The 576,716-nt window shown below is 33.4% G+C and overlaps 1 protein-coding gene across 6 annotated transcripts; it reads right to left on the bottom strand.

Annotated features, from left to right (window-relative positions):
* Nucleotides 1-128,119: 128,119 nt before the first annotated feature.
* On the bottom strand, nucleotides 128,120-535,995 carry PRKD1 (protein kinase D1). Of its 6 annotated transcripts, XM_051977316.1 has the most exons (20): nucleotides 375,997-376,329; nucleotides 363,914-363,982; nucleotides 336,191-336,329; nucleotides 253,332-253,463; nucleotides 250,443-250,603; nucleotides 245,749-245,772; nucleotides 220,275-220,485; nucleotides 219,992-220,069; nucleotides 216,788-216,992; nucleotides 214,063-214,186; nucleotides 202,028-202,105; nucleotides 199,916-200,195; nucleotides 198,722-198,774; nucleotides 193,968-194,040; nucleotides 185,669-185,775; nucleotides 159,841-160,002; nucleotides 159,092-159,190; nucleotides 156,724-156,991; nucleotides 130,226-130,311; nucleotides 128,120-128,633 (listed from the first exon to the last, which is right to left on the bottom strand). In XM_051977316.1, the coding sequence occupies exons 3-20, from the start codon at nucleotides 336,303-336,305 to the stop codon at nucleotides 128,415-128,417; spliced, it is 2,475 nt and encodes an 824-aa protein (XP_051833276.1). In that variant the 5' UTR covers nucleotides 336,306-336,329; nucleotides 363,914-363,982; nucleotides 375,997-376,329; the 3' UTR covers nucleotides 128,120-128,414. The 6 variants fall into 6 exon arrangements, with proteins under 6 accessions (XP_051833276.1, XP_051833272.1, XP_051833275.1 ...); XM_051977312.1 differs by lacking the exons at nucleotides 363,914-363,982; nucleotides 375,997-376,329 and adding an exon at nucleotides 535,292-535,995; XM_051977315.1 differs by lacking the exon at nucleotides 363,914-363,982 and having other exon boundaries at nucleotides 375,997-376,326.
* Between the last annotated feature and the right edge of the window lie 40,721 nt (nucleotides 535,996-576,716).

Here is a 576,716-nt window from a genome sequence, read left to right as displayed (position 1 = left end):
GGCTCGTTGGCACCCATCTGATTCCTTCTCCATCTGTAAAGATACAAGCAAACCCTCTCCCCCCAGTTAACCTATCTGGTCCCTTCCATTCACCACTTTCTGGATCTTGCCACATCACCTGGCAATTATCTTGGAGCTGCTCACACTGTACACTGCCCTTCTGTGGAGTTATAAAACCTGCATTCTCCCCAATTATAATTCTTTTCTTCTATTGGATTGCTTTTTGGCTGATTGATCATGTAATCCCTTTCTTTCATCAGATTGCCTTTTGGTTGATTCATCATATTAGAGTACTGAATTTTTAAGGATTCTCTGGGTGTAACCTCCACTGCCATCATGCCCCATCTGTTTTTTGCCTGGGGCCCCAGAGCTGGGCTCCACCTCTCATTTCTCTGAGTCAGTCTACATTCTAATGTCCACTGGAAGCCTCTGTTGCATTTTGGACATAGGGTTTTGGGTCTTGTTCTCTCATTCTGTCTTCTCACTCTATCCCTATACCAACATTGAGCTTTCAGATGCCCTGTTTTACCACATTGAAAGCATCGACGAGTCTCTCTGGAAGTCTCTTACCAAAAGGCACCCTGTCTTCCCATGTTCTGCACCATATCCTGAGTATAAAAGGCATTTGTGCCCACTGTGGCGCAGCATTTTATGATTTCTAAAGGAGCATCTTTGTATAGTCCCAGTATAATTCTTCTACAAACCTCATTAACATTTTCTCTAGCAAGTTGTTTTATCTTTATTCCTGTTGCTGCATTTGCACCAATAGTTCGTATGACAGCTGTCTGCAGACATCCCACGAAATCAGCAAAGGGTTCATTTGGACCTTGCTCTATTTTCGTGAAGGCTTCCTTTCTATCTTGTTTTCCTGGGAGGGTGTTCTGCTGTGATAGCAGCAGCAGCAATTTGCCCATATGATGCTACAGGGTAATTAATCTGTGCTAAAGTATGTTCATAATGACCTATACCTGCTAGTTGATCAAAGATGATTGGTATATTAACCCCAGATTGCCTATTTCATTGGTCTTGTATTCTAAAAAGTTCATTATACTCCAAAAACCAAAAGTTTTGTCCAGATTCTAAACATGTCCTTGCTTTGGATTTCCCAGTCACTAGGGTTAAAATTTCAAAAGCCAAATTCTCTAATGCCATCTTAACATAAGATGGTGTAGCCTCATAAAGAGTGCGATCCCTTTTCAGATCTTTGATAATTTCCAGATCAAAAGGAGTGTATCTTCTCCTCGCTTGACCTGAAGAATCAAATTCTTCAATCACAGGGTATACTTTTATTCTTAAATCAGATATATCCTGTTCTTCATTTTTAGCTTTAACTAGTGCCTTTTCTAATCTTGCCATAGGGGGTGGACGAAGCTGCTGCATTGGTGATACTGATTGTGTTACTGCTCTTTCCCCTCCTCCTCTTCTCTCCACCCACTAAGAGGAACTTGATGAGGGAAAGTGATGAGATGGGGAATGCCATAATGGCTCCTGCTGGGAAGTACCATTATATTTTTGAGACGAAAAAACATGGGGAAGATTAAGATAGCTCCTCTTCTCTCTGCTTTCCCTGAACCCATTAGAAGGATTGAGGACAGGACCCTGATAATCTTGGGGTGGAAGGCCAAGAAGCCGCTCTAAACCAGCTTTGGGGAGGGTAGCAGCACGAGTGTAAAAATGCAGGGTGACACCTGCCTTAGTTGGGGTAGGGAGAGAACCCAGCTCTCCCCAAAGGGGAAGGGGAGAGAAGAGGGTTGGGCGGGGCGGCTACTCACCTCTGGGCGTGGGGCTGGCGAGCTTACCAGGCTGGTACACAGGTGGGGTCTAATTCTTCAAGCTTTTCAGCTACTTTGTCAGTATTATCTCTCTTTTTAATTTCAGCAGTATTGTATTTAACTTCTTTCTTGTCTAATGCTTCATGCTTTTCAACTATTTTGTCAATACCATCCTCCTCCTGCTCTTTTTCCTTTTTCCTTATTCTAATACTTATGTAATTTTTAAAGCCAATTGTATTATGTTGTATATATAGAATGTTTCTTCAGGAATTGAATCGGGACCATTGTCATTATAATATTTAATTAGTTGCTCTCCCACTAGTTTCCACTTATCTGGCTCCAATTTTTCTTCCTTAGAGAACCAAGGGGACGTGCATTCTAATGTTTTTAAGAATCCACCAATCTGTTACCAAGTTATAATAAAACTTTGGATCTTTATTAGCTTACTTACACATTCCACATACTTTTCTTGGGGTAGGGAAGTATTTGTCCCATTTCATCTGAAACACTATCTTAGCTCTTACCAAAATTTTCTGCTTGTCTGTTTTTGTACTCACCCTATTTCCGGGTCATGAAGACTTCTCCACTGAATTCACAATTGTGTCAGTTGAGCTTACTAAGTATAAATACTTATGTCCCTGTTTGGGTGCCAAAATGTAATGTTCTGGTTAGTTTTCTGGAGGTCCTCTGAATGGGCCTTGGTTTCAGCAGAATAATCTCCACAAGAATAGTCAGGAATAAAGTCCAAAGTCTTTATTATATCCTTCACAGTCTGTCTTCTTCAAATGGGCCTGGGCTAGCTTTTTGGGGAACCTTCAGATGAAACTTGATCTTAGTGGAGGAATGCAGAAGGCAGGAGAGCCACCAGGATGGTGGGAGATGGAATGTCTCTCCTCCAGTCCTTGTTGGCTCTTATATACCTTATTGTAGTTACATCATTACAGCATACTGATTATGTGTGAACTTAGAGAACCATTACATCACCATGCTAAGAACTAAGTATATATATATATATATATATATATATATATATATATATATAATATATATATATATATATATATAAACTAGATAACCATTGTCTCATCAATTCCTCTGAGTTAACACCTTGTTTTAAGTATACTTCTCCAGAGTTCTGACTCTCTACCTATTTCTGCATTTGAATTTGCGGGTCTTCATATGAATCAAAATCAGGTTTCCAGTATTTTAAAAGAATCATAGACTTAAGCTTGCTCTTAAGGTAATTTCCATCTCTAAGTCCAACTTCCTCATTGTACAGAACATATTAATGCTGAGAAGGATCAAATCATTTGTAAAACATTAATTCTTGCTTAATTTGCTTAAACTGAGACATTAAGAAAATCAAGGTGAGGCAGAGTAGCTAAAGCAGGATTTGAATTTAAATCCTTTGACTCTAGTCAGATCCTTTCCATTGTACCCTAGTGTCTTATTTTCATTTTCTCTTTGTAGTCTCGGCACTAAACATTGTTCCTTACACATAGTAGGCACCTTATAAATTGCTTATTAAATGTTGAATGAATGAATCCCCATGGAACCTCTCATTTATAGAAAACCAAGGCCCTAAAAATACATAGTAGCAGTAAATATGAGAGTTAAGATTCAAATCAAGTTCTGCTGATTACAAGTTTACTGTTCTTTCCTCTACAAAATGCTTCTCTGCTGTGACTATGAATGAAGAACCAATTGCATAACAGCATATCATACAAGTGGTAAGGTAAATTGTGTGCTGAAAATGTGGGAGAACTGACCACTTAATCACTTGGGAACCAAAATTTACAAAAAAAAAAAAAAAGTATACAGAAAAATGTGAGATAGGAAATTGAGTTCAAATTATCTACCAATACATTAACATTAATGAATATCATATATATGCTAACATTTTAGAGACTTGGGCAGTGTCTTAATACACAATTGTTCTAGCTATCAAGTAGTCAGAAAAGGTTTTTAATGATTTCTTTTTGTCCTCTGTCAAGGTTGAAATGAGAATCACTTCCTTGGGAAGCCTCCCAGGAAACTCAAAGTAGTCTTCTGACAAGTACACCCTAATCATAATTGTCACTATAAGCCAATTTTTTTTCATTGCTTCTTCCAACTGTCCCTCCTGAAAAAAAGAAAAAAACCTTTCTTGAAAAAAATAAAGATTAGTCATGCAAAAAAAAAAAAAAAATGCTCACAATGATTGCCTAAACTGTCTCACTTTTTAGCTTTCATTTTTAATTTCTCTGCCAAAAGGTGGGTATAATGAATTTATCACTTGTTTGGGGTCATGACTAGTCATTGTGTTGATTATAGTTTTTTTTTTTTACTTTGAACATTTTTACTAGACTACAAGTTTCTTAGAGAATCCCACACATTTTGCAAATTTTCATTAGATACACATACACACAAAATTGTTTATTCAGTATGATCCATCCACAAAATTATTTTTGTGTTAATTATTTTTTTAATTTTTTAAATAACTTTTTATTTTCAAAATATATAGATGGTTTTTAACATTCACCTTTGCAAAACCTTATGTTCCAAATTTTTTCTCCCTTCCTTTTTTCCACCCCATCCCCTCCCATTCCCCTTCAATATATGCTAAACATATATAATTCTAGTTCCTAGTTCCATTTTAAATCATGCTGCACAAGAAAAATTAGATCAAAAAGAAAAAAAAAATGAGAGAAAACAAAAGGCAAGCAAACAACAACAAAAAAAGTGAAAATACAGTGTTGTGCTCCATATTTAGTCTCAGACAGTCCTCTTTTTGGATACAGGTGGCTCTCTCCTCACAAGACCATTGGAACTTATCTGAATCACCTTACTGTTGAAAAGAGCCATGTCCATCAAAATTGATCATTACATAATCTTCTTGTTATTGTATACAATGTTCTTTTGGGTCTATTCACTTCACTTAGCATCAGCTCATGTAAGTCTCTCCAGGCCTCTCTGAAATCATCCTGATAATCATTTCTTATAGAATAACAAATTCCATAATATTCATATACCATAACTTATTCAGCCATTCTCCAACTGATAGGCATCAATTTAATTTCCAGTTCCTTGCCATTACAAAAAGAGTTGCTATAACCATTTTTGCATATATGAGTCTTTTTTCCTTTTTATGATCTCTCTAGGATACAGGACCAATAGAGTCCTGCTGGATCAAAGACTTTAAACAGTTTGATAACCCTTTGGACATAGTTCCAAATTGCTCTCCAGAAAAATTGGATCAGTTCATAACTCTATCAACAATGTATTAGTGTCCCAGTTTTCCCACATCCCTCCAACATTTATCATTATCTTTTCCTGTCATCTTAGCTAATATGAGAGATGAGTAAGACAATCAGAGTTGACTTAATTTGAATTTCTCTGATTAATAGTGACTTGGAGCATTTTTCATGACTAGAAATGGTTTTAAATATTTTGCATAAAAATTGTTTATTCATATTCTTTGACCATTTATCATTGAAGAATGACTTACATTCTTATGAATTTGAGCCAATTCTCCATAAATGAGACCTCTAAAAATCTCCAGGATCAAATAGATTTACATGTGAATTCAAGCAAACATTTAAAGAATAATTAATTCCAATATTATAAACTATTTGAAAAAATAAGGGGAAAAGGACTTCTACTTAACTCCTTTTATGACATAGACATGGTACTGATACCTAAACCAGGTAAGATGAAAATAAAGAAAGAAAATTATAGATCAATTTCCCTAATAAATATTTATGCAAAAATCTTAAATAAAAAAATTAGCAAAGAGATTAAAGAAAGTCATTCCCAGGATAATATATCATGACCAAGCAGGATTTATATCAGGAATGCAGGGCTGGTTCAATATTAGGAAAACTATCAGCATAATTGACTATATCAATTGCAAAATTAACAAAAACCATATAATTATCTCAATAAATGCAGAAAAAGCATTTGAGGAAATTCAACATCCATTCCTATTAAAAACACTAGAGAGTATAGGAATAAATTTACTTTTTCCTTAAAATAATAGCATCTATTTAAAACCATCAGCAAGCATCATATATAACGGAAATAAACTGGAACCATTCTCAATAAGATCAGGGATGAAACAAGGGGTGAAACACTATCACCATTACTATTCAATATTGTAAATGCTAGCTTTGGCAATAAGAGAAGAAAAAGAGATTAAAGGAATTAGAATAGGTAATGAGGAAACCAAATCATCACTCTTTGCAGATATGATGGTATACATATAGAACAATAGAGAATCTACTAAAACCCTATTAGAAATAATCCACAACTTTAGCAGAGTTGCAGGATACAAAATAAATCCACATAAATCATCAGCATTTTTATTTATCACTAACAAAATCCAGCAGTTAGAGTTACAAAGAAAAATTCCATTTAAAGTAACTGCCTATAGTATAAAATATTTGGGAATCAATCTGCCAAGGGAAAGTCAGGAATTATATGAGAAAACTACAAAACACTTTGCATGCAAATAAAATCATATCTAAACAACTGGAAAAATATCAAGTACTCTTGGATAGGCTGAGGGAATATAATAAAGATGACAATACTACCTAAACTAATCTATTTATTTAGTGCTATACTAATCAAACTTTCAAGAAACTATTTTACTGACCTAGAAAAAATAACAACAAAATTCATCTGGAAGAATAAAAGGTCAAGAATTTCAAGGGAATTAATGAAAAATGAAAATTGAAGGTGGCCTAGCTATACCAGATCTAAAACTATATTATAAAGCAGCAATCATCAAAACCATTTGGTACTGGTTAAGAAATAGAATAATTAATCAATGGAATAGATTAGGTTCACAGTACAAAATAATCAATAACTATGGCAATCTAGTGTTTGACAAACCCAAAGATCTCAGATTTTGGGATAAGTACTCACTATTTGACAAAAACTGCTGGGAAAATTGGAAACTTGTATGGCAGAAAGTAGGCATTGACCTACACCTAACACTGTATACCAAGATAAGGTCAAAATGGGTTCATGATCTAGACATAAAGCATGATATTATAAAAAATTAAAAGAAAATAGGATAGTTAAACTCTCAGATCTGTAGAGGAGGAAGGAATTTGTGACCAAAGAAGAATTGGAGATCATTATTGATCACAAAATAGAAAAATTTTATTATATTTGGTTAAAAAGTTTTTGTCCAAACAAAATTAATGCAGACAAGATTAGAAGCGAAGCAATAAACTGGGAAAACATTTTTACATTCAAAGATTCTGATACAGGCCTCATTTTTAAAATATATAGAGAATTGACTCCAATGTATAAGTATTCAAGCCATTCTCCAATTGATAAATGGTCAAAGGATATGAACAGACAATTTTCAGATGAAGAAATTGAAACTAATTCTAGTCATATGAAAAGGTGCTCTAAATCACTATTGATCAGAGAAATGCAAATTAAGACAACTCTGAGATACCACTACACACTCTCAGATTGGCTAAAATGACAAAAAAAGATAATGGCGAATGTTGGAGGGGATGTGGGAAAAGTGGGACACTAATACCTTGTTGGTGGAACTGTGAACAGATCCAACCATTCTGGAGAGCAATTTGGAACTATTCTCAAGAAAGTTAACTGTGTATACCTTTTAATCCAGCAGTGTTTCTGCTGGGCTTATATCCCAAAGAGATCTTAAAGGAGGGAAAGGGACTCACATGTGCAAAAATGTTTGTGGCAGCCCTTCTTGTAGTAACAAGAAGCTAGAAACTGAATGGATGCCAAGCAATTGGAGAATGGCTGAATAAATTATGGTATGTGAATGTTATGGAATATTATTGTTCTGTAAGAAACAACCAATAGGACAATTTCAGAGAGGTCTGGAGAGACTTGCGTGAACTGATGCTAAGTGAAATGAGCAGAACCAGGAGATCATTGTACAAGGCAACAACAAGATTATATGATGATCAATTCTGATAGACATATCTCTCTTCAACAATGAGATAATTCAAATCAGTTCCAATTGTTCAGTGATGAAGAGAGTCATCTACACCCAGAGAGAGGACTGTGGAACTGAGTATGGTTCACAACATAATATTTTCACTCTTTTTGTTGTTTGCTTGCATTTTATTTACTTCACTTTTTCTCTTGTGCAGCACAATAATTGTATAAATATGTATGTGTATATTAGATTTAGCATATTTCTACCACATTTAACATATATTGGATTACTTGCTATCTAGGAGAGGATGTAGGAAAAGGGAGTGGGGATTGGAACATAGTGTTTCGCAAGAGCTAGTATTGAAGACTTGTCCACACTATGTTTTGAAAAAATAAAAAGCTTTAATTAAAAAAAAAAGAGTAATATATTTGAAATAATAAGTTTTCAGGAAAAAAAAGAAATGAGGCCTTTGTGTTGATTATAGTTCTTAACTTTTTCACAAATATTTTGTTTTATAATACTATATAGTCAAAGCATTTTCCTAGTTACCCATTAACTGTTTTCCTTTTAATTCTAATTATATTAATTTTATTTATGCAAAAACTTTACAATTTAATGCAACCAAAATTATTCATTTTCTTTTCTATGATTTTCTGTATCCATTGATTGGTTAAATATTCTTCTCCTACTAATATCAATGTATGTTCTTCCTTGCTTTTCTCATTTGTTTTTTATATGACCTTTTATATCTTGGTCTCATATTTGTCTAAAGTTTATTGTACTGTATGGTATGAGATGTGAGCCTAACTTTAACTTTTGATAGACTTCTATCCAGCTTTCATAGAAGTTTTTGTAAAGAAGCCCTTACTTTGGCTTTGCTATCCTACTACGTTCAGTTTCTTCTGGAACTTTTATGCTTGATATATTCTACAGATCAACTTTCTATTTTTACATTTTTAAGCCAGTTTCATATAGTTTTGATTTTTACTGTTTTGTAGCATACTTTGAGAATTGGTACTGCTTGGTCCCCTTTTTTTCTACATTTTTCATTATTTCCCTTGAAATTCTTAAACTCCTGATTTCCAAGATTAATTTTTTCTTCTTTTATAAGATAATTTTGAATAGTCTGATATGGACCTGGATTCATAAATAAATTAATATTGCTGCAACTTCATATCAAGAGAGTTTTGTAATTCTCTTCATAAAATTGGTATATATGTCTTAGCAACTAGATTTCCAGATGTTTTATACATTCTACATGTATTTTGAACAGAATTTTTCTAAATCTTTCTGCTGGGCTATGTTGGTTGAATGCCACTAATTGGGGAGAGAGGGTTGTGTACATACTTTATTAAAGTTATTTCTTCAATTAACATATAGTTTATTTTACAGGGTCCTCTAACTAAACCATATATCTACAAATGGGTGATAATTAAATATTTCCTTATTGATTCTGATTATGTCTTCATCTTCTCTCATTGCTATTGCAAATATTTCTAGAATTATGTGAAATAATAATAGTCATAATGAATATTCTTGCTTTACTCCTGAGCTCACTGGAAATGCCTTTACTCTTTCTTTACTGCAGATATTGCTATTATTATCATTCCAAGATCATTCTTAATAGTACAAAATCCATCTATAGGAAAGGAACTTTGGCCACTTTTTACATGTGCCAATTTGTCTGCCCATAGTTGTTTTCTTGTTTTCTCTGTCTCATTAGATTATAAAGTCCTTGAAGGCAAGAGCTAAGCTTTCTTTTGCCCCTTTTCTGAATCCTTAGTGCTTAGAACAGTGCTTGGAACATAGTAGGTACTTAATAGATTTTATTGATGGATTAAATTTTGGTTCTCTTAAGAAAATTTCTGGTATCCTAGTTTTACTTGTGGCTCTACATCTACACAAGATATTAAATTAAGAGTTAGGCTCAATTAGAGGAGAAAAGATATATTAAGGACTAGTGAGAAATGTAATGAAGTCAGGTCAAACCAGATAATAAAGAGTTTTCAGTGCTAGATTGGCAACATAGACTTTAGTCCATTAACAAGATCAATAGGCAAGATCAAAGACCTGTTGCATACAGGGCAAAGTTCTTCAAGTGCTAACAACTAGTTCTTCAGTAATCATTTTAACTTTTCTTTATTGGCAACAGCAGTCACCTTCAGAAATGATTCATTTAAACCACGCAAAAGCATTGAATCATCAAATCCTATTTGGCTAAGAAAAAAGAGATATTTTCCCTGAGTACTGAGTGTTTTTTTCCCATGAATGTCAATCCTTAAAGGACATTGCAAAAAATAGTAATACAATTCAGCGATTGCTAAATTGATCAGGATTTTTGAGTACCTATTAAATCTATGTTGTACATTGGAAGAACTGCAAAAATGTACGTGGACAGCTCACTGACTTTAAGAAGTTTACAACATTGTTGGAGAGATTATTTATTCATATAAAATAAGATAATATATAAGTTATTTCTACATATTCTATGATCTAATGGCACTCCCCTCCCCAAGGTTAGCCCTATTTTCCATAGACTGATTAAAATGAGAACTGGAACAACTATGTTCCTGCTGTTTGTATACAGAGTAAAAGAATCTTTAGACTTTTAGCACAATATTTTTGCCTTTTATTGAAACCACTTTGATTTTCCAGAAGGGAAATAGATTTTTTGGATAATATGATTTAAAACATTGATTTTAAATGTTTTAGCGAAATGATTGTCATAGTATATACCTGCAGTTAAATGAAATAAAGTAACTTCTTTGCAAAAAAAAAAAGATAATACATGATAATATAATTGACAAATTGTTTGAAAGAGATAAAAATAAAAGCTCAGAGAATAGAGTAACTACTATAGGATCTAATCATCAAAGAATGCTTCAAAAAAAGAGAAGTTTTGAACTGAGCTTTTAACCATACACAGAAGGAAGAAGATTGTTTCAGGTGGGGGAATGTAGCAAAAGAAATGAATAGGACTAAGAAAAATGCATGTGCAAAATTATAAATAGCAATTTTTGAAAATACTCTAGAGCAAGTAGTATTTTCAGATGGGGAAACAGTGAATGGTGTAGGAAGGAAAAGGAAATCATTATAGCGAGTGATTCTGGGAAATATCATACCTGGGGCCCAGATTCAGGTTGGGAAGAAACTTGTGAAGCATCCTATTTAATTAATCTTACCAATTAAGTGCTAAACTAAGATTTTTTTAAGTTGATAAAGAATAGTTCTATGAGCATGCTATAAAAAGGGATTCTACTCCACCCTATCTTTTTCAACAGATTTCCCCTTTCATCATTCCCCATTCTTTCACTCATTTTCACTCTTTCTCTTTACTGGTTCTTTCCCTATTGCCTAAAAAATATGTTCATGATTTTCTCATTTTCAATAAAATTTTACTTGATCCTTCTATCCCTGATAACTGTCATCCATCATCAACAGGAGGCTTTCCCAACTCCATTTAATTCTAATGCTTTTCCTCTTTTGATTATTTCTTGTTTATCTTGTATATAACGTGTTTTCTTGCTGTCTCCCCCATTAGATTATAAAATTCTTGAGGATAAGAGCTAAGCTTTCTTTTGCCCTTTTTTGTATCCTCAGTGCTTAGCACAGTGCTTAGAATATAGTAGGTACTTACTAGATTTTATTGACTGATTAAATTTTGGTTCCCTTAAAAAATTTCTGGTATCCCAGTTTTACTTGTGGCTCTATATCTACACAGGATATTAAAGTAAGAGCTAGGCTCAGTTAGAGGAGAAAAGATATATTAAGGACTAGTGAGAAATAAAATGAAGTCAGGTCAAACCAGATTATGAAGAGCTTTCAATGCTAGATTGAAAACTTGGACTTTATGCAATTATGAAAATAGTCAACAAATTAGCATTTATTAAGCACCTATTACATGCCAGATATTATAAGAAATTAAGAAACAGTAAAAAAAATATACAAAATAAAATAATCCTCTAAAGAAGCTCATAGTCTAATCAAAGATAACATGTATATAACTATGCACAACTAATATGTTTATACAGGATAAAATAGTGGAAGTCTCACAGGGAAGGCACTAATAAGAAAAACAGGGAAATTCCTCTTGAGGAATGAGACTTTGGCTAAAACCTGAAGGAAGAAAAGAAAACATACTTCCAAATATGGAAGTGAAATGCACAGGATGAAAATGCTTGATCTAAAAAGATTAACATGTATGAGAAACAGGAAGATGGAGATTACTGGATCACAGAGTATGAAGAGAGAAAGAAAGGCAGAAGGAAATTGGAAAGATCGGGAAAGAATCCTAGGTTATGAAGGATTTTAAAGCCAAACAGCAGTATTTATATTCGATCCTAGTGGTAATAAGGAGCTATTAAAGTTGTTTTGAAAAGAGTAAGCATGATAAACTGGGAAAGGCACAAAACCAGAATTCCAAGCTCTGGCCTTTGTGTGACATTGGACAAGTTAAAATCCCTAAATATTTGTTTTCTAATCTAGAAAATGAAACTTGCCTATCTGGAAAAGTTATTATAAGAAAAAACAATATATGTGAAAACATTTTGAAACCTCCAAAGATTTATGTTTTAATAATAATAGCTAAAATTTATATAGTGTATATTACATGTGCCAGTCATTGTACTAATCATATTACAATCATCTCATCACATCTCACAACAACCCAGGGAGGCCTAGGTTAGACTTTTATCTCCATTTTACAGATGAGAAAACTGAGGTAAAATAAAACTGATAATCTAAGTGAAATGAATGAATATTTACAAAAACATAGATAGCCCAGATTAACAGAAGAGAAATGAATTAAATAGTCCCATATTATAAAAAGAAATTGAACAAGTCACTAATGAATTCCCAAAGAAAAAATCTCAAGGGCCAGACAGCTTTACAAGTGAATTTAGCAAAGATTTAAACAACATTAATTCCCATACTATGTAAAGTATTTGAAAAAATAGGAGTCCTAACAAATTCTTTTTATGACACATATGTTGCTAATACCTAAACCAGGTAGAATCAAAACAGAGAAAGACCAACTTCCCTAATGAAAATTAATGCAGAAAATCTTAAATAAAATATTAGCAGAGAGATTATAGCAATTTATCATCAAGATAATATATTATGACCAAAGATGATTTATATCAAAAATTCAAGGCTGTTTTAATATCAGGAAACCATTCAGCATTCAGCAACTAGAACTAACAGAAATCATATCATTATCTTAATACATGTGGGAAAAGCATTTTACAAAATACAGCACTCATTCCAATTAAAAACACTTAGAAAGTATAGAAATAAATTGAGTTTTCCTTAAAATGATAAGTAGCATCAATCTAAAACCACAAGCAAGCAAATGTAATAGGAATAAGCTAGAAGCATTCCCAATAAAATCAGGGTTGAAATAAGGTTGCCCTTTATCACCATTACTATTCAATATTGTACCAGAAATGTTAGCTTTAACAAACAGAGAAGGAATTAGATTAAGTAATGAGGAAACAAAACTATCATTCTTTGTAGGCCATACGATGGTATCTTTAGAGAATCCTAGAGAATAAATTAAGAAAGTACTAGGAAACAATTAACAATTTTTGTAAAGTTGCAGGATATAAAATAAACCCACATAAATCAATGACATTTCTGTATGTTACCAACAAAGTCCAGCAGCAGGAGATAGAAAGAAAAATACCATTTAAAATAACAGTAGATAAAGCAATGACAAAGCACAAATAAAAGTTAGAGCTAAACAACTGGAAAAATATCAAGTGCTCATGAGTAGGCTGAGCTAATATAATAAAAATGACAATTCAACTCAATTAATCTCCTTATTCAATGTCATATCAATCAAACTGCCAAAAAATTACTTTATAGAGTTAAGAAAAAATAATAATTCATCTATATTATAAAGTGGCAGTCATCAAAAGCATTTGGTACTGGCTAAGAAATAGGGTCATGGAACAATAGAATAATTTCATATAGTAATCTAATGCTTGATAAATCTAACGATTCCAGCATCCAAATAGAATGGCAGAAACTAGGCATTGAGGTAGAAATGAGTTCATAATTTATGGCCAGAGAACTAGAGAATATTATGAAATACGAAATGGACAATTTTGATTATATTAAATTAAAAGGTTTTTGCACAAACAAAACCAATGCAGCAAAGATTACAAGGGAAGCAGAAAGCTAAGAAAAAAAATTATAGCCAGTGTTTGTGATAAAGGCCTCATTTCTAAAATATATAGACAATGACTCAAATTTAAAAGAATATAAGCCATTTTCCAAATGACAAATAGTCAAAGGATATGAACAGACAATTTCCACACAAGGGAATTAAAGACCTTTTTCATAGTGGCAAGGAACTAGAAACTGAATGGATGCCCATTAGTTGGTAATGGCTGAGTAAGTTATAGTATGTGAACATAATGGAATGGAATGTTCTATAAGAAACTTGAAAAGCTTGAAAAGATTTACATAAATCAATGCTAAGTAAAGTTATCAGAACCAAGAGAACACGGTACACAGGAACAAGAAAATTAGGTGATGGATTTAGCTGTTTTCAAGAGTGAGCTGCTTCAAGGCAGTTCCAATAGATTTGTGATGGAGAGCCATTTACACGCAGAAAGAATATTATAGATTAAATGTGGATCACAACACAGTATTTTCACCTTTTTGTTGTTGGTTTGCATTTTTTCCCTTTTGATCTGATTTTTCTTATACAGCATGACAAATATGGAAATGTTTAGAAGAAATGCACATTTTTAACTATATCAAATTGCTGTCTAGGGGAGAGTAATGGAAGAGAGAGAGGAAGAAAAATTTGGAAAACAGTTTTGCAAAGGTGAATGCTGAAAACTATCTTTGTGTGTTTTTTGATAAATAAAATATTATTTTAAAAGACAATGATTTCAACATGTCACCAATAAAATGATGATTAAATACAAAAGATTAAAATCTTCAATAAAGCCATTCAAAAAATCAAAAGAGAAGACTAAGGCAAATAGAGATTAAGTGAATTGTCCAGGATCACAAAGCTAATAAATATTTGATATTGAATTTGAACTTAGATCTTCCTGATTTCCAGACCTACAATTCTACCCACTGTACTATGAAAAGATAGTCATGGTAGTGTTTTAATATAAGTGATTTAATAAAATTCAATGTAGTATTCTCTATTAATCTTTTCTACTGAAGTTCTATTCATGCTAGTGTAGAAGAGACTCTAGGTTTTCTAATAAGCTATATTAATGTTCCTTAACCATTAGCAAGTACTGCAACACTGGAATGGCTTCAGCCATGGTCCCCAATTTTGAGGTGTATATATAGTTTGAGGACTAGTCTGGGCAGGTTCTAAGAAGCTTATCACAAGGTGATGGATTTTTTGGGAGGAGGAGGGATGTTTTGGTCAAACAATTGAGGAAAAATGTCTACAATTATGGAGGGGCTGGTATTTGTGCTGATGAAAAGAGTTCTGAATTAATGAATCATGAATCTTTTGATATTCTAAAGTAAGAAATTTAATTATGTATTAAATGGATCAGAATGGAAAAGGACTGAAAGCCATCTAGAATATTATTGCAATTATTCAAATGACAGGTGATGGAGAACTTGGAACACTGACAGTGTCATATAATGGATTAGCTTCAAATCCCAGAAAATCTGGATTCAAGTTCCCTGTTCTGACATACTACCTAACCTCTGATGCTCCAGACATCTCTTAAGACTTCAAATTGCAAAACAGGTCCATACCTGAATTGATGGAGGATTTCCTATACAGATGATGCCATAGGTTCAGTCCCTATATCAGTTACAATGCTTGGCTCCTAGGGATACAGTAACAAAAACAAGCAATCTCTGACCTTAAGGAGCTTACATTTTATCAGAGGAAAACAACATATACACATAAAATGAATAAATGATTGAAAAAATTATATACTTACTATGTGCTCAATACTAGGAATACAAGTAGGAAAGCAAAGATAGCAAATAAAAATACATATAAAGTCAATGCTCAGCTAATTTTGATGAAGGTAGGAATAGCAATTGCTACCACTAAATAAAATGTATGGAGTAGCTATCTAGCAATCACAATTATTGCTCCCCAAATTTCAGAACTATAAGTTTACTTCTTAGAATTACAATCATACCTATTGTAAAGCTTATCAAGAACATACATTTCAACTCAAAGGTGGGATGATAAGGGTGGGTGGGTAAGAAATTAAAACAGGAATAAAGAAAAGAACAGAACAGTGGGCAAAAAAAAAAATCAAGACCATTCAATTCTACAATGAATTATTTTAAGACATCTATCATAGAAAAAAAATTTTTAAACAGAGAAAGATTGACCCCCTGTTCTGCTCTTTATGCAATCATGTTCCTGCCCCAAAGGAAAACAAAGTTCCCATTCTAATGGATCTGAAATTAAAGAATCAAAGTTGAAATTCTGGCTCTACCTATTACTACCTATGTGGAACAAAGAAAAATTCATTTTCACTCTCTAAACCTCTGTTCGTCTAAAAAAAAAAAAAAAAAAAAAAAAAAAAAAGAGGTTAGACTAAGTGATCTCTAAGTTCATTCTGGCTCTAAATTTCTATGATTCCTTTTCATCTTCTTTCATTTAAATATCCAGGGATATAAAATATCTTCATATTGCCCTCTAGCTTTTTACAGCTATTGCAACATTTAATAATAATAACAATAAGAAGAAAACCAGCATTTGTACTATGCTTTAAGGTGTGCAAACTATGTTAACTCATTTGATCCTTACTAGAACCCTAGGAGATAGGGGCTATTGTTATCCTGATTTTACAAATGAGTTAACCAAATAAAAATCTGCATTAAGAAATCACATATGATTTTAAGACACAGAATATTAAAGTTTTTAAATAAAATTGATAGTCAACAACAGTAAACAGATGGGCTGGACATGAGGTAGCCATGTTATATTCCACAGTGTTCTACTCCTATTCATATAACATCAAAATACAGAGAAATCACTAAATATTAAGTCTTTATTAGTTGCTTACCATATATTACACAATGGGTTAGGCATTGGAGATACAAAGATGAAATTGTCCCTACCCTCAAGGCGCTTACAGTCTATGGAGGGAGATAGCTATATACAAAATATATGAAAAATGAATATAAAGAAACTGGGGGTAGGAGTAGTACTAGAAGTTGAGGGAAATTTGGAAAAGCTTCTTCAAAAAGATAACACTTGATCTAAGTTTTGAAGGAAGCAAGGAATTCTTAGAGGCAAAGGAGAGACAGGAATGCATTTTGGACATGGAGAAGAATTAGGACAAAGTTATGAAGATGGATCCTGGATTGTTATGTGCAAGGAGTGGTTTGGTTTGGTTGGAGCACAGAGTGGATAAAGATGATAACAGATAAAAACGCTGTAAAGGAAGATTGGTACAGATGTAAAGGGCCAAATTGCCAAGATTTTATATCTGATTTTAAAGGAAGAAAGAGCCACTGAAATTGATTGAGCAAGGGAGTGACTTAGACCTGAATTTTAGGAAAATAACTTTTTTTAGCTATAGGAAAGATGGATTATAGTACTGGAAGAAGAACCCCACCATTTTGGACAGGCACCTCTGGATTATTTACAAATGGATATGAACTTAGAATAAATGATATAAATGTATTGTCATCAATATCACTAAGGGTAATATCTTGATCAACAAAACCATTGATGCATTGTAGTAGTGAAAAGATAGGCATAATAATGACCCTAGAAAAGTAAGAAGAGAATCAAAGCAAAGATCAATTTCCTTGGCTGTATTCTTTTTGTAGAAAAAAAATGGATGAGAAAATGGAAGAGAAAGAGGGTTTTCCTAAGCAGGGAAAAAATGTAATGCTATATGGGTATACCAGTGCAATTAAATTTCATTTGGAGAAACAAGAGACTATGGCTGCTTCGTATCCCAAAATTACAGATCCTGGTGTCTGAAAAGAAATCTCAGAGATGTTTCCTTATTGACCTTTTTTCTCTTATTGATTCCCAAAATACTTTGAATATGGGAATAAAAGTAATACTAATTATAGTCATTCATGACTGATTACAATGTAATGCAAAAATTATCAGGGATATCATTAAACAAAAGCAGGATTAACTTAGTTGTAAGTTTCATTTGATTACAACATAAAACTCTGGTCAAATAAATGCAGTCCACAATATTTTTCTCAAACCATCTCTGACTGATTTTTTTTTTGCTCACAATTAAACATTAAATATATGAGGACCTTGATTATAGCAATGGTCATGTGACAAAAGAGAAATAGATTAATTCAAGAGAGCAGAGGAAAACAAAAGGACTTTGTGATATTAAACATGGAAGACAATGAAGAGAAAAAGATCCACAAAGACTACTTTAGTATTCCAAAAACTGCATAGCAGCTCTTTTTCTGGTGGCAAAAAATTGGAAAACAAGTAGATGCTCATCAATTGGGGAATGGCCAAGTAAGTTATGGTATATAAGATAATGGAATATTATTATTTCATAAAAAATGATGAGCAAGCTGATTTTAGAAAGACTTGGAAAGATTTACATGAATTGATGTTGAGCAAAAGAAGCAGAACTAGGAATACGTTGTACATATAATAGCAACATTATGTGATGATCAATTATGAAAGATTTGGTTCTTCTCAGGGGTTCAGTGGTCCAAGACAATTCCAATAAACTTTAGATGGAAAATGCCATCCACCCAGAGAGAGAATTATGGAGATTGAATGTAAATCAATACATGCTATGTTCACTTTTTTCTTTTTTGGCTGTTTTTTTCCTTTCATTTTTTTTCCTTTTGTTATGATTTTTCTCTCCCAACATGATTCATAAAGAAATGTGCTTTTTAAAAATGAATGTAAATATTTAACCAGAAAAAAAAACACAATAAAATAAAGTATTCTAAAAATGAAGGGACTAGACAAATCACAAACTCATTAACAGAAATGGGAAAACTGAGGAAAAACAATCTGGAGGAAGAGTTGACAAGTTCAGTTTTGGACATATTGCATCTGAAATGACAGTATGACAGTTACTAAGTACTGGTATGTCTTATTTTTTTCATTTGTACCTTTGAAAAATAAAAGTATGAACACAGCCAAAAGTTAAAGCAAGTTAACTTGTTGCCCAATTTTAAACATAACTGTGATGATTTTCTTCTTTAAATATAAGATGATGGTTCTCTTTGGGGGAGAGAGCAGGTTTCTCGGGGGAGGTTTTCTTGGAGGCAGCCTTAGTATCAGTTCAGATCAATAATTACCCTAAAACACAGCCAGGTGATAAAAGTTCAGATGTTTTATTGCCTCCAATATATTGCCGGTTAGTTTAGAGGCCTATCTCTCTGCTTGGTTCCAAGAGCTGCCTCTGAATGTCGCCAAATCCAAAGGTTTTGTCCTTCAGCCTCTGCCTCTGCTTTCTTCAGCCTCCAGCCAGCTCTACTCTTCATGTCATTCTGGTGAAATCTGTCCGAGAGCCTCTCTCTGTTTCTTTTATACGAGAGAGAGGAATTGTGGGATATGAGAGAGAGGGATTATGGGTTTTCTCCCATAGTGCTCTCTGGCCCCAAGAGCTTCAAGGGAGGTGTGAATTCACAAAGTTACAAAGTTAACTTTGTGAACTCCAATGAGTAAAGGTGTGAACACAAGCATTGTATCAATTAGTTCTACTTAGTACCTTGTTTCAGGTTCTGGCCCAAAACATCTTCTTGTAAAATCAGATCAATAATCTATCAACTCTAATGAGTTAGCAGTTTGTAAAGATTCCAACACATAACAATTAAATAACCAATGATTTTACATGTAGATGTGTATATGTGTGTATTTAATACACACACACACATATATATATATATGCATGTATACATCTACATATATACATGCATACATACATATTAATGGCTTGTGCATATACATGCATGCCCTCTTTCAGAAATAAAACAATTTCATTTTGAGTCTACACAAGTTTAATCCTAACTTGAGGACCTACTGAGCAAATAATGCTTCTAATGAAAATAAACCAGTGATCTCCATTGTCCATTGAAGGTCATTATCTCATCAATACCATCCTAAGTAAAAAAAAAAGAGAAGTAGATATTAGTTACCAATTTCTTAAATGCTTTTAAATCATAGTTACTTTTTGTTGCTATCAGATGTAAGGCTACATCAATATTTGTAAATAACAATCAATCCTCTCTTTATAGTCTTATACAGGAACTCCTACAGACTTCCTAAACTTAGTTGAGTCCACTGACATGAAAGAAATAGTAAAAATAATAGCTCATGCTATTATGACACTATAAAAAAACATTTTCACATATATTAGTTAGGGTAGTGAAGGAGATATCAGCTGCTGTACTTAGATCTGAAGTCAAATCCTGCTTTAGACACTTACTGTGTGATCCTGGGTAAATCATTTAATCTCTGTTTGCCTCACCTTCCTCATCTAGAAAAATGGGATTTAATAATAGTACCTACTTCACAGAATTTTTGTGATGACAAAATGATATAATTTATACAAATACTTCTTTTTATACCTTTATGTGCTCACTATCACTATTATCATCTCACAGTAATCCTTTTGAAAAAATATTAAGATCTTTACAGAAAAAGATTTTGAAGCTCAGAGAATTAAGCAAAATCTCCAAAGGAGACATGGCTAAATAACTGGCAGTAGCTAAAAACTTTCTAGTTCCAATTCCACTATGAAATTCCACTAGTGCTCTTTCCACTATGCTCTGTTGATTTGGGAGTGAGGAAAAACATATGTGAGCTTGATTTCTTCCTGACACTAATATTATTGACTATTTGTGTTAGACAATGATATCTAGTGACCCTACAAGACATTTACAAGCCTGAATTTTTACTTTTCTCCTATTTTCTTTGTCAATCCCCAGATTACATAGGCCTTTCAGAACAACCATAGTTTCCTATATCCCCATTAGCCTAAGTAATAAAAAAAAAAAAGCATAACATTCTGATTTTAATCATTCTCTTTTCTTTCTTTCTCTAGACAAGAACTGTGAGCACCTGATTCCTGTGTACTGCCTTCACAACAATTAAACAATTTTAACAAGAGTTTAAAGAAGTAATTTGAGAAGCAAAGGTGATTTCTGGCTTTTTACAGAAGTAATCAACTACTGTAATCATTTGCCAGCAGGCCACCATTGTTGGTTATCTAACCTCTTTATCCCCACAAATCAGGTTAGGTGTACCAGATGTGAAAATGATTTTTACATACTCAGGGTAAAAGCATGGGAATATTTTGGAATAGCTTTTTATTGTTTTTTACTCTACCTTTCACTTAGAACAGTAAGTTCTCTTGGTATAATTCACCAAAAACATTGTGAAACAGCAAGACTTAAACTTGTTCTGAAATGGAGACTTTTGTTTGTCTATAGTACAGTGAGTAGTTTACTTATAGCTATGATTAAGCACTGAGGTGTGACAGCTATCAATGTAGCTATTTCAACATTGCCCACCAGGTGAGAAATACCAGCAAGCTCCTAAAATCCAAAACTTTGGACCTTAGTTATTATCTAAAAACATAGAAGATAATCTGATACTTGAAATATTTATTTCTTTATTAAGAGTTTTTGATTTTATATCCCCTTCATTTTTCTAATATATTCTTTCCCTCTTCTTTCTTCCCAGAAAGCCATTTATTGTAACAAAAAATAAAGAAAGAAAAATGAGAAGAAAGAAAAATAGTTTAAAAAACAAAACTAATCAACATATCAATTGAGTTAGCATGTGCAATGTTCCAATCTCACATCTCTTACCAATGTAAAGAAGGGAAGATGTGTTTTCTCCTCACTTTGGAAACAATATTGACTATAATTGTTCAGAGTTCAGTTTTGTTTTTGTTATTTTTGTTCTTCCCATTTACATTGTTGCAATCATTACATTTGTTATTTTCCTGGTTCTACTTTACTTCACTCTGTATCAGTTTATATGTTTTTTTTCATGCTCTCCCTATTCTCTAGATTCATTATAACAGTGCAATACAATTCCATTTTATTTACATACAAATATCTGTTTAGCCATCCCCCAGTTGACAGATATCTACTATTTACAGATATTTGATGCTTTAAAAAAAATGCTACTATGAAAATTTGAGTGTACATGGGATGTTTTTATCTTTAACCTTCTTGAGGCAAATGCCTGGAAGAGAACTCTGTTTTCAAAGGCTATAAACATTTATTCATTTTCTTAGCATCATCCCAATTTTCTTCCTAGAATGATTGGAGCAATCCACAATTCTACCAAGAGTATGATAGTCTATCTTTTCATAGCCCTCTCCTTAACTTGTTTCCATTTCTTTGTCATCTTGACAGTTTGCTATGTGTGAGGTGAAACCTCAGTTAATTTTGATATATGACAATTCTTCTGAGAACTGATTGTTCATATCCATTGACCATGAATCTATTTAAAAATTAGGCTTCTTTTAAGAGCTTTAAAATCAGGATACCATTAAAATCACCTATTCCCAACATTATAGAAAGAATAAGAGAATAGCAAGTAAAATATTAACCTTCAAAGCTGCTAGTTCTTAAAGGTAATGCTCCCCCCAAATTTGACCAAAGGGGTATCCAGGATAGAGAAAAGAAAATGGCTTAATATGTCCCACATTAGACAGTTATATCCTTTGAAAAAAGTGACACTTAGGGCAGCTAAGTGGCGCAGTGAATAGAGCACAAACCCTGAAGTCAGGAGGACTTGAGTTCAAATATGGCCTCAGACACGTAACACTTCCTAGCTATGTGATCCTGGGCAAATCACTTAACCCCAAATGCCTCAAGGGAAAAAAATGACACCATCAAACTAAATTACCATTGGCTTTTCCATAAAATAAGAGCAATTTTCCTAATGCATTACTTCCCCCCTTTTTTTCTTCCCTATTCTAATATTTCTAAGGTTAGCCAAGTTAACTTAACTATTAACTCAAGCAATGCAAGAAAAGAACTTCAAAAGCTTACTTGTAGAAATCAGTCAAAACCATGGTTCATAAATCTCCACAAATGTTTGTTTCTATTAAAGAAAATTGTTCAAAGCAAAGGCACTTGACTCCATTATATAAAAAAGTAAGAAAAAGATTCTCCTCAAAATTTTGGGGTACATTCTCCTACCAACACACATCATCAGTGGGAGTAGTGTACTTACTTAAGGAGTAAGATCAGGACATACAAATGGAACGTCACACATACACAGGAGAGGCACATGGTAAAGCAATTCACCTCCTATGCTAGAGGGCTGCCAATGTCTGGTGATGTCACCAAACAGAAGACCTGTTCTTGGGTCTTCTCCATGTGGTGTTCACTAAAGCATATTATGGCATCTTAAAGGCTGTACTCTGTTTGTCTCATAATGGATACAGGCAGGTACTCCCCTAGGCCTGTGGCTATAAAAATTCATTTTTCCCACTGGCTTCTGCTCTTCACTTGAAGAACATGGTAATAAAAGAGACCATTCACAAAGAGATCCCTTTTATCCCCTCCTCATCTCATATCACTCAGATCTCTTCTTTCATTTTCTCCTCTTTTACCCTAAACACAAAAAGATGGACTTTGTACTTTTTAAGTGATTCCATTCAATCCTCTCATTTATAGCAGTTTGCCCTCTCTATTGTCACTACAATTTTATATTTCTGCTTTCCTAGTAAACATGTAAGACATGTAAAAACCTTAACCTGATTTGTCCATCCATGCTAGCTATTTTCCTATACCCCTCTTTCCTTTTCTCCTATTCTCCTCTTAATGCTCTTACCATGGCTTATAATTTCATCATTACACTGAAAATGCTTTCCCTCAAATTACCAGTAACCTTTCCTTGTTCTCTTGGAAGCTTTTGACTATTAATGACCCTCCCTTGGATATTTTCTTTCCTCTGGGTTTTGGCAATACAGCTTTTTCCTGATTTTCCTCCTATTTGCGTTTTTCTTACTTTATTTTTCTGGACCATGATCCTTTCAGGTCTACTCACAATATGTGTCCTTCAGTATTCTGTCCTTTTTTTTTTTCTCTATATGATTTCATTTAGTGATTTCATTAGCTCTTTTAAATTCAGTTATTAACTCTATGTGGATGATTCTCAGATTTATATTTCCTGCCCCAACTCTCTCCTGACTGCAGGTCTTACATCTCCCAATTGCCTACAGGACATCTTGAACATAATGTCCTATATACATCTTAGGGCTAAATGGCACAATGGATAGATTACCAGACCTGGAATCAAGAAGATGCATTTTTCTGAGTTCCAATCAGGTGTCAGACACTTAACAGCTATGTGACTCTAGGCCAGTCACTTAACCCTGTTTATTCCATTTCCTTGTCATCTGCAAAATGATCTGGAGGAGAAAATGGAAAATTACTTCATTATCTTTGCAAAGAAAAGCCCCAAGATGGAGTAATGAAGAGTCAAACACAAATTAAATAACTGAACAGCAACAACACAAGACTGTTCGTGCTAGACTACCACAACCCTCCCCCTTTTCTAATTTCTATGCTAAGGATGCCCACAGTTCTCTCAGTCACCAAAGCTTGTAACCTAGATATCATCCTTGACTCCTCACTCTAATATTCTTGTATGTAATCAGTAATCAATTGCCAAATCATACTGATTCAAAGTTCAGAAAATTCTTATACATGCCCTTTCCTTTCCTTTGACACTGCCATCCCCCTTATACAGGCCCTCATCACCTCATTCCTAGAGAATTGCACTAGCCTATGGGATAGTTTCTTTATTATGAGTCTCTTCTCCAGTCCTTCTTCCATGCACATCATAGTGATCTTTCTAACAAGCAGGTAAAAAACCATGGCATCCTACATTTTGTAAAGAAATCTCATTGGTTCCTTATCTCCCATATCAAATATAAAATCTTACATTTGGCATTTTACAGTCTTTATAACCTGACCCGCTATTACCTTCCTAATTTTTATTTACTGATTGATTTTGATAAGGCAGTTAAGGTTAAATGACTTGTCTAGGGTCACACAGATAGGAAGTGTTAAGTGTTCTGAGGTCAGATTTGAACTCAAGTCCTCCTGACTTCAGGTTTGGTGCTCTATCCCTGTGCCATCTGGCTCCCTATACACACACACACACACACACACACACACACACACACACACACGTGTGTGTGTGTGTATACATATATGTGTGTATACATACATATATATGTATATATACATACATACACATATACATTTATATTTATATGTCTCTTATGCTCTTCTACATACTCTACATATAATTCAATGACAATGGCCTCCTTTCTGTTCCTTGCAGGAGATGCATCATCTCCCTACTTACTACATTTTTACCTGCTGTCTCTAATGCATGGATTTTTCCCTGCTGTCTCTAATGCATGGATTTTTCCCATTCAGCATCTCTGCCTATTGGTTTCCTCAAATATCAGCTAAAATTTCATCTTCTTTAAGAAGCCTTTCCTAATCCCCTTTAATGCTAATGCCTTATGTCTGAGATTATCACTATTGTATCTTCTACAGATCTTGTTTGTACATGGTGCTTTCCACATGGTAGACACTTAAATGCTTGTTGACTTGACTCTAAATATCACAAGGTGCTATTTATTCTCCATAGGAAAATGAATGAGCCTTTCTATGTCTATTTTTGCTAAGAATCCATGGGGTTGACCTTTAGCTATTTCAGTGAGTCATCTGAATGAGAGTTTTCTCTACAGAAAGAAGGGTTATCATCTCTAGGGGCCAAGCTTTTTTTGAAACAAAGAATAACCAGTCAGCTATGAATAAATGATATTTACTTACCTACCCTTAACTTTATTTCCTCATTCAGTTTTCCAAGCATTTATTCTACTGAGGTTGGAAAAATCATACTAGTATTATATGCCTAGTGCTATATTTCTACTGCTGCTGTGGAGACAATGTGGTAGTGCTACTACTACTACTTATAAGCATTTATGTAGAACTTTAAGGTTTGCAAAGAATTTTTATGATCTATCACATGATTCACACACTAACCTTGGGAGCTGAGAGGTTTGGGTATTTGAGAGAATAACAATATGTACATCAAAATCTCCTAAAATGAGATCTGGAGCAAAGAAAGACTGAGTAGGAGAATTTATAGAGGCATGCCTTGGAGGCTGGAAGATAAAAGTTATGCAAATTTTGATTGTGTAGTAGATATGGATAGACCTGAACCTTTAAGGAGGAGTGGTTTCTGAGTGATGGATTATAAGTGATTTGCCTGTTAGCTATAAAATTAATTTTCCTATTTAAATATAAGGTGACTATTATAATTCACAATTTTTCAACCTTCTCCTCCATGATGCTATGCTCACAAATTTGTCTCCTGTGTCATTGTTGTCCTTGTTTCACAGTTTCAAATGACAAAATATTGGTTAAAATAGACATTCTCCTGATTTTCTTATTGTGGTGACATCTTTATGTTTAAACTTTTCTAGAAAGTGGTGATAATTAGATTCAATATATCTTATCCATTTCCCACTTTTTGGAGTATTTCTGAAGAGATCTTGGAGCTATTGTATACAATTGTATACAATGTATACACTGCCTGCTTATCTTTATCATTTCTACTAATTGAGATTCATATTAAACTTTGGTCTGTCTAAGCTATGGCTACACAGATAGCTATTTCAGAAATTACACCTGTATCGGTTAACCAATAATTTTCTTTTTGTTAAGATACAATCAATTTCATTTTTCCTTAATACTATTCACCATTCATAGTATCTACATATGAATACATAGTATTCATGAAAATACAGATGTGAAGCTTCTTACTAATCAAATAGCATGAAGCAAATACCTCTCTACAAATCTTTTAAAAATTATAGTTATTTGATAAGTTTAATATGCAGACATTTCTGTCTTTTTGTACAAACTGTTCTTTCTTCTTCACCAGAATCATATGTATGCATGTCATCATTTGTGTTTCTGTTTGGGCCTCTCAAAAGAAGAAAAGATAGAATTTTCCTTCATAAAGAAAGCCATATCTCTTATATTAAAGAAGTCCATTTAAAATTATTAGTACTGGACCTTCTTAATTTTACTATGCTTTTGAAATGAAGAATAAAGGCATGAAAATATTACATGACTTGTCAAGTTAAGTATTATTACTAATATTAATATTACTACTAATACTAATTAGTATTAATTACTAATATTAGTAATATATTATTACATATAATATATATTATTATACATAATAAGTATTATAGTTATATATCCAAAGATATAGATAATCTATAGATATATATGTATAAATGTATATGCATGTGTGTATACACACACATATGTGTGTATGTGCATGTGTGTGTGGCTCTTTGGTAGAAAGAACATTTGGTATAATTTGCTTAGTAATGCAACCAAGTAAGAATTTTCCACATGGGGAGCACAGCATGGGCAAAATTATATAGCTAAGTGTAAGTAAAGTATATTAAGGACAGTAAGGAAAATGGTTTGGCTCAAAAGTTAGGCTAGTATTGGGAAATAAAATTGGAAAGGTATTTTGAAGTCAGATTAAGTAGGATCTTCAGTGCTATAACGAGAAATTGGAGATTTATCCTGTGTGGAATGAGATATCTGAAAGACCTTTTTTAAAATAAGTGTTTTTAAAAAATGTTGTTTTCAGAAGATAACACTGGAAAAGGTTGTAGAATAAGTAGAAAGTGTAAGAGATTAGAGGTAAAGAGATTCAGGCTTGAGATAATGAGATACTACACCTCTGGTAATAGAAATGAAAAAGAAAGAATAAAAGCATGGGATGAATTTAAAGGAAGATTTTGATGACTAGCTACAAAGAATTTTTAAAAAATGAATGTTAAAAAGACAAATTTTTAAACCTAGGTTATTACCTTGATAAAATTAAAGAAATTAAGAATTTTATTTTTATTATACTGATTTTTAAAGGGATGTCATGATTCTGTCTTAATATAATAATAAATGGTGATAATAATAAAATTATTAATAACAATAATAATAAATAATAAGTAAATAATAAAATGAGACAATATTTGCATAGTGCTTTGCACAGTTCCTGACACATAGTAAGTGCAGTATAAATGCTTATTCCCTTTGTTTCCCAAATGCTAAAAGATACAAAAATGGCAATATAGATTTAAGAGTAATCTGTTAAATTCACAAGAATAGTTGATTTTTCTGAAGTAGGAAATGTAGAGAGAAAAGTTTAGAGGGTTGAGTCATGAATCTTGGGAAACATTCAGAAAAAGCAGACCAGACCAGAAAAGAAGGAAAGATCAGAGATGCAGAAAGAGAAATAGGACATTATCATGTTAAAGAGGCTAACAGAGTTTTAAAAAAAAAAAGAAAGAAAAGGGGTCAGATGATAGTATTAAGGGTCATAAAACTATCAAGAATTCTTTTAAATGAGAAAAAAAATTTTCATTTCTCAAGAAGAATGTTACTCTGAGACAGAATCTTTGTTAGTGGATCAGTAGGGAGAATGAAGAGGAATTAGAGACAATTAAATAATACTTGACCAAAATATTTGGTAGTAAATAAAATTGGTAAAAATGATAAACTATGGAAATTATCTACATTTGAGCAGATGTAAGAAAGAAAACTAATATGCTGTTAGCATAATTGAATTTGCCTAAGTATTCAGGAAGATAATTTGGAATTATTGCAGAAAAATTACTAAACTGTTGAAATACTTTGACCTAACAGTCTTCATCATAGGCATATACTCCAAGAAGAAGGAAAAAAAAAACCAGAAAGGGTTTGAAAACCTAAATATATCAAAACATTAATAGTTACACTATTTTAATAGCAAAATGTTGGTAATAATGGAAAGGGCAAAACCAAATTGTGATATATTTATGTTATATAAATATTATATTATTTATTATTGTATTACATAAAATTATGTATTATGTATTTGTAGAGAGCCAGAACTCTGGAGAAGTATACTTGAAAGGAAATGTTAACTCAGAGGAATTGATGAGACAATGATTATCTAATTTACATATATACTTAATACTTAGAATGGTGATGTAATGGTTCTCTAAGTTCACACATAATCAGTATTCTATAATGATGTAATTACAATAAGGTATATAAGAGCCAACAAGGGCTGGAGGAGAGACATTCCATCTCCCACCATCCTGGTGACTCTCCTGCCTCCTACATTTCTCCATTAATACCAAGGCCCATCTTAAGGTCCCCCAGAAAGCTAGCCTGATCCCAGGCAAAGGAGACAGAGTATGAAAGAGACTTTGGACTTTATTCCTGACTATTCTTGTAGTGATTATTCTGCTGAAACCAAGGTCCATTCGGAGGACTCCAGAGAACTAGCCAGAACATTACATATATTGTATTATATAATACATGTATTATATAAAATTAATAATTATATAGAATTCAGAGAAACATGAGAAGTCTTTTATGAATTGATCCAAAGTACAGTGAGCTATAACAAAGATTACAATAAAATAAATGAAAACAAGAGTGACTGAAAGTCAGCCAAATGCTGATTAATTATAATCTTAGCACCAAAAAATATGTGATATAACACGCTTCCCTTCTTTTAGATAGAGGGGTGAAGGAAAGAGGAATGGAGAACCAACACCTGTGGAATATTATAGACACTGTAAGATGTGCTTTTTGTATTAATTGGTTTTACTAAATGAATTTTTTCTATGTTACAAGGGAGGGTCCATTTGAAGGTTTATAATGGGAAATAACTACTGACATTTAAAAAGACATGAGCAAAAGTTAAACAAAAAATGTTTTTAAGATGGAGAAAAAAAAATAAGTGACTAATAAATTGGCCATATCCTGTGGTTAGGATAGATAAATCTATAACTGTGTCCAACAGTCTTTTCCCTTGTAATAATAAATTGTTTTAGGGAAGGTGTCCTAGAACTTGCAAAGTTTTCCTTACAATGAGGTATATTTATTGTTGTTGTTAAGTCATTTTCTGTCATGTCTGACTCTTCATAGCCCCATTTGGAATTGTCTTGGCAAAGATATAGGAGAGTTTTGCCATTTCCTTCTCCAGCTTATTTTATAAATGAGGAAACTGAAGCAAACAGGATTAAGTGGCTTGCCCAGGGTCACACAGCTAGGATCTGAGGCTTCATTTGAACTCATGAAGAAGTCTTCCTTACTCCAGGTCTGGCATTCTGTGCACTGTCACCTTGCTGCCTCCTCATAAACATTACTTTACAAATTAGGAAACCAAGATTTTCCAAAATGAAGTTGCCTATAATCACAAAGTAATTAAGTCTCTAAGCCTAAGTTCAAGCTCAAGGCTCCTGATTCCAGAACTAGCAGTCTTTCCATTTCCACTAAGCTTCTCTACTTTCTCCAGATGGAGAACAAAGTAGGACTGAAAAGAGTCAGTAGAAATTGAGAAATTGACTAGGATAAATATAGAAACAAGGCCTGTCAGGAGCCTGAAAATAATTAAATCTAAAGCACAAGTAGAAGAGTTAGCCTTTGGGAGAATGGATGAATGCCTCTTCTGAGGCAATTTAGCTCAATATTCATCAGTTCCCTTTCCTACAGATAACATAGTGCTCACAACACAGCAGGCAATTAAAAATATGTATTGAATTGAATTTGTTGAACTGTATTGCTATTCATTTTCTGTCTTTCTGAGTCTTAAACATGGTTTCCACTTCAGTGAATCTTGCTCTAAAACAATGTTCCCACTTATGGATTTCTGCAGTTTTCTACTGTCCATCTGTGGGAATTTTGGAAATAGGGTTATTTTCACCTCCAGCCTATTCTGAAAGTGAAATCTCATAGACAATTTTTCTTTGCATTCTTTCCAGGACTTCCAGACGTATTGATGCTATGGTTTTGATACCACTTTAGAGAGTTGTAGTTGTAAAATAAGCTTTTAAACATATAATTTAGAGATCTAGAAACAATCATAAACATCTTAAAAATTCAAGAAGCTACACAAGTCCCTAACTCTAGCAATAATATTCTGAGTCCGATACCTAGAGCTAAAGAGGAACTCAGAATCTACTTAGTCCTGATGAGAAACCCTGGGGAAGTAAAATGACCATCCCAAGCTTATGGACAGTAAGAGGCAGAGCTGGCATTTCCAACTCCAAGCAAATCCATCACCCTTCAATGAATCACACTGTCCTTGGAAGTTTTTCTACCTAAACAGATAACCAGAAAATAGCTCACAATTAATTTAATAAAGCATCACCTTCTCTTAAACTTGCTGGTTAACTGAAGTGTTAATGCAGCAGGCTCTATGCTACATTGCTTGTCACTCTTTGGCTTATTACAGAATTCGATGACATGTTGATGCCACATTTGGGCCATATGGTGCAATCAGCAATTTCAGTAAATCTGGTTCCCTGTGGCTTGTTAAGATGGCCCAGGGAGTAGAAGGACCATTATTTCTGGGTTCCTGCTGCTCATATGGCCATAGACCTAGGATACTGTTAACTACCCAATTTTTTTAGTCTTGCCCAATATTATACATATACATTATAAAATATGTATATTTTATGTATATATATATATATATGTTCACCTTATCCATATATATCTAATATTTGCCTGCTAATATCCTTATTTTTTTCTGCTTTGCTATTAGTATTTAAGATACCATAGAATTCAGTGGTATGTCACTTTCAAATCTCTAAAGATTTGGCTTTCCTTTGGATTTATATAAGGCTTCTCTGGAGATGACTGACACTTGACCTTGTACATATTGAGTGAATTAATATGGTTGAGGACAAAAATATGTTTGTGAAAGGGATATAGTCTGCAACAGAGTTTTAACCCCATTAAGAGTAATTGAGTGAACTGTCAATTAGCTATCTCAGATTCTTCAAGACAGTTAATGGCCAGTGATGTATCAGAGGAATGCAAGCTCCTTGAGAACAAGAATTATTTTGTCTTTCTCTTTTTAATCTTGAGACTGCCTTTCATATCAGAAATCTTAATAAATGCTTATTTAATTAAACTGATTGAATACAAAAATGTGACAAAGTTCTATTCATCTGTTTTAATTAAATCTATGTAAAATGTGATTGATTTCTTTGAATCTGTCATTAGCATCAGATGTTATTCCAAATAAGATTGTTTCATCTTGTTCATCGGTTTTATGAGCCAAAAAAGTTAGAAAAAAAGTGGGACCAAATTTCTTCTATTCCAAATTCCTACAACTAACTAGAGGTACTGAAACACAGGATCAGAGTTTTTGTATTTGACCTATTCAAGAATAATCTGTCTCCATAAAACCACATCAAGCATTCCTGTTACTTAGGCAATAGTTCTCACAATCTCTTTATCTAAGAACTCAAAGTTATTATACATATATCTGAACACAACTACAGATTTAACCATCCTTATTATTGGAATTAGATAATATTAATGGTAAAAGTAAAAATAGTGACAGTCAACCATCATATGCTTTAGAACTCAGGTGATTGGCCCGCTGCTGACATTCCTACCTATTGGCCATTCTTGCATAAAAATTCTTGCATAAAAAAATCCCAACCCTGGGACCTTTTGGATTTTCATCCTTTCTGCTAAATAGGCTTAAATTGCCATTAAAAAGTCATGAAGAGAAGAATGAAAATGAAAATCCAAATCTTCAGCCCTCTTCAATGGAAATTAAGCTTGGTATTTTTTGAGCAGAGTCTAAACCTGTTACTTTCTGTCACTGTAAAGGGATAAGTATTGTAACTAAATGGATTATGCTGCATTTTACTAGAAACACATTACCCAATACTACCATTTATGAGTTAAGATTTCCTGTAAGAAAATAGTGTAGGGAAAAGGAGGGATTATTTCCTATCTTTGAAGGGTGTTTTATCACACTGTGCAATTGCCTGCAATTTAACACCTAAAACTGCTTAAAGTGCAAATGATATCAACCAGTCCACCCTAAGGGCCTGGTAATAGGGCCTCCGTTTGTATGCTGGAGCTGGTTTTGTCAGCACTTCCATTACCAGCCTGGTCTTTGAGGTAGTAGTTGGAGTTTTTTTTTGTCTCTTTCTCCCACTCTTCCTACCCACCCCCACTCAGCCACGAAAATGTGCTATGTTTTAAATCTTGGCATATGCAAGGATTTAACTTAAGAGCTATGATTTTCCTCAGACTTTCCCTGCCACTGTGTTACACACACACACACACACACACACACACACACACACACACACACACACACATCCTCAGAAGTCAGCTAGTCACAGATTAATGAAAAAGGAAGTAAAATGGAGGGACTGTGATAGAAGATGAGAATGGGGGCAACCAAGGTAGAGAGAAATTCACAGGTTCCCATAGAACTGAAGCTTCCTTTCTTTAAAAAGGTCAGTTTGTCAAGGTGGTTTTGCCTAATTTCATCTGTGTTGATGTACTAATATTTGAACAATGTATCTATATGCCAGAAAGTATCACACTGGGAGGACAGATTTAAGTATGTTCATATTTTAATAGGTTTACTGCATAGTTAATGCTTTACAAGAGCCATTTGAAACTGAAATAAAGTTCACATAATAGGGACTAATGGTCCTGGAAATAACGATTTAGTGTTTGGTAAATTAGTAATTAGGGAATTCAAAGAAAATGTGCATCTGCATAAACTGTTACAAAATGAAATTTGCAGAACCAAGAGAATGAGATACATAATGAAGATAGCAATTTTAAAAGAAGAGGAAGTTGACCTAGTAATATTAAAAGGAAAGAAAACAAATGAGGGAACATCATTTTTTAAGCATCTGTTATATGTCAGGAACTATGCTAAGAGTTTTACAATATTTCATTTGATCCTCAACTACTCTATGAAGTATGTGCTGTTATCAAACCCATTTTATAATTAAGTAAGTTGAGGCTGATAGAAGTTTCCCACAATCAAATAATTAGTAAATATCTAAGGCCATATATGTATTCAGGTCTTCCTGACTCTTAAATTCAGAACTTTATCCACTCTACTACCATAAACATACATTCCTGAGAAAAAAATAATCAAATATATCTCATCTCTCATGGCAAATAATGGAAGATTAAAAGGATAGAATATTGTAAACATATTTAAATAAAATATTGATGTGAAATGTTTTTATTTGATTTTGCCCCCTGTCACAAGGCAAGGGGGAAGAAAGGGTTTCAGACTGGAGTAGGTCGATGGGAAATAACTTTGATATAAAAACAAAGGATATCAATAACATTATTTTTAAAAAATATATAGTTAGGCAATACATGAGGTTTTTTTTTTAATTTTATAATAGTAGAAGAAAAGCTCAAACCAAATATTTTTTATTATTCACTGTTTAGTGTCCATCATGTGCAAAAAAAATATAGTGGGTGATGAAATGATTTTAAATGAGAAAATATATAGAAAGCACTCTCAATGCTAAAGCACTATATAATTCTTATGATTAATTAAATGTTTTAATAGTGAAGCCTGAAGTTCTCAAAGAATCTTCAGGGGAGTCAGTAATCTGCAGTGATCTAACTGTTCTAAATCTGAATATGAATTGAGAGTGCTCTGATGATATACTGCTTAAAGATCTAACAATGAGATAATCTCATAACTTGATATTATTGCATTGAATAGCATTGTGTATGAGGATTTAAAAGTTAATGCCAATATAGAGACAAATAAAGAGCAAAATTATAGTCTGTGACTTCAGACTTTCATATCTAAACAAATCTAACAAAATTATAAAAGATAAGTCAAGAACATGAGTAAGACTTTTGAAAATTTAAAAATTATAGATTTCTTGGAATTATTGAATGGGAATAGAAAGGAATATACATACTTCTCAGTTATGAATAGCTCTGTATCAAAAAATCATACATTAGGACATTATAACATCATAAATGCAAAAAAAGTCATTAAACATATCATTTACTGACACAATGAAAGACAAATTATTAACAATAAAAATCATTTAAAGAAAGAATTCAAATTTAAATGAAGACCAAATAATTTAATCCTAGAATTGGATCAAAAATTAAATAACAGAAAAAAAGTTTAATTTCATTTTTTAAAAATCATCTCAATGGAAACACCATACTAAAATTTTAGAAATGCAACCAAAGTTGTTCTTAGGGGAGATTTTATTTCTTATTAATCAACAAAGCAGCAGTGAATTAAGAATGAAAAGAAAACTAAACACAAAAATAAATATTTTTGACTTAATAGGTTAATAAAACTAAAATTTTAAAAAAACATATTTAATTGATATAAAACTAGAAAATTAAAAGAGATAAAAACCGAATTTCTAATAGCAAAATAGAAAGTTAGAATAAATAAAGAGAAAATAAAGAAAATATTTTGCCTAATTGTATGTCAATAACTGATCAATATAAATGAATAAATATTTATATAAATATACTAGCCAGATTAATGAACAAAAAAGGCTTTCAACAAACCTTTATTAAAGACTTAATATGTGTCAGGGATTCTTTCATGTGCTATGGATACAAAGAAAGGCAAAAATCTGGTCTTTGTCTCCAGGAATTCACATATTAAAATAACTTCATAATTGTTCCCCCTGTCTCATGTCTCTAATCCATCCTACATGGTACTGCTTAAGTACAGATCTGACTATGTGAATCATAACACTCATGTCTTCTGTTTGCCTCCAGGATAAAATATAAATTATTTTTATCTTTTATTGTTCTACACAGTCTATTCTCAATTTATCTTTCCAAATGCAGTGTAGGACATTCCTCATACATTCTGCATCTTGTCAAACTGACCTTCTTTCTGTTTCTTACTTTATTACTCACCATACTCAATTTCCTATCTCTGTATCTTTGTGTTGATTGTCCACTGTGTCTGAAATGCATTCTCTCTTTATCACAACTTCATAGAATGCCTCACCTTTTTTTAACTAAAGCACCACCTTTAACTGGACCCTTTCTTGATCCATCTAATTATTAGTAAGTTCCCTCACAAATAACTTTATTATTTATTTTGTATGTGTGTGTGTTTATGTGAATTTGTTAACTTTATATTTGTGTAGTGTATATTTTATAAGCACTCAGTGTCTCCTCAATTGCAATATCTTCTCTTTTTGAATGGGGATTATTTTATTCTTTGTAGTTGTATTTCTAGCACCAATTATAGTATTTGGCAGATGGTAGGTATTTAAATTCTTAATGATTAATTTAAGGCATGTGTGATGTAAATGGAAGGCCATGTTACAAAGAAGACACCAGCTATTGATGTTACCAGATCATGCCTCACAAAAATGATGGTATATGAGTTGAATCTTATTGGAACCCAAGGAAACCAGTAAGTAGAACTGAAGAGAGAAAGTGCTCCAAGCTTGTAGTACAGTTACTGAAAAAATCATAGGGTTCGGATATGTATCTTAGGAGAGAAGTTAGAACTGGATAAGGAGATAACACTTGAACCCAAAGTAGATAATGAGAACAAGACAGTATAAAAGGAGAAAAGAAGAACTATTTTAGATCCTTCAAGTAGCTCTGCACCATAAGTGTGAACTCAAGGAAGAGCCAATGAAAGTCAAATAAGTGAGAAAAAAAACTAAGCGTGATATTATGGTAACCTAGAGAAGAGAGAATATCTGAAAGAAGGAATCAAATTGTAAAGAAGTTGAGAAGGATGAGGAATTCTCAAAAGCTATCAAATTTGGCAGGTAAACAATCACTGATAACTGGTGAGAGCAGTTTCAGTACAATGATGAAGCCAGATTAAAGAGGGTTTCCAATCATGTGAAAAGAAAGGAAGTATAAACACTTATTATTGATAACTTTTTTAAGCCATGAAAAGGAAGAAAAACAGTAAGGGTAATAGCCAGTGAGGTGTAAAAGAAGTGCCTTGTTGTAACAAAAGCACAGTTGAGATTATGTAACATGCACTTGAAAATATGTCAATATATTCCCTAGGAAGCACAAGAATTATGATAGAGAGAGTCTATGAGCCCAGCATTGAACACATTGAGCAAGGAAGGAGAATATCCTGAGTGTCAGTAGATAACAATTTAAAGAATATACATTGGATGATAAATTTGAATGACCCTCAAAGGAGTAGAGGTTACTGAAAGATCTTGCTAGGAGAGTCTGCAAATGGGAAATAAGAAAAGTCTGAATATTCTACCACTACCTATAAATCATGGGATATGAGTGCTATCATTACTGAAAAGGGTGGCCAGAAATGATGTATTATCAGGAAGTAGCCAAAAGATGCAAAGAATAAAAAAAGAAAAGACTTTAGATGGAAGTATTTATTAAATATGCAAAAGGCATTTTAAAGAGTGTAATGAAAAGGAAAGTAGTAGGCAGAAAATAAAAGAGTTCTCCCCAAAAAAACAATCCAGTGATAAATGGATTTAAAAATATATCCTATCAGATATTTAAGTCAAAGCTTCTTAAACTATGAGCCACAACCTTACATAGGGTCCTATAAGTGGATATAGGGATAACAGTAAGAGGTGCCAAATATCCCAATAAAAATAAGTATACCCATCCCATTAGTATGCAAATTTATTTTCATCTTTAATACATAGTAAAAATACGTATATATATAGCCAAAAGATTGTTTTAAAATAAATTTCTTTATGATTTATTATCAATAAATGTATATTTTTATATTTATTGATACACCTATATACCCAGAGTTACATAAAAAATTTCTCTACAGGAAAGGCATCCCATGTGAAAAATGTTAAAGAAGCTCTGATTTAAATAACAATTCCAATACCGTAGAGGGCTGGAACTTTGGAGAAGTATACTTGAAACAAGGATACTTACAACAAAGTATTAGTTCAGTGGAATTGATGAGATGATGCTTCTTTAGTATACTTAGTATTTAGCATGGTGATATAATGGTTTTCTAGATCACACATAGATAGTGTGCTGTAATGATATAATCATACCACGGTATTTAAAGGCTGAGAAGGACTGAAAATAAGGCATTCCGTTTTTGACTATCCCCCTGATGGCTCTACTAAGATCAAGACTGGGCCAGAATAAAAACTCTAGACTGTATTCCTGACTATTCTTGTGGTGTTTATCCTGCTAAGACCAAGGTCCGTCCAAAGAACCTCTAAAAAGCTAGCTCGAACATTACACAATGCTTCATACAAAGTTTGAACGAGTAAGAAAATAAGGGATCTTACAAAATTGTTTCTATGATACAGATAGGATCTAGATATTTAAATTATGGAAAGAAAAAAAAAGAGAAGGAAGTTTATAGACCAATTCTGAATATTATTGTTGAATACATATATATTGAATAAATACTAGTAAAGATTTTATAGAAGCATATTAAAATATTATATACTACAATCAAGTTGAATTTATAATATAAAGTTTCTCAATATAAGGAAAACTGTAACATAAGATATTTTATTAATTACAAAGGCACAAAATCATAATAAATTAATATATACAAAAAAGCTTGTGACAAAATTCAACACCTATTTCTATTTAACTATAATGGGAATAAAGGAACCTTTCATTTATGTGGTAAATATTATCTATTTAAAGCCTGCATAATGTGTAATAGTCAAATATAAAACAAAATAGGCTTCATTGATACGGTATCCTCAGTGGTAATGATTACACAAAATTGGTCATATATTTAGTGGACTTGGGGGACACAAAACATGGGGAAAAGTTATTTGCCTACTGCATAAATTAAATGAAGAATGCCTGGATTTTTAAATTGTTTAGACAAGTATTTGTTCTATCAATATTGTGATTTCTACCATCCAGATCAGAAAATACATCCCTAATTCTGCATCAAAGACTCATTGACACTTTTCAGTAGATCAGAGGTACAATTATAAGCATTATTGCTACTATCATTTCTTAATACACTTCTAGAAATGCTAACTATAATATAAAACAAGAAAAGGAAGTTGCAAGAATAAGCATATGCAAAGCAAAACAAAAATAGGTATTATGGAAAGCAATTCAAGATTAAACTCAAAAAAGCACTAAAATATGTTTGCTTTTCTTTTTATTTTAGTGAAGAATTGCAAACTATCATGATGTTATATTAATATTCTGTAATAAATGACAAAAATGATGGATTTAGAGAAACATAGGAAGACTTATGTGAACTGATGACAAATACAGTAAGTAAAACCAGAACAATTTATGTGACTATAATAATATAAAGAAAAACAACTTTGAAAGGCTTATGAATTGTTATCAATGCAATGACCAATAACAAATCCAAAAGAAGCTATTCACTTCTTGATAGTGAAATGATAGACTGAAAATGTAGGAGGGATATATAATTTGAAATGTCCACAATGCTTAGTTAGGTGAGAGTTATTTTGATTATTATCCATGCTTAATTAAAAAGGAGAGTTTTTATGTTGGTGAGGGGATGAGAGTGGAGGAAATAATAGTATTGATGCCAAAAATAAGTAGAAAATAAAGAAAAGACTATCTTTGAAGCATCTTTAAATGCCAAAAGTGAACAGAAGAGAGTGCCAATGGACATACAAACAGGGCAGTTTTGAAATTAATATGTCTAATTTATCATGTGTTTAAAAATGAGCTAAATGTTTGTGGTTTCTTATACAATCTTTTTCTCTTTGTGTATAGAAATGGCTCTTAGTATTTTTCAAGATTAGAATAACAAAAATTCCAAATTAAACTCAAAAATGTTTTTGAAAGCTATGAATCTAATTTATTATATACTTTCTTTTTAAAAATAATTATAACTTTTTATTGACAATACATATGCATGGGTAATTTTTTATAATATTATCCCTTGCACTCACTTCTGTTCCAATTTTTCCCTTCCTTCCCTCCACCCTCTCCCCTAGATGGCAAGCAGGCTTATACATGTTAAATATTAAACTAAAAATTTTAATGTATTAATAATATACCAATACATTCCAATTGACCTGATATTTGATTATTATTAAAATGGGCAAAAGATTGAAGTGAGATTTTTTTAAAGTTTTCCTACATAGCTATTTAATAATTAAGAGTTAAGTATCCCAAAACCCTATACAGAAAAGACAAATAAGTGTGCGACAGAGGTACAATAATCTTAAATAAATATGAAGATTGAGGAATACGAAAGTTATCTCAGTAATTAGGTGGCTTCACATCTTATAATTGGGAATCTCAATAATTAAAATAAAGTACCATTTATATATGGCTTTATATTTTTCAAAAAACAAAAGCTGAGTACCATTCTACCATCCTTCTACATTAATTCAAAAATTAGTACTTCTAGATATCTATCAGTCAGGAAATTTCTATTCTCAAAATGTTATTGAAGTTAATAAAAATGGGTCATCTCATGGTAAAACTATATTCTTCTGAGAAATAAAAAAAATTCTTTAAAACAATCAGCTAATCAATAAACATTTATTTAGTGCCTACTATGTGATAGGCACTGTGCGAAGTGCTGAGGATACAAAGAAGCATGTAAGATACCCCCTGACCTCAAAAAGTTCAGTCAAATGGAAAGTGATACAGTTTTAATCAAGACATTTTCTGTTTCAGAAATTTCAGAAGAGGATTACCAGTTCGCACTCCTATCTAAAATCTTCATGGAGTTTTCAATTTTTCTGCACCAAGAAAATTTTACAGAGGTGATTAATGCTTCTTTTACTCACATTGTAGAAGAAATTGAATGAGGCAACCCTCTTTTTAATCTTGAGAATTTTTGGAACACCTCAGATCAATGAGATATATAACCACTCTTGAGTATCTGAGCTAATAGAATTCTAATTATTATTAAAGTAGAATTATCAGCACAGCGCATTAATGGGATAATAGATATGAGCAAAAGCTAATATGCTGTTAGTGACATACTGTCCAAGTAGAAACTGAGATAAAAGTTAGAAGTTCAGCAATAAACTATAATTTTAAACCTAAACATCCTTTGTTGCTGGGAGAAAGAAAAGAGGAGTGTAGAAAAGAAAAATAAGGTAGCCGTGTGTGTGTGTGTGTGTGTGTGTGTGTGTGTGTGTGTGTAAAGGGAAGAGAAAGACAGAAAGAAAAGAGAGAAAGGAGAGAAAGAGAATCAGAAAGGAAAAAAGAGAGAGAAACAGAGATAGACAAACTGTATTCTTAAATATGTTATTATCAGAGGTATTTTTTAAAAAATACATATGATTCAATATGAAGAGAACCCAACTGATAGTGAACTAGAAGGTGGAGATAATGGAGGATACAGAAATACAAGATGGAGTATAGCCAGCAGTGATGAGGAATGTAAAAATATGAGAGTTCCCAATTGAGATCAATAGCAAAAAATCATTCAAATAATCCCAGTACCATATTTAGGATACCTACCTAACAAAACAGATGGAGTCATGGAAATTTCCCTTTAAATCTGAGCATGTTATCTGAAGCAATTATATTGGCTAGTAATAGAAAAAAATGCTAAGTACTGAGTATAGACTTTCTGATACAAGAAGTACATGACAGCCCACACAATAATTACAAGATGTTTCATGAGCCAGCATTAATGCTCTAATTTTGACATTTGGAAACAGCTTCCTATTGCCAGTGGAATCTAACCAAATATAGAATATGTTTGACTATCATTTATGCACTAATCGGATCTATTCAAACAAAGCTTTACTATATCAAATATCTTTAAAAAGACATATTATGCTTAAAAAGCCAAGTTCTTCCATAAATCCCAGAATGTGAAAAGGATACTTCAGGTTGAGATAATCAGGCAATCAAAACCACACTTTGACAATGATTTTTATCTGTATTTTTTAATAATTATAGAAAGAATATATTTAGCATCTCCCATGCATTTCCTAAAGATTTACCATTTATTGGATCAATCTTTCAATTTGTCTTTACCCCAAATAAAATTTTAAAATAGAAGAAATTCTTCATCCATTCCCTTGCTACATGTCTTTGTCAACAGTGACCACTCCCCTAATCTCTACAGCAGCAGAGGATAAGCCTGTCTTACCTTTCATGAAAAGTACTCCATGATCCAAATTTACTTATATTCTTTTTCCCAGTAGAAAACTCCCTTAGATCACCTAGGTGATCAAAATATTAACTAGAATAATTTTCTCCAATTAATTTTTACCATGGAGTTAATGACTGATTACCCATAATCTTCTCAGACATATTTGTATTTTAAAGCTAATTACTAGTTAATCCCAAATAAATATTAAAAATCAATAGAGCTGTTGATTTAAAATAAAGTTGCAAAAATATAAGTAAAATACTAATATTTTTAGATATAAATACATTGTTTACAAACTATCTAAAAATCTGACCATCCAATCCCCAGGTTCAATATCCCAATTTTTCCTAACATTATTTCATCCACTTTTTTGACTATAAATTCTTTAAAAAAAAAAAACAAAACTCTTAAGTTTTATAGTTACTTAAGAGGGCTTAAAGTTTACCTGCAGCATGCTAATGCAAATCTTGGCAAATTTTTAAAAGTTTCATATACCATAAAGGATACCTATTAACATTATGGCTGCTAGAAGTTGACTGTGCTCACAGAAATGATGTCATTTATTTCCAGATAACTGTCAAGTTAAAATATTATTTTTGCAATTTGAAATTATAGATATCTCTCTTCCATGTTTCTTCATGAGAGGTAAAGCATTGTACACGTAGAAGAACAATTATGAAGTCAAAAAGTCTCGTATTCAGTTTGTTAACCTGAAACATACTAAGTAAACTCAGAAAAATCACTTAACTTTTTGGTTCCCTAGTATGTAAGTTACATACCAGGTACTTATCTGAATCATGGAAGAAAATTCCCATACATAGAGTCTCCTAAAATCAATGAAATTACAGCTTTGATTATTAAACTTACTCTTATTGATACATATTATTCAATTTAAGGCCATTAGGCACAGTAAGAAGAAATCAGAGTAAACGAAGAATAAAGATGAAGGAAATTGAAGAAATTAATCTAAAATGTAATTTAAAGATTGTTTGCCCTAGATCTTTTAGAATGATTCACTCCAAGGTTTTGAAGAGGCCTTATGAATTTAGCCCATCTAAATATAAGCCTTCTAAAACAAATAGAAGGGAAATAAAGAGGAATAAGGATCACATGAAATTCCAACAATCTTAATTAAATTTTAAAATTTCCAGCATTAAATTATCTGCTTGTAATATAACTTGACTATAAAACTGTCATCTTTCACAAAAAGTCACCAAATACCAGATGACCAAATCTAGGAATTTGATAAAGTTCTATTTCAAACCAGAAGTTTCTATTCTCACCATTCTTTTATTGTCAAAGGTTCTGATTTAACTATGCCCAAAGGGCTATCAGACTGTGCATACTCTTTGATCCAGCAGTGTCTTTTCTGGGTCTGTATCCCAAAGAGATCATAAAAAAGGGAAAAAGACCCACATGTGCAAAAATGTTTGTGGCAGACCTTTATATAGTGGCTAGGAACTAGAAACTATGGATGCCAATCAGTTGGAGAATGGCTGAATAAGTTACAGTATATGAATGTGATGGAATATTACTGTTCTATAAGAAACGATCAGCAGGATGATTTCAGAAAGATCTGGAGAGACTTAGATGAATGGAAGTTAAGTGAAATGAGCAGAACCAGGTGATTATTGTACAGAGAAACAGCAAGATTATGTGATGATCAATTCTGATTGATGTGACTCTTTTCAACTGAGAGGTGATTCAGGCCAATTCTAAGAAAGCCTTCTGTACCCAGAGAGAAGAGTGTGGGAACTGAGTGTGGATCACAATATAGAATTTTCACTTTTTTTGTTGTTTACATTATGTTTTCTTTCTCACTTTTTTCCTTTTTGATCTGATTTTTCTTGTACAGCATAATATTTGTGGAAATATGTATAGAAGAAATGCAGATTTTTAACATATATTGGATTATTTGCCATCTAAGAGAGGGGAGGGGAGAATGGAGGAAAAATTTGGGGGATACAAGGTTTTGCAAGGGTGAATATTGAAAATTATCAATGCATATGTTTGAAAAATAAAAACTTTTATAAAACTAATAAAAATAAAAAACAAAGGTTCCAATTTAGATAAAACATTTAATAAAACATAATAAAGACATTAAATTTTTATTGTTTCTGTCATTTGTGTGCTAACAACCCAAAACTACACAAAACAATTTAATGCAATATAGAGCAGCTGACCAAATCTTGTTATCTGTGTTTAGTTATTGTATTTTAATAAAATCCAAAAAGAAAAATGTTACTTTAGGGATAAAAAAAATAGACAGAGATCAACAAGCATTTATTAAGCTCTATGCAAAACCCTAGGCAAAAATCCTTATCTTCAAGTAACTCACATTCTAATAGGAAATAAAACAAGGGGGGGGGGAGGAAATATATACATACATATATATATGTATATATATATATATATATAGCTGAGAGAATAAATGGAGCATAATCTAAGAGGTGAAAATATTATTAGTGAATGAGAGGAAAACTGGAAAATGCTTCTTCTGGAAGCAAGGATTTGTGTTAAATCCAGAGGAAAGCCAGGTAAACTAAGAAGCAGAGTTCCAAAAATAGAGTATAGCCAATACAATGGTAGAGCAATAACAATAGAGTATCCTATTCAAGAAGCAGCAAGAAGGTCAATCTAGTAGCTGAATCATAAAGAATGTGGAGAATTAAAGATAAAAAGTCTGAAAAGATAGAAAGGAGGTGGTGATGGGGAAACAAATTATAAAGAGTTTTAAATTTAATTGAATGTAAAAGGCAGTGACTGGAGCTTATTGAGCAGGGAGGTGACATGATCAGTCCTAAATTTAAGCAAAATTACTTTGACAACAGAGTGGAAGATAGACTCAGAATGTGAAGAGATTTCAAGTAGGAAAAATACTTTGGTACTATTGCAATAGTTAAGAGGTGATAAAGACCTGAATTAGGCTGGTAACTGGATGGATAGAGTAAGAAATACATTAGAGGCATTATGAAGTTAGAAATAACAAGATTTGGCAGTGGACTAGATAAATGGAAGGGCAACTAAATTAAGCAATGGATAGAATACTGGGCCTGACATCAGGAAGACATGAGTTCAAATCTGTCCTCAGACACTTAATAGCTGTGTGACCCTAGATAATTAATTATGTTGTCTCGGTTTCATCATCTGGAAAAGGAGCTGAAGAAGGAAATAGAAAAGCAGATGTTAAACATGTGCAATTCTTCTATACATATTTCCACAATTATCATGCTGCACAAGAAAAATCAAATCAAAAAGGGAAAATGAGAAATAAAAAGCAAGCAAACAAATAACAACAAAAAGGTGAAAATACTATATTGTGATCCATATTCAGTCCCCATAGTCCTCTCTCTAGATGCAAATGACTCTCCCCATCACATCTATTAGAATTGTCCTGAATCACCTCATAGCTGAAAAGAGTCAAAGTCATCATAGCTGATCATCACATAATCTTCTTGTTGCTGTATACTATGTTCTCTTGATTCTATTCACTTCACTTAGCATCAATTCATATAAGTCTCTCCTGGTCTTTCTGAAATCAGCTTGCTGATCATTTCTTATAAAATAATAATATTCCATTATCTTCATATACCCTGATTTATTCCATCATTCCCCGACTAATGGGCACCCACTCAGTTTCCAGTTCCTTGCTACTGCAAAAAAGGCTGCTGCAAACATTTTTGCACACATGGGTCCTTGATCTCTTTGGGATATAGGCTCAATAGAGACACTGCTGGATCAAAGAATATGTACAGTTGGATAGCCCTTTGAGCATAGTTTCAAATTGCTCTCTAGAATGATTGAATCAGTTCACAAATCCATCAGCAATGTATTAATGTTCCAGTTTTCCGACATCTCCAATATTTACCATTATCTTTCCCTTAGTATCTTTCAAGAAATTATCAAATAATACTGCCCTAATGTTCTGGAACCAAAAGCCAAAATGGGCATTGAGTGGATCTGAACTGATTACCTCAAGAAAGAAATACCAAAATAAAAACTCCAAAGAACATTATACTCAAATTTCAGAACTATAAGCTCAAGGAAAAATATTAAAAGTGGCCAAAAAGAAACAATGCAAGTATTGGGAAGTCCTAATTAGGATTACACAGATCCTGGCAGCTGCAGCATTAAAGGACTGGAGGTCATGGAACATGATATTCCTGAAAGCAAAGGAATTAGAAATTGAATCAAAGCTCACCAAACTGGTGAAATTAGGCATAATACTTCAAGAGAAGGGAGAAATAGTCATTCAATGACATAGAAGGATTTTAAGCTTTCATAAGAAGATCAGAACTAAGTAAAAAATTTGACTTCCAATATCAGGACCAAGAGAAGCATAAACATGTATGCTTTTTATATCACTAATCCAATAATAAAAATTATGTTTTTTAAAAGAATATTTAGAGAGATAGGAGTATGTTTATAGATACAGGGAAAGGGATCATTAAATCAGTAGAGAATGAAGATAAAAGAAAGTACGGGAATCATAGCAGAAGTAATCTTGTGGAAAGACATTTGAGAATGGGATCAAAATTGTATATACATATTTGCCTTGTCAAGAAGAGGAATCAATTTCAATAATTTATGAGTGTATATGATCATAGGCAAATCCCTTAGTTTATTCTTCAATTTCATTTTTAAATGTTTTTCTTTTAAAATGTATTTATTTTTAATACACATTGGTTTATGAATCATATTGAGAGAGAAAAATCAGAGCAAAAGGGAAAAATCCATGGGAAAGGAAAAAAAAGACACAGAAAAAAGAAGTGAACATAGTATGTGTTGATTTACATTCAATCTCCATAGTTCTTTTTCTGCATGCAGATGGCATTTTTTTTGTCCAAAGTCTATTTAGATTGCTTTGAAGCACTGGATCACTGAGAAGAACCAAGTCTTTCACTGTTGATCATCACACAATCTCAATTTCATTTTTTAAACAAGGTCATTGACTAAATGAACTCTGAGGTCTCTTCATACTTAAAATCTTACTATACTATGATACTCCTCATTACTAATAAAAACTTACAACTTTTCTTTTAAAAACTGATACTATGTCTGGACAAGTTTTAGGCAGGTATTCTTTTAATAGTTTTTCCAACTGCATGTAGAAACAATTTTTAGCATTTAAAAAACATTGAGTTCCAAATTCTCTCCTTCCCTCCCCTTCTCACTTATTTAGAAAGTGAACAATTTGATATAGGTTATACACCTGTAGCATCATTTGAATCATTTCCATATTAGTCAGTTTGTAAAAGAAAACACAAATAAAAATAAAATAAAAACAACCCAAGAAAAATAAAATTAAAAAATATGCTTTGATCTACATTGTTTTCTCTGGAGGTGGATAGCATTTTTCATTATATCTTCCACAATTGTCTTAGATCTTTGTATTGCTGAGAATAGGTAAGTCATTCTCAGTCTATCATTGTATGATATCACTGTTACAATGTACAATGTTCTTTCTCCTGGTTCTGCTTGGTTCTCTTCACATAATAAATTCACAATTATTTTTGCAACTTTTTCTGAAAGTATTCCAATCATCATTTTTTATAACACAATAGTATTCCATCATAATTATATAACCAAAATTTGTTCAACCATTCCATAATTGATGGGCATCCTCTCAATGTCAAATTCTTTTCCACTATAAAAAGAACTGATATATGTGAGTGTGTTTATATATATTTCATATAGATCTAATCCCTATTTTCAATCCATTTGGGATACAGACCAAGTAATGGTATTGCTGGGTCAAAAGGTATTAGGTAAGTTTTCTTAACATTGTGTCCATAAATTTATTTTTGCAAACATTTCATAGCTGTTACATTATAAGTAGTTTCTTTTATAATCCTGCTTGCTTTATTTTATGTATTTGAAAACATTATTTTGAGAAGCAAACTATAAGCTTCTCCAGACTACTAGAGGGGTCCTTGACACATACAAAAATGGTTAAGAAATTCTCATTTAAAGTAAAATAGTTCATTACAAGGATAGTTCATAATCAAAATAAATTTTAAAATGTCTTCAGGGGCAAATGTTGTTAATAGTAACTGACATTTACATAGTATTCCTCAAATTCTTTTAAAACATTATCTCATTTGAGTCTCAGAACAGCTCAGTAATATTTATCCACATTTTACAAATAAGGAAGCTGAATCTCAGAGGTTGTTCAGGACACAAAGCTAATAAATTTTCCGTACCTCCAAGTCAAATTCAGGTCTTACCTCCAAGTCCAGATCTCTTCATAATGAGATCAGCCACTGATATCCATTTTACCAATGGGGCGCTTTGTGAGAGTAGGAAATCAATACCTACTAGTCTTAGCCACTCTTTTTTAGACAATTTCAGGAACCATACATAGGATAGAACCCACTATCCTAAAAAATCCACCATATCTTCTTGAGTTATATTGAGACAAACTTCTTCTACAAATACCCTTGGATAAATATAATGTAATAGGAAAAACTCTATACTAATTTTAATTTCATGTTCTAATCTTAACTTTAACATCAAGAGGAAAGACATAGATTACATATAGTTATTATCCCTTCCATATTGTGACCTGAGTTCAAATGTTAATCCCATCTTTGACCACCTCCATGACTTGGGGCAAGACACTTAACATCACTTTCTTAATTTGCTGTGTGATTTTAGGCAAGTCTCTTAACCCTGACTGCCTCAGTTCTTCATCTGTTAAATGAAGTGGAGAAGAAAATTGTAAACCACTTAAGTATTTTTGCCAAGATACTCCAAATCATGTGGCAAAGATGCATACAAAACTGAAATAACTGAACAACAACAAAAATTACAAAGTTAGGCTTCGTTGCCATTATATTCTCTTTCAGCTGTAAACTTATGTCATTATGGTCCTTATTCAATCATGCCTATGTTTTGTTTACATGGCACTGAGACCTGGAAATATGTAGATAGACTAATTTAACCTTTTACATTTTTTGACGTTTAGTAGAGTAAGGAAGCAATGTAATATGCAATAGAGAGAATGCTGTCCTTGAGATCAAACACATGGCCTAAAATCCCTAGCCCTGCTACAGTATAACCCTTTAAGTAAAACATTTAATTTCCTTGGACCTTATTGCATTATAAAAGAATTAAACTAAATGATCTTTACAATATCCAGTTCTATATTCTTGAAGTAGGCACACTCAGTGGCTCAGTTAGGATTTATAATTCAGAAACAGCACAGATTTTTCCCTTGTCCTTAATGTACTAACACCTTTCCATTTATCATTTAGCAATAAGATGCTCTTGAGAATGTTTCATATTTGTTTTATTTCTCCCAACAGCTCTGAATCTCTTCAATTTATCTGTTCTCTAATAATCAGGAAGTAAGCATTTCATTATTTTATTAAAGCATTTATGATTGTATTGTCTGAAAGGCACCTGTTTTCAAAATTCCTCAGGAATATTAATTAGCTTGTTTCTCTGCACAAAAGATGAAGCTATCTTTTTTTAAGAAAGCAATTACATTTTATTGAGTGGTAGTAATAAAATTTATTTTACATATTTGTTTTTGTGATAATATGTAAACAAATGTTAGAAACAAAATATGGATCATTTTTTTCCTGCAAAAACTGACACAATATTTTTAGGATTTCAACATTTTGGAACAAAATTTCTAAGTGACTACATCTTTTCTTCTCCGAAATAATTTTCAGACATCCTGGAAAAAGTAAATCTAATACCCCAGTTTCTTGCATACAGAATTAACATGCAATTATACTAAAGGCTCCCATTTTCTTCTCTCCATTTTTATGCATCAAATATTCTTAAGTTTTCACAAGAGAGTTGAAAAAGCTTCTCAGTGTTTCCAAGTACAGAAAACCAGTGCTGAGTTAATCCATAAATGCCCTCTGGTGACAGTCTCTAAAAATGCAACTGATTTTATTAAGGGGTTTTTTCCCCCCCTTCTTACTTTGCACTTGTTCTTTTCCTTTAGAAAAATTCAATATAGCCATGAGGTACCACATGCTGAGAAGGAAAAGAAATGATAAATTCTACAGATTAGCTGATCAGATCCACTTATTTCTGTGTTCTTAGAGCACTGAGCTATTTGGTGATCTGTGATTTGGGTGAATATTAACTTCTGTACTGCTTTTATCAGTTCAGAATAATAATAGTGAAGCTAGAGCTTAAAGTTAAAAGTGAACAAGTCTTAAGTATAACTATTGTCCAAGCAGTACATAGCAGATTTGTGTCACTGGGAAAGGAGTATACCTCACCCTCACCTCTGGGTGAATGTGTTTCTAAGAGATAAACGGTGACATCTCTCAAATTTTTGCTTACTGACCATGAGATTCCACTGGGAAATAGCTCCTAATATTGGGATTAAAAACAAACATAGTTAGTATGATGGATTTAGATAGTTGCTTTTCTTCTGAAATTAGAAAGGTGGCTGATTTTGCTCTGTTTTGTTTTGTTGTGGGGTTTTTTTTGGTGACTTACCTCATTTATCTTTATTTATTACCTATAAAGCTAAGTATACAATAACCTCTTGAAGAACAGGAAATTTTTTTGCCTCTATGTCCCTATCATTTAACAAGCACTTATGACATGTTGGTTGAAGCCAACTGACTTAAATTGAATTCCCAAAACTATCATTTCTATTCCTATTAAAGATATAAAATAAAATATAGAAAGGTTAAATCCTTTGCCTACCATCTCATGGTGACTAAATGAGGAACCAGAATTGGAATGTCAATCTTTAAGCTGGGTTTCAATGTGATTTATTAAATTTTGATGCCATATGGATTCACAAGTAGAATCTAAGAGTTTTCTCACCAGATAATTAATGCACATTTGCCACAAATTATATCACAAGCATACTTTTTTTCCTAATAGGGGTATATTACTATATTCCTCTTAGAAAAGCAAATAAGAAAATAGAAAATTGTGAGTTTTCCAGATTTTTTTTCTAGAAACAGATTTTATCATGAAAAGTTATCAAGATTTCATATTGGCAAAACATGGGTTTGTGGCATAGGATGAGATGAAAATATAGTTAAATTTTTTGCTGGGAAATATAAGGTCCAGGAGTCTATAAACAAGTTTCTAATATTTACTCATTTCTAGGACTTCAGATAAAAACACAATAACATTGTGTGTCTCCTGACTGCTGTTCACAATGGAAAGTAATATTGTTAATTCAGTATCTTGGATTCTCTTGATATTTCTGTTGGCAATTATAAGCATGTCTCTTGCCTTTATCAGGATCATTTCCCATCCCTTGTTAGATGGCAGGAGTTCCCTTTTTTTTCTGAAGTCTTATAATCATTCATTAAGGAGAGAGATGCTAAAAGTTCAAGTTGATAGTGATAGAGCTAAGCAGTACTGCTCTGAACTTCAGCATCCCAGCCTCTTCAGAGAGGACCCGACTTGGAGACTAATCAGGTAAGCATTTGCAATTTGTCAACACCTTGAACTTTTTCTAATTCAGGAGCCAGAGAAATGATAACAGATTAAAATTTCACAAGTACTTGTGAACCTGGAAGCCTACTGAATCTCCAGAGATTCATTCCCTCATCACCACTTATCTTCTGAATATTTCTAATGATATGTCCTGGAAGAATTAAGATGTCTGAAATAGAACTCCTTGTCTTACTCCCCGATCCTAGGCCTTTCCAGAATTTTTCTGTTTTTGTTGAAGACACCTTCTTTCAGGCACTTAATTTTACCACCTTGGTATCATCCTTTACTTTTCAATCTCACTCATTCCATTAACCATTTCTAACTCCACAAATGTAGACTTATTCTTCTCTCCACCCATATACTCCTTGTCACCTCTAGTCAATATTACTCAATAGTCTCCTAATTGTTTGGGGAATTCAATTTAAGTCAGTTGGCTCCAACCAACATGTCATAAGTGCTTGCTAAATGATAGGGACATAGAGGCAAAAAAAAAAAAATGTCCTGCTCTCCATGAGGTTGTTGTTAGCCCATAGGTAATAAATAAATAAAGATAAATAAGTGACTATGAGATTCCTCTTCTCAATAACCTCTAATGGCTCCCTATTACTTTTAATATCAAGTATACTTAATACCATTTGGTTTTTAAAACCCTTTGCAACTTATCCTCAGCCTACTTTTCCTACTTAATTGTAAATTGTTGTTGTTCAGTAAATTTCAATTGTGTCTGAATTTTCATGAACTGATTTTAAGTTTTCTTGGCAAAGATATGGGAGTGATTTGCTCTTTGCTTCACTAGTTCATTTTATAGCTGAGCAAACTGAAGCAAATAGGATTAAATTTTTATTGTCATATAGCTAATAGGAGAACAGATTTAAACTTGGGCCTTCCTGACTTTGCAGTGTGCTCTATCTTCTATGTCACTTTGCTGCCCATTATTTCCCTTTAATACTACTGTCTAGTAAAGCTAGCTTTCTTAGTCCTCTTCATAGATAATATTCTCTCTTTTTTCTCCATCCATTTTCACAGGCTGTTTCCCATGCCTAGAATTGTCTTTACCACTTAGAATTCCTATTCTCTTTTAACAATCAATTCAAGTACATGAGATCATTCTTGTCTTCATAGCTCCTACAACTTCCCCAAATTACCCTATATCTATTACATGTTTGCATAGTATATCTATATATGCACATATTATCTCTTCTGGTGGTACCTTAATGGTAGGAATTATTCAGTTTTTGTCTGTGCATTACCAGTATTTGGCAAAAAACAAACAAACAAACAAAAAACCAACTAAACGTATAGTGACAGTGACTGGCACTTAATAGCTGTTTGTTGAATTCAGAAGATCTAGCCCATACTTCACATAATGCAACAACTTACGGCATTATTCATGATTTTGCTAATTTGATCTCTGCTACAAAAAAACGAGCCAGTTTGCTTTTGAATCCTGCCAAATTTACTGGCATTCTCTAAGTTATAACCATCAGGTACAGGGACATCCTCTCCTTGGAATGGAAATTTATATATTCTCTTAATTCTTGTTCCACTCTCCTTCCCCTACTCCATCCACTTTCACTTGTATAGCAACTAAGTATTCTAGGGAAACAATATGACTTGGTGGACACTATGGAAAACTGCCTCCCCAAATATCCCTTACCTCCTCCTTTCTTCAGAAGCATTCTGCACATATATTGATCCTTCTCTTGACTTTTTACTTAGTCTTTAAGTTGTTCAAGTTGAGTTAATGCCATCTCAAACAATTTTCACATTTCTACATCCATGTTGTTCATTTTTCCTTCCTCTTATAACTTGTCAAGCAATCCCAGTAACTTTTTTTTCCTCTAGATCATCTCTCCTTGATTTTCTTCTTTTTTGCTTTGATTTATATGTCAAAAGCCAAACTTAATTATGACTGACAAAGTCTAAGAGTAATACTAATAATATACTTCTATCAATGCAAAAGAAAATCAAAAGTTTTTAAATGAAATCAGATATAATAGATAGTACCAACAATCTCTAGAGCTCTGAAAATTCCTAGAACTCCCATTAAGGATTTTAACCGAACATTGGCACTTTAATCAGGAGGACCTGAGTTCAAAACCAGCTTCATACACTTGATTCTTTCTAACTATGTGATCCTGGGCAAGTTACCCCCAATTTCCTTACCAAAAAAAAAAAAAAAAGAATGTCAATAAACATCTCCCTGTATCCTGATCTCCTGATCTAATCTAATTAAACCTGCTTTTCCTCATGCACAAATAAAACTCAAGTAAACAATAAAACTCTTTCATATTCATATTGTCTCCCTTTTTTATTGAATGTAAGTTTTTTTTCTTGCTATCACAGTATAGTATTTTTGCTATACTATATGTTAAAGAGGCTTATATGGGCTTGACTTGGAAATTGGCCATTTTATGACTGCTTTTATGGGTGTTCTTATTTGAAACAACTGACATTTAATGAAATTTTGGATGACAGCCCATTTATAACTTTCATAGTGCATATCAAGACTTCAGAGTACAAAGATGAGGTGCTAAAATAATAAGCACTACCATTTGTTTCTTGAACAATCTGGTATGCTGAAGAATACTAGAATGCCACGTTGACTGACCTCAACTTGTCTTCCAACTTGTCTACCTTCCTTCAGAGAGTTATATTAAACTCTCTAATTGTCTTATTGAATAACCTCAAACACTATATTACTGAGCAACCATGCAACTATTTTGAAAGTTATTATATAGCTCCTCTCTTTATAGTTATATCAAAGAAATATTCTGTGCATAAAATAATTTACAATTCCATGTTAGTAAGTGTAATAAAAATTTATCTTGGACTTCATTATAAGAAAAACCCAACATTTAAGAAGCAAAAGAGGATAAAATCTTTGTTGTACAATTATCAGTTTTGTGTCTACAATGAAGATGATTCTACTACTATATCATAAATCATAGTAATGCCTTTTCACTTTTCCCAAAAGTAACTTGTACTTGTTAGTTAGGGAATAGGAGGATCTTGTACTTGAGACTTAGGGGAAACTTTGTGATTGCTTTGTAATATTAGGCAAGTTAGTTAACCTCTATGTAGCTGTCTCTAGATAACAATAAATTAACTAATCCATTTTTTTAATGGGGGAAAAAGGATCAGACAGTCATCTTGGTAATTTTTTTAAAATCTATTTTCAAAAAGAAGATGCATGGTTACTTAATTTGGCATGTCACAGAGGGCATTCTGATCTAGATATAGGTTGGACAAGATGACCTCAAAAGTCTCTTCCATCTTCTTGATTCTAAGGTTTTATAAACATCTGAATCAACTGAATGGATCAAACATTTTGGTGTTCTATGGACAAAATCAAAATCTCAAATAAGGAAGGATATACTAAAGAATGGGAGGAGAAAAGAAATGGTTAAAGATCATTTAATAAATTGATTTTTTGAATGTAACAGCGACTCAGACATGATATACTATATAAATACCATATGAATATAAAAATAGTGCTTCCTGGAGTCTTTAAAAGAAAACATTAGTTGAATAATATTGTTTAATGATGCTAAAACTGATCACAAAAAAATCACAGTCAATGAATTTTATGTCATTTTATCACAGAGTTAAGGAAATTACTATCCTGCTAGGACAGCAATATTAAGTTTTTCTAAAATTTCAGTTAGCATTTTTACATATTAAGCATTATCTTTTGGGGGCTACACTGAGCTTTATCCATCTCACAATAAAAATACAAGCTGGAAAAATGCGTGTCTCAAAATGAGAAATATAAAGAAAAGGTAGGTTTTGTTTCATTTGGGAAACTTCTATCTTTTTCAACACCCAAGATTATATCAGAGGATAAAAGTTTTAATTGAGAAACTGTAGTTAGGATATAATTTTGGTCACTATTCTTTTGTTAAATGTAAAATCCTCCCTAATTTCCATCAGTGGTATACTGAGGTTTCTTTTTTCCTTCAACTTGAGTGCTATAAACAACAAGTTGTAAAAGAAACTAGTGAAATGATAAAAGCTATTGTGTGTAATCTTCCCTGTATTCAGCAGAACAAATAATACAAAGAGGATAGGTGTTTTATATCCAGGAGAGTGCAGGTGGACTCTCTAGAAAAATTACTTGTATCTTTGTTGATTGAAAATTTTATAGAGGTAAATGTACCTCAAATTACATTTGTATATTGAAGATGGACATGCCTGGTTTGCATGTTCCCTTTTTGAACTGTCTCATAAAAATATGTGCTCAGAAGGCATCAGCACAATTTATGGTGATATTGTTACAGACAGAAAAAAGATTGCCTTGACATGTACAGGAACTTTTTCCTTAGAGAAAAAAAAATGATGAACTCTTCAGAAATAATTGTAAACTCTTCAAAAATTTGAGATTCCTTTCTTATTTCAATTTCCATGTGAAATAAAATTTGAACAATGATGATTAATAGATTTTGACAGTAATCAAATTACTCTACCCCTCTGTTTTGGTCTGCTTCTTCACATTCCATTTCTTTAAAAAGCAAATAAGTGTTTCTAGTTGGATAGCCATCTCTAAAACATAGAAGCAGAAATAAAGTTATAACTATTTCAATGATTATCACCTATGTAGATGGAATGTGGTGATTGGTGATCAAAAATACCAATGGAAAAATTTGCAAAATGGCTATGCCATGATGCATGTAGACAGTCTTAAAATAAGTTATTTTCACATTTTTCTTTTTATTTCTTCCATTTCTATTAAGCATATTCCTTTAGGGAGCTACTTGGTCTTCCATTATTTATGGTCGCAAGAAAACAAATTTACATATTTTTTTATCAACAAAGCCATGAAGAAATGGCATACATATGTCTTTAGCTATGTTTTCATATTGTGTTTCTAAATTTGAAAATAATATTCCCAGGCTAAATTTATACCAATTTATATATTATCTGAACCTCTCAATTATATTCAAATAAATTGATGGGAATAATTGTTTATGTATTATTAAATGCAAATGCATTAAGGAACATAATGTAATTTCACTGTAATTCCTGCTCTTTAAAAATACTAAATCATGTAAAATAATAATTCTCTCATAGGACAACCAAGTATCAGTAACTTATAATGAATAATGGGGACAAGCAATAAGGCAAGGTTCTGAGATTTCCCAAAGAACAATAGACAGAGCTTAAAAAAAAAAATAAAAATCCTATCAGTATCCACTCATTGACATGGATTTGGTTCCATTTTCATGATTGATGATGTCAGGAAAGTTATTTCAGGCAAATGACAACTTTGTATTATCTAACTGAGATTTATTATTCTTATTATATTACATAATTTATATGTTCTATAAATTATGACAATAACAAATTGTATCTTGGATTAAAATATACATTTCAACAGCATCAGCTTGATCAAAGTAATTGATTGACTAGAAACTTGGTAGTTCTTATTGAATTTCTATCATGATCCATGTTATTTGTATTGTAATTTTATAGTACATCTAAAAGTTTACATTTTTTTTTCTTTTAAATTCTAAAAAAGATACTTAAATGCATAAATAATTGTCATTCAAGAGAATGTGGACCATATATTTCAGATTATTTTTCTCTCTTGGTGCTTTAATGTCACAAAATTGAGTTTTGCTCATGTACCTAAGATGTTATGAACTGACTTATATTATTTCACAATTTAAAAATATATATATAAATATTAAGGAAACAAATTTTAAATCAAAGTAATTTTAGTCTTTCATGATAATGATGGGTTTTATATTTGCTATATCATTCACAGAAGTGAAGTTAGAACAAACTTCTGAGGTTATCTGAAACTACTTGCCTAAAATACTCATTTGTTAATGATAAATTCATTATATCAACTATGACAAAGTAATCACAAAATTTATTTGCTTTCTTCTGTTTGCTAATACTTTGACATAGCCATGCTCAAATGAGAATATCCATAAATTTACACATTCATAATCTTGCTCTTAGTGAGCTTGTGAAGGGATGGCTGATATCATGCAATGCATATGCATATTGATATATTTACAAATAATAAATGTCATTATAAATTTGTATACATATACTTATAATTTGCAAATATTTTAATTACTTAATGAGTATCTGTATAGACATAAGCACTATGGACTACTTAGTTTGTTTCTTTAAATAAAGGCACTAAAATGTTTGCCTGTTTAATATATACATGACAAGATTTCATACATGTGTTGCATCTTTCAAAAAGTAAGCATTATATCTTCTTCATGGAATTAACAGGACTCATACTGTATACAGCTATTTCTATCACATATCATACTACTCTAGCCATAATAAAATCAAATATGAGAAGAAAATAGTAATAATATTGAACCTTACTGGCCATTATCATATAAAGATTAAGTCACCACAATGCCCAATTCATTGATGAATCTGATGGGAAAGAAAGAGCCAATCTTGTTGTTTATTAAAATGACTTCTAAGAAAGTAAATGGCTATTTGTATAGCTTTCACTTTTCAATCTGTTATTTTGGGTTGTATAATTACTACTTTATTTTCTTTTCTAGACATATTAAACATAGAGTTAAAAATCCTTTATATTAACAAGTGAAGTAAATTTATATAATAAGAAACTATGAATCAAATATGTAAAAATATAGCTTAATATTTAAAATTGCTCTAAAACTTTTGGGACACCCTGTATATCTTTTTAGGTTAGAATCTTTTTAATGGTAATAATGTAGATGATTTCTGAGCAAATATCTTTGGCAACTTATTTTTGGTAATCATATCACTGTTAAAAACTGAAGTAATTTTTAAGGAAGTCAGTATTTAAATAGATTCTCCATTCAACAAATACTTAAATATTTATTGAGTACAAATAGAGATGAAGATTATAAATGTGTTTCCAGCCTTCACAAAGCTTATATTCTAATAATTGTCTTGTTTTACCAATAACACAAAAGTCACAATGGACACATATTAAAATATTTGCAATATGCCTAACCTGCTTAATCACATAAAATAAAAGTAAAAACACTTCTATTATTATGGGCTATTATTACTATTACTACTTATTATTGTTACTATTATTATTTACTATTAATTACTAATTACTATTATTAATGAATAAATCTGTCATTTTAATGCTGACAAACCAGTTTTCCTAAACAGAAAGATCTTCAGTTGAAATAGGAAGCTTAAAAAGTTTGCAGCTTTTTCCTTTTGAACCGCACCAACTAATAAGCAAAAACATATGAATTAGAAAAAAAATACTTCATTAGGTTACTTTTATTGGGTGATTCAATATGATATGATTATACTTCAGAGCTATTAAATTCTCTGACATCGAAAAAAATCACACTGATGTTTGGTTATATTTGCTCATCTGGCGAAACAGTCATTGAAAATATTTCATTCTCATCAGAAAGAAAATATTATGGAGTTAAAATCAGACATAGTCATATTATCTTGTTAATGTCTTGTTAATGTTAATGATAATGTTAATATCATAATGCAATATGAGACTACTAAGAAAGATTCCCAAACAACTTCCCAGTCTTGTATTCTCATCAAGAACAAGTTCAGTAAAGTTAAGGATATCGTAGCAGATGACAGCAAGAAGAAAGTCAACTGTGCCAAATCAATAATCCATATCTTTTGATTTATGCCTTGGCTGAAGCCAAATGCAGATAGTACCTGTTGTGACATATTAGTTGTGATATTATGAGAAGGCATTTTGTAATCAGCCCAAAGCTATTAGGGCAGCTATTACCAGTTGGTCTACTCTACAAAGGCCAGCATTCATTAGTACAACTTATGGAAATGTGGATGCTTTATTTGAGAACACATACAATTTGAATCTGTAAGTATACTAGTCAGTGCTAGTTACTAGGTCTCTCCTAAATCTTGACACTAGTGCAAAGAGGTAGGTGTATATCACAGATGCAAAATGTTTGTTGTTAAGAATGTGTGTTTACAGGTGTGGAATACCCTAAGGATGGGTAGAACTGATATCCTGCTGCAGGTGCAGCCTTTAATAAACAGGAACTTGTCTTTCTTCCCATCTCTTCTCTCCTTTTTTCCTGCCTTTGGATTATCTCAATTCACATTTAGTATCACTTGTGCATAAAGCATATAGAGGGTACTATATTTATTTAGATATACATGTGACTGGATCTTCTGTGAATAAAACACAAAATGCATTCACATGAGGAAATGGAGTAGCTTAATTTAAATATTTTAGGAGAGCTAGAATACTAATAAACATCTGGAAGAACAGATAAAACTAGATAAATGTTTAGCCTTGTTATGAGTAACACACTAGCATACGATTAGGTTTATAATGGTTGTAATTTAACAAAACTGTTGTATGAAATATTTTGTTTAGCATTCATTAAAAACTGTTAATGCACTTGTGTTTCCCATGGACTATTTTTTTTTTTTTTTGCAGCAGACGCACATTATTAGTATAATACAAATATGCTAAAAAGCAAACAGTTTGGTGTTAAAATGTCTTAAGAAGGATTGTGAAAAAGAAATTTTACACCAATCTTTTTTTTTTCATTTTTACAGTGGAATTTTTACCACAAATTCCATATTTTAATGATATTATACCAACTCTATTTTTTAAACTCATTTTGTCACTGTTTTGTAACAGAAACACTGTAAATATTATAGATGTGGTAAACTATTATACTTGTTTTCTTATAAATGAAATGATCTGTGCCAACACTGACAAAATGAATTAATGTGTTACTAAGGCAACAGTCACATTACCCGCTTTCTGTTTCACAGTATGCAGCAGAGCATATGGTTTACTCTTAATGGAACACTAGCTTCTCATTAACATACCAGTAGCAGTGTCAGAACTTACAAACCAGCCTAACAGGGAAATGGAAAAACTTATAAATTAGACCCTTTCAGTACTATTGAGAAGGAAATGACTGATGTTCTAAGGTACAATATTTAGCTAATTCAGTGCCCTTTTCTGCACCTTCTTTCCACAAAAAAAGAAACTTTTTTTCCCTCGTAATAAATATAAATATAAATATTGAAGTGCAAGTAATTTTTACCCTGCTTAGGAGAGTGATTGGCACCCTGGATTTGATAACTCTTCTTAAAAAATAATGTGGCTATGCCTTTTTTTTCCCCCCTCTCACAGTATGTTTTAAACAGCTGTATTTTCATCATACTGTTTTGAGACAGGGAAGTCGACTGAATAGAAAGCAATTTTTCCACTTCCTCCCCAAAAAGGAAATCCATCAGGTAAACATAAACAAGAAACAAGGGTGAGAAGGAAACCATCGATTTTCCCCAGCCTGGGGATGACCACATTAGACTGTAGTGGAGCCACCAAGAGGTTAAGAGCAGTAGTGAATAAGAGAAAGATCCTCTTCTACTCTGGATGAGCAGTCTGTTCGGATTGCTTCTATTAATTATAGTCATTCAATTTTTTTCAGCCACTTTTCTTTCCTTCTACTCACCCCCCTCTCAACCCCTCCCTCCCCAGACACACTCATAGTTTCTTTAATCACTGGTAGTTCAGTGATACTTAAGTAGGAAAACCATCAACAATGCAGTGACTTAAGAGGTAATTTTGTTGTTGTTGAAAGATGAACCTTGGGTCTCAAATACCTCCTCTCATAGAGCATAGGAACTCAAGCCCTTAACAGCAAGTATGTGTAATATTTCATTTTCAGATTCAAGAAGTTCCCATGAAATACATTTGTTATTCACTGAGTCCAAATGAATTAATTTTACCTAAAACAAATAAATAATGAAGCAATACCAAGATGGAATGTAAATTACTGAGCACATTCGTGAGAAAACTGTTGAGAAACTTGTAGGTTTATCACTCCACTGCTACCAAAATTCTGGGGTAGGTAATAAGAAACATTGCCTGTTGTTTACTGAGACTTCAAATCAGATGGGAAGCACCACTTCAATCCATGTGAACCACAGTATGAAAATTTTAGCTCCTGGAATTCTACTCGTTTATTACAACCTTACTATAAGGATGATTGGAGGGCCATCATTAACTCTAGAAATCACAGTGTATGACAGCAAAATCTTTTTAGAGTATTATTGGATGTAGGTAAATTCAATTAATTCAAATGCTTGGATATTTATAATAGAAACAATCAAACTTTATTATCTGGTTTGCTTCTAAAAATTAACCCAAGGATTATATACTCAGATTTTTTAATTCTCTTTCAGATGAGAAGGCAAAATACTGAATTTTCTGAAATAGTACATTTAGAAAGGTTTTTGGCTTTGCCAGATTTCTGAATCCTAATAAAAAATGGACAATCATAATAATAATTCTAGTTGACATTTACATGGAGCTTTAAAATTTTCAGATTACATCCCATATATAATCTCATTTTAGCCTCAAAACAACCCTTGGAGGTAGGAGCTATTATCCCCATTTTTCAGATAAGAAAACAGATTCAAAGATTTTCACTTAAACAAGATCAGAAATAATAAGTATTTGAGGTACAATCCAGTCTTTTGGCCTCTAAGCCCTGAGCTAGATCTACTATGCCTAAAAGTATAAATGCTTGTTTACAAGCCCCCCACACATCCAAGCAGAGTAGCATTTTGCTCTGAGTTGTCAGCTATATTTCAGAAATTAGAGAATAAGAAACCTATGCCTCAGAATATCTGAATTAATGATCATTTAATATGTAGACACTATCTGTACAAGCAAAGTCATAGATAAATTAGTAAAGAATTCCTTTTTTGTTTCACTCACCTGAAAAGTTAGCACCTTAGTATCTACCTGTATTATAAGCTCCTTTCTCTCTTTTTAAGTCCCCTCGCTTTCTCATTTAACTAGGTTTCCCATCACCCCCAGTGTGTATTTGCTCTGGAGATAGAAGCTAAGTTTATAACAATTATTGATTCAGAGGCAAAGTTGCCAGTGCAAACTGTCAATGCAGGTTTTCCCTACACTTTCTAAATAATAACAATGATTTTGCCAGGTAACCATGGCCCATATTGTATTTTTCAGCTGAGTGCCAGCATGTAGATACTTCCATGCGGTAAGCAGATTTTTATTTTTATTATTACCAGGATCTAAGAGGAAAGTTTTCAGAAAGTGTTTGTTTGGCAAACATATAAGTGTATATTGCTTTTCTGGATGAGGAGAATTCTTCATACCCTTAAAACAAAGGTGATTATGAGAAGTCACAGCCTTACAGTAGTTCTTATGACACTGAACTGAATATGGATGTCTCTCTACACTGGTTTTAGAAGAAACTCCTACCCCCGGTCTAGCATGCAAATCTATGCTGATCTCTGTTATTCCACAGAAGACAGTATCAGTATAAAGTGTCACTGATCTGGTCACTATCTCTAGGAGCCTGGCAGAGTTCCAGCACGGGCTTCTTAGTGTTGGTGAAGGAAGCCAATTAAGATCACAAGATAGTAGCTGGTAATAATAAACTTCTAATGATGTTCCTGACTGAAAAGAGGTAATTAAAATGTGTATGTGGATGACCCCAGCTTCTGTCAGCACAGTGTAGCTGTTACACTGACAATATCCATGTTTTGTTTAGGAAAAGGAGTTAATGTTTTCCAACAACAATAAAATAAGCAATTTAATAATAATTTTTTAAAAAAGGTTTGCCTTAAAAAAGCAAAGTTGTTGCAACATCTTTGAATTCCTGATGGGTTTCAGATGGTTGAAGCCTGTTAGTGGCCAACATTTGGCTGTTTCTCACCCTCCTCATACTCTACCTTTCTATGTCCCAAAAGCAAAGAACTCTCTCTGGATTTGTCTATTTCATTAGGGCTGCATGTGATCTCCTATGTGTGCTTTCTGGAAATCAGACTGTTTCAAAACCAGAGACAATTAATTAGGTAGGAAAGGAAGCCATCCTCTTTATCATTTGATCTAGCTAGTCACATAAGTATTTCACACTTCCCCCCTAGCCCACCCCCCACCACACCCCCTGAAGCCCAGAGCTTTCCTGTACACCTGGGCTGCTCACCCCATCAATTTCCTTCTTTAAGCTTGTCCACTGAGAGGTGGCAATGACTCTCCAAGAAAAGGAAGAAGGAAAAATAAGCAACAGAACTCAGCTCTGAGCCTTTATCTTGATCACACTGTTTGTTTTCCCATTGATGTCTGTAATGAAACAAAGAGGATTTAATCGTGTTAAACAAAAGCCTATTGGTACCCAGAGGGATCTCATTTAACTCTGCTCCAAGTCTTGGAGTTTCAGGTTTCACATCTTCCTCTTTGCCGATCCACCAGGCTGAGTTTCTTACCTGGGGCTTAAAATTGCGAGGTGCGAAACTCTTCTTTTGTTTTGACAGGTGCTCTTTGCTAAACATCAGCCTAGCATTGATGGTGCTAATACACAGAAGAAAAAAAAATTCGGAGATGCTAATGACTGTAGTTACCCAACTACTGCCTTTAATGGGTTTTATTAGCTTCCCTCACTTGAAGTTCTTTAGGGTAAAGTGGAGAAAACAAATGGTTCTGAAGGAAAGGGTGTGTGAGAAATAGTCTTTGGTGAGAGGAACCAAAGCCAGGTACTATTCTCCACTTGGTTTCCCATTGAGGGGGAGAGGGAGGATAAGGGGAGAAGGGAGAGACAAGGAAGAGAAAGATGAGTACAAAAGATATGAATTTATGCACTTCTTAGGCTTATGGGTCAGCTACCGAAAGGATCTGAGATTCTGACCTCATTTAGTCATTTACGTAAATTGGTTTTTGGATTTGATATCCCTAGATATGAAGTGCCTCAAAATATGGCTGACTCCAAGCTTGCTGGTGTCAGATCATTCTTAGAATGTAGCAATAATAATAATTATGCTACTCTGATGAAAGGATTTCAGAATTTTTTTGGTGTTATTAACATAGTTTTCTCTCTTCTTGCTCTTGCAACCAGTAAATGGGTTCTTCTGTCTCTCATCTTCTCATGGCCACTCCTGCTTCTGTCATTCTGAAGAAGCATCTTTTAAAGAATTTCAATCTCTACCTAGAATTTAATTTTCCTTAGGGGTGACTGCCATTGGCCTTCCCAAGTTTTGATCTCTGATATCACTTTCTAATTGAGTGAGAATACTTTCCCTTCTGTACCCTATGAGATCTGTGGCTTAGACAAGACAAGCTTTGGAGCTCTCTGACAGTTAAATAAGGTTGTTTTTATCTCATAAAGCTAAGGGTTTTAGAGTTAAGTTTGATGTGCTCCATTTGCAATTTGGATGGGAACTTCAAGCGACAGAGAGTCATGACACTTTGCCAGCCCATGGCCTAGCAATGATTAGGAGATAGGTGTGGGGGTGTAGTGGAGGGCAAACACACAAGGATGAAGAGTGATTTTAAACCTTAGAGTCCAATAAAATAGATCTACTCTATATAGGGAAAAAGGCTTCTCTATTTACATAATTCTCTCTATGCAATTCAGTACTTGTTGAGAGATTCTGAGGGTAGGAATTGGTTGATCCTCCAAAAGAAATCTATCAGTTCGTAGCAACTCTATTGCTTCTTTCAGGCAACAGGTTCATAATTTAGCAATTATTTTCTCTCACCCCCCCCCCAAATCCTATCATCTCTACATCCCATGTTGCCATGATGTCCTGTTAGTGTTATCTCTTTAATACCTCTCATATTGGTCACTTTCTCTATTTTACACCACAACCATCTAGTGTAGGATCTAATCAGTCTTTCTTTCATCTATCCAATTCTAATTGATGTCCCTAAATCCAATCTTTCATCCTCTATAATCCAATCTCCACACAGCCATCAAAAAAAAATCTTCTTAAAAATACAAGACCACATTTCTTTATCTGTTTAAGAAGTTTCAGTGGTTCTCCATTACCTTTAGGGAAAAAAAAATACAAACTCCTCTGTTTGGCATTCAAAGTCCTTCTAATTTGGCTCCAGTCTACCAGTACAGCCTGTTCACACATTTCTTCCCCTGAAGCATTCTAAATTCCAGCCAAACTCTTGTCAGTGCTATTCTCCATACATAATATTTTATCTGGCCTCCATGTGTCCTTCTATAGTCTGTCTATCTAGAATGTTCTCCCCCTTCACCTTCATCTCTATGAAGCTATCTCCCTTCTTGGCTCAGTTCCCACGTTGCCTTTCCTGATCAATGATGATCATGGTGATGAAGCATTTATTAAGTACTTACTATGTAAATGAATAAAAAAAAGTATTACACATTTGCTATGTACAAAGCTCTGTACTAAGTGTAAGAATAAGAAAACAAAACAATCTCTTCAGTCAACATATTCTATTGTAGAAATAAAATCAATAAAAGGAAGCAAAAAAGGGCAATGACTTAGAAGTCTGGTTATTTGGAAGGTGAAAGCTCACCGATCAAAGCCCAGGATGATTGCAAAGTCAGAGTCCAGAGTTCTCATAGGAAGAGGATGAAGAGAAAAAGAGAGTGGTTGGTGTGCATGATTTGGAAATTTCAGGAGAATTTAATAGAATTTCCCAAAGAAATGTTTTTGATAATAAGAATGTATGTGCATATCTTGTATGTGTGGGGAGTAGGCAGGGGAAAAGATTTCTTTTTCATGGAGACGTTAATGTGTAAGAGAGATCTATTAGTGAACAAACAAGATAACATATAAGGGAAAGGGCCAATGGCATAAGGAAAAATCATCTTCCACTATTATTTTTCAATGACGGAGATAAGAAAGGAAAAGGAACCTCTCAGAGTACATATAAAAATCAGTCTAACATAAATGAAGTCATTCTTAAGAATATTATATATCTGAATAATATACTTGCTGAGAAAGGTAAAGGCTACAAGTGGCAAGAGAATATAACATCCATGAAATTTCTGTAATTCAATATTTCATTTGTGGGCAATTTATTCTGAAAAATCTTATCAATTTTTTTAAAAATTTGTGCTAAGGTTATCTTAGCAGTGTTATAATTTTTAAAAATAGAAATAACTTAAATATTTAATAGGGAAATGGTTATATAAATTATTCTATAGAAATGGAATGGTATATAATAAAATTAAGATAAACAAGTAAAAGTCATGCAAAAAAAAAAAAAATCTGGCTCAACTGGCAAGCTACAATGCAAAAGAGTAGTGGATTTGGGGTCAAAGAACTTGGTCCCAATTCTGGGGCCTTGTGAGACTTTGACCTTTCTGACCTCAGTTTTTTCATCTATAAAATGAAGAATATTAACTAATTGACCTCTGAGTTCCCTTCTAGCTTTCAAACTGTGGAATCTTTATGAAAAAAATATAAACTTAAAAAGTATAACTATAAGAATGGAAAATACATTAATACTATATATGAGAGAAGATAGTTGAGAACAAATGGACACAGAATCTTGATGAAGATTTAAGTTCTTAATCTTTTTATGTCACAGACCCCTTTGGCACAGTGGTGAAGCCTATGGACCCTTTCTCAGAAAAATGCTTTTAAGTGCACAAAATAAAACATTTAGGATTGCAAATGAAATATTATATTAAAATAGAGTTGTCAAAATATTTTTTTAAGTTCATAGACCAGAAAGAGAACTAATTAACTCTGGGTACAGATTGAAGCATACATTTTCCACTTTATTTTTCTTGCTTTTTTGTGTCTGGCAATATGGATAATATGTAAATATGTTTTGCATGACTTCACATGTATAATTTGATATCTTATTGCTTGCTTTCTCAAGGGTGGGGAAGGGTCTGGAGGGAGAGAATTAGAAAATCTAAAAAAATTTCAAATGATTGTTAAAGTAAATGAAGTATATTTTTAAAAAATAGTTATATAGCAACATGTGTTTATTTAGTACCTACTATTTACCAAGCACTGTGTTTGGTGTGAAGGATGCAAATAGAAGACACAGGGAATCTTACTGTCATGAAACTTACATTCTACTAGGAAGTTACATGTCCCCAGATAAAATCGGGTACAGAATCATTTCCTCATAAAGGGCTTGACTTGAAATCAAAACTGGTGATGATGATGATGAAACATTTATTAGTTTTGTTTATTTACCTACTTAAGCCCATATTATGTTATCGATTTGCTCCTGGGCAAGTTGCAATGAAGATGCTAACAGCATTGGTACAGGGAGCTGTCCTTATGTTTTAGTTCCTTGTACCAGTGAAATCACAAATACTGTCACTAAGTCCATACCATAGATTGGATCAAAGAATCATAGATATAAAGCTAAAAGGAAATTCATATAGAGGTCTTCTGGTCCAATCTCTTCATTTAACAATTGAGGAACTGTGCCCAAACTAGATCAAGTGATCTGCCCAGAGAATCACACAGCTATCTAATGCCTGAGTAGATATAAGAATCTGACTTCTTAAGTCTTTCTGATTCCAAATCAAGTATTCTGTCAACTGCATCAAGCCAGCTCTCTTGATAATGTGAGAACATGCTGTACTATTCCTTTAGTAGAATGAAAGTCCTTTGTGATCAAGGACTTTTACTTTTGTATATGTGTTCCTAGTATCTAGGATGATATCCTAGGAGCAAAGTCACTTTGTGTTGATTATTTGTGCATTTACTTGGAAATTTCCAATATAAGAAAAGTGACTACAGAAGTAGGGAACTCTTTCTCTGGCCCATTCCATTTCACATGCATATAACATGTACACATATTTCCATTAAACACATTTAATTGGGGACAGTTCCGCACCCCAGCCTTCTTCTTTTTACACAATCTTATTATAGTGACTATGATTGCATTTTTTCATTTCAGTTCAATTCGAGAAGAATTTATTAATCACTACTATATGCCAGGCACTGAACTAGGACCTTGAGATACAAAGACACAATAAAACTCTTGCCTGCAAGGAACTGATTCCTTTTCACTTGAGAAATGAAAGCAAAAGCTATTTGCTTTGTTATTTTCAATTTTTTTTCCATCCTATCACATCCCATTTGTATATAGCATCCATCAGTGCTACTGATCCCTTTCATACTGTTTCTAGGCTTCACCTAATAAGATTATATGGTGAGTATTAATAGAATTGGGAGTAGCCTGGTACACAATGCCTTGCAAACAGTAAGCACTTAATACGTACTTTATTAAGAAAGTACTGAATAAATGTTGCTTGAGTGCCTGGATTGCCTGTTGATCTGAGCAGTCATTTCAGAAATCCTAGCTTCACTGAACTGCTAATGTCAGTAATGTTTCAAGTAGATTTCATAGATAAATGTAAGGTTGGGGTCTGGATGCCCTTAAGTAAGCTTAGAGGGCTTTCTTTAACCCTGTTTAATTTTCTCTCAAATAGCTTACTTCAATCCTTCCTAAGTCATTTTTAATTGATAACTTTGTAGAAGACAAAGGCATTGTTTTCAAGTCGACTGAGGCAGGTGAGAAATGTTAGTTTAGCAACAGAGATCAGTAGCATGGGTCTGTTTGTTTTTATAGCTCTTTGCCAAGACAAGAAAATAAAAGGCAAACCCCAAATCTATTTGATTCTTTATATGAAATACCTGGAATTAAGCAATGGGCTGGCAGAGGGAAGAAGAAAGAAAGAAAACTGTAACCCTGACTTTCTCTCAAACAAGAATATCCTCAACCCTAGAAGCTGCTTTTATTCATGGTCTCTGCACCATATCCCGGATTTTCTTTAAAAATAACAGTTAACACATGAATACCAAAGGGGGCATTCAAACACCAATTACCTAATCTGAACAATTCAAAACTGAATAGCTCTGAAATTGAAATGAGTAACGTGGCAAGCTTTTACTTCAGTGCGGACCGATGTTTGAGTTTTTCTCAATTAAATTGTGAAGGGAAAAAAATCCCAATAACAACAACATATCCAGCACAGTTACTTATCTGACATTTGAATCATAAAACCGACATCAAAAAGCACATTTATTTCTCCAAATTCTCTTTTTCCACTGCAGCAAATATATTGGACCATTCCATTCCCTTTCTCTTGTTGTAATCTTGCTGCTTCATATAATTGTTGTTTGGTTGGTTGGCTTCTTGTTTGTTTTGTTGTTGTTGTTGTTTTATGGAAGACTTGTTAATGCTTTCTTGTAACAATGATTGAAGCCAGTTAAATTCACAGAATAGATAAAAAGGGTAGTCGTGGTGGTGGTGGTGGTGGTGGTGAAGAAAATAGGTTTTTTTTTTTTTTTTCTCTACTAATTTTCTCCCAGATAAGAATTTGATGATTTGAAAAGAGCAAGATTTGTTTTTGCTCATTCTCCTCCCCACACTGAACATCCTGATATAGAGAACACCTGGGCTTGCCAAGGTATTCAAATATACAGATGGCTGCAAAGAACTCATTTAGGGCAGCCTAATTATTTTGTTAGGCTGCCACCTCCTGGCAGCAAACTGCTAAGCTTTTCTCCCTCATCCTTAGCAGGACATTGATGAAAAAAGAAAAATAGGAAAATTATTATACTTTGACCAAATTAAGTCCTAAATTTTCTATTGTTCACACAGATCCTCCATTAAGATCTTATATTGATGCCTTATTACAGGGTGGAAGGGAACCGTTAGAGCACAAATTCCTACCAGGTTGGAAAGGCTTTGAACAAAGCCCTGGGCATAATCTACCTGCCTCCTGAGTGAGGATCATTTCAAAGATCTCTGTTGCAGAGTTGTTCACCAATGGGTGGAATTCTGGAACATCATCTGTGATTTACAAACACTTCAGCACCATAGATTTAGATCAGTGGCTCTCAAAGTATGGTCTAGAGAATCCTGGGGATCTCTGAAACCCTTTTAGAGGGTCTACAAATTGAAAAATAGTTTTTATTTCCAATATGGTAAATGTTTATAAATATAATCCAGATAAACAAAAACGCTTTGGAGAGAGTCTCAATAATTTTTAATAGGATAAAGATACTGAAAACAAAAGTTTGAGAACCACTGATTAGATTATAGATTTAGAGTCAGAAGGAAACTTCAAGATCACCTACTTCAATCCCTTCACTTTATAGATGAAGAAATTGAGCCACATAGGGGCTGAAAGTCTTGTTCGATATCACACAGGTAATAAATAAAATAGATCTGACTCTCAGTCTAACACTTTGTACCATAATGTCTCACTATCTTTTATCATTACTATACTACTTAATAGGGCATAGGAAGAACAACATTTTACCTCATATTTATATAATGTTTTCCAATCAATCAACAAATATTTATTGAATATAGAACAGTGCCAGGCACAGGGGTAAGTACGATGAATATACAATATTTCCTGCATTTCACCTGTTTTTCTCCACTCACACTTGAATCACTCACCGCAGGTCAGACCCTCATCACCTTTTGCTTAAATTGTTTCAACAACCTCCTAATTGGTTTCTTTGCCTCAAATATTTCACTATTCCACTCCAGCATACATACTGCTACCAAAGTTATTTTGCTTAAGTAGAGATCTGACCCATATTCAACCAACTCCAGTAAGTTCCTGCTGCCTCTGGGATCCAATTTAAGGCATTCTGTTTAGTCCCTCCACAATCTGACCCCATTTTATACCTTCATTGGATGGAAAGGTTAGAAGAAAGGAGAGTTTTAGAGTACTTTGTCCAGTGAAAAGAGGCCTGCCACTTGAAAAAGATTTAGGTTCAAATTTCACCCATCACATTTACTATTTATATTAATTTAGATAATCTCTATGGGTTTGAGTTTCCCCATGAGCAAAATGAGGATTTGATGGGCTCTCAGTGCTCATTTCTGTGAAATGGGATAATAGTAGCATCTACCTCACAGTGTCATTATGACAGTCAAATGAGTAAAATGACATTACATATATGCAAGCTTTTATTAAAAAGCTGGCCTTGGAAACAGGAAAACTTGAGTTTAAGTCATAGCTCTGATAGTATCTGTGTGATGACAGGCAAGTCATTTCATTATCAGTACTTTTGGCACCAAAACACACAAGTTAATTCCAAACTGCTTTGGAAGAGACATTTTACTCATCTGGGAGTTCCCTGTAACAATGAAAGGTCTAGTTCATTCATTTACCCAAAGATTACATAAACTTCTTGTTTCCTGTGTCATGCTGTTGTTTCCTATTAAGTTTACTGTCAACCAAAGCTCTCATGTCTTTTCCATATAAACTACTATTTATCTATTTAATTGTGTTTGTGCAGTTAATTTACTTTGACAAATGAAGGATTTTATATTTATTCCTTAAGTGTCATTTTAATAGATTGGGCCTGTAGTTGTAGCCTGATGAGATCTTTGGAATCTCAATTCTGTCATCCCATGTGTCAGGTACTCTTCCTAGCTTCAAACCATCTGGAAATTAGCTTCATGTCATCTGCAAATTTGACAAGCATGCCATCTATGCCTTCATCCAAATCAATAATGTTGGAACCCATTTGTTTCTGACCTATTTAGATTTAAGGTAATTAGAATACATCCTCTAATTTCTATGGCATACCAGATTTTAAACATGCAGGGAAATGGAAGAACTTTAATTATCTTATTGGCCTTTAGAACCATGCCAATAGAGAAATACCTAATTAGTTCATACCTAAGTGTAATTCAATAAGATTCTAGCTCACCATCCCATAGTGCAATGGTCATCAACACATTTCTTTCTCTCAAAACCCAACTTATTTGTGTAAAACTTATCCTTTAAGTTCAATAACTGTTAATGATTCAAGTACTCTACTTATCCCAAGATTGAATTAGCTTTTTATAGAGAAAGTGAAGAATCAAACCATTTCTTCCGGCTCTTTATGCTAAAGGAAGGTAGTTAGATGGTGCAATAGGTAGAGAACTGATGTTCTGAAGACCCAAGTTCAAATTCACTAAATATGTGATTCTGATTTTACCTCTACCTCATTTTCCTCATCTGTAAAACAGGAATAATAACAATAATGACAGCATCTGCCTCGCAGGGTTATTGTAAAGATAAAGTGAAATAATATTTGTTAAGTTTTTTTTGAAAACCTTAAAGTGCTATATAAATGTTAGCAATTATAATTAATGTTATTATTATAGGAATTTACTTGCTATGTTAACTAAATCAACAGAGAAACATAAGGAGGCAACGCTTGGCAATATATCATTGGAAAACAATACTTTAAGCCCACAGTTCCTAGTTGCCTATATGTTCTAGCCTGTTTTTGTAGGAAGAGTGAAGTAGGTGAAGCATCAGAACAGAATTTTTTGTGGACTGAAGGTTGATGCTCACCTCTGACCTAAACTAGAATGTATTCTTTCTCTAATTTATTTCAGAAATTATGAGAGTGAAAAGCATACTGGATTTAAAAAAGAAAGAGCTGGCCTTGAATACTAGCTCTGTAATTTAAACTACCAACGGAATAGTGGACAAGTCATTTATTTACTTTTCTGAACTTCAGTTTTCTCCTTTACAAAAAGATGATTCAATTGAATTCAATTCAACCAAAATTTATTAAGGGCAGCTAGGTGGCACAATTCCCGAGTTCAAATCTGGCCTCAGACACTTTCCAACTGTATGACCCTGGACAAATCATTTAACTCTCTCTCAATTTCCTCATTTTAAAATGAGCTGGAGAAGGAAATGGCAAAGCACTATAGCATCTTTGTCAAAAAGGAGAAAAAAAACCCATCACTAACCAAATGGGGTCATGAAAAGTCAGACACAATTGAAAAGTGACTGAGCTGAAATATTTTTAGGGCTGTACAAGGTGGCAGGGCACAGGTAATAAAGACAACAACAGAATACAAACAAACTGTTCCAGCCTTCATACTAAGGGAAGAGGGTCTGGTAGCAGTTGAGGAGGTATGCCTATAGAGAAGTGAATTAAAAGCATAGTTAAAGTAATACTAATAGCTAATATATATATACATATATATATATGTATATGTATAATGCTTATTATGACCCAGGCACTCTGTTAAGTGCTGTCCAATTATTATCTCATTGAATCCTCATAGTTCTAGAAGGTAGGCATTATTATTATCCCAATTTTATAGATGAGAAAATTGAGGCAAACACAGTTAAGTGACTTGCCCAGGATCATACTTCCAGTAAGTATTGATAAGTGTCAATAAAAAGGAAGAGTTTTGTGAAATAAAATGTGACTCTGTGTATATATGATATTTATAAGACATAAAACTATATATTGATGTGGACTATTAAGTATTTTTAAAAAGAACAATCACAAATGCTACTTTCATTAATGTCTTTTCTGTTAATCTTATCAATAATGATCAATTAAATGATAACCAATGATTAACTATATGAAGCATAGAGATAATTTAAGTTTTTGTTGTTGTCATATTCATGAAAACAAAAATCTAATATCACAATTTCTATCCAGGTTTTGTGTAGGATAATCTTTCATCTTTATGTTCTCTTAATGTTTTTGTTTTATTAAGATGCATTGGCATTTGTGAGGTTTGAGCCACTATGGTGATTATGGGCTTAAGACTCTATTTATGTTGGACTAATCCAGGTATTCTTAACCTTTTTTGTGGTTGCAATAAAGGTGAAGCCTATGTATCCCTTCTCAGAAAAAATATTTTTGAATGCATAAAATATATAGGGTTTAAAAGGAAACCAATCATATTGAAATACAGTATTAAAAATTTCAGAACAAAGTTCACAGATTCACAGTTTAAAACATTTGGCATAATCTAGAACTATAAAGCCCAAACTTTTCTCTCTGCAGCCATTATAAAGTGAGACTGAGAAGTAGATTTAATAGTTTTTTACTTCACAGTTGGGGCTACTTGTTGGAAAGTATTTTTTTAAGAAGCAAGCATTTTAAGAAATTATTTTGTTGTGCTTAGCTACTGAGACTTTCTTTAAGCCAAAGGAACAATTTTTAAGTTCTAGTACAAAATGGGGGAAAAAATAGCTGGGTTACTCAGGGTCATTTAGAACCTCATATCCTAGAACTTTTCGGAGGCCCAAGAAAAATAGTAAACAATTTGGAATTCTCTAACCATGGGAAGAGCAAGTAAAAAGACACATTTGTTTGGCTGTTTCTGTGACTCTTGTCCTAAAGTAGCAGAAGCTGCAGTTGTGGATCTTGTCATTGGTTCTGGAGAAAGTAGCAGGGCAGAGGAAAGTTATATGTAAATAAAGGAAAGGTTACTGGGGTCTCTTTGGTGTCTTTTGAAAAGACCAAGGAGTCTTCCTGTTGAAAAGACTGTTGAACTTCAATCTGAATATATGTGAAATCTAGAGGAGCAAAAAGCAAGGCCATTGCATTAACCTTTTGTATCATCACACCCATTTTTCTGTCATTTATTGTGTCATTTTCTTTGAAAATCTTATTGGAATCGTGCTTGGAAATGCTACTATACATAAGATTTATGCTTTCACAAGAAGTGCTATTTTCTGTAATTTATAACTCAGGCAGTTACATATGCTCTAGTCTAAACTCATCCATTTTCAGAACACTTTCATTCCCTGTTGTAATATCAAAGTCACATAGGCAAGATTCAAATCCAGCCCCTCTGATTTCAAAACCAGTGTTTTTTTTCTCACTACAAAACTCTGCCTCTGTCATACTCAGCTTCAACCAGACTCAAAGAATGACAAAAGACCTTTCTACTCATGCTACTGGCGTTATGATAACACTCTAAATAACTCTATTTTGACCTTTTCCTGATCCCACAATTCACTGTTATCTTAGAGAGCTCTCTGGCTGATAACTCATCTTCTAGAATCAGCAACTTGTCCAATTCTAATCTCCTCAGTCCCATGTGGTAAATCCCACTCCACCCCCAAATCTCAACTCTAGCAATCATAGGAATACTGTTTCAATAAGACTCCAACCTAAAATCAGAAACATAAAGGCTTTATCCTCCTGGAGACTATATTAGCTCTAGAACATATGAATAGAGTCCTTTTTTGCTTATCTTTTTATCCCCGTAGCATTTTGCACAAAGGGTGAAGTAACCATTTAATGAGCAAATCTAGTAGCTCACAAAAAGTACTTTATTATATACTGTCTTATTTACACATCACAACAACCTTGTGAGATGAGATTATACCCAATTTATAGAGGAAGAAACTGAGACACAGATAGGTTGTGTGACTTATCCTTTGCCATACTTCGATCTAAGTGAAAGGATGAATCCAGATCCTCCTAACCATAAGCCAGTACTCTTTCCACTATTCCATAAGATTAATGTATGATTTTCCATGTTAATAGCCAAAAAACTTTCAGGCATATTTACTTGCAGCTTTTAAAATCAAAATCCTAATAGAATATGTAACTAGTGAATTTGAAGGAGGAATTGTATCTCTCTAGTAAATACTCACTGTTTTTATATGAAAAAAGGATGGTGGGTTGTAATTGTACTTAATTATAAAGTATTTAACAAGAATAGATGACTTTTTAAAATTTCTTCTTATTATAGATTTATGATCTTATGTTGCAAAAATACCCTTCTTTTCACTTATACATTCAAATATGTTAGGAAGAACCTAGCAATATTGTTTTTCTGCAATTTAGGAAAAATAGCACTTGAGACACCTAGAATTTCACAAGACAAAAATCCAAGAAAGAAGTCAATTGTGAAGTGCACAGCCTCAAAAGTCTATGTACAAAAATCTAATCACTGGATAAAGTAGACTAGACCACCATTGTAGGGACAGAAAATTGACCTTATTGTTATCATTAAGATTTGGCTGGATCTGACACATAACTGGAATATAATACATCAGTATAGCTTGTTTAAAAGAAAAAGGAATGGTAAAAGTTGGGGAGAAGTATCATCCTATATTTAGATGCTGTATTCATGTGATAGATTTCAGGAACAGGAAGGGAAATGTAGTGGAGAGCATTTTTTGAAGATTCATAAAAAAAGAAATAAAAATAATTTTGCCACTGAAATTTTCTACAAACTACATAAGGAGACATATATTCATAATCTCTCTCTCCCTCTTTCTTTTATAACTAACTTAAATGATAATTCCATTCTCTAAAAGGTAAAAGATCAATAAGAGATAGAGTTTATTCCTGATTTGATTCTCAAAAAAAATTTTCCTAGTATGGAAAAAAATGGAAATCTTGTGGGGCTAAAGAGGAAGGGAATAAAAATAGATAGCTTGTTATCCCCTATTCCCAGATTTTCTGATGGAAAAAAAAAGAATGTTGAGTCTATTCTAACATGTGCTCCAGATTCAAGGAAAATAAATTTCAAATAATGAAAGAAAGTATAGCTAGAACTTCATAGACTAAAATTCCAAAAGAGGGATAAGGAAGTCATCTTAAGGATGAGAAACTTTCAAGAATTAAATTCTGAAAACTTAAAAAAAGAATTCTGATTAGGGTAAAATGGAATTCTCTTCTACAAAGACAACTCAATATGGATGTACAAAGAACTAACATTTTAAAATGAAATATCCATAAGATAAAGACAAGGCCAGGTAATAGAGGATTAGTGCAAAGACATTGCATTGTGCTGTATAAATAGGGTCAGGAGGATTAAAATAAAAAATGTGCAAAAACTGGCAAGGAAAACAAAGAGGGATTTAATTGGGGTTATATTGGGGAAAAGAGGAGGATAAAAGACAAAACCATTATTCAAGGAGGATAGGATGGAGCTGAGAACATGGAGAAGGCAAAGTAAAAGAATTCTTTTTTTCTTTTCTTTTTTTTTTTTTTTTTTTTTTTTTTTGGGCACAGTTTTTCCAACCCAGAAGAATGACTTTTGGCTTTGAAAAGACAAAAGAGTAGGCAATGAGGGAACTAAATTATCACTTTTTTGCAAATAATATGATGATATTCTTAGAGAACCTTAGAGAATCAACTAAAAAGCTATTAGAAATAATCCACAACTTTAACAAAGTTGCAGGATACAAAATCAATCCACATAAATCATCAGCATTCTTATAGATCACTAACAAAATCCAACATCAAGAGATACAAAAAGAAATTCTATTTAAAATAACTGCTGATAATATAAAATATTTGGGAATTTATCTGCCAAAGGAAAAGTCAGGAATTATATAAACAAAACTACAAAACACTTTCCACACAGATAAAGTCAGATCTAAGCAACTGGAAAAATATCAGAAGCTCATGGATAAGTCAAGCAAATATAATAAAGATGACAATACTCCCTAAACTAATCTATTTATTTAGTACTATATCAATCAAACTCCTAAGAAACTATCTAGAAAACCTAGACCTAGAAAAAATAACAACAAAATTCATCTAGAAGAACAAAAAGTCAAAAATTTCAAAGAAATTAATGAAGAAAAAAGCAAATGAAGGTGGCCTAACTGTAGCAGATTTTAACTATATTGTAAAGCAGCAATCATCAAAACCATTTGGTACTCGCTAAAAAAAATAGAGAAGTTAATCAGTAGAATAAGTTAGGTTCACAGAACAAATTAGCCAATGACTATAACAATCTAGTATTTGACAAACCCAAAGGCCCCCCCTTTTGGGATAAGAATTCACTATTTGACAAAAACTGCTGGGAAAATTAGAAACTGGTGTGGCAGAAAGTAAGCATAGACCCACACCTAAAATCATATACCAAAATAAGGTCGAAATGGGTTTATGATCTAAACATAAACAATAATATTATAAACAAATTAGAAGAACATAGGATAGTTTACCTCTCAAATCTGTGGAGGAGGAAGGAATTTGTGACCAAAGAAGAACTAGAGATCATTATTGATCATAAAATAAATAATTTTGATTATATTAAATTAAAAAGTTTTTGTACAAACAAAACTAGTGCAGACAAGATTTGAAGGGAAGCAACAAACTAGGGAAACATTTTTACATTCAAAGGATCTGATAAAGGCCTCATTTCCGAAATATAGAGAGAATTGACTCAAATTTATAACAGTTTAAGCCATTCTCCAATTAATAAATGGTCAAAGCATATGAACAGAAAATTTTCAGATGATGAAATTGAAACTATTTCCACTCATATGAAAGAGTGTTCCAAATCACTATTGATCAGACAAATGCAAATTCTCAGATTGGCTAAGATGACAGGAAAAATAATGATGAATGTTGGAGGGGATGTGGGAAAACTGGGACACTGATACATTGTTGGTGGGATTGTGAACACATCCAGCCATTCTGGAGAGAAATTTGGAACTATGCTCAAAAAAGTTATCAAACTGTGCATACCCTTTGTTATTACTGGGATTATATCCCAAAGAGATCTTAAAGAAGGGAAAGGGACCTGTATGTGCAAGAATGTTTGTGGCAGCCCTCTTTGGCTAGAAACTGCAAACTGAGTAGATGCCCATCAGTGGGAGAATGGCTGAATAAATTGTGGTATATGAATGCTATGGAATACTATTGTTCTGTAAGAAATGACCAACAGGATGATTTCAGAGAGGCCTGGAGAGACTAATATAAACTGATGCTGAGTGAAATGAGCAGAATCAGAAGATAATTATACATGACAACAAGATTATATGATGATCAATTTTGATGGACATAGTTCTCTTCAACATTGAGATTATTCAGACCAGTTCCACTTGTTCAGTGATGAAGAGAACTATCTATACCCAGAAAGAGAACCATGGGAACTGAATGTGGTTCATAGCATAGCATTCTCACTCTCTCTGTTGTTATTGGCTTGCATTCTGTTTTCTTTCTCAGTTTTCCCTTTTTTTTCCTTCTTAATCTGATTTTTCTTAAATAACAAGATAACTGTAAAAATATGTATACATATATTGGATCTAACATATTTTAACATATTTAACATGTATTAGACTACCTGCCAGCTGGGGGGGAAGGAAAAAAATGGCTGTGAATTTAATAGCAATAGAAATAAGGAGCTATTAAAAGAGAAAATGTCTCAGTTTTCAAAAAAGGAAAGGGAATGCTGAAAACAATAGGCCATGGAACTACATTTTGATTCCTGGAAAAATTCTTAGAGACAATACATAGAAATTCTCATAGCTTTGCATCTACCATTTTTAATTAGCACTCAATGAAGAATTCAACATTCAAATATACAAGTTCATTTGTGAACTCTTCATTATAGATATTCCTTTGATGCCTTCCATGCCTGCCAATCCTGTGCAATTCTCATTCAAGTGCTTACATAAAATAATACTTGAAACCAATTTTCAGGTGACTTTCCTCAAAATCTCTTGATATCACGTGGACGACTATGGGGCATATGGTCTGACAATTATTTTTCCCTCATTCTTGTTATGTGATTAACCCCATATCTTTTTCCAATAGTGTATTTTTGATGACTTTTTTTTGCTTCTATGTATATCCTCCTTTGAATTGTTTTGCATCCTGCTTATATCCAAAGTGTGTTTTTTTTCTCTTGCCTTCTGAGTGATCTTAATTTTTAATTCTTTATGTGTTCCACAATACTTAGACATGCAACATCACTGACAAGAAAAAGGAGTTTTAAAAAATGGACCTTAATTCATGAGAGAAGCTGGGGGGAGGGGTGTACTAAAGGAATCAAGTTCATTCTTCTCCTCCTATTCAATTCTGGGCCCAGCCCATTGTTCATTGGCAATATCTGTTCTATACATATGTACTAATGGGCGAGCTCTATCAATATCATCAAAACAGAACAATGATATCTAGAGAAATTTCTTGCCATCAGAATTGCATTCAAGGAAAGTCAGTCTCTGCTTGAAAGGGCATAGGATGTCATTCAAGTTCTTTGGGACTATCATTTTGTATTTCCTTAATTCCATGGTTTCATCCTTGTATGCTTTCTCTCTCACAATGCAGATCATAACCTATTCATACCTTCTTGTTTCTGCATCTCTTATCTATTTTCTTTCATAAATCCTCTATAAGGAATCAACGCAAGGTCCTAGGGACTTTCTTGTGGATTTTTTGACATTACTAGTATACCAGTGCAGCAACTGAGCCATATGAGACCAGTCCACCATCTTTTCCAATTATACAATTCTTGGATATTTCTTTTACCACTTCTTTTATGTGAACAAAGGGAATTTATACCAAACTAGATTCACTAAACCTTAGAAGTATAAAACAGTAGGCCATAAGAACCATGGTGGGAAGGGGGGGGGAAGGGAATGTTGCACCCCTTCAAGGAGATGCTGCCATTCCTTTAATGTTACTTTGATAGCTAAAAAGTACTCAATATTTGTTTCTGCTTTTTGCTTCTTTAGAGATTATATTCAACTATGTAAACACCACTAAGAATTTGAAATATTTTCAGTCCATCAGGTGGCTAGCATTACTGTAAGCTGTTTTTACCCCAGTTCTACTTTGTATTTACCTACCATCTAGTAGCCAAGAAAAATATGGCTGCAATTTTGATCCTGGGACAAAACATATATCTCACCAAAAGAAAAGATCAAAATTTTACTAGGGTGGAAATGATGGAAATCCTATGGGGCAAACCAAATGGCATTGAGGATAGATTCTCTAGCTTCATTCCCCTCCCCTTAAACTCTCTGATAGAGGAGAAAATAATCTGAGTATACTCTGACATAAAACAACCACTTTGTTGAGCCCCATTTATTCATGGAACTGCTGATTACTTATCTACTTTACCAAATCCATATAATCTAATAGTCTCCATAAGAAAAACAATCTATGTATAATATTTCCTTAAATAAAGTTATATTATTTGGTTCATACTGTTTATTTTAAAATATTTATCTGATTCCTCTGAATTATTCTATTTTAGGATAATTATTTCTTCTATTTGAAAATTCTTTACTGAAGACAATAGAAAATTGGGACAAACATACAAGAGGAGACTATTTATCCCTCTAAGTTTTGGTATTGGTACAACTTGATCCTCTCAAAGGGAAATCAAAATACTCTCTGAGAATAATCTAAAGCCCTTCATGCAGAAGATGATACTATCCATCTACCATCATCAAAGCATGAGCTTGGAGGTTTTTTTTTCCAGTAGTGAGGATGGAATTACAATGATACAGCTACATGGCTTCCCTCTGGTGACCAAGGTCATGTATTTGCAAGATGGCTGGCCTGGGTGAGGGCCATTGTCTGTGGCCTTGGAAAAGACAGCAGCAAATTAGCCCACAGGGGAATTGAACCCTTGACCTTGGCCTCATTAGTCTGGTACTTGAACCATTTGAATTAACCTTCCCTCCATCAACCTCTGCAAGTTGCCATGTGTTACATCACCACATCATTCTATTGCTTGAGCCAATTGAATTAACCTTCCTTCCATCAACCTTTCTGTGCTACCATGTGTTACATCACCACATTATTCTTGTATTTGAAACAATTGAATTATCCACATTCTATAAATCTTTCCAAGCTACCATGTATTATAACAAAGGCATCAAACTCTTGTGTGGCTGGCAAAAACCCATGTACATCCTGAACCATATAACAATTGGGAAATGATTAACAAAATAAATAAAAATATAACATAGATAATGTTAATTTGTGGTTTTCTACATCAATTTGAAACTTGTAAGGATCAGATTCTATTTGACTTTGACACCATTATATTGCCTTGCTACAGAATCATGACAATGTTTTAGGATGAATTGACTATATAAGGAGGAAAAACTGACAAGGCTGGTAACAATAACAGAGCAAAACCAAAAAACAAAGCAAAAAGGCAAAAATATCATGTTCTCTCTATGGTATCTAAAACTAGTGTGGGGAGGTTTTTGGGGGATTTTCTTTTGCTTTGTCTTTTATCTTTAGAATTAGTTTGTCATCTCCTTATTGTCACTGATGGTACACATATTTTGGCTTTGCCTATAAATTATGTATTTGGAGAGATATCAAGAAAGAAGTATATAAACCAGTATTCAAAATTATAGAACATTATTTTTAAGTCCTCATACTATCTCTGAAACAGCATAAGAAAACATATATTCATATACTGACATAATTTGCATCTTGAGGCAGCAAAGTTTTTATTCTGTTTAATTACAGGTGAGGATCCTGGCCTCTAGTTACTTGTTTTCAAAATGAAGGAATTACCAAAATGGGATTCAGCAGATCCTAAGAGCAAATTTTCCATAGGCAATGAGCAGAAAACTGAAAGCAGGAGCTAATTGTCAGAAAATCATGTGTTAACATGCAACCTTTCAGAAACACCATCAAAGTCTAAATACTCTCATAAGGCAGCTAGATTTCAAAATGCAATCTAAAAGAAAATCCAGCACAGCTGTTCAGATTGCTACCAACTAATAATGTCTCCTATACCATGAGCCTCTTCTGCTTAGGAACGATAAGAAAGAGCTAGTTCTAGTTACCCCATTGTATAAACTCTCCAGAGAAAGCAAATACAGTTTGATGTCTTGGGATCCAGGAATTAATGATTTTGAATGGCAAAACTCTGATGTTCCTTCTGGGGGAAAAGAATAAAAATAAGAGATGATTTTCAAGGATAGTCCTTGGAGTATTTTGTAAATCTACAGGTATAGTGACATCAATTCCCATTCAAAGAAGAAGTTGAATTAAAAGACAAAATCCAGAAATACAATTTGAAAATCTATAATAAGATTATAAGTTAATCATAATTTTATAAGGAAGAGTATAATCTTGCCTACCAAAAAAATACAGCTGAATCGTGTCAGTAATTTGGTCACAACTCGTACATGCCTGAAAAGCTTTCTTCAGAATACATTTACTGTAACACAATATTTCTTATAGATTCCATTATAAAATTCCTTATTATTCATGAAGCCCAAAGTATAGTTTGGTATCTGGATTTTATAGAAAAAGTATTCAATATTCAGTTTATATTCACATGTAATTAATATCAAAGTTGCTTTTGTCCCCCAATAATTATAATCATAAAAGTAGAGGAAGAGAGGGAGGAAAAAAGTGGGAAAGAAAGAGGGAGGGGGAAAGTCTGATTATTCATGACTTCATTTGGGGGGGCGGAGAGAGCAACCACTCCTTTATTATTACTGACATTTCTGCCATGATAAAATGTTCAGTGTCACAGAATAGGAAAATGGCAAAAGATTTTGGAAAAAGTTGCTGTCAAGTGCAAGAGGAATTCAAGTGAAGGTGACCAGGGAATCCCAGTCAGCAAAGCTACTATCTGGAATAAGGTGATTAAAAAAAAAAAAATTATACTAAGTAACAATAACAACTATTACCACTCAAGTTACTCCTATTTAATTGATATAGGGTGGAGGGGAGATAAAAGTGTAGAGGAATGGTCTATAAAATACATAGGCATGGTCACTTATGCTAGAAAATTTGTCAATTCAAGCTGCAACATATATAGTCATGCACATGTCCACAACAGCCACAAGGTGGCAAAGTATACAAATCTACATCCTTGAAGCATTTTCCATCAATAATCAAAACTAAAAAGAGCCTTCCTATTTTTCAGCATTAATTGATTTAAAGCTCATATATAGATATTTCTAAAATTAATGAAATTTCTCTAGAATACTGTCTCCTACATAAGCTTTCCTGCTTGCTTAGCCTAATTTGTGTGTGTACAAAATACACACACACACACACACACACACACACACACAAATATGTATATATATGAGAACTGAAAAGGTTTTGAAAACTATTTTTTAAAAATAATATATCTCATTGAAGCTTCACAACAACCCTGTGAGGTAGGTACCACAAATTTGACCTTGTTAGAAGTGGGATTTGAGCCTAGAACCTCCTACTTCTATGTCTATCTGCTATGCACTATTCCATACTGCCTCTGATATATTCAAATAATAAAGTTGAAAAGATTGGTTCTCTAATTAGAGATTATATCCAAAAAATCACTAAAATGCTCATACTCTCTGACTCAGAATTACAAGTACGAGGTGCAAGTATATGATCAGCCAAGGAGGTTTAAAAAGGATTCCATAGATACCAAAATACTCAAAACAATACTTTTTTATGAAAGTTAAAAAATGGAAATAAAGGTGAGTTTAACAAAGTATGTTATATAAAGGCAAAAGAAACAATGATGATGCAGAAATCAGTAAAATTTGAAGACATATATAAATTCATATTGAATGAAACAGAACCAAGAAAACAATATGCATAATGACTACAATAATGTAGAGGAAAATAATACCCCCCAAAATTAGAATTTGAATTAATGCAATGGTAAATCTTGATTCCAAAGGACTGAAATAACAAACAATTCTCATTTCTCAATAAAAAGATAGTGAAGTATGGAAGCAGAATGCATTATGCATTATCACATATGGTTCATATATAGGTTTTGCTGAACAATTTCTCTTTGCTAGAAGGGAGGTTTCTAAAGTTAGTACAAAGAGGTATATGGAAGTATATGGAAGAGAAATAAACTATTAAAAATACATTTTGGAAAGAATGCTTTTTCCTCTTAAAAGTTATTTCTCTTTATTTTGCATGCAGAAACAAATGTATGATTACAGAGATAGGGAGAAACAGCTCAACAATTCAAAACTAAATGTGACTGTGATTAAAAACATAATTACAACAATAAATGTGTTAAATTGCACTTGATGAGATAGTAAAGACCAACCTAGTATAAACCTTTGTTGTTACAATACCACCCCTGCCTCTAATCCTCTTTCCCTTCCCAAGCCAGCCAAATAAAACTTTTTCCAACTCTATTCTTCAGATTCTCTTGCTTATTGCTTCCATGGAGGAGACTTGATCAGAGTCTCCCTTGCTTAATTAATTCTGCATTAGACAAACCAGTCTTGTAAATTAAAGCCTTGAAAGCATTTCTATGCAATTAACAACTCTTCCCGAGTGCAGTGGAGAATACTAAGTGGGGGAAAAAAAAAGAAACAAACCTAAATCCAGCCAGAGGGAGAAAAAAAATGTTAATATTCTCTGGTGTTCACCTACAATACCAAACTTAATAGAAAATTAAAGCTGGCTAGTAATTTTTTTTTTTAGTAAATGTTAGAAATTCTAGAAAAAAGACATATTCTTCCCCAATTCTACTGCTTCCCAAAATGCAGATATGTTAAAGGCAAAAAAAGAAAAAAGAAAAGTCTCCCTTCATCTTTTTATTTCTTCTTTATGTTCCTCCTTTCTAAAGAAGAAAATTTTATGGATTCTGGAGACATACCTGAAAACCAAGAAAAGCTGAACCAAAAATAAATAAATAACCAACAATACTTCAACATAACCTATGATTTGTCCCCAAAGGCTTGGAGAAGTTAGCTTGTAAATTCAACCTCTTGTTAGCCAATCAAATCTAGCAAAATACCTGGTTTCCTTTTAACCATGCATTGATTTTTCTTTCATCTAGTCTATCTTTTTGCAATCTATAATTATGAGAGTGTGCTTTACATACCTGGAATAAATAAAGATAAAGACAAAAAAGAAGAAAAAAGAAATTGAGAGTTTCCATTTGCCATTAAAAAAAAGGGAGGGAGACATAAAACCATAGATTTAGAGCTAGAAAAGACTTTGGCAGCTATCTAATAGCCATCAAAATTTTACAGATGAAGAAATTGAGGCACTGATAGGTTAAATATCTTGTCCAATATCACACAACCAGTAAACAACAGAAGTAGGATATAAACCCAGATTTTCTAGTTAAATGCTGACTTCTAGTCTAGTACTCATTCATAATGCAACACTCCTCCATGTGTACACTATTTTCATTTTTATTTTGTGTTTTACAGATTAAGGTCTGTTTTTTATTGTTATTGTTCAGTCATTTCAATCAATTTCATTTTACAGATGAGAAAACTGAGGCAAACAGAGTTAAATGACTTTTCCAGGGTCAATGTAGCTAGTAAGGGAGATGAGTCTTCCTGATTCTAGGCTTGATACACTATCTACTGTGCTACTTGTTGCCAGGGAAAGAAAGTCTAGGACAAAATTTCTTAAACTGAGAGTTATTCTTGTAAATGAATGTGAAGGTCACAAAATTATGATTTATTATCAATAAATGTTTGATTTGTATACCTATTTTATATATCCACATATATGCCATTGCATAAAAATTTATCAGGTAAAGAAAAATTGTCAAGAAACCTTGGTCTAACTCCCCAAATGATAACTGCTCAAAGTATATGAACAATTTTCAGATGATGAAATTAAATCCATTTATAGTTATATGAAAAAAATGCTCTAAATCACTATTGAAAAGAGAAGTGCAAATTAAAACAACTCTGAGGTCCACCTCACACCTCTCAGATTGTCTAAATTAGAGGAAAAGATAATGATAAATGTTGGAGGGGATGTGGGAAAACTGGAACATTATTACATTGTTGTTGGAGTTGTGAACTGATCCAACCATTCTAGAGAGCAATCTGGAACTATCACCAAAGGGCTATAAAACTGTGCATATTCTTTGACCTAGCAGTGCCATTATTGGGTCTGTATTCCAAGGAAATAAAAAAGCGGGGGAAAGGACTCACATGTGCAAAAATGTTTATAGCAGCTCTTTTTGTGGTAGCTAAGAACTGGAAAATGAGCAGATGCCATCAATTGAGGAATAGCTGAACAAGTTGTGATACATGAAAATAATAGAATATTATTTTCCTATAAAAAATGATGAAGAAACTGATTATAGAAAGGCCTGGAAAGATTTACATGAACTGATGCTGAGTGAAACAAGCAGAACAAGAAATGCATTGTACACAATAACAGCAAGAATGTGCAATGATCAACTATGAAAAACTTGGTTCTTCTCAGTGGTTCAGTGAGCCACAGCAATCCCAATAAATTTTGGACCAAAAACAAATGCCATCTGCAACCAGAAAAAATAACTAAGGAGACTGAAAGTAAATCAGTGCATGATAGTTTCTTGTTTGGTTTTCTGTAGGTCTCTGGGGCAGCCTTCTTTTCAGCAGGGTAATCACCCTGAGAATAGCCAGGTTTTAAAATCCAAAGTCCAAATTCTTTAGTGTCCCCTTGCCTGGGTCCAGGGCCAGCTTTCTTAGAACCTTTCAGACCAGGCTTGGTCTCAATGGGGAAAGTGCAGGATCCCAGCAACTACAGTGGTCTGAGATGAAGTGAATGAATCTGGCTTTGAGTCCGAGGGCTTGTGCTTCAGCCCACCACAAAGGTGGACAATGGAATGAATCTGGCTGAGTTTGTCCCAGCTTCATATGCTCTATTCTAATTACATCATCATAGGTGTGAATCTTGTGGAACTATATTAAGTACTAAGTACATGTACTGAACTAGAGAACTATAATCATCATGCTAAATTAGATAACCATTGTATTATTAATTCCACTGATTTAATAACTTGTAAAAATCCTTGTTTTAAGTACAGAGTTCTGGTCCCTACCAAGCGCATGCTATGCTCACTTCTTTTTTCTGTTGTTTTTTAAATTCTCCCATAGTTTTTTCCCTTTTGCTCTGACTTTTCTCTTCCAATATGATTCATAAAGCAATGTGTATTAAAAATAAATTTACTACAATAAAAATAAAAAGAAGAAACTCTGCTCTAGATGATTAGAATTATGGTGACTATAAATACCATCATCATAATTAAACATCCAAAACAAGTATTCCTTAGGCATCTACTTTGCACTAGGCACTCTAACTGCTAGGGATGCAAAGAAAGACAAAAAAACAAAGTCTTGTTCTCAATGAGATTATATTCTAATGAAAAAGACAACATGCAAACTGCTAGGGCCATCTAAGCTACAATTTAGGTGGAATGAAATCACTGAGAAGAGACTCTTGGAGGTGGAGGTAGAGTTGGAGATGAGAAAGGCCTCTTACAGAAAGTAAGATCTGAACAAAATCTAAAATAAAAAGAGAAGGCAGAGATGAACAAGAAATATATCTCACGAACTGGGGGACAACCAAGGAAATAAAGAAATTTGGAATGGTGTGAGAACAGCAAGAAGGCCTGTGGTTCTGGATCAAAAAGTACTCAGAGCGAAGGAAAGTGTAAGAAAGTGGAAATGGACTTCCTGTTAACAAGGGGGCTGAGGCTGATGATCATTTGAGTTTGGGGCTGCAAGTCTTAGTAGATCTAAAGCCAAATCAAGTGTATGAACTGTCTGGAACCAACATGGTAAGCTTCCAAAGAGTAAAGGACTATCATGTCATCCAAAGAGGAATAAACTGACTTTTATCAGAAAAAAATGGATTAGATTAAAGCTTTCTGGTCAAGCTGTTTTTGAAATAAACTGCCAGTAGCCTGCGCCCTTTCATCCTTGAGAAAAAGGAACTACAGAGGCAGGGAGACAAGAAGGAGGGAAGAAGAAAGGAAAGGAAGGAAGGGAGGAAAGGGAGTTGAAGAGGAAAGGGAAGAAAAGATGAAAACTTTTTCCAGATTGAGTAAGCTAAATTAGTAAACATTACTAGACACAATGTCCTTATAATCCATAGAGCAGTAGAGAGTGAGGTAGATCAGGCAATATGCTGGTGATTGTGGTTGTTTAGGCATTTCAATCTGGTCCAACTCTTCATGATCTCATCTGGACAAAGATACTAGAGTAGTTTGCCATTTCCTTTTCCAATCCATATTATAGATGAGAAAACTGAGGCAAAGAGGGTTCAATGATTTGTTCAGGGTCACACAGCTAGTAAGTGTCTGAGGCCAGATTTGAACTCAGGAGGATGAGTTTTGGCCTGTCACCACATAGTTTATTATCTATCCTCCATGTCTCTCTCAGTTTCTATGAAATATTCCAGAAACAACAATGTGATTTAAGGGCAGAGACTCAGAGATCTGGGTTCTTAGGCAGGGTATCCATCTCACAGGATTGTCATACCATGACCTGTGAGTCAAATTTCCTGATTTATGATCCTTTGAGCTTTTCTGTTCCTTCTCAGTTCCTCATCCATGATCTCCCTACAACAAGAAAACTGGTTTCTAATGCTGTCCTTGTTGCAAACTACTTTTCTGACTATGGGCATTTCACTTCAATTTCCTCAATATAAATTTAGGAAAGTGAATTAGATCTTCTCTGAGGGTCCTGCCAGCCTAGCAGGAGTTTCTTCATAAATGTTTGTTGACTTGTGGGGATATGACCACAAATGGCCTCTTAAAAATGGATTCATACTTTCATTAGTGTAGGCATTTCCCAGTGATAAAACCCCCTCCACCAATAGAAATCAGCACCTGCTGGGCAACCTATTATTCTCAAAGACTTTTCTTGTGGCTTAGAAACTTTCTTGTGAGTAACCAAGTAGCCTGCCCAGGGTCAGAGATGTAGTAGCATGGGTCCTATGGGAGGATTTGGCCAGAGGTCTTGACTCCAAGGTGAATTTGCTATCCACTCCTCCATAATATCTCTTCATGATAATATTTTTAAAGCAGTCATTAGTGGCTAAGATGACAGGAAAAGATAATGATAAATGTTGGAAGGGATGCAGGAAAACTGGAACACTGATACATTGTTGGTGGAGTTGTGAAATGATCCAACCACTCTGGAGAACAATTTAGAACTATACTCAACGGGCTATAAAACTGCATACTGCTGGTAGCTAGGTGGTGCAGCAGATAGAGCACCAGCCCTGAAGTCAGGAGGACCTGAGTTCAATCCTGACCTCAGATACTTAACTAATACTGCCTAGTTGTGTGACCCTGGGCTAGTCACTTAACCCCAATTGCCTCAGCCAAAAAATAAAAAACTAAAAAAAAATTAGGCATGCCTTTTGAGCCAGCAGTCTCATTACTGGGTCTGTATCCAAAAGATATAATAAAAAAGGGAAAAGACCCACATGTGCAAAAATGTTTGTAACAGCCCTTTCTGTAATGGCAAGGAACTGGAAATCCAGTGGAAGCCCATCAATTGGGGGATAAGTTATAGTATTTAAATGTAATGGAATATAATTGTTCTATAAGAAATATTGAGCAGGCTGATTTCAGAAAAGCCTGGAAAGACTTATATGAACTGATGCTAAGTGAAGTAAGCAGAACCAAGAGAATATCATATATAACAACAAGATTATGTGTTGATCAATATGATGGATTTTAGTCTTCTCAACAATGCAATGATTCAACACAATTCCAATAAACTTGGGGTTTAAATGCTGATCACATGCAGAGAAGGAACTATGGAAACAATATGGATCAAAGCATAGTATTTTCATCTTTTTGTTTGTTTTTTCTTTCTCATGTGTTTTCCCCTTTTGGTCAGATTTTCTTATAAAACATGACAAATATGGAAATATACTTTAAAGATTGCATATATTTAACCTATATTGGATTGCTTGCTGTCTTAGGGAAGGGGGAAGTAAGGGAGGGAGAAAAATTTAGAACACAAAGTTTTACAAAAATGAATGTTGAAAACTATCTTTACATGTATTTGGAAAAATAAAATACTATTGGAAAAAAAAAGTAGTCAGTCATTTTTCTAATCAACAGTGGAAGAGAAAAAGCGATAAAATTAGTCTTTCCTAGCGAGGATTGAAAGGGGTAACTGGTGAAATGGAAAGAATACCAGATTTGGAATCAGACAAACAGGGTCCCCCAAATTGTCTCTGCTATGTACCAACCATTTGACATTGGGTTTTCATAAGGCTTCAGTCATCTAATCCCTAACTTCTTAACCCCATTTGGGGGTTTGTGCTCATAACTGAATGTGGAAGGTCATGAAATTATGGCTATTATTAAATTTTTGTCTTATATACTTCTTTATATACCCCTAGATGGGGTCACATAAAAATCTCAGGTGAAAAGGGGTCAAGAAAGAACCAAGTTAAAGCAGACCATATCTAACCTATGAAAAGAGGGACTCTACTAAATAATCACTAAAGTTCCTAATAGTTCTAGAAGCTTTCACCCTTAAATCCAGTGATATGTTGCTGATTTATGAACTTTAAAAAAATAGTTCAAGTTTTGTTGTTTCAGTTGTTTCAATTGTTATCCATAAAATATGCATGAAGATACTTTTTTTTCATATCTCCTTAGAAAAAAATACTGTGAATTTTTTTTTAAATCTTTTGGAGTTTAGCCAAAAATGAGATTTATATGTTCCAGTATTTGTTCTGGAAATGAGTAAGTAAAATGAGCACCATGTTCTACACAACACTTTTTCAAATGAATATAAATGAATGCAATTAAAGGAATTTTATGATTATCTATTAATTTTCCCCAGAGGCAAGTAGGAAATCTTTAGACCAAAACTTAACTTAGATACTAAGTAAGAAGACTTATGTAGCTTAGGTTAATTATACATTGAACAAAAGTTAATTCATTTTAGTTTGATTGAACCAATCACTTGGGATTTATCTATTATGATCTACATAGCAAAATACTATATGAAAATTTATGATTCTTCCTTCCTATTGGTCTTTTTTCCAAAGCCTTGAAGTTATGTCACGCTGTGGAAATTACTTTCTGGACTGACAAATGTCCCCCCAGAAGATTCAGGTATGTTAGGAATTATAATTAAGACAGGATCCCTAAAGCTTTGTTCCAAGCTGGTAAAATTCAGAAAATAATGACAAGGCATACTTAGCAATTAGTAAAGATGAATAATTAAAACAGGAAGCTATTAGATGGAATCTGGAATAAGATACTCTTCTAATTGTCACCTCTCTGAAACAATGCCTTAGAAGTAGCCTCAGTTTTGTATTCCTGTATTTCTATATTACATACACATTCCTATTAAAGTTCATGTGTGACATGACTGGAAAGTGATTTTTGGTACTTGTCCTATGCATAAAGATTGGAGTTGTGATGCTTGATATATTTTAAACTTTCCAACTGTAGAAGATCACATTCACTTAGGTAATTCACAGAGGATAATTTCATTAAAACTTCATTAATCCTCATCCCACAGATCATCGGACACATAAAAGTGGGGGACTGGTGCAGAAAAAAACAAAAACAAAAAACAAGTGATTAGAGTAGAAAATCTACCAGCATATAGGACCTGGTGGAAACAATATGTGAAGATTTCTGTTCAATCCCCTTTTTGGTCTGAAAGGCATAAAATTTACTTTTGTATGGGTCCAAATTTACTATTTGATGCCTATTATGAAATAGGTGCCATGCCACTTACTAGTAACTTGACTTTGACTCTATTCTGCTCTTAAGTTTCGTAGAATTATGAAAAAAACAGATTTGGAGAGACCCAAATATCCCTCTATTTCAACCCATAAAAAAAGATCATACTATACTATCTTAAATAAAATAGGAATCTAAACTCTGCCTGAACATCTCCACGGAGAAGGAAAACTACCACTTTCATTTTTGGGCAACTCTAACTGGATCTAACTTTAATTGGATTTAATAACTCTAATCAGAAAAGTTTTTTCCTGATCTCAAGCCTAAATCTGATTCTTTGCAACTTCTACTTAATTATTCTGTTTTCAGGAGCCAAATAGAAGTCTAGTCCCTCCTCCATGTGATATTCCTTCAAATATTTGAGAAGAGCTATCATTTCTCCCTCCCACTTCCTCCTCCTCCAAATCTTCTCTTCTCAGATTAAACATGCTCAGTTACAGACCACATAAAAGACATGGTCTCCACAACCTTCACCAAATTGTTCTCCTCTGAACACTTTCCTGCTTATCTTTCTTAAATCATGCTGGTTTTGTGCTCAGAACTGAATATGAGATCTCCACATGAGATAAGATGAAGACAGAGCAGAGTGGGAATCATAATTTCCTATTTCTGAAAGCTCTAATGTGCCCCAAGGTCACACTAGCTTTTTTTTTTTTTGTCAAACTGCAAAATTCTCTGTAAAAGGAATGGGTCAGGCAGAGTAGGTGGTTCATTCATTATAGCTTGAAGACTACAATCTTTTAAGCAAATTAATCATCATAACTATTGATGCAAATAAATTGGCTCTCAATTTTTATGGATGCAAAGAACCCAAAACAAAGTACATGCTAAATTAATTGGGAAATGGTTAAACAAGTTGATGCATAGACGTAATGAAGTATTATTGTGCTCTAAGAAATGATGAATATGAAGAATTCAGAGAAACATGGGGAGACTAACTCAGTAGGGGTGTGCCAGAACTAGTTCATGAGAGCTAATTTTTAGATTTTCAGTGTGAGCATTTAACCTTAGAAATCAGCAATGCTACAAATAAGGACTTGATTTATTGCTTTGTTGATTGTCTAGATTTCAGAAAGTGATAGAGAAAATCTTAATTATGCAGATTAAACTTAAAAGTGAGAGGTGCAATTGAAAAATTATCTATCTCCAGAGAGAGAACTGATGAACTCTTGAGTGGAGATTTAAGCACATTTTCTTTCACTTTCTTTGTTTTTCTTGCTTTTTTGTATTTTGTATGACTTCATATGGACAATGCATAAAAAAATGTATTTTTTTTTGCCTTTTCAATGGGTAAGTGAGTAGGACAGAAAACAAAGCACTGAAAATTATTATTAATAATAATAATAAAATATACAATAAAATACTAAAATATTCAAGTTTTAACTGTGAGGTATATACTTTTCCTCTCGAAGAGAGATCATTAAACATTTACAAGCAGAGACTGCCTATGGCATATTTTCTAAACATAGATCCAGATCTGTGACTATATAGAACAGAATAGCATCACTATCACAGTGAATAGAATGCTGTATATGGAATCAGGAAACCTGGTTTTCAATCTTAACTTTGATTTTAACATATAGTGAAATAAGGTGAATCACGGAAAAATATATAAGATAAATATATAATAACATAAATGGAATGAGAAAAATATTTATTTTGTGTAATTTCTTTATCACTTAATGTGGCCTTGGAATATAAGACAATATAGCTCTCTCCTTCCTTTGGAAAAGTTAGGGCTGGCATATACAGGTATAACTCTCTTTATTGTGCTTCATAGAGATTAAATTTAAATTAAGTTATGTACCTTGATGGGGGGTTTTTTAGCCATAATACTATTGTACACTTAATAGACTTTAGTATAGTATAAACATAACTATTAAGTGCACTAAGAAACCAAAAAAAAAAAATCATGTGTCCTTTTTTTTTGCAATTTATTTTGTTGGTCTGGAACTGAACTTTCATTATCTATTAGGTATCAATATGTTCTAGTTTATAAATACTTATATACATAAATGCTGTCTTTCCTGATTGTACTATAAACTCTTTGAGGGCAGCAATTGTATAATTTTTGTCTTAGAATCCCCTATGACCTTGCATAGTACCTGCTACTTTGTATAGCAGATGATTAACAAAGGCTTGTTGGATTGTTTAGTGACAGAAAGAATGGTGAAGGTTTCTGGTAAAGGTGGTGATATTAGTTGATCTATGACTTTATCAACATGGATCCTTCCTTCATCTTATTATAACTGCTTTCTTCTCTATGAGATTCTTAGCCATGATGCCCACAAATCCTCTATAACATTTATAGTCGATGTGTTGAATGGCAGCATTATTAGTTCTTTGAAATACTACCTATTGTCTCTTGCTGTTTAATATCTGACTATCTCCCCTCTTTTTCTAGTCATACAAAAAATACATACAAGTCTTAATTGATCTTTACTTTTTCTCACCCATTTCTCATCAACATCATTGACAGAAACTTCTTGCATCCCGCTTCTGGCAAAAATGAATTCTTCTTTGCTCTTTTGGTTACTTGACATTTTAGTTCTTTTGAGATTGTTGTATTCTATGTTTAATGGTCATGTAGCATTATGATAGGCTATATTGGTAATGTCATAATATTTTTAAAAATATGATTCAAAAATATGATAAAAATATGTCTCAGGACTTTTGGCCCAAAATGAATTGCATCTCTTCTCCCTTACTTATACAATACTTTTCCACTTTATTCCTGCATCCTATATGTAGCCACATAAAAGAACACAATCATCTGCCTATGGAAAATAATTTGCTCAAACAAATAAACATTCCATACTTTCCAAGATGCAATTGAAAATAAAAATAAGCAATAGCAATAAGACTAGGTTCTATTAAATTTCATTTGGTCTCATTGCCTAATGTTCTTTTTTTAAATAGTACTTCATTTTACCAAATACATGCAAAGATAGTTTTCAGCATTCACCTATGCAAAATCTTGTGTTCCAGATTTTTTTTCCTTTTCTTCCCTTTTCCCCCCTCATCCAGAGAACAAGAAATCTGATATAGATTATACATGTGCAATTCTTCTAAATATATTTCCATATTGGTCTTGCTGTGCAAGAAAAACCAGATCAATAGGAAAAAAAAAAAAAAACATGAGAAAGAAAAAAAAAGCAAGTAAATAAACACCAACAAAGTGAAAATACTATGCTTTGATTCACATTCACTTTCCATAGTTCTCTCTTTGGACACAGATGTCATTTTTCATCTCAAGTTGGAATTGCCTTCAATCATCACATTGTTGAAAAGAGTCAAATTCCTCACAGTTGATCATCACATAATCTTGCCGTTAACTGTGTACAATATTCTTTTGATTTTGCTCACTTCACTCAGCATCAGTTCATATAAGTATTTCCAAGTTTTTTTCTGAAATTAGCCTGTTCATCATTTCTTAAAGAACAATAATACTCCTTAACATTTATATACCATAACTTATTCAGCTATCCCCCAGTTGATTGGCATCTGCTCAATTTCTAGTTTCTTGCCACTACAATAAGAACTACTACAAACATTTTTGCACAGTGGGGTCCTTTTCCCTTTTTTATAATGTCTTTGGGATACTACAGACCCAGTAGAGTCACTGTTGGATCAAAGGATATACATAGTTTTATAATATGTACAAATGAAAACCTTTTCATTACCTATAATAAGTATATAATAGAAGTATATATAATTACCTATATAAGACTATAGTCTTTAAGACCCTAAAGATGAGCTTCAACTAATTTTCATGCCTGATTTAATGATTAATAGTAGAGAAACTTGGGCCCTTTCCCTAGATTAGAAATTCACTAATTCTCAAGTAATAACCTTGAGCAAGTAAATAATTTAATTGCCTTAATCCATCAATCACTCTAGCTCTAAAATTCAGTAAATAGATTTTCCTATCTAACTTATAAGATAAATGAAAACATGCTTGTTAAATGTTTAGAGATTCTTCAGAGGGAAAAAAAATCTAAGCAAATGCTTAGTATCTAAGTGCTTTCCTTACCCAGGCACTTCTTTTTTCCGCTTGCCTATGAGATAAAGTTTAGAGTTGACTTCATTTTGCACATTGTTTTTAATGAATTAGGACAATAAAATGTTGAAATAGATATAAAATGAAGCATATGTGATAATGGGGCTAAAACTTTGTAATTAGAGTTTAAAGCAGCAGTCTGTCCAAGGATAATTGGCTCTAATGATTATGTTTCCATGTATACAAGCCACAATTTTATGAAATCCAAGTACAGCTTGGTTTGCAGTTTCCTCCACTGAGCATATGCCATATAGCTCTCATCTCTGAAGTAGACTTGGCTTGTTCAGGTGACTGAATGGAGGGAATCCAGTATAAGATAATTAAGTTTGATCAAATAAGATTAGATTGTTCTCCATCCCTGACATTCTACGATTCTATGATTCAGAAAGTATCATTTTGAGTAACTAATTTCTACTCCATTTTAAATACATCAGACTAATTTATATTTGGCATTTTTTCTTACAAATGCATTTTCCTTTTAATGTCCTTAGTTGAATATGCATGAGTGCACCACAAGCAAAGATTTCATGAGGTTTTTTTTATGCAAAATAAAGTTCTTGCCACTACAAAAAGGGCTGCTGCAAATTTTTTGCACATGTGTGTCCTTTTCCCTTTTTTATAATCTCTTTGGAAACATACCCAGTAGAAACACTGTTGGATCAAAGAGTATTCACAGTTTGATAGCCCTTTGAGTATAATTCCATATTGCTCTCCAGAATGATTGGATCAATTCACAACTCCACCAACAATTTTTAGTGTACCTGTTTTCCCACATCCCCTCCAACATTCATCATGATCTTTTCCTGCCATCTTAGCTAATATGATAGATGTGTAAGGGTACCTAAGAATTGTTTTAATTTGCATTTATCTGATCAATAGTGATTTAGAGCATTTTTTCATATAACCAGAAATGGTTTTTAATTTCTTCATCTGAAAAATGTCTGACCAATTGGAGAATGGCTTGTATTTTTGTACATTTGAGTCAATTCTCTATATATTTTGAAAATGAGGCCTTTATTGAAACTGTTGATTGTAAAACTTTTTCCCAGTTTATTGTTTTCTTTCTAATCTTGTCTGTATTGGTTTTGTTTGTATAAAAACTTTTTAACTTAATATAATCAAAACAATTATCCATTTTGTATTTCATAATGTAGTTCTATTTTGGCTACAAATTCTTTTCTTCTCTACAGATCTGAGAGGTAGACTATTCTTTGTTCTTCTAATTTTCTTATAGTATCATTCTTTATATCTAAATCATGAATCCATTTCAACCTTATCTTCGTATAGGTTGTTAGTTGTGGGTCAATGCCTAGTTTCTACCATACTAATTTCCAATTTTCCCAGCAATTTAGTTACTGACTTGTGAAGCGAACCTATTCTGTTGTCAACAACTCTATTTGTTAGCCAGTACCAAATGATTTTGATGACAGCTGCTTTATAATATAGTTTTAAGTCTAGTATAGTGAGGCCATCTTCATTTGCATTTTTTCATTAATTCCCTTGAAATTATTGACCTTTGAACTTTGTTAATTTTTATTAAAGCTTTTCATTTTCAAAGCATATGCATAAATAATTTTTCAACATTGACTCTTGCAAAACCTTGTGTTCCAAATTTTCCTCCCCTTTCCCCAACCCTCCCCCTAAATGGCAAGTAATCCAATACATGTAAAACATGTTAAAACATATGTTAAATCTAATATATGTATAAGTATTCATATAATTATCTTGCTATGCAAGAAAAATTTGATCAAAAAAGGAAAAATGAGAAAAAAAAAACAAAATGCAAGCAAACAACAATAAGAATGAAAATGCTACATTGTGATCCACACTCAGTTCCCACAGACCATTCTCTGGGTGTAGAGGATTCTCTTCACAAGATATTGGAATTGGACTCAATCATCATCAGAACTGATCATCATACAATCATGTTGTTGCCGTGTATAGTGATCTCCTGATTCTGTTCATTTTACTTAGCATTATGAACTCTGTCATTTTTTTCAAGATCTATAAAATAATTTCTTAAGTTTGATTGATAGGGTACTGAAAAACTAAGTTAATTTAGATAGAATTGTCATATTATTGTCATATTAGTTCAGCTTACCCATGAATAATTGATATTCTTCCAATTGATTAAATTTGACTTTATTTGTGTGGAAACTGTTTTGTAATTGTGTTCATATAATTCCTGACTTTGTCTTGGCAAGTAGACTCCCAAATATTTTTATTATCTACAGTAATTTTAAATGAAATTTCTTTTTGCATCTCTTGCTGCTGAACTTTGTTGGTAACATATAGAAATGTTGATGATTTATATGGATTTATTTTGTATCCTGCAACTTTGCTAAAGTTTTGGATTGCTTCTAGAAGTTTTTTAATTGATTCTCTAAGTATATCATCATGTCATATACCAGCACACCATATTAGATTCCTCATTGCCTACTCTAATTCTTAATTCCTTTTTCTTCTCTTATTGCCAAAGCTAACATTTCTAATACAATATTGCATAGTAAAGATGATGGGACAACCTTGTTTCACCCTTGATCTTACTATGAATGCTTCTATAGTTTATCCCCATTACATATGATGTTTACTGATAGTTTTAAATAAATGCTACTAATCATTTTAAGGAAAACCTCACTAATTCTTCTATTTTCTAGTGTTTTTAGTGGGAATGGGTGCTGGATTTTGTCAAATGCTTTTTCTGCATCTACTGAGATAATCATATGATTTCTGTTAATTTAGTTATTGATATGATCAGTTATGTTAATAGCTTTCCTACTATTGAACCAGCTCTGCATTCCTGGTATAAATCCTTCTTGGTCATGGTGTAGTATCCTGATGATAAAATGTTGTAATCTCTTTGATAATATTTTATTTGGGATTTTTGCATCAATTTTCATTAGGGAAATTGGTCTATAATTTCTTTCTCCATTTTGATTCTACCTGGTTTAGTTATCACCATCATACCTGTGTCATAAAAGGATTTTGGTAGGATTCTTTCTTTCCCTATTTTTTCCAAATAGTTTGCATAATGTTGGAATTAATTGTTCTTTAAAAGTTTGATAAAATTTACATGCAAATCCATATCCCTGGAGATAGTTGATTAATTAGCTTGTTCAATTTCTTTTTCTAAAATGGGACTATTTAAGTAATTTATTTTTTTCTTTGTTAATCTGATTAATTTATATTTTTCATCCATTTCACTTAGATTATCAGATTTATTGCCATACAGTTGGGAATTTAACTCCTAATTATTGCTCTAATTTCCTCTTCATTGGTGGAAAGTTCTCCCTTTTCATTTTTGAGACCTAACAATTTGATTTTCTTCTTTCTGTTTTCAAATCAAATTAAGTAAAAGTTTATCTATTTTGTTGTTTTTTTTTCCATAAAACCAACTCTTAGTTTTGTTTATTAGTTCAATAGTTTTCTTACCTATAATTTTATTAATCTCCCCTTTTATTTTCAGAATTTCAAATTTGGTGTTTAATTGGGGGTTTTTAATGTGTTCTTTTTCTAGCTTTTTTAATTCATTGATTTTCTCTTTCTTTATTTTATGCAAGTAAGCATCTAGAGATATAAAACTTTCCCTAAGAACTACCCTTCATTTCTTAATAAATTCTTTCCCTTCCCTTTTCTTCTACAATGAAAGCTTTCTTATTTAAAAAGATTTTTTAAAAGAGAAGGAAAAATGATCACTTTCACAAAACTAATATGTCAAGTGCATCTCTTTGGGAGGAGGTGCACGTGTATGTGTAATTTATATTAATACAAAATGTTGAAGTTGTGTGTGATTTTTTGTTTTATTTTGTTGAATGTTGAATTATGTTGAATATTTTATAGGTTTCACTAAGTTCACTTTGCAGCAATTCATTTAAATTTGAGAATGGTTTTCTGTATTCACTATAATCATCATTTTTTATAGCATAGTGACATTCAATTACATTCATGTTCTACAATTTGTTTAGACCATTACTGAAATAAACTATTAAATATATATGACCTTTCTGTCTCTAACTTTCTTAGCGCGCGCGCACACACACACACACACACACACACACACACACACACATTGGCAGTGGAATCTCTGGGTCAAAGAATGTGAACATTTCAATCACTTACTTAGTATAATTTTAAATTACTTTCCAGAATGGCTACACCAATTCATACTATTAATGCAACAGGGTTCCTATCTTTCAACAGCCTCTCCAACATTATTATTCTCATTTTTTTAAACATCTGTCAATTTGCTGGGTATCAAGAGAAACCTCAGGGTAGTTTTGATTAACATTTATATTTACATTGATTTACATTTGTATTTACATTTACATTGGTAATTTGAAATAATCTTTCATGTAGTTGTTCATGGTTTGCAATTCTTTTTTACAAGTTTTTATTTATATTCTTTAACCATTTAAACCTCAGGGCCTAACTTTTAGTTACTTATATTAATTACCTACACATTGAAGGTCAATTTTGTTCCCTCCATCAATAACTTCCCTTTTTTGTCTAGTTACATAGTGTTAATACTAAAGCTTTCCAAATTTCATATAATCAAAATGACTTCTCTATTGTGTGATCACCTCTAACTTTGGTTAAGAATTCTTCCCTCACACTTTTTAAAGTCAACCTCCCCCTCCTAATTTGTTTCTTTTCTAATTTTCAAAATTACCTATTTTATACTTATCTTGTGTTTGTAAACTTCAAAATTTTAAAACCACATAATCAGTTCATTAATCTTGTATCTTTTTCTTAAATGTATAATCTTAGAGCTATGATGTTTCTTCTAAAGTCTGCATTAATTGCATCCCAGAAACTTTGTACATATTCTGTAATGTTTCTATCAAGACAATCATTTTTAGTAATGAATTACTCAACTGTTATTTATATTTCTATATTTTTCTTTGTTTTTTTATTTAGATTTGTCTAGCTTTGAGAGACACATAAATGTCCTATGATGTATTGTGTTATTCAGTATTTTTAAGATGTCACGCCATTTGTGTGGGTATTTACTCTTCTTTCATTATCTATGATTCCTTTAAGTAGAACATAGTATTCCTGTTTATCTTTAATGCTATTGTAAATTTAATTTTTTCTTTTCTAACAGCATGACTTCAATTCCTGGTTGTTGTTGTTTGAATTTGACTGTTGCATATTACATTTTGCTCTAACTTCATTTTTATAACATACTTATTTTTTACAATTTTTTCTTGTATATAATAGGTTATTGGATTTTGTTTTCTATCTATTCTGTCAGTGTGATGTTAATGGATTTAATCAATTCACATTTAAGATTATGATTGTTAGGTTTGTGTTCTCCTCTTTTTGTATTGGTTTTTAAAATTCCCTTTGAATTTTAAGTCAGTACTTAACTCTTGTGATTAGGTCTTTTTTTTTTTTTTTTTTTTTTTTTAATACTTGGGTGCCAGATTAGTCCCAAAGTTTCATTTGTTTACCTAGCTCCTTTTAGGCCTGCCTTGTAAAAGTGTATTATTTCTCCTTCTTTCTTTTGTTTAGTTATTTATTCCCCTAGTACTTTTGTCCTCTCTTTTCTCATCTAATTAAGTAATTAAAAATCTTTCCTCCCCTTTTCAATCCAACATAGTTTTAATGATTTTGTGGTATTCAGCCCTTTTCCAAGAAAATAGTTAAAATTATCAACTTCAGCAAAGTTTCAGGATATAAAATAAGCCCACATAAATCATTAGCATTTCTATTTATTACTAACAAAATCCAGCAGAAAGAGAAAGAGATTCCATTTAGAGTAACAGCAGATAACATCAAATACTTCAGAGTCAATTGCCAAGAAAAACAGTTACACTTTTCACACAAATAAAGCTAGAAATACACTAGAGAAATATTAATTGTTTGTTGATATGTTACAAAAATATAATAAAAATTACATTTCTATGTAAATTTACACATTTATTCAGAGCCATATCAATCAAAATATAAATATCTGTGTGTATATTTTATAAATCTAGAAACATTATAATATAATTCATCTGAAAGAACAAAAGGTCAAGAATATTAAAGGAATCAATGGAAAAAATTAATAAGGAATATGATTTAGCAGTATCAGATTTCAAACTACTACAAGGCAGTAATCACCAAAACGATCTGAAAAAACGATCTAAGAAATAGGATAGTAGATCAGTGGCATAGAGAAAAATTACAATGCACAGTAGTAAATGCACAGTAATCTAGTGCTTGACAATATCCCAAGATTTCTATTTGATGACCTCTATGTGTAAGCTGGTTGAGGAAACTGGAAAGCAATTTGCCAGGAAAAAATAGGTATAAACCAACAGCTAATATCATATAATGATAATAATATCATATAAAGGTCAAAGTGGATACAATGATTTAATCATAAAGGCTCCATTTGGGAGCCTAAGAAATTGTATCTATCAGATCTATAGATAAAGGAAGAACTTGTGTCCAAAAGAGATATTAAATGAATAATTTTGATTATAATCAAATTTTAAAGTTCTTGCACAAACAAAACCAATTCAGCCAAAAATTAGAAAAAAGCAGAGAACTGGGGGAGACATTTACATCAAGTTTCTTTGAGAAAGCCCTCATTTCTCAAATATATAGAGAACAGAATCAAATTTATAATAATATAAATTATTCCCATTTGATAAATGGTTTTAAAAAAAAGGATATGAAAGGCAGTTTTCAGAATAAGAAATCAAAACTATCTATAGTCTGATGAAAAAGTATTCTAAATCACTATTATTTAGAGAAATGCAAATTAAAACAATTCTGAGGTACCACGTCACACCTATAAGATTGGCTAATATGAAAGTGAAAATGGCAAACATTGGTGTGGGGAAATGTGGACAGTGATATTCTGATTCCCTTATTCAATCATTCTGAAAAACAATTTGAAACTATCTCCAAAAGGCAGTGTATACTGTCTGATGCTGAAATACTATCACTAGGTCTATATTTTAGAGAAATAAAAGGAAAAAAATGAACTATATATACAAAAACATTTATTGCAGCTCTTTTGGTAGTGGAAATTGGAAATTGAAGAGACATCAATTCATAGGGTAATATGTGGTATATTGTAATGATGAAATACTATTATACTGTTAGAAATGGTTAGCAAGATGGTTTCAGAAAAACTTGCAAAGACTTAGATGAACTTATAGAACCAGGAAAACATTATACATTCTAACATCAATATTATATGATGATCAACTAGGAATGACTTATTCTTAGTAGTACAATGATCTAAAACAATTTTGAAGGATTTATGATGAAAAACAATAACAACAACACTTACATCGAGAGAAAGAACTGATGGCATATGAATGCAGACTGAAACATACTTTTCAAACTTTATTGTTCTTGGTTTTTTGTGCTGTTTTCTTTTGCAACATGACTATATGGAAATATTTTGCATAACTGCACATGTATAATCTATATCAAATTGCTTGCCTTCTCAAGGAGGAGTACAAGAGTAAAGGAGAGATAGAGATAATTGGAAACTCAATTTTTTTTTAAATGAGAATTAAAAATTTGTGTTTATATGTAATTGAGAAAAAATTAAATAAAAATTAAATGGAAAAAGTCAGGAGCACTTTCCAAAAATCTTTTGAAATTCAATCATTAAGGCTGTAAACAAAACTAGAAACATGCATTCCATGATTAAAAAAAAAAAAAAAATCCTGTATTATCACTGTATCATATCACAAACCAGAACATTTGGGGCAGCTAGGTGGCGCAGTGGACAGAGCACCAGCCCTGAAGTCAGGAGGACCTGAGTTCAAATCTCTTCTCAGACACTTCACACTTCCTAGCTCTGGGACCCTGGGCAAATCACTTAACCCCAATTGCCTCAGCAAAAAACAACAACGAACTGGAACATTTGAGTTAACATAACTAGATTACAAATTTCTTGTCTGAAGTCTCTCAGTTTCTAGTGGATATTGGGATTTAACCCATTTTGTTACTCATTAGTGTTTTCTATCCCAGCAGCAAAATCTCCCCCCTTCTCAACATGGAAGTCCCATTAGGAAGATGGAACACATTTTAACCCCTTTAGAAATTTTTTTCTACTGAAGGCCCACTCTTTATCTGGGGATTCAAAATTATAAATAGGTAACAATCAATCAATATTTGTCAATCCGCTACTATGTGCCAAGTAACAAGCACTGGGGATACAAAGGGAAACAAAAGACAAGCTGAAATATCAAACAAACAGTTTATAGTCCCAATGAGGAGAAAACACACAGGTACATAGAAACCAAACTAGTGGGTTGATTGGCTATTGTCCTTCACTCCCAGAGGACCAAAATAACATCACTATGTTAGAATCAAGTTAGTGTGTGTGACTGTGGATGATCAGACCCACCCAAGCTTGGAAGGCTCTGTCAACAAGTCAGGCACAAATAGTCCATAGGAACATTTGGGGAGGATGCTCTAATTTTGTGCATCTTGTGTTTCTTCTGAGCTAATACAATTCTGCTTTGCTCATAAAGGGCACGCCAAGCTGGATGGTCCTGTGCTAGTATCTCCCATATTATACAATCAATTTTAAAATTTTTAAATGAGACCTTGAGAGTGTTCTTGTATCAGTTTTTTTTTTTTTTTCTGATCACCAGGTGAATGCTTGCTCTATGTAAATTCTCCATAAAATAGTCTTTTTGGAAAATATACATTTTGACATTTGAACAATGTGGCCAGCCCAAGAGAGTTACACTCGTTGCAGTAGAATTTGAATGCTTGGCAGTTTAGTTTGAGAAAGATTATATGTCTGGTATCTTAACTGGCCAGGTGATCTTTGTAATCTTTCTAAGATAATTCAAATGAAAGAGATTAACTTTCTGGCATGGTACTGGTATACTGTCCAGGTTTCACAGCCATACAATGATGAGATCAGTACAAAGGCTCTGTAGACTCTCAGTTTGGCAGTCAATTTAATGCCTTTCCCACACTTTCCTTCAGAGCCTTCCAAACACTGAGCTAGCTCTAGCAATGAAGTGTCTGTCTTATTGTCAGTGTGTACATCCTTGGGAAATATGCTGCCAAAGTAAGTGAACTAAGCCACAGCATTCAAAACTTCACCATTTGCTGTAACTGATGGCTCTACATATGGATAGTGTGGGGCTGGCTGGTGGAGTAACTTGTTAATTATTAGGCCAAAATTAGCACAAGCAGTTGAGAATCATCCATACTTCATTACATCTCAGCTTCAGAGGCTACTGACTGCACAATCATGCACCAATGATGGGAGTGAACCCTAAAACTGTATCCCCTTTAATCTGTAAAAGAAGGGAGATTTGGGGCCTCAGGCTCTCCATTGGGAAAAGAATACATTTCCCAGACAAAACCCTTCCCAAGTTAAGTGGTCTTATTCAGTTGGAGATCTCACCCTGATAATCCATCTCTTTTCAACTGGAAATCTAAGCCACAGGTATTGATAACATTAAAGGAATCTCATTCAATTTTAAATGGAAGCCCAAGCCTCAAACTGCTAATAAAAGATAACTGTGAACCCCAAATCTTTGCAGAAGTCCAAAACAGGATTAAGCTTGCTAAGGAAACTCTCTTCTTGGCAAAGCTTTCTGCCAGGACTTTTGCCCACTGTGAAGATATTCTCTTCTCAGTGTTAACCTTTTTTATCTCCCTGACAGGACCTTTTGCCACTAAGAAGTCTGTCTTCCTAGCAAAAGTAACTTCTCATTGCCAAATTCCTAAGGAGGAGTTTTGACCACTAAGAAAGCTTCCTTCTTAGTGAACAATAAAATTCCCTTTTCTGCCACTCAGATTTCGGGTTTGCGAATTCTTTCGCGGCATTTTTCACCTCATACTCGCATCTCTACACTACCACCACCCTTAAACTTGCACCTCATTACCACACTCCCTCTAATTTATAGCCTTTTCAAATTGAAAATTTTACCATCAGTGCAGTAGGACTTTGCTGCTAAAATTTCCCTCATTTAAGGCATTAGACAGCATGGTTGGAAAAAAAAAATAAAAACTATATACAGATAAATAAGAAATAATTAAAAGACAGAAGATGTTGTAATTGAGATATTGGAGAAGGCTTCCTATAGAAGAAGGGATTTTATATGGGATTTATAGGAAGCCGGGAAGTCAGGAGTATAAGCAGAGGAGAGAGAACATTCCAGGTATGGGGAACAACCAGAAAGACTGCCTGGAGATGAGATGGAATGTCTTGCTCTTGGAACATCCAGAAAGCCAGTAGTACTGGATAGACATGTATGTGACAGGGAGTAAATTATAATAAGTTAGAGAGGGCTGGATTATAAAGGACTTTGGATACCAAAGCCTTTTGCATTTGCTCTTGGAGGCCATAGGAAGCCATTAGAGTTTATTGAATAAGGGGATTAAATGATCAATTTTAAGAAGGATTCCCTTTTTTTCCCCCAGGAAAATCTCCTTTATACTTAAATATAGAAGTTGTAAAAATACATTTTTATAATTATGAAACATTATTTTATTATGAAACAATATTTTACAGTTATAAAACAAAGCCCTTGTGTATAATTCCACCCTATGGCCCACCTTCTGGGGAGGAACTGTCTCAGCAGTAACTAGACAAAACAAACCTGTGAATTAAAATTAAACAGTCATTTCTCCAGGTTGTACAGTATTCTCTGAAGGACAGAAATCTCAAAGCCTAGTTGACTCTTCACAGAAGATAAATTAATGTAGAAGTGGTCATTTGGGACAGCAATATCCAGCAACAATCCATCCTCATAAGAAAAATCTTCCTGATTTACTAGAAAAAAAATTCCCTAAAAGTTGAATCCAAGAAATCACTCAAATCACTAGGCTAGAGAATAATCCTTATTTATCAAAGATAATGCCTATGGAAGAAGGGATGGGTTCATCTGAATAGTAAGGGGTATTCTGATAAAGCTGTTATTTTAAAGGTTAGTTCTAGTATCTCATCATTCCAAATGCTTAAGGATAATAGGTAAGATGGAAAATTGATAATTGTGATGGTGATAAGCCTGATCCCAAATGTTTTTTCTGTAAAATAGTTTCTCTTCATAGATGATGGCTAAAGAGGGCTTATAGAGAAGAAGACTGTGCTCTCTAAAATCCTTGACAGTAGCCACTATCTACTAGCACTTCAATGTAGCATCTTGCCTTTTGGTTGAAAAAGAAGAGTCATATAATCAATCTGTCATTCAGAAAAAGGCAGAAAACCTTATAGAATTTTACTGTAATGATTCTTCAAAGGTAAACACTTGAATTGGTGCAAAGATCATAGTTGAGTAGAATTGCCTGCAACATCCTTGATTAAAAAGATCATATAGTCTCATGTCCACTGCAACTCAGCATCATATACCTTGTATTTGATAGATCCAATTCCCAGGTTCTTTTGTTACTGTGAGAATCAACTTAATCAGTTCAATGAAGTATGATGCCTCTGTTGGGCATTCACATACCTCACAAATAGAAAGTAGGAAATATCAGCAAAAAATTCTAAATTATTGTCCTGGTTTTAAAAAAAAATAGACAACTTAATCAATGGAATAGATTAGGTATACAACATATAGAGACAAATATATCTATTATCCTAGTTTCTGATAACCACAAAGAATCCAACTACTGTAATAAGGAATAATTATTTGACAAAAAAGAATCCTGGAAAAATTAGACAGCAACATGGCAGAAATTGGATTTAGACTAATATCTCACATCTTATCCAAATATAATTTTTAAATGGATATATGCTAACATTTTTGGAACTATATAGCAAATAATGGGGGAAATGTCCATCTTTTCTTTATTTGTGTATTTTGGAGAGACTATTTAATTTGTCCTCATAATAAAAGTTACAGTAAAAAAAGAGTTCCATCAAAATATTCATGTGAGGCAGAGTTCTTTATAAGACCTCCAGATTTCTCTTTCCCTGTGAAGGGAAAAAAGTGTCAATAGTTTATTACAGACTACAAACCAAAGTCATCTGCATTCTTTCCATCCCATCAATTCTTGAAAAATTTTACTAAATGGCCTAAATCCCAATTTTTTAAGGTTAATCTCTCATTCCTTATTTCTTATATGAGCCACAATTTAATTGTGGCCCTATATGGCCTAATAAATACAATTAATATAATGGTGGATACTATTGCCTTTGTATCTATCTAGTAGCACCCTTTACAGTTGAAGCCTTATGAAGGAGAATTCAAATAACTTTTGAGGAAAGATCATGAAAATATACTGCTTTCTTTCTTCCTTTCCACTCATTGAGTCAAAGCCTGGGCTGAACCACCATACTGACAAAGTTGGGAACTGTTATAATGCGGTAACTTCCTAATAAATTACTGTCAATCCTCATGAAACATTAGCTTTCTTTACTGCCCAGTGCTATGAAAGAGAGAGATCTCTTGTTAACTGGACTGAACCAATCTTTAACCTGTGGATAGCCAGAGCTGAAAAGAGCCGTAATCAAGGAGTCAGGAGTCAAGCAGAAGTTTAATTTCATGGTGAGGAAAACAGCTTGCAAGCAAGAAAAGGAATTAGATGTGTATCACTCCTATTCACCCCAGTGAGAGAACCTGCTTTAGTATGGGCAAATCTTAATACTTATATCACTGGCTAAACAGTAAGTAGTAACCCTGACAATGAGGGGTAACAGCATCAATGAGACAAGTCTGATTCAAAGCAGGGCTTCCTGACTGAACTACAGGAACTTATCCTTTGCCTTATTAACACACTACTCATTTCAATAGTATCTCAGATTAATACACAAAGGTCTAGGTGTCTCTGAACAACTAGACTGGGGGAGGAGGGAGAGTCCTGATCAAATTGGGTATGGGTGTGATCTCTATTGAAGAAATGACTGTAACCACTTCAGCTATATAAATCATGTATGTAAAACTCCCTTTTTTATCCATTTAGAAAAGGGACAAAGGACAACCCCCACATAGAGGGCTTACTAGATTTAACTGGTTTTACAAAAGCAAGTCTTCTATAAGCTCTTCCAGCTGATTTGCAAATATTTGTAAATAACTTCCTTTAGATCACCTAGTTTTACATGGACTTGCTGTCTAAATTTCTTTTTCAATTATATAAGCTCTTTAATGTTCAAAATTTAGCCACACTCTGACTCCATCATTTTGGAAATCACTCACCCAGAAGAATAGGATAAGCCCAAAATTTAATTTTTTTTGTCATCTGCTCTAATTCCTGCTCATAAATTATTACTAATTTTATTATCTTCTTTTACAGCTTTCATTTTCACAGAACTCGAAACATTCTCTAGAGAAGCCTTAAGATCAAAAATCATGTTTTCCACCTGTAACCTATTAGTCTTTGCCTCCATTAAAAATGAACTCTTCACCTGGATAATCAAGCAATCTGTTTTCTAGACATGCTTTCTTAAGGATTAAAAGCTCATTTTCCTCTTCCTCTAGTTATCTAATATGCCAGGATAATTTGCTTTTATCTCCCTATGTTATTGATACAACCTTTCCAATTTAGTTTAAAAGAAGCCGAGAAGCAATTTGTTTGTTACCAATTCCTCAGGGTCAACTGGCACTTTCTATTTATTCTAAAAAGACAGCTCCACATTTATCTTAAATCATGCTTTTGACCCTGAGAAGTAAAATTTTGTTTCTAACCTTCTCACCACCCACTTCCTTTCTTCCACTATGCATAAGGCCCGTGCAAAACAAACAAACAAACCCTCTGCTTGAAGCACCAAATATTGCAAGACAAATTTAATGCAAGTTCAAAGGCTTAAGAACACAATAAGCACTAACAGAAGATTAAAAACTGCAATTAGGAACCGCTTTACTTAATCAAAGATTAAAAGATAAAGGGATATAAAGTTTAAAACACTCACTTTCTCTTGGAAAATGAGCACAGTTAGGAAGGATTTCTCCAGAGAGCAAGAAAGTTCCAAGGTCTGGTCTTTTATACTTCAAGCAGCACCAAAATGGCCTCCCAGATTTCTTAAAGTCCAGCTCATCACAATCCATAATAAAACCTCAGCGATGGGAAGGCGAAGGGATTGCTTTTTAACTTCCAAATATTCTCAGGACACAAAATATAACAGACAATATGATAACTATGGAGAAATAGGTTTAAACAATGATGGTGATAATAATGATAATTCATGATTCTATGGGCTTCAAGGGTTATTAAGCACTTTTATGGTGCTATGTCATTATTTTTAGTATATAAGACTTTTGTAGAATTAAATCCACTTATGTTATCCAGGAGTTCCTAGCTTCCTCAAATGCATATTAAAAATTTTAGATAGTCTAAGAATGATGACAACCTTTGTAATACTGAAAACCTTGGCTTTATTAAATGCACAGTGTTGCCTGTCCTTCTTTCTTTAAAGGGACCAAGACTTCAGGGAGGTGATACCTTGATTTGCAAATGAATTGAATTTAAGTGAGGAAGGGCTGTGCAAAGTCCTTAGTCCTCCAGAGCCATAAGCATCCAGTGGAAAGGTAGAGATCAGGAAGGCCGGAGATAGTCCATGATGCAGTGGGAGATTTCTGCTTTTTTAAGCTATGGTCTTTAACTGGCCTGTTTAAACTGAGATAATGCCCATTCAGTGAATAAGGCCAGGTAAGAAATGAGACTGAAGTAACATCTTTTACCTAGTTTTTAAAAAAAATCAATATGGAAACTCTTAGGATTTCTGGTCCAAAACAGAAACAATTGCTATTTACATTCACTCTAAATAAAATCAAACAAAAGCCAAGTGAACTTGAGCATTTAACCTATTTTTGGTCAAACTATGGGAGGCAGAGTGATTTGGGTTTAAGGGAAGGGCACTTTGCAGTGGATAGAGCACCAGGGCTAGAGCCAGGAAGACTCCTCTTCGGGAGTTCAAATCTGGCCCCAGATACTACTAGCTGCAGGGCCATGGGCCAGTCACTTTACCTTGTTTGTCTCAGTTTCCTCGTCTGTAAAATGAGCTGGAGAAAGAAATAGCAAACCATTCCAGTATTTCTGCCAAGAAGAGTTGGACAGGACTGAACAACAAGCCAATACACAATAGTGAGCTGACACATGAGCAAGTAAACGACATGATGAAAGCCGTGTTTTAGGAAAATTAATCTAGAAGTAATGGCAATAATGGATTGGATTAAAGGAGAAACTAGACAGGGAAATAAGATTGGAGGCTTTGGTAACAATTACTATGGGAGAATTTCAAGCAGGCTAGTGGCAGTGGGAAGAAAAGCAACAATGCAAAAGACTTAAGGAAGGTTAGGATTTGGTGATTGTTTAAAGATTTGAGAGAAGTAAAGAGAAATTTTTAAGGTTAAATAACTAGGAGAATCATACTATTATTGACAGAAATCACAACCTCAGAGGAGAGGGCTAGTTTGTGATATGAGTGCAGAAAGAAAATCAAAGGACTGAAAACTTTAGCAATGAAAATAAGGGGGGAAACAAAGTTCTCTTCCTCCTCCTCCTCCTTTTTTTCTTCAAGAAGAGGCAAGAGCTTTGGGCATGTTTAAAGGTAGAATTGTTGGAGAGGGATAATCAAAGAGTCTGACTCTATAAACATTTATTAAGTGCCTACTGTGTACTAGGCACTCTGCTGAGTACTGGATATACAAAGAAAATCCTCAAAAAGGCCCCAGAAAATGGGGAAAAACATTATATAAAAAAGAAGTAGAAAATGAGGAAGGGGAGGATGGTATCTGATGAGAAGATATGATAAAATTATACAGCCAGTGTGGGAAATGATCTGAAGAAATATAAGTTAGAGATTTGATTTTATCTTGTCACCTGATGAATATTCTGGAAGTTATGAAGTACAGTACAATAACAAGGTAAGCAATGAAGACTGAAGGTGTTAAAAAGAGAACAGATAATTAAAGGAGCAGTATCTTGGAGGAGGCAACAGATGAAAAGGTTTGTACCTTAAATTAGAAGGGAGTATAGAAAGAGTGATTATAGGTACAGAAATATTTGTGTAGAAAAGAGAATAGTTGAAGGATCTTATGCAAATTTAAATCAATTTCAATAAAGGATCAAGTGAGATTATATACCAATAGTAAGGGATAATAAATATAATTAAAGGTTTCAGGAGAATGGAAATGATTTCAAATAGCCACTGTTCATTCTTCTTCATATCCTACTTCTGATTATCCATACTTTACCACCATGCCTCAACTATTTTCTCACCCAAGGAAGTTCGTCTATTTTTGAGGGAGGGCTCAGGTCAATCATTCTTTGTTGCTTTCTCAGTTGTGCTTCTGACTCTCCCAACTTTGCTGCTGTACCTCTATTTATGTATCTTTCTTCTTTTTTTCTATGTTGTCTTATTGCATTAGAATGTAAATTGAGGGCAAGACTATCTTCTTTTTGCTTATATTTGTTTTCTCAGAATTTTTCATGGTTCCTGATTCATCTCAAGTTCAAAAACTTTTTGGCATTAGGAAATCATCAAGAAATTAATAAGAGGATTGCTCTTAGGTGTCATTCTTGATTCAAGAACACAATTAAGGTTGTAAAGGATGAATTTATCATGGATCCGGTGACCCTTATTCCACTAACTTTTTATAGCAATGCTCTGAGATCTGGGAGAAAGAGAAGAGGTTTGTAGAGACATAAGTTTGAGTGTAGGTACAAGAGGCACAAGAAAGCAATCAATAGAAACCAAAGTGTTAAGTAAGGAGTCCAAAATGGACCTTGTGTCAACAATTATAGGAAGATATCGAACTGAGTAAAATGAGTTTAAAAAATAGCAATAGAAAAATAGAACAGATTCAATAGCACTGTAAGGGGTGACAAAAAGGAAAAAGAAGTTTTAGAAGAGCAGCAAGTTGAAAAGCTATCTAACAGTACCCATACCCAAACATTTGACAATAAATAGAATTGTTTTGGTGGATAGAGTATACAGATCCATAAGTGATTTCATCAATGTGGAGGAACTTCTAGAGTATGAATTCTTTCCACCAATGTAAATCACAAACAAACTATGACTTAATAAATCCTAAGGAAACACTTGAGAAATACAAAGGTTAAGCAACTTGCCCAAGATTTCATCAGCTATTCAGATTTTGAATCCAGATCTTTATGACACTATGCTGCTTCTATGGATAGCTGTAAAGCCAGAAATTATGTAGAATCCCAAGTTTATTATAAATGGCAAGTACAATTTCTAACATCATGTTTAACTGAAATCTAATTTGTGTAACACCAAGGAGATCAGTGTCATAAAAGTACAGTGCCATTAAAGTACAGTAAAAAGTACATTAAAGAAAGTAAGAAGATTGGCTAGTTATAAAGGGATTTAAAACTGAAACAGAATTTTACATTTGACTTTGGGATAATAGGGAATTTATTGAATATGGGAAAAGAGAGATTAATATGGTGAGATCATTATCTTATAAATATCAACTTTATAACTGAATACAGGATGACTTGGACTGGGGAAAGTTTTGAGACAAGGAAAACTAACATTAGAGTATTGCAATAATTGAGGGGAGAAGTGATAAAGGTCTACAGTAGGATGGTAGTAACTCAGAGGAGAAAGGGACATATAACAGAGATATTACAAGGAGAAAAATGAGAGGACAAAATGACTGATTGGAGATAGGGGTATGCTGAGAGAATGAGAAATCAAGAATAAATTGACACCTAAGTTGTGAGCTTAGGTGATTTGGATGATAGTGATATTCTCGACAGTAACGGGGGTTAGGAAGAGAGGAAGCTTTTAGGGAAAAGATAATAGAAGAATGTTCTTATTATTGGATCTGAAAGCAGCCAATGCAGTTGATATGCAAGGAAATAGAATAAGCACACCTGGCCTCTCTTGATGAATTCAAGTAAACTCACCAAATGTACTATATATCCTTGGAGACCAAAAGAACTGGCTATTGTGATTGCTCAGTCCTTGTCAATGAGATCTGCAAAGCTGAAGAGAATGAATGCTATACCACAGAACAGATAGGCAAATGTCCCAATATTGGGAAGAGGATCTATAAATTTTAGCATGATAAATTTGGGTTCGATACTTGGGGAAATTTTTTTTTCCTAAATAATACTTTATTTTTTCCAATTGCATATAAAAACAATTTTTAACAACAATTTTTGAAAATTTTAAGTTCCAACTTCTCTTCCTCCTTTCTTCCCTCTCTTCTCCCCAAGAAAATAAGCAATTTGATATTGATTATATATATATATGTAAACATGCATAACATTTCCATATTAATCATATTGTAAAGGAAAACACAGATGTTGGGAAAATTCTAAAACAGACCATTAAAAAATTAGTAAATAGTGGGAAAAGAGAAACAGTGATTACAAAGATCCAGCATTGCTTTATTACTAACAGATTATACCAAATGAATTTTCTTTCTTTCTTAATTGCTTTTTCTTTCTTTTTCTTTTTTTCTCTTTCTTTCTTTTTTTCTTTCTGTTTTCCTTTCTTCCTTTCTTTTCTTCTTTCTTTTTTGGACAGGAGAAAGTTGTATATATACTTTCTCTGCTTTTAGAAAAGATGGAAAGATGCAAGTTAAATGATGACATAATTAAATAGATTTTAAAACTGCCAAATAACTAGACTTAAAAAGTCTTTAATGGTTCATTGTCAATTGGGATTTGTGCTTGGTCCTCTGTGGCTTCACATATTTATCAAAGATCTGGATAAAGGTATAGATGGCATGCTCATGAAATTTGCAGATGACACAAAGACAAAAAGTTAAGGTAAAATAGTCCACCAATAATACCCTCAAAGAGCTTTATAGCCTAGAGCAATATGTTTAATTGAAAAGGATGACATTAAATGAGGATATATCTAAAGTCATACTTAGTTTCAAAAAATCAGCTTCACAAGCTCAAGATGGGGAGGTATGAGCTCAAGGTGGGGTTTTTAGTGAAAGGCTGTCTTCCAGAAAAGGCCTTTCTGGATGAATTCCGTTTTTATCTAAATGGCAAAATCAAGAACAATGAGTGGAAATAATAAGGAGGAAAAAATAAGTTTCTTGTAAAGGGAAAACTTTCTAAGAATTAGACTGCTCCAAAAGTAGGAGAACAGTATATCACTCTCATTGGTTCTCTTCGGTAGTGGTTGGATAAGTATTTGTTAAGCATGTTATAGTTGGGACTCTGGATATAGATTGGATTAGATCAGGATTTCTTAAACTTTTTCCACTCATGACCTTTTTGTGCCTGAGAAATTTTTTCACATCCCTGGGTATATGGGTATATAAAATAGGTATAGAAATCAAATATTTGCTGAGAATAAATCATAAATAAATTTATTTTAAAATAATTATTGGTAACTATATATTTTTACCATTCATTAAAGACAACACAAATTTGCATATTAATAAGTTGAATGTGGTTGTTTATTTTTACATAAAGAAGTCAGAATATTTGATACTGCAGGATGCAGAAAATCTTGAACATTTATTTATAGAGTTGATCAACATTTTGATTTTATAATTGTCAATGCTGAAACACTGCTTCACATAATACATAGTACACAATGTCAGAAACATAGTTAGGGCTATTTTAGAAATTCTTGGAAATTTTGTTCTAATCCCAAGACAAAATTAATTTAATAATTTTTTAGGAAACTCAAATTTTAAACTTGTGTGACCTGATAACTTGGCAAATACTTCTTGAACTTTTAATAGCAGATGACTGACATTTTTTTATTTCAGTTGAGTCTATTTTATGAATCAAATTTAGTTTTTTAGAATCAAAATTTAAAGTCGTGTTTCTAAAACAGTTTCTCCAGGCATTTAGAATTATCACTATAAATCTTATAAATTGTTTGTGTGTATGGGAGGGGGTGGTGGTGGTGGAATAATTTTGAATGACCAAAAGGAGAAACTGAGGCAGAGCTCTAAGCCAAAAATACTTTATTATAGAAGGACAGCTCCCCTCCATCAAGTTAGACTTTAGACCTTCCTCTTAATCTGAGGTAAGACCTTCCTTCAGGGCTTTATTTTTATAGAGTTACAATTGTACTAAAAATAGAATCACATTTCATTGGTTACCACAGGCAAAAATATGAATACCAGCATACCAGGTGCAAGATAAACTGTGCAGGAAATTTTTTACATTGCCTTGATGAGTTATAAAATGGATGATTTATCTGGTTTGAGCCATGGGGAGATGGCACATTCCACTGATTGTGAGATGGATGAACCCTTAGGTTGGGCAAGCAAAGATAGCACATCCCCAAGAACATTTGGGGAGGGAGGGAACTTAGGGGCTTTCCATTATGTTATCAAGGAAGATGAGCAAAGCAGGATAGAGATACTTCATGTCAGCATTCTTATAGTATATAGTTATGCAAGTAGGTCTCATGACTGATACACAAATAATTTCTATTATATAAGCATGAAGTCTAAAAAAAAAACTCTTATCAAAATCTGTATTTCTATATAATTTAAACAAAGAATGAATGACTTATTCTTATATTTATTGTTAAATGATTGACTAGATAATGATTACTAAATGAATAATCACTAACAATCATTGCTCCCCACAAAATCATCATGAACTGATTAATCCTGATTAGGATTTGAGTAGAGGTCTCCAATAAATCAGCTTTTTTAAACAATTAAATCTTTGGGAATGTTATTTTTAATTATAAACTCTTCTGTAGCTATAAACATTTTTAAAGAACCATCTTCCACCCTATTCTTCCATATGTTAACTTTTTTTAGTAAAACTTTCAATTTTATCTTTCAACATAAAAATGTTATAAATTTCCTTGAAGTATTATATTTAAATCATTGATTTTTTTAAAATATCGGACAAATACAGTTTTAAAAGTCACGTTATTATTTTAAAAGTTAACAAAATTGGATTTCTGCTGAGTCAAAAATAGAACAACTTCATCTTTCAATGTCAATAATCTGTTTAACATGTTTAACTTATATGAAATTACCTGCTATCTAGGGGAGAAGGTAAGGGGAAGGAGGGGAAAATTTGAAACAAAAGGTTTTGCAAGGGTCAAAGTTCAAAAATTATCCATGCATGTTTTGAAAATAAAAAGCTTTAATAAAAAAATTGTTTAAATTTTCCCTCTTCAGAGCCACTTACCTCTGCCTGTACTAATAAATTTTTGTAATCAAAGTCTAAGTCTTTGCAGAGGTTTAAAAGCAAGCAATTATTAAGGGCATGATCTTTTAATGTAGTTAATGATTTTGATAGTATTGAGAAGCATAATACCATTGCCACCAGCTATAATTTTTGCTACAAATCCAACATTCTTATCCATCATTACTTGAAGCACCATCTGACCAATTTCAACACAATTTTCTACTATAAACCTTTATTTATGAAAAATCCATTAATTTCAAGATGTATATCTTTCCCTCTTGCGTGTCTTCCAAAGGGTGACAAAACAATCATTCCTCATGTATGTTTCCTTCACAAAAATAACTTTTATAAAGTAATGACTATGCCCATTGTTAGAAATATAGGTTGTTTCATTTAACTGAATTGCAAACTTTGGGCTGCCCTTAAAGCTGGTAATAAGTTGCTAGAATTAGTCGTTACTAATTTCAGAAATTCTTTTGGAAACTATCATTTGATAAAGGAATTTCATTCCCATACTCTTTCCCATGAATTATTTCTGACATTTTAATAGCAGCAGATAGTACAAGATCTTTTCTTATTGAATAGAGCTTTTTAGTTTTTGCAGTTAAATAAGAAGTTTAATAAAATGCAAGTAAATACTTTTTGTTGACAATACATTTATCAAAACATTATTTTTCTTTATTTGAAGATTTCAGAAGTCATTCAAAATATTCCATGGGTTTATTGAGTATGCTGCATGCCTAAGTGTTAATATTCCTAGTATTATACTCTCCATAATCAAAACTTCATTATAAATTAAGCAAAGAGATTTTTTCCACAACATGATCATTATTAGAAGTAAATTTATATTGCAAAAGTGATTTAACATATTTTCTTTTTCTTGTTTATTTAGGGGTACTACAACTTGGTAATAAAGACCGCTATTTGTCATCAGTATTTTCATATCTTCCATCTAATTTAGCCATTTCTCTGGAAACAAAAATATTTTGTCCTAAAATATAAATACATATTGCTAATAATTTCTCAAATAAATACTAACCTTAGTTTATGAAATTATATTTGTTTGTTCTTAATTTTAAAAACTGATATTCACACTTAACTACATATACAGCAGTAATAGTGAAGAAAAATTAAAAGGATTTTGTCATTACTTGCTGCAATTAAACACTTAGATTTCTTAATATAGAATATAAATCAAAAATATATTAACTTGATTCATACTGAAGAATGAGGGTAGGAAAATATTAAAAGTTTTTATTTCTACAATTAAATTATTATTTTTCTATAAAAGCAGAAAACTGAATGCATAGTAAAAACACTAATTCATAACATAGTCTTGAATCTGAGCTGGTGTTAGTTACAGTTTGTGGTATTAGATGGCTTGACTGCATGTACAATGCAAAGTGTGTATCTTGTATGTTCTGAATCAAGACTGAAGTGAATTCACATGATGCAACATGGGTAAGTGCTGCCAGAAACACCTCAGACTTGTTTCATGTTTGATTTTGAATTAACTTTTTAAAGTTGCATATTGAGAAACCTGTTGCCAAACTTCTCACAAACATTCATTTATGATCACAACCCACAGATTAAGAAACTTTGGATTAGATGACTAAATAAAGTACTAGAAACTCTAATATTCTATGAAAAGATAGCTTGAATTCAGATGACATAAGATTTTGAATATCTACTAAGGAGTTTGAATTTTATTCTATAACCATTAAAGAGCCACTGCAGAGATTAAGCAGGGTAGACACATTATCAAAAATGACTTTAGAAAGATAACCAGTAATTTCAGAAAAGTCTGGAAAAACTTAAATTAACTGATGCTAAATGAAATTAGTAGAACAAAGAAAACATTGTACACAATAACAAGATTATGTGATGATCAACTGTGATGGACTTGGCTCTTTTCAACAATGAGGTGATTCAAGGAAATTCCAATAGACTTGTGATGAAAGTCACATCCAGAGAGAGAACTATGGAAACTGACTGTAGATTAAAATAAAGTATTTTCACCTTGTTGTTGTTTATTTGCTTATTTTTTGCTTTTGATCTGGTGTGGGGTTTTTTGTTTGTTTTCTTTTTGTTTTTGTACAGCATTACGAATCTGGAAGTATGATTAGAAGAAATACACGTTTAAACTATATTAAAATACTTGCTATCAAGAGAATGGAGAGAAGAGGAAAGGGAGAAAAATTAGGGAAAAAAGGTTTTGCAAAGATAAATTTTGAAAGCTATTTTTACATGTATTTGTAAAAATAAATAAATAAAAAAAGAAAAAGAAATCACATGTTCTGAAAAAACAGCTATTGGTATTCTGGAGCAATTCTAATATATCTACTGAGGATTTTCTCAGGAATTATGTAAACTTGGAAACCAAAGATACTGTTTTTGTCTGTAAATAAAAAAATTTAAAAAAAAAAGTAAAAATAGTAATCTTTTTCACTCCTGAAGCAATTGGGGTTAAGTGAGTTGCCCAGGGTAAGATAGCTAGGAAGTGCTAAGTGTCTGAGATCAGATTTGAACTCAGGTCCTCCTGACTTCAGGGCTGGTGCTCTATCAACTGCACCACCTAAAGCACAAAAACAACAAAAAAAGATAGCCAGCTAATTAGTCCTGTAGGAAACATTGTCTGGAGCAGAGAAACCCATTAGGAGGGTATTATAAAAGTACAATCTGAGGTAAGGAGAGAGCTTGAATAAGGTGATTACCAATATAAATTGAAGAGAAATCCTAAAGAAATTTTGGAAGAAAAATGAACAAAAATTAGTTACTAGATATGAGAGTTGTGGAAAAGAATCAGAGATAAAAGAAATTCTGAATCTGAGGACTAAAGATACTGTGGGTACTGTATCAGAAATAGAAAAATCAGAAAAAAGAGTAGGGTTGAGAGGAAAGATCAAGCATTATGTTTAGTTTGGGTTTCTTCAAGGAGTAATTTTCACTGGGTATCAGGAAATGCATGACTGGAGGTGGAAAGAAAGTATGGGGCTAAAGATGTGTGGTAGTATCCTCTCTATGACCATAAAAGCTGTGCAATTATATGAGATTACCAAAGAATGGAATAAAGAATACACAGAGAAGTGGCAGTGGACTGAGTCCTGCCTAATTTTGGAAGCTAGAAGGAGGAAGAGGAACCAGCAAAGTAGACCCAGAAGTTATAGGAGGAGGAGGAGAACAAAGTATTGCAGAAAATATTCAAGGGAGAGAAAAAATTAATTATTAAATGTTATAAAGTGGTCAGGAAGAATGAGAAATTACTTAAAATTAAAATAATAGATTTGACAATTATGTAATTTTTAAGGAAGCATGATACAGAAGAAAAAGAATTAGTTCTGAAATCTTGGTTCGAAATCCTGCCTGCTTACTGCCATGAGCAATTTATTTCAACTGAAGCAATACAGTGGATTCAGTGGTGGGCCAGGAGTTAAGAAAGCATAAGTTCAAATGTGATCTTAAAAACTTATTACCTTGGACAAGTCATTTAACCTGTTTACCTCTGTTTTCTTAATTGTAAAATAGGAGTCATTTTATCACCTATCTCATAGGGCTATTGTATTTATAAAAAGTGCTTAACAGTACTTGGGATGTAGTAAATGGCTAGGTAAATGCTCATGATATTATACTCCCCTTTAGTAATGCAGATTGGAACCCATCCCTGCCTACCCATCCACTGCAACTCTTACCCATGCCTTTCCATAAGTTTGCCATAAAGGATTAGCCCAGTGTAATGTAAGTCTTCACTTTTTTCGTTATATTGTAATGGCCCTGGAGCATTCATATTGTCCAACAGTCATCCCTCACTGATGACACTCATCTTTTCTTCTTATTACTTCCTTGATAGCATTTTTTAATCCTGCTCATTTTCAGAGTTCAATAGCCAGCCCATGTCTACTATTGAGCTCTGTATTATATTTTTAATTCTTCTTTAATTTTCCCATTATTTCCTACCTCAATACGAGTGATATTAATAAGATGGACTGCCTTTGCTTTTTTTTTTTTTTTTTTTTTTTTTTTGCTGAGGCAGTTGGGGTTAAGTGACTTGTACAGGGTCACCAGCTAGGAAGTGTTAAGTGTCTGAGGCCAGATTTGAATTTAGGTCCTCTTGACTTCAGGGCTGGTGCTCTATCTACTACACCACCTAGCTGCCCAGACTGCCTTTGCTTTTAAGGGAAGCTTGAGCTCATTAAAGGAGTTTTATAATTTATCAAATTAAACACTGTGCTTATCAATCCTTCAGTACTTCAAAGATCTTCAAAGATTATTTATTATTTTTATTCTTAAAAATTTCCTGAGATTTATGATTTTCTTCACAAATGCATCAAACTGATATGTCCTCTAGCAAAAATTTATAGTTGCGCCAAAATCAGTAACGATCTATAACTATGAGCGACTTTTTTCACTCTAGGACTACCCAGAAAATCAACCAGCAAGAGCAATAGAAGAGGTGCCTACCAGCAAAACAAGTGCTGGAGTTCTTAAATAAGTCCATGCCCTCTCAACAAGACCCAAGAAAGGCTAGAGACAAATGTCTTCTTCAATGGGTTGCTTGAAACCCATGGTTGGGGAGGCTTAGGGAATATTCCTATCCACTTTGGGCATGGCAGCCTAGAGAATAGAATTCTGAAAATCCACTCTGAATCTTGAAGACCTGGAGGCAGGGTTAACACCAGGAATAAATAGTTCTTGAACCAAAGATCAATCGAAATAGGGTTATCTACCCCAACCCAAATGCACAATGAATGGCAGACTTGACTATGGCACAAAGTTTTAATTTAGAAATTAATTCTGAAGATATGAATAAATCAAGGAAAACAGTGATTAGAATAAACTTATTACAAATTTAGGGACCCACAAAATGATCAGAGTAACTCCATAACAATTGTAGAGACTCAAAGGAAAAAATGAATTTGTCAAAAGAACTAATTATAATAGGAAGAAATGAAGAAAGAAATAAAAAAGTGAAAATTAAAACTGTGAATGAAGAATTAGGGAAAAAAAACCGGTTTAGGTTAAAAAGTACTAAACATTGCAGATGAGAACACCATACATACAAACAGTATGTTTGATTTTCGAGTTTACACAGTTCCTGAGAAAATCCTCAGGAGGCATATTAGAATTGCTTCAGAATATCATGCCTGTTTTTTCAGAACATGTGATTTCTTTTTTTCTTTTCTTTCTTGAATAGAATTTTATTTTCCCCCAGTTTATGGTCAAAAACATTTTAGCATTCATTTTTTACAAGAATTTAAGTTCTAAATTTTTCACTCTCCCTCTTTTTTCTTCGGAAGATGGTACCATCAATGTAATATTTCCATATTAGTTATAGTTGTAAAAGAAACAGATCAAAGTGGGGAAAAACCCACAAGAAAAAGTAAAGTAAGTAAAAAAGATATGCTTTGATCTGCATTTCACATCCATCAGTTCTTTGTCTGGTTATGGATAGCCTTTTTTCTTCATGAATCCTTTGTATTTGTCTTGGACCCTCAATTTCCAATATTTTGACACCAAATGGTTGGTTATGAATATTTTTACACATGTATATCCTTTCCCCTTTTTTTGTGATCTCTTTGGAATACAGACCTCATAACAGTATTGACAGATCTTTGACCATTTATCAACTGGGGAATGGGTAGTATTCTTATAAATTTAACTTAGTTCTCTATATATTTGAGAAATGAGGCCTTTATCAGAAACATTTGCTATTAAAAATTATTTCTCAACTTTTTGCTTTCCTTCTAATCTTTCTTTGATTTTGTTTGTAGAAAAGCTTTTTATTTTAATATATCAAAATTATCCATTCTATATTTTGTAATGCTCTTTTATCTCTTGTACTGGCAGGAATTCTTCCCTTCCTCATAGATCAGAGAGATAGATTGTTACTTGCTCTTTTAATTTGCTTATTGTTTTACCCTTTATGTCTAAATCATGCATTTTTGTATTTTGACCTTGTCTTGGTTTATAGTGAGATGATAGCCTATATCCAGTTTGCATTCCATTGTTTTCCAGTTTTCCCAACAGTTTTTGTCATACAATGATTTCTTATCCCAAAGGCTGGACTCTGGGTTTATCAAACATTAGGTCATTATTATGGCCATTAATTACCATTTCTTATATACCTAATTTATTCCACAGATCCACCATTCTATTCCTTAATCAATGGCAGATAGTTTTGATGATTATTTCTTTATAATATAATTTGAGAGAGAAGGATTACTAGGTAACTTTACTCTGCATTTTTTCAATTAATTTCTTTTATATTCCTGACCTTTAGTTCTTCCAAATGTATTTTGTTGTTCTATCTAGCTATATCAAATGACTTCTTATAGTTTGGTATGGCAGAGCTTGGTCTACTTATGAGCAATTAATATTTTTCCAGTTGTTTCGATATGAATTTATTTGTTTGAAGAGTATTTTTAATTGTCTTCATATAATTCACGGACTGGCCTTTGCAGGTAGACTCCTAAGTATTTTACACTGTTAATAATTATTTTAAATGGAATTTCTCTTTCTATCTTTTGCTGCAGGGCTTTGTTGGTCATAAAAATTAATGATTTCAATAAGTTTATCTTATGCCTGGCAACTTTACAAAAGTTAAACAAAAGTTTACAAAAGTTTTAGAGGTTTTTTTTTTTAGTTGATTTTAACTAAGTATATCATGATATCATCTGCAAAGAGTGATGTTCAGATTCCTCATTGCCTTCTATTTTTTCTTCTTTTCAAAAATCAAATTAAGCAATCCATCTTATTCTAATCCCCTCCCCCTATAAAACCAGTTTCTAGATTTATTTATGCTCTATCCCATAAATTTTGGTATGTTAAATGTTTGGTATGGTTTGGTTGTCTCATTGTTCTTCATTGCTTTAATAATATTATCAGTTGTTTCTGATTTTTTAACCCATTTACTCTTTACAATTAGACTACTACATTTCCAATTTACTTTTAATCTGTCTTTCCACTGCCCTTTGCTGAATGTTATTTTTATTGCATTCTAATCTGAGAAGAATAGATTTAATATTTCTGCCTTTATACATTTGATTTTAAGGTGTTTATGCCATAATATATGATCCGTTTTTGTGTAGGTATCATGTGCTGCTGAGAAAAAGGTATATTCCATTCTGTTCAGATTATTTTCTCCAAAAGTTTGTCATATCTAACTTTTCTAATATTTTATTACCTCTTTAGTTACTTTCTTGTTTATTTTTTGGTTGGATTCATTGAGTTCTGAGGGGACAGTTGAAGTCCCTGACTAATATAATTTTGCTGTCTATTTCTTCCTGTAATTCACTTAATTTTTTCAAGAATCTGGTATCCCTCTTGCTTCATGTTTAAGATTGATATTGCTTCATTGTATATGGCACATTTTAGCAAGATGTAGTTTCCTTCTTTAGAGTTTTTAATTTGAACTATTTTGGCTTTTACTTTGGGATGAAGATTTTTTTTTTAAACTTCAGCTGAAGCATAATAGATTTTGCTCCAGCCCTTTACCTTTATTCTCTTTAGTGAGTATGGTTCTTGTAAACAAATTGTTGTAGGATTCTGGTTTTTAATCCACTCTACTACACACTTTTGTTTTATGGGAGGGTTCACCCCATTCACATTTACAATTATGATTACTATCTATGTATTTCTCTCCAAACTATTTTTCCTCCTTTTTGTTCTCTCTCCTTTCACCATTTTCCTCCTCATCACTCATCGATATTTTGCTTCTGTCTTTCTATCAATCCCCATGTAACCCTATCCTGCTCTTTACTTGATCTCCTCTCCTCCCACTTCCCTGTCAGATAAGATAGATTTCTATATTGAATTAACTGTATTCCCTCTTTGAACCAATACATAGGAGCATAAGGTTCAAGTGATGCCCATCATTCATCTTTCCTTCTTCCCTCCACTAGAATGAGTCTGAAATAATTTACTCCATTTTACCTGTGCCTTGCTTCTATATCCACTATACTCCTTTTTCTCATCCCTTAATTATATTTTTATGTCATTCCTTCAGATTCACCTTATACCCATACCTTCTATCAAACTTGTTACTATTAATGGTATAATTTTGAGAAAAAACAAGTATAATCATACTATGTAAGAAAGTAAAAAAAAAAAAATTAGCTCTATTGAATCCCTATGTTTACATCTCCCTTTTTAACCTGGTTATGCTTCTCCTGGATCTTGCTGTTGGAGGTCAAATTTTTGGTTTAATTCTAGTCTTTTTTTTATGAAAGTTGAAATCCTACTATTTTATTGAATGACTTTTTTTCCCTTGATGTATTATGTTTAATTTATCTGATAGGTGATGCTTGAGTGTTAGTCCTAACTCCTTTACCTTCCAGAATATCATCACTTCTGATCTTCTAATGTTGTGGCTGTTAAGTCCTGTGTAATCCTAATTGTGGAGCCCAAATATTCAAATGCTTCCTGGCCAGAGGAAGTAATTTTTCCTTGACCTGATAGTTCTGAAATTTGGCTATAATATTTTTTGAACTTTTTAATTTGGGGGTTTAGTTTCTTGAGGTGATCAGTGGATTCTGTCAATGAGTATTTTGACCTCTTGTTCCAGGATATCAGGGCAGTTTTCTTTGATAATATATTAGAAGATGCTGTCCAGGTTCTCCTTTTGATTATGGCTTTCAGATTGTCAAATGTTTCTGACATTTTCTCTCCTGGGCCTTTTCCCCCAATTAGTTTTTTTTTACATGAAGTATACTATTAAATCTTGTAACTTTTCTTTCTTTTGAATTAACTGATTCTTGATGCCTAATAAAGTCATTAGTTTCTTCTTGCTCAATTCTAACTTTTAAGGAGTTGTTTTCTTCAATTATACTTTGAACTTTTTTTCCCATTTGACCAATTCTACTTTTTAAGCAGCTTTGTCCCCCCTCCCCAAGCTGATGACTCTTTTATTTTCATAATTCTCTTGCATCACTCTCATTTCTTTCCCCAATTTTTCTTCTACCTCTCTTATATAATTTTAACCCTTTTTTTGAGCTTCCATGAGTTTTTCTGGACTTGATATCACTTCCCTTTTTTCTTTGGAGTTTTGCCGATAGAAATGTTGATCACTTTGGAGTTTGTATCTTGGACTTCCATGTCACTACAATAACTTTCTTTGGTCAGATTTTTATTTTTTGCTCATCTCTTTTGGGCTTTTCCCTTTCTTTTAAACTTACCTTTGCTCCCTTGGTGGAACTGATACTGAATCAGGCTGTTTATGCTTATATCAGTGCTGCAGGCCCCAGCTATTTGCCTGATTCTACACTGAGGAGGTAATATGTGGGGGTGACTGATTTTGAGGAAGACCTTAGTGATCTGTCAGCTTACCTCTTCCTAAGCCTAGTGGTGGTTGATCTAATGGTGGTATCTGGCATGTCCTGAACCTGTTGTAGTATTTCTGATTTTCTGTGAATTAAATTGAAGATGTGGCTGTCTGGCCTTTGGAAGCTACCTGTTTGTCCAGGCTATGTTGAAGAATGTGCTAGGTCTCAGAACTACTCTTCCCGTTCCCTTGGCTATACTGAGGCATGTGGAATTCTTAGTATTGGCTTTTGCTTGCTCCACTACAATGGGGCTCAGGATCTATGGCTGGTTTGCTGAGGTGGGGTTTACTACCAGATTGCTAGGATGCTTTCTGTCCTACACTGTACTCCCCTTTTACCTGAATGACACAGACCTTTCTTCCCAATCTTCCACATTCCTTGAGGTCAAATATTGTTTCACTCCATCTTTTTTTCTGGCTCTGCTGATCCATGATTTGTTTTGCAGTACTATTTTAGGATTGTTTGGGGATGAATATAGGAGAAGTACAGAAATTTATTGCTCATTCCACCATCTTGGCTCCTTGAAGTCTCTTTATCCATAAATGTGATTTTTATCTTTTCTACAACTTTTGATAGGTGCTTTTTAAAACACTCATTGTACAGTTAAGGAAATTGAGATAAACCAAGGTTGAGCAACTTGCCCAGGAACACACAACAAGTGTCTGAGGCTGGATATGAATTCAAAACTTCCTCACTCCAGGGCCAGCACTCTATCCAGTGTGCCCAAATGGATCTAGAGATCATATCTGGTAGGACATCAATGAAGGACTTCAATGGGAGGACACTGACAGGAAAGAAAGGTTTGAATTCATTGTGATTTTTACCACTGGAAGGAATAATTGGCAGAGTCATTAGAATATTGATTGACATAACTTTATTTCCTTTTGAATATGGAGAATTATCCAATCATGATAAGAGGAGGGTGGCAAAATGAACAGAGAGTTGGCTTTTCAGTCAGAAAGGATGGAGCTTTAATTTCTACCTTTGCTACATACTGGCTGTGTAGCCTTGGGCCCATTACTTGATCTCTTAGGGCTCCAGAGGAAACTTTCTAAGACTGAAAGTTATGGAACAGGTGTTCATTTGCATTGGTAGAGGAAGATTTCTCATTGGAAATTCCTAACACCAACAAAATTATGTCTACAAATCATAATAATAATAATAGAAAAAGATTTCTCTTTGCTTCAAATTCATATTTATACTCCTCAAAGCTCATGATTCCCTCATGGCTAGTACTATACTTAAGGAAAAGGCCAAATTCTTGATGATGGATTGAATTTTTGATTTCTTATGTAAATATCTCTGAATCATTCCAAACACAGCTCATGTGAATTTCAAAGGAAAGAATTCATCATCAGAGGAAAATATTTTTGATAAGCCTTTTTTTTTTGATTTTGTTGTTTCTTTTTATTATTGAAAATATACACAAAGGCAACAGGTTGTCCAGCTGCTGAATTTCCACAGTACAGCAAAATATTATAAGAAAAGGGGAAATGTAACATATATATGTGTATGTATACACATATATAGGTATGTATATATATATGTATATGTATATGTATATATATATATATATATGTATATGTATATGTATATATATACACACACACATATATGACAGTTTATATAACTAAGGCATTTAGGCTTAAGAGCAATTGTCCTAGTGTGTGCACAAGCACATTCATTTGGATACATATCAATATACTCAGGCACACACAAAAGGCCTCTCATCTGAAATTCAGATGATCTCAGCTCTCACAGGAATTTGTGTTTGAGTATTCTACTTTAATTCTCTTACATCAAGTAAATCTTTTATTTTGCTTCATTTTGAAATTTCTAAACCAATGAGTTTAGAAGTTGTTCATAGAACAGTGGTAATAGTCTACTCTTCAAGAGTATGCTTACACATCCAGTATTAGTGGTGCACACAAAATACCCTATTTCCTGGAAAATTTCACTCTCTTACCCAACCTGAGACTCAAGTAAGAAAAAAACACTGATTTGCAAAGGCACAGTGGAGACAGGTTTAATGCATTAAATATAACATGAATCATTCACAAGAACAAGTTTAGTGTTTCAGGGAACTTTTGTTAATACAACACAGTTGGGTCACATAAAATACAAATGCTTCTGTTGATTTGTCTTGGCAACTAAGATACATCAACAGTGCTAACAGTTTAACAGCTTTGTTCCCATCTGACAGAAAATGATGGCAGTTCTGCAAGGCGAATGTTAAACCTGACCGTATGTATTTATTAATTCCACAGTGTTTTGACAGATTATAGGGGCTATAACTTAGAGGATGCTGACCCTCTCACTGAGGGCTCTCATCTCTGTTTCCTCTGACTCTGGGTTTGCACTGTGCTCAGCATTCTGATTGCTAAGGTGGGCTGGATACTGCAAACCCTGCTCTCCCGCGTACTGTTCCCACCTCAAGTCGTCACTTTCATGCGTGATGTAGCGTTCCTCAGTCTTGCATTCAAGCTCCCGTAAATCTAACCAGGTCTGATAGTCCTGCGAAAGAAAATCCAACATGTTAAAACTGAGATCATGAGACTTCACAGCCACACAGCCCATGCTTTAGGGGAGAAGGCAATGTGGTCTGAAGACAAGAATTTATATCCTGGCTCTGTTTCTTCCTTTGTGACAGTGGGTGCCAAGTCTGATTTATAGAAAGAAAACTGAATCTGTAATTGGAGGATCTGGGTTCAAATCCTACCTGTGATAGTCTCTGTATGGCCTTGGTGTGTATGATCTTGAGAAAATTACTAATCTTCCCTATAGATCTATAGTTTTATAGCTATACAATGAGGGATTATACTAAATAATTAGCTTCTAAAGTCCCTTCTAGCTCTACCTCTATGATCTTATGATGTGACCTCTCTGGGTCTGAATTTTCCCACATGAATAATGAGAATTCTGTATGAGATGACCTTTACAATCCCTTCTAGTCTGAAATCCTTTCATCTTTAGAATCCTTCTTCTTGAACTCAGTTCAACTCTGCAATTAGATTTAATAACTCTTTATGACTATATTTACTGGATGACTATACATTACACTTTATGACTAGATTACTACATAACTATATTTATGACTTCATTCCTGCAGAAATAATTCATCCTTTCTAACCTTCCCCTAACTTGATCAAGGTCAGCACAGACAAACACAGCACAAAGGCAAATTTAAATTTCCAATTTCTTTTATTTGTTTTAAAGGTAGGAGGGATATGAGACTGTGATTTCCTCAGCACAGATAATTCAGAGTAAAGAAATTCTCTTCTCCCAATAGTGTTGAATACCAGGTCATCTTTACCTTGCAGCCTTAAAAAATTATCAGGGGGCAACGAAAAGTTAAATGATTTTCCCATGGCCACCCAGTTAGAAGGTGTCAGAGATAGGATTTGAATTGGGTTCTTCTGGACTCCTGTGTATGTGTGTGTGTGTGTGTGTGTGTGTGAGAGTGTGTGTGTGTGTGTGTTATTTACATTATACTTTGAATCAAAACTGTCTGATATAGCAATACAAATATTTTTAACTATATAATTTCTTAATCTGGTATCCTATTACATAAGCTTTGAAAATTCCATTTATGAGGATTCAATTTCCAATTTACAGCTAATAATGATAAGTGAATGTACTTGAAGTGCATATGATAAATATCTTTTGTATGACAGAATGAATAAGAGTTTAGGTTTTTGAAAATACATCCAGCACACTAACACCAAACAAGCAGATGGACACATGTTTGGTTATCTCCTTCATGAATACAGATGCTTTTTAAATCCAACCCTCTGAACTGTTATGTCCTCTGATTTTTTAAGAAAAATGAGTGAAAGAAAATTGTCCTTTCTGGCTTATGAAGCTAGGACATTATTTCTTAAAAATAAAATATATTGTAAAATACATGGTTTGTTAAATTCTAAAGTGTTCCCTGCATTATGGCAATAAAAAAAAATTTAGAACAAGGCCTTATACTTCTTGAAGAATTTTCATTCTGAGAAAAGCATCAATAATATTTTATAAAAATAAAAACATGAAAGTCAACTGCTACAAATATAAATATAAATATCCTTCTGAGAGAGAATATGAAATTATTGATAAGTTACCTGCAGCCATGGGTGACTCAATGTCTTGTCCACACTATAGCGCTTTCTCATTTTCACTTGTAGCAAATTATTAATGAGATCAATGGCTGGGGAAAAAATATCTGTTTTTAATTTATAGCAATTTATAGATTGGTAGTCATATTAGAAATCATTATTATAAGAAGATGACAAATTTCTCCATGTACTTTATATTCCTTTGAAGCTTCCAACTTAGCTCTGAATCATAACATATGAAGTATATTAGTCACAACTCTTCTGGACTTTAATGAATAGATTTATTTCATCATCTTTCTTGTATATTTCAAGATGTCAACCCTGAAAATAAAATACAAAACCAAAAACAGTCCCTGTCTTCAAAGAGCTTATGTTTTACTTGGAAAATCTATATATGTTTACAGATGATCAAATACAGAGTATTGCAATACACTGCAGAAATATTGTAATATAATTATATTACAATACAAATGCAGAATATTGCAAATGCAAAGTAAATCTTATGCACAGAGAGAAGTATTTCTATTGACTCACAGACTATAACTAGTGAAACTCTTTATCTGTAAGCTTTTTTCTTTAAAAATATACTTCATTTTTGAGAAGCATCATGACACAATGGCGTTCTTGGCATTACAAATATCTGGTTTCATGTTTTGCCTTCCTGAGACAGGAGACAAAAATGTTTTAAGAATTGTTAGTTTACACATGATAGGCATTGTGACAGAGGAGAGAAGAGTCTGTCTGACTTTTCATTAAGGTGGTTCAAGGTCTGCCTCTGAAACATACTACTTGTGGTGCTATGGGTAAGAATAATATCTCCCATACTCCCTAACAGGAAATTCTCTAAGCCTACAGGTTTTGGATGAGTTGTGTAATGCTTAAAAAGTTCTACAAACATAATTTCTGAATAGTTAGTCATTTTACTAATAATGATAGCATTTTAATAAAAGGAGATTTGTACAATTCTCAAATGCCAATGACCATCATGGCCATAGGCTCATGTCTTATGTGTCCTTTGGAAAAAAGAATGCTCCTGAGGGTGGCAATTAACTCTGATTAGTTAAAAATTAAGGAGAGGTGGATTTTACCAAAAAAAAAAGTGAGTTCACTGCAATGAGGGGCTGAGCATGACATCATGTCACTCTTGGACTGAGAGACTATCTCTATACATAGACTACCTCCACCCTTGGGTAATCTAGACAAAGAATCTATATCCCCAAACTAAGCCTCAGCTAGTTGGGTGGAGTAGTAATACTTAGAAAAAGGAGAATGTGAATCTTATCTTCCATCAATCCTGTCTTTGACGGATTAGACAAGAAAATAAGGAAGGAAAAAAAAAAAAAACCAAACTGTGGTCTCCTCAGTTTCAATAATTGGCTATTAATATGAGAGAGAAACAATAATTTCTCTGAATTGGTAATCTGCATTAAGTAGGAAGAATTTCCATTCTGGGTGTTTTCCACTGAAACAAAATTCCAGGTTTAGACTAGCCACCAACACCACTACCACGACCATCCATCTCATATGAACATATCTGTTATTTTTATTATAGGTAAATATAGTCAAATTCAAAGAAAAGTATCAGATAATAAGATGTTGAGCTATGAGATGGTTGTGCAAATGTGAAAATAAAGTAGACGGCAGTCTTTTTTGGACCAGTTACCATGGCTTTGTGGTCCATTTTCTTAGAACTATAACTGATTCAGACAAACTTTTAATAGATTCATAATGTTTATATGCCTCTAAATTAGATAGGAAAGATGAATTACACACAAACCTAACCTAGAATAATTTGCAATCTAGTGATAAATTATACTCTATCATTTTATAAGTACATTTTGAAATAATCTGTCCCAATACGTATTTTCTATTTTTCTGCTTATTCACAGCTTTTGAATATATTCTCAGTGTATCCAATCCACAAAGCATTTTGATATTCAGAAGGATTTAATGTTACCTGCAAATTCAGTAGAAAGCAGTGACATTTAATGTGACTTTTTAAACCTATTCTTATAACTATGTCACTTTGAATATAGTCTTCTATCAAAGTACTTCACTATTATGATTTGTAAAATTTTATCCCAATGACTTTGCAATCATAATATGTTCCATAGATTCTGATGCCATACTCTTCAACTATTCTTTAAATGGATCTGTAATCTTGTTATTTTGACTATGAGATATTTCTAGATTTAGAACTGCAGTATTCTCACCAACTATTCACATCCATCTCTACTGATCAATTCATACATATTTTGTCCCATAATTTTACCAAAAAAAGCCTCTTTTTCTTTTGAAATCATGAGGAGATGATCACATTGGAACATACAGTTTGTCCATTAGTTCTCTCTTACTTCTGGCTTATACGTCTAATCCATCTTTTCATGACTTATATGTTCCTTTGATTACATTCCTTCCACTGCTTCTCCATTACAACATCCATTTGTAATGTGTTTCAGCTTGTTCAAGCCCACCATATTCTCCTCCACTGCCCTTTCAGTGATTCTTAATTTCAATTCTTTAGAGAATATAGTGTTCCATGACTTGTAGTCATATAGTATATCAAAAGACTATTTCACAAAATACTTAAAGCACTTTTAGATGCATATGCAATGCAATATATCCAAATGTTTTCAACGGCTCTCTCTACTTTTATATTAGCTATGGTACCAAGGCACATTCCAATTTTGAATTCTACACATATGTTTTCAAGATATTTTGAAAATGTAGTTCTCAAACTAAACCACTTATTTGAGCATGCGAGTTAAAATATCCATTCACAAGATTTGTCCACTGATATGTTAAGCACATGCTTTATTCAAGCTTTTATGAAAACGGAGAGCAAAAAATCGTGGCCTGCCAACAGTGGCAGAGCTTATGTGCAAATGGAAATGTATAGCAGAACTGTCTCTTCAGAAACTGCATGGATAAAATGAACAAAATTAATTCATTCATTCCAGCTTCGAATTCCATAGTCAGGAAGGCAAGAACGAAGCAACACAATAAAAGACCTGTTGTTGTTTTTTACCCAAATTGGCCCCCAAAGTGCGCCACACTGAATAAAAAGGTAAGCAATATCAGATGAAGAGTTGGAGAGAAATGTGAATGAAATAAGCAATGATGAAGAAATTGTTCTGCCGAATGAAGTATGCAATCAGTAGCCTCATTAAGTTCCATAGTACCTGAGGTCCTTGTGCAGCTGGATATGCTGTATCAAAGCAATATGGGGAATCCACCATGCAGAAAATATTATAGGACATAAGGAAAGAATTCTATGTCTATTCTAATACACACACACACACACACACACACACACACACACACGGATTTCACAACAATTGGGTAGCACATCCATAGAAATAAAAAGCATTAAGAAAATAGAATGGTATTGATGTCATATGGCTCAAATGTATTGAGTTAGGCATACTAGATGGAGGGAAGGCAGGTTGGTCACAAAGCTATTTTTAAATAGTTTAATTCAGATAACAAGTCAAACAATCCAAATTCTAGGATACAAATGACATTTTTTTTTTTTTTTGCATAGAAAAAATCTTTTCATTTTCATTGTTGGGCTGCCCTCACAGCATAATCCTGTTCATGGTGAATCAGAATCTTTCAATGTCCTTGTAATATCTATTCCAATAAAATCTTGAATACTTATGATGACATTTTAAAGCTGCCATATTTTGGAACCAGCATAACTTTTCCACATGGATTCACCATTTCTGCAAGTAAGACTATTCACTATACCTAAACTCTTCATATTCTTGTTTCTACGTCTTGATTCAGGAAATGAATTCTGTTCCTCTCAGGCATAGTGAAATTATAACCATTTTTCTAAGTTTCGCTCAAAAGCCACTTCCTTCCATGATACTTTCACTTAACATAACCCCACACTCAGTCAAAAATTATTTTTCCTTCAAAAAATTCATTGCTTGTTATTCTTCTACACTTTTATTTTGTGACAGTAGAGTTATTTATACTTATATATCTATGATTGATCCTATTAGGCTTTTAGCTCGTTGAGAAGGAAGAGGCTATGTTTTATTCATTTTTGTACTGCTATTGGTACTTAGCATAGTGTTTTGTAGCAATCATAACTGTGGCTAACTTATATATAATTATCTGCAAAGGGTTTACAAATATAATTTCATTTGATCCTCCAACAACTCTGTATAATAGCTGTTGTTATTGATCCCATTTTATAGACAGGAAAATTGAGTTTAAGAAAAGTTAAGCAATTTGCTCAGATTCATATAGCTAGTAAGTGTCTGAGGCAGAATTTGAACCAAAGCCTTCCTTGACTCCTAGACCATCACTAGGCATCCTTGCTACTTCCCTGACTCGTTCTACATAGTAGGTACTTCATAATTTATTATATTTATTGTTAAATTAAGCCAACAATGAAAATAGCTTCTGATAATTTTTCTACACTTGATGCTAAAGATTAAGAACTTAAATCAGTCTCTTTATGAATATTGCCTCTTCAACTTAGAGTGGGACTGTACCAAATATGGTTTTTCCTCTAATGTATGCACCATATTCACGTTGCTATATAGTAGAGTGTACCTGGGCATGTCATTTCTGTTTGACTCAACTTCTTCAACTGTAAAATGGATATAAAAATAGAACTTATCCTAGAAAGTTATTGAGTTATGATATATAAAATGTGTTTAGCATAGGGTTTGGCATACAGTGGTACTATATAAATGCTTATTCCCTTTCCTTCCTTGATAGACTCAGAGGCCATATAGTTCAGCTCCCTTATTTTACTGATAAGAAAATAGGTGGGGGATGTGGCAAAACTGGGACACTGATACATTGTTGGTGGAATTGTGAACACATCCAGCCATACTAGAGAGTGATTTGGAACTTTGCTCAAAAAGCTATCAAATGTGCATACTCTTTGATCCAGCAGTGTTACTACTGGGCTTATATCCCAAAGAGATGTTAAAAAAGGGAAAGGGGCTTGTATATGCAAGAATGTTCATGGCAGCCCTCTTTGTAGTGGCCAGAAACTGGAAGCTGAGTGGATGCCCATCAATTGGAGAATGGCTGAATAAATTGTGGTATATGAATATTATGGAACATTATTATTCGGTAAGAAATGACCAGTAGGACGATTTCAGAAAGGCCTGGAGAGACTTACATGAACTGATGCTGAGTGAAATGAGCAGGACCAAGAGATCATTATACACTTCAACAACAATATATATATATATATTGTATTTAATTTATACTTTAACATATTTAACCTGTATTGGTCAATCTGCCATCTGGGGGAAGGAGTAGGGGGAAGGAGAGGAAAAGTTGGAACAAAAGGATTTGAACTGTCAATGCTGAAAAATTACCTATGCATATATTTGTAAATAGAAAAGTATAATTAAAAAAAGAAATGTTTAACAAAGTCAATAAAAATACCACATTGGTAATATTAAAAAAGAAAAAAAAGAAAATGGGTGATTTGTCCAAAGGTCATATAGGCAGGAAACATCAGAAATGATTTGATACCCAGTTCTTCTGATTCCAGAGCAATCCTCTTTTTCTTCCTTTATCTTTACACATTCATCTCTTTATTTGAAAGTGTATTTTCTGCATCTAACACTTTGAGTATATGAAAGATAAGACCTCTGCTCTTTAGAAGTTTGCAGTTTGCTTAAGAGGATAAAACACTGAAAAAAACGATTACAGTAACACAGAATCTTAGATTTGGAAAGACCCTTATCATTTAGGTAAATACTTTCATTTGATAGATGGGATAACTGAAGTCCAGAGGAATAAAGTGACTCAAACAGACATAAAATGCTTTAGTGTAAGAGTCAGGACTATGCTTTCTACTGTCCAAGAGGGAAAAAAAAATCCTTTCTATAACATCTGAAAGATGATTGGATGGCCTCTCCTTGAATACTTCTAGAGAGAAGAAGCTCTCTTCCTGTTGTCAGTTTATTCAATTATTAGCTCTTAACAAAAAAGGTGATTCTTGTTCTGAGCCCAAATCTGCACCCCGTAAGCTCTGAATTGGCTCTAGTTCTATCTTTGAGTTACAAATAGCAAGTCTACTTTTCTACATGAAAGAAAATGTCAAGTCTTCCCTAACTCTCCTTATGTTAACAGTTCTGACATGCATATGAAATTGTATCTTAGAACCTTTGCCATCCTCTCCTCCTCCTCTAGATAAATTTAGCTTGTCAATGTCCTTTTTAAGATGTGGTGTATGTAATTCGACAGGATATTGCAGATATAATCTGACCAGAACAGAGTGTAAACATTATTGCCCATGATCTGCCATCTAAATTTGATAGCCTTCTGAGCAGTCAGATTAGACCGTGACTTCAGATTAAGCCTACAGTCAACTCTGACCTCACATATCTTTTTCACATGAACTTCTGTCTAGCCAGGTCTCCCCCATCTTGTACTTGTGAAATTCTTTTGGCTCTGAATGTGCAGAATTTTTCATTTATCACTGTTAAATTTCATCTTGTTGGTTTTGGCCCAGGATTCAAGCCTGCTGAGATTGTTTTGAATCTTGATGCTGTTATCTATCATAGTAGCTCTCCTTTCCAAGTTTGTGTCATTTGCAAATCTGATAAGCATCTATGTCTTCATCCAAGTAATTGAGAAAATGTTGAATAGGAAGGGGCCAAGTTGAAAGAACTGCTGCCAAGGATAAAAAATTGGACTAGATGGCACTTAAAGTTCCTTCTAATTAATTCTAGACCATGATATAATGGAAGGAATGTGGGATGGGGAGTCTGAGGACCTGGGTTTGAATTTCAGATTTCACCTGTGCCACTTAATACTGGTATGACTGGTAAGTCAAACTTCTCTAATTTCAATTTTTTATTTAAAATTAAAAAAGGTTGAACTAGATGACATCTGAGGTCCCTTTTATCTCTAGAGCTAGAATATTAGGTACAGCACCCCATGGTTCTCACGTGAGATCTCCTTCTAAGTTGATGTAATTACTCATTAACACTCTAATTAATGAGGATCAACTAATAGGAAGAATCTTTCTAATAGAGTTAAGTCCTGATTATTGTGAATAATGAATAGCATGAAGTGATCACACCTTACAAATTTAGATTACTCAAAGTTACAATAAATGTAAAATTTGATAGTTGGCTCCACACCAATGGAAATAGGCAGTAAAAATTCAAATAATAAGACCACTTCATGGAATTCACTATTCACATTATTAGGGCATAGTAATGTTATTATATATCTAGTCTACATTTCTACAAGTTTATCATAAGATGCTTTGTTAAATGTTTAATCTCTTGGATAAAATAGGAACTCCTTTATTTGGCTTTTAAAGTTCTTTACAATTTGGTTCCAAATTATCTTTTTTGCTCCTATATATTCTTCCCTTTCCTAGAGTCTAGGTTGAGCTAAACTAGCCTTCTTTCTGCCCCTTATACAAAGCATTGTTTCTTCCATTTCTGTGTCTTTGTAATCACTGGCCATCCCTCATGGCTGGAATACATATTCCTTACCTCTATTTGTAAAATTCTGTATTCCTTCAATATGCAACTCTAGCACTTCTTTCTCTACAAAGTATTTTTTTTTTTTTTAATCTCAGTGCCTTCCCAACACGGTATTTATCTTGTGTTATTTACTCTGGCTATATTGCTCTCTCCCTGAATTGAATGTGAATATTCAATAGAACATCTGTCTGGGTGAAACCCCTGAATTGAAAGGACATCAGACTGTCTAAACTCCAGGCTTAGTTAAAAATGGAGCAAATCAAAGGAATCTTAGTAATTAAATGGGATTGGGCCTATAAATTACTACTGTGCTTCCAGACTGGAACAGAGAGAAAATGCCAATTATCATGGATTCCAACATTAATTGAAGAATTTTATAGTTCTAGAGTCAATCTCTTTTAAAAATTATTTTGCCATTCTTTAATCTTCCATTGCTTTTTTTACTTTTCCATGAATAGTCAAAAATTTATCATAGTAGCTTTTCTTTCCAAAATACTTTATCACTCAGGTAGGTAATATATATCCATATTTGGACAATGGAACTTATATAAAGTGGAACTTATATATATATATATTTGTAAATAGGAATGAACTACTATCTCTTGATTTTATACTATCTTCTAGCACTAAACTATCTTTTATTTTTCAATTTGTTTCAAATTTTATATGAATGTTTAGACATAATATAATATTGTCAAAAGTATTTTTCTTCAGATTCAATTCATTTTGGGTTTTACCCTTCCTGACAATATTTTTTTTTACAAGCTAGTGAATTAGTATGTGTTCTTGGTTATTCAGTACTTCTTCCATTTTTTTCCATTCTTTCCTTATGCAGTCACACAATTTTCTTTTGATCCTTCTCTGTGACAACAGCATATTTAAAATCAGCCAGAGTCAGGAATTCAGGTTAAGGAAAAAATCTTCAATCTTTATTCTTTTTGAGGTAAAGGGGGATTGAGATAGCAATATAGGCAGCAGTGACAGGAAGCCAACCAGCAGAGGTCAAGGGGGATTGCAGGTGAAAGGGGGATCAGAGGTGAAGGGGTCGTGATAGCAATGTGAGCAGCTATGACAAGACGCCAGCCAGCAATCTCTCTTTTCACTTCCTTCTTCCCTCCCCTGCCTCCACCCACCAAAATCGTCATTTCCTATACAACACATCAGGACTTGCACAAAGAGTGGGTGGGGCCATTCTTTCTCCAAGCTTATATATTAATAGAGTATGGTCCAATTACTATTTAGCCTCATGTGCTTGGGACCTCAGTGCATCAACTCAAGCCTCAGTCTATTACACTTCCCGAATTGCTTTTTTACTGGAATCAGAAGCAAGGAAACAAGTATTTATTAAACATATACTACATACCAGGCACTATTTTAAGAGTGCTTTACAAATATTATAGGTCTCTTATTTAATCTTTATGACAACCTTAGTGGGGGAGTATCATTATCCTTATTTTAAAGTTGAAGAAACAGAGACTAGCAGAGATTAAGTAATTATTCTAGAGTCACACAGCTAGTAAATATCTGAGGCTGAATTTGAACTCAAGTCCTTTTGATCCCAGGCCCAAGGGCTCTATCCATTTTACCACTTAATTGTTCACTAATACATAATCTAGATTTGATTAGAGATTATATTCCCTCTTGAAAGTTTTTGAGGCATGAACTCATGCTTGCCTTTGCTCTGAATTTTTAAAATGTTTTCTTGAATTTTAAACTTTATTTTAATTATGACCATCATTATCTTTCCTTGTAGTCACAACTTCCAGAGTAACAAAATAATTTTCTTTCAATATCTCTATCACTTCCTTATGGATAAGTGTAAAGGGTCACAGTCAGTGGGAAAACTCTAGGTGAGATATAAGACCCTTCGGCTCAGAAGATACCTGCTAACAATGCCTGGTTCGGCTCCCCATCTCCCCTAAGGGCTCTCGGCCTTCCAGAGAAGTCAGGAGGCAGTGACAACCTGTGTTGTTATTGAAGCAGAGTGATAGCAGGTGGAAAGTGATGCCAGGTGGGGAACTACATACAATAGCAAGCTGTTTATGTGGTGCTAGAAGGGCAGTATATACTTAGTGCATGCCCTGTGTTGCTTTGGTTATATAAGGGTATTAGGGTATGTAAGGGTGAAAGAATTTGGAATAAATGGACTCCATATTTTAACCATCCTTGGGAGTCTCGCCTCATCACTCCTCCACTAGAATGGTATATTTAATCACCCCAGTGTGGGAGCTCCATAAAGGTTTGTCACCTCAACCTGGGGGCTCTAGAAAGCAGGAATCAATATTTTAATCACCCCGGCATGGGGGCTTAGAAAGAAATGGTATGTTTTGTCACCTCAACTTGGGGGTGCTAGAAAGCAGGACACAACAGATAAGAATAAAATCCAGAACAGCAATTTTCTCCTTTATGAAAGGTAAAAATGTTGATAAATTAAGAATTTATCAGATTTAACAGCATTAAACTTGATGGTTCTCTGGGTGAAGCTTCAAGGTTCCCAATTCCATCAAAGCTCACCTTGGAAACACAGATTTGCAATTTAATAAATATAAAGTTTCAGGGTATAAACTGAAGATTTAAATCGTAAGAAATTTAGGTAATATTATGAAAAATAGGAAGCTTGACATATAGATTTTATCTGTGATAAAATAAGGGAATGCAGGACCACATTTGGCATGTATTCTGAATTGCAAGAAATATATACAAGTGGATAGAAATGAGTTTGGCATCCAATACATAAATCAGATGAAAAGAGTGAGAAGAAGGGGATCAGTCATTTCTCCATGATTATCAATGAAATAATCTGGCACCGTGAATAGATTGTTAATCTTGACATCTATGACCAATTCCCTCTCTTGAACTTGAACTTCAGGAAAGGTCTGCCTTATGGGAAAAAAGCAGAGTGTAGTCCAGTGCAGGTAGAATCCAGGCAAACCAATAACAGTCTCTTAGCCACAGCACAGATCAGCACCTGATGTTCCCTAATTATGGTTCAACAGGTAAGGGGTATAGCAAGCCTGCTGTGAGGTCTCCAGTCCCAGTACAGGAGGCAAACTGCTAGCTCCAGAACCCAAGGCTGAACAGGAGCTACCAGTCTCAGGAGCCCTGGCACAGAAAGCCAATGACCAGGCCTCTGGCCCATTCATTGCAAGAAGCTTGAAGTCTGCTCCAGGAGCAGAGAACAACATTAAAAAAAGAACAAAAAACAAAAAATAGCCCTGACCATAGAAAGCTACCATGGCAACAGGGAAAATCCAAACACAATGTCAAAATAATTATGTGGAAAACCTCAAAGGAGAATAGGAATTGGTCTCAAACCCTAAAAGTTCTCTTAGAAGAGCTCACAAAGGATTTAAAAAATCATTTGAGAGAGGTAGAAGAAAAATTGGAAAAAGAAATGAGAGTTATGCAGGAAAATAATGAAAAAAGATTTGAGCTTGGAAAAGTTAAGACAAAATTGACTGAAAACAACTCTTTCAAAAATAGAACTGACCAAATGGAAAAAGATAAAAATTTCACTTAAGAAAATAATTACTTAAAAATTAGAATTGGACAAATATAAGCTAATGACTCTGTGTGACATCAAGAATCAGTCAAACAAAGTCAAAAGGAAAAACAAAAGAAAATGCAAAATACCTCATTAGAAAAACAACTGACCTGGAAAATAAATCTAGGAGAGATAATTTTAAAATTATTGGACTACATGAAAGCCATAATGAAAAATAGAAACTGACTAGCATCTTTCAAGAAATTATCAAGGAAAATTACTCTGATATCCTAGAACTAGAGAATAAAAAATTCATTTTTTAAAAAATCCACTAATCACCTCCTAAAAGATCCTAAAAGAGATCCCCAAATGAAAATTCTAAGGAACTTTCAGAACTATTAGGTCAAGAAGAAAATACTGCAAGCAGCTAGAAACAATTTAAATATCAGGAGTCACAGTCAGGATCACACAGGACTTAACAGCTTCTACATGAAAGGATCAGAGAACTTAAAATATGATATTCCAGAAGGAAAAGGAACTTGGACTACAACCAAGCAGTACAGCAGTCAAATTGTTAGAGGAGAAATTGAGTTAAAGGAAAAAATAACAAAACTATACCAGTGAGGGACTTGAACCTCTTCCTCTCAGAACTAGATAAATCTAATCATAAAATTTAAAAAAAAAAAGGAAGTTAAGAAGGTGAATAGAATTTTAGAAATTTAAATGTGATAGACCTTAAGAGAAAACTGAATGCAAATAGATAGGAATATGCCTTCTTTTCTCAGTAATACATGGCACTTACACAAAAACTGGCCAAGTATTATGCCATAAAAACCTCATATTCAAATGCAGAAAGATAAATTACTAAACGCATCCTTTTAAAAGCATAATGCAATAAATTTTCATGTAATAAAGGGAAATGGAGAGAGATTAAAATTAACTGAAAACTAAACAATCTAATCCCAAAGAATGAGTGTATTGAATAACAAATCATAGAAACAATCAATAATTTCATCAGACATAATGATGATAATGAGACTGTACCAAAATTTATGAGATTAAATCAAAGTCATTCTTAGCATCTTAAATGCTTATATGAAGTGGACATACAACTAAAAAAGATGGAAAAAAGAATAAATTCTAAATCCCTGATTAAACACCAAATTAGAAATTCTGAAAATCAATGGAGAGATGAATAAAATTGAAAGTAAGACAACTATTGAACTAAGAAATAAAATTAAGAACTAGTTTTATGAAAAAATCAATGACACAAATAAATCATTTGGTTAATTTGACATAAAGATGAAAGAATAAAAACGAATTACCAGTATTAAAAATGAAAAGAGTGAATTCTCCATCAATGAAGAGAAAATTAGAGCAATAATTGAGAGTTATTTTGCTCAGTTGTATGCCAATAAGTCTGATGTTTTGAGGGAAATGAATGAATATTTACAAAATTATAAATTGCCCAGATTAAAAGAGGAGGAAATACTTAACTAATCCCGTTTTAGAAAAAGAAATTGAACAAGCCATTAATGACCTCCCTAAGGGGGGAAAAAAAAATCCAGGACCAGAAGGATTTACAAATGAATTCTTCCAAATATTTAAAGAACAATTAATTCTACTATTATGTAAACTACTCTTTTTATGTAAACTATTCAAAAAATAGGCAAAGGAGGATTCCTAAAAAATTACTTTTCTCTCAAAAGATTCAGAAAAAGCTTTGAACAAAATAGGAATATACGGAATGTTGTTTTTTTTTTTTTTAATATATATTCAGTATCTATCTAATACCAGCTACAAGAATCATCTGTAATGTAATTGGAATCTGTAATTCCAATAAGGCCATGGATTAAACAAGGATGCTCATTATCACCATTATTATTCAGTATAGTGCTAGAAATGTTAGCTTTAGCAATAAGAAAAGAAAAAGAAATCCAAGGATTAGAATAAGCAATGAGAAAGTAAAAGTGCCATTCTTTGCAGATGATATGGTATACTTAGAGAATCCAAAAGAATCAACTAAAGATGTACTTGATATAATCAACAACTTTAGCAAAATTCTGAGATACAAAATAAGCCCTCATAAATCATCAACATTTCTCAACCACCAACAAAGCCCAACAGCAATAAAAGGATATGAACAGGCAGTTTTTAGATGAAATTAAAGCTATCTATAGTCATGAGAAAAAAAATATTCTAAATCATGATTGATTAGAAAAATGCAAATTAAAACAACTTTGAGGTGTACTATCTCACACTTATCAGATTGGCTAATATGACAGAAAAGGAAAATGATCATTGTTGGAGAAAATGTGGGAAAACTGGAACACTAATGCATTGTTGTAGAATTGTGAACTGATCCAATCATTTTGGAGACCAATTAGGCACTATGCCCCAAAGTGCAATCAAACTATGCTTACTCTTTGATCCAGTGGTGTCACTATTAGTTCTGTATTTCAAAGAAATCATAAAAAAAAGGGAAAAGTTTCTACATGAAAAAATATAACATCTCTTTATGTGGTGGCAAAGAATTGGAAATAGAGGGGACCCCCACCAATTAGGGAATGGCTCAATAAACTGTGATATGGGAATTTGCAATGGAATACTAGTGTAGTATAATAAATGATGAGCAGATAGATTTCAGAAAGACTTGTGTACTGATGCTCAATGAAGTGAGCAGAACCAGGAGAGCAATGTACTAAATAAGAGCAACATTATGTGATGATCAATTACAATTTACTTAATTCTTCTTAGAATAAAATGATTTAAGACAATTCAAAAAGATTCATGACAGAAAATACTATCTACATTCAGAGAAAGAACCATGAAGACTGAATGGGTATCAAAGCTTTCTATTTTCCCTTTAAAAAAATTTTTTGGTGGCTTTTTATTTCTGTTCTGTTTTTTTTTTTTTTCTTTCACAATAGGACTAATGTGAAAATATATTTACATAATTGAACATGGACAAACTCTATCAGTTTGCTTGCCTTGCTGGGAAAAGGAGACAGAGAGTGGAGGAGAAAAAATTTGGAATGCAAAATCTTACATGTAATTGGGAAAATTATATAATATTAAAAATAAATAAAAGATCTATAGATTGCAGCTTCTTAAACTGTGGGTTGTGATATCCTGGGTCAATGTGAAAGTTTCTCAGGTAAAAATGATCCTGAGTGGAGAAAATTTAAGAAACTCTGCTACAGATTATAGCAGACATCTGGAAAGTACCTCTGAGGCCAGCTAATGCAATATCCCCATTTTATATGAGGAAACAGGGAAGTTAAATGATCCCCCCTAAGGTCATTGCAGGTCCTAATATCAGAGGCAGGATTTTGAATGAGGTCCTCAGATTCCAGGGCCAGTGCTTTCTTGCATTTTAAAGCTTAGCAGACTTTCAGCTTTTCAGAATTCTTGCCGATCTGCATTTGCAGAGGAGGCTTCTTCTTTACCTGGAGATTTCTAGATGAATAAAATCACTTTTGTTGTTGTTGTTATGGATCAATCCTTCAGGTCCCTAGTATGCCATTTGGTACATTAGAATATTTTGTTATTTAATACTGAAATGGTTGAAGGACTTAATAAGTAATTTAAATTATTTCTCAGTGATGCTCATAATGTGTATTCCTTCAAAAATATGTGAAGATATCTAGATGGTTCAATGAATAAAGCAATGGGCCTGGAGTTAGTAAGACTTGAATTTAAATTCAGCTTTAGTCATTTACTGTGTGATTCTAGGCAAGTCATTTAGTTTCCTCATCTATAAAATGAGCTGGAGAGCAAGGGGTAAACCTCTCCAGTATCTTTGCCAAGAAAATCTCAAATACGGTCACCAAAAGACAAAACAACAACAATTATGTGAAAAGTATATGCCAGTAGGAACAGAAAATTAGTACTATTCTAGACAGATCCCAGTTACATGGCAGATAGAAAGATCTGCATTTGAATCCTTCAGCTATGTACTAACTATGTCATGAGGAGGTTACTTAACTGCTATCTGCTTCAGTTTCCTCATCTGTAAAATATCAATAATAACAGCACTTACCTTGCAAGGTAGTTGTAAGGATAAAACAAAATGAAATGCATTATGCAAAGTACCTTGTAAACCTTAAAATCCTTTGTAAATATTAGCTATTATTATTCTAAAAGGGGTAATTCAAAACATTATCAATACAACTCTGCAAAATGTTTCAAAACCCTAAATTTTTTTCTCCCTTCAAAGGAAAACTGTATGTGAATCTCTGTTACTAACTACTTTGTCTAAGTCCAGTTTTACTCTTGGCTTTTATTTGGATTCCACATTCTTTCACTTTCTCTCTTTAATTATATCCTTTCTCTCTCTCAGTAGACCTGCAATTGATCATTTCTTTAGCTTCTCCCTTCTCTTTCTTCTATTAAATAAAGCTCATTTCTTTTGTACTTCTGACTCATTACCTGTCTCTGTGCAGTACATATTAATCTCCCTTATGGGTTGCTTCACGCTGATGGCAAGTTGCGTATTTATTTTAAAAAATCATTTTGCAAAAACCCTCCACATTCCAGCTCACAACTCTGCATGCTGTTGCTGGGCAACATTGGGAAGCTGCTCTTGTGGGCTGGTGCCAAAGGCTACAAACTGTAAACAAGTCAACAGAATATCCTAATCTCACTCCATTCCCTGGTCAAACACAGAATCCCAATGAAGTCTTTCAAGGCAAGCCAAAAATCTTTATTTTTTTTTTTTCCATTCTGGTCTCAGTAGAGAAAGATTTGATGATGGATGGTACCCCTGTTTTGTATCCGTTCTCACATTTCTGAGAATGCTCACACAGTGTGAAAGGTCTTAAGGGATGCAGAAGAGTAAATACAAGTTGAAACAATATAGTGTGCAGTGGAAGGAATTCTGGATTTAGAGAAAGAGAACCTGGATTTGAATTCCAAATCTCCTATTAAATACGTGTATTGTTTTTCAGTCATGTTCAATTCTTCATGATCTGGGCCATTTGGAATTTTTTTCATTGATACTGGAATGGTTTGCCATTTCCTTTTTTACTTTATGAGGATAAGGGAACTGGACTAAATGATTTGACCATGGTCACACAGGTAGTTCATGGGGTTGGGTTTGAATTCAGATCTTCCTGATTACAGGTACTATGTGCTAACCAAGCTAGGTCAATCTCTAAACTAAAGTCTTAGTTTCTTCATCTATAAAAGGGAGACATTGCACTAGGTGGCTTTTCAACTCCCTTTCACTTCCAATCCTATGAGTATTGCTGAATGACAGCCTCAGCATTCAATAATGGTTTCAAAAGTTTAAGGTAGAAATCAAGAATTTACTTTATTATGCTGACATAACTAATGATCTTCCATTAGAGGAAAGTTACACAATTATAACTTTCCATTTCAATAAAATAGTACTCTATTACCTCTTACAAGAGGCAGCATAAATCAATATAAAGGTTAATGGATGGGGGCAGCTAGTTGGTGCAGTAGATGGAGCACAAGCCCTGAAGTCAGGAGGACCTGAGTCAAATCTGGCTTCTGACCCTTAATACTTTCTGGCTATGTGCCCCTAGGCAAGTCACTTAACCCCAATTGCCTCAGGGAGAAAAAAAAAAAGATGGATGAACTTGGATCTCAGTGGCACAGTGGCATGGCATGAAATTCTGGCATTGCTGCTTATTACTTGTGAGACTATGGCTATGTCTTTTCACCTCTCCAACAATTTCTTATGGGTTAAATTAAGGGCTTGAAGGCCTTGAAGGAAACTTACAACTTTAAATCTCTATATTTTGAGAATCAAATAAACTTGGACGTGTAGAAACTTAGAAATCAAAGTACAAATCACAGGTTTTCAATTGTTGAGTTTCTTTGTGAACAAGGAAGCTGCTCATACATGGGCTATAATCAACGTCTACATTCTTATTCAAAACTCCTTCTGCATAGTTTTTCTCTAAAAATAAATATTTGTTTAAAGAAAAATCCATCAATTATGCTTTACTTTTCTCTTGCAACAAATGAAGTCATTACTATTAGGCAATTTTTTTCACCCATTGTCTCATTCTTTTTTGTTTTAAAAAAAAACCCCGGAATTTTCCACATTTCTTCTAATGGTTGCATATTTGTTCTCATCACTTCATGTTCATATTTTATTTTGTATATCTTTTGACTTTTCAGTTATATGCAGCAACAACTAGAATTCCAAGTTTAGTGTGTTCCAAACAGTTTAACCCTGGTAGATTTTGCCCTATACAAATCTGTTAACTGTAGCCTAACAATCCTGATTAAGATTCCTAGAATTTGGCACGTATTTTGTGAGAAGCTCACTGGCCAGTCTCCTCTTCCTCTTTACTATTTGACAGTAGTGTTAATCTGTTGACAAATCAATTTGTTCATTAAAATTCAGAAGGCTTGTTAGATTTGCAAGCTCAATAAAGTGTAACACACAGTTTAATGATTAAGATGACAATAGTATTTCTTTTGTCTAGGACAAGATTAGATAGATCTCTGGATCTAATCTACTTGGATCTTATTTTCAATAGGGTTAGTTTTTATTGTGAACAGTAAGTTAGTAAGAGGGAGATCTATAGCTGTGTCTTTCTTAGAGAAGGCCTAAAGCTTTGGATTTGAGAGTTTAGGTACATGGTTATATTTAACATTACATGCTGGTAGAGGTAAGCTTATATTTAGCTTTGTTTTATATATGTGCTGCTTTTTTCACTTCTCATCCAAAAGTAATTTGTGACATTTTGAGTCTTACCAGATTAATTTTAAAAATGTAGTTATAACAAAACTAGGTTTTAATAAGTTTCTAAGAATGAATGGGAAATAAATATTATGCCCTATTACTATTAGGATTATAACACTCAGAGTTGTAAGATGCTCTAAAGAGATTTTAGTACAACCTCTTGTTCCAGCATCATAGTATTATGGACATAGAATTAGAATAGTCTTCGAAGACTATTTAGCCTACAAATGAGGAAACTGGGACCCAGAAAAATTAAATGACTTGTGTAAGTCACATATGTATTAAGCATTGATCCTGGAAGTACTTAAGTGCTTCTTTCGTTCCTTCTTTCTTCCCTTATCTTTTCCTTTTTTCCTCCCATCTTTTCTTTCTTCCTTCTTCCCCCTTTCCCTTCCTTTTCTTCCCTCCCTTCCTCTCTCTCTCTGTTTTCTTCCTTCTTCCTTCCTTCCTTCCTTCCTTCCTTCCTTCCTTCCTTCCTTCCTTCCTTTCTTCCTTTCTTCCTTCCTTCCTTCGTCTCTCTCTGTCTCTCTGCGTGTCTGTCTCTATCTTTCCCGAGATTTGGAACCAGGAATTCTGCCTCCACAGGCAGTGTTCCTTATAGGTAAGAAAAATTAAGCTTAAAATAAAAGCTTAAAAAATAGTTCTTAGAGATCTATCTATATCAAAACTCTTTTTTGCAGATGAAGAAACTGAAGTGAATTCCTTGAGACCACAGACTTTATTCTGTTTAAGGTTTGTATTTTCCATAGTAGTTAGTTTGTGATAGGAGTATTCACCCAGGGTCCTTGCCAAGTAGGCCAGGTTAATTTTTTTTTCCCTAAAAGGAAAGGCAGCTGTCTGTGCGACTTAACTGGCTGAGGAGGCTAAGGCTTAAGCCAAATGGGAAAGAGGCTTCTTGGCTACCTAAGAGCAGGTGGAGTCAATGTCCTTAAAACTTGGAGGATGATCTATGGCAGAAAAGTCACTACACCCAGTCCTGCTTCAACAAGAGGCCTTTCTGTATGGAAGTTGGGGAGGGGGCTAATTCTACTCCAGCTAAAAGCTGTATCCTTTTCATAATACAGCTAAATAAACTTCCTTTTGTTAACTGTTGAATAAATTATTGAGTGTCTCATTTCTTTCCACTTTAAAACTTAAGCTTACAGCCAGGTCAGACTTATTACACAATTTTAAAGATGTTGATTGTGCTGTATTCTAATGGATATTAACTCTTCGGGAGTCTGCTTGAAAGCTGAAATATTGCATTGAACCTAACAGAATACCAAAACAAGAATGAGCTGAATTCACTAATGTGCCATAACCCAAAAGATAATTTCTCATTACAAGCACGTTGAATATATCACCAGAAATGCAATGTCTTTATTTTTTCCCTTTTTAAAAGGAAAGAGTATATAGGAAGTCACAGTTTCCTTTTTAAGCAGGATACTTGAAGTCTCTAGCTAAATTGTATGACCAAAGCCAAGAGATAATGTCACAGCAGGTGGCTTGGCAAAGGTGCCTCTGATGAATCTTCACCTGGAAACGTAGAAATTGATCTCCAGTGAGCAGGAGAGGGGCTTGTCGGCAGACAATTTCCTGCTACTGTTTCTCTGTTGATTGCTTTCTGTTTACCTCTCTAATGTCAGATAAAGTAACATGAACCACTTGTGATGTGGGGGATTAGGGGGAAAGCAGTTTCTTGATGATTTTTTACATGCCTTTTTCTGAAGTTGCTCAGATTTCCAACCAGTTCTCAAGTTGATCTTATCAATGCACTTTGATGAGGGAAATGCACCAAGTACTCTGACAACTACCTTTTCAACATTTCTGAAATCTTCTCGCTCAGTACTCTCACAGGAAAAAAAAAATATCCCTGTCCCTGAGGAAATTATTTCTCACCTTGCTAGTGATACCATTCTCTTCATTCAATTATCTGGGGCCTTTACCTTTTCCCCTTTCAATTTTCCTCTTTTATTGCTCAGATCACATTCCACCTTTTATTCTAGATCTGATTCATCTACACCTCACCTTATCTACAAGACCTGGAATTGTTCTGATCAGGCTAATTTCTCTGCTTTCTCATCATCATTCTGATTTCCAGGACCAAAATACTTCCTCTTTGCCACTGCTCCCCAATATATATTATTTTTTATTTTTCACTATTACAATGAAAGTTCTTTGAGGACAGGGGCTGTCTTGCTTTTTGATTTGTATCCCCAGGGCTTAACAAAATGTTTTATTCATTCATTCCCAAGTGCCATATTCCCTCAGGAGAATAAAAATAAATTTCTATTATTCAGTATAGAATATTTTAAAATGTATATATGTGTAAATCTCTCTCTCTTTCTATATATATATATATATACACACACACACACACACACACACACACACACACATACACATGAATATATACATTTACATATAGCATTACTAATAAATAAGGCCTTTTTAAGGAATTTTGTATATTGGAATTTATTCTTCCTTCTCTAAACAATCTGAGAAACATCTCTAGAACCAGCCTACGGTAGAATCCTCAAAGAAAAAAAAAAAAGACATAAGCATCTCGATAAATCTTTTGATCCTTATCCTGAGAGAATAGCACCAAGTCATTTCCTGGACACTTGCCAAGAAGAAGAAGAAACATAAGTCCCTGAGAAGATTCATGCTCCTATCAATTACCTAATATCCTGTATTAATTGTTCCTTATTCAATTTCTATTCCTAAAACTGGGTCAGGTTTCTCATTTTCCAAACACTAACCTTATTATCTAAATCGCCATCCAGTCTCAAGCTACATAGAACCTGGAACCACAGATAAGAGCCAAAACATTTCTATTATTGCCGAATATTGAGAAAATTGTGAAATAGTTCAATCTAATATTCTCATTCCTCTCAACAACTTACAGAACCTAAAGAGCCTAAAGCATAGATCAAGCAACAGAAGTAGGAGATGGTACCTTACTTCTCACCAATCAGCATTGCAAAATTCTTGAAAAGGACTCAGAAGTGGGACTTTTCCTATACAAAAAGGGAAAGCAGGAAAGCATCTCTGAAACTGCCAGGTCACCTCTCCAATCTTAAGCACTACCAATCACTTTAATCTGGGGGAGGGGGGAGATTTGGAGGTCTTCACTACTAATTAAAAAGCATAAACTACTGTGAAGATTAAGCACTGTACTAGGTACTAGGGATGGAGGTACAAAAATTGAAATAGTCCCATTCCTCAAGGCATTTAAATTCTATTGAGGGTTATATTCTGTACATGTGTCTAAGGATATATAGAATAACTATACTGAAACATATACTGAATAATCATAAAAACAAAACAAGGAAATTGGTAAGGGTATTAACTTTGGGTGGACCAGTAAAGGCTTTGTGGAGAATTTGGTTTTAGAAGGAATCATGTAATGCTTTGAGGTAGGGTAGAGATGAAAATGCATTTTAGGCCTAGGGAAAAAGTCAGTACAAAGGCATAAAGATGGAAGATGGAATGTCATGGTGGGGAAAAGAAAGATGTACAGGGGCAGCTAGGTGTCACAGTGGATAGAGTACCAGCCCTGAAGTCAGGAGGAGCTTAGTTCAAATCTGGCCTCAGACATTTAACATTTCCTAGCTGTGTGACCTTGGGCAAGTCACTGAATCCCAATTGCCTCAGGGGAAAAAAGAAGAAAGAAAGAAAGAAAGAAAGAAAGAAAGAAAGAAAGAAAGAAGAAAGAAAGAAAAGAAAGAAAGAAAGAAAGAAAGAAAGAAAGAAAGAAAGAAAGAAAGAAAGAAAGAAAGAAAGAAAGAAAGAAGAAAGAAAGAAGAAAGAAAGAAAGAAAGAAAGAAAGAAAGAAAGAAAGAAAGAAAGAAAGAAAGAAAGGTGTACAGGTTGGATGGATTTGTAGGGAGTAAGAAACAGACTGGTATATAATTAGGCTAAAAGGACAAGTTGAAGGATTTTTTAAAAGCTAATGGGAAGGATTTCTATTTTCTCACAAAATCAACAGATAATCTAGTTTTGAAGCTCAAGAGAGGGATTGAGGGTTGTTCGTATAGATTCATGAAACATCTGCATAAAAATTATTATTAATTAATCATGGGAGTTTATGGGAATCTTTGAAATAGAATAAAGAAGAAAGAAAAGCTCCAGGATAAAGCCTTTAGGTCCATTAGGATATGGATAGAGTTACCAACAGAGAATGAGTGTTTAAAAAGGTAGGAAGACAACCAGCAAAAAATCGTATCATGAAAACCAGAGAAAAGAGATTAACCAAGAAGAAGGGGTAGTCAAGAGTGAAAAATGTAGCAAAGAGATTGAGAAAAAATCATGTTTGGCAGTTAAAGATTTCTGTTATGTTTATCAGCAGAAATTTCAGAAATTTGGAAGCCAAATTGCAAAGAGTGAAGGAATGAGTGAATAGGAAAAAAATGGACGCAATGGAAAGAGATCTTTGAGTAGGACTTACATTGAGAAAGGGAGGAAACTAATTGTCAAGTTTTTAAAAGCTATCATTTGTAAGTCTGACATCTAAAAAAAAGAAATGCAATTTTTGACAAAAACTAACCTTGGCACTAATGAATATAACCACATGGTGACTTGATTTCCTTTTTCCTTCTTGCTTTCATTAACTTCCTCCCTTCATTCCACTTTCGATTCTGATTCTTCAGACTTCTTTACCTACTTACCTACTAACAGCCACTTACTCACTGTAGAAGGTCATCTTATCTCTGCTGTCTCTTACTGTGGTTGGTCAGTTCCTCACGGAACTCTTATTTTAGGGAAAGTGATCATGCCAGACATTTTTACTTCTTCTATTTTTGGATTCAACTCCTGACTCTATGGACTTGTTTGTCCACCATGACACAGCAGAATTTTCCAACTTTCTTTCCTTGCCTCTGAGATTTCTTTTATGTTTGCCCTTCTCTATTTGGATTAGACTGTGAGCTGGTTGAGGTCAGAGACTGGATTTCTTTTTGGTTATGTTTGTATTCCTAGGATTTAGCACAGCATCTGACTCAGAATAAATGTTTGTTGAGTTGTTAACATTTCAAAAGATTCATCTATCTAGTCTGCCCAAATAATCATTATTTGGTTTATGTAGTATTGGTACTTAGGAATTCCTAACTGTTCCACTGAACAGATAACTTAGTCTATTATCTGATGTCTGAGAATGAATGGATGCTACCATACCAAAACCAAAACTAAACAACATACACACACACACATACATACACACAAAGTTAGAAAAAATCTAAACCTAATGCACATAAGCTTATGCAAGAGAAGAAAAAAATTTATTACTTAAGAATTATATTATTAGCTCTCAATTATCTGACAGTATATTAGTCCTTGCATAGTTTTCTACATTTGGTTCTAGGTCTCTGGAACAAGTACAAACCATCAACTTATCTTAACCATACTATATCATATGGTATATTAGAGTCCTTACTGCAGTTGAAATATTCTATCTGTGGTGTCAAACATGTCTGTTTGACTTTTTTTAAAACTTGCTCTGGCAGCCTATTACTCTTAGTATCTCTCTATCACTCTGCTGTGAAGTTGAAGTAGTTAATCCTATGTCTTCTGAAGATAATTCTGTTTGCAACTTGGCATATTTATTAATATCATCTTTGGCCTTCTGGTCTCATTTTTTGAGCCTGAGTTCTCTGGCTTATTTTCTTCTCACATTTGTTTTTGGCCAGAGTATTTTGCTTTAAGTAAATCTTTACCCACAGGATTATCTGCGAACTGAAGGAGAACATAACTGCTTGATTTTCCATTACTTTCAAAATGATGACACTATCTATTTACCATTCACTTCACATTTTAACATGAAATATATAGACCACTAGGTAAGATATGATTTTTAAAAGTACAATTAAGAGAGAAGTGAACAGAAAGGAGGAGAAAAAGAAAAAGAAAGAAAAAAAGAAGTGAGGGAGGGAAAGATAGAAAAGGGGAAAAGGGAGGGGAGGAAAGAAGGAAATAGAAGGGAAGAGAAAGGAAAAAAGAAGAGGAATAGTTAAACTCTGTTGACAGTTATCAACTCAAAAGTAGGGTTACATGCTTTGTAGTGAGTTTGTCTTTGCATTATCTGATTTGATGTAATGGGAAAATCAGTTATATCCACACTGATATATCTATATCAAAATTTCAATATTAATTATAAATATATCATAAATTAAATACATTCAAGCTATGGATTTGCCTGACCAGTTCTCATCTGTAAATCTTCATTCATATATTTCCCTTTCCCTGTAATATTCTCTTCAATATTTGAAAATTCTATCCATCCTTCAAGGCCCAGCTTAAGCTCTGCTCTTTATTAAAAGGTCAACCATTTTCCATGATATTGGTAAAACAGAGTTTTTAAAATTAAAGTATTGATCTTTTCTATGTTTCAAGAAAAATTTAAAAAGGAAAATTTCCTTTTTCCCCTATGCCTGCCAGGAAAAAATATCTGATTATCTTATGGAATTTTTGGAGTAGAGGTTTAGTCACTTTCAATAACTTTAAATATTAAATTTAAAAAATTTTCCTGATAAGATCAGGTCCCAAGGATGTTTTATATCAATCTCTTATTCCTTATGTCATGTAACATGGAAGGATATTTTATATTCTGCCTTTACTATACTAGCTGGAAAATTTAGCATATTCTTGCTAGTATACTACAGCTGTCTTGCCATTTATACCTTCCATCCAGATACATGCCATTTGGATGCATTTTGATACTAGTTATAAGATGTTGATGATGCTGCTAATGGTAACTCCAAAGTACTAGTCACTTGTGATTTTTAGAAGCTATGATAGTCACATGAATTTAAATTACCTTCTGTGGTTTATACAAGCACTTTTTTTCCATTTTTACAACACTACTTTTAATGATGCTCTACAGATGACAAATAAAAGAGAGTTTATCTCCAGGAGTTAGCTCAGCTTTAACTTTCTGAAGTAGTCAAAAGCAATCCAAACAAAACTGCTGGATATGAATATGATCCATTGACCAGAAGATCAGCCTTCTTCCCTTAAATAAAGCATTTGCAACCATAGCCCAAAACAGCAGGCATTAAATAGTCACAATAATATTTGGATAATTTAAAGAACAAATATCTTTTGTGTATTTCTGGAGAATAGAAAAAGGTATACTGGAGAAAGCATGCCAAGTTATGAACCATTTTCAGGGCTCCAATCCGTAGCAAGTTTCAAGAATGTCTTGTCAATGGAAGTTGCTGACACAAATCAAAAAAATTTTTTTCACTTAGAAATGTAAATTTATGCAGTATCAACAACTGTTTTTCAAGGAAAGTGAACCATTTTATGGATAGATATTTTATATGTTCAAAAATGGCCAAATCTTGTTATCTACCTGGGCTTGTATACTGGAAAACAGAAAATTAATTTGGGACTACTCAAGGACATCGTAATACTAAAACTTCAATTACATTTGAAGATAACTTGACATTAATGAGTAAACTCTTCACTGTTTTAACCTTCACTGTTGAAAAAGTTCCCAAAGATAATAGCATTTTATGACTGTGTACTGTTGTAGGAAGAGGAAAGTCAATTTGTGAATTCATTTGTGGAGGGTGCTCCCATTACATAAAGTCCCTCTACCAGTGCAAATAAAGAACTTACTTCAAACACAGAATCTTAGAAAGCTGCTGCATATTCTGGATTGTTAGATAACTTGCCTATGGTCATGCAATTAATATGTATACAAGAACCTGGGTCTTTTTGACTCCCCTATCACAACATCTACAATCCTATTATCTTCCATGTAACAGTATACAGAGTATAGATTATAAATCATATTATTAAAAATCTTGCTATGCCTACCTATATTTTATCTGCTAATGATGGGTAGTAAACATTGACATATCTCTTTGTCTCTTCCCCTCCCCCTTTTTTTCTCATACATATTGGTGTATATTTGTACAAACATAACAAACATATTATACATATATAAACAGAGAAATATTATATATGTATATATAAATATATATAATATACACAGATAGATAATTCCTTAAGATATATGTATGTGTATATACACATAAATTATATAATTTTGTAATTCTTGAGGATATATGCAAGAATCAGAAGACTCTGATTACATGTATATATGAATCTTATAGGTATACGTTTGTGTATGTATGTGTGTGTGCATACACACAATCATACAATTTTGTAATTCTTGGATATATGCATGTGTTTATATATGTGTATAAATGTCTGTCTGTTTATACATGTATAAATACATGCACACAACTCTGTAATTCTTAGATTGCTGTTGCTCATATCTAAGAATAAACAAATTGAGTATATGTATGTACAAATATACAGACATGTTTAAATTTATACATATATTCATGTATACACAAGAATGACAAAATTATTTTTAAAAATATCAATTGTTTCAAAAGCTAAATACCTTCCCTAACCCCACCTTCACCCCAACAGTCAAAAAATTATAATAATCATATTGAGGACCTACTTCATTTCTTTCTTGTTAACTTATGTCTTACCATAACATATAGGCTATATAGAAACGTGAATTTACTTTACAGAGATTCCTTAATAGTATTACGTGGCACCTCAATGGGGCAGGTATCTAGGCCAGAAGTAAGAGAGAAGGTCTAACCAGTTTCATCATCAGTGAGGTTGGATTTTTCAGATTCAAGTGGAAAAAAAATTTTTTTGTATCTAAATACTATTGAGTCCGATGTTTTTACTGTGTTTTTGTACTTTTACATCGTTCTGCTTCTGAGCTCCCATAATGCAACATAATCTGTCTGCCCTATAATGAAGCTTTGCTATGTGAACAGATTCTAGTGAAGACAGAGGTTACCTTCAGGAGAGATTTCCTTCCAGGGATTAGGTGGATACATGAAGGCTGCATTCTGGATTTGATCATGTATATCTTCATCTTCATTAAATGGAAATGTACCACTGAGGCTTACATAGATGATAACTCCAACAGACCACATGTCCAGAGAACGATTGTAGCCTTTGTTCCTAAGAACTTCTGGAGCTAGGTAAGCTGGTGTGCCTACCACTGATCTTCTGAAGGATTTCTCTCCAATAATGCGAGCAAAACCAAAGTCACAGAGTTTCACCTGTTTGGAATAAAAATATGGAATGAAATTAAATGCATAAATGTCACTATTTTATTCTCTTTTAGTTAAACAGAGAGAGAGAGAGAGAGAGAGAGCGAGAGCATTCAAAGTTCTTTAGAAATTGGATCCTTCTGTTCTCTCTAATCTTCCTGCATCTTACCTGCTCCTTGCACTCTCTAGGACCTCCTTCTTGTTCCTCACACAAGATACTACACACACACACACACACACACACACACACACACACACACACATTCAATTCCAGCTCTGGGAAACTTAACATGTGTTAATTTGCAAAAGTTTATTATTCCCCGTCTATATTATCCCACTTATTAATCTCATCAACTTTCATGAATTAAATTATCATCTCTAAGACAAAGACATTCAGACCTACTTATCTAGACCTAACCTCTTTCCTGACCTCTAGTCTCATATCTCCCAATGACTATTGGTCATTTCAAACAGTGTCCTGCAGATATTTTAAACTCAACATGTCCCAAAATGAATCAATAACTTTCCCCATAAGTTCTTCTTTTCTTGCAAACTTTCTATTACTGATGAAGGCACCACCATATTCCTAATCACCCAGGTTCAAAATCTGGGTGTCAACTTCAACTCCTTTTTTTCCCACTTTTTCTCCTTTCCCTCCCTGTCCTCATATCCAATGTGTTTTCAAGCCCTACTGTAGCATATTCATTGGCTATGCCCCATGTTTAGAATTCTATCCCTCCTCACCTCCATCTCTTGGCTTCCTTCAAATACAGGATAAAATTCAACAAGAAATCTCTACTGATTCTCCTTAATACTAGTACCTTTTCTCCATGTGGGTTTATATCCACTTTATCTTGTGTAAATCATCTTTGTAGAGTTATTTGTTGTTTCCTCCATTAGACTGTGAACTCCATGAGCAGAGACTGATTTTTGCTTCTCTTTGTAAACCTAACACTTAGTAGAAAGCTTGGGCATTTTATAAAATCTTGCTGATGGATTTTGTAGCTAATGAACTTAACTAAGAACATGTGACCATTTCTAAATATTTACACACATATAAATAAAATATTATTTATATTTTTGAGTATATATATGTATATATCACATACATATATATGTATGTATGTATTATAATTTCAGTCTAGCATTTTATTTTTTGATTGCTACAAAACTGATATTCTGGAAGCACGGGTCTGACCAGCCTACAAAGCCTACAAACTTGCTGAAAGAGCTCAATAGCTCCATTGCTGCTAAGACAATATGTAAACTCCTCTATCTAAAATTTAAAGATGTTTGTAATCTAGCTCCAATCTCTCTTTCAGGCTGATTATTCTTCATTACTTTCACATACTTAATATTCCAGCCAAAAAGATCTTCTGGCTTTCTATGTGCCCTTCTATCTTCTTGCATGAAGCCTTTACACTGGTCCCTCCTTTCTCCATTCCTGGAATATTCTCTTCTGACTTTCATCTCTTGCAGTCCTTTCAAGGCTTGGCTCCAGTGCCATTTTCCTATACTGCAAGAGTCCTTTTGTGATTCCCTCAACTGTTAGTGCCACTAAATAGCATTCTATTTACTTTATGTTTTGCATTTAGTGATCTGTAAATTTATTGTACCTACATACTAGAATTTAAGGTCCTAGATGGCAAGAATGGTCTCATGCTTGTCTTTGTATTGCCAGAAAAACTAGCATGGTGGCTGGCACAATGGAGATGATAAATATGTGCTTTTTGAATTGAACTAAATAAAGTTTTTTTTTTTTTGAGGATTTGGGAAAAATTAAAAACTACTGAGAGCCAAAGGAGACAAAGAAAGAAACAATAAATTGTCAGTACTTATATTAAGTATGCTGCTAGTCTCAAAGTCAGAAGGAAGATCACAAGTATTTTATTAATCAATAATCAATAAGCATTTTAAAAGGATAAGCATAAATAAATTAAAAATAAGCATTTTAAATGTTGGGTGCTGGAAAGAATATGTCAATGAATAGATACAAATATGGCTGAGAAAATTGGATTTCAGTAAATGATAATTTGAGAAATAAGTGATAGACATTATGAATGGGAGTAAGGGTCTGGTATTTTACTAAAAAAAAAATCTCATACCCACCTGTGGGAAAGGATCAGCTGATGCTAACAATACATTTTCTGGTTTGAGATCACAGTGAACAATATTTTTAAAATGAAGATGCCTCAAGGCAACAAGTATCTGTCAAAAAGAAAACCCAAAAGAAAATTTCATTTTATATTGTTGTTTTATGTTTTACCCATATGTAAATTACACTGAAATATTAAGCCAGAACTCAGTGCATTACAGAAATCCAGGCCATGCTTTTCTTCTTCATATTCTGAATAGTGCAATGAGATATTAAAATTATTACAATATATGCATATACTAAATAATATATGTTATACATAATATGGACATATAGGTTATATAATACTTATATTGAATCCTTGAAAGAAAAAACACTTTGTAGATTTTTGTCTGATTACCAAAACTGGGGAATGAGAGAGATTTAGAATGAGAGAGGAAAATTCTGTTAACAGCTGTAAAAGCTGATAGGAACATTCATTCCACCTAGGGAGAATTAGAATTTTTCCCTTTCCCACCTTAATTTTTTCTTGCCAGCTTCCAAAATATGTAACTGCAAATGTTAGTAACTTCTAAGTAGCTAGTTCATAACTTGAAGCTCCTTGATAATTTGATAATATCATATGAAGTAATAAATCATTTCACATTTATTTTATATTGTAGACTTTGGGGGAAGAACCTGAAGAATAAGGCTAGAAAAATATAAACAAGAATAACATTTGATATTAAATATTATTTTTCTAGATCTTTAATTGATTCCTTACCTGGGTAATTAAAAACTTCGTTATGTGCTCTGGCAACCTGCCCTTTTCACTTGACAAGATCATCTCCAGCATGTCTCCATGGAGTTTTTCCATAACAACAAACACTCTTTCAGGCGTCTCAAACATACACTCCAAATTTACAACACCAGGGTGATGAAGGTTCTATTAAAGATAAATAAAGCACTTGAAGAAAATGAGGTTTTTTTTTTTAATACTCTTTGGCAGACTCTCTGATTAAATAAAACTGTTCATGCTTAAAGCTATGGAGGAATCTACAGCTAAAATTTCCCAGCACTTCCAAATTCTACATATGTTGCTTCATACTGTTTCAATTTTTATATCCCTATAAAACATATCTTTAGTTCTTTTTTTCTGGAGAATAGAATCATTTTTCTTCATACTAAACCCAAATTTCCCTTTGTTGTTCAGTTGGATCCAAATCTTTGTAACCCTCATTTAGGATTTTCTTGGCAAAGATATTGGAAGGGTTGGCCATTTCCTTCTCTAGACCATTTTACATATGAGGAAACTGAGGCAAATAGGAGTTAAGTGACTTGCCCAGGATGACATAATAAGTCTCTGAGGCCACATCTGAACTCAGGTCTTTATGACTGTAGGGTCCAGAGCTCTGTCCCACTGGACCATCTAGCTATATTGTCTAGAATGTTGCCTAGAACACTGAAAAGGTAAATAATTTGTCCTTTAATTATTAGCAATTTAGGGCACTTTTCAGACAATAAATATGACCTTATTTGATACTTAGCAAGGTGCCTAGAAAATATTAGAAGCTTAATAAATGTTATTAAAGTGAATTGTATAGAAATTTATCTACCCTGTAGGAAAGGAGGAGGAGAAGAGGATATAAGAAAGGGGAGGGTGATAGAAGGGAGGCTTATTTAAGGAGGGGGTAGTCAGAGGCAAAACACTTTGGAGGAGGGACAGGGTGAAAAGAAAGACAGAATAAACAGTGGATTTGAGGGGGATGGAATGCAGTAAGCAATTAATAATTGTTAAAAGAATTTTGAACCAAGTTTCTCTGATGAAGGCCTCATTCTCAAATGTATAGGGAGCTGAGCCACTCATAAAAAAATTAATAGCTATTCTCTAACTGATAAATAATTAAAAGATAGGAACAGACTTCAGATAATCAAGGTATTTATAGTCACATAAAAATACTCTAACTCATTGAATTGAGAGAGTTGATACAATTCTGAGATACTTCCTCATACTTATTAGATAAACTGATGGGCGAGGGCAGGATGACAAATGTTGGAGGAAATGTGGGGAAAATAGGACATTGATACAGTATTAGTAAAATTGTGAATTGATTCAGCTATTCAACAAAGGAGTTTGGAACTATTCCCAAAAGTCTATAAAATCATGGGTGACCTAGCAACACTATTACTAGGCATGTATCCCAAAGCATATTTTTAAAAAAGGGAAGGTACCCATATGTAAAAAAATATATTTATAGCAGTTCTTCTTTCAGGGTAAAGAATTGGAAATTGATGCCTGGGATGCCCATTGTTGGCAGAATAGCTGAATTAGTTGTGGTATGTGATTGTGATGGAACACTGTTGTTTTATGGGAAATGATGAGCAGCATGCTCTCAGAAAAACCTTGAAAGTCCTCCATGAGCTCAAATAAGATGAAATGTACTGTGTGCCAAATAAGAGCAATACTGTGGGATGATCAGCTGTAGAGGGCCAGAACTTTGGAGAAATATACTTGAAACAAGGATACTTACAACATGGATAAAAGACAGAGAACCAAAAGATTTATAATGGATCACCTCCATTTGCCAAATGTCATTGGGTCTCAAACCACGAGGATTCTTCCCTGGAGGAAGCATAAAACCGTGGAAAGGAAGGCAAGCTGTACAGGCTTTTACTGTGCTCTTAGCTTCCACTTTTATTATCCCAAATTGCAGATGTAAAGCTTGAGCAACCTGATTATATTTAGAATGAAATTCTTGGGCTGCCTGAAATAAAGGAGTATTGGCTAACATGGTTAGAAGGCAATCTGCCTTTTAATTTCCATAAAAAAAATAGGACCTGGAAGTCCACTATGAGAGTGGACCTGCAAAATATAAATCTTACTTGGATGCTTTCTCACTTGCTCTTGAAGTTCCTTAAAGAGCTGATATATATTAGAAGCTACAAATTTTATTTGGGTTGTGGCAATTTTTTGTACCACACCTACTGAAAAGGTTGAATCAGATATTACAATTATATCTTCACAGCATACTGATTATGTGTGAACTAGAGAACCATTACATCACCATACTAAGTCCTTTGTATATTAGAGAACCATCATCTCATCATTCCACTGAGTTAACAACTTGTTGTAAGTATCCTTGTTTCAAGTATATTTCTCCAAAGTTCCAGCCCTCTACAATTATCTATTCTCAACAATATAGTAATCCAGGACCATTCTGAAGAACTTATGATGAAAAATACTATCCATACCTAGAGAAAGAATTGTGTGTGAATACATACTGAAGTATACTTTTTTTTAAATTTATTTTTCTTCAGGGTTTTTTTGAGGGGAAAGATTTATGTTTTCTTTCATAACATGACTTTTATAAAAATGTTTTGTATAACTTCATATGTGCCTTCTTGATTAGAAGGATGTAGGGAAGGAGAAAGCAAGATAAACTAGAAGTTAAAATTTTAAATACAAATGTTAAAAAAATTGTTTTACATGAAACTAAAAAAAACCAAAATATTAAAAATAAAAAGAAATCTTTAAAAAAGAAATTTTGGTATGAAAATAAAGTGAATTGGATTTTTCAGCAAGGCTATCTGTCTATTACTGTTAAGAAATTACACCTATACCTCGGTTATTAACCCACTCACTCCACTATTTTGTAGTTGATATATAATTCATATTTACTTCTTTGTGCATGTTATATCTCCCTAATAGAATATAAGCTCTTTGAGAGCTTAATTTTCTATCCTTATGGCCTAGTTCATAGTAGGTATTTAATAATAAATGTTTGTTGAGTTTAATTAAGAGGTACAAAATATTAAGAAATAACAAAAGCAGTTTTGTTTTGTTTTGGTTTTGTTTTGGCATGGAGGACTAAGTATTCCACAAGAAGGAAATCTTTCATGTAGACCAGGGCTTCTTAAACTTTTTCCACTTGTGACTCCATTTACCAAAGAAAATTTTACATGACCTCAGACATATAGATATATAAAATAGTTATACAAATCAAACATTTACTAATCACAAATCCATATTATTATGGAACCTCATTTAGGGTTGTGACTCCACAGTTTAAGAAACTTTTATATAGGAAGTAGTGCCTAAGCTATGTTTTGAGAATCTTTGTAATCCTTTGGACATAAGGGGAAATTTACAATCTTAACAATTAATTAAAAATAATGTTCATTCTTGGGTTTTATATATGGTAACCAATGAACAACCAATAATTAGCATCTGATCTTATATGCCTTTGGATATAAAACCATGGCTTATGAACCTTGCCAAACCTGCAAATTTACTTTATGACAAGGGTTAAAAAGGTTTATGAAGAGATTGCTTTGTGTAAAGTATTGTAGTAGGTACTGGAGACACAAAGAAAGAAATTATATTTTGAGCCCTCAGGAAGCTTCTAAACCACTGAAGAGGAAAAGTAAGAAAAGTGGGTATAAGTTAGATTGGGAAGTATGAAAGAGAGTTATACAGTGCCATAATAAATATGAGGGAACCACCTTTATTCCCTTTCAAGTAGAGGATCAAGGAAAATTTCAAAGCTGTTATCTGAAGTGAGTCCTTAAAGAATAAGAAGATTTCAATGGGTAGAAAATTTTTAAAGGAAGAGAGTTTTAGGGATAAGGGGACAGTCTACAATAAATGCACAATAGTAGAGAAGACAGGATGAGATCCAAGAAGAGATCAAAACCTGTTTCTATAAGACTGGAAAGATCAATCAAATTGTGGATGATCTTGAATGCCAGACTAAAGAATTGTGTTTGTGTGTATGTGTTTTTATCTTGTCTGTATATATGTTCCCCATATATGCTTCCATGTTACAAGAGCCCACAATTTCATTTGGGTGAAGGTTCCTTCTATCAATGCTGATCACAAACCTTCTTATACCTTACTAGATGGCTTTCTCAAGCTACTGTGGCCAACTTGGTAATCAAAACTAAGAATATTAGTGGTCTTTCACCTGCTGAATAGTAATTATACCTAAGAATATTCTTAGTCTTTTAGTAGAAACAATGGAGGTGGGTTTTTGGTTTTTTTGCTTTTTTTTTTTTTCAAATCTGTTCATGACATTATTAATACCTATGTCTGTGAAGTCCTTTCAATGCTGAAAGATTGTAACTAAGATATTATCTGCACTGTGCTCTACTAAAAAAAAAGGCAATTTAAAAAAAGTGTTTTGATCATTCTTTATGTTTTGGGCAAGGCCACTAGAATGAGTTTTACTTGTTTTTGAGTTCATGGTTCTAGTTCTATTGTGACTAAATGGACTCAAATGTCCAAATCTGTTTTTTATATTTAAAAGCAACAAAGGCAAGGAAAATAAAGAGCAAATGTATCCAACTATTCACTGATGATCATCTTGTTCCATTACTGAAAAGAGAGCTGCCCTTTGGCAGCTTGGAGAATGTTGTATTTGTGGATGTCGCAGGAAAGGTGAAGGTAAGAACACCAGAACAACATGGTTTATTTATTTCTCTATCTCTGTGATACTCTAAAAAAAATCTTTAAAATTTTTGAGAATAGCTCCAGGAAAAAAAAAAAAACACAACAGAAAAAAACAAATAACCAAAAAACACTAAAGCTTTCACTGAACTGGCTAATATGACAAATTCATAATGTGCATTTTCTATTCCAATTAACGCATTTGCTTTCCAAATAGAATCACTTAATGACTTAAATATTTTCTTAACAACTTCCAGACTAACCAATTTACTTAAAGGACAGAAAGAAGGCCATTGGCCTCAACACCTGAAGTTTAGTGCAATATAGAACATGGAAGAGACAATATGTTTGTTAACACATCAAATGTTGCCCAGAAATTCAAAGACCCAATTTCATGGCAAAACAAATGCTATCAGTGTATGGAACTCTGACCATCTGTTTGTTACATTTAAGTAATCTGGTTTTCAGGAAATGAAAGATTTGGACCAGCATAGAAAAGAATAGTGTGTCATTCACATATAACAGAGTGATGGCATATCTATGAAGTGAATATAAGTTATTTGTTTAAAAGTCTAGGAGGAAATATCATTTGGATATCATAAAAAATAATTTTTCTCACTTGAGTTACATAGAAAATATAAATATAACAACTGGGAAAATCAAGTTTTAAAAAACATTTTTGAGGGGAGATCAAAAAAATGATCTAAGAGAAAAGAAAATTTAAATAAATTTATTTTTAGTTAATGAATTATATGAGTTTTCTTTTTCTTGGATTTGTGTTAAACTCAATCTCATAAGAATTTAAACTTCCCTAGTTTTAAGAGTTTATAGTCCTTTAGTTTTTGGAATCAAGAAATTATCTCATAGAATTTGATACTGTTCTAAATTAAACAAAGCCTTCCTAACTTGCTGACTTCCACACTTTTCTTCTAACTCTAGAATGGTATCCATAAATTTTAAAAAGGGGGAGAAGAAAAAAACTAGATGTACTTTTTTTTATTATTATTTGGAACAAAATGGGCTCAATCAATTCATAAACATATATTAAGAGATTAATACAAGCCAGAGTTATGCTAAGCATTTTGAGGATACAAAAATGTGGTGTTTTTCTTCTTTAATATAATATAAGATGCTTCTCTCTGCTTGGTTCTAAGAGCTCTTGCAGCTTTGTCCTTTGCTTCTGCCTCTTGGTCCCAAGAGCTCCCTCCAAATGTCTTCAAATCCAAAGGTTTTGTCCTTCAGCCTCTGCCTCTGCTTTCTTCAGCCTCCAGCTAGCACAAAGATGGATGGTCTCTCTTGTCTCCTTCACTTGGGGCTCGGCTAGCTTTCTGGCGAGTCTTTCAGAACAGCTTGGTCTCAGTGGGGGAAGTACAGGAGCCCAGCCACCACAGTGGTGTGAGATAAAAATGAATCTGGTTGTGCCCCCAAGAGAGTGCTTCTCCTCAACCGAACTGATGCTCCCTTCTTAATCTTCAGCTGAACTCTGTCCGAGAACCTCTATTGGTTTCTTATATATGAGAAAGAGGAATTGTGGGACACGAGAGAGAGGGATTATGGATTTTCTCCCATAGTACTTTCTGGCCCTAAGAGCTTCAAAGGAGGTGTGAATTCGGATATCTCATACTAAACCCTGAAATCTCCCAAACATGTGAACTCCAATGAGTAAAGATGTGAACACAAGCATTGTATCAATTAGTTCTACTTCGTACCTTGTTTCAGGTTTTGGCCCAAAACATCAACTCTAATGAGTTAGCAGTTTGTAAAGATTCCAACACAAAAAGAACCAAAAGACAGTCCTTGCTCTCAAAGAACTTAAAACCTAATGGGCAGACAACATGGAAACAAATATATGCAAAGCAATCTATACACAGAATAATGGGAAATAAGCAAAAGAGAGAAGGCATTGATGTTAAAAGGTTTGGGAAAGACTTCCTATAAAAGACGGGATTTATTTGGAACATAAGGAAAGCCATGAATGTCAGTAGGCAGAATTGAGGAGGCAGATCATTATAAATATGGGGAATAGTTAGAGAAAAGGTTGAGAGCCAAGGGATAGAGCATCTTCTTTGTCGAACAAGCAGGAAGCCAGATTACTGGATTGAAAAGTCCTAGGAGAGGGGGATGAGAATGAAAGGAGGATTGAAAAAATAGAGAAAGGTACATTATAAAGGGCTTGCTTGAAACATATTTTGTTTTTGAACCTTGAAGCAATAGGGATTTGTTGGAATTCATTTAGTAAGAGAGTCATGATCAGACCTGTTTTAGGAAATCATTTTAGTGGCTAAATGAAGAATAGATTGGAGTAAGGTGAGAGCTGAGTAAAGTGGATCCACCCAACAATCTAAACATGAGGTAGTTAGGGCCTACACTAGAGTGATGGCAGAATGAAAGGAGAAAAAAAAGTGTATATAAGAGACATTGCAGAGGTAAAATTGACAATCTTGGCAAGTGGCTGGATATTGGGATGGGGGAAGGAGGGAGACAGAGTGAGATGAAAAAAACTCTGTTATAAGCCTGGGACACTTGGAAAATGATATTGTTATCCCTCTGCAGCAATAAGGAAGGTAGTGAAATTTGTTTTGTGGCTTTAGATATTCAGTTTAAGACATATCTGAAAGCAAGTTGGGATGAAGAGAGGTTGAGATCAAAATAGATTTGTGAATCAGCAGCATAAAGATGACAATTAAATACTTGGGAGCTGGGACCTCCTGAGGGATATTATGTATAGATAGACAATGTGATCTGAATGAAGATCCAGAAAAGAAGTAGTCAGAAAGATAAGAGAAGAAATAGAAAGAAGTGTTGTCCTAAAAATTAGAGAAGGACATATTAAGGAAAAGGATAACCAACAGGGTCAAAGTCTGCAGAAGTCAAGGAGAATGAATAGTGAAAGAAGATCACTGGATTTGGCAAGTAAGAGATCATTACTAATTTTGGAAAAAGTAGTTTCATTGGAATGATAAAGTTAGAAACCAGATTGGAAGGATTAAAAATATAAGGATTTTGAGAGAAAATGGAGGCTTGTAGATGCCCTTTTCAAGGCATTTAGCTACAAGGAGCTAATTTGCAGGAATGGATCAGTGAACATTTTTTGAGGATAAGGAAGAGATGTGAATGTTTTTATAGCAGTAGGAATAAGTGATAGGGAAGAGATGTGAATGTTTGTGTAGCAGGAGGAATGAGCCAACAAATAGGAAAAGATGATAATAAGTGAAAGTAGAAATGACGGAGGGGACAGTCTATTGAAGAAGACAAGAAGGAATGAAACCTATTTAATAGATAGAGAAGTTAGTTTTGGTAAGAAGATCACTTTATTATTTGAGAAAGGGCTGAAGGAGAAGATAGCGGTAAAAGGGAATTTGTGGTAAATAGTCTTAATTATTTTTTCCTGTGAAAGATTAGGAAAAGTTCTCACCCAAGAGTGGGGAAAGGAAGAACCATAGAAAGTTTAAGGACAGAAGCAGAGTTTCATATTAATATTGCCTGATATTGCTACTTTTGATTTCTCTAATCAATGGGTGTGTTCTCATTTTAACAAAGCAGTAGAGAAACTGAGAAATGGTAGATTTATGATCCAAATTATCCAATGGAGATGCATATTAAAAAGATGAGAAAGAAACTGAAATTTTCAGTGGTTGTTTTTTAGATGAGCTTTATACATACATATATACATCTATCTATTTGTCTATCTATCTATCTATCTATCTATCTATCTATCTATCTATCTATCTATCTATCCACATACACATACTGCAACAGCAGCATCAGAATGAAGGTTTCTCGCCTTTCTCAGCACTCTATGTTAGGAAAAAAAAGAGAGAGAACACTGTCTTCCTTTTCATTTTCCTATTTACCACAACTTCTCCTCCCAGTGTCTACTCCCCATATTACTTTGTATTTACATTTTATCCATTTGTATACACATATATTTATGTTTCTGGTAGGATGTAAGCTACTGAACTGCATTGGTCTATTTCTATATTGTTTTTCTTTCTTTAGGTCCTGGCACACTGCCTGACACATAACAGGAGATTACCAAATGTTTGTTGACTTATTCCTACACATTTTTTTATTATCATTTAAATATCATTCAATGATATAGAAATGATATGTGTCTAATTTGTGGAAAGAATTCATATAGAATAAAGTAGAGACAATAAAAATGACATTTACATAGTCCTTGAAATTTGTAAAATAGTTTATATGCATATATTAATTATTATTATATTAATTTTATATTTCCTTATTGAACCTCACAACAACCATGTGAGATAGATTCTGGAGGTTTTATTCCTCATTTTACAAATAAGGAAAAAGAGATTAGGTTGCCCACAGTGAGCAGAGAAGAAGGCGACATTTGAACCCCTGTCTTCTTGATATTATATCCAGTACTCCAATCTCAATATTATAGCTGTCTTATATGATATGTAATTTTCTTTATTGTTGACCTGAAAGTATCTAAGAGAGTATCCTGCAGCTAACAGCAAATAATTGCTAGCTTCTGAAACTGATTTAAAATGTTATACTCTATTTTACTTATTTCTTTTTAGCACTAGGGAGATTCTTTGCTTTGTTTGTTTTCTTTTTTGGCTTTTTACTTTTGATAAATACAAGTGGTGAAAAATAGATATACCTATTTTATTTTTTTCATATTTAAAGAATTCAAAACAATGCAATTGGTGTCAGCATATTAAAAAAAAAAACATGCCATCCCTACATTGATGGCCTTTCTTTACTTAGAAAATCATAACATGACATCTTCATACATATCATGTCTCATAGAAAAAGAATTGGACTCAAATTCCAAGGCTTTTATAGGATGGACAAAGGAAATAGCTTTAGTGCCAATAAGAGATACCAGCATGGGTAAGAATTGTTATTGTTAAAAAATCAATTTGGGCAAGTCCTCAGACTGCAGCAAGAACTGTTGTCTGGTCTCAGGCATTGTATCATTTCAGTTTTATGCTGTGGCTATTGATTCGGTGAAGACTGAAACACACCTGACTTGTAAGTAAATCTTCTGAAAGGGTTCAGAAGAATCAGACTGAGACAGATAGAGGGCTTGGGGTGATTATTGTTTATGCCTAAGTTAGACAGAGATACTGTATAACGAGCAGGATCAGATCAAGTTGGGGGAAAGAAGGACACATGTCAATCAAAAGAAGAAAAATTGAAGGGTGTGATAAAACAGCAACTGCTAGATGAATCAACTCTCTCACTGATAATTGTATGTAAAAATGTTTTTGTTATGTTTTATCTTATTCATCTTTCAACAATTTAATTGTGTGCTTATTAAGCCATGTTAAAGAACTTAAAATGCCTTATTTAGGAGTACTAATAAAGAACTTAAAATGCCTTATTTAGGAGTACTAATTTGAATAAGATCACATGCTCAAGTAAATATCTATTTAAAGGTTAGATTTCTGTGCGACTGGTAGAAGAGACTAAACTTTGTACTAAAGTAGGTGTATAATTCCCTTTCTCTTTCTTAGAAGTTGGAAAAACTTTGAACAGAGGAAAAACCTTCAGAAAGGAGACATTCATGTCAGCTGCTAATGTCCTCCTTCTAATAACACAGATAATTGAACTGATTGGAAACAGCAGAGGAAAACTCCTTTGTCCTCTTCTTACACTGACGTTACATGAAGAATGAAATGGTAAGAGACTTCAGTTTACAGGTTATAGTTTAACACTGTATTTCCATTTCTCTGTGTACATGAATCTACTATTAAGCTAGGACCAAAATGAATTTGGAACACTCTACCACAGTTCAGGCACAAATAATGCATATGGACATTTGGAAATGGAGATGTCTCTAAATTCTCTACTGCTCCTGCTAATTGTGTTCTAACAGTTAACACCAAGAAAACAAAGGTTATTCACCAGCCAGTGCTATACCATCTGTATGTGGAACATACAACAAAAGGAGAAATACTGAATACTGTGGATAACTTCACTTATGTAAGCAATATACTTTCCAGGAATGTAAATATAGAATAGAAAAGCCAACTTGCATTAGATACAATATATCTTCTGTATATGTAGCCTATTTTTCTTGCTTTTATTTCTGGCTCACTGCTAAATCATCTATCACTAAAGGGGGCAAACTCACTAGTATCTTCCTAATAATATAATTTTGTTAATAGCTGGTATAAGAAAGAAAATATAAGTGTCCTTTGCATTTTGGCTTTTCAAAGAATCAATTTCTGAGGTTATAAGCCAGGGCCTTAACATGTGAGAGAAATCAGCTTTAGATTTCTAAACACAGACTTAAGCTAAACTATATTCACAAATATCCAAGCACATACATATTCATATTCATACATATGCCTCCTCTCAGTCATTCTCCCCAACATTTCTTTTGGGAATGCCTTATCCCAGTTTTAAATTCCAAGACTGCTGCAGACTATCAATCTTTCCCTTAAACAGCAGGTAGCAGCAGATGTTTATATAGGAAATAACACTTGCCCAGGCACTCTCATGCTGTTTCCCGATTTTTTTTTTTTTAACCAGGTGGAAGGCAGTGTGAAAATAATCTCTCATGTGCTATTTCCTACCCACTCAGAACCAGGAAGCTCTGTTTAAGTTACAAGGGCAAGTGGGAAATTAAAAAAAAAAAATCAAAACATCACCAGAGGCTATTATATAGTCATTTTCACTTGCCACATAATGACTGAGGCTGGCCTATGATTAATTATCAATACTTCTTTTTGACTCATTTCTAATCACTTGCAATGTACCACATTAAAATGTGAATTTCCAAAGTTAGGAAGAACAAAAGCAGATTTTTTTCATGATAGAGTTTTAAATTAGGTGACAGGAGTACAGCTGAGTATTAGTAATCATTGAACCAGAATGCTATCAAGATAGCTTAGGGCATAGAGATGAGATAAGAAAATGTAACATTTTCCTTAAATTGGAGAAGTGGAGAACTATGAATATGGAATACTATATTCACTGGTGGACAAAGATGATCTTAATGTTTTGGGCTGATTTATTTTTTGAAAGATTCATTGAAAGAAGGGACATATTCTAAAATGAAAGTATTATTTTAAAAAGATATCAATATTATTTTTTAAAAAGAGATAATATAGGACAGTACTTCAGCAAACTAAAAATCCAACCAACATTCACGTAGGTCCTCTATATACAGAGCACCATTTTAGGTGTTGGTGAAGACAGAGTTTAGGTAAGACAGAGGTCCTGTACCTCAAAATAAACTAGGAACATAAAATACAGACAAAAATAATGAGGATTTAAGCAAATAGGCACATGAAAGAAAAAAAGGTTAAAAATCTCAGGGAAATAATCAAAAAAAATATGGAATTAAGAAGGGTTAGGAGTGCTAGATATCAAAATATACCATTAAAAAAAAATCTCAAAAGAATTTGATACTGCTTAAAGAAATAAATAGATCAGTAGAATAGATTAAATATAAAACACACAGAAATAAGTGTATCTAGTATTCAATCAGCTCCTGGGATAAAGACTCACTTTTTGACAAAAACAAAATACTTGAATGGGAAGTCTTTAAAAAATTAAGATTTAACAACACTTCACAATTCATTCCAAAAGAAACTCCAAATAGATATGTGACAGACATAAGAGGTCATGTAATAAACAAATTAGAGAAACATAGACAAAATTATCTATGAGAGGTTAAAATTTCATGAACAAACTTATCAGAGAAACAGATAATGTTGATTACATAAAATTAAAAAGATTTTCAACTAGCTAATCCATTAAAGATAAAATTAAAAGCAAACAACTGGGAAAAAAATTTTTTACAGCATATTTCTCTGGAAAAAAAAAAAAAAACCAAACCTCTTATTTCTAATACATATAAGTAGTAAATGATTCAAATTTATAAGGATAAGAGCCATTCAAGAAAGAAAACCACATTATCTCTAGCCATATGGAAAAATACTCCAAATCAGTACTAATTAGAAAAAGGCAAATTAAAGTAATTCTGAGATTCTGTCTCACATATCTATTTCTCTGGAAAGAGATGATTTCAAAGAGACATGGAAAGACTTATATGAACTAATGCAAAAGTAGTAAGCAAAACCAAACCACCACCATATACTATAATATCAATATTGCAAAAATGAAAATTTTTATAAGTTGATCAAGAATGATATGATCAGAACCAGAAGAACAATGTGTTTTTTTAAATAGCTTTTTTATTTTTCCAAATACATACAAAGATAGTTATCAACATTTACTTTTGCAAAACCTTATGTTCAAAATTTTTTCTCCTTCGTTCTCTTTCAATCCCTTCCCATAGAGAGCAAGCAATCATGTGCAAAAAAAAAAAAAAGGACAATTCTTCTAAACATAATTCTATATTATCATGTTGTGCAAGAAAGATCAGGTCAAAAAGGGAAAAACACGAAAAAGAAAATAAAAAAACAAGTAAACAAACAACAACAACAACAAGTGATATGTAAAAATACTAGTGTTGACCCACTTTTGGTATCTTTAGATCTCTCTCTGGATGCATATGGCTCTTTCTGTCAAAAATCTACCCAGGTTCTCTTGGCTCCAAAGCTAGTTTTCTGTTTACTATGCTGTCCTGGTTAACATCATGCAGATGGTGTGCTCATCCTGTCATGGACTTTAATTTGTTGCATTTTAAATCCTTAATACTCTTTGCCATAGTTTTTTCTCCTCTGGGATTTATAAATGAGTATTAAAATGCAATAAAACATAAAAAGGATATATATATATGTTCTTTGGATATATTTGTACATAGAAATGTCTATGGAGGTACACATGAACATAAGCAAAATCTAATTGATTGTTCAACAATTAACTAAAAATATATGAAAGTTATAACTTTCTAGTTCAATGAAATAGAAAAAAGAGTGGGGACAACATATAAAAATGGCTTCTTATTTTCCATATTAATTAGTTAAATAATTCTCTAATTGTCAAAATGTATTTTTATGCTTTTAATTTTTGGTAGCAAACTTGTCTTTTTTATAAACACTTTCTATAGCTTTTGTTATTTGGACTGGATAAAAAAAAAAATCCATTCCTTTTTGCTGAGCCATTAATCTGGAGCTACACCAGGTTTTTTGCCTAAGGGTATCCTTTCATGAAAACTTCTTCCAAGTGATAAAATACACAGAAAGAAATATTTCAAGAAATATGATAAACAGATTAAATATAAATTGAGACAGGATGCTAGCAGAAAAAAAGCACAAGTCCAAAATTGTGCATATATTTCCCAAAGGCTTTTAAAATGGGCTTTAGAGGATAGGTGAAATTTTTACCATTCAAGAGAGGGAGAGAGAACAATACAGACATAAGAAACAGCATAAACAAAATTTGGCCTATGCACAGACAATATAAAGGAATGTCTACAAAATGAGGCTGAACAGGTAGGGTGACAGTAGAATAACAGGATAAGGACTTGGAACTTTCCATAGGAAGTTTTAAAGAATCCTTTAAGATTTTTAAATTTTTCAGTTTCTTTGTAACTGGACAAGTTACTTAACCTCTCCAATTTCTTAGTTTCTTCCCTGGTAAACTAATGAGATCACCTTCTATAGTGAGCCTTTCCCAGTCCTCAATTCCAGTTCTTACCTCTACTAATAATTTTCTATTTATCCTGTATATAACTTGTATATTTGTTTCCGTGTTGTCTCACTATTAGGTTGTAAATTCCTTGAGAGTAGAGACTGTTTATTGCCTTTTTCTGTATCTCTAGTGCTTAGCAAGTACTTAATGTTTATGGATTGATTGATTGATTGATTGGATTAGATGATGTCTAAGGTTCCTTCTAGTTTGTGTGCCTATGATTTGTTGAGGCAAAAGAGTAACTAGAACAAATCTATGCATAAAAAATGATTATTCTGGCAGAAGTTTGAGGATGTACTGAAGGGGGAAAGAAGTCAGGAAGACCAGTTAGGAGGTTACTGTGAAAATCAAGGGGAATGATAATGGTAACCTGAATTATATGTAACACAATATCAATAAAAATATAATAACATATATTATTTTAATAGTATTCTTATTGTGTTACAGAATTATATTATATATAAGGGAAAAGAAAAAGTGGAAGATTACCTCAAGGTTCTGAAAAAGTAATGAATAAATGGGAGTTACTGACAAAAAGAGATGAGAGGGAGGATTAATTGTGAAGAAAACAAGTTTGTTTTATATAAATCCACATTTAATAATAAACTTATTAACCTTTCCACAGTGCTATGCTTTATCCTATTCATTCAATTCAATGAAACAAACATTTAATAAGTAGAGACTTTTTATGAAGATAGTATGTTGGCTCCTGGAGATGCAAAGACAAAGGACATTGTGTTCTACTAAGGGATGCAGGAGATGGAAGGATAAATTCAACTGGTCAATTGTTATCCAACTTTTTGTGACACCACTTGGGGTTTTCTTGTTACAGATACAGATCCACCATTTCCTTTGTCAGGAGAGCTGTGCAGAGCACCAGACTTCAGGGCCGGGGCTCTATACCACATGCTGAGTATAGTTGTTTGTCCTTTGTTTTTGAAGAGGACCATAACATCAAGGAGGTAATGCCATGACATGCAAATGAATTGGACTTCAGTGAATTGGGCAAAATCACCAGCCTCATTTTTTTTTTCTCCAAATATCTGGTTTCAGTGGCAAGATATAGATCAGGACAATTGAAAATGGTGCTCACATGCCAGGTTCAAGGAAAGCACACTACAACTTTGGGGAACTGGGGGGATGTCAGGAAGCTGAGCTGAGCCTTATAGTTAGAATGGTATAAAGAGAGCCAGAGATGAAGAGACAACAAATTCAAGCATGGAGGACAGCTGATTCCAAAGCAAAAAGATGAAAAATACAATACTAAGCTTCGAGAAGGACTAAAAGTCGGCTTAGATTGATAATAACAGAATATTTGTAGAAGAGTAACATGAAATTTTATTACAGGGGTAAGGTAGGGAGCCAGATAATGCAGGGCTTTAAATGAAAGACTGAGGAGTTTGTATTTTATTTTTCAGGGAAGAAGGGAATAGTGAAAGCTTTTGGGCAAGAAAGTGACACAGTCAGAATTGTGCCAGAATGAGATTGATGTGAAAGATAGTGAGGAAGTATTAGAGGAGGGAAGAAATTTGTTAGAAAGAAGACTAATTAAAAGACTATTACAGTTATTGACAGCGTTAAAAGCTGTAAAAAGGTCACATAAGAATAAAACCTGAGAAAAGGTTAACAGATTTAGCTGTCAAAAGATCACTGGTAACCTTTGAGAAATCAAACTCAGTAGAGTGATACGGTTGGAAAGCCACAATGCAAAAAGCTGAGAAGCAAATAGAAGAAGAGAAGAATAAAAGTCTGGTTTTGAAAATGAGGTAAAAAGGGGGTCAACTCCCAAGAAATTCTCCTTCCTCAATAATTATATTGTCTTGCTCCTATTCTTTCTGTTGCAACTCCTGAGTTGAACTCAGGAAGATAAGTTTTCCTGATTCTGGGCCCTGAGCTCTATCCACTATACCATCTAGGTAATCTTTCTTGTAGGAAATTTTAGCATATATACTTCTTCAACTATCCTAACTTCCTAGTTTTTCAGTCTACTCAATTCTCATGACCTACTCCTCCACTTCATACACAGAGATGGTTATGTTCTTGATGTCATAACACACAAGTATTCCATTTCCATGTTCAGGAAACCTAAATTTCCTTGGACTGATAGCAATATTTAATCATTCCTTCTTTCTCGATACCTTAGGAAGCCTAATCCTCTTCTTCATTCTCATTGAGACCTTCAATTTCTACACCACTTAGTTCTTTTCCTGGAAATCACTTATATCAAATTTAATATTAAATCAAATTAAACATTAAATAATCAAATTAAAATATTAAATAATGGCTTTTTCTCAATCATAATCTTCTTGACCTCTCTGTAAACTTTATCTCTGTTTGTCATTCTCTTTCCTCCTGGATACTCTTAACCAGTTTTTTATGGGGGGAAGGTTGCTGGGACCAACATTACATCCTATTTCTCTAACCACTTCTCAGTCTTCTTGGTTGTATGTTTATTAAGCTGTCCCCTAAAGCTATCCTTTCTCTATATAGTCACACATGGTGATCTTATCAGTTCTTATGAATTTAGCTATCATGTCTAAGCAGATGATTCCTACATCTTTATAACGAGAAATCATATAAATAACCAGCATTAATCTCTTTTCTGAGTTCTAACTGAAGTTTGGACATTGAATGTCCAAGACATCTAAAACTCAACATGCTCAAAATATAACTCATAATTTTTTACTTCAAATCCTCTCTGTTTTCTAACTTCCTTACTACAGTTGAAGGTACTACTATTCTCCCAATCACAAATTTTGGTGTCATGCTGGAATCCTTACAAGAGGTCACTCCAAAATTTTGTTCCTATATAACATTTCTCATACATAATACTTTCCTTATTGACCACCAATTCATATAGCTACCATTCTCATTATCACTTCTCATATGGACTACTAACATAGCTTCCTAATTAGCACTCTTCTTCAAGTTTCTCCCCACTCCAAATTCATCCTTTACTCAATAGTCAAAATGATTTTTCTTATCATATATCATTCTTTTTATTTAATATATTACAGTTGCTCTCTATTGCTTTTAAGATGAAATATAAAATCTTTTGTTTGGCATTTAAAAACCTTCAAACTGACACTCTCCTAGTTTTCTGGTCTTATTACATTTTACTCCCCTTTACATACCTTACATGATCAGCTGTACTATATGTCCTACATACTTTCTCACACATGACACTCCATTTCCTGACTCTTCTGTTTTTACCTTTGAAGTAGATTCCTTCATGAATCAGGTAGCTGGATCTTCTCATCTTCCAGAGTTCAAATTTGGCTCAGACATTTTCTAATTGTATCAACAAGGCAAATCATTTAAGCCTGATTACTTTAGTTTCTTCAATAAGCTAGAGAAGGAAACCACTGCATTATCTTTGTCAATAAAATCCCAAATAGATTCATGAAAAGTTGAACATGACTCAAAAAACAAACAACAGATTGCTTCATGCCTGGAATGTTTCTGCTCCCACACTTCCTAGTTTCTCTATTCCTTCAGCATTTAGTTCAAATTCTACCTTTTGGAAGAAGTCCTTTTCCTAGTCTCTTTCTCTTTAGATTACCTTCCATTTATATTATCTATATCTCATGTGTGATGACCGCGTATTTAAAATCAGCCGGAGTCAAGAATTCAGGTTAAGGGAAAAATCTTCAATCTTTATTCTCAGTATAGATGAAGAAGGACTGCAATAGCAATATGGGCAGTGAAGAAGGATTGTGATAGCAATATGGGCAGCTGTGACAGGAAGCCAGCTAATAGAGGGGGATCAGAGGTGAAGGGGGATCACAATAGCAATATGGGCAGCTGCGACAGGAACCAGCCAGCAGTCTCTTTCCACCTCTCTCTCTGCCCTTCTGCCTCCACCCACCAAAATCGTCATTTCCTATACAACACATCAGGACTTGCACAAAGAGTGGGGAGGGGCCATTCTTTCTCCAAGCATATATATTAATAGTTCAATTACTATTTAGCCTCACATGCTTGGGACCTTAGTGCATCAACTCAAACCTCAGCCCATTACACTTATGTGTAAATAATCATTTGAATATTGTCTCTTTCACTAGAACATAAGACCCTTTAGGGCAAGAATACTATTTTCTGCCTCTCTTTGTATCTCCAGCACTTAGCAGAGTGCCTGGTATGTAGTAAGTGCTTAATAAATTCTCATTAATTGAATGGATAATGGTAGCTCAAGGAGATTGAAAAATTGAGTAATTTTTTTAAGAGTGGGAAATATTTAGGGACACTAATAACAACAATAACTAATAATAATAACATTAAAATGGTACTTTAAGGTTTTTTAAGGTTAAAGTAATGTGGTACTTTTAAAGGTTTAAAACTTTAAGGTTTTAAAATGCCATGTTGTATATAGAGGGAAACCCATTAGATAAGAGGTTGAATATCAGTCAAGAATCATTTCTTTACCATCTATTATGTTTCAGGTATTATGATGATTTAAAATTGGAACAGATTTTAGAAATTATTTGATATTTGACTTCTTCATTTGAAAGATAAGAAAACTGAAATTCATAAAGGGAATCCATTTGCTCAAGGGCACATAGGTAGTAAGTTACAGATCCATTATTGGTATTTGAAAAGGAAATTATAGGATGATAAATTTTACAGGTCATTGAACTCAATGACCTCATTTTAGAAATATGCATGACCTCCTCCACCTTAACTACACAAAAATAACTCATTCAAGGTCACAACAATATGAAGCAATAAAGATGGGATTCAAACTGAGCTCTCTCTGAAGGTGCTAAATCCAATATTCTTTCCACTGAGCTATGGCGGCTCCCTCAATGAATATAAAAAATCTCATTTAGGGGATACAGCTCCAACCTGAGCAGTTTGGCAAAAGGTATGAGAGACAGGATGATGATTTCAAAAGGCAGAAAACAAAAAATATTTCCTTCCCTTTTGCCTCTCTTCCTCCTTTCTTCTCTCCTTCCCTCCTTTTCTTTCTCCCTCCTTACCTTCCTCTCTCCTTCTTTCCTCCATCCTTCTTTCTTTCATTCCTTTCTCTCTTCCTTTCCTCCTTCCCACCTTTCCTCCCTCTGTCCCCATAGGGTATCATATCCTTACCTACAGATACTCTTAAAAGCAATTTTTTTTTTCTCTTATCTTGTACCATGAACCCTTTCAAGGTATCTTGGAATTTAGTGGTTAGGTTTCTTTCTTATAGACCAGGCCTTCAACCAAAACCAATCTAATTCTAATTGGCCACTAATAGATCCTAGGCCAAATCCCATTTGGTCATTGTTTGGGTCCTGATTGCCTCAAATTAAATGTAAATAACAGTCATTTATACTCTGGCCAGAAACTCTGAGGGTTTTCCCCTCCCAGATTCATTCATTTATGTATTTATTTTAACTAGGTGAAAGAGTAGGTTCTTTGCCTCAGTTGCTACCAAGCTTTAATCACTGAATGTGTGCTGTGTGGCCTCAGTCTCCCACTGCACCCAGGGCCATCTCTACTTGTCCTGATTTATATCTTTCCACTGGACCCAGATGGCTCTGGTGGAAAAGGTGAGGCAGGTGACCTTGCCCAGCCTTCCCTCACTTAAACCCAATCCCTTTCAGGTCATGTCATCATCTCCCTGATGTCTTGGTCCTTTTCACCAACTAAGAACAAACAACAACAATCTCTGCAAAAAGAAAGATCTAAGATCCTTGAGGGCAGAGATCATCTCACCTCCTTATCTAGATAACTAGCCATTACTCTACCACCTGTCACATAAGGAAACAAATAGGGAGTGGGCCTTTGATATTATTGCACAGTGATCAGTGCATGGCACACAGTAGGCATTTAATAAACACTTAAGTGTTTACTCATTGATTGTGGGAATTCTTGGGTCAGGAAACTCTCTTTAATGCAAGTTGCTGTCTTTTCTGCAACTAATTGAAACAGAAGAGGTGAGATCTCTCAAGACAGTTGTGAAAGTTGAGTAAGGCTTCATCTCCTTCAGAGTTTGAATAGGCCTGAAGGTCCTTGAGCATTGATTCAAAGGCATTCCTAGGTCCCCTTCCTGCTATCCTCCAATGACATCATTTTCTCCCTACTTCAATCAATTATGGGCAACTATATACTTATTGGCCAAGTTCAATTTCTTGGATAGTTTACGCATTTAGAATGTAAGACTCTCAGCCAATGAGGATGAGGGTCAGTGGTGGGAGGACTGTTTGCGTTAGGGACTATTTAAAGTGTCAAACCTGTCCCAAAAGGTGCCTTCTCCTTTTGATTGCTTGCTTGATGGGAGGGATGCCAGCTTCCCACAAGAACTTTTGTTTTGCTCCTAGAGATCTTCTCCAACTTTTTTATTAAATGGTGACCACTCACCATTCTGAGCCACACATCATAGTTTCCAGACTTCATAGCCAAGACTAAGCTACCTTTTCTTTCTAACCCTATGTTGTCCTTCTCTTGTTGGTGAGTTGCTATCAGAGCCTCAACTTTGAGAAATGGCCCAGCTCCACCACCCCTCATTCGCTAGGTTTCACCATCACCCTCCCATGTAGTGTTCTGGTTGGTTTTCTGTAGGTCTCTGGACCAGTCTTTGTTTCAGCCAAGTAATCACCACAAGCACAGTCAGGTTCTTGTCAGGTGTTAAAGCCCAAATTCTTTATTATTTCCTTGCCTGGGGCCTGGGCTAGCTTAGTCTCAGTGGAGGGAATTCAGGAGGCCAGCAACCAAGGTGGTGTGAGATGGAGTGAATCTCTCTCCTTGGATCCCAGAATTTGAGTTCCTGCCTCCAGTCCTCTTGTATTCTCTAGCTCTGACCCTGGCTCAGTTTGTCTCATTTTATATGTTCCACTTTAATTATATCATCGTAGGTGTGAATCTTGTAGAACTATATTAAGTACTAAGTACACGTACTGAACTAGAGAACTATTACTCACTATGCTAAAGTAGATAACCATTGTCTCATCAATTCCACTGAGTTAGCACCTTGTTAGAATCCTTGTTTCATGTACAGAGTTCTGGCCCATAACACTCCCATGACATGATTACTTCTTGCTTTTATGTGTTTTCTTTCTTCATTAGAATGCAAGCCACTTGAGAACTGGGACTATCTTTCTTTTTGCTTATATTTGTATCCTCAGTGCTTAGAGTAATTCTTGGTACATAATAAATATTTAATAAATGACAGTTGACTTGACTTGATAGTCCCAGAACATAACAAGTTTAGGTGGCTTTTGCCCAGGGACATATATCTGGCATATGTAAACTAGCATAGGAAACTAGAAGAGTTGTATAAAGAGTTGAGCTGTAAGCTGTAAAGTAGGCAAGTCTTCCTGGCTTACAGATCAACTTTATCCACTATAACACACTGGTTAGCACACTGCTTAACAAATGCTTGTTGAATGCTTAATTGATTGAAAATTAGTCATATTGCGGTATACTAGAATTCTGCTATAATTCAGGAGGTAAAAGAGATAGGATATTGCCAAGTCAAAGAATATTCTTCTTGCTTGACAAAGGGTAGAGTCCTGTTCCAGAAAAGCAGATGACCTTAATATCGAACAATTAAGGCTGAGCCAAGATAGCAGAGAAAAGCCAGTAAGTTGTCTGAGCCCTCACCAGTTGCCTTCAAAAACAACATTAAATCAAGCCTCTAAATGGATTCTTGAGTGACAGAACCTACAAAAAAGATGGGATGAAACAATTGTCTAGGTTAAGATAATCAGAACTTCAGGAAAGCTTTGTTTCTCTTGGGTAAAAGGGGAATGTAGCCCAGTGTAAAATGTCTCCTAGCAAGCCAGCAGGAGGCTCTTAGCAACAGCGCAGATCAGAAATCAAAGCCCCTCAGTCTTGGCTCAGCAGGTTAGTAGCATAGCAGGCCAGCTATGAGACCTTCAGCTCCAGTACACAAGGCAAACTGCCAGTCTGGGAACACTGGCACAGCAGGTACAACTAGACCAGACCTCCACAGCACATGTGCAAAAATGTTTGTAGCAGCTTTTTGTAGTGATAAGGAATTGGAAATTAATGGGGAATTGGAGAATCATCAATTGGGGAATGGTCGAGCAAGTTGTGGTACATAAATGTAATAGAATATTATTGTTCTATAAAAAAATGATGAGCAGTCAAAGTCTGACTCTTTTTGTAGAGCAAAATAACTGTTTGAACATGTATGCATATATTGTATTTAACTTATACTTTAACATATTTAACCTATACTGGTCAACCTGCCATCTGGGGGAAGGGGTGGGGGGAAGGAAGGAAAAAAATTGGAAGAAAAGGATTTGCAACTGTCAGTGATGAAAAATTACCCATGCATATATCTTGTAAATAAAAAGCTATAATAAAAAAAAAAAATGATGAGCAGACTGATTTCTGAAAAACCTGGAAAAACCATAAATTAATGCTGAATGAAGTGAGCAGAACCAAGAAAATACTGTATAAGATTATGTGATGATCAACTATGACAGACTTAGCTCTTCTCAGGACTGTAGTACTTTGGGACTGTGATGACCATGTCAGCATGCAGGATACCTTAGAATCAGCCAGAGTCAGGATAAGCAAAAGTCCTTCGTCTTTATTCTTGGTCTTTAGGGGGTAGAAGTGAAGGGGATGGAAGCAGGACCTCTGCAACTTCCTTCTCCCTCGTCCACCACCAAAGTGACCTTGGCTAGTCTTACTCCACCCTCTAGTCCCTCCTACAATCCTCTGTATACACCAATCATCGAGCCAGCACAGGATAGTGGGAAGGGCCATTTTCCAAGCATATGTCCATAGAGTATTGTCCAATCCATAGTTAGCCTCAAGTCCTGACCTCAATGCATCGACTCAAGAGTTTCAGCCCTCTACATGGACTATTATGATAGACTTGGGATGGAAAATGCCATCCACATACAAAGAGAAAACTATGGAAATTGAATGTGGATTGAAGCATAGTATTTTCAGCTTGTTTGTTTGTTTGCTTTTTCTTTCTTGTGTTTTTTTTTTCCCTTTTGGTCTAATTTTTCTTCCACATGACAAATATGGAAATAGGTCTAGAAGGAGTATATATTTTAACCTATATCAGATTGCTTACTGTCTTGAGAGAGGAGATCTGGGAGAGGAAGAAAAATCTGAAATATAAAATCTTACAGAAATGAATATTGAAAAATTACCTTTACATGCTGTAAAGGGCTGAAACTCTGACTAGGTGTACTTGAATCAGACAATCAAGCACTTAAGACTAATTACCTATTCGATATGAGACAATGACTCTATTAGCATATGTTTGGATAAATAGCTCTTCTCACAGTTGATTCTGGCTCAATGTTTTATGTTAAGATAATCATAGGCAAGGATTAGAGGGTGGGGTGAGACAGGCCAGAATCACTTGGTGGTAGGACGAGAAGTAGAAAGATGGAGATTCTAGGCTCCAGAATCGAGAAGAGATCTTTGGCAAAACTCCTGGCAGTTTGCCTGCTTCTTTCACTTCTTCCCCTAAAGACCAAGGACTTTTACTTATCCTGACTGGTTGATCCTGAGGCCTCCAGGGAACTAGGCTGGACTTCAACATGTATTTGGAAAAATAGTGTTGAGAAAAAAATCAGTTCATTATTAATAAAATGATAAAAATGAAAATGTTCTGTTATGTAATATATGCATGAATGTAATAAGCTATTTTCTTAGTTGTCAAAAAATATACTGAATGATTAGTCAGCTTGAAAAATAGAACTTTGACCAGCTTATTAAGTTTTGATGAGTCAAAATTTTTCTTTGTTTTTTAAGTTAGAGAAACTAAATGTTTTCTTTTGTAAGAAAACCAACTCAAAGGTAACCAGGTGAAGAAGGCCATCACTAAGGGACACATAAAATTATGAACAGATCCTTTTGAAAATACAAAAGATTATCATGGCTGTGTTAAATTAACACTGGGTGATAAGACCAATGGCTTTGTAAAAGTTTTCTCGCATGTCACTGCAGGAACTACAAGTCACTGTATTCAAGAGACAAGACTGCAATTTTAGTAAAACCAAAATCTACAAGTAAGGAACTTGCCCATGCTTAGATTTTAAGGCATTTGCATACACACAAAATACTGGCTAGGTATAGTGGTTCATTTTTGCCATCTTTATTATTGAAGATGATAGGTCATTTGAGCTCAATGGCTGAAGTAGGGCTAAAGTATTGGGTATTTGTATTAAGTCTGATATTAATTTATTTAATCTTTGGCGCATAGGGCCATTAGGAGGTCAAAGGAAGGTCAAATAAACCTAAATAAGAAACAAAGCAGGTCATTTAGTAGTGGGATGAGCCCATGAGTGGTTGATATATTCCAAGTTTGGATAAGACAGGGCAACTTGGTCTCAAAATAATAATAATTAATATTATTAATGAGCTATTTATGCTACCTTACCATTGGAAAAAATACGGATTGACAATCTTGGAATTGAAATACTTCCTATAAGAATGATCAGACTTTCTCAGCTCTGTCTTGTAGAAAATCTGGTATTATAACAGTTAGAATTAAGCTAATTGAAATATCTTCCCAAACACAGAACCTTTCATTTTAGTCACTCCAGTTCTGTTACTGGGTATGTGAAAATACAAGTCAACTATGAAATTGCTTCTTGGAGATATGAAAACAGGTAGATGTTAATAGTTGAAGCAATAAGTAGGGACATCTGGAATACTGTGATAGCAATCAGCATTGCATGAAAGGAACATCTTTTAAACACTGCATCAGCAGCAAATATAATTATTCAACTTTGGTTTACAAATAATAGCCTGAACATCCCAATAAATGACACAGGTTAGTGGGCCATGGGCATATTTTTGTAAGCAAAGAGAAATGAAGAACATTAAAGCAAATTATAGAGAGAATGGGCATTTGGAGCCCTAAATTTTCCAGACTAGATCTCAACATAGATCAAATTCACAAAATAACTGTCTAATGGTCCAAATCTTTTTTCCCCTTTTGCTTGGAGATATTGTCTTAATGTTTGTTAATGTTTAGATAGGCTATGAACAAAGAAATTATTTGTTTCAAAACTATATTCTGGACTTATATTACTGGGGGGTGGGAATGGTATAGGGTGAAAGGGGCATCTGAGGTAGTAGAGGAGAAATGAGAGGCAAAAGCAACTGACTTGTTTAAGATAAAAGGAAAAGAACACACACTGAGAGATACTTAAAGGATTAATAATATGCAGATGATCTGATTTTCAGGCTTCTTTTACTCATCTACCTCATACTGCTGACAGTGATGTACACAATGGTATATAATTATCTCAGCATAAAGGAGGTATGTTTATTAAGGCAAGGTCATTGATAATGTGGTATAAAATGGTCTCAGCACGTCCATGGTGGACACATGTTGAAATGCCACTCCTGAAATTAGTGTTCATGACATAATACTATTAAAGCCCTCAAATTAAAGATCTATGTGTGCATACCTGCTGACTGTCCCTAGGAAAGAACTGAAGAGGCAGTTGACTACACTTTGATTCTATTCTTTTAAAGTGATACCATGCAATTGAGTCACAGATATATAGATATTAAATCACTTTAAAATAGTTTTAGTAAGTAGCTAAATCCTCAAACATTACTTTTATAACCCAAATTAAAGAGGGAAGAGTACCTGTAAAATGGCAACCTCATTGCGAAGTTGACTTTCTTGCTTTGTTGGAAATCTTAACTTGTCAATGATTTTAATAGCCACATCTCTTCCTGTTTTACGATGTTTTCCTACAAAAAGAAAGCGATAAAGGAAAATGTTAACACAATAAACTGTTCTTATTACACACAACACATCTATGTTGGCAAGTAAATTTGTTGGCATTATTTGGGATGGTGCAGAAATTTCATAACATAAATGGATGTTCCCTGAAAGGTTCTAAAGATTAGAGAGGCTTTAATCTCTACCAGCTCTGAATCTATAATTCTATGAATCTGACTATTTTTTTTTCATCTTTTCATTTTATGAGGAAAAGCAAAGAAAGGAATTATTATCATTTTGTTGAGACAATTGGGATTAAGTGATTTGCCCAGGGTCACACAGTTATGAAGTATTATGTGTCTGTGTCTGGATTTGAACTCAGGTCCTCCTGACTTCAGGGCCAGTTCTCTATCCACTGCACCATCTAGCTGCCCCAAGAAATTATAAGGGAAAATAAATTTCAATGTATATTCTGAGATCACAATTGTAAAAACCAGAATCTTGTTGTGAAAAGAATAATCTCCCTAATAAAATGAACTCATATTCAAAATGATTCTGTTCTCTGGCCAAGTTCATTTAGATATTCTCTGTGACCTGATTTTTCAAGACATAGTTCACAGTCATCTACAATTCAAATAAAAAAGATATATATTTAAGAGCACTGGAAAATAGCTGTGCCAGTAAGATCACAGTGAAGTCTCATGGGTTAAGACTTTGACACTGGGGATAGATGAAAAGTGGCAGTACTCATGACTCTCCCTGAGTTACTAAGTATAGTATAAAGGGAAATTATAAAGCACATTATAAAGAGTATGAATGAGGGAGAGGAAAACTGTTTGTTAGAATGAATATGAAAGGCCAGAAGCTAATTGAAAACCAGTTGCAAAAGGGGTATCTGGGAGTTTAGGAATCTTAAATTGTATATGTATAAGGGAAGGGAAATAGTAAACCTTTAAACCCAGAATGTCTGTGAAATCAGTAAATATGAGGGCACTGAACTGAATCTATTTTGATATGCCAGAATATACTTTGCACTTTGTTTTCCCTAATGATTTCCTTCTTTGCTTTTCCCCATACAAAGAGAATACACACAAAAAATCAATTTACTGGGATCAGATCTGGAACAATTTGAATTTAAGAGAACCCCCTTTCATTGGGTAGGTGAGAAAACTAAGGCTCAGAACTTATTCAAGGTAACATGGGTGGTAGGTAGGAAGGCTAGGATTCAAACCAAGAATTTGTGACTCAGTGTCCTTTCTTCTGGAGAATTAAAATTAAGTAAAGGTGGTGATTATATCTTATAATAGAACATCATCAAATTTTTTTTCTGAATTGAATTCATCATTCCACAAACAACTTTTTCTTAGCTAGATTAGTATTTAAATGACATTCATTTTGTATGATTAGGCTCATATTTAAAGACTTTTAGATTTGATAATAATACATAATATAACATAACACATATGCTTTATTTTTAACTTAAACATCAAATAACAATTTCTATAATATAAATAACATAAAAATATTAAACATGAATCTATGACTATTTCACCTTGCTTATTTTAAAAAGTATAAAGTAAATTCTACTTGTTACATTCAAAATTATCCTATTTCTTTATGCTTCTTTCTAATTGCCTCTGTGCATTTAGAAGATATATATATACACACACAGATACATACACATGTATATATACACACATACATATATGCATTTAAAATACATGTATATATAGATATATATTTTTCCTATATTTTATATAGACATGTGTAATTCAAAATTAAAGTCTTGCCTTCACAAAGAATAGTGAGGTACAAAAGGGAATAAAAGAATTTGGGACCCAAATTAACAAAAAATCATAAATGTTAAAAAAAAATTTGCTTACATGTAATTGAGAAAAAATAAAATAAAAACTAAATGTAAATATATATGCATATATTTACATACATATAAATACATATACCTAGAAACACATGTATGCCTTTAAGGTTTGCATGATATCTTACATATATCACTTGATCATCAAAATAATCCTTTTAAACAAATGCTGTTATTTCCACTAACAATCTCTTTCAAAACTTGTATTCACCTAGAAATGACTTTAAGAATTACTTATCTGCCATAATATGGCTCTAAAGTAGGACATTAGTAGGGTTATAAGCTACTTGCATGGAAGTATTTTTAAAATGGAAATTAATAGAACTCCCAGAGTCCTGAAAATTTGATTTAATACAAAATCGAGTGCTTCAGTGGAGCCATGATTTTGTCAATGTGCTAATAAATTCTATAGAAGATCTAGCCAGTAAGTTGGAAGCCTTCCTTTTAAAGTCACTTAATAGTCTTTTAGTTAAAAGGGCATCACTTGGACTGATTATTTTTTATCCAAGGCTTTCATGATTACCACTATGCATTGATCAAACCTCTCCTTATTGACAGTTTCTGTATTCTTCACTAGTTATCACTGGTAAACAAAATAACCCTCTCTGTAGACAACCCTTCCCCCCCCCAAAAAAAAAAAAAAAAAACATCTCTCTCTCTCTCTCTCTCTCTCTCTCTCTCCATATATATATCTTATTTAGGTCTACCAATTATCATTTTAATGAACATTCAGGCTACTTAGAATATTGACTGGGTACAGAATACATTTACCAGAAAGGAGAGACAGTGGATAAAGTCTTGGGCCTGGAGTCAGGAAGATTTGAGTCCAAATATCACATTTACTAGTTGTGTGACCCTACTAGATAAATTACCTGATCTCTGCCTCTATTTTCTGAACTGTAAAATTAGGATAATAATAGCACCTATTCCTCAGGGTTCTTGTAAAGAGCAAATGAAATAATATTCATAGAGTTTTGCATAGTGCTTGGCACATAGTAGTTTCCATAAAAATGTTTTTTTCCTTTTCTCCTCCCACAAAGACAGTCTAATATATTGTTAGACATATTTCTATTTATCAGTTTCTTCTCTAGATATAGATAGCATCTTTCTTCATATATATTCTTTAAACATGTTCTTTTTTATTATAGCTTTTTATTTACAAAATATATGCATGGGTAATTTTTCAGCATTGACAGTTGCAAATCCTTTTGTTGCAACTTTTTCCCTCCTTCTCCCCACCCCTTCCCCCACATGGCAGGTAGACCAATACATGTTAAATATGTTAAAGTATAAGTTAAATACAATATATGTATACATGTCCATACAATTATTTTGCTGAACAAAAAGAATTGGGCTTTGAAATAGTGTACAATTAAGCTATGAAGGAAACCAAAAAAGCAGGCAGAAAACATAGAGGGATTAGGAATTCTATGAAGTGGTTCATATCATTTCCCAGAGTTCTTTTGCTGGGTATAGCTGGTTCAATTCTTTATTGAACAAATGGAACTTATTTGGTTCATCTCATTGTTGAAGAGGGTCACGTCCATCAGAATTGATCATCATATAGTATTGTTGTTGAAGTATATAATGATCTCCTGGTCCTGCTCATTTCACTCAGCATCAATTCATGTAAGTCTCTCCAGGCCTTTCTGAAGTCATCCTGCTGGTCTAAATATGTTCTTAGATATTTATGAGTCAAAATGACTTATTCACTCAAAGTTTTTAAAACAATATTTTTGTTACTGTACACAATGCACTTTTGGTTCCACTCATTTCACTCTTCATTATTCTTTATCAATAAATAACAATAAAATATCTCTAATATCTTTACATATTTTTCTAAAATCATTGAGATTATGATTTCTAATAAGTAATATGTTCCAAGTTCTTCTAATTTTCTTGTAATATCTCTCTTTACATTTAGGTCATGTATCCATTTTGACTTTATCTTGGTAAATGATGTGAGATACCGGTCTATGCCAAGATATGAAAGGAAAACATAGAGGGAGAAGAACCAACATTCTTCTATGCTGAATCAAATGCATTACCACAGTGAAAATGAGCTGCAGAATTGAGAAAAAGAAAGGTTAAGTTACTTGCTCAGAATCACACAACTAGTGTCTGAAGATGGATTTGAACTCATATTCTCTTGATTTCACGCCCAGTGCTCTATCCATTCTGTCACCTAACTGCCTCCCAATCCACAAACCATTTTCTATATCTTTCAGGTAATTGTGTAAATGTGACGGAATGGTGAAAACCCAAGCAAATGTTTTTCTATTCTAATTTTATCAGGAATTCATTGTAACACTAGAACTGTGAAGGACCTTTAAGATCATTTAGATTAGTGGCATCCATCTCAAATGTCACTAAATTGTATATAGGCCTATATACAGAAAAAAAAAAAAACACAGTAACATTATTTTTCTATCATATTTTTATTTGGTTAAATATTTCCTAATTGGATTTTAACCTAGTTCAGAGAACACTTGAGAGAGCTGTAGCACCTGCTGCAGGTTTGACACCTTTGATGAAGATCAATCTCATTTTGTAATGAGGAAAATGACCTCAAATTTACAGAGAGTAAACAACTGAGAGAAGATTTGAACTTGGACCTCTAACTCAAATCCAGAACTCACTGCACTGCATAGCATTAGGTTGACTCAGTGTTAATTCTTTAAATAATTTAATAAATGTAAATAAAGACAAGAAAGTGGACTTATATGTCAGGAGCTTTGGGATCTTCTCAGTCACTTCATTTAGTAATCATACTGTCCATAATTTTTTAAATTTCATTTTTATAGAATAGTCTAATAGATTCATATACAATATGTTCAGCTTTTTCACAAAAGGCACTACCTTAATTTTCTGATTATTTGTTATTCTTCCAAAAAACAGAGACTGTAAATATTTTTATCTATTTTCTCTTTCTTTGATTTCTTTGAGATAAAGGTCCAACACATTGACCCACACTTAACACCGTACACCAAGATAAGGTCAAAATGGGTTCATGACCTAGGCATAAAGAACGAGATTATAAATAAATTGGAAGAGCATAGGATAGTTTACCTCTCAGACCTGTGGAAGAGGGAGGAATTTATGACCAAAGAAGAACTAGAGATCACTACTGACCACAAAATAGAAAATTTTGATTATATCAAATTGAAAAGTTTTTGTACAAACAAAACAAATGCAGACAAGATTAGAAGAGAAACAATAAACTGGGAAAACATTTTTACAATCAAAGGTTCTGATAAAGGCCTCATTTCCAAAATATATAGAGAATTGACTCTAATTTATAAGAAATCAAACCATTCTCCAATTGATAAATCAGTCAAAGGATATGAACAGACAATTCTCAGACAAAGAAATTGAAACTATTTATAGACATGAAAATATGCTCCAAATCATTATTAATCAGAGAAATGCAAATTAAGATAACTTTGAGATACCACTACACACCTGTCAGATTGGCTAGAATGACAGGGAAAGACAATGTGGAATGTTGGAGGGGATGTGGGGAAACAGGGACACTGATACATTGTTGGTGGAATTGTGAACACATCCAGCCATTCTGGAGAGCAATTTGGAACTATGCTCAAAAAGCTATCAAACTGTGCATACCCTTTGATCCAGCAGTGTCTCTACTGGGCTTATACCCCAAAGAGATACTAAAGAAAGGAAAGGGACCTGTATGTGCCAAAATGTTTGTGGCAGCCCTGTTTGTAGTGGCTAGAAGCTGGAAAATGAATGGATGCCCATCAATTGGTGAATGGTTGGGTAAATTATGGTATATGAATGTTATGGAACATTATTGTTTTGTAAGAAATGACCAGCAGGATGAATACAGAGAGGACTGGCGAGACTTACATGAACTGATGCTGAGTGAAATGAGCAGAACCAGGAGATCATTATATACCTCAACAATGATACTGTTTGAAGATGTATTCTGATGGAAATGGATCTCTTTGATAAAGAGAGCTAATTCAGTTTCAATTGATCAAAGATGGGCAGAAGCAGCTACACCCAAAGAAAGAACACTGGGAGATGAATAAAAACTGCTTGCATTTTTGTTTTTCTTCCCGGATTATTTATACCTTCTGAATTCATTTCTCCCTGTGCAACAAGAGAACTGTTCGGTTCTGCACACGTATATTGTATCCAGGATATACTGTAACCTATTTAGCATGTAAAGGACTGCTTGCCATCTGGGGGAGGGGGTGGAGGGAGGGAGGGGAAAAATCAGAACAGAAGTGAATGCAAGGAATAATGTTGTAAAAAATTATCCTGGCATGAGTTCTATCAATAAAAAGTTATTAAAAAAAAAAGAGATATAAAGGTCCAACAATGGTATCTCTATGTCAAATGGTATGTTCCATTAAGCAAATTTTAGGCATAGTAGAAAGTCATTTTCCAGAATTATTTTCCATTAATAAATCCATCAAGAAGGCATTTATGGGTTTGTTTTCCTGCAGTCCCTCCAAAATTTGTTATTTTTCCTTTTGTGTTTTTGACAGTTTTGCCAATAAAATATCTCTAAGGTGGAGACTCAGACTGAATTTAACTTTTTTCTTAGTTTGTAAAGAAAGATTGAAGTTTCTGATCACTCTAAAATATTTTAATTTTAATTTTTTGACTCTAAATTAATTATATTGTCTGTTTTTATATACCAACCTTTGCAATGAAGTTGTCATATATGTATCAATATATGTGTTGACTCAAATGGAGTATTTTGTCACATTCATCACAGAATTTCCCTACTTATTTATTTTTAGCAACAAAAAACTGGTTCAGAAACTACAATATATTTATTGTGACAATTTAGCTTATGCTCAAAATGAACACTGCAAAGCAAGACCAAATGTTCCTTTTTTTCTCTTTGAAGAGTGTCCATTCTTTCACTTAACTTCAACTTCCTTAAGTTTTCTCTTTCCTTTTGTGCTGAGGTGAATATATTAATATGGTTTCAATTACTTACAATATCTTCAGTTTGTTGGCATGAAGACATGAATCTCATGTTTAAAGTAGCAACAGCTAAATTAATGCTCTAAAATCTTTGTGATTTTTAAAGACCTATTTTCTTTTATGCTACTATATCATTACTGCAGAAACAGAATGGGTTCACACAACTGAAGGCCACTTGTATTGCACCAAAGAAAAAATTGCACTAATAGCTGAAAGATATTTGACTTGTATAGAATTTAGAGAATAGAAGCAAAAAGTTCAGTAACCAGAGACTATCGCAAGGAGAGAAAAATAAGATGACTACTTAGGTGTTCTTGGGAATAAATGCTGATAATTTTGAAGATATGGAAGTCTAATAAAGCATAAAATTGAAATGACATGAAAATTTATATGATATATTTTCTGACCATTTTAATTAAACATATCTTGATTGATTCAGTTTGGTTAAAGATGACTGAATTAAATTAACTGAGTAAATATTAAACTATGTCTGAAATGACACTAAAGGAATTAATAAAGAAATGATAAACAGAAGTAGTATAGAATGATTTTATATTTGTGTTTGTGTGTGTGTGTGAAGAGAAGAAAAAAAAAGAAATTTGCATGAGAAAAATAAATATGTAAAAGAAATAGCAAATTTTGCAAAAGAGATCTGCAATTTCATATGTAGTCATCTTTTTTTAATTCTACTATGTTATGGAAATACTTGTTTCAGTTCATAAAAAAAATTATAAAAATAACAACATTAAAAAATGTGATACATACAAAAATATATACATATTTCTTTGTGTATACACATATTTAACCATCTGATTCTGTGATTTCACCTGTAGAAACTTTATACATTGATAAAAAGCAATAACTTATAGCTGAAAGTTTTACAGAGTTGCCTGCATGGTTAGAGATATGCCCATAGTTACAAAGTTTGCAAGTCATAGTGACTTGAATATTGGTCTTTCCAACTCCAAGCCTATCTCAAAATACTATACTATGCTTTTTCTTATATATATTACACACACACACACACACACACACACACACACACACACACATAAAAGATGTGTGTATATATATATATATGTCTAGTCATTAAATAAGCATTATATATATGAATATATATATATAAAATCATTTATACATATATATGCTTATAATGCCTGTACAGAAATATTACATTAATTATCTATATTAATTTTATTTAACAAGACTCATGTGTCTTATATTGTATTTTTCCCATTTGAGCATACATGAGAATTATTATGATATCTTAATCACTATTCCTAGCCTCTAGCTAGCATAATGCATAATAAACAGTGCAATGAGTAAACACAAGTGTTGAAAAATTTTAAAATTAATAAAGTATTTAGTGAATGGCCTTACCTCCATAAACAATACCAAATTGTCCTGAACCCAATACTTCATCTGGAAAGATCTGATATACTGTACTAATATCCTGTTGGTACAAGCACAGTACACAACTATTAGCTGAAGGCAAAAAAAGTCAAACCTGATCATTAAAATAGATGTTTTAAAAATGTTTTAATGAGAAGTATCCTACATCTAAACAGAAACAAAAAAGATATATGCAGACATACATACCTACATATGTGCATATATGGATATGTGTATAAGTATTTATATACATATTAATGTTACATAGATTGTTAAGTGTTAAAAGTCAACAGAGTGGTGTGGAAGGGAAAACAATTTTTATTTAGGAAGGAAGGAAATAAATATTTACTAAGTACCTAATGGATACCTGGCACTTTGCATGTGATCTTTACAACTCTGGGAAGTAGGTGTTATTATGATCCCGATTTTGCAGCTAAGGCAGTGACTGCCTAGGATCACAATGTTAATAAGTGTTTCAGGTCAGAATTGAACTCAGGTTTTTACTAACTCCAGGATCTATCCTCTGTGCCATTTAAGAGCTTCACAAGAAGAGTTAATAGTGCCCAAGACCAAGGGACATGCTACTTTACCTTGGCCAGATCACATCTAGAATGTATTATAATCAGTCCCAGATAATAGAATTTAGGTAGGGAATTGTTAGAAGGTAGAGACTATCCAGTGAACCATCAAAAGAACATTAATGGCAATTCTTCCTCCGCTCCCCCTCTCCCCCCAAAAAAAGGACTAACTGGCTGAAGGAACCAGAAATATTTAGCTTGTAGAATAGAGTATCTCAGGTAATGATCATGATTGCTGTTTTCAAGTATTTGAAGTTTCATCAAACAGAAGGAGGATTATATTTGTTCTTCTTGGTTCTCAAAAGCTGAAGTAGGAATGACTGAAAGGCACTGATGTAAGGTTTGTACAGGTAAGAACTACCTTGAAGAGAAGGAGGAAAAATTCTAAGGACCATGAAAAAAGGAATCTGGGTAACTTCTCAAAAATCACAGAATCTCAAGAGTTCAAAAGGTCTTGAGAAACTATTTCAATTCTCCTCACCTGAAACAGGAATATCCTCAAATTAGACCACAGATATGGGCTCATCCAGTATCTGCTTGACAATCTTCAGAGCTGCAAAGTTCACTATTTCCAAAGAATGCCCATTCCATTTGGAAAGGTCTAATAGTTAGAGGAATATCTTCTTTATATTAATCTGTAATTTACCCCTTTGATCTTTGATCTACTTAGAGTAATTCTACAACCTGGCAAACAAGTCTAATTTCTTTTCCATGAAATGGACATTCAAATACTTGGGGGAAAAAAAAATGAAAACATGTCTTACTTTCACAAATCTTCTGTTCTCTAAGCAAAATATCCCCAGTTCCTTTAAACATGATGATCTAACCTAAATACAAATGTGTTTCCACCAGAGCAGAACACAGAGGGGCTTTTTTGCTTGGGGCATGATTATGAAGCCTTAGATCACAGATATTTCATTAGCTATCACATCACATCAGAGAAGCAGCTTGAATCTGGAATTCATCAAAAAATTCACATTTTATTTAACCATTTTCAACCCCCTCCCCAGACTACTTAAATTTGATACTAATAAACTGGATTTTTAAAAATCACAAATCTAGAATTTTATATTGATCCTTACTGTATCTTATTTGATTTGATTCAGCAAATAATTCCACTGTGTTGAGGCTTTTGACAAGCTAAACTTTGTCAGCCAACATATAAGCTAATCCTTTGGGTCCTTTTATTTGTAAGCTTTTAACTGAGGGCTTGAAATCTAACTGGAAGTGTCAATATTTCAGTAAGTTTTAACATTATTTCTTAAAGAATAATTAAAACCTCACTGCCCACCCTTGGGGAAAGCAATCTCATTCTCTAGAAAAATCACATCCTGGTAGGGGTGGGAGTGATTGAAAAGGAAATGAATTGAGTTCAAATGAAAGGCATGGGAAAGAGGAAGAAATTGGTGAGAATTAAAGGCTGAGGGCTTGATAAGTTAAATTACCCTAACTTCCTTTCCCAAGAGATGAGGTATAGGGGAAAAAATGAATTAAAAAACAATTTAAAAGGAGACTAGCTAAGACAGTGACTTTGGAACTATGGAAATTTGAAAAGAATTTAAGATTTTTTTTTCCATTATGTATGGATATGTGTGTATTCCAGAGATTCATGCAGCAATTAGTTAATGTCTCTTTACTGTTAATGGAATTATCTGTGAGGCCCTAACAGTGAACCATTTGTATAAAGTATTTAATATTTGTCTGTAATATGCAAGAACTCAACTAGAGAAGGAAGATTCAAATTGGCCACAAAGGCTAAAACAGAATGATCCATAGGGACTATTTGAAGGACATTATATATCAAAAGAACATTATATATCAGAGTTTGAAGGACATTAAATAACAGAGAACCCTGATTTTAGTTTGGGATAGAATATTCTATATAAATGACAACAGTGATGAAGATACCTAGTTGAGGGGGTTTATTTATCTTCTGAGATATGGTGAACATAATCATGATGCTATGATTCATTCCCTTGACAATTTTATAGATGTCTATTATATTTTCTTTAGCCTTTATCCTTTGCAATCAAAAATGCATTTTTTTCCAAAATTCTGTCCTGTTAGGTCCATTTGACCATCAAGTCCTTGAATCTTTTCAAACATTTTGGAAGTTTTAAGTTTCAGATACAAAGCTGTCTGGAGCCAGGAAAAAGAACTAGCTAGATTTTGAAGTTTCCCTTTTCTCTCTCCCTCTATTCTTCTAAATGACTAGAATAGGAATAGTCATCTTCAAATTTTCTGGGAGGAATAACAACTCAAATTTAATAGAAGTAAACAATGACCTATTCTAGGATACAACTACCCCAAAGGGAAAATAAATACTCACTTTCCTGTAGCCTCTGGATAACTTCTACTTGCTACATTTTTTCTTGGATTCATAAGAGACCTAACACTCTTGCAAGCGGACTTGTAGCTGAGACTACAGAAATTCTCTCTGTCTTTATTGTGGAGATACCAAATGTCAAGTAATACTTATGAAAGCTTACAAAAACATCTATTGAGTTAGAAAACTTTAGCACTGGATGACATTACATGAAATTAGATTTTTAAAAGTGTGTGTGTGTGTGTGTGTGTGTGTGTGTGTGTGTGTGACTAAATAGGCTGAAAGCAGTATGCTGTGCCATAATAATGAGGGATCAATGTCAAAGCATATTTTTTCTACTTGCCTTTGGGAAAAAATATCCTGAGAAAAACAAAAACATGACAAACTGTAAAATTTCAAAGTAGCATGGATCTATACTGTACTATCCAGATAACAAATTCAAAGATGGTGTCTCTATGGTGTGAGTAAGTAGATGTGTAAAAAACAATCCATCAAATTTTCCTAAGCCTAACTTCAGAGTGTGCAAATGACAAATAGTATTTTTAGGCCCTTACCATATAATGCAGTCTTAAAAAAAACAAAAACAAAAACAAAAACAAACAACAACAACAACAACAAAAACAGCTTCCAAAGGGTTAGAATAAAGGTATTTTTTGGACATTACTGTTAACATGATTTTTCCCTCTAACACTCAACATATTTTCTTCATATGAAATGTAAGATATAAGGCCTGAGTTCAAAACAAGTTCTTGATGCTTAGTATTCATGTGACCTTTAACAAAACATTTAACCTTACTGAGTCTGTTTATCTGCAAAATGAGACTCGGGGATCACATTTAGGCTCTATATTTATGGTCCTGCAATATTATTATTCTTATAAATAGGGAAACCCAGTCTCAAAATTGTTAGTCAATTTATACAGAATCATTTAATAAGAATATCACATCAATATAGAACTTTAAAATTTGTAAATACTTTTCTGGAAATGATTACATAAGCTTATTATTCCCATTTTACAAATGAGTAAATAAAGATCAAATTATTTATCTAAGGTCGCAGAACTATAGTGAAGATCAGAATTCAAACCTGGGTTTTTACAAAAGCCAGTTCTGGTGCTTTTTCTATTGCCCCATGCTCTTCTGAGAGCAGCTATATGGCAGAGTAGATAGAATGCTGGGCCTGAACTGAGGACCCTTTTTACTGAATAGCCTCAGACACTTAACTAGCTATAATAAGAAAACCCCAGATGGGGGTCATGAAGAGTTAAACATGACTAAAATGGCCAAACAACAACTTTGTGCAGCCAGCAAAACTGGGTTCAGCTTGCTTCTAGAGACTCATAGCTCCATTTAACAAATTTGGCCCAACAAAGACAGACAGTGGAAAAAAATTTCTCAATGTTGTATGTGATGAGAAATTCTGCAATAATGTCTAGAACTAGTTGATTCTTAGCAGACAGTCTATAAACTTATATGTATGTATGTATGTATGATGTATGTGTGTGTGTGTGTGTGTGTGTGTGTAGAGACAGAGACAGAGAACTATTTCAATATAATTAGTTTCCACTCTAGTTCTATGTATTTTATTTTTTGCATTTAAAAATATTATTCTGAGAAAGGGTTCATGAGCTTCATCAAACTGCTAAAAGATTATACCTGAGCCCCAAAAGTTAAAGAATCCTTAATATAAAGTCTCGAGGAAAAGGATTCATCCAAATTCATCACATTTGACCCTCTGTGAAGTGTTGCCAATAGCAATTATTAAAACAAATATTTTCTTTGCATTTTTTCTTAAACAATTCTCCCTACTTTTAAAAAGAATTAATTCTCAATACTCACCACATTTTCTTGAATCTGACAATTTGATACAGAGATACTGATGGATATGTCTCCTGGAATTATACATATAACAAGAAAAATATTTCTGGAGTTAATGCCAAAGAAGATTAAGTTATATTGCTTATTTATTTTAAGGTAAATCAAAATAATTATATTTTCTAAGAAAATTTCCATTAGATAGTTTTTAATCTTCCTTAAATCATAGAATTCCTCCTTGCAAGTGTTAATTTTATTTATTTTTTTGCTGAGGCAATTAGGGTTAAGTGACTTGCCCAGGATCACACATCCAGGAAGTGTTAAATGGCTGAGATGATATTTGAATTCAGGTCCTCCTAACTTCTGAGCTAGTGCCACTTAGCTGCCCTTCAAGTGTTTACTTAAGTCTTTTAGCATCTGTATTAGTGTGAAAGATGGAAACACAGACTGGGAAAATAGAATAACAATTACATCACTTTTACTTCCCAAACATGGAAGATATATATCAACTTATTGATTAGAAGAAATATCTGAAAAATTTAAAAGAAATCACCATTTCAGAAAAAAATAGGTGCCTAATAATCTACACTCTTCTCATTTACCATTCAGTGCCTGCATACAGCTGATTTGTGACACTGTGTTCCTAACTGATGACTGATCAGTCATCGGCTGCTGCTGATGGCTAAACTATCACTTGGGAGCAGATTGTCATTCATTAACAGTTTTTTGGTACCTACTATGTGCAGAGAACCAAGCTGGGTAGGACTGAAGGAAATGTTTCGCATTGATTCTGTTTAAAACAGCAGAACTCTTTCGTATACGCCTGTCACAATCAGGTCATTATAGCACCTTTTTCTTTCATGAACAATAGTCCTAGACTGGAATTGATGTTTGAGCCAAGCAAAAATAATTCATATAAATGTATTATAACTTTATTATGTAAATTTTAAAAAGTTGATAGTAAAATAGCATTTTTAAAAAATATATAATTTCTTGGGATTGTGCCATACCAAGATATCAAGTGTTTCTAAATGGTAGGTTATATCCTTTGGATTAAGGGTTTATTTTATCATTGGAACATCACAGCAACATATGGAGAGGCTGAAGAGGATAAGAAACAGGACTGCCATCTTTTTACAACGTCCCTAATCAAATGGACATGATATTAAAGCATATTATAATATGTAATGAAAGAGATTGAAAGGAAGTCAGACTCACTGTGTAAACTTGACCCAGATCCAGGGGGGGCTCCCTTTGGAATGACAGGCATAAGAGCATGTTGAATAGCCATCTCCCACATTCTGGCTACATCAATACCAACCCCACTGGTAAGTATGCTGTTGTTTGGTGGAGGGCTTGAGGGACTGACTACATTTTCTCCCACATAGTAGACAACATGTTCTGTAGTTATTTCAAAACAATGGGGATTGGCCCCACTAGGAATTAAAGAAAAAGTTTTTGCAGGTTCCAGGGATAAAATTTCAGAGAGAGGAATTTCCTAGGGAATAAATGATTATATGCAGATTATCAAAACTATGTAAGCAGAAAAAATTTTTAAAATAAATCTTCCTAAGACATATCAATAAACATCATGAAAAGCAACCATTATTTATCATTTGTTGATAGGCATTTAATTAAAAAACACATGAATTTTTATCATACATTTGCACTATAATCTTCATTCTACAGAAAACAATCTTCTGAGTCTACAATAAATAAATGAGAGGTCTTGTTTTTTATTTTAATATACTTCAAAATTAATGAGTAATTTAAGTGAAAAGTACTGTATAAATGGAGAACACAGAAAATTAATATTGGTCTAAACCCATCTGAAGACACATGACTTTTTTGAGTATGCTAAACAACTATAAAAATAAAATTAGCATTTCTAAATTACAATTATTGCTGCCACATAAAAAAATTAGTGAGTAAATCTTAATAGCAATCTAGAGGACCACTGGTTTAAGAAGCATAAGTCTTTGTTACATAACATGTCATTGTCCCTTTCCTTACTATTTCAAAGATAAATACAGTTTAGGATAAGATACAAGAAGAAAGAAAATGCATTATAATAGAACAAACATAAAACATTCCTGAAATTTAATGCTCATCTAATGGTGAAGAGGATTCATTTACTTACTGATAGATAAATAATATAATCTTAACTTTAAGACTAACAAAATAATCCACAAAGAATTTATGCCTACTTTTCTTCTTAGCTGAGAAGTGAATGATGTTTAATTAAGCAATTTCAAATTATTTTCATTAATCTAGAATGTTGATTTAGATAAAATCTCTCAGTGGATCTGGTCTCATGTCTAAAGCATAACTGGGCAGAACTAAAAGGTTGATCAATAAATTAAATGGAATTTGTGAAGAATTCCTCACAAGTAGACAAAGACTGTCATTTGTTTACTGGAGAAGAATATTGAAGAGATCTGAGCTCAAAACTTTCATCTGCCACATACTCCATGAGTAACACTAAGCATGTCTTCTTTGGGTCTCAGTTTCCTCATCTGTAAAATGGGGGAATTGAACTCAATCTAAGGTACCTACCATCTTTAGATCTATAAGCCTATAAAGCTAGGTTGACTGGACATAGGGAGCAATTTAAATTATAACATTCAATTAACTCATAGCTGACCCACAAGAAGGATCTTGTGTATTAATTTCCCCATTTCTCAGATGAGGAAAATGAAGTCTAGAAAAGTCAACATTTTGGGGTGGAGAAAAGGAGGGATTGGGGAACTGCCTAAAAAAGAAATGGCTTCTCCACAATCACAGAGCCAGTTGCTCAGTTGGGAACTGAATCTTAATTTCTTGACTTACAATTCAATGCTCCTTTTCACTTTGCCTCCACACCCATGGCTAAGCATATATTTCTTTGTCTCTATAAGATTTTTTTAACTTTAAGAAAGTGCCAGGGGTCTAAGAGAAAAAGCTTATATATTTGGCAACTGCTCGTATGCTTTAAGAATTCACTTTTAGTTCATCTTTTTGGCCTTAGGCAGAAAAAAAAATCACTTGAAAGACTGATTCATTCTCTCTCTCTCTTTTTCTCTGTGTGTGTGTATATGTATGTATGTATGTATGTATGCTAAGGGAAATGGAATTCTTCTGATGAGATGTCAGGCCATAACTTCAACTTTTAGAGAATTCAAATTGAATAGAAAAAGGAATTTCATAAAATTGTGATATAGAAATTGAAGCAAGAAATATAATTTTAAAATGGGCTAAATATGAAAGTCCACAAGAAAATTATGTCATATGTCAACATGAGAAAATGTCAGAAAGTGATACACAATAAAAAATAAAGCCATTCTTCCTTACCTTGTAATATTTGCTTCCAGTATCATTTTGAAAGAGTGTGATACATTTGCTGTCTAATCTCCAATAATGCCGTTTCCTCTGTAATAAAAAAAAATTACAATTTCCTACAAACATTCAAATAACACAGAATTAGGAGAAACAATGCATTTTACAATGTTTTTTGACCGTTTAAAGTATAAGATAATGAAATGGTAACAAGTAAGAAAAAACAGGAAAAATATTGCAACACTTTGCAAAAACTTATTTTACCATATTAGAATGTCACATTAACTCAGACCAATTGATAATCTATACTCTGTCTCTAACTACAAGTTATCTTGTGGGACAAAATGCTTCATTTCTGCAATGATGAGTCAGGAAATCATGAATTTATTTCAAATATCTCCATCTTTTTTTACTCCATAAGAGACTTAGACTTATTCTGGTAATTCAATGGCTCTATAAATCGTCCAAGATAAGTCATCTTCTAATCCATTGTGATGCTTACCTTAATATAGTAGAAAGACTCTAGCTTTTGAATCAGAGTACCTGAAATCAAATCCTTTCTGTATTATTTTATACCTGTTTGACCTTGAAGAAGTCATTTTATCTCTAAGAGTGTCAGTTTTCCTTAGCTGTCAAATTAGGGATTTGAATTACATGGCTAGACTATATTATTTTATGACAGCTCTCTGATTCTATGATCCTCCCATATTATGTAGAAGATGTATTTAAAATACTGGAATTACTTTTATACTTTTTAGTGTTTCAAGAATATCACCACATGTCTTAAGTTATCTATTTATTCACTCTTATTCTTACTACATAAGTCTCACTTCTTTTTCTGATTATAAATATCTTGAATACTCTTTTGTTTCTAAAGCCATTTTTTGTGAATCAGTATCCTTCAACTCATCACTAGCCATTTCTATTTTCTTTTCACAAAAATAAAAGAATAAATAGATATTACATAATATTTGATCTGATAATTATTTAACAATTAATTAATATATAATATAATTGTATTTAATACTTTTATTAATATTATTAATATTAATTTTTAATTTAATATTTAAGCCACTGGAGTATATTTTATAGAGAAATGGCATGGCCAGACGTGTTCTGGAAAGTCACTTTGACATCTGGATGGAGGAACAGACCAAATAGGAAGATTTTGTAATAATATTTTAGACAATAAGATAGAGCCAAGATGGCATACTAAAGGTAGGAATTCACTTGAGCTCTTCCCTAGACATTTAAAAAGAATGAATCTAACCAAATCCTAGAGTGGCAGAAACCACAAAATGATGGATAAAACAATTTCCCAGTCCAAAAACAACTTAGAAAGTTAGCAGGAAAGGTTTGTTGCACTATAGTTAGAGAGGAACTTAGTTCAGGGCAGTCCAGTGCAGTCCAGTGCAATCTGCCCCAGCCTAGACTGGGTCTCAGCAAATCAGGAACAGGCCTCAGAGCAATTAAATCAATGTCAACAAAATGGTTTCTAGACCTCTTAGCCTAAAGACAGTAAAAAGGTCTGAAAAGGTTCAGAAGATTTATAGGAGTCTCTTTGCTGGTACCAGGAGAAGGATTCTGTTGCATTGTTACTTCCAGTACAAAGAGGTACACAGCAGTGATTGTGGACCACAAGGGAGAAAGGACCCTGGTCCTTACTTCCTAATCTCTGGTCCCAGGTTTGAAGTGTGCTTGTGGTCATTTAAAAACCAGTGTCCAGTACAGGATACTAGTATACATATTTCCCCCTTGATCCTACCAATTTGAAAAAAACAAAAACCTACAGGTCTCCAGAATTATCTCTGAAAACATCTTTCCAAAAAACTAAAGCTTGTTACAGTGCACTCTCTATTTGAGAAGCAGAGTCTCACTTTAGCATAGAGTTAAAAAGTCAAGAAATAGTCTGAAAATGAGAAAACAACAGAAAAAAATTCTGACCATAAAAAGTTACCATGGTGACAAGGAAAATTAAAACACACAATCAAAATAGGGCAACAACATCAAAAGTTTTGCATCCAAAGCCTCAAAAAAAAAAAATAAATTAGTTGCAGATTATGGAAGGGTACAAAAAGGATTTTAAATATCAAGTAAGAGAGATAAAAGAAAAACTAGGATAAAAAATGAGAGTGATACAAGAAATTCAGGGGAAAAAGAGTCAACAATTTGGCAAAGGAGACACAAAAAAGAAAACAATACTTTAAAAACCAGAATAGACAAAATGGTAAAAGAGGCACAAAAATTCAGTGAAGAGAAGAATCCCTTGAAAAGCAGAATTGGTCAAATGTAAAAGGATATACAAAAATTCATTGAAGAAAATAATTCCATAAAAATTTGAATTGGACAAGTGGAAGCTGAGAAATTTATGAGACAAAAAAATCAAACAGAAACAGATGAAATGAAAAAAAAAGAAGAAAATGTAAAATATCTCATTGGAAAACAATTGACCTGAAAATTGGATCCAGGAGAGATAATTTGAGAATTATTGAATTGCCTGAAAATCATGATTAAAACAAGAGCCAGACATTATTATTCAAGAAATGATCAAAGAAAACTACCTTCATTTTAGAACCAATGGGTAAAAAGGCATTGAAAGAATCACCTCCCCAAAGATATCTCAAAAAGAAAATTCCCAGAAATAATATAGCTAAATTCTAGACCTTCCAGATTAAGTAGAAAACACTGCAAGCAGCCCCAAAGAAATAATTCAAATATCATGAAGGCACAGATAGAATAACACAAAATTTATCAGATTCTACTTTAAAGGATCAGAGAGCTTCGAATATGATATTCCAGAGGGTAAAAGAGCTAGAAATACAACTAACAATGACCTACTCGCAAAACTGAGTACAATCCTCCAGGAGAAAAAGAACAATCAATGAAATAAAGTACTTTCAAGCATTCCAGATAAAATGTCCAGAGTTGAATAGAAAATTTTACTTTCAAATACAAGATGCAAATGAAGCATGAAAAGATAGATAAGATAAAGAAATAATAAGGGATTCAATTTGGTTAAACTGTTTACATTCCTACATGGAAAAATTATGTTTATAATCACTAAAAACTTTCTCATTATTAGAGCAGTTAGAAGCAATATACAAGACAGAAAGGAGAGGAATGAGTTGAATGTGATGGCATGATTATCTTTAAAAAAAGTAAAATTAAAGGATGAGAAAGAAAAATGCACTGGAGAAGGGGAAAGAGATAGATAGAATGAGTCAGATATCTAATATATCTAAAATATGTCATCTATCTATCTAACATAAAAAAGGCCTGGAAGAGATTTTACATTGAAGGGAAAATTAGGGAGAAGTGAGAAAGAAAGCATTTGAATCTTACTTTTAATGGAATTGGTTCAAAAAGGGAATAATATATACATACACACACACACACACACACACACACACAATTTGTAATCATTACTGTGAAAAAAAGTTTTACACTGAGTTTTTCTGATAAAGATCTAATTTCTGAAACATGTGGAGTCAAATTTATAGAAATGAGCCATTCCTCAATTGATAATAGCCAAAGGATATGAACAGTTTCAGAGAAAGTTAGCAGAACCACCAATAGTCATATATAAAAAAAAAAAGTTCTATATCATTATGGATGAAAGAAATGCAAATTAAAACAACTCTGAGCTACTATCTCACATATGAAAGATTGGCTAATATGATAGAAAAGGAAAAAGACAAATGTTAAAGGGGATGGGGGAAAATTAAAACTAATGTACTATTGGTAAAACTCTATACTGATTCAACCATTCTGGAGGAAAAACTGGAATTATGTGCTCTAAATCATGCATACCCTTTGACCAAGCAATGCCACTACTTACTGGATCTGTATCACAAAGAGATAAAAAACAAAAAAAAAAAACAAACAAACAAACAAACAAACAAAAAAAAAAAACAAACAAAAAGGAAAAGGACATGTATACAAAAATATTGATATCAACTCTTTTAGTGGTGACAGACAATTGGGAATTAAGGATATAGCCATTAACTGGAGAACAACTGAACAAGTTATTGTATATGACTTTGATGGAATACTATTATGCTTTAAGAAATGATGAGCAGCTTTCCAACAACGAGGTGATTCAAGACAATTCCAATAGGATTGTGATAGAAAGATCCATACACATCCAGAGAGAGGGCTATGAAGACTGTAGATTATAACATAGTATTTCATCTTTTTGTTGTGGTTGTTGTTTATTTTCCTGGTTTATTTTTTTTCATTTTTTCCCCTTTGGATCTGGTTTTTCTTGTGCAGCATGATAAATGTGGAAATATGTTTAAAAGAATTGCACATATTTAAACTATATTGTATTACTTGCTATCTAGGGGAAAGAAGGGAAGGGAAAAAATGGTCACACAAGGTTTTGCAAGGATGAAATTTTTGGGTTTGTTTTGTTTGAACATAGCATATGTTGATTTACATTCAATATCTCTTTTTCTGGCTGTAGAAAGCATTTTCTATCCATAATTTATAGGAATTGCCTTGGATTACTGAAGTACTAAGAAGAACTAAGTCTTTCACAGTTTATCAACACACATTCTTACTGTTAATATTTACAATATATTCCTGATTTTGTTTGTTTCTCTCAGCATCAGTTCATGTAAATCTTTCCAGGTCTTTCTAAAAATTTGCTTGTTCATCATTTTTTATAGAACAATAATATACAATTACCTTCACATACCACAACTTATTCAATTACTCCCCAACTGATGAACATCTACTCATTTTTGAATTCTTTGCTATCACAAAAAGAACTGCTACAAATATTTTTGCACCTGTGGGTCCTTTTCCCTCCTTTATGATTTACTTAGGATAGAGACCCAATAATGGCACTGCAGGATCAAAGGGTATGCACAGTTTGATAACCCTTTGGGCACAGTTCCAAATTATTCTCCAGAATAATTAGATTATTTCACAATTCCATCAACAATGCATTTGTGTCCGTTTTTCCCACACTCCCTCCAAGATTTATCATTCCCTTTTACTACCATCTTAGACAATCTGAGAAGTGTGAGGTGGTACCTCATAGTTGTCTTAATTTGTATTTCTCTAATTAATAGTGATTTAGAGCATTTTTTCATATGATTACAGATGGCTTTAATTTCATCGCCTGAAAATTGTCTGTTCATATCTTTTGACCATTTGTCAATTGGGAAATGACTTATGTTCTTATTCATTTAAAATAGTTCTTTATGTATTTTAGAAATGAGATTTATATCAGAAACATTTACTGTAAAGGTTTTTCCCAGTTTTATACTTCTCTTTTAATCTTGTTCCTATTGGTTTTGTTTGTACAAAACCTTTTTAATTTAAAGTAATAAAAACTTTCCATTTTGCATTTCCTAATGTGCTCTAGTTCTTCCTTGGTCATAAACTCCTTCCTTTACCACAATTCTGATAGGTCAGTTATCCCTGCAAGGATGAATGTTGAAAATTATTTCTGCACATATTTTGAAAAATAAAAAGGTATTATTATATAAAAAAGAAATGATAAGCAGAATGCTCTCAGAAAAACATGGAAAAAGTTACATGAACTGGGGCAAAATGAAATGAGCAGAATCAAGAGAACACTGTATACAGTAAGAGAAATATTTTATGATGATCATCTATGAATAATTTAGCTATTCTCAGCAATTAATGATCCAAGACAATTCTGTAGGACTGATGATAAAAGGTATTGTCCATTTCCAGAGAAAAAATAATAGCCCTAAGTGCAGATCAAAGCTACTTTTCCTATATTTTTCTTGGGATTCTTGTCTGTATCTTCTTTTATAGAAGGACTGCATAGAAATGTGTTTTCTATGACTATATACATATAACCTATGTCAAATTGCTTGCCTTCTCATTGAAGGGAGAAGAAGAGAGAAGAAAAGAATTTGGAACTCCAATTTTTTTTTAAAGGGGATGTTAAATTATTTTTACATGTAATTTGGAAAAAAATAAAATATTAAATAAGATTTAAAAAGTAATAATCCAGTTAAAATGAGATGAGAGGCTGAACAGAGTAGTAGCTCTAGGAATTTTAAGGAGAGAAAATCTGAACTTCAGATCATGGTAAGCATGTTGCAAAATCTAAAAAGTAATCTGGCACTTTCTTTTCTCTTTCAATTACAGACCTAGTGTTCATGTTCTCTCTCTCTCTCTCTCTCTCCTCAAAGTCTAGAAAAATTCCTTAACTATTAGTTTTTACAATATACATGGATACACAAATTTCTTTGAAGTGACCATAGATTTCACTGAGGAGACATTGTAGAGAACTAGGGTTTGATGCCAATAACTCAATTAAATCTTCAATGAGGAGTATCTGGCTAACTTCATAATATACAGATAAATATCTTTTAATAGATTTCACACAGAATACACAGAATTATTTATAAATGCAGATACCCCTGTTTTACGCCTTGCTTGAAAATATATTACTGTCTCATTAGACAATATTTGCTGGTTGAATTGCCCAGTTGGACAAAGCTTTCTCTGTTGTTACATTGCATCTTGTATGATTAGGATAGTTGAATATATAAGTATGGAGAAATGACTTGCTGGAAGACAATGATTAAGCCTGCATTTTTCTCTACTGAGTCAAAGCTTCTGAGAAATCAACATGCACAGTAGAATCTTCTGTTTTTCAGTAAGTCGTGTGATTTTGTAGATGTATCCTGTTACAGAAAATAACTGACAAGCTTGACTGTTCTTTTTTCTATTTTCTAAGATACGCTGAACACATAAAGAATTTTATATCCATGAGGAGATAGGTATATGGATTAGTAATTCCTGAGGTAGCTTACATATTTTTAGGTATAGAAACATGTTGATAATATTTTCTATTCTTTTGAATCTTTCTCTCTTTGAGACAGCTTGACCATGTCTTAAAAACTGTCACCTGCAAGATAGATTTCCCTGTGCATCTTTAGTTAAGTCTAAGAGTCCTTTTCAGTTTCACCTTTTTAAATATTATTTTTACTTTCTAATGTAGTATCATATAGCATGAACTAAGTCCAAATTCAGTGGTTCCACTGTAATCAAAGATGAAAATTAATTCTTATAGCAATGTCAGAAAATGTGCTCCAATTAAAGTTTGCTTTTTTTTTTGTTATCTTTCCACTTTCATCTATGCTCTTGGGATGATACAACTTTTCATCATACCTATGTTATTCTCCCTTTTTAAATAGAAAGATTTATGGTAAATTTTGTTTTGTAATCAAAGTTATTTCTGTCTCTATCCTCCTCTTTGTTGTTACCAGAAAAAAAAAATACCATAAACAAAGTTAAGGAAAAACAAGGAAATTTTTAACTTTATCTGACTATAGAAGCAGTATTTTGTCTTGAAATGTCACAATGTGGGGTCAATGTTGTGGGTTAAAAAAATAACTCATATTTTGGCTTCTTTTTAATGTACTTCATTTGAATTACTGTAATAATATCATTCTTCAGGTTAATGGTTGTACCATTGTATCAATTTATACAAGTCTTCCTTTATTTCTTTGAATTGCTTATAGTTGTTACATCTTATTACACAATAGGAATAATCTATCACATTCATATATCAGGATTAGATCAGTACCGTCATTAACCAATTGTTACTCCCTTTATATCTAACACTAACTACCACATAAAAGTGCTTCTAAGGTGTGCTAGGTGGCACAGCGAAGAGTGCCAGCTTTAGAGTAAAAAAGACATGTCTACTTGAGTTCTAATCTGGCCTCAGATACTTCCTAAGCTGTCACCCTAGACAAACAATTCAACACTATTTGCCTCAGTTTCCTCATTTGTAAAATGAACTGGAGAAGGAAGTGGCAAATCATTCTATTATCTTGTACCAAGAAAACCCCAAATGGGATCATGGAGAATTGGACGCAACTGAAAAATGACTGAACCACACAATGAACAAAATTGTTGCTATGATATTTTGGTGTTAATCTTTTTTTTTTCCTATCTTTGAAATCCTTGGATCCCAGGATCTAGATAAAGTAATAATCTGAATAAAAAGGTATGAACAGTTATTTTTATTAGATAATTCTTAAGTATTGTCCAGAATAATTTCATTTCATTCTAGAAAAGATCAATTCACAACTTAACCAACAGTATATGCCTGTGCCTATCTCCTACAGCTCTTTCAACACTGATAGTTTCCTTGGAGGGGAGGGGGGACAGAACAGGAAATCTTAATCATTTTGCTGAGTATGTCATGAAATATGACTTGTTTTAACTTACATTTCTCTTATTAATGATGTAAAGTATATTTATTATAAAAAGATACAGTTTTGATTCTTTCATCTAGGTTTTTACAAGCTTATTTTCCCCTCCACTGCTTTTTACCATTTTGTCTATCATCTTTTTATCCTTTTATGTCTTATAAATGAGATCTTATTACAGACCAGTTGTCCTTGGCCTCCATTCCTCTTTGCAAGGTGATCAAATGCTGACAAAAGCAGTTTAGGTTTCTTTTTGGTCTCTGCATTATGGAACTTATTTTACCTAAGTTAAAATTCTTTAAGAAATGGTAAAAACCAGTGTCAATATCTTTTTTATTTCTACATTTCATAGTAAACACTCTCTTTAGATAAATCATATTGATGCTATTATAACTAGGTATTTTCTCCTCTTATACTTTTCTCCTAATTTGAGACTGATTTTGTCCTCTGCTCTAACCACCCAGTAACCTGATCATGCTTAAGTACTTGATGCTGAAAGGATTCCCAAATCAGTAATCAGTTGTTTCCTATTCTTTCAGAGATTGTCATTTTCATTTTTTACAATGTTATTCAGTTTCTGCCATACTTGGCACATTTCACAATAAATTTGTCTAAATCTACTTAGATGTTCAAGCTATAATATCTCCTTGAGATTGCTCAGTTTATTGTGATATACATCAAGAAGTCATGAGTTTTTACAGTGGAAAAATAATTTTGAGCAGAATTAAATTTAGAACAGAATTAAAAGTATGTCTAATGGCCATTTTTGTAGTCAGACCTCTTATTATAGTATGGAGAATTCTGAACTGATAGACTTCAAAAACTCATCTATATACTAAGTTTAAGTGTACTATGAGGTCCTGAAAGGTTAAGCTCTTGCCAAGGGCCACATAGGTAATATGTAACAGAGGCAAAATTTAAACAGAGATTTTCCTGACTTAGGTAAGGCAAACCTACTATTTACTCTGCCATAATAGCTCTTAGTACAAGGACCATTAAAAAAAAAATACAATTTATGGTCAAACCTAAAATGACTAAGCTTGGTAATTTTTAAACAATTTTTAAAAAGAACAAAAAGTCACTTCCAGGGGTAGAACCAAGATGGCGGAGTAAAGCCAGGAAGCTGCTGGAGCTCACCCAGTTTCCCTCCAAAACCACATGAAACCAAACCTCTGAACAGAGTCTGATGGAAGGAAACCATTTTCCAGCTCAAGAGAGACTGGAAAAACTTCAACAAAGGTCAGTCTCACTAGTGTGAAAAGGGTCCTCAGCCCAGCTCAGAGAGACTCTGGGAAAGCTAGTGAGAGGACATTAATCCCCGCAAACCAGGAGCTAAGCCCCTCAGTCCTGGCTCAGTCGAGGAGCACAGCAGGGGGCAGCTTCCAGTCCCAGCTCAGAAGGCAAACTCTGGGAACCCAGGCTGCTTCCGGAGCCCAGCGAGCAAAGCTACCCCTGCAAACACAAGGGGGCGCTGTGCTCAGAGCCAAGACTCGGCTTCACTGGAAGCTTGGGACAGCGCTCCCTTACCCCAGGAGCAGACCTCGCCTTAAAAGTAAAAAAAGAGGAAATACCAAAAGAAAAGGCAAGAAAATGAGCAAGAAACGGAAAAGGACCTTGACCATAGAAAGTTACTACGGTGACAGAAATGACCAAAACATAAACTCAGACAAGGACAGAATGTCCACAGAATCCACAAGGAGTGATGTGGATTGGTCTCAGGCCCAAAGAGGATTCTTGGAAATTCTCAAAAAATGACTCCAAACGGCAAATGAGAGATAGAAGAAAAAAATGAGAAAGGAAATGAGAGAGATGCATAGAAAGTCAACAGCTTGGAAAAGGAAAGAAAAAAATAATTGTCTGAAGAAAACAACTCCTTCCAGGGGTCCTCACACTTTTTAAATAGGGGGCTAGTTCACTGTCCCTCAGACCGTTGCAGGGCCGGACTATAGTAAAAACAAAAATGTTGTTTTGGGGGCCTTTAAATAAAGAAACTTCATAGCCCTGGGTGAGGGGCATAAAGTCCTCAGCTGCCACATCTGGCCCGTGGGCCATAATTTGAGGACCCCTGAATTTTAGAGGATAGAACACCAGCCCAGAAGGCAGGAGGATCTGAGTTCAAATCTAGCCTCATGACATTTAATATTTCCTAGCTGTGTAACACTGGGCAAGTCACTTAACCCCAATTGCCTCATCCAAAATAAATAAATAAATAAAAATAAAGTAGGGGAAAGGACCTACATAAACAAAATTGTTTAAAGCAGCTCTTTTTGTGGTAGCAAAGAATTGGAAAATGAGTAGATGCCCATCACTTATGGAATGCTGCTTGAATAAGCTGTGGTATTTGAAGGTAATAGTATATTATTATTGTTCTATAAAACATGATGAACAAGCTGATTTTAGAAAAGTCTGGAAAGATTTATATGAACTGATGCTGAGTGAAACAAACAGAACTAGGAATACATTGTACACAATAACAGCAAGAATGTGAGATAATCAACTATAAATCATTTGGTTCTTCTCAGTGGTTTAGTGAGTGATTCAAAGCAATTCCGATAGATTTTAGACAGAAAATGCCATCTGCATCCAGAAAAAGAACTAAAAAGACTGAATGTAAATCAACACATGCTATGTTCACTTCTTTTTGTTATTGTTGTTGTTATTTTAATCTCTTCCATGGTTTTTCCCTTTTGTTCTGATTTTTCTCTCTCAAGATGATTCATAAAGCAATGTGTGTTAAAAATAAATTTTAAAAAATCTATTAAAAAAACAAGAAATAATAGAATGATTAATCAATCTGAAATTTACAAGTTATTCTTAGGTCATCCTTCTGTAAAACTGAATTTTATTTTGGAAAAAATATTTACAGTAGATTGAGAAGCAGTCTTGCTTAGTGGAGAGAAAGCTGGATAACGTAGGAGTCATGAAATGTGGGGTCATGTTCTAATTACCATATACTAACTTTGCCACCACACTGAGAGTTCCCTGCACAGACTTGTGATGAAATCACAGACTTGAACCATCACCCAATACTGGGTTACTGATCAATTGACTGATCAATAAACAGTCAGTTACTACTTATTCTTTGAGAAATTAATTGCTGTGAAATAACTTGAAGTGTCTAAGAATAGGTAGGTGATCAATAAAACAATTGCAGAGTAGACTATTACTTTATAGCAAATCTCAAACTATGGGTTGCAACCCCATATGGCATTGCATACTAAATGTGGGAGTTATGACATTATCAATAAATGTTTGATTTGTATATCTATATCTATCTATCTATCTATCTATCTATCTATCTATACACACACACCTGAAGTCATTAAAAAATTTCTTAGGTGAAAAGGAGTCACAAGTGGAAAAAGTTAAAGAAGCCTCTATTCAAAACTGGTCAGAAAGCAAAAGAATGTATTAAAGATTCAGGAAATACATAGGTAGGTATAACAACATTCTTATCCTTCCTAATATGCCAGGTTTCCTCTAAAAGTCTGGAACATGTAGGAGTGTTCCATAAGCACGTAAAGTGGCTTTTATGACTTCCAGAAAATTGACAGACAAAAGTTAGCGCTGTTTTGCAGAACATCTTAGCAGAGGGAATAAATGATCTTGTTTTCTGGGAACTTCTTTCCACATTTTTTTTCTAATACAATTGCTTTCTCAACTGTATCTGACACCTACAGATTGGCTGTGTGTTTAAACTAATTCTCTCCTGACAGGTAGGTTGAGGTTTGTTCCCTGTGACTCAGATGTGAAGCAGCAAGCATCATTTACAAAGCAGTTGCAACTCAGATAATTAGAACCAGATCGAAAGGAGAAGACTCTGCTCAAAGCGATTCTTACCAGTGTGTCTTTGCTTGTATAGTGAACCATCCATCCTTCTTTCATTACTGTGCTGCTTTTCCTTTTTGTATGTTTGACAGACTGAACCACTCTCATGAGAGGAATATTATTACTGGTTGATGGGCTAGGAGAAAAGTAAAAATATTTTAAGGAAGAAATGTTTCATAAACAGACCCATTTCTCATTCAGAGATATACATGTATATGTGTGTGTGTGTGTGTGTATATATATATATATATATATATATTTGTTAATATATGACACACAATTATATACATGTATGTATCTTTTTCAAAAATGAAGTACTTAAAGTGATCCTATAATTTCCACTAAAACAAAACTGAATGGTTGAAACTAACCATACACATACTACAAAGATAGATCACCTTCAGGTTAGGACTGACTTCATAAATGTATATCAAAACTGATGAACCTCTAATAAATACATGAATTTTGGGCTTAACATGTTATTGTCTTGTTATAGGGGTGCACTACTTAGAAATATTTATGTATATAACTATGTGGCTCTGCCTGAAGACCTGAATTCATGTTTGACAAATCCAATCAATCTGTGTGGCTCTGGCCAAATTACTTAACTCCCTTTTACTACTCCAAGAAACAATCTAAAAATAGCCATTTCTGAGAAGGTGCCAGTCTATATTGGTAGAAGGACTTCCCTCATCCTGAAGTTCTCTATTATCAATGAAATCAAATGTTCAAACCCTATCCTTCTATATAGAGATATCAGCATCACTATGAATGAATTCATTATATATATTAATCTGTTTATATTTTACATTATCGCAATTTGTTAACTGGAATGTGGATGTTTTGAAAAGAGTATGTGCTATAGGCCAGAATTCTGGAGAAATGTACTTGAAACAAGAATTCTTACAACAAGATGTTAACTCAGTGGAATTGATGAGACAATGGTCATCTAGTTTAGCATGGTGATTAATAGTTCTCTAGTTCAGTATGATTGATTTAATCTTACAACAAATAATGGTTCCCTAGTAATATAATGATTAGCTTATACTCAGTATGATGAATGGATTTAATTGTAATAAAGTATTTTAGAGGTCAGAGTCAGACCGAGAGGAGGACTCCAAGAAACCTGAAGACACAGACCCTGACCTGTCCTCCTTAATTTCTCCACTGAGACCAAGGCCCGTCTGAAGATCCCCAGAAAGCTAGCCCAGCCCCAGGAGGAGACAACAGACTGTGAAGGAGATAATAAAGACTTTGGACTTTATTCCTGACTGTTCTTGTGATTATTCTGCTGAAACTAAGGCCCATTCAGAGGATCTCCAGAGAGCTAGCCAGAACATTACAAGTATCTCTACTAAAAATGTGATGTCCTTCATGATGCAACTGATTCCCTATTAATAGGTTCCATATCAAAGAATGCTAAAGCTAGAAAGGTTTTAGGGATGACTTAGGCTAAACCTCTCATTTCTGCAAGACTCAATTGATTGACCAGTGTCACATGGGACTAAATATCAGGAGATTCAAGTCTGGATCTTTGAGCTGTTTTTTCCAGTCCTTGTGATAGTTGTGTTTTGATTCTTCTACTTCATCTTTCCCAGAAGACATAGTTACTAAAGGTATACATGCATTTGAACAACAGATGGTCAGAGAACTTCTCCCAGTACAAAAAAAAAAAAAAAAAACTAGCTACATTAATGGATTATTTGGAGGGTCTAAGTTCTCAGTTGCTAGGTTCTAAGAATTTTATTAATGTAATCTTATATAAGAATCCTTAATTCTTGGCCCTCTTCCCCGTTTTTGTATGTTCTCTCTCTATGTCTCTCTCTCTGTCACCCCATCTGTTTTTGTCTGTCTCTCTTACTCTGTCTCCCTCTTTCCTCTCCCTATCATTCCCTTCCTGGTCAAATCCCTGACTTCTAGGATCATCTCAGGTATTACCTCATATACAAGTCTTCTCTTGATCTTCTTCTGATCACCCAGAAGCTATTTTTCTTCTTTTTCTGAATTTACTTTGAATTTATTTATCTGAACACATACTTAAATCTCTCAATAAAAGAGGGCTTTAAAGGCAGGAACCATTTTGGTTTTGTTTGCATTCCTACAACTAGCATAATGTCTCATACACACTAGGCACACAAATGCTTGTTGAATTGAATTTGTCAATAAATCAATTTCCTCACTAAGCAAAGAAAAACAAGCATTTTAAGATTATTATCTCATTTGATCTTGACAACAACTTTGGGAGGCAACTGTTATATTCATTCCCATTTTACATATGGGGAAACTCAGGGAAATAGGGTTTCATGGCTAGTGAGCATCTGAGACCAGTTTTGAATTTCAATCTTCTTGACTCCCGATCTGGTAAAATATCCATTGCACCAACTAGGCACATGTTTGGGAAAAAAAAAAAAAAAAAAACTGAGGGAGAAGGAATGCTGGAGTTTCAGACCTATGATTTCATTAGTGTGGGGAACTCTCACTGTGAAAACTCATTTCATTGATGCTGATTACCATCCCTCCTATAATTTAAAGTCTTCAGTTTTTTAAATAATTTGTCCATGCTCTGTAATTAATATATAATAGAGGGAGGTCTTCCTAACTCCAATGTTAGTTTTCCACATAATTCCAGTTGGATCAATATCTTTAAAATATCCCTAAAATAGGAATTTAAAACTTCTGATTCTACTGTTTTATTCAGAAATAGTCCCTAAGAGGCAGGGTCCCTAGAGCTTCTCACCTGATCATTCGATTTGAATCATCATGGTCTTGATCCAGGTCCTGTACATCCCCATTGTCACTGTGGCATCCTGTCATGGATGCTTCGGAATCCTGGACCATTGATTCTTCCATGTCATCCATGAGTCCACTATTTCTTTCACTATCATTATCATCACTTCCTTCTTCCATAACCACATCAGACTCTGCCCCAGGGCTAAGCAAATCTGGAAAATTGGATTAAGTCAACCATGAAAATAAACATTGACCCAAGAGGCCACGGGTGAAAATAAAATTGAGCATGCCTGATGAAAATCAATTAGTAGTCCTACAAGATATTTTTATAAGTAGTGCTTTAATTTTCCTGGGAATCTGTCTATGGGAGAAGATAATGTTTCTTTGTTTCAAATGGCAGAAGCTTGAGTTGCCTTGGCCTATTGATGAGGAAGAGGATGGGAGGAATAGAGAAAATGTGCCATTTGTAAAGGTGACAGCAGACACAAAAGCATAAGAGGTCACCCAACACACCACTAGATCCAATTCTCCTTGTTTCCACTCTGACAAGCAGAAATACACAGGAGATTCCAGAACATGCTTGTATAGCTTGTTACCCAGTGGGGAGGACAATCAGATTCATTAGTTGATACTGTTGATACTTTTTAATTGATCATTTTTAAGAAGCAAGAGATCATTTAAGAAACTGCCTTTAAATTTCTGACATATTCAAAATGTAAAAAAAAAAAAAGTTGAATACAATACAGTATTATTAAATAGTAATGTAAAGTATTTATTTTAAAATTATAAATTGATTGATTAGGAACACTAGCCTGCCAAATTATAAAAAGTAGGTAAATTGAGAGTTTAACAGATTTTTCAGCTTGTATGGGAAATAACATTTTCAATGCAATCAACAGCATCTCTGAATCACTCTGTTCTCCCACAGTTATAGCTGTCAAATCTACCCTGATACTCACTATGCTTGTCACAAAGTCAACACCACACTATAGGAGTGGGAAAATTGCCAACCTCTCAATTTTGGCAGCTAATCCAGAGGACTAAATGCCAAAAGGCAACACTGGAATGTTTTCTTGGAGAAACACCCCCACCTTCTCCTTCCAGGTAAAATATATTTGTCTCCAAGTAAAGGCAGTCTTGGAATCTCCAAATAATGGAGGTCCTCCAAATAAAGGAACTATATCTTTGCCTCCACCACACAGAATTCTTACAATATTTAAAACACTGAAGCCATTTTCCCCTATAATGTTTTGAGCATTATTTTGTTACCCTTATGCACTGGGAAACAGATATTAAATCTATCCAAGGTCACAAAGTATTTTATTGTTTTAGGAAGCTTGTCTGTGGGAATATTATAATGAGAACAAATAGTATGGCATGGGAATCTTTGGAAAGAAAATTTAGGGCTTTTTTTCTTCTTTTTCTTGAGAATGGGTAATCTGTATTAGATGATAGATGAATAGATTAAATTATGGATTTAGAGCTGGAAGAGGAATCACTATGGGTTATGATTCCACATGGAATTGCATAACTGAATATGGGAACAGAAATTATGATTTAGTATCAATATTTTATTTGTATACCTATTTCATATACCTTTGTATTTGGGGTCATGTAAAATTTCTTGGGTGAAAAGGGATTGTGAATAGAAAAAGGTTAAGAAGATCTGATATACACAATTCTATCCTTTACAGATAGAAAACAAAAACTGAAGTTCAAGGCAGTTCAGTGACTTGGCTAAAGTCATTCACATAGGAAGTATCAAAGGCAGTGTGTGAAATAGAGAGAGATAAGATGAAGAACATACATGAATGTATGAATTCTTTTATTGTATTTTATTTTCATTATTTCTGTGTTTCCCCTATGACCTGTATAATATGGGTAGGCTCATATTTACTGCTCAGCTATAAACATATTTGCTTAACCTGAGTTGATGACTTTTATCAATATTTGACATTTATCGATATTTAGTCTATTAGCTGGACCACTATCTGCTTGATTAAGCCTGAAGGCCTGATTTTCTGTTTCCTAGAAATCAGGAGATTTCAGGGAAACAGAAACCTTCCATTCCAATCTCTCTAAATAGCAACAACCAATTAGATGCCTCTCCCTCCCCTTCTCAATGCTCTCTTACTTGTGATGTAATCTCTTGTATAAAAGCTGTGTATCTTTACTACTTCTTTAGCCCTCCTACCATGAGCTTTCTCTTTCTTATCTCATGATGGGATGGCTCATCCTCCGGAGGTTTTCAATAAACAACTTTTCTGTTTTTTATTGAATGATCTCTGAGTAGTCTTTTTGGGTAAGGGTCTTCTACATCCTTCAGTGAGATATGAATCAAAATCTTGACTGGAAGTAGGACAGATTACTCTCCCATGCTGCTTCCCTTCATAATTGTTATGCAATATTCCAAATTCTAAAGGGAAGTTTAAAAGAAAAAAAGGATTTTTTTCTCTAAAAAATGGACTTCCTGAAAAATTCCATTTTGTTCTGAAAAAGTCTGACCACGGATTCTTAACTTTTTTTTTTCTTTTTTGTTGAGGCATTTGGGGTTAAGTGACTTGTCCAGGGTCACACACCTAGGAAGTGTTAAATGTCTAAGATCAGATTTGTACTCAGGTCCTCCTGACTTCAGGGCCAGTATTCCATCTATTGTGCCACCTAGCTGCCCCTCTTAACCTGTTTTTACATGTGGATTCATTTGGCAAGAGAGGATATCCACCTTCCTCTTCTTTTTCTTGGGAATACTATTGATGGTATTATCTCTGTGGGAAAAGTGACTGGATGAAGGAAAAGGACAAATCAATAACTGAAGCTTGTTGTCAATCTTGGCCTTAATGTCTCTATATTACTGATCAGACCAGAACAGGGTTCTGAAACAGGAGAGATGTGAAAGCTCATCAGTAATTAGCATCTAAAGCTACCATTTAAACATCAATGGCTGTAATGTATCCGCTAATATATGAAGATTTGTGGCCCTTTTTTTTTTTTTTTTTGGACGTTTAATGTACTGAAATGAATACTTTCCAGGAATGTGCTCAGTTGTGATGGAAATGCCAAGACCAGGCAATAATTCACATTAAGCAGATTAGAAAACTTAGATATAGGAAGAGAACAATCACTCAGTGAATAATTCTCTTTACTTAGTAGGGAAGTATCAAGGATACAAAATTTATTCATTTGCAAAGCTCAAAAAGAACTTTCAACCTACCTCCATTAATGGCGACTTCACCCAGGCAGTTATTTGGTACTTTGGGTGCACAACGCTTATGACAGTTGAACCTACAATCTGATCAGAATGAAAGGAATCAGTAGCCATGGACTTATAGGTGCTTGAGAATAATATGGGTTACAAAAATACATGCATTTCACCATAAGCACTTAATGTTTATTGATTGATTTCAGACTGATGTACTCATTTAATTGGTAAACAAATTCAGATTGTTAATTCTTATTTTCCTTAAGAAATTGGTGCAAAAAAGATGTTTCCTTACCTTTACACTGTAGGCCCTGTCTGAAAAGCCCTTTGAGAAGTTTCTTGCAATACTGGCATACTGTTGGCCGTGTGTAGGAGTGGATGACAAATGTGTGCGGCACTTTAACCTTGGACAGCAAGATCTTGTCAAGCTCAATTGGTCGTCCAATGTAGGACTGAGAATTGGATCTCTTCTCTCGACCCAGAAAGGATTCTGATGGTGACTTTTGCTACAAATAATTAGGGTAGGAAATTAAAAAAAAAAAAAAAAACAGGTCACAATACTTTTAAATGTAATGTAAAATGCTTTTACATTTACTGTCAATGTCTCATTAATTTTAATTTTTACTTTTTCCCCCTATTTTGTTTCTTACAGGAGAAGAATTAACTAAGAAACCATTTTCTAGACTTAAAATAAGAAGTCTGAAGATAAGAACATTTTCTTTTAAAATTCTAAGATTTGAAATTTGAGTTTGAAATAGTTAAAAGCACTTTTAGAGGCTTCTATTTTATTTATTTATTTATTTTTAAAAAAAAATATTGACAGAACCCATGCCAGGGTAATTTTTTACAACATTATCCCCTGCACTCACTTCTGTTCTTATTTTTCCCCTCCCTCCCTCCACCCTCTCCTCCAGATGGCAAGCAGTCCTTTACATGTTAAATAGATTACAGTATATCCTAGATACAATATATGTGTGCAGAACTGAACAATTCTCTTGTTGCACAGGGAGAATTGGATTCAGAAGGTATAAATAACCCGGGAAGAAAAACAAAAATGCAAGCAGTTTATATTCATTTCCCAGTGTTCTTTCTTTGGGTGTAGCTGCTTCTGTCCATCCTTGATTAACTGAAACTGAGTTAGGTCTCTTTGTCGAAGAAATCCACTTCCATCAGAATACATCCTCATACAGTATTGTTGTTGAGGTATATAATGATATCCTGGTTCTGCTCATTTCACTTAGCATCAGTTCATGTAAGTCTCTCCAAACCTCTCTGTATTCATCCTGCTGCTCATTCCTTACAGAACAATAATATTCCATAACGTTCATATACCACAATTTACTCAACCATTCCCCAATTATTGGGCATCCATTCATTTTCCAGCTTCTAGCCACTACAAACAGGGCTGCCACAAACATTTTGGTACATACAGGTCCCTTTCCCTTCTTTAGTATCTCTTTGGGGTATATAGAGGCTTATATTTTAGAGAGAAAACAATTAAGAATGACACAAATAAGGAAGTTGAATTGTTGGGTTGTGGTTACATCCATTTACTTTGATGCCACTCTGTCTGACTCACATTATACCGTTGAGCAAACTATTTCATTTCAATGCACTCATTATTAAAATAATAAATTGCAAAAACAAAAACAAAAAAACCTCAAAGGAGATTGGAGAACTATTTGTGGCTTTTGCATAAATAATTGAACTATTATATCTGTGATTTCCTCAAACTAGGGAACTTCTGGTATAAGAATGCCCTATTTTAGAATATAACTGTCTAATATTGAGGAGAAAAATTCTAGTGACTTGCTTAAGATCAAGTCCAGTTGCTCCTAACTCCATTATACTAAGTTACCGTATAAATATTATAAATTCTTATGAATAACAGGCTGCAAATGTGAGGTTACTGTTCACCAAATCCATTTCTTCCCATTACCTAAATCCATTTCATGACTACTTTGGAGTGCTCTGGCTCTCTCCTAAACAAATTCTCCTTCATCCTAGATATTTTCCTTAAATACTTATTTCAGTTCCTAATTTTGACTGAACCTGACTTTTCTGTGAAGAAAAGCTACATCTAAAAATCCTTTCCAATGGAAATTTCTATTATACCATCTCATCCTGCCAGTCAAAGAACCAAAAGAATCAATCAGCTTAAATGCTGTTTGTAGACCAATGTTTTGTCCTATTCCTTTAATAACTATATCTGTTTAAAGTTCATTCCTTTCTTATACTAACCTATTTGCTTGATCACTGTTCTGCTCTATGGACCTCCAGATCATTCTCCCACCTTACTCATTCATTCATACCCACTGTTCACATGCTTTCCTCGCCAACCCACCAATAATATCATTCCTTGGAAACTTCCATATTCATGTTAATAAATCCTCATATGGCTACAATTGATGAAATATTACAATCTTTGATAGCTTAAGTGAACATCAGCCAAAGGACAACAGTGGCACATTGTCGAATTGTGTAGGCTGCAACATATTACCAATCAAGAACTGCATTAAAATTGGCACAGAGACTGGCACCAGAGAGCATTAATATTGGAAAAGAGAAGCTGATTGTGTGACAAAAGTGGACAAACCCATAGGATCTTTTTGCATCTCCTAAACATTGAGATTTAAAGGAAAATATCTAGCTTCTATGTTTTGGTTTTACAAAAGAACCCAAACAAGAATAGCACAGAGATTGTGGTATCAAAAGTATGAGAGAGATAATTTTGGGGCATTAATAACTAATTTTATTAATTAAGGTTAGGGATTTAATTAATAAAATGATGGTCATCTGGCTTTCTCTTATAAACCAAAGATGAAACATGGAGACCACTCAACATTTTTTATATTGGAAGAGGGGGTGTTTTCAACAGGCAGAAATTAACTCTGTTTAATAATTAAAGAGAGAGTGAATACTATAATGAGAAGCAGGAATATTTTAATAAAGCACTGAATACATGATTCTGATCATATTATTCCTGGACAAAGAGAGGCTCATCACAAGCTAGAGTACTGTTGCTTTGGACAATCTACATAAAAAGATCTATCTTCCACCCAGTCAGTGAACAAAGAACAATACTGGGATAAGAATTCCACCTAGGTAAGATGGTCTGGATGGGGTCAATTTTTGAGCAAGGTCAGAAATGTTCTTGAGAGGTTGAATTTTGAATGAGAAAATAGAAAGGAAAAAAAAAAAACCTGGATTTTTTTCCCCACCACATGTTAGTTATTAAGATAAGAGAAATAATCATTTCTCTCAAGATCAGGAATGAGAATGTACTTTTTCATCACTGAAGATTATCCCATATAGATAGAATCTTAGCTCTATCCTGACCCACTATTTCCTTAAATTCCTCATTTGTAACAACCTCCATTTCCTTGTCTCTTCTATATACCAGCAAGGTCACAATTCAGAATCTATCATGACATGAAATTGCATTCCTTCTAAGAAAGTTAATTCTAAAATTCTAAAATGCTGATCACAGTCTTATTCTTTCATCCCTCCCACTCTTTCACTCATACTAAACCTGGTGTTCTCAACCTCTGTGACTTCTGGTCTTTCTACCCCTATCTAATCACCCAGTTGAACACCTTTAATCTCACCCCAGTTTTGATTCGATGATCACTAATTTTAATGACTACTAAAAATCCTCCCCCCACCCCACACACACCTTAGAATCTCTTGCCTCTTTCATCTTTTATCCTTTTTGGTTTCCTAATTCTCAGTGCTGTATAACATCTACAGAGGGATTTATTTCTCAAACCCAAATCTGATGCTATGGAGTGTAAATGGAGAAAGAATGCTGTGCTTATTTTATTGAAAAGAAATTTCTTTTGCACCATTTCAGCTGAGCTTTCTCTGATTATCAGCAATCTTACTAATTTTATTCATTCCTATCTTACTTCCCAAAGTTACTGTTATCGTTTTCTGATCCTTAACCCCCTTCTAATCCTTCATTTCCTTCAAGGCTCAGTTCAGTTGCCACCTTCTATACAAAGTCTTTTCTGATTATCCCTATTGTTAGTGCTTCCCCACCTTTACTTATCTGAGCGTGTGTTTGTACTTCTTAATAGAACTATAAGTATTCTGAGGACAGTAACTGATTCACTTTTATCTTAGAGCTCTACTTCCTAGCATTTTGTACTATACATGATAATAATTTAATAAATTTTTCTTGAATTGAACTGAAATCTTCTCAAGCCTCCAATTTATCCCCATAATTCACAAGCATATAATTTCTTCAGTAAAAAGATGGAAATCATCTAACATGAATTCTATCTATTGTCTGATCTTATGATCATTTTTCTCCTCTTCCTTTTTTTCTCAGAAATGACTATTATTTAGAAATTTTTCCATCCTATTTTTTTAAGCTCATCACTTATGTATTCTCTGGAGTCATTAATCTCTAAAAGTAGACAAGCCAAGCAATACTGTTCCTGTTAAAAAGATGAGAAAACTAGAATAAAAAAAAAATTAGGTTACTTACTTATGGCTATGAAGATAACTAGAGGCAGCACTAAAAACTAGGTAATTTAGATTGGGAATACTCTACTACTTAATTTATTTACCCCCAGCTGACAGTGCTCTGCTTCATTTTCATAAATCAAAATAATAGTGACATGCTTAAATATACTAGAAAGTGATAAAGAGTACCTAACTCAATTAGTCAAAGAAATCTAAGGACTAATCAATATAAAATGTCCCTCTGTTTTCCAATCCTCCCTCATACAAATACTTTTTTTCTGTACTTCATGTCATATATCTTTAAAATGAAAATGAATCAATATTTCACTCTGAAAACTTGATAAGAATTTCATGTAATCTCAAGAGACACTCTGGTTTTAAACCATAACAGTAATGTCTCTTTTGTTATATAAAGTTTATATAATTTTTCTCAAACTTTTTAAATAGGGAGCCAGTTCATTGTCCTCAGACTGTTGGAGGGCCAGACTATAGTAAAAACAAAAACTTTGTTTTGTGGACCTTTAAATAAAGAAACTTCATAGCCCGGGGTGAGGGGGAATAAACATCCTCAGCTGCCGAATCTAGCCCATGAGTCATAGTTTGAGGACCCCTTTGATTTATATTATAAACTATATAGCTTAAAAAACTAAATGAATGACATATGACATTCTCTAACATCAGTTCTTCTTGATTTCCCCATTTCTACCAGTGGAAGGATCATTCTTCCAATTACCCATGATCAAAAGTCATGATTTTTTTGATGTTCCCCTTCTCAGCTACTCAATTAAACTTTACTAGCTATTCTTCTATGAATATGATGGAATTCTATTGTATTGTAGGAAATTATGAAAAGGATGGTTTCAGAGAAAATTGGAGAGATTTGTATGAATGTGAGCAGAACCAGGAGAAATTTATACCATAACAATATTGTAAAGACAAACAATTGAGAAAGATTTAATCCCTCTGATCAATACAATAATTAGCCAAAATTCTAGAGGACTCATGATGAAACATGCCATTTATCTCCATTTGGACAAATGATGGATTCAGAGTGAAACTTTTTTTCTTTTTTGAATATAGCTAATGTGGGAATTTAATTTGAACATCAACCTCTTCCTTCCTTCCTTTCTTTTTCTTCTTCCCTCCCTCCTTCTCTCTCTTTTTTCTTTTTCTTTCTTTCTTTCACTTTCTTTCTTTCTCTCTCTTTCTTTTTCTTTCTCTCTCCCTCCTTCTCTCCCTCATGTGTATATAAGTGTGTGTGTATGTGCATATATGTGTAATAACTTTTATTTTCCATATTTCCTCAGTGAATGCAGAAAGGGAAACAGAACAAAGATAGTTCACATATGAAAATGAAATAAAATTGGATTAAAACACTTTTTAAAAAAGTTCATGGACCCCATTTTAAGAACCCCTATTTCTAGGTCAAATTGTCCTTCCTCTCCAATATAGTCCCTTCAAATTATCTTCATATAACATAATTTTGAAGTTCCTCACCATTTTACATGTTCCCCAGCTTAGAAATGTCCTTACCAAAAAACTGAACAGAATATTCAAGATGTAGTCTGATCAGGAAAAAATACAGTGTTATCATCTGCTCCTTATTTGTGCTTATGATTTGTGAAACTGGGTAATCTGCCATATTTTGGTGAGAATTCTGGAATTTTCTAGCATTATTATTGTCATTATTGTTATTACCACTAGCAGATCAAAGTATTCTATAAATATTATCTCATTTTAGTCATAACATCCTTGTGAAAAAGTGCTATTTCTATCACAATTTTACAGATGATAAAATAGACTGAGAGGTTAGGTGATTTGCCCAGGCTCACATAACTAGTATGTATTAGAGACTGAATTTGAACTCAGGTTTTTCTGATTCCAAGTTCATCAGTCTACTCACTATGGAACTAGCTATTTCTATTATTAAATGCTTTCTGTATAATTGGCAGGTCGTTGTTATTCTTTTTACTGAGATCCGTCATTTGATAATTAAATATTATATATATACACAGCTTTTAAAATGTAAAAAAACTATTGTATTATGTGAAATAAATCCCCAATCACAATCTTTCTGTAAGGAACTTTTTTGTTTAAATTAAATACACACACATACACGCACACACACACACACACACACATATAAGAATCTGATTTTACCCCCTTCCACTTTCAGAAGGTTTTCTCTATACTAGAAAAATTCCATTCAACACTATAGATCACTGTGACTTAGTAAAATATGTCCTAGTGAATAAAGGTTAAAATGACTTGTTCATAGTCACATAAGTAAGTAGCAGATGTGGGAGTTTATGTCTTTTTTATAAATCTAGTCTAGTAATCCACTGTCATAATTCATGTAATATTCTTGCTCTTAATATGAAAAAGTCAAAGTTTTGAAAATCTCTAATATAACCTCCAAATGAAAGAGCAGTTGGTTATACATTTTAGATTGTGGTATGGTTTTGTTTGACTTCCTGAAAAAACACTTGAGGGTGAAGAAAAAAAGTTCAAGAATGCTTATGGCCTATAGGATGCATTCCCTTTTTAATTCAGCCTCTTAGAATTCTCAGCATCCTTTAAGATTGCCTCAGATGTGACTTATATGAAGCCTTTCTTCTGAGCTGTAGTTTTAACTAGTCTGATTCTCAAACTAGCTTAAACTTCTCAGATTACCTTAGATTTATTCATCTTTTCTGTCCATTTTTTCATATGTCCTAGGAGAGAATATAAGTTTAATGAGGAGAGAGATTGTTTATAATTTTTATCATTCTTTTCCACACATTCTTTTGTAATGGATTTGTGAGGATTAAATGAGAAAAAAATTGTAAAGGACCTTGCAAACTTTAAAGCAAGAAAGTTTTCTTTGTTTTCTTCTTCCTTCTCCCTTTTGTGTTCTCACTTAGTGTCTTATACTTAGGAATAGGGACTGGATTTATGATTTCATTGCTTTAGGGAGCTCCCTAGGAGGAAATTCCCTCAACCAATGCAGACTGTCATCTCTTCAAATTTCATTTTTTTAAAGAGTTGTCTAAGATTTAGAGATTTTCAGTGACATACCAAAAATCATGCAGCCAGTATATGTTAATACACAGTCTTTGAATCTAGATCTGCATGTGTTCAAGGTCAACTTTCTATCATTTAATCATGCTGTCTCTTTCTTTTTACTAGGAGGATGCTTAATACATACTTAATGAATTATGGGGGTCATCACGAGTCATCTTGAATTTTGTCTTGCTACTGGACTTCATAAACCGATGACTTTGTCACTTAAAACCAAATCACATGGAAGTTAAGACATCACCCTTGTGTTGTCATTGGTCCTCTTTGACAATGAAGGATTACAATAAAAGCAATGAATTAAAAGGAAAGACAAGTTAGATAAGTCTATCATAAACTGAAATGCTTCTTTAATTCATCATATTTGATTTACTAGTATCCATTTTGTAGATTAGAACATAGTTTTTAAAATGTATCATTATAACAATTGTTTCTTTAAAAAATTTATCATACTTAGGATAAGATTGCCCCTAATCACTAGTCCAAATGAATGAAGTTTTATAACATTTGTATTCATTTTGTCTAGTTACAGAAACAGAATGCATGACGCTTATTCCAATTTGGCAGAGTGCATCTGAGGAACCTGGACAATCTACAACATGGTGATGGTTGCTGTTGAGTTTTTGTTGTTGATTTTGTGTTGTTTTTAACTGGAAGAGACACATTTAAAAACTGAAATAATTTGGAATGGAACAATATCAAGCTGCTTCATTATTATGTTCAGAGTAAAAGCTGGCTTCAAATGTAGAAATTTAAAAGCTTTTTCTTACAGTGATAGTAGGTGTAAAATGAAGAGATAATGATGAGAGTTTAATTCTCAGATGAGCTGTCAGTTCTGTAAATTCTCTCTCTCTTTTTTTAACCTTGATAAAGTTATAATATTTTAGAATTTAGATCAAAATGCCAGTTAAAAACATTTCTGGGGATTCATGAGTTTTAAAACATGACTCAGGAAGCACTTAAGATTAATTATTTCCTTGGTCAAGTTACTTGATAAAAAGAAACATAAAGACTTTCATTTTTGAGTACAGATATTAAAAGGATATTGATTTATATGAAATATCTCACATTTGATTTACTTTTTTTTCTTTTTCTTTTTTTTTTTTTTTTTTTTTGGTAAGGCAGCTGCAGTTAAGTTACTTGCCTAGGATTGCATAGCTAGGAAATGTTAGTGTCAAAGGCCACGTTTGAACTCAGGTCCTCCTGCCTTAAGGATTGGTACTCTATCCACTGTACCATCCAGCTATTCCAAATATCTCACATTTCACAGCTTAATATGGAAGAAAGGGATAAAAACAATGACAGTGATGAAGATAAAGATAATAAGTAATAATGATGATAAGATAATAAATAATCTTTAAAATTTGCAAATATTCTACAAGTATCTCATTTTATCCTTATGGCAACCTTCAGAGGTAGGTGAACATTATTATCTCCATTTTACAAATAAGGAAACAAACAGGCAAGAGACACATAGCTGGCAAGTGTTCACAGCAGAATGGGAATTCAGATCTTCCTGATGTCAGGTCCAGTAGTCTATTCATTGTCACTAATCTAGTGGGACAAGCAGAGATAGTCTATAATCTTGAACTTTCAGAACTTATCTTGCCACTTTCTATTTCCTTTGATATTGTGTCAAAGTTAAAACTGTATTAATTGACCATCTACTTGTGAAGGTGATTTGTTCTGCTTTTCTGAGGACAGAAATTCCTTTAAAATTTTTTTTTTCCTGGTAGCAAGCCAGATCCATGACTCAGCATCTTTGGAAGCTCACCAGGAAATGATTGCTTAGATTACATTATGGAAACTCCAACTGCCAGCATGTGTTTAAACATTTAACAGGACCCTGTAAGAATTTCCCAACTAGGTATATCCTGTTTAACAGGTCAAAATGGAGTTGTCTGAATTAATATATCCATCAAAAATGTAGAAAAGAGAAATATGAAAGTTGTTTGATTCTTTTTTTTTGCTAAATTTTGAGAAAATTCTATCATGTAGATATTATTCTGGTCTCTAAACAAATTAATGGACTAGATAAATATAATTTTGCATAAAATATGCTCTGTCAAATCCTTACTTCTCCAGTGCTCATTTTAAAGGACCATATTAGGGATGAAAATTGGGGGCAATTGCATTCCTTTCAAGGTCAAGAGAAATGATGAAGTAGAAAATGTACAAGTGTGTTTAGAAGCAATAATTAATCAGGCACCTTGACACAATCAAAGACATAGGCTTTAGGGAAATTTCTGAATAAACTGATTTCACTAGATTAAAAAAAAAAGATTTCACTAACATTATTTGTTGTAGAAAAAAATGCTGTAGATTTAGGCCTTTCTAGTCTGTCACAGAAATGGAGATCTGATCTAAGACTGGCAACTTAAAGGGCCATCTGAATCTGATGGTCCCCTTTTTTCTTCACTGAAACACTCCCATTTTAATGGAATTGGGGACTTCAAGTATAACATACCAGTACAGAATTACTCTGCTCTCAGAGAGAGTAGAAGTTATTTTCTTCTCCTCACACAAAGAAACAGAAAGATATTGACTGCACTGGGAGAAAAACATAATCTGGCTCTTAATAAGAATATATTTATTCTCTTTGTCAAAAGGGACATTGAAAATATTATGAACTGCTGACCTTGTTTTCCAGAAAGAACTTCTGACTAGATAGTTAGATACTTATGGTTTGAGATCGTATATGCCTCATTCTTCTTCTGTGTCTTTCACAAGCAAAAAGTCAGTGCTCAATAAATATTTATTTGGTTTGACAGACACCTGCCGACTATCTTTCAGGTATAGTTATATCCTTAGTCCCACAGGATGTTATGACTACCTTTATTTGATTCTGGAGAAATTGAATCAATCCAAAGCCTCAATGTTTCATTTTATTGTGGGGATTGGTATTCCGGTCAAAATTGTTTGGAATTTTGGAATTTGAAAGGATGGAAAGATCACTGTTATCTTGAGTAAGAGGATGTAGAATCAAATGCTAGCTGTGGCCTATCTATAACCTGTATAACTTTGGGTAAGTCACTGGGCTTCAGTTTCCTTATCCATAAAATTAGCAGATTGGACTAGCTAGCCTCTGAACTCCAATGCAGTAGTAGATATTCCCATGATTTTTTGTGGCTCACTTTATTCATTTACAAAATGACATTTGGACTAAACAATTTCTAAGATTTCTTCCAGCTCTAAACCTATGATTCTGTCACTATAAAGAACATTCATCACTACTAAAAATTTTTTTTAAAGTTGTCATAAAATAACTTTCAATTATTCCAAATGGATTTGCTCTAGTATAGTCTCATTGTCCTGCCTGACTCTTCATGACTCCATTTGGGGTTTTCTGGGCAGACATACTGGAGTAGTTTGTTATTTCCTTTTCTAGTTCATTTTACAATTGAGGAAACTGAGGCAAGCAGGATTAAGTGATTTGCCCAGGATTATACAGCTAGATCACACAGTCTGAGGCTGGATTTTAACTCATGGAGAGGGCCCTAGTCTATCCTTATATAGAAATTATCTAAGTCATATACAAATGCTAACAAATACAGCTTTGGATGCTTGGCCTATGAGCCCATTTGGTGAACCGAAATGAGACAATAATCTCCTTTCAACGGAGCTTATATGAAGTGATAAATCTCTCATATGGGGAGTCAGGGATTTTCTAGCATTCAGCCTTCCACCCGCAACAGACATGTCTGGAGACCCTTGAGAAAACAATTTCCTATAGAAACATCCTTGTCTCCACACCCTGTAAATCACTGAACCTAAGATCTGAAGCTCGATGAGTTGTAGATTATTCTTTGCTACTATGCTATATTCCCATTTCAGTCCTCCTTGAACTGCCTGCCATGGTTCCAAATAAATGAGTTGTGACTCCTCAGTTGGACACCCTAAATATGTAGTATAAATAAAAGCTAATCAACACCTTTTCATACCAGTGAGAAAGGTTGCTGTGAGACAAGAAAAAGGTATACTCCCTGCTCTGCTGTGATATATGCTGTGGCTTACAGAGGAGAGACTATTTCTTGAAGTTTATAGCAATTTTTGAAAGCTTTTGGCATAATACTGTATATAATCTATTACAAAATAGAGGATGATAAGATTCCCTGAGTGCAGGGGCATTGCTGAACATCGATCATTTCATTCATTTTATGCAAAAAAAGAAATAACCTTCATTACTGCAGGAAAGAGTCAAAGGGGATGGTAGAAAGCATTGCATTTTCTAGAATATTTGCAGATTCTAAGTATTCTTAATCTTATCAAGGTGGCCTTTCTGATGTTTCGGCTTCTGTGGCTGCTCCTTAAACAACAAAGATATAATCTTATAAAAAGATATTATTTCTTTCTATTTGAAAGTGAATATACTGCTGGGTCATGTATTGTAGGAGTGTGAAATAAAGCCATTTTTTCCCCTAGGGAAGCATAAATATACTATGTTATAGAGATAGTTGTCATCAAGGTCTTTTGTAGAATCCTTAGCACTGGAAAAAACAGGTTCTGTCTCCCTTTCTGTCTCTCTGTCTCTCTCTTCCAGATGTCTGGCTTCGCTGTGTATGAAACTTCCACTGAGAAAACCTTTTCTACCAATGAAGATCAAATATTCTGCAATTGATAATCTTCTTCAAGAGTGATCTGAGGTAATGGAAGGTTCAGTGACTCACAGCCAGTATGTTTCAGAAGAGAGGTTTAAATCTTAAGGCATCATGACTACAAAGCCAATTCTCTATCCCTTTATCCAAAATATTATGCTGTATCTTTCTACAAATGCAAATTAAATAATGCTAATGATAATGACAACATAATTACTCATATTTATATAGAGCTTTCAAATTTTCAAAGGGCTTTACATACACGTTCTAATTTGATTCTTACAACCAACCTGTAAGATATCTGCTATTTTTATCCATACTTTTTACAAATGAGGAAAGATTCAGTGATTCCCAAGGGCCACACAAATAAGTACAATATAGAGTCAAAAAGTAGTTTTGACCGAAAGACACACTTTGATTATTTGGAGATTTCTGTGTGTATGTACAGTTGTGCCCCCGTATATGTGTTTATGTGTGGTTTTTCCCCCTTCAAATTCCCATAGTTGTTCAATTACTTTTACATAGGTAGACATTGATTAAATGAAATGCCCCAATACCAGCCTATGTCTGCATGTAGACAAAAAAAAAAAAAGATATTTATAATTTAATTAAGAAAAAAAAAGGAAAATATTCCTGAAAAGAAGTTTTCCAATTGGCTATTCCCTATAGTGTTTTGAGGAATAAACCAACAAGTACTATAATTTACAAGAAAAATTTAACTTAAAAAACAGAATATATGGGACAGCTAGTGGTGTTAGTGCATAGAGCACTATCCCTGAAGTCAGAAGGACCTGAGACACTTAACACTTAACCCCAAATGCCTCAGGGTGAAAAAAAAAAGCATATAAAGTTTGGTTTTAAAATGTCATTTTTGAAAGGCTTTATGGCATTTAAAAGCCATAGTGTTTTTTTTTTTTAAACTATAACCAGTTAACTGGTTAAAAAAAAAAAAAGGAACTTTCTGTTTCCTTAATTTATTTACTTACAACTTTAGATTCAGAATACTTGAAACAATAAAAGCAATAGAAATTGAATTTTTTAGGCAAATCTATCAATAAAAAGTAAAAAAGAGGTAAGAAATATTTCCTTTACCTATTAAAAAAAAACTTAAACCATATTTGGGAATATTAGAAGATATTGACACATTAAAAGAAAATTGTTCCCCTATGTTCCTGAGGAAATTTACTACCCCTAATACAACAGCCATGGCTGAGGTAGGAAAGGTTAACTGAAGATGAACAATCTCCTTATGCTACATACTGACAACAACCTAAGTGACTAGGAGGTAGCTTTGTAAAATAAAGAGAAATGGCCTAGTAATAACCTACTGGGTTTTCCAGTAGGAGACTTATTGATAGTGAAACCCACTCTATAAATATGAGCTCTTGGCTTTGAAGTAGGCTACATAAGAAGTATAACACCTGTGACCAGGATGTAAAATGAAAAGTACTACCCACTTCAATTGCTTATCTAAAGATTGAAAACTTTCTGCTTTTTCAAAAGGAAAAGAAAAACATTAACACCATCTTAGGTATGACTGGCCAATTTAATTAGTAGTCATGGGTCTACCTATTCAATAACAGGAAAGCTCTTCTGCAAATTGTGCACAGCCTTTGACCCAGCAATATCACTGGTAGATCTATATTCCAAAGACATCCCAAAAAAGTTGCATAGGTGGGGAGAAGACCTATTTATACAAAATATTTTTAGTAGCTCTTTTTGTGGTGACTAAGAACTGGAAATCAAAGGGACGTCCACCAATTGAGGAAAGGTTAAACGAGCTGGGATACATGATTATAGCGCAATATTATTGTGCTATAAGAAATGACAAGTAGATTGATTTCAGAAAACCTTAGAAAGATGTATATGAACTGAAGCACAATGAAGTGAACAGAAGCAAGAGAATGTTGTATCAGCCAAATAATGATCTAAAACAAACTCAAAGGACTAATAATAAAGCATATTATTTACCTCCAAAGAAAGAACTGATATTATTTTAGTACAAACTGAAACATGCCATTTTTCATTTTCTTTCATTCTTTTCTTTTGTTTTCTTAAACAAAATGACTAAGATAAAATAGTTTACATAATTGCACCTATATAATCTATAGCTAATTGCTTATAGGGATATGGGGAGGAAGAAAGGGAGAGATATAATTTGGAACTCAAAACTTTAAATAAAAATGTTTGTTTGCTTTTTTTTTTTTTAATTGAGATGGAGGAAACTTCCTCTGTATCCAAGATGTTGCAGAAACAACTCTCAGTTTATAGTTTCCCTAGGATTCATTAAATTAATTTTGAATTTGAAAACAAATTCAAAACTCAAGAAACCAAGAGACAGAGGCAAGAATTATTAGTTCAGAACTATATCATTCCATTCACAATATAGACTGAACATTTAAAATATGTGCTACTGAACATTATGGGGATATTGAGACCTGACTAGAAATATCAGTGCAGTTAACATACAGGTCTACTAATACATGTCAATAATGGCACCATGGTATGATAACAAAGGCTTTACTTTATATATTTTTCAATATCAGCATAAGGCTTTGGTGTCTATTGAGCTGTGATACTGGCTTTAATCAAGGAAGATAAGACTCTTCACACTAAAAGCTTCAACCTCTTATTCTGCTTCTGAGAGGATCCTTGCTTTTCCTACAAGAGCTAGGATTCTGAGAAGAATTTGCTTCCCAAATGAAAGGAGGGGTGAGATTGTTAGACTGTTTTTATTCAAGAAACATATGCTGTGATGTTTTATTTCTTTGATCTTCAGTTCTTTGTTGATGAAATGTTTTGCTATTGTAATGTTTTCCTTTCAATGGATCTATTAGTGCAGTAAGCAAATAGAAGGTTAGTATTGTTAACTCCAGAAGTCCCAGTTTTCTGCCTAGATAAGGGCAGAATAAGCCAGACAATGGATTCACAATCGAGAATTTCCCATGAGTTTCAACAATTAATCAATATAATCAATCTGATTATATATACATATATAAAGTCAATTGCAAAAATGGTTGCAATTATTATTTTTTATCTATAATTTCTGGGTATTATTTCAGCATACAATTTTTACTATAATACTTTTGAAATAATTTGATTAATGTATTTTAAGAAGAATTTCATTAGGGTAGATATTCATTTCTCTGGAACAGATCGATGAATTCTTTATGAATTGATGGATAGTTTTCAATAATATGGATTAAAAAAAGCAATCCAATTTTTAAAACTAATTTTTTTCCAATTAACAAAAATACATTGTGTCTAAAACAAATAGAAACAGTCAAGCAAAGCAAATTTTCTCACTGGCCACATCCCAAACAACAGATATATTATTCTATACTCTGCCTTCATTATCTTACTGTCAGGAGGGAGGTAATATATTTTATTATTGGTCCTCTGGAATCATGATTGGTCACTGAGATGATAATAGTTCTTAAACTGCTCTTTTTACAATGCTGCTATTATCATATAAATTGTTCTTCTCACTCCACTTTGTATCAGTTTAAGTATTCTGAGGATTCTCTGAAACTGTCCCTTTCAACATTTCTTACAGGACAAAAAATAATATTCTATTACATTAATAGATTAATTTGTTCAGTTATTTCCCAACTGATGGGTATTATTTTAGTTTCTAGTTCTTTAACATGACAAAAAAAATTACAAATATTGTTATTTGTCCTTTCCCTCTTTCATTCCTCTGAATTTAACTAGGCTAGTACAGTATTGCAAAATAGAAAAAAACACTGCTTGGTCATAAGTGAAGATTTTAGACTAGAACAGTCTTTAAAATTCAAAATTTTATGAAGAGGTGGAGCATAATCAAATAGATAAGTACTGACCCACTTAACACCATACCAGCAAAATAGAGACATCAGTTTATTTTTTTTTAATTTTCAAAATTGTAAAAACTACAACCATTAACCCAAATGACAAGTCTGTATTGAACTGGACCTGTGATATCATTGGTATAAATTTCATTCAAATACATACTTTTTGAATAATGAAATTTTGAAAAATAAAAATGATCATATTTAATTCCACATTCCAGGGACTTGGGGAGGTATAAACATATGAAATTGCCTGTAGCTCAGATAGGTTGTGAATCACCAATGGTCATAGTTTATAAGTAATAACAGTGGCATTTGAACTTATATCATCCTGCTATCAGATATAGTAGACTTCACTTAAAAAACACTGCTGTATATAAACTCATAAGGTCCAAAACTAATCTAAAGTGGAAGTATCAAACATGAGGCTCCTGGCTATGTGTGGCTCACAACAATTTTGAGTGCAGATTAAAATATAATTCAAATAAGAATATAATAGTACATTCACTGGTCTAGACCATCTATCATTTATATGAAAGAAAGAAACTGGGGCAGCAAGGTGGTGCGTAGATAGAACACCAGTCAGGAGAACCTGAGTTCAAATCTGCTCTCAGACACTTAACACTTATTGGCTGTGTGACTCCGGGCAAGTCACTTAACAGAAGAACAAGAAGAAAGAAGAAGAAGAAGAAGAAGAAGAAAAAAAAAGAAGAAGAGAGGAAAGAAACCCTTATAATACTTGTCAGATGAAATGTGAAAGTCTCAGAGTACCTGTTTAAATGGGAAGAAAGAAGAAGAAGAAGAAGAAGAAGAAGGAGAAGGAAAAGGAGAAGGAGGAGGAGGAGGAGGAAGAAGAAGAAAGAAGAAGAAAAAAGAAGAAGAAGAAAAAAGAAAAAAGAAAAAGGAAGAAGAAAAGAGAGGAAAGAAACCCTTATAATACCTGTCAGATGAAATGTGAAAGTTTCAGAGTACCTGTTTAAATGGGAAGAAAGAAGAAGAAGGAGGAGGAGGAGGAAGAAGAGGAGGAGGAGGAGGAAGAAGAGGAGGAAGAGGAGGAAGAAGAGGAGGAGAGGAGGAAGAAGAGGAGGAGAGGAGGAAGAAGAAGAAGAGAGGAGGAGGAGGAAGAAGAAGAGGAGGAGGAGGAGGAGAAGAAGAGGAGGAGGAGAGGAAGAAGAAGAGGAGAGGAGGAAGAAAAAGAGGAAGAGGAAGAGGAGGAAGAGGAGGAGGAGTAGGAAGAGAAGAAGAGAAGAAGAGGAGGAGGAGGAGGAAGAAGAAGAGGAGGAGGAGGAGGAAGAAGAAGAGGAGGAGGAGGAGGAAGAAGAAGAGGAGGAGGAGGAGGAAGAAGAAGAGAAGAGGAGGAGGAGTAGGAAGAGAAGAAGAAGAAGAAGAAGAAGAAGAAGAAGAAGAAGAGAGGAAAGAAACCCTTAAAATACCTGTTAGATGAAATATGAAAGTCTCAAAGTACCTGTTTAAATGAGAAGAAGGAGGAGGAGGAGGAGGAGGAGGAAGAGGAAGAAGAAGAGGAAGAAGAAGAGAAAGAAAGAAAGAAGAAGAAGAAGAAAGGAAAGAAACCCTTATAATACCTGTCAGATGAAATATGAAAGTCTCAGAGTACTTGTTTAAATGGGAAAGACAAAAAAAAATTCCTTAACTGAGATGAATCATCAGGGTTCTTGGAATTCCAGAACAAAAGTGAAATAATTTTGACCTTTTGTTTTAGATTCACTTTCACTACACTGGAAAATATTAATTGGGTATGACAGTGTCATGTTTTCACTTGTTGATCAAAGATTTTTTATTTTTTCAAAGTTTAAGGAGTGTGTGTATGTGGTGGAGGAACAAAGAATCTATGCTGGAGATTAGAAAGCTATGTTAGGGTAATAAGCATATCCACTCTCAGACAATTAGTGCAGCCCAATTACATTTTCATTTGTCTTTGGAAGTTTTTGTTAAATTAAAACAGTAATCAAGTGAGTCATTCTTGGGAGATTTTCTAGGAATGCATGCAGCCAAGCTTAGATTTTCTTTTAGTACAACACTTGTCTTAATTAAATATGACTCACTAAAAAAAAAAAAATAGAGAAAATAATAGCAGTTTGCAGCATTTTATTATTTATAAAACACGTCTCCCCACAACAGGGAGTTGAACTAAATATTATCTGCAGTTTATAAAATTCATGCTATTTAAATTAAGAACATAAAAAGAAAACTTCAAAGCAGTAAGCTCTACAGTGATTAGACACACAGAGCTCTGTTGGTGTGAACAATTTCTTTTTCTAGTAAATTTTTTGAGGCTGTCAAGATGTTGAGAATAGCCAAAAATGGATGGACAAATATCATTACAGTCTGCAAATGAATAATAGCTAAAAGTAGCTTGCTTTTCTATGTAACAATTAGCATCAGAAGACAAAGTCCTATTAAATAATACCTGAAAAATCCTTTGTTACTTCTGATTTAAAAAAAAAATTAAATGTCATAAAGCATCTTCTTAAAATACTTGATATATGTGATATACCTGGAGTGATTACAGTATACTTCTTAAAGTACACATAGGTGTAAATAACTGTTGAATGAAGTATGCCCTGCATCTAGTAAGAGAAAAAACAATGGTAAAATGATAAGAATTGTGGGCCCAAGCCTTGGTTTTGAGAATGGTGTAAAGAGGGAATGCCTATCTCTAAGGGCATAAGTAATATGTAAGAAATTGTCTGTTTCAGTAAAATGTTGAATGGGAGCCATTCTTGACATTTATTGGAAGAATCAGGAAAATGTGAATTTAAGTCCTGTTTCCCAGGCTACTCTTTCAGACTGTAAATTGTAGGATAGCTTCCAATATGCACTGGCAGAAGGATCCTCTCAGTTGAGGTTTCCTATACCAATGAAATCACAGGTCTGAACAAACAAGGCATTCCTGAAAACTAATTTCATGGTGATTACATATTTGCATTAGCCACTAAATCTATAAAATATTTTAAATCTAATATTGTTAATGTTCATTAATTTTGTAAAAAAAAAAAAAACCCAAATATTTGTTTTTGTCTTATTTTTTTCCCTTTTGATCTGATTTTTCTTGCATAGCATTATGAATATGAAATTGTGTTTAGAAGAATTACACATGTTGCTTTTTTGGGGAGGGGATAGGGAGGAAGAGAGGGAGAAAAATGTGGAACACAAAGTTTTGTAAAGGTGAATGTTGCATATATTTGGAAAAATAAAATACTATTAAAAATTTTTTTAAAAGATTAATTTGTCTAGAAAAACAAACAAACTAGATTATTATTTCTAGAAATCACTGAAATTTAGAAAAATTAGATATTTCAAATAGCGTTCTGATCATTGAGAGGTTATAATCATCTTTATGGATATCAGCATAAAAGTGGAAAAGGCATGCCATGAAATCCCTTAACTCAGTGTATAATTGAGGACCATTCCCTGGCTAGCAATGAGCTTAATGACTTGGAGCCAATATTTGGTACTAGAATAATAATTCATCTATTAGTAGAAGGTTTTTTTTTTAGAAATTTCTACTCATATGGTACCTGAAATATTAATAACTTTCTAATATTTGTAAACACTTAGGAAACTGACACATAATAGGTATTTTATAAATGCTTATTATCTTTCTACACATACCCCCGCCCTCCCCATCCCTATGAGTTATGAGTTTCAAGGTAAACTATTTTAGACATGATATTGGGTACTCAGGAAGCATTCAGATTCTATATTGGATCAATATGCTTCTGGTAGGTTTGGCATTGGAATAATAATTATACCCATTTTATTATTTTCCTTTCCACTTCTAAAATGAAACTATACCCATTCTATACCCATTAATGAAACTTAAGCAGGAAATTTCTCCTAGAATCACTGAGATCCCATCTTTTTCTAATTTTATATTTGAGTTCATAGAATCCTAGATTTGGAAATGAAAGGGACTTTGAAGTATCTATCTCTCATCCCCTCATTTTACAAAGGTAAGGGAGATGATTAACCCAAGATGTGTGTGTGTGTGTGTGTGTGTGTGTGTGTGTGTGTGTGAGAGAGAGAGAGAGAGAGAGAGAGAGAGAGAGAGAGAGAGAGAGAGAGAGAGAGAGAGAAAATCTGAGAGAAAATCTGAGAGAAAATAAGAGCAAGGTCTTCCTGACTCTAGTCCAAAGCTCTATTCCCTGTACCATACTGAGTTTGTATGCCTGCCTTGGAATCCTCTCATGAGATACTTATCCAAAAAAGTAGTTTCCAAGGAATATTGATATGAAGGAAAAAGTATTTACAATCATTGAACTTCTATTTGATAGCCAGGTGTGTTCCTCATTAACTGTCTAGCACAGGATAAACAATTTCAACAATTTGTTTCTCAGTTTTATTCAAATTTAAAAGAAGAGGGTTGGGTTATGAGTTCTAAGGATTTTTCTAGCTCTAAATCTATGATCCTATGAAAGTGGGAGCCTTTTGTTAGAGGTCTTACTAGTTCATATTTACTTATGGGTATGAAAAGTCACTAGAACTGGCTTCATTTGGTTAAGATTCTTAGTGGAGTAGTGAAGAATGGTATCAGACAAGGCAGTCTCAGGACTTAGCAAAAATCATGGCTCTAAACCTCCCATTTGCACTTTCACATGATGACATGAATTCAGTATACTCACCTACAAATATGATATTTCTTTACCCCAAGTCAATAAGGTAAGTACTTTAGTTTTTCAGCCATGTGATTTCCTTGAGATATCCCTACTATTCTCTTTTATCCAGTTTTTCATTATAAATGAAATTTGTAAATCTAGGTAGTGACTAGCCAGAGTGAGGGCTCTATGTCTACTCTGTTCCATGTGTGTATAATGTGGAATAGAATTAATCAATCAACATCTATTAAATGTTTACTATATGTCAGCTATTGTGCCAAATACTGATATAAATTTGGGGAAGTAGTAGGAACTACTCAGCATTCTTTAATATATACTGTATGCTTTCTTTCTCTTTCTTTTTGTTCATGTTATTCCCTATACCTGAAATGATATAATCTCTTTATTCACAAAAGAACTTACTGACTTCTTAGCTATCTTCAAAATATTAAATCAATCCCTTACTTAATAATCACTCTTCTGCCCTCAAAACTCATAGAATATGTTATTCCTTTCTTATCTGCTTACATATTGTTTTCTATTAAATTTACTTATAGATTATCAGAAGTATCATGGTAAATGTGGACAGAGAGCTGGTCTTGGCTTAAGAAGATCTGGGTATTAATTTTTGCCTCTAACATATCGATGGGTCTATGGCCTTGGACAAGCCATTTAACTTTTTGATATTCTGGGCTCCTAAGACTAGCAATTAAGTGGTAATAACACTACTAAGCAGAGATGGTCCTGAACTACATTGGTAAATGGAATTTGCTCACCAGGAATTTCCTTTAACAGTGAAATTAAGAGGTTCAGCCCCTATCTCCTTTCCTAAAGATAATGGTATTTAAGCAATGTGAATGTAGTTATTTGCCACCATATATTTGATAAATCAAAGAAATATGTATAATGGCCTTTTTTTGACAAATAGATGGAGAGACTTAAATGGTCTTGTTATATCACCAACATGACCATAAATTCCAGTGATAATGTTTTATCTTAACTTCCTAATTCTCCCAGAAGATAAAAATGCTCCGCAGAGAACAAGCACACAATGGAGTTATTTTTAGATAGATACTCACTGAAAACAAAGAACATGCTTCCTAGCAATTTGTATTATTAACAATATGATTGGTACTTTCTCTTCCAGTCTTTTCTTGAATATTCTTCATTACCAATCTTTCCTTTTCCTCCACCCAGTCACACTCCAACATTTCTTTGATTCTTTAATATTTCATTACATATTAGCACTATGGCTAATAATGAGTGATCCTTTGCTTTTGTTATGTGAATAATCTACTTCTTGCTCTGTTCATCTATGTCCTAGATGATTTCTTTTTTACCTTTTCTAAAAAGTAAATTATTTTTGACAATTGAGTGTTGTCTAGTTTTTGTCCAGCATACAGATCTAAATTGGCCTTTGGATGACCTTGCATTTTGCTTCTTTGGAGATGCGGAATTCCATACTGTTCAAGTAACAACATCATTGGAAAATATTAATCCTAGGAGAATGCTAGCATTGAAGTTATGCCTCTAACAACTTCATAGTTAGTCTGCACTTACTTATCTGAATATATGTGATTTTCCCACCACACAGTAAAATGTATATCCTTGAAGGAAGGGATTTTTTCATCAAGTAATCATCAATAATTTATTCAGCAACCTACTTTAATACCCTCAATATAAGGTATTATTTTAATATCCCAGTCCAAACTACATTTCTTCCATTTAATTCTGGGCCATGTCCACTGTTACTGGATCATAGATTTAAATCTGGAAGGGACCCTAGAAACTCTTGAGTCTATCTTTTGACAGCTGAGGAAGCTGAGGTACAAAAAGGTCAATGACTTTGAACTCGTATACCAGATACCAGAAGCAAGAGTTTAGAACTCAAAAGTCAGCTTCTTGCCACTGCCCCACACTGTCCCCTGGTGTTTTGACAGATAAGATTAAATGCTTTTAATAGCTAAATAGTATGAAAAAATATTTTTAATATATCAAGAAAAAATAAATAAAATGTATTTGGCTATCAAGACAATTTCTTGGAGGAAGAATCCTCTAGTATATGGATAATATATAATTATAGAAATAGAATTTCATATTAGAGTAATTAGGAGCTTACTACTGACACACACACATCTCCTCCTCTTAGACCTCAAGAGTCACAAATTCCTGATTCTTCAACGAGATTTAGACAAGAGCATTTTGGTTGTGCTTTCAATTAGCTTAATTCTGTGAGATGCTTTAAGAACTGTCTTAGAATGAATAATAATAATGGTATCTGAAGACTGTATCACTATAAGGAAAAATACTATGTGAAACATCTTATGACCAGAGATGGAAATGTAAAAACAAAACTGGTCTGGCTATTTTAACTTACCACAAAAAAGGACATTGTGTTCATCATTGTGTTTAGTATGCTATCTAAATTTCTTTTAAGGCATTCCAAGCTGTTGGAGGTTTAAGTTATGTAAAGGAAAAAAGCCAAATACCATTTTTCCATTTTATTTAATTAAAAACTTCAGAAAGGAAATCTTTTGTGTGTCTGTTTTGGATAATTTCCAAATGTGATTTCCTCTCTTGATTGAGATTTTGGTATTTCTACCTAGCCAAAATCTTTTTTTTTTCCTTTCTCTGTTTTATTCCTTCCTTTTCTCCCTTTCTCTCTTCCTCCCTCCCATCTGTCTCTGTCTCTCCCATTGTCCCTTCTCCCTCTCCTTCTCTTCCTCTTTCTCTCTCTCTCTCAGCTAACAAAATTATGTTGTGCTGAATATGAGAAAGCCCCTTACTGTAAAAAAAACAATTGAAATACAACTACAACAATATGTCCTGTCCCCCTATTCTCTTCAGAACTTTACAATATGTTCTCTGTACATATGTACAGAAAATATGAGTTTCTCTAGAATTATCTATAAACTGGGAGAAGAATTTGATATTATGCCTAATTCAATCATTTCAGATAAGGCTATTAATCTTTTTCAAACCTTTGAAATGAAATTTTGGAGTTCTGCAAGAAAGCAATTAGATTCTTTTCCTTACTTCTAGGAATGTTGTGAAGTTCAAATAAGATAATGGATATAAAGCAAACTTTAATATATAAATGAGAGACATCTAGCTAGCTAGCTATCACTAGCTTATAGTCACCAGGCCTCCAGTCTAGTCATATCTTGCTTCTCTAAGCCTTCCATTTACTGCATATCTGTGAAGTTCAGAGAGTATTTACATAGTAAAGCAGGGATGTTTTAGTAAATATTTAATAATCCAATGGGAGAAGAGGAATATAGGTAGTCACACTTTTAACTTTAGCATGCATTAACAATTTCTTAAGGGTAGACAATCAACTAAATAATAAATTAAGCCGTGATCTATATTACTATGATCTCTGAGGTATAAACATTCAAACTAAATTTAACAATGGATTTTTTAAAGCAGGTTAGAGCTGGGTCCAGCATACTCATGCTTAGTTCCCATTTGCTTTCCAATCATTTTCTCTAATTACTCTCTTTACAAACTCTGTTTTGGTTTAATTTTCATGCTAGTTGTTCTTTATATGCAAGATTCCATCTCTCCTGTCTTCATACCTTTGGATATGGTTACCTATATTTGTGATGTACTATATTCTTCATATGTGCCTCTTGGAAAACCCCACTTCCTTCATAGTACAGTTTAGAGTTTCTTTTCTACACAACCTCTTTCTTGATCTCCCTATTTGTTTGTTTTCACTGACTCAAAATGAATTTGTACAACTGTAAAAGGACAAAGAAGTTTATGGGAATTAACTTATCCCAGCTTTCCTGATATAACATGTCAACTAAGGGCATTGAAAATTACAGTCAAAATTCCAATAGTGATGGAAAGTGCCGTCTGCAACTAAAGACAGAACTATGAAGACTGAATGGGGATCAAGGCACAATATTTTCACCATTTGTTTTTTGCTTGCTTTTTGCTTTTCCATATGTATTTTCCCTTTTATCTTATTTTTCTTGCATAGCATGACAAATATGGAAATACGTTTAGAAGAATTGCATGTTTAACCTATACTGGATTACTTACTATCGTGGGGAAAGAGGGGAGAAGGACAGAGAGAGAAAATTTGGAACACAACATTTTGCAAAGATGAATGTTGAAAACTATCTTTGCATGTATAGGAAGAATAAAATACTATTTAAAAAAAAGAAAAGAAAAATCCCACCTAAATGGAATCTAGACATCCCAGACTTTGTGGGTTTTTAAGACTCTATCACTAAAGCATGATGACCAGAATGAATTTCAGATGGAGAAGCCATCCACAGAGAAGCTAAGTGCTACTGTATCTATCCTTGTTGCATATTCTTGCTATTAGAGCAAAGTAAACCTCCCTTAGTTAAGTGTTCAGTGACTTGTGAGTTTGTTTTGTCCTAATTACAAACTTGAGCTAGGAGAATGCTAGCATTGAGCTCATGCTTCCAATAACTTCATAGTTAGTCTATATTTACTTATTTGCATACATGTGATCTTTTCTTCCCAACATTTAGTAAAATGTGTGTTGCTTGAGGAAAGGGATTATTTTATCAGTCAACAAGAATTGATTCAGCAACCTATTTTAAGTACCATGAACAAGTACCATGTACCAATATACAACATGCATAAGGTGCTGGGGATACAGGTACAATGAATGAGATAATCCTGACTTCAAAGGACCTTACAATCTAATAGAGGAGATAACTAATTATGAGTATATGAAGAATATGTATGTATATATATATATATAAAGAATAATAATACAAATATCTTAAAAGTGGTGAAATTCAAGGTAGTTTAGGAGGGAGGGCACCAGCAATTAGAAGGTTGAGAAAAAGTTTCATATGCAAGATATCTCTTAGGTCAGTTTCCTTATCCATATCAGGGACTTATAAATGTTTATAATGTTAGTTATAATTGACAGTCTGAACCAATCATTCTCATTAAGAGAATTCAGATGTAAAGACTTAAACGAACAGTTAATGGGGTAGCTAGGTAGTGCAGTGGATAGAGTACCAGCCCTGAAGTCAGGAGGACCTAAGTTCAAATCTGGCCTCAGACACTTAACACTTCCTAGCTGTGTGACACTGGGCTTGCCTCAGCCAAAAAAAAAAAAAAAAAGAAGTTTTTTTTTTTTTTTTTTACCCTTGAAAAAGGTACAGAAACACATTCTATACAAAGAACAGAGTAGAGTTAGTACATACCTCAAAGCCTGGGCTGACAGGAGACTGAAACAAAGTTGGGAAGAAGAAAGGCAAGGCAAAGGAGCAGATTTTTTAAAAAAGAAAATGAAAAGAAGAAAATAATGTTATTAGGGAAAAGAAAAAGACATATATTTATTCATTTCATATATATGTATATATTAATAGTGACCTTAATAGATTAAAACTACACTACAACTTTGGAATCCTCCATATATTGTCTTAAAAATACTTTTAACACATTATTGTATTTGAATTTCACAACAACTCCCTTGAGGTAGATACTGCAGCTATTATTATTTTCATTTTACAGATGAGGAAACTAAGGATGACAGAAACTAAGGGAATTGCCTATGGTAATTAAAAATATTAAGTATAAAATATGGGATTTGAATATACATCTTTTGTACTCCAAACACAGAACTCTACCTTGCTTGATGAAAAAAATATAATAATAAGAGTTTCATTCCAATTTAGTTCTTCTTTGCAGAGGTGGGAGGCTATGTGTATAAAAGTCTGCATATAATATCAAATTTAGTTAATATATTATTTCATTTTGCTGAAATGTTTTTTTTTTTTTTATGTTATAAGGGTGGCACTCTGGCAGGGTGAGGAGGAGGTAAATGTAGGTAGCATAAAAACAAAAAGACACCCAAAAAAAGCCACAAAGTGGAGGAAAATAAAAGAGGTTAGGTTTTCTTTAATAGAACTGATCCTTTTGAGGAAAAAAGAAATAAAGAGATCATCAGAGTAATACAAAATTTCAGACTTGTCATACATCTGCAGTCAGAGAGGGATAAGATATCCAACTGCACACATTCTAGTCATGTTGTACCAGCTTGGACAAATGTTTCTATTAAAAGGTTAACTTTTCAAAAGAAGCACACATAAGCTACTACGAAATTGATCCAAATGAATGTTCTTTCTAAGTGTCAGATTTGCAAATGTGACAAACTCCAGTTTCAAAATGGTTATAAAGAGTTGCAAGAGAATTGTAGATTTTTACAGAGAAGGATTATAATTGAACTACATTGTTAAAGTCAAGTGGAGTAATTATCCTGCAGATTTGATCCCTGTGAATATATATGTATTTCACATTTATACAGCAATTCATGCTTATAAAATCTCTATGTGCATTATCTAACTTTATCCTAACAACAGTCAGATCATTCAGGTTGCGTTTTAACTTGGGATTTTATTATGATAGAGAGTTCCAGGTGATAAATTTCCTCTACCAATATACATCACTAACTTTCCTTCAATTTGTGGTAGCAGAGAGTTCCCTAAGAGCACTGAGAACTGAAATGATTTGTCAGTACGATAATAACTCAACATTTATTAAGCACCTTATGCTTGCCAGGCAGTGTGCTTAGCATTGCAATGCAATGAAAGGCTAATCATAGTCCTATTCCATGCATAAGGGAGATGAAATTGAGTATTGGAGGTTATACAGTCAGTCCCTCTATCTCAAGAGTTAGAGATGGCTCCACATTCTAGAAACAAAATAACTCATCCACCTAGCTGCACCCCCCAGTCAAACCAAGAATGTGAAGCAGATTAGACTCATGCATCACAGTTTTGACACAGATAAGCCTATTGTAAAATGTAATAGTGATAGTGAGCCCTAGTAGCTATTATATCCTGAAATACCCCAACAGGAAAAAAATGCAAGCTTTGCATGGGGATAATATATCTTTTCTCTTTTCAGAGTTGGATAGAGTTTATGAGGGTTAAGTAGAGAGTTACATAGGAAAGAAGGGTTTAGGGTTATCAAACTCACCTAAGTACTCTCACTTTGAGGGACAGAGGGGTATGTTAAGTAACAAGGAAAAGTCATTTGAGTATCAATATTTAGTACATAATACTAAAAATTATTTCAAAACATGGTACAAAAATAATATTAGACATATATGAGACCAATGCCATACTTTGAAGTCAGGATGATTTGAATTTAAATCTTACCCAAATACCTACTAGTTGTGTGCCCTTGAGCAAAGCATTTGATTTTTTAAAACTCAGCTTCCTCATATATTAATTGGGGATAAGAACAACTACCTTCCAGGATATTTGTAGCAATCAAATGACATAACATATAGAAAGAGCTTTGTAAAATTCTAGGGAGTTCTTCATTATACTAAAATGATACTCTACTGGATATAATATCTCATGGCACAATGGGAAAGAGAATTTTATTCATGAACATTCCAAATAGCTATGCTACATGATGAATAAAAATTAGTAAAAGTACATATTTTATTTATATAATATTTGGGGGGATTAAATGAAAAAAGGAGAGACCATTTATTTGTCATTTATATATTTAGATAGGAAGATTTTACCACCTCACTCTGTCTTTGATTGTCTTCCTATTAACAGTAAGCCTCTTGGTGATAATAATTAGTAGCAATAATAAATAATTGCCCATTTCTTGTGCTCCATGTCACTTCAACAATAGCAAACTCAATGAGCAGAACATTTTAATTGTGAAAATGACAAAAATTATTTTACATCTATTCTATCATTTTCTTTTATCCAAATTAAATTGACTCAGAGCACAACTTAACAAAACTAAGCCACGAATTTAAATCTGTCAAAATTTAAAGACCATATTAAGATTTATAAATGTCTCATTTATTTTTCAAAAAGAAAACACCAGAACAATATAATGCATTTGAATACTGACAGATCTACCCAAACTAATATACATTGTTTTGGCTTGGGTTTCCTCAAATGAGGAATGTGCAATATTTGAATGCATTCAGTGTATATTTTGACAACCTCATCTATGTTGGTGGAATGTAACTCTTTTCCTGAGTTTATTTGATCAAAAATTGAAAACATAAGGAACACCTTCTCTCCCTCAAAACCCCATAATGTTCCAAAAACAAGAGACAAAGCTATAGGAATAACTGAGGAAAAATATTTATTGACCATAATACACTGCATTTGATATACATTTTATTTAAAAGGGTATTTGTAGATTTCTTATAATTATGATTGGGTAAAGAATTAACAACTAAATATGTGTTAAACAATAAAGCTATTCTTAATTAATGTTCTCAAAATTGGCTAATCCCCTCTTCTTAATTCAAGTACTATATCAGCTCTTTCCTTATTTCTTTTTAACAATCTTTCTTGTGATGAAAGTCTGTAGATCATCAAGACCTGAGGACATGATTCAATGAGAGAAACTAAAAAAGCAAATTAGGAGATTCTGGCCTAGAAAAAGGATTGGGACTACTTTGTATTATTTTGAGGATGACAGTCAGAATAGAGTTGCTTGAAAGGATTAAATAAATGCTATTTGTGTTAATCTATCTTCTTTATATTCAAGGAGGAAAATACCTCACTTTGTGAACAGTATAATGCAGAGCCAGTTCAGGTCTGGTAACTACTAGGACTAGTGAGCAAGGGGAAATCTCATCTTCTTTACTTTCTTTAATACACAAGCCTGAGATTAGGGAAGAAAGGAAAGTGAGTGACCCTTCTTCCATTATTACTTGAGATTTATCAGTATGCAGGTTTGGTTTCACACATATCAAAGATCTGGCAAGGAACAGTCATGCTAGGGGAGATGTTATAATTTCTTTTGCATTTTACTTGTCAAATTCAAACTATGGCATGACATTATGGGGACCGAGGAAATAAATCTGAAAGAATGAAAATTCTCTATGGAAGAGCTCAACAGACCAAAACATGAAGAATAAATTAAATGTCTTCATATTTTATTAATATTTCATCTTCTAGACTAAGTTGAAACTCAAGAAAAAAATAAATATCAGCTACCAAGTGGCCTTGTTTAGAATGAAAAATATTACTTAGGTTCACTCATATTTTCAGTGTTTAGAAAGTTCTCACATTGTGCAGTGATATAGAGGAGGAATGTGATTAAATCATGATCTGGTAATTAATTCATATATGATATTCCTAGTTATTTCAAATTCCTTAGCTCAATATCTTTCTATATGACTGTACAACTGAGTCAATATTCTAAATTAATACTACAAGATGCAGGTATTTACTTAGTCCAAGAATAGATCATATATGTAAATATTATATGTGGGTAAATTTCCTTTTCTTGTACATTCAAATAAATAATACTGTTTAATTTTCCTAAGAAAAAAAAGAAAAAACCTAAAATCTCAAGTCTGCTATTTTCCTGGAGAAATTTGTTTATTGCAAAACATAATGGAAAAAATACTAACTGCATACCAATAATTTCAGCAATATAACCATTACATCTTTTTATAAAAATATCACATATTTCTAATTTTATCTTGCAATCATTGTTCATTTATACCACTAATTAGTTTAATATGCTTTGAAAAAGAATGTCTTTTTTAAAAAATGTATGGTTTTCAGATTTGGACAAATTCATTTCACAAATGATAAGAAAAGTACTATTCCAGCTTTTTGGTCAATAATTGATTCAGCATTCTCTTCCCCATCCCCATTCTATTAAGGTTAAATAGTAAAGACTCCCAAATTGGAAAGATTTTCTAAGTTGTTCATTATTCAATTTAAGTGAAAAGTAATTAGCATAAATGCATATTGTATATTTATAGTTGCCTATTTTAGATCTCAAAGCTCTTCACATTTCACACATATCATCTTACTGAATCTAAGTGGTAACTCTATATTAATGCCACCCCATTACCTTAATATGAAAATGGAAATAGAAAAATGGAAAACCATACCAAGAGAGCTTCATCTTGAGTGTTAGGTGAGAGTTCTGCAGATGTTGTCCGGACAGTAGTGAGCCCCGTTAAAGAAACATTGGATAGCCGCCTTCTTCTCATACCACTGCAGTTGTTAGGGATTTTAAATGCACATCTCTTATGGTAGTTCAGACCACATCCTGGAAAAAGCGTAATACCTGGTCTATTAAAGGTTATCTAATACCACATTAAAAAAACAAAAACAAAAACAAAAACAAACAAACAAAAAACCAAGGAATAAATTGATTTTGAATAGGACTTCCTGAATTTTTCTTGGAATTAATTCTGAAATATAAATCTGATTTTGACTTTAATACTTTTTTCTTTTTAAAAGTTTTATTGGTGTATTTTAACAATATAAACATTTATAGATTACAACCCCATCTCTTGTAACAAACAAAAAAAAACTTTTAAAAAAGTGATGTAGTGACTTCATCTGAAATTACACATATTTCAAATCTGTATTTCCTATCTCCATCTATTTTATTCTCTTTCTATCCCACCCCCCATGATGGGGGGGGGGAGAGAGAAAAACAAGTTTTTGGTAACAAATATTTTTATTCAAACAAAAGAAATTTATTGGCTATGTTCTTTCTATGCCTCTCTTTCTCTCTCCCTCTCTCTGTGTCTTATCTCTTTGTATACATCTGTATATATAGATATTCAGTACTCAAATTCTTTTTCTATATCCTCTGTGTATAAATGTTTTATATCTGACATGTATGTGCTTATGTATAGATATAATTCACTGGTCAAATTCTGTCACATCACAGTAATTGATTTTGGGCATTATAAATGTGCTCCAAATTTACAAAATTTACAAAAGCAGATACAGATTTAGAGTTTGAAAACCATAGTACAAGGCAGTGTTGGGTCAACACTGACAACAAAATGACTACTATTTTGACAATTCATGGTCCTACCTGAAGATCGCATGGCTCTTGACAATCTGCTCCAATTCAACCCTTACTTTTGCCACAGTTAGGGCTGTCCTGAATGAGTCTATATCATGGGAAAGTGTTTCTTTCATGTTTATAATTAAAGAATTATTTTGATTCTAGCTTGTAGTGGAAGTTTGGCCATAAAGAACATGACTCAAAATATTAACTGACCAAATTAATAAGCTATTCTTGAACTTAGGTCACCCAGGCATTTTTTAACCAGGATGTTTTCATATTATACATAAAGAAATTACATTGTATTTATGAACAATACCCAAGTGTTTAGGCTATTTTGATTGTGAATTTATTGAAATGTGAATTTACATGACTTCATTAGTAAGTTATATCAATATGAAGATGATACCATTCATGATTTGGTTAACAATTCTGCTCATTTTTAATTCCATGTCATTTATTTACTAATTAATTTCTTCAATTTAAAGATTTGTCAGAGTTTTCTTTCTCAAAGAAAAGGCAGGGAAGCAAATTCTCAATTCTAATTAACATAAAAATAAAATATCTCTTGAAATAACTTGAAAAGTAGAGTACTGGAGAATCACTGATATTATTTAATCATAAACAAAACATCTAAACAAAAAGATAAGAACTTAACAATGAAAAATACAGTATTTGAAGCTTTTCTTTGGTCTGATGAGCAAGAATTTATCTATAGGAATCAAAACAATGATTATACCATTTAAGTAATAAAATAGTTTTATATTCTGATAAACCAATGTATGACTTCACATACCTAAGACTTAAAAAAATAAAGGGAAGTCAGGAGGACCTGAGTTCAAATCTAGCCTCTGACACTTAACTCTTTCTGACTGTGTGACCCTGGGCAAGTCATTTAACCCCAGCCGATCAAGGAAGGAAGGAAGGAAGGAAGGAAGGAAGGAATAAGCTTCTTTTATTGCATAAAGCTTATTTTTTCCCATTACAATATTAATGGGGAAAACTACAAGAAATATTCAGAAACTTCAAGTTTTAAATAGAATATTCCACTCAGAACACTGGACTGAGGAAAAAAAAAAACCAACAACCAGTAAATCATAGGTAAGAAAGACATGTTAAGTAATTCTTTTCCCCCTTGTCATAGAAGTAGAATTCTTTTAAAATAATTCTAGAGGAAGAATATTATTGTTTTAAGTATATATGCACCTGAAATGATATGCAATAAACCTTACAATTTTCTACATCTTTAAACTGTTTGACATGCAATATATTCTTTTGCTGCAGTCATTTATTTTGCATTATTTGGGATTAAGTTCATAAGATTTTAATTCATATTCTCTAATTTTTTTAATCAAAAATCATGCTTTTATCATATTAGATGTTAAGTATACCTCAAATATATTGTCTACTTTTCCTAATCAAATCTAGATTATAGGCCATAGGTTAGGAAATTTATTCAGTTAACAAGTACTTTTTATTAGTCTGTCCTGCCCACTAATTATGCCTATCCTTTAATCAAGAAAAAAAAAGAAAAGAAAAGAAATAAAGACCAAGTCCTTCAGTACATATCTACATAATTCAGTTAAAACAATTGTCTCATGTTGGTGTTCAATAGTTTCAAGTCATTTCCAACTCTTCGTACCCCATCTGGGTTTTTATCGGCAAAGATCCTAGAATAGTTTTCCATTTCTTTCTCCAGCTCACTTTACAGATGAAGAAACTGAGTCAATCAGGATTAAGTGATTTACTCAGGGTCATATTTATTCCCATGTTAGCCTCATCTAGAAATGTATGTCTCTGCCTGCATTTTAAGGTCAGTGGTTTGTTCCATCTTCAATTTTTTAGATTTTTAAAATCACAATTTTATTAAAAAGAGAAGATCTGAGTATAAGAAAGGAATTGGTAAGGGATAGGAAAGAAAAAGGAAATTTAAACACATCTCAATTTGGATTTAATAAGGGACATAACCTACCTTCACATTTAAGTCCTTGACGGACAAGCCCCCACAACATTTCTCCACAATGATCACAAAAAGCTGGAGCCCGATAAGAATGGACAAATAGTGCGTGGGGTCGGATCTGAAAATCTTCAAAGGTGGCAGAGGCTGCAAAACAATAAAAACACTGAAAAATAAAGTGAATGAATACAATAACTAATGTATAATAATCTTGCTTATGATCAGGTGAAATCTTTCAATAATATAAATTTCATCCTATTAGACTCAACCTTTGCTTAAGGATTATTAGGAACATATTTGACTCACCAGTCTCACCTCCTTTCTATGTCCATATTCTTTCACTGATTGAGATGTAACTGAAGTAGAATATAGGCAAAAATAAACCGGAAATTTAGGGAAAAAAAGTTGGAAAATCTATCAATGGAAAAACTACTCTCTGAATATTTGAATTGCAATATTAGACTACAAGATAATTTTCTGTTCCCAAAGGACTTGAAAAGATTCAATTTACATAGGCTATACTTCCTTCATACATGTTACACAGCCTATTTTCCATTCATGGAAGAAGATCTCTATCTTTCTTCAAATCTTAGTTCAATTATTACCTTCTAATAATTTATTTTGTAAAAGTTTCTATGTGTACATGTTGGAATATGTTTCCTCTGCCAGGTTTATAAGCTCTCTGAGGGCAGAGATTGTTCCATTTTTGTCTTTGTATTACTAATAGTCTAGTGTACAAAGGTGTATTGTTAACTAATTGTTGGCAAATATATAAAGAAAAATGTTTAAAAATATAAAAAGAAAAAATAATCTTTTTATTAAGATTATAAAGAGAAGAAGAAAAGAGTAAGAGACATCTAAGAAAGTCAGAATTACTGGAAAATGTTAGCTCATCATAGAGTAACTAGAGATATATAATAAATAAAACAATAAATCACAGGTTTACACAAAATACTGTACCTTCATATAGGGAAATGATAATATAAACCATATATATTTGTGCTGTAGAGTGTTTTTGTGTGTGTTTCTATGTGTTTATTAAGTCTATGCACAGTTTTAAAAAGCCATTTCTTTAACACCAGTACTTGTTTTCCTCTGATGGCCTCACTGCTCCATTCATTATTATTCCATGTTTCAAAATTATCATTAATGTGCACTTTAATCTACCCAGAGAGGCCTTGCTAAGAATTTGCAAATGATTTCTAAAGCTGGGATAATCATCATATTCTGAAAACCAAATACTAATGAATAATTATGATACAGACAAATGCTTTCCTTTTTATAGAGGGGGGAGAAGATAAAATGGACAAAAAACCCACCACAAACTGGTTTTTAGAACACACCTGAATATCAGCTGTACCTTCATAAACTTGTATAATCAGTTTATTTCCTTCTCCTTCCTGTCATATAATAAAATATTTTTACTGAAATAACTGGATTTTCACATACACACTCATATAAATGATACTCATAAAGTCTGTGGTGAGCCAATAATATCTTTTGGCCAAAACCCTGGATAATGAGGGAGGGGGATTCCACTAGACAATAATGGCATTGATACTTACCCGGTGGATTAGGTCCAAAATTTAGTTTTGCCAAAACAGTGAATCCAATTTAATATTAAATATGGTGGTGATTTAAAAGCAGTACTTTTCAATGAAAACTGAGCATAAAGAAGGCATTGCTGTTTCTTACTTTGTGAGAAACTCTGAAACCCTCAAACCATTCTTGATAAAATGAAGTGCATTTGGCTGAAAACAGAGCCAACTTGCTGAAAGTTGCCAGCTTAGAGTAAAATAATTAAAAAAAAAAAAACTTTTTTGGAATCAGACAATCATATGAGAACAGAAAAAAAACAGATTCTTCTGGAAACATTCTACCTATTCCATTCTCTGTGGAGATCCTACAGGAACACTTCCTGAATTTCTTGGGAGAAGCCTTGTGAATGCAAATCATCCCTTTAAAAGTAACTTTCTATAACCTAAGTGGCATGTTGGTAGCTCTAAAGTATTTAGAAACCAAATATGAATAAGCATAAAATTTCATTAATACAATACAGCAGTCTCTTTCAAAAGAAAGCAGACTATAATATAGGACAAGACACTGAAAAAAGTAAAAGGAAGCCACCCATTTAAAATAGGAGTTCTTAGGCTTTATTGAATCATAGAGTCCTTTCACAGTGTGATGAAGCCTAGGGCTCTTTTATAAGAATTGTGCTTTTAAATAGGTAAAATACATAGCATTACAAAGGAAACCAATCATACTGAAGCAATTATCATTTTTTTTTAAATAAAAAGTTTATAGACTGCAGGTTAAAGATCATCTGATCTAGAGGAAGAAACATATACTAATAGCTACACATCAAGCAGGTGTAATTTTAATCATCATCCATTCCAAGTGCTTCATATTATACATAAAAATCAGAAAAACCATATGCCCAATATATATTATATATTATATTCTATAGCAAATCTTAGTTTTATAAATCATATGCTATTGTTAAATATCATTTCCAGAGACATGGAGAGGCCATGTTGCATATAATAGTCAGATGCCAGATTTGGATCCAAGTGACACAAGAGTTACATTAGAAAACCACTTAGTTTCCTTAAATCTCAAGCAATTCTTTAAGAAGCTAAGTAATGGAGGAATTGTAAAAGATGAATTAAGTTCCCACACAAGAAGTGATATTACTGAAGAAATTGCAGTTGCTTTATGTATTGACATATTCAAAGAATGAGTCTAGAACAGGTATTCTTCTAGACAATTAGGGCTTGGTTATCTTAGAAGCAATAAGAGTGGAAGGGGGTGATGGTGATGATAGTTTTGGTATGACACGGGTCATGTTATTCATCTTTAAAGTGGAATTATATTCCTATTTTGTCAACTTTGGTCAAATAAAAATATCCTCTCCTTCAAACCTATGGAAAGTATTCACTAAGACTATAGACATGTCTCATGGACTCATGTCATATATCACATTTTTAAGATTACATAACCAGCCCAGTCTCCATGAATGGAGAAAGTATCTGACTAGCTCATTGGGGCTTGCTTTCTTGCCCCATTCTTCTGATGCTCAAAAGCTTCCAAACTTTCCCAGTGAGTTTCTATTCAATCATGAATTAAGTCAGGTCAGAAGCTGGAAAAATGATATTCTAAGCTTGCCTAAGCTGATTGCCAAAATACATTTCTCTCCCAGGTATCATGAGATACCTCAGTTGTATCAGCTATAAAATGAAAGGCTCCTTCTAACTGGCTTCTAAGGTCTCAAAAAATTCTAGCTCTTTTGATCCAATGCTTATGTGCTTGAATCTATGCCTAGTAGCATAGATATAGTTAAAGTAGAAACTAAATCATAAACAATAAATGGAATCATTACAGTTATCAACAGAAACAAATCCTCAGGGTAAAAACAATATAGCATGTGGGAGTATCGATTTCTTCTGTTAAAGAAAATATGAAATGCTGCTATCATTTAGATAGGGTAGAGTAATAATATCTCAGATGCCTACCTTTGGCAAATGCACTAATATCTTAGTTCATCTATTCGAGTTTAAGTGACTAACCAACGAAAGAGAGAACATACCAGGGAGAAGGAATATAAATGGTCTCAGAAGAAGCAATAGATTTAAATTAGCAACCATTTATGCTTGTAGCCTTGGAGCTTAAAAAAAAAAAAAAAAGACCAAATATGGTTAATCAATTAGTTTCTACCCCAACATCCCCCCAAAAGCATATTCAGTTTTGAATATGGAATAAGTTATTTGTCATATGACATAGAATGAGACTAGAAGAACACTTCAAGATCATGAGGTCTAAATCTGTTATGCTATTGATGAGGAAATTGGGGTCTGATAAAAACAAAACAAAACAAAAAACTAAGCATTTTGCCTACGGACAGGTAACTAAGTGGTAGTAATGGGATTTGCAAAAGCTCCATCCTCTGATTCTCAATCTCATATTCTTTTCCATTGAACTTCCCTAAATATCAACTTTAATATCTGTTCACAGAAAGCCTTCACACCATTCCATTTTGTAGGCCAGAATAGTCTAACTATGGAGGAGAAAGGAAAACATTTTAGAATTTTTTGGCATGTGTAGTTGTCTACAAATAGAAAATTTTCAATATTACATGTGATTTGGTTTGAAATGTGCTAGGAAGTAAGCTTAGGTCTTTTTGTCACATGTAGTTAGTGATAATAAAATGTGTTGCCTACCATTAACTGTTGCATTAGAAAAGTACTTTTGGTTTCTTTGAGGACAGTTGTTGTAAAAATGCCACCTGAATACCCATTGGTATTTTTCAAATCCACCTTGACAACATTGCTTCAGACACTTCTTCAGGTTACTTGGGAAAGACATAAGCAATTAAATCCTGAAGAATTATAGTGCCAAAAAAAAAAAAAAAAAAGTGTGGCAAATAAGTTTGTTTTTCTTTTTGTAAGAGAATTAACATTCACAAGCAGCTAGCACCCTTGACTTATGTTTAAATGCCGTATTTCTAAAGTTCAATTTTAATATTCTTCTGTTAATTTTAGAATAATTAAATACATTTTAAAAATAAAACCTACAGAGTATGGTAAGGTTTTTATATTCATTTGAAATCAAAACACAACATCCATTCATTATGAATTTACCTGTTCTGTACCCTGGGGGAAATCAACATTAGCTGAGTTTATGCATGCTGTCTCAACTAATCACAAAATTGCACTTCAGAGATAATCACTTAGGATCAGAAAACAAAGTGAACACTGTAATTCAAGTTCATTTAAGTGCTGGAGCCAAAAAGGACTGATAAGAATAGGCACATGAAAGTGTCCTGTAGTCTGGAAGGCAGTAACACTCTTTTATCATCAGTCAATCTCAACTAAATTAAAATCACATAACAGGTATACAAATATAATAGGCTCTTTTTATACTTATATTTGTGTCTTTTTGATTTGCTCTATTCACAGTCCATTGTTATGCTCCAGTGTGCATGAGAAGGGAAAATGACATACTTTACTTGGTCACTGAGTTTGAAACATGCAATTGAGTCAGAAATCCTCAGATAATCAGTAGTTCCTTTAAGGTTCATTATAAATTGTTGCATTAAATAGAATAAATTCTTTGGTTCTTGTTATAAAAAAAATTAACTCTAAAAACAAAATAAAGAAATCTTTAGAAGTCAAACTTCTATAACAAACATAAAGATTACTTTTTCCTCTAACTTTTAAAGAGGAATTTGAGAGGCGCATTGATTCTGGGGCCCAGGAATGTACATGTGGTCAAGAACAGACTTAGAAGAAATATGAAAGCTGTCTTGACAAACTAAAAGGTGTAACACAGAGACATCAAACTTTAGACCACTGATCCAGAGCAGGAAGTACTTCAGAGGGTATCTAGTCCAACCTCCTTATTTTATAGATTTAGGAACCGAGAATCATGAGAGGCTTGTTTTCTCAAAGTCACAGAGGTGCAATTTGAGCTCAGGTTCTTTGACTAGAGCATAGCATGTTCTACACCACAGCCTACTCCCTGTTCTGTTTGACCAAAGAGAACAGAGCCAGGATCATGGGACAGGCATTGAAAAAAAGACATACTGAGGCCTGAAGTTAGGAGACAGTAAAACCAAAAACTTTCTGGTCATTAGATCTCTCCCAAAGTAGAATAGCTATCCTGGGAAGTTCTGGATAATACTGTCATTGAAGATTTTTGAAATGCATTAAACTTTTTTAGGCCTAAATTAGATTAAATAGTCACTAAAGAGCTTTCCAATTGAAGCTCTATTCTGATTTTGGTCCCTATGACTTGGGGTTGACACTCCAACTATTTTATTTGAAACCATTTTGAAAAACTGAAGAAATTCACCAGGCCATCTATTCTGACATTTTACACAATTCATGAAAACCCTTTATAGGATCCCTGACAGATGGTCATTTGGCTTCTGCTTGGATTCTTCCAATGACTTAGGACAGTCACCATATCCCAAAGCATATGATTCTATTTGTAGGAAACAGCTTTAATGAAAAGAAAATTCTTTCATATATTGCCAAAAGCAAATTCCCTGAAATTGTCATTATTTATCTTATCTACTATGTTCTAAGCATAGTGCCTGGCACATGAAGAGGCTTAATAAATTCTTATTCTCTTCTCTTTCTTTTAGCTCTGGCCTCTAGCAGAATAAAATAACTTTTTTTTTTCCACTAAGAAATCTACTATTCATTTGAAGGTAGTTACTATGTTTCTCCCACACTCAATACCAAGCTCCTTCAATTATCTCATTAAGAATATGATCTCCTTCTCCATACTGGTTACTTACTATTGAATGGCTCTCATTTGTTAGCATTCTTCTTCAAAAATGATGCTGAGTATTAAATGCAATATTCTAGATTGACCAATGCAAAGTAAAATGGATGAGATCTTCCTTTTTCTGACTAAAATATTTGCAATATCCGATAAACTTGCTATAATGACCACACCACTTTCTTTGATTATACTGACTTGTAGAAATGATAAAACTCAATAACAAAAACAACAAATATTTATGAACTGCTTCCTAAATATCATGCTCTGTTCTAGAAGCCAAGGATAAAAACATTTTGTGAGGGATTGATGTGTTTAATTCAATACGTCTAATATTTGGAAAAGTTGTGTAAATATTAAATTAGTATAATTTCCACATCCTCCCCAAGGTTTCTGCTCTTTTAACCATGTTATTTTTGGAGACAATTTAATGCATTTTATTGAAACTTCAGAACATTCATAGGAGAATCACAGATTTAAAGATAGAAGAGTCTTTAAGTCTAATCCTCTCATTTTATATATAAGAAAATTGAGGCTTAGATTAAGAGACTTGTGCAAAATTAAAGAAGCAGAAAGTAGGAAGTTCAGAACTTGATTCCAAGACCTCAAAATCCAAATCCAGCATTTGCCTGGTAGGGTCAAGTGATATGTTTGAAAAGAGACAAAATTGGAAGGGATAGTTATTATGTTGAATGGCAGAATTAGAATGTAAAAACATCTTGATATACTGAATAAATGGGTTGAATGTAAGATGAATAATTAGGATGCAAAAATACTTTGACATTCTGGAACAATGGCCTAAATCTAAGATGAATAATGAAATCAATGTCTTATAGCTTGAAAAGAACTCTCTGTGTCTCTTTACATATCCTTATAGGAGACGTAGTTATAGATATATAAATATACAAATATATACATATATATGTACTTATATATGTATGTATACACATATATATGAATCTTGTTTTTGCCTCACAGAAAATCTGTGTGCTATGCATTGTTCTCATTTCACAGGTATGTGGAAAAACTGAGTCCTCAAGAAGTATATTTTAGACTGAATGTACTTTTTTCTTTCTTTCATCATTCATTGTGCTTCATGCATCCCTGTTGTAGAGATTATTTTAATAAATTTTGAATAAGAAGAAGCCATGGAAGAATATAAAGAGAGTTGTCTCTAGTATCAAGAAATTCAACCAAGTTGAAAATCACCAATTATGCCTTACTTCTGATTCATATGATCCCAAAGACAATGTGACCCTAGACAAGTCAGTCAATCCATCAAGAGTCTTGACCAACACTCTAAGACCTCTCTCAGAAAAGGTAAGATATGCACTAGTAGAAGTTTCTTACTAGGAATGCCTCATATTGATGACTCAAAGTCCAACCTACCCTTCTCTTACTAGGAAAAAAAAAGTTAAAATGATACTTTTTCTCCAAATTACATCATAATTAAAGTGCTTTAATCTAAAATTATGAAACCATTAACCTAATTTAGAGAAAAGGCATGTATGAATATTTTAATCTCTAGGAATTAATTATATCATATATATAATATACTCTCTTGTTTATCTTATTAGTAAACAAGTTTCTTTTGGTCAATAAAATATATCCCTGGTTTAAATTAAACTGAATACATTATTAAGTATGGGCAAGATTTTCTATGGTCAAGATATAATATTACATGCTAATGATACAAAGATGGAAAACGACTTAAGATTTGCTCTCAAGAAGTATATGTTCTAACAAATATGAGGGGGAAAAGGACATATACATAAATAATTAAAACATAAAGCTTTGATTTAATTAAATTAGATTAAAATACACGAAAGGCATAAGAAAGGTTAAATAGCATGGTATGAGAAATGCCAGGAGAATGGGATCACTTCTACATAGAAATACAAGGAAATATTTCTTGGAGTAGATATCACATGGGCTGGGCCTTGAAGGTATATATATGGAAGATTTCAACAAGCAGAAATAGAGAGCCATTTTAATAATGAAGGAAAAGTCAGTACAAATATAGAAAAGCAGAAGAGAGCAGGTTAAAGACAGAAAATAGTAAGTAATTGAGTTTGTTTCAATCATAGGATGTGGACATACATTTAATACAAAACAAAAACATGTAATCTGAAACCAGGTTAACAAGAGTCTTAATTTCTAAGAGTGGAGTAAACACACTTGTATATTTGTAAAGTGAAATTAAGTACCTCTGGATTGGAAAAGAGAGAAACAGGAAACTTGGAGTCTAGTTCAGACACTACGATAGTAGGTCAGGTGAGATACAATGAGGCATGAATTAAAATTATGAAAAAAGAGTGTGTATACATGTGAGATATTATAGTAATTACAACATTATTTTTGGACTAAGACTAAAAAATTGGACATTGAATAGGGGAAGAAAGAATAAGAACAGTGAAAAGTTTTAAATTAAACTTGCAGAACTGGGAGAACATCAACAGAGAGTTGATGAGGTGAGAAAGAGATCATACTTATAGGATCATAGATTGAGAATTGGAAGGGTTCATAGATCTTTTTCAACTTCCACTTGACAGATAAGGAATGTGAGGTTCAGAAAGACGAATTTATTTAAGCAGTGTCAGTCAAATATTAACTTTCTAAAAGTTTAGCAAGATAAGAGACAGGATGATAGCTTGAAGGTAGGACATTTTTAAAATTCTGAGAGACATAATTTCTGAGTAATTTAATCATTTTATTCATAATGCTGGCATGTTTATTAATAAAAGGATGATCACTGGGCCATTTTTCTCTCTGACCAAAAACAATCATGAAGGCTCACAGTTTATATGCCAAGGTGTTCCCCAAAGTAGCAATCAGCTCTGACTTGTTAAGAATTAATAAGAATGAATATTACAGTGAGGGGCTAGATCTGAACTTTGATTTTGTCATTTACTTCTTAAGTTACTCCAAGCCTTGAGAAATCTATTCAAAGAATTTATCTTCACCCAAACCTGAGTACAGCACAATAGCATCCCCACTTCAGGATCTGAACATGAAAGTTAATTCAATCTCATCAGTAATGTTCTTCCAGAGACTGGAAACTTTTACAATCAGGACTTTGGGAAAAGGGAAGAACTCTGCATCTTCCTTAATATTAGTTATTAATAATCATTTTTCTCAAAGGATTAACAGTTATGATCAAATGAAACCTTTTTTGTTGTTTTCTTATTTTAAAGCATAAACAGAGCTGAGAATGTCTGTCAGCAGAAGGGAAGAGGGAGAGAGGAACAAATTAAAATGAGATAGAGGAGAGTGATTATTGAACAAAGTCCTAGAGAAGAGGCAGATGATGATACAAAGGCATAAGTAGAAGAGTTTCTCTAGGCAAAGAGAAGCTCTACTCAGTATTCTAAGTGTTAGAATCCTTACAAGCTATTAAGTCATTAGAATTGATAGAGACAACAATTATCTAATTTAGCATGGTTCAGTATGATTGATCTGATCTTACAAGGAGATGTTATGGGGCAGAACTTGAAACAAGGTACTAAGTGGAACTGATAGAAACAATGCTTGTGTTCACAACTAATTTAGAGAGCTCATATAAGCAAGAAGCTCATAGGGCCAAAGAGCACTCTGGGAAATACAGAAGCCCACAAGCCCACTCTCGGAGGCGGAGTCAGATTCATTCCATCTTCCACTTTTGTGCTAGCTGGAGGCTGAAGGAAAAACCTTTGGATTTGAAGACATTTGGAGTTAAGCTAGAGGCAAAAGACTAGCAACGAGAGCTCTCGGAACCAAGAAAATCTGAGCCCTCTAAGAAAGCTACCCAGGCCCAAGGAAAGAGAAAACAAACGTTTGGATTTTATCAGCTGGCTGCATTTGGAGTGATTATTTCTCTGAGCTGAAACTAAGGCTGCCTCCAAAAACCTCCCCAAGAAACCTGCTCACAGAGAACCATCATATTATATAAAAAGAAGAGAACATCACATCTAAGTTTAGCAGAAAATATGAAAGAAGAAGACACAAAAACTCTAAACTGAGAAGGAGAGTGTGGAGGAGTTCACAATTGATACCCTCAATCTTCTCAGTAAAGTAAGCAGGAGGCAAGGCTAGCTTATAGCAGAAGGAAAGTATAAGAGTGATTGAGGACTTGAGAAAGAAGTTTGGAACACTTATTAAGTAGGAACTAAGTGGGCTTAGTATAATGTGAATAAATGATGTTTAAAGAAAGTTGAAATTTATAAGAACATAGATTTAGAGTGGAAGGAACTTGAGAGGTTAGTTATCTAGTCTCACACCTTCCTAGTGCAAATGAGAACATTAAGGATTAGAGAATTTTAAATGATTTGAACAAGCTTCAGCAAGATTTAGACTAAATTTCTCAGGTTAAATAGCTTTTATGTGGAGTGGAACCAATTAGCTTTTTTTTAAAAAATGAATTTGAAAAATCCTACTGGTAAAGAACAAAGAGTACTTGGCAGAAAGTTACCAACTATATAACTTATGCAATTTACCAATTTTTCAAGTATTTGAATAAACATAGTATTCTCTCAATTCTAAAACTATGCTGACTACAATTTAGCTCTTCTGAATGATCCGAAAGCATTTTAAGACAATGTAGGACTCATAGTCTTTATGAATTTAGAGGATTACAGTAATAGTAGATGTGAAGTACCAATTAATAGAATATATAAGAAATTTCATTAAATAAAGGCCCTTTTTGAACAGTACTATTTCATTAGTAGAGGGGATTCCTGAGTGGAAGAACTTTCTTTATTAATTCAGTTCTCTGCAACTAGAATTGGATATAAGTGAGGAAGAACTATACAAAGTCTAATTCACCCACAAGTCAATATATAACCCTCTGAATGTCATTGGTCCTCTTTAAGGACAAAGGATACATTAACCCTGAAGTCAGGAGGATTTGAGTTCAAATCTGACCTCCGATACTTAACACTTCCTAGCTATGTGACCCTGGGCAAGTCACTTAACCCGAATTACCTCAAAAAAAAAAAAAAAAAAAAAAAAGGACAAAGGATGGGCAATAACAACAATAACAATAACAAGGCCTAGAGAACTGAAAGCTTAGATGACTTGACCAGGATCATATGCCCAGGATATTACTAGAGGGACTGGAACCTAAATTTCCCTGCCTTGAGTCAGGTTCTCTATACACCACGCTTTGCCAGCTCAATGACAGATTTCCCTCTTCCCTCCCAACAAGAAAATAAACTGTATGTAAGAATGGATTCCATTGTCAGTGTTTTTACTTAATGTTTTTATAAGAAGTCAGAATACACAATCAATGAAACAAACCCTATATTCATTGGATGTTCTATATTTCTAGACATAAGAAAATAAAAACTACCATTAAATTCTGTGAGCCAGGCTTGTGTTAAACTATTAAAGCCATGTCTCTTCAAATCTATAGTTGAAGAAGGGAAAATGCTAACAATGAAATAGACACCTAAGTGGCCTTTTCTACTATCAGTTTGAAGTTCGACCAGAACCAAAAGGTTTTCCTATGGGCTTTCTCAGAAGCATGAAACCTCTAGCCTTTGATTTACAAAGAGAAGAAAGACATGTCAAGAGGCAACTTTGGGCAAAAAGCTAATTTTGCATAAAAATAACCAAAACTCCATCAAATAAATTTTCAAAGTAAAATGAAAGCAGCCAGTACTATTGAAATACAAGAGGAGCTGAAAAATATATAATTAAATAAACTTGTTTAAAAGTAAATTCGATGTATCTTTAGAAAATAGTGAAGATATTTACTGAACCAAATTTTCAAATATTTAACATTTGCATTGTGAGAATGAAACACCAAATATCAATTTCCATTATGTCTAATAAACTAAATACTTCCTTTAATTATAAAGACACAAACATTTCTTTTAGTTTTAATTTTTGCATTCATTTTCATATTAAGCTGTAAGTACAAAGAAAAAAATCAGAAAAGTGACTGTCACATTTCAGTATTATGTGTTTTAGTTGTTGTAGATACAAAACTCAATGACAAAACAAAATGCCTCTATCCCTTAAAAGGATATGCCAATGTTAGGCAAGTCACTTAAATTTTAATGGGCCTTATTTTATCTTTAAAATGAGGGGGTTGAAACACATGACTTCTAAGATTTCTTCCAATTCTAGAACTGTGATCCTGTCTTCTTGAGTTGCTGTGACCATTCAATTCATCCATCTGTTCATTAATTTATTCATTTACCACACATTTATTATTTATTATATTCAAGGTACTGTGATGCCTGATTGGGATAGAAAGACAAAAATAAAATGTCTCTGACCTAAAATAGTTTACATTTAAATAGAGGTAGGGTGAAGGGATAACAAGTTCATAAGTCAATTAAAAGTAATATTTCTGGGTAGAAAATGGGACCAATAACTGGATAAATCAGAAAAGGTCTTATATAGGATATGATATTGAGCTAAGCCTTGAAGAAAGTCAGTGATTCAGTGAGGCAAAAATAAGGAGCAATGAATTTCAGTCACATGGGATAAGCTATGGGAAGACACAAAAACAGGAGCCAGGATGTCCTGTTCAGAGAACTGCAAATGTGCCAGTTTGGCTGGAACACCAAGTACATGTAAGGGAAAAATGGGAAATAAGTCTTGAAAAATAGGTTGGAAACAGATTGTGGAACGGCTTTAAATGCCAAATGGAATTGTTTATATTTTATTCTAGAGGAAACAAGGAGCTACTGAAGCTTCTTGAGCAGAGATGATATGGCCAGATTCTTGCTTCAAGAATATTCATTTATCAGTTGGAAGTTGAATTTTGAAAGGGAAATTCTGAAACTGTCAGGGCAGGAATTGATGAGGGCCAGAACCAGGGAAATGCCTATGAGAGGAGATTAAAACAAAGTGTGAAAGATATTGTAGAAGTAGAATCAACAGGATTTGTCAACTGACTAGATGTGAAGCATGAGGAAAAATCAAGGGTCAAGAAAGACTCAATGGTTTCAAACATAAGTGACTAGAAGGATGCCAGTGCCCTCAGCAGAAAAAGCAAGTTAGAAAGAAAGTTGAGTCGAAGGAGAAAAGGGGGAAATTTCATTTTCTTGAGGTTAGTTTAATGATAATAAGTCTCTCCCAACTTAGTTAAGGTGGTCTTAAGGTCACAATCTGCCACCAAGCATATACTTGAAGGGAGCTTTTTACAAATTGGCAGCACTTGATAGACACTTCACTTTGTTAGTAAATCTTTTGAGAAGTCAGAATCATCTCCATGCTAAAATGAGAAGTCAAATAAGGTAATGGAAAAGAAAAATTGATTCAATTCTAAGCATGCTGTTGCTTCAATACCACTGAGAAAAAAAAAATGAGAAAAATCTCATCCCTGCCCATACTCCAGCCTGCAAAAAATCAAAACAAAACAACAACAAACAACCAAAAAAAAAAAAACCCTATAAATATTACTTTTATTTAAATTAATTATTTTGTGGAGAAAAAAATCATGAATTTTCCATGAGCTAGAAACTCAACTAGACTAAAATACTGAGTTTGAAGTGTGCACTGTCTTCTACTTTTTTGTTTTAGTTTCAATTATTTTATTTTGTCAAATATTTCCAAATTATATATAAAAATTTTATACTTGTTTTTAATTTTTTGACTCCATTCTCTCCCTCCTACTATTCTGCAATTTGATATTGATTATACATATGAAGTCATGAAAAAAATCTCCATATTAGCCATGTTCCAAAAGAAAACAAAATCAAAAATAAAATAAAAAAAATTTTAATCATCAATCACTCTGTATTCAGAATTCATCAATTAGAGGGAACTAGCATCTTTCATTACAAGTCTGGAATTGTCTTGAATCATTGTTTTAATCAGAGTAACCAAGTCTTTCACAGTTCATCATCCTACAATGTTGTTGTTACTGTGTAAAATATTCTCTTGGTTCTGCTCATCTAGCTTTGCAAAAGTTCATATAAATCTTCCTAGGTTTTTCTGAAATCATCCTTCTTATAGGATATCATTTCTTATAGTACAATAATATTCTATTACAATCATATACTACAACTTATCCAGCCATTCTCCTTGATGAGTATCTACCTGATTTCCAATTCTTTTCCATCAAAAAGAGAGCTGCCATAAACATTTTTGTATAAATAGGCACTTTTTGCCTTTTCTTTGCTCTCATTGGGATACAGACCTAGTATTGGTATCATTGCCTTTCACTTTCAAAGAATTATTTAAAGCCAAAAGAAACTCTAGTTCTTCCTGGTCTCAATGTTTTCAGGCTCTTTTCCTTTTCACTCTTTTGTCTACTTTACACAGTTTAACCTCCCTAAAAACTGATTTCACTATATCATATTCCTGTTATTTATTCCCTCCACTTGCCTTAAGACTGTCTATTGAATCCAATCAATAAATAGTTATCAAAAATGATTTATATGCAAGGTCTAAGCCTGAACTAAGAATGAAATTTACTTTAATTTACCAACTTTATTTTTTAGGATTCCTCAATATGAATTCTTTGGTTTATTCGGACTAATCCACTATGCCCTAAGGAGTTCATGTTTATTTCTAACTTACTTTACTAATTATATCTCAAAGCCACGTGGTATTTTTCATATCTTTACTTATTTGTTGTTGCTGTTCAGTTGTTTCAGTCATGTCCAACTCTTTGTGTCCCCATTTGGGGTTTCCTTGGTAGAGATATGAGTGATTTGCCATTTCCTTCTCCAGCTCACTTCACATATAAGGAAATTGAAGTAAACTGGATTAGATGACTTACCAGTGTCATACAACTAGTAACTGTCTGACGCTGGATTTGAACTCACGATTCAAGATTCAGTACTCTAACCATCAACTCCTCAACCCTTAAAGCCTTCCTCTATCACTATAACCTATAGTCATCTTTATCCCTTGAAAATGTCAATGTTAGGAAAATTGTTTGCTTGGGAAAGACTCTGTTTTTGATAAGAAGTATGGAAAAGACTTTGTTTTCGATAAGAAGTATCTTGTATGATTGGCTCAGATGAAGGAGAAAAAAAGGAATAGAGTGTGAATAACAACATCAGCAGGTGAGAAGGAGAAATCTGCCCAGCGACCAAAGCAATGTCACTGACAGAAGTAAAATTATTAATCCAAAGAGTTGAAAGAGAGGTGTTAGAAAATTGTTTACTTCAGGAGTATAATGCATAACTTAAAAAATTATGGATCAGTTATTTTCTTCCTTAATCTGCCAACCTCTGAAAATGATCTCTCTTATCTCAGATTTAAGTAGGGATCAGAATTTTAGATTTTGTATTTGATGAGATATCTCCACCCTCTCAAAATATTCCTTTTGAATTATACATTCTGCCCCATGCCATGTGTTTGAAACACAGGTCACAATATCTATTTTCTATACCACTCACTTTCATATTGAATTCTATTGCTATCTAACAAATTCATGAGGAAGCCTAAGCATCTATTTGATACCCAATAATTGAAAAGCTGGAGAAAATAGTAAAGGGAGTACCCCTACTGATAGATAAATTTAAAATGAAGTTGATGAATAAGATATAAATAATGTTTCCCAGATTAATCACTGAGACATTCTGAACCTTGTTGACATTATAGGAAGAATTAGATAAATTTAAGATGAAGTTGATGGATAAGATATAAATGATGTTTCCCAGATTAATCACTGAGACATTCTGAACCTTGTTGACATTATAGGCAGAATTCTACAGTGCCCAAAGCACAATCTTTTTCTTCATTAAATGGAAGGCTGTGGCAGTTATATCCAATGAAAGAACAATGGGAAAGGAATGTGGACCACAACATAGCATTTACACTCTTTCTGTTATTGTTTGCTTGCATTTTTGTTTTTCTTCTCAGGTTATTTTTACCTTCTTTTTAAATCCGATTTTTTTTTGTGTGTGTAGCAAGACAACTATATAAATATGTATACATATATTGTCTTTAACATATACTTTAACATATTTAACATGTATGGGACTATCTGCCATCTAGAGGAGGGGGTAGAGGGAAGGAGGAGAAAATTTAGAACAGAAGGTTTTGTAGTTGTCAGTGTTGAAATATTACCCATGCATATGTTTTGTCAATAAAAAGTTATAATTAAAAAAAAAAGGAAGGTTGGGGAATTGAGGGAAAGTGAAATATATCATGAGTGTAATAATTTAAAATATGAATCAGAGGTGATGCTATAGCAAATTCTTAGAAAAGGACCCCCCAGATCTGCAATAGACCACTAGTGTATGATCTAAAGGTATACATTTAGTGAACCCACTGAATGCTGAATTAACAAGGCTTTAGTTTGGGTACTCTAAGAGTATCACAGATAAAAAGGTAGCATGGTATAATACAGAGTTGGCAGCGGAGTCAAGAAGATCTAAGATTTAAAAACCTAATCTCACATACTAGCTATATGATAGTAAACAAGTTTCTTAAATTCTCAGTGTTCAAATTGGCTCTTTAAGTCTGTTATTGGCAGAGAAGGTCCCAAACAGTGAGGTTTCTGCATCCAGAGCTCACTATATCAATGAAATCACACAATGTTGCAAAAAATAAAAGATTGCCATAGATTAGTATTATCATAAAAATCATCATAGGATCATGGTTTTTAAACCTGGAAAGGACCAGGAGAATTATGATTCTAATTTCTCATTTTACTGATGAGGAAACTGAAGCCCATGCTCTTAGGACTGAGAGAATCGAATCTGAAAAGAAGCTTCACATACCATTGAGTCATAAAACTCTAGGTGCTTTATCCCAAATGCTTGCTGGGATAATTCTTTCTGTTTAAAGATTGCCCTTCGCTTGGCTGTCTCCTGCCCTTGATATTCTTATGTTGTCCACTCCCCCAGTGTCCTTGCCCCTTTAACCTTATCCTGTCAGGACTAAGTTATGATCCTTTCCTGAAATTATGGCTTGTCTGCCCACCCAGTGTCCTTGCCTCTCTGCCTTTGGTTCCCTGATGTCAAAACCCTATACAGGTCTCCTGCATTAGCTGCTCCCTGATGAAAACTTTGAAACAAGAGTCCCATGCAGCTGATTAACTTTGGCTCCTCTAAAACTCTTCACAATTAAATTATTAAAAACCACTCTGTCTTGCCTCAGTTTCCCCAACATTACAAGATTAGTTACATGGCTAGCCCATAATCACAGAGATATTAAATAACAGGCAGAATTTTACTACAGGTCCTCAGATTCCAAATCAAGTATACTTTCCATTATAATATTCTATCTTTTCTGAACTACAAGCTAATTTTCAGTCTAAAGGTGACTACAGATTCTCTTTACCATAATCTGCTTTACTAGCTAATTTATTGAAGGGCACAACCATTCTGATTGTAAGAGAATTCTTTTATTAATTAAATGCCTTCATTTTGCAAATGAGGGAACCAAAACCTAGAAAGGTTAATGATTTGCCTACAGTCACACTGCTAATGGTGACATGGCTCTAATACCCATATCTCCAATTTAGCCTTATTCTTTTCACTGCACTGAATTTTTCCCACAAATCTTTTTTTTTTTTTAACATTAACAACATTTTTAAAATGAATGAACCGTTTTGGTTTCAAACCCACCAATCTTTTAAACTTACTGTGGTTAGCTTTTTATTTTTATTTTTTTTAGTTTCAGTATGTATACTGATGTACTAGGAATCACAATATTTCAAAAACAAAACTCTATCAAATGTATTTCCTTGACACACTGTGTAGAAGAAACATCTTAGAGATATTTGGGGAATTGGGTGGGGCAGAATTCCACTGTTACTAGATTGCCTACAAATTATTTTCTCTCCAGCACCTTTTATGATCATGAAAATATCAAGAAAAACAAAAGCTAAGCCAAGATAATTTATCAATATGATATCTGACTTCAAAGACTGAGAATAAGGCTCTTTGGGGACTTCCATTAAAGTGTTTTTTCTGTCACCTCTCTGGGGGTGGGACCTTCAAGGAAATTAATTTTCTCTCTACCTTTCAGGTTTAGGCTAAATAATTAAATAGAACTAAATCCATGGAATAGCTGTTAATCCCTATTCTAAAATGGATTAATTAGCATTTAGGATTTGCAATGGGAAAAAAGAGTCACCATATCCTGATAGGGCTGAATGACAAGTGTCACAGCTGGAGACAGATTGGAGAGCATCTCAGGTCAAGAAAAAAACATGAATGGTTGCCCCATGTGTCCAATATAGAAAAAAAAATAAGGAAATCAAGTAAAAATGTCAGCCAAATTCTAGTTAATGAGTACAGGCTCCCCAGGCCATCTAAATAGTTAGGTAAGAAAGGTCAGATCTGCTTTCTAGAAAGCTGGCTCATGTAGAGGAAACATCATGACTTTAAGAGGATAATGATCTAATTTATATGGAGGACACAGCACACAAATTTCCTTTAAGACCACTTACAAAAGACCACAGATGAGAGGCATTGTATTGAAAATTTCTGGCTAAGTGGGATATTGCTATAAGAAGGATAGCATTACTGCCATCCCATTAATTTCTAGCCCATTTGGCATAAATGGTTTTCTGCATCACAGATGTCAAATACTAAAGGCCATTCTTAAATGTGGCTGAAATCAAATTAAAATGTAACTGGATAATAGTTAACAAAATAAATAAAAATATAATAAACCATAAATAATATTATATTTTAAAACGAAATCAAAATGTAGTCCACATGGATACATTTGAGTTTGACATTACACCATGCAATAGTTCAGCCTTCAAATCTCACTTTTTTATTTATCTATTCATTCATTTTCTTCTTTTCATTTACACGACATCCAAAGATTATAATAATCAGCAAGCACTTATTAAGGAACTCCTATGTCACAGACAATGTGCACTCTGAGAATGCAATAACAAAAATGAAACAGTCCCTGCCCTCAAGAAGCTCATGTTGTATTGGGAAAGATATGTGCATGTGTGCGTATGAATGTTTAAAATTCTTTTTAGGTCTAAATCTATGCTCTTGTGATTTAAACCTGCATTTAAAGAAAATCACTTTGGTATCTACGAGGAGAACGGATAAAGGCAGAGAGGCTAATTAGCAAGCAATTCTGATGTTTGAAGTGAAAGGTAATGAGTTTGAACTACCATAGTTAACCTGTGAGGAAAGAGAAGAGGAAAGATTCAAGAGGTGAAAAGAGGAAGAAATGACAGGTTTTGTTAACTGAGTGGATATGCAAAGTAAATTAGAGTGAAAAGACCAGGATAATTCCAGCTAATGATGGACTATTTATGAGTAGAACAGGAAAACATTGTACACAGTAATAGCAAGATTATGTGATGATCAACTATGATAGAGCTTCAGCTCTTCTCAATAATACAGTGATCCAAGATAATTCTAATATTCTTAGGATGGAACATGTTATTCACATCCAGAGAAAGAACTATGAAGACTAAATCAAAGAATAGCATTTTCACTTTTTTTTTTTTCTTTCTCATGGATTTTCCCTTCTGTTTTGATTTTTCTGTCATGACATAACTAATATGGAAATATATTTAAAATGATTTTACCTGTATAGTTTGTATTAGATTGCTTGCTTTCTTGGAGATGGGGGAGGTAAAGGAGGGAGAAAAAAATCTAAAAAATGAATGTTGAAAACTATCTTCACATGTAATTGGAAAAACTAAAACACTATTAAGTAAAAAAAAAAAATTGTAACAGACAATTGAGTTTTGGGGGAGGAAAGATAATGTATCTTGTTTTGAACATGTTTAGATTGAGATATGTACAGGGAATATGATCATGAGATCACTCCATCTTACAGAGGAGGAATGTGAGACTGAGAACAGACTTGACCAGAAACTATGAAATCAGATCATCCTGACTTCAGAGCTTCTCCTATGCCAAAATCCCTATTATTCATTTGAAGGTATGCACCCAGTGCTCAGGAAAGAAATGAAGGCTGGGAAACTTAAGTCTGGGGGATATATATATATATATATATATATTAAGTCTGGGGGATATATATATATATATATATATATATACACACACACACACACACACACACACACACACAATGAGTAAAAGGTCATAGGGAAAAATATACAATGAGTAAAAGGTCATAGGGAAAAAATAGTCCAGAAAAAAGCCCTGGGGAACCCCAATAGTTAGTAGAGAGATCTAATAAGAATTATTAAATGGTGAAGGAAGTTCAGGAGGACTATTAAACAGGAAGAGAAACAAAAATCCAGTTTCTTCACTTATAAAATAAGGGAATAGGTGTAGACCACCTCAATGGTTACTTCTAACTCTAGAACTGATTCAATGGTCTTATAATTAAAGCCAGAAAACATCTTTATTTCTTATATTCTTTGGAAAAAACTATGGTGATTCCCAACAAAATAAAAACATAAAGGATTATGTAAAAATTAAAATAATTGTTTAAAAGATGTTATTTTTGGTGATGATTTGAATTTTTAAATAGTATTTCAACTATTTGGCTCTTTATGTACACACACCAAGACACACACAAACACAGTCCACCACAACTATTTTGTAGATATGTACTATTTTCTGACTTCAAAAAAATAATTGTTATCATTTTATAATTCAACCTGTTCTTTTTCTTACCTCACTTTTTTTCCAATCTTATTTTTTCCATGTTCTAATATGCCTACTTTTAAAGTTATTCTTAATTCGGGAAGGAGGCCCATCAACTTGGAATAGAGCTTGTTATGGAGCCTGGTTATTTGGTCTCCAAGGTTTATTAACCTAATCAAATTCAGAAATGTTCATTTATAGGTTGGCCACAAGGAGATTAATTTTTGTCACAATAACTTCTGGAGACTATCTGTAAAGCTGGAAAAATATGATAGATTGGTAGCTGGAATATTCACAATGACAAAACCACAAATCTTTGACCTCCCCCCCTAAAAAAAAATGGGGTCATATATCTTTCATTTTAATTTAATTTTTTTCTCAATTACCTGTAGATAAAATTTTGTTGATATTCATTCTAAAAAAAATTTGAGTTCTAAATTCTCTCCCTCCCCCACTTGTATCCCCTTTCCTTGAGAAGGTAAGAAATTTGAAATAGATCATGAAAAATATACTTCCACATTACCCATGCTTCAAAAACAAAACAAAACAGAACAAAACAAAAATAATAAAGGAAGTAAAAAATGGTATGTTTTGATCTTCATTCAGATTCCTCACTTCTTTTTTCCAGAAATTGATTGCTTTTTTCATCAAAAGTCTTTCATAATTGTCTTGCTGAGACAACTTTCACAGTTGATCATCGTACAATATTGCTGTGTATAATGTTCTCCAAGTTCTGCACATTTCACTCTTCCCCAGGTTTTTCTGTAAGTGTTTTGTTCAGCATTTTTAATAGCACAACAGTATAACATCACAATTTATAGCACAATTTATTCACTCATCCCCCAATTGATAAGATTGTCTTGATTTCTAATTCTTTGTCAGCACAAAAAGAGCTGCTATAAATATTTTTGCATATATAGTTCCATTTCCTTTTTCTTTGATCTCTTTCATTGATCTAGTAATGATATTGCTGGATCAAAGTGGTAAGTAAAGTTATATAGCCCTTTGGGCATAGTTCCAAATCACTCCAAAATTTCCCATACCTCCTACAACAAATTTTCATTTTCCTCTTCTAATCTCTTACCCAATCTGTTGGTAAAAAAAACTTACCTCAGAGTTATTTTAATTTGCATTTCTCTAAACAATAGTTGTTTAGAACATTGTTATATGGCTTTAGCTTTGATTTCTTCTTCTGAAAATTGTCTTTCAAATCCTTTCACCATTTATCAACTGAGGTAAGGTATTAATTTCATAACATGAAGCTAAGTTGTATAATAGAGAGAACACAGGACTTGGAATCTAGAAAATTTGAATTCAAAATCTTACAGTTGTTTGATTCTGAACAAATTGTTCAGTCTTCTCATCTATTAAATAGGGATAATAATTACACCAATGTCTCAAAGTTGTAGGGGGAAAATGAAATATTTTCAAAGTGTTTTGTAAGTTGTAAAGTGATATATCTTTTTTTTTTTTTTTTTTTTTATAATAAATTTTATTTTATTTAATAATAACTTCGCATTGACAGAATCCATGCCAGGATAATTTCTACACGACATTATCCCTTGCAATCACTTATGTTTCGTTTTTTCCCCTCCCTCCCTCCTCCCTCCCCCCCCCCAGGATGGCAAGCAGTCCTATATATGCTAAACATGTTGCAGTATATCCTAGATACAATACATATTTGCAGAACCAAACAGTTCTCTTGTTGCACAGGGAGAATTGGATTCAGAAGGTAAAAATAACTCGGGAAGAAAATCAAAATTGCAAATAGTTCACATTCATTTCCCAGTATTCCTTCTTTGGGTGTAGCTGTTTCTGTCCATCATTTCTCCAATGAAACTCAGTTAAGTCTCTTTGTCAGAGAAATCCACTTCCATCAGAATACATCCTCATACAATATCGTTGTCGAAGTGTATAATGATCTCTTGGTTCTGCTCATCTCACTTAGCATCAGTCCATGTAGGTCTCTCCAAGCCTCTCTGTATTCATCCTGCTGGTCATTCCTTACAGAGCAATAATATTCCATAACGTTCATATACCACAATTTACCCAGCCATTCTCCAATTGATGGGCATCCATTCATTTTCCAGTTTCTAGCCACTACAAACAGGGCTGCTACAAACATTTTGGCACATACAGGTCCCCTTCCCTTTTTTAGTATCTCTTTGGGGTATAAGCCCAATAGAAACACTGTTGGATCAAAGGGTATGCACAGTTTGATAACTTTTTGGGCATAATTCCAGATCGCTCTCCAGAATGGCTGGATTCGTTCACAACTCCACCAACAATGCATCAATGTCCCCGTTTTCCCGCATCCCCTCCAACATTCATCATTGTTTTTTCCTGTCATCTTAGCCAATCTGACAGGAGTGTAGTGATATCTCAGAGTTGTCTTAATTTGCATTTCTCTGATCAATAGTGATTTGGAACACTCTTTCATGTGAGTGGTAATAGTTTCAATTTCTTCATCTGAAAATTGTCTGTTCATATCCTTTGACCATTTATCAATTGGAGAATGGCTTGATTTTTTATAAATTTGAGTCAGTTCTCTATATATTTTGGAAATGAGGCCTTTATCAGAACCTTTAATTGTAAAGATGTTTTCCCAGTTAGTTACTTCCCTACTAATCTTGTTTGCATTCGTTCTGTTTGTACAAAGGCTTTTTAATTTGATATAATCAAAATTTTCTATTTTGTGATTGGTAATGGTCTCTAGTTCATCTTTGGTCACAAATTTCTTTCTCCTCCACAAGTCTGAGAGATAAACTATCCTATGTTCTTCTAATTTATTTATAATCTCGTTCTTTATGCCTAGGTCATGGACCCATTTTGATCTTATCTTGGTATGTGGTGTTAAGTGTGGGTCCTTGCCTAATTTCTGCCATACTAATTTCCAGTTATCCCAGCAGTTTTTATCAAATAATGAAATCTTATCCCAAAATTTAGAATCTTTGGGTTTGTCAAACACTAGATTGCTATAGTTGACTATTCTGTCTTGTGAACCTAACCTTTTCCACTGATCAACTAATCTATTTCTAAGCCAATACCAGATGGTTTTGGTGACTGCTGCTTTATAATATAATTTTAGATCAGGTACAGCTAGACCACCTTCATTTGATTTTTTTTTCATTAATTCCCTTGAGATTCTCGACTTTTTATTGTTCCATATGAATTTTGTTGTTATTTTTTCTAAATCATTAAAATATTTTCTTGGAAGTCTGATTGGTATAGCACTAAATAAATAGATTAGTTTAGGGAGTATTGTCATCTTTATTATATTTGCTCGGCCTATCCAAGAGCACTTAATATTTTTCCAATTATTTAAGTCTGACTTTATTTGTGTGAAAACTTTTTTGTAATTTTGCTCATATAATTCCTGACTTTCCTTTGGTAGGTAGATTCCCAAATATTTTATGCTATCAACAGTTATTTTGAATGGAATTTCTCTTTGTATCTCTTGCTCTTGGATTTTGTTGGTGGTGTATAAGAATGCTGAGGATTTATGGGGATTTATTTTGTATCCTGCTACTTTGCTAAAATTATGAATTATTTCTAATAGCTTTTTAGTAGAATCTCTGGGGTTTTCTAGGTATACCATCATATCATCTGCAAAGAGTGATAGTTTGGTTTCCTCATTGCCTACTCTAATTCCTTTAATCTCTTTCTCGACTCTTATTGCAGAGGCCAGTGTTTCTAATACAATATTGAATAATAATGGTGATAGTGGGCAACCTTGCTTCACTCCAGATCTTACGGGAAAGGTTCCAGTTTTTCCCCATTGCATATGATGCTTACTGAAGGTTTAAAATATATGCTCCTAACTATTTTAAGGAAAAGTCCTTTTATTCCTATGCTCTCAAGTGTTTTTATTAGGAATGGCTGTTGGATTTTATCAAATGCTTTTTCTGCATCTATTGAAATGATCATATGGTTTTTGTTTGGTTGGTTGTTGATATAGTCAATTATGTTAATAGTTTTCCTAATATTGAACCAGCCCTGCATTCCTGGTATAAATCCTACTTGGTCATAGTGTATTATCCTGGGGATGATTTTCTGTAATCTTTTTGCTAATATTTTATTTAAGATTTTAGCATCAATATTCATTAAGGAGATTGGTCTATAATTTTCTTTCTCTGTTTTCAGCCTACCTGGTTTAGGTATCAGTACCATATCTGTGTCATAAAAGGAGTTTGGTAGGACTCCTTCAATCCCTACTTCTTCAAATAGTTTATTTAGCATTGGAGTTAATTGATCTTTAAATGTTTGATAGAATTCAGATGTAAATCCATCTGGTCCTGGGGTTTTTTTCTTAGGGAGTTGATTGATAGTTTGTTCTATTTCTTTTTCTGAGATAGGAGTGTTTAGGATATTTACTTCTTCCTCTGTTAGTTTAGGTAAGCTATATTTTTGGAGGTATTCTTCTATTTCATTTAAGTTGTCGAATTTATTGGCGTAAAGTTGGGCAAAGTAACTCCTAATTATTGCTCTAATTTCCTCTTTGTTATTGGTGAGTTCTCCCTTTTCATTTTTAAGACTAACAATTTGATTTTCCTCTTTCCTTTTTTTAATCAGATTTACTAAGGGTTTGTCTATTTTGTTGGTTTTTTCATAGAACCAACTCTTAGTTTTATTAATCAATTCAATAGTTTTTTTACTTTCAATTTTATTGATCTCTCCTTTTATTTTTTGAATTTCAAGTTTAGTGTTTGATTGGGGGTTTTTAATTTGTTCCTTTTCTAGCATTTTTAGTTGCAAGCCCAATTCATTGACCTTCTCTTTCTCTATTTTATACAAATAGGCCTCTAGAGATATGAGATTTCCCCTTATTACCGCTTTGGCTGCATCCCATACATTTTGGTATGATGTCTCATTATTATCATTTTCTTGGATGAAGTTATTAATTATGTCTATAATTTGCTGTTTCACCCAATCATTCTTTAGTATGAGATTATTTAGTTTCCAATTATTTTTTGGTCTACTTTCCTGTGGCTTTTTATTGAATGTAATTTTCAATGCATCATGGTCTGAAAAGGATGCATTCACTATTTCTGCCTTACTGCATTTGAGTTTGAGGTTTTTATGTCCTAATATATGATCAATTTTTGTATAAGTTCCATGAACTGCTGAAAAGAAGGTGTACTCCTTTCTGTCCCCATTACATTTTCTCCAGAGATCTATCATATCTAATTTTTCTAGTATTCTATTTATCTCTTTGACTTCTTTCTTATTTATTTTGTGGTTTGATTTATCTAATTCTGAGAGTGCAAGGTTGAGATCTCCCACTATTATAGTTTTACTGTCTATTTCTTCTTGCAGCTCTCTTAATTTCTCTTTTAGGAATTTAGATGCTACACTACTTGGTGCATATATATTTAATATAGATACTTCTTCATTATTCATTCTACCCTTTAGCAAGATATAGTGCCCTTCCTTATCTCTTTTGATTAGATCAATTTTTGCTTTAGCTTGATCTGAGATCAGGATGGCTACCCCTGCTTTTTTGGCTTCACCTGAAGCATAGTAGATTTTGCTCCAACCTTTTACCTTTAACCTGCATGTATCACCCCGCTTCAGGTGTGTTTCCTGTATACAACATATTGTAGGATTCTGGCTTTTAATCCATTCTGCTAACCGCTTCCTCTTTGTAGAGGAGTTTACCCCGTTCACATTTATGGTTAAAATGACCAATTCTGTATTACTTGCCATCTTGTTGACCCCGGTTTATGCTTTTCTCCCTTCTTACTCCCTTACCCCCTCCCTTACCCCCCTTCCCAGTATTAAGCTTGTGAGCTCCCCTTGCTTCTCACAGCCCTCCCTTTTTCAGTATCCCTCCCCTCCCCTTAGAGTTCCCCCCCCCCAACTTACCCCTTTCCCTCCCAGTTACCGTATTCCCTTCCACTTAGCTTATTCCTTCCTTTTTCACTTTTCCCTTCTCACTTTTCAATGAGGTGGGAGAAGTTTCACCATAGATTGAATATGTCTAAAATTCTTCTCTTACTGCCAATTCTGAAAGCAGTAAAATACTCACTATTTTCATTCCTCTCCATTCTTTCTCTCAGATATACTAGGTTTTCTTTGCCTCTTCATGAAATGTAGTACCCCCACTTTCCCTTTTTTCTAGTACAATGTCCTTTCCTCAACTAGTTTCTAGAACAAGGTATACATGTATTTTTTATACATCTTTACAGCCGAAATATAGTTCCCAAGATTAATCTTTACCTTTTTAGATTTCTCTTGAGTTCTGTGCTTGTAGATCAAATTTTTTGTTAAGTTCTGGCTTTTTCATCAGAAATAGATGAAATTCGCTTATTTCGTTGAATGTCCATCTTCTTCCTGGAAAAAGATGCTCAATCTCGCTGGGTAAGTTATTTTTGGTTGCATACCAAGTTCCTTAGCCTTTCGGAATATCATATTCCAGGCCCTTCGATCTTTTAATGTGGATGCTGCCAGATCCTGGGTGATCCTTATTGTGGCTCCTTGATACTTGAATTGGGTTTTTCTAGCCGCTTGCAGTATTTTTTCCTTTGCCTGAGGGTTCTGGCATTTGGCCACTATATTCCTTGGTGTTTTGATTTTAGGATCCCTTTCAGTAGGGGATCGATGAATTCTTTCAATGTCTATTTTACCTTCTGTTTCTATGACTTCTGGGCAGTTCTCTTTGATAATTTCCTGGAAGATAGTGTTCAGGCTTTTTTTTTCATCATACTTTTCTGGAAGTCCGATGATTCTCAGGTTGTCTCTCCTGGATCTGTTTTCCAGGTCTGTTGTCTTCCCCAGAAGGTATTTCACATCCTTTTCCATTGTTTGATTTTTTTGGATTTGCTTGACTGATTCTTCTTGTCTCCTCGAGTCATTCAATTCCAATTGTTCGACCCTGATTTTCAGTGAGGTATTTTCTTCACTCACTTTTTTAAGGTCTTTTTCTAATTGTCCAATTGAGTTCTTTTGTTCTGTGGAATTTTTTTCCATTTCGCCAATTTTGTTTTTTAGAGAGCTGTTTTCTGTTTCCAGTTCACTAATCCTATTTTTCAAGGATTTGGTTTCTTTATCCACTCTCTCTTTAACTGACTTCTCCAGGCTCTTTTGCCAAGCCTCCCTCTCCTTTTGCAGAGCCTCCCTCTCCTTTTCCCATTTTTCTTCTAGCTCCCTTGTGAGAGCCTTTTTAATTTCCTCCATGAGATTCATCTGTGCTGAGGGACATAAGGTCTCCTCCTTCGGGGATTCACCTGGGGACTGTTTGTTTTTAGTCTCCTCAGGGTTTGGAGTCTGCTCTTTATCTGTATAAAAGCTGTCCAGGGTTAAATTCTTTTTCAGTTTCTTGCTCATTCTGTCTATTTATCAAAGACAAACTATCAAAGAAACAGAAGGAAAAAAAACCCCTTGAATGGAGGCTGCTTTCTTTGGGGGAGGGGCAGGGTATTCGTGAGGCACAGGTCCTACTGTGCTATGGCGCCTGCGCGCTGAGATCCGAGCGCTCTGAGATCCGAGCGGGCTAAGACACTGTGGGGGAGGGGTGGCCAGGTCCCTAGAAACTCCAGCTGTTTGGGATTGTATTCTTCACCCCCGGTGTTTTTAGCTTCTCTGCTGGGCTGCTGACTTGCTCCTATAGCAAAGCTCTCACCGCAGAGACGGCTGCGGTCCTACCCCCTCTCCGCTCCACCCGGTTCTGAGCTGCTATCTGTGCTCTGGTTGCAGCTGCTGCTACCCGCAGACTGCTTCCAAATACCGTCCCCGCCCTCGCGCAAAAACAGACCTTTCTTGACGAGTCTCAAGGATGGTTTCTCTTGGTAAGTAATTGTATGGTTTTTTTTTCAGTCGAGCATTAATTCAGAGGCATGAAATGAAATGAATAGTGAGAGAAAAACACGGAGATTACACAGAAGTGTATTTCCTCTCCGCCATCTTGGCCGGAAGTAAAGTGATATATCAAAGTGAGCTATTAATATTTTGTATAATGACCCTAATAATTAATCATATATAATGAAATGATCTGTAGTCCCATGTTCAGTAATAATGGCCATTTCTTGGATATTCCCTTATTATTCACTGATAATTTTTCTCCTATTTTAACTAGGAGTTAAAGGATACTTAAGTCATCAAGCATAATGTCATCTCTCAAAGGTTAAGTTTAATATTAATGCAATTATTATTTCATGAGGAGCTGTACATTTTCTTTCTCTTTAAAAGGTCCTAGTTCAGATGCATAACAGCATACCTTTCTCCAAGTTCAGCATCTTTGAGCCTTTTGAGCCATTTCCTAAATGTGTTGTTAAATAACTCTCTTGTATTTACTCTATATGCTAATTTTAAAAAGCAAATATAATCTGGTTGAAAAATGCCAAATTGATTTTTCATAGAGATCTAATTTATATTTCTAAATTTTTAGATTCATTTGCTTTACTATCTCAAAAATTATTAAGATCACATAGCAATACAATTAGGAGAATATGTTTAGTGAATAGTATATCAAACTGTTCTCATGTTTTTTTTCAATTGAGTTTTTATTACTGTGTCTGGGAGTTTCTAGTGTTGCAGACCAATGTGATTAAGGTGTTTTGAATCCTTGCAAGCACTGTAACAACATCTCCCTTATTTTATCACTGAGTGACTGAAAGAAAAAAAGAGATAACAGGACAAATAACTTTTCATCACCCAATTTTTAACACCCATTTCCCCTATTACTCTCTGCATTAGCTACAATTTTGATGCTTCTGAGATATCAGTATTTTATGGCTGTACTCCTAATATCATTTGGAAATTGCTTGCTGTCTTATAGCATAGGGATCATAGTATATAGGGATCATAAGGATCACAGTATAATTTTCTAAAAACAATTTAGTACTTTTCTGGTTTTTTTTTTTTTTCTGTTACTACTCATTTCTGGAATCTCAGCTTTGGTCATCTAAAACATTTATCCAAAATATCTATGGTCATAGATGCAGATGTAGATAAGGATATACAGAGAGCTAGGTAAATACATGAAGAGACAGAAGAATAAGAAGATAATGTGAATAAATCAATTCAAGGGTCTATACTTCCAGTTTCACGTTGTAATCAAATTTATCATCCATTTTGTTTTTAAGTTTTTATGATAAACTTATTTTAATGGGAAATGTTAGATACTGGCATTTCATAGCTTGGTGTAATTTGTAATGTGAATTTTGCATCATCTGTTTATAGAAACATGTGGAGAAGCTCATCATCTAATAGAGAATTATTTTGTTTAAACTTTCCTTAAAATGCCATCCATTAAATTGATGAACACATTAAGCAAGAAATACATATTTTTTACTCTTCATTTGATATTAATGTTAAACAAGTCACCAAACAAAGTAATTTCCATGGTAACATCTGTCATAGATTATATCATTTGTTTGCTTTTCCTTTTTTACTTTGGCATAGCTATTACAGTTAAGTGATTTGTCCAGGATCATACAATTGACAAGTGTTAAATGTCTGAGACTGAATTTGTACTCAGGTCCTCCTGACTTCAGGGCCAGTGCGCTATCCACTACATCATCTAGCTGCCCTTGTATTATTTCGACATATGTATGGAAGATATTCTATTTGGGTAGCACTATTTAAGGTAGCATGCTTTTTAGGTGATCAAATTATTTTGAAAAACAAATAACAGACATAGTAAAAAATCTTATAATTACTATACTTGTTATTCATGTGATACAAAGATATACAGCACACAGGTCTGTCCAAATTACTTCCTTGCTCTAACAGCTTTAGAATTTCCCTATTTTCTCTATGATAACATATAAAACCTTTGGTTTTACATTTAATGTCCTCATAATTTGACATTTGCCAATCTATCTTTCCTCATAAACATATCCCTGCCAAACTACTTACCTGCCCCATACATCACATTCCTTCTGCGTTTCAGAGTTATGCTCCCTTTTCTCCCCCACACATCATTGGAATGATCTCTGCCATCACTTCTATCTCTTAAAACACACTGTTTCTTCAAGGCTCAGCTTAAACGCTACCTTGTAAAACATGTCTTTTCTAATTTCCAGAGTTATTAGTACACCTCTCCAATACTTTGTTGTTTATTTTGTATAATTTTTTATCTATACATATCTCAGTGTATGTTATATGCCCACTTCCTTGAAGGAGAAAGTAAGCTCATTACTGGACAGAGATTGGTTTTTGGACACCTGCATAGTAAGTACATTTTCAGATACATAGCAAGTTAATAAATGTTTGCTGAATTGATTAGATTATTTACAAAATTATTTGCAGGACCACCTGTCTCCTCTCATTTATTCATTTGCTTTGTATTTATTCATTTATTTTTTTTCCTCTCTCTCTCTCTCTTTCTCTCTCTCTGTCTCTCTCTCTCATACTGTCAAAGGACTTTATACAGTTTAGAATATAGGCATATAAACCAGTAGTTGTTATTTTCTCAATTTTCTCTTTTGAGTAAAAGATATAATCTTTGACTTTTATTTTCCTACATTTCTTTGGAATCTTCTCTTTTTAAAAACAGATCTGAAATGCCTTGAGACTTAGGCTGCTTCTAGAAGAGATATCATCTGGACTTGGATATTACATCAGGTCATGAGGTGGCCATATCTAAAGGGAGTAATTCTTTTGTTGTCACCATTAAGAAAAGAATAACATGGAATTTCTAACAGGAATTCTTCATGGAATATTTATTTATCATTCTCTTTCTTGTTTCATCTAAAAATTAACTTAGAATGATCTGGTTTAGCTAGAACTGACACCCATGATTTCTGCACACTCATTTTCTCCTCAAAGACTTTTTGCTGTTTTGTAAAGTGATTATTGCTCATTATACTGCTCTGCAATGTTTTGTAAATAAACCTTTACCCTAAAATGATGTTGCCTTTGGCTGCTATATCGCTCTACTAGACAAGGAGATTAAATTATCTCCAGACTGAGATGTTTCTTGGGTCTTTTAAACTCCTTGTGGCAATTTTTTCATCATTTGACAGCTATATTAAGAAAAGTGCATAAAACCAAAATCATACTTTTGTCTACTTCTCCTTTGGGGAATTGGAATATTGAATTTATTATTTATTTTCATCTTTATTCTAACTAATCACTGACTAACAAAATACAGATGATTTTAAAATGACCACTGCATTTATAACCAGTTATTTACCCTGTATTAAAATATATTTAATTTAATCTTAGGTGATATCATTAGGTATTCACCACATCTAGTCTCTCCTAATTCAACAGGCACATGAAAACTGCAATGCTTCAAAAATTTCAAAATAGATTATGATTTCATGAGTATGTATACTTTCACTAATAACATAAATTATAGCTTCATTATTGCTTGTGTCACAAAATGATCTTCAGGATTTAATATGGTAAGAAAGAAATCATTATCCGAAGTCCAACACAATACTCTTTCTTCACTTATCCTTGTATTCAGATGGCAACCAAATCTACCTCTTCGTATCTGAAGTTTTGCAGGTTGGTAATACCTGTCAAACTTCATGCTCTATTTACATAGCCTTTGGGAACCATGGCAAGACACTGAAGTATATATACAATAAACTCTAGCACTTTGTTTTCATTTAAGGCACTTAGTTAATGAGAAAGCTACCTAGAAATTCAATACTGAGGAACACCCGTTGAATTATTTGGGGGGGTGGGAGGGAGGGGATTTTCTAGATAAAAATGATACAGAAAAATTTGCAAACAGTGAAACTATTCTGTTACTTATATACCAATAGAAGCATAGTGAAAAATGAAAATTTAAGATGAGAGAAAAATTAAATACAAACAAAAAATAATTTTGGGTTTCTTTAACGAATATTCTTTAATCATGCTATAAGTAAAGTATTTGGAATACTGAATTAAAACAAGGTAATTCCAAAAGGTGACACAGTGACCAAAACAAACATAACTCTGACATAATTGTCATTAATTTCAACACTATCATAAACTCAATAAATCACAGTATATCAGGTTTGGAAAGTTCTTTAGATGTCATTTAATATAATATTTATCTAAGGAAAAAAACTAAACCTCCATAACATTCCTGGTCAGTGACCATCTAGTCTCTGCTTCAAGGGTGACTTTAAAGAGAGTCAATTACAGTTTCTAATCTCAGAAAGTTTTTCCTTACACTAAGTCAAAATCTTACTATCTGTAATTTAAATTTTTTCCCTAGTTCTACCATTTGAGGACAAACATTACAATCTAATGCTTCTTCCATATGACAACCCTTAAATTACTTAACAGCAATTATCATGTTCTTTCACGCAGTGACTGTTCTCTAGATTAAAAAATCTCCAGGTACTCCAACAATCCAATTATCATGTGACCTGGTGACCAGATTTTTCATTATTAAGATTGCTCAGCATGTCCCAGATTGTTCATGTCTTTTTAAAAAATGTGATACCAAAATTGATCACAATATTCTAGATCAGAGATTTTTTAATCAATGATCAATGAACTTTTTAATATTTGATAATTTTTATTAATTATATTTCAATATAATTTTTCCTTAGTAATTCTATGTATTTTGTTTTATACATTTTAAAACATTATTCTTCAAAGAGGTCTACAGACCTCACTAGACCAGTGATTTTCAAAGTATGGTCCAAAGAATGCTAGCAGTCTCTGAAATGCTTTCAGAGGGTCTTCAAATTCAGAATCATATTTTTATTTCTAATATGGTAAATATATATAAATAAACTCTTTAGATAGATCCTTAATAAATTTTAATAGTATAAGGATGCTGAGAACAAAAGTTTTCATCACTGCACTAGATCTAATCAAGAGACCTATGAGTTTAAAAACCAAGGAAGAATATGGAGAGATCACCATATGTGGTGTTCTTCTTCTTTAAAATAATAAAATGGTTCTCTCTGGGAGTAGGTTTCTTGGGGAGATTTTCTGGAGGCAGCCTTAGTTTCAGTTAAAAGTAATAATCACCCAAATGCAGCCAGGTGTTAAAAGTTCAGATCTTTTATTGCTTCCTCCAAAATAGTCCAGTTAGTTTTTCTTAGAGGCCTATCTTTCTGCTTGGTTCCAAGAGCTCTTGCAGTTGTCCTTTGCCTCTGCTTTCTTCAGCCTCCAGCCAGCACAAAGGTGAAAGTTGTGATGAATCTTTCTTGCCTCTGAGAGAAGGCTTCTGGCTGAACTCACTTGACGCTCCCCTCTCAATGTAATTCAGCTGAACTCCCTTGACTGGCTCACTGAAGCTCTACTTTTGCTCCTTCTTCGAGAGAGTGGGATTATGGATTTCCTCCCAGAGTGCTCTCTGGCCCTAAGAGCTTCTTGCTTATATGAGCTCTCTAAAGGTGTGAACACAAGCATTGTTTTTATCAGTTCTACTTAGTACCTTGTTTCTTCTTGCCCATAACATCTCCTTGTAAGATCAGATCAATCATACTGAACCATGTTAAATTAGATAATTATTGTCTCTATCAACTCTAATGACTTAACAGTTTGTAAAGAGTCCAACAACAAATTGAACATAAATTCTTTTATAGTATAGTATAGTACAGTATAGTACAGTATAGTATAGTATAGTATAGTATAGTATAGTATAGTATAGTATAGTATAGTATAGTAAATATTCTTGGTTGCCATCTTATCATGTTTTTTTACATTTTGTTTTACAATTTTACCTGTGATCTGTCTCACATTTATAGTATGAGTTCATATATCAAAATGCTGAAAATTCACATAGTAGTGAATTTTCACTTGCTCCAAATTCATCTACAGAAAAAAAATAAAAAAATTGTTTAGAAGTTTTTGTGGATTTTCATGGTCTCAGAATTTATCAACTGTATGGTTTACTGGCATATGTGTGTGACAGTGAATGGAACATGGGGGCATTTAGGAAAAAGTCTAGGACAGTCATGAGAGCAGCCTAGAGAGGAATGAAGATATGGCCAGCTTGGACCTCCTACTCCAAATATAGATTTTGTGAGAACCAGTCAATCTGAGAGAGATAGAGGCTTTGATAGCAGTGGGCTTTGTCCTAATCCATCTTCTATTCTTCATCATCCAATGCCATTTTTTGTTAATATTTGATTTAAGATTTTTGCATCTATATTCATTAGGGAAATTGGTCTATAATTTTCTTCCTCCCTTTTCATCCTATCTGGTTTAGCTATCAGTACCATGTCTGTATCATAAAAGGAATTTGGCAGACATCCTTCTTTCCCTATTTTTTCAAATAATTTGTATAGTATTGGAGTTAATTGTTCTTTAAATGTTTGGTAGAATTCACATGTAAATCCATCTGGCATTTGAGATTTTTTATTAGGGAGTTGATTAATAGCTCGTTATAGTTCTTTTTCTAAAATGGACTATTTAAGTAATTTATTTCCTCTTCTGTTAATCTGGGCAATCTATATTTTTGTAGATATTCCTCCATTTCACTTAGGTTATCAAATTTATTAGCATAAAATTGGGCAAAATAACTTCTAATCAATGCTCTAATTTCCTCTTCATTGATGGAAAGTTCTCCCTTTTCATTTTTGAGACTAACAATTTAATTTTCCTTTTTCCTTTTTCTAATCACAGTAACTAGAGGTTTATCTATTTTTTTGCTTTTTTTATAAAACCAACTCATTTTTATTTATTAATTCAATAATACTTTTATTTTCAATTTTATTAATCTTCCCTTTTATTTTTAGAATTTCAAGTTTGGTATTTGATTGGGGGTTCAATGCCATTTAAAAAAAAATTCCTTCCTGGGAGTAGAGAACCAAAACAAACAAACAAAAAAAGACTAACAAAGAGAAATCTTATTTTCAGAATATATATCTGAATAGGCTATTAAATAATCTATTGATATTTTGGGGGTTATTTATTTAAAACTAAGAGAAAATAGGTAGCACAGGAAGTAGTACCAGGCCTGGAGTCAGAAAATCTGGTTTCAAATCAAATCACAGATATTTACTGGCTGTCACTTAACTCTGTTTGCCTCAATTATTTATCTGGAAAATGAGCTGGAGAAAGAAATGGCAAAGAACTCTAGTACCTCTGTCAAGAAAGTCCAAAATGGGATCAGGGAAAATTGGATGATATTGAAACAATTCAACAACAACAAGGTAGAATCTCCATGCTTAGCCCAATCAAATCCTTAGAAAGCTGACTAGGTCTATTATAAGTAAATGTTTGAAGTTTTCCAGCAAAATAGAAATTGCTGAAAATGAAATTGCATGGGCACAGTCTTTTAGAAGCCTGAGTCAAATGTATGCCATGATGAGACATCAAAATAAAACTCTAGAGACAAACAAAAGGTAGAGCTTAGAAAATTTTAATTTTTGGTGTGCTGTCTAATTTTTTGCCTTCAACAGAAAATCTTTGCACATAAATACTTTTAACTTATTTATAGTATTCAGAGTTTAAGTCTAGATAGAATCTGAAGAATTTCTAAAGTAATCCCTCAGCATAATAAAGAGATAAGTCAATTTAGCAAGTTTTTTTTCCAAAATTTAATCAATTTTACCCTCCACCTTTCCTTCCATTTTAGCAATATTTATAATTGGAAAGAGAAGAAATAAATCACACATTACAAAATTCATAATAAATAAAACAAATTCCCACATTGTTCATGCCTAACTTGTACATCTTTCTCCATTTTAAGTTCATTCTTCTCTGGCAGAAGAATAGTGTATTTCATTTTTAATATTCTGGACTTGTGACTTAATCATTAGCAAGTATTTATTATTCATTATTATTATTCTATCAAACAGAAGTAGAAATTATAAATATTTTAAAAATCAACAATATAGTTTAGAAAATAAGAATATACAGATAAAAAGTAGAACAGAAAATAAATTGTGGGAAAGATCCAAAAAGTTTTGGGATGGGAAGTGAAAGAGAAAAGTTGAATTTAATCTTAAATAAAAAATGGATTGAGAAAGAGGAGAAGGAAAGACGTTTCAGATTAGAAGAAAAGCAAAACAGGCATAGAGGTAGAAAAGAAACAGATGCGCAAGTGTGGGGTGGGAATAAGAAAGTAGTAAAGAGAACATGACTAGAATGGAATGTTTGTTAGGGAAAACTAGAGGGAGATCTCAATGAATGGGCAAGGTAGGGTCAACTCACCCTTAATTCCAGATAAAACATTTTGACTTAATTCAGTAAAAGGAAAAGAAACAATGTGCATTTACTGAGCGTGAAATGATAGAAATGTTTCTGGTAGCAGCATAAGCAAGGCACTGAAACAGTTAGAGAAAGAAAGACTAGTTAGGCAGTTATTGAAACAATCTTCCCAATTCCTCTTTTTCTTATGAAGAACCACCATTTTCCCAGGTACTTAGGCTAATGTAGCTAAGCCATCTTCTTTGATTTTTTGCTCATCTTTTATTTTGCTCACTATTCTAAGTGTCCATTAAAAAAAAAAAAAAAAAAAAAACTAATGTAAAGTTTTGATGAGCCTATCTTTTGAGTAATTCTGATATTTGTCCCCCTTTTTTAAATTCCCTTAACCATCAGGTCTTCATTTTTTAATTACTGGAATAGCTTCCTGATTGGTCACTGGCTCACTTTTCACTATTCAATCTATGATCACATAGCTGTTGAGGTCATCTTTCTAATGAAATAACTGCCATCATGTCAATCCCCAAAGATTTTCCGTAGCTTACCAGCATATACCAAATAAAATATATATTCAGCTTGAGATTTAAGACCCTCTAAAATCATGACAAAGTGGCACAGTAAATAATGTGCAGCTAGTAAATGTCTAGCTGAGTGACCCAACTTTGCCCTATTTGCTTTATTTTCTCATCTGTAAAATGAGAGAAGGAAATAGCAAATCAGTTTGCTAAGAAAACCCCAAATGGGGTCATAAAATATCAGACATGAATGAAATAACTGAATCCCATCACCAAAAGTCATGGACCCAACTTACCTTTTCATCTTTATATTACAATTATTTGTCTATATCTTCTTCTCTCACTAGAATGTGGGTACCTTAATGGTCTGTTTTAAGATCTTTTGTCATTTGTACTTTCTTACCAGATAAAATGTTCCAACATTGAACTGAACCATATATGAGATTACAGGATCCTGAACTAATATGATGATAATAGGAAGTGAGAAGAGATTATTTTTATGAGACACAATTAAAAGAAGAATGAACAGGGTAAGATTTTATTAAGTCCTGAAGAAAGAAGGAAAATGAATTTCAAAATTTGGAGATTACTTCATAGATTTAAACTGTAGCAAAACTATCAAAAATGGAGAAGGTAATTTTAAGATGATAAATTCAATTTGAGAGACTTAAAGAGTGGGTAAAAAGCAATCCCTAGCAAATACTACTTAGCAAAGGTTATGATGGGCAAACTAACAATATCATTATGGTAAAATATGTCTAGCTTGTTCTTCCTGACTTTGTTGATTAATATTAACTATAACTTGATTTCTGTGGAGGACATTTAGCCTTTCTAATGTGGGGGAAAACCTAATGAACTGGTAAAGTCTCATTAACTACTTTGATTTAAACAAACAGCAAACATTTATTAAGTACTGGGTTTATGAAATGTGTAATAATTTATTAGATGTTTCTGGTGACACACAGAGGAAGTAGACAAGGTAACCATCAATTGGGAAATGGGTAAATAAACTATGGTATACGATTGTAAGTAATTGTAAACATGGAAAGACATATGAATTAATAAGAGGGGATAATGAGGAGGGATATTGAGGAGAACCAAAAGAAAAATTCATATTATGACTGCAATGATGTGAAGAAAATCACTTTTGAAAAACAATAGCATCTATTCAATGTAACAAATGGCTATGACATCAAAGGCTAGTAGATTAAAGGTGTATAATATAATATTCATTTTTAGATGTGGCTTATGCAAGGAGGGTTTCTATTTCAGGGGAAGAGGTTGTGAGAGAGCTGAGTTATTGGTTAGTGCTAGAGATGAAAGGGCAAGGTGCATCAATAAAACATTAAAAACACACAAAAGTTGTAATGGGCTGAGGCTTGAGTTGATGAACTGAAGTCCCAAGCACGTGAGGCTAAATAGTAATTGGACCATACTCTATTAATATATATGCTTGGAGAAAGAATGGCTCCCGCCCACTCTTTGTGCAAGTCCTGATGTGTTGTATAGGAAATGTTTTTGGTGGGTGGAGGCAGGGGAGCAGAAAGGGAAGCAGAAAGAGAGACTGCTGGCTGGGGTCTTGTCATAGCTGTTCACATTACTATCATGACTGCCCTTCACCTCTGATCCCCCTCTGCTAGCTGGCTCCCTCTCGCAGCTGCCCATATTGCTATTGCAGTCCTTCTTCACCTCTACTGAGAATAAAGATTGAAGATTTTTCCCTTAACCTGAATTCCTGACTCCGGCTGATTTTAAATACGCGGTCATCACAAAAAGCAAATAAAAAGAAATAGAAGAAGAAACTTAAAAAGGACAATTTGGTTACAACTTTGTGAAATTGAATGCATACTTTAAAAAACTGTATATTGCAAAAATTTGTTCTTATATTTTTCTCTTTCTATAGTGATATGTTCATGTTTGTTGATAACCATTAAGTTAATTATAAAAATAATTTTTAAAGGTGTGCTATGTGGAATTAAGGGCATTATATTTGAGTTGCTCATCCTTTCATAGGAGAAACATGATGTCTCAACATATTACTGTTTAGTTTTTATATTCATTCATCCATTTATTTAATGTGGCACAGTCATTTTGTTAGGTAGTATTCTTCTATCTACTTAGTTGTATGAACAAATATTAGAAGGTATTATATTGTAAATATATAGTGACCTTATCAAGAGACTATTTATTGGATATGGATATGAGCATAAGACTATCATCATTATTAGTTTGGATAGTTTTAAAGTTGATAAAAGTCTTTCTTCATAATCCTATATTTTTTTTTCAAGTAATGTAGAAATATAGTTTTCCCCAAATAAAGGCCACCCCCTGAATGGTACCTCTTTGAGGAAAGAGAAAAAAAAAAGAAGGAAATACAGAAAGAAGGAATGGAGTGAGGCAATTTAGAAGGCAGGGAAGGAGAAAGAAAAAGGGGGGAGATATATTTTGCATACACACAAACATAATAAAATAAAATTAACGTAAAAAGTGCTGATCTATTAGATACAGAACTATAATTTTTGTAAGTTTCACATCTGAAGAGATAGGGACTCTTTCTAGCAAATATTGTGAACTCCCTATTATCTGGCTATTAGTGTTATATTCTGATACTATTTCCACAGGAATACCCAAACTAGATAACACATTAAAACTATGTTACAAGTAAGCTGGGGACACTTGGAAGATGTACTTTGTGGAAGAAGATGTCTCTACAATCCATCCCTTTCTTTTATGGCCTTCCAGGAGAGAAGTCAAATGGATGGTACTTTCTCACCCATTCCTTCTATATTTGTACAGCATCCCTCTCATTTTTTCCCCATCAACTCTCTCATGGACTTGGCACACAACTCAAAGGTGGAAGTAAATACAAATCTATGGCTTTTTCTTTTGAGGTTTCTCTCTCTCTCTCTCTCTCTTTCTTTGTATGTATAGAACTTTCAACTCAACCCTACCAACTTGGCCTGGGATCCAATTTGTTTGGTCTCTCAGAGTTTTGGATTTAAAGGGTTTGATTACAAACCCCCAAAACTTCAACAAACTATTTAGAAATTGAAAAGGAAATTAATGCAGATGGATATATACTTCTCATCTTCTTACTCAATTTCTCAAAAAGGAATTCATTTGCAAATTTAGTTGCAAAACTGTTCCATTATTCCTTAGACTTGGCTTTTGACTCTTTCATTAAGCTATATCATCCTACTCTACATTTGTGAACAATAGTTGTAAGGATAGCTCTACACAAATGGAAATTTGAATCTGAGATTGTGGACAAAGTACAAGGAAGAGGACATAGGCTACACTTAGGTTTAATACTTGGTAAAATTATTAAATAAAAAGTTGAAATTATATTAAAAGCAATGTAGTAATGTTATGTTCTTATTACTATTATGATTGTTATTTCTATTTTATACATTTCCTACTTTAGAAAGATCAAATGATTTGGTTGACTAGGAAGCAACAGAAGTAAAAGGTAAAGGAGAATCCAGAAATTTTATTTTAAAATTTTTAACAAATTTTGTCTTTTTAAAATTTAAAACAAATACAAAATAGGAAAAGAAAAAGAAAACATTGACATGTGCATAGCAGAACATAAGAGAGGATTCAAAATATAAAGCAATAAATTTCCATTTCAAGACAGTACATAAATACTATACTTTGTGTTCCGAGATGTATGTTTTTCCTCTGCTCCCTTGTAAGTTTCCTTTGATTTTCTATTACACACTTTTTAATTATTCTTTTCCTCCCTTATTCCTTCCTCCTCTCCCAAGAAGATTCCAATTAAGCACAGATAGATAGACAGACAGATAGACAGACATGGATATAGATAGATGTGTGTAATATGTGTATATATACAATACACATATGCATACACATACATTGATATTTATAATAATATACATATATACATTAGTATGCAAAAACTATACTATACTTAATTTCCTCTTTCTCTGAAGGTAGAAAATAACTTCCTTTATAAGTCCAAGTCTTTCTATATTTTTGAACCCAAGATTTTAATTTGAGGTATGTATTTCTTTTCACTACTCCCAAACAACTTGTCATGAATATCTTTATAATCAGTTTTATTTTTAAGTTTCCATATTTTCTCCAGGAAGTGCTTTTCTTGTTATATTCATATTATTCAATGTGCCCTTGGATGATCAGATTTTGTATTCTGCTTTTCTGATTCAACTGTGCAATATGAGACTATTTGCATTCAAGAGCTCACATATTACTTAATGGTGAAATGCTTTTAGAAGGATCATTTAAAATTTGATATTGCAAACTGGATGCTGAGAAAATGAGCTGTTATGTGTTGAAAATTGTTGAGTGTTGATGTCATTCCCAATTATACCATCAAATACATTTTGGGCAGCAAATTCTATTTTGCTTAATAACAAATGGATAAAAGTAAGAATGATTATAAAAAACTGATCTAGAAGATTGGCCAATATTCACAACTGTTAATACTGAATAAAAAGATGCATGTATATGTACATCAAAAAATTAATAATTCAGGCATGCAATAAATGTTGTACTATTATCTTTCTAGGGTTAGACAGTTTATTTTATTATGATGAATTCAAATATTGGTTACAAATGAATGTATGGTACCATGAATTTAGGTATATGGAAACAGAAGAATGTAAGAACTAAAGGAGAACTTAAGGATCATTGACCCTCCCTTTTATTTTACATATAAATGGACTGAAGTCCTCAGAATCTAGGAATTCCAAGTTGATTAATCTTTCTACTATGTAACAAATATTTCTCTTTTCTGGGAGGAAGCACTACTTCTGCTCCTGGCAGTCTTTACCACACAATTTGGCACTAACTTAGATATACAGTCTTGTTTTATTCATTCTTTCAGTTCTAAACTACACTTTAAGCTTCTTGAACACTGAAACTATGTCTTATATAAAATCCACATGCCAATAGTGCCTAGTACATCTTTTAGCACACAGTAGACATTTTAAAAATGAATGTTAACTTATTTACTTGGATATATATTTTTCTTGCAGTGGCATCTATTTTTTTCTTCCTCAATAGTATTTTATTTTTCCAATTACATATAATTTTTTGAAAGACTTTTGAGTTCCTATACCCTTTGATCCATCAGTGTCTCTATTGGATCTGTATCCCAAAGAAATCTTTAAAAAGGGGAAAGAGCCCACATGTGCAAAAATGTTTGTAGCAGTTCTTTTTATAGTGGCAAAGAAGAAAATGAGTGGATGCTCATCAATTGAGAAAGGCTGAGTAAGTTATGGTATATTAAGATAATAGAATATTATTGCTCTATAAGAGATGATAAGTAAGCTGATTTCAGAAAAACCTGGGAAGACTTAAATGAACTGATACTAAGTGAAGTAAGCAGAACCAAGAGAACATAAGATTATGTAATAATCCACTGTGGTGGACTTGGCTCTTTTCAGTAATAGAAGAGGGTTGGGGTCCCTTTAAGAAACTGTATTTCCTATTGATTTGTGATTTCTTTCAGATTTCCAGCCCCTCCTGGCTGAGGCATATCCTCCCCAGACAAAGTTGTCTTTCCTGGATGCCAGGGCCTTTGATTCACAAATCCTGGTCAAAAGCATCTCTTTGAATTCCAATAGGAGATCTGGGCTTGTCCCAGCCCCCACTGGATCTGAGTCAACTTAGGCTCTCCCAACCCCCACTGGTTCTGATCTGCTCGCGCATCCCACCCCCGACCAAGACAACCAATATAATAAGTGTCCATCAACTAAAGTCTTTGCAGATGGACCTCAGTAGCTCACTCAGCTGCCAGGAGTTTCTGTCCACTGAGAACTGCATTCTTGGTGCAAAACTCCATTTTCCATAGATCTGCCACTATACAAGCCATTCTCTGAGTAAAATGATTTCTATCTAACAATAAACTTTCATTTTATAACTAATATTTGGGAATGAGTGAATTCGTTCACTCCTAGAACCTGCAGCAGATTTAAAGGGGATTCTTGATAACTCTCTTATAGCCACTTAACCTCTAGACCGCCAGGCATCTAGACCACTCAAATAACATCATAATGATTCAAGGCAATTCCAGCAGATTGCAAGAGCCATCTGCATCAAGAGAAAGGATTATGGAAAAAGTAGACCACAATGTAGTATTTTCACCTTTGTTGTTGTTTGTTTGGTTGTTGTTTTTTTTCATTTTCCCCCTTTTTGATCTGATTTTTCTTGCACAGCATAAATGCGAAAATATATTTGGAAATCTATATTGGATGACACTATCTAGGGGAGGTGGGAGGTGGAAAGGTGTTAGAATCTTTACAAATGAGTTGATAGAGACAATAATTATCTAATTTAGTATGGTTCAGTATCATTGATCTAATCTATAAGGAGATGTTTTGGGACAGAACTTGAAACAGATATAGAGGGAGAAAAATTTGGTATAGAAATTTTTTGCAAGGATGAATGTTGAAAACCATCTTTACATGTATTCTAAAATTTTTTTAACTATTATTATAAAAAAGTTTTAATATGTAAAGAAAAAAAGATTTCGAGTTCCAAATTTTCTCACTCCTCTCCAAGAAAGCAAGCAATCTGATATAAATTAAATGTGTACATTCATCTTAAACATAGATTTAGAATTTTTCAGCCATTTTTTTATTTCCCACCAGCTGCTCTGTTTAGCTTTGACACAACTAAATCATTTCCTATCTCCCTTTTCTCCTCCCCTTTCATCTCAAGCAGAGTTTTTATTAATTTGTAATCCCAGTACTTAGCATAGTAGTAAGTCACATTTAGTTGTTTAGTCATTTCAATCGTGTCCAACTCTTCATGATCCCACTTGGGGTTTTCTTGGCAAAGATACTTGAATAGTTTCTCATTTCCTTCTCCAACTCATTCTATAGATGAGGAAACTGAGGTAAACGGGGTTAAATGATTTAGTAAGTTTCTGAGGCCAGATTTGAATTCAGCAAGATGAATCTTCCTTATTCCAGACCTAATCACTGTGCTATCCATTTGGCAGGTAATTGGTGCTTAACAAATATTTTTTGACTATCAAATTAAATGAATGTTAAATGAATTTGATTCAATAATATGCAAGCAGCATGGTGAAAAAAAGCCTTGGCTACTGACTCAGAGACCTGAGTTCAAATCCTGACAAACACTATTTCTTACTATGTATGTGATCCTAGACAAATTGTTTCATTTATTTGCATATCTATCAAATGAAAAAGTTGAACTAAATGATAAGTTCTATCAAATGTTAAATACTATGATCCAACTGATAGCAAAAAAAAAAAATTAAAAATGAGTAGAAAGGGAAGGCAGAAATTATGGCATTTGGAAGGATCTAGTACAGTCAGACTGAATGATTATGGAAAGTGTTTTAGCTGTTAATTCTTACAAATATTTGAGAATTTTATCAATAAAAGCACAATATTTTTTCCATAGGGTTTAAAATTTAACAGTAATACTAAAATATTTTTCATCTCTTTGATTTGGCCTATATGTCTCAGGTTTTTAATAAACAAGATTTTGCTGTAAGTTGCCATATAATTTTCCATTCATTTTCCAATTCCTTCTTTTTCCTGTTCCATGGGAATGGCAAACACTTTTGGTGAGTATGATCCCAAGATGATAAATATAGAAGTGGAAAAAATTTCTGAGGCTACCTAATTCAACCCATTTAATTTTACATATGAGGAAACTGAAGCTCAAGATTATACTGGCAGTAAGCATCAGAGGCAGGATTTGAAAGCAGGTTCTACCATGTTTCTGGTTTATGCCTCTCAATATTAAAAATAATAGGGTTGTCAAAGTTACTTCGTGTTAATTTTTTTAAAAAATTCTTTCAGACTGAGGGAGATGACTAGTTAATTATAAGAGAGACTTTATGAGCATTTTGCTCTACCAAATCAAGTGCTTTTTAATAGTCAAAAAACAATAAATTCTTAAATTTTCCACAATTTTTATTACATTATATGATAAAGTTGTGATCTGTTATAGAATATTATTTGATGAAGTCTGAAATGTCCCTTTCTTTCTCATACTTTCCTCAAAAAGAGAAGAAAATACTATTATACAAATAGCCATTGAATAGTTATTGTTGCAACTGCCAGTGGATCATTTTTATGGTGTTTTCTAACTCTTTCAGATTTGGTTAACTTCACAAGGATTTGAGTCTTGTTTCTCCAAACAGTTTGCAAGGATCAAGACTCTATTTTCTATTTTGGAAAAGTAGCTGGTCACAAAAATAATTCACATGGCAGACATAATAACAGCTGGCAGTTCTATTAGTCTTTACCTTATATTCCTACTTTCCCTTCTATACAATGTTTGATGAGAAAAAAAAAAAAAAAGCCAAACTTTATCTATCCTTGGGATCAATAGTTCTAGTACACAAATAACTATGATAATTTAAATGTGATAAGTTCAGTGGAAAGTTAAAACAGAAGAGTAGCAGGAATTTTTTTGAAGGAGATGGTCACTTTTAACAAAGGATTTGGGGAAGACTTCATATGAAGAATCTATAAAGAGGGAGCTGAATTTCAATAGGTAGATGCAAGTCTTTCAAAGGGATAGGATGTCCACCATCAAAGGGGGGGGGGGGTGCGGCGGAAGATTTAATTAAGAAATGTTTTTTAAGCAATGGTTTATGCAAAAGAGGGAGGGCAGCTAGATGGCACAATAGACAGTGTTGGGCTAGATTAAGGAAGACATGAATTCAAATCCAGCTTTGGACACTAGCTCTGTAATCTTGGGCCTTGGTTTTCTTATTTGTCAAATGAGCTGGAGAAGAAAATTCCTAAGCACTCCAGCATCTTTGCCAAGAAAACCTCAAATGGAATAACAAAGAGTTGGACACAATTGAATGACTGAATAATGAATAAATAACAAACAAGAGAGACTGGACTGTGTAATTGGGTCATTGGTGAAGCTTGTAGTAAGTAGTTTCTCTGGAGTAATGGGGAAAGGAATGTTTTCATTAAACTAAAGAAGTAGAGGCAATCAGTGTAAATTGCTCTTTATACAAGTATGGCAATGAAGTCTAGACAAACAAGCATTTATTAAGCATTTATGTGCCAGTCATTGTGCAAAGCAGTGGGGATACAAAGAAAGGCAAAAAAAAAAAAAAAAAGGCCTCTATTCTCAAGGAAAATACTCTAAGTGGGGAGATAACATTAACATGATTCATACTTTAGGCAAAGAAATAGCCCCAAAAAGAGTCAGATGTAGAAGACCAGAGCTGAGTTTGAATTCTGCCTCTGATACTTATTAGCTATGTGACCCCAGGCAAATCACATAACCTCTCTCAGCTTCTAAATGGAGATAAAAATAGTACCTCCCTCTCAGGATTATTGTGAGGATCAAAGAACATACAAAGAGCTTTGCAAACCTAAAGTGATATATAAATGCTAGCCATGATAGGGATGATGTACAAACAAGATACAAACAGGATAAATTGGAGATAATCAACAGCTCCAAAGTACTAGGATTAAGGTAATCGGGGAAAGGCTTCTTGCAAAGTATAACATTTAGCTGGGAAAAGAAAGCCAGGGAAGCTAAGAGGCAGAAAGAGAATTCTAAGCCAGTGAAAATACCCAAAGTTAAGTCTGATGATGATCAGACTTACTGTATCATATGTGAAGGAGAGTCATGTAAGAAAGTCAGGACAATTTGAAGGGGTCAGATTATGATAGGATTTGAATACCAAAAAGAATATTTTATAATTGATCCTGGAAGTAATAGAGAGGCATTAGAGTTAGATCTGAGCTTTAGGAAGATCAATTTGATAGCTAAGTGAAGCATGGCAGAAGCCTTGAGGCAGGGAAAATAAGTAATTTGCAATAATCCATTTTTAGGCATGCCTGTACAGGTATTATCAAAATGATTATTATTTTTTAAGCTTATGATAAGTTTACCCCCTGATAAAGAATCCTTGCTCTAAAATTTAAGAATGTTTAAACATTTTGGCATTTTTTCATTCTTTAAAACAAAAGTAAACCCTCAGTTTTTATCGGAATTTTTAATCACAAAGGAAACAAAGCATCTCAGTTTGGGCCCTCATTTTTATAACTACAAGAAGAATAAACTTAAAAATGGGAACTGTAACTAATATGTTGAAAAGGAGGAGTCATGGGTTTTTTATAAGTGAAAAGTTTAGATTAAATGCAATTTTTTGAACTTTTGTGACCAGTCTAAGAGAAAGGCTTCATGAGCCTTTCTTCATTGTTATATTTTTAAGTCATGTTTATAACTTTGAAAGCTGTGCTATTCTGCCATCTTCCCTAAAAAATTTTTAATCCATTTTTATGATGTTTCCCCAAGTCTCAACTCCTTAACAATCTCTAAATTCATAACTGTCATCAAGTCTTTTGGAGACTCAAAAATAGCAGATTTTTACACATGTGGGATGGTATCTAGGATGAAGGTTTGACAATTAGTTGGAGTTAGTTTCTCTATATTTGCTAATATTGATGCATTTTATGATAAGTTGCAATTTGATGTGAAATTTTGAAATATTAAAATTGTAGATAAAGGTTAAACATAGAGGGGTAGATTTTCCTCCCAGGGATGTTAGACACGGCTCTGCATAATTGTTACAAAAAGTTTTATTTTTCTTATTTTTTTTCAACTAGGGGGAATGAAAAGGGAAATAGTTTAAAGTTGCCCAAAAAAATGGGGGGGCGGGGCGGAGAGGAAGGTCACTGAAGTAGTTTTTTAAATGCACAGGAACAAAAGAAAGAAAGCAAAAGCAAAGCCATGGGAAAACACAAACAAACAAGTTAAAAGTCTAAAAGTTACATATTTAATGCATTATATTTTAGAAAGAAAGTTATGCATAATAGAGGCTCACATTTTCATTTATAATCCTCTTTTATTGTTTTACTTTGTATATGGAAATGCTCATTTCATTTGGTTTTTGTTAAGTTCTGAATAAAATAAAATAAAGGAAAAAAAGTCTGTCCTTTTCATTTCTGGAATGACTGCTCAGCAATACATTTGCAAAATATATTTTGAAATTCTCTATTACTTGCTAATTCTTTTTTTTTTTTTTTTTTTTGCATAATTTCTTCTTTGTAAATGAGAAACATCTGTCATTTGCTTGAAGAAAATGCCTGGAAAGCATTTTAGCTAAACATGCAGTACAGTTCTGGTGCCCTTACTAATTGGATGAACTCTATAAAGACGTTGCAACTCTTACTGTCACATTTATTGTCAACACTTAGAAAACAACTCCTCCAAAAATCAGGAGCTTGAAGCTTCCAATCTCCCACACCTCTCCCTAACACCTATTCCGGGTGATAGGAGTGTATCCCAGGGCAAAGCAATAATCCTGTGTTGAAAAGCTAGCCTACAAAAGAAATCCAATTGGTTCAGAAGAACCCCTGCTATCACTGAGAAAAGTTCTAGAAAGCTGTAATAAGAATTTTGGAAAGATCACTACATTTCAATTTTTTTTTTTAACATTAATATGGAGGAAGTGCATACATGTGTCCTTTATATTATTTTGCTAATAATATTAACACTGTGTTTTAAAATGTTACTTTTTTTTAATGAGTTTTAAATACCTTAAAATCTATTATTTCCTATAAGATAGAAACTACCAATTAGAAGAAATTTTGGAACACAATCTCTTAACTATAGCATGAAAAGACTACCCATGCAGTTATCTCTTTGATAATTACTCAGTCTCTGCTAAGATACTCCTAGTGAATGACAACTCATTACATTGTTCAAGAACCCATTCATATAACCATTCTAACTGATAATAAACTCTTCTTTATATTGAATAGAAATCTACCTCCATGTAGTTTTTTTCTTAAAGTAAAATACCTTTAAAATATTATTCCTTTTATATGAAACATATAGAGCTGAAAAAAACTTTTATTATTTCAATCAGCAAAGGATTTAAAATATTTCTTTTATTATATACACGGGTGCTATGACACAAAATATTTTTTTAAAAAGCAATTACAGGTTTAATTAAAAATGCTAAAATATATACATAAAGAAAGTTTTGGAGCTGTTTGCTGGAGCAGTGAATAGAGCACCACCTCTGAAGTCAGGAAGACCTGGGTTCAAATAAAATCTCAAAACACTTAACACTTATTAGCTGTGTAATCCTGGGCAAGTCACTTAATCCCAGTTGCCTCCACAAAAAGGAAGAAAAATAGTCTTCATTTGGAATTGTAGTAGTTTGGGACAAAATTAATGAGGCATAAATACAAAGACCTAATATGAAAGGCGAAAGCTTATGATTTGTATGTGAATAGCTTGATAATTTGAAGCACAGGTACTTAAACAGTTTTATGGTAAAACCTATGGAACTCTTCTCTGAATTATGTTTTTAAAGATACATAGGACTATAAAGGAAAACAAATAACTAAAATATACTTATCAAAATATTTTTTAGAAATGTTCATGGATCCTACATTAGGAATCAATATTATTTAGCCTTTGAGATTAGTTGAAAGTGTAGATCTAACTCCAGTGCTGATCAACACAGAAATTAAGGCCTGAGACACTGAGAGTTAAGACAGTGTCTGGAATGAAGGAACTCATAGATTAATGAGGGAAACAACACACAAGCAACTATATACAAATAAACTATATGTAAAATTATACTTTATTAATCAACTGAAAGACACACCTAGAACTAAGAGGATCTTGAAAATCTTCCAGTAAACAATGGGATTTTAGTTAGGACATGTAGGAAGCTAAGTGAACAGAAAGCATAGAGAGGGAAGTGTTCTAGGTAAGGGAAATAGATAGTAAAGTTGAGCTGGGAATATCTTATTCAAGGAACAACAAAGAGGCAACTGTCAATGTTTAGGGTCAGGGAGGAGAGAAAGTGATCAATTATAAAGTGTATATGGGGAAGGAATTAAGGTTAAAGAAATCTGAAAAGATTGTGTATGTGTGTGTGTGGGTGCATGTTCTGAGGCTTCTTTCACCTAATTCCCCCAATGATAACTGCTTACCACCTTCAACCCCCAAGTTAGAGGGACACATGTTTAACAAATGTAGAACTCAGTTTATAGTAAAAAAGACAACATTTTAAAAAATAATTATTGTTATAGTAGCTAACATTTTAGTGTTTTGTTTTTTTTTTATGTGACAGGCATTGTGCTAAGTGCTTTCCAACTATTATTTCATTAGATCCACAACCCTGGGAGATGGGTGCTATCATTACTTCCTTTTTTACAGAGGAGGAAACTGAGATAAACAAAGGATAAGTGATTTGACCAGAGTCAAACAGGTAAAAAGTACTTAAACAAGCCAAGGTCTCCCACTATATCCAAGGCATCTTCAGTTCTCCTGATCTATATCTTGCCATTGGACCCAGATGATTCTAGAATTTAAAAAATTGAGGCTCTTGACTTTGTATAGCCCACTTTCACTTACTTAAATTCAACTCTTTGTATATCATGTCATCACCTTTCTCTTCAAGAACAAAGGACAAAACAAAAACCTCTATGAGTAGAGCTCATTCTTTCCTTTTCTTCCTCCCCTGCCTTCTGTCTACATAGGGTATCTGTAGTGTTCTCTGTTCAGTTTTCTGGGAGCAGCCTTCAGTTCAGTTCAGTAATTACCACAACAACAGCCAGGGGTTAAAGTCCAAATCCTTTATTATCTCTTTCAAAGTTTTGTCTCCTTTCCTGGGGCCCGGTTAGCTTTCTTAAAGGCCTTCCAGGGTCTTGGTTTCAGTGGAGAAAATAAGGATAGCCTGCCACCAAGGTGGTGTGAGATGGGATGAATTAATCTGAGTCCAAGCACAAACCTCCAGCCTCCAGCCTCAGTCTTCTGTATGCTTGTCTTCTCTAGCTCCGAATCTGAATTTAGCTGAGGCTCCCAGCTTATATGCTCTACACTGAATATAAACCAATCATTATATCACTAGGAAACCATTATTTGTTTTAAGATTAAATCAATCATACTGAACTATTATGTACTATTAATTACTATGCTAAACTAGATAGCCATTGCCTTTATCAATTCCACTTAGTTAGTGCCTTGTAAGAATTCTTGTTTCAAGTTCAGAGTTCTGGACCAAAACAGGTATCATACCTTTACTTGTGGGTGCTCTGCCCAAAGAAATATAATTTTTTTTTTGATCCTTGAAACCTCTCAAGTTATCTTGGAATTGATGGCTAGATTTCTTTCTCAAGACCATGCCTTAGATCCAAATTACTGTGATTCTCACTGATTGGCCAACAATAAGTCCCAGACCAAGCCCCAGTGGGTCATTGTTTGAGCCCTGATTGATTAGAGTCAATGTAAATAGCAATTGCTTCAGTTTAGGCCAGAAACCCTAGGGATTTTCCCTGTCCTGGATTGATTTTTCTTTTTGATTGAGTAAAAAAGGCCATTTTTAGCCTCAACTTTTACCTACCATAAATCCCTGAATGGGCATTGTGTTAGTCAAATTGAGACCAGTTAGAGGCTTGAGGAGGACAGGATCTCCCACTGCATCAGAGCCATCTCTAGTGGTCTTGATCTGTATCTTACCACAGGACTCAGACAGTTCTGGAGGAAAAAAGCAGATGACTAACAGCCCTCCCTTACTTAAATACAATTCATCACCTCCTTGATAGCATTGAGGTCTCTTGAAGGACAAATAAAAGCAATGATAAGACAAAAACATCTCAATAGTCTCTTGCTATTTATGCTGGATTGCTCCAGGTTGCTGCATTTCTTTGTCTTGTATACTTGTCCGAAATGTTTAAAAAGCAAATTAATTCAATCACATCTGGTTTTGTATCTAGGAATGTTTTGAATATCTCTTTTCAATGAAATGTGTTTTTTTTTTTTAAATGCTTAGGCTCAGGTTTGTATGATTAGTTATCTTGGGTTTTTCTCAGTCTCTCTGCTTTTGGAAAGAATTATTCCAGAATCCTCTGTAGTTTCTGGTAGTTATAGACTAGTCTTGTTACTTGAATTTCCTTTCCCTTATAATTAAAATTCTTTTTTCCTGGTTATTCCAGAATTTGGAATTATAACTGTATTCATGTTCCTTAAAAGTTTCCAGCATAAAGTTTGTTGTTTTTATTGTTTTGCAGATTCTTTCAACTGGAACTCAATTTTCTATGTTCAAAAGTTCTGGGTAGTTTTCTTATATTTTAAAGTTGTTTTTTTTTTTTTTTTAATTTTTGGCCCATCATATTTTTCTTGCAGATTTATAATTCTAAAATTTTATAATTCTACATCCTTAATTCAGGATTACTTTGTTCTATTTCTATAGAGACTACCTTTTCTTTGAACATTACTGATCTTTGTATCTCAGCTCTTGCTTTCAGTTTCAAGTTGCTCTTATAACATACAGCACTGCCACACTGCTTTTCCATCTTAAGCAGGCTGTTGCTGCTTCTTTTTTCTTTTCCTTCTCTTTCTTCATCTATTATTATTGTATGATCTAAACAAGTAGTAGTGCTAAAAACCAAAATTCAATCTAAGCATGGTACTCCTTCTATTATTGTAGAGGGCCTAAATTCTGAAAAGGGTACTTGAATCAAGGACAGCAGCGTGCTTATAGTTAAGCACCTACTCATTGTGAGATAATGGTTCTCTAAACATATACTTAATGTGATACTGGTGATGTAATGGTTGTACACTCTCAGGGTGCTATAGTGATGTAATTGTACTGATATATTTAAGGGAGTCTCAGACACATTAGACCCTCTCAGCCCCAGACACAGAGGACTTTCTCAGCCATAGACACGGACACAAAGACGACTCCGGACTTTGACCACCTTTGTTCCATCTTTGGCCATCTTTGACCGTCCATCTTCATGAATCTCCTACCTCCTTCACTCCTCCACTAAGACCAAGGACTTCGGCTGATCCTGAGGTCCTCCAGAGAGCTAGTCTGGACATACATTTTGGTACCCAACATGGGGCATAAGATCCATTCTACAGGTCTGAGTTAGACAACAGCAGCCACTGGCAGGTGGCTCCCATAATCTATTCTATATATTATACCACTTTGCTTAGACATTTAGCATTATGCTAAACAAATATTAAAAACTGGATTGAATCATGCAAATTCTATGAATCTATTTTAAAATATGTAATCATTTAGAACAATGCTATTTTACCAAGAGTCTACATGAACAGACAAAAGCTACCTTTTAGGAAGAAGAGAACAATGTTTTAACATATATTTCTGTTTCACAAATTGGACCAAAAGAAATTATTTTTTCATTTTTTGACATGATTATGCTAGTGATTTCCCACAGCACATGTATTTTTAACTTTAAAAACAGTAAGTTTTAATGTATTCCTTATTTGACATAACAAAATCATAAAACTCCCACAGCTTTCTACTTTTTTTTATATATTATATAAGAACCCTGTAATTTTACATGCCAGAGAAGACAGAGCACCTGAGAATAAATGCCTATTCAAATTTACTGAACAGCATTCAAAGATGCATTATGCTTTTCTAAAGTAACTAAAGGTCAAAATGCATAAGAAAACAAGAGATACTCAAATAAACTTTACTGAAATGTGTTTTACTGATTATACATTATATTTCAAAATTTTCTAAAACTGTTATCAGCAGTCATATGGGATCTGTCAAAGTGTAGATATTAAAAAACACTAACATGTTTTCTCCCAGCATCTAAGACTAGGATATTTGAAAGTACAAAATTAGGCTTCAAAGCAATTGAAAAATGACATCTTAAATAAACAGAGATTCCTAATTATTATCATCTTTGTTATGAGATAACATGGAAAATCTTTCAAATTTGCTAAACTTAAGTGATGTAGGCGAACTTTACTAAGATGCCATTTGAAAATGAAGAGAGCTGAGGAATAACAAGTATAACAGTGTTATTTATGAGGAAAGCTTTTTACAGTTTTGAAATTCCATAAAGAAACATTTTGAAGTTTGACAGACTACAAACAAGATACTCACAAATGATAAAATAAAAAACACAAAACACTAGCTTTAAAATCAGCCCTTTTTGTGAACAGATTTATCTGAATACATTCCAGAATAGTACCTGCTGCTGTTGTTTTAAAGTTATTTGCATAGACCTGGAAATGCTAGAATGTTTCATTTTCTTGTGTATTGTTTAGATCTCAACAAAGTGATAGTCATATATTAAGTGCCTACTATGTGCCAGGCACTATGCTAAGCAGTTGGGATACCCCCTCCAAAAAAATTAAGACAGTCTATGGAGATGAGGATGCCTTGGACTTAGGACTATGAAGACAGACTAGGCAAATTAATATGATTTACTAAGAGTACTGGATTCTACTTCTGCCTGCAAGGTTATAATACAGAAAGTAGATATTTAACATTTCTACACTAAAAAATTGAACTCTATCATGATCAAAGGATTTGACAAAACATGGGACACAAACTTAGCTTAAAGGTGGAGGGGACGTCTCAATGAAGAGGAAGTTACCTCCTTTATTATATTTGGTAAGGATTTTTTTAAAGTGTTTATAAAAAGATGATCCACCAGAGAAACATAAAACTATAATTATGTCATAACCACAGAATGAAACCATCACCAAAAATATACAAAATTAAAGGTTCTTTAACCGAGATGCAAACTATCCTCAAGCTGTATCTTCATTCAGTCTGCCTTCTCACCTTTGCTTTACCCACCAGGAATTTTTCTTGGGCCTTTAATTCTTACTTAGAAAAATAGAATCCATATTCTACTCTTCTCTTTACCTTTTTTCTAAAGTAAAACATAATATCCAGCCTAATGTTCTTTTAGCCAAAGGTCAAAATTCTGGGGAAAGCAAGTAAGGTAAGCTGAGGCAAAAAATTTCAAGCACATTCAGTAAGTTTATTGAAAAGATTAGCAATTGATTTCTTGGCTGCTCAATCAGCCAATAAACCCATGAGGTAGGGCTTATTAGCCTTCATATAGTTTTGAGAAATAAAAGAGAATTGTTTAGTTATAAAATTTGAAGTACTAAAGACAGCAAAAACAATATAATTGGCTGGATATTTGAGGTAGCAACAAACCCTCCCTCCATCCTGCTTTCAGGAAAGGTTAACTGATAAGAGTCCATCTGCTAGTTTGTTGAACAGAGATAACAGACTTCTTGGCACCCGTCTGCATTCTGAAAGGCTTGTTAGTAGGATAACAAATCTCCCTTAATTGTATATGGGTCTGGCAAAGCAGTATAATGATAAGTTTTCTTTCAATTAAAGTGATTTATAGAAAAACAACTTTTAAACTTAATTCAGAGAGGAAAATGAACTTCTGGACTCATGGACTTCTAAACTTAACTCAGAAACAAAAAAACATGCTCAGACCAGTTATAGAATATAATCAGTTACAAAAATGAGTTGAAGAGAAAATAGAAAATCAATATTTGGTTTTCTCACAATAAAAACATCACTACAAAAACATAAATGTATAGTAGCAAAAGCTAATTTTGTCTTAATAGCAACTAAAAATTCACACATGGGCTAAATTTTGCTCTTTCTTTACTATATGCAAGATTCCAAAGCAGATAAAATACAGTTCTGAAAGTTTTGAGTACAAATTGGCAAAGCATTTGTAATCTTCACACTAATCCATTAACCATCATGACAAATGTTAATCATATAATAAGTTGTGTGTTTGACTACAATGTTTATATAAAAATTAATGTAACAGTACTTTGTCAGAAGGTCCTTCAAGATCTTGCAGTGACAAAAAGCCATTATTACAAAAAGCCTGTTACTGTTTCATAGAGGTATGTGGGAATGTTACTTAAGGTAAATTTTCTATTGATGTCATGTCAGACAAATCAGATTTTAGTGTAAAACTAAATGATTTTACCTATGATAAGGATATTCTCAAGATATACTACCTAGGAAAGGATGTTTGTATACAAATTATCATCCTCTTCATCAATATCATTAATAAATAGCAACGTGTGTCAAGTTGACATTAGGCAGAAAGCAAACCATCACATTGAAGTGCTCTTCTTCACTAATGCTGGTTACCTTAACATGCTTTGTATAGCTCCCTTTCATCTTTGAATATCTATGAATTATCCCATGGATTTGGTGATGCTTAGTCCTTGGATTTGATGTCTGAAATATCACTTGCTTTTTTAATTCCTGGCTTCTCATGCTGATCTAGACCTGGCTCCTTTATGTTTCCTCTAGGTATAAGAGCTCTTATTCTTGTTACTTAATAACCTAGTACAAATAGACTACCTCATTTCCAAATGTGGAAACCAAAATTCATGACAGCATGAAATAAAATGATAGGTCTGAATTTTTAAAAGTTTCAAAATGTTTGTAAGGCAAACATCATCAGAAAATTGGAATTCTCTATATGTTACTGACATATGGCTAAGAAACTTAGATTTTAGAAAAAGAAACATGTTCTCACTAGAAAAACAGAGTACAACTCAGTTATATTGCTAAAATGAACATTTTCCCTTTGGATGAAGGCAAATGCTTGATGATAGTCAAAAATGCTAAGAACAAAAACTGATATACAGAAAGACAATCATGTTCTAAAGAGATATTGACAAAATGAAACAAGGTAAATCTAATAAGATAAAAGTAAATATGAAAAAAAATTAAAATTAAAAAACCTCACTGCATTCAGGTTAAAAATTGGACAAAAGTAGAAGTCAGTAAGTGTGGAACATTGCATATAATGACAGATTTTTCCTCTGCCTTTATTTGTTTTGCTGATTTATCCCTTTTTCTTTTAAATTTAATTAATAATTCTTTGCTATACTAGGAGATTTTCTGGGAAGAAAAGGGATAGGGATGTGGGGAAACTAAGAGGATGCAAAACCAAAATATATCAAGAAAATTTATTTTTAAAACACCTGTACAAGTTTGTTGCTCAACAATATTTAATGTAAAAAAGTTAAAAAGTTTCATATAACTATACTCAAAAAGCTATCAAATTGTGCATACCCTTTGACCCAGCAGTGTTACTACTGGGCTTATATCCCACAGAGATTTTAAAGAAGGGAAAGGGGCCTGTATGTGCAAGAATGTGGCAGCACTCTTTGTAGTGGCCAGAAACTGGAAAGTGAGTGGATTCCCATCAATTGGAGAATGGCTGAATAAATTGTGGTATATGAATGTTATGGAATATTATTGTTCTGTAAGAAAGGACCAGCAAGATGATTTAAGAGAGGCTTGGAGAGACTTACATGAACTGATGATGAGTGAAATGAGCAGGGTCAGGAGATCATTATATACTTCAACAACAATACTATATGATGATCAATTCTGATGGAAGTGGCCCTCTTCAACAATGAAGATGAACCAAATTAGTTCCAATAAAGCAGTAATGAACTGAACCAGCTATACCTAGGGAAAGAATTCTGGGAGATGACTATGAACCACTACTTAGAATTCCCAATCCCTCTATTTTTGTCTGCCTACATTTTTCACTATTTGTTCACTATTTCAAAGTCCAACTATTTTTATACAGCAAATTAACTGTTTGGACATGTATAACATATATTGTATTTAACTTATACTTTAAGATATTTAACACGTATTGGTCAACCTGCCATCTGGGGGAAGGGGTGGGGGGAAGGAGGGAAAAAGTTGGAACAAAAGGTTTTGCAAATGTCAATGTTGAAAAATTGCCCGTGCATATATCTAGTAAATAAAAAGCTGTAATAAAAAAAATAGTTCCATATTATTCAACAGCTTAATGTAGCTTTTATCAAAAGTGAAAAAAATTAAGATGTCCATAATGAGAGAGGTAGTTTTGTGATGTTTTGCTAAGGTCAGATTACATGTTGAGTATTGTGCTCTCCTATAAAAAAAGAATTTTAGAAATAGAATTGGAAAACTGGAGAGAATTAGGAGTTTTGAGGTAGCTAAAGGGATAGCAAGGACTAGGATTTAGTACTAATATAGTACAAGAAACAAATGCTTCCTCTCACACAGAAAAAAGATATTTAGGGAAATCCAATTATGTCCTTAAACTATGTGAAGAATTTTCCTTAAATTTATTCATATGGCAGAATTCTGTAGGATGATTATAAATTATATTAATGCAGACTTTATTTGATATAAGAATGAATCTCTTAACAATTGGGGATTTCCACAAGTACTGGCCTACTTTAGTCCATGAGTCATTGTAATATGTCACTAGATTTTCAAGTGGATTCTAGATAGCTTACTTATTGAAGTTGCTGAAAAGAACTTTTACCTCAAGTATGTTTCAGATTAAATTCTATGTGAAATGCCATCAAGACACTAAAGTTCCATGATTCTAAGGTAAAAAAAAGTAAAAAATTATTGAAATTCTAAGTATTGTTTCTACTTGGATTCTAAAGTGATCACCACTGATATATCATAAAGGTTGATTTATGGATACCCAATGACCTAAGTCTATCTACATCAATATCAGTATTAATACCTACATCAATAAAAGAATACCCCAAAAGCCATAAAATTGTGCATATCCTTTGATCCATCAATGTCACTACTGGATCTGTATCCCCAAGAGATCATAAAAGAGGGGATAGGACCCACATGCACAAAAATGTTTGTAGCAGCCTTTTTTATAGTAATAAGGATTTGGAAATTAAATAGAGGAGGAATGACTGAATAAATTATGGCACATGACTGTAATGGAATATTATTGTTCTATAAGAAATGATGAGCAGGATGATTTCAAAAAAGCCTGGAAAGACTTGCATGATTTCATGTTGAGTTAAGTGATTAGAACCAGGAGAAACATTGTACAGAGTAGTAGAAAGATTATGTGATGATCAACTATGACAGACCTGGCTCTTCTCAGCAATACATTGAGCCAACACAATTCCAATAGACTTAGGATGGAAAATACCATCTGCATCCAGAGAGAGAACTATGAACACTGAATGCAGACTGAAGCATATTATTTTCACCTTATAAAAAAATTTGTTTGCTTTTTCCTTCTTGTAGTTTTCCCCTTTTGTTCAGATTTTTTCCCCCACAACATGTCTAATATAGACATTTGTTTTAAATGACTGTATATACATATATAATATATTATATTGCTTGCTGTCTTGGGGAGGGGGCAGATGAAGGAAGGAGGGAGAAAAAAATTTGGAATTCAAAATCTTACAAAAATAAATGTTAAAAGTTATCTGAACATAAAATTGGAAAAATAAAATACTATTTAAAAAGAAAATAATTAGAAAATATTTTGTATTTATGATTTTTTTCAATTAAATCAGTCTTTTTCACTGTTTTATACCAGAATCACGAAGTTTCTGTTTTCTAAAATTTAAAATAGCTGCCTTTCTAAATTTGGCAGTTTGTAAAAGATTGTATACGATCTACACGTCATCAATAAATAAACTATACGCCATCTAACAAAATGAGTGAGCAGAATAGTCTATATAACATTGCTTGTTTATTGAATGGAAGTGATCATATAAGTTCTCAACCATGGTACTTCAAGTTGAGATAAGTGTCATCCTTCCAAATGGAGTCCAATTGTATCCTGCCAATGTCCATGCACATTTCAAATGACCTTTTAGAAGCTTCAACTCATGTGGTTGCTCTCCCATTTCTTTTATATTTCATTTCCTATTTTGAAGTTACATTTAAGTTTTACTCCAGTACTGCCATCTTTAATTCACTTGTTTCTTCCTCTGGACTTTCCTGTCACAGATTAGACAGACAGAGATAGAAGAGAGAAAGAAAAGAGAAACAGATATAGTAGGTGATAAATATATGCATAAATATAAGATAAGTACACATACACTTGTTTGTGTACGTATTTGTCTATACTCACCTACTTTAAATATGTTATCTTCTCTGTATTACACATTCTTTACTTGGGTATAGACCCATGAATCATAGATGTAGGGAACTGCCAATGAGAAAACTATTGTGCAGATTAGCAATTCTTTTTTAAATTACTACTTAGTGAGTTGCCAGTAGCCCCAGGGTCACCAAGACTTAAACCCATGTCTTTATTATTCAGAAGCTGGCTATCTATTCAGTACCATTCCCCTTCTTAGCTCAAACCACCCTACCCCTCCTAGCTTATTGTCATATTGCATATGCTATATATAACATGTTTTATATAATTCAACAAAATAGATTTGTGATTCCGTAAGTATGAACATTCCCTTCAAAGATAAACATTACAAATCAGTCCCGCCTTCTCATTTTGTAGGAATCTTCATGTCCTCTTAAAATCCTATACAAAAGATCAACTCAGTGTTCTCAAGGTCTTCCTCTCAGTCTCTTAACATTCCATGGAAACCAGATAATAGTATAATGCTTGGACTATCCATTTCTTATCCAATAATCTTGCTGCATAAGTACACTACCCCCCCTCTTCCAGAATTACATCTTTTACATATTTTTTCTTTAAGTGATTTCCTATTCTTATCAATTTTTTTCAGGAAATGTTGTACTAGTATAAATTATGTATCACAACAATTTCCATGGAATAAATGCTTCATGAAACTCAGAGAACAAGTGAAAAGCTTGTTGGCTAAAAGTAAGATGCTACATGAATATATATGAGAAATAAAATATATGTGAATATATTAGTAATTGTGCATTAGTTATTACTAAATGTCCATAAAGAGTACAAAAAGCAGTTTTTCCATTATATATGTGCATATATAAAATATACATATAGTTTGATAATATATATATGGCCATTTGTGTATTTAAGGAATTTATAATCCTAGAGTATAAATTAGTAGATTGATAGAACAGAATAGAAAAGCAAATAGAAAGGTTAGTCTAGAGTTTGATTTGCCTTAAAACATATATTGGGGAAAAGAATCTTTATTCAACATGAACTTGAAGGAAAATCAGAAATGTAGACAAAATTAAGACCAGAACGTTACGTTATATATTACTATATGTTTCATATAGATCCTGAATATAAAAGTCCACACAATAAAATTAAAGGTGAATAGAAGGAAACACTTTTTAAACTATGATTAAGAATAAGGATTGTTTCTTTAAAAATATGGGATATGGAAGACAAAAAAAAATTACATAGATCACCTTTGTTATATAATATCAAAAAACTTTTGCATGAATAAAATGAATAAAAACAGACTAAGAAGAAATATGGCTGAATAAGAAAATATCCTTATATTTATATTACAGATAAGTATGATAATATACATACATAACTATATATATATAAAAATGTAGATAAATACATATAAAGATGTAATTTAAAAAATCATTCCCAGTAGTCAGTCAACAATATAAGCATATTTAAAATGAAGAGTTATCAGTTATCTACAATTACAGGAAAACCCACATAACAAAACAAGTCTCAGGTTTCAACTCATAACCTGTTAATTGGCAGAGATGATTAAGAAAAAATTGAAGCAGTCATTGTTAGAAAAACTGTGGAAAGGCAGGCATATTAATATGTGATAGTGTTTTAATCAAATATGATAAGTGTAAAACATTTTGCAAATCTTGAAGTGCTATATAAATGTTAGCTATTTTTATTCTTTATTATAAATTGATTCAATTAAGATTATACAAGAAAATTTAAACCTTTCTTAATCTTTGATTCCGATATCCCAACAAAGCCAAAGAAAAGGGAAAAAAGGTCCAATACAATCAATCAATCAATCAAAAAACATTTATTAAGTGTCTACTATGGGGTTAGACAATGCAGTAAGCACTGGGGTCACAAAAAGAGGCAAAAGACAGTCCCTGTCCTTAAGGAGCTTACAATCTAATACAGGAGAACATTAAAATATATAGGACATATATATAAAAATCTTAGCATGGTTTTAAGCTTTATAGCTTAACACGTGTGGTTTTAATAGTTTAAAACAGAACTAAGATTTTTAGGATATTGCATAATAAAATAATCATAGTACTTTTTACAGTAACAAATAGCTGAAAAAAAGAGGAGGCTTGCCAATCAGCAGCAGATTGAATAAACACACTGTGATATATCAATATAACAGAATATTATTGTGAAAAAGATGAGGAAATTGGAGAAACAAGCAGATTGTATAAATTGATGACAAGTGAAATAAAACAGAATATATATAATGACTGCAACAATATAAAAGGAAATATAACAGAAGACAAACTCAAGAGTCTGGCGTAAAAAAACAAAAGAAAACAGAAAAATGCCCTACAGAATAAATAATGAAATACAGCTTCCTTTTCTACAAAGAAACACAGACAGACAGATACATACATACACACACACACACACACACACACACACACACACACTCTACATATATATAATATTTCACCATATGTAACAATATCTGTGCATATGTATACATGCATACATACATATATATTACTATAAAGTAATAGGATTGAATTTTAAATAAATATCAGAATTTAAACATCCAAAAAAGTGTTGTCCCCTCCTGAGTAAAATGCCATTTAACTTCAACAATCCTCATTATCTCCCCAAGCCTTGTATAACCACCTTCTTTGAAGGTAATAAAGATTAATAGGAGCTGCCCATCTGACTCAGAAGTGAGCCTGGGGGATCAACAATCTTTGAAAACATATATACATGTATGTATGTATATATGTATATGTGTGTGTGTGTGTATATATATATATATATATATATATATATATATATATATATATATATATAACAGTTCTTTGGGAATTAGTCAAAGACTTACAACACATTCATTTGAATCTCCTTTGTAAATGACATAACTTTTACCCTTGATGATGAATTAAATTTTTGTAAACAGGTAAAAATTATTTTATATACCCAATAAAATGTATGCTCTTAAAGGGAGAAACTGAATTCAATGCTGTGGGTTGTTTTTTTTTAAACAATCTAGTACTTTGAACAAAGTAGGTGCTTAAGTGGAAAAGATTAGATACATAGTAAACAATGCAAGTCTTCACTCAGATTGATATTATTTTGGGCCAGAAATGAACTATGAGTAAAAGATAATGACTAATTTTTTTCTGTGGCTGGTCAAATGACTCTGAAAACAATTTCAATAATATTTTGATCAGTTGCAGCACTGAAAAAACACTTAAGCTCACAAGGCAAATACTTTGATGTTCATTGCTCTTTTGTGTAGATAAAAACTTTAAAAGCACTACCACCTGATGGTAAAATGTCATATATGTAGCCTTGTTCAATAGAAGGATAATGAGTATGATGAGCTTTCATTTCTTCTTCCGGTGGTATTCTCAATTTTTCAGAGTCCCTCAAATTACTGGTACTTTACAGAAGTAATGATATAATAATATTTCAATATTTAAGAATATCCCACTTTATTTACTCCAAAAGTAAATATAAAATACTTGGGGTCAAAAGGGAATTTTAAAGGAACACAGAATCTTCTGTCAATCAATATGGGACATTTCTGTTTTCTCTCTGTTCTCCTACAATGCCAGTCACAGTAGATACAGCTCATCAACTTCACTTTAAAGAGGTAACACAAAAGAAGGAAGGGAGAAAAAGAATATAATTTCTGCTCTCATTTAATAAATGTGGAAAAACTAAGTTTTTGTAATCACAATGGGCTACAAGATAGGTAAATTGATTTTGGTGAATGCATAACTTTTATGTTCTTTCCTGAAAACCAGAGCAATAAATTAATAGATCTCAAAGGAGATTTAGGTTTTATATTCCTAATACCCATGGATCAGTTCTTCTATGGTTCTTACCCACTGACTCTTTGGCTCACAAAACTATTCTCACAAATAAATAAAATTTGGGGAGTGTAGTAAAGTAGAAGATAGAGAAAAAAGTCTAACTGTCCCCAGAGGTCTAAGAATAAAAGCCAAAGTCTTTAATCTTAGTTCCAAGTTGTATTTCTTGTTTATTTTAATGTCCATGTTTCAGTCTGTCAGCCTATCAACATATGTACCTCCTTTATATCAAACACTGCACTAAGCAATTCAAAAGGCAAAAAATAATACCACTTCTCAAGGAGTTCAAAAATATGAAGGGGTGTGGAGATAACAACAACAATGTAAACTACTAGATATAAACATAATATATTAAAGATAATTGATAAAGGAAAGGGATTAGTATTAAGAGAGATAAGCGCATCTTTTTAAAATAGCATTTTATTTTTTCCAATTGTGTGTAAAGAATATTTTAAACATTTTTTTTTCAAAAAAAATACGCTCCAAAATTTTTTCCCTCTCCTCTCTCTCTTCCCTCCAAAAAATGGTGAGCAATTTGAAATAGGTTATATATGTACAATCATATAAACATAGTTCCATATTGATTGGCTGAAAGTTGTTTGTGGTTTTCAAAAAGGACAACACTATGTGAGAGTCAAGTTACGGTATATGTCCAACTATGGCTGATCAGACCACTATGAGCTTCAAATGCTTGACTGCAGGTTGGGCACAAATAGTATATAAGAACATTTGGAACAAATAAATTTGTACATCTTGTATTTCTTTTGAGCTACTTCTTTGATGAGAGCACTCAATGTTGAATGGCCCTATGTCAGTGTCACACAAACAATTACAAAGTTCTTCAGAGAGAGTTTGAGAGTCTCCTTGTATTGCTTTTTCTGACCACTATGTGAATGCTTGCCCTGTGTGAGTCCTCCACAAAATATTATTTTTGGCAACTTTGTATTTAATATTCAAACAAAATGGCCAGCCCAGTGGAGTTACTCTTTCTGCAGTAGAGTTGGAATGCTTGGCAGTTTAGACCAAGAAAGCACCTTCCATGTCTGGTACCTTATCCTGACAGGTGAGCTTCAGAATCTTCCTAATTTAAATGGGAGCGATTCCATTTTCTGGAATAGTGCTAGTATTCACAGGCATAGAACAATGATGTCAGCACAACAGCTCTGGAGACCTTTAGTTTGGTAGGTTTTTTTTTGTTGTTGTTGTTGTTGTTGTTTTTTTTTTTTTTTTTTTTTTTTTGGTAATTCCATATTAGTCACATTATGGAAAAAAAAAACACACACACACACACACACACTCACTAAAAGGGAACAACTACACACACACAAAGAGAGAAAATAGTATGCTTTGATCTTTGTTCAAAATTCATCAGTTCTTTCTCTGGATATGAATAAATTTTCCATCACGAATCTTTTGACATTGTCCTAGATCACTGTATTGCTGAAAAGAGCTAAGTTATGCACAGCTGATCACTGTACAATGTTGTTGCTATTGTGTACAATGTTCTCCTGATTCTACTTACTTCATTATTCATCAGTTCATATTTTTCTGAAATTAGACTGTTCATCATTTCTTAAAGCACAGTAATAATCTATCATAATCATATTACCACAACTTGTTCAGCCATTCCCAAATTGATAGACATCCCTCTAGTTTCCAACTCTTTGCAAATACAAAAAGAGTTGCTATAAATATTTTTGCTATTAATATTTAAATATTTCATGATTTCTTTGAATACAGACTTAGTAGTCGTAATAGTATTGCTGCACCAAAGGGTGTAGACAGTATGAATACCCTTTAGGTACAGCTTCAAATTGCTTTCAGAATGGTTGGATCAGTTTACAATTCTACCAACAGTGTAATAATGTCCAATTTTCCTACAACCTCTCTAACACTTATCATTTTCCTCTTCTATTATAAGTGTGAAAAGTATACTCAGACTTGTTTTAATTTGCATTTCTCTAATCAATAGTGATTTAAAGCATTTTTATTCCATAGGAACATATATAACTTTGATTTATTCATCTGAAACAACTTCATGTTCATAATTTGATCATTTATGAATTAGAGAATGACTTGTATGCTAATAAATTTGACTCAGTTCTCTGTATATGAGAAATCAGGTCTTTATTAGAGATACCTGTAAAAATTATTCCTCAGAGTTCTGTTTTCCTTTTAATCTGTAATCCTTTAATCCTAAAAACCTTCATTGGTTTTGTTTGTGAAAACAAACAAAATTTACAACTTTTAAAATTTCATATAATCAAAACTTAGAAATTGAATGTCTTGTTCAAGCAATAGCAAGGAAGTCCAATTTGCTGGATCACAGTGTATATGGTGGGGAGTAATGTATAAGAAGACTGAAAAGGTAGGAGGAGGAAGCCACTTTTTAAAGGGTTTTCAATGCCTGCACCAGAGAACCATTGTCAGAGGAGAGAAGTCATCTACAAGAGATATTATGAAGATAAATTTGACATGTTTTGGCAACAGAGTGATATAAGGGGAAGAGAGGAAGAAGTTGATAATGACATCTAAATTGAGAATCTGAGGACTACAAAGATAAGGTAGAGCTTTCACTTATAATAAGGAACTTTGGAAGTACAGAGTTTTTGAGAGGAAATATAAGAAGTTCAATTTTAGATGTGTCTCCAAGACATTCAGTTTTAGAAAGGCAGCTGGGGAGACAAATCAGGAGCTTAAGAGACTAGGACTGGGTATGTAAGATCTGAGAATCATTAGATAGAGATGGTAATTGAAACAGTGAAGGATGGTATTTGTCTAAAGATTCCAAGAGTGGAAATTACCCTTTGGTGCAATTCACAAGCAGCTGGTGGTCTGACACAGTATTGTCAACAGAGGATCTCCAGATGAGTTATTTTCAACTGCTAACAAAAACAATCAAAACTTAAGCCTCTTTTATGAGCATGAAAAGCTATATTTTAGAAGAACTCTTCTTAGCTATTTATCCTTCATTGACATAAATAATATTGTCCTGCTTTGTCTCTTTTGACAAATAAGAAACAGCATGGAAGATTGCAAAGAAGAAAAAAAAAAGTTGAGCTTGAAATTGGAAGAACTAGGTTTGAATCACAAATCTACTCCTCCACTACTTACTTGACTTTGAACTTCCTTCCCTTCTCTAGCCTCCATTTCCTCATCTATAGATTAACTTTGACACATGGTCAGAGTACATTCTTTCTCCACTTTCTTCCCTTAGAATCCCTACTTGGCTGCAAGTTCAGCTCATGTCTTCTCCCACAGGAAGCCTTTACTATTCTCATTAGTTGCTAGTGGTTTCCTTATTCTCAAAGTATCATGTATATACTCACTTGTTCACATAATATATAAATTAGTAGAATGTAAAGTCCTTGAGAGCAAGAACCAGAGATAACAGAGTATAGTCAAGTAATAATATATATTAAGCACTTACTATGTGGCTAGTCACTGTATTACCAGCAAAGGATGCAAAAAAGTAAAAAACTGGAGAAAACACTGATTCTGAAGTCAGAGAATTTGGATTCAAATCCTTCCTCTGTGTTTTACAATTTGTGTGACCTGGACAAATTGCTTAATCTACCCAGTCCTCAATTTCCTTTTCTCAAAAATGAGGTATAGAAAAATACATAGTTCTCTCAATTCTCAATCTATGACCTCTATCTATGCCCAACTTTTATTGTTGTCACTTGTTTTTGAAACCCTGGTGCTTAGCACAATGTCTTATATATAGCAAGTGCACATAAAATGCTTTTGGATTAAATGGGTATGGATGATATAATGTCCCCTTCCATATCTTTAGATCTGTGATCTTATGATTTTAATGATAAGGATGTGATAACAATGATCACTAGCACTTATATAGCACTATAAAATTATAAGAAGTTTTACAAATATTAACTCATTTTATTGTTCAAAAACCTACAGAGGTAGGGGCTATGACTATCTTCATTTAACAAATGATTTAACTGAGACAGCCAGAGGTTAAGTGACTTGCCCAGGATTACAGAGCTAGTAAGTGTCTGAGATCAGATTGGAACTCAAGACTTTTCTGATTTTACAGTCAGTGCTCCATCTACTATGTTACTAGTGGCCTTAATTATACTAATCATTCATCTTTAGGGAGAAAATTAACCAATCCCTTTGTTATAAAGCTATAAGTATTCCATGGGGTAAAGAAGGAAAAGCGCTTAAAAGAAATAACAATTAATTTTAAACAAAATAATAAAGAAAATGAACTGAGTATAGTTTTGAAGGATGTTAGGACATTGGTGGAAAGGTGAGATAGAATTGACATTTTATAATGGTATAAATTAAGAATTATAACGTAAAGGAAATCAAACCAATATATGGCTTTTAAATGTTATAGTTTTAATTCATGTGAAAATAACACCATTACAAGGAAGCTTATTATACACACAGAAATACAATATTCAAACTTTTTTGAGAGATAGAGTGATTTTTAAAAATAGGTCAAATAATATAATTCTTTTAGAAGCATGTGTGTACATGAAAGGAAGGGAGTAAGGAAGAAAAGGAGAGATAGAGAAACATGGGAGGGAAAAGAGTACAGAATGTACATTTTTACAGTAATAATCTGGTCTATATTATGAAATTCAGTCTCCCTTCTGAATTGTTATTATGATTTTGTCATTAAGATCATTAAAATCATAAAGATCTGGAAGGAGATTTTATAGCATTCATTCCCATTTAATCCAAAAGCAATACCCAGACATCATACCAGGAACAGATGGTAAACCTATTCCACACAAAAAGAACTATGAAACAATGAGAAAAAGAACCTGAAACAACCACAATCCCATTCCTCTTGCTAAAGGCATAAAACTGAGAAAAGGTGGGAAATCTAATGAAGATGTTTTCCATCATGATGCCCTTTTAGATATTAAAAAAATAACAACAACAATGTGGAATAAAGAAATTACAAACAGGTTTACTTGGAAGATATGGATGGAAAGAGAATTATTATTAGAAATAATAAAAAGGAAATGCTAAAAGCCATACCTAACATAAACCATAAGACTTTGGAAAAATAGCTCTGACTTATAATTTTGCATTCAAAATTTCTACTGTTAAAAAGTATCTGCATTACACTAACAATATATTTATCAATGGCCAGAAATTATCATAATTCGTCGTGGGGGGAAAAGTGCTTAAGTCCAACTGCAAATTATATATATATGTGTGTGTGTGTGTGTGTGTGTGTGTATATTTATATTTGTGTGTGTACATACATGTATGTTGCACATTCCACTTCTGAGGCACAAGTCTAAAAAATCACAAATATCTAGACAATTAAAGTCAAAATATGATTTTGCTTTGAAGAGATGACTATTGAAGCCACAAGGGGGCAGGAGTTAAAATGGGAGAGTATAAAATGAATGAATGAATGAAAAAAAAAATTCTTAAGAACTTACTAAGGGGATAAGGGAACATAGTCAAAATGACAGAGAGAAGGCAGGGATTCACCTAAGCTCTCCTCAAACTGATCTGAAGATTTTCAGGTAATTCCCTAATACAAATGCAGGAGTAGCAGAACTCACAATGTCTTATACATAGCAGACATACAGATTGCAGTGCCTCCTAGCACTGAGGGCAGGACTGTGTTACTTTGCTCATACTCAGATCCAGACTGCAGCCCTGAGTGGCAGTTCCAGGGCAAGGAAGAACACTAGAAGTGCAGAGCTTGAATCCACAGTGGAACAGGGACCTTCCTCACAGTTCCAGGGCAGAAAAGAATGTTTGTGGTTACACACAAAACAGAGAGCAGGCCAGAATCATAGTTAACACACCTCTCCTTGGATATATCAAAATGGAAAAAATGAAAACATACAGGTCCTTTGAAGTATCTCTGAAAACATCTGCATGATGTTACCTAGGGGCAATTCATCCTCCACTCTGGAATCAGAGTCCCAATTTAGCAAAGAGTTAAAAGTCAAGAAATAAAGGTAAAATTAGCAAACAGGAAAAAATTCTGACTGTAGAAAGTCACTATGACAGCATGGAAGATCAAAACACACACTCAGAAAAAGACAGTAAAATAAAAACCCTACATCCAAAGCCTCCAAGAAAATATCAATTGATCGCACCATGGAGTTCAAAAAGGATTTTTAAATGAAGTAAAAGAGGTAGAGGAAAAATGGGAAGAGAAGTGAGAGTGAAGCAAGAAAATCATGAAAAAAGAATCTTAGTAAAGGAGGCATACAAAAATATCAAAGAAAATATCATTTTAAAAAACAGAATAGACTAAATAGTAGAAAAGGAACAAAAATCTAATAAAGAAAAGAATGTTTTTGAAAAGCAGAATTGGCCAAATGGCAAAGGAAGTACAAAACCTCACTGAAGAAAATAATACCCTAAAAATTATAATTCATCAAGTGAAAGCTAATGAACCTATAAGTCATTAAAAAAACCAAACAAAACCAAATGAATGAAAAAAAAAAAGAAAATGTGAAATCTTTTATTTTTTTATTTGATTTTATTTTTTTTGCTGAGGCAACTGGGATTAAGTTACTTGCCCAGGGTCATACAGCTAGGAAATGTTAAGTGTCTAAGGCCAGATTTGAACTCAGATCCTTTTGCTTCAGGGCTGGTGCTCTATCTACTGCACCACTTACCTGCCCCAATATGAAATCATATTAGGGAAAAAAAATGGCCTGGAAAACAGATCCAGGAGAGAGAATTTAAAAATTACTGGACATGTTAAAAAGCATGATCAAAACATCATATTTTAAGAAATTATCAATGAAAACTGCTCTGACATTCTAGAAACAGAGGATAAAATAAAAACTGAAAGAATCCCAAGGAATATTATAGGCAAATTCCAGAGCTCTTCAGGTTAAGGAAGAAATATTGCAAGCAGCCAGAAAAGAAACAATTCAAGTATCATGGATAATTCAAAAATTTGGCAGCTTCTACATTAAAAGATGAAAGGGCTTGGTATATGATATTCTGAGGGCAAAGGACCTAGGATTACAACTAAGAATCACCTATCTGGCAAAACTAATCTCTTTCAGGGGAAAATGTATATACAGTGAAATAGAAGACTTTTGAGCATTCCTGATGAAAGACCATCACTGAATAGAAAATGTGACTTCCTAATACAAGACCCAAGAGAAGCATAAAAAGGTAAACTGAAAAGGGAAATTACAAGGGACTTGATAAGATTAAACAGTTTACATTCTTATATGAGAAGATGATACTTATAACTCATAAGAACTTTCTCATTATTAGAGCAATTAGAAGGAGTATATAAAGACAGAGGTGCAGGTGTGAATTAAATATGATGCGATTATATCTGAAAAATAAAATTAAAGAGTGAGAAAATAGAAGGCATTCGGAGAAAGGAAAAAGGAGAGGGATGATGGGATAAATTATCACACATAAAAGAGGCAAGAAAGAGCTATTATAGTAGAGGAGAAGGTGGGAGAGATGGCGGTAAATGCTTAAACCTTACTCGCAGAATTGACTCAAATAGGGAATAAAATATACATTTAACTGTGTTTAGAAACCTATTGTCATTCTATAGTAAAGAAGGAGGGGAGAGTAAGAGAAAGGAGGAATTTCATAGAAGGGAGAGTGGACTGGAAGAGACAACAATCAGAAACACACCTTAGAGTAGGAACAAGATGAAAGTAGAGAGAGAATAGAATAAATGGGGGAAATAGGATGAAGGGCAATACAGTTAGCAATCATAATTATAAAAATTTCTTCAAGCAAATTTTTCTGATAAAGGCCTCATTTCTCATATATGTAAAGAAATGAGTCAAATTTATAAAAAGATAAAAGCCATTCCCCTACTGATAAATGATGAAAAAAATATAAAGTCAGTTTTCAGATGAAGTGGTCAAAGCTACCCTATTGAAAAAAATGTTATAAATCACTACTGATTAGAAAAATGCAAATTAAAATAACACTGAGGGACTACCTGGTACTCCCTCATACCTATTAAATTAGCTAATAGGACAGAAAAAGAGAATGATAAATGTGGGAGAGAATATGAAAAAACAGATATTAATGCATTGTTGGTGGAGTTGTGAACTGATTCAACTATTATTTGGAACAAATAGAAACTATAGTTAAATATTTATAATAGCACTTTTCTGGTAATATGGAAGAGCTAAACAATTCGTGGTATATGATTATGATGGAATACTATTGTGATATAAGAAATGATGAGCTAAATATTCTCAATAAAAACCTGAAAAGACTTGCATGAACTGATGCAAAGTTAAATGAGTAAAACTAGTAGAATATTCTCCACAGTAAGAGAAATATTGTAAGATCAGCTGTGAATGACTTAGTTATTCTCAGCAATACAATGGTCCAAGATAACTAAAAGATTTGTCATGAAAAATGCTGTCTTTTCTTAGAGAAATAACTGATGGAGTCTGAATAACAGATCAAAACAGACTTTTTTTTCCTTTTTTTTTCCTTGGGTTTTTATTTTGGTCTATGTTTTCTTTTATAACATGACTAATATGAAAATATGTTTTACATGATTAAACATAATCCATATCAAATTACTTAGCCTTCTCAATGAGATAGCTGGGGGAGAAGGTAGGAAATTTTAAACTCAGTTTTTAAAATGAATGTTGAAAATTGTTTTTTTATGTAGCTGGGGGAAACAAAATATTAAATTGAAAAAAAGAAGAGCATAGTGATAAGTGCTAAGAAGAAACTCAAAAACAAGCAAATCCTTATCCTAAATGAACTTATATTCTATACTATATGATGTCAATCAGTCAACTAGCATTTATTAAGCACCTATTATATGTGAGGCTACATATATATGCTACAACATTTAAGGAAGTAGTGGCAAGGTAAGGGATTTTTAATTTGGAATAGGGAATAGAAACATAGGAGATTAAACTGCCATGCCCTTTCCTGTTAGATACCCAAAATAAATATTCTCATAATTTTAGAAGTAGAAAAGAACTCAGAAATCATTGAAGCTAACCCTTTCATTTATTTGATTGTTCCTGGGGAGAAAAACATTCAAAGGGTAAGAAATGGCAGAAAGGATATCAAAGCAATGACTAGGAAGAGAATGGCACCTATCAGAGGATCACATGCATTTCAGAGTCATGGGTGGTTAACTTGACAATCAGAACTGTATAAGCCCAGAAGACTGCTTCGAAAGCTAAATGGCCAAAAAAAGGTTTAGAAGATTGGATGGCAATGAGATCACCATAGCAGATGGTTGGATAGTATGTAAAGCATGATCTGATATAATTAACCACAAGCATTCAGCTGGTTTACTTATCAATCTGATCAGGACAGTCCATGGAAGGAAAACAGGGAAAGGACTTAAAAAGGGAATACAGATAATTCATCTCAAATCTTGCTTAAATTAAAAACTACTTGTGCATAACATTTTCAGGTCAATGATATGATAAAATTAAATAAAATATAAGAGGAGTTTCCTATACCACCTAGAAGAAAAAATAAGATGATCTAGGAAATGCTGAGAATCTGTATCATTCCCTTAAGGAATAAGGCATTTGGCCATGGAAAAAACACTTTTATTTCTCTGGGATTAATCTCACTTTTCTAATTAGTAAAAAAGAAAGAGTAAGATTTAGATCCCTTTTATGTCTATAGTACTATGAACTTTTCTCGAAAATTATGTTTAAAAAAAAAAGAAAGAAAAGCATCTCTCTTTTCTTGCCAATATATCAGGCACTTAATTTTAGTAGTGAAAATATATTTCTTAATAGCAAGGAATATATATATATATATATTCATTATGTGAATGCAAATATATGACTATTTTAGTCAAAATGTTAAGATAGTATGATATTTGCTAGTCCTTTACTTCATAGTGAAACTGCAATTAATCTCTAAATTTTCATGGTAAGCACATCAAGGACAGGCATTCTAAGTTTCCTGCCTGATTGGAAAATATGCAGGAAGATTTTGATAACAAGTTGCTTCATTAATGAGAGAAATAATACTGAGAAATCAATTCAAATACTTATGTATTTCTTTTTTTTCCCTTTCTATTTTTTTCCTTTTCTTTCTATTTGCTTTGAGATATTCACAAAGTGCAATTGAATAGTGACCCTGCTGAATTCTTTGAAGTCATTAAGTGCTCCAATCTTCTAGAAACTGATCAAGAAGCTATACAGAAAAATGTGCCTCGATGCACAAGTACTGATGGATAAGTATAATTAGACTACTTGGGAATGCTAAGTATAAGAATTAGGTTTTTTCTTTCATTTTTAGAACAAATTAGGATCATCTGAAAACCAATATTTTGTGGTATTTCTGATACTATGTATAACTCCATAGAAAACACACCATTACTCAGAAATTATCCAAAGAATAATAGTATCTGATACTCCTATCTCCCCTTTCTTCCAATTCTCATTTCTACCGTTTACTTTTCAACCTGCATGTGCAAGAGGATTAGGCAGATCTAAGTATATCTTAAATGATTGTTCTTTTGACATGATTCAGCCATTTTTTCTTTTCTATGGATGAAACACATTTATTTAGATCACTTAGCCTGGAAAAGAGGAATGGACCTATGAAACGGAGGTAGAAAGCTAGTCTGCCATTATTTTGCCTATTTTCTTTGCCAAGGAGAAATGTTATTTGGAAAAGAAAGGATAAAACAAAAATGGCTAATGGGGACATAAAACCCAAGGTAAATATTTTCAGAGGTTTAAAGCTTGAAGTGAATTCAGAGGTCAGCTAGGTCAACTGTCTTATTTTACAAAGGAGGTAAACTGAGGATAGAAAAGTTAAATGATTCACCAGAAGTCACACAGGTAATTAGGAGAGTTCAGGAATGAAATCGTGTCCTATAACTTCAAATCAGAACTCTTTTCCATTAAGAAGTAACAAGACAGAATGTGACTATGCTAGATGAGTTTGAGTCATCAAACTGAGATGAACTCTATTCAGAGTACCAAAAAAATTTGCAGACAGTACTCCTGAGCCATTACAACTCATCTTCAAAAATCTGAAGAGAATAGGGAAGGTGTTGCAGGACTGGAGAATGAGAAATATTATCCAAATTTTAAAAATAAGGTGATAATAGTTTTTTAAACTATAAAATAATGCATTTGATTTTAGTTTTTTGGACAAAATTCTAGATGATTATGGACATATGTAGGTAATTATTGGGTATTTTAAAGGGAAGTTGTCATCAAAAAGATAAATAATGGCTTCATTAAAAACAACTTATGTAGGAATAATCTCATTTTATATCTTCTTAGATGGTAATTAAACTTATTTATATAGGATTACTTAGAGAGAAAGGGAAAACATTATTTAGATTTTAGAAAACTTCTGACCAAAAAAATAAAACCCCAAACCCTTATTATTTTCAAGAGGAAAATATAGAAATGTGACCTGGAAGGTAATAAAAATTGGCTGCATTGAGAACTGGTTGGTTGAAAAAGCAAGAGCTAAAGAATAATTATGATGGTTGAATGGAAAATCAGAAAGCATTCTCTAGTGTAATGCTCCAGGGATACATACTTGACCCTGTGTGCTTTGTAACATTTTTATTTGGAACTTGGGTAAAAAGGCATACTCATAAAATATGCATGTGACTAAAAATTTATTAGGGATGGGGATTAGGGATGGGGAACAAGCAAGATGATAGGGCCAGGATCTAGAAAGATAGAAGAAGCTAAGATATTAAGTCAAATGTAAGGAGAAATTTGATAGGGAAGAATATAAATAAAGTCTTAAACTTGGGTTAAAAAATCAGTATCATAAGATGAGAAAATAATGGGTTATAAAAATTATATCTTAAAAAGATCTGGGGATTTTAGTGTATTACAAGTTCAAAATGACATATTCATGTGACTTGTTGTTCAGGCATCTCATTTGTGCCCAATTCTTCATAACTCTAATTAGGGTTTTCTTGACAAAAATACTGGAGTGGTTTGCCATTTCCTTCTCCAGTTCATTCTGCAAATAAGCAAACTGAGGCAAACTGGGTTAAGTGACTTGGCAAAGATCCCACATCTAGTAAGTGTCTAAGGCCAAACTCAGAAAGATGATTTTTCATGAATCCCAGAGTAGTGATATCCACTCAACTCCAGTCAAAATATGTTAATGTTGTCTTGGTCAACATTCAAAAAGGCAGTGTCCAAAATGAGAGATTACAGTTCTGCATGTTTCTTTTATTCTAATCACATGCAGAATATTGTGTTCAGTTCTTGGTGGCACATTTTAGGATAAGCAACAGAGAGTCCAGGTTCCTGATAGATCATACAAGAGTTATTTGAAGGAACTGATGATATTCATCCTAGAAAAGGAACTTTTATAGGCATGACAGCTATTTTCAATTATTTGAAGGATGTCACACATAACAGTGATCAGACATATTCTGTTTGGGAATGTATAGAGATAAAGTTATAAGGAAGTTCTTCCTAATAAGTAAATCTGTCCAAAAATGGAATTGACTGCCTTGGGAAATAATTGATTTAGTTTCAGTGGAAAACTTCAAGCAAAGGCTAAATAATTGAGCATCAGAGCTAGATTGTAGGGGTGATTCTTGTTCATATACAGTTGAGCTATATCTCCTTGGTTATCTTTTTCACCTCAAGATTGCCTGATTCTGTCAGGGTAATGACAACAGACTAGGAGAAAATAATTGTCAGAATTCTACCATTTGCCTGATAAACTGGTAAGCAAATGGCGTTAAGATGCAAGAAAGGATTAAGATGATTTCAGCTATCCTATCCTGCCTTGTAGACAGTCACATCATCTAAAAACATATTACTGACCAGTTAATTGGCTTATAGAATGCTACTGATGAATAAAAGGCAGTCTGGTTTTACCACATATATTTGTGGTGAAGAGCACTTAACATCAATTTATTAAGGCCTTTTAGGATTCCAAAAAAAAAAAAAAAAGATACTTATGAATAATAATAGCTAATGTTTCTATAGTATTTTAAAGTATGTAAAGTTTTTCACAAATATGGCCTCAAGATTCTCGTAACAACCCAGATACTTATGAATAATAATAGCTAATGTTTCTATAGCATTTTAAAGTATGAAAAGTTCTTCACAAATGTGGTCTCAAGATTCTCATAACAACCCAGTGAGATAGGTGCTATTAGCATCTACTTTCTACAAATGAGGAAAATGAAAGAAGCTAAATGATGGCCAAGGTCATACATTTAAAAAATGTCTGAAGAGAAATTCAGTCTTCTGACTGCAAAGTTTGGTATGCTATCCATTACGTCATTTAGCTATCCAAAGTGAATATAAAACTTTTTTCTCTTTTTTGATTTGCCATGGCTTACCTGTTCATACATTCATTCATTCACTTACTCATCAAGCATTTACCAAGGAATAGGGAGGTACAGTGGATAAAACACTGAACTGGAAGGCAGGAAAATTTGTGTTCCTATCTAAACTCTGACACTTACTGGCTGTGTGCTCTTGGGAACAATCATTTAACATTTGTTTACTTCATTTTTCCCATCTATAAAATAGGGTTAGAAATAGCATCCCCTTCCCATGGTTTTTGTGAGGATCAAATATGATCAAATGAAATATTTCTAAATTGCTTAGCACAATTTCTGGCATATAATGCAAACACTATTATAAATATTAATTAGTACTAGCTATGTGGCACTGGGCAAGTGACTTAACTTGTGCTTGCCTAAATTCCCTTAATTCTAAAATGCAATACATAGAACAATACTAATTTCTTGGGCAGTGATAGAAACAAATGAGATGATATTTAATGCCTGGTATATAGAAAGATACCATATAAAATATTAGCTGCTACCTCTCCTCCTCCTCTTCTTCCTCCTTTTCCTCCTCTCATCGCTACTACTACTATCACTGTTACCACTATTACTACTACTACTACTACCACTACTAGTATTATTACTATTGCTATCATTGTTACCACTATTACTACCTACTACTATTACTACTACCTCTACTACTATTATTACTATTACTATCATTGTTACCATTATTACTACCTACTACTGTTACTACTACTACTAGTATTATTACTATTACTATCACTGTTACCACTATTACTACCTACTACTATTATAAGACCTACTACTACTACTCTTCCTCCTAACTCCTGCTCCTACTACTACTTCTACCACTACCACTACTATCCCTACTACTACAACCAACACTACGAGACAGTAGATGCAGTAACAAAGCTGTAGAGAATTTAAGTCTGAGTCTGGGCTCTGCAATTTACTAATTATGTATTATTTCACAAGTTATTTTCCTCACTGGATCTCTCTCATATGGAACATAAGGAGGTTGGATTAAATGATCTCTAAATTCCCTTTCAATTTTAAATCTATGATCCAGTGGTCCTCTATGCAAAATACTGGACTACACATGAAGAAAGATAAAAAGATTATTACTGAGCATTAACTTTTTTATTAATACATTTTATTTTTATACTATCTCAATTTCTCCCAAAATGTGAGAAGAAAAAGAGGGAATAAGCAGTTATATAGCATTCTCTATGTGTCAGGCACTGTGCTCAGTGTTTTACAAGCATTATCTTATAACAACCCAGTGAGATAGGTACTGTTATTATTTCCATTCTACTGCTGAGGAAACTGAGGCAGCAGTTAAGTGATCTGTGCAAGATCATTTTGCCAGTAAGACTCTGTGGCTAGATTTGAATTCAGATTTTCCTGACTGTAGGTCCAACACTTTATCCATATTGCTCCCAGCTGGTGAAGCTGTGGTAAATAGAAAGGTGCTGAAATCCCCTCCACCCCCCAATCTTATCTGCATCTCAGGTAAATTTCATACTGCCCATTTGTTTTTTGTCACTCAGGTATTTCACTCATGCTTGACTCTGTGACCCCATTTGAGGTTTTCTTGGCAAAAATACTGCAGTGGTTTACCATTTCCTTCTCCAGCTCATTTTACAAATGAGGAAATTGATGCAAACAGGGTTAAATGACTGGCCTAGGATCAAACAGCTAGGAAGTGTCTGAGACCAGATTTTAAACTCAGATTGACTTCAGATCCGGTGCTCTATTCATTGTGTCACCTAATTCTCTCCCTATTTTGCTACCCTGAGTTACATCTAAAATTGGCCTCCCTAGTGGAGGAACAGCTTTTATTTCTATTTCCCATTCACTGCACAATAAAGGCAATAATGTTATTTTAAATATTAAAGCTTCAATAATCAAATAAAACATTAACATTTCAATACTAAAAATAACAAAACAAACAAACAAAAAAAAAAACCTATGTGTATTTTGACCTTTCCATAAATCCAAACCCTCAAGTGTATGAGCAATTCTTTTCTGGCTTTCTGGATGTCTCTTTCATCAGACTTCTATCTTTTTTTTTTTTTAACTTTGGAAAACAGAAACAAAAATGAAAATAGAAAACCAACCTGGAAAGGCTAGTTTAGCCGCCAAATTCCTATTTTTTTAACTGTAAATAAATAGACTGAAAAAAACGTCAAATTTCTCAAGGGAATTAAAAAAAGAGAGAAAAGCTCCTGATTCCTGCTTAAGAGAAAGAGCATCTGCCATTACTGAAAGTGAATCTTTATATATTTGCTGACAGGTAAATATTGCTATAACCCTATGAGAAAATGCTCTAGCTCACAAGTGATATTAAAACAGCCCTGTCCCTGGCCAAATAATAATGGAAAATAATGGAAATAATGGAAAATTTGGAAACAAATGAAAGTCACATACATATTAGTAATAAAATGTCCTACTAAAGTTATGGAAAGTAACAGTAAGTTTGTCTAAAGTTTGCTTTAGAGGAGTGGGACAGATTTAAATAAGCAAGAGGTCCAGAAATTATAAGCATTTCTTGCATTACCCTCATTTAAGGTATCCTGGAATTTATTTATCCTGTCTAAAAGGTAGGAACTATTTCTCAGGGTCTAGTCTACAATGCTTGTTTTTGTTGAGTTGTTTCAATCATGTATGACTCTTCACTTGAAGGTTTTCTTGGCAAAGATACTTGAGTGGTTTGCTATTTCTTTTTCTAATTCATTTTACAGATGAGAAAACTGAGGCAAACAATGTTAAGTGATTTGCTAATTTGCTTAGCAAACAGCATTGCACTAGAGTTTAATAGAATAATCAAAGCTGGAAAAGGTTCATTTTGAGAAATGCCCTGTTTTTGACACCATTCATTATTCTCTATTCAATTAAATAGTAGCCAACTCTTTAAAAGTGAATCAATAAATATTTCAGGTTTATTGATTTACAAAGGGATTTTGGAGTAATATAGCAAAGAAAACAGATCCCTAAACTCAAGAAACATAATCTAATTGCATAATCATATGAAAAGTGAAATAACAAAACAATAATGGCAATATAAATACTTAATACATATATCTAATAAAACACCAAAAACACTTTACTTTCTTTTCTCACCCTGAAACAGCTGTGTCCAAGAAGGCCAAAATTGAGAGATCTGAGATGTTTCTTTGTGGTACATATTAAACACAGCTAAGGAAGTACAATGGAAAGAATACTGTTTCTAGAGTCAGGAAGACCTGAATTTAAATCAAGAAAAACATGCATAGGACAACAAAATCTTTTTCATGATCAGAAAAATGCATTTTCTATGCATAGAAAATGTAACAAATGGCATTAATTTCCTAAAAGAATGTAATCTGGAATTTTTTAATAGGAATTAATGTTAAAATTATTTAAGATTAGTCACTGTCCTTAAAAGGCATCAATTTTCTTTAGAAATATTTTCCAGTGGGATTGTAGAAAGATAAGAAAATGTCTATCCTACTGGCAACTATTAATTGATCCATATATTCTGGAAAGCAATGTGAAATTATAATAATGAAGTGGCTAAAACCTCATGCCCTTTTACTCAGATTCCCACTGCTACCTATATAAATCAAAGAGGCTAATGGCAAAAAATTCCTCCTTCAAAAGGAAAATATTCATAATAGTACCTTTTGTAATAGTGGAAAAAATGGAAACAAAATATATGACCATCTTTTGAAGGATGGTATACAAGTTGAAGTACAAGAATGTAACAGAGTAGCACTGTTATAAGAAAAATATAATGAATTCAGAGAAGTAGAGGACAGGTTACAGAACTGACTCTAGTAAAATAAGCATAGTAGAAAAAACAATATACAGAATAACTACAACAGTGTAAATAATAAGAATAACAACAACAAAGCAATTTAAAGTGATCATTGATATTAGAATGACCCAAGGGAGGCCCCTCAAAAAATATCAAAAAGGTACTTTCTCTCAACTTCTTTGAATAGATGGACAAGGATGGGATAAGGACCACTGCATATAATATTAGACTTTATTGTTGATATGTGGGTTTTGCTGTATCTTTATTTTTATTATTTCTTATAAGTGATGACTTTAGAAGAAGGAGCAGAGAGAAACATACTAAGATATGTAGTTATAAATACATAAGATAGCATTAGCTAATATTTTAATTTTTAAAATAAAATTTCTATTAGACATATGGAAAAACATAAGTTGAGGAGGGGAACTCAGTTGTTTAAATGATTGCTCTATTTTTTAGTAAAAATCCTTTTTAGGAATTGTTATCAGCAAATGGCTGATACTACTGTTATAAAGCTCCACAGTTCAGGTGCTGTTGTCTCCTAAAATTTTTCCTCGCACAGACACAGGCTTTTCTCTGTATCTTTTAGGCAGATTTAATGACCATTTCTTATACTCATTATAAAAAGATGGCAGATACATTCTTGATATAAGTTTTATACCATCTAATAAATTGACCTTGGTCAGATCCTCTTCCCAACCCAATCCAACTCAGTAATCTCAAGTACTATTCTATTATCTGCAGGATCAAAAGTCCTTTGTTTTGCATTTAAAACTCTTTATAATCTAGTCTTTTCTGATTTTTCCAGTCTTTTTGTACCTTACTCCCAACCATACTTTCTATGAGCCAGTTATCCTGGCTTAATTGCTATTCCTAGAACAAGATAATCTTCTATCTCTATGTACTTTTTTGTGGCAGTCCTCTAGGGCAGAAATATTCTCTATCTTCACCTCTGTCTCACTGAATCTGTGACTTCCTTTTAGACTTAAACACTACTTTCTGTTTTTCTATTCTTCACAGCTCCAAGAGCCTTCCCCCTAAAGTGACCTCCACTTTACTATGTATATACATTGTATGTTCCTATTTATAGATATTAAAATATAAACTGATAGCATAAGTGTTTTTTTGCCTTTTTATTTCCAGTGCTTAAGTATAGTGCCTGGCACATACTAAGTAACTAATAAATGAAAAATACTTGATTGATTTCTCTCTATCACAGGTGTAATTCATTCTTTTTTCATTGCTAACCTGTAAGATGGTCTTGTTCTGGAACATGGCAATCTACTGTCTTTTTAATCTACATTTGGTTCTTTTGCTACTTGATCATGATAAGAAAATGACATCCCTTGTTTAGATTTTCTGGTTCTCAAAATATCTAGCTGGTATGTGACAATAACATCTTCTAGGTTTTATACAGATGCCAGTTACTTTCATAACCAGAGAAGTGCTATTCCTATTCATATTTTGATGTAGTAAATGTATTTTTCCTTTAAAATATTTTAAAATTAATTTATTTTTGCTCATAACGTAAATGGAACTTGTGATTTTACTCCTGGGTTTGAGCCCAATACACTCTAATACACTATTTCACATAGTATTCATCTTTTAAAAAGTTGGAAATCAACTTCTAATTCTTATCAAATACTAGAATTTCTTAAATAAGTAGGATCTTTAGAAACTATTTGGACCACGTCTCATTTTTGTATTTGTATCTCCAATGTTTTATAAAGTTCGTGGAACATAGAAAATGCTTAACAACTTGCTTTAACTTTTTTTTCATTCATGCATTTAAAAAAAAAGAAGAAGAAATAGTTTCGGGGATGTTAGAAAACAAACTCTCAGAACATAAAATCTAATAAAATCTCAATTATGAAGTATGACCATAACTAAAGAGAAAATAGTTTACCTGATAAGACAACTTCAATGAGATCTCCTTCTTGGATGTCGCTGGCTGTCTTTACCAGTTGAAGAATGTTTTCAGAGGAAGGGTCATGACGAAAAAGCAAGATCTTATCATACATTCCATAGAAACCGCATTCAGGAAACTGTAAGCACAAATGACATTAAAACTTTATGTTATTGTATTTATATGTATATATATATTAGCCAAATTGATATCAGAGTACAAATATAAGGTAGTAGTATCTCATGGAACAGCTAGTGGCACAGTATCTGGAGTATTGGATAAAAATTCTCTTATTGAGTTCAAATATGGCCTCAAACATACTCTGACTGTGTGACCCTAGGCAAGTCATTTAACTTTGCCTCAGTTTCCTCATCTGTAAAATAAGTTGAAGAAGGAAATGGTAAACCACTCCGGTATCTTTTTTTCTTTTTTTTCTGCTTAAGGCAGTTGGGGTTAAGTGACTTGTCCAGGGTTACACAGTTGGGAAATGTCCGAAATTCGATTTGAAATCAGATCTTTCTGAATTTAGGGTCAATGCTCTATGCACTGTGCCATCTAGATGCCCTATCACTCTAGTATCTTTTTCAAATAAGATCCCAAATAGGATGGAGAAGAGTTGGATAGAAGGAAACAATTGAACAACAAAAACACAATCCCAGGAGAACTAAAGTTAAATATTTAAATTTTAAAAAAGCCCAGACACCTAATAATGGTCTGCATATAATAAATGCTTTATTTAACCCTCATTATCTACTTTTTTACTAAAGCTTTTTTTTTTCTTCATGACCTCTTATATATGTTCTTTTGTCTCCACTCATATGGCCACTCCTTAGTTCAAGTCCTCAATATTTAGCACATAAACAATTACAATATTGCCTTTGATTAATTTTCCTGCCTCAAGCTTCTCCTTACTACAATCCATGCCCCATTCAGGTGCTAAAATGATTTTTCTAAAGTGCAGTTCTGACAATGCCATTTCCTTGCTCAGCAGATTTAACCGTTCCTCATTACCTCAAAGATTAAATATAAATTCCTCTGTTTAGTATTTATCAACTATCTGATAGCATTTATAGAGCACTGTGAGGTTTGCAAAGAACTTTCTCTTTATTATCTCATTTGATGCAAAGAACAATCCTGTCAGGTAGGTGCAATTATTAGCCCCATTTTATAGATGAGGAAATTAAGACTGACAGAATTTACTTATGTAGGGTTTTACAGTAAAGTGTCTGAGATGTGATTCAAATTCAAGTCTTCTTGACGCCATGTTCTGAACTTTAAAATTAGCTGTGTAAATTAGCTGTTCATTAGATCTGCATAACTTGATTCCTTTCTACTTTCCCAGTATTCTTATACACTATTACCCTCCACTTAATCAACAATTTAGCAACACAGACTTTTTTTTTTCTTCACATGATACTAATATGGACTTTAAGCTTACTCTTTTTCCCTAGGCAGGAAGAAACTCAATCTACTATTATGAAGTATAACTAAGTCCCATACTATACAATCTGTGTAGAGTGATTATGAAAATCTCCATTGTCTATCCCTCAAATCTCTGGACATCTTTAAATATCCTTTGAGATTTTGTTTAGCATATCTTACTAAGTCTGGGACTTGGTCTTCCAGGTGCATTCCATCTGATTTCTCCTTGATTCCTCCCTTTAGAGCTACCAAATTCTTTTCTAGTCCTTCCCTGGACCTCCTCTATAAAAGATCTGCTCATGATGAAGATCTTTGCTAAGTCCTTTTCAAACTAAGCCCATTATAAGGTACTCTCTCTCCCTCCTCCCTGTCTTCCCTTTAATGATGTCTTTCTCTTTAATATAGCTAATTCTACTTAGTCCACTACAATCCTGTATGGGATTTAGGCTGCTAGTGAATGGCATAATTCAGCTTTGGGCATATTCCTTTAATGAATTCTTCTGAACTTCTTTCCTTGCTAACTACTGCTCTCCCAAATCTATTTCATATTTGCCACTTATGGTATCTATTTTACTTCATTTTGTTTGTAACCTTTTCTCCTAAATGTACCTACCTTTTTGCAAAGAGAATGGCTATTGTGAATTTGTCACATGTTTATTTCAAACTAGGAATTAACTATTCTGACCTCATCAAGGCTACACTTCCCACTGGCAGTCCACTGGTGCCTCTCCCACCCCCTTCTTCCTTTAGCTTCCTTGACTTCTATGTGGCTTATCTCAAATCCCACCTTCTACCGGAGGCTTTTCCTGGCCCTTCCAGCTGCTAAATGCCTTTGCCTCTAAGATTATCCCTAATTTCCATGTAAATCATTGTTTTTATGTTGTCTATCTCATTAGGGTTCTTTCTAAGGGTAAGGACATTGTTTTCATCTTTTTTTTTTTTTTTTTTTTTTTGTAACCCCAGAGCTTGATCCAAAGTACAGCATATTTAGCACTTTCTAAATGCTTGTTGACTTCAACTTGATTAGGGTGCAAATAAAATTTATGAAAAAGGTTTAAAGGGCTTGAAACTAACTCGGATGAGGAGAAAAAGTCAGAGCTAGAAATGTACTAATAGTTTTGTTTTTTGTTTTTTTTTTGTTTTTTTGATGCATACTCCTGCTTTTAAGAAGTCTAGAGCATAGTTTCCCCATCCATTCTAGTTCTTAAGTACTTACTGTCAGAAAATTCTCTTATATCTAATCTTATATCCTTTAGTGAAGTTGAAGGTCATTTCCTCTTGGTCTATATTCAGTAAAACAGAGAATTACTGGTAGCCATTATTTGAACCATATCTGTATCAATCTAAAATAACACAACTTCTCTCAGAGGTATAAGAGCTAATATTTCTAGGGTAATTATCTATAACTGTTAGCAGTCAGGTGATTTCATTGATATAGGGTTCATGGTGAAGAATGATTCTAGCAATTCAGATTGCTAAGTAGTTTTTTGTTTTGTTTTGCAGAGGCAACTGGGTTAAATGACTTGTCTAGGGTCACCAGCTGGTAAGTGTTAAGTGTCTTTGAACTCAAATTCTCCTGGCTCCAGGACCAGTGCTCCATCCATTGTGCCATCTAGCTGCTCCCAGATTGCCAAGTGTTATGCAATTTACAACTTAGAATCTGTTTAGGGATCTAAGATTTTAAAAGATAAATCAGGGTCATAAGGCCAGCATATTTCACGAACTTGAATCCAGATCTTTATCCACTAAATCACTCTGCCTCCCAGAGAGAAGTATAGAATAGTATTCAAGTATTTTTTGGTATGACTTCTAATCAGAAGAAATTTAGTCAGTCAATCCAAGTCAACCATCATTCACTGATTTAGCAAGCACCTATCATATGCAAAGCAATAAGGAAATAAAGAGGAAGACATCAAAAAAGGATTCCTTTTGGAGGTAGCATATGGGCTAAGCTCTAAGAGGTGGTTACAAAGGACTAGAGGAGAACTACTAATACAGCCCTACTGAAATAAGGTAAAATAGGAGAGAGCCTATGCAAATGCATGAATCAAGAGACAGAATGTAAAGTTTGGGGAACAGCAAGGTCAGTTTAACTGAATCATATATTACACAAAAGAGGGGAATAGTAATCAAACTGGGATCATCTGGCACAAGACTGTGAAAGACTTCAAATGTCAAAGGGAAAAAAGGTTTGCATTTTATCCTAGAAGCAACAGAGAGAACTTGGAAGTTCTGGAACAAGGAAGTGGCCCAGACAGACTTAAGATTTAGAAAAATTATTTTGGCAGCTATGTGGATGACAGATTGGAGAGTGAAGAAACTGGAAACAGAGAGGACAAATATGATTGCAATAATCCACTCATGAACTGATAAGGATATACAATGGGGCATACATATATAGGTAGATATATATAAATATATATACATATAAAATTAAAGCTAAACCAAAGAAATCAAACTTCTTGTGAATTACTATGGCCTATGGCACTGAATTTGTCTATATAGAGTCTAAATTAATCTGTCAAGGATATAACAGGTGGATCTAAGAGAATCATAAAATAATGGAAATAAGTCTTCAGAGAAATGAAGGTGAATAGTTTATGTAGGAGCTGTTATCATTTTACAATTGAGGAAACTGAGACAAACAGAATAGTCACTTGCCGAGGATCCCACAGTTAGTAAGTGTCCTAAGGTTAGATTTAAATTCAGGTCTTTTTGACTCAAGAATGAGTGCACCCAATTGCCTCCAATACTCATTCCTGATTACTTTCACTTTTTGGAAAAGTATAACAAGTAATCAAGTCACAATATTTCTGGCTGATCATCTGCAAAATGTGAGGATTGGATCAGATGTCCTGAGTTCACTTATAAATGGAAGACTAAGACTATGATTTTATGATGCTGGAGGGTACATGTACCCACCATCACAATAATTGTCCAGTTTCTCCAAGAGGATAAATGTTGCCCACCATTTGCCCATCTGCTGTATGTGAGGTACAGATCAGATGTTCTATAAGTACCATTATACTTGGTACACTTGGCATGGGCTGTCCCCAAGCACAATGACTCCTCTGGTATTAAGTAATGTATATATCCAAAGACCTTCATCTAAAAAGCAAAGCCAAGTAGCAATCAGATGCTCTTGGTTAATTTATCAAAGCTAGAACAACAAGGCATTAGGGCACCCTTGGTAAGACTTAAAAATATTTCCTCCCTGTGCTGGCATCTACTAGTGGCTTCAATTGTCTGTGACACAAAATTACTGACTTGTCACAAAATTAATTCCTATAGACTATAGAGAGTACATTTTCCTATAACATAAAGCAAATTCAATTATAGAGGCCATATAGCAAACAAGTGTGTATGTGAGCCCCTAAAGGAAGAAATTTTGAGACCCAAGATAAATTAGTCCAGATATTTGCTATAGGTTAGGCGTTCTTAATCTAGGACCCATAAACTTTAAACATTTTTTCACACATACATACATACATATATATATATATATATATATATATGTTCAACATAACTTGTTTCCTTTGAAATTTTATGTATATATAACATATTATTCTCAGAAGACTATAAACTTAATCAGACTATCAGAAGGATCACAAGAAGCCCTTCTATAGAGGAAATGGACATAGTCAAGCTTAGGAGATGCTGATGCTTGGATTAGCTACAGTAAACTCCTCTTTGTGAACTCCCAGCATATGGATAGAGGCAACACTGGCTAATGATGGAGCCAATAATTCATTTCTTAAAGAAATTATGAAGCATGGAAATACAATGCTCTACCTCTTAACCATTGTCACTCATTCCACATGATACAGTATCTTGTAGTAAGTAGGAATAAGTAGTGGTCTTCAGACACTCACTCAAAATACTCATGTCTTTTTTGACTTTTCTCTTTCTCTTATCTCACACAGCCAATCCACCAGTTGCCAACTCCTACAGATACTATCTGTGCTGTGTCTCTCGTGATCTATCCTTGCAACCACTGCAATCAATCTATCACAAGTTCTCACTGCCTTCCCTGCATTACCAAACCTCTTTCAAATGTTCTACTTCCTTTCTATTCTCTCTCGAATACATCCATCACATTGTTGGTGTCTTATTACTACTCTGATGATATTACTCTTCCACTCAAAATCTTTAGGGATTTCCTTGTACTTAGTAAGGAGGTAGAAAATCTTGATCTCAGTAGACAAGTTCCTGAAGCTCCAACATAATTTTTCAGTCTCATCTCATACTATTCCCCTTTTCATGCATTCTATATTCTAGACACACAAGACTAATTTTCCATCCCTCACCTCTATTCTCATCCTGCCCTTTCTTATACACATACTTCTGTTCATTCCGTCCCCTATGATAATACCCCTTTATCTTACCCCTTTATTTTCTGTCATTGAAATCTATAAACTTTTCTTAATTCCTCATTCAAATACCAATCCTTCCACAAAACTTTCCTTAACAATTCCCAGCCAAAAGTGACCTTTCCCTCTTTAAGTTTCTGATAGTACATTAATTAAAACTTCTCTTTGAATTTATCACATTTTCCCTTCTATTACAATCAATAGTTTGCGGCTTAATGGAAAAAATGAGTTTAGGAAACAGGAACTATGGTTTATATGTTGTTTTTATCACTTATTGTCTCTGTGACTATATGCAACTCACTTAAACCCCTCTGAACCGCTCATTCTTTAACTATAAAATAGAAATTTTACAATACCTAGTATATATCTGACAAGTTTTGGTAAAAGTCAAATGTGATTATATATATAATTTTAAACATTATGTCAGTTATTATAATTATTGTGCATATATATATATATATATTTCCTCCCTATTAGATAATTAGCAAGAAGTATATAATATACATCTTGATATCCACAGTGCCATATTCACAAATTGAGCTTAATAGGCAATGAATGAATGAATTGGAGAAAACAGAAAAAGCATTTCATTTTCATAGACACTGAAGATGGCTACTCAAGATCATCACTGGAACATAGAAAGAGAGCTAGAGGGAAAAAATGAAGCAGCTGAAGCCAAATTAGGTTTTTGCCTAAGATAATATAGCTAGTAAATATATGAAATAAGATTCTAAGTGAGGTATTCCTGACTCCAAGTTCATCACACTTATGATCATACCATCTATCTTCTAGATGTTCAATTTATGAACATCTTCATAATTTTTCTTCAAGTTAAATCTAATAAGAGGAAATTATGGGTCACAGAGTCAACCTCAGAATATATAAGTCCAGTGTTCAAATCTTCCCCCAAAACCTCTTTTATATGTGACCCTGGACAGTCACACTTATAAAGGGATAACGTTGTTTGAGTTTCTCTATAGAAAATCATAGGTACAGTACCCAAAATACAACAACAGAATCCACAACCCATATCCCCCAAAAGGAACATTACTGGAAGTTTCCCTTTCTTCTCTCCCCCCAAAAATATTCTTGTATTTAGGCTCAAAAACTGCTATAAGCATGAATCAAAATGAGAGAGTAATAAATACATGAAATTATCTTGTTCTTGAAGCCTCTGTGGCAACAAATACCTAAAAACAAACTCTAAACTTTACGTAAGAAATTCTGTCTCCTTAAAATAAACATTGCAGCTGAAATGATGTCAGTGCTTCCAATGTGCCAAAAAAAAATGTAGTTTTTTTTTTTTTTGAAACCTCTCCAATAAAAACATTATATAGTGGAAAGGAAAAGTAAGGATAGTCTTATGCTGCTAATCTCTGACTCCCCCAGAGAACAATGTATGGTTCATGCAGTTCTTTTCATGAAAGACCTGGTTCATTTATGTTAGTTTTGGGGTTATTATTATTATTATTATTTCACATTTAATTTTATGAAAACTACAATTATATAGTAAGTTGAAGCTGAAATTCCAGAAGAAAAATATGTGATTCACAGAAAGTCTTTTGTTTCTCCTTTGATTCCAGGCTTCTCCTCTAGTCATCTCATTTCCTACCCTTACAGAAAAGTCCTTTTCTTCTCTATTCTATATTCCCTTACCCTCTTATTCATGTATTTTACAGATTCACTTCATCATATTTTCCATTGACCTCCACCATATCACCTACAAAATCCACAAATGAGAATTTGACTAATTTCCCAAGAAGAATACTTCTTATAAGGTCTTATAGTGGGACATAATAAATATGCAAAAACTGCTGCTTACAAACATATTCTAAACTGAGGGCTATTTCACATGCCCAAAGCTCCATGCAATGATGCAGTACATATGATCTTTAATTTCTTGTAGAATATTTGGAGGAATTAATTAAAATTTTCATAGCTAAGTCAAGTTTAGTTAGAGGTGAGAGGGAGGAAGGAAAGGTTAGGGGGATACTATTTGGGGACACTATCATCTTCTCATTCTCCTCCTATGTGATTTTCTTCACTCTCTACCTATAAGTATTACCAAGGCTGTGACCTGGGTTCCTTATTTTTATTCTTCTCTCAAGAGATCAATTCATCAGTTTTGGGCTTTAAAATCCTTCTACACCAAATGACTAATAGATTTATATATTTAGCTTCATCTTTACCCTTCAGTTTCAGTCTCACAATCACTACCTGCTTCCTGGACATTTCTAACAAGATGTCCCAGAGACACTCAAACTCAATTGCCAATTTTTGACATTTCTAACTTTGACATCTCTCACATCTGATGATTTCTTTCTAATTACACAGATACCACCTTACTTAATGGCTCCTCTGACCTTTAGCCTAAATTATTGCAATAGCTTTTTAATTGGTTTCCCTGCTTCAAACTTCATTCAAATTCATCTTTCACACTGCTCCCAAAATGAAGTTCTTTAAATTCAAAACTAACTATGTCACTCTTTTCCTCAATAGTCCAATGGTTTACTATTGCTGGTAGAATAAAATATAAAACCCTCTGTAACTTTTGAAGCCATCCACAATCTTCCTTCGTCTACCTCTCAAGGTTCATTGTACAAAAGTTCCCTCCTACTATATTCTGTGATTCAACCAAACTGCTGTTTCTGTGTTTCTTCATCTCCCATCACCATTCCTTTGAACTATCCATCCCACATGCCTGAAATGCAATTCCTCTTCAAGCACTTACTTAAATGGAATTCCTGTCTTCTTTCAAGATACAGGATAAGAACCATCTTTTGCATGAAACATTTCCTGGTTCCCCCAAATCCAAATGCCTTCCTTTCCAAACCTCTTTTTATTTAATATTTTGTATTTATTTTTATTTATTCTTTGTATTATTATTTTGGGTCAAATGAAGTCAACAAGTGTTTGTTAAGTAACTACTATGTGCAAATTACTGGTAGACAGAAAGTTAAAAAAAAAAAAATCCATTATCTGTTCCAAAGGAAACCATGAGAGACAGCATGTAAAAAATTATGTACAAACAAGATATAAACAGGATAAATTGGAGCTACCTCACAAGGAAAGAACTAGTATTAAAGAAGTGTAGAAAAAATTTAATGGGACTTTAGCTGAGATGTGAAAGAAGTCAGGAGGTGGAGAGGGAAAAAAGATCTGGATGGTATGTGGGACAGGTAGGAAAAAGGCTCAGATTTGAGATACAGAATGTCTTGGGCAAGGAAGATGAAGGAAGCCAATACCACTTGATCAAAAAATAGAGGAGAATCAGATATAAAGAAAAGGCTTTCAAAACCAAAATGAGGGTTTAATATTTGATCATTTGAAAGTTAATGGAATTTATTGAATAGAGGATAGACAAAAGACAGGCATATGATTAAAACTATATAAACACAAACAAATATATAGCATCAAAAGCAATTTCCCAAAGAGAAGTGATCAAAGAACATGAATAAACAGTTCTTAAAAGAAGGATGGCAAACTATTAGCTGCCATATGAAAAACGCTACAAATCACCAATAGGAAGAGAAATCCAAGTAAAAATAAACTCTGAAGGGGAAAGAGATTGAGGGGGAATTTGGGTTAGGTGAGAAAATAAATCGTTTTATTTTGTAAAGCAAATTGTAGTTTTAAAATAAAATGTTTTTTTATAAACCCCTTAATGAAGTAGAGAAAGAGACCATGTTAGGAATAAGGGAAGGAAAGGAGATATAAGAAGTTAGAGAGTGACCGTTTTCTTAATGCCTCATTTTCCCTTAGGTTGGTTTTGAAAAAACAGTTCTAAACTTTGTTCTATGATGCAAGTCATCAGAATCTTGTGGGCCTCTTACTGTGGTCTGGCATCTCTAATATCTTTATGCTATACTTTCTTATAAGAAATGTGTGTCTCATTTAAAGACCATAGGGTATAATGTAATCAATATTTTATTGTTTAATTAAGGTTATGAACTTCTTGCAACCTAATTATAGCTAATTCCTTTCCAGTGATGAGTCAGATAAGCATTCTGAAAAACAATAGAAGCAAGCAAAGTAATACAAAGATCTCATGTGTGATATAAAAAATTTCCTAAAACACAAAATTGAAGAATGAAGAGAAAAAAGGGGCATCAATGTTGATTAAGATTATATATCCAGTTCATGAATGGCAGGCTATCATTTAAAAAATGTATAGCTGATACCGCTTGACAAGCTCATCTTATTGTTTTAGAGACAAAGCTTTTTGCTATCCATTAATAAGGATCCATCTTGTACTTAATTGGCCCTTTAGAAAAGAGTTTTAGAATGATGCAGAAAAGGCCACAGAGGTCACCATGACAGCCCAGTCTCAATTACTGGACAGTTGTCATGGTAGCAAAATCTAAGAGGGATGTTTAATTTTTTTTTTAATTTTCAGATTAAACACCTTCTTTGGGGGACAGAACAAACATATGTATATCCCTTTGACTGTTAACAAGTGAAAGAGAGCATCTCAATCTCCCTATTCATATAACATAGCATTCAATTTGAATAGAAACCATACACATTAGACATTCAAAAATTCTATTTTAAAATGCTGTCTAGAAGGTGAAAAGTGTACAGGAACAATCCGTGACAACCAAGAGGGAAAACATATTGGGGGGAAAACATACATGGAACAACATTCCCTCATTTGGTCATAATCATCTGTTTTTATGTGAAGGTGTGTGAGCTTTGAAATATGAAAACCCTCATTAAGTTAAACAGGCTTTCAGAAAAGCTCAGAGCTTGTAAACTCAGCTGGAGCTTATTACAAGATCAGTTATGTGTTTTTCAGAGGCTTTGTTGTTATGAGCTCAAACATCTGAGATAAGTGATTTCAAGCTCTCTCCAAGTTTGGTTCTAACAAAACTGGCCACTGTGAAAATACGGCCAACAATTCCTTGCATTGGTCTTAAGCAGTTTAATTTTACCCTGTGCTGGAAACCTCTGGGCCACTGTGTCTATCATTTGGCATTTTGGACCACAGAGCACAATTCACCGTTACATTTCACCATAAATTCGAGGCTAGCCAGACAATGTGCTCTCTAGTGGAATAAATATTTATTCTAATGAGTAGCTGAAATCCAGGCCGACTGATGTGAAATAAGAGTAGCAAAAGGAGTTTTTCCATATTTGAGGTCCACAGTAACTTTTGAGCAGGTTACCCAAATGGTCAATTTTTAACTCAACTTAATAGCTATTAAACACTTGTAATATACAAAGCAGTAAGACAGCACAATGTCATGGATAATTAGCCAGCTTCAGGTCCAAAAAGGCCTAACTTCAAGTTCTGCCTTTGACATATAATAACTGCGTGAAGCTAGGCAAGTCAGTTCTTTATTAATACTTTACAAAACAAAGTCTATGGACTTAGAAGGTGTTGATCAATATTACTAGGAGTTTTCCAACATCTCACAGTGCCCTATGCCAATCAAATCATAAGTCCATTCCTAAATATCAAGTAGAATTAGAAATGGTAAATTATAAATCCCAAAAAATAATCAGCATACATATCATCAGAAACATTTCTTAACAATTTCCTAGGCAAAAATACACAGACATAAACACAAACACAAACACAAACAAAAACAAACAAAAATCCTAAGTGTGTAAATATGTTAGGCAATGAGTAAAATATAAACTTTAGATCAAAAAGAATGCCTGTTCTTCTGGTGTTTACAATCTATTAGTATGAAACACATATGCATAAGAAACAACACAAAGTATTATATGGAGGTCTTGTGACAAGGTGGGGTGAGGAAGCATAAGAAAGCAACATAATGTGGTGAAAAGAGGGCCAGATTCAAAGCCAAGAAAATATAGGTTGTTCAAGGACTGCCACTGATATTTACTAGCTGTGTAAGTATGGACAGTCACTTCACTTTAATAAAGTCTGTTTCCTCATATGAAAAATTAAGAATTTTGACTAGATTACCTTTAGGGTTCTCTACCACCTTTAAAAATTTGATCCTACAATCTTATAAAGAATACATTAATCAATATGTCAAAAGGTATCACAACATAATAGAGAGCAACACCTAAAGTAAGGAAGACCAGGATTCAAGTCCTGTCCCTGACAAATTCTAGCTGGTCATTTAACCCTTCAATATTTCTGACAATTCTAAGACTATAACTATAAATTAAAACCTAAAAACCTAGTTCCAGTATCCACTGAAATCACAAGTTTAAAGTGAGTCCCCATTCCACTCTTCTTCAAAAATTATCAACCAATATTTATGGAAAATTCACTGTAATTAACCAGTACTGGTTGTACTGTATGTACTTCTATAAAGAAGAAACGCCTTTAAAAACTGGGTCTTTGGCAACATAGATAATTTGCATTTAAAGTCTATCCACAACATGATTTTTAAAGAAAATTTACTACAAATATTAGGATTTTTGTTAATTCCTAAATGCATGTTTTTTATTTGTTTCACTTAATTTTCATTCATTCTCTAATATATTCTCCCTCTTTCCCATAATAAAATTTTAAAAACCAGTTTAATAAAACTAACATATGGAAAAAGTCTAACATATGCCATACTTTACACCCTTCCAAAGCAAGAAGGGCAGAAGTGGAATGTGCTTCTTTATATGACCACTTCATATCATCAAAGATAGCACATGAAAAGCAATCAACACAATAACTGCTCTCCATGAGCAAAGTCCCTTACCTCCAATTGTAAACTTAAGAAAAAGAAACAAAAAATAAACTACAATCTTTTTTTTTTCTCCCCAGTAGAGCAGAAAACAAATGACCTTTTCTTTTTATAATTATTAAGCAACTACATCAGAGTTGACACTATTCATTGTGGGCTCTTTTTGTGTTGAACATCTTCATAGAATTATTTAACTGGTACAATAGATCTACCTTATTAAGAGATTTTCTAATGGAAGCTTTTTAATATTGTTTCTTAATCAGGATCTATAAGAGACTTCTTCATAGAGGAATTAGATAAGCCAGTTTCATTTAAAAGCAACAGATTCTTTAATTTATTATTATTATTATTTTGCTTAGGCAATTGGGGTTAAGTGACTTGCCCAGGGTCACACACAGCTAGGAAGTGTTAAGTATCTGCCATCAGATTTGAACTCAGGTCCTCTTTGACTTCAGGGCTGGTGCTCTACCCACTGTGCCACCTAACTGCCCCTCTATTAACATTTTTAAGATGATTTATTTAAAACTAGGAGCAGTCAGGTAGTATCAGGCTTGAAGTCAGGAAGATCTAAGTCCAACTCAGATTGCAAACACTTATTAGCTATGTGACCCTGGGCAAGACAATTAATTGTTTGCCTCAGTTTTATCAACTGCAAAACGAGCTGGAGAAAGAAATGGCAAATCATTTCAGTATTTTTGCCAAGAAATTGTCAAATAGGGTCATGAAGAGCCAGATATAACCAAAACGACTGAAGAACAACAACAAAACCTTGTAGATTGATCTACAAGTCTTTTCCTTTTTCCAGATTTTATATTTGTATAAATATAAGGCCAAAGAGGGTTGTTTTCTTACGCAGTTATACACATGATATGTGAAAGAGCTAAATTTGAACTCAGATCCTCTGACTATAATTTGTCACTCTTTCCAGAGTATACCATCTGTTCTTTTCCCTGCTACACACCAAAAAGAGCAAACACTTAGCACAGAAGCTATAGTCTTTGTTCTGCTATATAAAGAACATATTCAGATCACATTTGGCTTTGGAGTCAAACTCCTCAAGAACTACATAAAGTTCCACTTTTGCTACCTTTATATTTCCTCCAATCCCTCTAATACTGCCATTAGAAGAATAATTATTACTTCAAGGTTCTAACTATATTTTAAAAACTTTCAATATCATGTCCTCTATCATCTCAAGCACCTTTATTACCAACCTAAAAAATACAGTCACTTTCAGTAAATTCTCTTCCTCCACCCAGTATATTACCAAAAAATAATAACCTATGAAAAGTCTAAAATCTACTCCAGTCTCTGTATTCTAAAAGTAAATCTAATATTTAAACCACTGTAACATTTCTTTGTTCACTGGCTTCTATCCCCTATAAATTATATGTCATTAAGCAATGTTTATATTCATAATTTTCCTTCTCATTCTTCTCAATTCCCTTCAAAATCTAGTAAGGTTAGATTTTTTTACTCTTCATTTTTATATATATAATAATGTTCTTTTATAAATATTACAAACTGTTTTCACAATGAATCACATGCTTATCTCAGCTTATCATTTTCCTGTTTAAAAAAAAAATACCTTTCTATACTAGATTTTCATTTAGAGAAAGTGATATTACTCATCCATTGATGCATACTTTCAAACTTTCTTTTTTATTTTCAAGCATTTTCAAATCTTAAAACTAAGAAAAGAAGAATGAAAAAGGAAAACAATCTAGAGTGAAACAACCTTTTTAGTGTCATGGACCCCTTTCGAATCCTGTGAACCCCTTTTCTCAGCATAATTTTTTTTCAATACATACAAAATTAAATACATAGATTTATACAAGAAACATTTTCCTCATACAAGTTCACAAATCCTTGCAAGTGAGATTAAAATTCATAGAGTAAAAGAAATAGTTATTTTTTTCCCCAAAACATGGTTAAACAGCATGATCCTGAAATAAAAATATTATGTCTTTAAAGCCAGAGAAGTTGGGGCAGCTAGGTGGTGCAGTGGATAGAGCACCAGCCCTGAAGTCAGGAGGACCTGAGTCCAAATTTGGCCTCAGACACTTAACACTTCGTAGCTGTGTGACCCTGGGCAAGTCACTTAACCCCAATTACCTCAGGAAAAAAAAAACAAAAAACAAAAAACTTGGATAAGTAGATACTAATTGATAATGTTAACATATAGCTTTGTTTGGCCTATAGCATAAGCCTGAAAAAGAAAAAACATAACTTGGACCCCTATAATTTTAAAGATCCAAAGGCTAGATTTCTTATGTTTCATTTTTATATGTGTGTTCTTTTATAAAGATTACAAAGTATTTCCACAATGTACCACATACCTATCTATGCAACAAACATAATGCTTGATTTAGGGAAGCATTTTTAAAAATCATCTTATTCAATTTGAATATTTTGTCATCTATTAAAAATAAAACCAATAAGAAATTAATTAATGAAACATTAACATTAAAGCAACAGCCTCTGCATATAGATCTTCCTTGGAGATATTTTAAAAGGTTATTTTGTTATATATGATTTCTAAGTTTTAAAACAAATGTTCATATCAACCAATTATAGGTGGTAATAATTAATGAGAGCCTCACTATTGTTGTGTAAAAACATATTATACTGCATTATACCTTGACAGATTACTACTCAGTGATAGCTATTAGTAAGTCTTCCTAGGCACTCTCAAATTATTCACACAACAGTAATTAGGTGTGTGGATTTGCAACTGAAATGAAAAACACTTCACACTATTTGTCTTGCTCTGAATAAAACTGTCATTATAGCACACTGTAGACTTTTTTGTGTTTCATAATAATGCTGCATGTTTTGTTCATTATCTTAATGAATTAAAGATAACAGATACACAGACTTCTTCAATTCTTTAATACTTTCAAGGCTCCATAATTTAATCAGTGAGGGTCCTCCCTCCTCAAATACAGATCTGAAAGTATTCTATACATTAAACTTTGATCTTCAGAATCACTGAGATGTGATGGAAAAAAAATTCACTCCCCGGTGCCCAACCATGAGGAGATGAGTTTTTCTGAATTCAGGTTAATAATGGAGCACATGCTTAAAGCCTTTCCAATCTAATCTGACCTGAGAGTGAGGTATTGGAATACAATTTTGGTGGATGATTGTGTGTGTGTGTGTGTGTGTAGATATATGGAACAGAGAAGAACATAAACTTTATCCAAATTCAGCTTTACCAAAAGTTTGTTAAGATTACATATAACAACATACTTACCTATTGATCAAATTCATAAAATTTCATTTAAAACTCAACAATGAAAATCAAAAAGAATCAAGTTCTTACATATACACACACATAGAGGAATGACATACACAATCCAGTGGTAGAAAAATAGCTGTCAAAAAACAAAGATTGTGTTCTGTAGGAGAATCTCAACCAGTCACACCAAAATTTTGTCTTACAATTATGTATAGAATTTAGATTAGTGAACTGGCCAAATAGGTTGGAGGTTTCTCAGGTCAAATTACAATTCTTCCTAGAGAAAGAATGAGTTGCTAAATATTGAGGAAAAAAAGCCAAGAAATGATAGTGGATAGCAAGAGAAGAATCAAAAATATGGAAGGGAGACTGTCCCACCCACTTCCACAATCCCTGAAGGCACCAATGGAATAATCACAGGAAGATAAAACACCAATCCATTTCTTCTAATGTGTTTTTAATGATGATCCTAAGTAATCACTTTATGTGCTCATAATATCCCTCCTATTTAATAAGACAAGGAACTGTTTAAACACATATAGACAAACATAAATATACATATATGTGTACAAATATATATGCATATATATTAAATATTCCTACTAAAAATAAAAAAATTTTTTTTAAAGTTTAGGCATATAAAAAGGACACTCTTGAGTTATTTGAAAAACTCACTTTTCTAAAACTTTTGCCCTAGCATTGACAAATAAAGTATTTTGACATTAAAACACTGTAAATCACAGTTCAGATACAAGGCACAGTTTTTCCTGTAAGTGAAAACTGGGATATAATTGTTGAAAAGCTAATTCATATGATATTACTATTGTCCAGATATTAATAATAGTGATGAGGTCTTCTACTGAAGGAATTCTATACTTTAATAAGAGGAATAATTCTCAATTAGCCTGTATCTACACATAGCACAGCAGATTGACTATTTGATAGTTGTCAGTCAAAATAAAATGAATTTTTAAAAATAATTTTAATTAGCATTAATTAAAGGTGCAATTTAATTATTAATAAATCAATAATTTAAGTACATGATACAATTATTAATAAACAATAATTTAAGTATATTGTTTGGTAATTAATCATTTAAATGTATTTTAATGAGAATTATGGGTAATTCTACCAAAAATATCATTTTTGGAATTATATTCATATCTCTGAAGTTCTATTGTAATGGGCTGAGGCTTGAGTTGATGCACTGAGGTCCCAAGCACATGAGGCTAAATAGTAATTGGACCATACTCTATTAATATATAAGCTTTCCTCTTCCACTCCCCTGCCTCCACCCACCAAAATCGTCATTTCCTATACAACACATCAGGACTTGCACAAAGAGTGGGCGGGAGCCATTCTTTCTCCAAGCTTATATATTAATACAGTATGGTCCAATTACTATTTAGCCTCATGTGCTTGGGACCTCAGTGCATCACTCAAGCCTCAGCCCATTACATTCGATCATTAAGATGCAAACGACTGTTGAAAGAGAAAGCCTGATTATGGAGGGAGGAGGAGGAGGGGAAAGACCCTTAAGTTTTTCTAGATCACAACATATGAAGAATTCAAGGGAGAGAAGTTAGCCCTTAATTGTTCTCCACTATCTTTAGTTGAATAATTGGGAATCTGACATAGATGAAGTCTGAGTTCAAATCTGATACTTAATATATATGTGACAGTGAGTAAATCACTTTATCTTCCTGAGTTTCAGCAAATCCTAAGATTTACCTACAAAATTATAGACCGGTTGCCACCAAAATATGTAACCAGCAAAATATTTCCAAAAATGTAAAACAGGGCTATTGCAAACATAAATTCTTAACATATTAAATAACATTCCACAAGAATAAAGCATCAAAACATACTTACTGAAGTGTACAAATCACATCTCTCATTTTAGATTCCTGTGTCAAATATACTTTCCCCCCTAAATAAACATATTTCTTTTTTATAGGAATATCAAATTTATGTAAAATTGCATGGAAGAGGAGTATTATGGAATCTTATTAAGGGTCACCCTAATGCTGTGATATCAGATACTCATAGGTTCATGGAAGATATGAATACCATGAAAATGACATCAAGATAAAAAATTGTTGAGAAATCTATAAATATTAAAGTACATATAACACATACACAATCCCACTTCCCTGTGAAGAATAGCTATTTGCTCTTCTTTTAATTGCATCTTTTATTGATAATAGCTATCAGAGATACCAATTTTAAGGTATATCACTGGTGCTATTAACCTGAGTAGTTCCAGTTCAGACTTCCAACTGGTTTGAAGGGCTAAAGCACAACTGAATCCCCAAGGAAGTACAGTTTATCCCTCCCCTTTGCTGAACTTTTGATTGTAAGAGTAGTGTTCAAATGCCAGAAAAGACTCCCTTGAGCCACTGAGCCAAAAGAAGGTCATTCTGGCCCTCATAATTCTGCTTTACAAAACTTTATTAGAAAGGGCATCCTAAGTGTTTCTTCTTGGGTTCAGAAGTAAGGATATAATTTCCAGAACTATCCAATTTAAGGTAACTCAACATATAAACTGTTGGCCCTAAGCACAAAAGTCCACTGGAGAACAGAATGTCAAAAGAAAGAATTTTACTCCTTCCTTATAATTCTTTCTTTTACTTTTCTGGTACATATGTATTCTGTAAAATGAAACACTAATATTTCTGAATCGGTAGCCCCTTCTCCATCCCCTTATCAAGATTAAATTGTACTTAGTAAAGAAACCAAATGGTTAGTTTGTTTACAGTCTTTTCCCTCATATTTATCCATATCAATGGCATTTTCTTTTATTTCTGCCTAATGTGTTAGAGTCAAGTATACTTCATCGATCCAGAAGTCGGCAATAATAAAGTGGAATTCCATTGTTCTAATTGCTGCTGCTTCTAATGATCATTTGGTTCCATGGATAAAAATCTCATTTCCCAAAAGCCAACTCCTAGTGAACCTGATGTATTTTCCTCTTCTTTGTCCAGTGTATCTGATTTTAAGGATCAAAATGAAAACAATTTCTCTGATTCTCTTTGATGTTCCCAAAGATAGTAAAACACTTCTTCTGCCCTTGTTTAATGCTGTTCAGCTCTGGGAAAAGAATGTCACAGCTTGTGGGAGAGGCAAAGATTGCCAAAGATCATAATATGATCACCTGCCATCCAGTCAGGAGTCATTTTTAATAAATTGGTCATTCAGTTCTGTACCAAGTGGTCGGATGTCTTTATCCCAGTTGACACCAAACAGCATTCAACAGAGATTTGTCTTCCCTGACTCTATAGAGGACTGTGATATACTAGAGAATTTGCTCCAATTCATCATATCACATTTTTTAAAAATGCAGCATTGCCAAATCTGCCAATATTACAGTGTTTTGAGTTGTGCCTTTTAACAACTGATGAGGAGTACTGCATAATTCCTTTATGGCTGCAGACTCTATGCGTCAATGTAGGTAAAGATAAATTAATGAATATGTGTAAGGATAAGGAATGGGGTGGAAAATGAGGGTATAATTAAGATTAACAGAGACAGGAATGGTTCCTTCTCTATTTTTTTCTTGAAATGACAAGTAAATTTTACAAAAGCAGAGTGACATAAATATTAAGTTCACACCTTTAGAAATTTTAAATATAAAAATTAGAGTAAAATGGAAGGAGATTTCACAACTCTACATAGAGTAATATTTGTTAACCCAACAAGGGACAGAGGTAATCATGAAAGGTAATATGAAAAAATAGAAAATTTCCATTAAATAAAATTAGAGCTTAAAAAAGACAGGATAACCAAACCTGTCAATTAAGTATTAATCTTTGTTATCAACTGCCTCTGCTAAAAACTATATATACTAGCTATACTAGATACTAGATATATACTAGATACTGATATACTAGAGAACAGAAAATCAACACAAATGCCATTCTCTAAATATAATGGCCAATAGATATAAACCAACAGTTTCTCAAAGAATTTTACAACCACCATATTTTTATATTTCTCTTAATCATTAATAATAAGACAAATTAAACAATCACGAGGATTCCTATCACATCCTACAAACTCACAATCTTGAAAGGAGAAGACAGAAATAGTAAAACTGAGCAAATTAATAATCTATTGATGGAGCTGTAAAATGAGCCAAATATTTCTAATCTGGAATGATGCAATAAATCATAAAATGTCAATATGTTTAACCTAAAAATCACATTGCTGGACACATGTCTAAGAAGCTAAGATACAGACAAAAATGTCTCATACATGCCAAAATACTCAAAGCAGTATTTTTTGTTTGTGGTAACATATACCTGGAAACATGGGGGTTACACCAATGATTGAAGAAAAGATACCTGACTATGGTGCATTTTAAGAAAAAAATAACAATAAGATTGGGTAATGGCATTACACCTATGGTTTCACTGATGTAGTGAATACTGAATACAAGAAACTTCCTCTACCATTACAAGTAGGAAACCTTTCCATAACTTTTAATTACCTAGAACATTGGGAGTTAAAATGACCTGCACAGAGTAAAGAATGTTTTAGAGCCACAACCTACTGCCTCCTGATGCTTTGAGATCAGGTCTCTGTCTAATCTTCCTCCACATCTCTAAAGAAATGAAAAATGTGAGAAAAACTGACACAGAGCAATCTAATCAGAACAAAGGGAAAAAAAAACATATATACATGAGATACTAATGTAAATAATAAAACAAAATGAACACTGTGTAATTTTTGGGCCAAGAAGAAATGCATCACTTTTTCTTCTTAGGTAATGGAGGATAGGGGAAAAAATAGGGAGATTGGTTGTGGAACAATTGTGGCTAATTGAGGGGTTTTGTGTGTATGTCTTTGTGTGTGTACTTTTCAAGGGAAATGGGGGCAGTGGAAGGGCATGAGACATCCAGAAATGAGTGTGATTTAAAACCCAAAGGTATTGATTAAAAGAAAGGAGAAGGAAAAGAAAGGGAAGAGAAAGGAGAAGAGAGAAAAGGGAAAGAGAAAAGCTATAAAGAAAAGGAAGATGAAAGGAGGGAGGATGAAAAGGAGAAAGTAGAGAAAATATATTTTGGATGTACTGAATATTGAAATAAATATATAATTTATATAAAATCAATTTTTATATAGGATTTGAAAATAATCATAGGTTAAGGCCACTTTTTTTCATTTTATATAACCTATTAGTTATCTCTTCAATACTATTCCATATGCATGCAAATATTGAAGATCATAAATTATCTTTTCTATTTGTGTCCACAGTACATTGGACATAATAATCATTTAATAGCAATGTCCAAATCTGGCCCCAGATTGTTGTTGTAAAGTCATTTCAGTCAAGTTTGATTCCGTGACCCCATTTGAGTTTTTCTTGGCAAAGATACTGGAATGGTTTCCCATTTATTTCTCCAGCTCATTTTACAGATGAGGAAATGGAGGCAAATGGGGTTAAGTGGCTTGCTTAGGATCATACAGCTAGTGTCTGGGACAGGACTAGAAGTTAGATCTTTCTGACCCCAGACACTGTACTCTATACACAGTACCAGAAACTGGCTTTCCATTTCTTCTCAAGTCATTTGGGAAATGGCAATAATAATAATAGGTGCTATTATTACCAGGGTGATTGTGAGGATAAAATGAGTAAAAAACCATTTCTATCTTTTTTTAATAGTATTTTATTTTCCCAAATACATCTAAAGATAATTTTTAATATTCACCTTTGCAAAACCTCACTTCCAAATTTTTCTCCCTTCCCAAGATAGCAAGCAATCCAATATAGATTAAATATGTGCAATTCTTCTAAATATATTTCTATATCCATCATATTGAGCAAAAAAAAAAAAAATCAGATTAAAAGGGGAAAAAACATGAGAAAGGAAAAACAAAAACAACCACCAAAAAAATAAAGTGAAAATATTATGCTTTGATTCACATTCAGTTTCCATAGTTCTCTCTAGATGCAAATGGTACTTTTCATCACAAGTCTCTCGGAATTGCTTTGAATCATCTCATTGTTGAAAAGAGACAAGTTCATCATATTTGATCATCACATAATCTTGTTATGTTCTCTTGGTTCTGTTCACTTCCCTCAGCATCAGTTCATGTCTTTCTAAGCTTTTCTTGAAATCAACCTGCTCATTATTTTTTATAAAACAATACTACTCCATTACATAATGAGTAAAATTTGTGAAGTACTTTTGAACTTATGCAAGGGCTAGATAGTATTAAATATTTCATTGATTCATACAATACATTATATACATTAATTTATATACAGTAGATTAGCTCACTTAATCCTCACAACAACCCTATGAGATAGACAAAGAACATACTATTTCTCTCCATTAGAGAGATGAGTAAAATGAAATTCAAACAGTTTAAGTAACTTACCCAAAGTCATAAAACTAAAAAAGAGAAAAGCTGGAATTTGAATTCAGTTTTTATGAACTTAAATCCAGAGTTCTTTTCTATTAGATTACAGTTATCATATAGTGTTTTACATATCTGACTCTAGAACACATAAAAGATTTAATCAAATCCTACTGTTTTTGATTATCTTATGATAGTAACTTAAGAATCCACGGGCATCTATTTGTAAGAAATGTACTTTTTTTCCCACAGAAATTTCCAGGGGAAGAAAGAACCTACAAGAATATATTTTAAAATTGTTCTGAGTTTTCTGCCTGGATTGCTGTGAGAAATCATTCTTAGAGTAATTCTTCTTAAGGACTACAGCTCTTAAGGACAGGGATCATTTTCTTGACTGTGTACTAACAACCAAGTGACCAAAAAAAAAAAATCCAAAAGTGTCTCATTTAAAGAATAAGTTATCCCCAATTCCATAAATCAAGGAATATAAACAACTAATTTTTTTAAATGCAGACATTAAAAAACTATTTGAAAACATGATCTAAATCAGCCTATTAAGACAAATTTGAAAATTAGCATAACTCTGGAGTTTCACGAAACTTGTCCAGGATTACCAAAATATGGATACTAAAGAAAGGAAAAATGAAATATAACTCCCTTTTCAGGGAAGAAAGTGGGGAGATTCTTCCAGGAATAGGCTATCAAAATTTTTCCTGTATTAAATAGTTTTGTTTAAGTGTTTTTCTTTGTTTGAAGGTATTATTTAATGTCATGAGAAGGAGGACATGGGCCAAGGAGAAAGACTACATATTTAGAAATATGACTGTCAAGTAAACCAAGACATTTATAAAACATTTTTTTAAATTGTGTCATAGTGAGAACTTTGGAGATAGTTTATTCCTTAAAAAATCTGACTTGGTATATTTCTTTTACCTGTCATTGCTGATGCATTATCAAACATATTTCTTCTCCTTTGATGTGAATTTTGATCCTATTAAATAATTTACTGATTTTTGTTTATCTTTAACATCTCCCAAACATCACTGAAATTAAAACAAATTTATCAGATTTTTATTTGTAGACTTAAAAAGTAGATAGCTTTCTTTCTGGGGGTACCACTTTGATGAAACTAGAACCCTCAAAGTCCTTTCCAATCACATTCTTCTTTGATAAAGAGCTCTATGATCAAAACACTTCAGTGACCTGCATTTTTGGATCCAGTCTGTTCCCCCTTTGCCTCTTAAAATAAAAGTATTATTTATAGAAATCAGGATTTCCTTTCCCTACAGAGGTTACATCTCAGGGAAATTAGAACAGTCAAATATTTACAGTGACTTTGGCAAAGAATTCTCACTCCAAAGTATTACTGCTTCCCTATATAGTCACTGTTGACCTCCATAGGTCCAGTTCTCGTCCCATCTGACTGTGAGAATTTCCATAGTCACATCAGATAAGTATCTGACCATATCACTTAACTCTCTTGGAAATTTTAATTAAACAATAGTGACTTACCAGCATGTAACTATTGCTTACCCACAGAGAGAAACAATACTCTTCTCTCCCTACTAGAGTGGGTGGGAACAGGATACAACAAATGAGAAATGAGTAATTTCACAGAATTAAAAGTATAAAAGATATCAATGTAGGGGTGGGGAAAAAAGCTTCAAGGCTGAGGGACAATGGAAGAACAATCTGATTGTTCTTCTGGAATCCCACAATATCAAGAGAACAAATGAAACTCCCCAACACATCGTGTAGTCAACCTCCTGCTCCAAGCTGGACAAGAGTTGTATAGAATGCATGAGTATTTCCATGAGTTTTTATCCAAGCAGTGAGGTGGTTCAATGGGTAGAATGCTGGTCCTGGAGACAGAATGGGTCTTACTAGCTGTGTGATTATGACTAAGTCACTTAACTCTGTTTGCTCAGTTTCCATAAATGTAAAAAAATATACAAATAGCACTTAACTTCTCAGATTGCTATGAGGATAAATGAGATAATACATGTAAAATGCTTATTACAGAATCTAGCAGGTGCTCAATAAATGCTTATTCCTTCCCTTCCTTTCCTCCTCTGGCTATCTACATATTTGGAAGAAATATCAGCATCAGTGAGATCACAAAACAAATGTCATATAACAGTACTGGTGAATTAGAAGGAACCCTAGAGATCATATGATTATTCCATGGTGTTCCACAGTTTTTAACTTCCAGATGAAAACCCATGCAATTACATATATACTTATAAAAACTACATTTAAAACAGTAGATCTAGATACCTATCTTTGAATGGACTTACTATAGTAAATTATGTAAATGATTCATTCCATTATCTTGGAAAGCAATTATTAAAATGTACTGGATACATTTAACAAAGCTAAATAAATGTAGCTGGAGGAAAGATGGGCAGGAATATTGTGATCAAATGATCCCTGCATACCACACCACCAAATTGATGAAATCACAGGTGGTATAGATCCCAGAGACAGTCACACCTTAAGGTGTACTGAACAAAGAACAAAGACATGTAAACAGGTAACAAGGATGCCCTTTTACAACATGTAAAAAAGCAATTAAAGAGCAGGTTGCCATTAGGTGGATGAAATGTATCAATTTCCCAGGGAAAAAAACTGGCTTGTAAACTCTGGAGTCAAGACTAGGCAGGAAAGCTTTATCAACTGTGATCCCAGGTAGCACTAAAAAGCATGAAAGGTCCTCAGCCTTTCCCTGTATACCTGTCTCTGCATGCCGTTTTGCACTGGAGCTAATCTTCCAGTACAAGACATGACACATGGCAGGGAGGAGAGAGACTGCAAAGGAAATTCTAAGAGACACCCACAGCGGGAGAGCAGAAGCAGACAGGAATTCGAGATGTAAAGAGACATCAGGTAGTATCCTGTGTGAGGAGCCAGTTAAGTGAGTTTTCAGCACTCCCTCTGAATCCAGAGGAAGCAGCAGGAGAAGGGAGGTCCTGCTTGCCAAAAGCATGAACTTTCCCAGAACAAATATATTCCCTCCATGAATACCTCATGACCAGTGCACTTCATATATGGATGCAATCTTTACCCTGTTGTTATGTGTATATAGGAGAATCACTCCCAGTTTTATGGAGAAAAGAGCTTTTAGCATACCTTCAAAGTACATCTTAGTAAATGCCTTTGACATAGCTCTATCTCTTGGCTGACTATTAAAGGTAAGCACACCCATGGAGGTCTCTGAAGCGGGGGTAATGGATGCTCCTTTGGGGCACTGATTAGTGAGTGGGAGTATTTGCCAGAGTAGGCACTACAAATATCTAGAGTTCCACAACTAGAATTTAGCATGTCTCATTTGTTCTTATAATGTTAATCTAGAACAAATCTTTTTTTGTAGTCTTTCTTCTAACATATATTGACTTTATGTTAGGAATCTTCCTAATAATATTATATAGAACTATTTCAATTCAATTATTCTTAATATTATAATATTAAATTGATTAAATTAATTTATAATATTAAAAACTTAATATTCATTACTATATGTAAAGCCTAAAGACAAAAAATGATATATCATCTGCCTTCAAGAAAGCATTTTGTAAGAAAGGTTAGGCAGTGGATTAAACATATATACAAATAAATATATAAACATACATACAAAGTAAATAAAAATTTCAGGCAAGAGAGAGTAGTAAACAACTATGGGAAATAAGGGAAAAAATAACCTCATCCTCCTAAAATTACTATTTATTCTTGATGTTAAAATTGACTCAAATCATTTATTGGTAACCATTTAATGGTAATTAGACATATATGTATAGTGTAATATACTTTGTCAATTCATGTTACCAGATGATTTGCTTTCAATCATTTTTCCAACCCAATAATTAATATTTATTAAACTTTGTTTCTCCTTGTTGTTGTGTTCATTCTTCATTTTCAGAGGATAAATGATGTCTTTACTTGTGAGTGAACTGGATATGCAGCACCTTCCTAGCTTTGTCCTAGTATCTTTAGGGTTTATACATCAAGTTAGATTCTTTTGTGCATAAACTACAAAGTACCAAACCTCACATAAATTGTTTCCTTTTCCTTCCCCTTCCATCCACCTTTTCTTGAAAAAGTGCAGTTATAGAAAGGAAATCAGGGAAAATGCCCCTACCTGGTAAGCACCTTTCCCCCCATCCAGGTGTTGCATCTGGGAAGAAGGTTTGGGGGATTGCCACTACTATTTTCTTAAAAGTGACCCCCCAAATTTTTTCTTTGAGTATTCTGACAGTCAACCAGTTTGGACTAAGAGCATCTTAGCAGGAGGGTATATAATGCCTCCAATGGCTACATCTCAGTTTAGCCTGAAGTGATTTCTACTAAAATAACACCTCAGTTTGGTTCTTGTCAATCTTGAATTATTGGAAATACCATGTACTACAGGGAGATAACATGTAAATCAGTCACTAGTTATCAGACCTCAGTATTTCCACACTTTCTCATCTATTTTTAATGAATGTCTACTGTGGGTGATGTTCATATTCTCAAGATATTTACAGTCTAGTTAGGAGATAATAATTAAGAGACAAGATACTTAAATATCAGTTTCAAGAAACAAGGAAAATGATGTGAAATATAAGAACAACAATGATAGTACCCACATATACCCAGAGACTTTTTGAGGAATCCTTTGTCATTCAAAAAAGAGCCTACATTGCTGCCTATCAGGCCAACACAATTCTTTTCTTCACAACTTTAGTCTTTAAAGATATTTCAGAATAGTTTAGATCAAGTTTCCCACAGCTCAAAGAAGGGTATCATTCTGTCAAGATGCTGCTGTCCAAAAATGTGTGCAATCAGGCCCTAACTCAATTGGGTAGAGCTGCCTAGAACTGCCATCTCCATCAACAGAAATGTTATATGCCAAAATAAATCCCACTACCTCTATTCTCTTCTATTCTACAATAGCAGAGATTACAGGGAGACAGCATTTGCACTTACCATCAGCAAGTGCTAGAAATATCGGGCAGCTGCTAAAAAAAACACTGAGCATATGTCAACAGAGCTGAGAAAGTCTCTCTTTTGCCACCTGAATAAGTTACTGAATTTTCCTGAATTTCAAAATATAGGATATTAATGCCCAGCCTTTTGTCTTAGGAGCAGTATACTAAAGATCTACTCCATTAAGTTTAAGCTAGTTTTCCCTTCTCCCAAAATAAAAGTTACTAAATTTGTCTTTGAGATCTAATTGGCTAAGGGGACCAAGATTCATGGTCAACTGAGTACAAAATTTTGTAAGGGGACTAAGATTCATGGGCAATTGAATATGAAATTGGGTAAAGGAACCAAGATTCATGGCCAATTGAGTACAAAATTGGGTAAGGGGACCAAGCTCATGGTCAACTGAGTACAAAATTGGGTAAGAGGTCTAAGATTCATAGTCAATTGAGTACGAAATTGGGTAAAGAAACCAAGATTCATGGCCAATTGAGTACAAAATTGGGTAAGGGGACTAAAATCCGTGGTCAACTGAGTTCAAAAACTGTCAGGACTCAGGCTTCAATCTACAGATCCAGCAAGAATTTTACCATAAAGCTCTGCTCAAGTGGATCAATATTTTATCCTCAGTGAATATTCTTCCCCTTCTTTCAATATTTCTCTACCAATATTGCTAAGTAAAACTTCTCTTAGATAATTATGAATTTCTTACCTTATCACAATATTGAATTTAAACTACCAGCCTAGCTTGAGTCAAATCTGGATGACTGTATCTTCCTACCTTGTGATGATGAAATAAAAAAAACATACATTGAAGTAATTTGTCACTAATAATGGACAATAAACAAGAAGTCAGTTATGGAAATAAAAGTAATACTAGGAGTAGAGGTAGTGGTAGATGGTACCAAATGTATGATTTCATTAGTATAATAACATTTACACAGTACCTTAAGCTATTCAAAGAACTTTGTCCGCTATTATCTCATTTACTTTGATCATCACAACAATCCTGCGAGGAAGATGCTATTATTATCCTTGTTCTGCAGGTGAGGAAACTTAGACAAAGCAAAGCCTATTTGACTTGCCCAGGACCACCAAAGTTACTTGTGAAAGGTAGCATTCAAATTCAGGTTTTTCTGATTTGAGTATAGCACTTAGTAAGGAAACCCTCTATACCAATTCAGACTTACAAGTGCTCTACAAACTGTCTTCTTGGGGAGTCACCAAAAAGGGATTATATTTCCACACAATATTATTTTAAAAATTAATAATATATGTTGGAAGAAAGACTGCAAAAATAATTTATTATAGATTAACATTACAAGAACAAATGGGACATGCTAAATTCCAGAAACTCCAGTGCTAGCTCACTAAGACATAAGTGTCAGAGCTAGGACATGAACATGAACTCAGATTCTTCTGAGTGCAAGGCCAGCCTTTTTATCTGCTATACTATGTTGTCTCTCTAGTAAATAACTGCTTTAAAAGAAATCATGTGCTGGGGTTGATGAAGTGTTTCTATAATCACTACTACTGGGAAGGCTGAGATTGAATCCAAAGCTTAGTAGTTCCAAACATGAGTGAGTATCCACACCAAATCCAGCAACACTATAGCTAGCCTATAGGCACTATGGGAGACCACTGGGTCACTGAAGATAGTGAAAACCAGCAGGGATGAGAAATAAAGCAGGTAAAAGCTCCTGTGTTGATCAGTAATGAGATCTGGCTGCTAAGCAGTCATTGATTGTATGACTGTCTTGGGTGAGAAAGGAAGACACATATTTTTAAAAATAAATAAATCAATGATGTAACTGAGATAAAGAATTCAGAAGGATTAGATACCAATGCAAATATGCATTTCTATGTATAACAACAAATAGCTTACCCTCTTCCAAAACTATTAGCTTAAATGTTGAAATTTAATGTTAAAATTCAATGCTAAAAACTGTTCTTGATCACAGAAAACAAGGCATTTACTAAGTGAAACACTAGGCAGTGGGGTTATAAATACAAGCAAAAAAAAATTTTTTAAAGGCAATGCCTTCCTTCGAGAGGTTTAGATTCCAATGGAAAAAGACAATAAACAAAAAGAAACTGATAAGAGAGGGAGGATGATGAAGGTATCCTGGAGGTAGAGGTGGGAATATGTTAAACCCTATAAAGTCAAATGTTAAACTAAGAAGAAAATTTAGGTTGACTGGCTGGTCTGAACTCTCCCCTTAATGTTTATCTAAATAAATAAAAAAAAGTAATAATCAATTATTTATACTGCCAGGGAACTGGGAGGGGGAAAAAAGCATATATCTTTTAATAATTAACAAAATAGGTATTGGGGAAAATGTCCATTAATACATATGGTCATTCTAGCAACCCAAGAAAGCAATGGTTTATAAAATCCATTAGTAAAGGGAGTTTAGAGAGGCTAAATTAACAATTCACTATCAAGGAATTTAACTCTCACAAGAAAAAAAAATGGCAGGTAGGTGACAAAGTGAGTAGAGCCCCTGAAGTCAGGAAGACACAGCTTCCTGAGTTCAAATCTGGTCTTAGACACTAGCTGTGTGATTCTGAGCATATAACTTAAGCCTGTTTGCCTCAATTTCCTCATCTACAAAATGAGCTAGAAAAGGTAATGGCAAGCCACTCCAGAGTCTTTGCCAAGAAAACTGCAAACAGGGTCACAAAGAATTGGACACGACTGAAAAACAACTGAACAGGGGAAAACAATTATATCCTTATTCTTAGGATAGGAGTATGTTACAATATATTTTCTATTTTGTTTTATAGCTTTCATATTTTATTTTGTTTTGTTTCTAATGAGATCGTTACTCATTTCCATTGGATACACAAGTTTGAAGGTGTGACACTAATGAAATGACTTTATCATAACATTTAAAACAATTTCATTGATATTTTTAATAATTTATCAAATGCACTTCTCAATATATTCCTTTTTTCTCAGAGAAATCCATTTTAAAAATAAAAGTTAAATTTAAAAAGATGGGAGAAAGTGTTCAGCAAAACTAACATCAAAAAAAGTTTGATGCCATAAGCAACATTCACATCCAAAATTCTCCCACATCCTAAAAGAGGGGAGATAAAAGAAATGGCAGTATCTTATGCTTCTGCTTTAAATCACGCTTCATCACTATAATTTTCCTCCATTTATATTCAGCTCTTCTGTTGTTGTTCTTACTATTTTTACCATATAGTAGATAGTTTTTCTGGTTTTGCTTCCTTTGGTTTAAATCAAATTGTATGTAAATTTCCAGATTTCTTAAAGAATATTGTTATAGAAATTTTCTTATCATAGAAAATTCTTCTTACCACACCCATTGTTTCCTATAGCTTATCTTACATAAATATAATTTCATTATATTTATGTTGTTTATCCTTCCCCCAATTGATGCATCTATCATATCATATTTAGAAACATTCAGTACCAAGAGAATATTGTCCACAGCAACAAGAAGATTATGTGATGTTCAACTGTGAAGGACTTGGTTCTTTTTCAACAATGAGGTGATTCAGGACAATTCCAATTCCAATGTAATGGAAAGAGCCAGAAAGAGGACTGAATGTGGATCATAACATAGTATTTTCACCTTTTTTGATGTTTCCTTACTTTTATTTTCTTTCTCATTTTTTCCCTTTTTGATATGATTTTTCTTGTGTAGCATGATAAATGTGAAAATATGTTTAGAAGACTTGCACATGTTTAACCTATATTGAATTATGTGCTGTCTAGGGGAGGGGAATGGGAGGAAAGGAGAGAAAAAAATTTGGAATACAAGGTTTTACAAAGGTGAATGTTGAAAACAATCTTTGTGTATATTTTGAAAATAAAAAAGCTATTACCAAAAGAAAAAAGAAACATTCAGTGCAGTTTCCACACAGAATTGATCAGAATCAGGTATTAACAATCCAAATTAGAGAAAGCTCCGGAGGAAAGAGGCTCTTTAGGAAGGTTACCAGTTGTTCCCCAAAGACATGTTTGGTCAGAAATGGGAGATATGCTACAATTCTCTTTGATGTTCTTTAGATAACAAACAATTGATCTCAAAGAGAGTTGCTCAGGTTTTAGAAAGAATTTTTTAGCTGGGGATAGTGGCCTGGCTTCTTATAAACCCTATGGGCAGACAGAATACAAGAAAACAATCTCTTCATATATAAGCTTTTCCTGCATTTCTATTGGGAAATTGTCTGGCCTGGTGCTGGATTGTTAGCTATGCACTTTGGCTCAAGTGCCTGACACCAATTTCTCACTGCATCATTGAACTGGACAATGAAACTTCCCTAAAACATAGTAAATGTCACTTAATCTTGTTTAACTTTAAAGTAATTACCTGAGAAATGGGGATGGTAATAATTTCCCTATTGCACAGAGGTTAAAAAACAAAAACCATACTTTAAAGCAATATACTAAAATAAACAAAAGTGTAATAGGGAAAAAGGTCTGAGAGTGGTCTCATGAGCTTGTTGAGATAACTCTCCACCTAGAAGATATTGAGGAGATAACTTCCTTGAGGACAAGCAAAGAAAGAATTTGGAGCATGGATAATCATGCTGTAATTAAATTCTAGTTTACTAACTACGCGATTGGATGGAGCTTATTTTGATGGGCTATAGACCTCAATTGACATCCTACCTTTTCACTTCAAATCTGAGAAAGTCTCATGATTCTTTCTCTTACATTGTCCGCTGGGAGCTGTATTTTAAGGAAAACAGCCTCTAACATATGGTCCTCAGAAATAAACATGGGTTCCTGGACTTTTCAGGTCTAGTTTTCCATTTTAGAGGAAGATGTAGTGGAATCTCCCAACATTGGAGATTAAGTCCCAGAAATTCAGGAGCTAGAATCCAATCTGGCCAAAAGAACATCAACTATGAGGATCAAAGAATAATCTTTGGGAGTAGCTTCTAGACCCAAAACTTAAAATAAGCTAAAATGAATGCTCACTTGTAATGCTGCCATCTTCAGAGGTGAATTTGGTAGGATTTTGCAAGAACTGAGTTAAGTTTTTAAAGTATTTCCATGGGCATGGAGATGGGACAGGGAAAAATATGCTCTAGTGATATTGGGGAAAATGTATGTATGTTTGTTTTTGCAGTATCATTTGAATACCTCCTTTGAAAAAGCTTTGGAAAAGCTACCTGAGTATTAATACTGAATACTAGCTTCTTAGAGTACTAGTCACAGCATGCAAAAAATGAAACACAACTGTATTTAATAACATGACTATTGAGAAACAAGAGATTCTAAAACATGGAGTACCCCAAAAATGCAAGATGTGACAAAATCAAAATGACATACTTTACATAAGATTTTTAAAATTCTTTTTTAGTGGGATTTTCAATAGTTCAATAAATATTCATTAAGCACCCACTACTCTAAGCACTTGAAATATGAAAAGAGGCAAAAGATACTCCTTACTCTCAAAGAGCTTACAATCAAATGGATGTTCTCTATAAAGATTTCTGATTGATAATCTTATTTTGTATAACAAATAAAACTGTACTGGCCAATAAGAAGATGCTGATTGATAACCTTGATTATTGACATCATGACAACAAATTAGATTCTTCCTTTTTGCAGGAAAAAAAGCCATAAAAGCTAAGATAACTTTGCAAAACAAATACATTTAGAAGAAATTCATCCTATTTGTTGCTTCCCCCTTTCTAACTTCCAGTTTCTATTGCTCTATTTTCATAAAAATTGATCAGAGAGCCTTGTAATAAATTTCTTCTTGTCATTTATTTTCCACCTAGTCATAACTAAGGACTGTGTAGGATAAGAATGCAGACTGAAGAAAAAAATCTCTTAGGAAAAGAAAATGACAGCAGGGGACAAGGAAAAAAATCAGAAGTAGTATGTACATAAGAGAAATAGGATGTAGTATATTAAAAAAGAGAGAGAAAAAAAAACTCGGGGTGGTCATTACCAAGTTGGCTTCACAGTCAGGGAGAGATAGGTTTTAAGAACCATCTGCGATATAACTTAGTTGTGTAATTTTTACCAACTTTTCTCACTTAACTACTGTTTCTTTTTTCTTGAAGATTGAAGAGAAATATTCAAAAGGTGATGGACAATGTTTTAGGTTTGTGTTTTGTTTTGTTTTTTTTTTAATTCAAGAAGAAAAATAACCCAAAATTAGACTGAAAATATATCTTGACTTAAAAAATGTCTTTAATGAGACAAATTCTGGTTCATGCTATGAGTAACAAAATCAAGACATTGAGAAGTTCTTGTTCATTTTATCTTTTTCTTAACCAAATATATCACTTTATCCACTGCTAAGGAAGTTTCTAAAAGCTGTTATGTCTACTGTCCACTTAAGAGAGGAAATAGAAAAGAATGTTGATGGAGGGTGTGGAGTATAAAAGGATGTGGAGAAAGGGTGTGGAGTGGGAAATATCTCCTATTAAGTTAGGATGAGGTTGACTCAGGCATGTTTTACTAACTGATGGCTAATCTTAGTATGTTCTGAGAATTAATTTCTCCTTACTACATTGCTACCCTTTTATCTAAACTGTTTAATTGCTCTACTCAAATCAAGAGTTGATCCTAGAAACCCCAACTTCATCTCTGGCCTTCCAAGACCTGTTTGCTTGCTTCTGGGCCTTTATCCTTGCCTCATAGGTCCCATCACTCTGACCCAAATTTATTAGTACCAGAATTTAAAATAATTCCTTTCCCTCTTGGGCTAGGCTTTGTATTTGATCAGCTTAATCTTCCTGTTGCCACTCACTATGGATAACAGAAGAACAGAGCAATCTTTGGATTTTTCCCATTACTCCATAGCATCATCTTATTTCCACTGTTAGTTTTCTGTGATATTACAAGGAACACTTAGTCTCAAAGTACTCTTATGAAGTAAAAAAAAAAGTGGACAATCAAATTGCATGCTGTTCTTCTTTTTTTTTTTTCATTCAGTCCTGGTACTTTTCATACCTTTGGTGATTTTCCAAAGTACATGATTTCATTTCAAAAACATATGACAAAGAATCAATGCTTAGGTTTCCAAAAGTGACACAGACTGAATTTTAACTCTGACAAACTGTTTTGCTAAGCTATATTTTAACATGAGCATTTAGAAACGAAGATGCTGCTTGTCAAAAGTCTATTTCATAAGTTCTCTTATTTCTACTTAATAGGATAAATATCCAATGATGGCATATCAGAATGTTTCAAAATACCAAGTCTGAGATTTTTTTTCAAGAAAGTATATAGCTACCTCTTCATAATTGTGGTTGAATGAGAAGCAGCATCATTGCAAATATGAAAACCACTCAGTTTCAAGTTATCATCATGTACTCTTCAGGGGGAAAAAATTGCTTTTGAAATATTTGCATATACCATTCATTTAAAGTAATGGCCAAGATTAAGTTTTAGAGGTCCTGTCTAGTTGTGAGACAGCAACAGGAAGATCAGAAAAATGAAGGAGACAGAAATTAGACCTAAATCCTCAAAATTGTAAATCTATTATTCTTACCATTATGCCTCATCTCAATTAGAAGAATAATAGAAATCTCAAACAGAGGAATCTTTGTGCCTGGGGCAAGTAGAATTAAAAGAAAAACAAAAAAAAATCTGTCCCTGGGTGATGTGGTTCAGGAAGAGAGTGGTCTGGTCCCCAAAGAATATGGTCAATAATACAAAGCAAGACCAACAGTCTCTAATTTTCTAATCCTTGAGAGGCAAAGCGGTGATGAAGAATTATACCATTCCACCACCATCTAGACACCCAGAACAAAACCCTTGTTTCTTCTTCTATATCTATGGCCCAGATGTTCAAATAAATTTTCATAATTATTTCCTCCTGCTAAAACTATATCCACATATATTTGTATGTATTTGAGAATATAACTATAACTATATATATGTGTGTGTATATATATATATATATATACACATACTTTTTATATGCATACTTACATTTATGTTTATGTATGTAATGTTATTGTTGGCCATCCTTAATTTAAAAAAAAAAAAATTGGTGCTGCAATCAGGATTAAGTGTCTTGCCCAGGGTCATACAGCTATTAAGTTTGAGGCTGGATTTGAACTCAGGCCCTCCTGACTTCAGAGCTGATGCTCTATGTTTGAGACTTGCTAGCTGCCCCTCATCCTTTGTTTTCAGAGAATCAATGACAGTACAGATGATGTGTTGGCTTGTGCCTGAAGAGAGGTGCAATTGCACAAAGTTATCAACTTTTCCCGTAATCATCACAGGACCGTGATAAGATAGAAGAGGGCTGACAATGGCTCAGGATGCAATCAATGATCTTGCATCTGATTCAGCTCCAAGCACTCTACAATACCTGTTTCATTTGTCTTAGACTGTTCTCATCTACCCTTTTCACTGGAGAAAGTCTTCATGTGCTTGAGGAAGACATCCCCTTAATTACTGATGGGTTTGCCCTCAATCTGGTTTAGCCCATCTGCCAAAACGATTTTACTAAAGTTTGGCCACTACACACTACAACTTCTTGAATTCATAGGTAAAGAGCATGACGTGACCACAACAGAAAAAAAAAATTAAGAATCAATTCTTGGACTACAGAAAATAAATCAAACAGGAAAAAATGTTAAATGCTATAGTTTAGTTTTATGGAGGATCCTGGAGTCCAAAATCTGACGTTCATATAAATGAAAGTTCAGTGAAAATGTAAGAATGAAAAGAATAGGGAGGAGGAAAAAACCCATTCAAATCTCCCAAATTCATAAACTCCTCTAACTATTTTTATCCAAGTTCTCTGGGTCTCACATTCAACTTTGCCATAAGTCTGCAATGAATTGTTTTTTTCTAACTTTTGTTTCATTTCAGTGAGAAGGAAGGCATTTTATTTGGTCTCATTAGTCTTTCTCATCTTTTCTTTCAAAAACAAAAACCATGTTCCAGTTTCCAGTGGTTTCTATGATCAAGTCTTGCTCCTTTCCCAAGTTCTCCATCTTCAACTGTGTTTCAGTAAGATTTTAAGAAAATGTAACAGGGGAACAGATGGATAGAATCCTGGCCCTGGAGTCAAGGAAATCTGAATTCAAATCGCAACTTAGACATCTGACACTTAGCTGTGTGGTTCCCCAAGTTACTTAAATCCAAGTGCCTCACCAAAAAACAAAAACAAAAACATAACAGGAAAGTTTCAATATAGTAATTCAACTAATTTACATACTAGGTTGGACAAGTTGATTTGTTAAACCATGCTTTAAGGTAACAATGATATATACATGTATCTCTGTGTGTGTGTGTGTGTGTATACAGATATACACATATATCTTTTCTTGTTAGTAGAATGGTTCTTTGAACCTGCTGCGCTTAATTTCAGAACTGAGCTGAAAAATAAAAACTTCATGCTATTTCACTTACTTAACTGCACTACAAATAAATTCATTCACAGTGGAAATTATTTCATAAGTATCAGGAAATTGGAAAGCTTGTCCCCATAATTGCCTAGTTATTTTGACATTGGACAAGTCTAGAAATCTGCTAAGGTGACCCTGTTATCTATTCTCACAGACAAGAAAACAAATTTGGTGTAGTTGATGGAAAATGGAAGAACTATGGAGTCCACAAGAGGTCCACAAGGTTTTCACTGAGTAACTAGGTGGTATAAAGCCTAGAACCCTGGACCTAGAGTCAGTAAGTCTTGAGTTTGATTGTCACCTCTGACACTAGATTTGTGACTTTGAACAAATCACAAGCTCTGCTTCAGTACTATAAAATAGGGACAATGATAGTACTTCCTTCCAAGGTTGGTGTGAAGATCTACTGATATGTTATCTGTAAAGTGCCTGATATATTGATCTGCTATATAACTATTATCTATATTATGTTAGGTAATAATATATAAATATGTATATGTTATATATAAATATACAAACATATAATATATATGTCACTATATAACAAATATTTATATAGATATTTAATATTCACATAGTACTTATATATATTTATATATACTACATATTATATATATAATATATACTATTTATATATACTATATATATAGTTATTATTTTTACATGGCACCCTCTTCTTCTACTCTGTAACCCATTGATACTAGCTCTTCTTCCTATTACTTTAACTAACTTTAGGTATTCAGTGCCTTCATTTCCAACGCTTTGCCCTTAGGAAAATAGTAAAAATTTGATGCCCTTAACAAATTGTACCCATAAAAGCTACTGGTAAACATTCTCAAAAAACTTTGGTTACAATTGTGACAAGAAAGGCTTTATCTCATGAAAATAATTTCTAGTAAAATAGAGCAAGAAGGAAAGACCTGAGAAGCCCTAATATGGTTTTTAAACTACCCTTCTAGCTTAAAATAAGCATATATATATATATATATATATATATATATATATATATATATATATATATATATATATATAAAATACATTATTATATATTATATATTTTAAAATATTAGTTTTTTTAGTGGTGACAAAGAATTGATAATTGAGGAGATGCCCATCAATTGGGAATAGTTGAAAATGGCATGGTATATGATTGTGATGGAATAATACTATGCTATAAGAGATGATAAGCAAGATGTTTTCAGAAAAACCTAGAACTAAAGGTACTGATGCAAAGTGAAATGAATAGAATCAGGAGAATATCATATATAGAATCAGCAATATTGTATAATGAATAACTGTGAATGACAAGATATTCTCAGCAATACAATGATCCAAAACAATTTTGAAAGAGTTATGATGGAAAATACTATCTATCTTCCAAGAAAGAACTGATGGAATCTGAAGAAAACTAAAGCATACTTTTAAAATTTCATTATTTTTAGGGTTTTTTGGTCAGAATTTTCTTTTGCAACATAGTTAATATGGAAATGTTTTGCATATGTGGAGTCATAATCTATGTCAATTACTTTCTCAAGGAAGGGGGAAGGGATGGAGAGAGGGACAGAATTTGGGACTGAAATTTTTTTTAAAAGAATGTTAAAATTTTTGTTTATATGAAATTGGGAAAATAAAATAAAAATTAAATGTTAAAAAAAAATCAGCCTTTGACACTACTGGCTGTATGACCCTAGGCAAGGAATATAACCTGCTTGCCTCAGTTTCTTCAATTGAAAAATGGCAATAAAAATAGCACTGTCTCAAAGGTTGCTTTGAGGATCAAATAAGATGAAATATTTAAAATACCTGACATATGGTAAGAACTATATAAATGCTCATTCTCTTAACCTTTTCTTCCTCTTTCTGGACTCATACTGAACCCTTTCCTATGACCTACATTCCAGCCAATCTGAAAACTGATTTCATTAACAATATTTTCATCATTCTATACCATGTGTGGAATCTTTCCATACACTATCTTCTGTCCCCTCCCCACAAAAACCTCAAATTCCATTTCCATATATCATGTCCTTCAATTCATAACTTTTTTTTTGTCAGCTCCTTTTTGTACCATTTCCAGCTTCCTTTCTTTCCCATAAGGGAGGTGATCTTCTCCTTCTTCTAATCATCATAATACATTTTCCCCAGATCTTATGCTCTCTTGTACAACATTAATTTTTTGATGTGATATTTGTATCTGATCCATTTTTGTTCCTCACAGTGGTTCTCAAACTTTTGTTCTCAGTATTTTTATGTTGTTAAAAAGCCATCGAGGATCCGTTCAAAGAGTTTTTGTTCACATGGGTTCTATTTATAGCTATTTACTATATTAGAAATAAAAAATAAATTTGAATTTGTAGACCCTCTGAAAGGGTTTCAGAGACCCCAACAATTCTTTGGACTACACTTTGAGGACCACTGCTCTAGAACATAACACAGTGTCTTCTATAAGGTAAACAGTTTAACAAATGCTCCAGAACACTATTTTTCCTAATACTAATTGTAAAGGCAAGTTTATTATTATACTTGACTACATAGCACCAGAAGGATATGAAGAGTCAGGAAGGACTTCCTTTTTTAAACCAATGCTCTATCTCCCATTCTTTAATGAATTCAGAACTTCTTCCCTCTTTCTCAATCACTCAAGTACTCAAGGCAATCCTACTTGAGGGAAGAGGAGCATCAAAAGCAGGAAGTAGCTAATTTAAATAGAAAGAACAAAATGAGGTACAATATAAAAATGATGTATTAGGAGAATAAAATATAAGACTTTACCTTTGCCATTTTATATTCTGATAATAAGTAAAAGAGTAGAGACCAAGCATCTCACGAGAGCCAACTTCAAATATTTTAATGGTTATTATAGAGAAGAGGAGATCGATCTTTGTTTAGCTCCTGATATCAGATGTAGCAACCATGAGTGCAAGTAACATGGTGTTAGCTTCCAAGTCATTATAAAAAACTTTCAAACTTCTAGAACTGGCCACAATGGTCCATATTACTTCAAAAGATAGGGAGCTCCCTATCATGGAAGATTCAAATTCAGATGTATATCCAGTATCAGGGAATTCATAATTTTAACCATGATTTCCTTAGTTTATAGTCAAATAGCATTAGAGAAAACTTTGGTACCGATTATGGAAAATTAGCATTGGATTATTAATTATAGATATTGGAGGCCTAATGAAAAGAAAATGAAATATTTGATTGGCTATATAAAAGTAACATTAATTACTGTGACTTACAAATTATTTATTATTCTACCCAAGTACCATATAGTATAATAAAATTATATTACTAAATTAAAAAAATAAATTTGATTACAAAAGTAAACTCTAAACACAGCATATGCTAAGTAAAAACTCAAAAGAACGGTCATTTATCCAACTTTTAAAAAATTCTCAGGGGTCATTGCTGGCACCCTTAACTTACCTTAAGATCTGCATCAAGTTACTTAACCTTCTTTTTGGGGTCATTGTCATCAATGGAATGGCAAACCGTGGAATCTAATTTTCTTAGTTTTTTAAAAACAAGATGGATTAGAATCTATTGTGTTGAGAATTTTTGATTTTGCATGAAAGCAAGGGGAAAGGCTCCATGGTTTTTCATGATGTCATCCATCACAGGCTTCTTTATTTCAGATTATAGCTAAATTAAAGTGTTGGGAACACTAACACAGTGCTCCCAACATACAACTAACTAACTAACTAATAATCAGTAAAGATGACAATGAATGAAATTGAATAGAAATGGTCTGTGTATTACTTCAGTTTCCCCTTAGCTACTATGTCATAATAAAACCAGTGAGCTCATAGAAGAAGATGGAATCCTAGAGCTGAGTGGGATCTTAGTGATTGGCTAGTTCAAAACCTTTCATTTTACATATGAGGGAAAGAGAGACAGAGAAAGAGAGACAGAGCGAGACAGAGACAGAGACAGAGACAGAGAAAGGGGGGGGGGCGGCAGGGGGAGAGGAAGGGAGAGAGAGAGAGAGAATTGAAACAGTACATGTCCCCAAGGAGCTTACTTACATTCTCCTAGAGAAAAAACTACATACACAATAGTAATTTTGAGGAGACACTAACAGCTGGCAAGCATAAGGAGGGACTTGATAGAAAAGTGCCATTCTAACAAACATAGATAATGGGGAACATATTCCAGGCCAGGAAGAATGTATCTGCAAAGGTATGGAGATAAGAAGGACAGAAATATTTTTCAATGTAAATTACAATGAAAACACACAAACTTCTCATAGGTTGTCATTGTTCTTAATATTTGTTGTTGTTTTGATCTTTTGTTGTCTATGCTTAGTTAAGCATAGAAAATTCCCCCACAAAAATAACTTGTCTTTCAGCTAGCTGCTCCAGGCAGATTATTAAATAGTTATAAGTGTTAGACTTTCATTTAAAGAAGAAAACATTTGCCTTTTAAAGGATTTCATTACAATTCTTTCTAAATTTCAGTGCTAAGGTCTTATTATATATCATCAGGAAAGATAAATCAGTCATGCTAAGTTAATATTTGTCAGAGGTGAATGAAAGCTAGTAAAAGGACCAGCCATCACCACCCACAACCACAATTCAAATGAAAAGACATTTTAACAAGGTTTTGAATATATTATTACCCTAAATTGAGGCAGGAATGAAAGGCATAAAAACCTGGCATTTTCAATATCAATGAGTTTCTACTTCACCTTTTAAAGAGAAAATAGAGATAAAGCACCAGCCCTGAAGTCCAGAGGACCTGAGTTCAAATTTGGCCTCAGTCACTTAACACTTCCTGGCTATGTGACCCTGGGCAAGTCTACTTAATCCCAATTGCCTCAGCAAAAGAAAGAAAGGAAAAGGAAAAGGAAAAGGAAAAGGAAAAGGAAAAGGAAAAGGAAAAGGAAAAGGAAAAGGAAAAGGAAAAGGAAAAGGAAAAGGAAAGGAAAAGAAAAAAGAAAGAGGAGGAGAGAGAGAGCGAGAAAAAGAAAAAGGAAGGAAGGAAGAAAGGAAGGAAGGAAGGAAGGAAGGGAGGGAGGAAGGGAGGAAGGAAGGAAGAAAATAGAATAGTATTGCTAGAAGAATCCTCTCAGTGGAAAAAAAAGGAAAATAAAGTATATTTATGATTCTTATGATGAAGCAATGAAGTTAGTCATTTGCAAAATATATGTCATGGAATCATGTGTTTAAAAAGAACCTCAGAAATAATATATCGTAAGTACTGAATAAATATTTGTTGAATTTAGTTAAATCATATTGTCATTAAACTAATTAAAATTTCTAAAGATAACTAATATTAATAATGTTATAATAACTGACTAGGACAGAAACTGATGAGAATTCTATGAGAAAACATTGATATCAAACTTAATGGCTACTCCAAAATTTCTTATTTTCCCTTTAATTGGTGTTGAGGAGTAGGAAAAGTGCACAGTGATAAATCATTACCCCTACTACATAATGGACCAACATTTATGGGTTCTATAAAATATTTCAAGACAAAAAATCAGCAACAGCTAAATGCTTTTAGGAAGACTGATCTTGTTCAACCCCTACATTCTACAGATGAAGCCTGTAAGGTATAGGGAGGTTATAAATCAATGTTTATTTGAAGTTATTATTTTCATTAAAAATTTTGTGGTCAAAATCATAAGCCATTTTTTCTAGCTATTAGAATAAAAACACATACAAAAATTTCAGACACGTACAAAGGTCTAGACATTTTATTCAATAGCCACAATTATACCCAACTAATGGCCATGAATCATTCTTGTTTCTTCATGTATAATGGCAATTTTCTACAGCCCACTCACTCTCTTGAAAAAGGACACATTCTTGAGACATTCCATACTGCCAACCTAAAATTCCCACTTCAATTTAAATCAGAAAAAAATTGTTTTGCTTCTCTAGTTTTGAATGGTCTTCAAATTGTGACAAAAAGAAGCATTTTAATGTCATCTTTACCTCCAACTCTAAAACCTCCTCACACTTCATAGGATTTATTCCTTTCCTGGCTATCCAAATAATTAATACCCTCATTACTTTGTATTTATTATATATAATTTAAAATATATAATATATATATATAAAAACACAATAAATAATAAAATATAAATTAAATATTATATATATATATATATATATATAAAATTTATTTATTTGTTCGTTTGTTTATTTATTTATTTTTTGCTTAGCTGGGAACAAAGCATGTCCTGTTAGTGGAATATAAATTCCCTGAAAGGAGGAACCATGTTTTCCTTTAGTCTTTGTTACCTCAATTCCTAACATAGGCCTCCTACAAAGTAGATATTTATCAAATGACTGACAATTGATTACCTGACTGATTAATACTTTTACTAATGGGATTATCCCTAGATATTTCTGCCACAACTGGGGAAAATAGGAGTTTACGCATTTAATACATCCTTATATTCTTGCCTGAGTAACTTGACGTCTCACAGTTACAACAACTCAATACTTTGTAATGAAATAGAAGATAGCAAGGTTTATCATTTATCCCGCCTCCTAAAATCCTCCAGATTTTAAAATCTGCCATTTCTCTATATAATCCTATAGTTCTCTTAAACTGTTATATTACATATCCTAGTAACCTAAGAACCACTGGGACTTGATATACCTTCCATTTCTGCATCTTTATGGTTTCTGGGTCCTTCTCTCTACTCTGGAGCTGAACTTTTTTCTATTTTTTCCCCAATAACCAAGCGTTTATATTGTCTCCTATCCCTTACTGGATGGGAGGGGAAGGAAGACAGGGAGGAAAATTTGTAATTAATATAGTTTAGCAAAACAAATTCCCACATTAGCACTTATATAAGCTACTTGCTTTTTCCACCATCTCCCATTACCCTTACCCCATTAGAGTATGGCTTCCTTGAAAGCAAGGATTATCTTTGTTGTTTTTCTGTCATGTCTGCCTCTTCATGACTCCATTTGGGGTTTTCTTGGCAAAGATATTAGAAAGTTTTCCCACTTTCTTCTCCAGTTTACTTTACAGATGAGAAAACCGAAGCAAACAACATGGTTAACTTATTTGCCTCAGCTCATACAACTAGTAAGTGTCTAAGGTCAACTTACTTATCTTAGTACTTAGCACTTCTACAAGTACTAAGGTCAACTAAGGTGATTTACATGATTTGAACTCATGAAGATAAATCTTCCTGGCTCTAGGAATGATACTCTATCCACTGTACTATACTCATAATAAGTAATGTTTTTCTTTAATCTAAAATTTAATTCAATCTAATAAGCATTTATTATGTGTAAACTATTCTTAGGATATTAGGAATAAAAATATAAAAAGAAAAAAACAGTCCTTGTTCTCAAGGAATTTCCATACTATCAGAGGATACAAGATCTATGCTAATAAATGCAATTTAAATTGAAGAGGGGGAAAAGCAAATTATGAAGATCACGCAAAACTCTATAAATTTGGTTAAAGGGAAAAAATATCATTCTGTTTGAGCTAGTGTTTACTCTTTAGGCTTCCTTATCTAGAGTGTCTTCCCTCCTCCCTTTAATTCAGTTCTAAATTCATCTCCATCAGGCCTTTCCAGCTCAGTCCCACTTTCCTCCAGCAATTCTATGTTCTAATATTTATCACTATTCAACTCACTCTTTTTCTTACCTCCTCTGTCTCACTTGTAACCAAACACTAATTTCCATCTCCATAAAGTTATAGTTGGCTCATGTTTGCCTGCTTGTTGCTAGTAGTCAAGTCATAGGGTTTTTTTTTTTTTTTACATATAGATACTACCTCATAGGGAGGGTCTGAGAAAAGTGTTTTTAAAGTCTCAAAGCACCACAGAAATGTAACCTACTGTTAAAGAAAAAAACCACCATCAGTCTCCAGAAGAATCAAAGGATGATTTATTTTAGGCAGTCAAATTTTCAGGTAACTGAAAGATTCATTATTTTAAATATTTTTGTTTTATTTTTAATAATTTAGAATGAAAACACCTACAACTGATGCCAAACTTACTTGCAAACAGAAGATAAAGATCATAATTTACTTGTTAATGATAATTCAGATTTTAAAAATAATAATAACAAACATTTTCATATATTATTTCATTAAAATAATGCTGCGAAGTAGGTGCTACTATTATGTCTATTTTGTAGATGAGAAAACTAAGGCAGTAAATAATTAAGTGACCTGCCCTAAGCACAATTTGAATTCAGGTCTTCCTGACTCCAACTCTACATCTGTATACTTTACGATCTAGTTCAACTGGAAGAGATTTTGAAGTAGAGTAAGATTCCCCTCACCTGTTTTTTTTTTTTTTTTTTTTTTTTTTTTTTTTTGGCTGACGCAATTGAGGTTAAGTGACTTGCCCAGGGTCACACAGTTAGGACGGGTTACGTATCTGAGGCTAGATTTGAACTCAGGTCCTCCTGATTTCAGGGATGGTGCTCTCTCCACTGCGCTTTCTAGCTGTCTCTGTCCCCTTACTGGCCCATTTGGCCACACACATAAAGGAAGTTGCAGGAAGATATGTTAGAGAACTGGCCTGGTGCTGAGAAAACCTGTGGTCAATTCTGCCCCTGACACATAGAGGCTGCCTGAGTCTGGGCAGCCCGTCAGTGCTCAACTCCACTTTCTAAGACTACAATCTACAGATAATTTGCTAACCTGGGATTTCACTATACTGTTGAAATCACAGAAATCTTTTCCCTATTACACAGAAGTAGTCTTTACAAGATGCATAATTTGAACAAGAGTCCGACTACAAATCTAATGCTTTTGAACATCAATTATTGTCTGCTCTTATACATTATTCAAACTTCTGACTCCATAATAAATTAACTCACTAGAGTTCTGGGTTTCTGTGTCCCTTTTGAAATAGCACTCCCCCATCTCCTCACTCACTACTATCAGTGTGCCTATCATCTAGTCATAGAATCATAGTCACAGAATTTTATACCTGAAGGAGCACTAGAGGTCACTTACTATTCCATCTCTTACCTACTGTAGCAATTCATGCCACAAATCCCTCAAATGATCATACGCAGCCTCTTCTTGAACACATCTAGCAATGTAACATTATCATTTAGCAGCTCATTCCATTTTTATGCAGCTCTAAATTCTAAAAGTTTTTTTTTCCCCTCATGTTTAACTGAAATCTGCATGCCCATACATTTTAACAACTGATTGTGGGGCAAAGCAAAATAATTCTTTCACATGGTAATCCTTCAAAAAGTTCAATAGTGACAATATTATATACTATGTTAGGTTTTCATTATATAAAATTCAAGATTCCCAATTCTACTGACAGAATTTATAACTTTGAATTTCTTCACTATTCATGATGGTACCATCATGTCAATGCTGTTACTTTAAACTAGGACACCCAGCTTGGAACACATCCATGATTTTATCAGATCATAATATAGTACAGTTGATAATCACTCTTGTTTTTAGGTACTTTAATTCTATTAAAGTGTAAAATCATATTAAGTATATTTCCCCACCATGATACACTGTTGATTCATATTGGAATTGCAATGTACAAAACTTCCAAGTTTTGTGTGCACTGATGTGATTTTCTTTCCTAAGTATCAAATGTTAAAGTTAACTTTTTAACAACTCTTTTAGTTTTTCTAGTTGTTCTGTTTTGGAGTGGGGTTTTGTGGATGTTAATTATATCCTTCAATTCATCTTCCATCTCAACCAACTTCAGGTCATTAGTAAATTGAATAAGCATGTCATTTCCATCCCTCCCCAAGAAACTAATAAAAATGGTAAACACAGAGATAGAGACTTCCAGGCTATCATAGAAATATTAACCAACAATTTTTGCATCCATTAGCTTAACCAATTCTGAACCACTTCTATTTATCTTCAGATTCAGAGAATCTCCAAATTTCAGAAATGGTAGGAACCTTAACAGCCAATTAATACAATTCATGCTTGAAAAAAGAATCCCCTTCATAATATACTGGCACTTCCAGAAGAACTCCTTTGGAAGAAAACTATCCCTTTTCCAAAGCAACTCATAAGTTAGGAAGTTTTTTTAAATAATTAAGCCTGGATTTGCCTCTTTGCAACATCAATCTACAACTTCTTTCTTCAGGCACCATGAAGAATGATGCCATAAAAACCTTATAAATATGTGAAGACAGTTATCAAGTCCCCCTATATTTTAATATCACTAAATGACTTACTAAAATCCAAATACACTAGGCTCATAATACTATTCTGATTTGTCTATTGAAAAGCCCTTCAAAATTGTTAATGAGCCTTAATCTGTCATGACTCCTTCTCAGTGCACCCATATCAGTTTTTACTGATTACTGCTTCCCTTCATATATGCACATAAACCATTTATTTATTAATCTGTTCTGGAATTTAATAGAAACTTCATCTTCATAGCAGCCTATTCTCCCCTTCTAATCTTCAAGACGGTTAGTGATAATAAAATTAAATTTACTAAGAATATGTGTCAAGTGAGAATAAATAAATTCTAAGTGATAGCTATGGGTAGTGCATGAGATTTACCATATATATATATATATATATATTTAACACTAACATTTCTTTTTTGATATTTCCTCATTTATGGTAATACTCCAAAAGCTGTGGTTGCCAAATAATAGAATTATGGCTACATGAATTATAATTCTACTTTTCTGTGTTCCCTATTAAATTGAAAACTCCTTCAAAGAATACTTCATATTTTCTCCTTTGTAATACACTAAAGACTCAAAAATAATATTATACAGTTAATATTTGATATATTCCCTGACAGCATTTTGTGGTAGAAGATAGTTTTAATGTTTTTTTTTCATCTGCTAGAAAAGATGGTAAAAAATTGTCAAGTCTTTTGTTTATCATGTTACTCCCTCATTGATAATTCTATGTATCACTAAGGTATCATCATACCTTATGTTTTATAAATGTCTCCTGACTTTCAAGACTGGTTCCAATTACCTCAATATATGTCTTATTTTTCTTCCTAACTGTGAAAACCACATTTGTATCTGTGTTTTCCTGGCATAAACAAAGCTCCAAAAAAAAGATCCAAATATAGAAAGCACAATAATCAATAAATGTCCTAAAAGTTTACTGAGTTGGAGGAGCACCTTTGATTTGGTGAAGCCATAGAGATGCTTAAGAGGTGAAGTTACTTATTGTTCTCCTTCTTCTACCTAGTTGTCAGCATGAATTCCCTCCTTAGCAGACCATTATACATATGTTCCTAGTACCTCATTTCCAGATACTTTTGGAAGATATAATTGGAAAAAGTCTAACTGCAATAACACAACTTGGTTATGTAACAGTTTAAACAGGTTTTTTAAAAAGTCAATTTCCTTAACCAAGTTTTAAAGGAACAAAAAGGATATTCTGAGGGAAAAAATAGAATTGGACTTTTAACATGATGAGATTAATTTCAGAAACTAAAGTTATTGCCAATTGAAAGAAAGTAAACATATTTGCTAATCTTCTTGCTCACTGCACTGCATGTGTTCTTTAAGAACTATAAAATAACATTTATTGTAGCAGAAGCCAGAATAAACTATATAGTCCCTGCCTGGCACAAGTGCTTTAATCTTAAAAGCTACAGAATTTGCTCATTCTCCCCATAAAATCATTCTATATATTAAATTGTTAACTTGGGTGACATGAGAAGAACTCTGCCCTGGACTGGAAAATTTAGAGACTTTTCATATTTATACTCAGAGGTGCTTCTTTTCTTACTAATGCTACTCATTAACTGATGTTATGTTGAGGTTTAGGGAAGGGGAAGGGTTTTTCTACCTAAAGCAACTTAAATTCTTTTGGTATATTAGGATATATTTCTCCTCATCAGGTGGCCAATTCCCAGTGATTTTTATTCCTCCCCTGCACCATAACATAACTAAGTCAGTAAGCAAGGCTCTGATACCTTACTAGCCCCAAGTACAGAAATTGCTAATATTAAAACTCTTCCAAATATGAAATATACACATTCATATACAGAAGGTAATATAAGTGAATAGATTATGAAAATCTGGAGATCTTATAATACCTCTATTTTTTTCACACACACACAATTTCCCCAACCACCCCTATGCACTTTTAACACGCTAATTGAATTAAAAATTTTAAAGATAAAGAGTTACTTTATAATACATTTGCATAGGGGAAATCAAGGCAAAATTCATATGATAAGGAAAGATTAAAGAAGACATGGGAATGGGGAAAGGGAGAAAAATAGGACAAAATGCTACAGAACATACCCACAGGGTACACATATTGGTAGAGATTCTTACAAAAAAAGGCCTGAAAAACAGAATTTATTAAAAATGATCAAGATCAGTTCCTGATTCTGCCAAATTATTTTACCTCCACCAATTAGGACTTTTCCTCTTAACTGGGGAATCTCTCCTCAAAACTGCCATTCAGAAAATTATGTATGCTCACCATGCTTGCTTCTAACCTGACTCAGCTTCTGACTCTTGTTCAGTCATTGTTTATTTGTGTCTGACTTTTTGTGATCCCATTTAGGGTTTTCTTGGCAAAGATATTGAGCTGGTTTACCATTTCTTTCTCCAATTCATTTTTTTTTTAACAAATGAAGAACTAAGGCAAAGATGGTTATATGACTTGCCCAAAGTCACACTGTCAGGCCAGATTTTAAGTCAGCAAGATGAGTCTTCCTAACTTCAGACCCGGGAGATTCTATCCACTTTGCCACTAACTGCCTCACTCCTGACTTAATAAACTCAATAAATAAATTCTCCTCTTTACTTTCCAAACATCCCTTGCTTTTTAATATTTTGTTATGTATGTCTTCTATCACTAGAACGTAAACTCTTTAAGAGTAAACACTTGCTAAATGATTTATGTATCTTTATTTGTTTCTGTTCCAAAACAGAATGATATTCTTATAAAATACACTCTTTTACCCATATGAACCCACCTGCATATACCACAAGGAGGAATATTACAGGTAATTTTTAAAAATAAAGACCCAGATTTATCCTTATAAAGTTTTAAATTGTTCCTTTCTCCAATCCCATCACTTCACTTCCCACCTACAATATGTTCACAATTATCACAAAGCAAGAAGTGGTATATGTGATAGCTAAAAACAAAAAAACAAAAAAAACAAAAACAAAACTATTCTTTCCTTACTATTCAATCTTACACCATTACTGAGGGCTGCAACTAAAACAGTATTCATTAAAAGATGGTAAAGGGAAACAAGATGCTAATGGCAATAAAGCAGGTTTTAAAATATTAAAATTTTAATTTTATTTTTTTAATTTTAAAAATATATTACTTTCTGAACTATTACAATTAGAAAATGTGATATGAACATTTATGTTGTATTTCTGTAAGACTGAGTTCTCAATAACATTGGTAATGTGTGAAAGACTGTGTCTTAGATGTGCATCAAACCTATTTTTAACACAAACCACTGAGGCTGAAACTTCAATTTGGCATTAGTCAGAAGCAACATGGATACTACATTGGGTATTTAGCCACTGGGGAGGAAGACATTTTGAAGATTTTGGTCATTGAGCTATACTATACTAATCTTTTGACTCACTTGCCAGGCAATGAATTAGATCCACTCCAAATATTAACATTTAAGAGAAAAATCAAAAACATCAGTTACATGTACAGGAAATGACAAGAAATAAATACAAAAAGACAATAGATATGAGCCCTAAAGAAACACTGAACAATAATGCTAAAGAATATGAACTACACTAATAAGAGAACTTTGGGAAGACAAAATTTCATTTACTAATATTGTTAGGATTATTTATGTATGTGTCAGGGTTTCCTGCTCAACTGTCAGCTTCAGGAAGGCAAGGGTCTGAACTTAATCTAATTTTTGTATCTCCACCAAAATGAACCACTGGGTATATGTATGACAGTTGTCAATGTTGTTTACTAACCCCATAGACTCATTCTTGACCTTCTGTATTCTAAAATATACATATATTTGTCGATTTCTGTGGCAAAATTATTATGGTTCTCACTGAATTTGAATTGCTAAATCTTCTCTATAGGGGTCCACAACAATCTATTTTTCTTGTGTGAGTGTAAAGTAGCAATTTCACCCATGTTCCTCTCATTGTCTGACTAAATTTAGGGATTCTTCACCATTTTTCATATAAAACTTTCTTGTCCCCCACTCACATCTTTTCAAATTTATAATTTACTGAGTGTGTAGAAGATAATAATTTTGCCTCTAGTATTAAATTCAAATAGGCTACAGATTATACCTGTGGTGTCATTGGTACAGGAAATTCCCAATTAAGGAAATTTTCTCTTTTTAAAGCATCTTGGAACTTTCTCTGAACCTTGTAATACTAAAGGAGAGACAAGACAAAGGAGAGATGAAATAACTTGCCCAAAGCTATACAGCCAATATACATCAGAGACAGTCTTGAATCAATCTATTCCTTCCTGACTTTGATGTTAGCTCTCTAGGTACTCCTTCCATACTACATAAATTCATAAGGATGAAAAATATCCATCTGTATTTCACATATGAATATACCATATACTTTTGAAACACTGAACATGGAATTAGGAAGACCCAAGTTCAAATTATGCATCAAACAGTTACTAGCTGTGCAACCTTGGCCAACCCACTTAAGTCTCAGTTTGCTCATCTGTAAAACAGAAATAATAATAGCAACTTTCTCTCTAGCTCCTTGTGAGGGTCAAATAAGATATATCTGTAAAGTGGTTTACAAACTTTAAAGCACTACATAAATGTTATTATGATTAGCCATCTGATTTTAGCTATTTGAAGGTAAGTAAAATACTGAGCTTAGAGTTAGGGATGCTTAGGTTGATATCCAAAACATAAAACTAGCTGTAGGACTCTATGGCCAGCTATAGCCTCTCTCTACCTCAGTCAATCCCTAGGACAGACACAAAAGAGTTGCAAGGTTGATGAAATTCCAAATAATGTAAATATTAATCATACAATAATTGTTTTACCCCAACTCACAAATATTTGTCCCTTTCCAGTTCCTTACTCCTTGATTTTGACTTTTAATACATGAAACCTTAACTAAGCAGCATCTCTTATTTGTTTTAATTCTTGTTCTGTTCCCTTTCACCAAGCATATGATAATAAATGCTTGTTAAATTGAAATGAATGGAACCTTACATATCTCTGATGGTCAGGACAAAGATCCAAGAGTCACTATAGTTCACATAAAGAAGTTTAGCAATAGTAAATTTGTTTTCATGACTTTACAACATTTAACTATTTTGTGAGGGTTTTTTTTTTAATCTGTTTTGTGTTGTTTATTGCTTCTGGTGTTTTAAGATGTGACAAGATTTTATAATTTGTAAGAGATAGTTTCAAAATCTTAAAAGTCACCTTTAAAAAATGTTACTACTAAAGACTATTTTGCCTAAATCTATTGGCCAACTTTTACTGGTTTTAGTTCCATACAAGCAATAATGGATTAGAAATAAAAATGACTCACATTTTTATAGGGCTTTAAAACTTGAGTACTTTATCTCATTTGATTTAACAAGTACATGAGTTATATAATATAGATGCTATTTCCCCCATTTTATGGATGAGAAAACTGAGGGATGAGAAAGGTCAAATGACTCAGAGTTAGTAAGCCATGTGATTCAAATGTAGGCTGCTGTGGCCTGAGGGCCAAATTCGGCTTGCAGCCTATTTCTATACAGCTTACAAGCTAAGAATGTTTTTTTCCCCCATTTAAAAATATATAATAAAACTTTATTTTAAAATGTAAAAATCATTATTTGTTCAAGGGCTATATAAAAACAGATGCCAGACCAGATTTGGCCTTTGGGCCATAGTTTACTGTTTCCTGTATTATCCCATGTTGCCTCACCATCAATCAAATCATTATCCTTTACCTCTTCCAAAAAAAAAAAAAAAAAAAAAGATGCTTAAAAGGGATACATTCCCCATTTCTATCAGTTCTTCACTGAATAATAGACTTGAAATATTAGTTCCAAAGAGGTATGGCTGTCCAAAAGAGAAGGATCCTAAGCATTAGATGAATTTAGTGTTAAATCCAATTAATTCCACAAGTACTTATTAAGCCTACAGTGTGAGAGTTCAGTGGTAGGTGGCAGCGGAGTTAAAGAGATTAACTAAAATGGGAAGGAGCCAAAATGGAAAGTACAGGGAGTGCCACCAAAAAAACAAAAAGCAAAAAACAAAAAAGACACCCTCCAGCCCACAAAAAAAAAAAAAAAAAAAAAAAAAAAAAGCCCCACCAAGAGCAATAACAAACTTCCTTCAAAATATAGCAAAGTGAGTCTTGGGGAAATCCAAGAAAAAGTCACAGTAAGTCATTTTCCCAGGTCATATCAGCATAGAAAAATCAAAGAAGTCTATGACCATTGGGTACAAGGCTGGAGCTTAGGTTATGTCCAAAAACAAGATGAGCTTCTAAAACTATATGGGGTACCACCATAGAAGCCCATATGTGATGCCCAAATTAGAGTTTTGTCACCTATTTCCCAGTCCTGCGTCACAGATCTGGGGTGAACTAAGAAAAGGGCCCATTCCCAGGTGTGACATTTTGGGTAAGGAGCTTCCATACTGAGAAGGAGGAAGCTCAGAAGTAAACACCAGCTGTGTAAGTGGAGAAAAAACAGTATCTATATCGACCTGAAGTCTGTAAAACATAACCAGGATAGAAAGCCCAAAGAAGCCTACAGTTCTGGCCCTCTAAACCAGCATTGCTTCCCAGGTGGCTAATAACAATGGAGTCTACCAGCAGTCCACTACTGCTCACACCATGTCAGTAATTTGTACAGATCTGACCAAAAGAAAGCAAAAGACTTTGCAGGTACCTGGCCTAAGAATCTAAAACAACATAATGTTCAATAACCCAAGAAAACAGCAGCATAACAATCCCACATCATCATTGCAGAAGTGGGCTGAGCTCGCCCTAACAAAACAACTGGAGTTAGCAGTCTGAAAGAACAATTAAACAAACAAAATATCCCACCATAAAAAAGCAAACTGCCCCCCAAAAAATAAGGATTAGGTATAAATTCCTTTAGAATTTTTTCAAGAGATGGAGCAAAAGTTTTCAAAAAATGGTTTTTATACGAGAATGCTAGAATGAAAAACTAGGAAAAAACAAAAGCTTACAAAAGATTTGAAAATCATACTAACAGCTTAGAATGAGAGATACAAAACCTTTCTTAAGTAATAAATTCCCCCCAAATTAAAATGAACCAAGTAGAAGCCAATGACTTTATGAAATAATTAGAAATATTAAAACAAAGTCAAAAGGTTGAAAAAATAAAGAGAAATGTAATGTATTTCATAGCAAAAATAATTGATCTATCCTGGAGGAGAAAGAAAAAATTAAGAATCACTGGACTATTTCAAAGCCATGACCAAAAAATGAATTTAGAAATCACATTTCAAGCAATTAAAAAAAAACTACATAAATCTCTTAGAACTTTTTGATTAGAGAACCAGAATGAAACAGAGAGGCTTCATAAGTTACCTCTTGAAAGACTCCCCAGAACATGCTAATCATAATGCAGAACTTCATCATCAAAAAAAAAAAAAAAAAAAATACTGCTGTTAAAAAGAATTAAAACACAGAAGGGTCTCAGAGTCACACACAACTTAGCCTTTTACCATTATGAAAAAACACATAGCTTGGAATATGACATTCCAAAAAACAAATGATATGAGCTACATGGTAAACAATAACTTATCCAACAAAAACAAGCATAATCCTGTGAAAAGAGGATGAGCATTTCAGATGAAAACACCAGAGCTGTACAGAAATTCTGAAGTTCAAATAGGAATTAAGAGAAACATAAAAAAGTAAAATAAAAAAATGAACAATTATTTAAAAAATAAACAAGAATAAAGCACCTTAATATGAATGTGGCAAAGTGACAGATATATTCCCTATTGAGCCTATTACCATTTCAGGTCATAGAAAAAGTCTATGGCAAAGGGCTAGGAGTGATTCTGGTATATATTAATGATCTTAAAAGAATAAAAAGGAAGGGAGTAAAAAAAAATACTGGAAGAATAGAGGGAAAAGGAAGTTAAGGAAAATTTGTGGGGAAAATGTCTATGTAAATGAGAAAGAAGGATTAGGGAAAATAATTTTACTTTCATATGAACTAATCAAATGACAGAATAATACACAGAGCTGAGTACAGAAATATATTTCAATCAGCAGGGAAATAGAAGAAGGAAAGAAGGGACACTTAGAGGGAGGATATATTAAGGGACAGAATAGTTCTATGCAAAAAAAATTCTAATTAAAAATGTGCAAATATATACAAATATAACATATAGCTCTTTTTGAAGTACCTAACAATGGGAATCTAAAAAAGGCGTCAACAGTTGGGGAAATGGCTAGATAGGTTTTGATATGTAGATGTGATAGAGTCAATCTGCATCTTAGGAAATGATAAAAGAAATCATGAGGGAAAATTGAATTGAAAACATAATAATTTTTTAAAAAATAAAAAATTATGAAGATAATTTAAGAGAAACTTAAGGAAACTTCCATGAACTAATGTAGAGTTACTTTGTGGAATTGAAATCCTACTAAGCAAAATATTGAAATTCTACTTTTAATGCCAGGACCTCAAAAATATTTATTTATGACTTTTTGTGCCTGCTAAAATCACTGTCAAAGTACATTTATACCACAGGATTAATCATAAATCATAGGATTTTAAAGCTTGAAGAGAACTTGGAAAATAAGTCATTACATTGTAGACAAGGAAACTGAGGTTATATACACTATATGCCATATCACTGGTCACAGTGCTCAATAGCATTGCAGCTGTGATAAAAATCAACTGTCAATGTACTATACTCTTTCCATCATTTTTACTGAGATCATTGAGTAAATTATCTACATCTTTCAACCTTCAGACTGAAAATAAATATAAATATATTCAAATAATACTACATATTAGCCAATTTCCACTAAATATAGAAAAATATTGCTGTCCTCACCCATATTTTTTGCCCAGTACCATGCTAGATGCTATGAAAAATAGAAAGAGTATGGAAGATATTGGGGAACATCAATTTTACCTAGGAAAATAGAACTATGATATACAAAATCACATACATAAAATTAAAGAACAATTAAGTATGAAACTATAACTCAAAAAAAAAGTACAATCACTGTGAATTAAAGTACCCCAGAAATATTTACTCAATGATTCACAACTTGAACTTAGACATTGAATTATTAACATATGGATTGAGGTTTAAAGATTGGGTAGTGACTCAACAAGCAAAGGGATATAAAGGAGAGCTTGGGTTGGCGCTCATAGGAAAGTCTGGTGAAGACACAGAGGCCCCATTGGAATTGATCCAGGATATGAAAAGTTGACTCTCATTTTTATAGAAGAAGTATAAAAAAATTTCTTAAATTGCCCAAGGTGATATTGGTAGCAAGAATCATAGACAGGAGTTACTAGCAGTCCATACTCATTAATTATGCTCCCCCAAATACTTTCTGTATGTATATATGTATAGACATAGACAAAAACATAAAATCTCCCTCTTTCAAAACCTACTCTATTCTGTGTCTCATATTGGCGAAGATGATAGGAAAAGATGATGATAAATATTGGAAGACATGTGGGAAAACAAACACTAATGCATTGTCAGTAGAATTGTGAACTGATCCAGCTATTCTGGAGAACAATTTGGAACTATGCCTAAAGAGATATAAAACTGTTTATACCCTGTCTTTACTGATTTAAATTCCAAAGAGATCCTAAAAAGAGAAAAAAAACTTACATGTGAAAAAAATGTTTGTACAGCTCTTTTTGTAGTGGCAAGGAACTGGAAACTGAGTGAATGCCCTTCAATTGAGGAATGGCTGAATTAGTTATGGTATATGAATGCTATGGAATATTATTGTTCTATAAGAACTGAGCAGGATGATTTCAGAAAAGCCAGGAAAGATTTAAATGAACTGATGCTAAGTGAGGTAAGTAGAACCAAGAGAACACTGTACACAGCAACAACAAGATTCTGTGATGATCAATTGTGATGGACTTGGCTCTTTTCAACAATGAGATGATTTGAGGTAGTTTCAATAGATTTGTGATAGAAAAAGCCATCCACATCCAGAGAGAAGACTATGGAGACTGAATATGGATCACAGCACAGTATTTTCACCTTTTTTGTTATTTGTTTAACTTGTTTTTTCATTTTTTCCACTTTTGATTTGATTTTTCTTGGCAGGATGATAAATGTGGAAATATGTATAGAATTACACATTTAAGCTATATTGGATTACTTGTTGTCTAGGGGAGGGAGAATGTGAAGAGGGAGTGAGAAAAATTTGGAACACACAATTTTGCAAGGGTGAAGGTTAAAAACTATCATTGCATCCATTTTGAAAAATGAAAAGCTATTATTATTTTTAAAAGATAAAGAAATTTCTAAAAAGAGAATAGTAGTTTTAAGGTCAGATGGAATAAGCAGGATAGAATAAAATTTTTATTTGCTTACCAAAATTCCTGAATTAAGAAGAGATCTTAGAACAAAACACTAATTTGGGCATCAACTTGGGATGCTGTCATTTAGGTTCCTTTTGTTTCAAGCTTGAAAAGGAAGTTCTTACTCCTTTTGGATATTATTAATGAGGTAAATTCATAGGAGGTATGGGAAGATAGGTGACAAAGTGGATAGAAGTCCTGGGCTTAGAATCAGGAAGACTCCTCTTCCTTAGTTCACATATGACCCAAGACACTTATTAACTGTGTGATCCCTGGGAAAATCATTTAACCTTGTTTGTCTCAGTGTCCCCATCTGTAAAATGAGTTGGAGAAGAGAATGGCAAACCAGTCCAGTATTTTTGGCAAAAAAAAAAAAATCCCAAATAGGATCATAAAAACTGGACATAACTGAAAAGCACTGAACAACAAGTTGAGTCAAATTGATTTAGAGTGGATAGAGAAGAGAGCAGCAATGTATAGAGAGGTTAAGTACTATGAGATCCTTGTGATGCATCTTTGAAGTGTAATGGCAAAGTAAATGTCCTGTTAACTTCTCAATAGCTCATTTCATGCCAATATAGAACTAGTAAATGCAAGACTTGCATTTCAATTCAGTCAAGCAACATGTGTTATAGTGATTTCACTTTCTAAAAATAAAAAAATGAAGTGTTTTCAATTCTATTTATTTAAAATCTTATATTTAAGTAAATCTTTTTGGTTCACTTTGGCTTTATTACCTTTCAGAGCCCCAAATGAAAAGAAGAAGTTGGCTGAAAACTTTAGCTCAATATTTGCTTATTATGAAAGGTATTTGCCTATTATGAAAGGCACGCTTGCTAATAACGTGTATTTGGCTGAGTCAATGTTTTATCACAGATGTATAACTATAGTTTCAATAGTAATTCAGTTTCCTTCTTATCAGCAGTAAAGCATATTTTACAATTTATTCAATAAATTGTCATTTATATGTAAAAAGAAGCACTATTAGAAGTTTTATTATGTCTTTGTGTTTTTGTATAATAGAGGTTAATATCTACAGCATTGAGAGATCTACTTCCTTTCCATGATTATCTCTAGAGAAAACTAGAGCAGGACTCCTGGGTCCTAAATTTATGAGATAAAATCTCTGAAAAATTATCATTCTTCCTCCATAATTCTAACAGTCCATTTCTTTGGATTTCTATTGAAATTTTCCCATTTATCCTGTTGAGTTGAATATCTCTGAAACATTTCACAATATATTTTTACACAATCATAACTTTCTAGCTTCATAAACTCTATGTCCTTTTTCAACCTCCTTCCTCACTTTTCTCTTTAATTTTCTTCATCTACTTTAAAATATAAACCTTGCAGTGAAATCTTACTGCATTAAGGTCTTTAACATTCAACTCAAGCAAAAACCTGGTAAAATTTGAAAAGTAACGATGTCTTAGAGCCCTTGATATTCATGACAAAGTACTGTCCTGAGAAGGGCACAATAAAATCTGCATAATATTATGCTTGCTTAAGTAGTTGCAGAAGAAAATCTCCAGAGATATCAAGAATATCTCAAGAGAATCTCTTCTCTAAACTTTTTGTACATTTCAGAAATTTTCTCCCTTTGAATAAACAGTGATAATAATAGGGGCAGCAGCAACAACCACATTAGCAATAACAGCTAAGTACATATAACACTTGAAAATTTTGTCATTTTATTCTCACAACAATTCTGTGGTCTATTTATACTCATTTTGCAGATGAATAAACTGAGATGGAGGTTTAATGATTTGCCTAAAATCACACAACTCTCAAATGTGGGAGGCCAGATTTAAATTCAAGTCTTATTCATGCCAAGTCCAATGATCTATTGAATATGGGAAAAATATGTCACCTTTCAGCTACTAAGTTTCTGAGACTGGATTTGAACTCAAGAAGATAAGTCTTTCTCATATAAGGCTTGGCACACTATCCACCGCACCACCTGGTTGCCTTTTCTTTCTCAGTCCACTATTTTTTTTTCCCCTTCTAGTTCAAGACTTGAGAGATCTGTTTCTAACTTTAAGGACTACCAATCCTGCTTCTAAAAACAAAAGCATCTAAGTAGTCCCACAGCTGGGAAATGCAACAATCTCTAATAGTGTTTCTCTGAATCAGATTCATGCATTCAAGAGGAATTTATATGCTTAATATACACCAGGCACTGTGCTAGGCCCTTATGATATCTTAAAAAACCAAAAAAGTCCATAACCTACTTTCTAGAAGCTTACTTTTCATTGAGAAATGGAGGATAAAGTGGGTAAATAATATGAAAAAATTAAGGAATAAAAAATAAATGCAAGTAAGTGCAAAGTGATTTTGGACAGCAGACAGCAATAGCACCTGGGCAAATCAGGGTAGAGCCAGTTTTAAAGGAACTAGTGATTCCAAGAAGAAGAGATGAGAAATGAGTCTATTCTAGGCTTAGTAAAAACTGCCTATGTGAAGATAGGAGAAGAAAAATTCTGTAAGAGGAATAGAAAATAGATAATTTTAAAAAAAATTTTAAATGCTAATTTAAATTAGCATGCAATTATCCTGGAAATAATGATGGGAAATAGCTTCTGAAGGACTTTGAATATCAAAAAAAGGCAATTTTGTTTCATGCTCCTGACAACAGGAACCACTAAAGTTTCTTGAGTAAGAAAGTAATATGGTTAGAACTTTGTTAATCTGGGGACATCAATCTGGAAGCTTTGTAAAGGATGGAGTAACGAGGGGAGAAAAGGGATGCAAGGAGACCAATTTGACAACATTGTGATAATTCACAAAAGGTATGATGATAACTTGAATTATGATGGCTGTACTTTGAGTCACTATAAAAGGTACTTAAATGTTAATCAAATGAATGAGTCTGAATGAAAGGCACAAAACAGGAGAATTTTGTGGAACTGGAATTGATGAGAAATAATTTATTAAATATTGGGGGGGGGGGGGTTTGAAGAAGAGATAGAAGATGACACCGATTGAACACTGCTCAGTCAAACTGAGACCTGTTAAAAGGCCAAGGTCTCTCACTGTATTCAGTGTCCTCTCCAGTCCTCAGTCCCTATCTTGACACTAAACCCAGCTGGCTCCAGGGCAGAAATTGTGGCTAGTGAATGTGAATAGATCTCCCTCACTTAAATCCAGATCATCTACATGTCACAGCATCATCTCCCAGACTTTGTGGTCCTCTGAGAATGAAGGACAAACAATAACCTTTGTGAATAGTAGCAGGAGCTGAACCACTGGATCTGGTCAGTTGGAAAACACAGTTCTTTTAAAGAGGTCATTCTCTGTCTCATTTCTTATCTAGCCTTAATCACTGATTGGGCATTGCTTCATTTAAATTGTGACCTGTTAAAAGACCAAGATCTCCCATTTCATCCAGAGCCATCTCCAGTCATCTTGTTTTAGTTCTTACCACTGGACCCAGATGGCTCTGGAGGGGAAAGTGAGGCAGGTGATCTTGCATTTAAATCCAGTTCACTCGCATGTCATGGTATCACCTCCCTGCTATCATGGTCCTCCTTCAAGAGCAACACAATAACAAATAGCAACAACAAAAACCAAATAATTTCCTTGTAATCTCTGTGACTAAAAGAATAGTTGTGCCCTTGAAAGAAAATAAGAAGAAAGGGTTTGTGTAAGGGAAAAACTGATTTCTCTTCTGGAAAAACTGAGTTTAAGATGCCTATGGAGTACCTGGTTATAAACGTTCAATTGGCAGTTGGTGGTACAGGACTGAAATTCCGAAGAAATTAAGGATGAAGATGTGAATATAGGAGTCACCTGCATAAAAAGAATACCTGAACCAAAGGAAACTGATGACATTATCAAGAAAAATGAGATTAGAAGAAAATTCCCATTAAAAGTCAAATTTTGATATTCATTTTCTCCATGCCTGACTTTATTATAAGAATCTTCATTACACCTAAAAATGAGGCAGAAACCCATAAATGAGTGAAATTATTTCAATCGGTTAATTCAAACAGAACCCTTCCCTTTTTTCTTGATTATTTCCCTATCTTTTTCTTGTCCAAGTTTCATTCTGCACAGTCTAATCCTTCATGTATCTTCCACATGTATTTTATCCTACTGCTCATATATTTGAACAAAAGTGGAGTAAAGGTAAAATGACTTTTAGGAAAATCAAGTTCTGATCCTTTGTTTGCCAAAAAATTACATTTCTCACTCTGTAGGAAACTTAAGTGAATTACTAGTCTCTCTTTTCTCCTCATTTCAACTTCTTAACTACCAATAGCATGTTCTATATCACATACTTATTCTCTTAAGGGGACAAAGTAAGCAAAATCCAAAGAACAAAAATATCTTAATATCCATAATAATGATACAGGTATAGTTTATGTTTATATATACACCCATATATAACTTTCTAAAGCATCAAAAATATAATTTCATCATATTCTCATAATTAACCCCCCATGCAATATTATTTTAATACATTAAAATTATTTTTAACATTAATGTCAAACATGGGCATTTTGATGTTTCTTATTTTCATATTTTTCTGTACTATTTCCTTTCAGTCTATAAAATGAAGTTTTCGGTATTATTATTTTTCCCCTGAGGCAATTGGGGTTAAGTGACTTGCCTTAGGTCATACATCTAGGAAGTGTTAAATGCCTAAAACCAGATTTGAACTCAGGTCATCCTAACTTCAGAGCTGGTGCTCTATCCACTATACCATCTACCTGCCCCCAGTATTATTTTCAAATATTAGAAACTTTATTAGTTTTATAACCTCTGGTTTTAGCAAAACCACAGAACTCACTGAGGATGAAATTTATGCAACATTTAAAGTAGCAAAGGTTAACATTTGTTATTATTCAAGCTTAGAAAATTTCAACAAGAATGCTGAAATTTGGAGAACATTACAAGCAAATCAGCTAAAAAGGGAGAGGAAATCATTTTGCCATCTCAATGACAGCAGATACCAGTTAAATCATTACAGTGTCACATGTGTCAGATTGTGGCATTGTTGAACTACTCAGGCAGGAAGAAAAGGTTGATTATCTATAAGGAAACCTGCTACTAAGTCACAAATAACTGTAGACAGCAATAATAGGGAAGAAAGCAATAATGCAATAGAAGGGAGCTGGGAGAAAAAATTATAGTCACTTAGTAAGGTTTTAGTAAAATAGTTAATGTTAAAATGTTGCCAAAGTGAGACACTGCTTTTAAAAGTTCAACTTTTTTTTTTAAGTGTACAACAGATCACAAGTGAACTGATTCAAAATAAAACATATTCAAAACATATTTATAAAAATTGCAAGCGACATTAAAAAAAAAAAAAACTCTAAGCAAAGTCAGCTCCAAATAGGAATTTTTTGAAAGCCTTCACACTTACATCACGAAAAAATGCTACTCTGCCGATTATCAGTGCTGCCAAAATTGAGGAAAGTTCTTGTGGTTAAAATAAAAGCAAAATATGCATAAATATACAAAAGTAACAAAAGACTATTTTTTTCCTTGTAGGAACACTATAATTTCATTTAAATGGTAGGTGTTCCAGCAGAATCAAATAGCACTTTTAAAAGATATACAATTCTATACCTCATATACAGTAGTCATCTTTAAAATGTTGCCTGTATTTTTTTAAAAGCCTAGAGAATAACAAGCAGCAAATTATTTCTAAGTCATCCATCAACTATAGCACAGAAAGAAATATCTCATCTATGCATTTTTCCCCAGGTGGATTTGAGTTGAACTCTCCTCAAAGCCACTCCTGATCAATCTATCCTAAGTTACTAAAGGCAAGAAATAAAATACCACATACCCTCAAAACAACATTACAATTATCCCAATGCCTTCAGTAGGAAGGTGCAAAGTAAAAAAAATGCCATTTTAATCTCTGAAACTTCAGAGATTTCATCTTCATCTGAAATGGTTGCAACTTTCTGTAAATTGCTAGGTAGACTAGCATTGGGCATTTATGGTTTTTGACATGAAGGAGAAAATAATTATTTAGACCTTTTTCAAATCTCTAATTCTGAAATCAGATTTCAGAGTTCTTCTAGATCTTTCTGGCAAAATCATGGATTTGAAAGCCCTGGCCATAGCTATCTAATTAACAGAGGAGCACAGGGGAAGTTTCTTATTGTTGGGCTGGGGTAATGGAGGGGTGTGTGTGTGTGTGTGTGTGTGTGTGTGTGTGTGTGTGTTTTCCCAAAAAGCTCTTCTCTTATTTTGCCCTAATCAGCATGTATTTTAAAGGGAAATGTAGTAATGTAGGAGATACTACTCATTACCTCTCTGAATAGAGCAATATGTAAGCATTAAAAGAAATTTCCATTACCATCAGGTATCTAGTACAGGGTTGCTGTGATGGGCAAATGAAAACAAATCAAATGAAATAATATATTTACAATGTTTTTCAAACTTTTAAGTGACAAAAATAATACTACCTACCATCAGTATCAACATCTTCATCAGATTACAATGATATTCTGTAACTATTTGGGATTTTTTTAATAAAGAAATTTCTAATAATGGTGCTATGTTGTTAAGGCAATCTTTCTTATTTCTTTTTCACTGCATATTGATGTTTTCTTATCGTTTGATGAATCTATGATAATAAGTAAATGAAAATTCAGAGGATATATAAAAAATTATATGGACTTGAAAGAGCTATTTAGATTATAGCATTAAGATTCATGTGTTCAAAAGGGATGAATTCTTCCAAAAAAGATAGACATAGATGCAGAGTGAATTAAAAACCAGAAGCCTACATTATGTTGTTTACAAGAAACACATATGAAACAAAGAGAAACACAGAGAGTAAAGGTAAAAGGCTACCACAGAATATATTATGCTTCCACAGAAGTAAAAAGAAAAAAAGTAGGAGTAATAATCCTGATCTTAAAAAAAAAGCAACAATAAACCTAATTAAAAGAGACAAGGAAGAAAACTACATCTTGTTAAAAAGTATCATAGACTATGAAGTAACATTAATACTAAACACCAAGTAGGATAGTATCCAAATTCTAGAAAAATCAAGTGAGTTATAGGAAAAAATGGTAAAACTAGACTAATGGGGGAACCTCAATCTCCCTTTCTCAAACTAGATAAATCTAACCACAAAATAAACAAGAAAGAAATCAGGAATGTGAGTAGAATTTGGGGGAGGGAGGAAATGATATACTAGAATTCTGCAAAAAACTAAATGTAGATAGAAAGGAAAATACCTTTTTTCTCTCCTCAGCAGTTCATAGCAACCACATTAAAATTGACCATGTATTTAGAAGACAAATAGTAAATGCATCCTTTTCAGATCATGATATAATAAAAATTACCTGTAATAAAGGGTCATGGAAAGATAAGACTAAAAACTAATTGAACACTAAATAATCTAATCCTAAAGAATGAGTGGATCAAACAACAAATCATGGAAAGAATAATTTCAATAGAATCAATAATTTCATCAAAAAGAATGATAATAATGAGACAATACACAAAAAATTTATGGGATAAAGCCAAAACAATATTTAAGGGAAATTTTATACCTCTAAATGTTTACGTGAAAAAAAAATAGAGATCAATGAATTGGGCATGCAACTAATAAAGCTAAAAAAAGAACAAATTAAAAATCCCCAATTACACCAAATAAGAAATTCTAAAAATCAAAGAAGATATTAATAAAATAGAAAGTAACATAACTATTGAACTAATAAAACTAAGAACTGGCTTTATAAAAAAAACAACAACAATAAAATAGGTAAACCTCTGGTTAATTTGACATAAGAAAATAATTTGCCAGTCTCAAAATCAATTAAAGGAAAATAAGAGCAATAATTAGGAAATATTTTGTCCAACTATATCAAAAAATCTGACAAGATAAATGGATGAATATTTTAAAAAATATATAAATTACTTAGATTAATAAAAAAGGAAATAAAATATTTAAATAAGCCCAATTTAGAAAAGGAAATTGAACAAACCTTCAAAGAACTCCCTAAGGGAAAAAAAAAAAAAAAAACCTAAGTGCAGATGGATTTACAAAGAAATTCTACTGAACTTTAAAGAACAATTAATTCCAAAACTATCTAAATTACTTGGGAAAATAGGTGGAGGAGTCCTTCCCAATTCTTTTTAATTATGTACATATTGTGCTGATACCTATACCAGGTAAAGTCAAAATAGAGGGGAAAATATAGCTAATTTTCCTAATGAATATTGATGCAAAAAAATTAAATAAAATATTAGCAAAAAGATTACAATAATTAATCACTAGGATAATACACTAGGAACAGGTGAGATTTATACCAGGAATGCAAGGCTGGTTCAATATTAAGAAAATTATCAGCATAAGTGACCATATGAATAACAAAACTAATTGAAACCATATGATTATCTCAATAGATACATAAAAAGCTCTATACAAAATAGAGCACCCATTTCTATTTTAAAAATCATTAGAAAATATAGGAATAAAAGAAGTTTTCCTTAAAATGATAAGTAATATCTATCTAAAATCATTAGCAAGCATTATCTATAATAAGCTAGAGGTAAAAGAAGGATGCCCATTATCAGCAATATCATTCAATACTGTACAGAAATAATAACTTTAGCAATAAGAGAAGAAAAAGAAATGGAAAGAATAGGCAATGAGAAAATAAACTATCACTCTTTACAGATGATATATTATACTTAGAGAATCCCAGAAAATCAAATTAAAAACTACTTGAAACAATTAACAACTATAGCGAGTTTTCAGGATATAAAATAAATCCACATGCATCATTAGCTTTTCTATATTTTGCCAACAAAGCCTAGCAACAAGAGATACTGAAATTCCTTTTATAATAACTGTGGACAATATAAAATATCCTAGATGCTACCTGCCAAGACAAATCCAAGAACCATAAGAACACAATTATAAAATAGTTTTTCACAAAAATTAAGTCAGATCTAAAGAACTGGAAAAATATAATTGCTCATGAGTGGACAAAGCTAATACAAGTAAATTATTTTACTTATTCAGTGCCATACTAATCAAATACTGAAAAATTATTTTATAGATTAAAAAAATAACAAAATTCTTCTGGAACAACAAAAGGTTAAGAATATCAAGGGAACTGATGGGAAGGAGAGAAAACATGCAAAGTAAAGTGACCTAGTTGTACTTGATCAAAAACCCTTTTATAAAGCAGTAATCATCCAACTATTTGCTAATAGCTAAGCAATAGGATGATGGATCAGTAGAACAGGTTAGGTGCACAAGACATAGTAGTAAATGATTATGGTAATCTACTGTTTCATACATCCAAGTGCTCCAGCATCTGGGATAAGAATACACTATTTGACAAAAACTGTTGAGAAAACTAGAAAATAATACAGCAGAAAATGGGCAAAGACCAACATCTCACACTCTACACAAGAAAAGGTCAAAATAGTTACATAATTTACACATAGAGGGTGATAACATAAGCAGAGTAAGAGAGCAAGGAAGAGTTTATCTGTCAGATCTTTGGAGAGGGATGAATTTATGACCAAAAACCAGATAAATATTATGAAATGCAAAATGGATATTTTTGATTAGATTTGATTTGCAATTTGATTACATTAAATTAAAGTTTTATACAAACAAAATCAATGCAACCAAGATTAGCAGAAAAGCAGAAAACAGGGAAATATTTTTTATAGCCAATATTTCTGATAAAGGCCTCATTTCTCAAATATATAACATAACTCTGAGGTGCCACCTATCAAATTGGCAATTATGACAGAAAAAGAAATAATCAACATTGGAGATGTGGGAAAATTAGAACACTTAATGCATAGTTGATGATCCAACAATTCCAGAGGGCAATTTGGAACTATGCCCAAAAGGCTACAAAACTGTGTATACCCTTTGATCCAACAAACCCAAAGACATCATTTTTAAAAAGGAAGAGGGCAGGAGAAAGGACAAAATATTTATAACAGCTCTTTTTTGTAGTAAGGAAGAATTGGAAATTGAAGGGATGTCCATCAATTGAGATATATAAATGTAATAATACTATTGTTCAATAAGAAATGATGAGCAAACTGATTTCAAAAAAACCTGGAAATACTTACATGGATTGATGCTGAGTGAAATGAGCAGAATCAGGAAAACACTGTACATAGTAACAGCAACACTATTCAATGATCAACTATAATAGACCTAACTCTTCTCAGCAATGCAATAGTCTAAGACACTTTGAGGAGACTCAAGATGGAAAATGCTGACAATATCCAGAGAAAGAAGTATGAAATCTGAATGCAGCTCAAAGCATACTATTTTTTCATTCATTTCATACTATATTTTTCATTCATTTTTCTACTTCCTTATAGTGTTCCCCAATTTATTCTGAGACTCCACAAAATGACTAATGTGGAAATATGCTTAATGTGACTGTACATGTATATAACCTGTATCAGATTGCTTGCTGTCTTGGGGAGAAAGGAAGGAAAGCTGGGAAGGAGAAATTTTGGAACTCAAAATCTACAAAGATAAATATTAAAATCTATCTTTATATGTAATTGGAAAAAAAATTTACATTGATCTATTTTTCCAGGGAAATAATGCTAAAATTTACTCACAAAAGATGAGTTCCTAACCTAATTAATTTGGAATTTACTTTTTCCTCCTCCTACTCCATAGCTTTAAACTGCAAGTAGCAGTCTATGAGTTTCAAGCTTAGGTTATGATCAACTAATATCATGCCATATCTGAGTAGTCCATTTAATTGTACATAAGTAACAACAAAAATATTTTCTATCTACAAAAATTTTTAAATTCAGAGAACTGTATATGTTCACAGTGGCCAAATATGTGTGGATACTTCTATTGTAATCAAAAACACTATACTTTTCTTTCACTTTTTGATATTTAAATAATAATGACATACATTTTTGTGGCACTCATAAAAACAAGGAAATGATTATTCTTAAAAAAAGAATCCCTTCCATTAAGATTCTATCACATATTCTGTTAACATGAATTAGTTTGTTAGGTAAATAACCATAAATATGAACTAGCAATCAATGAGTATGTATAAAAAAAACATTTAAAATGTTTATCATATATTGTATGAATTGAGTGATTCCAGTTTTCTATCTTAACTTAAATTCTACAGCTCCTAAATTAAGAAGTTACTTTGAATGGTTATTTATAAAAATCCTTCTCAAGATTTTCAATCATTCCTTTTATGTATTTATGAGCATATAGTTTTTTTTTTCCTCTCCTAGGTGGTGAGTTGAGGGGTTGGAGCAGAGGAAATATAAAACTTTTAAAAGTACTTAACATTTTAAAATATAGAACATCTAATTTCATTATAAGTTGTGAAGTAGATAAAACATAAAAATGTGTTTAATGGAGCTACAAGATCTAAAGAATTTAGAATAAAATGTCAATGACCTTCTCTAGTTTTATTCCTCCAAGATCAATGCAGCACAGGCCTGGAAAAAAAATAAGTGCACCTTACTTATTTAATGACTGCCAGGGACTATGGTATATGAAGGTAATGCATTTTACTATGCCATAAGAAACAACAAATAAGAGAAATTCAGAGAAATATGTTAAGTTTTGTGAACTAATGCATATCAAAAAATTAAGAAAACAGATAAACTAATATAGTACTTAGTAAAGTATAGAGCATTATTAATTTTAATTAATTAAGTTCAACATGAAAAGGTATCTGAGGACTGATTAAATATAATAAATAAATTTTGTCCAGGAGAATAGATGACAAAACATATTTTCTACTTCTCAGTAGCAGTGACTATAGATATAGAATATGAATTATTCTCTCAGATGTGATTTATTCCTTTATCAATTGGTTTGGTTTAACTGTATTTTTCATAGTTACAAAGGAGAATTCTGTGGTAGGATAGGAAGTTAAGAGACACCATGGTGTCAAAAACTAAAAACAACTATAAAATTTTAAAAATAAAAACAAACTGAGCCAACCCCTAGCTAATATGGAGAAATAGGTGAAAGTTATCTTTGAAATCCCTGCTTTCAATGACTCCCCCTCCCCCTCACACATAAATTTTTTTAGGCAATTGCCTTCTATAGCAAAATCCATTCTCCTCCTACTATCTATTAATATGTTCTTTTGGCCTCACACAGCATTCAATACTTCTCTCTCTGGCCTCCCTCTCTTATCAAAACTTGCCTTTTCATTCTCTTATTTACTAGGTGCCCCATTATAAGCATTAGTAAACCAAATCAGTTAATGAATGCATCATCTCCCTCCTAACTAATATAATTCTTTAGCCTAACTAAAATGTTCCTGTCTGAGGTCATTAAGAAATTACAGGTATGCTTATGGATAATCCTAACCATAAATGTGGGTCTGGGTCTTTAATTTGTAGCATATTGTATCTCAAAGTAGCTTCACTTTGAAACAAAAATTCTTCATCTGGCTCTACCTCTCCCCATCCCCATTTCTCAAACAGGGGTTCCAGATTTGGTCATACATTAACATGAGACATATACACTCATTCAGTGAAAACTGTTTTAGGTAAAAAATAATGTCATCCAAATGTCATTTTTGTCTAATTTAACATTACACAGACGACCGCCTCCAAAAAACTGCCATAAAGACATATATCAAGTTAAAGCAAGAAATATTTTCCTCCAGAACTTTGAAGGTTCTCCTTAAAATGCCAACAGAAGCCTTAACAATTAAAATGAACAATTAGCAGTATTCCTCTTTTGGAAGATTTTATTTCTTAGAAGATGAATGACTGAAAGGAAAACTTGCCCCTATAATTTTTCTTTGAGAATTGTGCGACAGCAATATGCAGTTCCACCCACTTCCCACTGCTTTTCAGACTCTTGCAACACCAGCTCCACCAAATAGGCATACATATTCATAAGCTTTCTCAAACATTAATTCAACACATGGCAATATATACTTGCATCTGTGTCTGTAGTTCCTAATTTGCACAAGCAAATACAATGTGTCTGAAAATTTTGATGACTGAATCTTTCAAATTAAGACCCAGAACATTATAGAGCTTTGTATACAATTCCAAAAAGCAATAGAATAAGTATTTCAAAATTAGCTGGAATACTCCTCAATCCATCAGTGACACACTTTGAGAATATGGGTTTGTATGATTCTTGCATATACTCATGTTTTTTTCATCTTCAATTCATTTATTTAGATTATTTTAGGAAAAAATCTTAAAACAGTTGGATACACACACAGCGAATTTTAGGTTGATAATGTTTCACTGAATATGTTGTTAAATTAGGGAAAACAGGAAAATTCTGATGTCTGAAGGACACATATACAAAGAAGAAGGAATCAACCTTTTCTATATGGTCTCAGAGTAAAGACCTAGAACTAATGGGTAGAAGTTACTGGGAAGCAAAGAGATACTAAAGAAGGGAAAGGGACCTGTATGTGCCAAAATGTTTGTGGCAGCCCTGTTTGTAGTGGCTAAAAACTGGAAAATGAATGGATGCCCATCAATTGGAGAATGGTTGAATAAATTGTGGTATATGAATGTTATGGAATATTATTGTTCTGTAAGAAATGACCAGCAGGATGAATACAGAGAGACTTGGAGAGACTTACATGAACTGATGATGCTAAGGGAAATGAGCAGAACCAGGAGATCATTATGTACTTCAACAACGATACTGTTTGAGGATGTATTCTGATGGAAGTGGATCTCTTCGATAAAGAGAGCTAATTTAGTTTCAATTGATCAAGGATGGACAGAAGCAGCTACATCCAAAGAAAGAACACTGGGAAATGAATATAAACTCCTTGCATTTTTGTTTTTCTTCCTGGGTTATTTATACCTTCTGAATCCAATTCTCCTTGTGCAACAAGAGAACTGTTCAGTTCTGCACACCTATATTGTAGCTCAGATATACTGTAACCTATTTAACATGTAAAGGGACCACTTGCCATCTGGGGGAGGGGGGTGGAGGGAGAGAGGGGAAAAGCAGAACAGAAGTGAGTGCAAGGGATAATGTTGTAAAAAATTACCCTGGCATGGGTTCTGTCAATAAAAAGTTACTTTAAAAAAAAGGGGGGGGGGGAAGTTACTGGGAGGAAGATTTAGGCTTAGGACAAAGAAACATTTTAGTAAGTTGTTCAAATATGTAATATGCTAAATCATATAAAGTAGTTTCCCACCATTGTCAGTGTTCAAAAAGAACATGATCTTTCTTTAGGATTTCATAGAAAGGATAGAACTAAATATCCTCTGGGGTCTCTACTAATTGATTCCATTATTTTATAACCTCTTTAGGTTTAGTACATACTATTACTAAACTTGGAGATTTATTCCAACTGCTTCATTGTGTGGATAAAAAACCAGGGTCAAGGGAGATGAAGAAGCTCAGAGTTATAGATGTAGTTTTAATTATTGAAAGAAGTACTATTTGAACTCATTTCCAGAGTCAGAGGCCAATAGTCTTTTCATGATATCAAACTTTTCGAAAAGGTGATTTCTAGCTGATTTTAATACACTTAAATATCTCATGATGCTTACTTCTAGGCTTTCATTCTATCAATACTTCCACTTTTAGAAAATTAAATTGTACTTGTATAAATTAAATGCATTTAACTGAGTTTAGATCACTCTTAACAGCTGGTGAAGACTCTCATTACTATAAGTTCTAAATTAATTTTTATTATGTTCTATTACAATCTTTATGCTAAAACCTGTAAATGTTAAAAAAAATTCCCTCAAATCTGGGTTAATTTGTATGCTGGTATAATATGTATACCATTAACTAAGCAGATACTCAAGGTGGACTCCTGTCTTTAACTTCAATAGCTGCTAAAGAGCAAAGATCTCTAACTCTTGTTCTTAGGGTGAAATCTCTACCAACTGGGGACTTGTAATCAGGCAGTGGGTAAGGCTCTAGCTAACAGAGAAAAATTCATATTGGCAAACATACACATATAAGGACACACACACACACACACACACACACACACACACACATACACATATCACTTGTGAGAAATTATGCAGTTTGGAAAGACATCCCAGAGGACATGAGTTTTAAATAGTATTTTCAATAGATTCAAGTACTTAGACTGATAGAATAGAGGCAGAGAGTTCTTCAGCTTTTATATTAAAAAACTAGATATTGTTAGAATACTACAGAAGACTCTTCCATAAAATTTACCACTAGTCAAAAGATTTCAACTTAAGGCTAAATGTTGGGAAAGAAAAAAATTTTTGAAAGATTTAAAAATTCAGATCATTGCAATGATCAATTAAAACTCAAGAAAACTGATGAAACATACTTTTACTTCTGGGGAAAAAATGGGTACAGAATAAGATAGACATTTTCATACACTTGCTAAATGTAGAGATTTTATTGGAGAGGGCAGGGTTGAAGAAGTGGTACTGGTGCATTTTTTTGTATGTATGTTGTGATTAACCAGCATATTTATTTTATCCCTCCATAAATGCAATCTCTCTGAAGGCAAGGACTATTATGTCTTTGTCTTTCTATAATCAACACCCAATAAAAGACCATGTACATAACAGGTGATTAATAAATATTATATAGAACTGAAATTAATAAACAATTCTAAGTTTCATGTATCTATGAAGGACAGAAATTGAACTGTAACACCTTTGTCCCTAAAAAAAAATATCACCATGTCTTTCCCTTTCCAAAGATCCTGATTACTATCAAGGATGTTATTTTTCTCTCAGTCATTCAGGTTGGCAGCTTTGATTCACAATTTCTCACAAACACATTCTTCATCTATCTAACCAGTGATCAAATTCATTTTTACCTTCATAATACATCTTCTATATAAACCATTCTCTTCACTTACATACCCTTTCAGGCCAAAACCTCTCATCTGAACTATTACAACTGTCTTCTAATTGGTCTCCTAGGTTTAAATCTTTCCCTACTCCAATCTTCGACACATTCACCAAAGTGATTTTCCCATAGCACAGTCTCTACATTGCCCATCCTCTTATGTATTAACCTTCAGTGGCTCCCTATTACCCCCAGAATTTAATACAAGGTCCTTTATTGAGCATGTGAAACCCTCTACCATTTGACCTTTTTTCTACCTTTCCAGAGATTTCTAAATTTGCTAATGTAAAAAAAAGGGAGATAGGGTGTGGTATATAATCAACAAGTAGGCCCTTCTGGTTGGGTTATATAATGACAAAAAGAAAATCAATAAAAAAATAAGAGGATTAATTAAAAATTTTAAAACATTCAGAAAACTAAATGATAATCTGACTCAAAAATTTCTGACAAAAATGCAGATCATAACCTATCAATGCTTGCCCATTCTATTTGATATCTGTCCATGTTCCAGTGTTCTCTACAAGATACCTCTCAACACACTGAAAATCTTCCAGGTTTTTCCCTACCATCATCAGGCTAAAACCACTGTACTCTGGCCATCCATCATCCTTTGTCACACAGCTGCTTCTTTTCTTTCTGTCATATAATTCCTTGGTGACATCCTTTATTTGTGTTCCTCAGAGTTTTTCATTCATCCTTTGTTGAAATCTCTTCAGATCTGCCTTCACATCTTTCCATTACTCTGCTATGTACATCATTAGTTCTTCAGAGGCAATGGTACTCCAGGTCTTGCTACCATTTAACATCAATAAGGAAAATGCTAAATAGAAGGTCTTTTTCTTTCATGGGAAGTTTGAGATTAGGAAAAGGCTATAGAATTTCCTGAAAACAATTTAGCCTACTCCCAATTTTTTTTTGCTACTCTCATTAATAATATAATATAATATAATAAGATATATATACTGATGAACAAACTTTGTAGAGTAATCCTTCAGATAGATGTTGATTTCAATTTGATCTTTCCTCTATGGATGAACACATTAAACATCTTTAAATGATTACAGTTATTCCAAGGGACTCTGAAATATTTGGGTTTTTGAGCAATCAACACAATATTATCTGTAAATAAGAAGAGCATGTGGAATACCTCTGAGGATCCCTTCTTGACCTGGATGTTCCACTAGATGATCTCTATCACAATGGTGAATCATCATGTAAGTATATAGTTCACTGTCCCTGTTTTATCCCTTGCTTCTTATGTTTTTTGAGAGTCAATGAACAGGGTTACTTTTGTTACATTTTCCAAGAAATCCTTAATGATCTTGATGATGCATAGATGGAAAAATATCTTGCTGTTAAAAAAGCCTGTAAGGCCACATTTTATTCTACCAAATCAGGTTTTTTTTCCTCTCGTTTTTGCATTTTTTCATAATCTACAGACAAACAAATGGAGTACTTTACGAATATTTTCAAATAACCTGACTTTCCCTGAACTCTATATTCTACTAATAGTTCCTGTGCTTTTGCATGTCTAAGAATGCATACCTTTAATACAAATTCAGAACATGGAATCCATGTCTTCTTTCAAGGTATTATTCACACACTGATTCCAATAGGAATCCTTTTTTGATCTTCCAGTTTGTCATTGTCCTCTCTCCCTCCTCTAATTATTTTGTATTTACTTATTTATTTATACGTTGTATTGCCAGTGGAATAAATATAAACATCTTGGCAGGAAAGGATTCTGTTGTTGTTGTTGTTGTTGTTGTTTGTCTTTGTCTTTATATTTCTAGAAGTTCCTATAGTACCATATATCAGTAGCAATTTAATAAGTATTTTTAATTGAATTGTCCTATTTCTTTTCTCTCTTTTCCACATTAATTCTGATCTCTATTATCTGAAGAGCAAATTGGGATCAGAGACCCAGAAATCTGACTGTTAATTTTTTGGTAGGACTAGGGTAAGGATACATAATTTTTTGCTTCTGAAACAATATTAAATAATCAGTATCCATCAAAAAGTAGCTGGACAAGTATTCTGGAACATCCTGTAGGAGAATTTCTATTGTCCTTTTTCCTCAGGGAAATGACAACAGTGGATATTCCCTTAAAGTACATTGGCATATAAAGGCAAACTTTCCAATCAGTAAGAAATGTTAACATTCATAAAAGTTCAGGGTGCTCTATGATTCTGGGATAGTCAGGTGTCTACTTGGACTACTTTAAACACATATTGATTCCTTCTATAAAACATAGTACTTTAAGCCTTATGTGCTTTTCTTAGAAAGCTTATGCTAGTATTCTCTTGAGAGCAATTGTCATTGATTAACATGATGATTAACCATGTAGAGTAGGCCTCCTAAGCTTTAGCTCTATGTGGGGGGAATAAAAGGAATCCATTCGTTTGAAGACTCACATTCAATCATCCTCAACTCTCCAGAAAACACTTCAGAAAAATAGCAATAGTTTCAGTAGTAAGAGATTTGTCCCAAGGGATAATGTTTCCCCAAGTGACATCCATCGATAATACAGATTGCCACATGGATGTTTGCTTGTATCTATGTTACATATCTACAAAAATGAAAGAACAAAAATATGATAAGGAAGAAAATAGCAAGTGAAAGCAAAGTTTGAGAAGATAATGACTGAAAAAGGGTTATTTCTGGTGATAGAAACAATAACATTTATGGAAAGTAAGAATATAGTGACATCAAGCAGCATCAGGCAATTTCAAAAAGTAGACTGGTAATGTCCACTCTACTTGCAGCAACAAGATGGGTATATTTCATCTTTCCTAAATTTGCTAAAGTGTATTCATGAAAATCCAACTCCTCATTATCCTTGAACTGTTTGCCAGTTTGTAGAATAATCTGGCCTCTTCTCCAGCTCCTTCTGTTGCCCATCTTTTACTGCCCATTAGTAATTTTAAGAGTATAGCAAAGGAAAGGAAAGAAAATTCAAACTAATGAACTTTGCTCTTTATTATCAATCCTAGAAAAAAATTTTAAAAACTTAGTAGCATATGAGGTATAGAACCAACCAATAGCAAAAATAAAAATTATGATTATATATGAATGCGCTGTTTCTCATTATTATGAGTAACTGAGAGCTGATTGTGAAAATTTGACAAACAGCTTGTGACATTTTTTTATGGTTGCTGAAAGAGCAAACAACCTGCACAGTAAGTAGAGTATAATTCAGGTCAAGTGGAACCCATAAATGATGCAGTTGTTTTGTTAGATGAATACTGGTAAACAGTTTGGTCTGTTGAGATAAGCATTGCAACAGAACCTGACCTCGAAAATGTTTGAGATTGAATGATCCCTGATGGAGTTTTTGCATGTTCAAAAAGGTGAAGGAAAGATGACTCAATGTCAGATAAGCTCTACATATGATCTTGCCAAACTAATCACATGGGTACATTTGTACATTCTTTCAAATGAGATTTAGATAAAAAAGCTTCATTTGTCTAAAAGAGTCATCCCCCTATGAAAATACATGACAAAATCATAATTCCTTCTCCTAATCATGATCACCAAAATCCAAAGCAGATATTTGATAATCACTCACTATGTTGAAGTCATTATTCATGATATTGGAGCCACAAACACTGAGGCTCTTATCTTCAAATAGTTTATGAGAATTCAGTAAGCATACTAATTTCTAAAAAATATTGTGGTACCAAGTTGTGTTACTAAGAAACAATATAAACTTTGCTTTCAAAGAGCTTGCATTCTTATACACACAGACACAGACACAGACACAGACACAGACACACACACACACACACACACACACACACACATAATAAAAAGGACAGGAGCAAAAGAAAAGCTTTATGAAAAATGTGAAATAGAAGAAATCATCTTTACTGTATTCATGAAGGAGGATGTGGTAAGCTCAGGAAAAGTGAGAGAAGTAAGACCTAATTTCTAATGAGACCATCAGGAAGAAAATTCATTAAATAGAGATGGGAGTTGTATGAGGGAGGTTGCATTCCAGGCATGGGAGATAGCAAAGGTGGAGAGAGATTAAGATGAGAATGGAGGATGGGGAGTAATCCAATTTGATTGGAATGCAGTTATCCAGGCTGACTCTCATGTCAGAAATTCATCCTCACTTTGGCTTAAAATCCTATCTTCCTTGAAAGCTAAGGTGAGACATCAATGCTTACAAGAAAGCTTTTTTGATTCTCCTACTTGTTAGCATTGTCTTTTTACTACTTTCTTGTTTAAATTAGTTTAAATGATAGTAGTTTGTTTAAATGACATATTACTAGGACAATGTAGCTCCTTAAGGAGTGTTAATTAGATCTCCAATGTCTAGGAGAGGAAGCATGAGGTGGTAGATAGTGAGCTTTGAAATAGGGAAGACCTGAATTCAAGTTCTGCCCCTAAAATTTATATTTCCAAGTACTTGGACAAATCATTCAGACACTAAGTGTCACAGATTGCCAACCTCTATTGATAAAAGAGATATTTACCAAGACCAGCAAAATCAAAGGTTGAGTCCTTAGGCTCTATATCCAGTGCCTAACACAGTGCCTGACAAAGAGTAGGATAAATAGGAGAGTAGCATGAGAAAAGTTAATAAAATTCCTTTCATTAATCTCAAATCAGTAAATCAACAAGCATTAAGAACCTACTGTGTGCTAGGGATACATGTAGTACTATACTAGTTGCTTTGGGAAAATATTAAGAATAAAAGTTGAAACCAATTCCCCAACTGAAACATAAGAAAATCACTAATGAAATGAATATCTTTTTCAAAGGCTCAAATGTAAGACATAGAAGAAAAAAAATTATCATTTTGATGATGTGCCTGCAATTCAAGAGAATCTAGGGTAAGAAAAGAACATTTTAGAGTTCTGTTATAACATATCCTTCTATTGCTAAACTAGTACATTAACCTACATTTGTACAATTTTCAAATGTTTTAATTTTATTTAAAAGCTTACTAGAATATATATTTCCATAAGCATCATCCTTGTTGCAAGAACCCTTCATTGTTCAGAGACACAAATCATATGCCTTTGAATTCTGGATGAAAACATTTTAAGCCTATTTACAAATGTATTTAAATAGAAGTGTACACAAGTGTAATATAGTTTCAGATTTTTCCCCCTACTTCGATAGGTCTTGTTGTGTTGATATTAGCAAGGCACTTATGAAAATACACCCAGGTGGCAGGCACCTGCCACAGCTTTAAATGATAGGCCCCAAACCCATAGACAGATATCAAAATGAGGAAAAGCAATAAACTACATATTTATGCACCTAGCTGTTTTGGCAGTTCATTTGGAACCAGTTATTGCCAGCTGGGCATTTCGCCATTTCCTTGAGGCAAAATTAAAGTGGAAGATGTGAGGGCTTTATTGTAATTTTCCACCACATATTTATATCATTAAGGGTTTTGTGCTACTGCTATTACTCCAGTCCCCCCCCACAGTCTCACTGAGTATCTTCTTATTATTTCACTGAGTTTCTGAAGCAAATATGGTAACAAGCTAACACAAAGAAGAGTTACTGATTTGCCAGAGACAACCTTATGTCTTTAAGATGGACCAAAAATATATCTTGTAGTACTTATTGAATCAGTGCCCTAACTACCCATTTGCATTTCATAGCACAGTTAACTTTCAGTTATTTGTGCTTCTATATAGTTTTTGTTTTGTTTTGTTTTGTTTTTTTAAGGAGGGAGAACATCCACAGCTTGTATTTATTTTGCATGTAAGTATATATGTGTGTTGCCATCCTCAATGGAATGTAAGTTCTTTGAGGGCACTGCCGCTGTATACTCAGAACCTAGCTAGTACAGTCCCTGGCACATAGCAGACAGAGAAAATTCTTACTTTTTGAATAGGAAATTCTTCAAAGTTTTAGCTTCAACACATAATTTGTTAACATTTTGATTGAGCTTCAACAAAGCAAGGATCTATGAATGCATCTGTGTAAGCATTTCTAGGATTATCATCAGATCACAGATTTAAAGTAAGAATGGATCAGGGATTCCAACCCTCTCACTCACCTCTGAGAATGAGGTGCAGAGAGCAAGACAGCTGGGACTCAAATCTAAATAATAAAACCATAGATTTAGAATGAAGAGTTTTCTCAACTGTACAATCAGAATAGTAACAGCATCTATCTGGAAGAGTTGTTGTGAGGGTTAAATGAGATAATACTTGTAAAAAGCATTTAGCACATAGTAAATGCTTCAAAAATGACCATTTTTTCCCTTGATAGTTAGGAATCAAATCTCACAATAGACAAGAAGTTATGGAAACATTTAGTAACTTGAAATAAATTTAAGTTGCCATTGAGTTGAGTTCTACGCAGGAGACTAAAAGGCTTGAAAATATGATCTTTGAGGAATAGGTAACTGGAGAAGTAGTGGAAGACTAAAGAGAGGCCAATGTATTCTAAATGACAATAGATATGTCATAGAAGATAAGAACCAGTATATTTAATAAAGAAATTTTTTAAAAAGGGGATAAAGACACTTAGGAAACAAGCTCATCACTAGAACTGGATATATAACTAATAGAAAGAAGTCAAAACTAAATTAATTTCCCTTCCTTTTCTGATTGAGTTACACCAAACAGATTTTTTCAATAAATATATCTACTTTTGCAGATTTTTCATTCGTTGGAGAGGCAATGACATCTTATTTGAATATGGACAAATTTGGCACTAATGAAAAAAATTGATTAGAAAAACAGATTTCACAAGCCCCAGAAGCAACCAACAATGACAGAATAGCATTTAATTAATAAGCCCAAGGTTTCCCAACTAGATAATTCTCCCATCCCTCTTTGAGACTTTCCATCTGACCACATCTTCCTTACCCTGCTGTGAACATGTACTCTGTAGAAAGAGAAAGAAGAAAGGTATCATTGGGTCAAGAAAGACAGTAGAGGACTTGAGTATGACTTTCATCTGTGTAACCTTGACTTTCATCTTTTGCTGCATGTTTTTCCTGAAGAAAAAACAAGCGATAAGATGAAAAGTGGGACTTCTGTCTCCGGCCATTCCATCTTATGTTTGATCTCCAGCCTTTGGAAGGAAGAAGAGAGAAGATGCAGGAGCCTTCCATCTGAATGTGTGACATCTCCTACTGTGCATTCTCATGCCTGACCTCCAGGTTCTAAGACATCTCCTGGAAGAGAGACCTTCCACTTAATGAGCAACATATCCACACCTAGTTATATACCTATATATCTCAGTGATCCTAAACTCAAGGTCATCATCCAGATCCCATTTCCCCTCTTCTACTACCCAATTCCTCAATCTCATGCCCCTCAATCCATTGACCCCAAAGGTCCAACAAAATTGGGGAGCAGCGACTTCTGGAATCCTATTCCATGGGCCATGAATGTTCCTTCATCTTAGATCTTTTCCTTTCTTAATCCTTCCATCTTTTGGTAATCACCAAGACCTGGCTACCTCTTAATGACATGTCCTTTTTGGTCACCTTATATAATACTGACTGTACTCTTACTCAATATCTTTGGCTCACTGGTTGACACAGGAGAGTAGGTATATTCATTGCTTCCCATCGCCACTTCCAGGCTTTTCCCTTGCCACTACTATCCTTCATCTGAGGTCTACGCAGGTCCTCAGTACAGTCACCCTTCCCTCGGTAAGGAGTTTGGTATCTGGTTCATAACCATTCTTATACAACACCTGGTCTCCTACTAAAGAACTTCAACATACATACGGAGGCTCTCTCAAACACTATTAACTGCTAGATTCCTTATTCTACTCACTTTGTATGATTTATTACTCCACCTTAGACACACACAAAAGCAGTCATACCCTTGATCTTGCTATCATCCCTGAATGTACCATCTCAGTGCTCAAGAACTCTGAAATTTCCTACCTTATTTGACAATTATCTATTAGATTCCCATCTCTTTCTCTGCCTCCTAAGTAGACATCTTAAACTCAAGTCCAAAATGAAAATCATTATTTATTCCCCCATCCCAAACTCCTCCAAATTTCTATATTACTATCAAGTATACCATACTCCTCAAAACGTAGGTGTTTTCTTAATAGTTATTTCCAAAATAACTGTTACATTTGTAACCAGTCATTTCCTCTCTATTGTTGACTGCAATTTTTATGATGCTGTTAGTAATGTATCCAGCACCTTCTGACTCATATTTTGAAAAAGATGTTCTTCTTGTAAAGACATAAAGCCTTTTACAAATATTTACAAATCCTTGACCTTATTCACTTATTAACCCCAAACTAAATTTTCCTATTTAAAATGTTTTTGCAATTCTGCACAAGTTCAATCTTAAAATTTAAGTTAATAGAAGTATAAAGACATGACAATACTTTAAAGCACTTAGCTTTGCCCTATTCATATTTCATAACAGTGATGGAAAGCAAGACTTCAGTTATGCATAACAAAAAGAAAAGAAGGAAAAACTAATAAATCCAGATGATTTGAAAATACTTAGACAAGCCAGAATAAAAGTTCAAAGGCTTATTAGATTTTATCTAATATTCCCTGCACTTTCTTTGAGCTTAACTAGACAGAAAAGTCCTGGATTAGTATAAATATATATGAAAAATGCTTACCTGTTAATTTCCTAGGAATACTCTGGAATAACTGTATGACATGCTTATGGAAACTGCTATCACTATTGGGAATCAACAGCATCATTCAATTAAATTAAATCCAACAAATATTTATTATATAATAAGGCTTCAAAATCTATAGAGAGTAAATTTAAATTGAATTAATTAGAAGTATAGTGCTCAAAACAACAGTCCCGTAAGGATGTGGGAATGAATAACATGTTTAATCTTGCCAAGCCTCAGTTTCTTCCACTACAAAATGCAGAAACTTATGCTACCAAACTTAAAGTATTATTATTTTAAAAAGAAAGGTTATAAATTTCAAAGTGCCATGTTAATGAGTTATTATTTTGAGGAGCAAAGGAAATGTTTTATTTCATCTTTATATTTCTGATAACTGGGATAATGTTTTATTTACACATAGGAAGCAGTTAATAACATTAATTGAAAAGAAAAGAATAACCATGATAGTTATCTTTAAATATTTTAATGGCTGAGATGAGACATAAATTCATCTTTTCTTTCTCAAAAAAAAAAAAAAACTAAGAGCAAGACACAGAAACAAAATTTTCACGAAATAGAAAAAAAAAATTAGAGAGATACAAAAATGGGATGGGCTGCTTTATTAAATGTTAGTTAACTCTCTGTCACTGGAAGTTGGAATTTGGTTGAATATAAAAGAAAACAAAAATAGCAAGGATTCTTGAAAATTAGAGAAGATAGAAAGGAGTAGGAGTTTTTAAGGCCCCCCCCAAAAAAGTTTCATTTTATATGCCCAGTTTTCACCTTTGGCAGAATATCTTAATTAGAAATGTCTGCGAGGGAATTAAAGCAATGCTAAGAGGCTAGATTCATAACTGTGTGTTTTGGAGTTATTTGTATTCTGCTGATAACCAATAGTAGAAGTTAATCTCTGGAGAACACTTTCAAACTGAAGCACATTCAGAGAAAGGAGAATGAGAACTTGAAAACCAAACAATTTAAGGATCTAGCAATAGACATAAATCTTTCAGAAGTACATATTAACTGTTTTTTGAATATGTGGAGGAATGTTATACAGAAAAAGGATTAGACTCTTGCTTATCTTATGAAAGAAGAACTAAGAAATTATGCAAATAGCAGACTAGCAAGTAAAGACTCAATGTTAAAAAAAAAAAAAAAAAGAAAAAAAAAGCAATCCCAATAACTGGAACTCTCCAAAAAGGGAAAGGACAAGTCTCAAAAAGGAGAGGACTTCCTCATTTGATGAAACTGAAATTTTATGATACTATATTTAAGCAAAGTCTGTTAAAAGTATTGTAGATTGTATTCCTATAGACTTGTAATGAAAAGAGTCATCCTCATCTAAAGAGAGGAATATGGAGCTAGAATGTGAAACACAACATTATGTTTTCACCTTTGTTGTTGTTGTCGTTGCTTGTTTTTTTTTCTTTCTCATTTTTACCATTTTGATCTGATTTTTCTTGTACAGCTTGATAAGCATGGAAATATGTTTGAAGAACTGCACATGTTTAACCTATATTGAATTACTTACTGCCTAGGGAAGGGAAGAGGCAGGGAAGGAGAGAGAAAATTTTGGACACAAGTTTTTGCAAGGGTGAATCTTGAAAACAATTTTTGCATTTATTTTGAAAAATAAAAAGCTTTTATACACCAAGATCAGATCAAAATGGATCCATGATTTAGGCATAAAGAACGAGATCATAAATAAATTAGAGGAACATAGGATAGTTTACCTCTCAGACTTGTGGAGGAGGAAGGAATTTGTGACTAAAGAAGAACTAGAGATCATTATTGATCACAAAATACAAAAATTTGATTATATCAAATTAAAAAGTTTTTGTACAAACAAAACTAATGCAAACAAGATTAGAAGGGAAGTAACAAACTAGGAAAACATCTTCACAGTTAAAGGTTCTGATAAAGGCCTCATTTCCAAAATACATAGAGAATTGACTCTGATTTATAAGAAAGCCATTCTCCAATTGATAAATGGTCAAAGGATACGAACAGACAATTTTCAGATGATGAAAATGAAACTATCTCCACTCATATGAAACACCGTTCCAAATCACTATTGATCAGAGAAATGCAAATTAAGACAACTCTGAGATACCACTACACACTTGTCAGATCGGCTAAGATGACAAGAAAAAATAATGATGAATGTTGGAGGAGATGTGGGAAAATTGGGACATTGATGCATTGTTGGTGGAGTTGTGAACGAATCCAACCATTCTGGAGCAGAATCTGGAATTATGCCCAAAAAATTATCAAACTGTGCATACCCTTTGATCCAGCAGTCTTACCACTGGGCTTATACCCCAAAGAGATACTAAAGAAGGGAAAGGGATCTATATGTGCAAGAATGTTTGTGGCAGCCCTGTTTGTAGTGGCCAGAAACTGAAAACTGAGTTGATGCCCATTAATTGGACAATGGCTGGGTAAATTGTGGTATATGAATGTTATGGAATATTATTGTTCTGTAAGAAATAACCAGCAGCATGAATACAGAGAGGTTTGGAAAGACTAACATGAACTGATGCTGAATGAAATGAATAGAATCAGGAGATCATTATATACTTCAACAACGATACTGTATGAGGATGTATTCTGATGGAAGTAGATTTCTTCGACAAAGAGAAGATCTAATTCAGTTCCAATTGATCAATGATGGACAGAATCAGCTACACCCAGAGAAGGAACACTGGGAAATGAATGTAAACTGATTGCATTTTTGTTTTTCTTCCCGGGTTATTTTTACCTTCTGATTCCAATTCTCCCTGTGCAACAAGAGAACTGTTCAGTTCTGCACACATATATTGTATCTAGGATATACTATAACTTATTTACCATGTATTTAGGGGAGAAGGTGGAAGGAGGGAAAGGAAAAATCAGAACAGAAGTGAGTTCAAGGGATAATGTTGTAAAAAAAATTACCCATGCATATGTACTGTCAAAAAAAGTTATAATAAAAAAAAAAGAAAAAGAAAAAGCTATTATTACTTTTTTTTTTTTTTAAGTATTGTAGATTGGGATGCCAGCATGAGGTAAGATGTTAGACTAGATAACCTCTAAAGACTCTTCAAATTATAAAAGATATGATTATTATTCAACATGATTAAACACAAATTATACTGAATATGTATTATTACATATTATATAGCAATATAATTATATAATAAATGAGATAATTATAATATATAGCATACAATTAATATATTATGTAAATATAACACGTTATATTCTACTGTCTCTTCTCTCTTTGTGAATAAATCCATTTCACAGTATGGACAAGTCAAAAAATTGTTTTAGTATATTCAAAATTTAGATACAAACTAAAATTTTAATAGTAAAATGCAAGTTTAAAAAAGTGACTTAAATGAATTAAATTGTTTTCTGCAAATTATTTTCCCATAGTCCTGATTCTTGAGTTACTGTTCAGTGAAGTTCAAGGCAAAGATGCTTTAGGTAATCTTATCTTGAAAATGCACACACACACACACACACATACACACACGGAGACAAAAGCAATATGTAAAGCATTTAGAAAAAAATCAAGATCATTATCTTATATAGCACAAATTACCATTAACATAAACACTATGGAAATGCTCTATTCATTCTAATCCACTCTTATTTCTCACTTTTAGAGGCTGGTATTTTAAACTGTACCTAAATTAAGATATTTCCTCCCTAAAGTACTGAAAAAAAATGGGAGGGCAATTGTGAAAAAAAAAAAAACAGTGTACATAGGAAAAGGAAATTACTTTCAAGTATAATCACCTATGATTATCTCTTCAATGAAAAATAAAGCAGAAATGGTGGTGCTTTTTACTAAAAACCATAACATTTTAAAAGTCATATCTGATAATTTTCTTTATTTCTCCTGAATTCCTAGCAAATTCACTGTTTTTTGCCTTTATAATGTGATTTTTCTTCTCCTTCAAAAATCTAGAAATTGATTTATTTTATTGATCTTCAATCTTGCTTGTCACCTTTGTATTCTTTTTGTTTTCAAATTTATTTACTTCTCCTTTGATTGTCAAGATTTCTTGATGACCAAATCACTAAATTGTTGGTATTTTAGGTCTGTTTTAGTTGCACATTCAATTCAATATTCTTTTCCCCTGACTCATTTATTGAGATGAATGTTTAGAATGATAAATTTGCCCCTAAGGATTATGTTACATATATTCTACAATTCCTGGTATATTGTCATACTTTAAAATAGTTTAATATGCACACTATTATAAATGTTATAATAATAAGTAATATTATATAATGAAAAATATGTTTTAACACCATTCTACCCCATAACATGAAAACTCTGAAAATAATGATGATTTCATTTTTTAATCTTTGAATGGTGTGCTGAATCTGGCACACCATAAGCCTATTGTGCCAGGCACATTGTAGACTCATGATCAATGCTTACCGACTGACAGTCTATATCCTTTATCAGTTTCTTTTAATGAGTCTGTCCTTATCTAAGGATTGACCTGGCATATTAAAAAACATTGAACTTAGTGAATAAGGACAGAAAAGAAAGGAAATGATATTTTTTTCTCCAAGGAAAACAATTTAAAAATTATGAGCTTTTAAATAGATCATTTGTCTTATCTAAGTTTATTTCTATGTAATGTTTAGAATTTAAAACAAAAAAAAAAAAAAAAAAACTCAGGGAAACGAAAGCCCAAAGGAGATAAGAATGCATTAAACATGAGATTAGTAGGATCCTACTACATAGAACTCAAGGAAAACTTTTCTTTAAGTAAAGAGACAATATACACCCTATAAATAAGTAAGAGTGTGTTGCCAGAAATTCCATTGAATTACTGCTACCTATCACGTTTCTCCTCCCCATGGGATACAAGAAGCACTCATTTTTACTTCTGTATACATTATAAGAACTGCAACAACAACTATAATTGCCATGTTTTAAAATGCACATTTTGCTAGTTTTTAATGTAGTACAGATTTGCACTGCAGAATTATCATCTTAGGTTTTAAATTTCTACTCTTGGTATGAGTATGAGAAGGAGTAAGCACATGGACATAGAGATGGCTAATGGAATTGTCTTTTGACTAATCTTTGGATTCAAATATTTTAAATGCTCATTAGCATTCCACAGTAACATACTATTATTGACATATTGAGAGAAAAAGCCATTCAACTATACAGAATAATTAGATGACTGTATTTATGCTTTATGTTGGGAGACATGAGATTTGAGGCAGAAGAGTAGAACATGAACTTGAAGCCTTTTACTAGTAGGCTAAATTTCAATGATAATTTTCAAAAGGTTAAACCCATTTCTGGAGAATCCACAAAACAATAATTTATTTGTAAAAATATTTCCATTCATCACAGAATGGTGAATACAGAATTATTTTATGCATTATTTCTCCTATGACGAATATGAGAAGGAACTAAGTCAGTGTCAGGGACACTGAAAATAACTGATACAGAGACCAATCTCAAACCTTAGGATTCCAGTTCTAAATTCATTTTCCCATTGCATCAGGCAGCTCTCTCCATAACATTATATTTGATGTAATGTCAATAAAGAAAGACAATGTTTATATGATCTAAAACTTTTTTTTGCTTTTATTTTGTATTAAATGAAGAAGGACTTCTTGTGAATATCCTCATTTAATTTCAGATAATCTTGAATTACAATAAATTGCTTGTAAGGTTTTTGGGTTATTTTCTCCCTTTAAAACCAAGTCAAAAAAACATCCTCTCAAGTTCAATTTAAACTGTCCTCTAACTTGGCTTTCTTAAAAGCTGTTAGGTTATTGATGATTTTTTTTTATCCCTGCTGACAGTTTTATATTGCAGGAGCTGTAAATTTTTACAGACAGAATATAATAGCCTCAAAAAGTAAATTACCTCATCGGTGACTAACATTGCCAAGAGTGGTATCTATAAATTGGTACTTCCAAGATACTCTGAATCCTTTCATTTTTGGCTTTGCATCTCCAGGGCCTAGGATAATGCATTGTATATAATAGGACCCAATCAATATTTGGTTCAATTGAATTGTACATAGAGGGTAAGAATAAGACTTAAAAGAATAATCACTAACATAGAACATTTTAAAGCTTGCAAAGAATTTTACATATATTATCAACCCACTGAGATTGGTACTACAATTATTATCACCCCAAGTTGAAAAAACTAAAACTTATTTAGCTGTGTGACAATGGGCAAATTCTGAAAGCTCTCTGAGACTCAGATATGAAATCTGAACATGGGTTTTTCTGGTACCTGTGTGTGGTATGCAGTGTGAAATAAGGCTGGAAAGGAAGGGTGGAGCCAAATTGTAAGGAGCTTATATTGTATTCTATAGAAAATTAAAGTATTTGAGCAGGAAAATGGAATAATTAGATCTGATACATTATTCATTCATTCAATAGCATTTATTAAGGGCCTACTACATGCCCTTAATATATATATATATATATATATATATATTATATATATATATATATTATATATTATATATATATATATATTATATATTATATATTATGTATTATAGCTGTGCTCTACAGGCTTCAACATTATACCTTACCTTCCTACTTACCCTGGAACTGTCCTCAGTGTTTGGGATGAATCTCCTTCGCTCATGAGGGATTCCTGTCAGGGCCTCCATTCTGGGGAGGGGACCAAGCTGCACATCCTTCATTCCCCTCCTCACTGCTTCTGATACTCCCCACTTTACCACTATATCTCCCTTTCCTCATCTTCCTCCCATCCACCTTCCCCACTTCTCTTCTCCCTTTTTATGTAAAATTTTCCCTGCATATAATTGAAATTACCCCAGGACAAAGATTGTCTTTCTCTTAGCTTATATTTATATTCCCAGCATTTAGCATATTAACATTAGTAATTATTAATAAATGCTTGTGGCCAATAGTTTGCCTCCCTCCTAAGCACTGTGCTAAGCTTTGGAGATATAAAGCACATAAATTATTTTTTAAAAGTCAACACAAACTTATTTGCCTAATAGACTGAAAGACTGACTTTTAAAATATATTTGTCATCTCAAAAATATATAATCATTATTTTTCCATCCAACTATCCCAACACACACCACACAACACTTCTTTATAGTTAACAGGTTACAATAATAGTATCCAAAGGCAACAGAAGGAGTCAAAGCAAGCCTAAAATTCCATTTGTAATGCCAGAAGCCAAAAAGTTGTGATATTTTGGGTCGTCTTTTGTGCTTGTGTGGATAATGTTGATATTCTTGTTGTTCTTGATGATGATGTTGTTTCCCTCAGTTATAAGACAACATAACTGTATGTATGTATGTGGGTTTTTTTCCCTCCCATTGAGAAAAAAAAAAACCCTTTCTAAAATGGCAAAAACAGCAGGGAAGGAAATGCTATTTTCAAGTTCCTAGGAGGTTATCATAAACAATGGAAAGAGGAAAACAAATTAAAGTACAAAAAATGGTATCTGACAAGCATCCCTTTACCTCTCTGCCTATGAAGATTTCACTTCATTGTGTTTGGTAGCTGTGCTGGGCACCCTATGGTGTGAAAATGAAAGATGACCATGCTTGAAAAGAAAAGAGAAGCATATTGTAAGCAAGTGTAAATGCACAGTAAGGTCTGAATACTGTGGAAATAAGCCCAGGCTGCTTCACAATTCATGTGCTTAACTGAGATGGCAGAACAGATGATAAACAACAACAAACAGAAACACCATACAACACAATTCTCTAGAATAGTAGTGATAAATATCCCTAGCAGCTTATTTAATTTCATGCTAATTTACGTTATCATGTAACAATTTGAAATATTTATTACATATTAAATATTCATGTAATATATTTTAATCAGTTGAGGTCTCTATTCTGCAGTGAATTAATTTGTAAGAACCTGCAGTCAAAACAAAACTTTTTCCGCAAAAGGAAACCAAAAGGTTTGGTCAAAAGATTTCTTTTCTAACACTTAGGAACCCCAACAGTGTGGGCATTCCATTCCTTGGCAAAGATCACACCCATTCCCAGATCATATTTGATGGTTCATTTCAGCTAGAGAGGTCAACTCTTTCATGATAACAAGCCTCTATAAATCTGGTGAGGCTCCTTGTTTTAATAACATTCCAGTATTAGAATCAAAATCAAAGTTTTTGTGGTTTAAAAAGCTACCTATTTATGTGGCCAGAAGACACTGTAAGACTTTAGTGAAAGTTAAAACACTTAATCTAATTAACTGGACAAAATACAAGTCCGAATGAGAATTGTTTGTTCTAAGAATTCAAACTGGATAAAAATGAACAAATCTTTTCTTTTAAGGCTTAAATTTCTTTAAAAAAAATTTTAACTGTGCTGTAGCACAAAGTTTTCTCCTAAACTTAACAATAAAAATCTAATTTAGTATTTCAATTTTATTTATAAGCCTTAGAAAGGCATGATTGTACTTTTGTACCCAAAAAGTTTCACAAAATCCACTCCTTTATGACATGAAAATTCCTTTAGTTTTGCTATTTCTTCCTTCCATGTGTTTTTGGTGTGACTTTATCATATTAGTTTTTCTGTAAAACATTAACAAAAATTGACAAAATGTAGCCAACATTCAGTATCAAGGATGGCAACAACCTATTAACTCAACAAATCTAATCTCTTTTCACTTCAATCATAACCTATTTGTGTTTTTAAAGGCTAAGATACTAGCATCATTACCATTCCTTAAGCTTTTCAGTAATGACTACAATTAACAACAACAGCAAAAATATGATAGTGTTCCTACTATGTTTGGTGATCTTAAATTATGGGGAAATATAGAAGAAAAATGAAATCCAATCTCTCTTCTGAAAGACCTTACATTGTACCGAAAGATACAATATCCAAGATAATTAAATTTCAAGATACCTTGCAAAGGGAGTGGAGGGTATGAGACTCTCTAGAAAGGCCCTAATCCCTGTAATCCTAGAAGGAAATTAAGAATTCTAAGGGTTCTAGTAAGTGTCTGAAGTCATATTTGAACTCTAAGAATAGCACTTTATCAACTGTGCTATCTGGCAGTTCTTTAGGGTAGGCCTGAAATCAAGAAGTCTCCTTTTCCTAAATTCATTGGCCTGAAACACTTAGCTGTATAATCATGGGCAAGTCACTTATGATTTTTGTTTCCTCAGCTGTGAAATGAGGTGGAGAAAGCAATGCTAAACTCTATCTCTGCCAAGAAAATCCCAAATGGGGTCACAAAGAGAGGTGAATGAAAAACAACTGAACAACAACTAGAGTATGTGAACACAATAATGCAAAATAAGGCTGAGAAGGTAAAAATAAAACAATTTGAAAAGAGATTTGCCTCCTAAACTAAGAAACTTGTATTTTATTCTGAAATCAATATGAATCTCTAAAGTCTCTAGAAGAATGACATAGTAAGCATTATGTTTTCAATTATTTATCATAGCTATTTGGAAGATGAATTAGAAGAACAAAAGAGGAAACTGAGAAATCACTTAGAAGGCAAAGTGATAGGCCAGAAGAATGAGACAGTTATAAATAAAATGCTAACTAAATAAGTGAAGATACAGATGTAAATAAATTTATGAAAATGGAATAAAAATTTAACAAATGATTTAATATGCATGACAAAACAGAGAGGAAAATTGAAAATGACTTTGAAGTTACAAATTTGAGTAACTAGAAAGAAAAGTAGTGTTTTCACAAGTGTCCTTTAAAAGAGCCACAGACTAGGGGGAAGATGAGTTCCACTTTGAATATACTAAAATTGATATACAAATATAAAACCATGTAGAGATATAAAAGCTGCAAGTTGGCAAGGTTCATCTATATTCCAAGGCATAGATAAAATAGATATATATACATAGGGAGGGATTGAGTAAGATACATAATCCAGGAACATACATTATAACACACACATACAACCATATATTTGAATGCACATATAAACATATAAACATATACATCTACATATAAAATAGATTTAGTATCTGCAGTCACTATCAAAGAGAGCAATTATTAGGAAGAGACCTTCCTATCTCCACCACTACTGACATCAAATGCTAACCAATTGTTACTAATAGGCAGGTAAAAATACCTAGGAACATCAGTACTTGACAGACCATCATTCTGGACCTGGCCAACTTTATCTTGGGGAGAAAAAAATCCATTCCCTGCCACACACACACAAACACACAGACAGGACCAAGTGCTAATCAACTTGGCCAAAGGGGCAAGAAAACTAGTCTAAGTGAAACAAGTTACCTCCAAGTATGCTGGCAATAATCTGAACCCAAGAGCTGCAGGAATACCAGTGTCCCCACATACAAAAAATAATGTGGTTTCATTAAAACCTTTCCATTTGACTTTGCATTTGAAACCTCCTATAAACATCACCTCCCTCTATTCAAATTTGAGCTCTTTGAGAGCAGGGGATGTCATAATTTTTCTGTTTCTACCCCCAGTGCTTATCAATATGTAGAATTTGAAGACATCCTCCAAGATGATAACTGATATAGTTGATAAGATCATTAGGAGAGACTACAGAAAGAGAAGAAGAGTAAGCAAAGTCCTAGGAGATACTGACAATTAGGGTATGGCAGAAAGAAAACAGTCAGGAGAAGGATGGAATAGACAGGAAAGTAAAAAGAGAATCAATATAAAATGGTGACATAAAAGCAAAGCAGACAAGAGTATCCAAGAAGAGAGAGTGATCAACAGGATCAAAAGCTGCAGTTAAGTTAAAAAAAAAAAAAAAAAAAAAAGGAAGAGGAATGAGCTCATTTAGGACAGGACTTGGTTCTTTTTTTGCTTGTTTGAGTTTTTTGGTGTTTTGGAATTTGTTCTTCTTGTTAGTCTTTCTCTGTATACATAAGTGCTTGGAACACAGTCAATACCTGATAATTTTTTTTTTATGACTTGACTAAGAAAAGACCATAATATTTAGTGATTAAAAGATTCTAGATAACTTGCAAAATGCAGTTTTTAGTTGAATAGGTAAGTTGAAAGCCAGACCGAAATAAATAGCATGCATTTGTTAAGTGCTTACTATTTGCCAAGTATTATCCAATGAATTGAGAGAGGAATTGAAAGCAATACATAAAGAATTCTTCTAAGACTTTTATTATGGAAAAAAATGAGATAAATAGAAGCCAAGAGCATGATGAGATGGTAAGATCAAATAACAGCTTCTTCTTCTTTTTTTTTTTTTAACGATAAGAGAGACTTTCACATCTATAAAAAGCAGGGAAGAAGTTAGTAGAAAGGAAATCAAAGATAAGAAAATGGGAAAAATAAATTCCCAGAGTTTACTACTATATGATAACATAATAAGTCGACTCCAGTGGCAATCCCTGACTTCAGAGAGTTTATAGTATAATAAACAATATGTCAGCCTTATTGATCCACTTTCAAAGCCAGTACTGGCCCCAAATGTTCCAGCATACATTTAGTCATATAGTTCCTTCAAAGAGGTTCTGTGAGATGGTTTTCCAATCTCACTGCTACTTTCAAATACTGTGTACAATCCACACTGAAGGTCTTACACCAGCACATTAAAGAATGCTGTAAACACATGATGTTCATGGAGTAGATGAATCTTCCTTTGAAACTTGTTTCTTCCACTAACAATGAGTTCAGAAAGATGGGACTGTTTTTTAGAAGCTCCACATACTAAAGTCACTTTTTATTTTCACAACAGAGTTTCTGGCTACAGTAGCTATTTTTGGTGCTTATCCAAAATCTAATTTATGGCTGCCTTGAGTACATGCACACCAATGGAAGCTACCAATAGACAACATACAACAATGGTTCAATGCTCAAAAAATTTACTGAGGAATAGACTTATCAAGTATGACGCTAATCAATTTGCTAACTTTAAAGTTCTACTGGTGAAAGTTATACAACAATACCGAATGGCAGGAATTATCATATATCATACCATTGTCATTATATTATACAAGACAGGTCTCATATGAAACAATTAAGATTCAAGCATTTCTTTAAGTATCTATTATGTCTTATGTGCCTCTAAAAATACAAATTGAATGAGATAGTTCTAATTATTGAGGAATTTACATTTTATTAAAGGGCTAAATATATTCACAGATAATTAAATATAGCATATAAACTTTGGTGTATTTTTAGAAAACACAGCTATTGTGAACAACACTAAAAAAATGGAGAATTATGAAGGCATTCTTCAAGAAGTTTGCACTTACAGAGTTAAGGGGATCCAAGAGGGAAAAGTAAAGAAGAGCAAACAAAATGAACATATTAATTTCTTAGTCAACATTATTAAATTTTCATTCCATTTTAACCTGATATAATAAACTATAATATTAACCAAAACTTGCTCTAAAAAGGAAACAAATGCTAATAAGCTCATTACATCCTAGATGTTATAAGCTTAATGTAAAACGTTTTTAGTGTTCATGCTCTAACTAGATAGAAATAAGGATAAGGTTATGTTTTGAAATATCTATCTCTCTGTATATAGAGAATAGTGGTATAGATACATAAATAACTGACAAATTATAGCTAAATACATCCCTTCTTTGAAGAAATTAACAAAATCCAAAATATTTTTATTAAAAAAATCAAGCCCTCAACAAGATAGAAGCTCACAGTCAGAGCAGCCTTTTAAACACTTTGACTCCACCACCTACAGTTATTACCAGTGTGATGCAATCATCTACCCTCTTTACTGAAATGATGATACCTATAATCAGAACTCCGGAGAGTAACCAGCTTTCACAACTAACTCAGTACATCTAATCTTTCTACCTCTACATAAAAAAAAAATTTTTTATACTTTTACAATGAATTTGAGGCCTAGATCGCCAGCATTTTCAGCCTCTCAAATCGCTAGTGTAAGTAATCATTTGAATAAATGGCATACAATCATCTAGCTGAAAGTATTTTTTGCATTTGAAGAGAATTGGCAGAGCATCAAAGTTAAGTGCTTCAACTAACAATGATGTTGGTATTAAATAGAATCTCTAAAGTGGGCTACCATTTCCTAGAATAATCTGCATTTGATTATAGAATCATCCATTAAGATATGGAGCAAGATTTCATTTTTATATAACACCTATATCAAACTCTTTACCAGGACTTCTCAATGAGTATTATCAAGCTACAAAGCTTTAGTAAATACTTACTGTATGTATAGCACTATGCTTATAACTGGGGAGATAAAAGCTTAATTGTCCTTATCCACCTTGATTGGGTCACATACATAGACGACCACAAAGCAATATGAAACAATATAAAACATAAATATATTAAAAAGTGTTGACAAAGTTTAAAAAATAGACAATAAGGGTCTAAGTATATGAGCCAGATATTAAAGGATAAGTAGGATTTTAGTCATGAAAGATGGGGAATGAAGAAAAGTGTTTTGTCCCTAAAAATATGCTTACAAAAGAGTAATTGCTCATTTCAATTGTAAAAGTGAGAAAAGTAAAGGGAAGGGAAGAAAGAAAGAGAGAAAAGAAATGGGATAGAGGGAAAAGGAAATGATAAATGGAGAAGGACAAAGACAGGATCAGAAAGAGCACTCAAAAATTATAATAAAAAGCAAGTATCATGAGTTTTATGTATGTAAGACACATAAGTGTGAAATTAGCATGTAATTTACATAGATTCTGGGATATGTAGAATTTTAAATTTGGATGGAACCTTAGAAAGAAAATGAGCACAAGAAAAGTGAAATATTTCACCTACAACAACAGAAAGTCAAAAAATAGTAGAATCTTGAACAAGTTAATTAAAATAATGCTCTAAGTATAAATTTACACATAAGATTCTTTTATTTTATTTTAATTTAATTTAATGACTATTGGGGTAGTTAAATAACACAGTGGATAGAACATTGTCCCTGGAATCAGGAAGGTCATAAGTTCAAATACAGCCTCAAAGACATTTAACACATCCTTTGTGTGACCCTGGGCAAGTCATTTAACTCCCCATTTAGAGTTTTCTTGTCAAAGATACTGGAGTGGTTTATGTAAGAAATCCTAGTGAATAAGGAATCTTATGAGTTTTGGCCATGTTTTTGGTGTAATGCTTTTGTTGAGAACATGAGAACTTGCAATTTCTTGCAATTATGTGATGGAATACCAGAAAAGTACAAAGAAGGTGGAAAGCCAACCTTTTTGTGCATTAATCAATGAATATCCTTTATTGTAGGCCTGTGCTTATCCTGCATATCTAGCCAGTTCTTTGAATAAAGACAATATCTAAAGGAATGAACAAATATTCTTCCTAGTGGGGCCTTTTGTGTTGGAGCATCCTGTACCTGAGGCTTCTACATCTCAAAAGTCATGTATCAAATGAGAATACTTAGTGTAGTGCCTTCTATGTTCTCAGCTTATAAAAACCCCATAATGGAAAGGGACTTGGAAGATTCTGTTTAGGAAGTTTTGTACAGCTTGCCTAGCAATGACTCTTGCTCAAGACTTTGAATAGCTGTGACCATGAGTCCTCCCAGCCATCCAGATAGATGTTGGTGCTTTCTTGGAGTGATGATGATCTATGCTGTATGTTATTTTTCTGTTTGTTTGTTATAGTGGCCACTGTGTTTGTTAACTGTGCATTATTTTTATGCTGTGTTTCCTCTTCCCTTATGTCTTATTTAAATCAAGATTCTGAGCAATAATAAATTTGCACCCATTCTCTTTAAGACCATTCAACAATGCTTGCTGAAATATGAATTCAGAGCCTAGATTAATGGTTACAGGTTTCCATTTCCCTTCTTCAGCTTTTTACAGACAAGGAAACTAAAATAAACAGGGTAAGGTGACTTACTCAAGGTCACACAGCTACTAAGTGTCTGAGTCCAGATTTGAACTCATGGTAATGAGTCTTCCTGACTTCAGGTTCATACACTGTCCCGCATAAGTGCCCAAACTTATGTAGGTTAAGGTCAATTTATTACAATGAATAATACAATTGATAATATGGATTTGAGGCTGGATACCTCTAAGAGATCAAGCCAAAATTAATAGATTCATGGCTTTAATCATCAAAACAATTAAATTATTGTAAATTTTCCCTAAAGAGCATATTCTTGACTATTTACATAAATCTACTTCTGAAGTAGAGTAAGGTTAGGTTTATAAAAGTGAAAAAGGACATCAAAATAAGACTGCAACAATTAGACAGTATAGGGTAAAAGAGAAGAGCAATATTCCTTGTTCATAATTTGAATGATTTTCATGTGCTTTATTTATAACACCAATCAGGTTCACTATTAACAAAGAAAAGCTGCCTGGTAAATCACAGGGAAGAATCAATTCCTAACTGGAAACAAAATCATGTATATTTTCCAATGCATATTTCATCTTATATAGTATTTCTTTGGAGAATTCTGAAGTCAGACTTCAAAAGTTCCTGCAGTTCTTTTCCTCATGAACTGATGCATTCCTTGGACAGTACACACTGCATGTACTTTAGTGTAATCAGAATATGCACAGTTGGAATGTGGTACTTGAGGCTCTCAAGTTCTTATTTAATCAGTTTCTGTGAATTTAAAGCAACTTATCAGCCACAGGGAGAGTAGAACAATTCTGTGTTTGGAAAGTTCTTACACTGAAATAAAAGGACCCAAATGTTCTTTCATTCTGTTTCAGAGAAACAGCCCTCTGTCATACTTACTGCCTTCTGCCAAAGCCTGCAAGGATCACACTGAGTTGGTAGCAAATGAAGCTAAATAGTGTTTTTGTCCAAGTTTTCAAAACAAACTTTTGAAATTTTCCATTTATGAAAGGTAAGAATGGCAAATTATAATTTTAAAACATTGCTATGTACATTCAATACAAACTTGAAAATAAATCTCCTTTTAAATCTCTCACTACTCACTACTCACTACTAAACCTAATTCCTATTTTTATGTAGTATCTATATAATCTAAGGAGAATGTGAGTTCCCCAAAATCTACAGTTTTTATGTTGAAGATATATGATTATTTGTTGGAGATGCTTTAGAAGAGATTCAGATTAAAAATTAATTAGGTAGAAGTAGTTTATAGGGATAAAGAGACCTAAAATATAGGTTAGAATTATGATTTTCCTAATTTTAATTTGTAATTCGCTTAAGTTCATATTTCAATAGTCTCATTCATAAAATAAGAAAGTTGGGTAAGATAATATCTAAGTTCTCTTTGAAACTCCAAATAGGATATGACTTCTAAGGTTCCAATTCTTAGATTCTGTGATTTTTTTCACCAAAAAAATGACATATCAAAAGTGAAGTTATAGTCAATATTAATTTTTGTTCTGGCCATTTAAGTGGTATTCATACTACACACATTTCCAAATGCAAATGTATTCAAGTGCTTTTGATGGAGATAGTTTATTTTCACTTTATCAAGAGCTCTGTGCAGGGCTAGAAAGTACATGCATGATGAACCTCCTGGCTCCTACAATTTAGGACCAGCATCAAAACCTATTCTCTGAAGTCATTTGCAGGAAATTAATTTGTAGGAGCAAAACTACTCCTACCTAGATCCTATCAGGTGTAATCTCTTTGTGTGATCTCATCTCACTTGATAAGAATGAAAAATTGCTTTCAAAGAGTTGATAGGAGCTTAAGCACAAGACTTATCTTTTACAAATTCTGTAAGCCTCAGATGGTTGAGTAATTTGTAAACACTCCAATATTTGGAAATAATGATGATGAGATATTAGCACATTCCAGCTGGCATCCATGGTGGTAGTATTCTTTGAATAAACCAAAAAGAAAATTAAATAGGAAAGAAACTAACCTCTGTCTTCCCTTCTGCAGATGGTCCTTTCAGGTAAAAGATCTTAGGCAGAGCTATCTTATATGACATATTTAGACTATCCATGGTCAATTTCATCTTTGAAAATGTGAATTTCCAAATGAAGTTTGTCTCCATTAATATTAAAAGTATTGTCTAGCTCCTGCCTTCCTCCTCCCTCCTGCTCCTATCAGATCTATTGCTAAGTCATAGAGATTTTATCTTTGTACCAATTTTTGCTTGTGCTCCCTTTTCTCCTTTGACACTGCAATAATTCTGATATAATCCCTCATCACTTCATGGTTGTACTATTGCTATGCCCTGCTTGTTAATGCCCCTGCCTCAAGTCACTAACCATTCCAATTAATTCTTTTATTCAGCTGTCAGAGTAATATTCATAAAATGTAGGTCTGACTATGACAGAATCCAAATCTCCGCACAATAAACTTTAGCATTACCTGTCACCTCTGGGATCAAATATAAAATCCTCTGTTTGGCCTTTAAAGTTCTTTATAACTTTCTCCTTACCCTTTTCCAGTCTTCTTATGCCTTACAACTTCCCACATATTCTTTGAAAAAGAAATAATTTCAAAAAGTGTAGCCTATTAAATAATCACATTTATTTAGAGGAGAATTTTAAAATGGTTACTTTTCAAGAATGACTTTTCAAAATATAGATGCAATTTGTTTAGAAAAATGAACTTACAAAGATTTTGTAATAGGTTTTGGACTTAACACAGTATGTAGAAAATAGATGTCAAAAGATAATTACATTAGGTCATTTTGGTTTAACAGGAAAGTAAAAGAAAAGTTATCTTGCAAAAGGTTATTTATATTGATGAAGGGAAAGCCTTAAATTCAGTCCTGTCAATAGGGTGATTGGATTCTAGTCATTTCTGTTACAATACTTAATCTTCTAGTTGCATTCGGCCATAATGGATCCCAGTTGTTCTGGTATTCAGCTAGATGCACTATTGATATTAATAAACGGAGTATTTGCTATATAATTGTAGAAGCCTGATAACTGCACAAGAGTACTGATGAATGTTAAAGATTAGAGCAGTTAAAATTCTGAGATGGACAGTTAATCATCTGATCAGTACTTCAACAGGCAAGAAAAACACAACTAAAATATAGCACTGAAGGCCACTGCTCAAATAAACAGCATACACAAGCTTAGTGGGTAACCATTCAAGTAATATCCTCATTCAAAATAACCTTCTCTTCTCTACACACACACACACACACACACACACACACACACAATTGAGTTAATGTTCACTTTCTTCTCTTATCCCATTTGCCTCTCTTTGTTATATTTTCTCTCTCTCTCTCTCTCTCTCTCTCTCTCTCTCAATTGGGGTTAAGCATCTTGTCCAGGGACACACAGCTAAGACGTGTTATATGTTAAGTATTTGAGCTTAACTCAGGTCCTCCTGAATTTAGGGCCGGTGCTCTACCCCCTGTACCATCTAGTTGCTCTCCCCCCTTTGTTACATTTTTAACCCAACTTTGCATACATGCATCTATGTTTGAACAAGGGACTGTACATAATTCAAATAGCTGTTATTTAAAGTGATCTGTTATAAAACTCAATGATTTAAAATTACTTTAAGAGAAATTATTTATTTTGCATTAACAATTATTTGCATAGTTAGTCAATAAACATTTATTAAATACCTCCTTAGTGACAAGGACTACACTAAATATCGGGGATATAAAGTAAGGCAAAAGATAGCTCCTATTCTCAAGGGGTTGTCAGTCTAATGAAGGAAGCAACAAGCAAACAATTGCATACAAATAAGATGTGTGTGTGTGTGTGTGTATAAACGATAATTTTTTTAAAAAAATCAACAGAGGAAAGGCAAGAGCATTAAAGGGAACTGGGAAGAAGGTGGAGATTTTATCTGGAACTTAAAGGAAGCCCAAGGAAGCCAGAAAGCAGAGATAAGGAAGGATAGCTGGAGAGTCTAGTTGAAGAACAAAAAGGAATTCAATGTTAATGGATCACTGAGTATGTCGTGGTGAATAAAATATAAAATCCTGGAAATATGGAAAATGGATTATAAAGAGCTTTGAATGCCAAGCAAAGATATTTATATTTCATCTTGGAAGTGATAAGGGACACTAGAATTGAGTTAGAGTTAATATGGTCAACTTTGAAGAACTCCTTGATACCTAAATGGAGGATGTATGCAAAGAGAGACTTGTAACCAGGAGGAATGAGATGTGGTAGAAATACTAGCCAGCAAATTAATTGCAATAATCTGGATGAAGAATGATGACAACCTATATTAGAATGATAGCAAAAAAAGAAGGGCATATATAAGAGATGTTATTAATGTAAAATAAAATAAAATAATCTGAAAATAGATTTGATATGTGTGAGATGAGAAAGTGTAAGGAATCAAGGTTGACATCTAGGTAGTAAGCTGGATGACTGGAAGGATGATGGTATCTTCAACAATAATAGGGAAGTTGGAAAGAAGAGAGAGTTTTGAGGGAAAGAGTTCAGTTTTGAAATGTTGACTTTAGAGGCCTATGGGACATATGGTTCAAGATGTCCAAAAGTAGCTAGATATATGAAGAATGGAGGTCAGGAGAAACATTAAATCTGGATAAATAGATCTGAGAATCAGCAGCATAGGGATGAAAACTGAATCCACAATGAGATCACTAAGAGAAATAGTATACATAGGAAAAAAATATTCCAAACAGAGCACTATGGAACACTGATGGCCAGTATATATTACCTAGACTACCTCCATATTTTTATCTAGATTATACATAAACACACACACAGTAATGTATGTAAATATATATATGTATGCAGATGTACATATTATAAACATGGAATGAATAAATACTTAAAAATATGTATGTAAATTGAAATCTAGAAAGGTTCATAAAATTTTATGTCCTTTATTCCTGAATTTAAAACCATATTAATTAAATATATTGATTTTATATGGCCTTCAGTTAATTTATTTTTATAGGTTATTAACTAAGGACAAGGGAAAAAAAGGCTTCTTAGTTCTACAGCTGAAAAGAACTCCAAAAGCATTAGTCCAGCTTTCTCCAATTACATATAAGGTAGATGAGGTACAGGAAGACAAAATGACCTGCCAATGACACACAGGATGTAAATACCGGAGACAGATTTGAAATAATGCTCAGAATCAATAAAATGTCCTGTCTCCCTATTCCTGCCTTATGAATTATGATTAACAATAAAAGATGACAGTTTCTTCATTCTTTACCCCTAAATCCTGGATTTGATTAAAGAAATGGATACTTAAGAAAAGCACAGGTAAGAACAAGAATGTTCAAAGTACATGAAATTCATCTGAATTGAGATGAAGCCATTCACAAAGCCACAGGAATTTTATGACACTGCTTTCCCGAGGGACCACAGAGTAGTATCATATAAGTAAAGCTCTCTTATACAAGATTTCTTATTTAAATATCTACATTTCCTTTCCAGAGTTGTATAATGACATTCCAGTAATTCTTATTGAATAGCAAGCATTTAGAATATGGATTTCTGCTTTTAAAAAAGCTTTCTCTGTATTGCATTGTTCAACAAGCAATATATTATCTCTAGTTCCTCTGCTGCCTTTCCTCTAGTAATATATAAGCTTAAGCCTAAAAAAGTTGCTACCAAAAAATCTACCTGAGTGTAGGGCCCCATTTTCACATTATGTCTTCATCATGACAGAAACATCCTATTTAGAACACTGAATCCTTGTTTCAATCCAGTAGATAAGTTATTCCCACTAAACCCCTAGAATTATGAATTCTTGGAACCAGATGTTGTTCTCAATCACGTGCAGGTTTTTTTTGATTTAGTGAAGTTTATATTTACTGATAAAATATTTCTTTTATAACTTGAGTTTGCATATCAGTGAAAATAAACAAAACACAAAAAGAAAGACAACTGATTCAGATATTCCTCTAGGCTGACAGATTTCACAGAAAGCACTTTTGTAATAATAAAAAAAAATAATGAAGTAGCAATATTTTGTGCAGACATTTGCTCCTCTGTCTATTTCATTTATAAATATATTTTAATGAGCTAATTGAGACTACACAGCTCTGCAAGTGTTCCTTTTTCTAACATTTGTTCTGAATTGAAAGGTTTAAAAAAGCTAATCTGCTGCATTTGGGGGATGATTTATGAATACAGTATTTAAAGCACATTGTCTGAGCATCTGGAAAGCTAAAATCTCATAAATAGCCCATCCTCCCAAACATATGATTAGACAATAAGGCTAATCTGAAATTTGTTTAAAATCAGTAGCCATAAAGCCAATACATGGATATAGTGTACTACAAATTGTTTCTCACACACATTGGGAGAATGTTTATTGAAACATGGCTTAATGCGCCTCCGTCTGCCAAGAAGACATTGAAAGCTAGAGTTTGTCTTGGTAGAATTAAATTATTCACATTGTCAAATCTTCTCATTTAGGAAATCTGTGATTTACTAGATTGCCTATAAGAATTAGGTCATGTCCACACCAGAAGAACTCAAAATGCTACCATTTTTTACAGTTTAGGAGACTAAATGCTATTTTTTCAATTAAATGCTCTCTCCATCCTCATAAAATTACTTAAAAACAAACAGTAACAGTTAAACATAACACAGGGCAGATTTACTAACGTGAATCATCTAATTCTAATAAAAATCCTTTTCATTCCAATCATTTAAAGGAAGAAAAACATGTAATTTTAGAGCTGGGAAGAACTTTAAAATTAGGTAGTCCAAGACTACTACTTTACATAGGAGGAAACTGAGGCCCAGAATAGAGAGAAAGGAGTTGAAGAGATAGTAATAGGACTTCCATAAGTTAGCTTCATTCAATTCTACAACTCAAATGTGTGGTTGATATTTTTTCACTATATACTTTTTATTTTCTGGGAGAAAACTACATTCTAAAAAATAGTTGAGAAAAGCACAGTAGAGATGCACTTCATTAGTGAAATATAATTATTAATACAAAGCACATGTTAAATGTTCTTTTGTTGCAAAAAAGAGCTGAAAGCTAATGGTATGCACATAAATTTGGGAATGGCTGAACAAATTATGATGTATGAACATAATGGATAATGCTTGTGCTATATGGAATGATAATAGGAATGATTTCAGAGAAACCTTGGAAGATTTGCAAGATCTTATACAAAGAGAAATGAGTAGAGAGAGAACAAATAACAGAATAACAAAACTGCAAAAATAACTTTGAAAGACTAAAAAACTCTAATCAATGTAATGATGAATCAAGTTTCCAGAAGACCAATAATCAATCATATTACCCATAGAGGTAATGCACTCTATCTGTAGAGAGAAACATACATCATCAAACAAAGCTAATGTGGGAATTTGTTTTTTGCTTGGTAATCCAAATTTCTTACAAGAGTTAGGGCTAAGATTGCCAAAAGAGGAAAATAAGGGAAAATGAAAAGGGGAAAAGAATGGGTAGGAAGAATGAAGGGGAAGGAAGATAGGAAGGAAGATAGGAAGGAAGGAAGGAAGGAAGGAAGGAAGGAAGGAAGGAAGGAAGGAAGGAAGGAAGGAAGGAAGGAAGGAAGGAAGGAAGGAAGGAAGGAAGGAAGGAAGGAAGGAAGGAAGGAAGGAAGGAAGAGATGGAAGGAAGAGATGGAAGGAAGAGATGGAAGGAAGGGAGGGAAGGAGGAAGGGAGGGAAGGAGGAAGGGAGGGAAGGAAAAAGAGGGAAGGAAGAGAGGGAAGGAAGAAGGGAGGGAAGGAGGAAGGGAGGGAAGAAAAAGAGGAAGGTAGGAAGGGAGGGAAGGAGGAAGGGAGAGAAGGAGGGAGGAAGAGACAGAGGGAGGAAAGGAAGGAAAAAAGAGGAAGGGAGGAAAGAGAAGAAGAAGAATCAGAGAGAAGGGAGGAGGGAGGGAGGAAGGAAAAGAAGGAGGGAAGGGGGAGAAGGGGGAAAGGGAGAAAATCAATTAAATATGCTTTTATATGTACATTCAGAAAGAATTCCAGAAGTAATCACAGGCAAGCAGGATAGCTTTGAAATTTACATGCTGAATACAGTATATACTTTAAAAGAAAAGCAAGCTGCACATAACAGAGATTCAAAATATTATGTACATGTCTCTCTGTTTATACATATATATATATATATATATATATATACATATATATATAATTTAGATTTTAATTAATATTTCTTAAGTAGAGAATTTTTAAAAGGGAAAATGTATATTAAATCATATCATGTGAGACTATGGAACCTCACTATCTGAATAATGCTACAGTGACTGTTTTAAAACTAAAGTCAGGCATTTAAATAATTTATCTGTTCATATATGTGGGGGGGGTTCCACATATTATTAAAAAAAAAAGTACACTTGGTAGTGATAGGCAAACATTCCAGAGATTTCCAGAGAAAGTCCTAAGGGCCACAGCTGTACTCAAAACAGCATTTGGCCCAGCTGTTCTGTAATCAATGTGTTGCTCACAAATGTAATCATTTTTCATTCAAGGAAAAGGCATCTATCCCAACAGTGATGGCAATCTCTGTGATGAGACTTCAGGTTCTTCTAAGAAGTTTTGCTGCCTAAGAAGATGGTGACTTCATTGGAGAGTTTCCCCTCCTATTTCACAGGTTATAATTCCAAACACCATACCAAATTCAACTCAGGATATTGAGGAAAATTTTAAAATTTATCATTATTCTTATTATTTCAAATTCAATCATTGTTATTTCAAAATTTAATCCAAAGAGTATTCATATTAGAAACAAAAATATCATTCACATTAAGATGCATCATCACTGATAACTATCAGAATATAGTTCTGAACCAACTGACATATTCTTAGGTTGAATTAATACAAGCAAAATATCCAGAACATGGAGAGAGCTACCAACTTTGTTCTTTTCCTACCAACCAATATAATCCAATAGATATTTATGAAGGGCCTGCTATGTGCTGCCCATTTGTGCTAAGCAATGGGAATAAAATTAAAAAGAAAAACAGTTCCTATCCCAATATAATATAGAAAGTTCATTTATGTGAGAAAGAATGCATTATTTTTCTAAAATGAGAGCACAATGACTGAGTGAAAATACTCTTCAAGGACATTACAATTAACTACCCGTATATTTCAATTGTCATGAGAAAAGCCAATATAAAGAAGACTAGTGGCTCATTGAGAAAAATGAAATTAAGCTAGTGACAAATAAGGTCCTTGCTTTTGTATAAAATAAAGTTTCTATACTCCTACTTTAGAACTCAACCAATCAAAAATATATATTGGTGGTCTTTGATGTACCTAATGTCACAGGTCCTGTGGTAAATAACAAAGAGATTAAAGACATGATCGCTACCTCAAGTAGGCTTAGTGAGTTTGGGGGACATGCAACCACATGAGAAATAGAACATAAGTGTTTAAGGACATACTAATTACAATAAACTTGATAAATTTTCACAAGAAAGATTTATTTGTTTCTGCTCAAAGTTTTAAAGTCAAAAGCTATGATTATATGGAAACATTTCTTATATACAATATAAACTAAGTAGCAATTTTTTAAAAAGATAGGTTATATTACATAATTTTCTTTAAACACAAGAATACCACATCTATAAAGCTACTATCCTTCATTTGAAGGTTTAAATAAAGTTCCTCTTAAGTTTTTAGCTTTCTCAGTAAGATTAAGAATCATTCAATCTCCCTCATGGATCTTTATTCTCTCCCTACAGTGGCTGTTTTCTAACACCCTAAAAACATACTCAGATCTCCTCATTCCTGTAATAACAACATCAACAGCCTACATTCAGTCTTTCTACACCAGGGAGGTATTCTTAACTTTTTTCATATCATGGACCTATTTGATAGTTTATGGACAGCTCCCCTTCTCAGAATAATGTTCATAAAATATATAAAATAAAATACATAGAATTACAAATTCTTCCCTCCTTGGAATTTATCCAGGGAATCTTTGGAGGACTGTGGACCAGACATTAAAAACCCCCACTTCATGTCAGTATCAAACTTATTCTTTAAAATAAAATGTTATCGATGATCTAACCTTCCTTCTGCACTCCACATTCCACACATTAATTATAATAAATTTATTCCAAAGTATTCTATACTAAATATTACATAATAAATTCATTTACAAGCAACTTTAATTCTCCATCACCCTATTGAAACTGCTCTAACACTTGTCAGTTCCTTATCACCAAATCCAAAGACATTTTCAGTCTTCCTCTTTCTGTGTGCCTTTTGATGCACACCTTTGTTCATCTTCTGGAAAGGCTATTCTCTTTAGGTTACCAAACTGCATTCAACTCTCCTCCTTCTTCTCCAATCATTTCTCCATCTTTTCACATAGTTTCTTTTCTATTCCTCTATTGCTTGCCTTCCTTGAAGACAAGGTAAATCTAGAGGAACAGACTATAGGATAGTGGACAGATCACTGGATTTGGAATCAAGAAGACTTAAGTTCAAACACAGCCTCAGTGTTACTAGGAGTGACCCTGAGCAAATCACATTTGCTGTTTGCTTTCCTCAAATGGGGTCATGAAGAATTGGATGACTGAAAGAGTTGAAAAACAATAGGATAAGGCATACATTTTCAAAGATGGGCAACACCTGCTGATTTCTTCAGCTTGACCATAATTAATTATTCAAGGCTGGGTTCTGGAGAGACAGAAGAACAAAGGAGAAGTCAGAGAAATGAAAATGAGGCTAAAAAATAAAGGAAAGAATACTTATATGAATAATTTTAATGTAACACTATCAAATAAATTGATATGAAAACTAATTTTCCCTCTAAACTGTATCACCTTATTAGCATTCATGTTTCCGTCATTGATTTCATAGTTGTTCCAGACCAGTCACTAGGATTCAAATTTTGAAGTTTTCTCTGACTTTTGTTCCCTTTGATTCCTATTAAAAATAAATTCTATACATTTTTCTTTCACATCTCTTGAATCATCCTTTCTTTTTTATTTCCATTATCATGAGCACCTCTGAGAAGTAGTGTTGGGCATTGCACTGGGCAAAGAGATAGTCTTGGAAAACTTAGCATTAAACCTTATTTTTGATACATAATAGCTGACTGATCCTGAGCAAATTATTCACCTCTCAATACCCCAAAATAAAATGATAATAACAGCATTTATTTAAAGCTTACTATGTTCTAGGAACTGTGTTAAGAACTTTACAAATATCTAATTTGATTCTCACAACAACCTTCCAAGGTAGGAGTTATTATCACCTCTTTACATTTGAGGAAACTCAGGTAAAGTTAATTTAGCCGAGGTCCCTACTTATATCCTGAGGTCTGCTAGATTCCAGGTCCAACACTCTATCCATTGTGCTGCCTAGCTTCCAAACAACTCTCTTAAACTGTAAATTGTAGAAAATTTGTTGTGTTACATTGATAGAGGGAGTTTTGGGGGAAAGGGAGGGATGCTTACACTTTGAAATCACAGATTGAAATAAAAAAAAAACCACCATTAAAAACCAAACCTGAACCTACTAATATTTAAAAGCTTCTTAGCAAGACTTCCTTCACTGTCCTCCATTCCTTTGCTATTTCCTCTTGGAAATGGTCTCTTCCTTCTGCCCAAGAAAATGCCATTTCTCCTTCAAAGTATAACTTCTCTCTTTCATAAAGCAGATATTAACTACCTGACAATGATCCTTCTTGGCTCTGACAAAGCATTTAATTTAAGCAACACTGATTTGGAATTTGACTTATACTACTAAATATTATTCATCATTAATATTTCATGCACATATATCATATATCTTTAATAAAGATAAGATCATTTGAGGGTAGTAATTATGATTTTATTTTGTTTATTTAAGTCATTTACAACATCTAACACCATGTCTTATACAAAATATAGATTGAACAAATATTTATTTTTCCTGATTAATTTGTTTCCCTGATGATTACTATATGGAAAGATGTTTTCCTGGCCGTTAAATCAAATTACTAGATATATTTGGTAATTTTATCACATTCAGGCTTCCTCACATATGTGTTTGTATGCATGTGTGTAATCTTTGTATAAGTATATATTTAGTTGACATTAATAAAAATGCTCTCAAAATCAAAATCTTACAAAAACAAATGTTGAAAACTTTCTTTACATATAATTGGAAAAAATAAAATACTACTAAGTGTAAAAAATAAACAAAAAAAGCTTATGAGGAAAAAAAGGGAAACATGCTAAAAGTTAAAATGTTTATTTGCAAGATGTATTTAAGGGGCAGCTAGGTGGATAGAGCACCAGTCCTGGAATCAAGAGGACCAGAGTTCAAATCTGGTCTCAGACACTTAACCCATCCTAGGTGTGTGACCCTGGGCAACTCAGTTAACCCCAATTTCCTCAGGGAAAAAAAAAGAAGACATATTTAAGAGGTGCATGTGCTTAGTAAGTCTATATACTTTCCATTCCTGATCTAACCCATAAACCAATCTCTCTACTAAATAAGCATTACAAGAAACAGATATATAAATTAAAAATGATTCATTCTTTACAAGAGCTGCAAAACACATTTTTTCTTTTCTTCAATGAAATCTAACATTTAGGAAATATTTAGATAAATGCTAAAAACATGAAAATAGGATTAAGATAAATATGAGCATTCCAAGAAGCACAAGTAAAAGGAAAATAACACATGATTTTGATGACACAGCCTATCTTACCACTCTTGCCTAATACTTTATTAATTGAATTTGATTTTGGAAATGACCAACCATTCCATTATCTTTGCTGAGAAAAGCCCAAATGGGGTCAACTGAAATAACTGAATAGCAACAACACTGTTTCCAGAAATAACAGGTTAAGAGACAAGTTGAAAACCTGCGTATCCTTCCTTCTGTGGATATAACAAGAGAAGAGTGGAGACCATAGTAAATATTGTGCTCTTGAAAAATCCTAATGTTCATGAGTGGAAGAATCTCTAGGTCTGCATCAGTTTACATGTGCTTTCCACAAAACATTTCAAACCTAACCATCTGGGTGAGAGAGCATTAATAGCAAAACAAAGACATTAATAGCAAAAAAAGTGAAGTTCACTTAGCAAACATCCAGGGTCAATTCTTTTTAAATCTTTTTTTTTTCTTTTTTGGCTCATAACATAGTATTCTTTGCTGTGAAGAATTGCCACACATTAAATGTTTAAGTTGGTTATAGTACAGCCAGAGACAAGAAATTCAGCATGTCAGCTTCCCTTCAATAAAACCCACTGTTCTCATTCAGTTCTTTCTAAGTTCAATGTTTGGGATACTCTGAAGTTACTCCATTGATGGAATAGGCAACCTTTACTTATTTTGCAAATACACTTCTTGGCATATTACATGGAATAATGTAAGTAAATTTACATTAAATAAATTTGATTATATACAATCTTTAATCTGCACTAGAATAAGTTTCAAAATTTTAGACTATACCAAGCAAAATGCAGAGAACTCAAGGAATAACCTCGGACATATAACAATATTCTCCAGAATACAAACTGTCTACAGAATACAAACTGTCTGAGATATGCTTCATGCAGATGTGGACAAAACCAGTTGTCTCCATAAGGAGAAATAGGTCATAGAGTTTTTTAAGTTTTAAAGAGACTTTGGGGATCAACTAGTCAAATTTCCTGGACCAGAGGTCGGAAGGCTTGTGCTATTCACACCCCAGATGGAATCTGGTACTCACTAACAATGTCATTCTGAGCAAGTTTCTTCCAAGACCTTGGTTTCCTGATTTTTAAAATAGGATTGCTTTCAGCCCTAAGAATTTATGAATTTATGAACTTTCTTTTATAAGTGGGGAAAGTGGGCCCAAGTACTGTTGAGTCAGAACGTGAACCCAAACCCCCAAATCCCAGTCTACTGTTCTTTTTACTTTTTTAACAATAGCTTTTTATTTCCAAAATACATGCAAAAATAGTTTTCAACATTTACCCTTGCAAAACTTTGTGTTCCAAATTTTTCTCCTTCCATTCTCTCTAGACAGCAAGCAATCCAATATATATTAAACACATGCAATTCTTCTATACATATTTTCATTTTTTTCATGCTGCACAAGAAAAATCAGATCAAAAGGAAAAGAGAGAAAGCAAACAAACAACAATGAAAAAGGTGCAAATTCTATGTGATCCACATTTAGTCCCCACAGTCCTCTCTCTTGATACAGATAACCATCTCTATCATAAATCTATTGGACTGACCTGAATCATCAAGTTATTGAAAAAAGCCACATCCATCAGAGCTGATCATCGTATAATCTTGCTGTTGCTGTGTACAATGATTTCCTACTTCTGTTCATTTCACTTATCCTGATGATCATTTCATATAGAAAAATATTCCATTACATTCATATACTATAACCTATTCAGCCATTCTCCAAATGATGGGCATCCCCTAAATTTCCAGTTTCTTGCCACTACAAAAAGGGCTGCCACAAACATTTTTGCACATATGGGTCCCTTCCCTTTTTTATGATATCTTTGGGATACAGACCTAGTAGAGACACTGCTGGATCAAAGGGTATGCACAGTTTTATAGCCTTACTCAATGAATACGTCTCCAATTTCTTCAGACCTCATCTTTCTTCCCTCTGCCTATTTATCTTCTTGCTAACTTGACATTCCTAAAGCACAGATCTGACCATGTTACTCCCCTTCTTAGGAAGTGTCAAGGGAACCTTATTGTGTCAAATTAATATCAACCATGAAAACTATAAAAGATTTTCTTTTTTAAAGCCCTCCACAAGTTTGAGGCAATTTTATTTTCTAGAACAATTTCACAATACTACTTAATGAATGCTCCACAATCAAATCAAAATAGACAACTTTCTTCCCTATGTGTGACATCCTAGTTCCCAGATCCATGCTTTTACAGTTTCTACCTAATCCTGGAAATGCTCTTCTTTCTCAAAAGGAAACCCTACCAGGTTCAGCTTAGACACCACCTTATGATAACATCTTTCCTTATCCCTGCAATTGGTGGTCCTCTTCTGAGCAGCAACTCTTTATTCACATATTTGTTTTTGATCCAAATCTATCATTTCATCAGATTAAGGGAAAATGACAAGAAGGAGATTCTTTCCACAAAATAAGATTTGCAACTTTCCCCCAATTTGCATTCTTAAAGAGGTGCCTGAAGCACTTTGAAATTAAATAAGTTATATAGGGGCACAATGGAATCTCAAAACCAGGTCTATTGATTCTGAACCCAGCTCTCATTGCTGTCACTTTTTAACTTTGTATAATCGACAAGATTCATCAATAATCAAGTGGAAATAATGAACACCAGAATTTTAATATAAATAAGTCACTTGCTACTTTGGATTTTGTTAATATCCATTAAGAGTAGGCTATGCTTCTCTTTTAAGAAACTACTAAGGGATAAATAAATGGTGTAATGAATAGATCACCAGTCCTCAAATTTGCCACTTCAAATCTTAACACTGAACATGTCCTAGATGTGTGATCTTGGGCAAGTCACTTAACCCCACTTGCCTTACACCAACAAAAAAAAAGAAAAAAATTCCTATAATACATCTAGAAGCACTCAGAGGCAGTATGCTGTACTAGAAAATGATCTGTAATTTAATCCCAAGTCTAGATGGAACAAAAAGAAACAATTATTTATAAGTACCTCCTAGGTGTCACCACTGTGCAAAGCAATTTATAAATATTATTTAATCAGACACACAATCTTAGAATATAGGTGCTTTGATTTTATCTCCACACTAAAATTAAAAATATTAAGCCAGATGGAAATTAAGTGACCTGCCCACAGTCATAGCTACTAAGTATCTGAATACACTCCGCCACACTGCCTTTCACTTAGGCAATAAGTGTCAGAATCAGGGTTTAAATACAGATACCTCAAGACTCTAAATCCAACACTGTTAAAATGGCATATGCAGAGTCTTCTACAGCTATCCAAGTGCTATATAAATTTTAGCTAATATTGTTTCCACAAAACCATACTGAATAAAACTCAAAGTCTTGTTACAAAAGTAGGCTACAAACATGTTCCATCCAATGTACAGGTTAAACAGGTTTCTGTTGTCTGGTCTGAGAACTCAGTCGCCATAAAGAGGGTCATTTCTATGTGAAAAAGTTTCTGTGAGCCAAATCCAGAATCACAGAATCCCAAAATTAGAGGGAATCTCAAAGGACTATTAATTAGTCTTGGGGCACTAGGTGGCGCCATAGTGAAGGCTCATCTTTGTGAGTTCAGATCTGGCCTCAGACACACTAACCCTGTGAGCAAGTCACTTAACCCAGTTTGCCTCAGTTTTCTCATCTGTAAAATGAGCAGGAGAAGGAAAAAGACAAACTGTTCCAATATCTTTGTCAATAAAACCCCAAATGGGATCACAGAGAGTCAAACATAATTGAAATGACTTAAGAATATTAATTAGTCCAGAACTTACCTGAACATTAATCATCTCTACAAAATATAAGAAGAGTCATCTAGATTCACCTGCAGGTGATGGGGAACTCACTACTTGATAACATAGCCCATTCCATTTTTAGATAATTATAGTTTTTGATAAATTGCTACTTATGTATGGCAAACTAGGTCAAGGGTAACCAATAAGCCTCAAATGGATCAGTAAGTTAGGGGGATATCTATCCCAAATATGTGAAGACTTTTTCTGGCAAAATAGATTGATGAGAATAATTTGTTCCACTGGCCACAAAGAAACCTGAAGCAAGCACTGACGAATGCTTAGAGCTTGATTAGACACCGAAAAGGCCAAGATCATCCACTGCATCCTACACCATTGCTGGACATCTTGACTTTTGCCTTGCCACTGAACATCAAAAATTTTGGAAGAAAGAGACTGATGACTTTGCACAATTCTACTTACACATATCTAATTCATCCTTCAATCAATTGATTATTATCACTGTCTTCTTTGAAAATTAAGTACAAACAATAAAACTAAAATATATCAGAATGAATTCTTCCCTTTGGAAATTTCCATTCATTACTCCTAGTTTTGTCCTTTGAGACCAAGAATAACTTAGTAATTTAAATGGAGTTTTTGTTTGTTGTGCCTACAGAGAGTTTGAGAAAGTTTCTAATAACACAAGTTCACACTGCTAGAAAGTGTCAAAGCTTAGTTGGGGATCCAGTTCTCTTAACTTCAGGTCTAATATCTTTTCCAAAAGCCATATTTAATTTTCTCTTTCAGAGATGCTCTTTAAAAGAAAAAAAGAGTAAGAAAGAAAGAAAAGGAGGTAGGAAGCAAGGGAGGGAAGCAGGAAGAAAAAATGGAGGAAGGAAGGAAGGGGAAAAGGAGGGAGGAGGGAAGGAGGAAAGAGAGAGAGAAAAAGAGAGAGAGAGAGAGAGAAAGAGAGAGAGAGAGAGAGAGAGAAAGAAAGAAAGAAAGAGAGAGAAAAGAAAGGGAAGGAAGGAAGGAAAGAAAGACCCACCTATTTGCATTGGAATGATCTACCAGCTATATTAATTTAAGCAAATTATAACTCTTCCTCTCTTTTTATCTCCATAGCAAATCTCCAAATGATGACAGCTATATGTTGTGTTATTTCTTTGTTTGTTTAAGAGAGAACGGGAAGTGGGATCTATGTCAATCTTCTCATTTAAATACCATTAATTAGCTTCCCCTAGAAAATTACTGTCTCATCTATGAGAATGCAGCATAGTACCAATCTCTCTCTAATTTAACTTATTTTTAATTAGAAAAAGATTGTTACTGTGGAAATGGTTTTGAAACACAGTTTCATCACTAAAAGATCTAAAAACTACAATCAATCTACATGTATTTATTAAGCATCTTCTATGTGCTAAGTATGGTGCTAGGAATGCAAGCACAAAAGGTGAACTTTATACTCAAAAAGTGGGGGAAGCTATTTATACCACACTCACAGGTAAGGACATATAGGATATGTACAAAATTAAAAGAAAGTAGCTAGAGGGTAAATATTAATAAATAAATGGAGGAATCAGAAAAAGCTTGTTTTATACCAGAAATAACAGAAATTCATTTAGCTATAACAGAGCAGGAAGAAGAAAAACTTATAATCAATCTTTTCTATCTCACAAGATAAGCAGGAACCAGATTGTAAAAAGATTTTTATGTGAAAACTAGGAAGTATGTATTTATCCTAGAAGCAATGAAGGTTTCCAAGATATAGCCATACCTATACTTCCACAATATCCATTTGGCAACTGTGTAAAGGATGGTAGGGGCAAGGAGAATAAAGTGAGAAAGAATTAGGACACTGCAATAGCCCATGTGAGAAGAAATTGGGACTAGGATCATTGTGGTATGAACAGAGAGAAGAAGATATGTCAAGAAGGTGGAATTGACGAGACTTGGCAACTGATTGAATATACAGATGGATAAGAGTGAAGACTAACTCCTATCTAGGAGGAAGACTAACTCTTAACCTAGATTATGAAACAAGATTACTGAAAGAATGGTGATACCTTTGACAAAAATAGGAAAGTTAAGAAGGTGAATTCTATTTTGAATATGTAAGTTCTTAAACTATATGTTACAATATTTATATTCACCAAATATAACATTTAACAGATAACTAAATTTAACATTTAAATTAAAGCATTTCCCCAGTTTAAAAAAGGAAAGAATAATAGTTGGATACATAAATTCATCTAAAATTTGGTGGTTCTTATTATAAATGAAACTATCCAAAGTTAAAATCACTCTAGGCTAAAAGCCTTAGACAAAAGCCTGCAAGTAAAAATTATTTTATCTTCAGTCACCTATCTTTCTCTAGAAGATAAATAGATCTAATAAAATAAGCTGTACTTGACAGATCTGAATTGACTATAATGATTCCTTTAAGGAAAGAAAGAAGTTAATGACTGATTAATTATTAACAGTTGAAGATGAACAAGATTTTTTGTGTTAATCATGAAAGGCCCAGAAGTAAAAATGGATAAGATTTATAAATCAGGTTCAACAAAGAAATTAATGGAAAAACTTTTTAAGTTTGGGGGAAAATGAAAAATTAATCTCAAAATATAATTGTGAAAAAAATAATCAGAATGCACAAAAGCAAAAGGAGGATTTAAAAACTCACTCAGTGATATTTATTAAATACCTCTTAGAAAGCACAGTATTAGGTCAAGGAAAGTTATAAAGTTTAGATAAAACAGAGTCCTTTGCCTTCAAAAACTTGGATAGTAAGGAGAAAAAAACATAAAAATGGACCGCTAAAAGAATTTGCCACGATAAGGGTATTAGACACAAAATGAAATGCTACTATGTGATATCTGAGAAGGAAAGAATATCTTAAAAATATAAGAGGGTTATGAGATTAAAAATAAAAGTGATTTTAGAGAACAACTAAAACTGGGGATCTAAACTTGTGGACTTCCTACCCCAATGAGGAAAAGAGTTATACTTATTGTCGAAGGCTACAAATTAAAATAGAAATACATAAATAAGGAAATAAAAATATACCTTCTAGAAAAGTTCTCTAATTGAGCTCAATTATATATATGTGTATGCTACACAGTGCATTGTTACTTTTTCTAAATATATGTTGATATTTTAACAAAACATAAACTGATTTAAATTCAGTCATATTTTCTCAATTAATGGATATTACTGCTACAACTGCTCCCAAGTGAACATTAAAGAATTTTTTATGCCTAAAAGAAATATTCAAACTTATTTTATCCAATCTTTTCTTACTATAATTGGAGAAAGTACAATCCAGAGAGAATTGTTGAAAAATTACAAAGTTCGGTATTTAAGAACTACTACTGGTTTTAATTAAGCATTGTTGACAGACTGTTAAGAACAGCATAGAAGAGTTCAGCCTATCTCTTCAGGACATGCCCTTATCTTTGATCAGTGTGGCTCCATCAGTGCTAAGTAGCTGGGATGTACCAAAGGTCTATGTCCCATAAATAATCTTTAATACCTTTTGTATTGCTCTTATAAGCATAAAATTGAATTTCATCTCCCTTTTTTGTTGATCCATATTGAATCTCCTCTGCCTTCTTGTTGATCCAAGAATCCTGTATCTGTTTTGTTTGTACTTTCCTTCTGATCTGATTCTTAGAGACAGATGAACCATATAGTTGGTAAACCCTGTAGCGTTCTTAGTTTTTGTTAAGCAGTTTCTGAATATCCCCCCCCCCCCAAAAAAAAATTCTTTTGTCAATCCAATCCTGATGTTTTTTATAAGTCCTCTGGTCCATATGAGAAAATGCAAAGCTGAACACTAAATTTCTAAAAGAGGAGCACTCTTTTTCCGTTCCACTATTGCTGTATACTGACTGAGCTCTCCCTTGAGGTCAGTAATTAACTGTTCATGCACAGAAAAGCATTGGCATTTAGTATCCTAACAATAGTCTTGCCTTGGAGCTGCTACTTTTGCTGAAAGTGAATGTTTAGCTTGTAGAGAATGAATTTATGATTGGTTGAGCACTCTATAACATACATCATCTCAGTCATTCTCATATCCTGCCTGTCTCTTCTGCTTACAGTGACAGCCACATTTTGTTGAGATTTCATGTGTCATGAGATACAGAATTCTTTAGTAGTAAGTAACCATCCTAAGAGGCTTACATGTCTCTAGCTGAACCTTTAACAGAAGAAGTAGTATTGAATGCCATCTGATTCATCTAGAGTGGCAAAGCACCTGGCACAGATTATAGCCCATCAGAGACCTATAAAGCAGGGGATCCACTGATCACACAGAAGCAATTATGTGACAAAAGGAAGTTGTCCTTCAAGAGATCAAGAGTACCTTCGCTGTCTATTTCTCTAAAGGAAAAAGAAACAAGATGTCCTGGATCTCTCAGTCACTGGTGGCAAGATTCTTACCAGAATCCTTCTTAATGACTGATCCTTTACTTGGAAGGTTGTCATCTGCCAGTGTGGCTTCAGAAAGGGTCAAGAAAGGATCTACATGGTGTCTGCTGCCAGATAATTCTAGGAGAAATGCCAGAAGCAAAGCAGAGATCTATACACAGTATTCACTGACCTGATCAAGGTCTTTACTACTGCCAGTCATGTAGTACTTTGTGGACGATCATAGCAAAATTTGGTTGCCTGGAGAAATTCATCAGTATGCATGCCAGTTTCATGATGGCATGAATTCTGAATGAAGATGATAATGCTCAGACTTTCCCAGTCACCAATGGAGTGAAGCAGGGCTCTGTGTTCTTTTCTCATGTTTTTTAGCATGATGTTCCCCCACAATGTCCTTCTGCAAGGATGATAATGGCATCAAGGTCAGCTACTGCACTGATGATAAACTATTTAACTTAAAAAGACTTCAAACCAAGACCAAAGTGGAGGGAGAGTTAGTGGTGACGTTCTGTTCACAGATGATTGTGCAATATATAGCCTTCCATTTTCAACAGATGGTGCAGATGCAACAGAGCATAGATCCACTGTCTGCAGCTTGTGGTAATTTTGGCCTGACAATCAACACCAAGAAAACAGAGGTCTTCGATCAGACAGCATTACACCATTCATCACAGAACCACTGGTTACAGTAAATGAAGAAATGTTGAATGCTATGAACAAGTTCACTCACCGGCAATATACTTCCTAGGAATGTCCACATAGATAATGAGATTAATACATGCATTGCCAGAATTTTGGGAGCTCCAAAAGAAAGTATGATAGATGGGGCAGCTAGGTGGCATAGTGAATAGAGCACCATCCCTGAGGTCAGGAAGACCTGAGTTCAAATTTGACCTCAAACACTTAACACTTCATAGCTGTGTGACTCTGGGCAAGTCACTTAACCCCAATTGCCTCAACAACAACAACAACAACAACAACAAAAAGTATGATAGAGAAGTACTAGACTGTGTACTAAACTAAAGATTTACAAAGCCATTGTACTGATCTCGTTATTGTAAGCCTGTAAAATGTGGACACTCCACCAGCATCATGGCAGCAAATCCATTTGACATGTCTTGGGACACTCCACCAGCATCATGGCAGCAAATCCATTTGACATGTCTTGGGAAGATTCTGAAAATTACTTGACAGTTCCATTCCAGGAAACTGAATCACTTTCATGTGAATTGTCTTAGGAAGATTTTGAAGATAACCTGGCAAGATAAGGTACCAGATACCGAGGTCCTCTCCTGAAATGAACTGCCAAGTATTCTGCAAAAAGCACAGTTCTCATGAACTGGTTATCATACAGCCTGAATGCCAAAAGCATGCTTACCTTTTTTAAGACTATTTTACAGATAATTCACAAATAAAGCATTCACACAGTGGTCAGAAGAAACAGTAAATGAACACTCTCAAGATTTCTCTAAAGAATTTAAGTACCAATTATGAGACATAGGAGACATTGGCAAAGAATTTCCCAGCATCATGTGTCTCTATCAAAGAGGGAACTCCACAGCTAATGCAGAATCACAATGTGAAGTGCACAAATACAGAGACATTCTCTCAAATGTTCTAACAAAAGACTTGAGCTTGACTTAGAGTAGAGTCTTCCAAACTTATACTAGACTGATCAGCCACAATCAAAAATGCTGTACCCTGACCCCAACATCATGATGTCAGGGGTCTTCTTCAAAAACAAAGGACAAACACCATTACCACTAGTTTCACCATGTTATACATATATAACATATACCTAACAACTTAGTAGCTAGAAAACTGATCCTGGAGGCAGGAAAGCCCAGGTTCAAGCCCTGTCTCTGGCTCATACCAATTATGTGTCTATGGACAAATAAATTAGCTTCTCATGCTTTAGACAACTCCCCAAAGTGGATAATTTTGGATGAGTTAATGATTGGCATCAGGTTAAAGAATTTCCCCAGACCTATAAAATGTCACATGTCAGGATCACTTGCTCTCCCTTTTCCTCCACAAAAAACCATCCTTCTCTAAAATCTAAATCTACCTTATCAGAATATCAGAGAATGGGCAGCATGTGATGGAGAGACAGCAGAATAAATAATGTGCATAAATAATAACTGATCAGATGTCATAGTTTGCACATCTAATCTTATTACAGGTATTATTATATATATATATATTATATAGGTATTATTTTCTCCATTTTTTTGATTTTTCTATTTCTTCATCATTCAGAATTCTAATTCTATATATATAGAATTTGTTATGTTTTGTACAAGTAAAGGAAAGTAAAAGATTAACTGACCTGCCTCAGGATCATACAACTAGTAAGTAATAGAAAGCATTTGACTATAATCTTCAGACTGTAAATTTATCATTCTTTCTACTATACCAATTGCCCATAGTTTTTGTTTTTCTTGTTTTTTAATAGTTTTTCAGTTGTGTCGTACACTTTGAGACTCATTTGAGGTTTTTTTTGGCAAAGGTACTAGAGTTTTTTGTCATTTCCAACTTCAGCACATTTCATACATGAAGAAACTGAGGCAAAGTTCCTAGAGTCACTTAGTTATTAACTGTCTGAAGCCACAGGAAGATGAGTCTTCCTGACTCCAGGCCCAGTGCTCTATCCACTGTACCATCTAACTGCCATATTACTTATACTACAACTATCAATCAAAAACAAATATATTTCTCCCTGGCATGCACATAATTTTCTAATAACTAATATTATGGCACTCTTATTATGCTTCTAAACCTGAATAGTGGATAAGCATAGAGCCCAAAAGACTAAAGCTCTTGGTTTCAGACACAATTGATCATCTTATGCTTTGCACAAACAGGTGTCATGTTTTAAAATGAAAGGCATAATAATATTTATATGTCTGTCAGTGCCTCACTTGAAGAAAGAAGCTGAAAGTAAAAGATAACACTGATGATTAGAAAGTGACCTAATCAATAAATCAATCTTTAACAATTCAGTAAGTATAAACTATGGGCCAGGCACTATTCTAAACACCAGGAAAACAAACCAAAAGTAAAACAATCTTTACCCCCAAGATTTTGCTTCTAAACTAATAAGGGAACAAGATGGGGATCACCCACTCAGGCTTAAGACCAAGGGGGAAAAAAAAGGCAACAAGACAATTAAAAGTTGAGTACTCTAGGCCCCTGGAATTGACCTTCAGAGCAAAAAGACCAGAAAAAGACCTCACAATAGCTCATCTATCTACAAAGTGCAATCTCACCATAAAAATCATATCCAAAGACAAAGGCAATACAATATGTAGAAAAGTGAGAAGGTTGAACTTAAATGATCTCAAAATAAAATTCCTCTAACTCTAACATACTATGAAATGTTGAGTCTAGGACTATTCTCCCAAAGTTATCATTGGCACAAAATCTACATTTTCCAGAGCTGTTCAGCAATTTTGACCTTAAACAAATAAAGTTCCACATATAAATGATATTGTTAGAGATGTCTGAAAATAATCCTCTCTGAATTGCTTCTGTTGCAATGACTTTTTTAAGTTGAGGAAAAATGGAAGTGGGGAGATCTATATTTTACCCAAAATATGTACTGAGTTTCAAAAGATATAATAACTAACTAGGAGCTGGACAATTTATATTTTCCCCTTTTGTGTGAATGATATTCAAAAATTTATTGGATGACTTAATTTGCAGGCTTAGTTGACTGTCTTCCTTGTTAGTATATTTCCTTGTGCAATTATTTATTCAAAAGTATTTCAGAAAACACTATATGGGGTAAATGAAAATCGGTTTGTCATCCGGAATAGACTACAGGTGTCAAACTCTACCAATCAGATAAAATTCTTAATACACTAGATATTTGGTAATGAGAAAGAGGGAGAAAATAGAGAGAAGAATAGGGAGAAAATGAAAATCTAGGCACAGAAAGAAAGGAAAGGGAAAAAAGGAAGGAAAAAAAGGAAGGAAAAAAAAAAAGAAAAGAACAAAAAGAGGGTCATCCGGATATGTTTTTGAAATGTATAAAAGTAAACAGAAGGAAGGACAGAAGGAATCACAAACAAGCAGGGTAGCTTTGAAAGTAACAAGCTGAATTTATTATAATTTAAAAGGAAAAGCAGGTGTACTGAATAGAGTCGCAGTTTCATGTAAAACCCTCTCCGTTCTACTATGTTTATGGAAGAGCTCATTTTAAAAGAGTTTACTTTTTTACGGTATTTGGTACTGTCTTACCAAATTCAGAATATTTTAAATGGGGGGGATTAAATAACCAATAAAAAAGGGGGAAAAAAACTTTCAAAGTTGAACCAATTGGTTGATTCCCATTCTATTACATTAAAACTAGTTCTATCTGGTTGGGTTACAAAGTGGATCTTTCTCAAAAAAAAATTCTTCCTTTGCACCAGAGCCTTTCATTTGACATGCAGTCTCCTATTATCTCTTCACCAGGAATTTTGTCTTTGGCACATTCAGAGATCAACTTGAATTTTGGACAGTGATGTAGCATGTTAATAGTTTAGATTCTAGTATCATTTTGGATTCATCTCTTACAGAATTACTAAAGGCAGACTCAAGAGTTTTCTACCATTAATGTATGTTTCCAAGTGGACAACAAGCTAAAGGCAACACAAATCAGTTAGAAGAGCACTAGCCCCAAAACTAGCAGTCAAGAAATCCTTTTAGTTTTAGGTTTATGAGAATGATAATAAGTGGCTAAATTTCCTTATTACTTAGTCACTTTATTAGGATAATGTAAGCACAAAAAATTCCACTTTTGTGAAAACAACTATGCTGAAAACAAAATGTTAAGTTCAAACCTCATCATGATGAGGAGGGGGAAATAAAATTACCAATTTTTTCTGAAGTTGAAACTAAATATTTTGGTCTTCTGTTACTGGGCTATTTTCCATCTGGGAAAAAACATATATGTTAGAGTATCTTCAGCCTTCACATAGTTTTATTTTTCACTCTTCCAGAGTCCTTAAAGCCAATATTTTTAGATGTTTGTAAATTTCTTTCTGTTCTATGTTTAATCGCTAAATTGGAACATTGTCACTTTCTTCATTCACCTACCTCTGGAAAAAAAGGGATATATTAAGGGGTAAAGAATTCCTTGAAGAAAGTCCGTCACATATGATCATTGAGGGTGGGTGATGGGGATACTATCTTAGCAGAGCTTGTATTTTGGATGTATATTTGGCTGGGTCAAGACCTGTCCAACCTGATGACCAATCAAATTCAGGTGATTCCTAAAGAGATAAATAATGCCATTAGAAGCAATCTGAAAAAGTATTTAAAAGACTGTGAAACCTTTATCAGAAAACTGAAGGAATTGTGATATTTCCATCACTTTTGGTGATTTAAATGTGGGACTTCTTGAGCAAAACCACATTGTATATAGTATCAACAAAATTATGTGATGATCAACTGTGATGGACTTAGCTGTTCTCAACAATTCAATGATACAAAACATTTCCAATAACTTGGGATGGAAAATGTCATTCACATCCAGAGAGAGAATTATAGAGACTGAAGATGTATTCAAGCAGTTTTTTCATCTATGTTTGTTCTTTCTCATGTTTTTTTCTCTTTTGATCTGATTTTTCTTGTACCATATGACAAATTTGGAAATATATTTAAAGGGATTGTACATGTATAACCCATATCAGATTGCTTGCTATCTTGGGGAGGCAGAAGATAAAGGAAAGAGGGAGAAAAATTTGGAACACAAAGTCTTGCAAAAGTGAATGTTGAAAACTATCTCTATATGTATTTGGAAAAATAAAATACTATTTAGAGAAAGAAATAGGATCTTCTGAAGAGAAAAAAATAAGTTATTTCATTGAAGTGAATAATTAGCTAAGATGTTGTCATAGAATAATGGTCAGCTGGATGGACTGTATCTTGTAATCCAGAAATTATATCTTTATTATTAAGAATTTAGTAAATCTCATAAAGAAAAGCCAAGAAAACTGTATTTGGGAATAGCATAAGCTGGGAAGGGAAGTCATTATAGTGGGATGATGAAATTGGTATCCCAAAAAAGATATTGACAGAAAATTTGACTTAACCTAAGCAAAAGAAATTCAATAGAGAAAAATGTAAATTATTAACCTAAAATTCAACTGGTCAGGAACCAGGGAAGGACTTCCCTCCTTTTTATTAAACAACTAGATATAAACTCATGTGAAAAAAATGGTGTTTTAATGCATTGTAAAATCAGTAAGTTGACAGTATTACAAGATGGCCAAACAGCTAATGTGATTATGTTACAGTAACAAAGATATATAGATATAGATATAGATATCTTTATATATAACTGATTTGCTCATGATGATACATCTTGCAATTATTAGAGATGGGATTTAAACAGAAATTTTTCTAATTACATATCTAGTATATTGACTCTCTTTTCCAAGTGGTAAAATGGTCATATTCTCTTCCGGTGAGCCCAATGCTCACAAATTTTAGACAGGACATTAACATGTTGTTTCACGCTGACAGGAAGGAAATCAGGATGGTGAGGTTATTCAAAACCAAGCTCTACAAGTATCAATTAAGACAATCAATGATGTTCAGCCTGTGAAAGAATGATTCAGAAAAGTAAATGTAATTCAATGGATCTCTGACTTCACTGACATGAGTTCTCCCTTCAATAATACAGACCACAATCCATACATTCCTCATCCTATATAATTATCCTTCATGTACCCATAACACTTTCATAGAGGCCATATCCAATGTATCAGATTTCTTTAGATTTCTTGATACTGTATGGATAAGAATAATGCGCACAGGATGTTCATCACTATAATTCTTTACTCTACTTACATGACATGCCCACCACCCTTTCCAACCATATATTTCTAAATGATATATTTTATACTACTCTTCCTATGAAATTGTTCACTAGTTATATATTGTAACCTAATCATGTTTGCTGTTCTTGATGTATGACCTATAACTAGAATTGTTTCAGGAACTCTGTTATTTTTATTTGACGCTATATAACATTACCAGAAATCCACAGCTATTAAAAAAAAATAAAATAAAGAGAGAAATGAGATCATGCTCAAAGCAAAAAAAAAAAGGAAGGAAGGAAGGGATTGAGGGAAGAAGAGAGGAAGGAAACAGCCTAACACGTATACAGTGTTTACTATGTACTAAGCACTAAGTTAAGTACTTTATAACTATGACCTCATTTTATCTTCACAATAACTATAAAAGGTAAGTGCTCTTATTATCTCCATTTAATAGTTGAGAAAAGTGAGGGGGACAGAGGTTAGGTGACAACTTTATTAGGGAAAATCTGAAGCCAGATTTGAACTTGGATTTTCTTGACTCTAGGTTCGGCATTCTACCACTGCATATTTTTCCAATATCAATACAATCCACTTTTTCCACTCCTATTCAATCTAACTCCAGGTTCAGTGTCCATCCACTGTATTTGTCTGTGATATACCATATCCATCTTCAAGAAAAATGCATTCTATTGGAGACACATACACATGCAAATAAATAATTTATTTCCTTAAAATAAATACAAAGCAATTGGGTAAGTGTTGTGATACAGGAGCCACATGCCAGTGACTACTCAGACCTGTAGAATGGATCTTTTCATGTGAGAGGATGATGATGATACAAGGAGACTGAGAGGCAGTTACTGTTCTCTGACCTCCCTTCTCTTCCCTCTTGCCTCCAATTTATTTCATTCCCAATCCACAAGGAACATCTGCCTTAGTAAAGGCTACTTTGCAACTCCTTCAAATGTTATGATTCACAGCTGTGGAGGCTCTCGGAGAATTGACCTGCCCCTTGACCTAGGCATGGTCCTTAACAAGGTAAAAAAGCACTGGTATTTGGGAAGAAATCAAGAAGTGCCTAGTGTGTTGATTAGAAAAATGTAAATTAAAACAACTCTGAGGTATCACCTCACACCTCTCAGATTGGCTAAGATGAGAGGAAAAGATAATGATGAATGTTGGAGGGGATATGAGAAAACTGGGATTCTAATACATTGTTGGTGGAACTGTGAATGGATCCAGCCATTCTGGAGAGCAATATGGAACTATGACCAAAGGGCTATCAAACTGTGCATACCCTTTGATCCAGCAGCGTTTCTACTGGGCTTATATCCCAAAGAGATTTTAAAGGAGGGAAAGGGACCCACATGTGCAAGAATGCTTGTGGCAGCCCTGTTTGTAGTGGCTAGAAACTGGAAACTGAGTGAATGCCCATCAATTGGAGAATGACTGAATAAATTATGGTATATGAATGCTATGGAATACAATTGTTCTGTAAGGAATGACCAGCAGGATGATTTCAGAAAGGCCTGGAGAGACTTACATGAACTGATGCTGAGTGAAATGAGCAGGACTAGGAGACCATTATATACTTCAACAACAATACTATATGATGATCAATTCTGATGGACATGGCCATTTTCAGCAATGAGATAATTCAAACCAGTTTCAATTGTTCAGTGATGAATAGAGCCATCTATACCCAGGGAGAGAACCATGGGAACAGAATGTAGAACACAACACAGCATTCTCACTCTCTGTTGTGATTTGCTTGCATTTTGTTTTCTTTCTCAGTTTTTCTTTTTCTTTCTTCTTGATCTGATTTTTCTTATGCAAAAAGATAATTGTATAAATATGTATACATATACTGGATCTAACATATATTTCAACATATTTAACATGTATTGGACTACCTGCCGGCTAGGGGAAAGGAGGGGAAAAAGTGGAAAAAATTTGGAACAAAAGGTTATGCAAGGGTCAATGTTGGAAAAATTACCCATGCATATGCTTTGTAAATAAAAAAGCTTTAATAATAAAGGAAATGTGTATTTAAAAGTTAATATACATGTATAACCAGAAAAAAATAAAACAAAAAAAGAAATGTCTGGTATGGATAACAGAAATATTTCTGTTGGTACATTTTCCAAGGAATCCTGTATGAATCTACAAACATGGAATATGTTCCCTTATTGATAGAAAGCCTTCAAAGTAATATTTAGAACATTAAAATGATAAACAAACAATAAGCACAGTAGAATCTTTTAATTAATTCTTTAATTGTAAAGATGTGTTCTAACTTGAGTAATGTTTGTAAAATCATGCCTGTTCTCATCAATTCTTCCTCAAGGGTGCCCTCAATATTTGTATCAATTAATCTTGTAAAAACTTCATAGAATGGAAAACAAAGCCTATGAATTAATCAGTTATTGACATTCTCTGAATTGTTATTTTTTTACAATAAATATTTCAAATAAATATTTGAAAGACTTGTGTGGAAGAGGGGAAATATGGCTTCACAAAATCAAGATCAATGGATAGAAAAAAGAGAATGGATAGGAATTATAAGAAGAGGCACAAATGAATTTTTTTGACTATACATATTTGTTACACAGGAGGGCTTTTATTGTGGGGGAACTGTTCTAGGAGACTGAAAATCATGTAAAAATGTACTAATGAAACATTTAAGATCAAGCAGAAGAAAGTTTAGGAGACAGAAACAAAAGAGTTATATGTTGGTATCATGTTAAATGTAACATGCACTTTATAATTACACATAACAGTTTAGTTTCATATACAATCTTCACAATCTTTGACTATACATTTATAGATTCTTTTGTTTGTTGAAGTTTATTAAGTTTACAATCATTAACCAATTTACAAATGATAAGAATCAAAATTTCAGCTTTCTATAAGGAAAGATAGCCTAATAATTTAAACTGTCCAAAAACAGAATGGCTACAATTGGATGGTAGCGCCTGTCACTAGAGATCTTTTGGCAAAGGTCACTATCAGTTCTAAGAGATACTGTAAATGGCATTTATGTATTAAATAAAGGTTGGACTAGAACTCAAAGGATCCTTTTAACTTAGTTCTCAGAAGAATGATGTATTTTGTTCATAAACAATCACAACTGTACAAAGTCTAAATACTTTGGAAATATAACTTTTACTGGCTGCTGTACTACTTGGCAATACTCTGAGAATATACAATCTTGGCAAAACTCAATTGTCAATTCAACCACAATTTTATTAGCAGTTTTTGTGAGTATAATTTAGAAGAAAAATCATAATCCAACAGAAATGCTCCTCAAATTAAAATACTCAAAGAGAGCATGCAATTTAAATCCTATGTTAATTTTTTTTAAATGAGAAGCTGCATTTAAAAGACATTGTCATTTTCTGTACTTTAGAAACTAAATGAATGTACCACTTAACCATTTTCCTCCTTATTTTTTTTAAGGAACATAGATACTAGTTTAATAAAGGGCTCTCTTTAGAAACATTTCTAAACATCTCTACTTATAAGGAGAGTCTTTTATTTGACTAGGATAAGCATGCCTTAAGGGTACTCAACTGATAACAAAATGCTCTGAAATCTGAATTCAAAACATATTCTACATTCAAAACATATTCTCTCCCAAACAACCTAGAGACTGAGTATAACAGACATGAGGGACAAGGAAATATTTTTGTTTTTCTTTTCTCCTAAACTCACAATTCAGTTTCTCTCAGCCTTGAATTGTTTATCTTCAAAGTATTTTTGCATTTATTTACTACGAAGGCATACTGAATCCAAAGGCTGAACGTTATAAAGTTGGTGAGGATACTTTGGTTTCTACAGTTATAGTGAGGAGAATGAATCTAGAGAAAGAAATTAAAGAAAGGGACAGTGGGGAACTTAGAATGGAAGTGAACAAGAGTTGGAGAATCTCTAAGGTAGGGTGCAGGCAATGTACAAAGAATGTCATAGGCTTTCCATTTTAGCTGTCTCTTAGATAATTTTTATCTTAAATAGAATGGAATTTTATATTCTCCTGGAACTAGCTATTTCCTTTTTTTTTTTTTTTGCTTTTTAATATGATACATACCATGAATAATAAAACTTAACTAGAAAAATATTTAAACAGAGTGGTTATGACTGCATAAGTAGTTTTCTATACTGCTGTATGTTTATCAATTAAAAAAACAAACCACCCAATTATTTGTTGGCCACATAGTGTTGTGGTTTCTATGAGGACACAGAAAATATAAAGCATATTGTTACTGCATTTAAGTGTTTACAATTTATTTTTGGAAATTCAGAACATATACCTCAAACAATTTTTAAAAGATGATTAGGAATAGAATAGGGGAAGAAAATCCAGATCTGTGATTTCATTTATGTAGGGAAGTCCTGAGCAAATTCCCTCTTCCATTGCATGTCAGCAATGCTTCTCCAATTGACATTTTGGGGTATACATCAGTACACATCAAAGGCAGTACTTGAACAGAGTTCTATCAGAGTATAAGGTTAGGTCTCTAACCACTCTGTGTGGCTAAATATCACCGGGGGTGATAGAGTCTTGAGTAGACAATGAGCTTAAATCTGTATTCACACATATTCAGTTGCATGTGTTTATATCATGCATTTCATAGGTTTTATTTTATGGGCCAGAACCCCTATTTCCATTTCTTTTTCAGCTCTCTGGAGTGCTTAGTACAGTAAAAGCTCAGCTATTCCTATAATCTATTAAATTAAACCATTAATCTGTACTTTTGTAGTGCAATGACAAGGTTTATAATGATGACCTTGAGGCACTGGAGAACACTGAAGTGCTTTCCAAATCATCAAAGGAAGATTAAATTATATCCCTGTATACTTTGTCTATTTTATTAGACTCATTTCTTTGAAAATTGATCCGTTTGCATTTGTTAGAATATTTAATTAACCAGAGAGCCCTATTTTCCAACCATACTGCATAATAAGTCTACCAATGCTCCTCAAATAATGGACACTCAGTAAATGAATAAAGACTATTCAGAATTCATATGCAAAGAGAATGAAATTTTTAAAAAATAGAAAAACAACTATCTTTAAGACCAAGGAAAACTCAATCAGTATTTAATATAGAATCATTACTTTCCACCCTGAAAAAAGCTTTAATCTTGTATGCATCTATTCACTTATCTGTCATACTTATTTACGTATAATCATGACATAAACTTGTTGAAAGTAGGTACTGACCTACTTTTACATTTCTAGCTCCACCACCTAGCACAATACCTGAAACATAGTAGGTACTTTAAAATACATGTTAATTTACCTTAATTATTCCACATCTAAACTAAATTATCTCTATTGCATGTGTAGACAAGTTGTTTTTTTTTTTTTTTAAATTTTTGATAGGCATTTGGGGCTAGATTTGAACTCGATCTTCCTGACTCCAAAGCTGGTGCTCTATCTAGCCACTCTGCCATCTAGCTGCTCCTGTAGACAAACTTTTAAATCTCCCCTGATGGTTCTCTTGTAACATCAACTTTGTTTAAAAAAAAAAAAAAAGCAAAAAAGCAATTTAAGATTGTCATACTTATCATCTTTCTGGTACACATTAGTAACATATTATAGAGAAGATATAGATATATAGAAATCTATATAAAGATGATTATAAATGAGAAGGAATTCTTGAATTTTCTGTCAGTATCAAATTAATCAAATACTCAAATTCTTCTCAGGGATTATAGAGTTCCTTCTGACAAGGCACATTTTAATCTGCATCTGTGAGACTCTTGCCCCATGTTCTCTCAATACTTTGTTACAAGTGGTCCAGCCCAACAACTAGATCAATGTATTCAACATAAACTGTATAATACACAGTTTGAGAAATAAAGATGCAAAAACAAGCTATATCGTGTATGTTCCATGACTTCAAGGTCTTTAGAATCCACTGAAATATTCTTTGAAGAAATAGCCTCTTATTTTATTAACTTTACTAGCTGTGTGGTGACTCTAGGCAAGTCATTCAACCTCAGTTGAACCTCAGTTCTTCATCTGGAAAATGAGCTGGAGAAGGAAATGGCAAACCACTCCCCTATCTTTGCCAAGAAACCCCGGAATGTGGTCATAAAGAGCAAGACATGATTTGAAAACAATTGAATAACAAAATAACAAAAACAAAACAAAAATCTAAAACGTTGGTTAGCCTAAGTGCTGGCATTAAAAGAGTCCAAAATCAGTAGCATGGAATCCACATTTAGAATGTCAAGGAAGTCAAAGAGTGAGACAAAGTTCCAAAACATCAAAGTTGTGTGTGTGTGTGTGTGTATGTGTGTGTGTGTGTGTGTGTGTGTGTGTGCGCGCGCACAGGCAAAGAATGGGGAAAAAAATCTATCAAGCTGTCAATCTGGAAATGGCTCTACAAACTATGAAACAAGAATGAAACACAATAATTTATTTTGTAGTAAGAAATGGCAAATATAAGCAATTCAGAGAAACTGGAAAGTTCTGCATTAATTTATCAGGGTATAAAAAATCCAAAAGAGAAGAACATAAATAAAAATTAACTACAATGATTTAAGTGGAATCACCAAAAGTAAGCCAAATTCTGGGTAACTGAAAAATTAATAATGATTCTGAACAACAGATAAAGGAATACATCTCTCTCCTCATGTCAGAGAATTGAAAGATGACCAAAGGGAAATGGTGTATATGCTTCCAAGTATGATCAACATATTGATCATTTTTGCTTAAATTGTTGTTTGTTATTGTTACAAGGGAGGGTCTACTTCCATGAAGATCCAGAGGAGGTAAAGAAAATGTGTGGAATGAGACCTTTCTTTTCTTTCATTTTTTTTAAAGAAAAAAGAATGGGTGGTACATTTCAAACCCAAAATGTCTAAGCCATGATTAAAGAAGTAAAGATCCAATTTTTCATGCAAAAAATTTTCAAACCATGTAGTTGAACAGGCTGAAATGAAATCTTTTATTTGATTTCATCCACAACAATTTTTGCATCTATCAGAGATGTTAAAGACTGCTGGTCAATCAAGACAAGTGAAAGAAAACTTTCTGAAAGTTAAGAAAAGAGCCTTTTTATGATTGCTTAAATGCTCAAGCTGAATACCTTGTTGCCAACTCTTCCTCAAATGATGCCTCTTTGCAAAACTTTAGCTCTTTAGTGAAACAAAATGTCACTTTAAAAATGTCATTTAAAAGTTTATTTGAAGAGAAATAAAATTAGGCTTAAATAATTACACACTGTATCAGCACTCCCTCACAAAGGACTCCAAAGGAACACAAGTAATAATAACAATACTACTTATCATTGTGCTGAGCATTTTACAATTGTATCTCAGATCTTTATAACAATCTCAAGAGATAAATGCTATATTATACATGGGGAAACTGAGGTAAATAATCACAAGAAAATCTAGGAATATGGGTTTTTAAGGTCTGATGAGGAATATAATTCTATGTTCCATTCAAAGTTCAGTTTTTGATTGCATGGAAGTCAATATTTGGGGAATCTGAAACCACAAAGAGATTGCACTAGCAAGGGTTTGCAGAGAAAGCTAGATGGTATGATAAATAAAGCTTTGGAGCTATAGTCAGAAAGATCAAAGATCAAATTCAGTCTAAGATACTTACAAATTATATAATCCTTGGCAAATCACTTAATCTCTGTTCTTACTTCTTACTTGTAAAATGAGAATAATCTTTCTCCCAGGTTTGTTGTGAGAATATAATGATGTGGAATTCTTTGAAAACCTTAAAGCACTATATGTGTTTTCTCATTAATTCTTTTTGGGTTATCTAATCAATATTTCCTCCTCTTAAAAAAAAATCTTGTATCTATTGTGCATATGTTTTATACACATGCACATCTATACATTGGCTATGATTCTATGATTCTCTAATAGAAAGGAAACTCCTTGAGAGCAGGAACTATCTTACTTCTTCTGTTTTTGTACCCCCAGAATATAGCACAATGCCTAGAAAACAATAAATTTTTAATAAATGTGCAATATACGGGAGGTCTTCCTATTCTTCTTGCAATACTTCATGAGTAGAAGGCTTACATTATGTCCTGTAAATATTATCTAGAAATGATATTTTACTTGCTCTGCTTGATCCAAAAAGTCAGAACCAGAAGATTTGCAAAGAAACAGATTTAGGCACAATATATTAAAAAAAAAAAACCTTACCCATAATTACTTATTCTACTACTACTCCTACTACTCTTCTTGGAGTAGATTGAGCTGCTTCAGAAAGATACATGTTCCCTCTCAAAGAGGACCCTAAAAAGAGGCTAGATATTTACTTGCTATAGATGTCATTAAAAGGCTTGATAATCTTTGAGATCCATTCCAACTCTTTAATTCTGTGATTCTCATTTCCAGTGTACTGTTTAAGGTAGTCCAGCTCCTGTCTCACTTTCGCAAGAAACATATTACAAAAAATAACTACTGGCTCACTAACTTTTCCAGTCATACATTTATTTTTGGTGGCATCATTGGCATTATTTTTCAGCAGTTTTATACATTCTTCAAAGCTTTTCATTGATTTTTAAGTTATTAGTAACTTTAATTATTCTGAAATGGAGTAGTCCTATTTTTGCAATAGAGAATAAATAATAATATGAAAGTGGGATTTTATACCAAACTTATAAGATTATTAAATTACCAATTGGAATGCATTTTTGATAATCCAAGCTTCCAGAAATAAGAATAATAAGGGTAATATCAGAAGTAATGGAAAGGAATGTGGAGCCATTATAGTCAAAAGTAATATGTTCAATTACAGATGATTTTAAGTTTAAGATAATTCCAGGTGAGTTTAAGATGACAAGACAAAATGTTTAAGACATGACTGGAGAAACAAAACTGGCCTCCAAGTCAGGACTGAAGATGAAGAACAAGAGATCACAAATTTAGAGTTAAGAAGGGATCTTCCAGGCTATCTAGTCCAGGCCATCAACATCAAGGCTCTATGCTAAACATTTTACAATTATTCTTATTTAATCATCATAGCAATCCTGGGACATAGGTGTTATTGTTATTCCCATTTTACAGATGGGGAAACAAAAAGAAACAAAAGTGTTAAGTGATTTGCCCTACTTGTATCCTATAGCTATAAGTGTCTGAGATCAGATTTGAATTCAATTTCCTGACTGCAGGCAGAGAGTTCTATCCACTGCACCACCTAGCTGCATGATTTTATAGATGAAGAAAATAAATCCCTTGGATATTGTAATTTGCTCAAGTATCACACAGATAAAGTCTCCAATGAGACTTGGAATTTATCTGCATAAGTATAATCATTGAAATAATAAGAAATGAATGAATTTTCTGTAGTAAGGAACAGAAAACAGGAAAATATGGAGTTCAAGGTAACTTTTCAAGGAGCTCAAGATTCCAGCATGGGAAGAAAAAGAAATACTAAACAAGGGGAAAAATTGTCAGATAGCAGAAGTACATTCTTTTTTGTTTGTTTCATGAGGCTGAGAATAAAGGAAATATTTCAAGAAACTGAAGTTGATCCTCAGTTCAAGTATTACATAGAGTTCATAAAAAAATGAAGATTGAAAAAAGCCACTAGATTTGGCAATTAGAAGGTTATTTGGTGGTTCTCATATGTAAATACATCAGTTTTATGACTTCCACTGCATTGATCTTTCTAGGAAATAACATGCTTGAAAGTTAACATCCCTAAATTTCAGAACCTGAATTTAAGAAAAATAGACAAGATTTACTACCTGGTGATTATTTGTACTTTGAAAAAAAAGAGCAGTAGACTGAATTTTTCATTTACTAGATTTGTAATGAGGTCTAGATGATGAGGTATATTGTTTGTTCTGAAAAAGAAATGGATGATTTTCAAATCTCTATCCCCAGATTTGACCACTCTCAAACTTAAAGTTTATATTTGAACTGTTTACTGGACTTCTACACATAAATTCCCAGTGACATCTTGAAATCAATATCTAAAACTGAACTCATTACTTTTCTTGCTGTTTTCAGTTAGCTTGATTTATTCTTTGTTACAAGGAATTGGACTTGGAGAATTAGATATATTTAGAAATAAAGAAGATGCAAAAACAAAATTACCAATCATTTTTAAAAAATATTGAACTCATCTAAATTCTTTCTTTTATTATTATAAACTATTTTTTCAACAAAATCTCCTTCCTTATTTCTCTACTTCTATAAAAGTTTCAGTACATCAATTACCCAGGCACAAAGACTTAAAAGTTATTTTTGGTTCTTGCTTCTTCTACATACACTACTTTCAACTCCCCCCTGGCATTCTATTTCATTTTCTCCCTACTTAAAAGAATTTTTTTTCAATTACATGTAAATAAAGTTTTCACCAATCATTTTTGTAAGATTTTGAGTTTTACATTTTTCTCCCTTCCTCCCTTCTCTCCCCATTCCCAAGACAAATAAGCAATCTAATATATATTACACATGTATAATCATGTTAAACATATCTTCATATTAGTCATGTTGTAAAAGAAAAACCAAAACAAAAGGGAAAAATCAAGAGAAAGAAAAAACAACAAAAGTGAAAATAGTATGCATAGTTTCTATAGTTTCTTTCTGTGGATATAGATGCTATTTTCCATCCCAAGTCTATTGGAATTATCTTGAATCACTGTATTACTGAGAAAATCTAAGTCTATCATAGCTGTCATTGTACAATATTGCTGTTATTATGTACAATGTTCTGGTTCTATTCACTTCACTCAGCATCAGTTCATGAAAGTCTTTCCAGGTTTTTCTGAAATCTGCCTGCTGACAATTCTATTTCTCTAATAGCTTTCACATCTCTCTCCTCCTTTCCATTGCCATTGTCTATCTGAGGCAGCTAGCTGATGCAGTGGACAACAAACCAAGCCTGGAGTCAAAAAGACAAGCTCAAATCTGGTCTCAGGACACTTACCAACTCTAAAACCCTTAAGTCATTGTTTGCCTCAGTTCCTTCCTTCAATTATAAATTGAGAATAACAGTACCTACCTCACAGGTTTGTTGTGAGAATCAAATAAGATAATGTTTGTAAAACACCTAGCATCATGTCTAAGACATAAAAACTTTTACATATGTAATTATTCCCTTCTCTCTCCCCACTTAGGGTCAAAGTATATCTCACCTAAATTTGTGTGAAAATCTTTGAAGAGACCTTCTCTCCAACTCAGCCTATTATAACGAGATTAATTTTCCTAATGTCTAGTTCTGATTATATCATTCCTCTACATAAAATGTTTAATGATTTCCTATAGCCAAGAAAAATTACATTCAGCCTTCTTTTGTTTGACATTCAAATTTGACATTTCATGACCTATTTCTAACCAATCTTTTCCAGTTTTGTTTTATGCCTAGTTGTATTTTACCTCACCTTTGTCTTTTCTCAAGTATGAAGGCATTTAACATATGTTTATAATTTGAGGTGAAAGTACCCTACACTCCATCTAAATCAAACTTAATTGTTTCTAACCAAAGACACTTCTTTCTCTCCTACTTCTGAGTTGCATTTCTTGGTTCTATTTCTTATGCCCAGGAGCTGTTCTCTTTAAATTTGACCTATTTCTCCCATTTCTAAACCAGCTTTTCTTGATCCTTCCATTTCTTTGAACTGTTAGAGTATGTAATTTTTTTTTACATCTCTTATGCCCTTATTAGGAAACCCACACTTACCTCAAGTATTCATCACAGAAGATATTTCATACAAAGTTCAAACATTTAAAAAGTCACTACTTATATTGATACTCCACATGTTACTATTTATAGCACTGTATTCTATTTATGACACTGTATTAATTACTTCAAGGCTCAAATTCTAGATAGTACTTTTAGAGAATTCTGAAGAAATGCGGAAAAAAATTGGTCCATCTAGCCATTGTGGAAAAACAAATCAAAATGAAGACTATATATTGCCAATATGCAAATGGCCAGGCAATCTGTTGAGTATCTTTTTGAAAATGAAAACTTCCCTCTAATATAATTTTGATTAGAAAAACTAGAAAATACACAATAAAAACTGCTCTCATTTCAGTACTATTTTAAAATCAATTTGTATATTATTAATCATGAAGCAATATATATATATATATATATACATTTGAAAAACCTGTTTCTCACATGCCATATTTTGCTGGAGTCAGTCAATTAATAAACCTGTATTAAGCACTTATTATGTTTCAAGTACTTTCCTAAGTGCTGGGGCAAAATAAACATTAAATAGCAATGTTCTTTTGTGAGATACACTTCAATAATTCCACAGTCTCTCAGGGACCCACAATCCAATATGTGATATCTCTTAGAGCATCTAATAGATAATAGATCTGAATGGACAATGATCTAGAAGCAGAATTAAATAGGAAGCAAAAAGTTCAGTGCTATTGAACTGGGTAAACTGCACCGCTTTTATTGATTCTGAAATGCTATTCAACAAAAGCCCTTCTATCTTTTTAATACCAATATCTTCCAGAACATGCTTTTTTATTGTGAGTGATTGAACATCATAATCTCAAAAGAATGCAAGTTACAACAAACTCAAAAGTCAATGGAAAGAGATTTCTTGGGTCAAAGTAGACTGGGAGCTAGGTTGATAATAATTTGTGCATAAGATGTTACTAAGGACACACATGACCAGAAATGGTGAGAGGCTGATCACACAGCAAAAATGAGAGGTGTTACATTGGTTCCCCTGAAATATGAAAAGATGAAGAAAAAATCCCTGTAACCACACTGGGTGAACTTCATGAAAAAATTATGGACACTCTGCTACATATACCCCTGGTCATCCTCCTCCCCCTCCTCATGTCCACTCCCTCTGGATCTTGAACTCCATCTCTGAACCTCAATCCCTGAAACCTCTTAGAAGAACACTCACCTTATCATGCCCAGAACCAGAAACATTCTCTAGAACTCTACATCACCTCCTAACAATTTCTAAACTTGTGCTACCATAACATCTACCCCTCCCCAGATAATTGTGTTGGCTTTCTTAAAAAAAAAAAAAAAAAAAAGATTATAAATTCCCTGAAGATAGGGCACATAATAATACTTTAATAAATTTTTCTTCAATTTAGATGATGATCAAGCATAGAGATAAGGAAATCTGTATCAGTTACATGTCAACATATCAGTATGCAAACCAATAAAATCATGGATCTCTCAAATTATCAAAGCATGAGTTTAACAAACTCTGTGTGGTATGATATTTGTGTCTATATTCTTTCTCTTCTATTAAACTGCAAGCTCTTTTAGGCAGCAATCACATTATTCATCTTCAAACCCCATCCCAACTACCACTCATGATGAAGCCAAGTAAATTTCTTTCCATGAGCTTCACATCCCAAAGCTCTGCACAACAATCTGACACCATGAAAAACAGCCTAGTCTATCACAAAAATTGGCTAGTAAAGTTAGAATATGCCTATGTTGCAGGATAATGCTTCTACTCAAACCCTTCTCCCATTCCCTCCCCCCAAAATCCTTTTCATATTAAATTATATAAACTTGTAGTTTAGGCTATAAATTTTTATATATTACAGATTGTTTATTTTTGATACTTCTCTCCTTTAAAACAGTATTAGCACAGTCTATATGATTGTTTTGACAATAAGAAATTCACTTGTATTTTTCACCTACCTCAAACTTTTCTTCATAAGGCCTGCAAATCCTGAATCTATTCCATTGATATACGTTAATGATCATTTGGATTATTTTTACATTTTCCTATTGTAACAAAAAGAGGGGCTGAGAATCAAGGCAATCAGGTAAACCGAGTTCAGAGTTTCTCCATATTTCATGAAATCCATGAAACAAAGGCTTAGATTATATTTCACAGTATGATGAGCAAAAAGCGACTTCTTCAGCTGCAGCTCCTTTTCACAAGCATTCATGCATACTGAAATCAGAAAGCGCAGCTTGGGGGTTGCACACAGTTGCAGCTTGTTTTGAGTTTTTGTTTGCAAACTGTCAGTAAGATCAGAATAAATTTCACGATATGCAGAACAAGATGTATATTCTTGAGCACGTCTCAATGTAATATAACCACTACAAGAAAAAAAAAAAAAAAACCTGCAGGTGTACAAAAAAAAAAAAAAAAAAAAGACAGATTTGTGGCTTGATTTGCCTTGATAAGCATGGCAATTTTCTGTGCACTTTTCATAAAGTGCTAATCAATTTCAGCTCAAAATAGACTGAAACACCCAACAGATTGCTGCCATAGTCCACAAATGTTTGTCACTCTTTAGGATGTGGCAATAATGTGAATTCTGGGGGGTACAGATCATAGTTTGCTACTGAACCTTACAATATATCACTTTTACTAGTTCTGATTATAAGAATCAAGGAAAAAATTAATCATAAAATATTTCAGAAAACATTCAAATTGAAATTGTTCTCTTTTCTGCATCTGCTCACTACAGGGCTAATATATACACATATATATACACACACATGCATATAGATATACATATGAGAGCACATATATATAGACACACATACATATAGATATACATATGAGTATATTTATATATATATTGCTTGTATACATAAAACAAATGAGTATATTGAACATATTACATTGAAGATAGTACATATGAGAACATATATATATACATACATATTATATATATATATATATAAAAATAAATACACACACATTCAATAAGCATTTGTTGAATAAATGCATAAATGTCTACTGAAACTTAGGACTGAGAATTAAAGAAATTCAAGAATCATACATGATATTGTCTCCACTGTAGATCAATATTTCTTCATGATATCTAACGTCACAGTGGCTATGTTAAGTTGAGAGAGAGATTTATAAATGTTTTCATTACATCATTTGATTATTTGATGTTCCCAACAATCCTTTGAGGTGAATAGTACAAGTTTCATGATCCTTACGAAATAGATCAGGAAAGTAAAGGAATCTGCCAAAGATTAAAGTATAACTAGCAAAGTCAGCACTGAAATTCATAGCCTATGGCTAAAATCAAGTGTTCTTTCCACTCCATCGTTCTTCCTACTACTATATCTTCAACATCTCACTCATACGCACTGTTCAGCCATACTTATCAATCTTCCCAGTTCTCCATTTCACATTCCAATCAAATCAGGTTACTTTGCCATTGCTGGAATGAATTTTCCTCACCTCCCTCATACCTACATTTCTACTATAAATATGTTCATCTTTCAAGGTCAGCTAAATCATCTCTTCCAATAAAAAGCAATCTTTCCTCCTCTAAACTTACTTATATAACATTCTTTGCTTCTTATGCACTTATCATACTTTACTTTGCCTTATATTTATTTTTATGTCTTGCCTGCAAGGGATTCAAACTCCACTAAGGACAAAAATAATGATTTAAATATGTCCAACAAAATGTAAAAATAACAACAATGATATTTGTATAGTGTTTACTATGTGCCAAGTACTATGCTAAACACTTTATAATTATTGCTTCCTTTGATTCCCACAACAATCATGGAACATGATTCTTGTTATTATCCTCATTTTACATATGTGAAAACTGAGGCAAATAGAAGTTAAATGACTTGCCTAGGGTCACATGGTTAGTAATTGTCTGCAGCTAAATTTGAACTCAGGTATTGCTGATGCGAGGTCCAGTAGTCCTAACAACTGTGTCACCCACCTGTTACAAAATCAACAGTCTTAAGCAAAATTAGAACTCAAGAAATATTTATTTAACATTGAATGGAATGGGGGGGAGGCTGCCTGAGTAAATTCAACACATGATAATCTTTTAAATCTAATTTCTTATATTTTATCTTTTAAATCTAATTTATTAAATTTTATCAACTTTTAAAGTCCTTTTATGGTACTTAATGCTGGCTCTTCCACTAAAGCATCAGTATTTTAAAAATATTTATACTTATTTACCTTCACATCATCTCAAATCCATTTCTCCTAATATATTAAACAATTACCCACTTGGGATGTCTGGCCAATCCAAAGTAACAAAAGTGAAATAAACAACCAAAAGAATAATATATTCAATGATTCCAACTACATAAATGGAAAGATCATGAAAAGAAACTCTTAACTGAAATACTGACAATGATCTTGGAGAACAGATAGTAGTACCCCCAGCTGCAGGCAGAGAAGCATGGAACTGACTACAAAGGTAAAATGGTATGTGTGTGGATATGTGTGTATTGTTAATAAAGTCACTGTATTGATTGCTTCTTCATAAGTGGTATTCTTTGACAGAAGGGAGGATTTAATTGAGAAAATGGGAATGTAGATATACACAAATGACATCAATACAGCACTTTTTTAAAAATTTGGAGTCTTAAAGAATGCTTCCAAAACAGCCATATCTACTTTACTCCAATTACATCAGTTTGCTATGCACTAAGAGTCTTCCTTTCAATTTAATTTATTTTTTCAATTTTTTTAATTTATTTTTTTAAATTAAGTTCCTCCAATGAGTCCATCTGGGCTAGCTTCTGGGACTATAAAGACACCAACTCAATAGTCTTTAGTCCTCAAGACAATATGCGATTCAGGATGAGATTGACTGTACACAAATTATCTGCATAGGGTTTTTTCAGATTCTTAAATTTAATAACCCTTTTCCTCATTTATTTTTACTTACTGCTGATATTGGGTATAAAGCACTACTGGACTCGGGGACAAGAAGAGCCAAGTTCAAATCCTGTCCCATTAGCTTGCTAAGCAATTTACTTAACCTCTACCTGACTCAGTTTACTCACGTGCAAAACAGGAAGTACAATATCACATATCTAAAAGGATTATCATGAGATACAAATATGACAATAAGTGTAAAGTACTCTATAAATTAAATCACAACACAAATAGAAAATACAGAGTAATATAACCAGATATTTTTTAGAAATTTGTTAAATTATTAGTGTCAATGAAAATTAGCGAGAATATGAAAACAATAAATATTGCAATAATGCCTTAAACTATCAGTAAAAATAAAATAAAGAGAAAAATAAAATAAAAAGCTAAATTGGTATCTTATAATATAATATTCCTAATTATTCTTTTTTCCCTGGAGGCAATTGGGGTTAAGTGACTTGCCCAGGGACACACAGCTAGGAAGTGTTAAGTGTCTGAGGCCACATTTGAACTCAGACCTCTTGACTTCAGGACTAGTGTTCTATTCACTGCACCACCTAGCTGCCCCTATTACTAATTATTCTTAATCATTATAGAAAATCTCTTTAGCCATTCTGTTCTTGCCTATTTCCAGGTCCAAAGTAGCACTATCAACAATCATCAGTATCCTTGAATCAGGATCTATACTCAGGCTAGTGGGTGGCACAGCAGGTAGTGTATTGTGTTTAAAATCAGGAAGACTTCAATTCAAATCCTGACTCGGACATTTATTATCTGGTGAAGTCTCAACAAGTCACTTTTGGGGCCTCAGTTTTTACATCTTTAACAATGAAGGAATGGATTTAACTTGATATTCCCTAAGGTCTCCAACAACTAGAATATCTAATCTTATGATTCATCCATCATGACACCAGTTATTTGGTGCTCCTTCTTATCTTCTTTAATCATTTCAACATAATTTTAGTCATCTTGATAAAGTTTACACATTGCTGTTTTAGTCAAGGCCAGCTGATTTTATCAAAAAGCAGAGAGAAATAAATAATTCAGAAAATATGAGTTGTTACAGAATGACCACAAAAAAGCAGCAAATTAAACCAGATGCTTTTTAATAATTGCAAACAGAAAATCAATTCTTCCATGAAATGAAAGGTATTTCTCAAACTTTGTATTACATATCTTTTGTTTTCCTTTTAGAACATTTCTGTGTGACATACTATGGAACAAAGCAGTTTATACTTAGACAATCAAAACAAAAGAATATGTACAAGTCAACGCAGGCTGTCCAAATTTGTGTTTGCCTCCTAAACTCAATGTCTAGTCATTTGCTAAGTCAAAATACTCACAGAACCTCATTTATATTTTATCATGCTCGTGCTTTACTTTAAAATTCCAAAATACCAGCACAAACTATTTTGTTATGTAAACTATCAACTATTAAAACTACTGACTAAGAAAATTTAAGTAGGAACCATAGACAGGAGATTTCAATTCTCAGTAGGCATTGCTTTTTAGGCAAATTTTAGTTTTCTTAATTTTGTTTTCCTTTTAAGATGGCAGATGTTAGCAAAAACTAGATTTTGTACTTAGAAATTATTTATAAAAAAGATTTTAGTTTCTGATAGTCTTTGTTCACTGACATCTACCTTTCACATATTTATAAGCCTTGATTTCTCTTCTGAGCTACAAACTTGCTTCACAAGATACCTACTGGACAATTCAAGTTCTAGATATTTGATAATATCTAATAAACAAAATTATTGTTTTGAGTGTATTGATATTGTATTGTATTGATAAATAAAGCAAATTCAACATGTACAAAATAAGCACTCATTATCTTTTCCCTCAAATCTATCTCTCCTTAGATTTTTTTCCCCTATTACAGGTAAAGATATTACCATTCTCTCTTTTTTTTTAATAACTTTTTATTGACAGAACCCATGCCAGGGTAATTTTTTACAACATTATCCCTTGCACTCACTTCTGTTCCGATTTTTCCCCTCCCTCCTTCCACCCTCTCCCCCAGATGGCAAGCAGTCCTATACATGTTAAATAGGTTACAGTATATCCTAGATACAATATATGTGTGCAGAACTGAACAGTTCTCTTGTTGCACAGGGAGAATTGGATTCAGAAAGTATAAATAACCCAGAAAGAAAACCAAAAATGCAAGCAGTTTATATTCATTTCCCAGTGTTCTTTCTTTGGGTGTAGCTGCTTCTGTCCATCCTTGATCAATTGAAACGGAGTTAGATCTTCTCTTTGTCGAAGAAATCCACTTCCATCAGAATACATCCTCATACAGTATCATTCTTGAGGTATATAATGATCTCCTGGTTCTGCTCATTTCACTTAGCATCAGTTCATGTAAGTCTCACCAGTCCTCTCTGTATTCATCCTGCTGGTCATTCCTTACAGAACAATAATATTCCATAATTTTCATATACCACAGTTTATCTAGCTATCTAGCTATTCTCCAATTGATGGGCATGCATTCATTTTCCATCTTCTAGCCACTACAAACAGGGCTGCCACAAACATTTTGGCACATACAGGTCCCTTTCCCTTCTTTAGTATCTCTTTGGGATATAAGCCCAGAAGTAACACTGCTGGATCAAAGGGTATGCACAGTTTGATAACTTTTTGAGCATAGTTCCAAATTGCTCTCCAGAATGGCTGGATGTGTTCACAATTCCACCAACAATGAAGATATCACCAGTCTCAACACAGATTCATGACCCCATGTCTTTAGTCATCTTCAGTTATGTGACTTCATTTAGGGTTTTTCTTGGCAAAAATAATGGAGCGGGTTGCTATTTCTTTCTCAAGCTCATTTTGCAGATGAGGAAACTGAGACAAACAGGATTAAGTTACTTACCGAGTTACTTACACAGCTAGTAAATGTCTGAAATTAAATTTAAGTTCAGATCTTCCTGATTTCAGACCTAGAGCTCTATTCACTGAGTCACCTAGCTTTCTTATCCAAGTATCTATCAGTTTTCAAATGTCTTTGGTACCCAGAACATTTTTTCCAATATTAAATTAACAAGCATTTATTAAGTACTACAATGATCCAGGCACTTGTGCTAAACTCTGGGTATACAAATACAAGTAAAGGAAAGATAGTCCTTATCTATAAGGAATTTATATTCTAATGGAGGATGACAACAATGTAAGAGGGAGCTTAAAAGGAAGTGAAGGGAAAAGATACTTAATAAAGGGGCATGGTAGAAAAAGTCTTGTGAAAATGAATCAACAATATAACTTGTAGAAAAACTGAGACACGGTTGTTCTGGTTCTCCTTTAAAAAAGGAGAGAAACTGGCCTATCAGGGATAAAAGTCAAAGGGGCAGAGGATAATTCTGAGAATTCCAAGGATGGAGTGAATTGGATGGAGTGAGGTGAAGAGGTTTCTATGACATGGAAAAGAAAGTCCTGTGAATCATGATGACATGATTCCTGCTTGGAGAGCAATGTTTCATTCTCTCAAATCACACAATTACCACCCTTCTTCAGGTCCCTGGCACTTCTTGCCATGATTATTTCCATAACTTCCTAATTGATCTCCCTCTACCCACTTTACTAAGTAGGTCTACCCATACGGGACCTGTAGTTCCTCAGTAAGTTTCCCCTTATCTAAAAGGCACAGAATTTCTATTTTTTCCACTGTTTGCCTCCTGTGATGTCCTTTCTCACACTACTTAGAAGCCTTGTCTTCCTCAAATTCTACCATCTACAGTAAGCTCTTTTCTGACTCTTTACCCACTAATACTTCCCCTTCTAAAATTACCTTCTATTTATTACGAAACTTATATATGTTCTTGCATACTGACATGTGTATATGCTGCCTCCTCCATCAGAATTAAAGTTCCTTGACCACCAGGATTGTTGTTTTGGTTTTCTGTTTATTGGTTTGATTTGGTTTTATATCCTCAGTACTTAACTTCTTAACATGCTTGGGTATTAGTTATCCCAGCTATAGATTCCTAGTATTGCATATAAAAAATTGTAAGAAAAAAAAATTTAGAGATCACCTAACCTAATATACTTAGCAGAAGACACTGAAGTCTAAAGAAGCAATACAAATTGTAAGTAGCAAAACTAAATATTTAAGATTTAATTTAATTTTTTTCAAATGAAGATCCTTCTTTGCTCTCTCAATTTCCCAACTCCATTTATCCATATACCAGCACACATACCTAATTGAGAAAGCAAGAAAGAAAATTCTTCTTACAAATTTGTAGAGGAAAACAAAACAAAACTCTTTATTGGACATGTCCCAAATAAACCTGTCGCAACCTGCAAAGTCTAGAGCCTCCCTATCAGGAATTTCATCTTGAGTCATCTATGATCATTGTTGGTCATTATGATGATCAGAATTTCTAAATCTTTCAAAGTTGATTATTATTAAAAAAAATGTTATTATGTAAACTGTTCTCCTGTTTCTGCTCCCTTCTCTCTCCATCAGTTCATACATGTCTTTCCAGATTTCTCTGAAATCATTCCCTTCATTTTTTTCTTATAGCACAATAATATTCCAATATATTCACATATAATACATAACTAGTTCAGCCATTCATTAATTAATGGTCACATTCTAAGTTTACAATTCTTTGCCACTGCAAAGAGAGGTATTATAAAATATATGTATATATGTGTGTGTGTTTTATACATGGGGATTTTTACTTTTCTTTTATCTCTCTTTGGGATATAGACTGATTGGTGATATTGTTGGGTCAAGGAATAGTCAATTTAATAGCTTTTTGGTTATAGTTCCAAATGGTTCCAGACCACAGAAATAAAATATCTCAAGTCTTCTCAATCTAAATCTAGTGAATTCTTCATATACAAAGAATATATCTATATGTTTAAAACATCTAAAAAAACTTTTACATAGTATGCTGATCTAAAATATATGCCAAATTGTCAACACAGCTGCTTTGCTATATAAAATGTAAATTCCTATTTATTTTCACTAATATATTCTGAATAAGGTTCTTGTAGTCTAAAAATACTCTATTTTATTGAGATTAAGCACTGTTAATAAATATAATTTTAAAATAAGTTAGCATTTTATTTGACTTATTTAGTCAATTTCCCTTTAAATTTTAATAAAATCTATAAAAATAAAAATTTGTTCCTACAATATGTATGTATATACATATATGTATATATGTACACATATGTATATTTCAAGATATGTTTCCCCATTTATGAGAAGAATTTATTATACAAATATATAAATTTCTTATATAACAACATATTAATTTATCAATATTAGGAGAAAGATTTCAGCCATAAAGCATATTTATGTTTATTTATTTTTCAAATGGCTTTTACTTCGAAAGGTATGATATGGTCATGAGCCAAGCATGAGCTCAAGGTTACAAGATAAAAAAAGCAATTACTAAAAGAAAAATAATGAAAATGCATCATACTAATGCAAAGTAGTTGATATTAGTATCTACCTACATTAAATCAGTCTTTGCCTCTCCATAGACTCGGGTTGACATCTGAAAGTCAAAATTCAAATTTTATCCACTATTTAATTTAATACAGCCAGATGATCAATGTAAAACTGACAAAAATGATTACCAGAACATGACCCTGAGAATGTGCATTCATTCTAAAACAAGAGTTCACAATCTGACATCATCCATGAACTAATAGATAGATAGATAGATAGATGATAGGTGGATAGATAGACAATTGTATTCCATATAATTTCCATATTGTATTTCATATAATTTGCTTCCTCTGTAATTCTATATATTTTATTTTATGCTTTCAAAAACATTGTTCTGAGAAGGCATCTATAAAACTTCACCAGATTGACAAGGGAATCCATAACACAAAATTAAGAATTTCTTCTTTAAAAGGTACAGAACCTTAGGACTAAGAACCAGAAAATAAAAAGAAATGATAACCATTAAGTGGGAATCTGACCACCATTTCAAGCAAATGATCCAGTACTTTTCATCAAAGAAGAAAACTCACTATGTATATCTACCACTGTAAACATTATTGAAAGTAGCTACAATGCAGAAAGATAAACAACAGCAGAAATGTCCACAATTTCCTCTGACAAAATCCAAAAATTAAGGCATAAATTAAAAAATAGCCTCAAACATCTATACACAAAATCTCCAAATATGAATAACAAATAAGATTTACTAGTTAGAGACACAGCTGGCCTAACAGCTATCACTGAGACTTGATACAAAAGAACCCTTATCTAGAATATGACCCTGGAAAAATAAACTTCATTCAAAAGGAACCAAATAAATAAAAAAAGAAAGAAGAGTAGTACTGCATTTCAGGAGTTTTTATCTATGCCAACAAATCCTGGATTAAGAAAAGAGAAGTATGGTAAAGAATACATATAGGTAAAAATCAAAGTAGGAAGAAACTATCATAATTTGTCCATATATCAAATGGACAAAAGAGAAGAAAGAAACAGATGAGAGATTTAGGAAACATCACCAGTCTTGCATGGAGATCTGAGATGAGAGATGAGAGTAATCAATGACTTCCCATTATGCAGATATCTGAGCAGACAGTATTGGCTGGTATACAGAATGGTGAAGTAAGAGTCAGGAAGACGTGTTTTCAACTTCAGCTTCTGATACTTTCTATTTCCACAATGATGAGAAAGTTAATTAACCTTCATGAGCCTCATTTTCCTCGTCTGTAAAATGAACATAATAATTCCCATAGTAACTATCATGTGGAATTATTACTGAGGTTTAAATGAAAAAATAACTATAAATGCACTTGGTAAATTTTAAAGTGCTATATAAAAATCGGTCATGATGATTATTACCACAATTATCATTGTAATGACTGCTACCAATATTATTTTATTACAGGAACTCTGCCAAAAGTATAACATTTCCCTATTTCCAGATTTCTTAAATAATAGTTTGATTCTTCAAAAGGTGAAAGGAAAAAGTGAGACAGACATATTATAGATCTGATCCTCATCAATAAGAAGGATCTGGTTATGGGGGTAGAAATGATGAGACCTTGGGAGTGAAAATGTCAATACCAGCTGGGAATAGGTGACGAAGAAGGGTAAAAGCTGGGCCTAATCTGGCATTCATGCCAGTATGTAATAAGCACCTAACACTTAACAGATACTTGATTACTTAATTTGGATTTTTTGATCAATAGATTTCAAAAAGTTCAAAGAAAGAATAGAATTCCATGGACAAGATTTCACAGGGGAAATCAGCTCAGAAAAGATGGGGCACTTATGAGAATGAAATTCTGAAAACATAGAGATTTAATTCCAAAGGGACGAAAAAGAAGTTTTCTGAGGAGACTGATGTGGACAGCCAGATAGATCACTAATGAGCTTAAATTTTTTAAAAGCATATACAGAAGATAGAAGTGGGGATAAATAACTATGAATGAAAGCAACAAAAGAAAATAAGCTTTAGTAAGTGCCTACTATGAGCCAGGCACTGTGCTAAGTGTTTTACAAATATTATCTCATCTGATGATTGCAAAAACATGGAATGGTCTGATAAGAATAATGTCAAGGATGCTGAAGCTCAGAAATGAATCAAGGAAAGCACTGTACTTTTGTTCCCTAGCAAGGAAAGTATTTTACTTCTGTTTTCACTGCCAAAGACAATGATATTTGGACTAGAAACGATAGCTTAAGAATGGCAAAGAGGAAGTTGAGACTAGAGATCAGATTGAAGATAAAAAGAAAACACCTAGTCTCACTAGTTTTGAATTCAAATAACCAGAATAAATTATGTCCCTGCATACCAAGAAAAGTAAAGGATGTAATAATTGAATCAGAGATCTCTTTAAGATCACAAAGAATTGGAAAGATGTAACAGGCCAAAAGGAAAGCAAATATTTTTCTAATTTTCCAAAAATACACACAGAGAGGGAATAATGAATATCTATCAAAAAGGCCCTGACTCTAATGGAATTCAGTCAATCCCAGTGTTTAAGTTTATCTGACTTGTGAGTGATTAAAGTATTCAAAGATTTTCTCATACTAGAATGGAGCATCCAGTTCCCTCTGTCAATCCAAGTACAAAAATCCATAATTTCTGGAAATGATCCTGAACAAATAGAGTAACTGAGATTCAGAAATTTACAACTTCCTTTTCCTAAATCTTGTGGAATATAAGCATAAGATCATAGACATAGAGCCAGAACTTCCCTTACTGACTTCCCTCATCAGATCAGAAAACTGGAACTGAAAGAAACCTAAAGATCAGAAACAAAAAAAGCCAGAAATGGGATATGGACCCCCAGGATCTGTGCTTCTAAAATCAGTGTTCTTTTCCATGAACAATGCTCCTAAAAGTAAGAACTGGGTTGACAGTGGGATTAGGGTGTCTTGCCCCTTTATTATAAAGTGTTTCTAATTAAAAAAATAATTTGAACGTAATGTGAGAGTACTATTGAGAGTAGAATATAATAATAGTCTATACAGATCAGCTGTTTTTATAAACTTGAAAAATATATAAATAATGGTTCATTTTTTAAATTACATAAACAATATATCTATTACCCAATGAACTTTATATTCATCTTGAATAAGCATGTGTCTTCTTTGAAATTCAGAATTTGACAAACAGAAATAAAATGACAAGGGATAGCCAATATATTGGATGATAGAATAACAATCCAAATAAATGGCTACAGACCAGAATAGTGAAATTCTTTGGACATAAATGCAAAGAATTATATGTGGTTTCAGTAATTCAACTAACAATCCATAAAGCAGAAAATGGTAATAGCTTGGTTAATAAGTAGTGAATCTCAAAAAATTCAGGAAATTTTAGTGAATAATAAATTCTCTATGAAACAATAATGTGATATAGATGAAAAAAAAAGATAATGCAAACTCAAATCTCTTTAAAAGTCATAGTGTCCAGAAATGAGTTGAGAATCTCATTGCACTTTGTTCTGGTTGAAAAACATCTGGAATACTGAATATTGTTCTGTACATAATATTTAGAAAGCATAATGGAATACTAGAGAGCATCCAGGAGAGGGCACTAAATAAAGCGGAAGTTCTTAAAGTCATGATACATGCAGACTGGTTAAAAGAATAGAGCATGGTCAGCCTACAGAAGATAAAACTTGAGAAGGGAATGGAGTGATGAGTGGGAGGGATGATAGCTATCATCACATATTTAAAGAGTTTCATGTAGAAGACAGATTATATTTGGGGGTTTTTGGCCCCCCAAGAACAGAACTAGGGATAATGGAGTAAATGAAGTAAATGGGTTATTTTTCAATAAAGGTCTCCAAGCAAAATCTGGGTCAACATCCATTAGATATGGTATAGATTGAAGTGGTCTCAGCATCTTTTATCTATTAAAAATTATTGAAGATCTATCCAAAGAGTTCTTGTTTACATGGATTATATTTGCAGATACTTGCATATTAAAAATAAAAAACAATTTTGAATTTGCAAATCCTCTGAAAGGATTTCAGGGATTCCTAGAATTCTCTGGACCACATTTTGAAACCAATGTCAAGTTGGTTCTTTCTCAGGAAATAGACTAACTAGCCTCTAAGTCATCTTTTAAGTCTAAAATTTTAATGCTTGATATATAACTGCTATATTGGAATATTTTTGAGCCTTCAAAGTACATCTGAATAATTAAATCATTCAATAGAGATAACAAAATCTTCAACTCAGTACAATTTAATAAGCATTTATCAAGTTCTTACTATGTATTGAGTGCTAGGAAGTGAAGCATTTTTCTCTGAGGTTCTTTACTTTAAAACTATGAATAAATACAATATTACTATGTGCAATTAAAAAAAACTGATTTAAACCCAAAACTTTGAAAGCAGGTAATTCAGCATTAACTTACATTCTTTTAAGAATTTTGCTGATTTTTTCTCTAGAAAATATACAAATGATGGACCAAGTTTTAGATTTTATTAACAAAGAATAAGTATTAAATGAAGAGATAAAGAGGAGGGAAATGTTTTACATCAATGCATATTTATGGGTTTTTCTTATACATGTTATTCCAGTATAAAATTTGATTTTTGTTTCTCACACTTTTGCTAACAGACATATGTTTAACACAATCCAAACATCATGCCTAGTCCTGAAAAATGAATATTCATTTTAATGGCAAGGAAGCCCTTTTTAGCTACATTTTTAAAAGATTCAAATTTGGGAAAAGACTCATTTTGATTTCTAGATTATATTTGCTTCAGTGATGCTTTTTATTTGATAGATGGACTTAAAATGATTACCAGTTCTATGGGAAGCAACTCAGATAATTGGCATCCATTAGCATAATCTACAGAAGATCAGGAACAAACTAAACAGGGAAGAAATCATTGCAGTGGACAAGCAAGCATTAAGAAAAATTGAAAAATAAATTCCACTCACTGAACAATTTCAACTCTTTGTTTTAATCTCATCTATCTTTATTCGCCACCATCATATGGTGGTGAATTTTTATTTATTTTATTTATTCACCATGCATCATATGCATGCCATGAGATATGTGATGACTGTGTGAGACAAAGATCAGTTGAAAGAGCCTAGAAAATAGAAGCTTTAAGTTATACATCATGACTGTTTTCAAATATCTGAAGGATTATTATATACAAAATGGATTTGGTTTGTTCTCCCTGGCCCCAGGGAGGTGCAGTAGATAGGACATTAGGGCTACATATCTCATTTTCCTGACAATTCCCTCAACACTGATTGCTTCAGTTTCCTCACCTGTAAAATGAACTAGAGAAGAGAATGGCAAACCAATTCAGCATCTTAAAAGAAAAAAAAATGGGTCACAAAGAGTCGGATACAACTAAAATGATTCAACAATATCCTGACCCTAAAGAAAAAAGTAGGAGAAAATTCCAAATGTAAGAAAAATGTAAAAGAAATTGTAGGTGTAAGCAAAAGAATCCTTACCCATAAGCACTGTTCGAAAGTAGAACAGGCTGTCCTACAGTGCAATAGGGACACCACCACCACTACCATCTCTTAATAAAAATCTTTAGGCAGAAGCTAGATGACTTTTTCCCAGAGATTCTGTATAAGAAAATTTATTTCCAGGAAAGGATGGATTAGATGACTCCAGAGATATATTGTAACTCTGAGCTTCTATGTTTCTGTAACTATTCCCAACCTAAGACACAGTCATATGGTCAATAAAAGAATTTTGAGTATCAACAAATTTGTTTTAACTCCATTATCAACTGCCCTAATAAATCTATTTTACTATGTGGTTTGTTAATTTGACATGTCTCATTTCCTCTCCCTACTATTATTTGATATAGTTATAGAAATGATAGCAATGGCAGTAAGAGAAAGAAATGAAAGGCTAAGAGGAAATATATTCAATTTAACAAACATTTATTATATATCTACTATATGCAAAGATATGAGCTAGGATCTGGGAAATAAGATGGAAAAAATAATAATAATAATCCCTGCCCTTAAGAGTGTACATAGGATGGGAGAGGGTAGATTACAGATACAATACATATACAGATTAGTAAATTAAAAATAAATGAAAAGTAAATTTAAAAATTTACAATATTTCTCCTATTTCCTCTGATATTTTTATCCCTCTTTTCCTAATGTATATAAAGAGCAGTAATGTAAAACTCAAATATAAATGAAGACTGCTAAATCAACCATAAGGATGCCTGTGGGCTATATACTTGACTTAGAAACCCACATATATTTATGTATTTCTCTTTTTACCAATTTATTTCATTATGCATTTCTCAATTAGATTTTAATCTAGTTTGGGTCACACTGATGAATGCCATGGGCCAGCTGTGGCCTAGGTCTTCATTTTACACCTCTGATTTAGAATAATAAGATAGTGGTCTACATAATCAATATTATTTACACTGCAGAATAAATGTCAGTGTAGATGAATAAATTGATTCCTAATGCTTCACCCACATGGTTTTAAGTTATTTGGACAACTCAGAAATGATACTTACTTAAAAGATTAATAAGACTAACATTAAAAAGAATTCTTTTTTTGAAGGTTTAAAAGATAGACTAAAACTGACCTGTACAATGATAATTCATAGATTTCAATAAAATATAGAAAGATATGAAGATGTCCTAACAACAAAAAACACAAGGATAGTTATCATGAAAGGAAACACAAATATACACATACACACACAAGCATTTTCAAAAACTGAATGAGAAAGAAATGGTTCTATTTGTAAGAAACAGTCTATAATCCTGTGTCACTCAAAAGTTGGGAAAGCTGAAATGTTTGTTCCACATAGTATATTTGAAACTTTTATGTCCATTCTTCAAAGAAAGAGATAATAGCAAAGTAGTTGTGATGCACTCTCAGTAGGGCAGTTTGAAAGGGATATGATGTTCTTTAATCAGTAGGAAAGTACTTTTTCAGTATTCATTAGCACAATGTATTATTCAATGGTATAAAAAGCAACTGTTTATTCTCATAGAAAAATACAGTGGGCCAAAGCTGCTTTTCCTATTGTTTCCTCCTCATCCAGGAAATATCAAATTTTATCCTATATAGGCACAATTGTTGTTTCATAGTAGATTTCTACTCTCTTAGGTTTCAGAGCCTATAGCATAAGCATTTTAATGGCCCACAGGTCAATTCTAGGATACTTATCCAAGACATCCTGCAGAAATGACTGCCTAAAACTAAACAATCTTCTGGCAAGACATGACTGAGGACACTATTAAAGGGGGAGGGAGGAGAGGCATGGGGAGAGAATAGAAGCATTTAGTCCTCCCAGGGGAAAAAAAGGAATTTAAGTCAAATTACACTTTTTGAATTATATCTTTTCTTTGGAAAATGGGTATACCTACTGTTAAATGCCTGAGTTAAAGGGGGAGAAAGTTTGCTGTCTCTATAAAATATTAAAATGATAGGATCCAAAATTAAGGGGGAAGTAGGGACCTCAAAGACCATCAAGTCCAACCTCCTCATTTTATAGAAAAGAAAACTCAAACCTAGAGAAGTTTAATGACTTGCCCAAAGTCACACAGATAAACGCAGGTCCTATGACCTCAAAATGAGAAGGCTTTCCTGTGAACTAAGCAAGCATTTGAAATGTTTGTTAGGGTATAAAACTAATTAAAAAGAAAGAGAAACAACACCTTAAGACACAAGCATACTCTTCCACTTTCACTGCTACTGATGAATATTCAACTGAAAGCAGTGGTACTTGGGATAAACCTGATATGATCAAGAGTATAATGGTTGTTTTTGCATTGGAATAATCCTGTCTGTTTAGTAGCATTTGACAAGATAAAAAAGATGTGAAACACAGTTTGTCTCCTCTCTAAATAGTTAAATATGATAGTAAAATGAAAAGTTTTAAGTTAGTAGATCTTCATATTTATCCCTCCCACCATCCAAAACAAAACAAAAAAACAAACCCCCAACTCTCAGAAAATTATAACAATCTGAGTATTAAAATAATGTATAGCCTTAAGAATTTTTCTTAAGACTTTTTCATATATTCAGCCTTTTTTAAATAAAAGCTCACCTTTCAAAAGGCAAATTAAGAAGGAAATTCCTGGAAACAGATTCAATCATCCAAAGCTCCCATTCTACCCCGTGCCTGGAACCATCTGCTGACAACACTCTTGCCAATTCTCTTCATTCCAGTATAAAATACATAATCTAGTCAACTTAATGTAGGCCAGGAGGACTTAGCCATTCCTATTGCAACTGAGTTCTTAGTAGGAAAGATGTTGTAAATTCTAGAATTAATTTATGACAGAGAAAAGATATACTGAAAATTAACTCCATTAGGTGATTAGTATCATCTGTATTTAGTTTATCAGAAAATTGCCCTTAATCTAAAAGCTGAAACAGAATAGTGACATATACACTTGTTCTCACTCATTTAACATTAGAAGCTATCACTTTAACAGAAATGATTGGCATTAGACATCAAGCAGTTTTCTGGAAGGGAACTTGTACACCTCTTAATGGCACATCTGGTAGCTGCAGATGGCATAGATTAGCATAATTTTTCCAGTAATGATGCGCCAAAAGTGTCATGTAAAAAAAAAAAAAAAAAAAAAGACATGCCTGATGTCAATTGTTTATTCCTTGCCAATGCTAATACAAAACCATCCAGAGAAGGTTTTCATAATTATTGGCAATAACAGCAAGTGGTTTAACAATAGTATAGGTGTGAACCCAAAAGCCAAGGTAAATAAATATAAAGTAGCCATTATAACAGCTCCTCTGGTTCAGTAAGACATTGCAAGTATTCTACCTTACTGTAGAAGACACAAAATCATTAATAGTAAATAATAGCAGCAAAACCAGCTACATTTACATAGATAGCACTTAAGTATTAGGCGCTATAAGCACTTTAAAATCATTATCCCATTTGATTCTCACAACAACCCTGGAGGGTAGGTGCTCTTATTGTCCCCATTTTACAGAGAAGAAAGCTGAGGCAGATGGGAATTTCAATGGCTTACCCAAGATTACACAGCTAGTGAGTGACTGAAGTGAGAGATGAAAGCATGTTTTCCTGACTGAATCCAGTGTTCTATCTGCTACACCGAGTTGCCTCATAAATAAGCTTCTCACGTGGCAACAAATGAGGTGTTTATTTAGGTATTTATATGCAATGTAAATCAGGTATATAATATATATATATAATTTATATACAATATAAATCAGGTATTTATAATACAATAAACTAAGATTATCTGGAACCTGGGAAAAAAGAAGATAAGAAAACAAAAGAAAACAACATTCACTAATTTAAATATATGTATAAATGTACTAATGAATTACTCTGTATAAATCACTATACTAAGTACTATTGTAAAGTTCCCTATATATATATAAATAAATAAAACATCCATTACGTCACTGTAACTCACTATTGTAATTAAAATCCTACCAATCCTTTAAAGGTCATCATAAATTCTGCTTCCACAAAGTCTTCCCTGGTCTCACCAATTAGCAACAGTATTCCCCAAATCAAACATACAATAAATAGTACTTGTACTCAGCACACATCTCAAATTCTACCTCCATCACTATAAATCATATGATCTTTGGTCAAGTTATTTTATCTTGCTGAGCCAGGTCTTCTCATCTATAAAACGGGTTATTGTAAGGAAAATACTTTGCAGACCCCGATTATGCTTAAAGCAATATATGCAAATAATTCCAATGGAAGTGAGAATATGATGTAGGACAAATAAACAATCATCTCCTCTGCAAAGCTTTTTTCAACCCTTCCTCTGCCACCCCTAGTGTTAATTAATGATCTCTCTTTCCTTAAATCATCTTAAATTTATATAGCTGCTTATACCACAGGATATAAAAGAAGAAGCTTGAGGCACAGTACACAGAGCACAGAACCTGGAGTTAGAAAGAACTGAGTTTAAATCTAGGCTCAAATACTTACTAGCAATGTAAGTAATGACTGAACCAGTCATTAACCTGTTTGCCACAGTTTCCCCAACAATAGAATGTAGATGATAATGGCACCTACATTCCAGGGCTGATGTGAGAATCAAATGAGACAATATTTGTAAAGGGTTTAGCACAGTTCCTGGCATGTAGCTGTTACTTAATAAATGCTCCTTCCCTTCCTCTAGGAGAGAATGTGATCTTCTTGAAGACAGGGCCTGTCTTTAATTTTTGTTTTTATATGGCCAATGATTTACACTGAGTTTTACACATCTTAGAAGCATAATAAATGCCAACTTCAACTGAACTGAATTTCTGATTGCTGTAAGCTTGAGAGCAGTAACCTTGGAAGAGGTCACTTTAAGCCTTATTTTGATAGATGAGTAGATCTTCATTAAACATAAATGGTGAAGGGCAGTAGGTTCTTAATCTGGATTCTATGGACAGATTTCAAGAATATGAAAACTTTGATGAGGCAATTTTTACATCTTTATTTCAAGATGTAACTGATTTCCTTTGCAAACTTATGCATTTTATTTTACACATTTAAAAAACATTATCCTGAGAAGTTCACAGGCTTCACCTATGGGGTGCATGATACAAAAAAAGGTTACAAATCTCTGGAGTAGGGGAAGGTATTGAAGGGCAAGAACAATGCATGAACAAAGTCACAAAAGAGAAAAATAACATTCTCAGGGAACTGTGATTAATCCATACTGGTTTGAGTGTCAGGTTCAAGTAAAAGGAAGGAAAAAGGGCATAAAACCTTTGACAATAATGATTCTAATGCATAAATACTTGGAACATCAGACTAAAATGTTTAAATGGTATTCAGTTGATCATGGGAATTACTGGAGGTATTTGAGAAGATAAATGACATGATTGAAACAGTACTTCAATGAGAGTTGTGCAACCAGAAATATGAAGGAAAGACTAGAGACAAATAAACTAGTAAGGGGAATAGTGAAATAAGCTAAAAGTAAAATGAGGGACCTAGAATGGTAGAAATAGAAAAGAAGAGAGAGATAAGTCGTTGTAAAGGAAGAATTAATTGATGTGAGATAGCAAAGGAGAGAGGAATCAAAAGTCACTCATGAAATTCTGAGAATGATAGTGAAATAGAGAAATTAGTAGAACTAATCAATTTATGGAGCAAATTGAGTAGGGAAGTTAAGTTTTTGTCTTTTGTGGTTTCTTATATCTTTTGCTTTGCTCAGATGGTGAGATGTCTAATGTCCACTAGCAAACAAATGTCTACCAGGTGGAATTAAGGTCTGAATTATAAATTTAACTTAGTTATATTTCTAATATAGGTGTAAACTGAAGCTATAAGAGGGAAGAAGATCCCAGATAGAGAAAATACAGATAGAGAAGACCTAGATTGATTGATCACAATTTAAAGGCAAAAGAAAAAATAAAATAAACAAAAGGAGACAGAGGAATGGCCAAAAAGAGAAAAGAATCTAAGTGCAATGTGAGAAATGTAGAAAAAGAAAATGAAGATATTTAACCTAGGTCACTTTAATCTTCTCCATAACTTTGAATCTTGTGAGAAAACATTCAAGGAAATTACAAAGATTTTTTTGTATTTATTTTTGTTGTTGTTTTTGACAGTAAAGGAGTTGAGAATAATACATGAAATCTGAGGTAATAGAAAACATTTGAGACAACTGCTATGAAGAATGTGAGAGGGAGCAGACAGGAGATCAATTAAAGAATTACCAAGAGGTCATGAAAACCTTGTTGAAATGAGATTAGCTTGAATCTATAGCCAACCTAGTAAGCATGTTTTCATGACTTTACCCAGCAGTATTCAACTACCTGCATGATATTTGTATTCATTGTCATTTGAAATGAAAGGGAATGAAGAAGGTCATGGTTAGGACTAAGTATAATGGGTATGACAAGGCAATGAGCATTCTAAAGTACTCTGAGGATGGCACTGAAATGCTAACTATCCACTCCAATCCAACACTAGTTAAATATTTACCATAGGCAAGACACAAAGACTGGATGTGGAAGAAAATGAAATCAGAAGAGAATCAATCAATATACTAGTAAAAATGGAAATAGTTTAGGGAAAAAAATCTATGCAATAACTTTATAAGATTTCAGAACTCTTCATCAACACAACAAAAAGCATTGAGTCCAGAAGAAGTCTTCTAATAAAGAGGTAATGAATTTAAAATTGAGAAATAGATACAGATTCCTAGTCATGGCTAACATGAGAATTTATTTTGCTGTTGCTAGGTACTGGAGGGGATTTTTTGATTCAGTGGAAGGATAATGGCAAGACAAATAATAAAAATTATTATTAATTGGAACAATAAAAATAATACATTTTTAAAAAAGAATAAGAATGGCTTGCAAAACTAGGGATCCAAATAAATAGTAAAAGAAGAGTTGGCAAATGTAAAACAGTAATAATTATAATTTCATCCTAAATCTTTTATTATAACTTCTAACAAGATGCAAAATGGATTTTCTTTATTTTTCCTTTTAATAACAGGTAATAAAGAGAAAAGGAGTTGGGACAAAAAAGAAAAACAAAGAAACTAAAGAGTCAATAACAAGAAATGGACTCTAATTTAATACACAAAGCATGATGATGAGCTGAATCTTTGAGACATATTTCCACTGTCTTCCTATCTCTTTTGTCTTTCTATTACTTATATATATTATTTCTTTGATCTTACTACATTTTTTCTTAACAAGTTTTCCTATTAATAATACTGGATACAGCTTATTGTACTGTACCATTTCATTTGAACGTCACCTCTAACATTCAATGTGAGCAAGTCATTTAACTTCTCTTAGACTGTTTCCTCTGTCTATAAAATGGGTATTATAATTATCTCAGCTAACAACAGGGTTGTTGTAATGATCAAGAAATGACATATATAAATAAAATTATTTAGCTATAATAACTTCAAGCTGTTATTACTGGTATTTTATAGCATTTAAAGTTTAAAAAGGAGAACTGAGTTTTTATTGGGCCTATATGCCAGAGAGATCTTAAAGGAAGGAAAGGGACCTGCATATGCAAAAATGTTTGTGGCAGCCCTTTTTGTAGTGGCAAGAAACTGGAAACTGAAGGAATGCCCATCAATTAGGGAATGGTTGAATAAGTTATGGTATATGAAGTTACAAAATATTATTGTTCTGTAAGAAACAATCAGCAGGATGATTTCAAGAGGCCTGGAGAGACTAATATGAACTGATGCTAAATGAAATGAGTAGAACCAGGAGTTCATTGTACACGGCAACATCAATATTATATGATAATCAATTCTGATGAACATGACTCTTTCCAATAATGAGAAGACTGATGCCAGTTCCAATGCTCTTCTGAGGATGACAGTCATCTACACCCAGAGAGAGGACTGTGGGGACTCAGTATGGATCACAACATAACATTCTCACTCTTTTTGTTGTTCTTTGCTTGCATTTTTTCACTCATTTACTTTCTTTTTTTGAGCTGATTTTTCTTGTGCAGCAAAAGAATTGTATACATATGTTTATGTATATTGGATTTAACATATATTTTAACATGTTACATATATTGGATAACTTGCCATCTAGGGCAGAAAGTGGGAAGGAGGAGAAAATCTGAAACACAAGATGATGCAAAGGTCAATGTTGTCAAATTATCCATGCATATGTTTTGAAAATAAAAAGCTTTAAAAAGGAAAAAAAAAGAGAACTGAGTGTGATTCAGATAGTCACTTTAAGAGAGATAAATCATTAGTCTAGGGCAAATAAGAGGAAAGCCTACCTTTGAATTGTTCTGATTTAGTGTCAAATGTTACTTTTATTAACAGCTAAAAATATCAAAAATTGAAAACTTTAAAGGCTATCTTGATCTTCTACAAAGAGAAGAGTCTAAGTAATTATAGTCAAAATCGCATTATCCACTATAATCACAGTCTTCAAGGAAATTAAATTCAATATATTATTTAGTATATTCTTTTGCAGTTCAGCAAAAGAAAAAAAAACACAGAAAAGCAGTCATAAAACTCTAGAAAAATTCCTTTTCTGACATCTGAGGGAAAAAAATGTTGAATAACAAACATAAAAAACCCCAATATTTCTCAATAGTTTTCAACATGAACCAATCCAAATATACCAGAGAGAAGGAAGGAAGGAAGGAAGGAAGGAAGGAAGGAAGGAAGGAAGGAAGGAAGGAAGGAAGGAAGGAAGGAAGGAAGGAAGGAAGGAAGGAAGGAAGGAAGGAAGTGAGAAGGGAGAGAGGGAGGAGGTGAGAAGGGAGGGAGGGTGAGAAGGGAGAGATGAAAAGAGGTAGAGAGGAAGGAAGGGAGGGAGGAGGGAAGGGAGGGAGGGGGTGAAAAGGGAGGGAGGAAGGGAAGGAGAAAAGGGAGGGAGGGAAAGAGAGAAGGGAGGGAGGGAAGGAAAGAAGGGAAGGAGAGAAGAGAGGGAGGAAGGTAGGGAGGAGGGAAGGGAAGGAGGAATAAAGGAAGGAAGAAAGGAAGGAAGTAAAGGAGGGAAAGCGGGAAGGAGGGAAGGAGAAAGGAAGGAGGGAAAGAGAAAGGAAGGAAGGAAGGAATGGAGGAAGGAAAGGAGGAAGGAATGAAGGAAGGGAGGAAGGAAGGAAGAAAGGAGGAAAAGAGGAAGGGAGGGAGGGAGAGAAGAAGGGAGGGAGAAAAAAGAGAAAGAGAAGGGGGAAGAAAAGATGGGGAAATGAGAAGGGAAAGAAGAAAACAAACCAAAAAGGAAAGGAGGAGCAAGGACTAAAAATGTCCTCTTAGTTTTTGTTGTTGGTATTTTGCTAGGGTCTTCTGAAATCCTTCATTTTTTATTGCACAGATGAGCTCCCTAGCTTTCTAGACGATGATAATATTTCTAGATCCTGCAGTAGTAATCCCTTTATAATTACAACAATATTTAATAAATTCTGGTTCTCCCTGAACATCTTTTTTCTCCATACAGAGAAAAGGGAACAGCCTGGTTCTGGCATGCACATACATCTCAAGTGTTTGTCTCATTCTTGAAACTCTCATGAAATTTCCCAATTTATTTACAATCTTAAGAAATAAGAGAAAATCTGGATAGCATCCTGGGAAAGTAAGAAACCTCTTCTGATAAGAGATTTCCTAAGATCGGCTAATGAACTACAAAATGAGTCAAGTAACAGAGGTATTATGAGGACTCTAGGTGAACATGGGGTCATTTTTAAAGTGCAAAGTTGGTTGTGACTAGCCAACACAGCCCAGTCCTCCATCAGAAAGAAACTTCCTTTTGGTCCTTTTTAACCAAGGATAATTTGTCTCCACCAAGATTACTATACTACACTTCCTGCTTTGTTTAATTCTTTGTTTGCCAGGCGAAAAGCAATGTGGGATCGAGAATGGAGCTAGCTTTAGAGCCAGGAATTGCATTCCACTTTTGTTTCTTGATATATAATGGCTATGTGACCCTGGGTGGTGCCTCAAATTCTTAGTGTTTCCAGCCAATTCTCTAAGATTAAAATTGAGAACATGCATTTCCCATTCATTTGCCTACCTGCTTCTCTGGATATATCAAAGCATCTGGAAATATGCCTTTATGAAGTCAAATTGAGCACATAGTAGGCACTTTAAAATAACTATTTGAATGAGATTTTTTTTTATTTCAATAGTCAACTAAAGTTACATTAGGTTTTTAATTCTCATATTCTTCCTAGAATTTGTTTCCATTATATTCTCTTGCTTCATTATCACTGTTTAAAACATGCATGCAGCAGGGTTTCCTCCAAGAAACTCCAACCTATCTCAAGGTTACTAAGCACTAAGCTCACTCTCTTCCCCAAAAGTTGACCAAAACTTCAAGGAGTAGAATTCAATGCATAATGCATAATCAAAAGAGAATTTGGTCAATCATAGATAAGTTTTCTCAATGATCAAATTATAAGGAGCAACAGACTAGATAAAAAGCCTTTTCCAACTATAAATTACACTTTCTGATTCTGATTCACAAAATATAGCAAAGTTCTACATTTTTCTCTTCTGTAATATGTAACTAATGATTATCTAATTTTAAGAGTTAATCTAAGATATTATGTCTATATTCCAAATGGTAGAGATTTTATTATCCACTTCTAATATGCCTTTACTTTGTGAAGAAAAGAAGCATAATGAATGCTGTTAATGCAGTAGAATTGTTCAATAAATCCACAAACATGAAGTATATAAATCAGTAAGTTGGTGTTACAGAATTTAGATGCTGAAAGACCCTCAGAAAATGCCTAGTGTAATGCCTTCAGTATGTATATAAGAGAACTTATCAGATGAACCCTTGGCTTTTTCAGTTTTCTTATACTTTATTCCCACTTCCATTCTACTACATGTGTACTGACTCATGTATTTTCATTCTCTCTCTCTCTCTCTCTCTCTCTCTCTCTCTCTCTCTCTCTCTCTCTCACACACACACACACACACACACACACACACACACACACACTCATATAATCACAATGATCTATTTACTATTCTTCTCACAAACATTGAATTTCCCATCTCTATAGCTTTGTACTGGTTTTCTCTCATACCTGTGATGCTATGCCTATTAGAATCTCTGAATTTCTTCAAGATTACCCTCAAATACCACCTTCAACAAAAGATTTCCCCACCCCAGTTCTCACACATGCTAAAGGCTTTCCATTATCTTCCATGTATTCTGAATGTATCTTATATAAACCTATCAACATATCATATCCCCAAATAGAATGTAAACTCCTTGAGGGCAGAGACTTTTTTTAAAAAATCTTTCTTTTTAGCCAAAGCATTTAACATAGAACCTTTATGTGGTTCCACAATGTTTGTGGATTGATTTCAGTTTCAATGGATCTGTCAAATTCCTATTCTACAGACATAGAACTGCAAACCATTCATAAGCATTAGAATGAGACCTCTATGAAAGAACAACAAAACTTAAAATTCCAAAAGAATACAGACCAAAGTTTAAAAGACCCTGATGATGCTGCCAAAAAAAAAATCAACTAGCACCTTGCCTATATTCTAATATCCTAACTTCACACTGGCATAAAGAATTGCTTAGCTTTGCAAAACCATGACCTCTTGACAGATGATACAGATAATGTGACAAACCTCTTATAAATCACACATCCTCCAGCTGTTCCATGTACTCACACAGTTCTAGCCTGCTTTCATCCTGCCACCCAGAAATGCATTTAAACATTTATTGCTTTTTTATGTAAAGCAAAAACAAGGAGGGAAGAAAATATAAGGTATCCCAAAATACCAAAGACTTTTGTAATACACTGTATACTTGCCCTAAATATGACCCATCTGATTATAAAAATGACATAAAATGATGAAAAACATTATGCCATTATGAAGTCAAGCTGAGCACATAGTAGGCACTTTAAAATAACTATTTGAATGAGTTGTTTTTTTTTAATTTCAAGAGTCAAGTGCACCAAAAAAATGCCATATACTACAATAACAGCAATATTATTTTAAGAACATCTTTGAGCAAATAAGTGATTTTGAATATTATAAATTTCCAAATTAACTACAAAGAACATATGGAAAATAGTTTGTATCCAGAGAAAGAAATGATAAATAAAAGTATGTATAGAATGAATTTACAAACACACATACGTACACACACACACACAATTTTGTCTAATGGTAGCTATCATTGGGGAGGGGAAAAAAGAACTTTACATGATAACTTTATTATATTTTAAAGGAATAGTAAGTTGTACATAATATATCTTTAGCTTCATATACAATCTTTTTTTATTATACTGTTATGGAAATGCTTGTTTTATCCCATAAATTAAAATTGGCCAGAAACCACTGACAAGATTTTATGTTCAGGAAGTTCTTCCGTGTTTCAAGACTTATGGGGAACACAAATTTCCCATTATAATTAGTCTTTATTCATCTTTGTACTGAGAATTGTCACAAAAACCTTCACACTGGATTTCACCAACATCAAAACACTCTTCTTTAGAAATCGGCCTATAACCATCCCCTAGAAGTGGAATCATCTCAAGGTCATTCACACCAAAGAGGGGAAAAAATGAGTGTTCAGTAGCATTAACTTCAGGAGTGTAATTTTTAGTTTCCTCATTGAGAAGGTTAATAACAAATATAGTATTAAGTTTCCAGCCTTAGCCAGACTTGAATAAACGTGAAAGAGAGAGAGAAAGAGAGAGAGAGAGAGAGAGAGAGAGAGAGAGAGAGAGAGAGAGAGAGAGAGAGAGATCCCTTTACCCTTACCTCTTATCACATACTATCTTAGAGAAAACATGCATTCACTGGCACAAATATGCTACAAGAGACTACCTACCAAATTCTGATGCACTCTTTGAGACATGATCATTAAAGGAAGAACTGTGAACTGGAATTCTAGGTGACTACCTTCACTGAAGCAGACTGACATAAAGTTAAGAGAGCCGCTTTGGGGAAAGGAAGACGTGTTCAAATCTCATCTCTAAACTAATCAAATGGATTACAATTGCACATAACCTCCTGGGTTTTCAATTTACTCTTCTGTAAAATGAAAATAATGGCATCTACATCATAGGATTGTTGTGAGGCTCAAATGAAATAATGTATGATAAAATTGCTTTGAAAATCTTAAAGTACTATATAAATTTGTTATTATTATTATTGTTGTTGTTGCATGAGTAACTCCATTAAAAGCATTTATTTCCTGAGGACTGCAGCCACTAAACTTAAGTTGAAATGAATTATCGTTTTAAAAACTCCATCAAACACTGGATTTCTATCCAAATAAATTCAGTTCACTTCAATGAAAAAGTTTCTAAATAGCCAAAAAGGCATCCCACTTTGCTAATCAGAGACTGCACATTTGCCAGGCATTCTTCTTTAAGGTATCATTTTAGTTGAATTGGCCTCTGTATACCCTCAGAGAAGGGAACATCTAAGGATTATGTGTTTTTCAGAATTTAGGTTATGTTTTGGGAAATGTGTGTTGTAACCAAGGGATGCAAGTGTTTTTGAAATGGCTATTGATGGTCTCTCAGGATACAATACAAATTTTCTTTTAAATTGCTTAAGGATGGATTTACCACAAAAGCCTCAGAAGGCCAAACACCAGTTATAATACCTCTGAAAGATTAACAGATAGCTGCTTCTTTTTCAGATAGAAAATGAATATGAGTAAGCATAACCTTGTGGCATGGCAATAAAAACAATAATGAACAAGAAACATGTTTCAGATATTGAATAAGAGTATAAAATACTAAATAGACAATAGGTAATGAAATAATGTCCTCATGTTTCAAAGTTGCAGTTAAATAATTAAATTATGGTTTTCAAGACAAAAAATATTTTTTTCTTGAATATATGAAAATTATTTTCTATTAGTAAAGGAGATCTTTGTGAGTGCATGCATGTATATGTGTATATGTATGTTTATTTAACCTTAGTAATACAGGGTTGTTGTTGTTGTTTTTAACTTATTTGGTGTCAAGGCTTTATTCTGTCTTTCCATTTATTAAATCTCCATACTCCTCTTCACAATTTTTTTCCTTTGGATTAGAAAAAAGCCAGTCATTTGACTCATGCAAGTTACAGTAGAAGGCATAAATAATGAAAGAAAAAACCACATCAACAGCAGTTTCAAACTTCAAGGACAGGCGAAGGAAATTAAAGAGGAAAAACCTTTATGACATGAAAAAATAACACTTGAAAACTAAAGAAAAATGCCTCATAGGAAAAAACAAAAAAATTTTCCTCTTAGCATGGGAGGAGGGGGGCCATGAATCTGGATAAATTTGGCTAAACTACAAAAGAACAATGGATTTGAAGTCAGAGAATATGAGTTGAAATGCTAGCTAGCTCTGATACTTTCTAGATGTATGACCTGGTAATAGTGAAACTTTCTGGGCTCAGGGTACTCTGGACTCAACAACCTCTCAGGTCTCTTCCAGCTTTAATACTATATTACATTGATATGATAGAGGTCAAAAAAATAAAAGCAGGACTACAGTTGCAGGGATCAAATTAATTTTTTAGTAAGGGGAGATAAGAATATTTAAAATCTAGTTTTAACTCCGTTCCAAATCTGAGTTTAAACTAGAACAATTAAATTTTATTGGTCATTAGAGAAAATCACTGATCAAGGACTTCATGAGTATACTGAATTTTTTCTTATTTCAGCTTTTCTATCAAGAAAAATTAAATAAAAATTATGTTATAGAAGCAAAAGCAATGAGAAACAGGAATATGTATGTGATAAAGAGGCTTGAACCTTCTAGGACAAGTCTTTAACTCTGTGTGTATGTGAATGTCAAGGCAGTCTGGAGAATCCAATGGCCCCTTTCTCACAATAATATTTTAAAATTTATAAAATAGAATACATATGATTATAAATGAAACCAATTTAAATAACTATATTTCTATAGCTTCTATAGATTTCTACAGATATATCTGTAGAGATATTACTATATTTCTCCCCTCTGTTTATAACTCTATAAATAGAAAGACAACTAGGTGGTATAATGGTAGATCTGGAGTCAAAAAGACTCATTTTCCTGAGTTCAAATGAGACCTCATATACTTACTAGTCAGGGCAAATCACTTGAGTAGGGGGAAGAAATGGCAGACTCTATATATTTGCCAAGAAGATGTCAAATGGGGTCATGAAAAGTTGGACACAATTGAAAAACAACTAGCAACAGCAGCAAAGATACACATTTAGATAAATATATAGATGATAGATCTATACTTATTTTAAAACAAGGTCACCTAGGAACATCTATCAAAAAGTCTTTAATAAATGTTGCTGAACACTTGAGCTTAACATATTGGATTACTTGTTGTCTAGGGGAGGGGGAGAAGGACAGAAGGAGGGAGAAAAATTAGAAACACAAGGTTTTTGCAAAGGTGAATGTTGAGAACTATCTTTGTATGTATTTTGAAAAATAAAAAGCTATTATAGAAATAAATAAATGTTGCTGAAGATTGAGGTATTTAGGCAGAATGATGCTTTAAGACAAAGCTCTTTATCTAAGGAGTAGTATAAATTTAAACTCTGAGCCCCAAAGTAAAATTTTGCAAAGAGCTGTCACTTCAGTCTGTACTCTGAAGTCATCCTTCTTCAGCTCTTCTTCTGCTCCAATTACCCTTTCAGGATATACTCTATATAATAAACAAGGTAAGTGCCTTGTTTTAGTGAAATGGTCTAATCATACTATTTGTCTTAAAGGATATAGGAAAAAATGTGAAGTTTACAAACAACCAAAAAAATGTCAAAAAAGGAAAGAATGAAGAGTAAATCACTGACTATAGCTCCCATTATTAAACACAAGAGTTGCATTTGTTGTCCGGGAAAAACTTGGCAAAACAGTCTGGTCTGTAAAAGGAGGATGTTTGGCCCTAGGGGCTAAATGTTTTCAATCAACTATAACTTTCAGTAAGCCAGATATTGCAATAATAATTACAATAAATTGAGATGTATTTTAGCACACTAAGAATTGCAAAACACTTTACATAATCTCATTTGATCCTCATACCAACCCTGTTAGGCAGGTACCATCAAAATTATTATACCCTGAGGCAACTAAGTGGCCCTGTGGATAGAATGCTAGACAGACTTGGGAATTTGAGTTTACATCCTATCTCAAACATTTACCAACTGCATAAAATTGGGCAAATCACTTTCCCTCCCTCAAGTAGTTGCATTTTCTTCCTATGTATAATAAAGGATATAGCATCTATATCATAAGGCTATTATGAGGATCAAGAGATAATATATGTAAAGTACTTTGCAAATTTTAAAAGTATAATTTAAAATGTTAGCTATCATCATCACCATCACCCATTTAAAAGATAAAAAATTGAATTTGAGAATGATTAAATGGCTTGCCTTAGGTCACAATGTTAATAAGAAAGGGCAGCTAAGTGGTACAGTGGATAGAGAACTGGCCTGCACTCAGAAAGATGAATGGAAATCTGGCCTCTAACACTTTTATATGATCTTGGGCAAATCATCTAACCCTGACTGTCTCAAAAACAAAACAAAACAAAACAAGTAAGTACCTGAATCTGAACTGAAACTCAGTTCTTTCTAACTCCAAGTCCAGGGCTCTATTAGCAGAAAAATAGGCAAAGGAAAGGGAAGGCTTTGCCCATTAAAAAAGAAATAATAAACAGATTGCTAAAATTGAGAATTAAATTCAAATTCTCCTTCTGATGATTCCTAGTTCTGTGACCATATACGATTCACTTCATTCTCTCAGCTACATCTTTTTCATCTATAAAATGTCGATAATAATATATTCTACACAAGATTTCTATGATAAGATATGCAAAATACTCTTCTAACTTAAAAGTATCATATAAGTTATTATATAAAAAAGGAATACCTGGATCCCCTGGGAAGGAAAGTTTCTTAAGCATTAATTAAGGAATGAAAACAGCTTGATATTCTTCTAACTTTCTAAGACTTCTACTTACCAAGTTTCGTTATGCAAATATATTTAGGTTAATTAGGCCTAAAGTTTTCATCAATCAGTTTATTCAATAATTTTTTATTAAATACCTACTACAGGCCAGTCACTGTACTAAGCACTGAGGATAAAAAGAAAGTCAAAAGACAATGCCTATCCTCAAAGAGCTTATCATATAACGGAATTAATCAAAAACAATTTGTTTCTAAAAGAATAATAAAGAAAAATAATAAATTATTATAAATATATAAATGTAATTTTAAAATAATGAAGAAAAATGTTGTTTTATATATATATATATAGTTATAATTAGAATCAGACATTAACTACTAGTTTGACTATTATTTTAAATTTTGTACTTTTCTTTTTTTAATATTTTATTTTTCCAAATATATGCAAAAGATAATTTTCAACATTCACCTTTGCAAAACTTTGTATTCCAGATTTTTTTTCTCTCCTCCTCCCTCTATCCTCCCTCAGCCAGCAAGCAATATGATAGGGGTTAAATGTGTTTTATGCCTTTCTTTATCATAGTATCTGTCTTTATCTGGCTCTATCATGCTTTTCATTTATCAGTACTTTAGGTCAATAACTTATATGTATGTTTATTCTTTTCTAACCTTCCATTTTCTTCCCTTTCTCTACTTCAATTGCACATTTCTTTATACTCCTTTCTCAAGACTTTCAGAGGTTTTCTCTGTTTTTTTCTGTTATGATTATGATTATGACTATTATTTTGCTGTGACTACTGTTATAGCAATGGAAACATAGGCTTACAAAAGCAGAATTTTCCCAGCCATAGTATGATTGGTGTAGAAAAATGGAATTATACAAAGTTCTCTCAGCTGGCCTTAGGAGAGAGAAGAAATTAAGCTCCTTTTTTGTTTGTTTTCATTACAGAACCAATGAAAATCCTACAGGGAAAGTAGTGGAATACATCATTAAACCAGGTCTTGTGTTCTCCCCCCCAAACTCCAAGGGTAAATTCAAGTGGAGAACTGAGGTAATTGTTTATATATTTGGGAAAGGAAAAATCAAGGAAGAAATAGTAGGTGGATTTAGAAAGAAAGAGAGAAGAGGGTAGCTGAATGATGCAACCCTGCAGTGATGAAATTTACCAACAGTTGCTAATATTTCCACTTCACTTTGCCCTAAGGAAACTTCCAATATCCTGGCACCAAATTTATACTATTGGAAAAAACTCTAAAAATGAGAGCAGACTGACCACAAGGCAAGGGATATCCTGGAATCTATTTTTGAATCCTTTTTAAAAACTTTTTTTAAAAAATAAGAATGAGAATTTATAAACATGTACATATATGTGTATGTATATGCATGTATATTTATATAATGGCTTAAAGATTGTTTTTCTCATTTGGTAAAACCTTTTTTATTTGATTTTACAGAATACTGGAAATAGTCATAGCATCAGGCAGTGAAAAAGATCACTGGATTTGGAGATAGATAACTTAAGAGTTCTAATCCAGTTAATTACTACTGTGTGACCTTAGATAAGTTACAACTCATTTGGGCCTCAGTTTCCTTATCTACAAAATGAGGGGATTTGGTTAGAAAATTCTAAAATCTAAATTTGATTTCTAAATCTCAGATCATATGGAATATGATTTCCATGTACAATACAAGAATGGAGAGTTGGGGGAAAGGGGCTGTATCAATTTCATATAAAATTTCTGAAAGTAGATATACAATCTATAGAGGTCTAGAATCATTTTTTATCCTCTAAAATACAAGTTTTGTGACATTTAATGAGGAAAAGAAAGAAGTTATTCCTTCATTTATTTTACTTTCACTCAATTTTTCCATTTGGGGATATGTTACATTATCACTCAGCTCATGAGTTTTATCTTCAGTGGTTCCTTGCTGCTTTTCTAGGCCATCATGCAGATTCTTTAATTTGGTATTTAAAATCCATCAGTATAGACACAGTCTACCTTTCCAGATTCATTTTACATTGTTCACTCTCATAAACACTATATTCTGACCAAATTGAACTCCTTGCTATTGCCCAAACTCACTATTTCTTCCCTCCATCTCTATGCTAAAAACGCATTTCCCTCCACATTTCTACTCCTTAGACTTTCAATTAGTTCCAAGGCTCAACTTGGGTACCACTTCCTCCTATGGGAAGCCTTTCCTGATGACTCTATATTCAGGGTTTTTAATTGGTGATCCATGAACTTGGTTGTTTGTTTGGAGGTAATTTTTTTCCTCAAAATTTTGAGTTATTTCAATGTAATTAATTCTTTTGTAATCCTATGCATTTTATTTTGTGCATTTCAAAACATTAATCTGAGGTGTCAGTAGACTTTAGAAAAGCTTCAGTGAAAAAAATTGTAAATGCTAACAACCTCAATAGTATTCTCTTTAAATTATCTTGTATTACATTTATTTGTATAAATTCTGTAATCTTAAACACACACACACACACACACACACACACACACACACCACACACACACCATTATAGTGCATGTTCAATGAAGATAAAAGACCCTTTTTGTAAACCCATCACCTAAAAATACCTACTATTGTGCACATAAAAGATGCATAATAAATGCTTAAATTACAATGAACTGAAGCCATACCTTTATATTAGAGGACTTTGGATAACTTTCCTGAGGAAGTTGTTTTTGTTGACAAGCTATCTTGCATTCTTTGTCTCCTACTAGTAATGATAAATAAGAAATATGTATCAAGTATTTTTTTTTACTTTACCAACATTCTTTTACCACAATATAACTAAAGTCAATTTAAGCTTGTGGTTATGTAAGCAAATAATTATTTTGAATGAATTCATAGATCAATCATTTTATTTGACTGACTAAACTCCAAAATAATCAAAATGATTAAAACCACTTTCATGCAGTCTAAGCTTCATTGTACTGTTATGTATATTCAAAACTATCTCTTTGCATAAAACCAGAAAGGTTTGATAAATAGTAAAGAATACTCTTTTGATTTATTGTTTCTTTTCTTATTGTGCAATAGACAGGCAAGGAAAACTGAAGCAGAGTTAGGGACTACTGGCAAATTTTCGTCCTTATTCAGAAGACTGATTTACAATATCTTGATCACTGAAGTGTGCTGGAGTTTAATTGATTAATATTTATGAAATGCTTACACTCAAAGTGCAAATTCTCATACTTATGATGCAAATATGAAAATATTTATATCAAGGTTAGCACTTGCTATTTTTAATGTAATCCACAATTCACTGAGAATCAATACAAGCACACATCAGTAGACACGGTTTACACCACAAAGCTGCAGTATTTTCATAACACTGAATTTAGATTCATTTGTAAACAAAGTTTGACTATTTCTTTAGGAAGGGATACTACATCAACTTTCACCAATTATGAAACCTTGACAGACCTTTAGGATCAATGATTTTTTAAAACAGAAAATTACAATTCTTTAACATTTCTAAGACTGCACTTAGTTGTTGTTCAACATTGTTGAAACTATTACACAATTTCATGTTATTGTAAACAAGCATATCCCAACCAGTAGATCTTGTGTTCAAGTCTTCTTTAGGATCGGAACAGAGAAAAACCTCTATAAATATCAAAATATTAAATTTTTTTAAAATGAGAACTGTAAAATCAAGCAAAATCATCATTTTAATAAAAAATTACCATTTCATTGTTGTCCTTTTCAGTGCCTCAAGTAAGACTCTTAAATTCAGAGATCTGCATTGATAAAGTTTCCCCCTAGTGAAATCATAGATCTGTTTGTTTTTTAAGTAATATAAAAACATGCAGCTTTCTTTATTTTAGAAATACGTGTGTTTTCAAAGCGTTTTCACATACATAAGCTTTGAATTTATTGTGAAATCTGCATCTCACAGTAATCAAGTAAAGTAGAAAAAACAAATATCTCCATTTTAAAGATGAGGAAAGAGAGGCTAATAAAAGTTAAGTATGATAGAGTCAAAACTAACAGCCTGGCGAACAAGTCTCATTGACTGATGTTCTATCTACACTCATACTTCAGCAAGGCAGAATGTATAACAATATCCTAAAACATAAGACTTCTAAGCATTCCAAAACTTCTCATATACTTTAAGAAGGCAAGTGAAAAAAATCATTCATTCATTGTCCACTTAATCTGATCAGAAATAATTTACAGTATGATTTGGAGGAAGTAATAGGCAGTCTCATCCACAAATAAATAAATAAATAATGAGACTTGTTAAAGTAATACAATATTAGCCATAGTCATTGTCAACAGAATATTTCAATGTTAGGGACACAACGAAAGGGAGGTAGGGAATAGATGTGAGACACTGAATATAACATGATTTTTAAAATATATTAATTGGTTTTTCTGATTTTATCTTTTTTGTTGTTGTTCTTTTAGGTGAGAAAAGTCTTTGCTCCTCTGAGAGGAGGAATGAATACCAATAAAAATCTATTTTTTTTAAAAGAATGAATTGTGGACAAAATCCATGTGCATTAAAGTACTAGATTAGCTAAGTTAAGAGAGTTTTGTCACCAGGCTAGAGTAAAATGTATAATTTCTCAAGATTTCTCAAGCACAATGAATATAAAAGACTTGGTATCATCATTAACAAAATCACAGATTTTTGAAATGTTTTAAGTACTATCCTCCTAGTGACATGGTATAAAATATGGAGAGTTGGTCTCAGAGGCAAAAAGGCCTACTTGGGTTCAATTCCTATCTCTTAACACATACTGGCTGTGGAAGCCTGGGAAATTAATTCAATCTTCTCCGAACTCTACCTAATTCTTTAAGATTAAAGGCTACAAAAAGGTACCATCATGCATAGAAAGGCAGGACTTTTTTTCTCTAGTTTTCCATATCACAAGTGAATAATAAGTCCTATCGAATAAACCCAAGCCACTGCCAGTAAGGAAACAGAAAGGATGAAGACAAGACTTTTATAAGTATCGATTGCTCTTGTCATTTGTTAACTTTCTGGTTAGGATCTTGAGAACAGGATCTATATCATAGTTACCTTTGGATTTTTTCAACACATATGAATGCTCAATAAATGTCTGTTGTATTATATGCAAGTCATCTTCTCCAAAAGGATGACACATTTCTAAAGGACAAGCATCCATCAATGTCTAATTTTGTGTTACACAAAAGTGCTATAAACTTATTAAATTGTCTTATTTTTTGAGCATGAATTCAATTTATTAAGTACCTTCCTGATATGAATTATAAATGTTGTTATGATGCCATTAAGTGAGCTTCCCTTCTTGACGCGGTTACCTACAGTGCAAAAATGTTTAACATGGCACCTTCTGCTCTAGTCATTCTTATTTTCGAATTTGTATACATTGAAGTCTAAATGTTGTTGCACATGTCTATTTATAGTCACAGCCATACAAGTTCTGCCTAGATTTATTTTATGAAAAATGGGGAAAAATCCAAATAGGGAAGTGGAAGGAGATTTAGATGATGACATAAATGGATATCAGGTATGAGTCTAACATAAAAGGTAAAAGGTCAAAAGAAATGCTTGCCATTAAGTAGAAGAAAAAAATAGTATTTTCAAGAAAAATATTTTTAGAGTTAGTTTTAGTAAAGGTATATTATGCAACAGATTCATGTATATAATCTTAATTTGGGCAGTTAGTTTTAGTTAGTAAACATTTTTTATTACTTCATTTCTAATTCTGATTCCTTCTACTTATTTTTCTTCTCCCATTGCCATTGCTAAAATTTCCAATACTATATTAAATGATGTTGGTGATAGTGGGCATCCTTGTTTCACACCTGATTTCATTTGAAAGGCTTCTAGTTTATTCCCATTAAAAATAATGCTCGTTGATGGTTTCAGATAAACGCTTTTTATTAATTTAAGAAAAAAATCAATTTATGCTTATATTTTCAAGGGTTTTTTTTTTAACAGAAATGAATAATGTACTTTATCAAAAACATTTTCTGCATCTGTTGATAATAATCCTTTGATTTCTGTTACTTTTATTGCTGATAGTTAATAACAATTATGTGAAGAGTTGTCCTTATGTTAACTTATCCCTGGATTCTTGGTATAAATCTTGATTGGTCATAATGTATAATTTTTATAATATATTGTATAATCTCCTACTTAGTATTTTGTTTAGAATTTTTGCATCCATATTCATAAAAGAAATTGGACTATAATTTTCTCTTCATTTTTAGTCTTTCTGGTTTAGGTATCAGTATCATTGTCTTGAAATTTTTGCAAAGATAAAGATGTTTCATTAAAATCACTTTAACAACAAATAATGACAATAGAGCTCTAGATGTGGGAGACAAATTAGTCTATCACTCCAGTCTCATTATTACTATTTCTTCCTGGGGCATGAAGAAGACAAGCTCATTGTATCAGTTAAAGCTGATGGATCAATTTTCAGTATACATCAGATTTTGATTTACTGTTTTCATTGTGTAGACATAAGAAAATTAATGGAGAAAATGTTAATAATGTGGACTAATCTTAAAAGTGAGTTGTATGCACATTCTTTTTTTTTTCCTGGAGAGCCAGTTATTAACATTTATTGCATAGTTTTTGACTAGAATTTTTTAAATTGTGGGACATGTCCCCCACATGTGGAACTTACCAGGGATGGGGGTAGGCACAAAACATTGGCCAAGATTGTTGAGACACTTTTTAAGTACATCTTTCATATAAACACATCCCATGAGCTGTTAGATGGTTCAGTGACCACCATAATATTAGCTGATATCAGGAAGATCTAAATTCAAATTTCACCTTTCACACTTAACTAGCTATGAGACCCAGGGCAAGTTATTTAATCTCTATCTCAATTAACTCATGATACAACCTCACTTCTCTACTGCTCAACCAAGACAACAACCAAGAGTGACAAGTGCTGAGCAAGCATGGTGTTGAAGCATTTTTTCTAGTCAAAATACTTCTAATATTAAATTTGAGGAGTTTCAAAGCAGACCAGTAAGGTACCACTATACTTGTAAAATTCTTTGCAAACATATTATCATCATCATCATTCAATGAAATCAAAGTTCAAATAGAGGCCACCAAAAGATTTAGATATTTTAGATAAAAAGGGATAAAGACGCATTTGCCAAGGACAACCTTAAGACATTTTGTATTAACTCTATTTGAATAAGAATGGTTAACAGATTTTTCTTGTGACAGTATATCAAAACAAAATTTGAAACTAAAACCTTACTAAATTTTACTATAGATGATAAAGAATTCTCAGGTTTATAAAACAAAGCAATACAAATTTGACTATTATTCATAATATTTGTGTGACACAGGAGTTTCTTCTGTATCTATAGATCAGCTATAAACCTCAATTCACAATTAAAAAAAAAAAAGATTAAGGATAACAGTGTCATCAATTAGACTATGTCTTGAGAAATTATACTGAAAAACAAACCAGTTCATTAAATAATAGTATTGTGATTATTAATCATAAGTTAAAATCCCAAAATGCATCATGTTTACTAATAAACATTTATGTGCTGTTATGATCGATATCTTATTGTAAAATTATAAGTTTTTAAATTTTTATTTGAATAAAATGTGAGCTAAGAAAATCATTTGTGAATCTTTTTATGAAAAAAGAGACAGGATGCATTTTTTTTAATCTGCATTACTACATAAAGTCTGGAAACCACTGCTTAGGCCCTGTGATTTCCAATGTCATGTCAAACATAGTTTAAAAAAAAAAGTTTGCTCTATTTTCAGTATGCAGATGCTGTTTATTTTTCATTGCTCTATATTAAGAATATTTTTACTTAGACCCTGAGAATGTACAAAATTCTCATTATAAATACAACTGTTCTACTTTATGGATGGGCAATATCACGCATATGCCATAATTAAGAATTAGGAAATTAAACTCCTATATGCAATTCTTCAATTTTTACATCTGCTTCTGTATTGTAAAGTACAAGCATAAATCATTATATAAAGCATTTTATAAACCTCAAAATACTATATAAATATCATAGATAAAAACATATAGATAAATTAAGCAATATCAAAGAATGTTTTGATAGCTTTTAACTCCTTCAAAGTTAAATAATTCATTTGTAAAAAGACTGGTATTTGCTAAGTTAATGAAAAGATTTACAAATGCTGTAAGAATCTAATTCTAGTATTTTCTTGTGCCTTACAAAACATCAATGTTTTTGTTTATGATAGTCTCAACCAAACAACTCAATTTAACAACCATTTATTAAGTGCCTATACTATGCTAAGTATATAAACCAAACAAGGAAATACTATTTAGCCTCAAAACATTTATATTCTACCTTGGAAACATATAAATAGAGAAGTAAATATTAAATATATAAACTAGAGTCACATAGGATCAAGAAAGGTCAAATATAGGAGGGGAATCAATTTGTAAAGGTAGCGGGAAGGAACACATAATATAGGTTGTACAAGTGCATGGAAGACATAAGATTTATATGTATTTCCTATATGTGCATATAAATGATTATCATGTATTTTATACATGCACATATAAATTATCAAGTCACTTATAAGTCCTGAGGCAACTCTTTCAAAATTATAAACTGCACAGTAGTTTACATATGCCTTAACAGAGGGAACATCTTTACCTGGAGTGACCCAAACCAAGGAAATCCCAAGCCTATACAAAATATAACAAAACAAATGCATGCATTATCCCATAGAAGAGCAACTTAGTAGGAACCTTTGAAATTTTCTGATCTAAACTTCTTATTTTACAAATAAAGAAACTGAGCGCAAAGAGAAAAGAGGATTCGGTACCCTCTTACAGAAGTAGCAATGAGCCAGAATGAGAATTCAGGTCTCATAGCATCCCACCTAGTGAGTTTTCTGTTATATCTTACTGCCAATCAATTGAATGTGGACTGAACTGTGATATGGATACAGAAATAACATGGCTTTTCTAATGCCAAGCTAACTAGGCTCAAGATTATAAGTGGATAGTTCCATAGAGCCACAAACTAGTCTCCTGACCATTTTCTATCTGTTCCACATACTGAGTACTGATTTGGCTTGACAGTGTCTAAACTATGAACAAAATAGTGTTTCAATATATTTCTGTGCCATCATATTGATTCTTCCAAGAAGTAATCCCCAGTATATTGGACTTTTACTGTTATCCAGATAAACATCTATAGCTATTCAGGCACTAGTGACTGTTATACAGAAAGTACTATATCTCTGTTTTTTATTTTTTAGTCAGACTTATGATAGCTTTCATACAATAGGTGTATTAAGATCTGGGATTTCCCATACTCCTTTATTTGACTGTTGCCTCATGAGTTCCACTAATATGTTGGACGTTTTCTTGCCCCAAATAATACATGGATTTGAGCAACTACAACATTAGCATCTAAAATAGAAATAGAATTTTAAGCCACATCAATATCTTAATTATCTAACTCTGCTAGCCATGATATTTAGAAAATGACTGATATAGTGCTTTAAATTCTATAAGATGGCTTTTCATACAGTTAAAAAATCAAACAAAAACTCAAAAATATATTTACTACAAATCATCTCCATTATCTCATCATGTGTTTAAATTTAAATGTCACAGAAACTACAGGATAGTTCACTAAACATACATTACTAAAAATTCTAATTTTGTGCAATTAATCTTAAAGTACATTCAATGCTTCTTGGCAGAGTATTTGCAAAGACCAAACTATGACTTTACTTCTGTGTGTTTTAAATTTCATTTACAAAGTATTGTTTACCTGGAAAAAATTTCATAAAACAATTATTTTAGTCAAGCAGTTGTATAGATCTTTAATTCTCAGGAAAGAAGGTGTCTGTCTAATTTGAGCAGGAATGAGAAGGGTGCTTCTGGAACCTTGAGTTGAAATTTTTCCATCTGCTACAAAATCAGTAAATAAATGGTTGTTGTTAAATTTTGAAATAAACCCATTTCATCTTGCTGTCACTTTGTTTTTTTTTTTTCCTTCCATTTTTGTCTTTTTCTAATTCCTGTAGATTCTAAAATGACCCAGTAACTGAAAAACTTTATGAGAAAACAAGTTTTCCATTTAAGTGAGACTCTAAAAAAATGTATCACTTTCTTATGATTTTAAGAAAGCTGAGGAACAAGTTATTCAGAGGTCTTTGTGATTCTATTTAGAGTTTTCTTGGCAATCATGCTGGAAGGGTTTGCCTTTTTTTTCTCCAGTTTATTTTATAGATAAGGAACTGAGGCAAACAGGATTAAGTGACTTACTTAGGAACACACAGTTAATGTCTGAAGACAGATTTGAACGCAGGAATATGAGTACTCTTCACTAGAGGCCCGACATCCATTGCGCCACCTGGCTGCTCTTCAAATAGCATAACTCTTTATAAATTTATTGTATTTTCAGTTTTGTATATTTATTGGGTCTATTTTAAGACATGTTGAGGCTCAGTTCATGAAATTTTACGCCTTTTAAAAAATACTGCTACAATACAGTTGTGTTTTGCTACTTCCATCAACTTCAATTAAATCAAATTCTCTTTCCTTTCTCAGTTTTCTGCAAACCTCCTGACTTCAGTTATTTCATGTTCATGTACTAATGACTTCTACTTGCAAAAATTATTTATATATAATATGCATATATGTATTTTTTGTTTTTTCTTTTTCTTTTTGAAAATAGGAACCCAGACAGATGTACTTTTCTCTAGTCATTCCTTTTAAAAAATCCTCAAAATGCCCTGCAGAACCCTCATATGAAGCAAAGACCAAGGAGTTAGTAATTATTACATAACAAGACTGAACTGTTAAGCTGCCAATCCAACTACTTTTCATTCTGTGAATTCTGAAAAAGTTAGTAGGAAAGGCAGGTCCAAATCCAATATTGTTCTTATATTAGTTGATAATAATCAAACTTGAAGAAACTGATTAAACTAAAGCATATTTATATAATGTTTTGAGGTGTAAAAAATATCTAAAATAAGTTCTCATTTGATCTTCACCATAATCCTAAAGGATAGATATTATTATTGTGCCCATTTTATAGATGAGGAACCTCATTCTAGGAGCAATTAAGCAATTTAACCAAGGTAGCATAGCCAATGCCTAAAGCAGAGTGTTAATTCAGGTTTTTCTGACTCAAGTCTAGTGCTCTATCCTATGCCATCTTGCTGCCAATATCTTGATTATTTAAAAGTGTAATCCCTAATAGTTGGGTTTTCTAGCTGTCTGTAAATAGCTTGTCACTTGTCAAGGGTCACACAGCCATGCTGTCTATCTGTCTCTCTCTCTCTCTCTCTCTCTCTCTCTCTCTCTCTCGCTCTCGCTCTCGCTCTCTCTCACAAACACACACGCACAGAGTTTGATTCTCCTATACTACAATGTGTAGTCACCCATCCATTAAGCCATGGAGATACCTAGGAGAGTAGAGGATGAGCAAATATTCACAAATGAAGTCTCTGTGCCTTAGAAGTTGTAGATAAAAAGGATTTATTCATCTCTTCATTCACTATTGTATTAAACTTCCTTCCTCTGATTATCCACTATTATTTGCTGAATATTAAGATCATAATATTAATGACCTGTTGATCTAATTGCCCATAGCAGAGATATAACATCAATTAGAATCAATTTCAAATCCTTGGCTTTCAGATGGGATTATATTTTTTTTATCAATTAGTAGAGCAATATCTCTATTGCTTTTGAAGTCTTTGCAGTAATATTTTGATATTTAAATTCATCAGTTGTTGATTAGATAATATCCTTACTTTTTATAATAAAATAGGCCATTGCAGGATAGTTAAGCAGTTAGAGCACTGAGCTTGGAATAAGGAAAACTCATTTTCCAGAGTTCAAATCTTGCCTCAGACAAGTTAGTAGCTGTGTGACTCTGAGCAAGTCAATCAACTCTATTTGCCTCCATTTCTTCACTTGTAAAATTATCTGAAAAGAAAATGACAAACCATTACAATGTCTTTGTCAAGAAAACACCAAAGTGGGTCACAAAGGGTCAGACATAACTGCAAAATGACTGATGAACAAGAAAATGGACTTTTCCTTTAGTGAATATCATCCAAACTCTACCCACTGAATTATTTGGACTAGTACATTTCCAATGCAATAAAATCATTTGCAAGTCTTTAAATGTAGCACTTATTTTCAAACTCAAAATATCATAAAGTTTTACAAGTTAACATACATAAAAGTTCCTCTGTCTCCATTCTTTTTATTCCTCCCTTCCCTATCATGCTGTCTAAACAGAGACTAAAACTTTGATATCCTATAAATCCTTGGGAAAAGGATGTGAATCATTTCCCAGCTGTAAAGGGAATAAATTTTATACCCAAGGTGCTTTTGTCATGTCCATGGGCCAGAAGTATGAAGTATGAGCCAGAATATAGACTGAGTGAAAAACCTATCATCATCAGTTCTGTTTGCCTGGCAACATGTTGTGAGCATTTTTATTCTTGTTTTTAATTTTCTTTCTTCTATTCCTCTCTCATTTTTCTCCTTCCAAGTTCCTTTCCAAGCAAATATCTTTGGGTATAAGTTTTCTGGTTATTTGCAAAGTAAACTTTTCCTCTGCGTACTGCAAGTACTTGAAAAAGCATCTACTGGCCTCTAATTTTTGCTGCTACTTGGGGGTTATTTAATATCATCTATCTTTTTATTAATATCTCAAGAATCATATCTTGATATATGGACAGGCTTATTCTTCTGTTGTAAAGATTTGCCACATTATTATTATTACTTGTGTCAAGGAACCTGACATAATGACTTAGGGGTAAGCTGATGATAAAAATCCCATTCTCTGTTGTTATTCGGTCATATCCAGCTCTTAGTGACCCTATAGACCAGACAATCCACAGGGTTTTCTTGGCCAGGATACTACAAAGGTTTGTTATTTCCTTCTTCAATGGATGAAGGCAAAGGTTCAATGTCTTGTCCAAGATCACACATAGTAAGCATCTGAGGTCAAATTGTAACTTGGATTCTTCCTGACTCCAGTCCCAGAGTTTTATTCCGTGAGCTATCTCACTGCCTCACATTCTCTAGTTGTTTCAATTATTATTATTTCTTTTCTTCCAGTTTCAAGGCAGTTTCACTCAATAAGTATTTAAATCATTTATTTATGTTTGATCTGAAACTTGCTATCTTTCTCTTCCATTCATCTTTTGGATGCAACTTTTTAAATTTATCTAGTCTTCCCATTTTTATTTTAAATCTGTGATGACCACATATTTAAAATCAGCCATAGTCAGGAATTCAGGTTAAGAGAAAAATCTTCAATCTTTATTGAAGAGGTGAAAAAGAATTGCGATAGCAATATGGGCAAGAAAGATTGCGATAGCAATATGGGCAGCTAGCAGAGGGACAGGAAGCCAGCTAGCAGAGGGGGATTGGAGATGAAGGGCTGTCGCAATGGCAATACGAGCAGCTGTGTCAAGACACCAGCCAGTAGTCTCTCCTTCCGCTTCCCTTCCCACTCCCTTGCCTCCACCCACCAAAAACGTCATTTCCCATACAACACATCAGGACTTGCACAAAGAGTGGGCGGGGGCCATTCTTTCTCCAAGCATATATATTAATAGAGTATGGTCCAATTACTATTTAGCCTCACGTACTTGGGACCTCAGTGCATCAACTCAAACCTCAGCCCATTACATAAATCAGTTTTTTTTTCTTTTAATCTACACAGTTTGTTTGCTTCCCAAGAAGATGAACTATAGAGTGTCAAGCTCAAATCAAATGCTAAGCAATTGAATTGGCTTCCTTTAAGATGTGTTTCAATGGCTGAAAGTCCCCTTCCTCATTAAGCTTTAACTTGTCCCCCCATGGCTATTAGGCACCTCTTTCTAAGGCTATTTTCCACCTACAACATAGTCTAGAGACAATTTATGTATCTATTTATGTCTGCCCCATTAAAGGGTAAGCCCCCTGAGGGCAGGTACTCTATTTGTTTTTACTTTATATCTCCAGTGTTTAGTACACAATATCTGGCACAGAATAAGCACTTAATAAAGCCTTGCTGATTGATTAACTGCTTAAATTTTTCCACTAACAGCATATTGGGGTTTTTGGATGTATTTTTTTCATTAGTTCTGTTAATTCTTCCATCAACACCTCTTCAAATTTATTGGTCTCTGACCCCATCTAGTCTGTACTGCTGAACCCTTTTGAAGCAGATCTGCTTGAGGAAACAGCCTGCAGAGAAAACAGTAGCATTTTCCAACAAGCTAGCTTAAGATTTCTCCTGCTTGGACTTTTCTTATTCACATTTGCCCATTTCAGTATTTTGCTGTACTTCTAGGCATCATTCTCTGTCTCCACTCTTGAGACACTGGAGTGCTTTACATTATGTCTTGATAGAAAACTGTCACTTCCCTTTCGAAAGTATTCTAATACCTTAGGTTTTGTAATAATAGCTAACATTTATATAGCACTTTAAGGTCTGAACAGTGCTTTATATGTGTTACATTATTTGATGTGATACAACATCCCTTTAGGTAGGTGTGTTAATTAACTACTAGTTAAAAAGGAAAAAAAAAAGTAATCAAACAATTCTAGGGTTATGCAGGAAGGTGTGTATAACTCCAAATAACCAATTTCCCTGACTTTTTCTCATTTATCTCAAAGAGCTTTAAGCTCACTGAACCAACCATGTTGGTACTAATGTGAGGGGGGGAAAGGCAAATTAATCTTCAAAATTATTTGTTTTAAAATTTCAAAGCATTCTTATTTTGAACAAACTTTAGGTGTATATGATAAAACAGTGGATGCTGGCAAATATTCAAGAAGAGAATCATTTAGTGACATCTAAAATTCAAACATCAACACAAGGAGTGAATTCAACAATTTTTTTCTCCCATCAATCAGTAGTTTAGAAGCTTAGTCACAACAAAAGTCTAAGAATTAGCGTAGGGTACATATCAGAATTTTTCCTTTCCACCAAAAGATTTTGGACCAAAATACTGCACAGGATTGCACATTTACAAATCAAATGTTCATGTTTGCCAACATTTCTAAACTGCTTTATCAACTTCATGGCTTTTAACAAACCAGAGTCTTTTACAACTTTGGAAGATAACTTTTACAGAGGCAATTATAACTTCAGACAAGTACAAATGTTTTTGAGATTTGTCTAATGCCTGTTATTTACACGAATTCTTAGCTTCACAAACATTGAAATTTTATGACATTTCATGATGGTCCTAACTGCTATCTAATTAAAGTCTTTGTTTATTTCATCCAAACAGCTTACATTATGTGAGACAAAAAAAGGGAGAGCAAGAAACAACAGTATGTGGGTTTCCCTGCTGCCAAGTAACTTCAAGTGGTGTTGTCATTATTGGTTTTTAATGGTACAAAAATATTTGGTTAGCAGCATCAGAGTAATTCCTAGGAGGAATTTCACATTTTACTCCAGATGAATAAGAGTGTTGAATACATGTGAGCAAGACTAATCATTGCCTCAGCATCCACATATCATCAACACAAAGAGATAATTTTGCATTTGGAAGGGTATGCGCTACACAAAGCAAATATTTAAGAAGCTGAAATTTCATTTTTGGAAACTCTCCAGAACATCACTGGTGAACCAAAAGGTACTCACTTCCTGCTTTTAACTGCTAATAGCCTCTCATATGACAACATCTCCTCACTGCTTTTGTTCCACCCAAACAAGGTTTGGTCCCCCACTGACAAATACTCTCAAGGCTTTGGTGGGTCACATTGTCACAGAAAGCCTGATAATATCTCAGAAAGGATAAGCATAAGCAAAACAAAGGCTCCATTCTCTTGTCTGTATGATGGCTATTGCCAGTTTTGCACTGGCCACACATAGCTTGTCCACTATATTGGTTTCTTAGTATCCCTAATAATACAGGTGAAAGATAGAGAATGATTGATTTACTCTTCGAATATGGATCAGAGGACATTCAGTCTCCTGTTTTATTTAGTGAAGTTGCTAGCAAAGTGAATAGAGTCCTAAGCCTGGAATTTGAATTCAAATGTGACCTGAGGCAATTATTGGCTACATGACCCCAGGTTAAGTCATTTAACTGCTGCCTGGCTTTTTTCTTCAACTGTAAAATGAAGATAACAACATCATCTGCCTTGCAGAGAAGTTCTAAGGATCACGTAAGAGAATATCTGTAAAAAGTATTTAGCACAGTGACTGTGACATTATATAAATGGTTATTCTCCTTCCCCTTCCCTTATCCATCATATCTTTTAATATCATTATAGTTTATTTAGTTAACAAAAATTTATTTCCTTCCCCTAACATTTACCCAATGATAAAAAAGAAAAACCATATAATGAATCTGCATAACAAAACAAAATAAATTCCTTCACTGTCCATATACAAGTATATATGTGGACATAGATATACATACTACTGTATGTGTATATTGTGTGTGTGTATGTGTGTGTGTATGTATATATACATACACACACACACACACACACACACACACACATACAAATACTTTTGAACCTTGAGATCATCTCTTCTCAGGATGTAGGTAAAACATTTCATCAGTCCCCTAGAATCATGACTGGTCACTGTGTTGATGTATTTTAAAGTTTTTGCTTTTCTGTTTCCTTTTACAATATTATTATGTAAATTGTTCTGTTTCTATTCACACTCTGAATCAGTTAATGCTAGTCTTTTTAATTTTTCTAAAATTGCCCCTTTTGTCATTTTTTGTAGCACAATAGTATTCCATTGCATTCATGTGCCACTCAGTCATTGTTCAGACATCATCCAGTCATTGGGCACCCCTTCAATTTCCAGTTCTATGGCATTATAAAACAGAGCTGCTAAAATATTTTTATACATATGGGTTCTTTTTTCTTTCTTTGATCTCTTTGGAGCATAGTTCTAATAATGGTATCAATGCATCACATTTAACGCATCTTTCCCAAATATTAACACAGTACAGCTATATAATGCTTTTCAAAACTGTAATACAAGAAATTTATAAACATAGCTTCAATCTAAAATAACTTCATTGTGTTAAAATATAAAGCATTAAATAGAACTTGTTGCCAACAATTCTATAACAATCTAGTTGAATAAATGTCTAAATTAACTACAGGGCAGAGGAAAAAAAGAAAACTGTAATACATGATTCTCCCAATGCCTGGCATTCCATGCATTCAAAAATCATCACTAAGTATTGACTTTAAAAAAAAAAAAAGTTTCTTTGATATATTTTGTTTTGTTATTCCCACTCCTTGAGAAGTCCTTTATAACAAAGTAAAACAATTAACCAAAACAAACAATACAATGACCTCATCTGAAAGTGCAGGCAACATTCCACATCTGTAGCATCACCCCCAACCTTTCAATTTTTTTTAATCAACAGAAGTCTATTTTCTCTCCTCTCATACCAACTCCATTGGAAGAAAAAAAAAGGAAATAAATTTACTTTAACAAATATACATACTTCAATAAAACTAGTCTCCTTATTGTATGAAAAATAATAAATATATATATATATATATATATCTCATTCTGGACCCCAAATATGTTACTTCTCTGGAAAGAGGTATATAGAGCATGCTTCTTAATTGATCCTTTGGAATCACAGATAATCATTTTACTGATCACGATTCTTACAGCTTTCAAATTTCTTGTTTTTTTGTTTTTTTTAAACAGGTTGTCATTATTGTATGAATTTTTCTCCTGTTTCTGTTTGTTTTGTTTTTAATAATAATAGCTAATATTTATATAGTGCTTATTATGTGCCAGGAACTTTACCAAGCATTATATAATTATTATCTCATTTGCTCTCATTTTTATCAACTTATAGTTATCTTCAAAATAATGTATTTTTATACTATTGATGTTATAAATTGTTCATCTGTATATTTACTTCACCATTGATCAATTCATCTAAGCCCACAGGTTTTTTTAATTATCTATTTCCTCATTTTTTATAACATAAGACTATTCCATCATACTCAGATACTAGAAGCTACAAGCATATCTTGTACTTTATTCCATTTCATGGATGCTGTTTTACAAATGGAAAATTTATGGCAACCTTCTGCTGAATAAGATTTATCAGCACCATTTTTCCAAACAACATGTGCTCACCTCATTTCTCTATCATATTTTGATAGTTCTCTCAATATTTCAAATTTTTTCATCATCATCATCATTATTATTATATATCATATGATATGATCTGTGATCAGTGACCTTTGATACTATTATTGTAATTATTTTGGGGCACCACAAACTGCATCCATAAAAAATGGGGAACTTAATTGATTGATGTTGTGTGTGTGTTCTTATTGCTCCAAGGACCTGACCCTTCCTCCATCTTTTTTCCTCTCCTCTGGTCTTCCTATTCCCAGAGACACAATAATGTTGAAATTAAGCCAATTAATCTCTGTATGGTGGTCTCTACATAGTCAAATAAAAGCACAGTCAGAGACGCCATAAACTTCATTATTGTTTTATTTTAAGGAATTGCCACATTCATTCCAACCTTCAGCAACCTGATCAGTCAGGAAGCATCAAGGCAAGACCTTCTACAACCAAAAAGATTATAACTGATTGAAAGTTCAGGTGATGGTTATTTTTTAAGCAATAAAGTATTTTTTTAATTTTAACAGCTTTTTATTTTCAAAATACATGCAAAGATAATTTTCAACACTCATTCTTGAAAATGTTGCAAAATTTCCCCCTGCCTTCCCCTCACTTCCACCTCCCTCCCCTCCCCTAGACAGTAAATAATCCAATATATGCCATATATGTTTTTATATTTATTATGCTGCACAAGAAAAATCAGATCAAAAGGGAAAAAATGAAAAAGCAAAAAAAAAAAAAAAAAAAAAAAGGTGAAAATACTATATTGTTATCCATATTCAGTCCCCATAGTCCTCTTTCTGGATGGAGATGGTTCTCTCCATCATAAATTTATTGGAATCAGCCTGAATCATCTCACTGTTGAAAAGAGCCAAATGCATCACAGTTGATTATCACATAATTTTATTGTTGCTCTGCACATTGTCCTCTTGGTCATACTCACTTCACTTAGCATCAGTTCATGCAAGGCTCTCCAGGCAATAAAGTATTTTAAATTAAGATAAATGCATTCCCTTTTAATATTATTGCATACTTAATAAACTACAGTATGGTATAAATATAACTTCTACATGCACTGCAAAAACCAAAAGTTCATGTGACCTGCTTTATTGCAATTTACATTTTATTGTGATGGTCTGAAACCAAACACACATATCTCTGAGGTATGTCTGAATTCATACCTTATTAAAAGTAATTAGAAGAAACTAATAAATTATGGTATTGGGTACTAAATTTGTTTATTGTGTAAGTTTAAGGTTCTTTTTATTAATTGAAAGAAATTAATAGACTTGTGGTTTGCCTATACAAGAACATGCTATTTTCCTTCATTTCCTCATTTATTGAGCACTTGCCTTATGCAGACCACTAAGTTAGGCACAAGATTACAGTTTAAGAAAAGATATGGTCCCAGTCCTGATGAAAAGTACCATTTAATAGAAGGCTGTCATAAATAACAATATTGAAAAAGTAATTTATAGTAAATATGTGACAATAGTAAAAGCAAAGAGCTATGGGAAGTTCAAGAAGGAAAGTATTATTAACTTATTGGAAGGAGAGAACATTTGAATCTTATTATTTAATGACCATTTTGTAAAAAGAACTATTTATTAAACCTCCATATTAACTGTTTTCCAATAGCTTTCCCTTCTTAGTCAATAGCAGAATGCACACACAAAACACATTACTTACATATTATTTACTAATAACTTTAGCTTTTTTTTTCCCCTGAGACAATTGGGGTTAAGTGACTTGCCCAGTGTCACACAGTTAGGAAATGTTAAGTATCTGAGGCCAGATTTGAATTCAGGTTCTCCTGACTTCAGGGCCATTGTACCACCTAGCTGCCCTAAGCCTTAGCTTTTTATCAGAATTAAGATTAAATAAAGTGGATGTTCAAATATGATAGCAAAAGATGATTTCAAAGTAACAGGCACATCGAAGTGTGTGTCTATCTAGCCACCCACAAGATCCCACATAAAAAAATATATAGGAAACATCCTATATTATCTATATAGATAGATTGATAGAAAGATTCTACAAATAGAATATTTAACAAGCTGGAAAAATAACCATAAGCACTTAACAAATAAGGAAACTGAGTCCAAAACCTTAATAATGTGTCTATGTCCACCTCAGAATAAAAAGCAAGAATGTGTTTCCAACCTAGGTCTTATAATTCCAACATCAATGCTTTTTTTCCTACTACACGATCTTGCCTATAACTAAGTATTTATTTCTAAGGATTCAATTTCTTTCTTAGGATTTGGAACTGAGAACTATCATGAAGCCCAACTACTGGATATTTTTTTCCATTTTGTTTTCAAATGAAAAATCAATAACATAACCTGCTCCCATCCCTTCCCATTTTTTAATACCTTACTTCCCACCATGAACTTTTCAATCTACTGATTCTACCTCACCCCATCCCAGTTCTTCCTCAAACAAGATATGCTATCTCCCAACTCTGGCAATTTCTGATTGCTCTGCTCCATGCCAGGAATGCTCTTTCTTTTTGATCATCTCTATCTCTTAGTTAAAATCTCAAAATCTATAGGAAGAACTTTCCCTGTCACCATTTATGCTAGTGCCTTGCCTATTTGACTCTTTCCAATTTATCGTATTTATAACTTGTTTGTTGACAGTTGTCCGCATATTTTCTCACAATAAATTACGGACTCCTTAAAATCCAGAACTGTCTTTTACCTTTCTTTGTATAGCCAATGCAGAAGGTGCTTAATAAAAGTTTATTAACATTATTATTGCTTCCTTACTGTTCCTCCATCTTCTAAATCATGAGTTGTCATGTGTTATCCTCCAGGCTGAGGATGCTCCCAGTCTTTATCTCAGTCTCCTGTTTCCCCTAACTTCCTACAAATCCCAGATAAAACATGTTATACAAGAATCCCTTTCCCCTCTTCCTTAATCCTAATGCTTTGTGTTCACCTTGAGAACAGGGATCTTTTTTTTTTTTAAATCTTCCTTTGCATCCTCAGTACTCAGTACAATGCCTGGAACATTCCCAAAGCTTAATAAATGCTACTTGATTTACTAATTTTCAGTAAATTAACCCTATCTCAACAATTTCCCAAAACAAAGCTTTTTTTATTTTGTTTTGTTTGATTTACTTTACTTTTTCCCCTTTTTTAAAAATTAGTTTTACTTTTAGTCAGGATTTTATATATTCTTTAAGTATTCTGAGAAATTGAGATTTGGAAAGATTGTTGATATTCTATAATTTATTTATCCAAAGATGTGCTGGTGAGAGTAGGGAATAACATGTCCCCTGGAGGCTCAGTGACTTATTCTACAAAGTCTGTGGCACATCAGTAGACAGTGATTCAGTGAAACTTGTTTTTATTGCTAGCAAAAGATAGTACATTAACTTAAAATGCTTCAAGGCCGAACTTTCTTGGAGGTAACTTCAAGTAATTTTATTTTATCTCTTTATTTCAGTTCAATTCAATAAATTTTATCAAGTAATGGCTGTGTACAGAGCCAGCCCTGGATACATAATAAAGAAACCCAAAAGCACTCCTTCTAAAGCCGAGGACTTGCATTCAAATCCTGCCACTGATGTTTTACTGTTTACCTTTTAACTTCCCCAGGTCTCAATTTCCTCATCTGCTAAATGGAGGAAAGGAACAAGATAGGCTCTGAAGTCCCTTAATGCTCTAGACTCAGGGGTCCTCAAACTTTTTAAATAAGGGTCCAGTTCACTGTCCCTCAGACTGTTGGAGGGCTGGACTACAGTAAAAATAAAAACTTTGTTTTGTGGGCTTTTAAATAAAGAAACTTCATGGACCTAGGTGGGGGGATAATTGTCCTCAGCTGCTGCATCTGGCCCGTGGGCTGTAGTTTGAGGACCCCTGCCTATTTCTTTTATAATATGATAAATATCTAAATAATTTCTCCAAATATATGAAGGCAGTATTGAAATTGACACAGAATTCACCTTTATATATATAGATATAAAAAGATGAAATAAGGAGAAAAACAAAACTTTCTTAGAATATTTCCTGCTTCTATACAGTATGACAGTGGAATATAGAAATTCAATTTGTTTTAAAGATTAAAAATGTAAACAATGTTTTCTGTACACTATACTTAAAACCCAAAATTATATTATTTTTTATGTTTCTGAATACATGATGATGCCCTTCCTTAATTTCAGCCTGGGAGTCAGCAATGTCTGGTTATTTATTTTTCCTATAACACAAAGCACAAAAGAAATTCAGCAGCTAATAGACAACCCTAACAGGAGACTGAATGCTAGTATCTGGATGTCTCCTCATTCTCCCCTCCTACACCAATCCAGAAGACCTTGAAATTTTTAAGGGCTGTGGGTAAGAAGATAAGGTATACTTAGCAACTCACGACCATTGCAAGAGTGCTATTTCCAAGACAAAAATGTCCCAATGATCTGAGAAATGCTAGTCAATAGTGTGGTTCAAAAACATTACTCTTGAGATCTGAATGAGAGAAGTGATGTAAACTAAGTCACTTGGAGCATTTTTTTACTTTAAGAGAGACCTATGGAGCAAGTGAGGATAAAGGAGGAAGAACTGAGTACCAAGAGAGAGACTAAGTCAGATTCAAAAATATATAATAGCCCTAAACTTAGGAGAAATTGAAACTTTCAACATGAGAAATACAAATTAGTGACAAATGGCTATGCAACATATTGACACTAGCTTTGTTTAAGAGCTCTTTGGAGACATTTCATGTAGCTACTTTTTATATTTAAAATTTTTAATTACTTAACTATTCACCTTTATTATTCACAGAATGTATTCTGGAATGCAAATTTTGTTGTAGTTACACATGTAAAGGGAGTAAATGTAAACAGTCAATACATGTAAATAGGTAAATAGATAAATAAACAGGCCTTCAAATTTGGATGATCAGGAGTTCAAATTTCACTTCTGATTGAAAACTGGCAGTATGACTGGAAAAAAAATCACTTACCTGCTCAGTACTTCCAGGGAATAATTAGAGAATAGATGCTAATTATCATTAGTAGGGGAAGTTTCCTTACCCAGGAGTTACCTAACACTACCAAAGCCAGAATCTTCCCCTCAAAAAGAAAAAGGAAATTAATTAAAATTTTTAAAATTTAGAAAAAATCTTATCACTTTACAATGAGGATCATATATTTTAAATAAGTTATCCAATGCCAAACAGTTAATAATAAGTAAAAGAGCTGAGATTTTAATTTATAGCATCTGGATAAAAATCTGGCATGCTTTCCCTTATACATACTGGTCTTATTTATTCATTCATTCATTCAAATAAACATTTAATAGCATACCTGCTTTGTGTGATTCATATGTTAAGGATACTGTTCAATTTGTTTTTGTTTTTGTTTTTGTTTTCGGCTGAGGCAATTGGGGTTAAGTCTTTTGCCCAGGGTCACACAGCTAGGATGTATTAAGTGTCCCGTATATGAACTTGGGTCCTCCTGACTTCAGGGTTGGTGCGCTATCCACTGCTCCACCTAAATGCCCCAATGCTGTTCAGTTATGTTTAACTCCACCAGAGTGGTTTGCCATTTCTTCCTTTAAGATTTAAATATTCAGCTCATAAAGAAACTGAGGCAAAAAGCATTTAATGATTTGTCCTGGGTTACGAGCTAGTGGGCTGGATTTGAGTTCAGGAAAATTAGTTTCTGACTCCAGACCTGCCACTCTATCCACTGTGCCCACCTAGCTAAAAATAACTTCTTAGTTATTATGCTGCTGATGACCACAAACCTCACCTGATCCCAAATCCATCAGGAGTTTTATACAATCAGCTGACCAAACACAATTAACTAACATAAAATAATTCATAAAACTTCTTGGCCAGTGATACAAAATCATAAACTAAGTGTAGTTTTATGGCACAAGAGTTTCATCTTTATTAAAATTTTTATATCCTTACTTATATCCTTATCTTAGAATAAGGTCATTTTGTTTTGTGACAGACATCTGGATAATTAACTGGTATAGAAGTTTATCAATTCTTTACCATACAAATGCACTCAATTCCATTAGATACGGCAGCACAGCACTGTCTAGTAGGCAAAGAGCTGAAACTGCTGCTTTGAAACTAGCTTTTCATATCTATCAGCTGTACAATTATTTGTAGGTCATTAAGATGGAAGTGCTGGCCTCATATAATTATAAGGATCAAATGAATAATGAGTTTAAAGTATTATATAAGTTCAGCTGTTATTCAATTCAGTGGGCAGCTAGGTAGCACAATGTATACAATGCCAGGTCTGGATTCAGGAAGACCTGAATTCAAAAATAGCCTCAGACACTCACTAGCTGTATGACTCTGGGTAAATAACTTAATCTATCTGCCTCAGGTTCCTCATCTGTGAAATAAGCTGGTGAAGAAAATGGCAAATAACTCTGGTATCTTTGCCAAGAAAATCCAAAATGGGGTCATGAGAAGTTAGACAAGACTGAAATGACTGAACAACAAATCAAATAATTATTGCCTAAGAATTATTTAAATGAAATGCACATTTTTGTATATCATTGTTAAACAAAGGATCAGTAGAATTCAGAGAAAATTATATAAATATATGCAGAGAAAATTATGTTTATGCATATATATATACACACATATATAAATATATACACATACAATTAAAAATGAAAAACATGTATTCAGGCTTCCAATTTCAGAATTAATTTAAAAATTATTGCTTTTAATCTCTGAAAGGTACTTCTCTGAATCAGTCAGCTATCTGAAACAACAGAAAGATATGAAACACTAACAAACTCAATTAGTATAGTGAGAAATAACTAAAAGATCTTATAAGAGTAGGGGGAAAAAAAAAACACATAATTCCACCACTACGGGAAAGAAAATAAAAAATGAGTAAAGTAAAAACAACATAAGGACTTGATAACATGCATTTTAATTAATAACCTCTTTTTCCAACCCTTAAAACTTAGCCCCTAACCTTTGTTTCTCCTATGCTTCCAATTAAAATCGTGCTTTTATAGTTCACATAATTAAAGATGTGTAAGTATCTACTTTGGAGATATATACTAGAATTCTTTGGCTGTTACACTTTAACTCAAGTAATTTGATGAAGAATAGCTCAGTTTTCATACCAAAAAGGTGACAGTCAAAATGAACAGGTAGTCATTTTAATTATATCACACCATCCCAACTTAATATTACTTGTAAAAACAACAAAAACAAAACCACCCTACTTCCTTGTCTTGATATGTACAGTGGAAAAGTAGTAAAAACCCAAGATTTTTCTTCACCTTGAATCCTATTATGTTCTTCTTTCAAAATAATCCTTTCTCAGTCTCCATATAGTGGGCTCCTTTGAAACTAGAAAATAACAGTATATCAAAGTAAGCCAACTACTTTTTTTTCCTTCCCAAACCAATAAACATTCCCAGTAGTTAAAACATGTCTATATAAAGCTGGCCATCAAGGTCATATACTTGAGAAACATAGCAAAAAAGATAAACTGGTTTTCATCTTCTATAGCCAACAAAACCTTGAGCAGTTCCTTCCAAAGAGATGGTATTAATAATACCATGCAACCTTATGAGTTGTTTAAAAGAAAATGCAAGTCCGGAATTATCATTGAATTTAAAAGGAGGGAATGGGAAGACCAGAATTCACGTGTCATCTCTGACATTTTGTCTATGTGACTATGGACAAGTCATTTAATCTTTTAGTGCTAATCTGCATTGGTGGAGAGATCATTACACCTGTTAATGTGGGATCCTTATACTTTTTTATTCTTTCTACTATATGATAAGTTCCTTGAGAGTAGTTGACTGTATCTTATCCCCATTTAACATTTTTTTTTAAATGAGGCTGGTCTGTTTGTAGTGGCTAGAAACTGGAAATTGAATGGATGCCCATCAATTGGAGAATGGCTGGGTAAATTGTGGTATATGAATGTTATGGAATATTATTGTTCTGTAAGAAATGACCAGCAGGATGAATACAGAGAGGCTTGGAGAGACTTACATGAACTGATGCTAAGTGAAATGAGCAGAACCAGGAGATCACTATACACTTCAACAACGATATTGTATGAGGATGTATTCTGATGGAAGTGGATTTCTTTGACAAAGAGACCTAATTCAGTTTCAATTGATAAATGATGGACAGAAGCAGCTACACCCAAAGAAGGAACACTGGGAAATGAATGTGAACTATTTGCATTTTTGTTTTTCTTCCCGGGTTCTTTTTACCTTCTGAATCCAATTCTCCCTGTGCAACAAGAGAACTGTTTGGTTCTGCAAACATATATTGTATCTAGAATATACTGCAACATATCTAACATATATAGGATTGCTTGCCATCTAGGGGAGGGGTTGGAGGGAGGGAGGGGAAAAATCGGAACAGAAGCGAGTGCAAGAGATAATGTTGTAAAAAAATTACCCTGGCATGGATTCTGTCAATATAAAGTTATTATAAAATAAAATATATATATATATATATATATAAAATAAATAAATAAAAATGAGGCTGGGAAAGATTAAGCCCAGGATCACAAGTCTACTAAGAGGGTTTTTTCTATCAATGAAATCACAGACTTAAAATAAATCAAGGAATAACCTCTTGCCAACATCATCTGCTTCCCTCCAAAACAACAACAAATACACAATCCATAACATAATCTAGTGAGGTTAGTAGATAATTTTAAAACTTTTAGGTACAAATAAATGACTCCAAATTATTGTCTATGGTCAAACAACAAATGCTGTTATTTAAAGACAAAGTCTGAGTTTATTTGCTTCAACATTTCAAAAAATATGAGATTTCATCAGTATGGGTAATTCCCTTCATCAATACAGACTGCAGTCCTTTAGTAGATAGTCTTTGTATATAACAAATACAAATAAGTCATTCTTCTGATGGTCAAGGGTGTCTGATAAGGTTTATCATGTCAAAACAGATACACTAGTCTGTTGCTGGGCTGGTACTTGGGAATTTTGCCAGTTGGCTACCACCTTCCAGAAGGCACAGACTGTGAAAATTTAGAATCACCTCCATGACTGGATGAGGTATCAGAAGGATCCTAGGTGAAGTATCCAGGCTATATACTGTATAATAATATATATTATTACATGCTCTCGCTCTAGGAGCCATTCCCTACTTTTAATGCATTTCAATTGGTAACCTTCTCTTTTTCCAACCTTTAAAACCTAGCTTCTAACCTTTGTTTGGTGATAATTCTGTTGCCTATACTGATGAGAATAAATATAAAGCATATTAATACTATTAATTCTGAAATTTTAAGTCAAAGACTCCTGAACCTTTCTAAAGGATGAAGTAGTTCACAGGATTCTTATATAGACAGCAAAGTAAATATTTTGCAAAACATAAAGAAATAAAAGGGCTGCATAAATGCTATTATTTAACGGGACTGATTTCACTGGAGTAGGATCCTTTTTTTTTTTTTTTAAACTCCTTCTACTACATGGTAAGTTCCTTGAGAGTAGTTGACTGTATCTGTATCTTGTCCCCCTTCTACAGATTTAAAAAAAAAAAAAAAATGAGGCTGGGAAAGATAAAGACCAGGATCACATACTAAGTTCATGAAGTAAAATTCAAACTTCGTTCTTTAGTAAGCATTCTATCCACTACACCATCCAGTTGCTACATAAGTTCACCATTAACTTAAAAAGCAGAGTAAAAGAAGTTGCCTAAGCAAGAGCAAAGTGCTTTGAAATTCAGAGAAGAAAAAGAGCACTTCTATCTGAATAGAAGGATCAGGAAAATTTTTCAAGAAAAGTTGGACCTGAAGTTGAAATGTGGTAGATGACCCTTTAAAAGGAAGAACTGTAGAATAGGAGGATTATTCCAGGCAAAGGGAACAGCATGCACTAAATGTTCCTACCTCTTAAGCCTTCTAGCTAAATATTCTTCATTCCTTTAATAGATCTCCATGGTCCTTCACTGCCCTGAGCTCTCAAAGTGTTACATACAATTTTGCAATATATGGGTAGATGGCCTATTTTCTCTTTTTGGTTCTGAATTGTATACAAATAACTTCCAAACAGTCTCCAATACTAAACTTTCTCAAACTCTTTTCAATTCTAAATAGAGGGTATCCAAAAAATCTTAATGGAGTTTTAAGTTATTACTTAAAGTTGTAATAGCTTGAAATACTAAAACTTAAAGCTGCCCTAAAAGATTTTGGGATAATCCTATACAGTACTACACCTGGGATATTTCTAACTCAAATCTCCTCTAAGAGTCTAAAGCTAAATAAGTTTAGAAAGGCAGCATGTGGGGCTGCTAGGTGGTCCAATGGATAGAGCACCAGTCCTAATCAGAAGGACCTGAGTTCAAATCTGACCTCAAGATACTTAACACTTCCTATCTGTGTGACTCTGGGCAAGTCACTTAACCCCAATTGCCTAAGCTAAATAAATAAATAAATAAAAATAAAATAGAAAGGCAGCATGTGGCTTTAGATGAAGTTGAAATTAGGAAAAACTAGGTCCAAATCCTACCTCAGAATATTTACTAAATAAGTAACCACAGGCAAGTCATTTAATTTCTTTAAGCTTTGGTTTCTTCATTTGAAAAAATTAAGTATTCAACTAGTGGCCTCTAAAGTCTAATCCATTACTAAGACGACAATCCTATAATTTTTTTTAAAAAATCATTATCTTTAACTTTGAGAACTCTTACTCCATTCCATTTCCTCCACTCTATCTGGAGATTTTGCCCATTTGCCATCAACCAGATACCATATCCTGAACATTTTTCTGTATTCTCAAATTCCATTTCCCATTCCCTGGTGGTTTTAACTAGTTTATAACTGAACTAAGGGAATAGCTTCTTTGCTAGATTCCTTGCCTTTAGACTCTCTCTACTCTAATGCAGAATGAAACACATCAGCTTCAAGATTATTTCTGGTCAGGTCACATCTGTATTCAGAAAGGTTTTAAGTAGCTTCTCAGTTGTCCCTGGACAATTAGCCTCTGATTTCATCTCTTCCTTCCATGTCCTAAAGTCTGCTCCAATCAATCAAACAGGGAAATTGCTTTTTCTAAACCTTTTCATCTCACTTCACAGGCTTCATATCCTAGCCTATGTTAATATCCCTTTTTTTCTTTGAAACATCAAAAAGCCTATTGAGCTTATCCCATCAAGGTTTAATAATTTTCCTCACTTGATTGGTTCCAGCAGACCTTTGAGATTCATATTTTTCTTTAAACATACCCAATCTCTATGTAATTGATTATACAATTAATCAATAAACATTTGCTAATCACTTATGTTTGTTGTTTCTGTTTTTAATATGATTTTTTTTTATGTCCTTACTGTCCATTCCCATCAATCCATAAACTTTCAGAGTAAGACTGAACACTTTCAGAAGTTTCTTGGAGCACTTGGAATGCTTTAGTCTTCTACCTACAATAAATATGCCACAATATTGATTATACATTATAATTATAATAATGGGCTTTGAGAAATGTAATAAGTTTTACCATGTTTACCAAAAAAAAATGTTTGTAACTGAAAATAACAGGTCTTTTTCTTAAACATAAAAAGTTACTGTTTTTTATAATTTATATAACCACAAGAGATTCCTGGTATTCATTGTTATCCCTACATTACTCTAATCTGTTACAACTTTTTAGATTGTCTCCCCTCCTCCCCCAATATAGACATACACATCTTTTGCACAAATACGCTTATTTCTAGTTCTTTCCTGTTCTATGACTGTATGACCCTTAGAATTTGGTCAATTCTGGACCAAAATTGTTCACAGAGAGTGATTCAAGAATCTTTAAGTCATCTTTCAAAAGTCACTTGACAATTCTCTAGGGTGAAATTCAGCACCAACTCTTTTAGAAATCCCCTCCACCTCCAACATCCTTGGCTGTTTATATTAAAGCGGCTGGCGCCTCCTGTTCCCAGCCTCTTTTCACTTTTATCACCCCTTCCATATAACACCCATATGGATAGGTAGTGGGACAACATGGAATCCATTGACTAGTTGTTAAAAAAAAAAAAAAAAAAAATGGGGGAGGGAGTAGTTTTCCTGGCTGCAGTATCAGCAGTTCTCTCCAGCTTTCAACTCCAGGCACAACCAAGATGTGAGCTGTCCTGAGGTGAAGTTCTCCACCCCTGGGGAGGATAGTATAAAGTTTTCTTATCCTCACTCAAACTCTGTTCGTATAAATGGAGGTGATGACAGAAGACTGTGAAAATTTCAAACTTTATCAATGGAAAATATATTATCTAACGGTTCAGAAAAGGGGAGGGGAGGGCGCGTAGAGTCACAGGTTGAGAAAATGTCAGAGTTGAGTCAGTTGTTATCACAGCTGGACCCTCTTGCCACTTAAACCTTATCTGACAGGTGAGAAATTCCTCGTCTCCTCCCTTCCCAGCTCAGGAAAACAAAAATGCTCCACACCAGTCAATTAACTCCTAAGCTCTAATTTAAAAGCTAAAGCAGTGTCTGAGAAAAAAAAAAAAAAAAAGGTGGAAGGTGGTTTCTGAAAAACGCTCGGAGATTATCCCTTGGGAAACTTCCTAGATGTGAGCTAGAAGTGATAGCAGAGAAGCTTCCTGAAAAGACTTAAGGCAGATGGTTAGGGATGAATGGAGAGGAAGGAGATAAAAAATCGTGAAAATGGAAAGAGTGAAGAAATGGGTGTGGGTAAAGGGGTACCTTCATAAGGGGGTACAAACATCAAGAGAGGAAAATAGAGAAAAATCAGCAAGCAGTGGGAGGGCTGATGAAAGGTGATCTAGAGTGATGTTCTGGATGCAGGGGTTGAATTCATCTCTCAATGTTCACACCCTCCTAGACCCCATAACCAGCCGGACTCCTTATCTGACCCCAACAGAGAAAGACACTTAGCAAGGGGGTGAAGTGGCAGCAGCGGAGGACCAAAAAAAGTGACCAGGGGAGAGTTCGGGGAGCGCCCCCTATGCAAATAGGGACAGAGACCCAGAGACCCAGAGAGCGGGCCGCCTTACCTTCTGGTCGACTATGGAGCAAGCCATCTCCCGGACATGAGCCAAGCTGTAGTCTCCCGAGGAGTCCTGCAGCAGCAGCACAGGTTCCCGGCTCAGCCCGATCTGGAGATGAAAGGAAATCCCTCCGGCTGGAGCCAGAGCCGGAGTCAGAGTCGGGGTCGGTACCGGGACTGGTCCCTGGACCAGAGCAGACGCCGTCGCCGCCGCCGCCACTGCCACTGGCAGCAAAGGGCTGGGCGGCCGGATGACTGGAGGAGCGCTCATCTGAAAACTGCCCCCGGGGGTGGAGGTGTGTCAGAAGGAGGAAGATCGTGAGAGAGGGAGCCAAGGAGGAATGGGCAGAAGGGAGAAGAGAGCACCACTAAGAGGGGGAGCAGGCGAAAAAAGGAGAAGAAAAAGCAGAGGGGAGGAAGAAGGGAAGAACGAGGTGAAAAGTTTTGCAGCTGGAGAGCGAGGCGCTTCTTGCAGAGCCTCGGCGGAAAATAAAAAACTTTCCGGAAAAGTCCCGCGGCCAGAGGAGGGAGGGGAGATGAGGTTCGGGACGGGAGGGGGAGCAGGGGAAAATGGCCGAGATCAGGAGGAGGATACGGCCAGGAAAAGGCAAACGAAGGAACCCGGGCCCGGCCAGCCAGGGAGCAGGGGGTGGGGAAGCCGCCACCTCCAGCGCCGCCAAGATGTAGCCGCTGCTAGTGGACTGGAAGCGGCGGGTCAGTTTGGCGCACGGAGCCTGGGGGCGGAGGGGCGGAGGAGTCCAAGCCGGGGGGGAGAGGGGGTGGGGGGAGAGGTGGGAACACGGCAGGGAGGGAGGCTGGGAGGGCGGGGAAGGAAGGAACCGAGGGGCGGGTGCAGCTGAAGCCACCACCCAGTGGGCGCTGGAGCCGCAGGATCCCCACTCGGGGAAGTCTGAAGAATCCGAGTTCTTTAGGTCCCCACAGCGTCTCCTTTCGCCGTCAGGGACTTTTCCTCTCGCCCTGGTGTCTGGGGAGCGGACTACTCGGGAGAGAAAGGGATAGGCTTCCAGTGGGCTGCCGAAGTTCCTCTCTCCCCTAGGGAGTAGGATGTCTCCAGGGATCCCCTGCTAATGTTAAAATGCCCAGCTATCTTACCCCAAATTCCCCTCTGTTCCCGTAGCGCCTTTGGTTCTCCTGTAGCGTTTCCTTAGTCTTGCCCTATGTATCACCTACCACTTCCAGAACCCCTAAGGATAAGAATTGACCCCTTACTGGACCCAGGAGTATCCTGCAGCTACTTCAGCTTCAGAACCGCCTACATCCTAGTAGGCGCCTTAGGGGAGGGTGGGGACCAAGGGTGGGGGGTAGCTGCAGCCACCACTATGCTCCCTTTTCTCAGGCACCTCCTGGCAGTTTGCCCACCGGGGTGGGAAGCCAATCTGCCAGGAATTGTATTTAAACCTGTCACTACCTTTTTTCTCTCTGCCACCACACACATACAACTCAGCCCCACCCGCTACCTCCATCCTGGCGGCAGCATCCCCCCCCCCAACCCCACCCTCAGTCTCCCTAGGCGCCAGGCAAAAATCTGGGAGGGGGTGAGGGGGAATGGGTGTCTCTCCTTAAAAAAGGACTTCTCCCAGAGGCTGGTGGGAGAGGACGTGTGAAGTCTGGGGCTTGGGCTGCTGCCAATGAGGTCTGAGCCCATCGACCTCTCTCCTATCAAACTGAAGTTCTTTGCTTAACCTACAAGAAGAAAGGTAGTGATGCTTTCAGCGCCTGTAGGGGCTAATCCTGCCGCTTCCAAGACTGGGTAGCTCCTCAATTTAGCTTCTGGAGGACGTCAATCATTTTGTAACTTCTCTATACTCTCTATACTTAGTGAAAGTGAAAACCTTCTCCTTCAATCTCCTCTTAAACCAAGCCTCACCATTCCTTAAAAGCTCGCTTATTCAACCTTTCTATATATTTTTTTCTTTTTTCTCCTTTCTTTTCTTCTTAAAGACTTAACTCTGATCTCCTATACTCATTCTGATGGATTTAGTCACTCTTGGCTTTCTCATTTTTATTCTTCCAACAGTGCACCATGAAAAAAATTTGAACTTTTTTTTTTTTTCCTTTTTCATCAGTATCTGATAGTGGACAGAAAGGATAAATGTTTATATTTGGTACTTCTTTTTTCTTGGTCATAGGATGCCTTCCTTCACTTTTGGAAGAGTCGAGTTCTGCCAATGTGGAAGGTTCAGATGAAGCTACCCATGGAGTGTGTGTGTGTGTGTGTGTGTGTGTGTGTGTGTCTTTTCCCCTCAAGTCAGAGCCCTCATGATTTTTAAGGGAATTTAACAGATGGATTTTCTTTTTTCTTTGCTTCAGACATTTGACTAGCTTTTCTTGGATAAACCAGACTCCAGGATTTTTATTAACAAAAGGAACAATGATCCCTGTTCCTGGCTAATTCCTAAGGATCTGGAAGTTCTTTCTCTTCTCTTACCCTAGCTTCTTTTTTAAACGTTTCATTGAAATGATCAAGAATTCTTTCTACCAAAAGCAAGTGGGGCAAAGGACATGAAGTAAGTTATCTCATTTTTTTCTCCTTGTATTCCCCCTTCCCCCAATTTATTGCTTAAACTCCTGGAAAATTAAAAGCTTTAGAGTAAAAGTAGCTAGATTCTAGAATGAAGTTTTCCAGCTAGAGAAAAAAGATCTAGAACATGAATGAACCCTTAGATTAAGTACAGTGGTAAAAGCACTGGCTCTGGAATCAAAAGGATTTATCTTCAAATGTGAAGTATAACCTTGTACAAATTCCAAAACATCCTCAGTTCCTTCATTTTTAAACTAAGAGGTTAGAAAGAGGTTAACTTTAAAATGATTATCTACTGCAGTGGAAACATTTAACTTAATCCTAATTTAAACCAAATAGTCATAATCTTTCATTCATATAAATAACATTTCTATGTTATCTTTTGCTAAAACATTGTTCAATACATAATCATACCCCACAGTTGGTATTGGTGGTCCATTCTGAATTTTGATACTTCACAAAATAATTAGTAACTCCAACCAAATTTAAGAAAATGCAGAAAATCAAATAGTTTTCTACACAGATTATAAAGTATCTTCTATTCATGATAAGTCTGAATATCACCATTAATTCCTAATATTTATTAAGTCTACTATAATAATAATACTTCAAGGAGTTATAACTTTTTTAGACTTACATTGTCTCATACATTGTCTGATTTCATCCATACAACACTTCTGTGAGACAGGTGAGAATATTATTATCCCTTTTATAGATGTAGAAACTGAGATTTTGAAAGGATCAGTGATTTACCCACACTTGTAAATATCTGAGATGATATTTGAATTCACCTCTTTTTAATGTCAAGCACTTTATTCATTGTGCTTTGCTGTCTCAAATATACAAAACACTAAACTGGTGTTGAGGAAGAAAAATTCTAATACTTTGTTTTTAAAACACTAAAATCTTAAAGTGTGCACTTATGATAGTTACAACAATATACAGTGCAAATTATGCTGTTTCTTTTGCAAGGTCTTTGTTAGTCTAGATTTCTGTGAACAACATCCCTTGTTGAAAATAATTGAGTTTGTTGTTCTAATACAAATTAAGATTGATTAGAAGGTACGGTAAATGATTACATTTTCCTTCCTTTAGAAATAAGAATGAAGTCTCCACTTTCCCACTTTGTTCCCCACCTTCAATATCCTGGAAAGCTTGTGCTTTGAATTGCCAAATATAACTGTAGTACAGTGCTGTAAGGACTTCAACTTTCATTAAGTCACTGGGGCATTCAAAGCCAGAAACAATGAATGGAACTACTTATTTATTTTTTATAAAGGTAGAAAGGAGCTTCTATTCCATTTCTCCATGCCCAGTGGCTCCTAATATGCTAACCTTACTTCTTTTCTAACTGATTCAGTGTAACGTGTATACATTTTTCCATTGTGACTAACTAGGGCATTTCATTTGTTTCTTATTGATCCTGGTCCAAACATTTTCTATAACATAGAAATGGGCATAAAGGGGTATAAAACTGTATTTTGTAGCACTTAACATATTATTAATACTTTGTATATACTATACAATAATGAATGAATTTAGGAAAATGTGTAAGAAAAAAATTAAAAAGGCATGTTTAGTCCAAGTTACATTTTGGGTATCTTCCTGGAAAAAATATTCTTGAACTGAAATTCTGTATGTGTGGTTTTTTATGCTTGATTTGGAAAATGAATTTTTTTAAGAAGTCTGGCATATTTATTTCTGAGTGACATAATCAAGAAAAATAGCTTTTCATGGTAGAAGAAAAAATAATTTGTTTTGTTTGGCACAAAGAAATTTTAAAATGACTGTTTTTCAAATTCACAGTAGGGTAAGGGAAGAAAAAAAGATATACAATCTACTAGGTTGGAAAAGCAACATATTTTAATTGAGGAAGTTTAGGTGGAAGTGCAAATAGCATTCTATGCAACCTCAAGTATTTTCTCTAATGAAAATGATCCAGATATAAACTCCCTTGTCCAAATGATTTTGGACTTCTAATAGATGTGGTATACATTTGGTGTACTGGAAAACACACACACACACACACACACACACACACACACACACACACACACACGACCTGAAGACAGCAGATCTCAGTTGGAATCCTAGCTCTTCTACTCACTGTAAAATGATAGACAACTTACTTCATTGCCCCAAATCACATTCCTTGGTTGGCCTTTCCATAGGAGGACTAGGGTCAAACTGCCCTATGGTTCTGCACTCCTGAAACTACCAATGATATCACCAGTGTGTTTATCTTTAAAAACCAGTCCGAGGATGCAATTGAAACAAAACATACCTCCCATAAACCTGCAGGATGCTGCTCTTGCTGAATTTGTCTTTTAGTCTCTGTGAGATGCTATTCCACAGGTTGCTATTTTATCCTCCTCTATTAGGCATCCCTGGATCTGTTCAAAAAGGAACATCCAACAACAGGTTGCTATTTCATTTCTTGGATGTAGTCTCATCACTTCCAGCTTTTGTTTCCTATCCTAGTCATCCTATAGTAACACTATACATTTTTGAAAAGATCTGAAATTTACAATCTAGAACCAACAGGGTTTTCAACTCAGCAGTCTCCAGGGAAGAGCCTGAATCTTAATTTTCCTGCCATAAATTCAGTTTTAATTTGCTAATGGGCATTTCTCCACTGGACAACATCATATGCTGTTCTATAAAACCCTACTTTCTAAAAGATGTAAGGAAAAATGTGAAAAATGATCTTTCAAGAGCTTCCTTCAGGGCACAGGTTCTTCTTCATAGCTAAATCTCTTCTTGACTCTGTCTGCAAGTCTGTTCTTGGAGACGATGGTCACTTTTTAAAGTCTAACAACTACTTAGTAGTTCAGTGTCATACAGTTGTGTTAATTCAATTGCCAATATATCCATCATATTGAAGTAGAACCTTCTTTGCTATTTATTATTAGATTTTAGGGAAACTATTTTATACTCTATGGTTAGATTCTTTAGGAAAACTCTTAAACACATCCTTTACATATAAAATAAAGGAATTAGACTAGATGATCTTTACCTTTCGGTTCTCAATTATATCCAATGTGCCTTCATTCTTTGCATGTTTACATAAACCCTTTATTAATAGTTAAATCAAATTAAATGTTTTGTTTGCCTATAAAGATAATTCACTAAGAAGTATGTGAACAAATTTGATATCTATTACAAGTTGTTTATCAGCATATGAAGTGTCAATAAATAGAATAATCTGTTTTTTTTTTAAGCATACATTGAATTTTAAATTTGTTCCAGGACACAAAAAGTCAGTGAGCTACTACTATATTTACTCTTATCTCTTCAGATAAAATGATTATATTTCAGGCTGTAATTTAAAAAATTTTGCTATTCTTCTTATACTTGACTGTGGCTTATTCAATCCAATAGAAATTTATATAAACACTTTCCTGGAAGACATTGTACATAGGTACTGGAGTTTCAAAGATTAAAACAAAGTTAATTCTGCCCTCAACTAGATTATTTTCTACTGGGGTTTGGGTCTAACTGAATAATTACAAAGCTCACACAAGGAAATTTCAAGAGGAAAAAAGTACTTACCTCTGAGGCAATAAAAAGTGATACCTAAACTGATATTTGAAAACACCTACAGATTAAGAAGTAGAATGGATGAATTAAGGAATGATTAAGTGCTTAGTTTGTGCAAAATGCAAGACTAAAGGCTGGGGATAAACAGAAAAGTGAAATAGTTTCAGTTCTCCAGAAGCTCACTTTCTAATGGACCACATATATGGAAAGTCTCAGCTGCAAATCAAATACAAAGGCCTTTGGGATACATTGGCAAAGTAGACAATAATGGTTCTTCTTTAATGTCCACTGATAAAATCATATCATTTCCTGATAGTGAATCATTTGACAATACCAAGGACTTTAATAACAAAAATTTTCTTTTCCACTTCTTAAAATAGATGTATCTATAGTATCTGTAGCAACAGGTGCGAAGTTGTATATCCACAAGAGTTGCTTCCCAGGATAATGGTTGTGGGACATTAATGTGGGGAATCTTCCAGATTTTTGGATTCTGGGTCCTGGGCTCCTCCCATTAGGGTTTCAAAGAGATATGTGGCAAGATGGTGGTTGAAACATACTGTCTCTCCCAGGGTGAGATAATTGGCAGTTAGTAAAGATGATCAGTCTCTCTCCACAGTCACTGTTTTCCCAGGTGATGGCTATGAGCACTGAGCTACAAGCATTACTAATGATATGTTGTAGAGGGAGAGAGGTAGAGATGCTTTCATTCTCGGGACTCTTGTGTCTCGGAGACAATTTGTCCAAAGTTGTTTCTGGTGGTGATAAGGAAAGTGGACCCCTTTTCTACAGTAGTTTTTCCCTTTAATCAGAACTGCTGGGTCTGGACTGGAAGAAGGTCTGGTGATTTGGGGGTCACTGCCATTCCTTGGGTTCACCATATCCCATTGACTCCATTAGGATCTAATGGAAGATGAAAAGATGATGGTGGTGATGATCTGACTTGCCTGGTATATGCTTCTTACTGTCTCTCCTTCAAGATTATCTTGTTTCCTTAGCTGGGCTGATTTGACTATAAAGGTAAGAAAAGACTATCTTCAAAACATGAAATGACCTCTGTGAAAAGGCACATATAATCAGGCTGTCCCTCTATATTGACCATGCTGTCATAACCCTATCATTTCCAACTAGGAAAATGTATCTTCATTTTTATTCTTTATCTTAAAACATACTAATTCATTTTATTTTTAAATTTAGAATAATAGAATTAACCATATAACATTTTACATTGAAAACTTAATAAGTAATGTGTCCTCTGCTGCAATCTCATGTTATACAATTTGGAAATGAGTTTACAAGACGTTTTTAAAATGTCACTTTTATTTTATGATTTTTTTTTTTGGTTCAACTAATAATATATTCTTTCTCTTCTGCCATTCCACCATGGGTTTAAGGGAGTGAGGGTTAGGGAAAGACAAAATCTTGTAACAAATACACATAGTCACTGGCCATATCCAAAAATGTAATACATTCTGATTTTAATACATACTCTTTTGAGATTGAATGTTAATGTTAAAGCCTGTCATTCTGTATATTTCTTTAGCTTTCAAAAATTAATTTTTAAATTTGTTTTCAGAAAAATTGAATAGTTTTTATCCCTAGTCAGAGATGTTCGGTATGGGGCAACTAGGTAGTCATATAGATAGAGCTCTGGGACTTCAAATCAAGACCTGAGTTCAAATCCAACCTCAGATATTTGCCACTTGTATATCACTTTGCAAACCCACTTTAGCTTCTGTTTGCCTCAGTTCCCACAACCATTAAATGGGGTTAATGAGAGCACTTTACCTTCCATAGTTCTTATGAGGACTGAATGAAAAAATATCCCTAAAAAAAAGCATTTGTCACAATGCAAGACACATTATAAATGCTAGCTATTATTATTGTTTAGTACTTTAAGATAGATATACATTTTTCAAAGGTATATCCTGTACATCTTAAAGCCATGGCTTTGTTTATGGAAGTTTCATGCTAACTTTGCAGAAGCAAGAGTCACATATTGCAGACAGTCGAGCGCTGGTTTTTGATTTAGAAAATCTGGATCTGAATATGATCTCTGCTACTTCTTCTCCATGTGATCTTTCTTGGACAAGTCAGTTGTCCTCTATAAGCCTAATTCATCTGTAAAATAAAAAGGTGGCCTGTATCAGAGACATTTAACTTGTTGGCCAACCAGATTAAAATGTAATTGGAAAATGCTTAACAATATAAATAAAAATACAATACAAAGTAGAGAATGTTAAGTTGTGATTTTTAAGTCTACACTAGAAATAGGGATCTGTTTCTATTTGAGTGAGATATCAATGGATCCTTCAAGCCCTTTCTAGATCTAAATTTATGGTCCTATTTTGGAAAGTTGAATTATGGTTATTTGATTAATCAAAGAAGATGCTTAGGAAATTCCTGGAAAGCTAACAATATCCTATTCCATAATTTTGAATACTTACTATCTCAATATATTCAAATGTTAACTAAAATCCCTCTGGGGGAAAAAGACCCTCACATTAAAATTTTTTTTTCGTTTCGATAGATATTTTTTAAAAAACTATTTTATTTTTCCAAACACATGCAATGATTTTCAACATTCAAAACCTTATGTTTTAACTTTTTTTCTCTCTCTCCCCTCCTCTTTAAGACAGCAAGAAATTCAATGTCAGTTAAACATGTGCAATTCTTCTAAACATATTTCCATATTTGTCATGCTACACAAGAAAAATCAAATCAAACAGAAAAAAAATGAGAAAAAAAGAAGCAAACAATAATAACAAAAAAGTGAAAATACTGTTTTAGTTCACATTTAATCTTCGTAGTTCTTTCTTTGCATGCAGATGTCACTTTCTATCACAAGTCTAATTGGAATTGCCTTGAATTACCTCTCAATAGATATTCATAATAGTTCACTTGAGTAATGTGTTTCATAATGTAAGAATGATTATTGATGATACATTTTTTTTTTCCTTTTGCTGAGCCAATTGGAGTTAAGTGACTTGCCCAGGGTCACATAGCTAAGAAGTGTTAAGTGTCTGAGGTCAGACTTGAACTCAGGTCCTTCTGACTTCAGGGATAGTGCTCTATTCACTGAACCACCTAGCTGCTTAATGACACATATCTATATCCATAGGATTACCTTGTTAATTTTGAATTATTTGGAGTAGATTGTCCAAATATATGTATTCTTACAATTTCTTAGTGATGAGGTAAAAGTAGCAATTCCTTGTTCATAATGCAAGGTACAAGGTACATGTGATAAATTCATAAGGCCATTCTTTTTGCCAAAAGATATCTTTATTTAAAAGAAGAAGTTACAGATAAAATGAAAAAATAAAATAGGAACTAAGAATTGTAAATATGAAATAAATTTGGAAGCGCAACAGGGTTAGCAAGTAAAAGGGTTTGAAAGAAGCCCTTAGGGGACAGTTTCAGAATTCACACTATAAATATAAGGTAAATTACTTTATGCAGGAAAAAATTTGCTCCTTTTGTCATTGTGTCCCTTGCCCTACAACACCTAATGCAGTTTTTTGCACATGTTGTTAATTGTTTTTCAAGCATGTCTGATTTTCCTGACCCCTTTTGGAGTTTCCTTAGTAAAAACACTAGAGTTTGCCATTTCCTTCTCCAGCTCATTTTATAGATGAGGAAACTGAGGTAAACAGGGTTAAGTGATTTGCCCAGGGCCACACATCTACTAAATGTCTGAGATCAGATTTGAACTCATGAAGGTGACTCTTCCTTCTCCTGGCTCATCACTTGTTCAGTGAGGTGCTACCTAAGTTCCCTTCTTGCACATATTAGATGCTTTTAAAATAGCATAGGATCACAGAATAATAGATCTAGAGCTGGAAGACTTCAGGTATTGTTGAGTCCAAGCTCTTCATTTTATTGAAGAAGAAAGTGAGGTTTTTTGAGGGCAAGTAATTTCTCAAGGTCAAACAGATAATAAGTAGCAGATCTAATAATTTAAATTTAAATCATCTAACTCCAGAGCCAGGATTTTTTTTGCTATACCATATTTTTTCTTTATAGTTTGTGAATCAAAACAAAACATGCATTTATAATTGTTAAGTATTTCAGTTATATAACATCTCTTTTATGTTCACTCCTCCAACCCTTACTAGCTTGGTGGATTTAAGTGTCTAGAAAAGTAGCTCTATCAGCAGGAGTCCTCAAACTACAGCCCACCGGCCTGATGCAGCAGCTGAGAACATTTATCCCCCTCACCCAGGGCTATGAAGTTTCTTTATTTAAAGGCCCACAAAACAAAGTTTTTGTTTTTACTATAGTCCAGCCTTCCAACAGTCTGAGGGACAGTGAACTGGCCCCCTATTTAAAATGTTTGAGGACCCCCCAGTTTAAGCACATAACCCTCTGGGTAGTTACCCACCTAACATGTGAGTCCATAAGCCTCTACCAGTGTGCTTCCCCTTAACAAATTATCAGGAATTTCAGTTCTTTAGCAAAGACATTTTCAAATAGCACACAAGAACAGTAATAATAATACATTTTCCCCAACTTGGGATGAATTCTCCTAGAAATACAGTCTATGAAGAAAATTAGTGGACATGAACTAAAAAGTACAGAAGTATTGAAGCAAAAAGTTACAAAATACACGTGACTGAAGGAAATCAGCTCTAAAATTGCAAAGCCAAAATGTCCTTTCTTTCTCCAGAGACCTCACTTCATAAAGTTTGTCTTGGAACATGGTACTGGTTATGGATGAACTACTCTCTTCAACTAAACTGGCTCCTTACAGGATATAGCATGTCAGCTAGAATTAATCTGAGTAAGGTCACTCAGTTGTTACTGGGCTGGACCAGGCAGGTTGTTTGCTTGGAAGCTGCTGCTGGAATCGAGCATGTTGCTCTACTTTTGGACTCTACAGAGAAGAGTAGACAGAGAACAGTTATCTCTTTTGAATGAGTCACTCTACTGGACTCTCTGGGATTATTCCTAAATAGATAGGTCTGGTTTTCAACACCTCCGGTTTCTGTCTCTGCTAGGCTCTTTCCATCTGAGGGTTACTCTAATCTTCTCAACAAGGTCAATGAGCTTTAATTTTGGATGGGCAGAATCCCATCCCATTAACAATCCCAGTTCTGCTCTGTGGTTTGTCACCAAGGAGAAAGATGGAAAAATTCAAACCTTTCCAGTTCAACAACACTTTCTTTCCTATTCATCAATTCTTCCGGATTCAGAGGTGGTTTCTCCCTATGAGGGACTCCGCCTTTACTCAGGGTTCTCAGGCCAGATATATTTCCCAGATTACTGTTGAGTACTATGCAGATGAGTGGCTGAGGACAAGGTTAGAGCAGCAGTCGGTGCCCTGGGGCAAGTTCATTGTTTCATTGTTTTCATGTGCAATTGAGCTTTCAATCTTCTGACTCTTTCAAAGGAGTGGATGTTTCCTTTGCCTGAAAAGCCTTTTCCTTTACTTTTCAATGTCTAGTCCCTCCTCCACCCTCCCCTAGAACTTCAGAATTGATAAGTTCTTGACAGTGGAAACTATTACAATTCTAAATGTGATATTGTAAACAAACCAAAAAAAAAAACCTAATTCTATCAGTCATGTAAACATGCAAAATTCAGAATGTCAGATCACAGAGCTAAATTAAGTTTTCAGCTCCTTATTCATTCATAAACTGCAAAAGAAAGGTGAGCTTACTTGATTTTTTTTTTAATTTTCAAAATACTTTAATATTAAAAACAAATTAGTGGTAAAAAGAAAAACAATCTTTCTTGACCAGAAGAAGATATTGCTAGATTGTTTTTCCTCTGATAAATTTAAATACTTAAGTCATTTCCTCCAGTTTCCTAATATGACATTCATAGCCTAGAAATATATACTAGTACTATGGACCTATAACTACTGGATACAGAAGCTATTATTTAGCAGTTAAACAAATTAAATAATTGTTGTTTGTACTATTAAGAATCAGGCCATAGCAAAATTATGAAGTAAATAAAATTCATTTTCATTATTTTTCAAATATTGGATTCTTTACCCTCTTTTCTGATTTCTATTTCTACTCTTTTCTATTTCTTTACAAGTGGTTGCTCTATTTCCCTTCCACCCAATAAGGCTAACATTAGGGGAAGAGAAGAAACTCTTGCAAAACTAAGATGTAAGTAAGAACAACTCAACCCTCAAGATGACCAAAGTCTTCAGATAAAGAACTGAATTTTTAACTGTGGATTTTTAATTCTTTCGGGGCGGAGGGGGGCAGGGGGAAGGGAAGAGAGAGGGGGAAATAAAACCTTCAGTTTTAATTGTACTTGAACTAAACTGGACTGGTAGCTTAAGAAAATATGTTGCAAATCACTAATAATTAGAAATTCAAATGAAAGCAATTCTGAAGTAGGTTCAAAATGGCAGGGTATAGGCAGGAACTGAAGCACTCTCCCAACATACCTCTCCAAACAACTTTAAAATAATTGCTCAAATTGAAATCTGGATCAGTTATAACAACAAAATATTGGGATAAGACATTTATCCATACCAAGGCAATTTAGGAGGTCAGCAGAAGAGGTCTCTGAAAGCATAGATGGCCTGGTTCAGTACATATAAGTGTCAATACCATTGGTGGCCTTGGTGGTAGTTGTTGTAACAGCAGCTTTGGAAGCTCTTAGCCTAGAGAGGGTAAAGGAAACAGGGGTCCTCAAACTTTTTAAACAGGGGGCCAGTTCACTGTCCCTCAAACCATTGGAGGGCCAGACTATAGTAAAAACAAAAACTTTGTTTTGTGGGCCTTTAAATAAAGAAATTTCATTGCCCTAGGTGATGGGGGTAAACGTCCTCAGCTGAGGGCATCTGGCCTGGGGCTGTAGTTTGAGGACTCCTGCCTTACTAAGAAAACTGGTCTGAGATTAAAAAGGACCTTTTGCCGGCACTGGACACAGAACTTGATACCATTTGGCAATGTCATTGCCCATGCATATTTCCAGGTCACAATTCCACAGTGGAGAGAATTGACATAATATGCCAATTATATTCCACAGTTAGACAGGAGGAAGAGCCCTGGTCACAAGTTCAGGTTTAGCTCTTGAAACTGAGACGAAAGCAAAGAAGATCTCAAATATTTATGGCTTCAGGAAATCAAGGGCCAACCTAAGCAAAGAACAGAACACAAACTGAAACTTTTCTACAGCATACCATCTTGAAAGCACCTAAATACTACAAATCCTGAGAACTAGTTCTGAAAACAGCAAAATAGAAAAGCTTGAAGCTTCAGACTGTACTGCCCCACTCCCAAGTGAGCAGAGCCCAACTTTAAGATAAAATTCAAATTCAAGATATAGGCTGGAAAAATGAACAAACTAAAAAAGGACCTGATCATATATAATTATTATGGTGATGAGAGTAGATCAAGCCATAACTCTGAAGATAACAATGCAAAAACAGGTACAAGCAAAGCCTGAGAGAAAAATATAAATTGGATAAAAACCTGAAAAAATCCCAATGAAAGAGAGAAGATTGGTGGGGGGGATTTTTGGAAAAGAAATGAGAGTGAGAAATTTAAATGAATTAAATTCATGACTTGATTTAAAAGGGAGGGAACAAAAAGAAGAGAAGAATAAAAACCATAATTAGTCAAATGATAAAAAGGCACAAAAAAGTCAAAAAGATAAGAACACCTGAAAAAAGCACAATTGGGTAAGTGGAAAAAAGAAATACAAAATGTCACTGAAGAAATTAATTCTGTAAAAATGAAAATTGGATACATAGAAGCAAATGACTATGAGTTGTCAAGAAACAATAAAAATTAAAAGAATTTTTGGGGCAGCTAGATCATGCAAGTAGATAGAGTGCCAGCTCTGAAGTCAGGAGGACCTGAGTTCAAATCTGCCCTCAAACACTTAATACTTTCTAGCTGTCTGACCCTGGGCAAGTCACTTAACCTCCTCATTGCCTCAGCAAAAAATAAAAATTTTTTAAAAAATTAAAAAAACAAGATGTGAAATATCTCATCAGGGGAAAAAACTAATCTTGAAAATAGATCTAGGAGAGATAATTTAAGAGCCATTGAAATATCTAAAAGCTTTCTTCTTTTTACATAAAACAGATACATAAAAGGTACAAAAAGAAGACTTTTTATAAAGGAAAGGGGAATAGAGGGTGAGACAAATTGTTTAAAATTTGCTCTTAACAGAATATACATACATAAATATATACACTATATACGCATGTATATAGTGTGTGTATAAGTGCTCTCTCTCTCTCTCGCGCGCACACACACACACACACACACACACACACACACACACAGTTGGATACAGAAAAGTCAAAAATGTGAATGCTATTATACTGAACCTATGAGAAATAGGAGGTTAAGTTCTCATGACCATCAAAACCTATAATCTTTCATGACCAGCAATGGCTGAAGACACTCTAGCACGAAATTTATCTAACACCATTTTCTTACTAAGCCCACAGAGAGATCAAAAAATGAATCACAGAAATGATCAAAAATTTTATTAAAGAGAATGATAACAATGAGAATATATACTGAAATTCTTGGGATGCAACCAATATAATACATGGAGGCAATTTTATTTATTTGAGTTCAGGAGGAGAGAGAGACAGAGACAGAGACAGAGACAGAGAAAGGAGAGGGAGAGAGAGTGAGGGAGGGAGGAAAGAAGGGAGAAAAAGAGCATATACCAATTAATTGAGCATGCTACTTAAGAAATAGAAAAAAAAAATTAATATCCCCAATTTAACTTTAAATTAGAAATCTAGAAAGTAAAAGTAAAGAGTAATAAAGCTGAAAGTAAAAAAACAATACAAAACCCAACCCTAAAACATTGAATTACTAAATAAAACTAGGAGTTGGTCTTATGGGGGAAAACAATAAAACAGATCATTTATTGGTTAATTTTATTAAGAAATGAATTCTTATCATTTCAGAAATGAAAAGGGAAAATGTCTCATCAATGAAGATGAAATTAAGCAATTATTAGGTACTATTTTCCCTAATTATATGTCAATAAAATTAACATGAGATGGAAATTTACAAAAATATAAATTTCCCAGATTAAAAGAAGAAGAAATAGAATACTTAAAAAGAAATTGATCTAGCAATAAATAAGCTCCCTAAGAAAAAGTCCTCAGGAACAGATGGATTTACAAGTGAATTCTAATAACATTTAGAGAATAATTAATTCCAATAACATATAAATTATTTGTGGAAAAATACATGAACAAGGTATCCTACCAAATTTCTTTCATGACACAAATATGATTATGATATCTAAACCATGGAGATCAAAAACAGAGAAAAAAACTACAGACTAATTTTCCTAAGAAATATTGATGCATAAATATTTAATAAAATACTAACAAAGATCATACAGTATGACCAGATAAGATTTATGCCAAGAATGCAAGACTGATTGAACATAAAGAAAACTATCAGCATTATCAACTATAGCAATAACAAAAACAATGATAGATGTAAAAAAAAAAAAAAAAAAAAAAAAGATTTGACAAAACCCAGCACCCAATTTCTAATGAAAGCACTAGAGAACATAGGAATAAATGCATCTTTTTTAAAAAATGATAAGTAGTATATATCTAAAATCAAGAACAATCATTATTTATTATAGGGATAAATTAGCCTTTTCAATAGATTTAGGGGAGAAGCAAGGATGTCTGTTATCACTATTATTCAATATTGTACTAGAAATTCTAGCTATACCAATAAAATAAGAAATAAAAATAAATGAATAAGAATAGGTAATGAAGAAACAAAAATTCATTTTTATAGATGATATGCTTACCTTCTCAATAGATGGGACGGGACTAAAGGAAGTGAGAGAATTTGAAATTCAAAGAATGCTAAAAAATATTAAAAAAAAAAAAAAAAAAAAAGCACTCCTGAGATTCTACCTCACATTCATCGGATTGTTCATCAGATTGGCAAAGATGGCCAAAAAAGAAAGAAAGAAAGAAAGAAAAGAAAAGAAAATAGAAAAAAAAAGAACAGAAAATGACAAATGCTGGAAGGGCTATAGGGAAGAAAAAAAGCACATTCATGTATAATATTGGACTCAACCATTATGGAAAATAATTTAGAATTATGTACAAAAAGTTATTAAGCAGAGAATGTCCTTTTACTCAGCTATTTATTGTTAAGCCTATTCCCCAAAAAGATCAAAGGGGAAAAATCCTATATGTACAAAAAGATTCATAACAGCTCTTTTATTAATGATTTTAAAAAATCAAAATAGGAGTTCCCATCAATTGGAGAATGATTGAACAGATTGTGGTATATGAACATAATAGAATAGTATTGTACTATAAAATATGAGGAAAACGATGTTTTGAATAGACGTGGAAAAACCTGTATTAACTGATACAGAATGAAATGAACAGAGCTAGAAAGAATTTAATATCAACATTATAAAGACAAACAACTATGCAAAACATCTCTGATCAAATAAATTGTCAGACATCATTTCAGAGAGGGAAGAATGAAATTTGTCTTACAATAGAAAAAAATAGACTGAACTGCAGAAAAATATCCCACACTTTTAGATTGTGCCAAGTATGGGAATTTGTTTAACTTGATTGTGGCTTATGTGTTACAAGGATTCCTAAATTCTTTCATCTTTGTTTTTCAATATTTGGAGAGAAGTGGGAGAAAAAATGGTCGTTGGGATTACTTATTTGGGTATTATATGTGTGTGTACATATACACATATATAGATATATCTACTATATATGTATATTATATGTAATATATTCCATATTATATAACTACATTTAATATATAATATAGTGTATATTATACATATCATATTCTCTGTGTGTGTGTGTATATATATATATGTATATATATATGGTTTTTTTAAACAAAGTATGGCTTCTTGACAAGGAAAGGGAAGGAGGGAGAAGGACAATTTTGAAATATGATTTGTAAACAAAAGGTATAAATAAGAATAAGATACAACTTTTTAAAAATGTTAGAAGAAATTTCAGTGATCATCTGTTTCCTGACCATCTATCACATGTACAAGATGTCTCTGAGCCTTAGACTGTTGGAATCTTTATAAATTGTTAAGTCATTAGAGTTGATAGAGACAATAATTATGTAATTTAGCATGGTTCAGTATCCTTGATCTAATCTTATAAGAAGAAGTTTTGGGCCAGAACCTGAAACAAGGTACTAAGAAGAACTAATTGATACAGCGCTTGTGCTCACACCTTTACTCATTGGAGTTCACATATTTTGGGAGATTTCAGGATTTAGTATGAGATATCTGAATTCACACTTCCCTTGAAGCTCTTAGGGCCAGAGAGCACTATGGGAGAAAACTCATAATCCCACTCTCTGATATATAAGAAGAAAGCAGAGGCCCAGTTAGGAGAGTTCAGCTGAATTAAATTGGAGAGGAGCACTCTGGTGCAGACAGGGAGCACTCTAGGAGATTGAGAGCCAGAAGCCCTCTCTCAGAGGCAAGAGAGATTCATTCCATTTTCCACTTGGCTGGCTGGAGTCTGAAGCAAGCAGAGGTAGAAGCAAAAGACAAAGCTGCAAGAGCTCTTAGAACCAAGTAGAGAGATAGGCCTCAACTAACCGGGCAATTTTGGAGGCAATAAAAGATCTGAACTTTTATCACCTGGTTGTGTTTTGAGGTGATTATTACTTTCAACTGCAACTAAGGCTGCCTCCAGAAAACCTCCCCGAGAAACCTGCTCTCTCCCAGGTTTCCCAGAAAGAATTATTATTTTAAAGAAGAAAAACACCACATTAGACATATCTTTAAGTTGCTTAGCAATTATTGCATCTGTAGGAGTGTTAGGAGTTTCTGATAGGAGTTTCTTCATGAGTTCTCTACTTTGATAAATAAAGATGTGCTCCCACTTCCCCATCTTCCCAGGAAAAGATTCTGCTAGAGATTCAATCCAGTTTAATGGAAAAAGAAAAAGTTAGAAAATTGAGAGTTCAAATCTTGACTCTGTTATGTACTCTCTGTGTTGTGAAGAGGAGCTTGATTTATGACTTCCCTGATATATGATTCTCATCTACTATTGGAACTGATCTGTAACTTTAGAGTTTTAGGAGATTTGCATAAGAGGTATTAAGAGCTTAGAGATTTGAACACTATCACACAAAAGGAAGGACTTGAACCTGAAGGTGATTCTAAAACTGGCTTTTTTGTCCCTTCTAGCACACTTCCAAGCAGAAGCAGTAGTGTCTAAAAGTTATTGATGAATAACAGGAATTTTTTTAAGCTTTTTATATTCAAAACATATACATATTTTGTTTTCTTTCTCATTTTTTTCCTTTTTTGATCTGTTTTTTCTTGTGCAGCATGATATTTGTGGAAATACGTAAACAAGTGCACATGTTTAACATATATTGGATAAACTATATGAAAAAATAGAGATTGAAGGAGTCCTACCAAACTCCTTTTATGACACAGACATGGTACTGATACCTAAACCAGGTAGGCTGAAAACAGAGAAAGAAAATTATACACCAATCTCCCTAATGAATATTGATGCTAAAATCTTAAATAAAATATTAGCAAAAAGATTACAGAAAATCGTCACCAGGATAATACACTATGACCAAGTAGGATTTATACCAGGAATGCAGGGCTGGTTCAATATTAGGAAAACTATTAGCATAATTGACTATATCAATAACCAAACAAACAAAAACCACATGATCATCTCAATAGATGCAGAAAAAGCATTTGATAAAATCCAACATCCATTCCTAATAAAAACACTTGAGAGCATAGGAATAAATGGACTTTTCCTTAAAATAGTCAGGAGCATATATTTAAAACCATCAGTAAGCATCATATGCAATGGGGAAAAACTGGAACCTTTCCCAGTAAGATCTGGAGTGAAGCAAGGTTGCCCACTATCACCATTATTATTTAATATCGTATTAGAAACACTAGCCTCGGCAATAAGAATCGAGAAAGATATTAAAGGAATTAGAGTAGGCAATGAGGAAACCAAACTATCACTCTTTGCAGATGATATGATGGTATACCTAGAGAACCCCAGAGATTCTACTAAAAAGCTATTGGAAATAATTCATAATTTTAGCAAAGTAGCTGGCTACAAAATAAATCCCCATAAATCCTCAGCATTTTTATACATCACCAACAAAACCCAACAGCAAGAGATACAAAGAGAAATTCCATTCAGAATAATTGTTGATACCATAAAATATTTGGGAATCTATCTACCAAAGGAAAGTCAGGAATTATATGAGCAAAATTATAAAAAAGTCTCCACACAAATAAAGTCAGACTTAAATAATTGGAAAAATATTAAGTGCTCTTGGATCGGCCGAGCGAACATAATAAAGATGACAATACTCCCTAAACTAATCTATTTATTTAGTGCTATACCAATCAGACTTCCAAGAAAATATTTTATTGATCTAGAAAAAATAACAACAAAATTCATATGGAACAATAAAAAGTAGAGAATCTCAAGGGAATTAATGAAAAAAAAAATCAAATGAAGGTGGCCTAGCTGTACCTGATCTAAAATTATATTATAAAGCAGCAGTCACCAAAACCATTTGGTATTGGCTAAGAAATAGATTAGTGGATCAGTGGAAAAGGCTAGGTTCACAAGACAGAATAGTCAACTATAGCAATCTAGTGTTTGACAAACCCAAAGCCCCTAACTTCTGGGAAAAGAATTCATTATTTGATAAAAACTGCTGGGATAATTGGAAATTAGTATGGCAGAAATTAGGCATGGACCCACACTTAACACCATATACCAAGATAAGATCAAAATGGGTCTATGACCTAGGCATAAAGAACGAGATTATAAATAAATTAGAGGAACATAGAATAGTTTATCTCTCAGACTTGTGGAGGAGAAAGAAATTTGTGACCAAAGATGAACTAGAGACCATTACTGATCACAAAATAGAAAATTTTGATTACATCAAATTAAAAAGCCTTTGTACAAATAAAACTAATGCAAACAAGATTAGAAGGGAAGCAACAAACTGGGAAAACATTTTCACAGTTAAAGGTTCTGATAAAGGCCTCATTTCCAAAATATATAGAGAACTGACTCAAATTTATAAGAAATCAAGCCATTCTCCAATTGATAAATGGTCAAAGGATATGAACAGACAATTTTCAGAGGATGAAATTGAAACTATTACCACTCATATGAAAGTGTTCCAAATCATTATTGATCAGAGAAATGCAAATTAAGACAACTCTGAGATACCACTACACACCTGTCAGATTGGCTAAGATGACAGGAAAAAATAATGATGAATGTTGGAGGGGATGCGGGAAAACTGGGACACTAATGCATTGTTGGTGGAGTTGTGAACGAATCCAACCATTCTGGAGAGCAATCTGGAATTATGCCCAAAAAATTAGCAAATTGTGCATACCCTTTGATCCAGCAGTGTTTCTATTGGGCTTATATCCCAAAGAAATACTAAAGAAGGGAAAGGGACCTGTATGTGCCAAAATGTTTGTAGCAGCCCTGTTTGTAGTGGCTAGAAACTGGAAAATGAATGGATGCCCATCAATTGGAGAATGGCTGGATAAATTGTGATATATGAATGTTATGGAATATTATTGTTCTGTAAGAAATGACCAGCAGGATGAATACAGAGAGGACTGGCAAGACTTACATGAACTGATGCTAAGTGAAATGAGCAGAACCAGGAGATCATTATACACTTCGACAACGATATTGTATGAGGACATATTTTGATGGAAGTGGATTTCTTTGACAAAGAGACCTAACTGAGTTTCAATTGATAAATGACGGACAAAAGCAGCTACACCCAAAGAAAGAACACTGGGAAACGAATGTGAACTATCTGCATTTTTGTTTTTCTTCCCGGGTTATTTATACCTTCTGAATCCAATTCTCCCTATGCAACAAGAGAACTGTTCAGTTCTGCAAACATATATTGTATCTAGGATATACTGCAACATATCCAACATATAAAGGACTGCTTGCCATCTAGGGGAGGGGGCGGAGGGAGGGAGGGAGGGAAAAAAAAATCAGAACAGAAACGAGTGTCAATATAAAGTAATTATTAAATAAAAATTAAATTAAAAAAAAAACATATATTGGATCACTTGCTGAACTGGGGAGGAGGTGAGAGAAAGGGAGGGAAAAAATTAGAACACAGGGTTTTGTAGAAGTGAATGTCAAAAATTATTCATATATATTTTTTGAAAATAAAAAGCTATAATTTAAAAAATGTATAGATAATTTTCAATTTTCACCCTTGTTTTCCAAATTTTTCCTTCCCTTTCCCCCAGTGCCTCCCCTAAATGGCAAGTAACTCACTATATGTTAAACATGCACAATTCTTCTATACATATTTCTACAATTATCTTGCTGCATAAGAAAAATCAGATCAAAAAGAAAAAATGAGAAAGAAAACACAATGCAAGCAAACAGCAACAAAAAAGTAAAAAACATTATGCTGTGATTTACACAGTCCTCATGATCTTCTCTCTGGGTGCAGATGGTTCTCTTCATCACAAGATCATCGGAACTAGCATAAATCACCTTGCTTTTGAAAAGAATCACCTTCATCAGAATTGATCATTGTATAATTATCTGTTGCTGTGTATAATGATCTCCTGCTCCTGCTCATTTCACTTAGCATCAGTTCATGTAAGTCTCTCCAGGCCTTTCTAAAATCACCCTGCTGATCATTTCTTATAGAACAATACTATACCATCAACATTTATATATCCTAACTTACTCAGCTATTCCCCAACTGATGGGCATCCACTCAGTTTCCAGAATAACTGGAATTCTTAACAAAGATTCCAAGTTTTTCGTCTCAATCTCCGCCAACAAAGGGCTGCTCACAGATGGACTTCTTCCATCAGTGTTACCAGGGCATCTTCAGATCTCACCCTCCACTCCACAAGCTGCTGCCATGGTGAAGTTCCATAAGATTGCTAAAAATCAAGGTGAGCCAACGAAAATCACTCCAAAGAAGAAAGAAGACAGGAAGGATGGGAACATATCAGAAGATGAAGAAGAAGGCAATGGAGAAGAGGTTGTGATATAGAAAGAATAATTTCCTAGAGCAGAAACAACAAGCAGCCAGACTAAAACACTGGGACTGAATAACCTCACCTAAAAAGCCAGTGAAGAAAGTCTACAGGACGTGTGTGAAAAGGCAGTGTCCATCAGCTTGTCCCAGAATAACTAGATGACCTACATGTTCATAGAATTTGCCTATCAGGAAATAGAAAAGAAGCTTTGAATTCATGTGACAATGTTGGGATTGAAGAGAAAACCATGTGGCTGGAGCTGAAGGGACAGAAGACAGCTAATGTAATACCAAGGAGCCAGTTCTACAGAATTGTGTTTGTGAAGTCTGTCTGAAGACATAACAGAATAAAAATTAATTTCCCATCTCTGTTGATGTTAGGATAATCACAGATAAGTAGACAGGGGTCATTTGAAGGGTTCAATTTTGTGAACTTCAACTTGGAAAAAGATGCTAAAATTGTGAAATCAGCCTGGGAAGATGAAGAGATTGATGGAAACAAGGTAACTCTGGACAGGGTCCAGCCTAATAGCTTTAGAGGTCAAGGGGGTGGTCATGGAGACAGTAATCTTGGAGGTGGTAGAGAAGGTAAAAGGGGCTTTGGTGGCAGAGGCTGAGAAAAGTTTGGAGGTCAGTGTGAGTTCCAAGGAGTCTGAGGGTAAGGGGGGTGGAAGAAGGAGAAAACAAACTATAAGGAAAGAAAATTAAATTTGAATAGAGTCTCCAAATTCTCTTTCCCCCTACTATTTAAATAGACTTTGGGAGTTTTATTCTGTCATCTAATTATTGATAGATTCTTTTGAGGACATTCCAAGACAAATATATAGTCCAGAAATTGTCTTAGCAAAACTAGAATGACATTTCAAGAAGAAAGCATATTGGTTTTGACTAAATGGATGTTCCGTATATACTTTTGGCAGAGACAGGTGATCGATTTAGGAATTAACCTTTTTTGTCTATGAGTTGACTTAAGTTTATAATATTATACTCTATGTATGAAATTCCCTAAAACAAAACAAAACAAAAATTCCAGGAAGCTCAGAATTTTGGGACAGATGGCCCGTTTGTTTCAATGTTGTTTCTCCCATTGGATTATGATCTCTTTGAGATCAAGAATAGTTTTTTACCTTTTCATATTCCTAACTCTTAGCATTGTGCTGGAGCACAGTAAGCCCTTAATAAATGTTTACTGATTGATTTTTCTGGAAGTATCCAGGTATTAAGGTCTGATTTTTCCTGATGTGATATATCAGACACATTTCTGTGATTCTCAAGGTTCAATTATTGTTTAATCATTATTTCAGTTACATCTGACTTTATGATCTTTTTGTGGGTTTTCTTGGCAAAGATACTGGAGTTGTTTACCATTTTCTTCTTACCTCATTTTACTGATGAGAAAACTGAGACAAACAGGATTAAGTAGTTTTCTCTGCATCAGTAAGTATTTAGGGTGAGATTGGAACACTGTCTTCCTAACTCTAGGCCTAGTACTCTATCTAGCTCACTATCTAGCTGCCTAATCAGTAGAGGTAAATAAAAGAGAACCTTCCCCTTTCCTGTTTCCTATTCTAATTTCCCACATACACCTTTTATTTTTCCCCAGATCTTTCTATGGAATTTCCATTCTGACTTCCCCTTTTTGCAAAACTGATTTCTTAGAAAGTACAAATAGGACCAACTCTACCCATATTCATGATAGCAAAAACTCATTTTTGCCCGCTTCTTGTACTGTGTGTGAGCTATCTACCTTTCTAACTTTATTTCACATTTATCCACTTTACTTACTCTATGTTTCTGCCAAACTGGATTAATCACTAGCTTCAGAGAATTTAATGTACTTCTCTCACTTCCATGTCTTTGTTCATTCTTATTTCATACCTGGAATATCCTTGTCCTCTTCTCCTATTCATCAATCCTGTTACACTATTTTGTCCTGATTAAATGTAATTATCTTTCAAAACCCACTTAAAATATTATTTCCTCCTCGAAACCTTGATCACTATCCCCTTTCTCAAGTCAGAATTATTTTCCTCTTCCTATGTACTCTAATTGTGCCTTATTCTTCTTTGTACCTTCTTATAGTACTTTTAATGTACTTATAATTTATTCTGGATTATTATAATTCATAGGATTTGGAACTTGAGTCTGCTCTAACACTCATTTTACCTGACCCTCTGATTTTAGAAATGAAGAAACCAAGACCTTGAGAGATGAAATAATTTGCCTAAAGTAATACAGTTGCTAAGGAGCAGAATCAGGATATGGCTCCCAAACTCAAAACTAACTTTTTCTACTACATCATCTTACTATGTACCTTTTCTTCCTTAGTAGATTATAAGTTCCTTGAAGTTGGAACTCTTATTTTAGTCTGTATTTAAACACATATTAGTGTTTTATACATAATAGACATAGGGCAAGTACAAAACACAAATTAGTGTTTTGATACATGAAGAAATGATCAAAATGTAATCTGATTTTTATCCATGCACTCCTTGGATTTTTATTGTTGTTTAATCGTTTCAAGGATGTAATTACTAAAATTTAAAATACTAATAATTTAGTTAAGTTTTTAAAACTGTTGAACTTAAGAGATCTAGGTTCAATTCATAGCACAATGTTTCCTGGCTCTATGGCCAAGGGCAAGTAATTTAACTTTTCTGAGCCTACTTTCTTCATCTATGGATATAATAATAGTTATATCTTCCTCATAGGGTATTATAGGAAAAGTTTGAATTACTTTGCATTTGGGTGTGTTTTATTATTATTATTTAACACAAGAAGAGGCTATAACCCAGTTACCTAATTCTGATTAATAATACATCTAGAGTTTGGCAGTCCTATGCTCCTCTTAGCAAATCTATGCCTCAAACACCAAAAGTCATGATAAATTAATGCCAAGCTCTCTGTGGTTCTCAGAGAGCTGGCTACCTCTATCCCCTAAATCTGATGTTTTGTAGATAGGAATAATGAACTTGTGAATGAAGGGAAGTGGTTTAGGTAGATTTAACCAATTAGATTCTTATTGCTCACTCCCCCCATTCAAATTCTGCCTTCCTGGGTCCAACTTCCAATGTAATTGAATCTCACAAGCATGACTTAATAGGTTTTTTTACTAATATCTACAATCACAAAAGATATGTACAGATAAACATAAATACATGATATGTTTATGTATATATGTATATACTATGTATTTACATGTGTGTATATCTTATATTATAATATTTGTGTATACACACATTAACAACTACCATGTAGGAGATTTTTCTGCATCTACCCCAGATCAAGGTATCCTCAAACTTTCTCTAGGCATATTTAAAATCTAGGAGTTCTAACAACATATTTTAAAGGCTTAAATTCAGACCATCCCCTGAAGGGCTAATAGGGATCCACAAAATGTTCCACTCATAACCAAAACTTATGGAGTATAAATATCTACTCTGCCGGACAACTCAGGACATAGGGCATATCCCTGATGCTTTTCTTTGCTCACTGCTCCAACACTGGCAATGACTACTGATGCTTATCCCTGACTGATTCCTGGTGCAGCTGGCTCATCATCTGTGTGCATGGTGCTCTGATTACTCCTTTCTACTGCTTTCTCATCACTAATGAAATGGCAGGGCTGGGCTTTAGGAAAGTGACTCTTACTCATCTGTTTCTTTTTCTTCCTTTCCTTTCTTCTTTCCTCTCTTTTCTTCCTCCCTCTCTCTCTCCCTTCTTTTCTTTTTTCCCTCCCTCCCTCTCCCCTTCCTTCCTTCCTTCCTTCCTTCCTTCCTTCCTTCCTTCCTTCCTTCCTTCCTTCCTTCCTTCCTTCCTTCCTTCTTTTCTTCCTTCTTTTCTTTCTTCCTTCCTTTTTTCTTCCTTCCTTCCTTTTTTTCTTCCTTCCTTCCTTCCTTTTTCTCTTCCTTCCTTCTTTCCTTTCCCCCTTCCTTCTTTCCTTTCTTCTGTCACAGTAGCCTATTTTTATTGCTCATTCTACAGTTATTTCTAGAATTACTGTGGTAGCTTTGTGAGCTTAGTCAACTTCAGAAACTTGGGCCAGCCACTCTTGCTCTGAGAAAGTAGAGGAAGGAGGTGAGACAATATATAAATTTGAATTGTTCTTCATTAAATTTTCAAGTAATTTGGGGGTTTGGATATATAGTATCGATAACTAAAGGAAGTCTAATTTTATTATTCATTTCATTTTTTAAAATCTGTTCATCTCAGTTTCTTTCAGTTTTGTGTGGATAGTGAGCTACCTCATTCTACCACTTTTAGTTTGAGTAACTTCCTTCTATGGTCAAGAAGTAATCCAAGTTTGATGCCCTACAAGATACCAGTCTTGGTTAGTGGCTTCTACTCAGATTCAACATAGAATTTCTCATCCACCGTAACTGAAGACTCCATGATTCTAGAACTAGATAATAGTATTGCAAGAGAAACAGGGATTGTTGGATTGGCAGAAAGACAATTAGGCTGTGCTTCTAGCAGAATATTATTCAGATTCTAAAGTTCTGCTTCCACATACCAAGTCTTTTGTATGGAAACCTCCCTTCCTTTGTTCAGAACACATTGGTTGGAAACAGATGGTTTAGCTGTTCTATACTTGAGGTGGCAGGATACTTTCAGGACTATTCCAACTGAAACTTTCACTCAGATGACTCAGCTATCATCCTTCTGCTACCACATGTGGATCGGCAGCTCTTGATAAAATATTTTATTTAATTATGATTATTTTCTATAAAGCCAATATGTTTATTTGTGAGGTCCTTTGGTTTAGTTAGTAATAACTCTATTGCCATTTTCCTAGAAATACAGACTTCATTTTAAATATATTGCCTTCTAACTTTCTAGCAGTAGAATTATTGACACAAATATGTTTTAATATTTCCCCAAATAAAAATCTTAAATTATTAAAATAATTATAGGTATCTAAATCCCACAAAGCACATTTTCATAAATGTTCATGCTATATCAGTAACCCCTGCACTGCATAGGAGGTAAACATCTATTTGATTATTTTTACTAAGGCTTTTTATTTTTGTTTATTTTTGCTGAGGCAAGTGGGGTTAAGTGACTGGCCTGAGGCCAAATTTGAACTCAGGTCCTCCTAACTTTAGGGCTGGTACTCTATCCCTAAGCTGCCCTAAGGCTTTTTATTTTCAAAACATATGTTTAGACAATTTTTCAACATTGTTCCTTCCAAAACTCTGTATTCCAATCTCCGCCCCCCCACTTTCCCCTCACTCCCTCCCTCAGACAGCAAGCAATCCAATATATATTAAACATGGTAAAATATCTTTGTTAAATCCAATATATGCATACATATTTATACAATTGTTTGTCGCACAAGAAAATCATATCAAAAAAGGAAAAAAATGAGAAAGAAAATAAAATGCAAGAAAACAACAACAAAAAGAGTGAAAATACCATGTTGTGATCCGCACTCAATTCCCACAGTCCCTTCTCTGGGTGCAGATGGCTTTCTTCATCACAAGATCTTTGGAACTGGCCTGGATCATCACATTGTGGAAAAGAGTGACATTCATCAGAATTAGTCATCGTATAACCTTATTGTTGCTGTGTACAATGATCGCCTTAGCATCAGTTCATGTAAGTTTCTCCAAGCCTCTCTGAAATCATCCTGCTGAACATCTATTTGCTTTCCAATTTTTATAAAAGATGAGAAAAAAGGTTTAAAAATTGACTTTTAAAAAACTGATTAGTTTTAGATTAGAAATTGATCCTATGCCATTAAAATAAACTCATTTATTTGAGATCTATGAAGCTCAGTAGTGTAATACCTTGCCTCTCATTTTCACTCATAGTAATACTTAAAGACAGGATTTAGCTTCTTACATTTTATTTCTTGGACATACTCATGTCACTTTGTCCATAACTTTGGTTAGGCCAGGCTGAAGAAAAGAATTGTCAAAGCACTAGGATTTCAAGGAATTGTTCTGAAGGAAACCCAGCCTTTTGTACTAGAAAGAGCATTAGATATGGACCCCTGAGGACTTGGTTGTAAATCTTGACTCCCCTTCTTAGTGCCTTTGTGTATTTACACAAGTCACTTAGCCTTCTTTTCCACAAAATGGAAACAGAAAAGACATTCCTTCTGAATTTTAAGACTTAAGAGTATTTTAAATGTTGAATCCAGGTTATAATCTATTTGTTCATTAAAAATAAAAAAAATTGGCATATAGGCAACCAAATCACCTTTTCTGCAATATATTTTCTCTCCTCTAGGCTCACATCCATCCCATATAATCTGACAAATGGGTACAGAAATAATTAAGAGTGATGGCTTAGGGTAGTCATATATTCATTCAGTCCTAAATGACTCATCCTACAAGAACTAATTGCCACTGGCAATTTTATTATCGCCATAACAATAGCCCTCTCAGCCCTACTAAATCTATTTTTCTATATACATCAAATTTTTTTGATCTAAAAAATGTCCTTGTGTCTATATATGCAAGTATATTTGATTAAATGAAAATTCTAAAAGCAATCAAATTCCTAGGCAGTTTATAATCTTAATGACATCAAATTAACTGAGTTTTTCACCTTGCAACTAATTGTTTTGTTTGTCAGGATAGATATTGTGATGTTGTGCAGAGACCTATAGTCCACATTATTCCCTACTTCTAAAGGAACCAGAATAAAATGTTTTGGGGAAATATTTAACAAAATAAGTAAAAATATAATAGAACATAATATTTTAATAGTTGCTGGCATGGATTCTTATGAATTATTTAATGACATCTGTTTCTATCCAACTGGTATGGGTAGAGATTTGACCTCAAAGTCAGGGAGACCAGGATTCCACTTACGCCTCTTAGTCTTACTGACTGTGGGACCCCTCTCAGAGCCCATGGCAATTCTTTAAGACTTTAAATTGCAGAACAGTAGCTTCATCTGAACTTTTCTTCAGTGAGAGTTCACACTAAAGAAATCATATGTTTGAAATTCTCTTCACCCCACTAAAAAGTGTCATAGCTTTAGAAGTAGAAGAAAAGTCAGAAATACCTAGTCTAACCTCCTCATCTTATACATGAGGGAACTAAGGCTCAGCCGTTAAGTCCACTTGCTCAAAATCATTTAAATAAGTAACAGAATCAGGATTTGGGTCCAATACATGGTCAGAATTTAAACTCCAATCCTCTGATCCCAAATCCAGTATCCTTTCATACACATAAAACTATAGACAATAATAATATTAGCTAATATTTACACACAAGGTACTACATTAGACTAAGTATTTTTAAATTATTAATTCATTTGATCCTCACAACAATTTTGAGAGTGCTATTATTATTCCCATTTTACAGATGAGGAAACAGAGGCAAGCAAGTTTAATGATTTGTCTAAGATAACAAATCTATTAAGTATATGAAGCCGATTTTGAATTCAGGTCTTCCTGACTCCAGGCTGAACACTCTATCCACTGCAACCCAACAATATAATCTATGGTTATGAAAAGTAGCCTTGTAGGGAGAAAACCTTACTGAATTCTGATGGAACACACACTATAGAATTTCCTTTTTTTTTAATGAATTTGAATGTCAGAATATGTGGCTTCTTACTTTTGAATTTAATACTTAATAGGTTTCTATCTAAAAAACTATGCATATCGTAATTGAAGCAAAGATTCAGAGCTTCAGAAATAATGAATAGGCTTAAATGATGACTAATACACTGGGGCAAAGACTGGGTATGCAAACAATAGGCTTCCATCCAAAAGCTTTTAAAATGGACAATAAATCAAAGATGTAAAATGCTTCAAAGACCTTCACAATGATGATGAGATAGTTTCAAATAAAAGCAAATCAAAAAAGCGAACTCAAAAAAAAATCATAAGATGACATTTAGTGGATTTGTTAATTGAGTATTCAAATCAAATTTGACAACTCAGAAGAACATCAGTTCTACTGTCAGAAATCAAAACACTGATGTAGGCCATATTTGGAAAGTAAGCAATGGAACATATATATTTTACTGTATTCTGTTATGACAGATATTAATTAACTTGATGGAATCTCACTGTCAAGTGAAATAGTACATTCTTTGCTTTGCTTCTTTCTCTTTTCTTCCAACCTTCCTTTTCCCCCAGTCCTTTGTTAGTTGGATAAAAGTATAAGTGCCAATCTAATCGCCTTTTGCTTAATGCTCAGTCGTAGTACTTTAAAAAATTACAAGCATATGGTTCAAAAGCAGATGGAATTAAGAGTTTTGTTTTTTTAAAAAACTGATTTTTGAGAAACTTGTTGAAAAAATGTTTAAAGAAAGGATTCTATTTCCAGAACACCAACCCTGGTTTGCAACCTTGCTGGGTGACAGCTTAGAGAGAAAAGGAATATTTTAACTGATAGATTGCTCCAAGTTTTTAAATGATTTCCAAAAAATCACTAGACCACAAAGTTTATTTGGCTTGTAACATTTGCATCAACTCCACCTTATTCTACCAATACCAGCTTCCTAGCCAACTCACTGTCTTCTATCATTAGGCTGTGTCAACAAGCTTTTTTTTTTTTTTTTTTTTTTTTTTTTTTTATTTTATTTTATTTTTTAGGAAATTGATGGATTCCCAAACAAAAGTGGAAGCTGTGTCAGCTTACTATAGAAAGAAATGCCCCCTCTTCCCCCCCTTGCCATGTACTCATAGAATTTATGCTGTATTTGCAAAATCAAGCTACAGTGCAAAATGCTATAAGATATGGTATAATTATAAGCGAACAGCCCCTCCCCTCCTCAACCCCCAATCATGTATTCACAGAATTTATGTAGTATCAGCAGAATGATGAATGTGGCAGGCTCTATGCTAGAATTAGAGAAATATGGTGTAATCATTGCTGTGGAGGATGCCATGAAATTTTAATAAAAAACAGCAAAAATTTGTGAAAGCATTAGGGCAGAAGAGATCAGAAGTCCAAAATCATGTCACTCACTCCAGGAAGCCTGCCTTGATACCCACAGTTCAAAATGATCTCTCCTTTTTCATATCTTGCAGAGTGTCTTAAAACTCATGTTCTGGTCATATTTTATTTGACTTTATTCATATTACAAAGTTGTCATGTTTTGAATATATGTTGTATTGTCATTTCTAGAGTCCATGAAGGCAGATGTCTTGTATTTCTCTGGTCTCTCACTGGGGATCTGGCAGTGTGAGTCTATGAATGTATACACACACACACACACACACACACACACACACACAATAAACCAGTAGTTCTCAAACTTTTGTTTTCAATATCTTTATCCTATTAAAAATTATTGAGGATCTCTCCAAGCATTTTTGTTTATCTGGATTATATTTATAGACATTTACCATATTGGAAATAAAAACTGTTTTTGAATTTGTAGACCCTCTAAAAGGGTTTCAGAGATCCCCAGGATTCTCTAGACCATACTTTGAGAACGACTGCTATAAACAGTAAGTGCTTGGAATCTATAGTGAAAGGCATGATGGTAGAATAGAAAGAGCTCTATATTTGGAATGATGGGACTTTAATTTTTCTACTTACTGCCTAAACAACTGTGGATATGTGTATACACATATATGCACGATAGTTAAATGGATAGATAGGTAGATAGATATAACTATAGGTAGGGAGATAGAGATAGAGAAAAATATAGATTTAGAAATAGTTATAGATAGATGTAGCTATAGATAGTTATATCTATATACACATATATGTACATATATATTAAATGTGGAATATGTACAGATATGTGTCATATAGGCTTACTGAATTTCAAAATCGGAATGGAATTAGAGGTCTTATAGTTTAGTCCATACCCCAAAAAAGATGCCATCTAATTAATGATAATAAAAACTTTTTTTAAAGAACTTCAAGTGCCAAGTTACCTACTACTTCATGAGGTAGTCCCTTCCATTTCAAATTCCTATAACTATTAGAAAATTGGGAGGGGGGGGGGCTGTTCTCTGATCCATTTTAAACTTGTATCTGCAATTTCTATCCATTCCTCTTACTGTTGTCTTCAATCTAAACCCTCTCTGACATGAGAGCTCTTCAAATACTTGGTAAGACTTGCCCCAAGTCTTTTCTTCCATAAGCTAAACATCTTTATTTCCTTCAATACACCCTTACATGGTAGGTGTGAAGATCTTTATCATCCTATTTGTCTCTCTCTTTGTAATACAAGATCATAGGATCACAGATTTAGATCAAGTTAACTTAAAGGCCAATTAGATTACTCTCTTATGAGATATTTATTTATTTTTACTTAGTAGATGTTTATTTAATGTCTACTATGATGAAAGGGAGGGTGATTCAAAGAAGATAGTCCTTGTCCTCATGTAACTTATGGTCAAGGAGAGCTAATTAGCTATCTGCGTAGATGAGTCATTTTTATTACATAGAGAACAAGGACAGAAGATGGCAAAAGGCAGATAAATACTGATAGAACATTAATTTCCTAGAAAGAGGTGTAAATTGGGACACAATTTAGGCTAAGACCTAATAATTAGATGAAGTGTTCTAAATTACTGCATGACAAAACAATTCTTATTTTCCTATGAAAATTCAGAAGAACTATAACTTCTTCATTTTTATAGATAATGGAACAGAACCCAGTGATGTTTGATGTTTTATCAAGGTCAAACAGGTGAGTAGCCTTAGAAATGGGATTTGAAACTATGTTTTCTGATGTAGAGTAAGTATTCTTTCCATTGTAAACTTTCTAAAATGCATTCCTTAGAAGTAAGTATAAATGCTCTCAAAGTAGTCAGAAAAATGGCAAAAGGCAAAGTACACTATTCTAGCGAAGTGATGACTGACATAGGCTGATAAGGATTGTCAGTTAAATATTCAAGAAAATTTGATTTTTCAGAAGAACTTATGAGTCATAATATGTAAAGCCAAATTTTACTTTAGGCACGTTGTCTGATTGCTCTATTTTCTTTATTCTATAAACTCATGCTTTTAATGACTAGAATATCAATAAAGCTGTGTGGCCCTATCAGACCCTCACATATAAAATGAAGAGATAATACTAAAGGTAAGGGAGAGGCTCTTAATTTGGATTCCCTAAATTTGGTTACATAAATATTTTGATAACTACATTTAAAAGTAATTTTTTTGCAATCCCATTAATTTTATTTTATATATTTAAAATTATTATTCTGAGAAAAAATCCATAGGTTTTACTAGACTACCGAAGTAGATGAAGACAAAAAGAATGATTAGGAGATCCTAATTTGAGGCATGTCTATTGTCCCTACCAGCTTTAAAGTTATTGGAATTGTGATCACACAAATATGGGGAGGCAAACTAGAAGCTCAACATGAATAATAATCTAAGCTTAATAGAGGCACCACACATTTTGGAAGGGTAAAGAGATGTGACGACACTAAGCAGTATGTAACCAAAAAATTACATGTGAGTAGGACCCAATCAAATCTCAATTTGATGAAGTATTTCAAGATAAAACTAATGCAACAGCAATTTTGGAAAAACAAGCTATTTGGGGGGTTTAACATCATTATTGATTCATTCCCATGAAGCAAGAGAATGAGCAGCTGTTGAAATTTGAAACAAACTGAGTTATTCTGATCTCTCCAACTCTCCTTTTCTCATCAACTTTTGTTTCCTTTTGTAAGGCAAGAACATCTATAGGAAAATGCAGCATAGTGTAATAGAAAGAGAACAAGCCTCAGAGGCAGAAAGAACTGATTTCAAGTCACACACACTGGTTGTGTGATTCTGGGTAAATCACTTAGCCTCTGAGGCCATTCTTTTAAAAAAACCAAAAAACATTAAAGCTTTTTTATTTTCAAAGTGTATGCAGGGATAATCTTCAACATTCACCCTTGCAAGACCTTGTATTCCAAATTTCCCGTCCCCAATTTCCCCCCCATCCCCTCCCCTAGATGAGAAATGATCCAATATAGGTTAAACATGTGCAATATACATATGTCCACAAATAAAATTTTACATAAGAAAAATCAGATCAAAAAGGAAAAAAACAAAAAAGAAAACAAAGTAAATAACAACAAAAAGAGTGAAAATACCATGTTGTGATCCACATCCAGTTCCCACAGTTCTCTCTCTGGGTGTAGATGGTTCTCTTCATCACAAGATCATTGGAACTAGTCTGAATGAATGAATGAATGAATCATTGTTGAAGAGAGCCACATCCATCAGAATTAATCATCTTATAATCTTGCTGTTGCCACATACAGTGATCTCCTGGTTCTGGTCATTTCACTCAGTATCAGTTGATGAAAGTCTCTCCAAGCCTCTCTGTATTCATCCTTCTAGTTATTTCTTACAGAACAATAATATTCCATAACATTCATATACCACAATTTATTCAGCCATTCTCCAATTGATGGGCATCCACTCAGTTTCCAGTTTCTGGCTACTACAAAGAGACCTGCCACAAACATTTGTGCACATACAGGTCCCTTTCCCTTCTTTAGTATCTCTTTGGGATATAAGCCCAGTAGAAACACTGCTGGATATAAAGGGTATGCACAGTTTGCAAATCCTTTGGGCATAGTTCCAAATTGTTCTCCAAAATGGATGGCTTAGTTCACAACTCCACCAACAATGTATCAGTGTCCCAGTTTTCCCACATCCCCTCCAACATTCATCATTATCCTTTTCTATCATCTTAGCCAATCTGACAGGTGTGTAGTGGTATCTCAGAGTTGTCTTAATTTGCATTTCTCTGATTTAGCTCACCCTTTTGTCTGGATGTGCCCAGTAAAGGATTTTGGTACCAGCCAGAATCTTGATCATGGGTGAGAAGTGAAGGGGCAGAACTCACAAAGATGATCAAACAGGAGATTGTTTTTCAAAATTTTCTCAGCCTTATATACCCTAATACACTTACATAATTATAACACACTGAGCATGTGCTAACTATATACTGCGCATGTGGGACCACATAAACAACTTGTTATTGTGTGCAGATGTCTCCTTGCCACAGTAATATAACTCTGCTTTAATTACAACAGAAGTTGTCACACCCCCTGACTTCTCAGGAAGGCCTAGCTTCCCCTATGGGGAATGGGAAACCAAACCAAACATGTCATGAGGGTTCCTTTTACTGGACTGAAGGGTCTTATACTTCTTCCAGGGTTCCCCACTATCTGTGGCCCTCTATACCTTTTCATATGACTAGAAATGGTTTTAATTTTTTTATTTGAAAACTGTCTGTTCATATTCTTTGACCATTTATCAATTGGAGAATGTCTTGAATTTTTATTACTTTGAGCCAATTCTCTATAAATTTTAGAAATGAGGCCTTTATCAGAACCCTTGAATATAAAATTTTTCCCAGTTTATTGCTTCCCTTCTAATCTTATCTGCATTGATTTTTTTAGTTCAAAAACTTTTTAACTTAATATAATCAAAATTATCCATTTTGTATTTAATTATGTACTCCAGTTCTTTTTTGGCCACAAATTCCTTCCTTCTCCATAAATTTGAGTGATAAACTATCCTGTTTTTCTAATTTGCTTATAATATCACTCTCTATGTCTAAATTATGGACTCTTTTTAATCTTATCTTGGTATAATGTGTTAAGTATGGGTCAATGCCTAGTTTCTGCCATACTAGTTTCCAATTTTCCCAGCATTTTTTGTCAAATAGTGAGTTCTTATCCCTAAAGCTGGGGTCTTTGAATTTGTCAAACACTAGATTACTATAGTCATTGACTATTTTGTCTTGTGAACTTAATCTATTCCATTGATCAATTGCTCTATTTCTTAGCCAGTACCGAATAGTTTTGATGACTGCTACTTTATAATATAGTTTTAGATCTGGTATAGCTAGGCCACCTTCCTTTACATTTTTTTCATTAATTCCCTTTAGCTTCTTGACCTTTTGTTCTTTCAGATGAATTTTGTTATTTTTTTTTCTAGCTCTATAAAGTAATTTCTTGGGAGTTTGATTGGTATGGCACTGAATAAGGAGATTAATTCAGTATATTATTTTACTATCATATTAGCTCAGCCTATCTATGAGCATTTGATATTTTTCAAATTGATTAGATCTGACTTCATTTGTATGGAAAGTATTTTGTAATTGTGTTCATATAGTTCCTGACTTTGGCTTGGCAGGTAGATTCCCAAATATTTTATATTATCTACAGTTATTTTAAATGGAATTTCTCTTTGTATCTCTTGTTGCTGGACTTTGTTGATAATATATAAATATAATGCTGATGATTTAAATGGATTTATTTTGTATCCTACAACTTTGTTAAAGTTGTGAATTGTTTCAAGTAGTTTTTTTTTTTACTTTTTTCTCTAGGATTCTCTAAATATACCACCAAATCATCTGCAAAGAATGATAATTTGGTTTCCTTATTACCTACTCTAATTCCTTTAATCTTTTTTCCTTCTCTTATTGCCAAAGCTAATGTAATACAATATTGAATAAAAATGGTGATAGTGGGTAACTTTGTTTCACTCCTGATTTTATTGGGAATGGTTCTGGTTTGTCCCCATTACATATGATGCTTGCTGATGGTTTTAAATAGATGCTACTGATCATTTTAAGGAAAATTCCATTTACTTCTACACTCAAGTGTTTTTAATAGGAATGGGTGTTGGTATTTTGTCAAATGCTTTTTGTTAGTTTGGTTATTGATATAATCAATTTTGCTAATGATTTTTCCAATATTGAACCAGCCCTGCATTCCTGATATAAATCCTAATTGGTCTTGATGGATTATCCTGATGATAACTTGCTGTAATATCTTTCCTAATATTTTATTTAAAATTTTTGCATCAATATTCATTAGAGAAATTGGTTTATAATTTTCTTTCTCTGTTTTGGTATCAGCAACTTATCCGTGTCATAAAAGGAATTTGTTAGGACTCCTTTCCCTATTTTCCCAAATAGTTTGCATGGTATTGGAATTAATTGTTCTTTAAATGTTTGGTAGAATTCACATGTAAATTCATCTAGTTCTAGAGATTTTTTCTTAGAAAGTTGATTAATAGTTTGTATAATCTCTTTTTCTAAAATGAAACTGTTTAAGTAATTTATTTCTTCTGTTAATCTGGGCAATCTATATTTTTTGTAAATATTCATCCATTTCATTGAGATTATCAGATTTATTGGCATATAGTTGGGCAACAATTCCTAATTATTGCTTTATTTTCCTCTTCATTGGTGGAATTGTCTCCCTCTTCATTTTTTGATACTAGAAATTTGATTTTCTTCATTCTTTTTTCTCATCAAATTAACTAAAGATTTATCTATTATGTTGGTTTTTTCATAAAATCAACTCTTACTTTTGTTTATTAATTCAATAGTTTTCTTACTTTCAATTTTATTACGCTCCCCTTTTATTTTCAGAATTTCAAATTTGGTATTTAATTTTTTAAAATTTGTTCTTTTTCTAGTTTTTTTAGTTTCACGCTCAATTCATTGATCTTCTCTTTCTCTATTTTATGTAAGTAAGCATCTAGACATATAAAATTTCCCCCAAGAACTGCATTTCATAAATTTTGGTATGTTAGCTCAATATTGTCATTTTCTTGAATAAAATTATCAATTGTACCTATGACAGCACACCACCCTGGATCCCTGTGTTGCATCTGCACTTGGTTGCCTTTCCAGTGCCCAATTGAAACAGACCTTTTCTGATGTTCTTTCAAAATATCTTCTGCTGGAAATTTGCTACACTCCAAATATTTGTGGGTTCTGTCATTCCAAAGCCAGGTCAGAGGCTTGATCTGGTGATGAACTGAGGGTCACTGGGAGGAACTCAGATAAAGACCTCTCTACTCTCTGCCATCTTCGCTCTGCCCTGAGGTGGCTCTTAAAGCTATTACAAAACAGGTACATTTCTTAGTAGTTGCAGGAATTTTCTAATCAGTGTTCCCTATAGCAATGAATTCACAAGTCTGTAAAAACAAACCAACAAAACAACAACAACAACAACAACAGCAACAATGAAAACAGGACACAGTTATGAAATGGTAAAAGATCTTGCTGAAATATGTTCAATGGCCCTCTGCTTTGCTTAATTACAATACTGATACCTTGCACATTTTAGAGTATGGGACAACTAGAAGACTAGAATTAACACTTGGAGCTCAGACCAACCTCATTTTAAAAATTGAGACCTATAAAAATGATGATATTTTGGTTTAGTCCCGGTATTATATTACTATTATAATTTCACATACTTACTGCATAAAATTGAGAATAGAAGTCCATCTTCAATCTGGCCAGCTCGATCCATCCGTATCTGAACTTTTAGAGGTGACCAATAGTTATGACCAACAGCTTTTTGTTTAAATTACTGGCTTTAGTTCATGACATTCATAAGCCCCTGAGGGCTTCATGAATTAGAAATATGCTAAATTAGATGAAAGTGGATTAAATGAAAATGGAATATTTGTTTTCCTAATTTCCCTGTTTATTGATTGATCAAGAATTAATCAATAATTATATGATGATTTTTTTCTAGTATAAGATCCTATGGTTCATGGGTCATATAACAAAGTTTTCTTAATGAAACTGATTTTTATCTTGTATGCTTTTTAAATTGTATCATTATATTTTTAAGATATATTTTAAGTTATAGGGATAAAATCAATAAACATGCTAAACATTGTGCCAGACTGGAAATACAAAGACAAAAATGAAACAGTCCCTGCCTTCAAGGAGCTTACATTCTATCTTATATAAATAGAGACAAAGTAAATATTATATAATTAATTTTGGGAGAAGGACATTACCCACTTGAGTGAGAGAAGAAAATCAGGAAATGCATTGTATAGAAAATTGTTCTTGAGCTGAAGTTTGAATGAAAAAAAATTCTTAGGGGAATCCAAAGCAAACTACCAAATTTTAGGTGATTGAAAGGATGGTAGTACTCTTAAGAGAAATATGAGTTTGGAAAAGGAATGGGTTTTAAGGGAATTATAAAAAGTTTCATTTTGCATGCATTGAGTTTGAGTTGGCTTTGGGACATTGATTTTGAAATGTTCAGTCTTCTTTTTCCACTCCATGTTCTTTATGATTCAGCTACATTAAAATATGTGTTGTTCTTCAAAATTGACATTCCATTTCCAATCTTTGTACCCCATAACTGGAATGTTCTCCCTCTTACTTGTCTCCTAACTTCCATAATTTCCATCAAGACTCAACTCAAATTCTACCTCCTGCAGGAAGAATTTCTCAACGGCTTCCTTACCACCCCTACCCCATCCTTTCTGTATGAAATAACTTTGTTTTTGTTGTCTTTAATTTTTTAAAAAACTTAAATGAATAAAATAAAATAAAAAACAAAGTAGAAAAAGAAATGCAGGAAAAAGAAAAAAAAAAAAAAAAGGAAAACGTCATCATGTGCCCAACAGAACAATGGAGAAGATTAAAAATATATAACAATAAATTTCTATTTCAAGAAAGCATATATAATAAAAGACATTGTATTTATCCCTGTCCATTTTTGTTTGTTTGTTTCCTTGTAGGCTTTCTTTTGTTTTCTCTTGTGTACTTTTTACTTGATTCCTTTTTCCCCCTTTCCTCTCCGATATCTTCCCCAAACAGACTGCAATTAAGCATGCATGTATTCATGTACATTATACATACATATACACATGAACATACGCATATATGTATATGTATATATACAAACATACACATATATGCATATCTATACACATATACCTATATGTATATACGCATACATACATGTACTTCTAAAACAATATTAATATGACTAATTTATAATGTAGATCTATCTCTTGATTGAATCTTTAATGATTACTACTCCTAACTTTTTTCTAATAAATTTTATTCCCTTTTTTCTAAATTATTTTATGGGTGTTGTTGTGAGGCAATTGAAGTTAAGTGACTTGCCCAGGATCACAGATTCAGCAAGTATTAAGTGTCTTAGGGCAGATTTAAACTCAGGTCCTCCTGACTTCAGGGTATGGTGCTCTATTCACTGTACCATCTAGCTGCCCCATAAATTCTATAATAAATCCTGATCATTGTTATTATATTGGTGCATATATAGTCTCTCATTTCCTATACCTGCCAGCTCTTCTATTTTACTTCTACCTGTTAACTTACCTTGCTATAACTTAATCTTCCCATCACCCTGCTCTCCCCCATTGATCCATCCCTTATTTTCTCCCTCCATCCTTTCTTTCTCTCTTTGTCCTTTCCCATTAATCTATACATTTTATCCCATGTCCATTAATTTACTTACCCTTCTATTTCCCTACCTCATCCTATTATTTATTTATGGATTTTTGGAGCCTTCTTTATACCAAGAAGGGTATAGTATTCTCAAAAATTGGCTGATTGTGGTGGGATTGACTCTCAGGAAAGGGACTAGGGATGGACATATAAGTTTGAAAATCATTTCCTTGGAGATGATAGTTTAATGTTTGGGAACATATGAAGTCACCAAGAATAAGAGGTTAGAGAGAATATAAGAGATCCTACCAACTGTGAAAGATGTAACTACTCTGATCAAGATAGTGGTCCAAAACAATTCCAAAGGACCCAAAATGCTTGGTAGTGCTCAGCCAAGAGGCTGCATAGAGACAAGGTTATAATCAAGAGAGATCAGTGATAAACAAAAGAGAAAAGAAAGTATTTAGAAGATAGTCAACAGTGTTAAGTGTAATATAAAGGATGAGTATCAGGAAAAAAGAGGCCAGCAGATTTGTTGGTTAAGAGATCACTGACATTTTTACAGAGGTTTCAGTTGAGTGATGAGGCTTGAGATTGCAAAAAGTACACATAGCACCTATGTTTATCCCCTGTGCAGGTGTTTTAAGTGATTTAAATTTTCTTCCAACCTGTGTTGTTCTTCTAGTCAGTAACTAAAATACTGCTTAGAGAAAGGAATAATTTCTCTGTTTCTGTTAATCAACTGAGTACACTTCAGAAATGAAGAAGGAAAGCATAACATTTACAACTATATTTAAGTTCGTTATTTTAAAAATTCTATCAACAAGCAGAGTTCCATTAAGTTCTCCAAACTTAAAATCAGCTCCTCCATAAGTGTATATTAGATAGAAGTGGGAAAGAAATCACATATTTGCTCCCCCTGGTCCATCTTCCTGGCATTCCCATAAATCAATCATTATTTTAAAAGTAACTACACTGTATTAGTCGCTTGGGATACAAATACAAAGAATAAAATAGTCTTTGACCTATAAGAAATTTTCATATAACATACATACAAAATGTTAGAGCTCTTAGACAAAAAGTTTGCCCTTTTGCTGCATGTATGTTTCTATAGCTCAACTAGGATAATTTCTGCAATCTCAGAAAGAATAAAACACCTCACTTGTGAAATGCTATATTTGAGCTTT

This window comes from Antechinus flavipes, chromosome 2 (assembly GCF_016432865.1).
Source record: "Antechinus flavipes isolate AdamAnt ecotype Samford, QLD, Australia chromosome 2, AdamAnt_v2, whole genome shotgun sequence".
NCBI classification, from domain to species: Eukaryota; Metazoa; Chordata; class Mammalia; order Dasyuromorphia; family Dasyuridae; genus Antechinus; species Antechinus flavipes.
This window is presented reverse-complemented; position numbering and strand designations above follow the sequence as displayed.

Bases quoted from the DNA above. Each gene is read 5' to 3' on its own strand.
- PRKD1 (XM_051977312.1), bottom strand. From the start codon at position 535,555: ATGAGCGCTCCTCCAGTCATCCGGCCGCCCAGCCCTTTGCTGCCAGTG. The intron at 250,604-253,331 runs GTAGGTTATGTC...CGCTTTTTCCAG, and splicing joins TCAAGGACTTAAATGTGAAG to GATGTGGTCTGAACTACCAT. The intron at 160,003-185,668 runs GTACTCTTCCCT...TATCTTTAATAG, and splicing joins ATGAGGTTGCCATTTTACAG to AACCTTCATCACCCTGGTGT.